This window comes from Bombus huntii, chromosome 13 (genome assembly GCF_024542735.1).
Source record: "Bombus huntii isolate Logan2020A chromosome 13, iyBomHunt1.1, whole genome shotgun sequence".
In the NCBI taxonomy this organism is placed as follows: Eukaryota; Metazoa; Arthropoda; class Insecta; order Hymenoptera; family Apidae; genus Bombus; species Bombus huntii.
In genome coordinates, this window is record NC_066250.1 from 4,756,432 (window position 1) to 5,321,213 (window position 564,782).

The 564,782-nt window shown below is 38.2% G+C and overlaps 29 protein-coding genes across 62 annotated transcripts; 20 read left to right on the forward strand and 9 right to left on the reverse strand.

Annotated features, from left to right (window-relative positions):
• Positions 1 to 9,032: 9,032 nt before the first annotated feature.
• Positions 9,033 to 14,230, forward strand: LOC126872610 (odorant receptor Or1-like). Its single transcript, XM_050632716.1, has 9 exons — positions 9,033 to 9,244; positions 9,331 to 9,672; positions 10,047 to 10,248; positions 10,330 to 10,485; positions 11,054 to 11,109; positions 12,849 to 13,187; positions 13,344 to 13,545; positions 13,631 to 13,786; positions 14,065 to 14,230. Exons 1-9 carry the CDS (start codon positions 9,033 to 9,035, stop codon positions 14,113 to 14,115), a joined length of 1,716 nt encoding a protein of 571 aa, XP_050488673.1. The 3' UTR covers positions 14,116 to 14,230.
• Positions 14,231 to 17,337: 3,107 nt separating this feature from the next.
• On the forward strand, positions 17,338 to 19,341 carry LOC126872611 (odorant receptor Or1-like). Its single transcript, XM_050632717.1, has 5 exons — positions 17,338 to 17,423; positions 17,503 to 17,844; positions 18,289 to 18,490; positions 18,572 to 18,727; positions 19,282 to 19,341. The coding sequence occupies exons 1-5, from the start codon at positions 17,338 to 17,340 to the stop codon at positions 19,339 to 19,341; spliced, it is 846 nt and encodes a 281-aa protein (XP_050488674.1).
• Positions 19,342 to 21,132: 1,791 nt separating this feature from the next.
• Positions 21,133 to 22,971, forward strand: LOC126872263 (odorant receptor 46a-like). Its single transcript, XM_050631986.1, has 4 exons — positions 21,133 to 21,590; positions 21,670 to 22,011; positions 22,355 to 22,556; positions 22,627 to 22,971. Exons 1-4 carry the CDS (start codon positions 21,229 to 21,231, stop codon positions 22,894 to 22,896), a joined length of 1,176 nt encoding a protein of 391 aa, XP_050487943.1. The 5' UTR covers positions 21,133 to 21,228; the 3' UTR covers positions 22,897 to 22,971.
• Positions 22,972 to 22,982: 11 nt separating this feature from the next.
• On the forward strand, positions 22,983 to 28,822 carry LOC126872282 (odorant receptor 94b-like). The gene is made up of 5 exons (XM_050632010.1): positions 22,983 to 26,205; positions 26,479 to 26,817; positions 26,915 to 27,116; positions 27,540 to 27,695; positions 27,767 to 28,822. The coding sequence occupies exons 1-5, from the start codon at positions 25,844 to 25,846 to the stop codon at positions 27,821 to 27,823; spliced, it is 1,116 nt and encodes a 371-aa protein (XP_050487967.1). The 5' UTR covers positions 22,983 to 25,843; the 3' UTR covers positions 27,824 to 28,822.
• On the forward strand, positions 28,823 to 34,984 carry LOC126872283 (odorant receptor Or1-like). The gene is made up of 4 exons (XM_050632012.1): positions 28,823 to 29,690; positions 29,773 to 29,977; positions 30,475 to 30,630; positions 34,494 to 34,984. The coding sequence occupies exons 1-4, from the start codon at positions 28,849 to 28,851 to the stop codon at positions 34,548 to 34,550; spliced, it is 1,260 nt and encodes a 419-aa protein (XP_050487969.1). The 5' UTR covers positions 28,823 to 28,848; the 3' UTR covers positions 34,551 to 34,984.
• Positions 34,985 to 44,959: 9,975 nt separating this feature from the next.
• LOC126872267 (tropomyosin-1) lies at positions 44,960 to 51,880 on the forward strand. 2 transcript variants are annotated; one of them, XR_007691929.1, is made up of 8 exons: positions 44,960 to 45,112; positions 48,162 to 48,452; positions 48,735 to 48,868; positions 48,947 to 49,135; positions 49,378 to 49,453; positions 49,528 to 49,660; positions 50,186 to 50,863; positions 51,504 to 51,608. XR_007691929.1 is itself a non-coding variant. In XM_050631992.1 (7 exons), the coding sequence occupies exons 2-7, from the start codon at positions 48,213 to 48,215 to the stop codon at positions 51,584 to 51,586; spliced, it is 855 nt and encodes a 284-aa protein (XP_050487949.1). In that variant the 5' UTR covers positions 44,960 to 45,112; positions 48,162 to 48,212; the 3' UTR covers positions 51,587 to 51,880. The 2 variants fall into 2 exon arrangements, 1 of the variants encoding a protein (XP_050487949.1); XM_050631992.1 differs by lacking the exon at positions 50,186 to 50,863 and having other exon boundaries at positions 51,504 to 51,880.
• Positions 51,881 to 54,740: 2,860 nt separating this feature from the next.
• Positions 54,741 to 58,040, reverse strand: LOC126872251 (protein AF-9). The gene is made up of 4 exons (XM_050631961.1): positions 57,892 to 58,040; positions 57,484 to 57,649; positions 57,141 to 57,409; positions 54,741 to 57,038 (listed from the first exon to the last, which is right to left on the reverse strand). Exons 1-4 carry the CDS (start codon positions 57,922 to 57,924, stop codon positions 55,233 to 55,235), a joined length of 2,274 nt encoding a protein of 757 aa, XP_050487918.1. The 5' UTR covers positions 57,925 to 58,040; the 3' UTR covers positions 54,741 to 55,232.
• A 17-nt stretch (positions 58,041 to 58,057) lies between these two features.
• LOC126872279 (biogenesis of lysosome-related organelles complex 1 subunit 1) lies at positions 58,058 to 59,349 on the forward strand. 2 transcript variants are annotated; one of them, XM_050632008.1, is made up of 5 exons: positions 58,058 to 58,145; positions 58,498 to 58,634; positions 58,715 to 58,787; positions 58,862 to 59,079; positions 59,184 to 59,349. In XM_050632008.1, the coding sequence occupies exons 2-5, from the start codon at positions 58,574 to 58,576 to the stop codon at positions 59,216 to 59,218; spliced, it is 387 nt and encodes a 128-aa protein (XP_050487965.1). In that variant the 5' UTR covers positions 58,058 to 58,145; positions 58,498 to 58,573; the 3' UTR covers positions 59,219 to 59,349. The 2 variants fall into 2 exon arrangements, with proteins under 2 accessions (XP_050487965.1, XP_050487964.1); XM_050632007.1 differs by lacking the exon at positions 58,058 to 58,145 and adding an exon at positions 58,172 to 58,428.
• Positions 59,350 to 59,396: 47 nt separating this feature from the next.
• On the forward strand, positions 59,397 to 61,277 carry LOC126872260 (splicing factor 3B subunit 4). The gene is made up of 4 exons (XM_050631975.1): positions 59,397 to 59,545; positions 59,778 to 59,861; positions 59,937 to 60,211; positions 60,286 to 61,277. The coding sequence occupies exons 1-4, from the start codon at positions 59,512 to 59,514 to the stop codon at positions 61,132 to 61,134; spliced, it is 1,242 nt and encodes a 413-aa protein (XP_050487932.1). The 5' UTR covers positions 59,397 to 59,511; the 3' UTR covers positions 61,135 to 61,277.
• Positions 61,278 to 61,424: 147 nt separating this feature from the next.
• On the forward strand, positions 61,425 to 66,246 carry LOC126872277 (uncharacterized). Its single transcript, XM_050632005.1, has 4 exons — positions 61,425 to 61,625; positions 61,713 to 62,088; positions 62,343 to 62,553; positions 62,951 to 66,246. Exons 2-4 carry the CDS (start codon positions 61,867 to 61,869, stop codon positions 62,965 to 62,967), a joined length of 450 nt encoding a protein of 149 aa, XP_050487962.1. The 5' UTR covers positions 61,425 to 61,625; positions 61,713 to 61,866; the 3' UTR covers positions 62,968 to 66,246.
• Positions 66,247 to 66,708: 462 nt separating this feature from the next.
• Positions 66,709 to 73,617, forward strand: LOC126872272 (uncharacterized). Of its 2 annotated transcripts, none has more exons than XM_050632000.1 (6): positions 66,709 to 67,738; positions 68,011 to 68,152; positions 68,985 to 69,208; positions 69,789 to 69,981; positions 72,378 to 72,926; positions 73,035 to 73,617. In XM_050632000.1, the coding sequence occupies exons 1-5, from the start codon at positions 67,642 to 67,644 to the stop codon at positions 72,418 to 72,420; spliced, it is 699 nt and encodes a 232-aa protein (XP_050487957.1). In that variant the 5' UTR covers positions 66,709 to 67,641; the 3' UTR covers positions 72,421 to 72,926; positions 73,035 to 73,617. The 2 variants fall into 2 exon arrangements, with proteins under 2 accessions (XP_050487957.1, XP_050487956.1); XM_050631999.1 differs by having other exon boundaries at positions 66,711 to 67,738; positions 72,378 to 72,503.
• Positions 73,618 to 76,899: 3,282 nt separating this feature from the next.
• Positions 76,900 to 103,670, forward strand: LOC126872275 (BMP and activin membrane-bound inhibitor homolog). The gene is made up of 3 exons (XM_050632003.1): positions 76,900 to 77,434; positions 101,875 to 102,126; positions 102,598 to 103,670. Exons 1-3 carry the CDS (start codon positions 77,302 to 77,304, stop codon positions 102,849 to 102,851), a joined length of 639 nt encoding a protein of 212 aa, XP_050487960.1. The 5' UTR covers positions 76,900 to 77,301; the 3' UTR covers positions 102,852 to 103,670.
• On the reverse strand, positions 103,657 to 106,422 carry LOC126872258 (mRNA-decapping enzyme 1A). Its single transcript, XM_050631972.1, has 4 exons — positions 106,027 to 106,422; positions 105,094 to 105,547; positions 104,532 to 105,014; positions 103,657 to 104,445 (listed from the first exon to the last, which is right to left on the reverse strand). Exons 1-4 carry the CDS (start codon positions 106,233 to 106,235, stop codon positions 104,209 to 104,211), a joined length of 1,383 nt encoding a protein of 460 aa, XP_050487929.1. The 5' UTR covers positions 106,236 to 106,422; the 3' UTR covers positions 103,657 to 104,208.
• Positions 106,423 to 106,567: 145 nt separating this feature from the next.
• LOC126872269 (CTD nuclear envelope phosphatase 1 homolog) lies at positions 106,568 to 112,419 on the forward strand. Of its 4 annotated transcripts, XR_007691930.1 has the most exons (7): positions 106,568 to 106,707; positions 107,423 to 107,941; positions 108,638 to 108,704; positions 108,783 to 108,984; positions 109,158 to 109,375; positions 110,351 to 110,525; positions 110,795 to 110,940. XR_007691930.1 is itself a non-coding variant. In XM_050631994.1 (6 exons), exons 2-6 carry the CDS (start codon positions 107,843 to 107,845, stop codon positions 110,938 to 110,940), a joined length of 732 nt encoding a protein of 243 aa, XP_050487951.1. In that variant the 5' UTR covers positions 106,568 to 106,707; positions 107,423 to 107,842; the 3' UTR covers positions 110,941 to 112,419. The 4 variants fall into 4 exon arrangements, 3 of the variants coding, with proteins under 3 accessions (XP_050487951.1, XP_050487953.1, XP_050487952.1); XM_050631994.1 differs by lacking the exon at positions 110,351 to 110,525 and having other exon boundaries at positions 110,795 to 112,419; XM_050631996.1 differs by lacking the exon at positions 110,351 to 110,525 and having other exon boundaries at positions 107,423 to 107,932; positions 110,795 to 112,419.
• Positions 112,420 to 112,720: 301 nt separating this feature from the next.
• Positions 112,721 to 114,859, reverse strand: LOC126872268 (peroxisomal membrane protein PEX14). The gene is made up of 4 exons (XM_050631993.1): positions 114,575 to 114,859; positions 114,017 to 114,340; positions 113,705 to 113,940; positions 112,721 to 113,206 (listed from the first exon to the last, which is right to left on the reverse strand). Exons 1-4 carry the CDS (start codon positions 114,629 to 114,631, stop codon positions 113,023 to 113,025), a joined length of 801 nt encoding a protein of 266 aa, XP_050487950.1. The 5' UTR covers positions 114,632 to 114,859; the 3' UTR covers positions 112,721 to 113,022.
• A 422-nt stretch (positions 114,860 to 115,281) lies between these two features.
• Positions 115,282 to 118,282, forward strand: LOC126872259 (AP-2 complex subunit mu). 2 transcript variants are annotated; one of them, XM_050631973.1, is made up of 5 exons: positions 115,282 to 115,430; positions 116,011 to 116,391; positions 116,477 to 116,727; positions 116,806 to 117,062; positions 117,139 to 118,282. In XM_050631973.1, the coding sequence occupies exons 2-5, from the start codon at positions 116,052 to 116,054 to the stop codon at positions 117,617 to 117,619; spliced, it is 1,329 nt and encodes a 442-aa protein (XP_050487930.1). In that variant the 5' UTR covers positions 115,282 to 115,430; positions 116,011 to 116,051; the 3' UTR covers positions 117,620 to 118,282. The 2 variants fall into 2 exon arrangements, with proteins under 2 accessions (XP_050487930.1, XP_050487931.1); XM_050631974.1 differs by lacking the exon at positions 115,282 to 115,430 and adding an exon at positions 115,452 to 115,623.
• Positions 118,283 to 119,472: 1,190 nt separating this feature from the next.
• On the forward strand, positions 119,473 to 160,007 carry LOC126872246 (calmodulin-binding transcription activator 2-like). 7 transcript variants are annotated; one of them, XM_050631951.1, is made up of 16 exons: positions 119,473 to 119,748; positions 119,998 to 120,125; positions 129,169 to 129,593; positions 129,882 to 130,164; positions 140,593 to 140,684; positions 148,132 to 148,320; positions 148,409 to 148,807; positions 149,104 to 149,862; positions 150,132 to 150,467; positions 150,537 to 150,784; positions 150,886 to 151,085; positions 151,297 to 151,404; positions 152,410 to 152,567; positions 152,726 to 153,216; positions 153,825 to 153,980; positions 154,824 to 160,007. In XM_050631951.1, the coding sequence occupies exons 3-16, from the start codon at positions 129,360 to 129,362 to the stop codon at positions 154,960 to 154,962; spliced, it is 3,792 nt and encodes a 1,263-aa protein (XP_050487908.1). In that variant the 5' UTR covers positions 119,473 to 119,748; positions 119,998 to 120,125; positions 129,169 to 129,359; the 3' UTR covers positions 154,963 to 160,007. The 7 variants fall into 7 exon arrangements, with proteins under 7 accessions (XP_050487908.1, XP_050487907.1, XP_050487909.1 ...); XM_050631953.1 differs by lacking the exon at positions 119,998 to 120,125 and adding an exon at positions 154,136 to 154,160 and having other exon boundaries at positions 119,474 to 119,748; XM_050631950.1 differs by lacking the exon at positions 119,998 to 120,125.
• On the reverse strand, positions 156,137 to 217,755 carry LOC126872244 (RING finger protein nhl-1). Of its 8 annotated transcripts, none has more exons than XM_050631946.1 (16): positions 216,668 to 217,022; positions 213,352 to 213,459; positions 188,949 to 189,130; positions 187,828 to 188,061; positions 183,582 to 183,931; positions 180,138 to 180,413; positions 176,442 to 176,763; positions 174,836 to 175,053; positions 173,550 to 173,821; positions 172,466 to 172,781; positions 171,280 to 171,390; positions 164,146 to 164,664; positions 163,403 to 163,564; positions 162,707 to 162,887; positions 162,192 to 162,473; positions 156,137 to 161,428 (listed from the first exon to the last, which is right to left on the reverse strand). In XM_050631946.1, exons 3-16 carry the CDS (start codon positions 189,126 to 189,128, stop codon positions 160,997 to 160,999), a joined length of 3,855 nt encoding a protein of 1,284 aa, XP_050487903.1. In that variant the 5' UTR covers positions 189,129 to 189,130; positions 213,352 to 213,459; positions 216,668 to 217,022; the 3' UTR covers positions 156,137 to 160,996. The 8 variants fall into 8 exon arrangements, with proteins under 8 accessions (XP_050487903.1, XP_050487904.1, XP_050487905.1 ...); XM_050631947.1 differs by having other exon boundaries at positions 162,707 to 162,863; positions 216,668 to 217,015; XM_050631948.1 differs by lacking the exon at positions 171,280 to 171,390 and having other exon boundaries at positions 216,668 to 217,024.
• LOC126872253 (cilia- and flagella-associated protein 251-like) lies at positions 160,052 to 248,886 on the forward strand. 2 transcript variants are annotated; one of them, XM_050631963.1, is made up of 10 exons: positions 160,052 to 160,144; positions 185,621 to 186,109; positions 186,621 to 186,834; positions 225,681 to 225,748; positions 228,162 to 228,351; positions 231,888 to 231,978; positions 233,053 to 233,312; positions 233,526 to 233,639; positions 233,925 to 234,338; positions 236,178 to 248,886. In XM_050631963.1, the coding sequence occupies exons 2-10, from the start codon at positions 185,940 to 185,942 to the stop codon at positions 236,481 to 236,483; spliced, it is 1,827 nt and encodes a 608-aa protein (XP_050487920.1). In that variant the 5' UTR covers positions 160,052 to 160,144; positions 185,621 to 185,939; the 3' UTR covers positions 236,484 to 248,886. The 2 variants fall into 2 exon arrangements, with proteins under 2 accessions (XP_050487920.1, XP_050487921.1); XM_050631964.1 differs by lacking the exons at positions 160,052 to 160,144; positions 185,621 to 186,109; positions 186,621 to 186,834 and adding an exon at positions 205,779 to 207,079.
• A 6,325-nt stretch (positions 248,887 to 255,211) lies between these two features.
• Positions 255,212 to 413,562, forward strand: LOC126872262 (5-hydroxytryptamine receptor-like). 9 transcript variants are annotated; one of them, XM_050631976.1, is made up of 8 exons: positions 255,212 to 255,433; positions 261,972 to 263,394; positions 367,484 to 367,919; positions 380,335 to 380,468; positions 406,671 to 406,814; positions 407,948 to 408,103; positions 408,910 to 409,070; positions 410,167 to 413,562. In XM_050631976.1, exons 3-8 carry the CDS (start codon positions 367,802 to 367,804, stop codon positions 410,651 to 410,653), a joined length of 1,200 nt encoding a protein of 399 aa, XP_050487933.1. In that variant the 5' UTR covers positions 255,212 to 255,433; positions 261,972 to 263,394; positions 367,484 to 367,801; the 3' UTR covers positions 410,654 to 413,562. The 9 variants fall into 9 exon arrangements, with proteins under 9 accessions (XP_050487933.1, XP_050487934.1, XP_050487938.1 ...); XM_050631977.1 differs by having other exon boundaries at positions 261,983 to 263,394; XM_050631981.1 differs by having other exon boundaries at positions 263,011 to 263,394.
• Positions 413,563 to 413,709: 147 nt separating this feature from the next.
• Positions 413,710 to 419,889, forward strand: LOC126872256 (neprilysin-1-like). Its single transcript, XM_050631968.1, has 13 exons — positions 413,710 to 416,046; positions 416,121 to 416,213; positions 416,276 to 416,417; positions 416,493 to 416,604; positions 417,476 to 417,569; positions 417,684 to 417,860; positions 417,929 to 418,029; positions 418,135 to 418,193; positions 418,280 to 418,331; positions 418,404 to 418,471; positions 418,543 to 418,682; positions 418,784 to 418,951; positions 419,042 to 419,889. Exons 1-13 carry the CDS (start codon positions 415,840 to 415,842, stop codon positions 419,222 to 419,224), a joined length of 1,596 nt encoding a protein of 531 aa, XP_050487925.1. The 5' UTR covers positions 413,710 to 415,839; the 3' UTR covers positions 419,225 to 419,889.
• An 8,601-nt stretch (positions 419,890 to 428,490) lies between these two features.
• LOC126872516 (neuropeptide CCHamide-1 receptor-like) lies at positions 428,491 to 460,009 on the reverse strand. 2 transcript variants are annotated; one of them, XM_050632583.1, is made up of 7 exons: positions 459,864 to 460,009; positions 434,221 to 434,698; positions 433,041 to 433,233; positions 432,223 to 432,350; positions 431,824 to 431,997; positions 430,629 to 430,879; positions 428,491 to 429,504 (listed from the first exon to the last, which is right to left on the reverse strand). In XM_050632583.1, exons 2-7 carry the CDS (start codon positions 434,542 to 434,544, stop codon positions 429,189 to 429,191), a joined length of 1,386 nt encoding a protein of 461 aa, XP_050488540.1. In that variant the 5' UTR covers positions 434,545 to 434,698; positions 459,864 to 460,009; the 3' UTR covers positions 428,491 to 429,188. The 2 variants fall into 2 exon arrangements, with proteins under 2 accessions (XP_050488540.1, XP_050488539.1); XM_050632582.1 differs by having other exon boundaries at positions 432,223 to 432,356.
• A 9,666-nt stretch (positions 460,010 to 469,675) lies between these two features.
• On the forward strand, positions 469,676 to 501,997 carry LOC126872517 (neuropeptide CCHamide-2 receptor-like). Its single transcript, XM_050632584.1, has 8 exons — positions 469,676 to 469,957; positions 470,055 to 470,288; positions 494,702 to 494,923; positions 497,008 to 497,156; positions 497,971 to 498,170; positions 498,378 to 498,559; positions 500,764 to 500,978; positions 501,477 to 501,997. The coding sequence occupies exons 3-8, from the start codon at positions 494,702 to 494,704 to the stop codon at positions 501,715 to 501,717; spliced, it is 1,209 nt and encodes a 402-aa protein (XP_050488541.1). The 5' UTR covers positions 469,676 to 469,957; positions 470,055 to 470,288; the 3' UTR covers positions 501,718 to 501,997.
• A 297-nt stretch (positions 501,998 to 502,294) lies between these two features.
• On the forward strand, positions 502,295 to 508,423 carry LOC126872519 (uncharacterized). Of its 2 annotated transcripts, XM_050632587.1 has the most exons (5): positions 502,295 to 504,182; positions 504,573 to 505,282; positions 505,355 to 505,408; positions 505,524 to 505,629; positions 506,302 to 508,423. In XM_050632587.1, the coding sequence occupies exons 2-5, from the start codon at positions 505,265 to 505,267 to the stop codon at positions 506,751 to 506,753; spliced, it is 630 nt and encodes a 209-aa protein (XP_050488544.1). In that variant the 5' UTR covers positions 502,295 to 504,182; positions 504,573 to 505,264; the 3' UTR covers positions 506,754 to 508,423. The 2 variants fall into 2 exon arrangements, with proteins under 2 accessions (XP_050488544.1, XP_050488543.1); XM_050632586.1 differs by having other exon boundaries at positions 502,295 to 505,282.
• On the reverse strand, positions 507,354 to 520,805 carry LOC126872515 (6-phosphofructo-2-kinase/fructose-2,6-bisphosphatase-like). Of its 2 annotated transcripts, none has more exons than XM_050632580.1 (6): positions 519,607 to 520,805; positions 514,529 to 514,690; positions 513,275 to 513,444; positions 511,326 to 511,709; positions 510,573 to 510,842; positions 507,354 to 509,414 (listed from the first exon to the last, which is right to left on the reverse strand). In XM_050632580.1, exons 1-6 carry the CDS (start codon positions 519,824 to 519,826, stop codon positions 508,986 to 508,988), a joined length of 1,635 nt encoding a protein of 544 aa, XP_050488537.1. In that variant the 5' UTR covers positions 519,827 to 520,805; the 3' UTR covers positions 507,354 to 508,985. The 2 variants fall into 2 exon arrangements, with proteins under 2 accessions (XP_050488537.1, XP_050488538.1); XM_050632581.1 differs by lacking the exon at positions 519,607 to 520,805 and adding an exon at positions 515,358 to 515,521.
• A 185-nt stretch (positions 520,806 to 520,990) lies between these two features.
• Positions 520,991 to 523,927, forward strand: LOC126872522 (immediate early response 3-interacting protein 1). The gene is made up of 4 exons (XM_050632589.1): positions 520,991 to 521,169; positions 523,135 to 523,370; positions 523,572 to 523,673; positions 523,748 to 523,927. The coding sequence occupies exons 2-4, from the start codon at positions 523,280 to 523,282 to the stop codon at positions 523,801 to 523,803; spliced, it is 249 nt and encodes an 82-aa protein (XP_050488546.1). The 5' UTR covers positions 520,991 to 521,169; positions 523,135 to 523,279; the 3' UTR covers positions 523,804 to 523,927.
• A 2,400-nt stretch (positions 523,928 to 526,327) lies between these two features.
• Positions 526,328 to 535,520, reverse strand: LOC126872518 (pro-resilin-like). Its single transcript, XM_050632585.1, has 2 exons — positions 531,779 to 535,520; positions 526,328 to 531,200 (listed from the first exon to the last, which is right to left on the reverse strand). The coding sequence occupies exons 1-2, from the start codon at positions 532,055 to 532,057 to the stop codon at positions 530,706 to 530,708; spliced, it is 774 nt and encodes a 257-aa protein (XP_050488542.1). The 5' UTR covers positions 532,058 to 535,520; the 3' UTR covers positions 526,328 to 530,705.
• Positions 535,521 to 547,272: 11,752 nt separating this feature from the next.
• Positions 547,273 to 552,445, reverse strand: LOC126872521 (lysozyme-like). The gene is made up of 2 exons (XM_050632588.1): positions 548,479 to 552,445; positions 547,273 to 548,322 (listed from the first exon to the last, which is right to left on the reverse strand). Exon 1 carries the CDS (start codon positions 551,530 to 551,532, stop codon positions 551,065 to 551,067), a length of 468 nt encoding a protein of 155 aa, XP_050488545.1. The 5' UTR covers positions 551,533 to 552,445; the 3' UTR covers positions 547,273 to 548,322; positions 548,479 to 551,064.
• A 149-nt stretch (positions 552,446 to 552,594) lies between these two features.
• On the reverse strand, positions 552,595 to 563,591 carry LOC126872513 (chondroitin sulfate synthase 1). 2 transcript variants are annotated; one of them, XM_050632578.1, is made up of 7 exons: positions 563,247 to 563,591; positions 559,986 to 560,080; positions 558,583 to 559,573; positions 556,320 to 556,460; positions 556,064 to 556,244; positions 554,664 to 555,020; positions 552,595 to 554,547 (listed from the first exon to the last, which is right to left on the reverse strand). In XM_050632578.1, exons 3-7 carry the CDS (start codon positions 559,399 to 559,401, stop codon positions 553,586 to 553,588), a joined length of 2,460 nt encoding a protein of 819 aa, XP_050488535.1. In that variant the 5' UTR covers positions 559,402 to 559,573; positions 559,986 to 560,080; positions 563,247 to 563,591; the 3' UTR covers positions 552,595 to 553,585. The 2 variants fall into 2 exon arrangements, with proteins under 2 accessions (XP_050488535.1, XP_050488536.1); XM_050632579.1 differs by lacking the exon at positions 563,247 to 563,591 and adding an exon at positions 562,656 to 562,964.
• Between the last annotated feature and the right edge of the window lie 1,191 nt (positions 563,592 to 564,782).

Sequence of the window (564,782 nt, forward strand, 5' to 3'; positions counted from 1 at the left end):
TTGAAAACTAACTGAACGCGCATAAGCTCGCGATAAAAAGTACGCAGGCGGGCAGTAATATAAATGCACGTTAGAAACAGTGAAAACGTCGTCATTAAAAATGTAATTACATAAGAATATACCTACACTACTCGGGACGATGCCAAGTTCAAGGTAATCAATCAAATAGAATGTAACTCGTCGGTTAAATAACACACACTATGACGTTTAGTGCCACCACAGCATGTATATTTCAATACAATAAAATAAACGGAAGCTAGAAATGCAGAATAGAAAGAAACACATGGTCACTCTATAATAGTGATTATTAAAAATGTAACTTCTTACGTCGTCGCAGTGCGGTAACGTCGATAATGACGATAATTACATGGGGGTGAATTCCAAGAGGGAACTATCCCATTTAAGGCAGCGTAAACATTTCGTTTACCTACGGTTCTTAGTAGCATCTAATGCTTCGAACGATACACTTACTTCAAAGATAATATTTATTTTCATATTCTCATGTTCGATACTACATTTGATTTGAAATAACTTCTTCTTTTGATGAATTGAAATATACCGTAAAAAAATTCTGCTGGTCATATTGCGAAGACTGATAGTATAAGACCTAACTGTTCGAAGGCACTTGATCGTTCGATCTTTCCTAACACGAAGTGTAAGTAAGACGAATTACACAGCAAATATTGAAAATGCACGTACTACGATGGACATTGAAGCTTTTCATCGCCAGCGGATATTTTTTACCGCCCACGTTGAAGTCTCCGACAAAACGCTTTCTGTATAATTTATATACGGTCTTCGTGACGTTGTACTTGTGGAGCTACTGCCTCACACTAATCCTGGACATTTGCTTCAACACGAGAACGCGGGACGACCTGCGTGACAATTTTAACATATCTGTCGCGATATTTATCACGAGTTACAAATATGTCAGCTTAGTCTTAGGGCGAAAAGCTATCATAAATATGTTGGATCTACTCAAGAAGAAGCCCTTTGTGCCAGAGAACAATGGGGAAGGAGAAATTCACGCGAGATACGACAATCTAATCGAGTAAGTTCTTTCTGTTCGTTGTAATATATATAACTGTAAGGAAATTATTATAATGTTATTTTTTTCCTTTTTTTTTTTCAGAAAAGTCGCGGTGGGTTATACGATCCAAGTCACATTTTGTGTGCTTTCTTTATTAGGAATGACATTGATGTGTGACTTTAAATTGAAAAAATTAATGTTCCGCGCTTGGTTTCCTTTCGACATCACCTCCTCGTGGCTTGCGTTTTCTATGACGTTTCTCTATCAGTTCGTGGGTTTAGTGATCATATCCAATGGTGTCTGTATTTTCGACACGTTATTCGTCGGCCTATTGCTTCATATATGTTGTCAACTTGAGATGCTGGTTTATCGCTTGCACAATATCGAAGGACATGAAATTCAATCGTTAAAACACTGCGTTTGGCACCATAATAAAATATTCAGGTTCGTTTCCTGTATGCTTCTATTTAAACAAATTAACGATCTGACGAAGCCAATTGAAGATTACGGGAGAAACCGAAATAAGTTTTATATTTACTGACTTTCCATTTTACGACTAAAAAGCTAAGGATATTAACACTATTTTGATATTCTAATAAGTATATCTTAGAAATGAAGAAGGATGTTGAAAAATATACATATGTCGTGTCTCAAAAACCAATAAAAAGAAATTTTGATACCGCGGGATTAATCTACAACACTGGATTTTAACACGACTTAGCTATTACAAAGTGGCGAACGCGATTTGTTACTTTCCTTGCCAAAAACCTTCAGTTAAAGAAAACAATGAAGTAATACTTATCTCAATTATTTCAGGTTCGCCGATATGGTAAACAATTTTTTTAACAAATTAATGTTCGTGCAATTTGTGGAAAGCACAGTCTCGATGTGCTTTACTCTTTACGTACTAACAGACATAGAAGGCACTGCGCAATTAATAGGATGGTCTACGTACATGTTTGCCGGGATATTTCAAACATTTTACTTTTGTTGGTTCGGAAATGCAGCGAAAGTAAAGGTAGATAGATACGCACGCAGATATAATACGAGCTGTCGTTTCTTTGCAAATCAATAATTTGTGGACTTTTTATCTCTGCAGAGCCTGGATATTTCTAATATGGTATATAATAGCGATTGGCCAAATTTGAGCAACGACGCCAGGAAGATGCTTGTGGTAATCATGGCACGTTCATTGACGCCTGTTGAGATTACAAGCGCCTATATTTTACCCATGAATTTGGAATCTTTCAAAGGTGTCAGTATCTATATAGAAATACATTATTTGCACAAACGTAAATTAAAAACAATACTCGGTACGCTGAGTAATTCGCCATCGATTTGGGAAAAGTCAGTTCCCCCAATTTTGTATAATTTTTGTACAATTGACTCAAATATGACTGTCAATCTTCCAAACTATTCTATCCTTTGTAATAGGTGGTCATTGTTTGAAAATTTGCAACTAACAATGAAAATTCAGTCCACATATTGAATTTTGAACTTCAAATAATGAGAAACGATACCAATTCGAAAAATATTACAAAAGACTCTGGTACGCGTAGATTAATATAGCTTATTGGAATAAGACAATAGTGTAAAGCCCTCGATTAGAATTCTTCCAATTTTTGTCCTCAAAATAATAGATACACAGAATAATACTGTAAATATTCTACAAAATAATTTTACGTTTATTGCCGAATGCGAGATAACATACATTGATGTTAACGACAAATGTTACATTCTTTTTCCAAACACATACTTATTTCGCGGCTTACGAAAGTTTTGTTTTATAAAGTTTTCCGTTTGTCGTAGTTGATGAAAGTTACTTACTCGGCGTACAACATGCTGCTACACAGTAAGTCATCGGAGTAGAACACACGCGAAGAATAAGTTGTATTTGTTCCTTCGTCACACAATGAAAGAATAAGGATAGGGACAATAGAAAACGAATTATTGAAACAGCTCAGTAAATTATGTACCATGCAAACACAATAAATTTCAAACACTCCTGTGAGATCCAGATAGTGCTTCCAACGGAAGGACAATGATTATGCAAGGTTTTCTTTGATATAATACTTCTTCCTGGACTATATTTTCACGGCACACGATTATTTTCACCATGAGTTGCTACTTACCAGTTTGTTACAGAAACCTGGAAATCTACTGCGAAATACTGAACGAATCGGCAGCGTTTTTGTGATCGTAGGACTTTATAATAATCTGATAACTATGAAGGAGTTGCCAGTGTTCGACTGGATACCACACGATTTATTCTCCCACAATATCCACACGATTCTCTGCTGTATCAAACAGTCGGTATGTTGATATGTTCAAACAAATGATTAGGAAATGATTTTATTGTATTTTGCGATTCTTGCCGATCTATCGAATAATATTTGAAATGGATGGTCATTTTTAGATCTTAAAAGGAAATAGAAAATGCTACTACTGAAAAAATATAATAAAATGAATTGCACTGTATTTTACGTACCTGAGCGCCATTCTATTTCCATTATAAAGAAATATTTTCATAGAAATAGTTTCGCAATTACCGTTCTAATCATCTCTCTATCGAATATTCTGCTTCTTCGGTTGCTAAATACTTTCTGTTCTGCATTTGATTTGCTTTGACAAAGCAAAAACATGTTTTACTTTTACGACACGGACATCAATACTTCAATACATCAATAAATCATTTCTCGTTCTTCTATCTTTCCTGATCGCCATAAAAACGGGCAATTAACTCTTTCGTATAACTGAATGTTGACATTAGTTCTACAACCTTCTTACATCTTAATCTTTTTAATGAGCAAAAGTGTTACATATGTATATAACACTTTACACGTATTTCACTACTTATCAAACATGTAATAATGAGTTAAATTTTTAATTATCACTCGCTCAAAAATTATTCATAACCAAATTGCAAGCTAAATTGGACAACATAAAGCAAATAACCCTACCTCAGTCTACTCTCCCTTTCGTGCACTGAAACTCCCGGTTTCCTATCCTGTAAGCACCCATGATTAAAAGTCGTCTTCCTTGTTCGACTCCTGAAACGTATAAGTTCGCGATAAAAAGTACGCTGGCGGGCAGTAATATAATTGCACGTTGGAAACAGTGGAAACGTCGTCATTAAAGATGTAATCACCTAAGGATGTACCTACACTACTCGGGCAGATGCCGAGCTTAAGGTAATCAATCAGTTAGAATGTAACTCGTCGGTAAAATGACACACGCTATGACGTTTAGTGCCACCACAGCATGTATATTTCAATCCAATAAAATAAACGGAAGCTAGAAATGCAGAATAGAAAGAAACAAACGGTTACTCTACAATAGTGATTATTAAATATGTAACTTCTTGCATCGTCGCAGCGCGGAAACGTCGATAATGACGATAATTACGTGGGGGTGAATTCCAAGAGGGAACTATCCCATTTAAGGCAGCGTAAACATTTCGTTTACCTACGGCTCTTAGTAGCATCTAATGCTTCGAACGATACACTTACTTCAAAGATAATATTTATTTTCATATTCTCATGTTCGATACTACATTTGATTTGAAATAACTTCTTCTTTTGATGAATTGAAATATACCGTAAAAAAATTCTGCTGGTCATATTGCGAAGACTGATAGTATAAGACCTAACTGTTCGAAGGCACTTGATCGTTCGATCTTTCCTAACACGAAGTGTAAGTAAGACGAATTACACAGCAAATATTGAAAATGCACGTACTACGATGGACATTCAAACTTTTCATCGCCAGCGGATATTTTTTACCGCCTACGTTGAAGTCTCCGAGGAAACGCTTTCTCTATAATTTATATACGGTCTTCGTGACGTTGTACTTGTGGAGCTACTGCCTCATGCTAATCCTGGACATTTGCTTGAACGTGGAAACGCAGGACGACTTGCGTGACAATTTTAACATATCTGTCGCGATATTTATCACGAATTGCAAATTCGTCAGCTTAGTCTTAGGGCGAAAAACTATCGTAAATATGTTGGATCTACTCAAGAAGAAGCCCTTTGTACCAGAGAACAATGGGGAAGGAGAAATTCACGCGAGATACGACAATCTAATCGAGTAAGTTCTTTCTGTTCGTTGTAATATACATAATTGTAAGGAAATTATTTAAAATACCTTTTTTCCTTCTTTTTTCTTTTAGAAAAGTCGCGGTGGGTTATACGATCCAAGTCACATTTTGTGTGCTTTCTTTATTAGGAATGGCATTGATATGTGATTTTAAATTAAAAAAATTAATGTTCCCCGGTTGGTTTCCGTTCGACATCACCTCCTCGTGGATTGTGTTTTCTATGACGTTTCTCTATCAGTTCCTGGGTTTAGTGATCATATGTATCGGTGTCTGTATTTTCGATACGTTATTCGTCGGCCTATTGCTTCACATATGTTGTCAACTTGAGATGCTGGTTTATCGCTTGCACAATATCGAAGGACATGAAATTCAATCGTTAAAACACTGCGTTTGGCACCATAATAAAATATTCAGGTTCGATTCCTGTGTGCTTCTATTTATACAAATTAACGATCTGACGAAGCTAACTGAAGGTTACGGGAGAAATCGAAATAAGCTGTATTTTTATTGATTTCTTATTTTACGACTAAAAAGCTAAGGGTATTAATACTATTTTGATATTCTAACAAGCATATCTTAGAAATGAAGAAGGGGGTTGAACAATATACATATGTCGTGTCTCAAAAACCAATAAAAAGAAATTTTGATAACGCGGGATTAATCAACAACACTGGATTTTAACACTGCTCGGCTGTTACAAAGTGGCGAACGCGATTTGTTACTTTCCTTGCCAAAAACCTTCAGTTAAAAAAAACAGTGAAGTAATGCCTATCTCAATTATTTCAGGTTCGCCGATATGGTAAACAATTTTTTTAACAAAATGATGTTCGTGCAATTTATGGCATGCGCAGTCGCGGTATGCTTTACTCTTTACCTACTAACAGACGTACAGGACACTGCGCAATTAATAGGATGGTCTATGTACATGTTTGCCGGGATATGTCAAACATTTTTCTTTTGTTGGTTCGGAAATGCAGCGAAAGTAAAGGTAGATAGATACGCACGTAGATATAATACGAGCTGTCGTTTCTTTGCAAACCAATAATTTGTGGACTTTTTATCTCTGCAGAGCCTCGATGTTTCTAATATGGTATATAATAGCGATTGGCCAAATTTGAGCAAAGACGCTAGGAAGATGCTTGTGGTGATCATGGCACGTTCATTGACGCCTGTTGAGATTACAAGCGCCTATATTATACCCATGAACTTGGAATCTTTCAAAGGTGTCAGTATCTATATAGAAATACATTATTTGCACAAACGTAAATTAAAAACAATACTCGGTAAACTGAGTAATTCGCCATCGATTTGGGAAAAGTCAGTTCCTCCAATTTTGTATAATTTTTGTACAATTGACTCAAATATGACTGTCAATCTTCCAAACTATTCTATCCTTTGTAATAGGTGGTCATTGCTTGAAAATTAGCAATTAACAATGAAAATTCAGTCCACGTATTGAATTTCGACTTCAAATAATGAGAGACGATACCAATTCGAAAAATATTACAAAAGACTCTGGTACGCGTAGATTAATATAGCTTATTGAAATAAGACAATAGTGTAAAGCCCGCGATTAGACATCTTCCAATTTTTGTCCTCAAAATAATAGATACACGGAATAATACTGTAAATATTCTAAAAAATAATCTTACGTGGATTGCCGAATGCGAGATAACATACATTGATGTTAACGACAAATGTTACATTCTTTTTCCAAACACATACTTATTTCGCGGCTTACGAAAGTTTTGTTTTATAAAGTATCCCGTTTGTCGTAGTTGATGAAAGTTACTTACTCGGCGTACAACATGCTGCTACAGAGTAAGTCATCGGAGTAGAACACATGCGGAGAATAAGTTGTATTAGTTCCTTCGTCACACAATGAAAGAATTAGGATAGAGACAATAGAAAACGAGTTATTGAAACAGCGCAGTAAATTATGTACCATGCAAACACAATAAATTTCAAACACTCCTGTGAGATCCAGATAGTGCTTCCAACGGAAGGACAATGATTATGCAAGGTTTTCTTTGATATAATATTTCTTCCTGGACTATATTTTCACGACTCACGATTATTTTCACCATGAGTTGCTACTTATTAGTTTGTTACAGAAACCTGGCAATCTACTGCGAAATACTGAACGAACCGGCAGCGTTTATGCGATCGTAGGACTTTATAATAATCTGATAACTATGAAGGAGTTGCCAGTGTTCGACTGGATACCACACGATTTATTCTCCCACAATCTCCACACGATTCTCTGGTGTATCAAACAGTCGGTATGTTATGTTCAAACAAATGATTAGGAAATGATTTTATTGTATTTTGCGATTCTTGTAACACTATTCAATAATATTTGAAATGGGTGGTTATTTTTAGATCTTAAAAGGAAATAGAAAATGATACTACTGAAAAAATATAATAAAATGAAATGCACTATATTTGACGTTCCTGAATATCTATTAGAATATATTTTCAGAAGGTAAATGCGATTCTATTTCCATTCAAAAGAAATATTTTCATAGAAATAGTTTCGCAATTACCGTTTTAATCATCTCTCTATCGAATATTCTGCTTCTTCGGTTGCTAAACACTTCCTGTTCTGCATTTGATTGGCTTCAACAAAGAAATCAAAGAACTATCTTTCTCTAAACTCACATGAAATTTGTTAAACATGATTTACTTTTACGACACACACATCAATACTTCAATACATCAATAAATCATTTCTCGTTCTTCTATTTTTTCTTATCGCCATAAAAATGGGCAATTCACTCTTTCTTATAACTGAATGTTGACATTAGTTCTACAACCTTCTTACATCTTAATCTTTTTAATGAGCAAAGGTGTTACATATGTATATAACACTTTACACGTATTTCACTACTTATCAAACATGTAATAATGAGTTAAATTTTTAATTATCATTCGCTCAAAAATTGTTCATAACCAAATTGCAAGGTAAATTGGACAGCTTAAAACAGATAACCCTACCTCAGTCTATTCCCCCTTCCGTGCACTGAAACTACCCGGATTCCTATCCTGTAAGCACCCATTATTAAAAGTTGTCTTCCGTGCTCGACTCCTGAAACGTATAAGTTCGCGATAAAAAGTACGCTGGCGGGCAGTAATATAATTGCACGTTAGAAACTGTGGAAACGTCGTCATTAAAGATGTAATCGCCTAAGGATGCACCTACACTACTCGGGACGATGCCGAGTTCAAGGTAATCAATCAATTAGAATGTAACTTGTCGGTTAAATGACACACGCTATGACGTTTAGTGCCACCACAGCATGTATATTTCAATCCAATGAAATAAGCGGAAGCTGGAAATGGAAAATAGAGAGAAACGACCACTCTATAATAATGGTTTTTAAAAATGTAATTTCTTGCATCGTCGCAGCACGGTAACATCGATAATGACGATAATTACACGGGGGTAAATTCCGAGAAGGAGCTATTCCATTTAAGGCAGCATAAGCATTTCGTTTCCTTAGGGTTGTTAGTAGCATCTGATGCTTCGAACGATACACTTACTTCAAAGATCATCTTTATTTTCATATTCTCATCTTCGATGTTACATTTGATTGGAAATACCTTTTTATTTTGATCAATTAAAATATACCGTAATAAAATTCTGCTAGTGAAGACTGATAGTATAAGACCTAATTGTTCGAAGGCACTTGATCGTTCGATCTTTCCTAACGCGAAGTTTAAGTAAGACAAATCATACCGTAAATATCGAAAATGCACGTACTACGATGGACATTCAAACTTTTCATCGCCAGCGGATATTTTCTACCGCCCACGTTGAAGTCTCCGACGAAACGCTTTCTCTATAATTTATATACAGTCTTCGTGACGTTGTACATGTGGAGCTACTCCCTCACGCTAATCATGGAGATTTGCTACAACGTGGAAACGCAGGACGATTTGAGTGAGAATTTTGGCATAACTGTCACGGCACTTATCACCAGTTGCAAACTTATGAGCTTAGTCGTAGGGCGAAAAACTATCATAAATATGTTGGATCTACTCAAGAAGAAGCCCTTTGTACCAGAGAACAATGGGGAAGTACAAATTCACGCGAAATACGACAATCTAATCGAGTAAGTTCTTTATGTTCGCTGTGGTATGTATAGTTGTAAGAAAATTATTTAAAATATTATTTCTTTCCTTCTTTCTTTTTTTCTAGAAAAGTCGCGATGTTCTATACAATCCAAGTCACATTTTGTGTGCTTGCTTTAGTAGGAACGACATTGGTCAGTAACTTCAAATTGAAAAAATTAATGTTTCGCGCTTGGTTTCCTTTCGACTTCACCTCCTCGTGGCTTGCGTTTTCTATGACGTTCATCTATCAATTCGTGGGTTTAATGATCATAGCCACTGGCGTCAGTATGTTCGACACGTTTTTCGCTGGCCTGTTGCTTCACATCTGTTGTCAATTCGAGATGTTGATAGATCGCCTGCACAATATCGGAGGAAATGAAATTCAATCGTTAAAAGACTGCGTTCGGCACCATAATATGATATTCAGGTTTGTTACCTGTGTGCTTTTATTTAATGAAAGTTTAACGAACTAACGAAGCTAACTGAAGGTTACGGGAAAAATCGAAATAAGTTGTATTTTTATTGATTTCTTATTTTACGACTAAAAAGCTTAGGGTATTAATACTATTTTGATATTCTAACAAGCATATCTTAGAAATGAAGAAGGGGGTTGAAAAATATACATATGTCGTGTCTCAAAAACCAATAAAAAGAAATTTTGATAACGCGGGATTAATCGACAACACTGGATTTTAACACTGCTCGGCTGTCACAAAGTGGGGAACGTGATTTGTTACTTTTCTTACCTGAAATCTTCAATTAAAGAAAACAGTGAAATAACACTTATCTCAATTATTTCAGATTCGCCGAAATAGTAAACAATTTTTTTAACAAAATCATGTTCGTGCAATTTATGGTAAGCACAGTCGCGATATGCTTTACTCTTTATCAACTAACAGAAACAAACGACAGTTTGCAAATAATTGGATGGACATCGTTCATGTTTTCCGCTTTAATTCAAACTTTCTACTTTTGTTGGTTCGGAGATGCAGCGAAAGTAAAGGTAGATACATACACACATAGATATAAAACGAGCTACCGTTTCTTCTTAAATCAATAATTTGTGGATTTTTTATCTCTGTAGAGCCTCGATATTTCTAATATGTTATATCATAGCGATTGGCCAAATTTGAGCAACGACGCTAGGAAGATGCTTCTGATAATCATGGCACGTTCATTGACACCCGTGGAGATTACAAGCGCCTATATTCTACCCATGAACTTGGAATCTTTCAAGAGAGTCAGTATCTATAAAGAAATACATTATTTGTACAAACGTAAACTAAAAACAATACTTGGTAAACTGAGTAATTCGCCAATCGATTTGGGAAAAGATAGTTCCCCCAATTTTGTATAATTTTTGTATAATTGACTCAAATATGACTGTCAATCTTCCAAACTATTCTATCCTTTGTAATAGATGGTCATTGTTTGAAAATTATCAATTAACAATGAAAATTCAGTCCACGTATTGAATTTCGACTTCAAATAATGAGAAACGATACTAATTCGAAAAATATTACAAAAGACTCTGGTACACTTGGTTAATATAGCTTATTGGAATAAGTCAATAGTGTAAAGTCGCGCGATTAAACTTCTTCCAATTTTTGTTCTCAAAATAATAGATACACGGAATAATACTGTAAATATTCTACAAAATAATATTACGTTGATTGCCGAATGTGAGATAACATTCATTAATGTTAACGACAAGTGTTACATTTTTTTTCCAAAAAATATACTTATTTCGCGGTTTACTAAAATTGCTTACTAAAATTGTGTTTTGTAAAGTGTCCCGTTTGTCGTAGTTGATGAAAACCACTTACTCGGCGTATAACATGCTGGTACAGAATAAGTCGTCGCGGTAGACCGTATGGAGTGGATTCAGCATATCCTTTCGTTCCTTCGTCACACAATGGAAAAATTATGATAGAGGAAACAAAAAACGGTTTATTGAAACAGCGCAGTAAATTATGTACCATGCAAGCACAATAAATCTCAAATACTCAAGTGAGGTCCAGGTTATAACAGCGAGATTTTCGCGAATAATTTTCCGCATTATTTTACTAAGAATTTTCAATAATTTCAGAGCAAATCCGATTCAATGACTACTAATTGAAAAGACCAAAGACTTTATACCTGAATTTTTCTATCGAGTTACGATCAGATGGCGAAGGACTTTCCATTTGTTGTGTAATTTGTTTCAACAAAACAATACAGGACAATAAGAAGCATCTTCTAAACAGAGAGTAATACATAACGTGAAACACTAGCACACGATCTAGTTTAAACGCGTTCTTATATTATACACGTCAATAAAGCTTAGAAACAGTAGTGCAGAATTAATAGAAATACGTCGTTGCTGAAGCTATCTGCATTTCTTTCCCCGTTCATTTTTTTCTTCTCGAAATAAAAATAACCCTTCTTGGAACGACTGACTCTGCACGACGCAACGGTCTGTAAAATGACGATTTCAAGGTAGTTAAACCTAATTTTAATAAGAAATGTGAAACGCGGAAATAGGGGACGAAGCTACTTCAACGTTTTCAGAGGTATTATACTGTATGTCGTATCGTTGCATCATTAACAAACATAATGATATAGAACGTTTTACAATGGGGTAAGTGTTCCGCAAGAATATGAGTTCTATTAATACGATATATGAACTCGTCGATATTCGGAGATAGCCAGTGATATCGAAGACGTTTAGAATTATATTCCACACGACACTCCTTTCATTCGTATTCATGCAATTTGTGTTTCACCATATCATCGAGAAGTCATTTATTTTACTTTAATAAAATAAATGATTTATTTTTCTATTGTGACGAAATAATTGGTGTGAACGATCACTACGTTTTATCTAAATTTTTTTTTCAATAAACAAATTAGAAACGATGTAAAATCCAAGTGGACACGCAAAGAAGAATTTTACGTCAGCTTTAGCCGATGAATTCCAATAAAAATGACTGTGCGCACGCTACAATTTTCACGTGTTCTACTTTCGATCGCCGGTTGTTTGCCACCAAGTTCGTGGACATCACCGTTCACAAAATCTTTGTACAAATTTTACACGTTGTTCGTGTGGCTTCTAATATTGTCTCTCGTGTCCGCTCAGATTTTAGATATAATAATAAATGTGGAAAATCAGGACCAATTCAGTGACAACTTTTACATCACTCTCGTGGTATTCGTCAGCGGCTGCAAATTGAGTATCATCTTAAAGCATCGTGAAAGTATCTTATCTTTGATCGAGAGCCTCGAACGCGAACCTTTCTCGCCGATGAACGACGAAGAAGAGAAAATTCAAATGAAATTTAACAAAACAAACGAGTAAGTACCTATACGTACTACTTTTCAGAATGGGTCAGGAACAATGAACATTTTTCAAATTTTCGCGGGCAAGGACAAAATTAATTTTTGAATGCATGAAAAGCAGAGATTTAAAAAAAAAACATTTGTTTAATTTCTTTCTGTCGCTGCTTGTTGTCAGACAAGAGAAATGCTGTTGAAAAATGTGGTAATTTTGGTTAAGAAAAAATTAACATAGACAGGAAGGGTTTGATGTGAAAGAAACAGTACGCCAGTGAAACATTTTTACAGACGAATTGCGATTTGTTACACAATTCTGGTGGAGGTGGCTGCGATATGGATATTCGTAAGAGCGTTCCTCACGGACTTCAAGAAGAGAAAACTAGTCTTTCGAGCTTGGCTACCGTACGATTATTCGGAGCTGTTGCCATACACGTTCAGTTACGCTTACGAAGTTGCCACTTCGTTGCTGTGCTCTTGTCAAAACGTTGCTAGTGACACGCTATTCGCTGGCTTGCTGATTCAAATTAACGGCCAGTTCGAAATACTCGAGGAACGTCTGAGAAACATCGAGGAGGACTCGAATTATTCGGCGAAGCAGTGCGTCAAACATTATCAACAAATTTACAAGTTCGTGTCGAATTTATCATCTATTATGTTGTGCAATAAGTTCGTTTGCCTTTACGTGCGAATTTATTACACATCGAACATTTTACCAGCTTAAAAGGACAGCAAACAGGTTTAATTAACAAACTTATTAACAAAGCATATGCTGAATTGCTACAGATTCTCTAAAACGGTGAACGAGAAATTCAAAATAATACTTTTCTTGCAATTTTGTACGATCGCATTTACGCTATGCTTTAATCTCTACCGAATGACCAACATAACGATGCTTTCTAAATTTCTGGAGGCGTCGCTTTTCCTAGTTCGCATTATAGCGCAGATACTGTATTATTGTTGGTTCAGTAACGAAGTGAAATTGAAGGTTCGTTATCGAAGTAGAAGAACAAGACAGACATAAATATACCAATTTTTGGTTAAATGTTTCGCGCAATATCTTTTCACTGCAGAGCCTTCAGGTGCCTGCCATGATATTTAAGAGCAATTGGGCATCGTGGGATACGAAAACAAAGAAGATTCTCTTAGTGATCATGACACGAGCGACACATCCTATAGAATTTACGAGTGGCTACCTGGTAACATTGAACATCGATTCTTTCGTAGCGGTTAGTATTTAAATGTATATTACGAAATATTCCATTTTCATCAGGGTGCATAATTATCTGTCGAATTATTTCTCTTAAAAGAGCACGTTTCAAACTGAACTTTCTTCTTTGTATATTTTTCGCTACACGTTTCCTTCGAATAACGCATAGCTCGAGAGGGAAGTAATCAAAGTGGGCAAATTGAAATGATACACCGTGATAAAAGCCTATGTATTACGTCTAACTTTATAATGCGACATTCTAAAATCAATGCAAAAATCGTTGCTTCTTTATTACAGCTGATGAAAACCTCATACTCAGTTTTTAACTTGTTGCAACAAACTAAATGACGATACGAAGTGAAAGAGCAGCGGATCTTGACATTATATCTTTGGATTTTTCTGGATGAGTACGTTCTGCAAGTGTACCGAGGCATGTAGAGTACATAGCAATAAACTTTATATCGTGAAATGCTAATCCATAAATACTTGCCTGATCATAGAGGAAAATACGTTAGACGTTGGTCCTTTCTCACCTATTGGAAAAGCATACGCGTACGATGCTCCACTTTTCAGTAAAAATTCTCTCAACCAGTTTATGGAAACTATCTCCCGGTCGTTCCGTTTTATGAAACACTATCGGAGGTAAATATTTGCATCGCGTCAGCTCGCAACAGAGGATAATTTGAAGGGACGCGGACGATCCATTATTATTTCAACAGTAATTATACATACGATGACACCGTGTAACACGGTACTTTTACAATAACAATACGTATCAGCAAAGGGTAAGTTGCAGTAGAAAATAAGTCTATCGAAGGAAGTAAGAGGGAATTGATACTTTACAATCGTCAGTCACGTTTCAAACTTCGAACAGAAGCTGCACAAAAGTGGTGTATAGGCCTGTTCTTTCTACATTTTCGATCATTTCTTTATACAATTACTATACCTATTAGTATAATAAAGTAAGAGTCAATTAAATAAAAAAGTACGTGATAATAAAAAATTGTCACTTCAACGATACATATAATGCGGTGAACATTTTTGCTGCTCTCATTATGTGGCTGCTTTCCACCCCCTTCGTGAAAAATACCCCTCAAAAAATTTTTGTACAACATTTATACAGTATTGCCATTCCTGTTCCTGAATAGTTTAGTTGCTGTTGAATAATTTATTCAAATATTAGATCTAATATACAATGTAGAAAAACATGGAAGATTTCAGCGATAATATTCCCGTGACGGTGATACTGTGTCTCCACAACCCCCAAAGTTTTCATTTTCATTTTACTGATATATCGTGAGAACTTCCTATTTTTTTTTAATAAACCTGAACGAATCGGCGGCGTTTTTGCGATCGTGAGTCTATATAACGATATGTTAACTATGAAGGAAATACCGGCGTTCAACTAGATGATGTGCGATTTATTCTCACACAATCCCTACACGATATTCCTGGTATATGTTGATATGTTCCAGCAAATGATTAGGAAATGATTTTATTATATTTCGCGATTCTTGCGACACTATCCAATAATATTTGAAATGGATGGTTATTTTTAGAACTTAAATAAATAGAAAATGATACTACGGAGAAGACATAATAAAAAAAAATGCACTATATTTGAGTACTATATTTGACGTACCTGAACATCTCTTGGAGTATATTTTCAGAAGGCAAACACAATTTTATTTCCATTAAATAGAAATATTTTCATAGAAATAGTTTCGCAATTACTATTGTAATCATCTCTCTATCGAATGTTCTGTATGTTCGGTTGCTAAAGCTTTCCTGTTCTGCGTATGATTTCCTTCAACACAGCACATCAAAGGACCATCTTTCTCTAAACTCACATGAAATTTAGTAAGCATGTTCTATTTTTACGACATACACATCAATACATCAATACATCAATAAATCATTTCTAATTTTTCTATCTTTTCTGATCGCCATCTTTTTCATAAAACTGAATGTTAACATTAGTTCAACAACCTTCTTATTTTTTAATCTTCTTAATGAGCAAAAGTGTTACATATGTATACAGGATGGTTGGTAACTGGTGGTACAAGCGGAAAGGGGGTGATTCTACGCGAAAAAAGAAGTCGAAAATATACAATAAAAATTTTTCGTTTGAGACTTTTTTTCGAGAAAATCGACTTTGAATTTTCGCTTGGTACGCGTGCACTTTATCACGACCCGTTATAACGGATCTCACTGTAGATCGTTGTCTCGATGGAAAAATTTAAAAAACAAAGAAGATTTAAAAAAAAATTTTATTGTATATTTTCGACCTCTTTTTTCGCGTAGGATCACCCCCTTTCCGCTTGTACCAACAATTATCAACCACCCTGTATAATACAATACGCGTATACACAATACACGTATTTAACTTATGAAGCATGTAACAATGAGTTAAATTTTCGATTATCAATCGTTCAAAAATTGTTCATAACCAAATTGCAAGCTAAATTGGATAGCTTAAAGCAAATAACCTACCTCAGTCTATTCTCCCTCTCCTGCACTGAAACTCGCGGTTTCCTATCCTGTAAGCACCCACGATTAAAAGTTGTCATCTCTGTTCAGCTCTTGAAACGTAACTAAACGCGTATAAGCTCGCCATAAGAAGTACACAAGCGGGCAGTAATATAATTGCACGTTAGAAACAGTGGAAACGTCTTCATTAAAGATGTAATCACCCAAGGATGTACCTACACTACTCGGGACGATGCCGAGTTCAAGGTAATCAATCAATTAGAATGTAACTCGTCGGTTAAATGACACACGTTATGTCGTTTAGTGCCACCACAGCATCTATATTTCAATCAAATGAAATAAACAGAAGCCAGAAATACAATAGAAAGAAACAAACGGCCACTCTATAATAGTGATTATTAAAAATGTAACTTCTTGCATCGTCGCAGCGCGGTAACATCGATAATGACGATAATTACATGAGGGTGAATTCCAAGAGGGAACTATCCCATTTAAGGCAGCGTAAACATTTCGTTTACCTACGGCTATTAGTCGCATCTAATGCTTCGAACGATACACTTACTTCAAAGATAATCTTTATTTTCATATTCTCATGTTCAATGTTACATTTGATTGGAAATAATTCTTAGTAGAATAGAAGAATAATTCTTCTTCTGAACAATTAAAATATACCGTAAAAAAATCCTGCTAGTGATTATTGCGAAAAGTGATACTATAGAACCTAACCGTGCGAAAGGTACTTGATCGTTCGATCTTTCCTAACACGAAGTGTAAGTAAGACAAATTACACAGCAAATATTGAAAATGCACGTACTACGATGGACATTGAAGCTTTTCATCGCCAGCGGATATTTTTTACCGCCCACGTTGAAGTCTCCGACAAAACGCTTTCTCTATAATTTATATACGGTCTTCGTGACGTTGTACTTGTGGAGCTACTGCCTCACGCTAATCCTGGACATTTGCTTCAACGCGAGAACGCGGGACGACTTGCGTGACAATTTTAGCATATCTGTCACGATACTTATCACGGGTTGCAAATTTGTCAGCTTAGTCTTAGGGCGAAAAACTATCATAAATATGTTGGATCTTCTCAAGAACAAGCCGTTTGTGCCAGAGAACAATGGGGAAGGAGAAATTCACGCGAGATACGACAATCTAATAGAGTAAGTTCTTTCTGTTCGTTGTAATATATATAATTGTAAGGAAATTATTATAATATTATTTTTTTCCTTTTTTTTTTAGAAAAGTCGCGGTGGGTTATACGATCCAAGTCACATTTTGTGTGTTTTCTTTATTAGGAACGACGTTGATGGGTGATTTTCAGTCGAAAAAATTAATGTTCCGCGCCTGGTTTCCTTTCGACATCACCTCCTCGTGGTTTGCGTTTTCTATGACGTTCCTCTATCAGTTCGTGGGTTTAGTGATCATATCCAATGGTGTCTGTATTTTCGACACGTTATTCGCCGGCCTATTGCTTCACATATGTTGTCAACTGGAGATGCTGGTTTATCGTTTGCACAATATCGAAGGAAATGAAATTCAATCGATAAAACACTGTGTTTGGCATCATAATAAAATATTCAGGTTTGTTTCCTGTGGGCTTCTATTTAAACAAATTAACGATGTGACGAATGTAGTTAAAGATTACGGGAGAAACCGAATTAAGTTGTATCTTTATTGATTTTCTATTTTACGACTAAAAAGAAATATTTTAACTTAGAATAGTTAAGCAGAAGAGCTGTTAGGTGCAAGGACGTAATTGGTTATGTTCCGAGAAAACCAATGGTATCAACCATATTTTGATACTATAACAAAATTGTAGAAATGAAGGAGGGGGTTGAAAAATATATATATATCGTGTCTCAAAAACGAATAAAAAGAAATTTTGATACCGCGGGATTAATCGACAATACTGGATTTTAACACGGCTTAGCTGTCACAAAGTGGGGAACGTGATTTGCTACTTTTCTTGCCTAAAATCTTCAGTTAAAGAAAACTGTGAAATAACACTTATCTCAATTATTTCAGGTTCGCCGATATAGTAAACCAATTTTTTAACAAATTAATGTTCGTGCAATTTGTGGAAAGCGCAATCTCGATATGCTTTACCCTTTACCTACTAACAGACATAGAAGACACTGCGCAATTAATAGGATGGTCTTCGTTCATGTTTGCCGCCATATTTCAAACCTTTTACTTTTGTTGGTTCGGAGATGTAGCGAAAGTAAAGGTAGATAAATACACACGCAGATATAATACGAGCTGTCGTTTCTTTGCAAATCAATGATTTGTGGACTTTTTATCTCTGCAGAGCCTGGATATTTCTAATATGGTATATAACAGCGATTGGCCAAATTTGAGCAACGACGCCAGGAAGATGCTTGTGGTAATCATGGCACGTTCATTGACGCCTGTTGAGATTACAAGCGCCTATATTTTACCCATGAACTTGGAATCTTTCAAAGGTGTCAGTATCTATATAGAAATACATTATTTGCACAAACGTAAATTAAAAACAATACTCGGTACACTGAGTAATTCGCCATCGATTTGGGAAAAGTCAGTTCCCCCAATTTTGTATAATTTTTGTACAATTGACTCAAATATGACTGTCAATCTTCCAAACTATTCTATCCTTTGTAATAGGTGGTCATTGTTTGAAAATTTGCAATTAACAATGAAAATTCAGTCCACATATTGAATTTTGAACTTCAAATAATGAGAAACGATACCAATTCGAAAAATATTACAAAAGACTCTGGTACGCGTAGATTAATATAGCTTATTGGAATAAGACAATAGTGTAAAGCCCGCGATTAGAATTCTTCCAATTTTTGTCCTCAAAATAATAGATACACAGAATAATACTGTAAATATTCTACAAAATAATTTTACGTTAATTGCCGAATGCGAGATAACATACATTGATGTTAACGACAAATGTTACATTCTTTTTCCAAACACATACTTATTTTGCGGCTTACGAAAGTTTTGTTTTATAAAGTTTTCCGTTTGTCGTAGTTGATGAAAGTTGCTTACTCGGCGTACAACATGTTGCTGCAGAGTCAGTCATCAGAGTAGAACACATGCGGAGAATAAGTTGTATTAGTTCCTTCGTCACACAATGGAAGAATTAGGATAGAGACAATAGAAAACGAGTTATTGAAACAGCGCAGTAAATTATGTACCATGCAAACACAATAAATTTCAAACATTCCAGTGAGATCCAGATAGCGCTTCCAACGGAAGGACAATGATTATGCAAGGTTTTCTTTGATATAATATTTCTTCCTGGACTATATTTTCACGACACACGATTATTTTCACCATGAGTTGCTACTTATTAGTTTGTTACAGAAACCTGGCAATCTACTGCGAAATACTGAACGAACCGGCAGCGTTTATGCGATCGTAGGACTTTATAATAATCTGATAACTATGAAGGAGTTGCCAGTGTTCGACTGGATACCACACGATTTATTCTCCCATAATATCCACACGATTTTCTGCTGTATCAAACAGTCGGTATGTTATGTTCAAACAAATGATGAGGAAATGATTTTATTGTATTTTGCGATTCTTGTAACACTATTCAATAATATTTGAAATAGGTGGTTATTTTTAGATCTTATAAAGAAATAGAAAATGCTACTACTGAAAAAATATAATAAAATGAACTGCACTGTATTTGACGTACCTGATCGCGATTCTATTTCCATTAAAAAGAAATATTTTCATAGAAATAGTTTCGCAATTACCGTTGTAATCATCTCTCTATCGAATATTCTGCTTCTTCGGTTGCTAAACACTTCCTGTTCTGCATTTGATTGGCTTCAACAAAGCAAATCAAAGAACCATCTTTCTCCAAACTCACATGAAACATGTTTTACTTTTACGATACACACATCAATACTTCAATACATCAATAAATCATTTCTCGTTCTTCTATCTTTTCTAATCGCCATAAAAATGGGCAATTGACTCTTTCATATAACTGAATGTTGACATTAGTTCTACAACCTTCTTACATCTTAATCTTTTTAATGAGTAAAAGTGTTACATATGTATATAACACTTTACACGTATTTCACTACTTATTAAACATGTAATAATGAGTTAAATTTTTCATTATCAATCGCTCAAAAATTATTCATATCCAAATTGCAAGGTAAATTGGACAGCTTAAAACAAATAACCCTACCTCAGTCTATTCTCCCTTTCGTGCACTGAAACTCCCGGTTCCCTATCCTATAAGCAACTATAATTAAAAGTTGTCTTCCTTGTTCGATTCTTGAAAACTAACTAAACGCGTATAAGCTCGCTATAAAAAGTACGCTGACGGGCAGTAATATAATGGCACGTTAGAAACAGTGGAAACGTCTTCATTAAAGATGTAATCACCTAAGGATGTACCTACACTACTCGGGACGATGCCGAGTTTAAGGTAATGAATCAATTAGAATGTAACTTGTCGGTTAAATGACACACGCTATGACGTTGAGTGCCACCACAGCATGTATATTTCAATCCAATGAAGTAAACGGAAGCTGAAAATGAAAAATAGGGGGAAACGACTACTCTATAATGATGGTTTTTAAAAATGTAATTTCCTGCATCGTCGCAGCGCGGTAACATCGATAATGACGATAATTACATGGGGGTGAATTCCAAGAGGGAACTATCCCATTTAAGGCAGCGTAAACATTTCGTTTACCTACGGTTCTTAGTAGCATCTAATGCTTCGAACGATACACTTACTTCAAAGATCATCTTTATTTTCATATTCTCATCTTCGATGATACATTTGATTGGAAATACCTTTTTATTTTGATCAATTAAAATATACTGTAAAAAAATTCTGCTAGTGAAGACTGATAGTATAAGACCTAATTGTTCGAAGGCACTTGATCGTTCGATCTTTCCTAACGCGGAGTTTAAGTAAGACAAATCATACCGCAAATATTGAAAATGCACGTACTACGATGGACATTCAAACTTTTCATCGCCAGCGGATATTTTCTACCGCCCACGTTGAAGTCTCCGACGAAACGCTTTCTGTATAATTTATATACGGTTTTCATGACGATGTACTTGTGGAGCTACTCCCTCACGCTAATCATGGACATTTTCTACAACGTGGAAACGCAGGACGATTTGAGTGAGAATTTTAGCGTGACTGTCACGGTACTTATCACGAGTTGCAAATTTGTCAGCTTAGTCTTAGGGCGAAAAACTATCATAAATATATTGGGTCTACTGAAGAAGAAGCCCTTTGTGCCGGAGAACAATGAGGAAGTAGAAATTTACGCGAAATACGACAATCTAATTGAGTAAGTTCTTTCTGTTCGCTATAATATGTATAGTTGTAAGGAAATTATTTAAAATATTATTTTTTCCTCTTTTTTTTAGGAAAATCGCAATGTTTTATACTATTCAAAACGCATTCTGCGTGCTTTCTTTAATAGTAGCGACATTGATGACTGATTTCAAATTAAAAAAATTAGCGTTTCGCGCCTGGTTACCTTTCGATTTCACTTCCTCGTGGTTTACTTTTTCTATGACATTCATTTACCAGTTCGTCGGTTCAATGGTCATCTCCGCCGGTATCAGTATTTTCGACACGTTGTTCGCCGGCCTGTTGCTTCAAATCTGTTGTCAATTCGAGATACTGGTGAATCGCCTGCACAATATCGGAGGAGATGAAATTCTATCGTTAAAACACTGCGTTCGGCACCATAATGCAATATACAGGTTTGTTTCCTTCGTGCTTTTATTTAAACAAAGTAACGAACTAGCGATGATAATCGAAGATCACAGGAAAACGAAAATAAATTGTATTTTTATTAGTTTCTTATTTTACGACAAAAATTTTTATGCTAAAACGGGCAATATTTTCGAAATTACGAAGAGAATTGAAAAATTTCTAGCAAATAGCATCAAAACCTCATAAAACGATACTTTTGCTAATGCAGGATTATTTGAATGTTGACAGTGCTCTTCTGTCAAGAAACGGAGAATATGATTTCTCACTTTCTTTCTCTGTGATCTCCGATTAAAGAAAATAATTAAATAATATTTGTTTCAATAATTGCAGATTCGCCGAAATGGTAAATAATTTGTTTAGCAAAATGATGTGCGTGCAATTTATGGTAAGCGCAGCCGCCATATGCTTCAACGTTTATCGAGTAACAGAATCAAACGCTGGTTCGCAATTAATAGGCTCGGTACTGTTTATTTTTTCCGCCTTACTTCAAACGTTTTACTTTTGTTGGTTCGGAGATGTAGCGAAATTAAAGGTAGGTACATATGTGGCTGTAATATGAGTTTCTCGTAAACCAAAAACCTGTCGACTTTTTATTTCTGCAGAGCCTCGATATTCCTAATATGATATATCATAGCGATTGGACAAATTTGAGCAACGACGCCAAGAAAATGCTTGTGGTAATCATGGCACGTTCATTGACGCCTGTTGAGATTACAAGCGCCTATATTTTACCAATGAACTTGGAATCTTTCAAGGGTGTCAGTATCTATGTAAAAATACATTATAGCAGTGAGTGGAAAATTAGATTAATGCGAATACTCAATAAACTGAGTAATTCGCAGTGTGAAACAGATATGAGCCTAAAATACTAGGCGTAGCTATTGTATTATATTTATTTATATCATTTTCGTTGAATCCGAAAGATCCTACCTTTTGAAATAGATGGCCATTGCTTGGAAATTTGTTAACAGCAATACAAATTTTATCCACGTGTTGAATTTATACCTGAAATAAATGGAAAATGATACAAGCTTGAAAAATATTACAAAGAATTCTGACGTGTTTAGATTAATATGGCTCGTTGGAATAAATTAATCATATAAACTGACGTTCTTAAAAAAATATAGTTCAGAAAATTGTCGCTTTCCATGTTTCGTATTTTCCAATTTTTATTCTTTGAAATAGTAGATACGTAGGGAGAAGTACTGCAACGATTCGTGACAGTAATCTTAAGTTAAACGCCGAATGCAAGATAATACAAACTGCAAGCGTTTTCGAATGAATGTGACGTACTTTTTTTCAAAAACAAACTTATCTCGACACTTATTAAAATTATGTTTTATCAAATGCTCCGTTTGTCGCAGTTGATAAAAACCACTTACTCGACGTATAACATGCTGCTACAGAGTAAGTCATCGCAGTAGAACACATGCGGAGAATAAGTTGTCTTAGTTCCTTCGCCACGTAATGGAAGAATTACAATAGAGGAAAATGAAAACGAATCATTGAAACAACGATATAAATTACATAGTATGCAAGAATAATACATTTCTAACACTTAAGTAAGAACCAGGTTTCGACAGTGAATCTTCGCGAACTTCCGCACTATTTTACTAAGAATTTTCAACGATTTCGAAGTAGATTCGATTCGACGAACAACAACTGGAAATATTACAGACTCTGTATTTGAATTTCTCAATCGAGTTATTCCGCTGGGCGTATGATTTGAGTCAACAAAGCAATACAGAAAAATAAGAATCATGTTCGTCTAAACCGAGAATAATACGAAATGTCGAACACTCGCATGCGATCTATTACAAATGCTTTCTTTTATCACACACATTAATAAAGCTTATTGTTAGATGGAAATAACTGAATTATGGCGTTATTAAAACTACATGCATTTTTTTCCTTGCCCTCCTGTTCGTAATAAAAATAAAAATGAAGCTACGCTTGGAACGACTGACCACCGTCCACGGTATGAAGAAAACTAGTAAATTTATAAATCGGAAAAAGAGAACGAAATCACTGCGACGTTTTCAGAGGTACTGTAGCATATTTTTCATCGTTGTGTTATTAACAAATCTGATGATATATAACACATTATTCTCCCGAAACCACAGGATATATTTACAATCAACGATAACAGGTTCTATCAACGGGATACAGGAGCTTGTCAATATTCTGGGATAGTCAATGATATTGGAAACGCTTAGAATTTTACCGTATAGACCGTTCCTTCGTTATTTATAAAATTTGAGTTTTCACATATTAACAAGAACTATTTTATTTTAATTTAATAATCTAAATAGCTTATTTTTTCTTTTCTAACGAAATAATTGGTATGTACGATCTCTACGTTTCATCCAAATTCTCGTTTAAAATAAATAAATTCGAGATGATGTAAAATCAAACTGGACACGCAACAAATTTTACGTCACTTTTAGCCGATAAATTCCCATGAAAATAATTGTGCGCGTGCTATAATGGTCACGTATTCTTCTTTCAATCGCCGGTTGCTTACCATCGAAATCGTGAACATCAACGATCACAAAATCTTTGTACAACTTACACGCGTTGTTCGTGTGGCTTTTAATATTGGTATTTTAATATTAATATAAAATATTGTTTCTCGTGTGTACTCAGATTGTAGATATAATTATAAACGTGGAAAATCAGGACCAACTCAATGACGAAGTTAAATTTGGAGTTTCATTAACGAAATAAAACGAGACTCAGATAAGTATAGAAATTTTTGATAAAACGTTTCGTGTAATATCTTTTCATTGCAGAGCCTTGACATACCTGCCATGATATTTGATAATTGGACGAAAAACAAGAAGATTCTCTTAGTGATCATGACACGTACAACGCATTCCATCGAATCTACCAGTGGCTACCTGGTAACATTGAATCTCGGCTTTTCCGTGACGGTTGATATTAGATTTATAAAACAAGGAACATAGCAAATAATACGTAAGGTAATTGCATATGCAAATTAAAATAATATAGTTTGTAAATTCTACAGAAGACATCCAACTTTACGGTAAAATATTCTAAAATAAATGTAAAAGTGCATGCTTTCTTATTACAGCTAACGAAAACTTCGTACTCATTGTTTAATATGTTGCAAGGAACTGAATGATGACACGAAGTGGAATAACTGTGGATCTTGATGTTATTTCTTTCGATTCTTCGAAAGGACTAAGTTCTACAAATGTACCGATACAAGTGGACTATATAGCAATAAACATTACACACTGCTAAAGATACCCAGAAATACTTGCCTGATCGTAGAGGTAAATATGTTAGATGTTTTTCCTTTCTCATCTGTTGAAAAAGCACACGTGTACGATACCCCACTTTTCACTAAAAATGCTTTTAATTTATGGATAATATTCTCTGTTCCTTCCGTATTAAAAAACTCTATCGATGATGAATATTTGCATTATACCAGCTTCTAACGGAAGACAATATGAAGGGGTGCATAAAAAAGTACGTACGGATATGAAGGGTTGATTCATTATTCTTTTAACGATCAAACATATTATTACAATAATGATACGCATGAGCGAAGGGTAAGTTATAGAATAACAGTTAGAAAATAAGTCATACCGAGAAAGTAAGAGGGATATTGATATTTTACTACCGTCAGTGACTCTCGAACTTCGAACGAAAGTTGCTCGAGGGTGTTGTACAAGTGTTTCTCTTTCTACATTTTCGATAATTATTTCATGCTCGCCATTGGCGTCACTCTGGTAAAGTAAGAATCAATTAAATAGAAAAAGTGCCTGATAATAGAAAATTTTCAATTGGAAGATGCATATACTACGATGGACATTTTTGTTGTTCACATTGTGCGGCTGTTACCCGCCTCTTTCGTGGAAGACACCTCTGCAAAAATTTCTGTATGAAATTTATACAGTATTCTCATTCCTGGTTCTCAATAGTTTCTTGCTTTTTCAAATATTAGATATGATATGCAACGTAGAAAACACAGATGATTTCAGCGATAATTTCTCCGTGACAGTGGTGGTGTTTGTCACGTGCATCAAGCTTTTCACTATACTGGTATATCGAGCAAATTTCCTACGTTTGTGCAATACGCTTCAAAGGGAGCCATTTTTACCAATGAACGAAGAAGAGTTCGAAATTCTGTTGAAATTCGAGAAAATTACCGAGTAAGTAATTTGCTGTTTCATTTCTATAATATATGTCTACATACATGTATATACGATAAATAAATTTTTCGTATTGACGGTAAATTGTTTTAGTAATATAATAATTATATATTTAACTACAAACATGGAACGTACATTTTACGATGACATATAATAAAGTAATAGAAGAGAAGTAAAATATAAAGTGCCAACGTTAAGCAAGATCGTAGTCTAAATTAATTGACAAGTTCTCATCGACGAAAAGTATTATTCTCATTTATATTTCTCTTCCAGTTGGAACACACTTGGTTACATGACCCTGCTCGTGATTTCTGATTTCTTTATACTCGTAGTGTCGCTTCTAGCAAATTTCAAGAACCGAAAACTAGCGTTTCGAACATGGATACCATACGAATACTCGTCGTTATCTACATATCTGCTTACTTTCCTTTATCAGTCGTTATTCACGACGATATGCACCTTTGGATGCGTCGCTAGCGACTCTCTGTACAGTGGCCTGTTGATACATATTAACTGCCAATTCGAAATACTAGAGCATCGTCTGAAGAACATCGAATCGAACCAGAATTATTCAGTGAAGCTGTGTGTTCATCATCACGATCATATCTACAAGTCAGTTTGCCGATTTATTTCTCTTTTGATAGCTTCACAGAGGAATTAATATATATAACTTCTTCACTGTAACATTTTCTTATTTATGAGCTTACAGATTTGGCGAAATGGTGAACGAGGAATTTAAAATGATCATGCTTTTTCAATTCTGTACAAGCCTGTCTACGATCTGTTTCAATTTCTATCGAATAACACAAATCGAAATGGATTCGAGATTCGTAGGAACGCTTCTCTACATGGCCTGCTCGTTGATGCAGATATTTTACTACTGTTGGTTCAGCAATGAAGTCAAACTCAAGGTTCGCTATTACCACGAAAAATAGAATAAAACCTTAAGGTCGGGTTTCCTGTATGCATTAGACGTAAACGTTTGGATATGACTTTCTTTTAAGTGAATAGCGTTCACATAGAGACTTCGCATTTCCTGTCAGTCAAAAATGCTCGTATTATAATTAGACTACGGATATTTATGCAATTATGGGAAATTTAAAGGTCCATCAATGCATAGAAAGCGCTTAACGTGGAAAGAAATAGGCAAATATATAAAAATATTGTAATATTACAATTTTTCGTAGGTGAAACAACTGCGTTGAAGCTCTACTTCTCCAATTGTATGCACAAGAATATGAATTTACATAAATATCCGCAGTCCATTGACAGGAAATCCCACCTTCTGGAAATTTTACAACTAATTGAGTAAAATGATATAATTTTCCGTGCAGAGTTTGGAACTTTCTGATATGATATTCAGAACTGACTGGACATCGTTAAATAACAACGTTAAGAAAGCTTTTTTGATGTTAATGAAGCGTGCTATGAGGCCGATCGAATTTACCAGCATTTACGTCATCTCCGTCAATCTTGAGTCCTTCATGACAGTCAGTATCGTCTAAACCTTTCTTCTTTTACATTTTTCGATAGAAAATTGCTAGAAACATTTATGTTGTAGCTTCTGAAGACTTCTTACTCAGCGTTCAATGTTTTCCAACAGAGCCGGGAATCATGAAAATGCGGGAATTCTCTTAATTTAGAACCGTCTGCCTTCGATACTTCCGAATAGAATAATAATTGTCCACTTAGAAAAAGGAAGAGAAAAAAGCAAATCGAACACAACACGCGAAACGTGCAACAGAGTATCTAGAGTGCATTCCAATAAATTATTTGAAACATGAATACCATGCGTTTGATTAACGTGCCTGTATCACTTTCTCTTTTGACTCTCATTTTTCGTCAATGAAACTATTCACAATGAGTAAACCGCAACCTTCTGTTCCTTGCGACCGATGAAAGCAGACTGATGGTGCTTCGTGTTCTAAAGTTTATTTTTTATTAATTTTCGTTGAGGGGAGACAGATAATAGCCGATGAATCATTATCTATTTCCAGGACAATTTCGACCCTTTCTTCGTTTCTCGACTCCGTACTTTGCCCTCGATCGACTAGTTGGAACATTGTGCCTTCCCGGAAACGACAGGAGATGCCTATAATAAATAAATACTTTTTAGCCAATTATATAGACTGTCATCAGTTATAGAACTATAGAGAAACTTTACTCTTAATCGCGATTCTATCTAAGTGAAAGCCCCAACTGGGAAATATCTCATTGATTTTTCTGTAATCGCATAACCATAGGGGATGTATGTAATGTAATAATAATAAAGATGTCTTGGTCGACAAAAAAAGATCGGTGGAAAAGAAGACAGGTAATAGAGTCGCGCATTTGATGGAAGCTCTTTCATTCTGTAACAGTCAAGCAGCTTTGATAAAAATTTGTAACTGACATAATCAAGCTTGTTAAGTATAATTAAAAGTAGGATATTCGCACAATTAGATTTTTGTACGCTTCGATCAAATTCTTCCAGGCAAAAATATAGGAAAATAAAATCATAACGATATTCTTTTCCTTTTTTGACGAAATATTCATCTTTTAAAAAGAAATTTTTAAACAAGATTTTTTGTATATATCATCGACTAGTTTTTAGTCGATGATTTTCTAAGAAAATATAGGCAGAGGTAACTAAGAAACAAAACGATGCACAGACTTCCTCTGTCGTTTGCTTTGCTCACTTACTGCGGTTACTGGAGACCAGCTAAATGGCCACACACTTCGCTCAAGTATCGTCTGTACAACGTTTACTCGGTGTTCATGATTTTGCTACTATACTTCTTCACGTTCTGCTCTTGCGTGGATTCGTTTACTAGCAAAAACCTGGAGGCTATGACCGACAAATTTTCTCTCTGCGTCTCTGTGGTAGGAGTCTGCCTTAAAGTAGCCAATCTCTTTGTCCGGCGAGGAAAAATTATAAATGTGATGAATATGTTGTTGAACGAGAATTGTATTGCGAGAGACGATCAGGAAGAACGCATCCAACGAAAGAACGATGATTATGCCAGGTTTTCTTTTTTACAATATTCCTTCGTGGACTACACTTACGCGGCTCACGATCATCTTGCCATGAATTACTGCTTACAAGTTTGTTACAGAAAACTGGCGATATACTGCGAGATCCTGAACGAATCGGCAGTGTTCTTTGCGACCGTGGGACAATACAAAAAACTCATAAGTATGAGAGAGTTACCAGTGTCCGACTGGATGCCGTACGATTTATCCTCGCAAAAAGTGTACACGATATCCCTAGTGTATCAAACAGTTGGTTTGTTGATCTGTGCAAATACCAGCGTGGCCAACGAAACACTGATCGCAGGATTGATGATACAAGTCGGCACGCAATTTGAGATATTTTGTCATCGAGCTAGAAATCTATCATTCTCATTGACGTCAGCGAGAAGGAACACTATGTCTAACGAAGAATTCAAGATAAGATGCAATAAGATTATTGGGAACTTAATTAGACATCACTACGAAATTTACGAGTACAAATAGATGTGCATTTTTCGTGATCATAGATTTTGAAATTCTTAGTACCGAATTTTCTAATTTTTTATTTGATTACAGATTTGCTAAAACAGTAAACAGTGTGTTTCAGTACATGATTTTCTTACAATTTTGCATAAGTTCGATAGTACTATGTCTGAGTGTTTATCAGTTTTCCAAGGTAGATCCGTTCAGTATGAACTTCTTATGGAGCGGCTTCTATTTGTGCTGTATGCTTATGCAGGTGTATTTATACTGTTGGTTTGGGAACGAGGTGACGTTGAAGGTTGGCACTGCTTTTCGTTTCTATTTGATCGCTACATGTATCTTCGAGTGCAATAGCACGGAGTAGCAGAAACGACGATTTTATTTGAGATTTTTACTCTGTGCCTAATGATAATATTATGGTACGGTGATTAATTAATGTCGCGAGAAGGACAAGAACAGAGTGATTTTTTCTCATTTTTTGCGCTCTCGTGTAGAATGAATTTAATATTACAAATAAAATTTTTGATCTTACAAGTTATCGGTATTATAATAAAAAACTAAGCACGATTCGTAGTAAAACAAATAACGTTGTATATGTAAATTTTACGAATTAAAAGTCAACTGATTATTCCATGTGGTATACAATTGTAAAATTGTAAAAAAGTATTTTGTGATCTGTAACTTGTAACTTACTAACTTATTAGTACTAGTAGCTAATATATCATTATTCAAAATGGATTTGATCTCAAATTATGATACATGTTTTCATTTACGTACGATCGACGTAATTTTTAGAGCAACAAAGTTCGCGATGCTATTTATGATATGGATTGGACCATGCTACCTACTGACGTAATGAAAAGTTTATTACTGATCCTGATTAGAACTGATAGACCTGTTAAAATGACAAGCGGTCACGTTGTTGTTTTATCTTCGCAATCTTTCGTGTCAGTTAGTACAATTTCAATGCTTTTAACCAGTAAATTATAAATCATTATTGCGATTCTAACAACTTTGTACTTTATTATAGATCATGAAGATGACTTACTCTTCGTACAATCTTCTGTCAAACTCTACGAGTAAATAAGAATTTTCGTTGTTACTGTGATTCAATTTTTACTGACTGTTTAATTATTGTAAATTGTCTACAATTATTGTAAAAGTGTGTGTCCTTTTTACCGTGTGTGCACGGTCATACAACACTCTCACTAATGTACTCATGACGATCATGGCTGAGAAATAAAAATGCAGAATTTAATCAACAAATTAACGTACCTCTTATATCGCGAATTGTGGAATATACAAATAAAATGTTTGAAATTTTATCTTCAAGCTTTGTAAACTACACAATTTAAAAACGCATCTGTACACCTGACGGTCCTACTGCAACTTTTTGAAAGCTTTCTGCTACTCTAGTGATGCTTGGTTCCCTTATTCGAGGTAGACGTTATAAATACCGAATTCACGTTGCAACGAACTAAATGGTGGCATGAAATAGAAGTGCAGTGGATTTTGAGACTATTTGTATCGATGCTTCCGGTGGACAACGTTCTGCAAATGTACCGATGCATGTAGAGAACGTAACAATAAACTTTGCACCATGAAATGCCAACTCATAAATACTTGCCTGATCGTAGAAGAAAATATGTTGCACGTTTATCCCTTGTGATATGTTGAAGAAGCAGACGTGGACGATATTTCATTTTCAACTAAAAATTCTTCCGTCCAATTTGTGGATAATATTCTTCGCTCGTTCTATTTTACGAAACATTATCGAAGGTGAATATTTACGCTATATTAGCTCGCAACAAAGGATAATATGAAGAGGGATATGAAAAAAATATGTAAGAGTACGAAGGGTTGATTCATTATTCTTTAAACGGTAGATACGCATCCAATGGCATCGTGTCACACACTACTATTATAGTAATGATACGTACAGCGAAGGGTAATTGCAGTAGAAAATAAGTCTGTTGAAAGAAGTAAGAGGGAATTGATTTTACAGTCGTCAGTTACATTTCTAACTTCGAACAAGAGTCGAAGTAACTGCTCGAGAGTGGCGTATAACTCACTTCTTTCTACATTTTCGATAATTTCTCTGCATACTTACTTTCACTGTTACTATAACAAAATAAGGATCGGTTAAACAAAGGAAGTGCGTGGTAATAAAAAGTTTGGACATCAAGCATGCATATACTACGATGGACATTCTTATTGTTCACATTGTGCGGCTGTTTACCACCGCCTTCGTGGAAAACACCCCGCAAAAAATTTTTGTACAAGATTTATACGGTATTCTCGCTCCTGGTCTTGAATACTTTCTTTCTTTGTTTAATAATGGATATGATATACAATGTAGAAAACATAGACGACTTCAGTGATAATTTTCACGTGACGATGGGATCGTTCCTCACAACCATCAAGGTCTCCGTTATGTTGATGTATCGCGAAAGCTTCGTACGTTTGCGCGACACTCTACAGAAAGAGCCACTTTTGCCAATGAACCAACAAGAATTCGAAATTTTGTTGAGATTCGACAAAGTTACCGAGTAAGTTTGTTGAAATGAAAACTTCCTATCATGTATATAGATATGATTAGATGACCTTGTAGCAACACATGAGCTAGAAGACAATTCCAATCATGTTGTTGTTTTGTCTCGGAGTATCAATATCGATTGGATACACACAATATAATAATAAATAAACTCCGGGCAAAACAATGTCGCCGCTACGTGCAACCATTGAACAAAAACGATATTGAATTTTCCGACTCTCTCCCGACCAGTATAAATAAACAGACGCGATTGTAAGAATTGCAGGATTTGCGAGTATCTACGAGTATCTATCGAGTATCTATCAGCGATCTAATCAGCGAGTATTTTAGCGATTATACACTGTCTTAGCGAATTTGTTAGTACGAGCGTCTTAACGAAATTATCTGTATTTATTTATTTATTTATTATTTTAAATACACTTGACGATTTCAACAACGAGTTACTTCGTTATTCCAACAACCATTATTTACAATCCTCTACAACCTAAACGAATACACAAATGCATCTGCAATAAGTCGTCTAATAATATTGCCTAATACAACAAATAATTTTCGATGTTAAGGTTAAATTGTGTTAGTAGTATGATAACTATATATTTACCTACAAAAATATAGATTGTTGCATTAAATATGAACTTACTTTCAATTGATCGACAATGCTTCTTCGACTGAAAGCATTTTTCTATTTTCTTTTTTCTTCTAGCTGGAACACACTTGGTTATATGACGATACTCATGACTAGTAATTTTTATCTATTTATGGAATCGCTTCTGACGTATAAGAAAAGACAACTAACGTATCGAACATGGGTACCATACGACTATTCGTCTGCATCTGCATTTCTGCTTACTTTGCTTTATCAGTCGTTATTCACGACGATATGCTCCTTTGGATGCATCGCTACTGATTCTCTGTACAGTGGCCTACTAATTCATATTACCTGCCAATTCGAAATACTAGAGCATCGTCTAAAGAACATCGAATCGAACCAGAATTACTCAGTGAAGCTGTGTGTTCGTCATCACAATCAGATATACAAGTCAGTTTGCCGATTTATTTCTCTTTTGATAACTTCGCAGAGAAATAAAATATACAGGTTGGTAACTGGTGGTACAAGCGGAAAGGGGGTGATTCTACGCGAAAAAAGAAGTCGAAAATATAGAATAAAAAAATTTTTTTTTTATTTTTCCATCGAGACAACGATCTACAGTGAGATCCGTTATAACGAGACGTGATAAAGTGCACGCGTACCGAGCGAAAATTCAAAGTCGATTTTCTCGAAAACATAGCCTCAAACGAAAAATTTTTATTCTATATTTTCGACTTCTTTTTTCGCGTAGAATCGCCCCCTTTCCGCTTGTACCACCAGTTACCAACTACCCTGTATAACTTCTTCACTGTAACATTTTCTTATTTACGAGCTTACAGATTTAGCGAAATGGTGAACGAGGAATTTAGAACAATCATGTTTTTCCAATTCTATACAAGTCTGTGTATGATCTGTTTCAACCTTTATCAAATAACACAAATGGAAATGGATTCGAACATCATAGGAAGGATCCTCTTTATGAACTTCTCGTTGATGCAGATATTTTACTACTGTTGGTTCGGGAATGAAGTCAAGCTTAAGGTTCAACATTACGACGAAGAATGTAATAAAACCTTAAGGTTGGATTTCCTGTACGCATCACACGTATACGTTTGTATACGTATACGTATAGAGACTTCACATTTCCTGCCAGTCTAAAATGCTCGTATCATAATTAGACTAAGGATATTTATGCAATTATGAGAAATTTAAAGGTCCATCAATGCATAGAAAGCGCTTAACGTGGAAAGAAATAGGCAAATATATAAAAATATTGTAATATTACAATTTTTCGTAGGTGAAACAACTGTGCTGAAGCTCTACTTCTCCAATTGTATGCACAAGAATATGAATTTACATAAATATCCGCAGTCCATTGACAGGAAATCCCACCTTCTGGAAATTTTACAACTAATTGAGTAAAATGATATAATTTTCCGTGCAGAGTTTGGAACTTTCTGATGTGATATTCAGAAGCGACTGGACATCGTTAAATAACAACGTTAAGAGAGCTTTTTTGATGTTAATGAGGCGCGCTATGAGACCGATCGAATTTACCAGTATTTACGTTATCTCCGTCAACCTTGAGTCCTTCATGACAGTCAGTATCGCCTAAACCTTTTTTCCTTTATATTTGTAGGTAAAAAATTATGGGAAACATTTATGTTGTAGCTACTGAAGACTTCTTACTCCGTGTTTAGTGTGTTCCAACAGAGCCAGGAATCGTGAAAACAAAGGATAATTTCTTAACATAGAACCGTCTTTCTTCGATTCTTCCGAATAGGGTAATAACTGTTCACTTAGAGAAAGGAAAAGAAAAAAACAAATCTTTCAAAACACTGGAAACTTGCACTAGAGTATCCGAAGTGCATTCCAATAAATTATATGAAACTTGAATAACACATATGTACATGCTTAAATCACTTGCCCTTAGCGACACATTTCACTTGTGTTCCTCTTCTTCCGTCAATGAAACTATTCAAAACAAAGTATATCGGTAAACCGCGACCTTCTTTCTCTTGCGACCGACGAAAGCAGACTGATGGTGCTGCGTGTTCTACAGTTTACTTCTTATTAATTTTCCCCTCGTGGAGGGGAGACAGATAATAGCCGATGAATCATTATCCATTTCCACGGCAAATTCGACCATTTCTTCGTTTATCGACGCCGTATTTTACCCTCAATCGATTAAATGGAACTCTGTGACTTTGGGGAAGTGAAAAAAGATACCAATAGTTTTTTTTAGCCTATTTTTTGGCCAATCATATCGTCTGCGATCAGCTATGAAACTTTAGAGAAATTTTGCTCTTGAAAGCTTCTACTGGGAAATAGTTATGTTTTTCATATTCGAACAACTAAAGGGGATGTGTGAAATGTAATAATAATAGGAATGTATCGAAAGGCAGAAAAAGATCGATGAGGAGAAAAACTAATTAGATGTTTTACGTTTCGTATATTACAATCTTCAAAGCAAAAAGATAGGAAAATGGAATCATGACTGGATATCGTACGACTTATCCTCCCAAAAACTGTACACCATATCCCTAGCATATCAAACAACTCGTTTATTCATTCACTGACCTCAAGATTGATGATACGAGTTGGCGTGCAATTTGAGATACTTTGTCATCGAACTAAAAATCTATAATTCTCATTGACGGCAGTGAAAAGGAACACCATGTCTAACTAAGAATTCAAGATAAGATGCAATAAAATTATTGAGAATATAATTGGACATCACCACGAAATTTACGAGTACAAATAAATGTGAATTTTTCGTGGTCAAAAATTTTGAAATTCTTAGTATCGAATTTTCTAATTTATTATTTGATTGGAGATTTGCCGAAACAGTGAACCGACTGTTCCATTACATGATTTTCTTATAATTCTGTATAAGTTCGATAATACTATGTTTGAGTATCTACAAGCTTTCTACGATAGATCCATTCTCTATGAACTCCGTCTGGAAAAGCTTCTATTTGTGCTGTATGCTTATGCAGGTGTATTTATACTGTTGGTTTGGGAAAGAGATGACGTTAAAAGTTGCCACTGCTTTTCGTTTCGTGCAATAGCACGGAATAGTAGAAACGACGATTTTATTTGAGATTTTTACTCTGTGTCTAATGATAATATTATGGTACGGTGATTAATTAATGTCGCGAGAAGGACAAGAACAGAGTGATTTTTTCTTATTTTTTGCGCTCTCGTGTAGAATGAATTTAATGTTACAAATAAAATTTTTGATCTTACAAGTTATCGGTATTATAATAAAAAACTAAGCACGATTCGTAGTAAAACAAATAACGTTGTATATGTAAATTTTACTAATTAAAAGACAACTGATTATTCCATGTGGTATAAAATTGTAGAATTATAAAAAAGTACTTTGTGACCTGTGACTTGTAACTTACTAACTTATTAATATTAGTAGCTAATATATCATTATGCAAGATGAATTTGATCTCAAATTGTGATACATGTTTTCATTTGCTCACAATTGCAAAAGTAATTTTTAGAGCAACAAAGTTCGCGATGCTATTTATGATATGGATTGGGCCATACCACCTGCTGACATAATGAAGAATTTATTTTTATAGTAATAACTGACAGATCTGTTAAAATAACAAGTGATCACGTTGTAATTTCATCTTTGTAGTATCGTGGAAAAGCTCTTGGAGAAATTCCAATGATCTACAGATGGAAAACAATAAAAGTGCTGACGGGCCAAGAAGTGGGAAATTTCAATGGACAATATGCATGTGGCTTTTTAGGACATTCTATAATTAAAAAAGGTTTACGTGACCATCTTGGGTCAACAGCTGTAAAACACGTGTCTGTTATAGCAACACTGAAAACTCTGGTATAAGGACAACTTGATGGAGATAGTTATGAGTGAACAACAAGTAAATATTCGGCGGGCTTATAGCTACGCTCGAAAGGGCATTAGTTGGTAGTAATGTGTTCGCGAGTTCGAAACCATCCTGGGCACATTTGTGCAGAGGTGGAAACCCAAGTCCTTCTTAGAATTTAATGTATAACGGGCAAGAGGGCGGGAGAATTCTCTCCCTTGCCTACCATGTTGTAGTTACTTTCTATGAGTGCTTGGGAGAAAGTACCCCCAGGTTGCGTCACTCGCGTTCCTAGGCCCGCCCGTGGGTTTTTAGCCGGTAAAAATCCGGCACCCTGGTCCCGCCTCGCGCGATGAGATAAGGTGTCTATGAAGATTTTCCCACGCTAAAAAAAAAAAAAAAATTTTTTTTTCCTCTCCCCGGAGAACGCGGATGCCTATGAAAGTTCCCTCCACGTAAAAAAAAATTTTTTTTTTATATCGAACTGTAGTTTTTTTATTTATTTATTTAAATTTTACAATTTGTCCAGTAGGACATTTGGTAAAATATTATAGCTTAGTGGTATAATAATATAACATGTGGGTGGCTATCCCCAGCGGAGTACCATCTTCGTGTTTCTTAGGTTATATCCTTTGTGATAAAAAAAAAAGTAGTCTATAATTTTGCAGTTGGAGTTTGCAGTGAATTGCGACTAGTTGCAGTTGCGACTAGTTGCGGGTTAAATCGTTACTCATAAGTTGTTGTAAATTGTTAGTTGTAGGTTGTAAGTTGAGTAGTTAAATTTTGTTGTCTTTAGTTGTATCACATTACTGCATTACATTCAGATTAAATAGTTATAATTTTTTGCTTCAATCACAATAAATAAATCTATATAATAAATAAAAATCACTATAATTCTGATCTCTATATCTTTATAATTTTTTACGTCACATAGTAAAACTTCAATACTTTCGACTATTAAATTATAAAATATTATTGCAGATTCTAACAATTTTGTATTGTATTATAGACCATAAAAATGACATTTATTATGAAACATTTATTTAGATCAATCAGAACGTTAAACGAGCCTGTACACTTGACAATCCTGTTGCAAACTTTTGAAAGCTTTTTGATTCTGTGCCGGAATAGAGGTAGATATTTTAAGCACCGAATTCATAGCGACATTTTTAACAAAGCAGAACGATGTTACAAAATTTTATTTATTGTTCGTATGGAAACAAAGTGAAGGTAAAAGATCGTTCTTCGAACTTGGGAGAACGATTTAATATATTATTGATCTACATATATAGCAGACGTGATCTTTCATGTCGACTAGACAAGGTTGCATAAGTGCAACCGAAAAATATTTTTAATCGTAATGAATGTGGCTCTATGGTCCATACATTTAGAGGACACAAACACTATCACGATGAATATCTACGATTAGTAATCTTACGCATATTTACGCCTTTTTTCAAGGCTTGTTACTCGAGCTACCAAGCTAGAAGTTTATTATTTCTGACCGTCTGATTGTAGCTAGTTAAAAGCTCCTATTCGGTGTATAAAGTATAACACGCTGCAAAACACTCGAAAATAGTAACGAACAACGAAACAGGCCATGGTCGTGTCACGACCGGCATACTTCAAATCCGACGGACTGACGATAGAGATAAAGATGTGGCGGCACTCGGCGACAATGTATATCGCTGAAGTGCCTAATGAACCATCAACATCCCAACGGTCCTTCCACCGAAGGTTCTAGAAGAAAGAGCACGTGGCAACGATCGCGGACGCCTAGCAAATGCATGGACGGTGGGGATGTTGAGGGATGACAAAAGAAAGTAATCGGATCCGATCGAAAGTAAAATCATAAGAGTCAGTCTTAGAAAGTCACGCCTAGAGTTCGGAAGTAAATTGTAAAGTGTATTGATGTTAGAAAAAAAATAAAGTTTTCTTTTTTTATTTTTTACCTCAAATTCCTTTTTTTATTTTGTTATTTTACGTGACATTTTGGCGATCCTGCCAGGATAGTGAAAAGTGTTTGTTCGGAAACCAAAAGACATTCATCATCTACGGAAGATCGAATTATTTGGGACTACGGTCATCCGCAACAACAAAGTAACTATCACGAACCAAGTGAAGTAACAATAAAAGGTAAACTGAATTCCTGTGTACGTTACCGTGAAAGAAAATTTAGCTTCAGTAGCCAAGACTCGTCTTCGTCTGAAAATTATAAATCAGCGCAATAATGTCTAAGGCAAACGAATCTCAAACTTCAACCTCAACTGACCCAATGTTGCGAGCAATATGGGACAGTATTCAAAAACAGAACGAGAACATTGCCCTTTTACGAGAGGAAATGTTACATTTGTCTATGCAAAATGACGAAGAGAACAGACACAGGGCAGCAGAAATCGAGAATCTCGGGAAAACCGTCGCAGCGCTACGGACTGGGTTCGGATCCCCTGCGACCGATGAATTTGCTTCCATTATCACCGAAGACAATGAAAGTGCGTCGACAGCAATCAATCGTACTGTGAATATGGCAAAAGCACGCAAACTGTCAGGGTTAGCAGCTTCAGACACCCCACCTGTCCACCTCGACAGCGAACAACCCGAAGTGGAAGAAAGAGGCTATTTTTCGCCCGCTCCTCCCACTCTACGAGCTAAGGATGCAATACGCTACATCCCAACGCTCAACGGAGATGATGATGTAGGAGTTGAAGACTTCATCAAAGAAGTGAGAAGTATGAAGGATCGCTGTATGGAGCAAGATCTATTGCTAAAAGCAATAAAAGTGGAAAAAATCGTGGGGAAAGCAGCCCAAAGTATTCGCAACATTCCTATTGAGTGTTACAGTGATCTGTACGACGCACTGAGAAATAACTTAGCAGCACAAGTGACTTCGGATGAGTACCAAGAACAATTACGAGAGTTGAGACAGGGACGCGAGGAATCAGTGCAAAGTTTTAATATTCGGTTTAGAAGAATACTCAACCGTTTGCTGTACGCAGTAACCAATGAGTACCCACAACCACTAACACGTAAAATTATGACTGAAGAAATCACGAAGAAGACTGTTCGTGTGTACCTAAAGGGACTCAGACGCGACATAGGGCGAATACTATTAAGCAGTGAACCCTTGAATCTTCCGGAAGCTGAAAAAAAGGCAGCCGATGTAGAACGCTACTTGCGAGAAGAACGACAACCTAATTGGTCATGTAATCGCTTACCTTCGGTTAGTAATCGCCCCGACAACCAGCATATGCAGGTAAGACGATCTAATGTACCATCAAGATCGCCTAACACGCCAGTAGCTCAGAAACCTGCTACATTTAACCAAGTAGAAAATAGATCACCTGCTGAACGCGCACAGATGAAGTGCTTCAAGTGCGGAAAGCTGGGACACATTGCCAACAAGTGTCAAAATTTTCTACCACCGAGCCAGCGCGATCGACCACCCGCAAGAATTCAGGCAGTCCAGGAATGGGACGAAATACAAGAAACAACATCGAACCAGGAGATGGACGAACCGTACGAGACATACGAGTCAACATCGCCACGGGAAGATTACTCGCAATACCTTTGTCAACCCGAACCGAAGAGCGAGTATTTCTGGTCGACACAGGAGCAGGGATAAACCTGGTGAAACGTAACAAAACTGTCAACGCGATACAAATAGGGCCTAAACAAAAATTTTCTATGGGACGAGACAAATACGAAACTAACGAATACGTAACGAAACGAATTTTTGGACAAAATCACATTTTTCACATAGTACCGAACAATTTCCCTATTATCGAAGACGGAATCATTGGGCTACCATGTTTAGAGAAGTATAACTATTCAATATCCAATGACAAAATCCGATTAAACGACAAAACCATTTTATTTCAGAAACCAATACATTTGACTCCTGGAGAAAACAGAGTTCAAACAATCTATTTGGAAGGCAAACCAACTAAAGTATGTTTTATCAACACTGGTGAGCAAAACGTTGAAATTTCTAGCAATATTCAAAATTCTCATGACTTTTCCAACGTATCAAAACTAAAAAGTCTAGTGAGAACAGATCACATTGAAAAACCAATCCGTGAAACCATCGAAAAGATTATCCTTCATTATATTGACATCTTTAATTTAGAAACCGATCTTTTACCCTGTACTAATTTAACTCAGCACACAATTTCGTTAACCAAAGACAAAATTATTAACACACGATCGTATAGACCACCGGAATGTCACCGTGACGAGATTTCGCGACAAATAGGAGACATGTTGAAGAAAAATATTATAGAAGAATCCGAATCCCCTTATAACTCTCCGGTATGGGTAGTTCCGAAAAAATTAGACGCCTCAGGAAAACAGAAATGGAGGATAGTTATCGATTTCAGGAAACTAAATGAACTCACAGAACAAGACGCTTACCCTTTACCTGATATAGACGACATTTTAACACAACTAGGAAACGCAAAATTCTTTTCGGCGCTTGATTTATCCTCAGGATTCCATCAAATTCCAATGAACGAGAAATCTAAAAAATATACCGCTTTTTCGACACCGCAAGGGCATTTTCATTTCAATCGAATGCCATTCGGACTTAAAAACGCACCCGCTACCTTTCAAAGATTAATGGACAGAGCCTTAGCTGGACTTGTAGGAAAATACTGCTTTGTTTATTTGGATGACATAGTGATATTCGGAAAAACGATTCAAGAACATAACGAAAACCTCGCGATAGTATTTCAGAGACTCAGAGAATTAGGACTTAAATTGCAACCGGACAAATGTGAATTCGTAAAACCGGAATTAGAATACTTAGGCCATGTAGTTTCATCCGAAGGAGTCAAACCAAACCCCAAGAAATTAGACGCTGTAAAAAACTTTCGATTACCCCGCAATGCCACGGACGTGAAATCATTCTTAGGTTTAGCAGGTTATTATCGCAAATTTATTCGAAACTTTTCCAAAATCGCGAAAAGCCTTACAGACTTAACAAAAAAGGACACACCATTCCATTGGACTGACAAACACCAGATTAGCTTTGATACTTTAAAAGACAAACTCTGTAATTTCCCAATATTAGCTTATCCAGACTTTAACAAAACCTTTACCTTAACTACCGACGCAAGTAACGAAGGACTAGGAGCAATACTGTCGCAAGACGGTCATCCTTGTTGTTACATTTCAAGAACACTGAATCCACCCGAACGAAACTATACCACGACAGAAAAGGAACTCTTAGCCATCGTATGGGCCGTGAAAAGATTAAGACAATATTTGTTAGGACGACGCTTCATTATTCGAACCGACCACCAAGCTCTTAAGTGGCTACACAATTGCAAAGACCCTTCTAGCAGACTGATTCGTTGGAGACTTAGACTCGAAGAATATGACTATGAAATCGAATATACAAAGGGTAAAGATAACACAGCTGCAGACGCTTTATCTAGAGTTCACGCAGTAACTCGCGACGAAGTAGTTAACCTCGACCTAGTAATTGATCACACTAATTCATTCAACGCATGGAAAGACAACAACGAGAATCCGAAACTCTTAGAAATTAAACCAAATGACCAAACATTTTACCAATTAACTCGAAACGACTTAGGAGAATACGACGAGACACTTTGGATCAGAAGACTTTACAAAATTCTTAAAGATACAACAAAAATCGGCATAGGAAATAACGACTTCACTGAATTAGAGAAAACACAGATTAAACTCATGCTAATATATTTTAACGACACGTACAAGAAAATTACTTATGCACCTAATCCCATCTTAAAACTAGACGAAAACGAAATAATACAAGCAATAAAGGAAAACCATAACGACACCGTAGGACATTTAGGGATACAGAAAACGTATCAACGGATCAAGGATAAATTCAAAATTTCCGGACTTTTAGAAAGAGTAGAAAACTTTGTGAAAACATGCGACACATGTCAAAAGGAGAAACTAACACGTATCAGACCCAAAGAATCCCCACAAATCTCAGACACGCCACTTAACCCTAACGACAAAATCGCTATGGACATCATAGGACCGATGACGAAAACCAAACGCGGAAACCAATACATACTTTCAATACACGATGAACTTACGAAATATCTGATACTAGTTCCCCTTAAAACGCAACGAACTGAATCCATAATTAACGCGCTTATTGAACACTATATTTACATATTTTCGGCACCAAAAACGATCCTAACAGATCAGGGACAAAATTTTGTTAGTGATTTAATGACGAAATTTGAAGAAGCTTTTAAAATCAAACACATCAAAACAACTTCATTTCACCCACAAAGTAACGGATCCCTCGAAAGAACGCATGCCTCAGTTAAAGATTTAATTCGTACTGCATTACACGACAATGACAAAGAATGGGATGAAGTACTTAATTTCATTTGTTTAGGGTACAACACCGCGAAACATGAAGGAACAGGATTCTCTCCCTTTGAATTGACCTTTGGGCGAAAAGCTAACTTACCTTCCGCAATATCCAAATTTCCCACACTTACCTATGATGATATGTACTCACTTTGGCAAAAACAGTTGAATAAATATTGGGAAACAGCTCACAAAACACTTATTCAGAATAAGCAACGATACAAGCGAGACCAAGAAAGAAAGATTGTTAAAACTCAGACTGTGTTTAGGAAAGGAGACTTTGTTTTAATTCACAACGACCATAAAAGAGATAAGTTGGACATTGAATGGTTAGGACCCTACAGAATTAACGATGTGAAAACTCCTTATTACATTATTTCTATCGACAATGCTAAGAAAAAGATACATGGTAACCGATTGAAAGCGTACTTTTTTCAGGATAATGCTGACCCTAGCACTAGTAACAATACCCTTAATTAGTTGCCTTAAATTCACGGGATAGGAATTACGCTTTGTAAACAAACCCAACCAATTCACGATCGAAAACTACAACATGATTACGCCTCTGAAATTATTAGCTTCTCGAACACTAACAAATATTGTAAAATTGCTATATTTAAGATTAACGAAATAACTTTTGTACCATAACATGCAGAAAATCAATTCATAGCGATTCCTGAAAAAAAGCATAAACATATCCTTTGATCTACATTTAAATAATTCCATTCTACTACGATCTTAGAGGACCAAGATCAATCTAACCAGGGGGGTATGTCACGACCGGCATACTTCAAATCCGACGGACTGACGATAGAGATAAAGATGTGGCGGCACTCGGCGACAATGTATATCGCTGAAGTGCCTAATGAACCATCAACATCCCAACGGTCCTTCCACCGAAGGTTCTAGAAGAAAGAGCACGTGGCAACGATCGCGGACGCCTAGCAAATGCATGGACGGTGGGGATGTTGAGGGATGACAAAAGAAAGTAATCGGATCCGATCGAAAGTAAAATCATAAGAGTCAGTCTTAGAAAGTCACGCCTAGAGTTCGGAAGTAAATTGTAAAGTGTATTGATGTTAGAAAAAAAATAAAGTTTTCTTTTTTTATTTTTTACCTCAAATTCCTTTTTTTATTTTGTTATTTTACGTGACAGTCGAATCGTTAAAATCGTTATCGTGTTCTTTTGTTTCGATTCTCTAATGTTCTGACCTATAACATTGTATAATAAAAATACTACTAATATCATAATACTAATACCACTAATATAATCAATGATTTCATATATTAGATGTCGAATTAATGATGTGCTCTATTTAGACAAATTTATCGATTTTGTTTTGCAGTCAGTTCGATTGAAAATGAATCGCCTTTTAGTTTCATTTTTCAATTGAAAATTAATTGCCTCTCGAGATCATCTTATACATCTATGCCATATTTTAAAAATGTCAAGATTAATACTTGATAGCTTTAAAATATACAGTGAAACAATATCTTTATTAGAAATGCACGAAATTGATTTCTACACCTAATAACAGAATCGTTAAAACGTACCTTCAACATTGTTAAGATCATTAAACTAGTCTCCTTGGAAAATTTCGTTTCGCAATTCGAAATCCATCTATAAATATATATATATACTAGTACGATGTACGCCATAAATGTATATCTATAAATCGATTCAACGTAGAGGGAGCAAATTAATTGTCTTTACATCTACTAACAGATAAATAACAATATCGACTGATAAAATCTATCTTGAACATCGATAAGATAAATTGAACGGTTTATCATAAACATATTTCGTAATTCGAAATCGATCTGTAAATTGGAAAATCACTGAATCCAGCCAGTGTCTTCCGATTGGAAGGTGAGAGAAATTTTCGAGGAGGCGCGAGCAGAAAATAAACGCGGAGGACCCCACCCCCGTAGAATTTTCTGTGGCGGTCCATTTTTGGGCTCCCCACCTTCGGCTTCGCCTCGATTACAAGCGTCCTCGTCGAGCAAGAAGCTTTACGAAGCACCCTCGGAACACTCGACTCGCGCCACTCTACTCGCTCGGGTTAGGTAAGTGAATTATCACGAAATTCTTCCCCGACCGATCGCTTCTCTTTTTTTATTCTCTGGCTGTTTCTACATTCTCGTTCTCTCGATGCTCGGCTATCTTTTGTTCCATGGATCGGTGATCGTGACGCGAGTGTGAAAGAAAGAAAGGGAGGAAGGATGTGAATGGACGTGTGCGTGAGAACTGGTGCAAAATTCACCAGTGCGAGAAACTTGAAGATGTCGAAGATTTTCATCTTCGACGATGGAACCGTTCGGTGAAAGAAGACTGTATAGTTGGATTAATCGTTGAATTTTTGTTACCACGAAGATTTATTACGCTACTAATGGAGCTGCTTCTTCGACTAACAAGCTTCAAGTTGAAAAACGCACGTAGAAAATACTTGATTTGCAACGAAACAGTGCCAGCCACGGAGAAGGCTGTGGAAGCGAATTAATCCGCTTTGGCTTCGAGGTGCATCCGTCTCGAAGGTTTTTCACAAAAAAAACTGCTTTGGCGATGCTTGTAAGTAGCGTTAATCCTAACATAACACTGCTTACCATTAACAAATGTACGTCATGTTAGTACCTCGTTTTACGATACAATTTTTCGTTGTCTATAATCAACGTTAAAATTTCAGATAACGAAAATGTTATAGATGTTAATGAGAAATCCCGAAAAGATGAAATATTGTGGTCCACTTTGTGGCAAAAATAAACCGGTTGCCATCATCGAATCGTTTCGTTTACGTGTGCTATTTTCAACCGCTAACGTTTGCCTAGTGAATTCGACGAATACTACGTATTTTGAAAAGCCCAACTCGATATTAACTATAATCAATCGTTACGATCCAATCATTCATCCTATCTGCATCGATACACCAAATTGTCTACGCGATTAAAGTATATTAGTGGTTTAAATGCTTGCAGGAAGACCGACGGTGTAAGGAACCGGGGCGCTTTTGCAACATATTAACCGCTGCCAATTAACAACAGCTCTGCTAACGCTTCGGGAATTTACTTTTGGATCTAACAAAACGCAATGTCGTAAGTAGCATTCGCATAACGATCTTTCTACACCATTAATCTCCGTAGTCTCGCTTAAACCTTAAAGGCAACCAAAATTCATCCGCTAAACATCTAACAACGCCTGTTTGCTATTAAATAACCCGACCAATTCGCTGTTGTTATCGACCACCGAGAATGATGGTCAGTGATGTCATTTTGGCACCCATGGGTAACCAAATGCCAAAACTTTCCAGGTGCTATTAATATCCGGAAATAGGGTCGAAATAGTGGTCATTCAGCTATCGAATAATCGATTTAATGAATTCAAATATTCCCATCCCTTCTGCGATCTTATACCTTGTTTACATTCCAACGACTACGAAATATATCCATCGTGTAACTTACATGTCCCCGGAATTAATCCAGGCTTCGTCGATCGAAGATTGATCGATCGGTTGATCGATATATTCGTCATAGGTTAACAACAATATCACAGATATTGTTGCGATAAGTACACTGCTGACCGTTATGCAAATTCGTATGCTCGTGAACGTAGCTAAAGAAACGGGGCCGAAATGGAGATCAGATTCAGCGTGTTCGGTTTAACACCACCGCGAGTATTTCTACTTTACTTTGTATATTTTATATATCTGTTCATACGAGGTGCATTGTATAAATTCTTTACTCTATTCACAAGTAAAAGGCTAATCGGGTCTTGCTCTCTGTACTTCCAATTGGAGAAATTGGGCATAACGAGTGAAATAAAAAAAAAGAAACATTTCCTATAGCTTGACAAATCCCAAGAACCGAATATGCAGGATCGAACCGCGAGATCGCGAGGTGGCGACGATGATTTCGTAAATGCTATTAATACGCGGCAGTTAGATCGAATGTCGGTCGTCGGTGGCGGCCAAGTAAAGCTCGTTCTTCTGGGTTACGCTCGTGCTTTTTGGACTCCTCGCCTTGCGGCCTCACTAACGTCGGCCGCCGTCCTCTCCTCGTCGTTCCGCGCATATTTATAGAGCCTGCCTATGGATGCTATTTCCGTAGACGCACCGATGTGCCCCGTTCCTCGTCATCGCGAAGCCGGACGGTATCATCTGCCGGATTATGACTCGCAGAACTCCCTACGATCGTGAAAATATGCAAGCCCATCGCCTACTTTATTCGCGGACCCATCCGTTTATTTTCAGGGTTAAAACGATGACGAGTCACAGCCGTGAAACATATGTATACGGTGGATCATCAAAGTATTCGAATTCATGTAGAGACCATGTATGAATATGAAGATCACAGGAGGTAGCGTCGCATTCTTCTTGGTCTTTTGATTTCGATAGCGTCTTACGTCTGGAAAGAGTATTTTCACACAAAATACGCAATTAAAAGAGCAGAGAATTTGCTAAGTTCAAAGATATATAGCGGAGAAAATGTGATTTATAATTCCTCTTATCCTGTTGTCTTCGTATATTGCATATATGTGTCATGCAAAACCTTTCGAAATTTTATTAACGCTGTAACGAGACGCAATTGCCATGATTACGTTGATGTAGCTTGAAACAAAACCGAAAATATATATAGAAATTACAAGATATTTATTTCGAACGTGTATTTCATAGAGTTCGTCGAAATATTTAAACGATCAATTAATTATTATATCGAATGGGCCCATCTTTTGACTCTAATTACGTATTTAAGACTATAAGACGTATATTAATTTTTTATCAAGTGTATGTTCGCAGTGAGTGACTCGTGACTTCTATACAAATCTTCTCCTCGCAAGTGTAAAAGATATATTTCTACGAGACGATTATCGCGTCGTAGAAGAACAAAAGACCCCTTACGACTTATCTGAAATCGATAATCTCGTCTGATTTGTCTGCCAAGACTAAACCGGTTGATATAATTCCACTAACATCGAGAAATCCAAGTTTATGCTGTTTCATCGAACAGACAAACATCGATTGCCACGTTTCAAGTGTTTCGAAATTTTTAACACCTAATCAGAAAGACCACTAGAAACGATGTTCGACCAATCGTTAAGAGAAAGGATCATGGAAAATTTCAGTGAACTCGATAGTTTCTTGAAGGAAGCCGGCAAAAGAAAAAGGCCGCCACCATGGACGCGATCAAGAAGAAGATGCAAGCGATGAAGCTTGAAAAGGATAATGCGATGGATAAAGCCGATGCCTGCGAAGGACAGGCGAAGGAGGCGAATATGCGCGCGGATAAGGTCAACGAGGAAGTCGGTGAATTACAAAAGAAGCTTACCCAGGTTGAAGCCGATCTTCAAGCCAACAAACAAGCCCTGGATCAGGCCAACAAGGATCTCGAAGAAAAAGAGAAAGCTCTGACTAACGTGAGTAACCTAATGTTTCCGTTAGTCTGTTACGATTAAGGATTTCGCCCTAGTTCTGTCATTGCTCCAGTTTACCTTGGACCAGGTCCAAGTCAATTTTTCGCCGAGAAATTTTATTTATATTTATACCGTAGTTTTATACCTTCGTTTTAAGATCGATGACTCAGTGTGACGCAGTTTTACGCTAGCTATGGTGTCTCGTAACACGAGGGATCATCTGTTTCGCCCTGTGCTCCCCCTTTTTTAAAAGGCCAATGAGTCACGAGAGCTTTCTAATTTCAGGCCGAATCCGAGGTCGCCGCTCTGAACCGAAAAGTACAATTGATTGAGGAGGACTTGGAGAGATCCGAGGAACGATTGAACACTGCCACTGCCAAGTTGGCCGAAGCTTCTCAGGCTGCCGACGAATCTAGCCGGTAAATGTTGAGAAATTCGATCGTGAAACTGTTGTACGATAGATAGAAACGGAATTATGTTAATGAACGTAATTGCAGTATGTGCAAAGTATTGGAAAACCGCGCGCAACAGGATGAAGAGAGGATGGATCAGCTGACGAATCAACTGAAAGAGGCTCGTCTGCTTGCCGAAGACGCTGATGGGAAATCGGACGAAGTATCGCGAAAGCTGGCCTTTGTTGAAGACGAGTTGGAAGTCGCTGAGGATCGAGTCAAGTCTGGTGAAGCGTAAGTTGCCCCCGAGGAATGTTATTCGTAAATAGATTGCGACTTTCTATGCGTTTACGTAAAACTTAACGATGCAATAGAATCCTTATAACATAGAAAAGTAGGTAAAGTACCAACGATAGAGTGAGTACTTGTATCATAAATTTTAGAAGGTAAAATGAATCTCCATTTTATATGAAAAATTCACAGTCTACTCGTAAATAATTGTTTCTACTTAAAGCATATTATTTACAACGTTACAGCAAGATCATGGAACTTGAAGAGGAACTTAAAGTGGTCGGTAACAGCTTGAAATCTTTGGAAGTATCCGAAGAGAAGGTGAGTTTGTCGATTTTTCACGGTGTTTGGGAACGCATTTCGGATAAACAATTTGACCGACTGGATTCGATTAGGCTAATCAAAGAGTCGAGGAGTTCAAGCGCCAGCTCAAGACCCTAACAGTGAAACTAAAGGAAGCTGAAGCCCGTGCCGAATTTGCTGAGAAAACTGTTAAGAAACTGCAGAAGGAGGTCGACAGGCTCGAAGGTAAAGTCGAAATGACTTCCTTTCGTTCTAACACCATCTTTACTGGATTAACATCGTTTAAGCAGCGTATTTTCTTAAATAAGCAACGAATTTATTTCTTTACAAATATTTACTACTCCGTTGCTGCAGAGTGATCTCAGAGTACTTTGCACCGAATCTAAACGGGTGTCTGACGTAATTTGGCAAATTGACAGCAACGCTTCCGTTATCCAATTCTACTGGAATGCAATCAAAGACTCGTGGCCAATTTGCCAACCTTGAATAACGTCAAACACACTTTAGTACATGCTGCACACGTCGCAAGTCGATTAATTATTACGAATATTTTCAAGTTACGTTGATAAATTTAGTCGAGCCGCGACTTTCCACTGAATATGACTAAGAGAGTGATTTAAAAAAAAATATTCATTTTTACTCGCATAAATTTCTTTATAGTTACAGAGATTACGAAGGTAGTGTTCGTTAATAGATATCCGCGTTAACAAGCGACACTTCATCGTGCAACGCAACTGATTTTCTTTGCAGACATATTGCACCAGCAGAAGGAGAAACGCAAAACGATTTGCGAAGAATTGGACAAGACATTCTCTGAGCTTTCTGGCTACTAAAAAAAAAAAAAAAAAATATCATCCATAGTCGTTTCAAATTTTCTCGTTTATTCCTGTACACGAAACATATTTAGCTATTTCTGTATCGTTGTCTTCTCTCTTTCAAAGATACTTTTCCGCTTTAGCTGATTTTTTCTTCTTTTCCGCTGCAATAGCTTCCAAATTTGGGCGTAATTTTTACTTTTTTACGACCGAAAAACCAACAAAGGAGATGTTAAAAGTGCATTCTCCGTCTTTTTTTTTTTGCCTTTTTTCTTGCGTTCTCACGGTCATGTAAAACCGACAGTATCATTCTTTTTTATCGATCATCGTTCATGTTTAAAGTTCCGTTGGTTCCATTTTATTCTCTTGTGATTTCCCTTCTTTTTTCTTTCTTTGTTTACTGCCCGATCACTGTTTCAATCGTCCGATTTGGGAGCGCTTTGCTTAGTTTTTTTTTTTTATAAAAACAGATTAATTAGTACTTGTCGTTTACGTTAAGCATTGTCTATTAATATACGCGTACAAGAACACATGAACATACACACACAAGGCACTTAACAGAATAAAATAAAACAAAAAGCTTCGCACGTTTATGTGGGCCGTCGTACGTCAGGTACATTTACCAATCCCTTGTAAAACTGTTTTGTCTTAGACTCCTGCAAAGGTATACTACACCTCACGATACTTACATGCTTCGAGTAAAGTGATAAAGTATTAACCGCTTCGTTTAACATTTCCTATCACACGATGCATTTTGTGTACAATTTCGAATTGTACGAGCACACTGACATACACCACGTTGTACGACATTCCTATATTTTGATCAAGCTATAAGTGTGCTTTTATTCTTTTTCTTTTTTTTTTTTTTCTTTAGAACGAATGTCGTTGCATCATAACATTTCCATCTAATATAACTTCTTTTTGCGTAGGGGTTAACATACTTTCAATAGCGAACAAACTCTGATGATCTCTATGTTCACATTAATTCCAAACTGTGACTTAGGTTCATTAAAATAAGTAGTGTATCGATCCGTGCTTGACCGGTAAACGAAAGCTCGTTGAACCGAGTTACCCGAAACGTTTCCAATTCTGAACGAAGTGCAACTGTTTACCGGGCAAATGCACAAGAATCAAGTAGAAAGTTCGTAGGATCGTTCTTGATTAGATGTAAAACGACTCGTTAGATGTAAAATGTTACTAAAATGAAAGAAGGAAATATATCAGCAATTCGATTATTTTATCAACTTTTCCAGACGAATTGGGCATCAACAAGGATAGATACAAGTCACTCGCCGACGAGATGGACTCCACGTTCGCCGAATTGGCAGGATACTAAGTTATTTCGATCTTTTGTGCTTCCTACTATAATTACAATGTCATGCGTGGGGATGGAACTGCAATGTTACGCATCAAGGACTCCAAAACGCGACCAATCGTTGCACGATCGGCCAAAAAAGCACTGAGGCTGAGAACAGATCGTCGGAAATCGGATATTATTTGTCTAATTGTACGACGTTACCGCGACGAAGATGGTCAATGTATGGAGATCCGTAAGGAATTTTACTCTGTTACACTGTTGTACGAAATATTACACCCAATAAACTGCTGTAATGTGGTATCTCGTTACTAATTGCAAGGACTTTTAGTAGATTTCGAATCGGAAAGCTACTTCTACTTTTAGCAGGATCCGTATCTATCTCTTTCTCTATTTCTCTATCTCGCTCGCTATACGGAAAATTTTATTAAAAGTATCGTCGTCGTCTTGCAACAAGGAGAGGTGAGTATACAAAAATTTAATGATTATCAACTACATGGAAATAAAAAGAGATTTCTCGTTCATGTGTATACGTTGGGAATAGACCTGTCGGATTTCCTTCTTTCTAGTTTGAAAATTATCGTGACATATTTTTATAGAGGCACAGTTATATAAGATGTTTATTAGTCATCAATGTACTTATTAAATGTACAATGAACGCATAAATGTACACCGAATGGCATATCAATTCAGGAGTGCTGTCTTGTACTATATCCTCGAAAGTCATGATTAATCATACACACATTTGCTTATCTACTATTTACATTTGGTAATTATCTAGAAACGTTGCCTCGCGTAGTTGTGCATAATCTTTATTATTATTATATACAACATTAGTCTATTCCAATGGCCCGCGAATACTCGGGATCACTTTATTTTCGCAAATATACACACTAATTAGACATGTATGACACCACCCACGGAAACATAATACTCAGTCAAAATTCAAGCATGCAACGAACAAAAATATACAAACTCATCTGTAAAACATGAATAATTTCTACAAAACAAGAAACACATCTAAAACGCAGGTATTATATAACTGTATATAATGTGTATTAAAAAACTGTAACAATCAAAGACAATGAATATGTTGAGGATACAAAAGTTACGCTAAGATAAACTTTCTGCCACAATTATTCTCGTTGTTGAAACTGCGCATTATTCCGTGATATACTTATCGGCCCAATGATAAAACGATAAAATACAAATGTATCTTGTGACGTTTACTTGATATTAGGACAGTGAAATATTCTTTTTGAAACTTTATTGATACGGGATTGAATAAAACATCTTCTATGGAGAGAAACAACGTTTAAACTCTTAATATTCGGCTAACAAAGGGTAGATTTTATAAAACTTTGTGGTTCGAATGATCAGTTAGAATTATTCAATTAATAACAATGTAAACGATGTACCAATGATCTGAATATAACATCAGAGTATATAGCCATTCTGTTGTTTCTAATAATGCCCCGGTTCTAAAATAATTTCTTTGATTCATAGCATATCATTTGATGAGTATAATTCGAATAAAATAAATAGGACTGTTCAAAAGCATAACATGCAGTTTAAAGTTATAGTGAAAAATACGATGTGAAAAAAGAAAAGATACTGTAATTTCATGAGTGATAAATCAGTTCAATTTGCCTAAAGACCATGTTATTGGTCTTATATATTATATTATGTCTTCAATCTCTTTCATCGCAATCACCTTCCTGTAACATTATTATCAATTAATATCAATTAATGTTACTAAAGTTTTGACAACGCAAATTTGCCCAAATGACTGAGCAAAAACGAACATAGAAAAAAACACTTCGATACGTATGGCGCCAATTAACGTGAATCGAAATAGATTTCCTCGTTTAGTCAACATTCAAGATATTTCTTTCTCTAATACAATAAATAATGCACTACAAAAACTATAAAAACTACCACAGTATTTATCTAATATACAATTTTCGTTACCTAATAATAACATTATCAAAAACATTAGACTATTTGGGCTATCAATTGCACGCAACACCATTCTGTAATGACATGGTAAATACAATGTAATCTATACAGGTGATGCAGAATAACAATATGGTAAAGAAAAGTTTTCCTGATGAATATACAAACATTCACACAGTAGAAATTGGCTATACATATATCGATGTAATTTGCATGATAAAAATCTTAAATAAGATGAAAACACATGACACAGATACGTGCTCCATTCATAAAACAAAGTATCGATTTCCACTCGAATTAAATGCAACTCCAATGGATAATAAAACAAACACAAAGATTGACGCATAATGAGAACAAATTTATAGCGAAGTTTATAGTCTGGGTGCTTCCAGTTTTTCTTCCTAACGTGACGTATCGATATTATTTATACCTAATTCACTTTAATAATACTTACAAAATTCTTTGTAGAAGTGAATACAAAATAAGATATTGTATAGAATGCAATGCGTGCCAAATATTTCTGATTGAGAAGACCATGACGACTTGTTGAAACAAATCTCATCGTTTCTTCAATGTATTTTACATGATAGTAATATTGATGATAATAATAATAATAATAAACTAATAATAATAATAATAATAATAATAATAATGGAATATATAAACGAGCATTAGCATAAAATATAAATTATCAAATGATTCTTCCACACGTTTCTTACTTTAATTACGTCCCATATGAAAATATCAATAAATATAATGGTCACCCTCGGTTCAGATAGATGAACCTACGCTAAATTCTCTGAAAGATATCAAGAATATATCTATGTAGAAGGCAATATGATGCACGAAATCTTTGAACGTTTCCGATTAACATCATTAAAGTCAACATAATCTTTTATATATCTTTACCATACAAGAAATCAAATATATGTTTGTAATGAACATATGTAATATTCATATACATCACATACATTTATATATAATGCATATATTTTATATATATATATATATATATATATAATATATATATATATATATATATATATAATATATATATATATATATATATATATATATATATATATATATATATATATATATATACACACGTGTACGTATTGTATCTACATAAATAAAAATGCATTGCAGATCCTAATGTTCTTGAAAGAAACGATGAATACTCTATATTACACGAAAATACAATATACGATTTTTAATCTATCCTTTCCACAGATTATGTATTATTTATATGTCTATAAAACAATGTAAAAATAACAAGTGCTGGAAATATATAAAAATGTAAGAAAATAAGCTGATCCGGTGAACAATAAAGAAACGAATTATAAGCATATAGCTGCGATTCATAAACAGCATTTTCTTTTCCATAGATCAATTACGCACGTTTTCCGGGTTAATGCAATCGAAAGTACTCAGTTGGCATATTAAGAGGAAAGTATGCAAAATCTGAATCGTATACCCAGGCAGAAGTAGACTCCTCTCTTCTTTATCGAGGACATCGGTATCTACAAAATTTTTCCTGGGGTCTTGTATATTACTTGCTTTTACATATGCATATGTATATATATACATACGTATATATGTATATATATTAGTCTGGAGGAATCTCTTTTATAAGCTCAAATAACTTAATGACTTCATACATAGAATAATAATTTATAATAAAAGGTGTCATGATTTACGCTACAGACGGTCACGATGCAAAAAATTGTTGTAAACGCTGTACCGTTCTACGATCCAGAGCACACAGATCAAAATCGAATGTCTTTTTTGTAATCTCGTATTGACCGGTTTCTGCGATTACCTGAACAACTCTCTGTAACTCTTGATTATCTTGCAAAGTCATTATCTTTTGTTGCAAGTCTTTTAACTGTGACACATAGTCTTCTGAAAACACGGGTGGCTCTCCTATGTCTGAATCAACCAAAGTACTATTCGTTGAATCAGGGGCCACTTGTTCCGCTTCCGCCTCAACACGCTTCTCGGCGACTTGTTCTATGACACCACGATCGTCCCTCGCCTTGATGACAACCGTTTCTTGATCCACCACAACTGGTGATTGACTTGAAGAAACAGGCTCCAAAGGAGGTGATGTCGAATGACCTCTATCCTTTTCTCTTTTAACCACATGGTCGTCATCGCCTTTACTATCACTCCGTCGTTTCCTTCTACGGATTTCTTTTTCCTCCCCTTTACTCCCTTTAGATCTGTCCCTTTTGTTTCTGTCTACCTTATCCTTTTTAATGTCTGCAGAAATTGCAGGTGAAAGTGGTTTCGTCAGTTCCACCGGCGGTGTAGACACCGTTAAATTTTCTACTTCTTTCTTAATCATAGGCACTAATTTTGATTCAGGGAAGGAATCGTCATCTATGGATGGCGCTGAATCGCTACTATCTCTTTCTGGCATTTCCAGTACTGAATGGGGATTGGCTACTGGAACATTAGGCACATTATTTTGTTTCTCTGTTGAGGACTTTATCCTGTCGCGTTTTTCTTTCTTGTCCCTATCTTTGCTACTATCCGGTTTATCCTTTCTGTCCTTTTTTTTATGCTTGTGCTTCTGCCTGTCTTTTTCATTCTTACTGTCTTTCACCTTCTCAGACTTCTCGATCTTTTCAGATCTTTCTGTCTTCGATAATTTCTCATCTTTTGGTTTCTCACTCTCCTTCGGAGGTTTCGGCGACTTTCTCCCCTCTTTGGCCGATTTGTACTCTTGACTCTTCTCTTTCTCGGATTTCTCGGATTTCTCTGATTTATTTTTCTTCTCGGCTACTTTCATAGATTCCTTTGAGGAAGGCCGTTCTCCTTCCTTATACTTATCCTTTCGTTCTTTATCCCGATCTTCTTTATACTTTTTCTTGTCCTTTTTCTTTTCACCCTTAGAAGCATCGACAACATTTTTAGAACTATCTTTTACTTTATCTTTTTCTTTATTCTTATCTTTCTCTTTTTCAAAAGTTACTTTTTTCACTTCCTTTTCCTTTGATTTTGGGGAAATTGACCTCTTTGCAGGAGGCAGAGACGGGCTACAAGCTCTTTTTATTCCAGCTGATGGAGGTGATGGTGGCCTTTTATTAGGAGGACTAGGATGATTCTTATTTCCAGGACTAGCAGACCTTTTTAATTTCTCCTTACTTCGATTTTTATCTTTAGGTTGCTCTTTGATCCTTCTGTCCTTTTTATCCTCCATTTTGTCCTTTTTAGGATCTTTATGTGGACTATCCTTAGACTTTGTTTTGTCTACTTTATCAGACTTCTCTGTGGTAATTAATGATTTAGAAGCCGAGGATTTGTCTTGTGGTGTAGACTTTTTAGTGTCCTGAGATACTTTTGTAGGTTTCAGAGGTGTACCGAATAATTCAGCAAAAGAACTTGAAGTTTTTGACTCTATATTTTTGTGCTTCTTCGACTCACTCCCACTCAACTTTGGTTTACCAACCATAGTTAATGCTTTAGATTCGTTCTTTTCAACTGAATTTTCAGAACTGGACACAAGAACCTAAACATATAATATTTAATTTAATATTATAATTTATATAGAAAGATATAGAATTTATATAGAAAGATAAGAACCTATATAAATAGGATTAGATATACTCACACCACCACCCTTCAATAGTTTCCTCCTAAAGTCATCTGAAGGATTATTAATTATTTCAGTATGTCTTATGACATTTGTAATTGCAGGACCACTAAACTGTAAGTTAAGGTCATATAAAATCTCTATCTTTTTGCTACCTTCATCCTTATTTTTTAAATAAATGTGAATTGGAATCTCAAAACCAGCATATCCAGACTCTTTTAACACAAATGGTGGCTCTTTTAAGATCCTCTTTGGTTTTGAGAATGTTTGATGTAATTGAAAAACCACTGGAATACAAACCAAAATAAGTCGAAAGATTTGTATCTATGGATGCATGGTATTTCCTTAAAAGTATATTTACCTTTCTCAACATAGTGGTGAATGTCAGCATTGTCAATACCCCGTACAAATAATTCCCAATCATGAGTATAGCCCTGAGGGGTGGTACGCATACGTAACATTGATGAGTGTCCACATTCTAGTGTAATGCGAATTGCCATTCTCTCATATGAATTTTTTGATACACGCTTTTTCAAAGAAAAACAGAGAGAGCTAATTATGCGGGTAAACACAGCAATTACGTTACATTTTTATTTATCTCGTTACACGTGAATGAAAACTCTGATGAATTCTTAACTATCTGATCCTTTACAAACTATTTGTGACGTTGAAAATCATTGTCCAACAATTTATGCTAAATGTGAAAACAATGACAACACTTCTTTCCTAACTTTCGTATACTTGAAATACTGATACATCGTTTGCTTACACTTGTTTTGTATGAAAATGTTGAACACCTCATTAGAGCAGAATATTGTGATAAACGAGGAGTTTGATGGAGGCAAATCGCCTCGTTAGTACTACGATAATTCAGAAATTTCCTTTAAGCCAAATCTGATTCGATTATCAACAGGTAAACTCTACACCAACGAGAACTAGTCGCCATACTTGTTACTGCGTACACTAGACTTAAAAATGCACGACTGTACTGCCATCTATAGGAAAACGCTATTGTCTGCCGAGGTATGTTCTAATATCAATCCTTGCTTTTGTACAATTTTGTTCAATCCTTGATTGAACAGATGATACGTTGTTTATTATTAGAATATACTATTCTAACCTAAAAGCATTACTTATTGGTTGATGCAAATTGCTCTTCTGCAATGTAAATTGTTGAGACATTAAGTACTAACCAGCAGTGTAGTATTTTAAGCAGAATTTACAATAACTTTGTTATTTGAATTAATAGATTAAAATGTACCTCTCTAAAAATGAATAAATATGTTAATATAGATAGTCATTAATCGTGAGTAAATTTTCCATAAACAGTAGATATCATATTTGAAAAAAATAAATCGAGTGGTATTACTTATAGGTTTTTAAAAACAAAGGAACCTAGCATTTGCAGTAACCCACTGGAACCTTACTAATACAACTGATTAGTAATAAAGATGTTATCTGCTATTGTAAAAGAGCACCAAAGCAAACAAGCAGCAAGAAAGGAAAGACAAGGTAAAAGTAATAAACATACTTTTGATCTTCTATAAATTGACTATACTTACGAATAACTATATAGAATATTGTTACAACAGAGCAAAAGAGGAAAGAAGCTGTGCAAGCTGCAAGTAACTTGACACAAGCTTTAGTTGACCATTTAAATGTTGGGTAAGTTTTTGATGTCCTTTGACGAGAAACAATTACAATGTAATTGTTTTTTAAAGAAATATTTGATCATGTAGAGTGGCACAAGCATATCTCAATCAGAAGAAACTCGATGCAGAAGCAAAACAATTACAACATAGCGCAACAAATTTTGCAAAACAAACACAGTCATGGTTGAATTTAGTAGAAGCTTTCTCCAGTGCATTAAAAGAAATTGGTGATGCTGAGAATTGGGCACGTAGCATTGAAGGAGATATGAGAACTATAGCAACTGCTTTGGAATATTCTTATAAAGGTAAACAACCAATGCAATCGTTTGTACTAATTACATTTTATGCATATAACATAGAATTAATTATAAAAATATATATATAAATATAATTAATGCATTTATTTCAGCAACCCAAGAAGTACAAGGGACCAGTACTACTTAAAAGCTTAAAAATATATATTATATTATATTAAAAGAACTTAAGAATAAGTGTTATTAAATGTCATTATAGATTTTATCTTGTTTTTTGTTTGTATTACTATGTTTTAAAATAAATCTCATCATTTTTTCTTCTGTTAAGAATTTATTTATTTCGTTGATTTTATCGAAGTTTGTTATTATTAATAACAACATTTTTGTAAACTATCCAGTGATATAGATTAATAACATTTTTGAATATCAATCTTATCATGGTAGCTGAACAAATTCAGACCACTAGTATAATAATTGGCAATCATGGCGGCCGGTCCTATTGCTGAACGTAATCAAGGTACGTGTCTATTTAAAATATTTAGATAAATATATATATTATAATATTTTGATTTTTCTTCTTATTGAAATCCTAATTGCAATTATGGAACGAATCTTGTATAATATATTAAAACTAAAAATATTGTGTTGTGTTAGGTTATGTGTACGTAAACACAATTTGTAGGTTAACAATTCTATATATATATATAGTAATTTTTTATAGTGCAAATAAAATATTTTATATCTTTTAGATGCTACAATATATGTCGGTGGATTGGATGATAAGGTCACAGAATCCCTTATGTGGGAACTGTTCGTCCAATCAGGACCAGTGGGTATGTAACAATATTATTATATCTGCTTTAAAATTTTTTTTTAAAGTAATTGAATTTCCTTGAAAATATTTTCAGTCAACGTGCATATGCCTAAAGATAGAGTAACACAAATGCATCAGGGCTATGGGTTTGTAGAATTTATGGGAGAAGAAGATGCTGACTATGCTATTAAGATAATGAACATGATAAAATTATATGGAAAACCAATAAGAGTAAATAAAGCAAGTGCTCATCAGAAGAACCTAGATGTTGGTGCTAATATCTTTATTGGAAATCTTGATCCAGAAGTAGATGAGAAACTATTATACGACACCTTCAGTGCATTTGGAGTAATTCTTCAGACGCCAAAAGTAATGCATGCTGCTAACAAACAATAATTAATAATAAGTGTTTACAAAATATATAACATGTTTTTATATTTCAGATAATGAGAGATCCTGAAACAGGAAACTCCAAGGGCTTTGCATTCATAAACTTCGCTTCCTTCGATGCCTCCGATGCAAGTATAGAAGCAATGAACGGTCAGTACTTATGCAACAGACCGATTTCCGTATCATATGCTTTCAAACGCGACGCGAAAGGAGAAAGACATGGTAGTGCTGCTGAACGATTGTTAGCTGCCCAAAACCCGTTAAGTCAAGCAGACAGGCCTCATCAATTATTTGCCGACGCTCCTCCTTTGGCACCACCTCCGATTCCAAATTCCAATGCAGCGACTCACCAAGCTACTCATCATCCTCAACATCATGTGATGCATCATGGAATGGTTGTACCACCACCTCCACCTCCGTCAACACCAGGACCTCCAATGGGTCACCCACCACCACCACCTGTTCCACCGCCGCCATCGAGTGGCTTTCCTCCAGCAAGTATTCCTCCGCCTCCTTTACCTCCGATGTCAATGGCCACACATCCTCCTTTACCGCCTGGAATGCCACCTCCATTGCCACCTATGCCCGTTTCAACGTCTCAATCGCAACAGACGACACCTAGAATGATGGCACCACCACCTCCTCATTGGGGAGTGAGTGGGCCACCTCAAGGTCAATTTCCACCTCCTCCGCCTCCCTCATCTACTGGAGCACCTCCACCTCCGCAATTTGGACAGTTTCAACCACCACCACCGCGACCTCCTCCAACATGGAGACATCCACCGCCTCCTCCTGTATCTCAGGGTGGACCACCGCCGCCACCACCTCCACAATTTCGACCACCCTTCCCACCAAGAGGTCCACCTCCACCTCCACCACCTCACGATTCCAGTCAATATTAAATTATCTCTTCATCTTTATGATATCGTCATTATTTAATAACATAATGTAAAAATTTGACTGTATTCAAGACATTCAAATACATTATTGTTGCGCAAATCTGTATTTGATAATATAATGTCTGAATAAATTTCATTAGTTTCAAGCCATGAGATTCTTTCAATTCCTCGTTCTTAAACGGCGAAGGAACCATAGATTGTGAAAATTATGACAAATCGTTCACAGTTTCTTTTTAACGATTACAAACGCGGTCATTTTAATGTATCGATTAGAAGTCGCGTGTGAATAAGGACATGCCAAGTTCGTTCTATCGATTATTGCAAGCCTGTCCAGTCCAGATAGTGATAACACTGAACGGACAAATGAGTGGCAGAGCAGTTGTCTTCGGGTATGTCACCGTGTTGAAAGGATTCGCGTACGAAATCGGACGAAAAATAAAAAAAAAACGAGTGAACGCGAAGGAATCGTAAGCTTGTCGCGTGTCATCAACCGAGTAAGTAAGGGGAACAGGTGTCTGGAGTGGTAAATTAAGCGGCGCCGACGGCGCTATGCATTCTGAAAATAACGCGATTTTTTTTAGATCTCTCGTGACTCGATGTAGTTTCATCGATCCGTACGACGCCTCGCTTGTCCATTACTTTCGAATAAAGTTAAAACGCTCCCAATATATTCTAGATATAGTTTGATATAATTGTTCGACGACCGAAAGGAAGGAATCATGTTCAACTTATGATATGGCTCGCCTCTACTACGAGTGTAACGCGGATCTAAGAAACAATACGGAAGATAGCGAAACGAACAAACCATACGCGTGTACACCGGATAAATATTGCTTGTATTGCTGTTGCAACTCGCAGTGTTGTCTGCTGGTGCAAAGACGGCCACCACGACACTTTTGGGAAGCCTGGTACTTTTGGCTAGGCGTTGCTTTACTCGCTGTTTTTATCATATCTTCGGTAAGTGATCCTCGATGATCTCTGATCTTAGGAACGTTCGCTTTATTGAAATTTCTAGAAATTTATTACGTAAACGAAACGAAACCTAAGAAATTGTATTTTCCATATCTGTGTTTGTCGTTTCATTATCAATCATCGATATCGTGTTCCCTTAGAATCGATGTGGCGCGTTCGTTTAATTTCCTTAACGATCGCCGATTACTCCAAGGAATATTTTGATTCCCCCTTTTTTTTTTTTTTTTTTTTGAAACTAGGTGAGCAGTTACATAGTCAGTAATTGCAGACATAATATTCAAGGTGTACAACTAAGACACAGCACGCACGGCAATCGACGAAACGATCGCGACAATCGTCCGAGTAACAACCAGAATGAGATATCCATAAGCATAATCCCGACGTCGGAATTTTTTCCATCGCACAGGAAGATGTTCGTGATTGCTTCTCAACCGGCCGTGAATCACCTGAGTAAGTAAAAATATTGCTCGTATACCTATAGAACTGCACCGTAAAACTCGGAGCATACTCTTCGTATGTTTAAACTTTCACGTCTGACCAGAACGCAATCACGTACGGACACATCTTTGCACTGCATAATTACGTACGATAAAGTAAAGACGATGTTAGCGTGGACGCGTTGCGTATCGAGCAATTAGGTTACAGAAGAGTGGTTGAAGCGGCTCGAACGGATGTTATAGAAGGACGAGTTCCAATGTAAAAAGTTTCGCAACACCGATGAAAGGGGGACAATCGCTTTAAATCTCTCCGAGATTCGATTAAAAGTTGGGGATGGCGCGGCGATCAGGAATAATTCGTGCAATTTCGAGCAATAATAATCTTGTGCGTGCATTGATTTATATTGCAGCTCCTGTCGTTGCGTGAAGTCGTTTTGTTTTAACGGAGCGATTATGCCAGCGAAAGGAAGCCGACGCGAAGAGTTGGAAGATCATCCCATGGCATTTTACACGGTAATACCTCTTAAAAGACAGCGCGTCGCATCGAGAGCTTTGATCGGCCGGAACATCGCTGCCACGTCATTATGTCGCGAGGAACATTTACGATAAATGCGTCTTTTTACTTAGCCTCGGGAAGTAATAACTGGTAGCGGTTCAAAACACTCTGATCGCAAACGACATTTTGAACAAATGAGAAACGATGTTACCGAAGAATACAGTCTTCTTAATGGCCAATTTGACACTGAAGCTACTTAGGCCGCGATCCGACTCCTCCTTTGGTTCATAATTTGCCACACGCGATGTATCCTATTAAACATGAAAACTTCCGATGTATCGTTTGCGATTAAGCGATTCGTCGTTTTCCAATTTAACGCGGGACGCGATAAAAACAAAGAACAACGTAAAATTATAGGTTTGACGATGCTTTATAACGCGTAGAATCGAAAACAACCGGTGTAGTAGGATTTACTAAAAGATCGGGAAACGATGATTTACGATAATGTGTCTGGAATACAAATCGTAGATCGGCGTTGATTAGGTTCGTTGGATCGTTTTAGCGCTTCTGAACATCGGTCGAGCATTTAGAATTTCTTAGCCGAAGCCTCGCTTCCATTTGGCTGAGCACAGTGCAACCAGCCCGATCGAAACTCGTTCTCGAGGACTCGAATGGGCGTAACTCCCATTAACAATTAAGAAGACACGCTGCAACTTGGTCGACGTACCTGACTGGACGTACCAAGAGATCGGGGGCTAATTAAAAAGGACAATCGGGCGAATGCAACTCAAGGCGACGTGTACTCTCTATCTTTTCGCGCATCTCTCTTAATCTTTCTTGCTCCCTCTTTCCTCTTTTTTCGCATCTTTCTCTTTATCTGTTCAATTCCTCGTCTTCCTTTTCCCTGCGACTCGTTCCTGCCGCTTCTCTGTTTCCAGATCGATCCCGCGATAGCGGTTAATCGCGATAATCTTCGCAGAAGAGAGGAATTACGAAAAACTTTGGCGTTTTATCGAACCCCGACAGCAAACACGCGGCAAACACATGCGCATTTCAGAATGATAAAACCAAGATGTGTACTTTTCATCTATTCGCATTGCGATTTCTAAGGTATTCGAAGGATCGTACACTGGCGTTCGTAAGTCACGGGATACTCGGAAATTTTTGAACACGAATTTTAATAAAATAAATAAAATCTTTAAAATGCACTATAGTAATTACGATATCTGTTTATGTTTATCGCAAGTGTATCAATTGGCTTACGGATGCGAGCGTATAAACCTTCTAAGATCGAGGTGAGATTCGTGCATACTTCGAATTACTTTGAGAAAATGAAAGGATTCGATGCAACTTTTCATTGTCATATTCCATCTGCGTAATGACTGGCTGTGATCATGTCAATTCGAGGCAGCTACGTGGGAGTGAAACGTTTGCTATTCCTTCGTCGGAGCGTTAGTACGTAGAACATGGTTTGTCATGGACGTTTAATACGAAATAATAGCTCGTGTACCGGCGTACACGTATCGATCGCGACGCTTTACACTTCAGCTAAATTAATTAATATGCACCGAAAGAGAAACAGATACACGTTTGACATTTTGCACAAGTGTGATTGTAATTAGCTGCGTAGGATGAGAGTGGAAACTACTGTCTGATATTATCATATAAAAAGTCAATGGCGGTGAAAAATTCTATAAATATACAATTTCGATGTGTTTGCGTTTAAATAATATTCACGACCTTCTTTTCTTTTTTTCATTATTCCACGAATCCCACGCTACAATGCGCTTACTCAAGACATCCATTAATAACGGCGGACCCCAAACATTTACACCTGAGAAACTCCAGTTCTCACGATTGAACCGTTGATTTAATTAAGAGTTAATTAGGCTACCTTCACCGCCAGATCAAAATTTTTTTCCAAACTAAATCCCAGCTCGGAAGACATCCTCTGCCTCGAGTTCAACAAAGTAGAAAGACGATAATTCAACCGTAAGAAGAAGATCCAGTTTCAACGAGACACTGCATGTATAAGAGGAATTTAAATTGCTTACTCCTCACCTCGTTGAAATAGGTCTATTCGAACGATCGTCCGAACAGTTCGCGATACATCTCAATAAATTACCCGAGTGAAAGAAATCCTTGTGCTCTCGGTAAATCTTTTTACAGCGAACACTTGATTCGTTCGCGCAATAAGAAGTAGCAAACGGAGAGCAGACTGCCGGCGACCTCGTTCGACTGTAACGAAGTGTCATTCCGATAACCCAGGCCCAGCTTTTACTGTCACTCGACGGATGACGATAAAGAAATGTGCAAGCAGCGGGGCTCTGCTTAATGTTGCATGGACAGGAAACCAACCGGGGAATTAAACTCTCGTCTGCTCTGCCGTTGGATACCAATGACTACGATTAAGATGTTCGAACGACTCTCGATTACGAATCCTGTACCATCGATTTTTACGCGATTTACCCTTTGACGAGAGGTTAAGATGTTTTAATCGTTGTATTTTACGTTTCGAAGAAATAAAGACGAACGTGTGGAATTAAACGAGGAATTTTATTTCGCTTTCCTGTTTCTCTGTTCGTTAATAGGTTTCGTCTCGCGACGAGTATCGATGGAAGTTTCGAAAATTTGTCATTTCGGGAATTCCGTTGGATTGAAGCAAAAAACAAATTTAGAATATAGACGAGCAAACCTGATATCCGAACGAATGAATTTGATATTCGTTACGAGCGAACAAACAAGCTTCTATAATATTTATTATAAAATACACGCGTTCTCAATGCGTGTAATAAATACACCAGCGTGTACTATCGGTAGTACGATATTATTCCGTCAATGATTCGTTACATCTGGATGGACGGAAATATATCGTAGCTCAACGAGAGATACGAACGTGCATACGATCTAGACGTTATTGTTCCAATAAATCGGCAGAGTTTAGGAGACTTTTCGAGGCAACTCTAAAAAAAAAGTCACTGGAATTCTTTCACAGCGAGAACATCACGAGTTTCGAGTTGTATAAACAGAGTGACAAAAAATTATCCACATATTATATTTAAATTAATTTAAAATATCAATCGATAGTGACCAATACGATTGTTAAGCAAGGATCGTCCTCGGCAAGAATTCCTATTCCCAATTGTACTGCGAGATTGGTTGTATACAAAGAGGAGACACGTTCTTCCATCTGGAAAGCGTTTGCGAAACGCGTCCCGTGGCTGCGTAAAAGTGTACGCGAATTTGCGATGTTGCTCCAATAAATCGGCTTTAAAAGAGACCGGAGCCAGTGAAAAGGCCAAGAAAAAGACTTAGCAAAATCCGGTTTAAGTGTGAATAAATTACGTACGCGAAGGGAGCTGGCGGAAATGGTACCGCCTCGCGGTGAGAAAACGCAAAAAGCCATCAAAGAAGTGGTGGCACGGTGGATGGGAAAGACAAAAGCCATTAATCGTTTCTGTACAGTGGCGCTTGTATTTCGATTTCCCTCTGATTTTCCTCTGCTTCACTGGCGTTCTTATTTCAGCAATGTTATCACCAACACTGCGCGATGTGATCTCTAAAATAACAAAGTGGAAAAGAGCTCGGCTTCTGCATTTTACGAGACCCAATTCTCGTATCGCGAAAGAAAAGAGGCCGAGTCGTACCGAAGAAGAAATTTCCAAGGAACCGATTATATGTCGCCTTGACGACGAAGCTATGCCAGCGAAGTAATGTCACCGATGACGGAATTAAAATAGATATAGAAGTAAATTCGTGAGGTGGTAGAAGAGTGGCGTGAAGGAGGAAGGACAGAAAAAGAGAGAGAGAAAGAGAGAGACAGAGATAGAGAGGTGGAAATCGAGAGTAGCCAACGTGTAAAGCAAGAGAAAGAGAAGGATACGAATCTGTGTTCCAGTGGGAGGTACTAAAATTAGAGGAGCCCACGCGGCTAACAGTTTCGTCTTGAAGCTTCCTTCAGACATTTTCAAATAGTCCTTTACGCCGATAACACAACGTGTTTTCGCGACGTCTCGCTGTCAGTCGCGACTCGGCGCCGTGATTCTGCGTTCGATTCGATTGGCTTACGAGTGACTTCCTCGAGAGACACGGTTGCCTCCTTGGAACCCATTCAACGTCCAAGTGACTCGAGATATTCCAACTGGCAGACGCAGACTTTCAATTAATCGTCTTTCTTTTTGTCAACGATAATTACCGTAATCGATGATCCTCGTCGAACGGCGAAAAATGAAAATCAAGGGCGGCTGATTTCCACGCCGCTGTTTCTACCGATCCGTTCAGTGGCCTCGAATAATCCCGCGTCAATAAGCAGTCAAGTGCAAATCGGGTTTCTTTCGCCGCTAGCCGCGTTGCCTTTATCGAACATCGTCTCTGCATTTAGCGAAGGCTAGCCCTTCAACATGATAATGTATATTCCTGTCTTCTGCATACGTTTCAAGTGGCTCTCGTGCAGATAGCGAACCGTACCTACTTCGCTGTCTCTTCCCTTATCAATGAAATTGTCCCTGAGGCGTACTCGCGTTCGAGTGATCCTCCCCGACGATACTTTTCATTATCGAGACTTTCGTGATTCTCGGAGTGTTAGATTCTGCCGAGGCTTACGGCATGTATTTCAATCGATCGACTATCGAGCCGCCAATCTGCATATATTTCATCCTGCTATTTCTGATTTTTCTGTCGGGCAACGTTCAACAGATCGAAGGTAAGTTGGCCGGTTTGATCCGATGCATCGGCAATGTCGCTATCGATTTTTTATGCGTCGTAATCGTGCTAATGCACGATACGTTTAACATACATGTACTATCGTAGTACTTATCGGCCGCGCATATCTATAATGAGCCCGTAAAAAAAAAAAAAAAAAAAGGAACGATGCGCCGTAAAATACACGAGACGAACAGATTTACGACATGGTACGTGTACGTGTCACGGCAACTCGTTCACGCTAAATGCCAAGAAATTTGTCGATATTCGCAGGTAGAAAATGCGTATGTACGAGCAAGGCCTGTAAAGAAGCCGGTGTCGACACGTGCAAGACCAAGTTTTACTGTTACACAGAGTTGATCTTGACTGGAGACCAAGAATTCGGAGGGAATACTACGACAAGAGGATGCACCGAGTTCGTATGAATTTTATTTTGAGATTATTAACATTGAAAAAGAGAATGACGATGTTGAAAGAAAACGTGATAAACAGAAATCAGTTAGAAGATATGTAAAAATTTCAAAGTCTATTTGTCTTGGTCGAGAAAATAATATCGTACGAAGCAGAAAACGTAGAAATCGCGTTTCAACTATTACGATAGTAGTAACCTCTCGTTTAAAAGCAACACCCCGACCTCTAACCTTTTCCTCTTATTCTACAATAAATTCCAACGGTACAAGTCCGGTTGACTCGAAGACGATTTAATTCGCTGAATCTTACGATTGACGTACCGCTATAAATTCGCCGTGGCTCTATGGCAAACAGCAGGTAACCTTGACGAGATAATCGGTGCGAGAAGTTTTCACGAATTCTTCCTAAAGCCGTGCTAAAATGACGAGAGATGTCGAAATCGTCTCGACTCGGAGCGTTCGAATATCGTTAGCCAGTTTTTATTGCTACCAATTAAATCTTCGAGCCGTTATCGGCAAATGTAGCGTGGCGTTAATTACCAGATAACTAGCAACGGACAAAATAATTAATTTTTATTGAAGATAACGCGATTCGCAAACAACGATCGAAATTGACCTCCTTTTTTCGACCGAATTCCTTCGTGATATTTTCTTCACTGGCCACGAAACGATCGATTGCTCGCCAAGCGTAACAAGCGCGATACACGCGCGGAATATTGAAATCTCGCGGCGTAAATCGTACAAAATGATTATTTAAATTCCGACTATCGCCGGGGTCGGAGAACTTTATCGAGCAGTGGCCATTTTATCGGAACGTTGTACGTTGCCATTGCTCAGGGGTGCCACGCCATTGTTATGCGAGACAAAGTCCTGGGTCACGAGGTCGAAGTCGAACGACAACGTGGACCGATCGTCGGCTGCCTGGATCCGTATGCCCTGGCCCAGATTGAAGTGTTGCGACAGCCACGACTACTGTAACGCCGATCACCGCATAAACGTGTCCACGTGGATCCACGACAAAGAGACGCCCGATGCTGTGGAACCCACTTTAGATTACACCGGTAAAGAGTCCTTTGCTACCTTCGTCTATTTACAATGGCTCGCAGAATTATTTGTACACGTATAGAAACGCATATTTTTACGCATATGCTATCCTAATGCATATAATGCTATCCTAAACAATACCATACTTTGGATATTTAGATATTTTGATTATGTTTGCGTATTGCGCGCATCCTACGTAATCTCGCGTCCTTAAATTTTCCATGCGAAATAAATTTTATGCAAATTTTATGCAAATTTCATGCAAAATAGAGCCGATCAGTATGATTTCAGAGAGGTTCGTACGTCGTTAAAGATATTTAAGCATTCTCCTTATTTCGAAGACACAGAAGTTTCACCCTAAATTCGTACAGGTTGGCGCCACTTCGACAATGTTGAAACTACTTACAGTAACTTTGAGTCTCGCTTTATTTACGATCTTACCCGCTTCATTTACACGCTTCGTAGATATCTGTAACAATTTAACCGAAGAGATATCGCGCTGTATGATTCAATGCCAGAACATTTAAGGCGCCACTGTTCTCGACTAAACAAGCTCGAGGAATGGATTTTCTGATAAGTCTTGTATTATGTACAAAGGTTCCTTTAATGGGATGTCGTCGAGCCGAGACATAATGGGATCGATTCAGCCGGATCCAGGGCCGATTGCCGGAGGTCGAGAATCGCCGGATCAATTCCTTGAGAATCGCGTTAAACCGCTGCACGTTGCTGCGCTGGTCTTGGCGATCGCTGCTCTGATATCGGTCCTAGCAGCCTGCTACGTTATTACAAGGTCTGGAAATTTTTATTATCTCGCCTACCGTAAAGTTTCTCGCTAGAAAATCGCGTGCGCGCCGCGAGAAAGGTGTCGGATCTCACGTAACGAACTTTTATTGACTTCGCTTTTGCCGCGAAGAAAACCCACCGCTGCACTGGCAAGATGCATCTATAAAACTCGTATTTTACGACGCTAAGCACGTTCGAGCAAAGAGGGTGTCGCAAATGAACGTTTGACGTATTGCCAGAAAAATTCTTCGTAATTTTTTATTTCATAAACGCGACCTATTTAAGAATAAGTAGTAATCCTCGATCGTTCGTCCCGCTTGTCTTCTTTTCTTCCTTTTTCTTACTTTTTTCTCATTAATGACGTTCCCTTTCTTTCTTCACCTACGTCTCTCCTTTTCCGTTTCGTATACAATTGAAAAATATTCCTGTATTTTCGCCACATTCCTTGATACTCTGCCAAGAATTTGTTCGCCTCTTTGTTGAGGAAACAACATTCATATGTAAGTTCGTAATCGTAATTACTTGGCATTGGCTGCTGGCATTCTAGTCTGCCAGGCTTTTCCAGCGAATCGATTCGCGGCGACGCGTCGTTTCAAATTTGCGATCAAAGCAAAAGTTTCGATTCGTTTCTATGACAAAACGCAATAGACGTGCCAGAAAAATCTGATCGAAGGAAGGAGCGAGTGCCCGCGAACGCGAGCTACCTTTAGCGCATTTCCCTGGCGCGTCTAAACGCTCTGAAAAACCCTCCTATTGGAAAGCACGGCACGATGAAAAACCTTGTGCTAATATTAACTCGGCGACCCGTTAACAATCACCGTTCACGAGGTTACAAACTGCAACTGCCATCCGATAGTCGCTGACGTTGTAGTCAATTCAGTACTCACACGTCGAAAATCGGCACGCTGCGTCTGTTAACCACGATTATCAGCTTAGTCGGACAGTTCGGACTTGAAATATTACCGATATTAATAACACGTACAAGGAGTCCTCTCATTGCCGATCCGATAAGCTAGCCACGTGCGACGTGTCTCGCCTTGTTGTCGATAGTTCGCGATAGACAATCGATCGGTAAAAATCTGATGGCATAAATGTTCCAGTCCGATTGCATCGAATAATAATCAATTTGTCGTTCCATTTTCCAACAAGTACGATAATATTTTTTATCCTTTAACTTTATTCAACCGAGAAACCGACTTAACTGACTCGTCTCTAATATTCCTAATCTCTTAGAAATAATCGTTTCTTTATCTACAAACCTATTCGTATAATTTTTGTTAACGAATGACTCGGTTAACAAATTAATAAATTTCATAGTATCGTGTCGTAGTATAATTGTACCTACAATTTCCATTCTTTCCACCGAGTCACGTAACACAGCGGCATTTCCTTTCGGATGGCACTTTTTATTATCTGACCATGTTCCCTTCTTCCTTTTCTCAGCCGGTCGATTTCAGGGGTCTGAAGCCTGGCCGGTTTGTCGATCTGACTAAAAGCCGCTCAACTCGCTTCTTATCAACACTCCTTTTTCTTTGGGACCCTGTCGAAACTGATAACGAGTCCCGAGAGGCCCACCGTGGGCTTTACCCTCTAATCTTTTGCCTCCGAACAGTTAAGTGCATTTTCGAGTTTGGGAATGTCCTGGTCTTCGGCTCGCGTCTACCTTCCTCCACGTGTTGCTTCCTTTCTTCCTTCTTTATCGCGCCTTCGAGTATGTCTTTCGAGCGTCACGATTGCCTGTAGAAGGGACCAGCGTCCCTTTCCCGATTTCTTCGTGTTTCACACGGTCCCAACTTTAATGTGGCCACGTTTCTATCTGTTTGTAATGACGTTGCCTTGTCACAAGGATAACGCGCAGCCCAAAGAATCGGTAGGGGCTTCTCTTTATCGCCGCAGGCACGGCGTCTCGAGTGCAGGGAAAATACAGGCGAATTAGGATAACAGACACCGATAAGCGGCAAAGTGTACATTTTGGTGAATGCGCGTTTCTACTTCGTCCGCTGTTTATCACCGGATATTTTTGGAGTACGGTCCACCCGTGCTTCACGGTGTTTTGTGCTCGGCGTCGCACCGATAACTGAAACTTCATAGATTTAGAAACACTAGAAATTTTCGACGTCGACGTTCGCGTTCATTTATTTCTAAGATTTCATTCAGGTTCGTAACGATACTCGAAACTTCGTAGATTCATAAGTCGCCCGATTTCTGATATTCCTGATATTCACATTTGTTCGTTCGTATGTTCCTTTTGGAATCGCGTTCCATGTTATAACGATACTTGAAATTTCCGACATTTGTTTTTGTACTATTTTTAAATTCATGGATGGAGTGTTCGGTTTCGCGTTAACAACCGGCCACAAATCGTCCAGTTTTTCGCTGCTGATGCCGTTTACTCGTTTGCAGATTCTTGAAAACAAATCCATACACCGTTGGCAGCGTGGAATAACGAAGATCCTTACTTGTAATCTTTAAGCCTCGAAACTTTCCAACAATTATCACTATCTCCTTTTATCGAATTAAAGGAATCAGGTAAGAGTCCAATTAATAATTCTTTGTCAGGCAAACGGACGTGTGAAATTTATTAGATTACGTATTACCGGTTTCATTGTACGAAGAGAAACTACGTCGCGTCCGAGCCGGAGTTAAATCGGCTCGAACGTGCGTTCGTACGCACTCACGGACACGGATACTTTCTGCCTTTAATCGTATGCCCCTGATCGACTAACGAACGCAAAATATAAATAGAAGCCGGCTGTGCAAGAGATAACCGCCGCCGACAAGCCAAACGAGTCTGTATCGAACAGATTTTTGTCATGGATAATATCGAACAACTTTCGACTCTCGGTAGCCGGTAGCGCCAGAAGATTATCGACAATAGCAGACGCGAATAATTTCATCGATACTAGACTTGCCCTTTCAAATCCATGCATCTTTAAAAATTGTAATTAAGTCGTACGTAATCTAGTCTCACGTTTGTTACTCTGGTTTATCAATGCTTAATTATTTGTACAACTGTTCTGTTGTATTTGACTCAATCGACTATTCTTCGTGTTTGTTCAGGGCGATGGGACACGGTGGCGTCGAACGGATGCGTGGAAACGTGGGATATCATGCGGTTTGAAGAGTCATCGAAGGAAGGCATGACGAAGCTCGACGAGGGACAGTTTTGGGCAAACAACTCGCTGAAATCTTTTGTTTCCAAGGGTATGACTAACATCGGGCTGCGCCTCTTATTTGAATTCCGTCCTCCCGGTCTCACGGGTCTAAAACCAGGTGCTTCGCTTGTTTCCATGTAATTAGTCATCCTCGGGGCATGCACGTAGTTGAAAGAAAGAAGCACATACTTGTGTAAAGCGTGGAAGAATCGGACATTTTTAGGATGGTGGACGAATTTGGTGACGATCGTACATGGTGAACGTTTGTTATATGTACGACGTTGACTCTATACTAAATATGACGGTAGACAAGAGCCAGTGTTGGAATCAGTGTGCACGTCGAACGATGATACGATAAGTTATTATGCGTACAAGAAACTGCATTCCCGTTCTAATGGATTTACATCTTGTTACGATTGTAAATAATTTGTATAAGAATAGCGTAAGATAGTAAGTATATTGAGGCGTAAAAATAGTAGAATACGTTAGATCCCGATTTGCATATGTTTTACATTCTCTTACATTTTGTATTCGATGTAATAGGCTTTGATCATGTGGCAGGAAATACGGATAATATAAATCTCAAGGAGATTAATCAACATGTACGTAGAGATGGAATGGATAGAATGGAAAAATAACAAGACCTGTTGTTCGCACCGTTAAATTGTTTCTCGATCGACGACGAGTTATCGAAAGCTTTTTTCAGCATCTTCGTTCGTACGATGACTGACAACCTGAGCCGTGTGCCGTCTGGAATCACGACGAACAATAGCGTATTCCATTAAGCCTACCATGAGAATTAACCAGTCAGCCATAACCAGGTGCTCGTTGGATCCAACTTCGGATTCCAACTCGACCGCTTTGACCACCGCATTCGTTGCGCCCGACGAAAATCAATCACTCGGCTAAATATATAGGCTCGATTCGTAGGTAGATACCCGTCCTCCGGGCATCCTCGAATGACCAAATATCTTAGATAAATATCTTCAGCTTGTCTAACTGGTTCATCCACGAGCCACTAACAAGACATTTCTTTTTCTCTTCCTCCTCTCTTTTTCGACAAGGTTCGTTTGTAGCAAGTTCAATCTCCTCCTGTATTCGTGGATCGACTTACGTGTTCGATTTCTCTCGAGCGAATAGTTATTAATAAGCCATCATAGTTCTTTCGATCGTATTTGTACCACAGCTAATGTCAACGAACCGCACGGTACTTCTCGTTCAACACGCCTTTGTCTTCGCCGTTATCTACGCCGCTCAACACTGAAACGCTTTGAATTCACGAACGAACGAAACGTGTTGACGAGCAAGCTAAACTTGTCGCTTCGATTCTCCTTAAGCGAGAACTCGATGGGACGCGCTCGAGAGAGTAATATCGGTAAGACGATACCGTGCCAGAAGCATATTTCATTCTGGATTCGGAAGACAGCACTTAACATCGCTCACCGTCAGCGTGGATTGGATTATTCTCGGTGAACATACCAAAGATTCGGATCGGGGCAACGATGCATTATTCGTGTAAGAAATAAGCAAAAATAGGAGCAGCGCCATGGCGCCAACGAGTTAATAGTTAATTGGCTAATGCCTGGCTAAAAATAAGCTGCGTATCGTCCACTTCGTGGTAGCTATATTCAAAGCACCGGCGGCGCTAGTTCCTGAAAAGGAAATCCTATTGACGATTACAATCACGTATCTCGCGTTCTAGCGAAGGTGTGACAACAAAGCGATCGCAGCTTCGCGACTTTCACAATTCTCAATCGGTGTCCTCTGATCCGGCGAACAAAGTACGACGTTAATGTGTACAAGCGAGCTGACAAAACAGGAAGATTGAAATAAACGGCCAAGGATCACAGATCTAAGTCTACGGAATTAAGACACAAGCTTGCTCGTTTCGAGGAAATCGTGCGGAGAGACGAATTAATCTAGCGAATTTAACACGCGTCTTCTCTACGGTTGCCTTCGTGTGCCAGCGACAGGCCGATTCAGACGACGATCTCTACCTGTCTATGATCGATCGAGCCTGGGTCGAAAGACATCTCACGCAAAGTGAAAAGGTCCATTGACGGGCACGCTTATGCATAATGCACGCTGAAAAGGGAGGCCGATTATCCGGACAAAGGCCGATTTATTTATCTCGTCTATCATCCTACCATTATGCAAAACGATCTTTAGTTAAGCCAGTTAGGTGTCGACGTCTTCGACGTACAAATGCACAGAATATACAGGGTGTTCGCTAGACAAGTATAATTTATCTTCATGAACGATTTCATTTCTGTCGTTGGGGCGTACTTGGGGCGCTTCCTCGTCCGACTAGACTCGCGCAATTTCATTGAAAGATCCGATTCATAGGATCGACGCGTTTAAAAGGCCGCATAAGCGCGGCACTCGCGCACATTTGTCCGTAAGTAGGGAAAAGAAGTTGCCGGAGACGACGTAGCGCACGACAAAAGCTAAAAAGGAGACCGGCGGCTGTCAGGAGGAAGGGCTGACGATCCACAGCAGAAGTAAGCTGCTGCTCTTTTCATCGTCCGTCTTCCTCTTACCAGGACGCACGGACCACGTGCGCGCGCGCGACATACAAAACGACACAGTGTGTGCGAGTAGCGTGGATCGCACAGACACTCACCTACACGAAGCAAATGTGGCGTCTCTGCCTCGGGGCTCAGGCGCCACTGTCTCCCTTCTCTTTGTCCCTCGTTTCCCTCACCAACCGCCCATTTCCCGGCGTCGATCCGCACTACTCAACCTTTTACCAACACACAACTATACCAGCTTGGCCGCATACTACGTTCTGGTACAGTGACTGCCATTAACGTAAGTGGCAGAGGCCATGTGCGCGCTCTTCATTCGCCTAAATCCATCGAGTCGCTTCGATGAGGATCCACGATGATCGATGATGAGTAAACAACGTGTCGGAGTTTTAGAATTATCGTAAATTGGCTAGGAATGATTCTACTTTGGTAGGAATTTATCCCAAAATTCCTTCGTTAAAATATTCTTCGTTAAAAATAACATGGATCGATCGCCGTGAATTCATAAACAAGATATTAGAATTTCAGTATTAAACTGGATAGATGGATGGAATGATCGTATGTACTTTGGGCATTGAATTTACTTTAAGGTAATTCTCCGTCAAGAATAAAAAATTGACCCGATTAAATTCATCTGACTCGTTCGATCGAGATTTACGATCAACGCCGATACTTTAAGATAACTTTACTTCGAAGTAATTCTTCGTTGAATATAAAAATTGATCGGTTTAAATCCACCTAACTGTTTCGACAAGTATCGATATACAACGATGAACGATGAGCGAGCAAACTAAAAATTCTATTTCGACGCGAACTTTACTTCGAAATATGTAACTGCTCGTTGAAAATAAAGATTAATTGATCAAAAATCGGATAAATTTCAAAACGAACCGTTTCTATCGAATCGAATACCAACCCGTAGAAATTCTATAATTAAATTAAAATTACGATAACTTCGCTCCAAGGAAATTCCTCGTCAAAAATAGACAAAATTTGGAGTTTCGTACGTAAACTCGGAAGATTATTTCCAACCGAATATTCTCTCGTGATACGTTTAAATGGATGGCCTACAAATTCGTTAGGATTTGTTATACGTTTTCTAGCGATGGCTCGGGATCGACCGGAGTCAAGGAAGGTAGATCATAGATTAACGACAGCCGTTGAACGTGCGTATTGTACGCGTTCACGGTGCGTGGCTCACCGACAAGGGGCATACTATCGCAGCCGGAGGCGGGACTCGTTTAAAAACTATCTGGCGAGTGTTCTTCGGCGGGTGCCCCTGGTGCGCGCCAGCCGCGGCGGAGTCGTCCGGCTGCACGGCGTTTGCTTTTCGAGACCGAAGTGAGTCAGTCAGTCAAGCGTCGACCATCGTCGGCATCGGACGCTCGTGGAATCTTTCCAAATTTTTCCACCACACGTCTACTCCGTAAACCATTCTTCCGTTCGTTATGAATATTTCGAAGATCGACGAAAAGATCGATCGATCGTGACCACGAGGTATTCTAATCGAAGACGATTCGATGGGGTTTGATCGTGGCTCTCGTTGATTTTGTTTTTCGCGATCGTTACACTAACACTGATCGGCAACGCGGTCCTTAACGATATCCTGACACATCAGAGTGCATGTTATAAATTTAGAATAAAATGTTGACACGGGACTTGTTGACTCTTGCGACGATGGTGTCCAGTCTAACTGTGGTCATTGGTGCTTCCATGGATCTTGATTCGAGGGACTACGAGGTGCTGGCCGATAACGAGGGAAAATCCGATGACAATGGTAAGGTTACATTTTCAGTGCATGATTTCATGGGAAAGTCAGGGTATACGGCCTGTGCCGTGGCTCGAAACGGCCGCGTCAACGGGTACACGTGGGTGGCGCCAGACACGGGGACGAAATCAATGAGAATAGTGGAATTGACGTTCTATTGTCGGGCGAGTCGAATTTTATACGAACGACAGTTACGTAGATCCGGAAGTTGTCCCGTATTCTTTGCTAATGCTAACTGTTGTGCTTCTGCGTGTCGTTTCATTGTCTTACGGTCAAAGTTTATTATTACACGTGGCCTTTGCACCTTGCACGTATTTTTCAATGAAAAACTATCGATCCTCGAATTGCATCGAGTGGATTCCTCGGAGGGCAAACTGTATCTTATCTGCGATCAATTCGAGCGATTTGTATCGATACACCGTACGTAATTAAAGTTGCGGCATGTACTATGCTTCCGGAACGAGATGGATCGATACGAATCATTGGAAATAATTAGGGGAGAAATGTAGCAATATTTTACAAAACATAGAGGAGCAAAGGGTAGCATTCGTGACGAGTCATTTTCCTAAACGAGGCGGCCAGGAAACTTTTCGACCGCTGCCATTCGACTTTGACACCGGAGTAATAAAAGTCGGGAAACGCCGCTCTCTAAATTAAGACCACTGAAGTCGCTGAAGTACATTAATTGGCTCGGCCTTTTCTGCATGTCCCATGACGCTTCGGGTTTGTACAATAACCCACGAAAATTCCCAACGCTTTGTCAAACTGTTTCGAGAACAAAGTTTCGCGGGAGTATCGTTCGAACGCGATACAGATCCGACATTAATAATCTGTGGAACAATGAGAGGCTCGATAGAGCGGGTTTTATCGTTGTCGAATGTAACCAGGGAAATAACAGAGGAGCACAGGATGCATGGTTGGAATCGTTTAAGCAAGTGTCCGGACGATAAAAAAAGAAACGCGAGATAAGAGGGAAACAGATGCAGACGCGGTATGCCAACGTCACACAGCGCAGCTACGGTAATTGCAAAATTGTACGTTCTCCGGAACGAAAGGGAAAAAAGGTTTGCGCTGGCATGTTTTAAACTCGTCTGCCGTTTTTTCGTGCCGCTCGGCGCAATTAAGGACGCGTGCAATTTCAACGTCTTATCGATGCACGTGAGTATTCGACCAAGTAAGAGAGGGAAGAAAGAGGAGCATCCTTTTCTCTGTGACACAGACAGGACGGTCTTGTTTTCTCGAAGGAAAGGTAAAATAAAAGAGCACATGCACCGAAGAGCCAGGTATCGGGAACGATGGAACGAAGGAAGTGGAATAGGAAGAATCGCGAGAGAAATTGAGTTGGATACGACGTCGAAATGGATGAGGAGAGAACAGACGGTAGAGAACGATAAAATCGTAGGAAAAAGGGAAGCACGGTGGTTTACTATCTCGTTGTGGTCCGGCTGGAATGATTCACGATCGATCGATAGATTTACGCGATCGACTGGCGCCTACGATACGATACGGAGTCCTGCGGGATCAGTCGCGACGTACGTGGCCAAGCTACACGAATTCCGGTCAAACTCGAGGCGCTTGCGAAATAATAAATATTTAAATTTTACCGTTCGTACGATACCGAGTTTAGAAAGACGATAAAGTATGTGTCGGGCGCCAGCTAGACGCGCGAATAGCAGAGTATATAATATAATGCCTATGTGCACGATAGCTTTACCTTCCGACACGCTTGTCTGCACGGTCCTCGTTTACGCAAGTATACCAGTATACCAGCGAGTCTCCATCCGTGCATCGTGAATCGCACGCGCATCATGGACAACGTGCCGAGAAACGTGCTTGTTTCTTGCGTATTAACGCTTTAAATGCGGCCACATTTTTACAAATCTCCTCCTTCGAACGCGAAACAGTGGCAAAACTAGGTACAATATCGTTTGTCGATGCGGACAGGCTCGCGAAGGTATAACTACGTTTGCGGAAATTTGTCCCGGACACGATACGTGTGTTATAGAAAATTCTACGACATATGGTACAAGTATGAGTACAAGTATTGGTAAAGTTTGAAAGAAATGTACGTGGATAAAAGTTTCAAGATATTCGTCGCAGAAATGAATTTCCCCTTAACTTGTAATTCCACGATTATCGAGATTTCTGTTTAGAAACGATCGGATTAACAGGTTGTTTCGCGAACAACGAAATAATAAGAATAGCGTCTGTTTCGAATCGGATGCTCATGGATAATCGTTTAACTTTTGTCTAGTCTGGCAGATATAATGAAAGAGAAGAGTCTTCTTATGCAACCAGACGATACAATAAATCACGGCTTATACAGATTTTGTATCTTTACGCGTTACCTAACTTCTTCTTCGTTGATTCTTCGATACTCCTACTCGACAAATCGTTCGAACAGCGTGTTTTTAATCTTCGAGTTTTCTGCTTGCACGCGTAGATCTGTTTATGCGCTCGCGAATCCTACGTACATATACAGAGAAAGAGATGGGATTCGGTTCACGGAACCATTTCGCTGACGTTATAGTTTCTCAGACACGCGGCACATCGCATTCTTCGTCCCGGGAAAAATGCCTTCTCCACTCTCCTCTTTCTCCATCTTTCTCAGTGTCTGTCTGTTCCCTGGACGCTCGACGATCGCGAAGAAGCCGTTAATCTAATGCATCCGACGAATCCGACCGTTTATCTGCAAGCTGTGTCGATCTTCTTCTTCTTCGAGGAATAACGATCATGCAGAATTTTATATTTATAGTGCACATAGATTAGAAAGTTGCACGCAGTTTTCCCAGAATCATTAACGCTGATTAGCTTTCGCGGTGTATCAGGAAACGCTCGAAGCCTCCGATCGATCAAAGAGACAATGCGTGTCGCTTTAACGACTGCACCCGGCGAGTCGTGCGCAGAAAACGTTGTATTTGCAAGGGTTCATTAAAAATTACGTAAATCGACGGGGTTCGAGTCTCTTATCTATGCGATACAAACAAGTTACGGAATTGTGATAATTCCCAGTTCGGTTCGTGCAGCCGGTTGCATATTTATAGACTAGCGAGGTCGATTTTACGATATGACTCATTCGTTTCGAATCCCAGACGTGCAATTGTCAGTTTTATAAATGTTATCGTTTGTGTGTTGGAACGGGAATCGAGCGAGAATCGTTTGAATCGTAAATCAATTGAAATTTCGAATTTACGCAACGATCATCCTTGATTCGAGCATTAGTCCGAATGATAGAAAGAAAAAGACACTTTTGCGCGCATCGTGCATTGAAAAAAATCAAATTATTGGTTTTAAGCGAACTTTTTGTTCATATTCACTGATAGAATGTAATGAACGACTGAATTTGTAATACAAATATATATTGAAATAAATAAAGGTATAAGCATATGCTGATCCAGATTCTCACTCTTACAGCGTTACAATACAATAGAAGAAGCTATGATAGGGAGCACGTTCATATATTTATAGCAAAGGACATTACCAAAAAGTCAACCTTGTAGCTACAAGAAACGCCAATAGAAATCTACTTATATCTCTTTTGTTTCTAGGCTTTGTAATCCAAAACACAATTTATATTCAAGGACACACTAATATGGACCTCTCCTTAGTTTTAATTTTTTGTTTCACTAAATTCTATTCTCTTCGTAACAGCGGTTTCCAGGTCACGAATGTACAAAAGTAAAGATGTAATGTTTTTCTTGAAGTAATTACTTCAACACTTTTGAAGCCAATTAAACTTGAAACTTTTATATTACGAGTTCTGGGTTTTCATGAGATCAAGAAACTGAGAATTTTGTAAAACGTGGAATCGATCGGTTTGACTTCTGACGAACTCGAATAATACTGAAAGTCGGCGACAAATAGAAGCGAGCGTTTCAAGTACGATTCAAAATATCTTGGCTACGGTGTTTACAAAAAATATTGGCGTATCTCCCTATCTTCCAATCGAGAATATTTTTTATCTATTTGTAGATTTCGTTTCTATAGCACCGAATTTTGCTGATCGTATGAGAATATCGCTAAACGATACGATATTTAATATATACTTCGACCTAATTAATCAGTATGTAAAGCTTTGTGTATCCGCTGTACGACGTTCCACGTTGTCTCTGTGAGAAGAAAAAGAGAAACCTGTTTTATCAAGAAACTTTAGACAACTTAAGAATTTTCTCGTAACTCTCTGTTAGTATGCAACTAAGAGCGATGTTTGATACAAACATTTCATTATTCGACAGAAATTCACGAATAGAAACGCTATGGAAGACTCGAGGTGTTAGTTCAATGGTGGAAAGAAGTCCAGGTTGAAGAAAGAAAAGATGCAAAATGTCGGAATGGTCGCGAAGCAACTACAAACTTCTGTCTCGAACGGAGCAACCGCGTCGAAAAATGCGAGCTCATCCGCGCGCCACCGACAAACGTAACGCATGCACGCACACGCGAGTACGGCCGGTGTTTCACGTGTTCACACTCGGCCGAGTTGCAGCTGGTGTTACGTGCGCTCGTCTACACACAGACGTACACAGAACCGGCACGGTGGCGCCTGTCGGCCACACAAATGTGCATGCGTGCGTGACGAGTTTATGCCTCTTTGTCTTCTACACGTCCACGCGTACGTAAATATACGGCGTGCACAGCTTTGTACATACACGTTTACCAATACGCGTGCACGTTGCGCCGCTATGCTCTTTCGAAGTGGTTTCGCGGGTATGGGTTCACCGTTGGTCTCGTTTCGATTCGATAAAGCGCACAAGAACTAACGAAGATATTTTATCCGAAGGATAACGACGAGAAAAATGGATAATCTTTCTGCCTCGATGGAATGTTTAGATATCTCGATGGAACGAGATGCCGAGAGAACTTTGCCATTTTTCGATTTCTACGTAAAAACGTAAAGAAAACATTTTGTCTTGGGAGTAACGATGGAAAAAGCGAATGATCTCGTTGGTAATTCTCGTGGCTCATCTCGATGCAACGAAAGTTTCTAAGAGAACATTCCTAGCCTCGTCTTCCCTTTGAACGGATCGCAGACGCTTGATGGCTATCTTATGTTTCGTATCTAGAAATCTGCGAGTGAACAGAGTACACGGAAGTGACGGTTGTCGCGTACAGCTTGGGATATTATTACGTGCACTGAGTAGAGATACACAGCACACAACTACGGATAAAAGTTAAGACATTTTTCTTGGCGCCCTCGCGCTCCATACGCGCCACCCACGTATCAACTGCTATCTGCTTCCGAATCGGGGACCGGGAGTTATTTACGGCCACTTCGCTATCGCTCGAATCGAATGCTTAAATTAAATTCGATCGGGTTACGCGTTTGGCGAAATGAAGAAAAAGACAAGTCGAGTCGCGTTATCCGGCGACTCGTGAAATCGTCGAAATCGGCAATGAAGAAGAGAAGAAAAAAAAAAAAAGAAAAAAGAACGAAAAGATAGCCAAGTCGATGATCGACAGGCGCGAACAGCGAGTAATTAACATCGATTTACTAAGAAATAACGATCGATTAATTGGAATCGCCGCCCCCGCTGTACCAACTCCATAAATTTAAGAAATGTCAACGGGAAGGAGAAAGTTTATTCGCAAGACGGTAAATTACTGGCGAGCGTGCACGATAATTCATTCACCCGCTCGTTTTTTCTCCGGTTGTTCGACTCTTCCGTTATTAATTAAATGTAGAGGGACATTAATCAAAGTAATCACGTTGGATCAGTTACGCCGCGAGGTAATGGTCGTACTTTCACCGGATGGTTCGCAATCATTGTCCACTGTCTGCCACGCTCGATTCCAAGTGGATACTTTAATGACTTTAATGACTTTCGTTGCGTAGCACACGAGAGGCAACATAGAATTTCCGTTCAAAGTTTCTTGATACCGCGAATATATTCCTATCGAGCTACTTCAATCCGACACACGCGAAGAATACTTCTCTCTTTCTCTCTCTCTCTCTCTCTGTCTCTCTCTCTCTCTCTCTCTCTGGTTATTTTACCTCCTCGAACTTGACCTCGTTAGCCACGAATACATAATATGCAAAAATGGCGCTCGTTACGGAGACGATGTTTGCTGTCTGAGAATTTAGCTCATTCTTCAAGCTGTCGAGACTTGCACGTACGACCACACACGTGGACAAATGTGTTCGAGACGTTGAATGGATAATGGCGCCTTAATTTTTCTTATTAAGTTAAAAAGAGCAATTTGAAATATCGAAAATGAAGATCGCATGAGATACAAGCGTGACAAGATCAATTTTTCTCTATTTTTGTAAACGTTGATAATTTGTCGTTGATACTTTTGAAATGTCTCGCAGAATGGAAGAGATACGATGGAAAAATCAAATAGTTTGTAAAATTTGTTGATTAAAATGTTCATTCATACATACATCATGATCATCTCAAATGTCATCTTCAAGTGTGAAACTGTTTTCTAATTAATTTCGTTTGAGGAAGCCAACGGATATGCGTGGGCATCGGGAAAAAAGTAGCAGCCGAGGGACAGATATAACTCGACTGCTTGAAACGCGTGTCCCGTCCTATCGAACTTGTTGTAATTCAACAATGGTACCAGTGCACCCTTACCATCCGTTGTCCGATGCACATGCGTGCGATAAATATGCGTCAAACGATACGCAGCGTGCATTACTGCGCTCGGAAATTCACACGAAGCTGTGTTATTGCAATAAGCCGGCAGAAGTTTGCAATTGAAATCAATCGTAATTTATGCGTCCGAGGAAGGAAAAGAAGGAAATCAAAAAACAAATATATATAGTCATTGCGAATGATCGCTATCTATAGTATAATATTTTATCGTGAGACGTGCATCAGGCGTGGTTAAACCTCTCGCACGTCACTAGACCTGGATTGGTAATGAATATTTTTCTTCTTTTTCCTATCGGTGGCGCCAAACAGCTATAATTCTCCGTTCTTCTCATCATAAATGCAAGACATATTGCGCCTCGAGTCACTGTCTGTACCACGATTCACGGCACGGTACAGCCAAGCCTCGGGCGATACTTACATTCAATCAAATCTTTCATTTTTCTATCTCTCGTTCGATTTCAAGATACCTGTGTGCAAATATCGATCCGTTCGATGATGTAACACCGATTCGATTATGCTTCGGTACGGACAGTGTGTCCCGGAAGCTTTCAATCTTCTGAAAACACCATCGACCCCATTTGCCCGACACTTTTCCTTTCCCCGTGCATTCCCGATCGGCCAATACCGCTCGATACTTTTGCCATGAACTCGCATTGAAAACGCTTGATATTCCGCGAGAGTATTTCGGAATTTGATTTGTTGACGAGACGCGTCGCGCACAAAAGAATTCCTCGAGTCGGTGGCGCCTAAAGAGCCATATAATCTTCGTATCAAACGATCGAAAATGCAAGACGGCGTTCATCGTCGAATAATATATCGTACGTAGACTACGAACATACGCGATACGCACAGCCGAGTTTATGCGTTTGTCACGCGGCCCGCATATAGCCGCGACCATTTCGTTCCCTATTTACTATCGGCTATCAATCAGAGGTGGGGAACTATGTATATTCGTGGCATTCGAATAGACGGCTGTCGGCCGGACCCGCGCGAGAGTTCGAGGCTGAGTCGCGCGCGTTATGTTAATTCGGTGCTTCGTATGCGCCATGATACCGCGTGCAGGCACGCACGCATGCGGCATGCATGCGTCCACTGCAACCGAAGATGCATCGAATTCAAATGAACGGGCTTAGCCGTTTCTGCGACCAACTGCGTTCGCTGCTTTTTCCTTCGGCTTTCACGTGTCTAATAATCGTGAAACTTTCGGAGGAATGTTTGCTACGCGAATAACGACGGGGCAATTTATCTTTCACCGTTGTCACAGGTTTCAAGTGGGTTATTCTCTGCGATGCAAATGCGATAATACAAGCGTATCGCATAGGAAACAGGAAATCTCAATGCCTGAACGTCCACGTTACACGGAGATCATAAAGGAAAACACGAGAAGTTACATCTTCTACTTTTTACGGCAAAGTTGCTCGATTTAGTACGTTCTCAATCAGTCTCGTATTACTTCACAGCTGAGCAGACGCCTTTTCACCATAAAACTTCGTCGACCTAAGAGCACGTTGCTATTCAGAAGTAGGGCACCTACCGTCGTCGTATAAAATTTTGCAATTGATCTAAATTACCGAGGGAACGGTTAGTCGACCAGAATTTTACGTTTATGTACGATTACGATGCAGAATACGTGGCAAAAATTGACTGAAATTATTTCGCGCTAATATATTAGGTAAATTATAATAATTGTGTCATACATTAAAATTCACCCGTTTAATTAAGAAGCGACGTTGAAATAAATAAATCGACAAAAATATCCTGTTTTTCTTCGTATAAAATGGCACCTTCATGTGGGTAGTATGATGAGCATAGGTTCGTATGACGAAGAACGACTTGAGTGATTACGGTACCCAGCCATCGCTCGAAGGTTAACTAATTACCTAAAACCAGGAGCGTATCCATTAATCGTGCAATCGGTAAATAGCTTGCGTTATCCAGACAGAGTCGATAAAGCGTTTTGTTTCGAGCGGACGGCTGCACGTATCGTTTGTCGAGATAACGCAAATTATTCAAATGACTGAGTCACGGTAAATAACGTAATTACCTATTTTTCGTTTTAATATTAGCAATGAACGTAAGTGTTAACCGCTATGCTATCCTATCGCTGTGTAAATATTTGCGCGATGCATTTGTCACACATACATCTAAGATATCTCTATTTTGCACATTCCATCGGTGGTACCTACACAAAGGGAACGGAATTCAACGAGAGTAACTCGTTCGAGGAACTGGAATTAACATTTACCATAAGCGAACCAGTTATTTCCATCCTTGGATAATGTCACGCGTTGAAGACGGATCGAAATCTCTCACTTTGCCTCGGGTCATTTCAAGCATCAAAATCACGTGTTTCCGACACTCGTACAGATCGCCATTAACGGCACGCTCAGTCTTGATCAATTAGCTTAGTTGCAACCTTCCTCCTTCGGCACAAGACTTCTTGCCGCTTGTCGTCGTTCGTGACCGCGTTCGAAACGAACGCGTGGATCGTCAGTGAATCGACAAACTCTAGAAACACTCAATTTCCGCAAACCTAATTAATCGAAATCGATACCTCCGAGTGTTCTCAAGTTTGAGTAGAAATTCATCGAATAGTAAGATTTCTGGCGACGATTCTTTACCGGTGAGTTTTCACGACATTACGACAAACGTGACGTTATGTTCGTCACCTGTGACCTTTCGAATGCTTATGCGTTCGTGGTAAGCTCGAAAGTAGAAAAATACACAGAATGTGCAGCGTAGAAAATATGTAAAAAAATGTCTAAAACATCGTTAAAATATTTAATAGGTGAAACAAATCTCCGATCGATAGAAATACGAAATTGCATAAACAACCGTCTATTAGTGTATTAGTAACTCACTAAAGTATAATATTCTATAAACGCAATATGGGACGTGAAAAGGTTAATTACAGCAGATGGTTATCTTCTCTTTATCGATCAACCGATATTAAAAGCATAAAGCTGTCGCAATTCCTCTATGAAATATATTAGACGCTAAACACGCGACGCGTAAAAACGTTAAACAAGTCTTGGATGCATTTTTATCGCTGCACACAGAATGTGGTTATGCGGGATATATTTTTTTTTTTTTTTATCTTGCACGCACGATTGCTATTTCCTTTTCTCGAGTTATTTGCTGCCAAATTACGCTCGATGGAGGACACGTCGCTCGTGGCTACAATTCCCTTGCACGTTATACGTACTATACCACTGGTGAACATTCTTTCAATCATGTATGTCGATCACGTTACATCATTAATACGCTCGGCTTGGTTTTATAAAAATTACTTCTCAATGAACTTCGTTCACATAAATGATATAATAATATCCATTCATCAAAGTTTCGATTAAATTTTCATACTTTCGTCCATGCAATTTCATTCAGAAATCATAACTCAGCCTCACAGCCATTTTTCTTTCCGTCTTCTAATTGAAATCTCCGTATGGACGAGCGTATCTCCTTACCTTTCGTACGTAGTCATTGAGTCGTTTAAGTATACGACTAATTTTCTTACTGTATTCTAGACTATCAAAAGATCCGGCCAAATTTTGGGATACTCGTCGAAGCTTCTACCATATGGTATATAATCAATATATTAATTCATTCTAATTTCAATCGATGTGTAATCAATTAATAAGTCGAATAGAAGGTTGTTGAAAGAAAGAAAAAATTAAAATTAACCAGAGAAATTCACGAGCGAAATTTCGCTCAGATAGATGACTCATATCGCCTACAGGGATTACATTTAAATGATATAGTTAGCGTTATAGGAATTTTATTACGCTATCCAATTAAGATATGGTACCTAATATTAATTAACGTATAATTAACGTAGTTATTGTAATTTATTCATAAATCGCTTCGTTTAACGCGCAGCAGGCGAAGCCGCATTATTAATGGGACCTTTATTTCGTCTTAAAAGGTAGCAAAAACCGAAGCAATTATGCCCGTGGTATCGAAAGGGCACCATCTTTGCTACTTAATTAATGCATTTGTTCGGGCGCCGATAATAATAGGAAAAAATGGCAGCCGTTCACTCAAGCGGACATGTAGATACGATCGGAACACGTAGGTTCCGCTTTACCGGATAATTATTCAAATTAAGCAAGCAGCTTGCTTTAGCAATTACAGAAATTACAGAGAATGGCCGGCTTCGCAAAACTTTTGATAGCCTCGTCTCAACAACTTTTCATAATGCATTCGTCGTCGTTTTTCCAACGTATAATTAAGCTATTCCTTTTAAAGCGTAATGGCGTACGAGTTTCGGGCAGAAATAAATTTACCGAATATCATCGATAATAATCGGTGCAATTTCGCACAAAAATGTAAATCGTCGTCGTTTGCATACTCCAGGCAATAATCGGCGTACGATCGGGCAATTATCGCGCTGCTCGACTGTTAAATAACATTAAAGATCGTTTCTACATAGCAGCCAACGAGCGCTCTACGCATTAACTATGCTTAATAGCGTATTCCTACTCCGCTGTAATTACAATGAGCCTCTATATATAGCGGACGCCGTGACAGATTTGCAGAATCAATGTCAACGATTCCAAGGAGACATCTCTATAAATACTTGCCTCCTCGAATCTACCTGTATGCACAGGTGGTAATACAAATCCACTTCCACTCAGTCACCCAATTGTACATCGTGATTTAACGCAGGCACGAATTTATCGATCGTTGCCATTTTCGTGTCAATGGAATGTTAATTCTCAACCTCGTTACCTTCTTGGCGATTACTCCTACATTGAAACTGGCCAATCTCTCTCTCGGTGTCTTATCATTCTTTGAATACAGAAGAAGAAGAAGAAGACATTGCGTGCTACTCGCAAAAATGGACTCGCACGAATGGAGCAAAGGAGAGCGCACGCACGCGCCAGTTGTCACGCGACTTGTTGCAACTGAATTTTTGCACGCTTCTTACGATTACGAATCCAACAGGCGAACGTTTCTGACGCGTAACGGAAGCCGTAAAAGGAAATATACGAAGAAAACTGGTGGAAAGAAAACATGATACTCGTTCTCGCTATGATAATTAAAAGGCGGAATTACATAAGTAAAAATAGTCGTGGATGGGATAAAGAGGAAAGTCTTTTATGCTCGATACATATCTCGATCGTGTTACGTTCATCGGCAACACGTTGTCTAACAACTTCAATGACTGCTCTCCGGCTCTTTATATCGTGCGCTTTCAAACGAGATTTTCCGCCCTCTTCCTCGCGATGTTCAGGATTCCATGCGTTTCATGGAAACACTGCTCGTCGTGTATTCATCAAGACGTGGCGTGTAACAACCGAGACGAAAGATTAAAAAAGGAAAGAAAACCATTGAAAAGTCCCCGTCGACTCTCCCTGAACCGCGTACACGCACGTGAGCACCTAACATACGTGCCATGTGAAACAAATTGCTCGAAGGACGGAAAGCTAGGAAACCGCGCACGAGAACGTAGAGTTATGACGATAGGCGAACCGTCGTCGTTGCTTTCTTTTCTGCTTGCTAACGATTAACGCGGTAGGTAATGTACCTTTGGGTCGCGGTTCCTTATTAGTTCCGACGTTCTTTTTTACTTATACAGAAAAATACTATTTCGATTTCCAAAGCTCATTTTACGTCGCAAGATATCCAAACAAGGCACTGTTGCTCTTCGAAGAGCGATACCTCGAGAAACCTCTTATTACAACTAAATCAACCTTGTGTTGCGGTTTACTTTGTAGATGTATAGGTGATACACACCTTAAACCATGTGTTTACGGGCTACCGATGCAATTAGACGTATGTGCAAATAGCAATTTGCTCGTGTTCTCGCAACGTTTCCCGATTGTTCCGATTGATCGCCACTCGGCCGAGATCTCGCGATACGGTTCTCTGATCATTGGCCGTAATCGTAAGAGGAACGCAACGACGCGTGTTGTTATACTACTATAAACACCGACACGTAAATACCGATGTAAAACCTGGTTATTAGACTTGAATGCAGGTGTAATTAACCGATGGGACAAATAAGGAGATGCGTTCCACGTAATTATTAGTGCGTCCTTAGGGGACGTAAAAACCTGTTAAAAGCTCGGCTACCACATTCCTCGGGATTTTTTATGTGACGTTACCCTAATCGACTTTTTTCACCTGCGGATTATGTTAACGTAATTGTAGACGCTCGCTCACCAGACGAGGTGCGCTTGTTGGAACGTTGAAGGTTTCACTTCCTCCTGGCTTGCGAAGAGGAAGACCTGTTCCGAACGATTGAACTGCACTTCCTTCAGGGTGGCCCATGGACTCTTTGTTCTTCTAGTAAATCATTGGATACTTGAGCGATCAGGATAAAACGTCCGGCTACTTGGGTGATCACAACTACCAACGAAAAACTTTTTTCAACGACCTGGCCTATTCTACTCCTTGAAATTGCATTTTTTTTTTCATTAGAAATGTTTCTGTTTTAAACAATCAATGGCTGTTCTAGTCGTTTAATTGTCTAATAAATTTTATCGAAACGAATAAAAAATAGAAATGTATAAATCGTTTTATAGAAACTTATAAACGAAAAGATTATAACAGCTCGTAAACGAAACTTACAAATCTGGATCAATGAAACAAAATAATCGTTGAAAAAATAAATATATGGAATGGCGCAGAGATTACTTTGTTAAACGTACGATATTTTGACGAATTTACATGCGATTCGAGTTTTAGTGCAGCGTAAAGCGACATTTAATAACGCGATGTGTTCCATGTATACCATGTTTCGAATTCTTTGATAACAGGTGCCTTCGACGTTATTTTGGTGAACTATCGATGTTCAACGAATTTGTGTTTTATATAATATAGCTCGGTGCATAGTTTGATTACGATTAATCAACGACTGCTGTATCGACACGCAAGCCAATTTCTACTAGCGATCCGTGCTATTTACTCAGCCAACGCACTTAAAGAACCATCGTTATATGTAGTCAGCGCTGTTCAATTGCACTTCAGCCGTACGCACGAGCGAACGAACGAACGAACGAACGAACGAGGAAGAAAAACATAAGAGGACATTATTCCAAAGGGGCGTGACAAGCTATCGTGAGAGTGTACTTTTATCCAACACCCAATGGCACGCTATAAAATTTCGATTCGGAGCATCGGTATTCTGCAGCGTCGTAACGCGAAAATGGCACAATTTCCTTTACGGCGCACGAACAAATTTTTAACGAGCAACATTGTAAACGATACTTCTACTCTTTCTGTTCTTCGTTCCACTCCAAGATCTCTCTTCAAAGTGATTCTCTGCATAACTATTCTACTTTTCTCGATTAAAACGATTTAGCCAGCGTTTCTTCATTTTTCGAGATATCGCGCGTTGATTTCCGTATTGGAAGGAGAATATGAAGAATCTCGAGAGCCAAGAGTGAAAAATTAGAAGGGTAACAGCGTTCTTTACGTGAGAACGTTGGGTATGGAAAAAATACTAGAAATCCAAAGGACTCGTTTCGTTTTATCGGATTACGTTTGCGTTATTCGAAAGGGGAGCGCCGGAGCAGCGATAATTAAAGGTGGTTCTTGTACCCGGCGAAACAAAACGAGCAAGTATTATCATAAAAGGTCCGCGATCCACGCATGTAATTTGGAGCAATTTGGCAATTGCATGTAATTGATGAGGATGCCTTTTACTTGACGATGCCCGCACCGCGTCCACGCAGTCGAGTTAAGTAGGGCTAATCACTGGTTTGCCTCTCTCGAAAACATCAAGAACCTGCCTTCTAGCGCCGAAATACCAAGGCTTGCGTAGACCAGCACGCACACGAGCTCATGACAAGACAGTGGGTTATAGTCTAAAATACATATACCTGGCCTCTGGAATGGCAGGACCCAGAGGGACCCTCCTCCTACTTCCCAGAAATAAGGGCCTCCAGGTCCCTATTGTTCTTGCTAATTGCCACCCCGTCCTTTGCTTGGTTCGCTGCGTTGCCTTGCCCTCTTCTTTAATGGCCAGGTACTCCGGGGATGATAGTTACGGGTCCCAACGCAAATACCAGCTTCGTACATACCCTTTGTGAAACGAAAATTAGCCGAAAGCCGGAGATACCCTTGGCCGGGGACAATTTTTTGACCCATGTATCCGTTACAAGAGAACTGCCTGCGGCTGGAAGCTTCGATCAGAGATCTCGGACGGTTTATACCTCTTCTGTATAATTTCAGCATAGAAAGTTCACGGGAATACAGTTTTTATTTGTATCGAGACTTACCGGCCCTTTGTCTTCGCCTCAAACGTTACAAGTCTCTGCGCGAATTTCGTGTCTCGGTTAGTCGATAGTCTGCAGCGAATTCAATTTGACTTTATTACTTCTATTCGATTTACGAATCTTTATTCGGCCCATTAGGCCCCATAAATTTCTTCGTTCGCGTTCGTGATACAATCGGTGAAATTAGTACCGCCGATGGCGAGCCAGCTAACGAAACGACCAAGTAAAGCTTCGTCTTATTTAATTGACTCAAACCGATCTGCACGTACAGAGGGGCACTTCCATGTCCGAAGATCGTATCGTCGATTTACATGGTGATTTAAAGTCTCGCGTCCACGGTAGAGTTACCTTCGTGGTAATTTAATTTTCTTGTACACTTGTCTCCTAATCGACCAACAGATCCACAATGTACACCGAAATGGAACGATTTGTTATGTATATTCGCGATTATATTTACACCTTTAATAAAATGATGATAATTACTTGTACACGATACGCGTGACTGTCAGTTTTACTACGACTACGCCTGTACAGATATCGATCGACGACGATCAATTGCTTATATCGTACATTCCAATCATCCTATACCAAACTTATTGCATACAAAGGTCCTAACAATTTTTCTCGTCTGCCAAAAAATAATCTTCGTAGATTTTTACGAGAGCCAACATCGATCGAGGTTTATGAAAGTTTTAGGAAATCGTCCAAACAGCTTCAAAACAAAGACGTAAACCTCGTGTAACTCGCATTTCCTTTACTATCTTCAAAAATCATCTGGTTATATCGGGATAGCGACTGAGAATTGAAAAAATAACAATTTTATCGTTCCGCTTGTCTCTTAAATTGTTCTGACCTAATACCGGTCTGATCTGGTCGACGAAAGAAAGGCAGGGAAACTTTTCGACTTTCAAAGAGACGTAAAGTTTCGTCGAAGAAGATTACGACACCTGAGAAAGCGGACACTCGTGAAATTGATTTGGCTCGTGTCATCGTCGATAAAGAACTTAAACAGCCCTTTCTTCCATTCGACGCGGAATCCGGTCCCGGCTCGCATCTCCATGGTAGGAAGCGAAGAACTTCTCAACACCACGAAAAGCAAAAGTTTTATTGAGCTCCGGGTTCCTGACCAGTCGTCCGCCTGAGAAAAGAGGAAGGGAGAAGAACCGGCCTATTATGCGGGTGCACTTGTCGTGCATTCGGCGAACCGCTTTGCATCGTTGCCCCTGCCCACAGAAATTGCTTCACCCCGTTACTCCCCATTGTATTATATGGCTGTTTCGCGTAACCTTGTAATACTCTTGTACTCTGTACTCGACGAAATATGTTCTGTACAGCATTGTGGTTTTAATCTGTTTGTGCATCTACGAAAAATATTTCAAGATCATTAACCGAGACAGCGTTCCAATCAGACCCGAGACGCAAAGTTGCTTGGTAAGAAAATTAATTTCATTCTTAATATCGGACATAAAAAACTGCTAAGGATATCTTTGTTCTTTTCTCTCTCTCTCTCTCTCTCACACACACACACACACACACACACAACATGAAATCTCCTCGAGAGGAGAAAAAGTTTAATCGGTACCTTGTTCTTGGCCAGTCATCCTTCTTAAAAAGGAAAAAAGGAGAAGTTCAAACCCATTAAACGGATGCACAGTTGTCTTTTGAGATTATATATAACGCTGCCATGGCATGCGCGTACCTTGATGATCCAGGACCATTCAGCGTGGTCAAAATATCCACGCAGCTGCAATAAAACCTATCGTAGACCTCCTGGAGAGAGACACGGGGCCGTCTTTCGTTGCAAGTCAATGAAGAGTCAACTAAATTTGGTGCGGTACCTGGCCCCGTTTAATGGGTACCATTAGTTACAGCTTTTATCGGTTGTCCACTGTCCTGATCCCGCCAGTATTCTCATAGTTAAAATCTCCGTGAAAGAAACATCCATATACTTTAACTTAACGACCCAATTAGATGCTTTCTACTAATCGCTACTAATCTCAACGATTAGCATATCTGTCGTCTGTATTGAGGCATAGCTTCATGAAAATCTTTCATATTGTTTTATTTCAAATACCAATTCGAAAATTCCTATCAAACATACAGCGACTAACCACAGTATTCGAACACCTATAAAAACCATTTGTGTGTGTTATACGAAACATTTTAAAACTTCACTAAGATACCCAACTTCACTAAGACCCAACCATGGTGATCAATTTATCCTGAACATTAATTTTTTAGCGTTTTATAGTAATAATTTACAGTAAAGGCCTTATAGCTCTTATATCTATATGCAATTTCAGATTGATTTCAAATTTTTCCAAAATAAGCATGACAGTCGTGTCTCGTTAAATGTTTTATATAACGCACGAAAAAAGAATATGTATAATATGTTTTATGTATAATATGTAAAAAGAATATGTTTGATAAATCTTCATTGAACTTAGCCATCGTTATGGTACAACCAAGGTATGGTTTATTAACACGAGTATGGATACTACAGATCTGACAGTCAACCGCGGCGATTAGACACTCGCGACACTAGTGATAATGGTCTTAGGTTCGATAACGAATCCGCGGTCAATGGGATGATAGATGCCCATGCTCACAAAATCTAAGTCGGACTCTATGTTAAAACGTGGAATATCCACCGAGCGTACAGACACTAAGTCACTCGCTAATACGACCTCACGAGAGAATGACACGAGATCATCGGATTCGTCGAGGATAGCCTTCGTTCAGAAATTTGGGACAAAGACTGCTTGTCCGTTTAAAGAAACTTAATTAACAAAATCCTAAGGTTTATAGCGGGTCCTCAGGCTAGCTGAACTTGTGCTGTGTAGGTGCATCGACATCTTGTAATCATTTTGCCCGAAGGAACCGTTGAAATGTTTACTGTCGAGTACCTCTGCGGGTATTTCTTTTAATGAGGGCCATACTACCACTCCACACCTTTGTTTGACGAAGCGCCCGCCCTGTTGGCCGCGGCTACGTTCGGCGATTGATTTTCGCCTTGAGCCCAAGCTTATTGTCACAAATCGCAAATAAGTACAATTGGGTAGAATGACGGCAAATTGTTTAATTACAGCTGTAGACTTTAATTACAATTTTATGGATTTTGCCGAAGTTCCAGAGCGAAGGCCCGGTGTCCTTTCATCTCCGACATATATATATTTTCTATGACAAATGTTCAAATACTCTCGCATGCCGCTATAAATCCCAATAATTGAGAAACCATCGTGGAAGAGTTTCAGCTGTTACTGCAAAGGTATCCACCGATGGGAGATATCGAAGGAAGCCAATAAAAGGTGTACCAAATTTGTTCAGTATCCGATCCCATTCATCGCGGATCGCTTCTTAACCTTCTTCCTGTGGATCGATCCGACGACCTGCGTATTCGAATACCACGAAGACAGCGTGCCAGCTCGACGAAAGTTCTCACGAATCTTTCGGGGAACTCTCCGAGGACCGGTCCCTCTGTTCTCGTCCTCCTTCTTTCCTTTACTTTCTCCATCCTCCTCCTTTCCTTCCTCTTCTTCTTCTCTTCGGTGACCACTCCTTTCGGCGTCGATGAGGAACCTTTCGTTCTCGAGGACCTTTTTGTTTTCGCATAACTCCGTAGGTTCATAGCCCACTCGCGGTCAGGGCACGAACAGGTGTCCCGCGGTGGATCGCAGGACGTGACTCGTTTCACCAACCTTTCTTCTTTCTTTCCTTTTGTTTCTTGTCGTTTTAAAAACCGTTTATAATTCCCACCGCTACCTTAATACTCCCGCCGCTCGTTCCAGCCATTTCTGGCTTGGATCGCGTGTCCTCCAATCTGTCGATCCTTGCAGCGAATTATCGTCGAGACGTGGATGGAAGCGAGTTAGGTAATAACTGTTACACGTGTTACGGCACATAGTAGAAGGGAAAAGAGATTCTTACGCGAGGAAGAAACGCTGATTTTTTATCCTTTCGACCCGACATCGTTTAACCCTTCGATGATGTAACAAAACGACGAAGAATTCAGGATGATTGGACTTAGAAAATCGACGCATTAACGATACTGCAAATTTATGCATAAACGTCTTGAAACTCCAAAGGTGTCTTTCTTTGTTAATTTGGCAGTGAAATTGTGATACAAAAATTCGAGAAACCCAGTATAGTTAAGCATTGTGAACATTTACTATAGAATTTACTTCTGGCTGACTTTTGTGCAACTATTTCGTACTCGAATTTTACTATCGAACATTTGTAGGAATTTTCTATGTCGCTTTGGATAGATTTAAATAGGTTCGGTGACCGCAGAGATCGTTTCGAATTCCGTAGCATCTTGCCATGTTAGCAGTGAAAGATCGTTCGTTCGACAGGCCCGGTAGACCTGCTGCCGATGAGGCACGCACAAAAGACGATGTGTACCATTGCCAAGATTGAGAAACGATGAAACGACCCCTTTTCTCGCGAGCCATTCGTCTTCCATGCACGCGAACCCATACACGGTCACCGGGAGTTGTAATCTTGGCTGTATCGTAATCCCTGATTGTTATCTCGATATGTCTGTTCTTTTTTCTTCCCCGTAGCGACAATGATCCTGTAGCGTAATGATAACTTTCTTCCGCCATGGCAGAAACAACACGAATTCGTAACCATGGGTGTGCTCCTGTGAAATTCAACGCTGCTATGGTGACATTTGGCCACCAACGCGCTTCATGTCCCAGTAGAATACTAATTGCGGCAATTTAGAACGATGGACGTTACTAATTAGAAATTAAGATAACCGAGTCACTCTGTGTTTAACAATTACCTCATAACGCGGTTACCGGAATGAACAATTGAGAACAGCGATAAACTTTCTCTCGTCACGCTTTCGTTAGAGTAACACGCGATCAGGTGAGAAGGAAACAAAAATCGAAATACGAATCTTACCGTGTCCCTCTTGCTAAAAATATCCTATCTAGCATTTTTTAAATTATAATTAAATCGAACGGGAAAAAAGGACAATGATCGCACAAAGAAAACGATAAAACTTCCTCGATAAATCTTGTAGCAGCAGATAGAATATTTTAGCTAAGCAGAATGAGAGAATTTTGTGAAATTAGTCACGCGTGTGTCCTTTCCCTCGTCGACTGAACAGAGATCGCGAATTACCTGTATTCGATAGTATACCACCAACGAAGCAAAATAAATCTCGGCATGATTAAACCGAAACGAATAGAGCTGATAATTAATCGGCGTTACCCGACAACGGCCACTAATTATCATTACATAACAAGTCAACGTTGTTCCTATTAATTAGAAAATCCAATATTCGTAGTCATCGACGATTCGGTTCACCTTGTAATTGGCCAAGTAATGCCATTAGCGCAGCCGCGGCTCGTCTCCTCTTAAACGTCCTCTGCAACAAAATAAAATCTACTAGATTTAAATAAATGTGCGCGCATACGAGGGACGTTGTTACGCAATGTACGTGCATTACGGATACACTTGAAGGAACCGAGAGAAACTCATTAGTTTCATCATTCCCGGCGGTGGTGTACATTCAGCCACGACGCAACCCGTGCATGTATGTACATGGGTCGTCGCTCTTCTAATTGCATATACAACGGGGCTCGTTCAAATCAAGTTTCCGTCGAGCACGGCTTTCTATCCTCGGGCATGTTGCACGAGTCGTTTGGATAAACCCTTCGTAGAGCGCTTTTAGCGACTCGTTATCGACGCGAGTATCGATTATCTTTTTGCTCGTTGAATTCCACGTCGATCGAGCCGGGCTTTGCCCAGCGAGCTTCTTATTGCCGAGTGAAATTCTAACGAAGCCTAATGAGAAAATAGTTTTAAAGAACATTGCGTTTACGTACGTTGAAATTTATGAACATATTTTGTGTATATTATACAAGACGTTTTGAGAATTCATTAGCGTCGCAACGAGACCCGACGATCATACACGAGTTTTGTCCATTACATCGATAAGCCATAATTCACTGCGGACCGTATTTAACGCTTTTCGTACGTTTAAAGTGGCCATTTATGCCGTTAGCCAAATTTTACTCGATACAGATTTACAGTAAAGATCTTATAACTTCTATACGTATAGATTTTCAGATTGGTTTGAAACTCTTGCCGGTATAATCGTAACAGTTCCGTTACGGTGCTAATGAAATTTCAAAATGTTTCATCCAACGCATACAATATGAAATCGGAAATATATATTTCGCGAGTTAATTGGCGAAAAGTATTCGATTAATTAGCTAACTTTTACACGAACGAGCAACAGGGTGAGATGTGATGTAGTTGGAATTCGTCTACATAAATGAATATTTAATCCCAGATAAAGAGCAAATGAAATGAACCCTCGAGCCTGTTGTTGTAGTTTTAACAAATAAACAAGCTTATCTGAGAGTTACAAGTAACCAGCACGTGTATCTCGTTAGATATATCCGATGTCCCGGCCGACTACACATATCTAACGTCAGTATGTTAAAGGTTAAGTATCATCGAAAGCGTACTCCCGTAGTGTGCGTCGCTAGAAGCTTTTATCGAAAGATACGGATACGAAGAATTCGCCAATCATGCCCGAAGAAATCGGACAGTTTTACGAGCGCAAAACACACAGAGGAGAACGTTCGTCAAGCATTTCAGACCTGTCTACCTTTTTGCCCGCGGCATCGCAACGTATATTTTTTCTCCCCTTTCCTCCCGTGATCTTTATTCAATTCGCAACACACACGCGCGCATTTACATAAATTACGGATTATAACGTCATTAAATCGAGGCAATCTGTCGAATGTGGAACGAATTTTGCAATGCTTCGCTTTTGACCACGTGTTTCACATTTTTAATCGTTAGTTCCAACCGATTTGAGAAAATGTTTCGCGCACTTGATAAAATATGCCTGAACACTCGCACTGTGCGTATCGAGAAATTGTTATGAAAATAATGCAGTAAAAGAAATCGAAGGAGAACATCGATTCACGTGCTTCTCGAACCTGTAATCGTTTAGCAACCGAAGAAAAAATGTAAAAAAAAGAAATACGAGCAACATGGGCAGAGAATGAGGGGGACAGGGGGTAGAGCCCGTCGGGAAATAATTAATATGCCATGGACGCATAACGAACGACCCCGCGAAGCAGTCTGTTTGTTTTCGGACGGGTCTTCTTCGGCTCCAGGCATGTCGGCCGTATCTCTCTTTTGCCCGGGCCTTCTCGACCTCCCGCTGCTTCCCTCTTTCCCTTTTTATTTTAAACGCACACGAAGCCCTTCTCCCCAGCTTCTTCTGTCTCTCCTCCCTTCTCCCCTTACTCCACAGAGTAGATACAGTTCTCTCTAGTTTCCTCCTAACCACGTTCCGCGGCTCCGATGAAAAAAGAAAGGCGTGTATACCTTTCTGGAGAAACTTCAAACTACCTCACTGAACCGTAACGTAAGATAAAATATAGACGTCGTATCGGAGGTTACATCATCGGAGGATACTTTTTGAGAAAAAGTACTTACGTTATAATTGACTCACAGAACGGAATCTTCGTAAAAGTTTCGAACGGCCGAGTCGTTCGTATGAAGAACCCTTCGATGTACGAGGACTCTTTGCGTTTGATCGAAACTAGTCGCAACAAGTTTACGTAATCTGGAGAATTACGAAGAGAAGTTTTCCTGAAACCCTCTTACGGCTCTTACGAGTCTCCGGTGGCTTTGTCGCTCTGAAGGCTCGTGAGAGCCGCCGACCAACCGAGCGAGCAGCGGCACAACAACGCAACGGTGCACACAACGAGAGGCCGCATGCCTCTCTCCATATATTCTCTCCACTTTAATCTTTCTTTTGTGACTCGGCTGTTTTAACGTTTTTTATTCGCCGATCAGGCGGGCCTCGTGGACGCGACAGAGATGAAGATGCGCGATGAGAGAGGAGAAAACGAGAAAGACGAGGAACGAAAAAGAAAGACGAACGGAGAGAAAGAGAGACGGCAGACAGAGGCAGGGCATCGTTGCAAGCTTATTAGCAAGAAGTCGGAGAAAGAGGGGAACGTAAGAAGTTTCGTCGAGGGAGAAAGGATCGTTTAACGGGGAATGACGCAGGGAGGATTCGAGGGATAGACGAAGTAATATCGCGAATAAAGATGGTCTCGCATTACCATAATAAACAAGTTTGCTGCGGCTAATCGTTACAAAACCAAAGTTCTTTGTTCCACCGACAAAAGGGTCTGACTGACACGCTTCGTGATATCGAAGTTTCGCATCGATCGATCTGTTGCGTCGCTTTGTTTCTCGATGACAGAAGACAAAAAGAAGGTTGCCGCGATATCGCCTTGAGAGTTTCATGAGAATAGTCGAGAGGCAACGTTCGATCATGCTAATGAATTATTTCGTTAAACCGTAGCTGGTTGCAGTGAAATCCACATGGCAGCTTGTGCAGCAAAATAAATTATTCCGTTGGCCGAAGGAAACGTGAAGGGAGAGGCTGAGAGAAGAGTAAACGGGCGAGAGTAAAGTCACGGATAAAGATGGCTTCGCATTATCATAATAAACAGGCGGTACGATGGTTAGTCACTGCGAACTGCTCCGTGTCTCTTTGTTTATTTCATACGGCCCTCATTAACACACCGCGGAGAGAACTCTACTCTCTCTCGGTGTAATGTATATTTACGCTATGTCAAGCACGGTCCCAGTGTTGTATCGAGCCTGTTTCTCGCCGTGGATTTCTTCCAGACCCCCCGGTTGTAGTCTGTTCGAGCAAAACATCTCAAACATTACTCTCTATCAAAATTTGTTGTCCTTCTACCATTTATTTTAAGAAATTTGTTTGGCAAATACGTTAGCGAGATATACGCTGTACTCGTAGATATACATCTCATGCCGATTCGCATTTTGTCGAATTATGTATGTACTAAGATATTTATACGAGCCTATATAAAATTATAAGTCTCATCGACGAACGAAGGAGGGCTTGGTAGCCGGCAGGTAAACGAAAGTAAGCTCTCTGTATAGCTGTTGCAACGACCAGGGTATAATCTTTTATGACTTTCAGTCGGGTACTCATTAAGGGAGGCCGCCAAGTATATCAACGCAGTTATGCTTAAGATGCTTGAACGTGAAAACGCTTAACGATAGTGGAATTATATCGCTCGAATTGTCTTATCCACTATACTTATAAATAGAGCTTATAAATAAAGATGAAATGTAATCAATTAGTAGAACGTGCAGTATATCGCTTAACTCTTGTTATATCCGAGATGTTGGAGACAAGTACAAGGGAATCTAGCGTATGTAAAGACGAACCGTAATATTGCTTCATTAATCAGAATGAATCATCTATTATCAATCAAGGCTATTATTATCAAAAACAGCATGAAAAACGAAAGACGTCTTGTTCGCTTTATCGCACTTTCGGTATTATTCCAGTTGAGAAGAATGTTCTCTGACCTCAAACTTCTCTCCCTCTGTCCGACAATTTCGAGCGTAGTGCTGGAGATAATTTATATTGCTGATCTCGTAATAGTATTCCTGTTTCATTGCCGTGATTCTCTCAAATTATAAACTTGATGTCCTCGCATGCAATTCTTTTCACCGGTCCTTTTTAATCTTGTTAAATCTTTCGATTTGAATTCCTCTCGTAATAACAAAAATTAATTAATCTCAATATTTTTTCCATTCGCAGACTCGCCATACGTCCGAGAAGTGAGGTGTTATTGCAATCAACCGGAATGTGTGCCTCAAGGATACATGTGCCGTGGCAGGGGCTGCTTTTATCCATCATTATTAAGAGCAGAACATAGCGCCTACAGTGGCTGCCTCGATGAGAGCTTCAAAGAACAGCAATGTCCTACGGGATACCTCTGTTGCGAACAAGATCTCTGTAACCACGTGGATAGCCCAGCCATGAGAAACAGGCTCAACAAGACTCTTCAAGGTTGAATGAATATTCTCATTGCAAGATCATTAAAATTGCGTGGACTTAACTCGACGCGATGCCATCAGAAGTGGCGCTTTCGCATTTCTCTATAATGCTATTTTCGTACGCGTCTCGGCGTTTATTTTGTAACGAATTTTTTTCTAATACAAGTCACGCTCCGTTCGTTTTGTATAGATAGTGCGAGATAACACAATATCATTTCCTTCTAACTCGATTATTCAAATTTATTTCTCATACGTTGAAAAAATTCTTGAGTTCAATGATTTCCACTTGTTCGATAAATATGTGTTAAGATATATATATATATGTAGAAAGAGAGAGAGGAAGAGAATTTTACGAAGCCTCGAACCGGCGATTTAAAACAATGGCGAAAGTCGAAGGTTGTGTGAATTTATGAATAATGAAACGTTTTGCATAATTTATTTCAAACAGCTAGGTATGTAACGAAAGACTTTTTATTGTTAACAGTACTGGTGAGTGACCAACGACCTTTCCTCAGTCCGGTGCAGCCGATCAATCACGGAGGTCAAGCGACAGATGGATGGTTCAAGACTGCCACAATCGCTGTACCGATTTGCGGTCTAATCGCTCTACTGATACTGGCCACTCTTGCCACTAGATTACTTCAGCCTGTGCCGACGCAAAGCAACAAACTCGGATCACATCAAATGCCCGATAATGGACCACCGTTATTAGGATCACCGAAAGTGCCTCTCGTTTAATAATCTCGCAATCCCAAAGACGTTCGATAAAGTGTTCTAGCGGATAGACATTAGTAAGACTAACTAGAAAGCTAGCGGGCTTGTATAGCTCCACTTGGCTGTGAATTTTGTGAAAAAAGCGACTGCTGTAAATTATAACATTGCGTGTTGTGCATCGATAGCTGCAATTCCTTTGAACGACGATCCTGTGAATGATCACAGGAAAGATCGAAGAGTGAGAAAAGGTCAATAAAACAGGGCCTTTGTACATGACGTTAATTAAAAGCAAAAAAAAAAAAGAAAGAAAAAAAATGATACGCATGATAACGCCTTTATTGTAGCATTGTAAATAGATTATGTATTTTGTATCGTATATTAAATGATATTCGCTTATTTAGGCGGCGTACAAATTGTAATTGTAATCGCGTTTTACGATATCGTCGAACTTCAAATGTTAAAGACGGTTTTAGACAGAAGACCATAGTAATGTTACAATATAATCTCAAGGGATACACATATAATCCTGCAATAAGAATCATTTTTTCCATCGAGAAACGATATCGATGAAAAATGAACGAAGAACACTAAAAAGTCTGATACTTGTTTTTTTAATTGTATAAGATATCTTCTTCCGCAAATCAGTTATTCTAGTACATCACGTACTCCTGACATAGTAATCGTATTCCATATAAATATACTATATTGTGATAGTATGACATAACTTGTATGATAATTATATTATTAAATGTACCACGACTTTGTTTTACAACACGTGTTACTCATGAGGGACAAATCGATACGAAAATCGACTTAAAATACATTGAAATAATTTTTCAGTAATCGGTCTCTATTTATTTCCTCCTTTTTTTATAATTACATATACATACCATACCGATACCCGATATATAGGAAGGGTATGTCATTATTCCGTAAAATATGTAATCTATTTGATCAGCTCAGAAAATTTGTCTCGTTTCATTTCGAAATAGTAATCATAAAATGTTAGTATAATATAAATGTTTTGGCATCACAGTTTAAAATCGTACAATTTTCACATTCCTCGTCTCATTTCCTTTTACAATTTCCACAGGTTTTATACCTCGTTACGCATCCATGATCCATTTCACTCTTTTTCATGGGAAAAAGTGTAGTAGCTTATAAAAATACTGTTTAAGGTATGTATCTTTATTTGTATTTATGATTTGATCTTCCCAAAAATTGGGCTACCAGTCAAGTTCAATTGAAATTCGAGCAGGACATTGTGTTCCATCTATGTACATGTAACATAGAAATACTAGGTTTCGCTCGATACTATAATCAGTCGACCGTCACAACCCGCATGACGGGTTCCATTTATACCGGTTAACAAATTATAGTTCTAGGACAATATTTCACCGAACGATTTAACATAAGCTTCGTGAAGTTTGTTGATAAAATCGGGATCACTTCTCAATAAATAGTTAAAGGCTCGAAGAAACTGATTTTTTGTCAATGGTTCTAACGGTCTGGTTAAAGGTTCAGGTGGACTAGGGGCAGCGAACATAACAGGAGGAATTAATGCCGGTGCTGATCCTCTTCCTGATAGAGTGGGAGGCGTAATAATATCTTCCGATGCCTGATAGAATTAAAATAAAAATTTCAAATTTCGCGTACTTATATAAATATACAACCTAACACGAGTCGATATATACATCCACTCACCGTTGTCGCAGATGCATGAGCAAACAAAGATGCGAGTGGATTTGAATTGCTAGGACCAATAATATCTGATGCTTGATGATTCGTTAAAGTAGAAGTTGATGCATTTGTGGGTGACTGTATCCTAAGAAATCCTGTTGTTCCATTTGTATCGGCAGTATTTTGATTCATAGGTGTTAAAATTTCTTGAGTTATAGACGCAGGCGTAGGTATCATTGAATCTTGTTGAGAAGCAGTTCTGTTTCGTTTTTTAGTTCTGTTCGAAGCTGTTGCATTACAAGCACTGTTAGCAGTCAATATAGTAGTTGGAGTAGTCTGTTGTTGAGTAGCTGGTTGAGGGGTTATAGATCTGTGTTGTTTTTCAATATGTTCAACTGTGTGAGCTGCTGGGTGTGACATTAACCGAGCAAGCAAGGGCTTACTTTCGTTTGCAACAGTACCCCCTGGAGTAGGCTGATCTCCAGCCTTAAAGTGACCAGTATTAACCTAGAAAGATTGTAAAATCTAACATATTTCCAACTCCTTACTTTAAAACACTATATACGATTGAACGTGTAATACTAACTTTTGCTTTTGCAAAAAAGTCCATTACACTCTGTGAAGTAACATCTGGTCCTAATGGCGCAGCTAATGGTCCAGATACATCATCAGTTGTAGGAGTACCTAATGGAGATTTAGTACTATGCCTTTCTTTGATACCACCTCCACTACTATTATTATTTCTATTAGTATTAAAGTCTTCTTGAGCTTTACTAAGCATACTAAATATATCAACATTGCTCGCATTAGGGCCGGATTCTTTTTTTACGTTAACAGCAGGTTTATTGAAAGTCTTGCGGTTTTCCTCTGATTCTTTAATAAGTTTGTTCAACATTGCACCAATGCGTACACATTCTTCTTTATCGTAAAACCAAATGCCATAAATATTACATCTGGAATTTCTATAGAGTAAAAAAGGTTCTTGGAGTTGTAAATCTAAACCTTGCGTAACTGGCTCTACTAGGTTATTTGTATTTAATCTGTAAGAATGTTATTAATACATAAAATAATAGGCTTATTTAAGACTCGCACAGATTTTTTTTGATATATAATTATCTTTCGTATAATGTCAAATAATAACCTATAACAAGATTGCTGAACACTATACGGTATATAGTATTATGATACTTCAAATACCTAGCAAACTATATATAATATTGCAATTAAATCATATACATTAATTTGTTTTACTAATGCAAATCTAATAGAAACAATGTTTCTAATACAATACATGAAATAATGAGTTATAGAAAATATTAAAATATTCATTGTGCCTTTAATTATAAAACATGTTTCCTAGAACGTTATTTTCACTGAATGTATTAATGAATAGTATAAATTATACATATGTTAATACTCGCACGCTTAATATTTGTAATATGTTTAAAAAATATAGACAAATACAATACAAAAATGTACATGTATATGTATGTATACATGTATATACATTATACGTTACCTATTCATGATAAGAACACTGTTATAGGGTTCGCCATTTCGCGAATATACGAATAGAGCACCTTCAATATTCGTTTTTTCCCACTCATTATTAACTGCGTTAAAGGTATAAAGTGCTACGTGTGTCGCAGTTTCCAGAATATCTTTTACATAGGGGTCTACCCGTTTCAGAGCGGCCACGTTCATTCGTAACCCTGTTAAATCCGTCATCGTGCTCCTTACAGCTTGATGGTACAGTTTATGAAATACAAGAATAATCGGTATTTTCCTAATTCAATTGAAATTTAGCTTAGTCGTGCAAGCCAATCACTAAGAGCACTGTATTTTGATCTAACGTAAGCAGCTGCCTGTATATTAAACGTCATACTAGATTTTAAGGTTGATACCGTTGCTACATCTGCGAGTTAGTAACATCACAGAAAGCCGACGCTTCCTTTCCGTTTGGTTCAACGTCTGTTTTTGATTGGTGTAAAACCGAGCAATCAGATTTATTGAAATGGACGCTGAATTGTGAGAGGAGGATCAAGCGACAGTTTACCCAATCGAATCGACAGAAATTTTGAAAATCTAAACCAATAATACGAGAATAACATAATTGTAATGCTGGTCATACATATTTGAACGTATATAATTGCAAATTACAAGCCCCAGAGAAAGTTATTTTTAAGTTTTCACTTTTACGGTAAGTTCTATTAATCCAAAAAGAGGTGTCCAGAAATAGTTAGTAATACTTTTTATAAATTCCTACTAAACAATAATTCGTGCTGTTTAATTAATATTATCCCAGATGATAGAATAAATTGGCGATTTCCTAGTGAATTTGAATAATATTAATTTGTTAACTTATTCAGGAAGAATATAGCAATGAAATGATCAAATATTGCGTCATCTTTGTAATCAATAGGGAAAAAAAACAGAATTGACCGCGTGGTATAGTTTTTGATAACAGCAAAAACTGAATGTCATGCTTTAATATCAATTTGATATAGCAGATACTCGTGCTTTCATTCCATAAAAGAAAGTGATAACACTTTGGTGATTCCTTATCTAATTGTTGTTTGCCGACAGAATCGAGTGTGTTGTTTTGTTTGTTGTATTCATTAATACATATGATGTACAGAACACTAAGTATTGGTTTTTTTATAAGATGTGATTTTAATTAATCACATGCAATACAAATCTTTGAAAACTTAAAAGAACAATGTTTTAAATCCGAAATTTGCATTTAAACTTTTGAATAATGAATGAACTTCTTGTTATTATATAATACCATCCTATTAGATATATATATATATGTGTGTGTGTGTATATATATATATATATATATATATGTATATATATGTACAATGATTTATGATTAGTCTGATCATTATATTTCTCAATTTTCTCTTATGCAGTCGGCTCGCGGGAAATGTAAACGGTGTATGGTACACATAAAGTAGAATTTTGAGAATATCATGCGCGCTAGCTAAGCGCATGGAAAAATTGGGTCGATGTGCGAAAGATGGCGGCTACTGCGTGGTGTATGTGAAAAAGATTCGTACATAGATTTTGCCTGTAGTTTTTACCGAAACATGACAAGATATGGAAAAGCGTATTTGTATGTGCACGCCGCCACTATACGCGGAAGGTTCGTAATGTTGATGAATATTCAGATTCCATGTTTCCTATTCGCGTAAAAGACGTTTGTTTACGATAAAGTTTGTATAATACTATAACGTGAAGTGGAGTGTTGCAAGGGAAAAAGAGACCCTAACGTAGGCGAGACTGGAGATCAAGTGTTGCCGGACTTCGGCCCGGTAAGAAGATCAGTAGAGATGCTGAAGCAATTGCAGATGGGGATGAGAGCTTTCCTCTTGATGGCCTCCCGATTGTGGACATGCGTCTTCTTTCTCCTCAAGAAGCAGGTTAGAGCCGTAAGTAGGTGCTTCGCGCCTCTACTAGCATTTTTTTCCTTACAATTTTTATAACATAATATCCTCCTGGTATTGTGTCAATTTCTCCATTAAATACATTAATTCACGTTTCTCCATTTACAACAATCTTCCGTCGGTTCCAGTGAATATTTGTTATGATCATGTTGTCACAATATAGCGTGTTCATAATGCAGCGTTAATTACGTTAAAACATTCCGTGCAATGATTAAAAGCTTTTTTCTTTAACATTGTAATCCCTTTCTTTTGCTTTTGATGTTAAAACATATAGAATAATCATGATTATCATATTTTCTGGAGGGTCATATGAGGTTTGAAGTATCATATGCTTTTGCTATATCATTGTTAATCAGCGTTTTTAATTAGTAAACGATGTATATATTATGTTCTATATATTGTGTTTCTCACATATTAGATATATTTTAACAGCCAGGTAAATAATGACATTTGTTTACCATAAAACAATAAAGTATCTTAATTTGAGGAATCTTTTAATTACTTTCCCTTACCCCCTATTTTTACACATGTCATATTCCATTAATATAAATATGTTTTATGTAAGCACACTGCGTTCAGTCATTATTTCTATTGCTTATTTATGTTGATAATAGAGGCATTATTATGCATATGCTAAATATGAAATAAATAATTCATGTTTTATAATTGATGTATTTTTAGATATCACAAATGCAACCTGTTAAATATGAGATCTTCCCATTATCTCCATTGTCAAGGCACAGACTTAGTAAGTATTACTGATATTCTATGTTAGATGTGTTGCTATAAGCTATTAATGTATATATATAATTAAAATGTATTATAGGTATAGTTAAAAGGAAAGTACTAGTATTGGATTTGGATGAAACATTAATTCACTCCCATCATGATGGAGTAGCAAGGCCAACAGTTAGATTTGGTACACCACCAGATTTTATTCTTAAGGTGAAAATAGATAGACATCCAGTCAGATTTTTTGTCCACAAAAGACCACATGTAGATTTCTTTCTAGATATTGTTAGTCAATGGTAAGTTTCATTATCAGAAAATAACTTTCATTTATATTTCAATTGAGACTTTGTACCTATTATGCCTTTAGATAAGAAATCATATCAATTATGAACTGTTGATATTTTTAATATAACATATGCTATTAAATATATTGAAAAATAAATGTTCTTTCTTTTTCCTCTTTTTAAAGGTACGAACTAGTGGTTTTCACTGCTTCCATGGAAATCTATGGAGCAGCTGTTGCAGAAAAGTTAGATAACAACAGGGGTATTTTAAGAAGAAGATACTATAGACAACATTGTACACCAGAAATGGGTTCCTATACTAAAGATCTATCTGCAATTTGTTCAGATCTAGCGTCAGTCTTTATACTTGATAACAGTCCTGGAGCCTACAGGGCTTATCCTCGTAAGTATTCATAATATTTATTTTTCTTAATGCAATAATATTAATTTTTCATGACTCTTATAATGTAGTTGTCTGATTTAACACGATTTCCTAATTTTTTAATTTTTTTCGTATGTATTAAAAATAATCATGTATTCTAAATCTGTTTAATTTTATGCATGATACAACAATAATTGTGAACAAATTATTACAAATACAAAAACAATTAATAAAAGATGAAATGAATATATACATGAATTTAGTATACATATTTACATATAGGATTGTTTTTATAATTTTAATACTATTGTCGTATCATGTACTATATATCACAACCTGTAGTCAGAACTTGCTTACATGTGCACAACTATGTGTAGTGGAATAATTCTATCTCGATCTACATTAAAAATATTGATTAAATATTTCCTAATCTCATTACTCAACAACTTTTAATCAAATTCATTCAGAAATTGCACTCATAAATAACATTCTACAAATACATTCTGATGTCCATATGCTTTAATGATTAAAGACGTTTTGTGTACCGATTGTAGTTGTTAGGGATACAGATAAATACAGAATTATATATTATTTTATGAGTTTATATTGTCTATGCAGCCATTGATATCAAATTATTCCATCATTGCAATTTTATTTTGTAAACTAAAACATCGAAACTAAGATTTAAAACATTATTTAAGATACGTAGTTTATTTTATGAAACTTTTTCTACTAGAACGAATTTATTAATTTTTTAATTTAAACCAATTTCGGTGTATCTATTACTGTTATTATCGTTGCTATGATCGTTGCTGTAATTATTTTAAATAAACGGTGCTGCGCGCATTAATAACAGAGAAAACATTGACATATTTTATAATTTTTCTTTCATGTCGTTTAGTTCCTACACTTACATTTTATATAGTTTGACTGGGTAAACAAATAATGAAATCGAACACCGAGATAAATTTTATTGAAAAACGTATCTATTTGCAGCTATCAGCGTTGATGTTCTGTAAGCAAGCACTGAATACAGGCCTATGGATAGATGTAAAATATGCTCAATTGCCAATGCTCCTCCACTTGAATAAGCACTGGACACTACGCCGAATTGGCAATGAACTAATTTCGACTGTTTTAATCGTTTTTTTTAATAATTCCTGTGTATCAGGTACTAGATTAAAGATTAGATTTTATTTTTATTCAATGCTTTTTATCTCCAGCATCCAAGAAAATCATAATCCATTCTTTAGAAATTGAGTAGTATATTTTTACATAAAGAAAGTGTTGTATAATCGGATTTTCTTGGATGTTATATTGGACAACTATAATTTTTTAATTGATATTTCGTTTTTAGATATTTTAGACTTAAAAATGTTATTCACGTGTTAAGCATTTTTAGAAAGCATTTGTTTATTCCCTTTTTTCTGTTTATGGCAGATAATGCAATACCAATAAAGTCATGGTTTAGCGACGCGGGAGATACTGCTCTGTTAAGTTTACTTCCAGTTCTGGATGCACTTCGTTTTACACAGGACGTGCGGTCTGTTCTTTCAAGGAATTTACATTTACATCATACTTGGTAGCACAGTTTGGATTAATTAATAAATTAGATTTATTAGAGACCGAACTACAAAACGTTTAGCGTGTTTAATCTAGGATTATTGTTACTGGTACTGTGTTAATAGACATTAGGATGCTGACTAAACGATGCGACAATGATCCCTGACACACACCCTGTCCTCATTTTCTACGCTCGTTAGAAAACAAAACTGTAGCGAGTAAGTCTGAAAGGGAGTGGGACCTTTAACCAAACTATTTACATTAGCACAAAATATCCTGGTATTTTCGTTATGTTCATGTGTGCGCAATACTATATATGTACGTACGCGAATGGTACACACATACGCAAAAACAATTACACATATACACACATGCATACACGACAAACATACAGAGCTTTTTAAGAAAAAAATGTATTTGCCAAAGATCAAGATTTTCAGTTAACATAGATTTATATATTTTACTTGAAATAATTTTGTTCTAAGTGGAGATATGCAAAACATTTTAAGTATTTTGCCACACATGATAAAAAAGTGTTATATTTTTTAAACAAATTATTTCTGTTATATATAATATTATTAAACTTAAAGTGTAGTATTAAAAAAAGGATAATCTACTACTAAGTCACACTTTAAATGGACTTCGCTGTAACTCACTGTATCAGTGAGGCAGCTATCCTGGATATACCTAATAATAAAAAGAAGTATTAAAGAACTATGAGGAAGCGATATTTGATTTCAATAAATTTTAAAAAAAATTAAAATTCTTTAAAACGCAATGTACGATGTTAAAGAGATAAAAAAATAGACGAATAAAGTAACAGTGAACGGATGTAATCGTACATGTAGCTCTACAGTACATTTGTTCGCTTGTTTAAGCATTCAAAGTAATATTGAAGATTACATGGTTTGTACTATGGTGAGGAATGTGTTTGTTGCAGAATGATTGGTTTGAGTGAATGAAAAGTGTAATCAAGCCATTAAACATTTCACATAACATTTATATATATAGATACATAAATATATATATAAATGTTAGTTTCACTTAATCATAAAACATCAATTTAAAAAAATATGCCCATGTGCACAAGATTGAAATAATAATTTGTTCTCAAATAAATTGCATATGATTGAGAACATTTGTTTATTTATTGACGTATATCAAATGAATTGCTCACAAGGATTTATATTATTAATAGTAATTTATTTCCCCAAAGTAATAAGAGTAGCCATGGGTAATAGGTATAAGATAAAGCAGGATTACACCACATTTAATAAAATAATGTCTTTCTGTACATAGTATACCTGTATGTACATGTATGTATGCTCACATACATGCAATTATATCTATATGTCAAGGAAATATTAATTTTTTAATTTCAGATATACACTGCAAAGCAACTTGTATAATATATTCCTTGGCTTAATATGGTTCTATGTATCGCGAATGTCTTTTTAAATTCAAATATGAATTAAAATGTACATATTTAGTTTGTAAAGCTAGTTTGTATTTTTGGTTTTTATACCTTTCCCATTATATCGTTAAATATTTCATATAGATGATTTGTTCTAAGTAATAAACAATGTTAAATAGTAATGTGATTGTGCATTAGGAATATTGTTAAGAAAATGTTTTATTTTTTATTTACTTTTTTATTTCAATATCATAAAATTATTAAACAATATTCGAGGCCTTTAACAACAGGGATGGAAGATTGATGCTAATAATCAAAGCCGAACAAATGTTAGTTCTTTCAGAGATTCCCAAAAAGAAGAAAAATAAATAAAAATTAAGTAACAAGCGTCATTTACAAAAATTTAATATTATTTAAAATATGATGCATTATATATGTCCCTTTGTTTTACAAACAACTTTACATTTTTATAGGAACCAAAACGATTACTATGTGACTTTTGGACACAAAAGTCAACACAGAATTGGTCAAAATAAAAGTTGAATCGGTAATATAATAAGAGTAAAAGTTCGAATCTTAATATATATTACACGTGATTAAAATCATCTATTTCTTTTAATAGACATCACAGAATATTCTGTACATTGAAGACTGTTATGGTGGAAGTGAATGTTTATGAATTATCTTGAATTTACACCTTAGGCGGATCTTCGCGAATCATTTCCAGAGAACTATCTGAATTATTAGCGCTACTTCCACTTCCAGCATCATCTTCTCGTTCAGTTGATTTTTCCTGACTTGTACCTGCAGCATCTAATTGCCATGTTGGTATAGATATAGATGGTACTGATGCTGGCGCACTTGGAAATTGTTTTCTGTTTAAAATTCAAAATTTTAGTAAATACGAATAATTGTAAATTACTTGACTTTCTACGTACAAATTTTATACAATTTTGGTAATACTAATTACAAAATTATGCAAGAATATTAAACGTAGAATCTGTGTTTTTTACATATTTTTTGTAATCAATCACAATTTGATTGATATATTTTATAGTTTTTTTATTAAAAAAAATTTTTACTTTTGTATTTTTAAATGAATGTATTTGAGTGATTGGATCTGAAATATATGCATGTTTGTATGTGTGTGAATCAGCATAAAGAAGGAGAAAAAAAACTTTTGTATAAAAATTATATCTTAAGATTATTGTATAAATTTAAAAATAAAATAGTATATGATGTATAAACAGAATGATTATCTTGTATAGGAATAAATGTTATAAATTCTAATTGTTGATTACGTATTGTGTCGTAATATACTTCAATATGTAATCATGTTACAGCATAATTACATACATAAATGTATATTATACCTTGATAAAAGTAAAGATTTGAGACTAGCTAAATCTTGTTTCAATTCTTGTACCAATTGAGGTACCATTGGGTCCATAGATCGATTCTGTGTCAACTTTTGCACATCTCCCTCAACTTTAGAAATAGATTCTTTTACTTCTTTCATGGAATTTTGAATAGTCTTGTCTAACTCAGTAACTGAATCCTTTACGCTATCCTTCTTTCTCCGGCCAAATAGAAATGGTTCAATAAATTTCTACAATGAAGTACAATACGATTAACTTGTTACATGATTTGAAAGTAAGGCTTGCACTATGTACATACGATAATACCTTGTAAAACCAATAAATGCAATATATAGTAGCTCCAATTAAAGCCGTAGCATTAAAGAATTCTTTAATTCTTTGGAAAAGAGTTATTTGGTATGGGTATGTTTGAAAATATGGATACATTTGTCTTGGTGGAATAGGGACCACTGTATAATCATTTGAATTATGAACAACATTTTGATCAATCGTTATGTCAATAGAAGCTAATTTAAATGCTCTTTTAATTTCTTCCTCTGTTAAACCCTTTTTTTGAAGAAATTCTTCTTTACGTCCAATAGGGCTACTTTGTACTTTAGGATTTTGTAAAAATTCTACTGCTGTTTTTACCTTAAAGAAAAATTTTTATCAACTTTTTATATTAAAATATTTTTAACAAAAAATGTATACTTATTACATCATTTTATCCTTAATACTTATATAATCAATCAATGATTACTTTTACTTCGTATCGTTCTGCTGAAATTCCTTAATATATGATAAAATATTAAGATATTTAAATAAATATACATAAGTAAATATATATATATACATATATATAGCCTAAGAATAATAATAACTTACTAAATTTTCCCTCAAAGCAAGGTTATTATTATTTGCATCTTGGTTAGCCATAGCCATAATTAAAGGTATGATCACTTTAACGAAAGTATCATAACTATGTATTCATATTCAGTTTTTTCTTATGTAAATCATTTTGTAATACTAGGTACACATGTATCCGAAAATATTACAACGCGCAGGCGTTGGTATAAACACTTGATATAGTATCTTTTGGGTATAAGAAGATTTTCAAATATCTACTAAGAAAATTATTGAACTCTGTTTTTTATATTTAATTAAAATATATCGTATGTATAGATATCAAATAACAAAAGAAACATGAATTTGCTACATCATTAAAAACATAGAGTGTAATCTTATACATATATTTTGTTGAATTTTTGTATTACGTGCATAAAGAAATATAATCAGCGCAAACAAAAAATTTTCTGAGCGTGCAAAGGAAGAGTTTAATTAGTAGACTGTAAACTTGTAAATTGTTGATAAATTCAATATCTTTTTAATATTTTTATTATAGTGATTAAACATATAAATGTACAACTACCGGTTTTGAAATCAATACAACAACCCTACTTGCCCCATAAACTTATAATTATGATATTTGCAATCATAATGATGGATAGATAAATCTAAATTTCGATACAACTCATTGCTATATATTATACTAATCTATTGTTATTTTGAACTTAACTTATCGTAATAGTATGTCTTTGAGATACGTAGTATAAAGAAGTGGGTGTTGCTTTCGTCATTTGATAGTTCGCACTTGTATCAGTAGGTTGGTACTGTTACTGTACGTTTCGGAGGCTGATACAAATTAGTCTCTTATTTTTATTAATCGCATTAAGAGTCATGTGTAAGTGATCTTTTACAATTCTGAAACTTATATTTATGGATATTTGCATTTCATAATTTTCGGAGAATTTTCGATAATGATAGTGCTTACGATATAGGCCGTTCATTTCCGATCAATAATACTAACCGTTTACAAGACATATTAGAGAACCTCAAATGTCATTTAAGAAAAGGGGCGTTATCTTTTACTTGATGTAAGAAGTTTACGTTAATTTTTAGATAAATTGCTCCTCTCATTTTCTTCAAAGCTAGTCCTTATAGTATTTGAATTGAATTAATACAGTATTGTCCCAAAAAAATTTTCATATCACTACTTGCATTCATTGATTTTTAATTCTTTTGGACGTCTAACAATGTTTTTTAATACGTGCTATATTTATGTTACAACAGATTTTCATCATTATATATAAATTCCTAAAATTAAACATTTTAAGGTTGTAATTAAAAAACTGTTAAATTTGATAAATATATTATATTAAATATTAGATACATTTTATCTTAGAAAGTATATAAGATTTACAAATATATTTTGATAAATCCAAAATTTTGTATGGTAATAAATAAATATTATGTGTTTATAGATTGATTGTAATTGGAATAATAAAAGGTACCCTCTGTCAAAATGATAGGGGGTTTATTTGTCTACAATCATAAGGGAGAGGTACTTATCTCCAGAGTATATAGAGATGACATTGGACGAAATGCAGTTGATGCATTTCGTGTCAATGTTATCCATGCTAGGCAACAAGTACGCTCCCCTGTTACCAATATTGCCAGAACATCATTCTTTCATATAAAACGTGCTAATATTTGGCTGGCTGCTGTTACTAAACAAAATGTTAATGCTGCAATGGTTTTTGAGTTCTTATTAAAAATTATCGATGTTATGCAATCATATTTTGGTAAGATTTCTGAGGAGAATATCAAGAACAATTTTGTGCTAATCTATGAGCTTTTGGATGGTTAGTACCTTAATATGTCATATAAAGATATTTCCATAAGCAAAAAATATTTTGTTTTTAAAGTATAATTAAATTTATTGTCCAGAAATCTTGGATTTTGGGTATCCACAGAATTGTGATACTGGAGTGTTGAAAACATTCATTACTCAACAAGGAGTAAAATCTGCAACAAAGGAAGAACAGGCTCAAATAACCTCCCAAGTAACTGGTCAGATTGGATGGAGAAGAGAGGGTATCAAGTACAGACGTAATGAATTATTCCTTGATGTTCTTGAATATGTGAATCTCTTAATGAGCCCTCAAGGGCAAGTGCTAAGTGCACATGTTGCTGGGAAGGTTATTATTCAAGGGATAAAATGAGGGAACAGCTGAGGTTTTGGAAAACTTATTAATCTAACATTTCTACCGTAACAGGTTGTGATGAAATCTTATTTGTCTGGAATGCCAGAATGCAAGTTTGGAATCAATGATAAGATTGTTATGGAGGCTAAAGGTATGAAAGGTGGAAGCGGTTTGGGAGGAGGTGGAGATGATCCTACAGGTGCTAGATCTGGGAAACCTGTTGTTGTAATCGATGACTGCCAATTTCATCAGTGTGTCAAGCTTAGTAAATTCGAGACAGAACATGCTATCAGTTTCATACCTCCTGATGGAGAATTTGAGTTGATGAGGTAAAAATCCTTTGGGGAAACGTTATGAATGTAAAACTAATAATCTTAATTAATAATTGTTGGTAATGTCTTGCAGATATCGCACCACCAAAGATATATCATTGCCTTTCCGCGTAATTCCATTAGTGCGTGAAGTGGGACGTACAAAGATGGAAGTGAAAGCAGTACTGAAGTCAAACTTTAAACCATCTTTGTTGGGACAAAAGATCGAAGTTCGAGTACCTACTCCTCTGAATACCGCTGGAGTACAATTGATTTGCTTGAAAGGAAAAGCAAAATATAAAGCATCCGAAAATGCTATCGTATGGAAAATTAAACGTATGGCCGGTATGAAAGAAACTCAGTTATCAGCGGAAATCGATTTGCTTGAAACTGATACAAAAAAGAGGTGGACCCGGCCGCCTATATCGATGAATTTCGAAGTACCATTTGCGCCCTCTGGATTCAAAGTTCGGTACTTGAAAGTATTTGAATCCAAATTGAACTATTCCGATCATGATGTTATAAAATGGGTGAGATACATAGGCCGAAGTGGTCTATACGAGACACGATGTTAATGACGTTTCATCGCATTATTGTAAATGAGTAACCTCAAGGCATAAATACGATTTTCTCAAAATTATCACTTTACGGCGCATATTTAAATAGTTGTTTGAAATACTTAGATTAACTGACGAATGATTAAACGTATAAATGGTTAAACGTATAAATGGATAGATACCAAGAGGGGAAGATCTTTGTGCCAATGTGTTTTATAATCTAATTTCTTTCGCGTGTTATATTTTACTGTAACATGTGAGTTCTTTTTAAGAACCTTTTTCTATAACAATTTTATTCTATCTGAGTTTTAGCGAAATTCCAACTTTTGTGAAAGTTAATATTTATGTAATTTCATGCGTCGGATTAGATTTTAATCTTGAACATACATGTATTATATCATACTTCATTATACGTTACGTTAACGGCATTTTTTATTCTTTTTTATAAAATAAAAATTCATGACCTCTTTGGTATCGTAACAACGAGAAAATTTAAAATAATTGCTAAACACCGTGAATGATATTTAAAATGCGCTCAATAAAGTCTAGATTATTGAACATATTTGTTGTCATTTATGAAAATGAATAGAGAATATCTCGATTCATTGTAAAGGAATAATTTTGTCTCTCTATGTTAAAATTCATATGCATAATAAAGTATGTATGTAATTTAAAATGTTATGTTATGTCGTAATTTTTTAAAATAACGTTAATCGTTAAATGGTAGATTTCTATATTGTTGATTACAAAGTACCTTTCTATATTGTTCATATTTTATATTGTTTATATAATTTTCGAATGTAACGACAGAATGAAAATGCAATATGGCCGCGAAAGGGCAGTTATGATTGCTATTTTTGAATTTGAATCTTCTCTATATCTTTTTTACGGTAGTAATAATCTAAAACGCATATGATTTTTTATTTTTGGATAAAATTCTTATTTTCATCGTGACCGATAAAATGATCATATATTTATTTCAAAATCAGTCACACTTGTAATTGAGTATTGAGCTAAAAATTTCTCCGTTACTTTCTCTTTGATTTACTCTAAGACTTTTGTAATAATTTATAATAATTATATAAACTTACCATTCGTAGTTATTTCTGCAGCAACGAGACCAAGAATTGCGATGTTATCCCAAATTTCGGCTTCTTTTTTCACATGAATTTCACTACCAATCGCACAATAATGTTCGCGGGATTTCACGGCAAAACGAACTAACGTGTATAATTCAAATTACAAATAGAGTCAAATCACGCAAGTGTAGTCATTCAAATTTGAAATCAATCAAATGTATTGTTATTTCATATATATTTTATAATTTAATTAATTAAATTCTTCAATTAAATAAACATTTCTAATACTATTATTTTTGTTAAATAATCGCTTTATTAAATCCAACTTTTGAATAGAAAATTTATAATTACATGAATTTATGTGCACAAATATACCGGAAGTTGAAATTATACAAGTTACTTATTACTTGTGAATAAAAGCTAAAACGTCATCACATTTTTATCTTACGTCTTAACGATAAAACCAGGTACGTAATAATCAACATAGAAAATGAAAGATTTAATAATTCTCGTGAATCGTTTGTTAATCTAAAACTCCATTTTTTTCATAATCGATCGAGTAATTGATTTGACACACAACAAATTGAAAGCTGTCACGAACGCCAACGGAGAAAGGAGAAAGAAGCGAAGGGACGTGTCCTAATTAGTTTTAATCTGTTCGATTAATTAAGGTTTCGAGTGAATACAATTGAATCGGTGTGGCGACTTGGTAGTAGAAATTTAAATTTAAAGCGGAGTTTCTCATCTATATGTTACCCGCTTGCCTTGGTAGTAGAGCGTGATAACTTGTGCTTTGGCGCATGCGGCTCGCAGCCATACCCGTGCTCGTACCTGTCATGGATTCCAAGGATCGACCGCGAGCGCAGGCACGCGTGATCACACGATTTCATGCGTGAAAATCAACGATACATCGAGAGATTCGTGTATAAGAGTAATGCACGATTATGAACCGGTGGTAAAGTGGTGATATCTCATTGCTCTAAGTGTTGGCGCCGCGTAAACAATCGTCTCAAGATGAACCCTCTCAATACGGGTTACGGGCCTTCTGTCACACGGAGCACAGATATTGTAAGTATTTTATACAATGTATCTTTTGCTCGATCAAATAGATATATATTGGCGCTAAGCGACACGATATATATTCCGTGAGCCGATCTACGTTGATTTTGTATGCTGTCCTCGTACCGTAATGTCGAGCCTTAGAAAAGTATTTCCCGAACGTGACTGATAGTTTTTCCACCCGTGATTAGTTTGCACCTCGGTGAATTTCGGTGGAAACAAAATTCTTCGAATCCTGATCAATTTACCAATGTTTAGGTTACACCGTGGTCGTGTATTGTATACGCCACGTCTTCGAGGTCTCGTGGCGATTCTCACCGAGCAGTTTTATGGGTACCGCTATTTTTAGTACATACCGTAAACCTGCAGCTCTGGCATAAACGAAGGTATTGAGAATTTTATAATTTTCGTTAGTATACCGGCACGTGTTGTTTCTCAAATTGTCGGCTCCCGGGTTATTTCAAAAGAATAAATGTGATTGGTGTGTGTATTCATGGCTATACGAAACGTTTTCAAAGTATCGGCTACATTATTCGGTAGTTTGTTTCTGTGATGACAGTTTGATGAAATAAAAAATCAGACGTTATCGAATTATCATTCTTGGCGGGAAATGTAAGGAAGCGTATAATAATCCGTCATATATCGAAATGTTAGCGTACAACGTGGTTTCATTAACCATTGGACCATTGTATCTGGGCGAGCTCATCGTAATCAGCTGTTATCAAGAACGTTGTTATATGTGTTTCCTGCCACTTGTGGTTCTATCAGCTACAATTTTATCGTAACGGATACGAGTCACCTTTACGGCTTTATTCTGCGTCGAATCGTTAATTATTAAACCAACAACGTCTCTTACTACTCTACTGTTTTTTTCGTCATCACCATATCATTCATCTTATCGTGCTACATCGGAAACGATAATCGATATTCGGCCAATGGGACGATTGAAATTTTAAATTTGAGCGGAGGCTATTAAAATACAAAACAGACAATGGTGCCTTAGAGGTGAAAACCTGGTCGATTCAAAGTATACTTAGAAGCCAAGTTGTAATCTTCTGTTTAAGGAAACCTTGTGCTTTATGCACACATCGCGCGATAAAGGAACGACTAAATATTCTAAAGGGGAAGCGAAAACTATCGGTATTCACATTTATCTATCATACCTAACGTCACGATTTCATTACAATTTTCCACGATGAATCGTTCGAGTATTGTTGTTTTCCTTTGTATATATAGCTGGAGAATATATAGTATGTTAGGCGTACACCTGTTTCGTGAGTTATTTGAGTATTTGTATTCGATGTTGAATCAGTCTCTAAATTATTGTAAATAACTAACTGTTTACTTGACTGAGTCATTTATATTTCGGTATTTATATTGCTTAATTATACTATTTATATTCCTTTTTTCCCTACATTTTAGATAACAACAATTGTATATATATATCCACACAATTATATATATATATATATATATATATATATATATATATATATACACATAGGATATATATAGCATATATATAAGATATATATAGGATTCGTTGGCACGGGTAATGCAAGTAAAAGTAGACACAGACTTCTTTGGACTTGTTGAGTCTAACACATAACCGGTATCACGTCGGGCACTGTGTGGGACGCTTAGAAATTGTACACAATACCAAGATTATACAGCGTGACTACATAACACCTGGACGCGTGCTCCTCTCATATAAATTACGACGAGTGTTGGCTACACATGTGTAGCATTAAAAAGTAAATAAATGTGATAGTCCATTATGTATGAAGCGACTATCGAACGTATATAGCGGTTATCTGCCGATAGAGCGGCACGTGCAACGATAATAATAGAACTGTCGGTGCATTCACATACGGGGGATACCTGTTGTGTAGTATGTTAAAGACACAAAGTTTCACGCTCAGGCTCACTTCAATCATCAGCGAGATTAGACCTGATTAAATCGATAAATCCAATCGAGCTATGGCGTGGGAAATACACTTTCGCCTCTGAGTAGTATATTTGAACGATGTACCAATAGATTTCTGTAATCTTCAATGCCATATCCCATTATTTGATGATCGATAATTGGTCGATAGTTGCTATAACGAGCTATCGTAGTTCGCCTTGGTTTTGTGCTCGAGTTTCCTTTCTTTTTTACAGTTCCAGACAAAGCGTATTATATTTTTAGTGTTCTCCCAGGTATCAATATCTTTTGTTTAATGAAATTAGGTCGGCGTAGCGCCTAAAGGAATATCAGATTTGATCGTTCTTAGAGTTAGCGTTTTGCACGTTACGTGGCGTTATTTTCTTAATTTACGAGAGATAAATCGGCTGTGTGACGTCATTTTCTGTTTGTATATCACGAATGTTTGTCAACTGGTTTTATGCCCAAGGTCTTTCATACGGTGATAATGAAATACCATTTTATTTACGTTCTAGTCTAAAAATTCACTATGTGTTCTTTGGCTTTAAGTGTGCTAGTTTAATTGCTTCAGAGATATATCAGGAACAATTGGCTTGATAAGCAAGGTAGCTATGTGATGTGTAAAGAGTACGGAATAGTTCAAAGACCAGTAAAGATTAACATTCCATTTAACCACATGCCGAAACAATTTTATCTTGAATTATCTTTATCTCTTGGCCACCGACATAGTCATTTATATCGGTCAGAGAACGCTAGGTTTTCGATAACATACTTTTTTTTCCATTGTGTACCTCTTTATATCCGGATAGCCAGGTTGTTTGATATTATCGCTAAAATCCACGACTCTACCGTACACGTATGTTGGATCAATGACAAGGATAGATGCGTTGCTAATCACGTGCCGTTGAAGCAGAATAATCAGAGGATGAATTAATGTTGTGTATATTCTAATCGCTATACAGTCATTGCAGAATATAAAAAATAATGATCTCTTCTCTATTTTCTTTTCATTAAGAAACATTAATGCAACTTTTGTATCGCTCGATACGGAAACGCGCATATCCGTTATCATTTCCTACGTCATTGTGCAACATATATGGTATACTGTATCCTGACGCCTTTCGTGGCGAGAAAGACACATTGGAACATTGTGAATGGCGTATATAGAAACGCATCTGCTTCGTCCCATCGAAGTAGATGCCTTTCAGCACGCGCTTTCTGTTTGTTTCGATTCGCAATAACGTTTATTTTATCGAAATGACATGAAAACGTTTGGCATATATCGAATATAAATAGCGTTCGGGCTATTTTCTCGGTGCACGGGGCAATGATTTGCACAAAAAGGTCATCACGAACGATGTAACGTGATTAAATACGTTAATAGTAAATTGTGGGAAATGATGTTGTTGGGAAAGGTCGATCTATTTTTGCGTTGTGTTAAATAGAAACGTGCGAGGTCATTCGCGTTTTCTCGTTCCCCCATAATCGTTGGGTTTCCGCACGATTTTCACTCTTAATACGATCATCGTTAATGTACCATTACAACGTTATGAATGGCCAATTAACGTTACTATCGTTATATGGTTGCACTTGTAAACTCAATTAGCAACGAAGGTGGATGACAATTGACAATTGATCTTGCCGCGACATTTGTTTTAAGAGACACGGAATGTTAGAGCGATTATAACGTGTGTTTGTAGAACGTGTAGATTTTATGAAGTCTTAGCCATTTGTTACGGATAAATATGGAACTTGAATGATACACGCATATTTCCTGTTTCAGTTTCCATTTAACAGAATATTTGATTGCAATTTAGAATTAACAACGGAGAAACCTAGTTTTATTATCGTCTCATAATTTGGAAAATGTACGGAAAATTTCAACCTTTTGACCGAATTGCATCACGTGTCCTAAATACCTGTGGACGATGATATGTACAGGATAGCAATCTCAATCTTTTTGGATAAAAACCACGAAGCATCGAAGAGATTTATTTCTAGGTCATATTCGACGAATCTTTGAAAATTTCTATTTTCGACGCAAACATATTTGTCGTTGCTCGTAATCTTGACATTTTCTTCCCAAAAGTTGCACTCGGAGACTTTCTGCGGATTTTTATTTACTGCCGTTCACAATACACTTGGTACGGGTAATGCCCAACTAACTCGATCAATTTTCCCAACTACCATTTACGTTGTCGGCACGATTTTCAACGTGTGTACTTGTTGACAATCTGTACATGATTCGGTACGACTTCCTTCACTTTCTCAACTGGCTGTCTCGCCGCCTTCCTATCTCTCAGCCAGACGAGGTCGAGCCGGTGAACGATTCACCTTGCTCTTGAAAATATTACTCGCCAAAGTTGTCGTCAACTTTGAAAAAGGGAATTCTGTTTCTACGAATTCTTCTCGAAGGGTACGCGCATATGTCTGTTATCGTACTTTTGGATCTCTTGCCTTCTATTTCCTCTTGTTCTTGTCAAGTTTGAAATCTAAACTGTGATTCGTGTTGGTGCTGCGTGCAGTTTTATACAAGATGTCTTAGCAATCAGCGAGGGATCGATCGTACGTGAAGGAAAAAGTGGAAAATGTACGACGAACTATTTGGCATGACGTTTCGTTTTCGAGAAAATCGAGTTTGAAAATTTGTCAACTATATCGGAACTAGAGCAATTTCGAACTGAACAGAAGTGAGTAATCGGTAGGAAGTTATTCTACTGTGAAAACGAGTTGAAAATGTAGAATGAAATTTGTTCAGAGCGTGTCTTCTGAGAAAATGAAGCTTGGAAATTTCAAGTACACGTGTGCCAGGAAAATTCTTAATTAAAATGTATTTAAACTCTATTTTTTTTTTATTTTTAACCAAATTTTAAACAGAAAAATATTATCTCACATTTTTCTTTATTTTTACACGTAGAATAACCTTCTACTTGTTATTTGCTCGTAGATAGTCGGTAATTAGCTAAATTCCCATATACTACATAAGTTTGCAAATTTAGCTTTATCGGAGAAACAGTGACGTATGAAAGAACTATATTTCGTTCTATATATTTATATTTCGTTCGTATATATTTCGTTCTATATTTTCAATTTATTTTCTGTTCACGTAGAATCACCCGTTTGCCTATCGTATGACGATTATTGAAACGACGTACTGTATAGACGAGATCGAGTGATGCGCGAAAATTTACGACGAGAAAGTAGTTGTTTGGCAAATCAGCCTGTAATTACGGACTAACAAATTTAGGAAGTTGTAGCATTTATCTGGTAATAGTAATAAATCTTTGGACTGAAAATCGTCAGAGATGGTCGCGATGTTGTATGCATTTGTACAGGATATTAATGTTGGACAAACTGAAGTGTGTGGCAGAGCATCATGGCAAACTTGAAGCAAACAAACTTGCACCGACTAAAATGCTTCGCTCTTTTGCATGAACTTTGTCTAGAGATGCTGCTTGTTTAGGAAAACACCGCAAAAACAGCGAGCGTTTTTGCACCACTAACGTTACCTTGCTTGCACGGAACTAATATACGTAAATTGCGTTGCCTTTAACGAGCTGAATCAACGTGTACCCAGAGCACTAATTTAACGATGCATATTTTTAATTGCGTTACGTAGAGAAAATGTCTGATTACCGTGGTAAAGAAAAACCGATTCGCTCGAATATCGTGTACAAAGGAAATTCCGAAGTTCTCGGTTTCTTTTTTTTTTTTTTTTTGAAATATAAATTCAATTTATTTATAGCGATCGTTTCATTGATACAATTTTTGTAATCAGCCTGTAACTTCTTTGTACTTTAGGTAGATTCGTAGAAGAATATATCATATATATTCAAGGCAACCGAGAATAGAATTCTTTGTAGAAACAGATGGGCCACAGAGTCCTTTTCCAAAATTCACTTGCGTTCTGTAGGTTGTGTGTTCGTGTGGATGGAGAACTAGGTCGGTTACTCTCGAAGGTGGTATAAATAAATAACAGAAGGAATATAAAACCGAACGACGCATCCCGAAAGCAAAGAAACGCACTTTGTTGGTAATTTCGCGTACCGCGTGCAAGCTGATTGGTTTTCCACGTAGAAAAATAAGCGTTGCCGATTTCCACGTATGTACGTACGAGATTCCATGAAGCTCTAACTCGATCACGGCTTTTTATACCTTACGATGCCACCTGTGTAACGGCGTCGCGCTCGTAACGCACTCGGCAATTTCACGAAAATTATCCTGTTCAGTTTGTTAGCCGTGCTCTCGATACACAAACTCGTCAGCTGTTATATTAACTGACACGCGACACGTGCAATTGATCGGCATTCCGCGCATACTACAAAAATGTTTCAGGTGTTTGTAACGCCACATTTGCGTGCGAAGATATATCTTGTTTAGCTGGACTCGTAAATAGCGTTGCATAACCTGGCTAATTAAAGCTTTCCGATGACTGCCTCGAAACCATGTCCATTTAAGACACGTACGTCATAAGAAAAAAGAAAAAAAAAAGAGATTCTCACACGAACATTGTTTCATCGATTCAAGGCCTCCGTCGGTTTTCGCACAGTTTCGCGTCCAAGCTTTCAACTTGAAATCGAAGAGTCCTACCATTGTACAACGCAATGTGCAGAATTCTCAATTCGTCGTTGATCAGCTAGGAAACAGGTATCGTTGCCGATTTCATATGTTATTCAAAAGTTGTAGCGATATCCGGAGAAGTGCTCGTAAACCGGTTACAAGGTATCGTAGCCGCCTTTTTTCAAAATTCATGCCTTGAATTTCTCGATTCATGGGGAGAAGGAAACTGGGTCATTGCGTCTCAAAGGAAGGGTGGTTGGCTTCAAGGTGAATCGCAGAGTTAAAGCGAGTGAGTGAGATATTAAGAGGGCAAAGAGGTCTAGAGGAGAGGGGCGTAACAGGCCGGAAGGGCGTGGAGAATGGTTGAACGATCGAGAAGCCATGACGAAATTCCATGTACATTGTATTCCTTTGTGAGCCACGTGCCTGTCCTAGAAGATTGGAACGTCTTTTGTTAGGGGATTATTGGCGCTTGATCAGCCATTAAATTGGTTAATTTGCGATCAAACAAACAGCAGGATAAGCGAGTTCGTGTCGTTACTCTGCTTTCCGTCATAACTTTCCATATTCACTGACAATTTCTTTCATCGTACAAGTTACGAGAGCGATATTTTACTAATATACATCGTGAATAGAAAATCTCGTGCCATCTAATCAAGGGGCAATAACTTGAACGTACGTTATACGTAGTAGTAACGTTCTCCCGTGATATCGTATTTTATGAGGGTTGAAATGCGTTGGAGAATTAGGTCTCTGCTCTCAAAGCGGAAGGCGAGAGGGTAACTGTCTTCAAGGTGAATCCCAAACTCTGAAGTGCAGTAAAGATAGAGAGTGAGCAAGCTTGGAGGGAGGATAAGAGGTCGGAAGGGCGTGGAGAATGATGAAATTCCGAGTAGACAAGTCTCTTCTCTCGAGTACTTAGTCGTTATGGACTTTCGAGTGAGAAGGGAAATTTCGCTGAGAGTACGATCGGATCTCGCATTGTTTCGTACATAGTTTAGCTCGCGAACCGGTGATTACCGTCTATAGTTAATTTTCGTTCGATTCCACCTTAATTCCACGGATCTAAGTAACGTACAAAGTATCGTGGAATTGTAGAAGCGTTTAGCTACGATTCGAACGTGGAAATCGATTTTCGCGAATGTTACTGCAGGCCGGAAATTAAGTTTGTTTTCGTCAAAGGGAGAGTAACTGTCGTCGAGGCGAGTGGCAAAGTCAAAGTGTACCAGGGGATGAGGACGAGCTGAAAGGGCGTGGAGGATGACGAAATTCCGAGTAGATGGGGATCCTTTGTGAATTATCGTCTTTTTCCCTGGATTCTCGTTTAAGGGGACCGATGTTCCATCGACAGGAAGTGCACAGAGATTTCGAAACTTCTTATCGACTATCCCACGACGAAACAATCGGAAGTATGTTCGAGCTAATCGTTGTTATTAGGGGATGTTCGGGTTAGAATACGAAACACACAAAGCTCACTATCGATCGGTGAATCTACAAATGTAGGACACTCGAACATGTTGTCACAGTCGTGCAATGCTAAACAGGCGAAGTCGCGTGCTTTTAATCGTAGGACATTAACATAGCTGTCATTTTTATTTACATGGTTGTATTTGTGATGTTAAAAAAATATACGATCATATAGGAAAATTTGTGAAAAATTCAAAGTTCGATGAGCTCGAGCGACAACCTTTGGACGCTTGTATCCTTGAAAAATTGGAAAAAATTGTCGCAAATTTGAAAATTCGCACGTGAATTGAATATATCAACCGAAAGGACTGTTAAAAATTTAAATTTGAATTTGAGAGGTCTGTTAAAAATTGGAATTCGATATTTAATTCTAGTCAGAATACACGAATAGCTATGGAAGAAAGGCAATCAGTTGGAGGATGTTGTGTTTCGGATTTCATCAAAAAACTGGCAACGTTTCTACCCCTATTCAAATAATTTCAAGTCTCTCATCTCTATGATGGAATTCGTTTTTCGGAAGACTTTGACTCAATTTTACTGGCTAAATCTATGATAATGGCTGCCAAGAATCGTACGTACGATAATGGCTGCCAACTAGAATCAACTTTGCAAAGCCAGCTAGCTATGAAATCGTAAAAAAATAGAATTGTCGGTACTTACACGGATCCGTATAGATCTATACCTGGTCGTATGATTATTCAAGAATGTAGAACGGAATAGCAGTAAATGAATCGGTCACGATCCGATAAACGAAAGAAATGAAATTCTTCGTATAAAGGAAGACGAATTTCGAAAGATATAGTTTCTCCAGACGTGATTTTGGATACACGCAACACCCTCGCGTGCTTCCGATCCAAGAACTTAATATCGCGATGTTATTTGGAACGGTTTCAAATCTTCGAGCTCGTGTATATTCATTTCTTATTTTTGCAAGCAATCTATCACGAGTCCACGAAATCCGCCGTGATAACTGGCCATTAATATATTTCCTACTCTCAGCATTTTTACTATTCTCCGCCGTTGGTACATTTTGATCGATGAAATACAAAATAATCGTCGACGTAAGAGTTTTGACATTAGCATAATCTATTTCCAATACGTAGAAACATTTTGAAATGTTCATCTGAAAAGATGGAGTAGATACGGAAATCCATATGGAAATCTTGGAGTTCGTAACATCGTCTGTTTACAACTCGTCGAAGGCAAGGGATTTAAAATCGAGCGTTGGTACTCGCGTTAAGCGTTACTACTCATACTTTAGTAAAACGGCGCGTGAAAAGCGATCGTCAAAGGTAGATAGAGGCGGCTAGCGAAATAATCTCATCGATTTGCCTTGCGAAAGAAGCCACGGTGGTGCACGCTCGAATGACACGTTCATAAGGGAGTGAGAAGGCCGTGACATGGAATAGGATGGAAGGTAGGATCATCCTTTAAGACGACAGCTTTAATATCGAGTATCTTGGTGTACGTGTGTACAGGAGGAGCAGGTGGTAGCAATCGCGCTGGAGCTTTAAGAACCTAGGGGTGGAGGCTGGAGAACGCATTTCCCGTCGGATACTTGGATCAGCCGAAGAAGGAGGATCGCTTTCGAGGAAGCTTTCGTGCAACCTGTGCACGTTCTCCTTCTTCGTCAGTAACAGCAAGAAAGACTTAAAAGAGGACGGTGAGGATGAGGCAAGTAGTGGTATTGGAGCCGGCTGGCAGTGTTCTGGTGATCAGACAAACTTCCCTCGGTAGTAACGTTGCTACTAGTAACACCAATTCCAATGCTGGATCCAATAACGCTCACGAGACCCATGGGCTCGCCAATCACGCTGCTGTGTCCACGATTGCCTCCAATGATCACAATCAGAATCGTATCGTCGTCGTGCGCTCATCCTCCTCGACCTGCATGACCACCACGGTGAGTCGATTAATTCGTTTTATGGTTGGACCGAGTCAACTTGGATTTTCCTGTCGGGTAATGTTCCTCACCTAGGTATATAGGAACTTGTACCGGAAATCTCGAAGCAACTAAGCCGATCTCTTCTCACGTAGCTGTATTAGAATTAGCTGGATTTTGTTCTTCCTTTCTTTTTTTTTTTTTGCATCGAGTATATGTTGGTTTGTAAATGTTTTATTGTGATGACTAGAAAAGTTCTTGCGATGTAACAACAAGCTTCCACAGAAGACATCGAACATTTTTCACCAGGCTGACAATCATTCATCCGCGAACGGTAACAACATCAACATTAACGGGAACCTGAATGGAAATTCCGGGGCAATCGGTAGCAAAGCATCAACAAAGGTCGTGGTTGGTAGCGGAGGTTCCAAAGCGAACGAGAGAAACGATCATCTTAGGAACGATCACAAGAGCCAAGAAGGGATCGGTACCGGTGAATCGAACTCTGGATGTCGTCCAAGGACGAGCAAGGAAGCCGCTCACGAGAACGTCTCCTTAGACAGGAAACTCGATGGCGCGGATCCCATCTCCGGTAAGTACTTCCGCCATTACTTCCTTTTACCTTTGACAGACCAGCCGATCTTCCCGTGAATTATTTATTCCCCTATCGGCCATACTTCTTAGAAGGTAATAATTTACTTTGCTGTTTATGCACTGAAGGAGGAAACGATTTCATCGCTACTATTCTATGCTGTTACGATCGTCAGTTTCCACTCGATGACAAACGTTTATGAAGTTATGGCTTTATGTTCCTGCTTGCTATTGGAACGGTGCTCGTGCCATCAATCGTTTTATTCGTCGATTGATGGAAAAGGCTACGAGGTAATCGCGATTTTGGTTATAGTCGATCGATGTGCAATAGTCGAGCGAAAGTGCGTTGATTCGAGAGAAAATAGAACGCACAGTGTTTCCATTCAACGAACCGTTTCTTTGTGCGAGAGAACAAGTTCGATAAATGGAGACACGTATTCGCGAAACGATAATTTTTTGTTTTATTATTCTTTGAACGACTGTTCGCGACTCTTTTCCGCTCTCTTTGCCGATATTAGGAAACGCTATGGCCTAAAAGAATGTTACCAGCGTGGCACAGCTTTTTGCAACACGATAAAGCACTCTAATAAAAGTTTTCTAGCAAATTGGAGATCTCGTGACGATGTGCCTCGCTTTATGTATTGGTAGATTAATTAAAGAGATAAAACAAAGCGAAAGTTTGATGCATTTCAGAACACGAAGTACAATGTTAGATGTATTACGTTAACGTTATAAAATAGCATTGTGTACCAAGAATGCGTCGTTTGATGCGTGTGAGCCTCTATTTTTTCCACGAACCGCTTTATTATTTCAGCGTTCCTTTGGTTACTCGTCTCGTTTCAATAAACGAAGAGAACACGTTACGGTGAAAAATATTCTGCATTTTGTGCAGAACACCATCGAGTTTCATAGGACGAGCGCGCTCTTTAATTCTTCCCCTTTAAGACCCGCATTTAAATTTTAAACGAAGCTCATCGATCAAATTTCGCCCGGAATCAAAACTATTTAAGCCCGCATGAATTATACATAGTTTATATTAACTTCTACGACAGAAGAGAAACAATTACTCGAACCTCGTCTTAATGAATTTTTAACATCACAATGGGGGGTGGAGCGTGTTAAGTGTTTGTGTGTCGTTCTCTAACGAATTGTATGCATATATTTAACTACTTGTCAGGTCTGAAAATATCTCGCGCGCTCGCGGAAATAAAACGATATTTAATTACATTGCAAGTTATGTTATTTTTTTTTTTCATTTCACGATTCGGTCGTATTTCAAGCGGAGTTTAGACCAAAGATCTTGCTGTTTTTATTACGCCAAGGTTGAGTTACTCGGAGCAGGAATCTGGTTAAACTTTTGAGAAAAAAAGATCCATTTCCGAGACCTCTTTGAAACTTTTTTTTTTTATCCGACTTACGAGAGCCGCGCTATCACGGTCGTATAATTTTTCTTCTCTCTCCTTCTTCCTCTTCTCTTCTCTTCTCTTTTTTTCATCCTGAACTTCGACGTCACGTGTTCCATTCTTTCGTCGTCAAAAGCTGCCCCTTTTTATCGCTCCCTGAAGTGACTTGCTTGTTCCACGTTTCCAGAATTGAATATATGCACGCGGTATGCATATGCAGTCCCAGTTACACACAGTCGTTGAAATACAGTATGTACACGTAGCGTGACAGAAATATACGTACTCGTGTTCAATTCGTCTCGAAATATTTTCCATGATGCGTATTTGTGCATGAGTCAGCAGGCTGATTAGTAACAGACGATAACTATAAACAGGATATAAATTGTTGGAAAACGCGAGTAACATGCTACGAGCCTGTAAGGGGAAATAATTTAAATATTTCTGGTGCGAAAAATATCAGAGAGGTTTAGATGGCTCGATGAAATATACGAGGAGCTATTTTCATTTTCTAGTTACACGGTGCCGGCGCGGTGGATAGGGTGGTTGAAAAAATGTTTTGCTTCGAATCCACGCATGTATGTAGGTCTGTATAATGCTTTTACTGAAAGTAGGACGACCGTTTCGATCTTGAAACCACCCTCTTCTCGACTCGCTGGAATTTCACGATTCGATGCTTTTTTGAAACGTTTCAACGTCGCGCATATATACCGTTGTCGCGATCTTTTTGTAAAATATCCAATATAAAACAAAGCGTTCTTTCGCCTTCGATGCGAAAAGAGAACCAGATAAATGAGAAATAAATAGAAACAGTTCCATGAAAGTCGATATCGACGCGAGTTTCCATGTAATCGCGGCTTCATTATAGTTTTAGACTCTGGCATAAACTTTCTTCTAAGTGGCTTAGGCGTAAGTTTCCTTGAAAATTTTTATCGAGCGAAAGTGGCTATCGACGAGTTACGTCTGCAAAGTAGATTCAGACTTCCATACGTGTCCACTGTTTGCCTTACGCTAACGTATCGAACACATTCTGTTGTATAATAAGCGGTATATAAGCTTGAATTTTAAATAAGACCTTTAGGCGATCGCATTAAGTCTAATCAGCCAGCTCTATACTATGATTTTAATCGTCTTCCCGAACCAACAACTATATGCAATTTTCTGTTACGAGGAATTCTATCTCCTTCCCGGAAACCATTGCTAAACAGGCTGTCTTCCTTATCGACTGGTGTCACAGTCCAGTGTGAACATTGTAGAACTTGAGTTTGCCACCCTCCATTGAAACAACCCCCCCGAAAGAACTGCACTCTCGCGGGTAAACTCCGCTGGGGATAATTCGTAGTTCCGGTAATATCCGCCAGAGCGGCGATTCTGTCACCTCTCCATACTTTTGCTTCATTTACGTAGGGGTAGGGCGACCTTACGATTTTTGTTCCCTCGAGCAAAAGGTCTTTCCACTATTTCTTCCCCCTTTATCGATTTTCCCCGGGATTTCGTTTCTGTGTTCGAAGGTCGAACTAGCCAGGCAATCGCGAGGATCTCGGATCGTAATTTCTCTGTTGGTAGACGACGTCTGATCGTCGAAATTTAGTGGTTCGTATCTAGAAATTACTATCCTCGTGCAAACGCCGGAATGCATCCCCCGAACGAGGCGTTGCTGGTTGGCTCTCCTGTACACATATATGCCTTATACAACGTCTCTTCTAGCCTATCCCCGACTATCCTGACCTATCCGAATCCTGCTGACTGGAGTAGGTATCGACCCCTCGAGGTGCAGGTACCAATCCTTCTTTTCCATCTGCCTGTCTCTTGTCTATCTTTTCCATTCGTCTTTTCTTCCACGAAATCCCGCTGGTGACCTTTCCAATTCTCTATCCTCTCGGTACCTTTAGTCTTCCTACGTGTTTTCCTTTTTGCCTTGCTGTTTCTCATGCTGTCTGTCTTCGTTCCTCCCTCGTTCATTTTCTCGAGGGGATCCTAATTCGGGACGTTGCGTTTAACGACTATAGGCTACGACTTAGTTGTTAAACGCGAGTCTCGTGGTCCCTGGCAAGAAGTACCGAAGCAACTCGACGAATCCGAGCACGAGCTCCTTCGGACCCGGCGATCTTATTGATTGTCTTAGCTTTCCTGCCGTCACGTTCTCTCTCTCTCTCTCTCTCTTTTTCCCTCTCTCTCTCCCTCTTTCACTTCGCCTGGTCTGCACGGGAATACTTGCACACATAAAGAGACGTTCTCGTTCTATTCTCTGTCCATCTCTGTTTGGCCCGCACTGGAATAGGTACACAGGAATTTTCTTTTTCCCTCTCCTTTCTCCTCTGTCTTTCTCCCTCCCTCCTTTTCTCTCTTCTATCTCACTCCCCCTCCCTCTCTCACTCATTCTCAAAGACTCTCATTCTCCCAATCTTTCTCTCGTTTCTCTTGTTTCCTTCTCTTGGTGGCTCGAAGAGCTATCGTCGTCGCCGACTAACGACCGGCGACTTACGTGTCCGGCTAACTTTGCCTCGTGTTCGACGAAACGGAGAGGCGATCTACGTGATAAAGGAACAAGAGGGATAAAGGCCACGAGGGACGAAGGGGAGCCTGTAAGGCGAAGTGAAAAAGAGAAAGCATGGAATTGAAGGATGACCGAGGGAGAGGAACACAGTCGGTGAAAGAGAGGGGAAAGGGAGAGATAGTTGGACAGGAGCCTCTGCCAACGTTCTATTTAAAGCCGTGGGGGTAGCAGCAGCTAGCTGACTGGTAATTTACGAGCTTATACCAAAAAGTTGGACACCTTGGGGATGGCTCCGCACTTTGACACGTGACCTACTTTTATCGGGTTACGTAATTGATCGTCTCGCGCCTGCCCCGTTTGCGCTTGTGAAATCTACGAGACCGAACCCCCTTTCTCTTTCTTTCCTACCCTCTTTTCTAATTCCTCCCGTTACTATTTTTTTTTTATTTTCCCCCGGCTCTCCTCCCTTTTTCCACGATTGTTACCTTGATCTTTCAACTTATTCCTTCGTTTCCATTTGTATTCTTGGTTGCTTCCTTCCGGGGGATCCAAACTTTTCCTTTTCTACGATCTTCTTCTTTCGTCCTGTTCTTTGATTGCTTTCAGGAACGTTTTTGCCTTCGTGCAACCTGCATCGAGATTTTTGTGGCCGATCGGTTGCATCGATTATGAAATGAAACATGCCTTCGGTCGTATATTTTCTGAAATAGTTTTAATCGAATTTTGGTAATTTAGCGTTGGCGAAATAACTCATAATAGGGGTGCATTATGCTTTTTAATTCAAATTACTTTTTCATTCTTTAAGGTCGTTACACACAGCGACGGGGGGATGAGCGGGCGACAGCTCTATTTATATCGCATTTAACACACGAGGAGACCTTTGGGTTATTAGCCCTTTCAGCTTTGCGTGCTGACCTAAATGACGTGCAATTTAAAATTCGTGCGATATATTGATCCTCGCAATGTTACCTCCATGCCGTGGATTTCTAACAGATTTAATTATTTTTATTTATTTTACTGAAAGCTATTAGGAAACTCGATGATTTATAACCGTTGTCCGTGTGCTCTCTCTCCGTGAAGAGCACCTTCTCTATCGGAATGTGAATGCAATTCTCAAAGCGGCGGTTATTCCACGTTCTTCTATGGCCAAAACGATAAATCTGTCGTAAACGAATACAGTTATATGTAACGTTCCATTTCGATGGCTAGTCAGGAATTATGGATCATACGAGTAAACTCGGCGCGATACCAAAAATTAGTTGGCGGTCCAGCTGTAGGAGACAATAGCGATCATCCCTGGCCATACGTTGGTCGCAAGCTCGGCAATCATGCACCTTATGCGTTCCAGTTTTGGCCCCGTGCTTCTCTAAAAATAAGCCACCGTTTCTATTTCCTTTGATCTCCTGCTTTCCCATTATTCCTCGCTACGTGATACAGACACGTAGACACATAGGTCGAAAGTTCGAGCACGTGCAGATCCACGCCGGGTTGTTTCATCGCGTGACGAAACATTCGATAGTAGGTGGAAAGAAAGAAGAAAGAAGAATGTGACGAAAGGGAGAACATTTTCATCCCATTAACAGAGTGACATCGTTATCGAGGACGAAAAACGTAAGCCCGTGGATTTATCGTAAAATAATAAACACGTCTGTTTATAAGTCGACACCGCGAGCAACGGGGTTGGTCGAGGATGAAGTTGTCCGCAGATATCGCAGGTTTATTTCATTTCGTTATGTCCCTCGTTACGAGATCCGCTCAATTACCAGTTTCTGGATAAATTACGAGCTTATGCGAGAAAATGTACGACTCGAGCGAGTTGCGAGTGCCAGCAATCCGGTGCTCCACTGCACATGCTCCACACGTGTATCTGTGTAAACAGACCATACACGTTTCCAACAGCCTAATTCAGATCTAACGGGTTATAAACGTAAATTCACACGTACACAGTTTTGACGGCAGTTGTGTGCGTGAAAGTGCCGCTTAAATCCATATAAATTCGTGCCCATGAATCCATCCATTAATCAGATTCGCGATAGAGGGACTGGGGCCCGACGCCCGAGTGATTTCAAGCCTTCCCCGTCTCTCGTCTGCTCTCTTTTCGCCCCTTCTTTCTTTTTTTTTTGTCTTTTTTCTCGCCGATATCTATAGGAAGCCCACTTGCGAGGGGTCACTAGGAGATGGCAGCACTTCCATTAAAATTCGACGCGAACTTTCTGCGAGAATCCGATGTATGCTGTGTCATGCCCTGCTTATAGCTCTATATAGCCTAGCTTGCAAGTCTCTGCAAAGGTACGGCTGTCATTGTACGTGTGGAAAATACGTGTGTAGGCGCGAAGGCAGTCGGCTATAACCTACGACGAGTCGTAGGTTGTGAGTGGAATATGGTTTAGGGGGTTGGTAAAGGGGGATGGGGAGAGATTAGGGAGCTGCGTCTGTATGTGCCCAAACGGGCAAATCTGCTCAACATTTTTCTCCTCCCTTCTTTTTTTTCCCTCTCCCGAGGGTTCGTTCTTTTACATTTCTCTTTTTTCATTTTCAACTGTTCTCGATTTGTTAACTGGTAACACGTTCGATTGGGAGTCGTACCTTTTTCTCCCTTTTTGCCTTCGCTTGGAAGTTCCTACGTCGAGCGCAAATATTGATGGCAGCTCGAGGAAACTTCCCCATTGGCAGTGGGTAGAATGTCAGGTGTTCGATAAATGCTGAATCACTGCAATTTTGCATTTTTAAAGTCCTGCCCCTTCTGTCCTAGCCTATTTCTCGCAGACCACGCTGGAAACAGCGTGCACTATCCTCTTTCCTTTTCCTTTCTCTTTTTTTTTTATCCCCCCCTTTCCTTCTTTTCCCTCGCTTCTTGATTTCCACGGCGTAAAGCCGATTTATCGTCGAATTCGGGCGAAGCGTTTCCTCGCTTGTCCCAGTTAAACTGGCTCGGCTAATTAAAAAGAAAAAAGGAAGGAAACGAGAGAAACAAAAAGACACGCAGGAAAATAGGAAAGTTGCTTCTCGCAGCCGCGAGTATCCGTCCATTCTTTTCTTTTTCACCCTATCCCGGGATAGCTTGCACCGCGAGCGGTTCTCGAGCGTTCCCGGGGCAAAAGCCAAAGCCGTGTAAATCCGACGAGGGAAAAAGCTTCCACCTTCTGGAAAAGCACGAACGAAAAGGGAGTCGTTAAACGCTCATATAGGAATTATCCTGCATGGCGTTGTAAATGCCGCAGGAGGTTGGATAACAATCGATTATCATGGCTCGACACGGAGCAACACTCTGTGTTTCCAGCGTGCAGGATGATCCTGCGTCGAGAACAGTAGGAGTAGGTAGAGAAATGTACGCTTAGGCATTAATTTGCATTCTCGGTAATCCTTAATTTACAACTCCGTCGGAGTTTTCCAGAGGGTAGCATCGGCGAGTTCTCCGTGGAATTGGCTCGGTGTGCACCCACACCTTGCCGGCCAGGAACACGTAGAAGAGGGCGGCTGTTCGGCGGTGGGGGTGACATAGTGGGGTGAAGTAAGTGGGGTAGTGGCAATGTGAGTAAAGTGGGGAGGTTGGATATTGAAGGTGCAGCTGAAGAGAGGTGGTTGAAGAGGGGTCGAGGTAGATAGAAGGAAAAGGGATTCGGTGAACAGGGGCTGTGGCTGGGGCTGGATAGTCGGACTGGTCTCGATGGTGGGGAATGAATGCTATGAAATGGCGGAATAGGAAAGGGTAGGGGACAGTCGTGGAAGGACGAGAAGAGGGGCGATGGACGGAGGTCGAGAGTCGCGGGTTGGCTCACTCTGCGGCTCCCGCCGCTCGGGAGCAGACACGCGGGGCCAAAGACTAATTTGAACCTATTTTATTAACAAAACAAAAACATACATATTTGTAAATAACACTAAATAACACGAAATACACACGTCTCCTAAAAGTCTCTTTACCTACTCTAAAAAAGAAATTTCTTAGACCTCTGTAAAAACAAAAGAACAAACAAAGCGAACGCGGAACGCAAGCGACAAAGTAACTATTTCCAGCCCTTAAGCGAATCGTTACGAAGCCTATAACGCAAAAAAAAGAGAGGAAGGATAAAAGGAGAAGAAATAGGAGAGAGGACACGCGAGGATAAGCGAGGGAGTAAAGAAAGGGAGATAGAAGGAAGGCCTATTTTCTGAAGCTCTACCACTGGTGGTATCGGCAGGAGAAAGGCGCGCGTGCGAGAAAGATAGAAAGAGTGATAGAGAGGAAAGAAGGGCGGAAGGAAAGGAAGGAAGGAAGGAAGGAAGGAAGGAAGGAAGGAAGAAAGGGAAGCAAGGAAGAGAAACGACGGAGGAAGCAAAGGATTGAACGCGGTAAAGGCGATCGTAAAACGCGTCAGCTGCGGGCGAATCTCTTTTTAAGTTCTCTCTGTACTGTGTGACCCTTACATTATTTTGTCCCTCCGATAGGGACAGGTTCAGTGTTGTAACTTAGGATATAAGAAGAATAAGAGCTCCTGGAACGCACAACAGAAAAAAGAAAGAGGAAGGAGAGTTGGAGAAAGAACGAGAACGAGACGAGTGTGTGTTTGATTTGAGAGGCGAGGACTCTAGCAGGAAGAAGGAAGCAAGGTCGAAGAGGTACAGAGAACTAACTAACTAGGAGATAGGGTGGACGAAAAAGGAGAGAAAGGAAAGAAGGTTTGTGAAAGAATTGTTCCGGGTTATTCGCGAGTATAGAATACAATGGGGCTCCAGGTTTTTATACTAGTACGAAGAAGCATTTAAAACAAACAGAGAAGGAGAGACAAAATTAAGAGTTATATTAGCAAGGAGAAGAAGGCGAAGATTCAAATCTTTATCGCGGTGTCATTTCCACGCGTTCGCCTCCACGTGTGTCGTCCATCAATCCGAGTACATCGCGTCGAGTAAAGTCAGCGACGTTCGTTGTGAATAATATTGTCTCTCTGTGACTCTTGATTTCTTTTCGATCAGCGGGCTGAAATTAAATTGACTTTCGAACCGAGGATAGGGATTATTTGAAACGGACAACCTGGCTCGCGTACACGATTCTTTGGGGGATATGTCCTGCCGTTCTAAGGGGAATCACCACCCACGTGCACGAGCCTCACGTAGAGGACAACGTCAAGCGAGTCGTGTTTCCATCCTAGAACCCGGCAGCAAGCTCTCCTGACAAAAAGAGTGCCGCCGTAGCTTGTCACGATCTAGAATCGCGAACACCGACCATTGTCGAGTCGCCATATCAGCCGCACACTCGTCCAAATTCACGAGGAGCCTGGGGATGCCTGCAAGAGCACAAAAACGATCGCGCTACGCGTACGTTCAAGGACGATGACGATCGGCCACGATCGGTAAGATCCAAGAAGCGGTCGCTCTGACGAGCGCCACGGAAATGGCGGGCTACAATCATTCGAATCCACAGCGTGTCGTCTATCACGCGACCTACCCGACGCCTCTCGCACCAAGTGAGTCCTTACGTTTCTTTCATACTACCAGGATTAGAAGGATATATTCCGATCGTCGTATATATACGTTACAACTCGACGACGAGGAGCTAAGAGCTTGATGCTGCGATTGCATTTTTATTTTAAATATGTCGTTATCCTCGCGATAATTGAACGATGCAATTCTAGACACTTTTACGGCGATGATTTCATTTTTTCTTCTTCTTCTGGCTTCCGCACTCGCTTTGAAATATTGTTGCTTTTTTCAATTTCCATATCGTTACGCTGGATGTTAGAAAAATGCAATATACGCAGAAGGTATCGGCAATAAATTACCAGATACCCGAGGAACTACAGCTGCACTGCCGGTGGTATCAATAACATCGTAGGCAAACCTGTGGCAGTAGACCGAAATATTTCATCCAACGAACAGCCGTTTCCTTAATGTCTTGGAACGTCAATACGCGTAATTTATTAGAACTACTCGTAACGTCAAGCAGTTTGCGTTTAGCGAGGATACACCGAGTTGTCCGTGAGTTAGAAATTGTTTCGTTCGTTTTCCAGGGACTGTGATGATATCGTTATATTTCACTTGTAATTTTTATCAACATAGTTCTAGATTGATAGCATCTAATGAAAACGTATTGCGTTATTCAGAAAATTAGAAAAGGGGAAAACTCTCCTTGGCACACCGCATTTTGTTTTCTTTTCGAATAAATTATGCGTTTTAAATCCCCGGGGAGGTAATACTATGCACGTGAAAAGTGCATTACTTTTAAAATTATTGTTCTCTTGCTCTCACACACGGGTTAGCTTACGATCGATAACAGCTTCGATCCGTTGCATATAAACATGACTAATAATATGTTATGCAAACGTCTAAGCTTTCGTCGAAATAAATATGCGAGCACGAATTACGATAACTCGCGTGATACCGGGAATAATCAGATTAGTGAACACTCGAATGATAAAATTAATCGAAAACTTACGTACATTATCGAGACCATTAGATTATTGAATCTCTTTGAATTTTCACAACTATTTCCCCCTCACCTAAAAATCTCGAATTATCGAGGACGCTTTTTCATCGTGTTCGTTGTCGTTCTGTTTAGATGGAGATCCGATAAAACTTCCGGAGAATTTGGAGACCTTGCCACGAGCTGAACATTTTCCAACTCAGAGGCACCGATGGAACACCAACGAGGTGAGTTGGTAAACGATTATTTTTAGCTTGAAATTCTATAAAACCACTCGATGCTTGAACTTTTTCGGGCGCCCATTAAGAACAGAGAAAAAGAAAAGACTAAACTATACGGCAAACTATATACTAGCGGAGAAAATGCAACGAGGTACGCGAGCGAAAAAGAGGAGCGGGTTAAAAAAAAGATAATGTCTCGGTCGAATTCTAACAAAAGAGCGTACAGTTTCCTAGCAGCGCCAACTGGATATACATTTACACGGCATTTCAGTAGGCACAACTGGAAAGTAAATAGCGACGTCGCAACGCCGTTGGTGGCTCGTACGTAGCGTCGGTGGTTAGAGAGGATAGATGCTGTCCGTCCGTGTGCAAGCTCACATCAGTGTGCAGGAGTGCACATACCAACACGTGGAGCACCGTGCACTCGTAGGTGTACCGATGTAGTCCACTGCTACTCTGACCCCGGTCGGCCTCCGATCAATAGCTGGAGCCAGCTAGAGAGCTCAGCCGAGCCGAGTTGAGTTTTCAGTTCCGTCGAGTCGAACCGAATTGCGAGCCCGTGTTTGCCCCATTGCTATCCTTCATCGACGATAACTCTCCTTTCATTCGTTCCTCTCTTCGTCTATTTTTCATCCGATCTTTCGTTCTCGGTGTTTCCCCTCTTACTCCTCTTTTCTTTCAAGAATCATCCTCCGAATAGGCAAAATAGCGAACACAAAGGTAGCGACGATTCGATAAACTAACGTCGAATCTTCCGGTCATGTTTGCTTCTTGATATCACGGCTGAGATTCATCTCGTGGCCTAGGATTATGGAAAGTAAAAGTATCGATCACAAAGTTTGATTTGTTCGTCGAGAGGAATTTCGGCTTGTTTTGAAACGATCGAGGGGTCTGGTCGTTGAAGCGTGCAAGTTGCCTCTTCTTTCGCTTATCTATTGCGGTGTAATATGCATCGCTAATGAGGTCAACTCGAGCGCTGCATCATCCTTTTATATTAGCTATCGTTTGAATTTTCACGTTGACGTAACTTTGACGTGAAATTATTAGTATCATAAATATGAACGAGTCGTGGCGTTATAGGGTCTCTTGGAAATTCGAAGCGGGAACAAAGTATCGCTATTAATATTACGTCAATTCATTTCCCTCTCGATCTTTTTTCCGTCTTTCTCTTTTCTTTTTTCACTTACCTCGGGAGAACCGCGGAATGGATGAAAGCCAGGCACATTAGCGATTCATGCTCGCGAAACTATTCATAGGATGAAGTTCTTAGGAAGTTAACGTAGCAACTTTTTGTAACACGAGAAAGTTTATACCATCTTGCATGCAGTCGAAATCCCTTACCGGGCGACACCCGCCGTGATCTTGTTTTCTCGCCTTGCTTCCTCCTCACCCATTTACCCTGGTTCCCGTGTTGCTTTCGTCCCTACTTCAACGCCATTTCTCTCTACTGCTCTGACAGCATACGTGAGTACGTCAGAGTGCTCATCATCATCGGACTTTGCATCCTCTTTCATTTTTCATGGCTGAGCATTGAGAATTTCACGAATAATATATACTGGAACGAGATAAATGGAGCGCGGTAAACTTGCAGTCTACTTTTGATTGCACGGCAACTCCGGGCAAAGATTAACTAACCAACGGGTCAACTAGTTGGAAATGGAAATTCAGTTTATTCGATTGACGTAGCAAAGAGCCCATTGTTCAGACCGTTGCCGGGGTTGAATTTTTATTGACCCGTTGCCAAATTCTAAGTTGTTATTGGAGACAGGTCGCAATCAAGTCTAAATTTCAAACGAGCATAAAAGTCGAGCTCTACGTTCTGTTCTGTACCGAAGCGAATCAATTTCGTTCTCGCTGCTAGAATTCTTCCGGCGAAACTTTCCCTATTAACTTTTTTAATAGCCCCGATTATACAGGACTGGAATTTATTGCCCAGAAAATAGAGAGACGTATGTAGCCTCAGGTTGCTTCATCGATTTTTTCCCTCCCAGCAACGTCGCCAGGCTTTACGTATTCTCGTTTTCCCCTCGCATCCAAATCGATGTCTGATAACTTCCCAAGATTTCTGTCGTGCTCATTCCACTCTTCCTATCGTTGCCTGATGAAATCCCATTTGTAACGGAGCATAGAACGCGGTGAATATATTCCGGCAAGCAGAATTATAGTAATAATTTTTAACACATACCTATATAGCAGAGAAGTAACATCGTTTGTTTTGCACTTCTGCCATCGGTAATGAGATTTAATGACGTTGATTTATTAACTGGTAACCGACCACAAAGAGAAATAAGTATTTGAAATCTGGAACACGAAATAATACGTGGATCTCTTACGTTTATCCGTGAATTAGAACGTCACTGATTGTTCTACTTACGTGATTTATAATATCGTACGTGATATTACTGAGAGTATGATAAAAAATTGACTGCTCTTTCGTTTGTTCGAGATTCGCGTTATCCTATATCTAATGGCTTGCAAAATTATTTGAATGCTTATGGAAATATCTTATACACTAACATTCTGTGGTTTTATTACATTATTTAGATTAGATTACCGTGATGACACACTGTGATTGTCACGATTGAACTGCGAATATTCGTGCATTTATCAGAAGAATAAATAAGCAAAGTATATATACAAAATATCAGAAGTAAATATAGTAGAAGTACATATTATTAAATTTAGGAAATAAAGCGTTTTTTCATTCGAGGCTCGTTTATCTGTCTTATCTGCATTTTTAATAATATGAATTTGCATAAACATCTGCAGTCTAATAACATAGCAAGTGTTATACTTTCACAAAATTGTATATACGATAGAGCTGCGCCTAACTTTTTAACTGTGACTTTTTTCCTTTTCAATGAAATCCGTTTTTGTAACATTCCGGATTACAGTTGGATTTTTCGGTTTACGTTGGTGCCGGTGCCTTCGTTAGTTTTCTGCGATAACATTTCGTTTAATTGATGAGCATACGGAACCGCACGGACTATCTGTAAGCGGAAATCGATCCGAAAACAATGTTTCTGTTTGCTTATTGATTTCCGATTGCAGCAGAGTATAAATGCATTGAATAGCTACAGTTTACCTGGCTACACAATGACAGTCGGCGCAATTAAACGTTAGTTTGCACTGCCAGTAATGCAATTTCCGCTTCGACCGTTTTTCAGTAAATTGTATTTGGACGTAACACCGAAATTGATTTCGGCAAATACGACTATTATTATTGTGAAGTTAATATTTGCTTATTTCCGACTGCGTTCGTTACAAACTTGCTGATTTTCAAGCTTTCACGCGAAATCAAGAAAAATTAGTTACCAGCTTTTGATCATCGTTCGTCTGGTTTCAAGAGAAAATACTCATTGCCTTTTATTTGGAGCGCTACAAAGGATCCAGGAAATTGTCTAATTTTTCGAAGTAATCAGTACGTGTGGGCCTCATCAGTTGTAATTTTTCAGATTACATGGCGGACAAAACAAAGTTTTAAAATCGGTATGCTGTGAATTTTTTTTTTTAAGTAACTATCGCATTAAACATTTTCTATGATACTGATAATAGTCGTCCATTTTGTTATATATGTTATATTTATTCATCGCACTTATCTGACATAAATCAATTTTTTTTTTAAATTCCAATATTTCTCTATCTTTATTTTATAAACTTCTTTAGGTCTGCCACTGTATTTCGGTTTAGACCACCGTGAGAACTGAATTCCGAATCGAACGATGTCGCGGTTTCGAGAGAATGTAATTTCGGAGAATGCAGTATTTACGTTTATTGAAATTGTATGTCCGCTGTGAAGCTTCTAGATTTAGTAATAATAGCATTTTATCATCGTTTTTTCGCACATTTTGCAAAAATTTCACTTACATAATTTGTCAAAGAGGAGATCGAGCACTCAGAGACTCGAGTTGCATGGAAAATAAGCGAGCTTCATTGGGCCGACGTCACCAGTCATTAAAGCGTCTCCACTCTGTTAGCAAACTCTCAAGTATGTTTCGATATTGTTGACGAGAGTTTTCGGCTTGACGTTGACGTTCTTACGTCGCGTGCTCTTGTCGCTTCTTCCCGTCTGCGTCTGAACAAATACCGACTTATACTACTGACAGAGACTTCGAACTTGCAAGCTATTCTCAAGTGACGTTTATTTTATCATAGACTGTCTTGTAAATACAAAATTGTTCTGAAACATTTATATACTCGTGACAAAAATTGTTATCGACGAACAGCGTGAATCTACTGTCTGTCGATAACTGTCACAAGCTACTCGTACGTCACACGGTCTACGAAACACAAACTTTTCGTTCATCTTTAGTCGTTTTCACTGTTTGTCTATTCTCTATCTATTGATTATCAATTACCGACGAAATGTCTCTGGCACGTATTTGTAAGTGGGAAGCATTGGAACGACGTAACACCTTTGTTTAGGGTGTCGGAAGGAGGGTCGATTTATCGGTCCTTTTGCATTCGTAAATCAAGGAGAATACATCCTTTCCGGTAACACGCGGGACAGAAGGCGTCTCGTTTACGTATCCGCTAAACCGAATACAGGAATCTATGAGCTCTTTCATCGTATCTTGAGAGATCTATACGGTCTTTGTTCAAAGAGTACGTATTTCGACCGACCTTCTTGGATTAATTTGTTACTCGGATTCGTTGCGACACAAAGTTAACACGTGTGTGTATGTGACCTACCAGAAGTGTGTCCTTAAAAAAATAAATTAAAAGAATTAAGAACGAAAGAAAAGCTTGATTTACACGAACTTGAATATTAACTACGCAATTAGATGTAGTATCACGGTAAAAATTTTGTGAGTCTGACTGGCGTTGCATGGAAGCCGACCTTGCACGCAACATAACGATATGCACTGTCAGACGCCGTCTTTCAAGTTAAACTATTCTCCACGTTGCCTGACCCATTTCACGTCTGGCACGTTGCAAAATATGGCAACGCATAGAAAATCAATTTACGTAGCTACCTCGCGTGAAGAAGATTTCGTAGCTGATCCCTGACTGATAAAATAAGATACTAGGTAGGTTATTAATATGTAAGAGGAATGTAATAATTCCACTAGTTTCTTACGTAACCGTTATCACAAAATAGAAAGCGATTTCGATTCTATACGAATGAAAAACGAGCATCGATTATACGATTCATCCATCTTGAGTCCCTCTCTTGACCTTTTCTACCATTGATCAGTGGGTTCGTAATTATAGCTAAAGGGATTGGAGAACGTGTTGGCGAAATTCACGACGAAAATCGCCTTTGGAAGTTCTAGTTTCTGTACGGGTGACCGCGCAATGTATCCCCGACAGAATGCAAATGATCAATTAACCAGTTGTAAATCAATGCAACATAGTGGGCAAGCTTTATCTAGCTTCGCTGTCGGCGCTTGGCTGGCCTAATGGTTGGCTGTCGGGTATACGCTGGGCTCTTATTCCGTTTTCCCCTCTCCAGCCACTCCAGTTACCCGTTCCGCTCATTCTCATCCATCCCTCGTTAAGAATATTTATATCCAGGCCACGTTCGCTGGAGAACCTTTGGAAAGTCGAAGGCCCACCCATGGGAACGGTGCAAAGATATTAAGCACTCTGAACCATACTTTGCTCCTCTCTCCTTTTTTCCTCCTTCCTTCCTCTTCTTTTTACTCAGCAATTACCTTTTTCCCAGTGAGACGAATGTTCCTCGGTAATTATTACGTCTACCTTTTTTTTTTCGTATTATGCATTTTCAGGGCGACGGTTCCACGCTAATTTTATTACGTAACTGGACGCAACGTTAACGAGCGGCTCTGTCTCCACGCGTCCAATAGGATCGCGTCCTTCGGATGGAACCGCGCCACAACCGAGTGCAATCTTGACATACCTCATTTGAAATGTACGATTTGTGGTTTGAGCTTGCCAACCGAGCAACCCCAATCAGAAACCATCTATCGGTATAAAGTGTACGCGAAATTCCTCGATCATTGCGGTCGTGTAGCTTCAATTATCCCACGGTATCCGTGCTATTCCGAACGCTATGTCGAAGACATTTGCAGAATCTCACGGAGAGATCCCTCACCCGTTACGAATTATCACGTTGAATTGATCGCGGGCGAAACGCTTTTCGAACGATAATGACACGCGAAGGGCTGGCTGAACTTTATATCAACACCGTGAATTTTATTGCCAGCCACCTTTCTACGGTTTGAGCGAATCAGTTGCAGTTTGGCGTTCGATTTGCATTACGCCACGTGAGATCGCGTGCCGCACACTTTCTGCCCCCTGCTGCTTATTTCACCTACGAGTGTTCAATTTTTTACTCGAAGAGGCTGCCTTCCTCCCACTCTATCCTCAGTCAGTGGATATTTAAAAAAAATTTATAAGACCGAATTCTTTCTAATTCCTTACGTACCCCATTTTTTCTCCCTTGTACACGTCTCGTAACGTTAGTCTTCTACCTTGCATTGCATGTCGACTTGAGGCCACGTACGGCGCGGAAAACGACGTGTCACGATTAACCAGGCAAAATCTGTTCGCCGGTAATTAGATCTTTTTTCTATCGTGCAAGCACTCGAGTTCTTTTTCTCTATTATCATGCGTTCTGTTTCAAAAGTTGTACTAGTACTGGTTCTTTGCGCGGAAAATCAATAAAGAACCGTATAATATCCGAGCTGCTATTATTAGTAGTAGGTAAACATGAAGGAAATAAACACGCGCATTACTTTTCATATCTGTGAATGTAACTAGGCTAGAAAACGCTCTGCACGGAACGTTGAAGAATTTTTTATATTAGCCAGGAAGAGAGATTTATGGGATAAAGAGTTATCTCTAGCTACGATTTCTTATAGTGACATTTGGTATTTAAAGCAGCACCTTGTATACCCTATATCATTCACACTCGATCTGTGTTATATGTAATTATTTTTTATATTTAAAATGAATTTTATTCGTCAAAGAAGGAACATTTGAGATCTTAACAGCTAAATTCCATCGTCAGAATTAACAAGAGCTGGAGGGATTAACCGACGAACTTATCTCTGTTATCTGAGTTGTTTTATTGCTCGACCTGTTCAAATTAATAAGATCCTGTTATTTTTTCTTGTATAATTTTCAAGATCTAGATTTCATTCGAAAGATTTCTACCACCAGTCGCGAAATATCCGTCTCGTTTTGCGACGTTCGTATCTTTACGAAGATGAGAATCGAAGAGAGATCGTAAGATGTATCAGCACGATTTGAAAAGTAAGCGAAAACCTTGGAGGGAGCAGATGTCAGCGAAACTGACTGAGAAGTGTCTATGTGCTCTTTCGAATTCGCATATCCTACTTCAATCGAGATTGTCTTATCCTCGTCATCTGGACGAGTTCGCAGTTGCACTGTCATAACGTGTCGTGCATACAGTACCAGTTTATGACACAAATAAAACGATGTACGAGGACTTGCATAGATTGAAATACTTTGGTTTTGTTATCAGGAAATTGCTGCCATCTTGATCAGTTTCCAAAGACACGCGGAATGGCAAAGTCGGGAGGTAAAGGTACGACCTCGAAGTGGTTCGATGTTACTGTACTCGAGAAAGAAAGTCCGTTACCGGCGGGACGGTTATTGCTGGAAGAAACGGAAAGATGGTAAAACTACACGAGAGGATCACATGAAACTGAAGGTAGTTTTTTTTCGTTTATGGATGAAAATCGACGTGCATCAGAATCGAGTTTGATAAAGTGAGATTTGCTTGTTGGATGAAATCTTAGGTACAGGGAGTCGAGTGCATCTATGGCTGTTATGTGCACTCGGCGATCCTCCCGACGTTTCATCGGCGATGTTATTGGCTACTACAGAATCCAGACGTCGTCCTCGTTCACTACTTAAACGTTCCTTACCCGGACGGTGATGCAAAGCTCGCGGCGCTGCCACCGTGTCTCGCACTGCCGCCAGACAAGAAGGAGTGGACGCGAGACGAGCTGGCTTCCCAGCTTCGACCCATGTTCCTCGGTGGAGATGACGATCCTAATAATCCCCATCTTACACAACACTCGAATCATCCCGTCGACATGATAGTTTCTCAATTATTGGACAGACAGAGAGCATCTTCCACTTCTTCTACCACTAGCACTCAGCTTGCACCTAGGAGACTAACACCGGACAATCAGGTACGTGTTCGGTGGATCTGAATGCTGTGCTGAGATGAGATGGTGATTTTTGAGAGCGACGATAGAAAAATTAGACTCTGGATATTTATGTAAATTCATACGTTATGTGCGTCTTCGTACCTTTAAATGTCTCATAATGGCATAAAAATCCACGGTCTAGCGAACATAATGATAGGTACACGTATATTGATCGACAATATCATATCTACAATTCAGATTTTCATTTTCTACATTCTCGTCTTTGTAATGTTTTTGTTCGATACTTGTTTCTATTTAATATTCGTCGTAATGATCAGGTTTCTTCGACTACCGGAGGTCAGCAATCGTCAACAACAGCCTCACCGGCTCCTCGCGTATACTCAAGACATTCCCACACGGCTCAAAGCCAACAACCGGCTCCTCTAGTTTTAAGTTTGCAACAAATCCAAGGTGGTGGCGGTCTTCTAATTCTCAACAGCCAACCGTATCACCATCAACAACAACAACAACAGCAGCAGCAGCAACAACAACAACAGCAGCAGCAGCAGCAACAACAGCAGCAGCAGCAGCAACAGCAACAACAGCAAAGTCAACAAGTGGAGATGCAACAGGTTACGGAGCAACAAATTGTACAGCAGACGAGCGTGGACAGAGAACAACAGACCCAACAGGAAATAGACGCTCAAGAAAGTATGGATCGTTCTGCGGTACAATCGTTGCCAATCGGTGGCACAGGTCCCGAGGTCACAGACTTCGCCGAGACCTTGGACCTCAGTCAAGAAGATATTCAGCGAACGTTGTCCGCCAACATGGTTCCACCGTCTCCGTCGCCTTCTCCGGCAGACAACAGCATGATCAATCCAATGGATTTCATCGATTCATCGGACGATGTTCTAGTTAACTTAGACGCGTTTGACGTATTCGGTGACCTACCCGAGCTTCACGATTTTGAAGCCGAACAAACTAAGGCTGAAGAAAGAGGCGGATCTGATAATGACGTGGGATGTCATCCTGGAACAACCGTCCATATTGCGGAGTATAGTCCGGAGTGGAGTTACACCGAGGGTGGTGTGAAGGTGAGTTTCATGTATTTGATATTAATTCAACCTTAGTCCGGCGCATACTGGTTCTCTCTTCGAATGCAGTTGTGTATAATTTGATTGAAAGTCACGAATACTCGATTAGAATATGTCTCTTTTCAGTTGAAAGGTAAAATTCCAATGTATGCTGGAAGAATTTTCGAAGGTTAATGCAAATGGAAGATGATGCAATGGATGATAGATGCATTTGCTGAAGCTTAGAAGTTAATCAAGAAAAAGCAGCGAAAATTTACTTACTGTTTTAGGTATTGGTCGCTGGTCCGTGGACTGGTGGGAGTAATTCTCAATCTTATTCGGTGTTGTTCGATGCGGAGCCGGTTGAGGCGTGTTTGGTACAACCAGGAGTGTTGCGGTGTCGTTGCCCAGCCCATGCTCCGGGAATAGCATCTCTTCAAGTGGCGTGTGACGGCTTCGTTGTTTCCGATAGCGTTGCTTTCGAGTATCGTCGGGCACCGACATCCGAGCCTAGTCCGGAACGAGCCCTTCTGGACCGTTTGGCGGATGTGGAGTCCCGTTTGCAAGGACCTGGCCCTCCATCTCCCGCAGCTCATCTAGAAGAGCGGCTAGTGGCATATTGTCAAGTCAGTACTTTGTTTAGCTAGCACCTCCAACACACTTGACCCTTTAAATGGAGATCATCTATGTCTCAGGATGCTGTTGTCCGTCCGTGGCGAGCCGGAGCGGAACCATTACAATCCGGCGGCCCTACTCTCCTACATTTGGCCGCTGGGTTGGGCTACTCCAGGTTAGCCTGCGCCCTCCTTCACTGGAGAGCGGAAAATCCTAGTAGCGTATTAGATGCCGAAGTTGATGCCCTGAGGCAGGATAGCGCCGGTCTCACACCACTTGCTTGGGCTTGTGCAGCGGGGCACGCGGATACAGCCAGGATCCTCTATAGGTACATATATTTTTTTTCTTGAATTCGGCTTTAATATCGAGTGTCACGAAATATTTCATTTCGTTTGAGTTCGTGTTGCGAATATCTGTCTATTTACACAGATGGAACGCAATGGCACTTCGCGTGAGGGATTGTCAGAACAGAACCGCGACCGAGTTAGCGGCGGAGAACGGTCACACGGCGATTGCAGAAGAATTGAATCGACTCGAAGCGAGAAGACAAGACGAGAGGCTTTTCTTGCGACCCGCCAGCCCTAGTCCTAGGAGGCCATCTCAAGACAGCGGTCTCGATCTTGCGTTGTGTTAGTCTCGTTTGCTATTATACTGCCCTCTTCCGTATATACACGCACATACATTCACGTCCAACACGTAAATCACAGTTCCTTTTCCTATAAAGACCCGCGCCATATAAAATATCTCTGCCCCGTAAGATTTAGAGTACAAGGTCGTAATTCATGCGAGCGTAAAATTAATCAGGAAACGTAGCATTAAGGGGTTTATCGAAAAACACAGGTGGCTCGCCGCTGCTGGACAACATGGAATTGTTGCAAGAGGATGACTCGTCATTAGCCCTCAGCGAGCAGGGAATGGAAAGCGCTCCGACCCCTCAGGAGACTGTAGGTCCGTACCTTCCTCGTTTCCCCTTCTATTTGTCTGTCTGTCTGCCTGTCTATCTGTAACTATATATCATACATATATATACATATATATTTGTAACTCTGTCTGTTTCTAATACTACACTTATAGATTCATCGGCCTAGATAAACAAGTACTGCGCGGGCTGTGATCCGTAGTATTCCTAGCTAAAACTGCGTTCCCTTACTCTCTTTCTCTCTCTATCTCTATTTCTCACACATTACATTACACACACGTACACACACAGTGTTCTGTTTTTTTTCTGTCTCTCTGTCTATGCGTACGAGACGACCGGATAATGGTCCAGGCTCGCTGTCCTCTAACTCCTCTGAACTCTTGCAGCTTAAAGCAGTATTGGTGTTGCTTGGCCTTCGTAACTGCTGGTGTTGGATGATTGCTGTGTAACGTCTAAAACTTTCTTAGCCGTCTATTATCGGCTGCCGACCAATTCTCCGAGAGATAGACAGTCCTCGTCTCTGGGCTATGTCGACAAGTTTTAAAACGGATATCCGTGACAAAAATACTAATAATAAAAATAATAATAATCAATCAATAAAACATTGGAACCTACGAGACAATTACACGAGAACACGTGATTTGCACAGCTGAGCTAAATCCGGAAAACACACATTGTCAAAATACCACGGGTTACGTCAGATCACCCGTAGAACGGAACATTCAACAAGCTGAGAAAAACGTCTACGCTCGCCATCTGATTTGCCTGTTTGAAGACGTTCGATTCGTGTCATGTAGAGATCTCCACTGCATATATATATATAAAAAAACGAAATAATCCGCAATATTTGGTGTTACACGTTTAATTAACGTCCGATTTGGTTCATCGTAAAAATACGTTCACGGCTTTAAAATAAAAAAACGAACAGATAAAAAAAAGCGAACAAAAAGTCCTCGATGTTGTGATCAATGTGATTTCGGCGGTCCTGTAATACGTTTTTCGAGTTTGGCTAGGGTGGTGATTCCTTTTTATAGGGGAAGAAGACGCGAGGGTGCTGACATTGGCTGAGCAAATTATAGCTGCGCTACCGGAAAGGATCAAGAGAGCGGAAGGTGATTCTCCGTCTTCTTCCTCACCACCTCCCCCGGCACCGCCCTTGTCATCTCTAGAAGATGCTCTGATGGAGCAAATGGTAAGCATTCTGTATATTTTAGTTCTATACCTATGCAATATTCTTGTCTTTGAAATTATATCAGAAATCCCTTAAACAACACGTTTCCTACCGTACTCTTAAAATAAAATTCTTCGTAGAATGAAATTCATATCGCATGGTGGTGGTAATTCTTATAGCCACTCGATTCTGGAGAATTGTTCGACTCGTATCGTGAGTGCAGTGGAGGAGCGGCATCAGTCTCGGATGCTGACGCAGATGCTAGTCCCTCGAGTCCATCTAGCAGCTGTCTCACACCGGACTCGCCATCTCCACCGCCTACGACGGCCGACTTCTGCGAATTCTTACAGCTGCAATTGCAGCTAGACGGAAGTAACGGTCATAACGGCCAGTACTATTCGACCGGTGGAGATCGGAAGTTCGGTAACGTGATGGGCTCTGGAATTTGCGGAACAGGTGGAAGTAACGGAAACGGTGACGGGAACGAAGCGGATCTGAGCAGACTTACTCTGTCCGATCGAGAACAAAGAGAGCTTTATCACGCCGCTAGAATGATCCAGAAAGCCTACAGAAATTACAAGGGACGTCAAAGGCAGGAAGAAGCGGAGAGGCACGCTGCTGTACTCATCCAACAATATTATCGTCGACATAAACAGTACGCTTATTTTAGGTAATCTGTTTTTAGCTTAACACGTCGCGGCCGTATTATTTACTCTTCGTTTTATCCTCCCGATTTATCCGGACGAAAGGGTTTAACTTCCATCGTTATATAATACGGACACGAAGTTGAAAATAATAACAACGATTAAATGTACGAAATCTTGTCGCTACGAAACTTTTCACCGGCTCGTTCGAATAGTTAAATTCTCGTTGGTATTTCGCCGAGTTGAACGTTAGTTTTAATAAGCTGCAATTAATAAAATGGGAGGACAAGGCGTACCACCGCGGGGCCAATTTAACGATCCAGTTGAATCGGACGGATTTCACCAAAGTTCATTCTATCTACCTCTAAGGGGTGATACGGAGAGGGAGGTGAACTTTTAATTGGCATCGTAAATAATCCGAAAACTTTAGGAAGTTCCTTACCTCCGCTGCGGCGTCCTGAATACAAAATTAACCTGGCATTAAATTAATACGACTTTTGTTTGAGATGAAAGCTTACCTTCCTTGCGCTTCTTCCGCTCTTGTCCATTATGTATATACATACACGACGCATTCTCGAAGCGTGTCACTGCAAGTTCTTATTTCATGGGCGTCTACTTTTCTTCCTATTCGCAGACAAGCTACGAAGGCTGCTCTGGTGATACAAAGCAACTACAGGAATTATCGCTCGCGTCCAGGCTCGGCTAGCTCCAGACAGCAAGCGGTTCATCAGCAGGCCGCTCATCAGGCTGCGAGGAAGATCCAGCAGTTCATGCGGCAATCGAAGATCAAGTTAGTATCCGTCCGGTGCACATAATTGCATTTCTTGTTGCAACGATGTGCACGCATTATTAGTTATGTAGACTTCTTGTTAGCACACGAAAGGCTTATCGTACGAAAGACATCTAAAGTTCTAAAGTCTCCCTCTTCTGTGTGTACTAATGCAGCTTGTCGTGGGACGATTCACGACCGGTAAGTAACGAAAACAAGTAGGGCGATTGTCGCGCGGCAAACACTGCTCGTTTATCGCTCCTGTATCTCTTTAAAGGATACTCGCTCTTTCGCTTTCACCAGGACGATCAGTGCACCCTGTTTCACGACCCTCGAATAACGAACTATTGTTTCCGATACGAATTATCTTGGTTAGCTTCTGTGTTATTATACGGAATGTGACCGGTGCTTTGTGTTTTCTGTTTTATATGTCTTAATCGTGTTCTTAACGAAAGTAACCAGAGTCCATGCAACGGTCATCATAAACGGAGCTTCTCATAGAGACGAGAAGATATTCTCTTCAATTATCACTTTGCTCTCCTGTAGATTAGTTTATACAAAAAAAAAAGAACAAAAGAAGATAGACAAAGAAAAGCAAAAGAGAGGGAATTGGAGTACTTTATTTAGGAAACTGTAACTATATCCTTTATGTCTGAGAAGAATGTTCCTTGAATCGTGATACAAAGTACTTCAATCGTTGTCAGCAAAGTGTTAATTGCGGTTCTACCGAGTTAGATGCGCTCGTTTGTTTCGTAGTTCACGTGTTCCTCAGAGTGCTTGATCATTCAGTGTCATGTATGCACATTCGCAGTAGGTTAGCTCGGTAAATTTGATCTACATGAACGAATGCATTTCTGGAATTAGGCTGCAGAACGCCAGGGCCGCCGCAAACGGGAACGGGAGGCCGCCAGCGGGCATTTTACGGGCGGTTGCTGTCCCCCAAAGCTCGCCCTCATCTAGCCCAGGGGCCAGCCTAGTAGCCGCCAACCAAGAGGTCACTTAATCGACTGTCGATCGAACAGCACACAGAACGGTGATGATACATCGGAAGCAAAGTAATAGAGCCTAGCCACTCAATGATGGTCGTCATGGGGTACGCTACGACCGAATAATCGTCGAGGTTCGCCAAGGTTCCAGGAACAATATAGTCCAAGAAGCCTTTGACGACCGATCACGACACGGACACGCTTTGCTCTCTTCAATAATAACGTACCTGCCTTTTTGATCTAAACATCAATTTCCACCTTTCGCATCTTTGACCCACAGTTCAGCCGAAGGATCGTGACATCATCACCTGAATCCACTTTATTCATTTCTCGCTTCAGTTTATTCAACGCTGCCGTTTATGCCTATTTCCTGCATTTGTTTCTTCGGTCGACGTTGACGATAAGTGGTATCAGAGGTAGGTGGTCTATCATGGTCTCTCTAGCACGCGTACACGAGACGTTGTACACGTGCAAGGCGATTCAAGCATAATAGATAATGCATTAATTTTATTTAAGATCGTATTAAGAATCGCATCGGTCGAAGCATGTTCGTAGAATTGCAATGTTGCCCTCCGCTTGAGGCATCAATTGTATCAAATACCTTTTACGACTGAGAATACGAAAGAGGCTATGTTTTTTGCTGAAACCTTTTTAAGAACGACTATACTTTGCATTGATTTTTGGCACACTGTATAGATAGTTTTCTTCATACCCTTTTTGTTATCCTTGCAAGTCTATGGCACCGTACATTGAACGAGCCGTTCTAGAGGTTCATTATTTTCGCGTTGCGTGTCCGTCGAAGTGTTTCACGCGACAATAGTGTAATAGCTTATATACGTTGTTGTTCGTTTCTTTTTTTTTTCTTCTTTTTTTACTTTACGTATGATTTACGTAAATGGTACAAGACTCGATATAGACAACGACGAGGAGAGAACAGTATTGATAAGAGACTCGTGGACACGTCGTTGAAGAAGAACCTTTTTTCTTCCCTTCTTTTCGTTCTTTTTGTACGATTTACATATTTGTGAAGTTTAATTTATGTTTTTACATATTAATCTCGGAGTGAGAAAGCATATATGTATTAAGTATTTTACGCAGTGCGTTATTTTCAAGTACCGAAGTACGAATGACGTTCGATTTGCTTGTTTTTTTTTCAATATTTAAGTATTTATCGTTGAAAAGAAGGATGAAGAAGGCGATCGAGATCTGACGCGCAAGTTTTTTATTCGTTGCTGTTGTACATCGAACGCTATTTTGTTATTTGTTCCTCGCTATAACACAGCTTTACGCGAAATCGAATTTTTTTTTAATCAAAGTGGCTCGAATCTCGCGACGTTTTTTCGTATTTCCTTTTTCTTTTCTACTTTTTGTTTTTCAATACGATCGAGCATGATGCGAATGTTTCATTGCCGTAATAACACGGTGCAATATCTGTTGTACGTGAACGTTCAGGAGATATTGATACTGCATAATATTTGAATTAGGTGGCAGCAATGATCTCTTCCTTGCACGATACAATTTTTCTTTGTCGCTTTTAAACAAGAAAGGCAATACAATTCAGGTCGATGAACAAGAAGCATCTTATTTTCGGAGAAATCTGGTATATCTGAGACCTAGGAAGAGAGAGAAAGAGAGCATGGACGAGTGAGCGTGTGAACAAAAAAGGCTGCTAGAGAAAATTAAAGATAAGAGAAATAGAGAGAGAGAGAGAGCGCGAGAGAGAGAGAGAGAAAGAGAGAGAGAGAGAGAGTTTAAAGAAACAAGTAAAAAGTAAAAGTAACAAAAAAGAAAAAACATAAAAAAATCAAGAGCCCTTTCTCTATTTAAACGGAGGGCACTTCATCCACGGGCTGTGCTTAAAGTCACAGTATAATCAACTTCGTAGAATTATATTAGGGTAAGATAGTCGATTACATTGTTACAAAACTACCTACCGTTTCTCTCTCCAGTAGGGGATTTTTTTAAAGGTTCTTTAGATAAAGAAAGAATAAAAATTAAAAAATAGAGGTAAATTAAGGCGTAGCGAGGCGGAATATATGCGCACGGGGGCACAGCCGTGGTACCCGCGTTCAAATTGATTTAAGAAGACAAAAATCTATTGTGATAAATTAATGGTGATCCAAGAAAGTATTTCCGCAGAAAATACTAAAGAAAAAAAAGTTACGCAAAAAATCGAACGTCTCAACGTCCATTGGGGACGCGAGTCGCCGAGACGCAAAAAAAAAAAAAAAAAATAGACAGACAGACAGACAAATCCAGTATGGTGGGTCGAGATTACGCCGTCAGATTTGTCGAGAGAATCTGTTGATAGATGGACCGATTGATCCTCGTCTTCGATTTATAAGAATAAAGAAAAAAAAAAAGTAAAGAAATCCTGTGTTGATCCTCCGGTGTTTAAGACAAGCTATGAGGTTTTTGTAGCGAGGTTAAATAATTGTGCGGAGCGCGAATGGAAAAGAGAGAAGAAAAATGAATTATGATAAACTGTACACACGAGTCAATTCCAACGAGCATTTTCATGCCATTAAGCTTAAAGAATTATTAGTTGATAATGAAAACAAAAAAGAAAAAAAAATAATGATGAGAGGGAAGGATGCGAATGGAAGAAGAGAAAGAAAGAGAATAACAAATTCTTACACTCTTTTAATCATTGTTAATTAATTAATTAATTAATTAATCACGATCCTATCGATACTTAAAATGAGACGAGTAAAATAATAATTATTATTATATACACAAAACTATTATTATATTCATATTTTTGCTTATTACATATTTAAGAAACTATTAAACGAGGGCTAGCGAGTATGTAGTACATTACAAGACAAACAAAAAAAAAGTCGATTAAAATGAAAAAAACGGGGGAGCGTGGCCGATGACGAAAGAAAAGGAAATCTCACCTTAGGAATATTTTTAGTCTATCGGGCTTGTACAACTTCGTGCGTGGCAATCAACTTTCGAATTTTACGATAAAAATTTCTGACTTTTTGAGAAAGCGAAAATAAGTAAAAAGAAAAAAAAAGTGAAGAGAGGAATTAGAGCTCCGTGCACACACGCCGAAATAAACGGATTTTTTTCGAGAGTTTCCGAGACGGCGGCCCGATCTTCAAATACGGCGGTTACGCCGCTTTTCCGACATTCGAGAACGAACGAACAAAAAGAAAAAAAAAGACACAAAAAAGATAAAAAGAAATAAAAAAGTATAAAATATTTGCACACAGTATTTTTCAGTCGCGATTAAGAAAAGTTCCCAGATGGAAAAGCCGGCGCCGCGGACGAAATATTTCAGAGTTCCCCATTATTACTCTAGAATCGCGTTAAATTACCACGTACACCAAGATTATATCGAGGTATGGAGAACAGCGAGATTAAAAAGAAAAAAATGAGAAAATGCTAAAAAATAATATTAATTAAAAGACATCGCTAGGGTAGGCGCTTCGAGGATACATAAACTTTAAAAATCACTTAATAAAAATTATTCTCAAAATATAAAAGTTTAATAAGTAAACAAATTTTTAAATCTACGTAAGAAAGCCAAGAGTCAAAGACGACTAGATGATAGGAGCCGCATGGCCTAACTGCTGCCACTTTAATTAATTATATAAATAATTAATTATAACTTTATTACTACTTAATTAAACTCGATACAGATGAGAAAATATGTCATGCCACTTTTCAAACTAAACTTTCTAGATGCAGAGACGAATCAGTAGGTATAGAGGAACTATTAAAACAAAAAAAAAAAACTTCTCCTTTGATTGGGAATGATTGATTCGCGCTATAGATTCGAATATTTCCAATTGTCCAGTCTCCAGAAAATCGCACGAGATATATACGCGTGTAAGATGCCTCGTTATAAACCAGCACGACCGAGAATCATCTATCAATTGGCGTTTCAAATTACACAGGCACGTGATTATCCTCGAAGAGATAAAAAAATTCATTTTCTTAACGAGTAAACAAGTTCTATCGGCGACACGCAACATTCTGAATCTATCAGGAAACAAAGGAATATGCACGTTACGAGTAACATCACGAAGAAAAGATATTGTACAAAAAATGTTTTGCGGAAAGATGTATGTCCACGCGTTTTTTACGAGATGCGACACCTTCGATCTTGACGTCATGTTGGTGTATCACGGGTCATCCTGTAGGACGTTTGTATCACGATGTCGAAAAGGTCGAAACGATCGGATATCGGTGCCTAGCTCATGTTCTACTCACTGTTCCTTGATTAAGACGGTCACTTTGTACCTGCTTGCTGCCTGCCTGGCCCGTGCGTTACATAAACATATTTCTAGTCTTATCGAGGTATCAACCCTCTGTATTTTACTCGATAATAACGTCCAAGCATGTCGCGTACTTTCGTTGTGATAATCCGGCGGCGTGGCGTTGTTTCGACGTTCCGCGCTGTCTATGCGATTTTTCTATACGGATATCGAGGAAGCGTAACGCCGATTAATTAATTTGTTAAATCCCATTCGATTTCGCGAAGAGCGACTATCCCGGAAGGTTGATGGTTTCGACAGCTGTTTCGACATCTACATCCAGCCGACGTTTACTCACGTTCGAAAATTCACGAAAGCTGATTTTCTTGGATACTTATCATTTGCCGTGGAACGATGGCAGTAAAGGTTTCTTGAACGAATATCGATCGTCGACACACGTGGTCAAACACGGTTTCAAGGGGATCTGTCTGATCGCGTGAATTTTGGAACGATGGCTGCAATAATTTAAACAAGTTCGTGCTACTTTTAGTGGAAACGAATAATGGTAAAGGCTCCATCTCTTGTAATATTTTTATTATCGCAAACGTAATATTACATTATTAAATTATATTAAATAAAGGATTACGCCACTGTTTATTATTTATTGACTAACGTTCAACTAATATTGTAAATAATAACGAAAATATTTTATCTATATTTCCGATCCGGGGGTGTTGGGCGGGGCAGCGTATTCCCTCTTGTCCGCCCTTATGGCGATCCTATGATCGCCGTTCGCCCGCCCCCTATTGTTACACCATTTCATCATTGCATTTAATAAATTATATATTTATTGACTCACTTACCTTTTGACTCACCCCCGCTTATTTGTCTATTCTAGCTCTAGGCACTCGTCCAAGACACAAGCTACCGAATCCTCTTAATTTCCACGGTTGGCTTTTTAAGATCGAGATTGCCAATGGATTGACAGAAGGTGAGACAGGTGACTTCTTTCTTTTGCTTTTTTTCTTTTTTTGTTTTTTGATGTTTTTCAAATGGAAGTTTTTCAGCGGACAGAACAAAACAAGACACGTCCTTTTTTCTCGTTTCTCTTTTATTACTTCCGCAACAATTTATTTGAAGCATACAAACGGTACAAACTGTATTGTTGTCACTTTGAGTATAAATTAAATTAAGTTACGCGGATATGATGTGCGTACGAGGAAGATGGTAGAATGAGAGAAAGGGGGTAAGACGAGAGAGAAGAACAGACAAAATGATTTTTTTTTCTCCTTTTCTTTTTTCATTCTTCAAGCTAAACTCCGTAAATTGGCCGACGTCCAAGAGTTTCATTTCGGTTCCATCGTCGATTCGTCTCGGCCACAGACGTATTCGCATCGAAGCCATACATTGAAATGGAATACGAAATTTCCAACCCAATCGTTTCAATATATTATCTCTCGAAAGAAAGATCGAAGCTTCCATGGTCTCTGTGTCAAAGGGCTTCCCCGTAAGATGATTAGCTCAGCACAACACAGCTACATGTTAATTTCTAACGCAAGCAAGCAGTTAACGCGACGTCTCATTCATTCATCGTCGAAGCGCGCTTTTCGTTCTTTCCACGCGATATTCGTCGACCTTTGGAAACCCTTCTGATCAAAAGTATGGACCACAGTGTTGCTCGTCCTAATTATACGACCAAAAATCCAAAGTACCATGAAAAATACCGTGTAGAATACCGAATTTCTTTTCTTAAAATAGCCCTCCTTTGCGATCGTTCGACGTCCTTGGTCGACGAATCACAGAAGAAATAAGAGAGAACACAACGAAACGAAACGAAACGAAATCAGAACACTTGAACGCGGTGATTCTCGCGATCGCATACGACGATGTTACCGGTCGATGTGACAGCAACACCCTCTAGACCCTTGAATTCACCGTCACCGCTGCCCCATCCGCCGAAAGACTTGAGGAACGCCCCCTCTGGGCTGAATATTTGTATCCGGTTGTTACCGGAGTCGGCGACGACGATGTAGCCCTGATCGTCAACAGCGACACCCCTTGGGAACTTGAACTGACCTTCGTCGGAACCTTCGGATCCGAAGGAGGTCAGCACGTGGCCGTTCACATCGAATATCTGGATACGATGATTGTTGCCGTCGCTGACGATCACGCGGTTCGTGTTGCTCACCGCGATATAGTGAGGATGTTCCAATTGGCCACGTCCGCTTCCGCAGGAACCGAATTTGCCCACGAACGTACCGTCTGACTGAAATACCTGCGAAAACATATACTGTTACAGCGATTGTACAAATGATACAATTCAGCATACAGACGCTTTCGTTACACAGAGATTATTTGCTTTATATTAGAAATTTGATTATAGTTTCTGGATTATTTTTTCCTACACGACACGCTACCACAAGATATCTTGCACACACCAATTAGCGGATAATCGACCTTTGTACACAAACCTACGAGGTTGGAAATCGCAAAGGGTATCAGTCGAGGGATTACGTGTTTAGTATTCTCGCTGTAAAATAACTCACGTTTCGTCCATTGTTGAACGCCGTGTGTCTCAAGTAAGCATCATTTTCCCTTCGTACTAATGCTTTTTTTTTTAATTTTTTTTATAGAAGAACTGTGATCGTTCACCCGTAGCTGCTCTCACGTTTCTCATTTCCATGAGTTCGGGGGGTTCAAACAGAGAATTACTCGAAATTAATGTTTTTTTATTTCAGAAAAAATCTTTTTTTTTTGAAGGCTTTTTATTCAGGATTAACTATACAAAGTCTAGGTACACATAGTGAGGGCTTGAAAAGGGTTAATGAACACTGAAACTAACATCATATTTGTATCATTATCGTATGTTCACAATACAATATAGGTAAAGAAGTCTCACATAGTGTGATATCTTTCAGGGTCTCGTGTATGTTGTCGCATTGACGCTGCCGTTTTAGGCCTTGCACTTTTCTCATACGATTCTCCGAACAGTTTATAACAGAAAGAAAAATAAATAACAAAATCGCGAACACACGTACCTGTACGCGATGGTTCTCTTTATCGCACACATAAATAAATCCAAGAACATCCGTGGTGATTCCCCAAGGATAATTAAACCGACCATCGGCGGTCCCTTGGGATCCAAAAGCTCTCAGAAAACGACCGGAAGGATCGAGAACTTGAATTCTGTGGTTGTAACGATCCGCGATGATATATTGTCCGATCCTGTTAACCGCCACCCCGGCGAGGCAATCGAATTCACCCTCGCCACTGCCATATGTTCCGAACTCCTTCATGAAGTTCCCATTACCGTCGAATACCTGTAAATTTCAACGCCATATTTCAATACATCGATCAATCTTCCTTCGTTTTTATATCGTCAGAAAGCTTTCCCTGGCATTGACGATGACGTTGTTTTAAAGAACAGTACGTGTTATTAGATCGCGTAATAAATTTTATTCGCCCTTTGATTTGGTCGTTTTGAAGAACATGTACTTTACGAATTTATCACGGAATATGAGAAATCTCTAAGGTATTTTTGAGGATGAATTACTTGAACACGATGGTTAGAGCTGTCGGCTACGACGATGGAATTGTCAGGGCCAACCGCGAGGCCTCTCGGCCAGGTAAAGCATCCGGCTTCGCTCCCCCGCATCCCGAACTTGAACAGCTGCCGCCGCTTCAGCAAGTAGTGACTCCTCCGGCCATTGCTGTCAAATTCCAACAACCATTTCCTTATATGAAAATTTCATATTGCTTATTCACATCTGTTTAAACAAGCCTGTCACGAACCAAACCGGTCAACTTTGCATTTTGTTGCAATTTTTCAGTTTCGTTACATAAGTACTGCATTAGAATTGAAAAGATAACTAGCGGATTGGCACAGGGGTAAAGAATGTGCTACTCTCTATCGTTCTCCCTTACGCGTTTCTATGTTGTTTTATTTGAATATGTGACACTTTTGGCCAATACGCGTGCTTATTTTCATGATTATGTCGGATCTGTTCGAAATGACTCGATCGAACCCACATTCCTTACGTTGGTCTTCCTCTCAGCTGCAAAGTAAACGCGATTAACGTTCCGTTCTGAAGGAACGATCGATTTAATTTTATTTATTTATTGAAGAAGTAAATTTATTGAAGAAGTAAATTTAAAAATAATATTTGCAACATGATCGCTTGTTTTATCTTTCAATTTACCAAGTTGATCAATGTGGCTTGTGACAGGCTCAAATGATAAATAGACTCACCTAGTGGAGGAACCTGCTGCCGCGGGTATAACGGGAGCTGCTGTAGGGGACGTGGGGGAGCCTGACGGGTTTTTTTGATCGTCGTCAGAAGATTCGAAGGATGTTTGACCACCGTGCCTCAAAGGTAGTCCCAGCGATAATCTCCTCGAGGTAGTACTTCCACTGCAAATAAAATTAAAAGAACAACTCTTTCGTGTCTTGAGAAAGGGAAATTCCTTTATCATTGGTCGAAGCAATTTAATCGTTTCAGCCTCTGTAGGCAATCTGAATCGTTTATGCCGCGAGTATGAAACTTCATTAGCACATTTGTATCTTCACAGAAAAATTTTTCGAACGTTTGATTTAAAAGCTGATGGCATTGAGTTGTTCGGAAAATTCGTAACGAAACTTGAAAGAATCAAAGGTAATTCATTTCCATACAGAATCAATTTCACCGAATAGTACATAACATATTAATTTATCAAATACTTTCACCAATTTCTCTTTGAAAATCTGTTCGTTTTTTTTTTTATCAAAAAAGCTACGAGCTCTTCAATCAACCTAATATAACATAATAATTCATTTTTGCGACACGTTTCAATGTGTTTCAATTCCATATTTCACTATTCCAATACATTTTTACAAAGACCGCAAAAGCTTTGTATGCTTTTTGACAAGCTAGAACAGTAAAAATATTAGATACGAACATAAACAACCCGGTTTGACCACAAAAGCCGTGAAAACACTCAACGTTAATACCGTACCTCGATGATGGAATCGTCGAGGCGGAGGACGAGGGCTCCTTGTCTTTGGTGGTGCGATTCCCGTATTTGTTCTTCAAGTATCGTGCCCACGAACTCAAAGCTGCGCCATCCTTCTCTGTGCCAACCCTATCACGCTCCGGACTCGGTTCTCTCGACTTTAAGGCGTGAGTACTCCGACTTCTGGCCAGTTCAGATCCGGCTCCGTACTTGGCAGCCAAGTAAGCGTTCGGCGACTGGGTCGTCGGAGAGGGTGGCTCTTCGTCGAGGTCGAGGTCATCTCCGCCGAAGTTGTGCGAGCTTCTGGACCGAGCCAGCCGTTGTCTTCTCTCTTTCAACGCGGCGTACCGTGACCTCGTCGACAACGGCGAATCGACCTCCGTGTCCGCGTCTCGTTCGCGTTCTCTCTCCCGTTCTCTTTCCCTTTCGCGTTCTCGTTCGCGTTCTCGTTCTCTTTCGCGCTCCCGTTCTCGTTCCCGGCTCGCCATCATCGCCGCCTGGCTTCTGCTCTTGTTCAGGAACCTGAAACATTGCGGAACGAAGGTTGGCTCGTTCAGATCGAACTTGTTAATCGAGAAGCCTGTTGTTACTCGGTGGATTAAAATGGGACAAAACATCGATTGGCCATCGATAAGTGTCTATGTCAAAGGTTATCGATCCATTGGGAACATATACAGTGGCTCGCGATAGTATTCGAACACCTGCAGAAATCTCTTGTGAATGACAGTGACAGAAGTACTTTCGTACAGTAAGGAACGTTTCCTGTATTGTTAAATATATCCAAGTATGTGTAACTGTACAGTGTGCAGAGACACGTGTAACATGAAATGGACATAAACTACAGGTAGTTAGATTTATCAGTTTAAAGTTTCTCACTGTATACTATTATGTTGTAGAAAACATTTGGAAATTTCAAAGTCGCTTGGTTATGATTATGATTATGAGTATGATCATATTGGTAGGGTTTGAAACTAATCCGAAAATGTACATAGAAGCTGCAACATAGTTGTAATAATGCGAGCATATGCAGGTCCAAAACGCAGAAGTTTCATCATACTCGTCGATGAATGTTATTTGTCGTTTCCCGATATTCTACGTTTTTACTGATTTTTAATTCCTCTGTTAATAATTGTCAAAATTTTGACGTAAAATACTTACGCGACGTAATTACATCCTTCGAGGAAAATGTAAAATACGAAACGACATTATTTACAAAACTCACGAACCTCATAATTTTTTACTGAATCCCTGTATGTTTGTAGCAAATATCTTGCAACTTCTATTTACATTTTTACAATGGTTTCAAATATGACAAATACAATCGTGACACTCGCGTGTCATTGCAGTGGAAGTGAAATTTCAAAATGTTTCATACAACATATAGAGTGTGTACATAAAAGTTTGCTACGCTAAATGTTCAAATACTTTCGTGAGCCACCGTACGAGTTACAAGCGACCGATTCCGTACTTCGTTCAGTTCACGGATATTCGCGCAGACATCAACAGCTTCTTTGGTTATTTGAAGAGCAGAAAACTGAAGCTTGAGTCGTCCAAGTGTTGGAGCTGTTAACTTGCAGTTATAGCTATATATTTAGTAACACGTACGTCAGAATGAAATACGTTTGATGGATGATGCAGTTCGTGACGTGTTTCGTCCCCTGGAACCGAGTGTCGCGATCTCGAAGCGATAGTTTCGCATTCTGCCAGCTTATCTTCTAATCATGCTGGTATTCATTGATAACCATACGTACGTCCTATTCTCGTGATATATCGCGTTACATTTTCTCACTATTATATCAGTCCAAGTGTTAGTTACCATTCTATCGTGGGATCCATGGCAATTAGTCACAACGTGGTATAAATCTGACGTGTAATCAGCCGTGTATCCATGGTGTACAGAGTAGTGAAAACGGATGCATATCTGCTGTGTTATATATCAATCTGTAGCACGCTATTTGATATGTCAGTTCTTTATCATATCCCTCATAAATTGTGTAAAGTGGCGAGTAAACAAGAACCATGTATCGTCGGAAGCAATTTTATTCCGGAGGAAATAGACCTTTTCCTTTCAATTATCGATTTCCTTTTTCTTTTTTTTTTTTTTTTTTGATCATCCGCTAAAATTCGCCGTTACGTTCCAATTCGAGATCAAGCGATTAATTCGCGTGTTTTTAGCAGTAACAGAATGAAAGAGTCGAGCTACGAGTGCCGAATGCGTGCAACAAGGAATTTCTAATTTCCTGTTAATTGGATACTCGTTCGTTGCATCTCCTATTTTAATTTATAGAAGCATTTATTTTCCATTTGAATTATTTTTATCTAACACGCGTTTCTCCGAGACACGTTCTTTTTCGATCAGCTCTTGGCCACGATAAACATTCCTCTTTTGATATATACGTGGTAAATATGTATGACAGAGAAGTTACCGCAAACAGTAATCGTAAAATTTTAAGACCACTTCTAACCTACATTTTTCTGCTTTCCTCGTGCAAACTTTGAACAGCGCCGATGTTTCAGTCGCCATCGAATTTTCGAACGTTCTGGTTCATCGTGTTTTCGGGCCAGAGAAAATGTTTCAACCAGCTCGTAACGTTCAAACACCTTAAACGCTACATCTCGGTGGTTCGGCAGTTTCCACGACGTTTTTTTTTTTGTACCGTTCGCTTTAAAATCTCGAGATGATTCTCGAGCTACCGCGTTTAGTGAACGCCAAACGCTAAAACGTATTGGAATAACATCCGTGTTTCCAGTCAAGTAGACTACAGACCGATATAGATCCACTGACTATCCGAGCTGTAGGATATTTAAAGTAACAAACGGGTTATATTTAAACCCTTTACGGCATACCTCGGCACTTTCCGTATCGTGCATAATGCGGTCACATTAGTTTCTTACGTAATATTTCGCGTGTTCTCGCGTTGACATTCGTGAATTTCGAATTCGATGTTACTTAATGGTCCATAAAGTTCATCGTTATTAGGGAAGCTCGAATGGAAATCACTTAACCGCTTTGTAACCGCGAACGAGATATCGCACGATGAAATATTATTCATGTAGCGTCAAGGATGAAATATCTCACGTGTCTGTTTTTTCAATATTTATAGGTAAAATCAAGTGAGCCTTTTTTTCCTACACGTATAACACGCCCTTCATTCAACGTTGCACATTTATTCATATTTCGTGAACAAATATTTTTATCAAAATATCGAAAATATTTTCCGTGACAGAGAATCAGGTTCATAAAAAAAAAATTCAGAATATCGTTCTCCTACCATAGTGTGATAAATACCATAGTTGTGCAAAGCTGCCACCTATCCGTCCAAGACGTTGATTCATCGATTTCTAATTTACAACTTAATAAAATTTTTAATCATTTTTCATCGTTACACGAACGACGCTATATCGCGAGATATCTGGCGCGTGATTGCAAACAGGTTAATCAGATTCGAAGAAGCGGTATCAGGTCCAAATTGTCGTTGTTAAATTATTAAAACCTCGATTAATCTATCTACGTTGCAAACGATAGCTTCGCTTGTTCGATAATTTGTTTGGAACAAGCCTTGTATCGTTTTTTAAACCATCCAATACTAAGTTTTTCAATGTCGACAACGAACATGTATGATACCTTGATCGTAGCGAGCCTCTTACACGTGGATCGATTTTTACCTTCTCCTCGGAACTACATTTTCGTCGAGTAAGCTGTAAATTCGTGGTATGAGCATGCGTGCATCTTGATGTGGTGCAACAGAGTTCGAGGGAGGTCTTAAATATAAAGGAAAGCTGAGCGCCTTCGTGGAAATTTCTCGCTAGGGGCTGGGGGCGGGGGGTGGTGCGTGTAAACGAGTAACGAGAGGATTTCACATGATTCTGAGACGAGAACGTTCAATCTGTTAGTGCAATAAATAAAGATGCATTTTTCTTCTTCTTTTTTTATTCTCTACGCTTGTTACGTATTTTCTGAAGGAATGACAACAAAGTATACGAATAAGAAGATTCGATAAGAAAGATACTTGGGAAACTGAGGTGACAAGAAACGATAAATACAATTTTAAGAAAAAACAAGCAACAGAGACGCGTGAAAGATACGAGTAATAACAACGAACAGACAGTATAGAGATTTGCAGGCGGGATACGACATTTCTCTGTTTCGTTGTTCTGTTATATGCTTATCTAAACTGAGGACATGTTGACAGGGAAATAAATAATACGAGTTATCACAAAGAAATGCAGTTTATTTACCACACCAACAAACTGACGCAAGTCTATTCACTAGGAAAAAGAGTACAAAAAGTTTCAATGATATGAAAATGATCACGGGTTAACGGGAATGGCTTGTCACGCGTTAGGCTATGGTTACAGTGGATGCGTAGTCGGACGAATTGACGTTCCGACGAATTCGACACGTTAAATATGTATCAAATATATATACACAGATTTTTATGGATATGTGCGTCGCAGTCGTTAGATGTTTCGTTCGTGAGAAAGCCAGTTCGTTGGAATACGTAACCACTGTAATCGTAATAGTCTTACGCGTCACATTTCGTCTCGCGACGTGCCATTAGCGCGGCCGTGTTCTCAATGGGAACGATTTCAAAAGCGTTTATTTCAGCGTGGACTTAAGCTGCACTGTAGGAGGACGGTTTCTTTAACTGCGCTGAACTACGCTTAGTTTTGCCGACTAGAGCGGTGTTTCTTAAATTTTCTTCCGCGTCTACGAAGCTACGTTTATTGAGCAATGCGGGGATTAATAGTCGCGGGTGATCAACGTAGGAACAAAAAGTTACACTTACGATCGTACGTACGATTATCACAATATATAAAATGCAAGTTTTTTTACCATACAATAAATACTCGATTGAGGTCTAATCGGTTATATTATGCATACTCTGTTCGTTCGTTTTTTGTTTCGAATGTCTGTGATCCGACGTGAATGAATGGTCGATGATATCGATTGAAAGACGTTAGAAGACGCCAGATCCCGGGCAGCAGTTTCGCGAAAAGAGGCGACAAATAGCCAGCGCTCGAGTTCAGACGAAACACAGGTAAACGAATGGTTCGCCGAGCAAGAGTCCGAGGAATTCCATTCTTTCTACGTTCGACACCTTCCTTTGCGATCTCTGTTTCTCTTTTACGGTTTAAAACAAACGTTCCACGAGGCCGGCGTTCCTTCCTGCCGCGAAGGAAACACGAAGAACGAGAGGGAATCGAAGCGAACGAACGCAAGGATAAAAATAACGAACGAAGAAACTGCTGCGTCGTATCTTGCAATCGAGACAGTCTCGTCTGTATCCGTGAGAGTAGTCTTTGCAGTCTTTTACTACTAACACCGACGAACAACGACAAAAAGAAGGCGTGAACGTAAATACGGTGAGAAATGGGCAAAGAGGTGTATAGTAGACAGGTTACAGGAACAGATTGATTAGAACGCTGTAACACAGTACGGACACACAGAAAACGGTGGTTACCATTTGCATCGGTATAGTGATATCGACACCAGGCGTGTCCTCGTGCTCGTTGCAAGTCTCGGTCTCTTTGGATTGGGTAGCGTTCGCGACTAATGCACCGTTCTCAATGTTAGATCTCGCTACGAGGTCGGTCGTTTGGGAACGAATCGTGCTCGTCTCGTCCATGCTTCCGCCCTCGATATTTTTCCCCGTAGACGAGTTGTTCACCTTGTTTAGAATCACCCAACCGTTCTCGTCGACGTTGTCGGCCACGATCGAATCTTTGCCACTTTCAGATTTTTTCTCGTTCACCGTGGTCGACGTCGGTGTTGACGCGTCATCGTCATTCATTCTCTCATCCTCGATACTCGCTACATTCTTCGACGCCTCTGTCGTATCGGTCTCAGTTCGGATCGTAGAATTTTCCACGGGTGAAGTGGCTCTGTCAGATTCAGTCTCGGATTCGTCCGACACTAGCCAACCGTTCTTGCCAATGCTACTTTGTCTATACGCTCGACTTCTCGATAAACTTTCAGACGATTCGGATACGTTTAACGCGTTCTCGTTTTCAGTCCTTTCGTTATCCTCCTTGTCGATCGTATCGCTATCCAGAACGTTACTTTTCTCGTCGTTCGAGGATGATTCATTATCGGTGTTTTCGTTGTTTATGCCCGAGTCATTGCGATCGATCGACTTGAAACCTTTCGTGATTCTCCGAGGTTTTTCTGCCTGCAGATCCTGATCAGTAATCACCCATCCGTTGTCGTCGAACAATTCCTCGATACTTTTGTCATCGAGTATCGAGGAGCTTCGCCGCTTCGTGCTTCTATCGTCGTATCGTTCCAGAACGGTGTAACTATTTTCGGAATGAGAGTTGGACGGTACGCTTAATACGGTAGTCTGGTCGTCGGTCTCCGAACTGTTCGATTCATCCTCACTGTTGGTATCGTTCAGGTGTTGGATATCCGAGGCTCGACCTTGCTCCGGGTTTTCAGTCTTTTTATTCATTATGTTACTATTCTCGTCTCTGGATTCTTTGTCTTCTTCCTCGTCTCTTTCAGAGTCGCTGTCAGTGGCGCTCTCGGTGCCGCTCTCGGATTCGCTCTCCGAACTCGATTCCACGTTGTTGGATTTATCGCTCGATCCATTCGCGTATTTCCTTCCGTCACCGTTGATGGCCGTCTCTCGCGAGGTTTCCAGGGATCCATTGGAACTCGCAGTCTTATCTGGCTGGTATCCATTATCTCGAATTGTAGCTGGTTGAGCGAGCGACGCTCGTCGGTCGGTCCAAGCGGATAACGAAGAGTTCACGTCGTTCCCCGAACGACCTTCCATTAACGCGTCTTCGTTGACCTCGCTGCGGTTCTCTACTCGACTATCGTTACCGTTACCTTCGAGACTTTTGAATCTAGTGGCGGAGGAGGAGGAGGATGAGGTGATCGTTTCGTCGGTGTCCGTACTATCGTCCGGTATATAGGTTCGTTTGTTCGACTGCGGTTTAACCATCGATCCGTCTGCACCGACAATATCGTAATCCGCGTTCTTAGCCGCGATTTCGTAATCCTCGACACGATCGGTGTTTGACGGTTCATCGTGTTCGTCACTAAACGTCCTAAAACGATTACGGTCGTGGGGGTTATTGGAATTAGAACTGGCCTGATGATTCTGACCGTGATCTACGTGTGCTACGAACCTGCTGGTGTAGCCGGCCGGCGTTGTCGCGGCGCCGCCCGTCGGCGTCGTGGTCGTCGTAGTTGTCGGGCTCGTCACCGAATGCGCGGGACTTCCTCTCGGCGACGAATACCTGAGACACGAGTTGACATCGCTCGATATTCTAGTTCAATTTTCCTTTAACGCTTGTCACCGCGCGTTTCCCCGAATTATCAGTACGTTTCGTCAATCTGCTTGTACCGATCTCTAACCGACTTTACGATGGTATTCTCTACGTGTACATCATCGTTTAAACATCGCTAGCAATTTCTGACCGATTCTCGAAGCTTTACGGCTCGAGAGTTCGTCGCGGGATATCGTCCGAAAGATTACTGTTAAACAGTTCGAAGTTACGATCGATTCTCCTATCGACGTCGTTTGCTACGATAAAACTTTTGGTACACCGTTCGTCCACGCTATTTATTGATTTTTCACTCTTTCAAATTAAGTCGCATCACCGTCGTTATTTATTAAGATAGAGAAACAAGTCGAAAGATATAAATTGATCCCCGGATACACGCGGTGAACCCCTCGTTTGCATTGCTTTTTGCAAAATTTGATCCCGCGATGGACGCAAAAAATCACCCTGTTAGAGCTTCTCGTTTAATTTACGAGATCGTTTAATTTAAATAGAGATTCGTACTCGTAGATTCGATTAACTATATCATAAACTGTTTCATTATCATTCTTCCTCTATAACGTAGGCGTTGGAAATATATTTTTCGTTCAGTAGAATCTTAATTATCGGAGCATCGACCAACGAAACAACGAACAAATTGGAACGTCTGAGAATGGTCCCTTGAATAACAAAAGCAAACACGAAGTAAATCGCTACATTTTTATTCGAAACTTTCTGCTCTCGTTTGATGTTAACGTTTGTAAAAATAGTTGAAAATAAACGAGTTTCTCCTATACGAAAATAGCGTTATTCGTTTGCTTAAACAACGTGAGATTAGTTTGAATAATCAAGGTTCTACTGCGCCTTCAAACACGATCTTCGAATTTTTAATTCCAAAGAATAATTACAAATTGAATTTATGTCTATCTTTCTCTATTTATATGCTCGCCACGTACGTATACACGTCGATCGATGGATTCTCGCACGATGTTACTTGTTAATAGAAACAAGAAACCCTCGAATTAGAATTTTCGGCAGAAAATATACTTGCCTGGTCGTAGGAGAGTCTTCCTTGCTACCTCGTCTAGCTTCTGCGCTTCGAGCGAGCAGAGGCCCGATATCTGTCCTCGCCATCGCGGATTCGCTTCTCTGACGATCCTGTGCAGTGGTCGAGGGTGTTGTCGAGGTCGTCGTGCCCGACGGATGTGCATCGGTTTCCGATTCCTCCTCGGTCTCGGATTCCGTCTCCTCCGAGGAACTACTAGTTTCCTCGTCGTCCTCCTCCTCTTCCTCCTTCTTCTTTATGGCCGTTTCCTCTCGCGCCGCTGGGGGTGGTTGCGTGGGTGGCGGCGGGGCTGCACGGTTACCTACAGAGATATGTGAAAATCCGGTACACGTTCAAATAAATATCAAACGGTCTTCCGCGTTTCGCTTTCCAGGCGAAATTACGTTTTCGAGAAACGTCGTTTGGATCGGACGTGGATTCGTTAATGGCGCCCGTGGTATAATCATAATGACCTTAAGATTTGGGTCGTTAAACGTTCATCTGTGAAATAACCGGTTCTAGGATATTTCACGGTAATCCTTACGTCGATATCGGAAATTTTCGACGTTGCCCGATGATGATGGCCGTTGATCGACGACGATGAAGTTATCACGATGAATTTCTGATATTATCAAATTTGCGAGTGAGCATTACATTTATAATTAATTAAACCCAAGTATATGAAAGTTCGTATCTCCTAGCAGCGCTTTCATACGAAAATGGAACGCGTAGCACCTGATAAAATCGACGTTTCGTTGAGAGATAAGGATATGCTCAAATACCTTTTGCAAATATCTTTGCATACGCTCAAGAATATAAAATATAATATTGCTCTTCTATCTCTATCGAATTTTAAAATTGTTTCCTCGTAACCAGATTGTCAGTTTAATTTATCTCGCTCGTCCCCTGTAGCGTTCAAATATACACGATCTACTTGAAGTCGGAAATCACTTGCCGGGAAGATAAATAATTTTAAACGAGAACACACAGAAAGGTATTGACATGAGAGTTAGAAGAAGGATCGATGTCCAATTTAGACGCGTTTCGCGTTGATTCGCGTAACGGTATGGCCGTTAAAGTAGAAACTTACCTGCGCCTAAAAAACGGCTCTGAAAGGATCGCGAAGTGGGAGAGGCGTTGGCGGTGTCTTTGGCAGTCGGTGGTGTGCCGCTGTGAGGCGACGAGATCGTAGATGTTGCGTTCGACGTCGGTGCTCTCGACAAGTATTTCTGCTTCATTTCCTCGGCGGTGAATGGTGCACCCGTGCTGCGGATTCCTGATCCTCCTGAGCTCTCGGAGCCCGTGCTCGAGTCTGATGAAGCGCTTCTCGTCGCAGGAGTGTGGGTATCCGTGGAAGTTCTCCTACGAGCAACGATATTTCAATTAACGACTTCCTGTAGTCAGTAAACTCGATAGAGTAGCGAGCATTCGTACGTAATTTGTACCGATGACATTAGTTTACATCGCAGCTCTCTTTGTTCGATCTCGTATAACGCAATCATCCGCCTACGATTCATCCATTCTGTGGTTGCGTGTATTCCAAAATCCTATTCCAGATCACGGTATAAACTGCTGCATAAACGATCAACAGCGGATCATAGGTGCGGAATTGTTCAATTCGGGATTCTATTGACCGACAATGCCGCCATTCATTTTCAATCATTTTCTCATCTCTTCCTACGTTCGTTAATTCAAAATTACTTTCGCTATGTCGATAGGAATCTCTTTTATTTTAGAAGCATTTTCAAGAATATATTACGCTGACCTTTCGTTCGTCAGTTTAAACTGCGAGGCATGCTGGGCAAGCAAAGTATAATTCAAGAGTTAAAAAAGACCAATATTTGAGAAAAAACGAAAATCAAGAAAGGAGACTCTAATTTGCTACTTGAACCTTCAGAAATGAACGCTATCAAATTACGTTCTAAATATCGAAATTATTTATCGTCGTTTTAAATAGTTCTTCAGTTATCACATTTCGTACAAAGTAAAGTGATAAGAAGAATAATGGTTTCCGGAATAAAAGTGTCTCATTAATACTGTCACACACACACACACATAATTCACCAATTACAGGGTAATACTACGTTATGAGATTGAGTAGAAGCCGCCTCTGGAACTTGGAATATTCCATCGAACCGATTGGTTTCTATCGGGTGGGCATAAATCAGCCTGTCCGACTAGATACGCGCCTCTACTACTGGAACGCGCGCAGACCGAGATCCTGGTGACTTAATGTTATGGGCGAATTCGATCGAGTTGTATATTTTACTATCAATCACAGGTATCTGAATTGTCTCAGCGAGCTTATTGTATTAACAAATCGGACAGGTGCAGGGATTACTTTAGCCAAAACGAAGCATAATTTTAAATACGAACCTCGCGGGCATCGGTCTTCGTGCAGGTTCTTCCGGTTCTCGTTCAGACTGTTCCCTTGGAGGTGGATGAACAGGTGTAGGTGTGGATACTGGTTGTCGTTCTTCCAGCGTTTCAGTCGCAGGTGTGGCCGCCGTTTTGTTCTGTTTTTTAATCCTAGAAATCTCGTCATCCTCGCTGGTTTGTCTCGCCATCGCTGTCGGCACTTTTCTGACTTGGACCTACGCGATAAAAAGAATATATTTAACGAGTACATTACGATAACTTGGTGGAAATTTCCTGCTAAATGGCTTAACATCTTTTCTCATATTCCATTGTTTTAACAAATTTTTTAAACATTCCATTATTCCTTTCTCCTGTTTTCCTGTATGAGCCAAGTCTGAGGATAAATTACTCGTTGGTGATTAGGTGCTTACGGACAAGTCGAGATCTTTTCACGTTGACCGTGTGATTCGTCACACGCGTGGACGATGCATTAAAATGCTAACCTTGATTGATGTGTGGTAATGGGACAAAGAGAGAGGATTTGTCGCATAGTGGACACGAGAGAAACAGATTAACCTTTTTTTCTTGATGAGCAAAATATATTCGTGTATTCATATGTTTCATTTGTATTATAATAGAATTTCGTACAAAAATATACAACGGCCAACTACAAACTAAATTTATTCACTCGTGTCTCGTATTATTTACATATTTATGAATCGAGATCAAGTATACATTTCATATTGCGGCACGCTTCTGTTTTCCGGCGTGAAATATTCAATTACTTTAAATTCAAGATTTATACCCTTTTCGTGTCCATAGAGACAGCGATACGTTTTCCTGCGAGTCGTGTGTATCGGCACTATACACATATAGATCGAACGATCAAAAATTTAGTTCCCGTTGAATCGCATCCAAGCGATATAACGCGGGATTTCGAAGCTACTTTCGCCGAGCTTGCCCATCGAACCGTCTCTTACGATCCATTCGCGTATATCGCCTGTCATAATATGGGAATCCGTGTGAAAATTCTCTACTGTGGCGTCACTGTCCAAACTAAATACGATCGTACGAATTGGACGAACTGAGAAATTCAATCGAGTCAACGATTTAATTTAGAAATGGTTTTCACATGTATCGTAACGATAGTTTTCGTTGTTCGAGAAGACGAAGATCTCGACTATTGATCAGGCAGATATATGCTTTACGTTGTCGTGGTCGAATCGAATTGATCGTTCGAAATATACGATCTCAGTGGTATAATTGTAAACACGATAATTTCATTTGGCGCCGGCTGTTGTTTTCTTTAGTCGAGAAAGCTACGGGAACGTTGAGAATATTACGAGAGGTGGGAGTCGACCAGGAAATCGATAACCACCGTTAAAACTGCACAAACTGAACGGCATCGGCTAAACAGAGGTTCGCTTTTTCGAATTAAATTCAACGATTCGCGTGCGATATACTGTAGTTACAAGCTAAATTCCCTGCATAGTTTTTCTTTCTATCGAAAACAAGCGAGACAAAAAAGCTACTGAGTATTTTATTGAAGTAACTCGTGGAAGAGTTTCGTAGCGTTGAAATAACCGTGGTCGGAATTAAAGGGGTGAAATTGCTATTCATTAACCTGAGGTTTTGGTGGTTGAGGTTGTTGAGCAGGATGTGACACCGGTTCCTCCTTCTTTCTTTTTCCGGCTCTCTCGTATTCTTGAAGCTTCTTCATAATACGCGGCGAGTCTGTGAGTCGAAAAATCCCGGAAAGTGGCCCGCGTGCCGCGTCTTCTGTGTCCAGGACACGTTCACGAAGTCCCGAGGGCTCCTGTGGCGTCGACGTAAACCTCACGGTCGACCTCGAGTCGCCATCCGAATCGTCCCCGTCCCGGTGTCGCATAAATCGACTTCTGTATCTCGATTTGTTCCTCGGCACTTCGTATTCTGGTGCATCGTACCTGTCGCAACAATAATTCTATTATTTCCTCGTCGGTGTTTGCGAATATTAGATTTCAAAAATTCTAGGCGAATGATATTACAAATTTCGATTTTCACGTCTTGGATTAATTTTATAAATTAGGGCCAAGAGAATGGAAGATTTTTTCGTTGGTATTTTCGAACGTTTGATCTGGAAGATTCTAGGCGGACGATATTACAAATTTTAATTCGAATTTCTCGAATTAATTCTACAAATTTGGAGCAAGACAGTGGAAGAAAATGCTAGACAGTTAATACTACAAACGTAATACGATATATGGAATTAATTTCGTTAGCTAAACTTCACTGAATTCCTTCGAATATTAAAGTTGAAAGATTCTACATGGACGATATTGAAAATTTGATTTCCAATGTTTGAAATGAATTCCACGAATTAGGGACAAGACGATGGAAGAAGATGGAGATATCCCAATACTATTCGGCCTGTCATGAACAATTCCGCTGGAACGTCCACTCTAATCGAACTAAGATCATCTGACAATAAAGCGTCTCTGCATTGTGATCGGCCATCGTCTGTCCTAGCAATTTCGAGTGACACGTGTCGCAGATACGTCGCACAACTAACGAATAGCAATTTTGTAAGTGCACGCTTTAACGATCCCATCGAAATCGAAGCGGCGAAAAAAAAAAGAAGCACAAGGATGGACGTAAAAACAGGAGGATGAGATTAAAATTTAACGCGACTCTGTTCCTCTTTCCGCTATAATTCATCTTTCGTTTCACTAGTTGCAGGGACAACGATATTCACTTTTAACGATTAATTTCTTCGAATGGAATTCGAGGCACGGATGAAAACGCTACATTTCCTTGCTCGCGATTTTCTGGAACTGGGTTATCTGCTTTTCAAGGCAGTGCACAGTAATAGATTCATCGGGTTTATCCAAGTGTTGCTTAATTATCGCTTCGCAGACACAGGGATGGCTTCGTATAATGAGAGAAGATCAGCAAGGAGAACGATCGTGTACGGTGTTGATAATTGATCTCGTTCAAATGTGCTGCGCCTTGCTCATGTGGCGCAATCTCTTGCACGTTCGAAACGCGAGATATTAATTTCTATTTATGAAGGCTTTTGGACGGGAAATTAAACAATATCGAACTTGAAATTCGACTTTAGCAAATTTTATTCAACGTTTATTTAAATAGATTCGTTCGTTTCGGAGCTCTCTCGCGTAATCGAATTGATGTTATTAATAGAGTTTCACAAGTTACAAATCGCAAGTTATAAATAACGAGCCTGGTGATAAAACAAATGAAGTTATACAGTACACGATGATAAAATTGTTTTTACAATTTCACAAATTACCGTTCGTTATTCTGTTCGATGTAAAATTCTAAAATTAGAAAAGAACAGTTTATGGCCAATAACTCGTAACTTTTGTCGATTCATCGTATCATTAGTTGATAAATTATCGTGTAAGAGGACCCTAATATGAAATATTTCTGTTCCGCGAGCAACTGATATGTCTATTGTCAGTTAGAAACGCGTTTTCTCGAAACGTTTGTACAATTTTGCCTTGATGGGAACGTTGACAACCGATAAAAGTAATTTCCAGTTACTCTCACGCTACTGTGAAATACAACATCGAATATCAAATATTCAACTACTATTATTCAAGTCTCTGTATTGAAATTGCAACTTTAAATCGTCGATGCTTGTAGACTGCGTAAAGTCCCTTCGAGCGCGAGTAAAATTCAGTCGTTCTCCGAGCTAGCTGGTAAAACAAATAAATGCCGACTAGTCGCTGTAATAAATTTCGGTGCACGAACCAGGCTGACGAATTTGCATGCTACAGCTTCATATAACTACCCTCGATTATCAGTCAGAAAACTACCGAATTAGCGACAATAGACATGCAACGAGAACGTCGTTAATTGCAGTTTCTTGCAGCCGTATCGAGGACACGGTACGCTATAGCGTTCGTAGGTTGCACGTTTCCGTTAATTAATTGTTATTTGCACATTTAGCATAGAAAACTTTTACGTACATATACTACATGTTATATAAAACATTTTGATATTTAATTGTCACTGACTGTAGTCAGACACGACTGTCGTGATTATATCGACAAAGTTTGAAACCGACTTGAATACCTGTGAAAGTTACAAGATGTCCACTGCAATTGTATGTTTATTAAAAAAATTAGTCAGAGATGGTCCCGCTAAATATCGAGTCTTATCACTACGGTGGATAACTGGACTGTTAACATATTTTTCTCATGTTGGCGAATTATAGTCTTGCGCTAAATATCTTGTAACTTCTATATACATTTTCAAATTTATTTCCAACTTCACCGATGTGATCCCATCTGTCAGATACCGTCGCGGTGCTAACAAAATTTCAAAATGCTGCGTATAACACAAATAATGTATTCGTAAAAGTCTCCTACTCACCTTCGCGAGTTTCTATATATCAAGAGGACTTTTTATTTACATCTTGACTAGGTGGGTTATTAGACCGGCCGGTGTGCGTATTACACGAAACGACCGGTAATTAAACTCGACCATGCCTATTTCGGCTTCGAGGAAGTTGTTGCCCGGCCCACGCCAGGAAAAAGATACAGCCAGTGGAGCCTCGTGTATTTATAACATTTGCTAGAATAGATATGTGGGACATCCTGAAAAATGTATGCCCACCACGGATGCCGTTTGGCAATACTCCAAAGTAATCTGCGTCCACGGTCAAACACGTTTTTACCGGTCAGCTAGTTACCAACGAAATGTCTCTTTTTCTCTTGCCGTCGTCATTTTCTCGGAGAGATACGTCCTTTCGTCGGACTGGCAGACACAGTTTCTCCATTCAAAGATACTTCTTTGCTGCACAGTGTGCCGCATTGTTCCCTTCGAAACACTCGAGGATCGTTGTAAAATCATTTGCCACGCATTCCCAAGTCAAGTTTCCCCTGTCTTGACGAGATAAACGTTACCACTTCGGTTGCAAAACGTATCGCCAACTACTTTATAAACAGTAGACCCGACTCGTATTCTAACGCGCGAAGCAACCATAACCTGCGCAATACATTTCCCCTTGATCTCTAAGAATATTCGCACAAATTCTATCTATCTCCCTCGGTTTATTTCTTCTGTGTTTTTTTTTCTAGCCCGAGCATCGTGACAGGAAAAAGAAGAATAAGGATAAGAGATACGCCGGCGAAAAAAGCATCACTTTTCTCGCCGGTGTATGGTTCTCTATTTAGAAAAATCGAACGCCATTATGCAAAGAAGGTGAACCGTTTTATGGCCGGCCTATTAGTTAGCAGATAGTCGAATTTTTTGCCACGGAAAGACGAACGAACGATAAATAAACGTTGGAGGAAAAAGTAGAAGGGATAATTACTCGTATTCGGGCACGTATCGATTTCTCGCCAGTCGCTCTTCCTCCTGCTGCCGGTATTGCGAAGCCAGACGATGGTCGCTTTTGCTTCTCATGAGACCCGGTGATCCTCCGGGAGGTGCTAGACTGCTCGAGCTACCCAGCAATCCTCCGCTTCCGGTTTCTGGCTTGATATTCAGTTCGCCGTAACCGGCTACATGGAGGACCAGTTGGTTCGGATCGTGCGCCATTACAAAACGCACTCGCCGACTGTAATCCCCGGCTTCGTACTCGAAGTTCCTGCAACCAGGATCGTAAATTAGTCCGGGCTGTAACGAAATTTTTGCCTTTCTTGCCGAGTTACATTATTACGAGTCAGCTACAGGTTCCCGGGATTTAGTAAAAAGTTTCGTTTAACGAGGGCAACTTTCAGGAATTCTTTTCGACTTGGCGTGAGCACCGATCCGCTGCCAAGCAAATTTTTGTTAGACGGTTAGTTAATTCTCGCGGAAGTTGAATATTTGTTCCTGGGGAAAGACAAATAGGATTTTTATATCTCAGGGACATAGTACGTTTTAGGGAGTGGCTTTTGTATTTTCAAATCTCTTATCCCTTTCGAGGAAGTTGATAATATGGTTAAATTTGGAGAAATGATAAAACATAAATTTAGCTTAACTCCTTTGCGTTTTTGAAATATTTTCTACGTCCCTTGACACGTTTTAATTAAAACGATAAATCTGACTCCTTTCGAAATAGGTTTATCGTAGCGTCGTGGTTAAATTTAGAAAATTAATGAAATACGAATTTAGTTTAATTCTGCTGCGTTTATTCCAAGTATTTTCCATCGCAATCCGTTTTCTGACTTTCCGTTTTCAATAAATTTCCGATATTCCGGGAAAATACGAGAAGACTACCCTCGACGCGCACGATTTCTCCTTTCAATTCTATGCTTCTTCTTTTCTTATATTATTAAAGGCAAGAATAAAATTGGAACAGAGAAATCCGAAGACTATAACACGGTTAAATTAATTATTAAGTTAGAAAGTAATTATTTACGCCATCTTTTCGCTATAAATAAACTTGTTTGTTCAACTATTTCGTTACCTGAGAAGTTAACAGAATTAACGAAAAGTGTTAAAGTTCTGAGAGTGTCTCGAACTTTCCCAGCCTTTGCATTTTATACGAAAAAGCTGATCTCTTGTTTGTGCCCTTGTTCGGCTCATACTTATCACGGTATCAAGGAGAGCTTTTAAATATTTCGCGGAGTTTCTTACGCGCGTCTCTCGTCCCTCCTATTCGGTAATCTTTTCTCCGCGAGAATAATAACCGCAACGGGCGAAAACAGGGAACACTGTTTGAAACTAAAAGGTGGTTAGTATGCTGCCGTGTCGCGTACGAAGTGGAAGGGTAAGCAGAATTTCGACAAGTTCGGAAGATGAAAGGTTCCATTTACATTATGCGCCGCGGAAGATCGAGTGTAAAAGTTATCTGGAGCCGTTGTGCATCTTGTTTCAGGTGCATGTCCATGTTTCGCCGTGGAAAAAGTTTCATGGAATATCGGAGAAGCAATTTGGAGGCGTACAAACGTGCCACGTGCTTTCCATAAAATTACAACGCAACTTTCATTATTTTTCGACCGCGGTGTCTGACTAGTGCAGGAATATTCTCCTTGGAGAATAATACTCTCGAAAGAAACCAGCTGATTAAATTGGATGATTAATTACGTTCTATCGGTGATCCGCGTCGTGATATTTCATTGTTTACAGTAAATTTGTAAATTGTCTTGTAAAAACGAACACGTTAAAAACGCGGATCACGCAAGGAAATATCTGAATCACATTTTTCGTTCTTCGTACGCGAACGCGCTTTTTTACCAAATGTTGTTGTCGAGTTCTCTTGAAATATATTTACGTCGAAAATATCGATTTCATATTTTAGATATTAGGCTCGCCGTTATTTCTTTTTTTCACGAAACTTGACACGTTTGTCATCTACTGCTAGACGACAATACGTTTGAATCGAATGCAAATGGTTCCTCTTTTTGACTACGTCATATTGAAATACGTGTATCCTTTTGCTCGTGATATTTTCATATTTCCCCCTGTAATCTTCAAATGGAACGAATTTTGTTACGCAGTGAAACGTTAAAAGGTTATTTTTAATGTATAGAGTCTTCAAAGAGTTCAGCTACTTTCTACGTTGCATTTCACTTCATATTCTCTACGTTAGCTTCCTCTACTCGCTACATCCACCGGCAAACTAATAAATACTTGGCCATTCACGATCTCGCAGCTGGCGAGTTAAAAAATTGCCGTATATCGCGTGAAAATGTCAAACACGCGCGCTGCAGATTAAACACTGAATGAAGAAAAATTAAGAGGTGGGAACGCAGATAAAAAAAAAAAAAAGAAAAAGAGGATGATTTATCATTTCATTGTCTGAATTATGTTTCACGGACCGCGTATGTAACCATGGGTTTTATTTCGTGAAAATTTATGGCAGAGGAACGCGTGTACGTGGCTGCAGGCATCGTGCGTCAAACGTACCAGTTATCTACAAAACGCACGGCTCGGCGTAAAATTTGTTGCTTCTTAATTGAACGTTGAGCGAAATGATAGAGCGCGAACTTTTCGCGATGGAAGAAAACGAGAAACGTGGTAGTCGTAATTTAAGGGATCGTGGCCTGGTTTGACGATAAACTTGACGCTCGATAAAGCACGAAAAACGAAATACGCGTCTAGCAGATTGCCTTTTCGTGGATCAAATTTAAGGTACTTTATATTTCAAGGGGATCGTTATTCTCCGCAGAGTCCACAATGAATTTTCATGGGATCCAGGTCGTTTCTAGATTCTAACAACGCTTATAAACGATAGGAAACGAATTCCAAAGATCCTGGTCCTGTAAAATCCAAAATACTCCCGTCGTTCGATTCCCTTTAATGTCACTTCCATCGTGTCACTTCTACACCGATGAAATACAATTAAAACGCAACCGTGACGCGATTCGAACTAAATTCGTGTTTCGTTAGTTCTCTGTACTTAATTATATTGCATTCCAGTCCCGTTGGTTGCGAGTACCCTTAAAGGAAACTCCGCTTCTTTGATTCAACGAATTTTAATCTGAATTTCCGTGAGGCGTACTACGTGTTCCATAAATCCGGCGCATGCTTTTACAACTAAACAGACATTGCGAGGAATTTCCTTTTCGTAATACAAGCCATAAGGGCTTCCATCTGGTTCAAGGGTGGCTCGTTAAGGAAATACGAGAGATTAAATATCTTCGGTTTAGGGAGGAGGCCAAAGGAATCGAAATTTCCGCAAGAAAATATGAAGATCGATATTAGCAGGAAGGAAACTAGTGGCTGATTCTACGATATTTTCTAATTGTATGGGTCTCGAGAGAGGTCTGTGGCAAAAGAGAAAGAAAAAGAGAAGAAAGGAAATTAGATTAAAGGCGATGAGACGAACCTGATGAATTCCACCGTACGCAGGAAAAGCTCTTTTGTATCGAGGAGTTCGGAATCGTCCCATGGCACGTTTTCATTGATGTGAGCCTCCGCCAAATCGCAGTTGCTCTGGATATTCGCGATTTCCAATTCCAGATTCTCTTTGAGCTGAATCAAGCCTCTGAGCTCTGTGCCCAGGTATCGATCGACCTCGTTACGCAGATGTTCCGTGCGGTCTTTCAAAGCCTTGCTCAGCCTCCGATAAATCTCGTCCACCTCTTCCGCGACCGAGGCACAGTTTGTTTGTAGTCCCAATGTGTTTTTCTCTACCAAAGCCAGCGCGTCCTGCAACCTGTGCAGCCCCCTGCGTATCTGTAAACAGAATTTTTATCGAATCGATGGAATCGTCGGAAAAAGACAAAATCTTGCGCTCTCAATTTCTAGAAATTATTTCCTTCTCCAGAGATTTTCGGATATTTGAAAAGCCCTGCTTACGATGGAGCTGTGTTTAAAATGCGAGTATTTGTGCTTATATTATTTAGTGGATATTATATTATTTCCAATATTATAGATCCGACTATTTAAGATATTTGGAATACTATATATATTAATTGGAACTTTATATTAGTTGGAATATTATATATTCGACACGCTGTAGATTTGGGTAATTAAAGTGTTTGAAATATTTGGAATGGTAACCTTCTCGATACGAAGTTCAACCGTCGCGTAGCGTATTGACAGCCTCGAGTCACAGCGATTGCGTAGCGTATTGTTGATTTTAGTTATCGCTCGGTCGTGCGGATGCGTGTATCGAGTACGATCGACGCTCGTAACGAACAGGTAAAATATTTCTGCCATTATAGATTTCAATATTTGTGATATTTGCGTTATTAAACGCTGGAGATATTAGACACATACGTTTAGCTTCTTTGAAAAATTATTCCTTTTTGACTCGATTTTGGAATATTTTGAAACTTGCGTCTCTTTATCACGAAATATCGAGATATTCGTATATTTGGAATATTTGAAATATTATATTATGATACATATATATTATATATATGGTGATTTTTGAGAAGCTAACTCTATGGCGAAGATGTCCAATGGAAATCATCTCCATTTCTCACTGTCGTGATTTTCCACTGACCGTCACATGGGGTGCGTTCTGTCTCACGTTCCCCTTAAACGCTGAATTCGCATCACAGAGGAGAGTGCGTTTGTTTTGAATACATTAGGAGCGGGTAAATATACCGGCCGGTTATTTTTGCATTGCACATACATAGCACGTATTTGTACGTACGCGGTTATGTTGACCTGAATTCGCGGTATTCATCCCGATCGAATCTAGTTGCTTGGTACGCAACTCCATTTCAATATTTCCGGGTCTATCTAAAATTTCAAAACCACCTCACTCGACATAATCACGCCGAAACCGCAATTTCACTGGGTTGTTCGAGAAGTCGGGGAGGATTTCGGTGCTCCTCGTCGAAACGACTATTGTTACGCGAACAATGTTTAATGTTTAAATTTATTGTGTCATGAACGCACACTCCGGTTGATAGAATATTTATGGGGAATTAAGTAAACACGAAAGGTTATTGGAACATCAAAAATTATCATCAAAATCTTTAAAAATCGTTATCTGATCCGAGACCTCAAATAACCTCGTAACCGTAATCTTGCAAATAGTGAAATCAGTTTATTCTTGTTTCGAACATTGTTGTTTGTATTTAAAATTCGCCCCGATATTTACGAACGAATATGTACGAGCGCGAGAATTTGCTTCGCGATTGTTCATCCATCATGACTCGTATAACCTAAGTCATCGTCGATTTGAAACATGTAGCCGTGTAATTCTTTCTAAAAATCCTTGAAACCTACAAGATATGCCTTCAAGCACACCTGCCATATTTTCAAATATCCGCTTGCAAACATCAATCAACATGTCTCCGACTATTGAAAGCGTTTAAATTAAAAATGGAGTAAGCAACGGATTGAAACGCTTGTTACGTCGTGTCTCGTGGACAGGGAGTAACCTAGTTTTTTTTTTTCCTGTTTCAGGAATTTCCCGTTGAATTTCGTGGCAGATTTCCTGACGCTGCATAATGAATATCGCGCCAATCACGGTTCCTCTCCATTAGAAATCGATGATAAGGTATACAAGGATCTGCTCTTATTTCATCCGGAAATATTCTTCACGCGGCGCGCTCGTTTACAAGGTTCTATGAAATATTGAACGCGGCCGTTTCTCAAAGAACTGCCGCTGTACATTTTTATTAACGCGATAACATCGCGATCCTTAGTCAATTTCCATGACGTTGAAATTTAAGACGGCAAGAATAGAATTTAAGGCATTGCAGCGAGATTTTACGTTTACGAAATGAAAATGCTTTTCAAGTTGAACGAGCGGGCGCAGGAATGGGCGGACACAATAGCGAAAAAAGACGTTCTCGAGTATAGATCGGATCCTGATTATGGCGAAAACATATACCGAAGTTTCTGGAGGGACTTCCCTTATGAGATTAAACCGAAAGATCCGCTGGAAATGTGGTTGGTATTTTAAAGTTGCTATTTTAACTTATATAATTCAATCAGTTTACGGTGTATCGCGAAGATGTTCGAACATTTCTAGAAACTTTTTGCGGATATTTTACGTGTATTATAGAAAAGTTCTTAAAACGAGGCTCATGATTATATTAGCGAGATTCGAAAACAATCTGAATAAGATATTTAGCAGAAATACATATTTCCCAGAGATCATAAATATGTATAACTTTTAATTCCGTGATTCTAGAGTTTTTTAAGGGACAACCCGGTTAATAGATTAAATTTAAATATAAAATACAACTTGAACTAAAAATTCCATTAAAATTTCGTATCATTTTTCAAAATATAATTTAACGAACGTTTATGCACGTTAAATAGAAATTTTACATTCGAGCCGAAAATTTCGCGAGGTTTAATTTTCTTGAATTTCTATTAACGTACATTCGTTATGGCAATTGAATTCACATTTGAAAGAAATAGCGAGTAATCGAGTGGATTTTTAATTGGTCCTTAGGTACGCAGAGGGTAACTATTTCAAATATGGTGTGTGCGATGTAAAAGATTTGCAATCTGTGCGTCATTTCACTCAACTAATTTGGAAGAATACGGAATCGATAGGTCTCGGATTGGCCAACGATGACAGCGGCAAATTTTACTTCGTTTGCATTTATTATCCCCCGGGCAATGTTGCCGGCGAATTCGTGGAAAACGTGTTACCACCCACTCAGGTACGTTGTTAACGCGTCCATTTCATACGTATAATTATGATGATTTCACTTAGCTGTTGTAACTTACAAATTCCATTCGTTGCCCCTCTCTCTCTCTATTCTTTTTCTAACAATTTATCGTACGGAATTTTGCGAATTCGCTGAGATGGGAGAGGAAACAGATGGAAATGGGAATCGCCGGTGAAATCAGTGCGCGTCGTTAACCGATATAAAAGCGACTGAAAGTCACGCGGTGAAAAACGTATGACTCGGCACGTTTTTCCAACGACTAGGTAAAATCGAGTCGCGTATGCCGAGTGGATGTTTGATCGGCTGGGGTGATCCTGAATTTCCGAATTTCGGCTGTGAATGTGAATAGAATGTGAAAAGAGAGAGAAAAGAAAATAGGGCAGGAAGGGAAGAAACGACAGAAACAGGGGAACGTGGGAAACGCAAGGAAGGACGAGGTGAGTGGGAGAGATAAAATATTAAGAGAAAGGAGGAAGAAGAGAACGAGGGAAAGGATAAAAGGAGGCAAGAATAGATAGAAGGACAAAGATAAGGAAACAATGGCTAAAGGCGAAGGAAAGAGAAGCAGAAATCGATCGCGAATCTACTCTGTACGATCTATTTTGAATCTTCATCAACATCAAACAGATTATTGCATTCCGATCTCCATTGATGTCCGGGAGTTTTTAATCGCCAGGGAAGCGGAATCAGCAAATTAGTAGAAATCGAAGGGCGAAGATAAAGGGATGGATGGTGTCCGAGCGTGAAATCGTTTTTCTCGCCTTAGCGAGTCGATGTTTCTACGACGAGATCTTTTTTTTTTTTTGCACCCAAGTAGAGGCAGTCTGCTCGTCAGTCCTCCGTAAGGTTAATATCTTGGCCAAAAATAGATTTCCACGGAGTAAACAGGCAAGTAACACGATTCTTTTTACGGCGAAAGGTCCGTGGTAGCGCGACGTATTCTTAAAAGAATTTCCACGTGAGCACGTGGCCCTTACGGCTTACCTGGGAATTGATGCGCGTGATTTCACGCCTGAGGATGTCCATGTGAGCGTCCTTGCATTCAGGGCAGCACTTTTTCTCACAGTGGACGCAGAGGGAGCAGTAGCTCTTCTCCGAACAAACGCCGCAACGTTCCATTGTTTGACCGCTGGTCGGGTCTGGTAGCTCCCCAGTGATCTCGATGTGCAATTCCAAGAATCTTTGCAGGGTCACGTTGGTCGGGAAGGCCTGTACACCCTGGCGACAATACGAGACAAGTTAAAACCGCGCTGCGGTCTCCCTTAATGGAATAACCATGATTCTCCTTCGAAATGAAACGAAAGAAATTCCAAACAGAAGGATAACTTTGATCTCGGAGTACGGCTTTTACCTGAAATTGAATTTCATACGAGAACTGTTTCTAGACCGGATTCCTTCGTTCTGCCCTTCTTTTTTTCTCTTCCTTTTTCTCTCCTGTTCCCATTTATTCCCGTTTGTCGTTCGTGTTCGCTCGCATCGTCGCTTTTAATTAAGGACAATTGTGTTACGTTTGACGCCGAACGGTCGGTTACCACCTTTAGGGTGGGAAGAAACTGAGACAAATGGTTGGCGAGACGCGTTAGATGAAACGCGAAACTTTATCCAATTTTGCGAGGGATACGCCGTCGCGGTGGCTTCGTTGAATAAAGATGAGGCCACACATTATACATTGTTAAAGCAAAAACCTCGTACGCTGGTATATTTAATTTTGCGCGTGTACATCTGTGTTTCGCGAAAGTCTTGCTTTGTCCCGACCAGCTTACTTCTGTGTTTCCTTTTTGATTCACTGCTGACGTCAAACCGCCCGTTTCAGAGAACGAAGCAAACGAATCCTAATTCGCGAAATCGATATCCGTTTTTCTCTCGCTTTCTCGAGTTTAGGACGAGCAGGAGACCAAGATGTAACCTCTTATAATTGCTTTTGTTCTCGCGAACTTGCGCTAGAACTATAGAAGCCGCGGTCTGTCGACAACGTCGGTCGCGAAAACGTGGTTAAAGAAGTAATAACTTTTTAAGGAGCAGGAAAGTCTCGAAAGTTAATAGTCTCAACATTGGCGCGTAGTTTTAACTTTGTTTGTTAAATCTTTGGAGAATTGATCGCTCACCTGGTAGGGTATACGATGTTCCGCTCGACATTCTGGACATTTCACTTGTCGACGCACGTAGTCAACGAGGCCATCCATGCACGGTTCCATGCAGAAGCTGTGCTGGCATGGCAAAAGCTTCGGGTTCCTGTACCGGTCCAGACATATCGCGCACGTTAGCAGTTGCTCGAACTGCTCCATGCCTGCGAAATACGAGAAAACACTTGTTATTTCTTCTGCTTTTTATTCAAATCCGTTTGGCTGTCGCAGGGAATTTTATCAAAACGTTTATTGAAGATTATATTTTGTTTCTTTAATTTTGCATTTTAATAATAGATGATTATTTAAACGATTTAACAAGTTATCCGAGAAACGTTGAATTCGTTTCGATGCCAACTTCAATAAAAAGAATTACGTATAATTTAAAGTATCACGGTTACCTTGATCTTTTACCGAATAAAAAGTTTCCTAGATATTTTGCATTTTTGCAATTTATCCCCAGCTACGTGGAGATCGACTTTTGTAGGAAATATTTTTTTGATCAGATTAGTAGAATCAAGTTGAAATTAATCTTAATTTCACTCAATACCACTCCGGTAGCCAATTTGTTAAATATATACAAAAGACGTAGCGTTTGTAACTCGGTGAAACAAGGGAGATCTCGTTATATTAAAAGAAAATGTTTTTAGTCGGGCCGCGTCACAGGTTTAACCAATTTCCGGTAAAACATTCGCAAATCTTACGCCACTCCCTGAAATACAAAGTGATCGTCGTCACAACTAATAAATAGTTCGAACGTGTAATTCGTAGTCTGTTGCAATTCGAGATTTCTATTGTGCCAAGTCGTTATTTATCCTGTCTGTTTGCTAAGAAACGTTATGTTCTCCAAGGAATATTTTCCTTTCGCGATTCAACGAATAGTCGGATTACGAGGAAAATCCTAATTCCCTCTCTCTATCTCTCTTTCCTTAATCCTCTTTCTTTTAATCTCTTTTAACGAACGCGCTTTCCTTAATTCTGCGTGACACACCGACGCACCGGTGGCCAACAAGACAATGTCAAGTTCTTTTCGAGGAGTCATTGCTCTTCTATTTCGAGACCCGGTGTATCATCGACGAGAAGTTGTTGCCCGAGAGATGGGTAAACCGAGAGGGTGTCCCTGTGAACTTCGTGCGCTGCAAATTGGCCTGAACGACGACTCGGTCTTGTAATTAGCCGAGTGGCTTGGCAGCGACCGTTTCGTATTCTCGTTCATCGGTCCGGTTCAAAATTCACCGCTCGATTTATGGCGGTGATCGCGGCACAGTTTCGAAAGTAGCCACCAAATCATCGAAAGTACTCCACTTTGATTGGTACAACGTATGAAACTTTAGATTGCCACCACGTTTTCATTCGCTTTCAACGTTGATCAGATGCAATCGTGTCTCGAGCCAAGTAAAATAACGCCTGGCCTACAGATTTTTCAATATCATCAGCTTATTAATATCCGTCTATTCTCATTCGTGACATTCGTCGCGACGTTCTAATATCGTTCTCCGTTATCCTCGTTTAGAATCACTCAAAGGTCGAGATCAAACAGTTGTCATCTATCTCCGTTTTTCGTATGTGATTTCTTCTATGGTTATCTCCCGATAACCGAGTTTTACAAAATCGAGTTTTAACTAGGAGCGCGTATCCATTTGTAAATATATAAAATAATCTTTATTCGTTTCTAGACTGTGGATTTTCATGCATTTACGTGGTATCGAGATACGAAATATATACAGAATATACGGAATATTAAGAAATGTAAAGAATATTCAAAATGAAGTAGTTTCATTATAATATTTGACAAAATAAACTCTCCTACCTAGGTTCCATGTTTCCATCTGTTCTCATGTAAATATGAATGTACATAAATACCTACGGTCTACTTACCTATGGTTTGTATCTTTTTACTTTTCAAGTAGCCGTAGTTATTGAATCTTGCGACAAAAGTAATCCAAGCTGTATTTTATCGACACTCTCGTCGTAAAAGTGATGAAAAGTAATTAGCGATGATAACGCGAATCGTTATTATATGGAATTTTATTTCGAAGCGATCGTGGCTGTGAAAGCTGGCGATAATTTCCTCGGTAGATTCTGGCTCGTCTTCCAATCGACTCCCGAACGACATCGATGAAACGCGGGTGGGTTAAATTTAAAATCCGGCTACACGCGCGTACAGCCACAGCGAAGTATCAGGGATTATTTCAAAGTAGTTCTCTCAGACACGCACGCAGCCGACGATCGGAGCCAAATTCATTTTGGCTTTCGCAACATTCGGAATACGTAGAGGCGACGTCGAAGGCCGCGCCAACGACCAATCAGCTTCTCGCAGAAGTCACCGCACTGGAAACAAGCGGCCACATTAGAAAGCATTGTTACTCTTAGACGAACCACTTGTTGATCTTAAAGCGAATTCTAGGGTGCAACAGGCGGCTAGATGCTATTGTATTAGCAACTTTCTGGATGGCGGGGGCCAGCGGCAAGCAGAATGTTAATCCTGACACCTAGCCGGAAGCTAGCTGCTGACTTAACCGGCTTCCGTGAATCTGCGTTTATTTTGACACCAGTCTTGTCACGATGTTCGCCTCCTTTGCACGATTATCTTCTTGCGCTCGCCGACACGAATAAGAGATTATTTCAGTAGATCTGTCCTCTGCATAGTCAGACCTGTCGTCCGACCGAGTTCTCTTCGACCGAGTTCCGTTCGACCTCGTTGTTTCCGTAAATTTGTTTCTTCGGTTGCTTGAGATCCAAAGTGTATGGTATTTTTGGCGATCGTGTTTGTTCAGCAGGCAACAAAGCGCAAGGACCGAGCTGCTCTTGCTCACGGGAAAATTCGGTGGAAAATAGAAACGTTCCGAGAACGAGACAAAGAATGAATGGATTTACGTATGCATGTTGGAGGATGAAAAGTTCTCGCCAACAAGGAGAATTGTACGAGGTGTAGCGTATACTCGGAAGGTCAGGAAAATTCTTTTTTAGAATGTAAGAAGCGCAAAGTCCAGCAAGTTCTTTCGATTAATCGTTGATGACGCGTCAAAAGACGCGCACAGATGCACGTGGCGCGTTATTATTATATTTTCGCGCCAAGTGCGGTCGAATCGTGTCGCTGATTCAGCTTTTTCCTTTGTCTGCTTGAAATTTCCACCGAATATTGTGGGCGTATTTTGAACAGCCCACACGATCCAAATTCTCGTTTACTTGATATTTAAATACCTGGTTTGTTTGGCGCGGCGCATGCAGCGCGTGAAACGCGATATTTCTATTCATTTATTTTCACGATTCCTTCAACTCTACTATATATATATATATATATATTTGTCAAGCGAGACTGTACGAGATTCCTTCGAAATTCTAGAGAATATTCGTCGATCGAAGCGAAGGAATGCCTAATTAAATGTAGCAGCGTTGTAAACTATAAATTAGCGAGCAGTGCGACGAAGCGATAACAATGACGATGCGAAACGATTGTAAGGAAGACGTCGAGAGCGCGCTATCCTACGTTAGAAAAGTATTTGCGCTCAGGAACATTGAATTTGCTCTGTCTCGTTAGTCGTCCTGGATTCCGATCTGCATTCAACAAAACCGCGCGTCAAATTTTCTGAAAATTATCGTCGTTCTAGCGGAGCGAGTCGTATCGCATCGGAAGCGTCTCTTTGTAACAAGCAAAGACAGAGAACACCTACCAGCAGGGCAGAGAATTCGGTTTATTTCATATTCGTGGAGTTTGCATACGTACCCAGAGAATTATACGTTCAACTCTCTCCCTCTTTCTACGGAACTTCAAAGCGTCGGCATAAAACAAATCCGAGTCCGTTTCTTTCCTTCGAGCGAAAAACAAGGAGGAAGAAAAAAGCAGGGAAAATAAAGGGATAAGAAAGAGAACGGTGGTAAGAAAGAAGAGGAAGAAAAAAAAAACGGGCAACTGTTATCGACGAAACTTCGTTGCTCGTGGAAGAAACTTTGCCGGAGACTTTTCTCCTTGGAACGAAGGAAGTTTAAAAACGTGCACAAAATGCTGTATTCACACGCGACACACTGCCAATGACGTTCTTATCGATCCATTCATGAACGCTTCCAGTGTTTTCGTTGCTGTGCAGAAGAATCGCGTGATCCTCGAAAAGACGAGAACTTGGTAAAACGAAACTTATATAGTTGCACTGTCGGTTTTCACGAGATACTGAGACACACAGGGATCAGCGCGTTGCTGGAATCGGTTGGTCCAGGGTATACTGACACTTTTCGACGTCAGTGGCCAGACTTACGCTAGCGAAGCGGGTGCTATACTTAGACGGAGACCTTCGATTTCCGGCGGTATGTTTTCGACGAGAGATCCACGCAAGAAACACACCGGGACTTTGAGAATTCACGCACGCGTGCGTGTTTCGTCGATGGACTCGCGCGTGCTACACAAGCTTTTCTCTTCTGAACGAGACTGGCCACTCGAGACAGAGAGAGAGACGAAAATTTGGTTTCGATCGTGAGACAGAGAGTAGAGGGAGAATACTTGGTTGCGTGAACGATCGAGCGAGAAGAGACAAAAGAGACCTTGATGTAAATATAACGTGTCTTTTGGAATCGTTGGTTTAGAAAATATCTGCCTTTTCATCTTTATTCTTAAAAGCTCGGTGTTTCGAGTTAGTGTGGGATCTGAAGAATGTAGTATAGCGTTTCGGCGATATCGTCGCTGTTACATTGTCTTGACGTAAATCTAACGCGTCTTTCGAATCGTCATTTTAGAAGAGATATTTCTTTTCATCTTCGCATCGAACATCTCGATTTGAAATAAAGCGAGGAATCTTAAATATACGTAGCAAAGTTTCGATCGTATCGTACGTGTTAATCCATCGGTGTAAATTTAACGTAAACTCTGAATTCGTAATTTTTCAAAGTATCTATCTTTTTATCCTCGTGTCGGAAACATCAACGTGAAAATTTTAATATTAAACGAAACGTGAAATTTTAACGATCCAGTAAAGTTTCGATGGCAACGGAACGTTTCCTATACGTTGGAAAGGAATGGTTTCACTTTGGTTCATCAGTTGTTATTAAATTGGCCGATAGTAGCCGTTGTCAACGGTAGACCAGAATTCCCTTGTTGAATGTCGTTCACTCTAGATTACCCGCGACAATACCGGATTTGATTTCTAATTTGCAATTGTCCGTTTTGTAGCTGCGGATTGACGAGACGGGCGTAACGAGCGCCATTTAATAAAGCCTTCTGTTTAACGCCAGCATTAATATGCATTTTGTCGTTTCGCTGTAGATCGATGGAAATTCCTATTCAATTTCCCGTCACGACCCGCATCGAAAATCAATAGGCAACGGTGAAAGTGGACCATCAGTCTGGTTATTGTTATTTTTCCGCGTCTTTAATTATATCGTTCCCGATTTAGAAGGAATTCGATATATCTGCGCGCGAGCGTCCGTGTATGTATGTGTGTGGAAACGCATATTCGTCGCCTCGTGATCTATGACTTATTTATTAACGCGTTAACACGATTCGATAAATTTAGATGACGAATTCACATCGAAAATAATTCAATTAATATTTTCTACGTTGTACAATTTTTGGAACATTCTCGCGAAATCTATTTCGTTGAATCGTACTTTCGATATCATCGTGATTGTCAATGACGCCTTTCGTATTTAATGGCTCGTGAAAATATTTGGACGTTTACCATCGAAGAATTGTATAATATGTATATGATGGATATCAGAGTTGCCAGCGGATTTGGAAACAGTCGTATTCGTTTCTAAAGTATAGAAGACGAAGAACGACGAAACTAGTTTAACGCTGATTAGAAATTATAAGTTAACCCGTTCATTGCGATTAAAGTTAAAACGATGCAACGGCATGCACGACGTCAGCCGTGAATCGATATCAATTATATTCAATCTGGCTGCAGGCCAAGCACCGAGGCCAATATTAAAGGCTAATCCAGATGATCGGATACAGTTGCGCCAGGAAAATTTTACTGAATTGCCTTCCTAACGGACTCTCGTTTTCCATCCGTTTGTACGATCAACTGGAAAAACCATTTTAATACCGCTACCCAATTGATTCAAGTAGCAGAACGATATTGCAACGCTGTCATAACTTTCATTTCCTTTTCTTATTATAACTTAACTTTACTGATCCTCTTTCGTTTGTCATCATTAAACCTAATCAGTCTGGCGTAACTAAGGAGAGAATCAAACATTCGTCGAAGACGTTGATAATTCTTTTTCCAAAGCAACAGAGAAAGAGCAACTTTTCCAACTTTGTGCATTTATAACACGAGTTTGCATAAATATCCGACGTCTATTTCGAAAATCTCTTGGCATAGTCTTACAATTTACGTTAAAAAATCTGCACGATTCCATCCTCGTTGAATAACGTTGTTTGTCAGTGGAACGAAATTTACCGTTAGGATAGTTGTTACGAAGTTTTGACTAGAACAGAAAAAGTTGTCGTCCAGAAATAGTGACATTAGCGAGAACGGGTTGCTGATCGCGATTCTATGCTCCTATTAGCGTCTAGCATCGGCACGAAAATCCATGCTAAAGTTAGCCACGTTAGGCACGTTCTCGATTCTCCAGCGCTGCGTATTCTCAGGCAGAGCTCTCAGAATAGCTCCGGCAGTATGCTGCTTTTCTTATCGACCTGTGCTTTTCTCTAGTCGGCAAGACAGCTTTCTACACGGGAATTTACCAGGTGGCTGTTTTAAGTCGGCAAAACTCGGTCGGAGATTGTACGAGGTCGATAACTGGGAATTTTCTTACCTAGTGGTGGCACTCTTGTTACGATGAATGAGATCACGAACGAGAAAAAGGATGCTCCGAGAGTTTGTCTAATTAAATTCATTGTGGTCTCGGCACGCTGTATAAACGCGAACAACCATTATCTTCATAGTAAGAAACGTTTCTTTTCAATTTTATGATTGCTTTTCTATTTTACAATTTCCGTCTTTGAAGAGTTAAAAATACCTTAAATACTCTCATAGATGGAATTCCATCCCATGCAAATCTCCTTTTACTTATCCTATCGCAGATATATACAACGATCGCGAACAATCTTTCTTTCATTCGCTACTCAAGTATAATGGAACGTTCGATTCTACTTGTTTCGCTTCGTGAAACTCTTACTCTAAGAATATATCACGAACTTTTATTCCCGATAGCCTTAGAAATAACGGATAATCGTTACTCGCAAGAAGAATGGAGTACCGAAGGAAAGAAACATAAGTGAGTTTGATCGTTTCGGTGAAACAAATTCGTATCCACGATCACCGTGTTCGCAAATGAACACGATCGTTAAATGAAAATTGCTCATAACGCGGTCGGAATTTCATTTGGTCCAGTGAAAAATTTATGGAACGTCTATGACGGCGTTTATCGCGCGACATTGCAATGATAGATGTATTATCGAGCATAAAAAGGTTATCGCGGTATTAAATTCATTGTATCCTTTTATCGGTGTCACGGTTATATTTAATCGTATCACGATACGTTTACAAATCCGACTGGCGGGTGTTATTCCTGTGTAACGTATTTCCTGTCGTACTAAAAAAAAAAAAAAAAAAAAAAAAAAAAGAGAAAAAAACGTCGATTCGTGTTGCCGGTTGTTTGCTTCAGTTTGTACCAAACATGTTCCCTCAACCGAACTCGTCGATAAATTGCCGTTGATACTGCGTTTCTTTCTCATTATGCGTAGTCGCGTGTTGTTACCATCCTCGTACGATGCCAAGATATAATTATCAGGCAAATTCAGCAAAACGGGGGCGAATCAAATACAGTGAGACAGTGTCCGTTTTCGTCGTCGTGATAACACACATCCATTATCGATTGTTAAATATTCCTCGCAGCGTGCGAAACGCCGGCAGTGGAAAGCCATTGAAACGCCGAGGAATCGAAACAGTGGCCGCGCCACCCACTTCAGCCAGTCTATTTAACGTAACAAAACTATGTCTATTTATCAGTATCGACGAACCATTGTTCGCCCACCGTCTGTTTTAACCAGCTTCTCTCTATCGATTTCCCTTGGCCGAGGAAAAAAAAAATTCTCTGCACGTCTCGTATTTTGTTACCCTTTCTAGCTTTTCTAATTGACAAATGCTCGGCCCCAATGTAGTCCCTAGCCAGGATAAATCTATATGAATTTTTCCACTGTCAGTCGACCGACTGAAAGTACCTTCGCCACTAGCTTTAGCCCTCACTTCTCCTTTTTGTTCATGTTTTCCCCAGTGTATTCTCGCGGCTCTCCTTAGTTTTCCCGCTACTTTTTTCTCCCCTTCCCTTTGTCGTTCCGGTCGCTGTTTCGTAGTCACCCTAAACTTTCCTGATCCCCGTTTTGTCTCTCTTTCTTTCCTACATGATTCTGTCGATAACGCGTTGACACGTGACGAATGGCTTGCTACGCGCGTGACTTTCATCAATTATCGGCTGAATTTGTGAAACACCAAGAAAAAACATTGTTTCCGTTCACGTTATGGGAAAATTTAGTAACGTTAAATATTTCGTTTTTACATACAGTAGATTGTCGAATGTCTGCTTAGTTTACATGATTCAATTTTTTCGTTGTCTAAATCTCAGTGTCGTTACAACAAAGAAAAATGTTTGGGATGATCTCTGTGCATAAAATTGGATCGTGAAAAATCGAAGAGCGCAGCTGATTAATATATTCTAGGTCGATCGATAGTTGATCATAGTACGTAAATTTCTTTAAATTTCATAAAATTTTAGCTTCTCCCCATCTGCTTCTATGTACCAGTTGCGTCAGAATTTTCAATGCTGGACGGTAGGTCGACCGTAACTCGAAGCTTTCGCTCGGAGGATTAGAGTTCTGCCAGCTCACGTTTTATTCCTTTCGAGTAGTCTCTTCTAATTTCATACGTCGTCTTAAACAGTCGTTTCGTGATTTCGTTCTCCTTCACTTTGTTCGCCTAATCTGCCGTTAAAGTTATACCGTTACGAGGGATAACGTGCTAAAAAGTACGGTGCAACTTCTTTTACGGCCACAGAATTAGCGCGGTGAGGCACGTCCCGAGTGTCTAAAATTGCGAACAACCATGCTCGAGGACACGGCAGAGCGATAGTCACGAACTGCGTGTTCATATTCGCATGGCACAGCCGAGCCTCGTAATTGCGTTGTAAAGTTTCGCCCGAGCCATTTCGTTTCCACAATTGCTACCTTTTATGAGATATTTCGTTCAAATAATGACGTTTACCTTTTTCACCCTAAGGGCAAGAGTCTATACACGTATCTCGGAGGCGCGTCTCATAGATTTCCAATTCTCCTCTGGAGAAAATATTTTTTCAGTCAAATTCCACATTGAAATTTTATCGTGACGGTTGATCGATAAAAAAAGCTAGTTTAGAAAACGGATAAATGCGTCGTCTCTTTGCCGAAGCAAGATAAACACCAGTTAGGTAATGTTTGTTTTTCTTTAGTCACGCGAATCCATTCAGCTTTGCGACGAATCAGAAAGCTTTTCCGTGACATTCAAGAGCAGGAAGTCCTTTTACCTTTGGGAAAACTGGACGCTATCCGTCCACGGCGAATTGCCCACGGCGCGCCGCATTATCATTGTGCAACAATCGTACAGAGAAACGTATTATTTGAGAACATCGCGCTGTCCCAATGAGAACACGCTCTTATCGTTCTCATTTCTGCCACTGTTTCATTATAGGAGTCAGCCGATTTGGTGGAAAATTCTGGAAATAGCGAGTCGTAATTTAATCGGTTTACTTCGTAACAATTTTCGAACAATTTCAAATAATTTCCCTTCACGCGAATCCACGAAGAATTCTGGATATGAAGAGTCTAAATTTAGTCGGTTTACTTCACAACTTCACCTCGCAAATTTTCAAACAATTTCAGGTAATTCCTTTTCGCACGAATCGACCAGGAATTCTGGATATGAAACGTAGAGACGCGAACGACTTATTCTCAAATTATTCTCAGATGATTTCCCTTTCTATCGCTTGGTCATTCAATTTGGTGAAAAATTCTGATAATGAAAAATCGAAACGTGGATATCGTATTTTCGAATAATTTTCGTACGATTTCACACGGTCTTCGTACACAAATTTCTCTTCCACTTGATCGGATATTTGTCTAAATATCTACCTTATTAGGATAAGCTCTGTGTTATGCTTTCGTTGTTCTGTTACTATAGTCTAACGACGTTTGTCAAGGGATATGTCGAGTAGTTTATGAAGAAGGATGCTTGTTCCGGATGCTGCTTTTGCTCCCGTTGTCGTCCAGGAAGGTGATTTAGCGGTTGCGACGTGTGCAAGCGCAGCGTGTTTTCTAATGAAATTATTGAGAAAGAACGGAGCGAGAGCGATACCCACGAAGAAAACTGTCGGAGGATCGAGTAACAAGATCAGCGGAGCGTAACTTAATTCTGTGTGTTTACTCGCTATCATGTGAAGACAGTGGATCTAAAAATCTCTGGCTTAATCTCGCGCGGAATATATGACCCTTATAGAATATTTTGCCCTGTCCATTATTTATTATACCAGCCGTCGCCTATAGTATGAATAATTTCGAAATATTTCCAACATTCTCGCGAAGTTATTCGCGCGATAAAAAACTGAAATTTGACAAAAGCGTCCGCGGCGAAACAATGGTCGAAAAGCAGCAGCGGCGTTGATTTACGTGTCGGTCGGGCAATTTTTTCAGCTTCATCCCGTGGCAATGTGTGGCCTCGATGTTGCTACAATAAGAGTCACTAGCTCTCGTTTTTTCCACGTCGTTTCTTTCTCCGTTATATATATATTTTTTCCCTTTTTTTCTTTTTTACGTGACTGGTTGATAACAGAGGTCGAGCAATATTTTAAAGCACGTCATAGCGTTTTGCGCGTCAGCGTGGCAAAAATCACGGCGTTAATATAAAAATTCTAACGCCGTTTCTTTTTGCATCCCTTCGCCTACCCTCTGTCCTCCCTTTCCTCCTTCTCCTACCCATTTTCCTCTATTCTTTGGCGAATCTGCGAAAATCGTGCTTGCACGCGTGTTGCACATCGTCGGCACCGCAACCACGTTCGTGTAAAAAACCACTATCGCGTTTACAACGACGCAGCCGTGTGCACGTGGGTTGTAGATTTGCGAGCACCGCTTCTGACCGCGAAGATCGTGTCGCAATAACAAAACGGAGGAGATTTAAGGCTTCTTTGGCCGCATTGTTTATCGCGTTAGAGCTACGTTCTTCCGTTGGCAACGGTTCAACGATGTTTGTTCGTCTCTTTCTCCAGAGCCAGCAAATAGGAGCAAAAGTCGTACGGTTCTATCGGACGATACAGCTTGTTTGCACTTGGACGAAGATAATTTCACGTCGACCAAGAGAACGGGCCCGACTGTGGGCGGACTTCGTTAGGAGGTAGCTCGTAATTCGAATAATTAGAATTCGCGTCTGGATTTCTGTAATATTTCATCATCGGTGCTTCCGATTCAACCAGTCTGATTTATCTAAGTTTCCCCGGCGAAACGACCTTTAAATCGAACAATTTATGCGTTCCTCGAAGCCGAGAACACTGTATTCTTTGTTCTTATTGTCTGTCTATTTCTTATCGCCGGAGAAAGTATCGATACGATGGAGTAGAACAGGGCACACCTTACGGATATCAATGATTTTGAAATATGGCGGGTTGAAAATCATAGCGTGGCAAGTGAAGTAAATTTAGACGCGTATTTTGCTGTTAAAAAGTAACGTTCATTTAATTTCGTAATTAATCGGCTTTTTACGTTATTCTCTGTCGCGATACGTTTCAACGAATTTGAAAAACCATAACTTCTACCAATATTATTATACGAAAAAATAGCAACGGTGTGACTTTGTTCGCGTGACTCCATATAATAACGAAAAAATTGGATAAATTATCCAGGTAGCTGGACAGTCAGTAAGTTACGATCGACGTTCGAACGAATGTTAAATCGATAGGAGTTCGTTAGGCGATAGAACGGTTCTCTTCCACTTCCTTCTCGTCCCTCCATTTTTCCTGCATATTCGCTGAATAGAATTCGTACCATCGTCCAATGTTTAATTACGAGAAGACGTTCCAATATTGACGTTGTTCGACGCGCCCGATGTCGATGAGTTTCCAACAATGGGATCTTATAACTTCCGCGTATAATTTCCGTGAAAATGATCACGAGTTCGAACTTGAAATCTCAGACAATGGGGGACGAAAGTTGCGGAACGATATTCCGAAGTAATATGCGCTCTGTATAGACCCTCCTGCCAGCTGTATAATCTATAAGCCACCCTTTGTACTTGGCAGCTGCGTAAGACTGGTCCACGAAACAACGTTAAACAGCTTGGTGATAAAACTCCATAAAACTACCCTCTCCTTAAGAATCTATATATCGATCGACGAGTCGATATTCAGAAGGCGAAAGGCTGCCAGGAACGTTGATTTATCGTCGGTTACACGATGTATACGTTAACATCTTGAAGTATTCGGACGTTTGCAAACTATTGCAGATATCTAAACGATATACTTCGAGCGAAACTCTTCGATTTAATTTTGGCACGTGATATTACTTCAGACAATAGCATGAAGATAGTGGATATTAATGAAACAGATAGTTAATATTTGTTGCTTATAAACGAAAGATTAACGATTAAAGTTGGACGAAAGTCGATCTTCTGTAGAGAGATTCGAGTTAAGTGACTTGAAGCGTGTTTATTCGCTTCGGTTTAAATTTGGCAGACCATTTGATCGCAAGTTTGATACCAAGTATCTAAATACTTGTAACTTCTGCAGGAATACCGCGAGCACGAGATTTAATTAACGTCGCCGACTGTCGAGAAGTCGATTAAAAATTTTTTTCAACCTGCAATCCATGTCCTTCTCGCGGAACTTTTAAATGGCTTTTTAATTGAATTATACGACGGATAGTTAATTAATTTCTTAGAAAAAGCCACGACGACCGGGCTCCTGAACGCAGCCGATTAATCGAACCGTTCTTCATCATAATCGGGCGGAAACGCTGTGGCACAGAGACGCTCGAGTTTCTCCAGGCTCTGATCTCCTTCTTTGCAATTCTAATATTTCTCTTCCATCGTTGGTCCCTTAATTACGCGCTTTGTAAATATTTTACCGAGAGGATCGAAAGGAAATCAGAGGTTAAGGATGGATAAAGCTGGAAACATCGATTGTACCGGTTGATCTTAATTTTTTAGTCACCGTCTGTCGAGTTTCGGTGTCCGTTGCAAGTTCCATCGGGCGTGGAACGTTTCCAGCCGAGATACGCGTTGATCGTCGATTTATATTTGACTGGGGCGCACATTACCATGGAGTTTTTCAATTAATTCGATGCCATTATACGGCCGGTCTTTATTCAGAGCCGGGTAGAAGTGGGTCGTAGGTTGGTGGTCGACAATACAGCACTGCCAGAATCAGAACTATGCCGAGTCAACAAAGAGATAATCATCGTGCTTCGCATTGTTAATCTTAATTAACGCGGCGGCGTAGATCAGGAACACAATATCGTAAGAAGTTCCCGCGTTTTATTCCAACGAAATTGCGGGACAGGGTTTGAACTTAATTGGACGGAGCCACCTCATTCGTGAGACCACCTCGAGGCTAGAGGTGATCTCGAATAAAATGAAATTTTTTTCTTTTCTTTACCGTCGACGATGAGAAAAGAACAGAAGGCGGCTGGCAGTGGGGACAATAACCAACGACAAAGACGTTGCTTGCCACCGTTTTCTATGCTACGCCGTTGACCCTTTTGTTTTCATCGATTCGCTTTGCTAGCCCTTTCTTCATCCTCAGATAAATCAACGGTTCTTCAATCTACGATACGACTGAGGATTCGATCGAGGATTCTCGATCGAGACACGATTAAAGAGCGAGCAGCAATTTCTTCAATCATAACGTTCCCGTGTTTCGCCTCTTTGTGCAACCCTTTGATGTTAGTAGCAATACCGGTTGCCAGGTTTGCTACGAACGTTTGTTAGGGCGATATCGAGTGGATACATTCTTCGAGTCCCTTCGCCAATCTATCTCTTTGCTATTCCCCCCGTGAGAAGGTTGCATAGCCGCATGATTTTCGTAATTGCTTATGCAAGAACCACCGTTCAGACTATTCTCGACAGATTTGCATAACGCATAAGCAAGCTACGTAACAGGGTTGTTTGATATTATCGTTTCCATAAGATGATTCAGACGAGCAGCCTGTTTCTCGTTCGCTGCTCGTTGCAACAGACTCCAATTAATCAACCTTCTCTTTTTATCTTTATACCGGACGTCGAATATCATCCGAATGCGTTATGAAGCTATCGTGCAGGATGAATATCTGGTTTTTCCTCGTCGTTATTTTTCACGGAAACGTCGCGTTGAAAAAGTCGTTAGCTCGTGGCGGAATACGGATTGAATAATTTAGCGCGTTTCCTCCGCTAGTTGTTCACGCACTATTTATTTTAATTTATATCTCGCACGTTCTTCGCCGGTTCTTCTATTCAAATGTTGTGCCGGCGCATTAATATACATTTGTAGTCGAGCGATATATTACTGGAGAACGTGCTTCCTTGCCTTCTCTCCGTCGACGCGACGCGACGTGAAGGGATCCACCTAACGCGGGGTAATAATGCGTGCCTCGAAAGCCCGCAGAAATTGCCGATATATACCGCGATCGTGAAACGAGATGCCGTTTGCAGCTCACAGCCGACTGGGTTTCGCAGGATTTTACGATAAGACAGAGCTTTGTCCGCGATTAATTTCACGAAAAGTTTCGACGAGCTGTTGAACACAGGTGGATGAAGAGCAGCGGAATAGAATTTCGTCGGCACGTTAACGGCGAATTTGGCGCCTTTGGCGCACGCCACGTTCAAAGGGTAAATCCGAGGAAAGAGTGGCCCGTAGAAATAATAGCGGGTAGTCGCCGATTCCAGGGAAGAGTGGCGATAAGCGAAGCGTTTGAGTTGGTACGAAACGGCGATCTATTATTCCGGAGCATTTTAATGAAAATTCTCGCAGCGACCGAGGGGATGTGGCACGAGATTCAAAGAATAACTGGCGATGAATAAAACAGTGATGCGTCAGAAATGGGTGAGACCGGATCTTCGTCTGGCGTGAATGGTTTCTTTGCCATTCTCGTGGAAAATAAGAGACGAACGGGGAGGAATAAGCTCTCGTTGCCAGTTCGTGTGAGAATAGATAGAGACGTTGACGGGGGCCGCATCACCTTGACGGGATGATTATACCACATTTTACGTCACGGCTTTGCGCAGCGTGTCACGTTTAATACCGTAATTCCTTCTCTCCTTAACGCAGTGCTGGGATATCGATCTTGCACTCGAAAAGGCAAAGAGAGGGATGCTTCCTCGCGCCAGCTTTCGTATTTCGCTATCGTAAAATTTCGAACATAGTTCCGACAGAGTCTCGATACTCGTCGTCTTCTATGAATAAGTTTCGTTTTAGAAATTGCCTTTACTTAAAGCGCCGGTAGTTTCGCTTAGCTTTTACCAGGAGTCAGAGAGAAAGAACCGGTAACACGGGAGTTACACGGAGAAAATGAACCCACGAGAGAAGAATGGTTCGAATAGAATGGAAAACCGTGTAATTGGTCTCGTTATTCTTCTAGCTAAGTTTCTATGGACATCGCTGTCCCGATTGCTTGCCAGGTTAAAAGATTTAAAACGATTTAAACGATAAAGGCCAGAACATGGCACGTAATTTCGGCGGTGATGTTCCTTCCAAAGTCGTGATTCCACCGACTGTGTCCCCATACGCTTCCCAGTTTCGCGCTACGTGTTTGATCAATTAATCCATTGTCCCAATTGACCAATTAACCCTTACGCTAATTGGCGATTCGCCGTGGTTTTAGGAGAATAATGGAATGAACGATACGCGTCTACAGCGATACGAGACTAGCTCGCTGAATATTCTCTCTATGATTTGTACGAAAAGCAGAACAAAGGAGAGCGAGCTTTCTGAAAGAGAATAGTAAAGAATCGAGCAAGCCATAAATCAAACCAATCTTTATCTCCTTAATTTCTGTTTAATCTTTCCTCATTAATTCGGCATGGAAGTAGCAGGTTGTCGTAGGTAACGTGGTGTCCTTACGTTGAACTTTTAAAACTTTTATCAGATATAGAAGCGATCAATAATAATGAATTCAAGAGGTTCCATTTTTCTCCTCTTTTTTTTTCATTGCCACACTATTTTATAGGAGAGCAATTTGAAAATTCAATATATCGATTAATTCGACAGTAAAATCTATCTTTGACCAATGCCAATGTTTATAAAGTCAAGATGTTAGGATTTGAAGAGATATGTTTAAAAGTTCAAATAATTTCTGGCGTACAAGTTTCTGTTGTTTCAAGTTTCTTTTCTAATACAATAAAGATAGAATTAAAGATTATGCTATATCTGCCTTTTATCCTGTCTTGGATATTTTTTATCAGTTAGACATTCACGAAATATCAGTTAGTATTTTATGAAAAATTTTGACATTGGCATATAGAAATGTTATTATAATCATTTCTAGATACAATTTAAAATTGTTCTTTTTTGATATAGAATATACAATTGTCTAGAAACTGGATGTTACTCGTTTTTGCAAAAATATGAAATTGCCATTTCTCGCATCAAGCCATACAAATAATATTAATACCATCGATCGTATAGGCTGATATCAGTTACTAAGTTAAGAACTATCAGTTAGATGGTAGTTAGTAAGATAAGATATTGGTTAAGTTAAACCAACATAACACTCATTAGCATACTTTCTTTCGTAATCACCAAGTGGTATAAAATTGGGAAAATTAACAAGAATAGACTATCATATTTCTTCCATGTAATTTTCTTATGGAATGACGTAACATTAGATATCGCCAGAAAAAAATGATATCCTCGAATTTTCTTTCACGCCAGTCTGGCTGGCTTTTCGTACGTTTTTATCAGCGATTTACCGTGGCTGTATAAGGAGAACGAAGGAGGGTGAGCCGAGTAACTCAGGCGAAGAAAAAAAGAAAAGAAAGAAAAAATTGCGACTCGATCTATATAAGCGGGTCTCGCTAACGATCGTGACCCTATCATTACTTGTATCGCGTTGTAACGTGAACTTAGCCTCGGGCAGTTCGTTATGGATGCGCCATGTCGCTTGTCCGCCATCGAATCCCTGGAACGGTTGAATTGTAACAGCGGATAATCGTTGAATTTACGAACGCCACGGTCGTTTGCATTCGGCCCTGTCTGCTAATGAAATTTATGGTGGTCGGTTTTGTACAGTTTCGCCGTTGTGATTGGCGCAGACGCGACTTATTCTACGTTCTGTGGACTCTGTACTTCCGATATGCGGGTATTTGCATGCACGAAACTTTCGCAGAGTTTTGAAATGTCCCGTCTTGAATCGCTTCCAAAAGTTTCCGCCCCGCGAGTTTTCAGCAAAACTTCCGACGATTTAGTCTCGAATTTTCAAATCTTCAACGTTTCGATTCAAATTTTCGTGCGGTTAAATTTCAATTTCTGACGGTGTCACGTACAAATTTCCAAATTTAAAGGCGCTTTTCATCGGTGTATATGAAAGTCGGTTGCCGCGTCATATTCTTGACGCTAAATCTAAACGAATCGAATTCCCACTTTAAACTTCAGATCTTCGAATCTCCGACCAACTATAGTTCGATTCTTCCAACGGTGTGACATTCAAATTTTGAAAGAAGTCTAAACGTTCGTTAAACGTTTATTAAGTTTATCCGATTGTGTTTCCATCGGCGTACACAAAGCCAATTGGCGGCAAAATGTTCTTCAGACTAAATCCGTGTCCAACGGTGCACACAGGACTAGCTTAAATCGGCCAGCCCGCCCAAAATTGGATCACTTCACCGACAAGGGTCGAGTGGATAAGCTCTCGCAGTATTCACTCCTTTAGTGCTCTTTTAACGCTTTGCTTCTTGTTCCTTCTTCTCTTCTGTCTTCTTCCATCCCTTTCTTTTTTTCCCGCTCTCCGGCGGCACTGCACGCGTGAGAGCACCGCAAACGGCAGGGGGTTGGGCGACTGTGAAAGGGTGCATCGTGGACTAACGAGGTACAAAGTGCAGCTAGTCACGTAATAAATGTCACAGAAGAAAGAAGAGCAACTTCTCACTCGTGGCTTTGGCGACGTTGCAAAAAATCGAGATAATCACCCGGTATTATTAGAAGTGGATATTTGGCTTCTGTCGTGATTCTGTTTGCGTTCTTTATCTTCTTCTTTCTTCGATGTACCCTCTGCTCTTGTGTACTACGTAGTGTTGTTTTTAGCGCAGTATGCCGCCAATTTATATTTATTCATATTGATCGAAACTTTGCTATATGATCGGTTACGTTTAATTATTCCTTCGATCGAAATAATTCATTTTCATTCCCGTTAGAGAACCAAGTGTGCCGAGTTGATTAAACAATACGAACGACGAATATGAGGTCGATTGATTAAATGTATATATGTATACGTATATATTAAAAAAAAAAAGGACAAAGGAGCGTATCGATGGTGGAAATGAGATGCACGTTAAACGAGCAATTTAAACATGGAAAATTGTGTATGGAAAAAGATACGTTCGCTGTGGGACGACCGGTGATAAAGCTAATTAACCGCGGTTGTAAACAGTTTATGCCAGCCAACTTAGAGATGAAACGGGCCAAACAAGCCGCACAGCCGATGAAATCGATGTGAAGCTACATGATGTCAAATTAAACAGTACGAATGGCTGGTGATGGTTTTAGCTGGTCCGGTCGAGCTGCGTTAAAATCGTATTTAATGACTCGAGCGAAAAGTGAATACCGAACGAACGCGATGTTTTGTTAAACGAATATTAAAAAAGACCATTATTTGCTTGCGATAACGAAAACCGATGATCAACGCGTGGCGTTTTATTAAAATTTTTTAATTCGATCTCCTCTTTCGTATAAACCGCGATTATGACAAAAAATTGTCATTGTGTTCTATTCTGGCGAAGGTGACGCGACTGTTTGATCTTCCTAACGTTAGAATTTTTTTACGTACGAAAGATAATTCATCGTTGAAATCGAAAGACGATGCTTGACAAATTTTCTATCGGGTCGTGTAACAAATTTTCTTGCATTTCTTTGAAAAACCCTCAAACATCGTTACTTCCATTTAAGAGCTATTTAAACAACGACGTGTGCATTCGTTTGTTCCACTATCCCTCGCAAATGGAGAAAAGCTCTTGCTCTTTCATTCCAGGTATCTTCCTTAGTCGTATTAAAATATTTTTATTTTTATTTTGGCCGCATTTGGGAAAAGATTCATTCGATTTCGAATACATCAGGCAACGAAATATTTTGATCGTCGTTCTTGAAATAATTCTTGTACCAGATTACCGCTACAAATTATCATGGGTCAACGATAACCCAAGGTATCATTGGCTTAGCGTTCCATTCTTCGATTTCGATTTCGATGCAACGTATCGCTCCTAAGGGTAGCGCCCTACCTTTGAAAGAAACCACGACGTTTATGGAATTGTAGTAGCGTCGTAAGTACTCAGATTTCCATGACAAAGGGCGGTTATTTCAAGAAACGTAGGAAACGAAGAAATTTGAAAGTCCACTCAGCGTACGTGTCTGATTTTTGTTCGGTACATCTGCGATTTTCCTGTAGATTTATGACGCTGTTAGCTTCCTTCTCTCGATTCTTCCATTCTACTGTCCGCTTGACCGGTCAAAAATAACGTATCTATACAGCCAGTCATAAGTATCTATCCGTTACATTTATTCGATAACAAATTTATCAGCTTCAACAAATTCCATTTTATTTAATATTTTATATCGCAAGGCAGATATGCCGCTGAAACGACAGATTTACAGCGAAATAACAAGAGGATAAAAACCGACTATGTTATTGAGAAACGTAAAATAATTTGCGCGTTGTTTTATCGAGATACGAAACCTGTACAATATGAAATATAAAGCGTTATACAGCTCGGGGATACAAATCAAATTTATATAGTTTTAGAGAAAGCAGTGTCTAAAGCCGAGAATATCGGATAAGATCGATGATAATCGAGCTCGTCTTCGAAAAGAACAGCCGAGACGAGATGCTGGAAGCCGATATGAAACCGGAATAGATTTTGCCAGAAGAGACTATCTATCAAAGATTATCATCGAATTGAACGAGCAAGTACGCGAGAGGGCTTCATTTATCGACGAAGATCTCGTAATTATTAAATTCTTCAGGGGAGATTCTTTAACAATTTAAATGAGACACTGCAACTTCCTCTGGGAAGGTTTAGTTCTTCAAGTGGAGAAGGCTGCTCCGCTCTGCTAATGAAAATCGAAAGGACGCTTGGAATTAAATATTTCTGTCGGCGCTCGTTTCGCTGCTATAAGAGGGTTTACGAAAACACGCCGTTATTTAGGCAAAGCTAATTAAAGTATAATTATCCCAAAGTAATCAGCGAGTATGTTAAAGTAACGATGCTGTTCATGACAGGTAGATTTCCTTGGGGAAGAAGGAAATTGAACGAGAAACGAATTTTTCATGCGGTTTAGGGCCTTCCGAAAATATTACGGTCGTGTTGGGATAGGAAAGCAAGTCGTCGAAGATTCATCGACGGGAAACCGGAGTGTTTTTCCTTGATGAAAAATGGATTTCCATTTGTACGAATACGTCACACATGTCCACCGTAAACGCTGAATACAAGGAATCTATTTTTCTTCTGACAACGACTCCTGCTAGATCGTGTCGTGGATCAATCTAATGTTTCCCTGTTGGATAGAGATTTTTAGGGATCCAGGGGAACGTGATGTATCGTTCGGTGGATATCGTTCGGACGATGAATTTTAACGTAGTACGTTTTATTAACCTTTCGATAACGTAGGAAAATGACGGTGAATTCAGAACGATTTAGCAGATAATTGTTTTCTTCGTCGTTAAAATTTCTTGCATACTTGGTACCAGATATTTCCAATTTTTGTAAGAAATATATGTTAACGATATGACGATGTTTTATGTTCAGTATGAACAGAAATACGGTTTTTCCAAATTATGTTTTTCTCCGAAGAAGTATAAAGGTGAAAGGAATAAATGATTAGAGGAATGTACAAGCAGATAAATGGAGCATGTACGTTGTGTATTAATAGCCAACACTCGGAGCGTAGCGGATCGCGGGTCGCCATAACGTTAATAATAATCGCGTGAGATACGCTGACATTTTAGATGTTATGTTTACAGCAGTGTCCTGGTCTTCTTCGTGCTATATCGTAAAAGAGCTACCATTCCACTTCGAAAATGACTCGGAGGATCGTAACAATTTTCATAAAGAATTTAACAATCGTTATCATTTATAATATAATTGGTAAAATTAATATTACCCAGTTTAAAATTGAACAGTCGTGCGATGCATTAATTCTGAACCGACCAAGTATTACACGAGATATCGTATAACTTGAGGAGATATTAGTTTCAGCAAGGTTAATGCTATAAAAACTTACTGCTCTCCAATGTGCAATTCCTAAATTAGAGTGCCGGCAATAAAAGCTTGGAATTGAATTTCGCAGATAGTAGAGATTCGCGAAACCGTAGAAAATAATTCACGTACGAATGCAATCTTCGATCGGAATGATCAAACGAGAAGGGAAACAAACGGGTAGCATTGTTAACAAAGAGCGGAAGAGCGGAGATTCGAAAGAACCAAGAGAGAATATCGTGGTAGCGCCGTAGAAATCTAATCCGAAAGATAATTCAAAGGCGAATTTATCTCCGCGAATGGAGTGCAACCGATCATACGTGACTTTTGACGTATCGGTCCGGTTATCGGTACGAAATTTATTCTTATCGAAGAACGAATAGCTCTGGTATAAACTAGCCCGGCCAGGTCACTGGTAACGAATGTATGTACACGTGTAACGAATGTTTAAATTCGAATTGTAGATCCCTGTCGGCCGGATGACATTTGCCTTTGAAACACTGTGAATTTATACTCTTTGCCCGTTATCTCGTCCAGTCACAGCAATAGACCCATTAGTTAATTGATATAAAATATTCGTTGGGACAGACGATTTTACATGACAGTTACTTTCTCCGTTCTACGTATTCTTTGTGTTCTCTCGCTGGTCGTGAGGATTTGAATGAGAATGAAAAAGAAAAAAAAAAAAAAAAGGAAAAAGAACTGAAGTGGACGCGTTATCGCAAGTTGAAATTTCCATTCTAGCTAGAATTAGCGGAACGGTCATGGTTCTTGTGAAAAACGAACATTAATTAGTAAAACGAAACGTGGCACATTTAATTGCGCTAATTTGGGTGTAGATAGGTCCGCTCGAGGCGCAACTTCCTGCGTTCACTTTTTGTTAAGCCGTTTCGTTAATGGCGACTTTCAAATTCAAAAGCTTCGTTTTTCCATTTTCCCCTCTTTCGTTTCTCTTTTGACTTCTTTCTCCTTCGTTCGCTCTACGTTCCATGCTGCTTCCTGGGCGACGAACAAAAATTGCCGCGAGACCTCGTCTCATATCACCGAAGTTTTTCCACCGTCGTTCGAAACTGCGGCTCGTTGATTCGCCGAGGACGAGCGCTACTGTAAAATGATTCTCTCGTCTACGTTGGTAAAGTTTTTTTTTACAGGAGAAGGGTCGCCGCCGCCGACGATTCCCTGGAAATTACAGTTTCACGCGACGGCGGGATTTGAACGCGATACCTCGATGAAAAGAAGTAATTAGAGTTATTTCGTTTCTGAGCAGCGGATAAGAAAGGAGGCGCTTAAAACGCGAGGGAAGATTAATTAGCCGCTCATTTCGGATGAATAACTACCGCGGTAAATAGGAAAACAAATGTAGCTCAGCGAATCGAACGTTTCATTTCTCTTCTTCAAACGCGGATTAAAGCGCTCGAGTTTACAAAGTTGCATCTTGAAACGGGTCCAACTGTTACTCTGCTTCAGCTTCGAGCAACACAATAACAGCTTTCGAGTAAAACCAGAGTTTATGAATCATTTCGAAATTAAACATTTCAAACGCTTAAATTCAATCCTTCGATGGTTAAATTTAAATCACTGGATCCGAATGCCCCAATAGTCGAATCCGAACTTTCAATGGTCAAATTGAAACTTCGCAATTCCCGCTTCCAGCTACTAAATTTAAATTTCTAACGATCGCATTGAAATTTTTCAATTCAACTTTTTAATGGCCGACTTTCAAACTTTTGAATTAGCATCTCGAACATGTAGATTCAAATTTTTACATGGTTTCCGGGGATATGGAAATTTTTCAATCCTTAAATTCTACATATTATAATTAAGATAATTCCGACAAGGAAACAAAAAAAGTTGCCTGTCTCATTTCACATGTTCGTGAAGCAGCTTCAGGTAAAGAAACGAACAGCGTTACACGTATCGCGATATCCACGTTCGAAACTTATGGCTGAACCGACGATTTCGTAAAATCTCAAGACCGAGGCTACGACTACGTGTTGATTAATCAAACAGGGCGTGCTTGATCGGAATGTTATTTCATTGGAAATATCAGCGCGTAGGAACGGCGCTTAAACGCGCGGAAAATATTGCCAACATCGGCTTCTAAAGCGATTCATCGTTCAGCCCGTTTGAGAGAAAGCAAATTTCCTGAACACGCGATAATTGAATTCGTTTGGGAAACACCGTTTCTACCAGTCCAATTTTACAGGTTGTAGACGTGTCTGCGGCTATCCGATAATATTTTTTAACCCGACATTCGCCACTTCCAGTCAGCTGGCCAGCTCTGCCCGTGCACATTCATCGTTCCGTATTTATTCGGGCGCAGCTTTTCATTTTCACGCGAAAATTGAATCGTCTAATTGCGTGCATCAACCAGTGAACGATTAACCGTCTGTATCATTTCGTCGTCTGTTTTACTGTTTTTCTTTCTTTTCTTTTCCCTTCGATCGAAACGTTTCAAGCGTAGGCAAGAGAAGAAAAGCGAAAACGGTGGCGAGAATTTAATACTTTAAAGAATCATAAGCCTCTCGGACGAAGATTGATTGGGCCTAGATTCATTTATTCGCCCGCCTCGTCTTAATAACTCGGCGAAAGCAGCTGCTATACCATTATCCTGGCAAACTTTCGGACGTTCCTTTTGCTTTGAGAAACGGCCGTTGATAAGGATCTAACGCGAGATTAGAGTTGTAACGAAGGCTCATCAATAATCTCGGCTGAATTTCCATGGCATCGATCATCGGGACGAAGCGAAATTTTCACGGCAAACAGTATCGCGAATCTGAAATTCACCGTTCCGTTCTAATAAAAATGTCGGTAAAATTCCACTTTAGTTAGGTAAATGTTTTTCTAGCCGTCAATCCCTGTTTTATTGAATTTTTAATTCACAATCATTCGGGCAAACTAGGCTGCAGGGTTATGGATTGCAAAACAAGCATAACGTACATGTAACGTGTGGTTAGCGTTTCGAGAATCGATCGAGAAATAGGAGAAGAGCTTACCTGGTAGACTGTGACCGCCTTATGGCGGCTTCTTCCGGTTGGGGGCCCTCTCTATGGGGGCCCCAAGTGGTCACACCCGTCGTTCACCAATATCCGGCGCTGTGACAGCTAGAAATCAAATCACCACTGTTAAACGAGTCGTCGCGCGAACACGGAACTATGATCACGTAACCACCAATTCGACACGCGATACAATCGGGAAACCGTGGTCATTCTGTTTGTTCTCTCCCCCCTCCTACCCATACTATATGTTGTGTTTTAACCATAAACAAATATTTCGACGATTCGGCGGAAACTAGTGAAACGAGAGGTAAATATAAGTTGAAGCGTTAGGTAGAATGATTCGAGTAAGTGGATCGTATCAGTATGCGGCCAGGCGGGCGAACAGTTTTAAGTAGATGAGACGCATTCCTGGTCAGACGCGATTGAACGTTAATCCATTAAGGACTTGTCAAGTCTCAAAAAAAGTTTCAAAAATTCTTTCAATATTTCTTTCATTATTATCTCTTCTTCCGGATAGAGTTTACAATTTTACGAAGTGTTCTAAGGATTTTATGATTAACTATTTCCCGTTTAATTTATACAATTCCTTTCTGTGTTTCGAATTTGTGCAGCGGAATTTTTCAATGCATCTATTTGTTTCATAGATTTTTCGTATCTTGCCAAAACAGTAATTTACGCTTTCTGCATAAACTTCAGTAACGTTTGTAAAATATACTATTTTGTCCGTTTGATTCTGAATGGGCTGGATCAAAGCCTTTCACAACGATCGTATCCAGCGGATATTTCCGAATACCCGTATGATTCTTGCAACGAAATAAAAGTGCCTTCCACTCGGGAAGTATCTGGCGCAGAAATCATTTTGCCAATGAATTACCGATAATTCAGGAATCAGCAATTTCCTTGGCGAAAGAGCGGGAAGAACAGTCGCCACGTGGGGATGATCTCATCCCCCTTCATGCTCCAACTTTAATCGCGCCTCGCTCTCTTAACCTGGACGATCCTGTTACACCACACTCACCCAACATTCCAACATATATTTTTAATCGTAGTTTCTCTCTTTCTCTCTCCCCCTCCCTCTCGCTCTCTTTCCTAATTATTCGAAGCGCCAACACGAAGAGACACGCGTCGACACGGTTTCCCAATTTAAATCGCACGCCGGATCGATTGCGTCTCGCGAGATCTTCGGCACGGCCGTTCGGAAAAAGACACGGCGAAACGTTGGAACGACGAAGAGGAGCGACGTGGAAGGAGTTTGTGGAGAAATAGAAAAAAGGAAAATGGACGAAGGGAGGTTTAGGGTGGGTGAATGGGCGGCCGCGGCACGGAAGAAAAAGCAGAAAATGAAAGGTCGTGTCGCGACGCTTGATGAGGATCTTTTCCTCGTTGCCACGGCGGTCGTGGAGAGCGTGAAAAAACTGTAGCGAGAACGAAGCGAGTAATTGGACACCGGCCGGCCATATTAGAGCACGGAGAGACAGACGAAGATAGTGGGATCGAAGGACGGGACGTGAGAAACGCGGAGAAGGAATAGAAGCTGCGCGAATGCGGAGCAACGAAGAGAAGGGAAACCGGACGGATAGAGCGAGAGAATGATAGAAGGGAGGGTTAAAAAAGCGGAAAAAAAGAAAGGCGAATCGGATAGAAAAACGACGAAGAGGGAAACGGTTGGTCTAACAGGGGTTGGGCTCGTGGAAAAAAGAAAAGAGAGACGAGACGAGAAAAAAAAAGAAACTGGCGAACGATCGTGGTACGTGAAAAGCGGCTGAGAACGAGGATAAATCGCAATTAAGCGCACATCGGGCCACGGATGAAAACTAAGTCGATCGTGATGTCGTTAAGTTGGTCAGAGAGAAGCGATACAGAAAAAGGGAAGAGTTATCTGCTGCGCTGAGCGGAAAGCTTGCTCGTGGAAACGAGCAGTATGGAGTTTTTTAACGGCGTAGAAAGATGAGAAAACGAAGAGGCAGAGACGTGGACGAGAGATCACGGCGGTGATGGGAAAACCGTTCCAGTGTCTCGAATCCGGTGGTAAAAAGATCGAGAAAACTGAAGTTCTTCTCGCGGTGATGAAAGCCTCGAGTTTTCTCTATCCGAGGATCCATTTCTAAAAGAGTCTATCGAGTGTCTGCCACCAGGGAGAATATACACATAGATGAAAAAGGAAACGTTAATAAGCCGTCTCCAGAGACAACGAGGGAAGGGAAAGATGTTGTAAAATAATAAACAGCCCGGGGCAAGGGACACGCTATGAAACGGTTTAGAGCTTGGAAAGTCGAAACTTGAAATACTACGAAAACCCCTCGGGTACAGAGGAGAAAGTCCCGACTTTCGATACGTTCGAAATCCCCGAGATTTCCCAGGCTTCCCGGTCCCGTGCGTCTCCTGTGGGATTCGTTAAAGGGAGTAGGGTCGCAGCGCGTAAACTCATCACCACCGTGCACCTTTCACCGCTTTCACTCTCTTTCTCTCGCGCTTTCTTCTCCTCGCGTTTGCACGATTCGCGTGGCAAGGCGTGAGGCGCGCGGGCAAGCGTTTCCACGCCAATGGTAGCGCGTGAACGAGCGTGCGCGCTGGGCGAGCGTGTGCATCGCCGGCGCTGTACCGTTTTAGTAACGGAGCGCACCGGTGCGCACCGGTGTGCATTATCTAACACTTAAAATTAGACGGCCGATGGCGACGGCGAAAAGAGATCCTCTCTCGCGTCCGAGCCTCGGGTCCAATCGCGGATTCGTCGGTTTCTCGCGTAAGCACCAGCTGGTGTAGGATATCCTGGCCGGAAGACGGAACTAACGTCGCGATGCACACGAGTACGAGAATCGAATTCTTCACTCTCGGCACTTGATTCGCATTTGATGCAATACGATACGATATCACACGTGATATACTTGACTGAAATTTCTCTTTCTCCAGTCTCTTTCTCTCTTTTCCTTGCTCCACTCTCTTTCTCTCTCTTTTCTTCTCCTTTTTCCAATTTCATTCAAATATTTCTCTTTATTTCTTTTTTTTTTGTTCTACGATCAGTTGGTTGCCCGGTTACGCTTCTTTCGTTTAATCAACAGTGTCTGGAGTAAAGAAGGCTACAACAGTATCAGTAGCAGGCACTTTGCAGAAACTAGGACACTAAGAGATGAGATAATGATACGCGACTAGGTTTCCACGGCACTGTGTGTATACAGACGCGTGTGTCTAGCGATATTCCGTTGCCACGCTTTTCTCGTCACCGTTGTTTCGCGCAGGTACGAACAGTGTGTGGTGTTATCGTATTGATGAGGGGGTGATAAGGTGCCCGATTACGAAGTTATACGAGACGCACCGCGTTCGTCCGGGCCGGTTGGCCGCCCGTCTTAGAGTGAATGTCTTATTAGTTATTTCTGGCTAGCTACTTCGCCGCTCTGTTCCGCCGCCACCTCTTCCTCCCTCTTCGTCGTCTTTTCTTGATCCTCTGCCCGAGCTTTCGCACCCCTCCACCTGCTCCCGTTACTTCGTCCATGCCTCTACGGGCTACGTCGAGTTGAACACCGTCGATCCCCGTGCACGCCAATGGCGAGGTCCTCTTCTCAGTCATCTTTGCCCCCTGTGCTGGTCACTTCGCCGTCGAGGGCACTTTTTTCTCCAACACCGTCCTTGAACTTCGACCACCCACGATTGTTTTCAACCTCACCGTGGCATTTCGAAATTTGCATGCCATCCTCGCGACCATCGTGGATAAAAATGGATCGTTTGGTTGAGACCGAATCGCGTTTCGAAAGTGCGACCAGCGTCTCGTACTTGGCTTCCTCGTGTCGTTCGTTTGACTACGATTTCGCTTTTGTCGATCAATACATTTATTTTTATTTTTTTTTTATTTTTTAGTGACGAATAACGATCGTTCCGTGGAATTGTTCGTAATTAACGGTGATGTCTCTGGACTCGTGGTTGTTGTTCATTTTTGTGGACACGGCGATGTTCGAATACTGGTCTTGGTAATAAGTTCAGGACCAAACGAAGTAGTAGCAACCCACCTGGTGCCAACGTTGCGTTAACGTAACATTTTATTCGCAGCTGTTTTCAATTAATTTAGACCCGTGTACTTGTGCAACGGCAACAAGTTCGGTATTAAGGGAATGAAATTTTACAATTTACTAGTTGACTGATTATCTGATTTAACTTAAAGTTGTAAAATTCTAACTTGTTGGTTTGCCGATAATATCAGTTTGTTGATCGGTAAATAATTGTTAGAAAAAGCCATTTTCCTCTCTGCGATCTTTATAAAACGGTGAACGCGGTCGATTAGCCGGAAATCATCGAGAACCCTTGTTCTTCAACCTCGTCACTCGTGCACCTTCGACTTCATTAAGCTTCGAGCAGTTCCCACGATTTTAAGATCATTTTTTTTTCTCCCTTCTCCGAAGCCAATTCCATTGTCCAACTATTCTTCCTTCGGTGGAAAGAAAATTTGCTGGAAGTAAATCGCGACAAACACAACTGCAACTTTCGCTCGATTAAAGTTCCCAAGATTTATCGCGTCTTTGGAGATAAGCCCGATCTTTTAATATCCTCTGTGTCAGTCGCTGGGCCATTTAGAATGGAGAGAAGTTTTCGTTTCAACCGCGCCTCTTTTTCGTCGTTTTAACCTTCCTTTCTCACTGATATATCCCGTCGTAGCGATGTTTTCTTCCAAATACAGACATTCTATCTCGCGTAGAAGGCCAGTAGCGAGAGGCAAAGAGAGACGACAGAATCGTTAAAGCGACCGTAATCTATTGCCACCAACGAAGAAAGGACTTAAAGATGACAAAGTGGGTACTCGCGACTTATAGGACCTACTAACGATCCTAACATATCCATGATCTTCATCCTTTCAAAACCACGTTGTAATAGATGACGGAATATCACACCGCCTTTCCACGAAACTAGTTTCCCTTACACACACTGCCAAGTGTAACCTACTCGTTACACGTTTAAGCTACACTGATTAACTAAAACTAACGGCTAAATGATTAATCCGAGACGTAATCGCCGTTGACTGTCGATCAATAAACGAATCAAAATTGATTTGATATAGACTTACAAGCTGACAGAAACTATACAGAAACTATACAGAGGCGTAATTCTCGTGCGAGTTTTAGTCGAATCTCGACGAGTGAAACTCGTCCAAATGAACACGTAAACTATCGTCGTATTTGAACATTCGATACGATCCACCTAAAATCAACTGGCGATTCACACTTCGGGAATCTATGCTTCGATTTTCCATCCAACTTTTTCTATCTTGTCTAACCGACAAACGTTATAGCTGTTTATCTTTCAAGGAGAAATACTTGGCGATCTTTTCCTGTTGGTCAGAACGATTGCATAACTTGCGTAATTCATCGAACGGCGACGCAACAGACGCGGCAGGCTCGCGGTTTTGTTTTCAGCGAGCTGGCCACCAGCGATGAAATATCGACGGTCTGCTCTTGACTTTGTTTCGAGGCTGACACGACGATCTATCTTCCGATTCGATACGATACACCGATACCAGCGACGCCCGCAACGTTCCGCGTCGCGTATAGTTTGCGGTCTCTCGCCGAACGCATCGCGTCCTGTTCAAATGACAGAATCGTAATTAAATGTTGAATTATTATCGATTCGACAGCCACGCCATTAGTCCGAATTGTCACGAAATTCCGTGTCGCGTTCGGTTTACTGTCGTCGGTTAAATATCAACGACGAAACAGCCAACTGAAATTTCGTTTCCGTTATGAAAACCTAGAAACGTTTTCGATCGCGAAATTGGCGCTCGATATTTTGGCCTGGCGTTGCTGTGCATCGGACCCCGTTATCCCGCATGTTGAAACGTAATTTTAAAACGTTTATTCCGTTATATACCGCGCCGGATGAGAGATTTCACGGATCGTTTTTTGGAGCTTCTGAGTCACAAATGTACAACCATTCTGTCTAAAAATAAAACTAACCGTTAGATGATCAGCAGAGAGATACAATCTTGGTGTGCCGCTTCTAATTTTAGGGAGAAAACACGCGATAGAGATTAACAAAGTTGATCTAGTCATCTTAAGAAACTTTCAACTGAATAAACATGATGTGTGTTTGCATGTTCTTTGCGTGCTCTTTGCATGTTGATACTGTATTTGAATTCGCTTTCTGGCAGTCGATTGTATAATGACGCAAAGTCGTGTAACATTGATCTTGGCATTTGGGATTGTCTCGGAAATTCGAGTCGTTTAAGGAAAGCAAAATTTCTTCTTTATTATCGCGATAGAAAAATCTACGGGGATATTTGAACATTTCCTATGGGAAACTTTTATGAATACGTTATGTGCGTTATAGGAAACTTTGAAAAAATCCACTAGCACTATAACGAGGACACGGACGTCGTGATTATATTGGTAACATTTAAAGTTAATCTGAAGATATATTATGAAATATCTTTTAAGTTAAGAATTTTCAGACACGAATACCTTAAAGTTTTTATATGAAGAATAAAAAAACGCACTTTTTTTTATAAAAAAATATACAAGATCAATTTATAAGAATACCGATGATTTTGGAATGTTGTAAAAAAAAAATGACCTCGAGAAAAAATTCTTTCCACTATATATCAGAAGATTTTTTCGGAAATTCCACCTTTCATAACGTGAGAATCTAGTGTTTAAATTTCTATCCAATTATTTGCCACGATGCTGATAAATCAATTTTTATTAATCGATATTTCCGCCACTGTTTAATCCATGCCACGATATCGAGGACGAAGCAAAGCAAAAGGAAATTTAGTCGAGACCGAAATAATTTCCTGGCCACTTAACGGGATTACCGTTGCAATTTCAAGATGAAGTCCCGCTTGTGTGGCTCATTAGTTGTCTACTCGTATGCTGCGATAAATAAACGAACTCAACGTGACTCACTAGAGAAATGCTCTGCGGGGAAAATTTTCTAACGTTTCCAGTCATCCTCTCGTCTATCCCAGAAACCAAGTTTCATTAGAGATGTTAATTTCATAAAAAAGTAGAAGATACAAATCTGTAGATTTCTCTTTTCTTTTTGATATTATGACGAATTTTTTAAAGTTATTTTTTCATCGTTTATTCCCACTGAATTTTATTATCGTCCACCTTCGTATATAAATCACGCGAATTTTGCATTAGAAATTCCAGTCGGGAATAATTTATACGTTATATGCAGTAGGGATAAAAATTCCCTGTGGCGTGACATTCAATTTATCATCGACAAGGAAATATTCATTCCGACTCGGAATTTCAGTGTACCGCAATTTCCGCGTGTGATACTTGCGACCGAAAGCAGTCTATTCTGTAAGCTCGTTGGTTAGAGCTTCGCTTTTGTAGTTAACTTTCGGAATATCTGCTTTTACAACGATTCGATATAAAATATTTACAAGGATTAATGGAATATGACGTATGAACGTGACAGGGGAAAAATTTGATTTTTTTCTTTCAATGTTGGTTGTCGAGGAAAAAGGTGAATTTTAATAAAAGGAGGATCAAAATTAATTATGTCAAATTATCGCAATATTTTAAAAATTATGAGCAGGATGGAAAAACATATATATTTGACAGTATAAATTCTGGTAATACGTGATTGATTAACGACGTAGCGAATTGAGATTTACAGGCAAAAAGCTCGTCGAAGCTCGAGAAGCTAACGAGCCTTTTATTATTCTATTAAGAAATTTAATTTTCCCCTCTCTGGTAAAAAAAAAAAAAGAAAAAATACTAAAATGTCAAAATGTGAAATGTCACTGAAGTGCGTAATGACGAAAAACATTTTTCGTTAATATCGTGTGGAACACAATGTGAAAAAGAAACGTAAAGTACAGGGGGGAAAAAGAATGGGATTGATCGTTCGATGGTGGAGCGATTTGTAAAGCGCTGCAGCTAATTTCACGTCATCATTCTGCCACGATATCGATCGATGCCGAATACTGTGCCGATAAATCACCTTTTGCCCCGAGAATTCTCAGTCGTGAGTTTTATCGTCTATTCGTCTGTCGTCGTTGAAACGGCGAAATGAACCCGTGGACCACACGTTCCCTCGTTTTAGCAAATTTACCAAACTGATTTTCTCGCGTTCCGCACGGAAAATTCAGCGGAAAGAGATTCAGGGATTTTTCTCGGAAAAACCCGATCGTCGACCCTTTCACCGTTACTAGAAATGAGAAGCGACAGGAGAGGGAGATCACGCGAAGCTATGAAATTAGACTATCCGAAATAAACTTACGGTCGTCTTACTTCGTGCAGAATAATAATAATAAAATAAAAACAAAAAAAAAAAATACAATTTTCTTAAATCTTTTGAAATGGCAGATAAGATATTCTACTTTCTAAGGAAGGTGAAACATTGATCAAGTTACATGACCTAAACGAAGACTCTTTCGATTCAACGAGCCGCAATTATACCGACGATCTCATCGCGAATCCACCTTACATCGTCCTTGCCATACTCATTTACGATTCCCGATCGATAATCGTTCGTCTGTTTAACCAACAATTCCTGCATTCGCTCACGATGCGCATCGAGGTGTTTTTCATTCTTCGAGGGTGTAGAAGAATGATAGGAAAATACATCCTGGCCGGCATCTTCTCGGAATTCTTTCGAAAATTGCATTTTTTCACGCGAGGAAAAAATTCCCCGGCTCCAGGCCAGCGATAGTTCTACGTGGAATTCCTTGGCTGGAGAAAGGAAAGATAAAAAAAAAGAAGAAAAAATGAGAAAAACGGGGGAAAAATAGAGGGAAAGAGGCGTTGGAATGTTCGATGCTTTTTCTCGCGGTCGAAGGCGCCAGTTGCAGTTTAACATTATCGGGGTTTCAGTCGGTTCCTGTATTTTGGGAATTCTGCAAATTTACGACTGTCGAGAGGAAGCCGGCGGATTAATATCGCCAACTAATTTCACGGGAGTATCGATTGCGCGTGGGTCAAGAGAAGGGAGGCGCGATGGGAAAGTTAATTATTCGTATTTGCGTTGCCGCCGCCGCCGCGTACTATCTTCTTTAGAGAGTTTGTAACTTTTATTAAAAGAATAACAACTTTTAATAATCGTCCGAGGTAAGGACATGATCGAGCGATGCCCGTTCTCTCTGCGCGCAACATTCGTTAGCCAAAGGATAATTAATGAAGCGCCCTCGCCGTTACTTGCCGCTTACGCGTATTAACTGAAAGTTAAACTCTCTCGATTTATTTCAATTGGATGAAGTTGCAGCGCGTTTTGATACACTTGAAGAACTAGCTTTAGATTTCGTGTATCTAGTTTCCTGTTCAACGCCATTAATTATCATGTTTCTTTTTTTTTTCTCATTGAATAATACAGTGGAAAAGAAGTCAAGCACGCTTTTGATTCTCCGAATCTGATATCGCTTCGTGTGATTGTAAACAGGTGAATTTTAATGTATGATATTACATGATAATACGTCGAAGGATTTTTATATTTGCCGCAATATTTGCGCGAGATGGTCGGGAAACATCCCAATTGTCACGGCCCTGGCAGCTATTTTTGCTATCGTCCGCGTGATATTTATAACAACAGACTTATTTCACCGTCGACACGACTCCTATCTGTCGTGGTGCTACGGACCCTTGCGTTCACGTTGAAAACACGCCGCCACCTCGTAATCGCTCCAACCACTTTTTTCCCCCTTTTCTTCCAGGTGAAAAGTTTTCTTGATAACGCAAGCATCTTGAGAATACGATAAATGTTAAAGCGGTTGATTCCATTGAGTATGGAAGTTTATTATCGTAATGTCCGATTGTTTAAACACATTTGCCATCTCCGCGAAATATATTCTCATTTTTATGTGTATCTTCAAATTTGTTTGAAATTTTACCAATATAATTACCATAATGGAGCCTCGTAACGATGCTAATGGTTTAAAATATTTCGCATAATGAACCATTATGAATATACCATATTCATAAAAATGTACAAGCTTTTGAGCCTGTACGTATTGCTGTTATTTTTATAGTTTAAAGCAGAAAAGTAGGGAAAAAGTAGGGGAAAAAATGTCGGTCGCTTTGAACCACGGATGCCTGGTTAATTATTGTAACAGCCTGCTTTCAAAAGCGGCTGATTAATCTTGTCTCGCCGCCGAATCATCGTTATGTCGTGTTGTTAATTACTATCGAGTTACTCATATCTCTGCCATGACAGAGTTATGTAATTAACAGCGAATGACACGCGCTATCCATATTTTTCACTCGCGTCCTACTACATTCTGCATCGTTCTTCCGATTACTACGACTCCATTTTTTAGTTTTAATATCGTTTCCTAAGGTCGTGACGAGATTTATGTATCTATTTTACGATCAGAACAGATTAATATCGTCGAAGAACAGACGCTGGTACGACGATAAATTAACAATCGGGCAGTTTATCGAGCGCGAGTTCGTTTATGGAGAATCGAGAACCATCTTTCATCTTATGTGCACGCGTAAACCAGCAAAATAATGTTTACCGTGATTTTTGCTGACTTTTAGAACGGAGTTCATGATTATTCGGATACTTTGGTTGATGTGTGACGATAGTATGAAAATTTTATCAGGATGCGTAAGTTAGTGGTTAATTCATTACTACTAGAAAAAGCGATACTGAATATTCTAATGAAACGTGTAGACTTAACAAATAAATTTAATTATCTGTGAAAAAAACATGGTCCTAACACGAGGTATTACCGCATATTATCGCATATTAATTTTTAAAAATCTATTTAATTGCATGAGAATATTGCACATTAGAATATTTTACATTATACGTAGCTATGATAACAATAAAGTCCTTGCAGTTTTGTCAATTAACAAAATATTTCCATAAGAATCTTAAACTATTACGTAAGATTAAACGCTTGCAAACGTCGATTTTGTCATTTCATATCGGCTTTTAAAAGTCAATTTCTGTTATGTGATTATTTCTGTCGTGACATTACGATAATTTCAAAGAATAAATCCTTGCAGTTCGATCCATCCAGTTATCCATAATTTTCTATCTGTCAAAATATTGATTGAAAAAATAAATAAATCTGCTGATAATATTAATGTTAATATTAATGTATATTCATCGATTATACGAGCTATTATTTCAGCTAACCGCTTTGCTGCTGTGTTTGACTCACGTATGCATGGAAAGGGTAATGTGCGGTGTCCCATATACGTATCAGACATTACCTCACTATCTCGTCGTTCTCGCTAGCATAATGCCGCAATCATTGTCCGTTCTTTGCCACGAATTCGATGAAAATTCATTAACGTGGATATTTGCGAACAAACGTCCGCGTAATCGAGATGTTCTCCAGCTCGGTTCATTAATTTTATAACGTTGAATAGCCTGGCGACTTAACGACTAACCAGTTTTATGGAACAAGATTATCACGTTGTGCGTCACTAAACTTCTTTCTATCAATTTGTCTTTCTCGTTGGAAAAATAACCGTGTTTACTTTAATTAAAGTGGATAACACTATGTCGTGTTAAATACTTCTGAAGATCCTAATTCAATTTACGAGAATCGAAAACTAAATTAAACCTCGCTTTCTTCTCCTTTTCGACGAGACAGATAAATATTCTAGAGCCTTTCGTTTTTCCCCGACAGACTCTAATTGTATTTAAAGCGAATCATTTCCAAATTAGTTTGATAATTAAATATACGTATCGATATTTTTCTTCGTTACTATTGTTATCAGATTAAATCACGCCGTATATGCGAGATTTTTTCTTTAAGAGAAACGACGATTGTGATGCCGTAAAATAACTAACTCGTTAACAAAAACAAATCTCCTCGGTCTATCGTAGAATGCGTTACTATCTGAAACATCGTCGCACAAATACGACAGAGGATTCGATACAATTTTTTGCATTTTTTCTCCATACACACTGTGTATTTTTATGCGTTACGTATACGCTGTATATTTTTGTAGGTTCGCAAAACATGAAAAAATATATCGAATTTTGTAAATTTTTCCTTACGATATTCAGAGGGTGGAAAGGCTTGACGAGGGTGATATTTGTCACGAACATCAACTGTTTTAGAACGTGGTTACAGGAATCGTTGGTCATTCGTTTGGAAACTTAGTTCCCTAGTTTCTCCTGCGTCTCTCGGTCATTAATAACACACATCACGAATTGGCAGGCCAATGATCATTAATCTAGCGGCAATCCGCGATACCGAATGCAATGCTATACCAGTTACACTGAGACTGGAGTGTCCCATAAACTTGATCGTTCCACCGAAAATCGTTTTGACCAATCGTCCGATTGTCACGGCTATATTTCGTTGCTTTATGGTTAATCAAACCCCCTTGGAACATTCACGGAGCACATGGGAAATGATCGTTCTCGTTTTTCAGAAAGAGGATCAGGATCAGGAATTGCCACCGGACGAGGCGAAGGACATTCGAAAAACCAAGTCGGATCTGTAAGTTTATCATGGAAAATTCTATTTGTTTTTTTTTTCGTAACACCTACGCGAACAAATTTACATTTTTCTTTGTTTAGATTTCTCGTTTATTAGAGAAGGCGCGCGTAAATATAAACAGTCCACGTATAAATCGCGTTTACTTTGGTTTAGTTTCGTCTCGTGTGTTCAGCGACTCACAGAAAGTTGTTATATAAAACGTTTCGAAACTTCAGTGGTGCTATAACGAGACACGACTGCCACCATTATAATGGAAAAATTTGAAAAGAATCCGAGAATGTATATAAAAGTTACAAGATATTTAATGGAAATCCACATATATTTCGCAGAGATTACAAGAGTGTTTAAATAATCTTTAATATTCAATGGAGCCATTTGTAACGCTTGTTCTATGTCTAAAGTGGCTATTTATGTCGTACAATAAATTTTTATTGAACATATGTTTTCAGTGTCTTTTGCAATTTCTATTTCAGATTAAGATTTCAGATCAAATTTCGTCACAAATAAATATAATTACGACAGACGTGTCTCGTTACGGCGTCAGTGAAATTTCAAAGCGTATCGTACAGCACACGCGATATATTCGTAAAAGCGATCGAGCACTTTCGTAAGCTAGCCGACAAATGTGGAAATTGAGGGCCTAGAAAAATACCAGCAAGAGGAAAGTGGCGTTTGTGCGTGCTACTCGTGAATCCGATCTCGAAATAGTTTCATGATCGCTGAACCGTAATTTTAGTCTAAAGTGTAGGTTGTATGACGCAAATCGAAGCTGTTAGGAGAAACAGGAAATCGTCGCGGGCATTTGCCGATTTCACACGGATTCTTTCTAATTACAGAACGTACGAACATCTTTCTACGTTGTTACGCTGAGTAAACTTGTGCAATGTTTTATCTAACCTAATTTGACCAACTTTATCCGCGAACGTTTCATTTATTTAGCTTGAATCAGTGTGACGAACAATCTATTCGATGATAAGATGCGAGTTCGTTCATAACACTTTCCACTTTTTAAGTATTCTGCATTCTTAAGAGCAACGCTATAAATAGGATCGTTTCTATTTTTGAAATGTAGTTATTCTCATCTGTTGACGTCATCGGTGCGTTAATATTCTTACCTGCTCCGTCATTTGACGTTTCATCAAGTCATATTCATCGCTTAATTTTATTCGACCTTGCTAACGAGATTAACGAAAACCTTTTGTGGAAAAGGAAATCTTGCTTCTCTGGATCTTTCCTCTGTTGGTGTTATCTTGCTTCTAGTAGAAATAATTCCTGCAACTGGAAAGTTTTCTTGCCATTAAAAGCGATGGAAATTCATTTGAACGAAGAATTATAAATTCGTGTTTCGGAATTACTCGTTTCACTTTCTAACTATAAAATTAATCCAATTAATTAATAGCTCGCAATAGCGGGCGTGTGTGTGTGACATTATTCTAAAGGTACGTCAAATTAATAATTCCCGATCGATATATTATATAATAGCTTCTTTTAGCAGGGTCCTTTTATTTAATTCTAATGAAACAGATTTTTATGTTCTACGTCGAGAAATTCGTGCATTCCCTTGGAAATTAAAATTCAGCTTTATTCCCGTGCTATTCTTTTGCCTTAATTAATTTTTCTCCCATTTTGTTATACTATTGATTTTATCAATCAATTCTAAAAATTGACCGTATTCAACTGTTTTATTCAGAATATTCCATTCTTCAGTAAAAGCAGTTGATAATATGAAATTTCCTTTTAATCGGCAAATAAACTTATAGCTGGATTTAATATCGGCATTTTTAGCAACAAATATAATACATACATGTGTACAATTTTATATAATTTATCGGCAATGATTTAAGGCTTTGGACATTAAAGATTAAGAACGCGATAAATAATCGTATTGTGGGAGAAGAGCACGATTTGTTCGTTTGACGCAAACTTCGCTATGTTTGAAGCAAACGTCCTGTATACGAACTTTCCACACAGTTCGCACTGGCTTCGCTGTTTGCACAATTCTTTGGACTTGGTCCTCGAACTGCTATTTATTGCCACTGTGTAATCCGGACACCTCAAGCTAAGGGACACTTTTTCCCTCTTAGAACAAATCTAAAAAGTTTCGCAATATCTCGCTAACACAAATTTATTTGTTTGACCCTCGATTTGCGTCATGCCCTTTCCAATTATTTTTCCAATTATTCGATAAATATTATTCAATTGATGGGAAAATAACGTCGATCTCGTGAATATAAGAACGAATCGATTTACCTCAAGTTAGGATTTTTTGAAAATACGAGAAAGCACGGAATTTTTCCTCGGTGACTCTTGCTGCGAGAAATTTTTTCTGAGTTTGCAAAATAGAGACTGGGGCAAAAGATAGACTATTTCGACTATGGAGAAATTGAAATGACATAATGCGTCGAAATGGCAGGGACGTGGTGAGGTCTATGGAGCGGATATACGCCGTACCATCGGAAAAGCTGCGTGTCTGGTCTATTTGGCTCACGAACATCGGGGAAATTGCCGACGAATGGCAGAAGTGGTTACGTGCTCACATCGATTTTGTTATAAGGCTCGCGGAAGAATTGCAGAAGGCCGATGAAGCCTTGAAACAGGAGGAGGTAAGTTTTGTTCCGTGTAACGACCTGTTCCGGGTCAGACCGATCTTAGATATTTATGTCAAAGTGCGATGGGACAGAGGGCGATGAGAAATGGACGCCATTACACGCAATGGGGATTCTATTCCGAAATTCATTCATAGTTACTTACAGTGAAAATATAACCGTTCATGAAAGTATACATTTTATATGCATTATCTTTCTACGTTACTTATTCCTTTTATAAATTGAATTTCACGTATCAAAATCAAGATACAAAAGCCATTATTTCCACTACATTGTTTAACATTATTCAACATTTATTCAACACAAAATTTCGACACTTCGATTTATTAGCAATAGCAATTTAATGTCGTTATCAATATAAGCAGAGTTAGGTTTGCTTACGATTGCAATTACCAATAAGAGAACAATTTTGGAAAAATGTACTAGGTTACTACTCGCATTCGTAGAATCGATCAAGAGCTCGAGTTCGTCTGGATATCGTTCTTCGATAATTTCCAGCTGACAGAAAAAAGATAAGGTTGTTTGGTCGCACGTTCGCCAAACGAATACGACGAATCGGTTATATCTTCGCTGTAGATATGGCAGAAGTATCGTTAACAAAAGCCTAGCTAGCCATTTAAACGAACGATACGCGTTACGAGCCAGCGTAAATACCTTGGAAAGTCGTGAAAGCTCGCCGAATGAAATTCCGACATGGCGAGCGTAGCTCCGGCGACGAATTTCAAATTTCCAACGTAAATTACAAGTTTAGCTATCGTGTTCATATCGAAACGGATGGACGACGATCCCCGGCAGAGATTGCCGATGAAGTACGGGAAACTTTGTATACCTGTCCCGATGAAAATTCATCGACTCGACGCGAACTTGTGTTTTTTTTTTTTTATAACAGGCGATGATGGCGGAGCTGTTGAAAATTTCATCTTCTCCCCAAACAATATCGTCGGTTATCAAATTTTCCGATTCCCTTTATCATGGATAGAAGCCGACTGCGGAGAATCGGCAATTCGCTGGCGCGTCTAAACATCGGAAATTTAATTTCGTCAAAGCTTCCTCGTGTTCCTAGCGAAGTTAAAGCGCACGGAGGAGCGTGATTTACGCGAATCGCATCTAGTCGCTTAACCTTGAGCTTTCGTTATACTGTACGATATGAAGGCAACGTTGTCTCGAAGCTCAGGTGTTTGTGCGCTTTTTCAGTCTGTTTGCCGGAGATTTATACACGACGCTGCATGCTTCAACGGCGAGGGAATGCGTTTAAATCTCTCTCGGCCATCGCACACACACAGCCACACACACACACACACATACACGATTTTCCCGACATGGTTCTTGTGAGTAACTTGGCGAGAGAAAAATGGAGAGACAAAGAGGAGAGATAGAAACTTATCGCCGCATAGCGTTTAAGAACGGTCGCCTGTCTGGCAGAAATGTCATAATTTCCGTCATTTTTTATTACTTAATTCTGTTTCTTTCTTTTCGTGTTCCTACACACGAATATTCGTAGACACCGTTCATGAATATATTACGCGTAGTACGCTACATTTTGAAGTTTCATTGGCGCGGTAACGAAACACGATTGTTATTATTATACTGTTAATACCTGAAACACGAGAATGTACTGTAGAAGCTACGAGATATTTAGTATACTATTTAAACATTCAATTATCCATTATGTTAATAAACATCGATATTCGTTTCGCTAAATGAACGTCCGCAGCAAATGTTTTGTAAACTGTGTATTATATTTCCTGGTCGGTTTCAAATTTGACCAAAGTAATCGTGTTACTCGTGTCTCATTACACTGCTAATGAAGTTTTAATACGTTTTACGTAACGCGCATAATATGGATATATGCATAAATGTCTTCTACAGTACGTACGTATTCGAATACTTATAGAAGTATTGTTTCCTCGTATGAGAAACAAAAAATATAACGTGAAAAATAAATACAATTAGAATAATTAAATAGCAGATGATATTAGTTTCCGCAGTATCCAGTGACTTTTTCGTAGCGAGGTAGTCGTTTTAAAAGTTTGTACGTCACAGATACACACACACACACACACACATGCATACATACATATGTATATGTCGCTGTGTCGTTTCGCAGGGGCGGTCGACCTTGAGGACAACAGTTAGTCGAAACGGTGGACGTTGGACGATGAATCGTAGCTCACTGTAATATATTTAGTCGGGAGTGCAATGGGCTGGCTCGTGTTTTAATAAGAGAAGCCAGGCCGTGGAAAAAGTCAGGGCCACGGTGAACGTATTAAAATTAGGTCGGTACGTCAATGTAAAAGTAATGAATTTTAACATGGAGGATCGCGTGACTGGTTGATTGACGTCGAGATAACCTCGTAAACAGAACATGGATTGATTGTATCGAGCTCTTTGGCTTAAACGCATTAACAGAAACCGCAAACGATTAGCAGTTCCGGCCTAATCGAAAGCGAGTATTTGCAACGTAACTCTAAACTGTCCGCCGATCGATGTATGCAGTTCGAGGCAACCGTTGCCGTCTCACGTTTCCCTCGTCTCTCAGCTGGCAGGAAGATAAGCGAGTTTAATTTTCATTTTAATATGCATTAATCGCGCGACGTTTTGTTTGCACGGGCCAAACTTCCAAGCCATTCGTGTCACGGCGAACGAATCGTTCTTCTTTTTGCGTTCTTCCATCCTGCGACCGGCTATAAATTACATCACTTTCATAGACATAGTCCATAATTCTACCATCTGCGTTTAAAGTTTTGCCGAACTTCAGGATTAGCTGAGGGTAGGTTTTGCTTGAGATTTCGCATAATCTGGGGGAATCATACGCGTCGAAGTCGAGGGTTAAGCGGAATTTTGAAGAAAATGAAAGGGCAAACCGTTCGATATGCAAAACTAGTTCCTCGGTTTTCATTCACCGGTTTTTATCGTGCAAGTAGAAACTTTTCTCTCGCGTCCTACAGATTTATTAACTCGCACTGCTTCAGGCCAGGGCCCAGGGGAAGCAACATCTGTTTGTATACGAATGTATATACGATAGTTTATGATAATACACCATTGTTCGAAAGGATCTGCTTCGCTAACTGTACACTTGCCTTTAACTTTGGCGAGATGTATTTTAATTACAAAATTAGAAATAAATTCGACTGCAATGATTCTATTCTTTGGAATTATCATTGCCACGCATAATGGAACATTACGGTGCGATTAAATTATTCTTTAAAGGAGTATATCACGATGAAGGTATCGCATGCAATTGTCAAACCTGATAGTATCAGATTCTCGTGGAAGTATTTCATTACTTGACAAACTCATTTTTGACGAACGTATTTTAATTAGAAAATTATTCTTACGTATATAAGTACAATTAAAGATAATTCCCAGATTATTTTATTTTATTTTGATAAATCTGCAGACTTACTCAATGTTTCTAAAGCGTCTTAATACCCATAGTCAATAGCATGTGTCAATTATTCGGTCAGTTCGCGTTTACCTTATTAAATTTCCCCAAAAATCTACGATACTTTGTCTCAATTATCTGTTGGTAGGATGGATACCAGCCAAGAATCGAGCCGAGCGAAGTCGCGGCGGATCAGGAAGAAGAAGAAGTTCCTCGTAAAGTCGAGGATTTCGATCAAGGTAGAAGAAGAATAACTTAATCGTAGATGTCTATGAGTTCCGTGTTTCTTTCGTTCGTTTTCATCTCGGGGCAATGCAACGTAAAACTAGTGGGAAAATATGAGCGAGATAGCCGTAATTCCGAAAACGCATACCGTAGTGGTTGGCGTCGCACTTATCACGAAATAAATCTAAAAGTGTGGTCATTGTCCTCGCGTTGGTGTCACGTAGTGCTTTTACGCTGCCCTAAACAGATTTTACGACGTCACGTAGCATACGAAGCTGTTGCCAGACAGCAGGCTTTATCTTAGAATTTTCTGTATTTAATAGGTAATTCTATTAAATGTATACCTGTTATTGCGCACTAAATTTCTCCCAATGGGACGGCGAAAACGCCAGGAATAAACGGTTTCGAAGGGACGAAGGAAGTTTTCTTTGTTCTTCCCGCCCTGTTCGGGCGAAACAAAGCACCGTTGTCGTCCAACTTTTTCACCGCGATAAACAAACCGGAGAAGGGCTGGTCGCGATTTAATTAAGACGAGTACCACCGAGTTCTGCCGCTTATACCGTGTAAAAACCGTAATCTAAGTCCTTCATTTTGGATGATTAACACGCGATATTAACACGCGATATTAACACGCGATTAAACTGTGAGAATTATTTCTTCAAGGAAACGTCTGTGAGTTATAAGATCATTTATACTGTAGCTTATAAATAATTCGACACTTTAGCTATGTTTAGATTTGTATCAACAATGAGTGTATAAATTAACGAGAAATTAATCGTCAAACGCAAAGTGTTTATCAAAAACTAAAATAATTCCAATTATTTGTCTAAAAACTTACAGCGTATTTTGGAGATTATACTCGCAGTCTCGCATAATTCTGATCTGTTTGTCTTTGTTTGGGCTTTTGCCAATGTTTCACTGCACGTATAGATATTATTTCCTTAAGATCAATCTTATCGGGACATTCTCGTAAAACGATAACAAAGAAAATAAAATCAGTACTACATAATTGTTTAATATGATTTTCCAATCAAATTGTATCTTGTCATTTCATCATCCTCCGTTTCACATTCATATCATTGTTACAGGAACCATAGAGGAAACGGGCGAAATTTCCCTGGCTAGAACAGTTACAGATGTGACGTTAACAGCAGAATCGCGAGAGACTATAGAAGCAAAATCGAGAGAAACATTCAAAGAAGAATCGGAAGAAACATCACCAACGAAATCGGGAGAAATGTTAACAGCGAAAAGATCAAACGAAGAAGAATTCGCGAAGATTTGGCCCATAGGCACACCATGGGAGCATTCAGGAATAGAGGAAGAGGATGACAGCGAGCCGTTCGAAGTAAGAGCTTTGCTGGTGTCATTAAAGATAACAGGCGCTTAGCTTTATCACGCCCAGTTCTCGCAATCCCGTAAGAATCAGACCGATCGTTCGAGCAAAAGTCTCTCTAAACTTTCCAATCTTCCTTCCGTGAACAGCGTCGCTCTTCATCCTAACTTCCAAACTTTCGTTTACACCCCGTAAACCGTTATAAAAAAGGGAGTTTCTTTGCAGCGACTGCCCTTACCGAGGACCGAGGAAGAGATGAGAGAATTTCTAAAGAATTTTACGCACGAGGCGACCATCTACCGATCCTATTATAAGCATTGGAAGGACACTGCCGATCTGGTAATAGCCCCATGACACCTTGAACTATTCCTTTTGTCTCTTGCTTGTCGCTAAAATATTAAAAGAATCGGACATTTGATAATTGCGAAGAAAATTGCACAGTTCATATATTGAGTTGGCAACTAAGTGATTGCGGATTTTGTCATTAGATGGTATTGACAAAATTCGCAATCGCTTAGTTGCCAACCCAATAGATTCTGTACATTTTAATATACACGTGCAATCGAAGTTGAGTGAACTATGTAAAAGGCAATGAACAATTTGAAAAGATGTTTTGCGTTATAGGCAATCAAGGAAGTTGGAGGTAGATTGGTGATAACAACGTTCCTGGTGCAAGGCTTGGACAAGTTTGGCAAAGTGAAGGGTCCGCCTCGTCCAAAACTATTAGTGAGCCCGAAATCTGTACGGATTTCACGTAAGGGTAGAAAGCCTAGGAGAAGTGGGAAACGTGGCACGAAATCCAGCGGGATTTCTTTGAATGAAAAGTCCGAGGGTGACCCGATTTATACCGCGCCACATGAATCAGCACCACAAACAGTCACGGTCGACGAGGAACAGGAAGAGCAAGAGAAACAGGAAGAGCAAGAGAAACAGGAAGAGCAAGAGAAACAGGAAGAACGAGAGGAACAGGAGGAGCAGGAAGCTACGTCGACCAGGGAACCATTGAAGGAATCGTCAAAAGTATCAGTGTCTGCAGAAGTACGTTTACTGCCGCTACATTTCTAGATTGTTAAGAGGTGCTAGGAGATTTCTTTTCCACATTGCACTGATTTGGAGGAAAATCTGTCAGGAAATCATTTTTTCACGTTGCACTGATCTTCAGAAAGATCAATTGTTCGTTAAACTTCTCCATTGTGGGTGTTTCTAAGGAGATTTCGTGCTACGTGCATCATACACCTCAAAATTTGTAGTTCAGTTATTATCAGACTACTTAGGTTTGTGCATTTTTGGGAAATTTAAGCGTGCGAACTTCATAGAAATCGTACGATATAGAAAAATATGTAAAGCAGAGTAAAGTACTCGTTAGAATATTTAGTAAGCGAAACACATTTCTATTTGTGTTCCATGCCATTCGTAACTCGATTGTTTACACAGAAAAACATTCGATGTAAAAATTTATAGATCGATCAACAGTTAGTGAACCATTTCTTTTTTTTTGATAGAAAACGAGAACGAACACGGTCAAGCTTTACCGAAAGCATCGAAAGGACTGTTTTGTCTCTGTACGTTGTGTTGTATTTGCTCGATACATCCCTGTGTTCCAGAGGTTCTTGTTGATTCCTCGTTCCATGTTTTCACGCATTCTCCCGTTGTTTCCAATTTGTATCGTTCGTGTCTCGACTCGAAACGTCTGCCTTTTGATTTTTCGTTTCTTGTCGGGTTTTCAAGCTCCATTAGAGTCGACGCGGCGCACAAGGCGGCGAGTTTTTTGCGCGACAAGTAGAAAGAGTTCGCAATAACCGGACACGGAGGTCGTATTCCGTGAATTACAAGGCAACTGACGACACGGTACACTCTCGACTAAGCGAGAAACTCTCGAAACAATTTTTATCTGTCGTTTTATAAGTAGTGCGAGTCGATCTTTTGTTTGACGGCCGAGAGTGGAAGAGGTTCGCGTTTTTCTTATTTACGAGAGATCCACGGTCGGTAGTTTGTTACAGCAAGTAATCCATTTAATCGAGCGATTATGAAGAATCAGCTGTTTAATCAACGTCGAATTAATTCGTCCAGTTAGGTAACTTTATCGTATATCGATAAATTCTTTTTTACCTTCTCTCTCTTCTCTGTCGGGCAAGCTTGATAAATATCGGATTAACGTGCTGTGTCTTCTAAAACTTCTTCCCTTAACCTTGCCGCTATCTTCGAAATTTTATATTTCAATACAAGCAAATTCAATTTTCATTTTTATTTTAGCGAACGAAAGAGATTTTTATAGTTGTAGAAAAACGTTTAACATAGAACGGTTGTGTAATAAATTCATTTTCTTCTTATTTTTACATTTTGAGAAGCATTATAGAGACGTTACTTGTGCTAGCTACAGTGGACAAATATACGACGAATAATTAAGTGACAAAATCAAAAAGTTCTAGTACCACCAAAAGAATAAGAATTCTCATATTTCAATCAAACTCTAATTCTTTGTAAACAAAATTTCTATTTGTAACATGTAATTTTTAAAGAGATATTTAGCACAGAACTGAAACGACGAGGCATGTGTACTAATTACAAATTTCTTTTATTTTGTTCAAACTTGAGACATCTAACGTTAGAAAAATACAATTGCGTTAAAAATGATCGAAAGATCACCAGTTGATTCACCATTATCGAGAGAAAAAGAGCAGTAATAAACGATTCAATAATACTTCTCGTTCAATTGCTACTTGGGACGCGTCTGATTTATCTGCGTCGTTTTCACTGGTAATCGAGCACCGATATAAAATTCAATTGCTGCAGAAGTTAAATATTAAAAAAGCGTATCTATGTCCAAAGACGATATTCGATTTTCATTTTCAATGAACTTCTCGCAAATTTTTATAGACGATGGAGAAAACGGCTTCGAAGACTGGCAGGACTACAGTGAACGAGTCGAAGATTGCTTCTGTAAGGAGCCAATTCGCAATGGTGGAGGCTGACGATTTCGTGAGGGACAATGCACGTTCTTCCGAGCCTGTGCCTTACATCTTTTATTTGACGGCGGAGCCAGATATCGACGTAGCCATAGAACACGATGACGAAAAGGTCATTCCAGCGGATACCGATCGCGAGCACATCGTTGGCGCTTACAAACGCCTTTTCTTCAATCTCACAGACAAACCCTGCAAAGGAGGGAAACCATGGATATAAAAAAATTATAGGAAAATCGATTAAATGTCATAAAATTACAAGCAATAATGAAAGAAATTTTCGCAGCAACGCAGGTGCAGGCATCGTTCGTAGCGCCATTAAATGTAAATCGAATCGAGCGAAATGGTAAGCGAGTGTAATCTAGTGGGTAATTGACAAATATTTTCTATCGGATACAGACAAAATTGTGGGATTGCAGCTATCGAAAAAGTAACGAACCAGTTGCACAATAAAAAATAATGCAGCTGCATGGAGCGTTAGCAAATGTTTGCACAATCTCTCGACAATAATTCATTTCGTTGCTTGCTGCTCGTGATACTGATATTTAATAGTACAAATACCACGAGCGAAAGAAAAATCCCGAACGAGAACAGAAATTCATCTTTGGAATAATTTCGATGAAATCGAACTCGGTTATGAATTTTCAAGTAAGATCATGGAATTAAGGTTTCTTTGGTCGACTTTCTTTCGTAATTGATTTTTCGAGCACACGGAGCCTCGTTGCGACTATCAGATGGTCGGATAACAACTACGCGTCGGAGAAAAATAGCGAAAAATCGAGTCGTCGCTGGCAAGACAGGTAATCTTCGATCGGAATTTTTCGGTTACGAACTCTGCGCGGTGACTGGTAATAAAATTCATCGATCAGTTGGAAACATAAAGTTTGAAACGAGTTTATGCCATTTTTCGCGGCAGCTGCCTCTCCTCGTCCCGACAGATTTCGTCCGCAGGTTGACTGGTGTCTCATGACGAGCAAACTCTACCACGGCTGCATTTAGATTCCGTGTAATATCTGGATTCGACATCAAAGACGATGCTTCCTGTCAGAGTCATCCAACGTAACCGATGTCGGATCCACCAACGGCTTATTATACAACGTCAAAGCTTATGTCCGTGTTTGGCCTGTTCTGGCATAACAGACGTAATTTTAGCCACAGTTTTCCATAGAAATATATCTCCCGTAGAAGGTTCAACTGGAAAATGGAGGAAGAATTTCGTTCGGTGTTTGTCAGCACTTTGTTCGATAATCTCCTTTTCACAAAAAATTCTTTCGTTCGTTCCTAGCCTATACCATAAGATGATTCTTTCGCCGGTTAGCTCAGAGGCAATGTCTCCATAGCGATAAAATCAAGTCGATATATAACACGGAGCAATGTTTGACGTCATCTATCAAGTGGCAAGGTTTTGTTTCTATCAAGAAACACAAATATACTTGATATTATACTGTTGTTACTTTTTAAAAAGTGTTTCATTCAAAAGTTTCCGGTGATCGCTAAAAGAATATCGATCACTTTGAAACAATTAATATTTCGTGAGTTTTCTTACTTTACTACGTCTTCCAGAGATCTTGTCGATTAATTTTTTAATAAGTTCATTTCGCTAAATGTTCTTCGGACAGTTATTCTTGTTTCTCATTCTACATTTCACACGACCTGATACTAACCTTTCATTTTTCAAATTTCGCCCGTCTGCTACGGCTCGAGGTACCTCGAAGATGTTAACTTCGATACGATCGATCTTAAGACCTTGTCATGTCGTAGGATGACGCACAAAGGGAATCCGAATCCTATGGAAAAGTTGAGAAAGTCGAACGAAGATCTGTTCGAGTCGTCTTCTCGAGTTACAGCGCAACACCTGTAACGTATAGTTGGGAATTTCCCAAGCACATAAATCAACAATGCGGCGAAAAGTAACTGGTCTATGGACGAACTGCTAGACCGATGTTTGCCATGGAACTTTCGAAATTCTAGAATGGTTTGTGTCCGAGGCGTCACCTACCGATGTCGTAGCAAGGGTTCTACATCGATCGTTCTTCGCCGCGATGTTATAGTTGTCGTTCACTGCGAGCGTTTCAGAGAGACTAATTAAGAACTACACAGGTGTAATTATCGGGAACACAAGGAAACAGGTAGCGTGTACACTGCGAGGATCGTACGAGGCGCATTATCCAGCGGTGTAATTAATTTTGAACGATACCAAGTTTCAACGTGTCCATGGTTACCATGTTCTTGTGTGAGTTTAGGGTATTTTCTACCATAGGTAGAAGGTACATACCAGTCACGAAGAATGAGAGTAACGCGATACACGAGAGTCGTGTAGAAAAGTTATCGATTTAATATTAAACGAATAATAAAAAAATATCGTGAAAATTACGAGTTAAAGCAGATACAGGAATTAGACAATTTTTTACGATTATTACACAACTTGAATAAAAGTACAATTGATTTAAACTACATAGACGATCGTTAAAACTCGGAGATTTACTTACAACTCTCTCGGATTCCAATCACATCGTATTCTTAAGTAACTCGAACACAATGAGAAGCTCGCCTCGAGGTATACGTCCAGACGAGCTCTTATGTGAGATGAATTTGGTATCATGATACTTACCCACGTTCAACAGCTTTGAGACAGTGAAATATCATTTCGACATCTACGCTATCTGCCATAGATATTAGGACACCTGAGCTCTGTTACACACAATTGAACTAATATTCAGAGGATATTCGATTTCCGTTCAATTTCCAGCTGGAACATTCTGGGCAATCTGCACGAGTTTCCCTCGTACGATGTCCTTTTAAAAATTCCGACGTTCCACAGCTTACTATGCCCAGGGTAGATGTATCTTCATAATGATTTCCTCTTCTCGACTGCTCGAATTAAGTCGCCAGGAAATGGTAAAAAACGATCATCCTCCAACTAAAAAGGTTATTCAAGTTTGAGTTACGAGAAATTTAGAAAAAATTCTCCTTTCTTAAAATCTCCGATATCTTTTCCAAGCGATGTTTCTTCCCCCTGTCCTCTCCTCTCTCCACTAACTTCACTCGTCGTATTTACATCTCATTAATTTTAACGACCACTGACTTTTTCTAGCTATAGCGCGACACGGGTATCTCGATGAGAGGACTGTGTCTCTCGGAAAGCCCGCAGGAAGATTACTTTTCGGCGCATAATTTTCAAAACAAATTTTCTAAGAAGGTAAATGAACGAAGCGAAGAAGGAAGAGCGATCTAAAAAACTGGTCGCAGGGGGGTAGAACGAGCTAATAAAGTTCAAAGGGTCTGTTTACCAGGCCGCGATATTACGAAGTAGGACAGGCCTTGGAGGACTTTCTTGGTTCCTCTCTGTATGACGGTTCTATTTGACGACCCCATTAATTTCATCTGCGTTGAAACGACAGCAACGTCGGCTCACAAAATCCGAAAAAGCGATCTCATTCGCCTCGAAGCGGCAAGATCTTTGTCATTCTATCCTGCCTGCCACTGTACGAGTGATTTATTAGCTGTGAAAGACACGATGCAGATGGCACGTGAAATAATTTTTAATACACGCGTATCGCTCGATCGCGAGTCATCGCGCTGCCTTTTCGTTGACAACAGAAATAGAGTCTACATTCTATATTGACCGTATCAGTATCAGACGTGATTTACAGCTGACGTTATAGCTCACAGCGTTTCACCTAGGGCTATCGGTACTTTCTCAACTCTCTAGTTGAGTGTGATTTATAATAGCTGGATCGAATCGCTGGTCCCAAGAATCGTGTCCATCCACCCTCGATAACCATTGTTTCATCGAGTTACCAGAGAGAAATTAAACGTACAACATTTTGGAAAGTTTCAGCGGAAGATTTAATGGGACGTAAGTTTAATTGAGATCATTGTTTCCGCGAGTCTCAGTGGGGATTTCTTTCCGGTTTCGAACGGTTGCTGGTTTGGTTGGCTTGTTTTGCGAAACACACGCGTATGCGTACCGACGAGAAATGCTCCAGGGTATACACATCTGGGGAAAAGTTGGAGGATGAAAACAAGTTGAGAAAATTGAACTGCCAAACGCGCCCACGAGTATCGTGAAACAAGGGCCTCGAAATGGTATCGTGTAATTCTTTGTCATTTTATCGGTGACTTAATGTTAACTTGTTTTCTTATATTTTCAGAATTTACTAACATTTATTTATTTATTTAATACTTAACAATATGCTATCTTTCTTTCTTTTCTATAGAATATATCTGAATATATCACATCGAAATTAAGAATGCTAACAATAATGCGATTAATCGGAGGTAAATTATTCATTTAAAAATCACACAAAAAAGCAGAACGTTCGTCGAATCTACGAACCAACGAAGAAGATTATTATTTTATTACTCTGTTATTTTTACAAATTCATCGTATCCGAATATGACGGTGGTGGAGAAATGATTTTTCAGCACGGCCGTTTCGTTTCGGCCTAGCCCTATTTTCACGGTCTAAAAAGCGGAGCACTATTAATATGATTCGAATTCTGTCGAGCCCGCGGTGATTTATTGTTCCAATCGCAGCACGAAATACGGGGGAAAAGCAGTTTTGAATCTAGGCTTATCGATCACTGGCCGCGAGCTGTATGGAGCCGGCTCTCGGGAACAGTAGAAACAGACGGCCATATGTTAGCCGCATTAGTACGACGAGTGACTTTCAATCAGCTCGCGCTACCAACCTCTTCACAGAGAACACACTCTAAACGTCAATATTCGAGTTCCTGTTCTTTTCTCTCGCTTTCGATTTGCTTGCTACGATGATCGGTCGAACGGTCTCATAGTGACTTTTTTTTTTCGTACGAAATTCGATTTCTTGTTACATCCAACGAGAGATGAATTTATGAAAGCGCTCGAATATAAGTCAGACGGGACCAGCGAATGTAGAACTCTTTTTTCGTTCAGTTCGAAAGGGAAACATTCTTATAGAAAATTATAATATCACTTAGACGAGTTTTTACACCAAGCTACTAATTAATTTATTGATTAAATTATCGGTGTGCTAGTTCTCTGAACGCTATAGACGCTCCAGGGTCTCTGCGTAGTCCTGAAAGTTTTAAACGGCGAATGTGCAAGTGTAAGTTTGAAAGTTATGTTTCTTAAGGATATGATACGCGTGATAACAAATTTCGATATTTGGTTCGCAAAGATGGAACGTTATTTTTGTGTTCGGTGGTGGATACAATTTTTGCCTACTTAGATTTTTTAATAGATCGCGTATTAAGTAAGGGACATTACCAAATTATTTGATGTAAATTCTGCTCTTCGAAGATTCCAGATATTCGTCTAATTTTCAATCGAAACCTCCAACGTTGTTTTTTTTCTTTTCTGGCAAAAGTCGAATCGTTTTGATCTAATGCAGTGCATGGCAACTGATTGCTGTCTGAAATGAAAATGTTGCTCGCGTATCGCAATGGTGTACCGCATGCTCCAGTTTAATAAGGGTATAACGAACCTCGGAGAATCGATATTGCGATGAGCGTAAACAAGTTGTGGACAGAAATTGGAAAATTCAGAACCGGCAGCGTAATATCTCGAGCGGTTTCGTTTTAGAGAAGGAGTCTCTGTCAGAAGACGAGTGAAATTGAAAATCTTTTCAAACGTTTTTAATCACAGGATTTTATACGTGATAGCGTCGCGTCCAAGAAACGTAGAATTTCTTAAAAATCGATATCGCTGCACCAGATTCTTCGAACGATTGATAAGCAATATCCATAGATAATACAAATTCGTAGATTTCGTTGAAATCTCACCGAATGGTTAAATCTGCGAAACAAACGTTAGAGAGGATTTGATGGTAAAATACGATTAAATATTTCTCTGTCGGCGAAGCTCGAAAAGCTGCGCTTTGAAATTGCCGAGCTCAGCAGCTTGTTAAAAAACGTGAAACCTGCGCGATATCATTGGGCAGAAGATTCACACGCTTAATACGATATGCTCGTTAGTCGATTATCGCGGTTGAAATACGTAAGTGCTATTTATTAACATTTCGTAGCACGTGCTGACTATGTAGATATACGACGATTCCTTTGGCCCCTGCGGGCTTACACACCATGCGGAAAAAAACACGATAATTTCGTTATCTCCAGCAAAACGAGCTGATTGCGATCCCTTTCAAGACGGTGAACTTTATTTATCATCCGTGAGAGCGGTCGGAACACAAGAGGAAACGGAGGGTAAACGCGTACAGGATGCTGTGAGAACTTATCAAACGATTCGTAGTGCTTTTCAATTTTATCGTTCGATCGTTAGCAATGTTCTTTGAGCTAGAAACGTTGCTTACAGAGCAGCTTCCTTTTCAAACATTGTAGCATTATATCTTTATACAGAGGGATCTTTGTTTCCACGATGCTCAATTCCTAAACTATGAGTGAAAGTAAAGAGTATACTGAAACAAATTTCAAAACTGAAATATCTATGAACCGAAGCGAATCCTACCATCTTTTAAGTATTAATACGATCGTGTAATTCATTGTTTTTAATCGACAATTTAAATTTATAGTCTATTAATTCTACTACTACTAGCGCATTATAAATAGTAGTATTAGAGTTTATTATAAGAAGATAGGAAACGCTGTTTCTAGTTCTAATTAGCCAGTAATTTGTATATTTTGACAGAATTCAAATACCCAGTGTTACTATAAGCCGACGAAAATGTTCGAACGTTTATGAACGTTCTCATCTCTACCGTGATATTTTCCTAAGAAAGTTTTCGAGGGTGCTCCGGTTAACTCTGCCAGTTCCGTGGAATATTGCGATTCTAACGATATTTTGCCTCGGTTACTTCGATTCCTCCCTTTATCCGGTATCGTCCGATGATATTAAAAATGTTGCAACCGATCGTTGTTATCGGCGTTTTATTCTGAAAGCAGATTTGCCAAACTGCTCTCGGATGATTCTCGAATTTACACGGATAGATATCAGATTTTCACTCAGGTTTCCTAAGATCCTTCAAAAATCGATGTCTTGTTAGATATTCACCTATACAAAAAAAGGGGAGAAAAAAAAGAAAGGAAGAAGAATGGTTATGAGCGGTTTGTGAGCGACGTGAAAATCCATGGGTCGCGAGAATGTGCACTTTTCGAAAGTAAAAAGTTCTCGTGCGCGACGCGGCCACCCATCGCGTTCATACGACGAAAATGGGAAAAAGTTTCGTTCGGTGAGCAAACGGGAGCGGATATCGACCATTATGCTACTCGAATTGAAATGTGCCTCAACTTCCCGCGCTCACCCGCGCTCTGTACATTGCCCCTTATCTTTTTATTGAAATATTTTATACATTCATATCGGTGGAGAATCGTGTTAATAAAGTAGAACGCTTTGTTAACTCCAAGAAGTTAAGAAAGGGACCAGAGGAAGAAAAGATAGAGGGGAAAACAATGGAAGAGAAGGAGGATATCGGAAAAGGATACGATAAGTCACACTTTCCATTTTTTATAAGAGATCGATCTTAGAAACGCGAGGTTGAAACGTAAATTATAACGTAATAGAGGGTCGAAAGATTTCAAAATAGGCATCATTCGATGTTTAGCGTCGATGATCTGCGCTTTATAACGGGAGCCATTAATAGGAATTGCACGAATTTCTGTGGCTGGCCACATTTAATTTTCTCGATAAAATTGAATGACTTCTGGGAACGGACGTGGAACAAAGTTTAATCAGACTTCCTTTCATAAATTTTAATTCAGTGCCGAAAAATCTAATTTCAGTTATTGTTTGGTCCTGGGTAATCAGGATGGTCACGTTACCTGGATTGTGTATAAGCTGTTTGACAGGATTGACAATTTTCAAATTTGTCCCTTTTGTTTTCCACGCGGAAGCCTGACAATGTACCGGGTTATAGATAGTTATCGTTGGTTTTGCATTGGCGAAGAATCGATTATGGCCACTTTAGTAATCACCGGGATATCGAATTTTTTCTATGGGAACAAGGGAATTTCGTTTAAAAAAAGATTAGCTTTAGTCTCCGCGCGAAAGGCTATCGCTCGACGAATCGGCCATTTGCATCCTCGCCGCTGCGACATCTCCGGAATTTGCATAAATTCTTCCAATTTTTCAATGGCCTTTCCGTGTCGCGCTAAAAAGGAGAAAGGGAAAACTTTGAACGGTTATTCGAGTTAGAAGGATATTTTAAGCCAAGCTAAGTAATTTGTCCTGTGATTCACCGAATTCGGCTACGAACAATTTTTATACGACGTGTATATCTGAAAATAAGCTAACTGATCGCTTATCAGTGATGTAATAAACAGTAAAATATATCGTGTACTGACCTCTTATTGACAGCTCGCATTAATCATAGCTTTTTACGAGGCTATAATTTCTATTCACCAAAAGAAAAGACGTCGAATGTTAATTTTCTCAATAATTGTGACTATCCAGTAGCACGAGTATTGCATATATATTACTTTATTTCTGCGAGTTATTTTCTCGCTCATTTTCTCTGACTCAAGTTATTCTATCATAGAATTATTCGAGTTATTCCCTCATTTTTTATATCTTCTCTTGCTGCATATAAAGTACACGATATTTTCTCATTCTTCCATTATTATATCACAGGCTAATAGTGTCTCAGAATATGCAACAAGTACGGTTATTCTTTGCAAGCGTTGAAGATTGAGTTTTAAGATGCTGAGACTCAAGTGACTCAAACAACCATACCTTATCATAATTCCTTTCTGCGGATCTGCAATTGTACAATTTTCACTCCCATTCTTAAGGCCATTTATTTCTTTCTTCTTTTCTTTTTTATTTATTTTTCCATCTCTTATCCTCATTTTATCGAAATGATTTCGACGAATGTCTCGCGCGCCACGAAGACCGCCCTGGCAAAAATTGAACCGCATCCTTTGGAAATTAATACTGGAATACTTTCCCGAGTGTCTGCCGGGAAATTCCAACGATGGGACGTGATCTCTCCTTGTCCCGTTCCTGCATTCGCGCTGAGTAATCGTTCCGTAATGTCGCGGAGAGAACGATGCTACTTTATCAGCCCTCGCCGCTTGTTAACGCATCCACAGTTTAAGAGAGACAACTGCAAGCACGTCGACAGAGAGGCGTTAACGAACGCGTATAATTCATGGAATAATAACGCTGCAAGGATTAAAGCGAATTACGAAACAGATTTCCCCTCTGTTAACATTTCTTTTCTCTTTGTCCGTGATTTATGACGAATGCTGGCTTCGCCGATGATGTGGATCTTCATAAATACTGATTTAGTAGGTCACCCAGTTTATAAACAGTCACGCGTTTCTTCTTTAATTCCTTGATTTTGTTTCTTAATCTGCGATTTACTTGACTTGAAATGTTCTTTCAAATTTCTACTCTCATCGATCAGGTCACTTGGCTTCCAGTTACTTGGAACACTTCATTAATGCGAACTTGTTACTTTAACTGACTGGAGCTTTCAAGCTCCAAATAAAGTTGAGATGCATTAAACATCTGCTCCTGCCTTAGTTAAAAGTCATGACATTTCTTAGATAATTTCCTAGTTACAATCTTCGCTTCTAACATACCTGTAAAGAATTATGTCGTCAATTATAAACGTTTGGTATTTGCTTTGTACTTTAATACATTACTTTCGTATTTAAGATTTCTCGTACATCGCGCGTGAAATTTTGGAAATCTTTTACGCGGTCACGTTTTGTTACTTAATTTTCTCCAATTCTTTCTTCAGAAACTTATGCTTTTTTTTCGTTCGAACACGTACACGTTACTCGTGATGCAAGCAGAAGCCGAAGTTACGTAATGGAGGGTAGTTTGGACTAAATGTTTTCGTACTACGGTGGACGTTGGTAGTTCCACTCTTCGGCGATGGTCACGTCGCAGCGATTTGTCAGGATAATTAAGCGGCGCTTATTCAACCGGCGAAAGAAACGTCGATTGCGTTCGCTTCCGAGCAATTCGCCAACTCATTACCACAGGCCGCTAAGGCTCCGTGGTAATTGCTCCGAACCATAGTTTTCCTCGCCGAGCTGTGTGCTCGATTTTAACATAGTTTTTGTGGCGGATTTTAAACTTGGCCCCGACCTAATGTAACTCCTATTAATATTCCTCCGTGCATCCCAGCGTTTTTAAATCGTGGCTTGACCCTGCGCTTCACGTTATTCCATTGCTACGACGTTTGTTTTAAAAATCCACCAAACCACGTTCCTCATTGGTATTTAAATATTTTTGTTTTACGTTTATCGAAGTAAAATGGTTAGCAAAAGTATTTGCACATACGATCGTTTCGACGAATTTCTTTTCTCAGGTTTCGTACACGCTTCATTTACATTTTCGTATTTCGATGTCTGTTCTCCTGAAAATAACAAAATACGAAAGTCACGCGATTTTCAGGCAACGATTTAAGGGCTTGGCCATTACAGGGTTAACAATTTTTCATTTTGTCTCTGCGAAAGAAAAATATAAAGTGGCGTGAAAGTAATAGCATCTTAAGTTTCGGCGCTTGGGAAAGTTACTTGGAACTGTGCAAGAATTCCACGGTGGTAACAGTGGCTATATAACTCTATATTTCGCGTTACCTTTGTGTCAACTTGTACAATATTTCGCAATAATACGATACGAAGGAAATATAACAAGAAAGTAAGCATGTATAACATAAGAAGCAAGTATAACCCAGAAAGAATATTTTTATATGACTGTCAATGATTGTGGTTTCGAGGTTTCGAAAATCCAAGCTGGATCTGGTCCAATCGCCTCCCGAATTTCACATATTTTGTCTCAAGAATCGCAATAGTCCGAGATATGTACACTACATCGTAACGTATAATTTTTGTTAAATTCTAAAGTGCACATACGTGCACTTTGACAATATTATCTGAGTTATCGTTGAAACTTTTTCCATCCATACTTATCTTACTTTAATCGGTCTAAAAAATTTAATAAAACCTGGGTCACCATGAATGACCATGACGACGGTCAATGTTTCAATTCGAAATTAATAAAGATTCACCATCTCGTTGAACGTAATATTCCTTTCGATTCTAAATAAATTGAACACTGCTGTACGAAATGTTTTTCAATTTAAGCTTCTATTACCGAACGTCAGAATACGTAGCCGTGCACGCGTAGCATTGCCATTTCCTCTCTCGCCATGGTATTTTGGCCGTATATCGAAGAACGGTTCCGGCAACATACGCAGCGTGCGCGTCGCAACTTAAAAAGCATCAGCAACTTTCGTCGTGGAAGAAACTTGGCCGCCATCGAAGGGATTTTCGCTGCTTGCAGATGCATGATGCTTGGTTGAAAGTTATCCTGCTGCCATGCCATTTTGCCAGCTACCGACTGCAAGTGCGAAATCTTTCGTACATTTATGAAAATCGTTGTGGAATAGAAGACAAATCCGATGGAAGAGAAATCCTGTTTGAAGAGAACGAGATATGAAAACGATACGGTTCGTAACGAAATCACAGGTTGGAAAAATTTCAACAATAAAAAACGGCCGAGATCTTATCGTAGTACTTTACTTTTCAACCTCTGGTTCTTGCACTTTATCGAAACGATTTCCACACACGATAAATGTTCCTTCTGCTCGCTTTAAAAATGAATTACACCCTAAAAGCTTCACGTATGGCAACTTTATTGCGCCTGACATGCGATGTCGCCGTAATTTCTCGCCCAAGACTTACTCTTACCAAAAGGATTATTAAACTTAAACCTTCTTCGGCAAGCATATTTCCACACTTTCCGCCAACAAACTCACTCATTTTTACTACACAGGCCTAACTTTTTCTACTGTTCTAGGCTTTCGAAAAGACTTAAAAAATGTTTCGATACTCGTATCGAATTCCCGTCCCTTTCTAATAATTTTTGCAAGATTTTAAAATATCTGTTATTGAAAAAGGATTTGTAAAAATCTTCTAATTTTGCAAGCGCTACGAATTTTTCCAACAACCCGATATTATCTAATATGTAAGTCTCCGTTTCGTTTCTTTCGTTCCATAGACACGTTGGTTATTCACATAGAACGGTACTTGGAATCAAAGCGGCTAGCGAAAGAATCGCGAATTTGTCAATGGACAATAGAATCCGCGAGTTTCCTTGTTCGCGACATGGAGTTTGGATAAAATAAGAAGAAACGAAAAGGCGATGTCGTGCTATTCCAGACGATGCCATCGATTTATTCCCCGGACAATGAATAAAACGTTGAAACCTCTTGTAGCGGCGGGTTGCACTATTCAGAGAGCGCTATAATCAGAGAGAAAGGGACAGAGATACGAAAGGTTGGATCAGGTGCACCATTCATGTTGCACGCAAATGGACATCCAGTGCTATGATTATTTATATCTGGCGCCGTGTAATTTGTTCACTGAAATTCGATGCTGAACGCTTGCCAAAACATTTTTCCATCCTCTTTTTCTCATTCTTATTTATTTATGTATTTACTTACCGTTTACAATAAAAAAAATCTCAGTAGAATATACAGGGTGAGTCTCCCAACACGACGACCTAAAATAACTCGTAAGTTATTCGTGGTACGAGAAAATGTTTGAAAGAAAAATTGCATGGTATCTAGGAGGACATACAGTGTTCTAATCTAAAAAAATAATAATAATATATATGAAATTAAATAACAACAGATACATTAATAATATGAAAGTCTGAGCTGACGAAAATAGCGATCGAGGCACGTGGCGCGTATTCAACTACGGTAGTATTAATCTTACTATAAAAAATTAATGAGACAGTCTATTACACCATTGAGAATATTTCTTGTACAAATACGACGTCACGAGATATTTTCCCACTCGTGACTGTTTGTTTCCCTCTTGAAACAAAATGGAGTGAAAAAAGCGGGAGAAAATCGCGGAAAAGAGAACAGATCACGGGTGTATTCCATGGACGCGGAAGCACGAGGAACAAAACAAAAAATCACGAGGAGATTACACATTTCGACGGTGCTTCTCTACGAGCGATCTGGAACGGTGTGTAAAATCGAGTCGTTCAAACACACCGGTCGCTCTATTGTCGTCGATCGTTTAGTCCACAGTAAATTTTATTTCCCTCGACACTTCCGCGAGCTGCGTGGTAAAAATCGAGCGACGTACATTCAGCGTACACTGTGCACGATACCAGTTCGATAAAGCGTTAGCGTACACCGTGAAAGGGGAAGAGAATCGCGCGCGAGGTCGCGACCGCGGGAAGGGTCGGAGTTTGTCAGCTGGAAAGCCGATTGTTCGCCTTGTCCCCGATTTTATGATCACGGAAATTACTGGCTGAATCTTCCCCGGATACAGGGACAAACAGGTCGCCTGAAGCCAATGAATATGTATATAATCGAGAAACATGCATCGAGCGTGAATCGAGTCCGTTTATTGGCACGCCAACGTACACTACAATTTCGATGATTAAACCAGCTTTACGGTTCCGTCCTATTTTGTTCATCGTCTTCATTGTTCCATCTTCGAGCTACTCGAGCGTTCCGCGATCGATTTCGTCGCTCGCGGTTCTCCGTAGGACGCCCGTAAACAGCGTAGATCGTTTGCACGATTCGCCATCTACAATTCATAAAAACGATTTCGCGTTAAGCACAGGTTTCCGAGCGTCAGATGTGTTTGCTTTCCATCGCGATCGGTTTCTATGGCGAACGTGAGACAGCTTCGAGGATAAGTCATCAAGTTGGATTATAGAAAGTATTCCATGGTTATACCGATTTTCCATCGAATAATATTTACCTTTCATCGAAGAGTTACAACGTTTATCATCTATCACGTGAGGATGTATTTTCTATTTGCTTCTGCTGAGATGACGATAGCTCGGGATGGATAATTCAAAGGGACGAATGTGTTAGGGAATTTATAACGAGGATTGAAAGCAACGAGTTCATTTGAAGAATTTCCAACGTTTTGCATCTTCCAGCTAAATCCCATCGACGATTCCCTTAACGCCGGAATTTTAATAATAACAACTCTCTGGCGTGGTGTCGACCACAGAATTTACGTGTACCGTACAGTTAAGTGTACACGTACCATTCTGTACATTAAATATAACCCAGCGTCCGCTAGTCGAAGTGGCTCCCTCGACGGTTACGATGCTCTCACGTCGACCAAGGGGATCGTGTGACCAACGCTACGGGCTGTCGATGGAACCGCGATAGGGGAGAACGTCCAAGAGGTGGTAAGAGTCGATGGATTCGTGCCTCTTGCCGTTTACACCCTCTCCGCCCCGCTTCCAGCCCGTTGAACCGACTACCTGTTTCACCCCTCTTTGTCCACGTCCCTCGTAGCTAAGCTTTCACGGGATTAACGAGTGGTCCGAGTAATCTTATTAAATGGTCGCGTTTAGCGTGCTTTAATTGGTACGCCAGCGATTCGCTACGGCTCTTCGGAGTATCGTTAACCTTTTAGATTCGCATCGTGACCGCGCGAATAGAGCTTGCGAAGTTTGGCGTCGAGTGAAACTTATTTTTGAAATTTTGGTAATTACAGAAAAGACGTAAAAGTATTTTTCACGGTCTGCCTTCAGTCTCGATTGCAGTTAGGTAACGAACGAAAGGAACTGAAATAATTTTTGCACAAACAACGTTAGTCAGTTAATGAATTAAAAGATTTATTGAATTTTATAGTACGTTATTCCTAGAGTTAATCCTCCAGATTATCCGCAGATCTTCATATTTTCCTATAAAAATGGCGGACGAAATTTATATGTTGCATCGGTTTAATAGCTCAGTGGAAAAAACACGACGCGTCAATCGCATGGTTCAATTAGCAAGACAAGTATAATTCGCAATTTCGAAATTTTTTTATTCCAAAACAATTGTGTTGACAATTTCCTTTATCACGAATTTTGGTAACTCTTCGGTTCTTCTCAATCGCGATGTGTCCGTAAACCGTCCGTAATTGGTACCATCGTTACTCAAAGATCCTGACAAATATTTGTTTATTTCTTGAGATTGTTCGAAAGGGTAAATGCATCACGTCAGTGGAGCTCGTGTAAATCCTCGACTTACTCCCTTCGAATTCGTTACAACTCCTTCTATCTCATGGATATTTATTGCAATTCTCGCGGATCCGCTTGAAACTTGCAGAAATCTGCCGTTATTTCCAGCGAACTTGATCTAACCTACACCAATCATCTCCGATTCATGGGATACTACTTCAAGTCGCTCGAGATCGCAGCAACCTTCCTCTGCTACTATATCGAGCTTCAAACTCCTCCCCAACACTTTGAATTCATCGATGCCCGCCCTGTTCGGTCACAATCTACTTGAAACAGTTCCGATTGACAACATTTATCGCCCAATTTAGTCGATAACTTGGAAAGGTGATACTCAGACTATCGATTCGTTTCCAGATGTACGTGCCTGTTCCTTTTCTCAGCTTTCGTATTTATAATCAGTCGGTTATTGAACACATATTTAATAGCAAGCCGCCAGTTCCGCCGAATTTCAGTTTGTTGATTTTTTATTATAGCCCATACTCGACTGTTTCTCGGCAACGAGCATTTACGACATCGAAATGTACGGCCATTTGTTATTACTGGAAAATCGAGGGCCGATATTTAGCCGATATTTAGCCAATATTTGTGCAATATTGGCCTCGCTTCTCGTTGATATCGCTTACCCGTCTATTCAACCTGTCGCACAGACAAAAAGAATTCTTCGTCTTGGACTTTAAACGCCAGTTTCCCAACACACACCAAAATGAGTAAGAGAGAGAGAGAGAGAAAGAGATGAACGAAGGATGTAATTCCTCGAAATATAACTTCTTCCAATGAAACACGTTATCTTTAGATCGAGATTGAAATCCAATAGCGTGTCCTTTATTCCACTAGAAGTTATTAAAGCACCTCTGCTATTGATATCATTCAATGAGACGCAATTACAATCGTCGAAATTTCTAGCAGCTGCTCTAAGTTAAACACCATCAAAAATCGAACGATTAAGAACCGTTTTGTTATTCCAACTGCTTCCTAAAATGATTCACCGTGAAGAAACGTTACAATGATTCCACGAATATTGTGTATTCTATTATCGCTTCACCGATGTGAATAATAATAGTCGTGTTTCGTTATAGTATCAATATAATGTCAAAATGTTTTTAGTATAAAACACGTAATATATTCATAAAATATATACGAAAATCTCGAACAAGGATTTATAGTACATTTTGGTCGAAATTGGATCAACTGTAGAGTATGGTTCTACGATCGATCGTTTTGGTACACACAGCTTGCGGATATTTCGTCGGGGCAGATATTTCCTTTCGAAGGCCATCCAATGTTGAATACAAGAAGCACGTTAGGTTTCTGAAACTTCTGGAACAGTGTACCTTACAAACTGCTTTTTCTCGAGATGTGTTCAATATGTTTTGGTCTCATGTGCAAGGTCTCCAGAGAATCGTAGTTTTTCAAGAAATTCCTGAAGCATGGTGTTTTCCTGATCGATTACACGCGTGCATTCTCACACGTTGATCAGGTTCGCTACTTGGTGATTAAAGGGCACCTGAAGCTTCGTCGACCCCGATGTAACAAAGCTCCCTGCTATCGATACATCCAGCAGGGGAGCATTGAAAATAGAATGAGGGTGTCGATGCGCTCGTCAATGAACAATCCAGACGTAATGTACATCTTTTTCTGAGCGAAAAAAAAACAGGATCGTGCGTTGTTTGTTCGTAACGAGGGAGAAAAACAACGCGTCCGTACGGCGAGCCACGATAAACCGCATAACGAATCGACTGTAAAGCGATGGCCTTCCGATCTCTCGCGTTACGCACGCCGCGTTTTATCTCGTTAATACGCAGAAAATTTTACAACGCGTCCGCTTAGCAAAAGCTTCGCTGACGGCCGTGTCATAATCGAGATCCGATAATGGAAAATTTGGATAATCGAATCTCGGTTAACCGAGACGTTATTCTGCCGGGTCTCTCTCCGCTGGAAATCCGGCTGTGCGAGCGTGAACGTTTTAACGTCGTTCGATGCTAATCGGCGAAATTTATTCGCGTCAAAAACTCGAGCAGCCCGCGGAAAGATGGCAGTTATACGTTTTTATCGTTCTTAAGACGTTTGGAATAGTTAGGTTCGACCCTCGCGAGATTAATGGCACAACACGTGCCGAGATAATCTTTAGGACAATCAGTGAATTTCAGATTTCGAACGTTCACGACGATTGAATGATGATATATATTTGTGCAATCGCGTTTTTATTAGTACGTCGTACTGTATTTCTTGTATTTCGTGAACATTCCAGTATGCTTCTTCAGGGAGCACCGAAAGATTTTCCGGCAGAAGATAGTAGTAAAAACACGAACTACAAACGTATCAACGAGTAGATTGTTATAATTTTTCTGCGAGCAAAGATTCCTTCAGCTATACAATCTCGTTATAAATGAAACTCTGTCTGGATTAACTTAGATACTTTAAAACTTGTGCGTATTATATCCTGTACTATTATACAAATAATTTCGTTCGTTGTTAAAAGAAAAATCCATCTCGGAAGGGTTAAGTCTGGTTTACGATGTAAACGTGATTTTGCTGCTATTTTTGTAGTTAGAATTTTTTATACTTATTTTTATCTATTTCTTTCTACTTATTACGAGAACTGTTACAGTTTCGAAATGATAGATAACTCGCTTTAACTGAGAAGAGCAGCGCAGAAAATTATACAGTTCAGTAATAATCATAAATCATAGTACAATCGTTCTAAACGTTCCAATTCCACAAAAATGTCCGCAAGAAAATTCTTCTCTTTCGATGTGTCATAGGTCGAACCACTGCTCGTTAAGGGAGTGGGTCGGGTTAATCGTACTTGGTGAAAAGTCACGTCAACGCTATCGACGACAATTCAGCGTCTCTGACAGGTCGAGTCGATCAAATCTTGGAACGCTTCGGCGAGGAAGATGGAAAAGGTGTGGGAAAGTCAAGAGACCGTACATCCCTCGGAGGACTGGCGGAGTTTCCAAAGAAAACAGTTGCTGGTGACGAAGTTGATTCGATGCTTGTAATTCTTCGAGAATCCAAACTCGAACGTTTTCTTCTTGCTTCTACTTTCCGCCTCTTTCATTCTGATCGTTTCATTGGACAAAGAAGCGCGGTAATTTAGATCGCTCGTGATACCTCGCGATATTTCCTTGTCTTCCTCCTTTTTATTTCATAGTTCCACCCTATAAGAAGTTTAAGATCCTGCAACTTCTTCCGTCTGATATTTGCCGCTGAGAAATTCTCTGTATCATTTACAAGAAACTTTTCAAAATTGTCTGGTCTTACTGAAAATATTTCTTCCTGAAGCAGGATAGAATATTAATCAGTGAAAATCTTTCTAAGGGTCTGTTCGCAAGACAAATTTTTGATCGTGTTTTTTAACGTTTAATGAAGCTTCAATTGATGCCAAGCGTTTGTGTGTAATAGACAGAGAGAGTTTCGTAACGCGAAGCCAAATTACTCGTAAACTGTTCCTACGAGAAAATGTTTCAAATAAAAATTGAATATAAATCATACGCATTTTTACATGTGTATTTTTATGTGTTACATATATTTGAACGTGTCTAATAATACAGAAGACATTATCCTTTTCTATTGTTCCAATTGTACCAACTATATACGAATAGGTCATCTTTTTTTTTCTTCAAAAAGCTCTGCAATTACTCTCACGCACACATTCACGAAATACCTTATCTCCATTCAGAAAACCAGAATACCTAAATAATGAATATTCAGAGTATTTATCTCCGTCATTAATCCCGAATCGCTTGCACGGTGGTTCGCTGGACATCTCGGAGTAGATAAGGCGTTCCAAGGATGGGTGACGGTGTAGGTGGCATCGTTGGCCGTGTAGGGTGGCCGAACACTCGAGTTGTCGGGGGTTGTAGAGGGAGGATGGAAGGTTGCCGCGAGGCGAGCCGAGTTAGCGCCTGCGTAATACCATCTCTGTCTACTTGTCAGCCAAGCAGAGCTGCCACCACCCTGCCCGCTTTTCCTCTCGCCGCTACTCGATAACAAACTCCACAGTACCAGTACTGGCACGGTACTCCGGACCACCGGGTCGCTCGAACATCGCGCCGTTTCCATCGGGAACCGTTTTCACCGGATATCGATATCCGTGTTTACGCGACAGCGCATCGACGGCCGACGTTCGACTCGGGTTTAACCGGATCTGAACACAATTTTCGACCGGGTGCAATACGATCCAGCGCTGGATCTGTGGCAAGTCAACGCATCACGACGGTACATCCTTTCGGTTTTCCTGTGACAAATGTCTCTCCTTTAACATTCCTAATGCACGTTTCTTCATTTATTCCGATTCGTTACAATTCACGTGATTTTCGATCGGACGCGCACGATCCAGCCGTGGATCCGTGGCGAGACAAGGCGCGATGAGCACCCTTTGACTTTTCTTTGAACAATTCTCTCTCTCCCTTAGCATCCTTAACGCATGCTCTTTTTTCTTTTTTAATTTATCGTAATTTGTTAGAATTCATTCGTTTTTCGAAAGGTTGGATCCAACACTAAATCCGTGACTCGTCCGAGTGAACGCGTCACGACGGTACGTCGCTTCGATTTTCCTATGACGAATTTCCCTCCTTTCGCATCCCTGACATAACGATTTAATCTATCTTAATTTGTTTAAATTTATTTGTTATATGACGTGAAAGTTTCCAAAGGATCGAACAGATCTAGCGCATTAGAAGGAGCGTTTTTGTTTTGAAACTTTAAAGTTTCTTTCCAATTCGAATGAATGCCTTAACGATCGACGCGAGGAAACGGCACACCTCTCTGCTGATACGCTTGTTATGGTGTATAACTTGTTGCTCGGTCCTGCACCAGTCGCTTGGATCGCTACTGTGATTTTAAATAAATCGCGAGTCGAGTGTTTGAATATCATGTTACCAGCAGCCTCGTACGATATTCCTGTGATCTATCTATTCTTTCATTTTTGGAGGGCCATTTATGGATTCTCGTTGAGAAGTTCGATAGAAGGTGCGAGGAGAGGAGGATCGACGAGACAACGAGGAAGGGAAGAATCACAGGGAGTTTTCCTCGTGTTAGACGAACCCTCTCGTTATTTGCGGCTTAGGATGACCGATAGCAAACACGTTCGTTCTATCTTCGATATTTGCTCATTGGATTATACGCTTTCCCTTTCCCCCTGCTTCTCCTGAAGGTCCAAGGAAGATCGAGTTTCTGTCGATCGAAGGTTCAGTGACACGCAAACATTCGCACCTTTGTTGGCATTTGGGAACTCGAAACTCCTTTACAGTTTCAACTTCAACAAAGAAAAGAAAGAGAAGGAAAAAAAGGGAAAACGTAGCTGAACGTTTCTCTCGTTCCCCGATTTGCATACTACTCCAAATGGACAAACAACTCGAAAACTTAACTGCACGGAGAAACTCTTGAGTTGTTCCTTGAAAAAAAAGAAAAATAAAAATAAAAGAGAAGACGAGAAATTGGTGTTCATTCAAACATAGCTCGATAATGGAAACAAATTGGCAAGTCTCGGAGACGAGTGTCGTATCTTTACGATTCCGTCGCTCGTTTCCTGTTCTTCATCCTGTGTCTCATCTCAATCGAGAAGTTTAGAGATTCGTGGATCAGAAATACTCCCACGGAAATGAAGTTTCTCTGAGCCCTGGTTCTCGTCATTTCTGCATGCTCCTGTGGAAGAGGTTATTCGCTTTCACCAACGCGTTTCAATGTCCATCTACGTCAAGGGAATAAAAGGTGCACGCGGAGAAAGCGGCAGTGGCTGATCGTCGCTTCGAGGTGAGATCGTCACGGGTTTCAATTTCACGCGTGGAAATATCGTGGGCCGTAACTCGCGCGTTCATTCTTCTATCTCGTTCCTCCTTTCTGGCTTTCCTTCGTCATCCCCCTTTTGTTATTCTCGCACTCCGCGGGGAGAAGTCGATCCCCTCGTGACCGAGCCCGCCGACAGATTGAATCTTTCGTTCGCAGATCTCTCGGTCGTTGGCGAACGCAGCCCGAAAAACGAAGGGATCTACTCGAAAAAAAAGCGGTCCACTTTTCGTTTTAGTGCGAATGCCGCTTTATCGTTGCGTTGTTTCTCCCCCCTTTCATCCCTGTCACTATTTTAAAATGGAAATCCGGAATTTTATCGCTGCTCCTTCCGCTCTAAATTCTGTCTCGTTGCCTTCTCTGCTTTTCCGTGTAAGTTAGTGTCCTTTAAAGAATAAAGGGTGGACGTTCATTTTACACGATCGAAAGTTCCATCCTCCACTCGGCTTTAATCCTCTTTCCTCCTTCCGAAAGATTCGATTTCGAGATTTAGCCGGCCGATAAATTGAATTTGTTCTGAGTTGTCCACCGGAAGGGATGTTACCTCTTCGGTCAGCAGAGGTTTTGCCATCGTTTCATATCGCGTTGGGAACGTTTGATGTCGTAAAGCAGGATGTGCATTATGATCGAATTGGTAGCATGCGACCGTGTGTCCACGGAAATCGCGTTATCATTGAAATTCCGGATCTCCTTGGGCCGGTTGTCACCGTGAATCGCCATCGAAATCGTTTTCCACGTCACGCCTTTGATCGTGAGCTCCACGCTGAAATCTAAATTCTACGAACCACCGAATTTCCAGCTATTTCTCTGATCACACTGATATCAGACCGATTCCTAGATCCAGTCAGCTGACAAATTGAATTTTTCTTGGCTGTCTCTCCGGCTGAAACGGGCGTTTCCCTTTTATTTATTAAAATCCCTAGATCTGACCGAGGATCTCCTTTCGTTTAACCAATGGCAGATAAATCGAATACAGCAAACAGCTGGATCAGGGCTGTACGGTTTCTTGGTTCGCTTCGAATCGTCTGGAATCGCTCCGAGAATTAAGCAATTACGGTTTCTTTCGACCGGCATTAACCTGACCTCGATCAATTCTCGCTCCCTGCAGCTTCTTTTTCTCGTCCATCTGATTCTGAACTATCTCTAAAGCTCTCCCTCTCTTTCGTTCTGGGCCCGACTAACCGCAACAACATTGTCTAGAGTTTTCCCATTAAAGAGACACGTCGCTGCTGTTTGCACGCGATGCACTGCTTCCTCAAATCACCCTGGGCGGACTCTGCTATTCACGCGAACAGACGATGACACGCGTCGTAATTACGGGATGGTATTTACGTTTACTAGTTCAAGTTCCACTGCAACGTTTCGTTTGATGAAACAAACCATTGTTGTTCCCTGTCACCTGAAAGCTTCGGACCTTTGTAACACAAAGTCGACGATTAATCGAAAATTCGCGTATCAGATGGCGAAAATCGATCTTATCAGAATCTTCTTAAGCCATTAAATGGTCCCTTACGAAGTTGAAACAAAGCCAGAGCGAGACACGAAAACTTATTATTATTATTCATTTGTTTCATACGGTGAGCGATAGAAATATGGCTATTCCTATTAAATAAATTCTTGCTAAATTATGTATAATTTACTAGAAATATCTTGTAACTTCTATATTTATTTTCAGATTTATTCAAAACTTTGCCAATATAATCATGATAGTCGAGTGTTGTCACAACGAGACTAATGAAATTGCAGAATGTTTCGCGCAAGACACGCGATACATCGTCGTTGGCTGCCATCTGAAATTTTCGAACCTTTCTGCCACGACTTCGGCGATTAATCGAAAATTCGCGTATCTAGCGGCAGCTCTCGTTCTCATTAAGCTTTCTCGTTTTCTCTGACGTTCCGATTGTTCGATTCTATCTTCGATAGGTTTCGTATCTACCGAAAATTCTATCTGCCAAAGACAGACCACCTGGTCTGCCGCCTTCCTTTCGTTTCGATTCCGTAGAATATTTGATCGCGAAACGAAGGAAATGCATTGACTTCTAACGAGCCTATATTTCCTTAGGCAGTTTCCTTTCCTTCTCCTGCTAAGGTGGCGAGGAAATTTCTCGAGTTGCAGTTTACTGGGTCAATGGTGAGTATTATTCGACCGGTTGGTCATTCTGTGACTTCCCTTCGCTTCTTTTATCGATATAGCTGGGTGGGAATCGATGGACTATGAAGAAATTGAGAAAGTAATTCTATTCTCTACGATATTAAAAGAATGAGATAGTATTCGAACCCTTGCTCACATTCTTTCTCAGATTTATTAACACTATAATGTAACTTCGCTATCATTCTTATATCCGTAACGTTTGAAACAAATCTGAAAAAATATATAGAAGTTACAATATATTTAGTATAAGCGTATATTTCGCAGATATCAAGAAAATAATTAAGCAGTTAATTATTCATTGTAATAGTAATAGGTTTCGATATTCAGTTCACCGAATTTCTTCATTTTATCACTTCCAGTTTTAATGGTTATTCGTACGGTAAATCAATTTTTTATTAAATATTATACGTTTGTAATAAATGTTTTGTAACTTTTATATACATTTTCAGATTGCCACAAAATTTTACTAATATAATTACGAAATTCTTTTCTCGTTAAGGTGGCGATGAAATTTCAAAATATTTTACATAACACGTACGATATGGATATAGGGGTTTTCTATGGTGAATTGTTCAAATACTTTCGCGATGTAAGTTTCGCTTTTTTACTTTCATATAGAGTTCTTCATCGTTGTGGCCAGGCGATGCTGAAATTTCTCTGTTGTAAGTGGAAGAGATTCTTGAGGATGTTCTAGCATCGTATGACTTCGAGATTCCATCGTAGTCCACGAGATTCTTTCGTCACGTTATTCGTCGAAAGAATAAGAGAAATATTCGATCTGCTAGCGATCGTTCGGTCCTTTGTTCGCCTCTCGCTGGCGATTATTAAAATTTATTGGTTTATCGAGCATGATGACCCTCGCTTGGCAGAACGTAAGGTCGAAGGATTAAGAAAGGTCGTTAACAGGGTCACCTTTATCCTCCATTGCGTGCTGGAAATACTTGAATAATTCTACGCAATACGTTACATAAGGTGTCGTAACCCATTTGATGTTTCTGCATGCAGTTTCATCTTCCTTTCCTCTTAGAAAACGATAGAAACAAGGACATTATAAAACAACACTTTGTGGAAGAAAATTTTCTGAGCGATGCTCCTCTGGAATTCTGAAGTCTTCCTGGAATTGCTGAATCATAGCAAATCTTTCGTCTTGAAGTATTCATATTTTATCGAATTTTTAGAAAAAATGTCTCATTTCAAAGTAAATCGTAAACGACAGGAGAGGAACACATTTTTGTTAATTTGTTGATTTTTAATATCCTTATGGTTCGTTTTAATATAAAACAGCTGAAAGTGGAAAGAATCTGTCAGATCCAGCCAAAGGCAAAATCGTTACAACAAACGCTGTTTTAATGTTTATATTTATAAATAATATTTTAATACTCGGATAAACAATATTGTCTAAACTATGAGATGCACGGAAAGCTACATTACGTTCAGCCTGAAAATCAAATAAAAAGAGAATACTCGTAACACAGGTTTTATCGACAACATTATATTCTACTAAATTTTTAAACCGTTGCATTGTAAAAAACGAAAAATGTGATTTATCGTATATTCTTCGTCTACGCACTCCAATTATTTTGTATATTTCTAGAAAGAAATGTTTCTCGTATATACAGGGGATTCCCGGTGGAACGATTCTGTTCTATTTGCTTTTCATTCCGCTTATTAAGCGCGGTCACAAATTTTGCTCTTGATCCTCTTATCGGATCCAATTCGGTCCGGCGTCTTATCGGCCTACAAAAATTCCCGTCGCGGTGCAAGGACTTCGTCCCAAGGAATGATTTCCTTAATCCGCGGCTAGGAAAGAGAAAGAAAAATAGAAGGAAAAGGGAAGAGGTCTCGGTAGTCCATTGTCGTCGGCGATTTTAAATCGTAGCGAGTCAATTAATCCGCGCGGTCCTCCTTCCTGAATGTTGAATAACGGCTGCCGACGTGTATTAATTGGAACTCGATGAGAGGATTAAGGACTAAGTGGCTGGCTGACCTTTTCCTCGAGATGTCTACCTTTTTCACCGTTTCACATTGCTGGGTTCTGCTTTCTCTCTCTCTCTCTCTCTCTCTTTCTCTCTGTATCTTTCGTTTCGACGAACAAGCTATCATTAACTTTTTCTTACCTGGTCGATGAAAATAAGAAGAGAAGAGGAAACGTAAAAATTAATTGCCGATGGAATGTTAGATCGTCGACTGGGACGTTTCGTTATGAACAAAGATGGAGCAGTTTGGCGTGGAAAGTATAAGATTTTGAAATCTGGGACAAAGTACGGCCATTTCTCGAGGAAGATCTCGAGTCAGTAGTAACGAGATACTTCATTCCAGTTCCTATCTACTTTGCTTCTGCGAAAGAATCACGATATTTCTGGATTCAATTGCAGCTTCAATCCGTACAAAAGCCACCCCTATACTTTAACAGATTTCGCTCGAGGATCTCGAACCCCTTTCCAAAGACGCAAACGATTTCGAAGTTTTGCTGGAAAATAATTTGCCAGCTGCTCGCTGAGCAAACATCGACATGCTATCTCAAAGTCGACGAAGATGTCCCAAAACGTTGCCCGGTCGTAAGTTCATAGAGTTGAACTCTTCGTTTCACGATAAACTAGCTGCGGCCGGAAGTTCTGGCTCTGCAGAGAGGAACCTGCCTTCCTGAAAGCGCACGGAATACTGATAGGAGCTCGTGTAAACCTGTAACACTCCCTATCACACCTTCCTCTTTCGTCATTCACCCCAAACACTACGATTATTCTAGAGAACCACTGTTGGCTGTTCGAAACCATCAAAGAAGCAAATTTTTCACAATAATCAAAAATATTCTAATAGAATATTCACAGATTATTTCTAATAAACATCGCGATGGCTCGTTGAATTTTCGGTTGGACGAATAGCAAGAAATTTATGGAGCTACCAAAAAAGAAAAAAAAAATAATAAAATTGTACGAGGAGGATACAGGTACATAAAGAGGAATATTGTCGTAAGTGAAGGAAATAAAAATAGAATATAGAAGGGTCGCGTTATGGTGATAAATACATCGTACTTTGATTCACGGAAATGTCATTCATAAACCTGGTATATCGATTAGACATTCGAGTTAACCCTGCTGTGACATTTGAGTCGTTTTCCATCGGATCGTATTTTTCTACCCTTCGAAAGTTTCTTAAACTTGAGGAAAACACGGGGAAGAATGTATTTATAAAGTTACATTTATAAAGTAACAATCGTGTGCTACAGATTTTATTAAAACATTGAAAGATTTTTCCTCGTTTAAAGTTGAAACTGAAGTAAAGCCGAGGCATAAAATACTATTACGGAAGCCAGAAGCATAATTATTTATGCTATACGCTACATTCTTATTAAATGTACAATAATTTGTAATAAATATCTTGTAATTTCTATAAATACGTATTTTCGGATTTGCCTGAAACTTCTCCAACACAATCATGATAATCAAGTCTCACGATGGTGCTAATGAAATTTCAAGATTTATCGTACACATAATATATTCATAGGAAGTGTCTACAAGTGTTCGAATAATTTCGTGGCCTGTGTAAATCCTTCGAGGACCGTGGCAGGGGTTAAAGAGGGGTTGTAGTTACATAAAGACGACGAAGAAGTATACTTGAGCAACCGAGGTATTTAAGCAGCCAGGGTTAAACAGGGGTCGTAGTTACATAAAAACACACTCAAGTGTACTTGAGAAACCAGGGTATCTAAGCAACTAAGGATTAAACAGGGACTGGTAGTTATATAAAAACACATCGAAGTGTACTTCAACAGCCAAGGTGTTTAGTCTCTAGAATAGTCGATGATGAACCTTTTCCCCGTATTGCGAAACGTCGAACGAAAAACGGGGCCGGCCAGGTGGCTGCTACTTTCAGCTGCTGCTAAAACGTGACCCGACACTAGATTATCGGCCGTCGTGATTGGGTATTCGTTCGAAATAAATGGCCGCTAATGGTATTTCTGGTAGGTGTCTCGGCCGATAATGCGCGTATCCGGTGCAGCTAGCATTAAAGCGACGAAAACAGCGCGTTGCTAGCCACTTCGTTGCCTCTGTCTCGCTAATGATTCAACGTTTTAATCGTTCTCGTCAAACTGTCCACGTCTGCGAGCGGATCATCGCCGTTTGGATCACGTACCACCGGGATAAGGCATTCTAGACGAGCAACGTCGCGCATGCAGACGATGCAACAACGATGGTGTGCGTCGTCGTCCGCTGAGATTGGCCTTGCCTAGAGATTTCAGGTATGAGCCAAATTTTCCTACGAATTCACAGCCTCCAGTGACTTTTGTGCCATGATAAATTACTGATTCATTGTTTACGAAGGATGTGGTAGAGGCGGGTTGGCGCTCGTGCGGATATAATATTCGAGGCTGATATATTCGAGCTTTGTCACGAGAAATACACTGGGAAATTTGTTTTGTTATTTAAGGGAGGAATTATTTTTGCTTGAAAATGATCAAGTTACGTCAAGTATACGTTACTGATAGACGGCAGATGTTTATGCATTTAGAGAAAATCTAAAATTGTGATAAATGTGTATTGTATGAAAATTACGTATTTACTGGATGCAATTAAATTCTTTATCTGGCTTCTATCTGTTTTTAATAAATACATAAAATTATGCATTTGCATAAGCATCCGCAATCTGCTTATTAACGATGAACCAGTATTTCTAGAAGGATTTTCTTCTCTTCGTATCTCTATAGATTCTCATAAAAAGCTGTTACCTAGAGCTAGAGATTTTTAGCATTCTACGTATAATAAATTATTATCTAGAAGATTGGGTATTTTCAAAGAAATCATGCATACAATAAAAATTCTAATATTATTCTGCAATTCGCATCGAATCAAACCGTGACACTTTTGTATTATTCAAGAGCGAGGGGCATTTAATTTTGGCAGAGTATTCCCTTGTATTTTTTAACTACTCTATTTACCATAACTTTCTACCTACAGGAATATTCGCTTGTATTCTTTAACCACTCTATTTACCATAACTTTCTACCTGAAAGATTACGTATTTCAAAAAATCTTGCATCCCCGCTTAATACATATTCTAATATTATTCCGTCATTCATATCGAATCAAACCGTAATACATATTACTTTATTATTCAAAAGCCTGGGGTATCTTTCTAACCAAAATGTTTCGGAATTGATCGTAGAGAAACGAAAACATGCGCATAAATTGTCCATGAAGTGTAAACATCTGTGCTCGCGTTCCTCATTCAGCAAAAAAAGGGACGTGTTCGACGAACTGTGATATCGTATCATTGCTTGTCAAGCGCAGAGGCATTTCTTTTTTCTGAACGTCTTCCATGTTATCGCAGTGTGTTTTGGTTTTCACTCGGCCGAATAAACAATTCGTGAATCGTAGAGTTCGACACAGGTCGGTTTTGAGGTGTGTTTGGGTCGCGTTATTACTCGTCATTGTACGCAGTTTAGTATTCGCTCAGCCTTCGAAGTGCGCGTACGTACCATGGCGTTCTCTAAAATTTCTAGAATATTTATAATTACGTTACTTTTATTAACTGTTGGCGTGCTATGCTCGTTTTACGATCGCGGTTACGTGTTAAACCGATATATTTATTAATTTTAAACACGCGAGTGCTGTAATCACAAGGTTTGGCGTACCCTCCGGCAATATCCCGTAATCTGACAATGAGTGAGTAAGCCCGACAGAAATTTTCCAATATTTAATACCATCGTAAACTTTTTATAGCTGTATAATAGCATACGTTATATAATAGTCAATATATTCATTATCGTTATTAAAATCGTCGAATAAAGGGAGCGATTGATCGAAGTGGTATATGACGAAATTTTAACTTGAGAAAATTGTGAATTTATTAATTAATCTTTAGAGTGGAAACATTTTTACGGTACCCTTAAGCTCAAAACGCGAAACTTTCGTGCTTGATGCGTTTCTCAGTAAGCAATACTCGCACAAAAATTCACTTAACGTCTTCAAACGTTCTAAATTAAGGTTATCATAAAGCTTTTGTGAAATAACATTTTTTGCGAGAAATTCGAGTCTGTCGAGATAGCCCGGGCACGGAATACTCGCTTTTACAGTTTAAGGGTTAAATTTTAACAGAGAAATCTATGGTCTAGTAGAAAGGTCTATTCTAAAGATTGAAACATACCGTTATGTACATGCAATATTATTTATAAAAATTTAGAAGATCGTAGCAAAGCGTGATAGATAAATATCTGTTCAAAAAATGCACCTGTGCTACTATTTTCTCGTCGAAGCATTGATTAATTAAAATATTTTAATATTAAAATATTTTAAAATTAAATATTTTAATATTAATTTGGTACCAAATAATAGCAACTAGGAATAGATAGATAATTAACAATACAAAATTAGGTACATTCATTCTCGTTAGTGCAGGAATTGAATAGAGTCCAATCGGATGAAAAGCGGTAGAAACCATAACTTAAGAAAGTAAACTTTTAATGGAGACATCTGCATGCATTTAAACATTAAAACGCATTGTTACGCTTATTCATAAAGGCCTGAAAATTCCTAAGAAAGCTCCCCATAGTCCAAAACGCTTGCAACACATTTCCATTTCCAACCCATTAATTTAATTATCGCATTTTCATTAAAACAATTGAACATTTCGTTGCTTAACTAAACGACGAAAGCCAGGTATTATTTCCTGTAGAAAAAAAAAAAACAGAAAAGAAAAAAAAGAAAGAATTTGCGCGAACGTTCGTTTGTATCCAGAGAATGCTTTCGAATCGAAAGGAGGCTTTACCCTTGCGTTTTTCGCTCTGCCGATAGTAGCAAAGAAATTTATGCGTTCCCATTCGAGGCTTTTATTCAAGCCGCACCTTCCATTTACCCAGTGTACGGATCGAGAGGCGTCCGGTTAACGATTCTACAGTCAACGAAGCTTCGTTCTTCGCCGAGAACTCGGTTAATTGTGCCGATAGTTTCGTTTCATTAGCGACTAAGCTATCAAATCGTTTTGCCATCGAATACGGGATTTGCTGATCGTGAGTCCACTTGAGCGAAGAATAAACGAACTTGCCGCGAAACACCAATGGTATATGTGCAAATAAGAATAGAAATTTCGCCAGAGCACGCGAATACACGGTTCAACTGCAAAGATAAAGCATCGAGGGGTTTACACCGAACAGGAAACCCCTTTGGCAATCTGAGCTTACCCTCCACGTCGTATTTCCTTCTGTTTCGCATCTTTTTGTCTCGTCGCTGTAATATTTATTCCGTCCTTTATTCTATTTACACGCGAACGTCATCGAAACGATACACCGTCGTCGATTAATATTTCATTCGGCTTCGATCCGATCGGAGGTCGACCTCCGACATTCGTACTTGACACATTACGTAAGAACATAAGAAACGTAATTTCATAATCAACTTGAATCGTGGCTCCTTATCCCTCGAGGACGAAACGTTTTAACTCGTTGACTGCCACGTGAGTTTTATATAGTTTGACGTGGGAGTCGTGAGAGATCGAAACACGCTATATCATGGCATTTAAATTTTGAAAAATATTACACTGTATTTTGTGCAATTTTATCTGACGATGTTATATAAATCGTTTATATTGGTGAGAATTTTTTAGTCCACGAAATTTGTCTTGTTTGAATCATTCTAAAAGATTTAGTGACGTGTTAATTAATCAATCAACTTGTATTAGTTTTCTTTTATATTTCTATTGAAAGTAAATAGTTATAACGATGTGTCTTATTAGACATATCTTAAGCAATGAAACAGTACGTAGGAAATAAACGTGTTCTTTACTTTCAGTGTATGTGATTTCCATCGAAATGTTCTAGTAATAACTTTCCCTGGAATAATTTTGCTATTTTTGCAATCTACGCGTTCAAACGATTCGATTAATGTATGTATAATATGTCGTATTTCACAAAACGTGGCTTTGCTAGAAACATGCATATAAAGCGAAAGACAAAATTAATTAATTACGAAATTATTAGTTACGCGAAAGTTATTAGTTTCGTCGTTTGCGGGATTAAGTTGCGATCGTAAGATAAATATTATGTTCGGCGATGAAAGCATTATCGTAGACGAATTACTCGCTTGATTTTCAGCGAAAGCTATAACGAAAGAAAAATACAAACCTATTTATAAATACGTATTTCGAATTGAAATCTTCTCTTCGTGACGTTTTATTATTATTAAAGATATTAAAATATTGCTTCGTTACAGTTTCTCGTGAAACTTTATCAATCTGTGAACTATTTTTAGAAACCGTCATCATCGATCCTAGCAGTTTAAACTAACTTTTTATTTTCAACTATGTTGTATTAAGATATTACATTTTAGTGACAGAGAGACATCGATACAAGAAAGACAACAAGAATTTTTCAGATTTTACGAAATATCAAAGTTTCATTAAAAATGGAATGTGAAGTTTGCCCTCTGGGAACTTAACTTTTCAGTCAAAACTTATACTCATGAAATACTTATCGAATAAAATTCAACGACACCAATTTTAAGTTTTAGCAATCTTGTCGTTCAAAAGTGACTGTACGAAAAAGGTAACAAAATTTTGTATGGCTTTCTTCCTCATATGCGTGTTAGATAGATCGTTCGTCTTTGTTGCTACTATGAGCGTCACTGGACACTGTCTCGTGGAAATAGAAAAGTACGAGTAATATTCGTATAGCTTAGGCTATACATCTCTGCACTTGTGCAACCTTCGTGATAGATGTTATTTGGCAAATTATAAATTTATACTAAAGCGATATTCCGCTACTCTGAGCACTATACGTGTTTAAATAAATAACACGACTTACCGTCTAAATGATTATCACGTTAAAACAAGTCATGCAGTACGTCAAGAATAAAAATAACTTTTGAACCAATGGATTGCTAAACTCGAAACTGTCATAGTTCGTTTCTATTCATTTGCCATGAGAAAATGCACAGAAAGTTAAAAAGAAAAAAGAAAAAAAGAAAGAAAGAAAATAATCTCTAAGAGGAAAAGTTTGCCCAAAATGGACGTCGAAAAACGTTTTTGAACTTTCGGCTAATGGTTTCGAATCGATCTTGCAAAAAGCTTGTCGTATCATCAACGAACGTGCGCGATATTGAAACTCATTGAAAGTTGCTGATTCTATTCAACTTGCGTACGAATCTATCGAGCAAGTTTTCCATTGAAGGTGTTTGATCGATCAAAGTGTGTCTTATCTCGAAAGTCAAGGGTGAAGAAAGATCAAGGAAATTTTCTTTGAAGAATAGTCACCTAGGAAAGGAAGTCGGCTTGTCCTTACGGCAAACCCCTTGTTCCTTTAATCTAGATTTCTCGTGAATCTCACACGGTGCAGCCTCTTTTAAAGCTCCGTCCTCCCAAAGAAAAACGGCTAACTTGTTGAATTCACGTTGAAGAAGACCAAGCTTTGAACCGGTTTCGGTCTCTTCTTTTTCGCCGTTTCAGAGGCCAGTCAATTAGTCTGTGATATTTAGAAAGCCCCGACTCGTGTCCGTTTTTCTTCCCTTCGTTCCTTTTTGTTGAACAAACTGTCCTGTGTTTGATTTTCGAGTGTACGAGTTCTACGAATACGAGTTTCATCGGCTACGATATTGTATGTTGACAAATGATCTTCTTTGAAGTTTATTTTGACTAATTGTTTAAGACTAAACGAATAAGGTTAATATGATTCTTGATATTTAGTGATGTAAGTATGCTTTATGCCTGACATTCGTTTCTTTTAATTAAGTCCACTTATTTTTCTTCTTTTACCTGTTATTGGATGAGATCTTTTTTATGCAATTTTATATTTTCATGAACATAACTGAAGAAATGGAACATAAATAGATATTTGTTTCAACTAATAAACGTATACTTCACTATTAACAAATATTTCACTTTGAATATTTTATATCGTTTTGTATATTACGAGCATTTTGTGCTCTTCTGCACCTTCGAGTCTCTCGCGAATGCATAAAAATCCATGGTCTGCTTGTAACTAAAAATCATGCGAAAAATCACTTGTCTTAACGCAGTCACGTAGCAAACGTGGACATACGTGATACGATGGAACGTTGAACAGAAGAATAATTGTTAACGCGTTAAAGAGTCGCAATTTTACAGAAATCACAGACAAGTAAGATGACAAATTTCTCCTTTTTTCGGGGTATACCGTATTTCAAAATCTCTATGTGTTTCCTTTCCCGTGTGATTCGAATAATAATTCAACGAGGCCGACAATCGCGCGTTTCCAACGCCATAGAGAAATAATTGTTTGGCCCAATTGAATTTGCATCAGAAGTCCGTTATTACCGTAGGGAAAAAACGACACTCTTTTTATTCATTAAAAGTTCGAAATCCCATTCGCGACGATACAATTTCGAGAATAACGAGACAACGTTTCTCCTCGTTTTGTTGCACTCCGCGTAGCTTTTCTATAATACTTTCGTCTCTATCTTTTTTCTTCTTTTTTTTTTGCGCGCAACCATCGTTCGAACTGCGATTAACAGAGAGACAGTCGATGTTAACGGTATGGTTGGTGGAAACGTAGATACGTTTTTCGAAATCTCCGTTCTATTTCTGCCGATATAGACGATGCTTAACGAAACAAAGGAAACGAGCGACGAGTGACACATTTTAAAGAAAAAGGGAGAGCCGCGCCTGCTCGTCGGTGCTTGAATTCAGTGACTGGTGGTTCTCCCAGGGTGCTCGTCGCTTTTTATGCTTCCCGGTGCACGTTCTTCCGTGATATCGTCAGCGTAAAGACCGGATATAAAGATCCAGGATTGGTGTGGGTCGAAAGAGAAGGAACGAGAGACAAAACGAAGGTTTCTCTCGATTTGAACATCTGGAACGCGATGTCACCGTGTTTTCAGAGCTGCAATAAACATTATACTGTATATATATATATCGTAGTTTTTTTTAAAGAAACGTCCATTATGAAAAATAGGAAATTTCATGAGGTTCGATTGCATCGGGAATTTCTCGGATTAGTTAAGAAATTGTAGAATCTTTTGAGAAGCGTTCTAACACGGTAACGTTGTGTCTTCGGAGTCAGGACAAGCAGCGTTTTCTAGACATCGTAGTTCTTTCTTTTTTTTTAAATGTCATTCAGAAAAGTAAAAAATTCTACGATATTCGTGTACACCAAGAAGATTTGATCAAAGTGAATATTATTAACCAAGAATTTTTAGGAATTGAATTATTTTGAACACGATACGAGACGATATCGTATCTTCGGAATCACGACGTTACGTATGTTAGCCTTTTATAAAATGATCACCGAGCAATTGAAAAATCGTACGTGGTTTAATTTTCATCGAGAACGTTTTAACAGCGTGGAAATAATTAACCGAGAATCGGAGATTTATCGCGTTGAACCGCGTGGAAATATCGATAACGAAATTTGAACTGACTGAAATTTGTCTATTAGGATAAATGTAGCTGTTTATTTAGCTATGTTTCCGTCGATTGCGTACGCTATATCCATGATCAGTTTAGTAACGCGTAGAATATATAATTTAACGGGTGTCGCGTAAATACATTCGGAAATTTATTAATCAAAGTTACGTGGCATTCATTTGTACCTACACGCGTCGTGGCGTATCGATCCCGAGGGACAGCGTTCCTCGAATTTACGAATTATTTCAATGACTTGTTAAAAGTCGAAGTTCATTCAAGAATTACCAGTCGACATCGCTGGTCCATGAAATAAGTTTCGTCCTGGCAGCAAGTCGGTCTGCTTGTAAACGCCTACTACCTTCAAATTCCAGTCTCTTGTTTTCGTTTGTCACAGTCTTTAACGCATTTCTCGTGAAACTTATGAATTCGTGTTACGTGGATTTGATTTTTTTTTTTTTTTTTACGAAAAATCATTCAGTTAATTTTCATGTAGGATTTCCCCGTTTCATTCATAACAATCTTTGACGCCTTATAAATTCGTTTTACGCGGGTCTGATCCTTTTTGTTAGGGAAAATCATTCAATCAACTTTTGTGCAGGATTTCTCCATTTCATAGTTAATAGTCTTTGACGTTTTAGAAATTCGTTCCACGCGGGTCTGATTCTTTTTTTAGGGAAAATCATTCACTTAAATTTTATATGGGATTTCCGCATTTCATTCTTAATAATCTTTGATGTTTTTGGGAAAATATGGCGAAACCATTCTTTGGTCAATTTACGTTTGCAGAATAAAAATTCATAGATGTATCGGAACTTAAAATTTATTTATACGTTTGATACGAATATCCAGTTACACGTGGTTTAAAATATAATATCTGGCGTTTGTTAGAATACCAGTATATTTTCCATTTCTAAACTATATATTCAGAATACTTTTGTGATATGAAATTTTATTTCTTTTTTCACTATTGTTCTAAATGCAATTATATCTGCAAAGTCAACTATTTGCTTTAGTTTTGGAACGGGCATACCGTCGCTACCGACGAAGCTTAAAAGTCAGAATTATACCGGTGTCCAAATATTTCTATGATTTACTGGATCCGATTTATTAAAATAGCATGCATCGCGTGTTAAGTACATACATTTCGATTGCTTAATTATCCGCTAAAATGAAATGTATAGCGTTTAAGAAGAAACGATCGGTTCATCGACGTAATTAAAATGGAAGCGAAGAATTGATTACGAAAGGGGAATGTTCGCATTTTCTACTTCGCTAAAACCGAAATTATCCCAGGGCGTACGTAATTATCGTTGGTGAAAATGTATAAGCAGGCATAAAGTTTTCCATAGTTGCTTTCCACGCAAGCATGGCAGCAACAATGAGATTCTCGTCTCATAAGGGAATTATCGCGATAATAAATAACGTAGATAATGGCGAGAGAATGAGAATACAACGACACGCTTGTACATCGTTTTTACAAAGCGGCGAGAAACTTTACAACTGGGAATTAGAGGCGGTCATCGCCGAAATTTCCACGTGCACGAGCTCGTTGCATAATCGATACAGCTATTCTCTGCCTCTTCGACGATGATATCGTCGCACCGTTACGAAATTTTCTGCGCGTATTACGTAAAAAAACGGTGTAACACGACCTATGAACCCTTTGTGGATCAAATAGATAACTCTATGTGCCATCCTATTTTCTTTTACATCTCCGTTCAATTTACATTAAGGAGAGAGCTTTATTTCTAAAAAGAATCTCCAAATATGAGCACTTTGATCGATTTGTAACAACATCATAAGAATTGTATGAAAATGTACAAATTAATTGCAACGATCTCTCGTATAATTTGAAAAATTAATAAAAATTAATAAATAAAGTCTGTCGTGCGAGTTAAAACATAAAGGACACTTGTCTCAAGTAACAAGGTACGTAAAAAACAATCTTAAAAACAAATAAAATGAAATTCAATTTGGTAAAAAAATAAACAAGCGATACTTTTTAACGTTAACGTTCGCAAATAATAGACTCAGAAATTTAGAATTTTACATCGAAGAAAAAACAACGAGAATTTGAAAGTTGAAAGGCGTGCACGCTTTGTTCCATAGTTTGACAGAATTATTCTACCGTAGCACCATTGATCGATTGTTTTTCATTGTTCTTTTCTCTTTTTTCTTTTTTTTTTTTTAAGTGTTATCTTTAAACGAACTATCATGCATCTAAGCGAATGGCATGTGTCTAAAGCGTATCTTCTGTTCCTCGTTCCTCCGGCTTCTTTTTCCGTTCTGTTTCTGTTTTCCATTACCGCGCGATTCCAGGAAACAGACGGGCCTTTTCGAACTCGTCACAGTAATTATCGATGAATCGATCGTAGGAAGTGCATCGAGCACCAAACAGCCACCGCCAGCCGAATTACAGGAACGTGGTCGAAAGCATTCATCGATCATCACGGTTATGTAGGAGTGTTTTGACGTGGCGTAATTCGTCGGGAATAAATGCGCGATATCGTAAAATAGAGCTCCGCGGATACGATGCCGGCGAAATATTACGGAAGTTTCTTTCACGGAGGATTTTCTGCCAAAAGTAGCTCGATACTCGCTGGTAATCGCAGAGAAGGCGATGCTTTCAATAACGCGCACGTGGAATATTATAATAATTAAAAATATTAAAAAATAAGGAAATTTGAACACAGTTCAAAAGTAGATTAATTCATGCAGAATTTAATAACCAGAGAAGCATTTAAACACAAAGGAAGTACAAAGTAATTTAGACGGAGGAAAGTTAATTAGAATTAAACCAACATTGATTGAAAAGTTATTGTTATGTACAAAATAACGACGTCAAAGCTCGTGCATTATGGTAGAATGAACGAGATCTTCTTTATGATTAGACTGTCTATATTTTGTATTTAAATATGCAAAAGTATACGGAACGGAAAATAAGCGAAAATAGAGAAAATGTCTAACATAAATTCCTCGTTGTAATGTTTATTTGATGAAACAAATTTTTATATACGTAAGCTTACATATGTAGGTTATTTATTCATGTAGATTCTTTTGTTATGTTTAGGTTTGTCGTTTTATCGATCATTATGTTGTTTGTTATTACGTTAATATTATGTTAATATCATGTTGCTTTGAAATGATGTTTGTTCTCGAAAAATATGAATTTGCACAAACATCCGAGATCCACTCATGATGTGGACAGTACGATACATCTTCTTCAACGAAATTTCCGTAATTCGCTAAATTCGATCCTGAAACTTAACAAATATACTCGATCCAACTCCAAGTACAATAATAGTATGTACATACTTGTTTCGAAGCTCATTCACTTTTCTTCTCGTCTCGCCACAAACTCAAACCTTCGTAAACACAAACCTCCAACAAATTCATCATCCGTTGATCGTCAAACGCATCCGGGATCGCGACAAATTTCAAGGCCGTCATTTTCTGCTCGTCTGAACGGAGTCGAGCGTTCATCGATCATTCGGAAGTTAAATGCATCGCTGCGTAAGCTCGGTGCCGTGCAAACTCCATGCAATTTGACATTGCGCCGGGGAATCGATTCCAGGTAACAGGGAGGTCGATGTCGCCTAGTTATACGTTGTTGAAACGACATTTAACCCTCTAGAAATTCAACGTCAATGTCTCGTTTCGTGAACGTCGTCGTCGTCGTCGTGTTTCCTAGACGTCGTCGTCTTGTTTCAAAGACGTCCCTTTCCCTAATCCTATGCTTTCCTCTTGCCTCGCTTTTCGCGACATTGTAAACCGGATGTCGTTGTTCCATTGTCGAAAGTCGGGACACGCTTTTCACGTTCGATTAACCGGGACACGACGACGCTAACCCTCGAATAATGGATGCTTGGAGTTCTGCTTCTTAAAGTGGCTCACTGTGCTTTCGCTGTTAAACCTTCACGGACGTCACCTTCTGGCAATTTCGTGGACGGTTAACAGGCTGCTCGTTGCACACCGTTTAAACTGTCCTTTGATTAGGCGAACGGAGAACCGAACCGGAGCAACGGCAGACAGTTTGTTTCTTCCGGTGGGATCGAGTTTAGTTGGGTAGTTCGTTCTCGTTTTAGAATTACGCTGGTATTATGCGGTTTTTGGCTAGAGCGCGGCATTGGAATTATAAAGTTATAATAGTCGCGCTAATTAGTTAACGAAACGCGTTTAAAGTTAGACTACGGGAGCGGATGGGATGTCAAAACCGCCGAATAACGCATCTGCCCGCGAAAATTGATTAAAAGTACATGGTTGGTCGTGAGTATTAGGACACGTACGGAGCACAAATTACAAACATAATTGAACTAACTAATACGATTTATTTAACTATCGACCAATACTACTTTTATTATTAGAGAAATTTTAGAAGTCGTAGGTCACAAGTTATTAATAGAAGTTTCCTCGTATAACAGTAACGAGTTTGATAATGAAACAGATGATCTAAATTTGAGAAATATTTTTACTTTTAATGCCGCTTTAAAATATTAAATTTGACCGGTACCACTATTATTAGAGAAATTTTAGAACTCGTAAATCACGAGATTTAGTATTACAAGTTTTCTCATATAACGGTAACGAATTTCGTAATAAAATAAATTACGTAAAGACAATTACTATTTTTACGATTACTTTAAAATACTAAATATCGACATTACTTTTATTATTAGAGAAATTTTAGAAGTTTTAAAATAAGTGATATAAACCTGGCAAGCGAAAAGTTACCGTATCATTCTGTTGAACATAAAATTTGAACATCGTAAAAAAGGAATCTGTAACATACAACTTGCATATCGTTAAATAAATCATTATGCAAGAAAATCCAGCTATCATTTCTCGGAATCCCATTCACGTTTATCGGATTTTTCAACCAGTAACGTAACGAACATAGTTATATGTATGTTATACGAGTGTAATTTATGAAACTCGCTTCAAGGTACGTCGCACATTTTTCACATTCGATGCATCGTTGTTACACGTTTGAATACGGTTTCAAGCTAAATAAAATGTATGTTATCCGTGGAATGAGCCATGGAATGACGTGACTTTCGGAAAGACGTTTCTAAATTTGTCATCTTACGGTGGGAGATATGAGCGAGAATGTAGGAAGAAAGAGGAAGTTGAGTATCGAATAGACATTGGATATTATCATAGAAATAGAGTTCTTGACGGTCGAATTTGTCCAAATTTCCAGGTGCATGTAGTATCATGTCGTGCTAATTCGAGTTTTTAAAAATTTTAAAGCATTTTTAAATAGAACATATCTTTCGAATTTTCCGTCGTAAAAATTGTCGTAAAGTGGGCAAAAATTTGTCTAGCTTTATGTAGTACAGAAAGTTTCAGAAATTTTTTATACTGAACATCGCGTTTGAAATATATTCTTTCGTCGCTCAGGCAAATAATTTTTGAAGGCCCTTTCCGATAAAAACTTTTTAAAATAAGTCCACTCTAATTCGTTTCGAATGTACACTATATCGATCGAGTCGAATCGAATTGCCAGGTGAAATAACACTGTTTACTTTAAAAGAATCGAAAACTCGGGCAATGAATATTCTTTTGCGCTTATATCCACGTAGATTGCATATAGAAATGTTTCTAAAAATTATGGATGTGGAATTCTATCTTGCAGGTATCGCTTTTTCCACTCTATTCCCATTCAATTTTCGTTCAATTCCACGTTTTCTTCTTTGACTGCGTATGAGTTGCACCGGATGCCCAAATATTTACGAACGAAAATGTAATTGATCGAGATTGTAGCAGGTGACGTTAATACATTAATTGCACGCGAATTTTATATACTTAACCGTGGAAATGACAATAGATTGGAGTACAATGGAGGACAAAGGGAAGTTTATGAAAAAAGACATCATAATTGTACAAAATGGATTTATATTTAATAAGAGCAACGAATAAATATAATATACACCACAGAACAAATTACCAACATGGTGAACAACTTTTAGTACAAAAGTTACTAAAATTCGTGATGTAGCAATGTTGAACTTTCCTTTATCCACCACTTATGTACCATAATATTTAATTTTTGCCAAGTATTATATTGTATTTGCTCTCTTTCCAACCATCTTTTCTAACTCATATTCACGTTGTTTACAACTTTTTAGCCCATAAAATTTATTTTATTTTAATCATTCTAAAAAATTTAATAATTCGGTTCACCGATGACCAGCGTGGCGGCCAACGTGTAAATGATGATTCCTTCGAGGACGAGGCGTATAATGGAATTTTCCGTATCGAGTGGTAGCAATTTCTCCATTATACGCCAGCGAAAAGTGGTCTCTGGAAAAGTGGATTGGTCGTCGTTTTGGCTGATTTTCCGCCCCAGTTCTGGCCATGCACGCGAATGGGCGCTAGACTATTGCCTCGGATTCCCGACCAATTATTGCGGTCTTCGAGGTAATTCAGAACAGCGAGTATGCTCGCGCGTTACGCATGCTCTTAAATTTATGACGACCCGCAAGGTGCCAGTTGGCTGAGTCAATTTGTCACGAGACACTGGCCGAGCTCCAGCAATCTTTTTACGCGGTTTCTGCATGCGGCGTACTCTGCGAACTTACATTCTCGTGCGGTGCAATCGTTTCGTCGTTTTGTCTTTCCATCGTCCGTGCGCGATATGGCGTTTGAAAATCTTTGATTAAATCAACTTCGCACGGGGACTTGAAATGAAATAGCCGGACAAGACCCGACCTTTGACAACATTTTTACTTCACTGAAGGAAGAAATTAGAAAATACTCGAGAACTTGACAATTTGGAAGTTGAGAAGATCGGATGATTGTATTTGAAATGGTCGATGAGTCTGCCATTAGAATATGTAATTTGGCAAACAATTATCGATAATGCTGTACGTTTTGAGTACTCGCGCAGCTATTTTCAATTAAATTTATCTACATGCTTGAGGTTAAATCATTATTAATTAATATTTGATTAACTGCATCGTCTAAATTAATGAAACCTCGGGATGATCCTGTTTATTTCTAAACGGTTAAACGGACATTTAGTATTAATATTGTGTACAGAAATTCTATAAAGTTTCTCGTTCACAAAATTTCAATATCCACGTTCCGCTAATGTTTCTATCACCTTATCTCCAGAGAAATATCTGCTTTTGTTCCGCGTTCTTCTAGCGTTAATTTATCCTTAATATCGTATACATATGGAAATCATGGCATTTAATTATTTGATTGAAATTCTTTTTTTTCACAATTATCTCACATCTATCTCCGTTACGTCTCTTGTCTCTTGTCTCGCAATTTCTTGTTCCTTCATTGTTACCTTCTAGCGTTATCATGATGGCCGCGATGTATGAAATTATTCAAGAATGGAAAAGCGCGTGTAGCGTTCCGGAAACCGGTTCCACGACGAACTACTAAAGTTCCTTTTCATTAAATTGAATCCCCGATTCCCAGGTTTAATCTCGTTGTTCGTCCCAGCCCGGTGAACGAAACGTCGCGTTCGTGAAATTCTTACACGCATTCTGTACGTGATTACGACTCGTTCAATGCTGTATTCTGACCGTCACGACGATATGTCGTGTTCTCCGCGTTTTGCGACCATCAGATGCAAATTGTTCGCGTTTATTCGTTCTTCGTGGAAGGCGGGCGTTAGTCAACGATATTTCGCGTATCGCAACAGTTACGCTCGTACTTCGTGGAAAATTATTCGTCTCTCGGTGGTGATTCTTAACTCGCTTTCCTATTGTGATAATTAGTTGTACTACGGTTAATTGCAATGTTTATTCATTTATGGAAAGTTTGCAGTTATATGCAAAAATGTACGGAGTGCGCGTAATGTGCAAGACACTATGTGGTAGTTTCGTGGTACAATTAAAGTTAGGGAAATGCTTCAAAATAGGAGAAAAGGCGAAGAACGATAACATTACTTTGGAGAATGCATTTGCTGAAATTTTGTTAAAGTACCGAGGCACTCGAAAGAGCAATTGAATATTTCGATTTGGAAAAATTCGGATATTAATCGCAACAAAGTTATATTAATCGCAAAGCCTGGTAAACAAAACTCTGGTAATATATTTTTGATTAACATGTTGTTACCAACATATTATTTCTTGAACCGCATTCTTTCTTCATCAGAAATTTCTTTATGTTAGTTAATCGTTCTTGTTCAAGAGCAATGTCCACTGTTTTGTTTGCCTTTGTAAATTATTTCATTTAAACGTGTTAGAAGTTATAATACAATTGTGCCAGAAGCACTGATTGAATAATTGAATCGACATAATATATGCATCAGTAGCATCACTTAAATAATTGAATCGGTGCAATATATACAGTTACTCACATTAATATTCAGAGGCCGCACTATCTCTGTATACATACGTTGCTTTGGATACGGCAGACGATTATTTAAATATATAGAACACGTAGAATATTCCACGTAAATGATTCATATTTTTTAAAATAAGCAACATGATATTTAAATTATCCCATCTCATACAAAGCAACGAGAGATAGCGTTATGTCCGGATATTAATATGAGCAACTGTACTATGTACTTTGTATAACAGTGAATTATCAAACACCAACTCACATCGTTCACGTGAATCGTTCAACATTTGTAGAATTATTTCTCGCACCTGGTTTAGGAAATTTTCCAAAATGAATGAAAATTCCGTGAACAGAGAAATCGTATTACTAGCCCAGGAAGACTATCGTTAGCGACGGCAGGTTATCGGTGAAGAACCCTGAAAAGAGAAAGAACGTAAACCAGGAAGCGATCAGGTGCGCGCGAAAGCTTATGGTGTATTTATCGTAGTGTTAAGAAGAACTTTAAACGCCTCTAAAGCTATCGTGCTTTTATAAACACGCGTATCTTCCCATCAGGTGATCGAAACGTACGCCTTTGAACATCGAGTTTAGTATCAACGACTTTCTAATAAAAGCCACGCAAAAAAGATTTAATTTTAACTATAACCTCCATTGCGAGATATCGTTAATAAAGTTATATTATTAATTATATCAGTCATCGAAAAGAGTTTGTATATATTGGTTGTTAATAAGCTTGTTAGGAGGAACTTGATTGGTTCTTAAGTCTTATCAGTCTGATATCTAATTACCATAAGTCCTATTATCTTCTGATTTATGATCTATATGGAACAACTTATATTCTTCTGTATAGATAATATGTCGTTCGTTAATACTTCATCAGAGTCAATGAAAGTTCGTCCGCCCGTATTTCATTAGCGTTCTCCTGCGAAAAGGGAAATAATTAATGATTCCACCGATTGTGTTACAACGTTCCATTGGCGCTGTCATTTAAATTCAAACATTTTATCGTCGTATTTCTCTATTTGTCGCTGATCACAAAGGGAGGTCGCGTAATTTAATAAATACTCGAAGTCAGCTACTTGTACCGGTAATTATCACTGATTAGTACCGTATAGTTCGAATATCTATCTATTTGACGCGTGGTCGCGAATAATAGCCAAGTAATAATGTCATCTATTAATTTCCTTTGAAGGACGCCGCGACAAATTTAACCCTAGCATGGCTGAATTAAATATCGTTCATTTCAAAGTGAACTTGACTATTCTCTAGCAGAAAAGTGTTTAATCTATCGACATCGAATATCTCGGCTCGTTTGAAAGATAAAATTCCAATTTATATCTCTGATTTGGTAAGATTTACGAGTAATCGTTACGAAACTATTGAGGTGGCAACTAAGTGATTGCTGGTTTTGTCATTAGGTGGTATTGACAAAATCCGCGATCACTTAGTTGCCAACTCAATAGTATTAGATAATTTGGTAAGTTCATGGCGTTTTTGAAATTGAAAAATGATCATTTATTATAAAGTTGCGTGAAACGACGAAGTACCGAACTCTGACAGATGCCTCTATTCTGTTTGCAATAATAACACGTAAATGATTAAATAATTGCTATAGCGTGTATCTTTTACTTGGAAAATCACGATTGATCTATATTTTTCGAAACTTGTGCATTATAGTGTCTGTGCTACTATATATAACATCGTATTTCACGTTAAAAGAAAAGTTCATCTGGAAACGGTTGAAAAATCTTCTGGAATCCGGTATTCCTTTCGTATTGAATGAAATCATCCGCCTTTAGAGCCATAATTCATCCAAGAACAGGCGCAGTGATACCACATTGAGCGCGGGATTTGAATTTGAACAAACGGAGAGCGAAACGAAGCTCTCTCGATGAATTATTATTTTCAAGAGACGCGGAATAGTTGAATAATAATCGATTTCGATTATCCTCTTTTTCTCGATTGCCTAGGCTTGGTATAAAATCTGAATTATTGGCCGTATCGATCACGGAAATCGTCGCGCTGCTCGTATAATCCGCTCGCTGCTCAGCGCCCTCGGCTCATTGTTTAATCGAACGATGCGACGAAATTACCAGGCCGGCTGGTTATCATCGTTACGCCGTTGAAAGTCACTCATCGGAATAATTAACGAATAATTACGAGTGGAAAATCGTCGGACGAACAAACGACGTGTCAACGGAGCACGTTCGTTTCTCCTGTACTTGAAACGAATCACGGTTAACGAGGAAAAATAATCGCTTGTCGGTGGTTGGTTTTGTCAGTTTCTTTCGATCAAATTTGTCTAATTGCTATGATTTACGAAATCACACGTAATAGCGGATGATGGAGGCTGTCACAAAGTTATTGCTTTTTTCCTAAAGACACTTCACATCGAGTAAGTGTTATAAGTAGAGGAAGGAAACGAGAGAAATATGTCGTGACGTGGACCTTACTGAAAAATGTTTCAACGAACCTGGTTAAAAGGGTCCGAACGAGTATTAGGTGAGAATAAATGACGGAAATAACGCAACGTTGAAAATAATGTTGAATCTTTCGGCGATGATTGTTTGTCAGAGTAAAAAAGGAAAAGGATTTTCTAAACGACAGCCGACAATCGAGCCTTTGCAACTCAGAATTTTGTAATCGGTATAAATATACGTGTCTATCAATTTGGCTCGTTTACACAATAAGTGGAATTTTACTTGTAAATTTCTTCGAAGCGAAATTTTATTTTTCCTAAGAAACCCTGTAGACGTTTGAATTAAAAGGTAATTGTATAAGGTAACGAACACTTTGACGAGTGTGGTAGAATTTTTCGGACTTGTTGAACGTCTGGAACAGTGAAATAGTTACGGATGAATATAAATGAGTCAGTTTGTTCGCAAAAAGCGTAAAAATATGTTTTACCTGGAAGGGTTAATAAACGTAGCCAGTTTACGAAATTACAAACTACAAACTTTATGTTCGAAAATGTTTCTCTTTTTTTTCAATGATACGAAGCTATAAATTTAATTAACGATTCGATGGAAAAGGATATCAGGGTGCTATCAAGTATTAACGACGTGAAAATTCTTCTCGATCACGTCATAAAGAATATCGTATCTTCGGGACACAATTATTTAAAATTTCATTACAAACGAACGACCTTTACAAGAATGAATCCGTAATTGTTGCGAAACACCGGCAGCGTGTAACGTGAAACGGGCAATTATTTAAAATTGTGTTAACGGGACGAAGCAATTTTTGTAGATTGAATTAAACGCGAGAATGAAACGTTATAATGCGATGTGTGCCAACACCAGGCACCGTTTTTCCATCAATGCAATTTATAACGCAGCACAGTCGTTCATAGTGATACAATACATTTCTTTTCTATTTACACTGATTCGCAAGATACGCGATTGGGAACATATAACTATAATTTTAATTGAATTATATTCACGTAGAGAATCGTATATTTATTTCCATAAAATTGAGGGGCAATTTTTCGTTTTATGGCGAACGAGTTGCCATTCTGACTGTTTACAATGATTACTGTATGAATGAATGATCTGTAATAATATCCGAGATATTCTAGAAAATATGTTTTCAACTCCAATTTTTAAAGGCTGTTTTCACCCTCTCCATACAGAGGATTGCCGATCAAGAAATATGAGTCACGATATTTTTCCAGAATAAAACTCTTTTTTTTTCTACTAAAAGTAACATCTCCAAAAATTACATCAAAATCGGTAATTAAGAGTTGGCGAGTTTTCTTTGTTAGATGATTTTGAAGAAGTTTGTGCTATGAATTTTCATGACAACGATCTATAATTACATATTATAGAGAGATTATAGGAGGGTGAAACTCTTTGCAATTATAAGGGTCGTTGAAACAAAGTTACCCGATTTATTCTCCCTGGATACGAATAATTAGAACAGTTGACCGGTTAATAACAGGTAACAGCTGGTAACAGTATAATCTGGGGATTGCTTACAGATACGTTGCGAAGATAGATGTAATTAATAGGGAGCACGATAAGCACGATAACCCTTTATCTCTCCTTACGACCAGTTAATAGGTTTAATAGTAATAATCGATGATGGTATTGTACAAACCTCGATGCATGTAGCAGGTGTCATGGTGGTTAATCGAACTGTCGTCTGTGTAATATAAAGTTATAAGTATCGATGCTAACCATAAAATGCAGTAAAGATGAAATAAAATTGTTCTATATACATACTGAACGTCATGATTGAGTTAGATTATCAGAGAAACGATTAATTGGCCAGAATTATCTGTTCGTGTAAGATAATGAAAAGAACATTTTTTTTTAGTAGCTTATACAATAATAATGGTAAAAATATGAATCGACGATTATGTATTAACCCATAGAATCTTTCGTGATATAAAGTCTATTCAGAAGATTTTTCACGAATTACTTAGAATATTCTGATGATAATTAAAGAATGGAAGAACAATGGGAAATTTAATAATACGAATATCCAAATTTTTAGACGAGAAAGAGATTTAATTCTGTAATATATGAGATTTTTTTATTAATAAGCTTGGATTATAATATAGCATATACGAATTCTCCACAGTCTATGGTACAACATGTGATAATAGTTAATACTGCAAATGATAATTTTTCCCGTCTACCTCATTGTTTGCAAATGTTCTACTATATATGGACCGATGTGTAGATATCGTACGGAAAGAATTTATTAAAAAATTCCATCGTGTTATCGAAAGTGGTAGGATGTGTCGATGCTATACACATTTCAGTGTTTCTGGAAAATTATTTTCAGAATGAAATTTCTATACTGGCCGTCAATGCGTGGCTTCGAAATTTTATCCACTTTAGCTTCGTGATTCCAACACGTGATACAACTTTACGCGCGTATACTTTTTTTCTTTAAATAAATTAGACTGCAGTATGTAGCGTTGCTTCGTGCGGAACGGAATTCTGAAATTAATTTTGAATGTTTACGCGCCGATCGTTACCAGAATAATTGTGGAAACAGTTTCTGATGTAATAATGAAACAACATTATTCTTAAAAAGGAGATAAATTTTGCTAACCTGCTTATATTAATTCCACGAAAATATAAAACTATTTTCTTGATCGTTGTTTTAGTTGGCTGTCATTTAACTGTCTATTACGCGAAACGGACTGGTCAGGAATAATTTCTACCCTGTGCGATTCGAGGTAGTTTTTCGAGGACAATTATCACGATCATATTAGCTCTATCTCTCTCTTTCTCTCTGTCTAACTGTAGAATATTTATTTCACGTACAAAACGCTGCTGTCCTGCTATAGAATTAATTATGGGAATAATCTCGATACTTGTCGAAGCGTAATTACATATAGAATTCCGCATATTGTTACCGGTACGTATCGAATTTTAATTATCATCGCCAATATTACAACGTTTCAATAACAATATTTTAGTTGCCGATTACAGTCAAGTGTTCACCGCGCATCATTTCGTCATTTCGATGCTATTGACTCGTCCTTACATAGCGTTTTATTTGTTCCTCGATGTTTCGATGTTTATCAAAAGCACTGCTTTTAATTGTTATCAGAAATAATTAAATTCGATGCAATTAAATTTACTTGCAAATAGCTTCGTTAGTATTAGTATAGGTAGCAACTTGTATTCTGGTCTCTTTTCTTTCTTCTTTACTTTTCCACTGTGTAGATACCTGTTTTCAAGTGTATTCAAGAAGACATATAGAAACTTTCCAGTGTAATGCACGATTCGCAGAGACTTCCATCTACCTGTTCTCTCTCACCTCGTGGACGACGAATTTTCTAAAGGTAGAAAACATACTCTGAATATTTTTGCAAAATTTATACCATACTTATATTTATCCTATCAACTAGACGTATTTTGCGTACCATCAAAAATTTTCTAATAACAACGAAAATTTTCGCCAAACCAATCCAATATGTAGAATAATAACAAAGGAATTTCTCTGTTATTAAACGAATCATAATGCAAATGGTTTGAAAAACAAAACGTACACGCATCGAATAAATATGGGAAAGGTTACTCTTAATTATCGGTCATTATCAACATCAAACTACCTCTCTGTCCATCATGATGTCAACGAAATTATCTCCACCCTGCAATTTTTTCTATCTTTTTCCAAAGAGAGAAAAATATTCTACCTCGGTGCTCCATATCGTTTCACCTGCTTTTTTAACAGACGAGCGTAATAAAATCGCATAGAGGAAATCTGCCGCTCTCTTAGTTGCGCCATAAAGTATGGTTTGCATTTTAAACGAAAAATAATGCAAATGAGCCGGCGAGTTTGGACGAGCAGTTGAAGCGCGCGCCGACACAAAATTTCGCCCATGGTTACGAAAGTTTACACGCACGGGAGAAGATTTCGAAATCCTCGTTTTGTCTCGAGACGAGCTTCTGCTTTTACGCATCTTGCCATCGTGCTATTTGCTTCTACGAAGCTTTTACATGTAGCACGATCGAGAAACGATTGGCCACCGCGAAGGAAACATATATCGTGCAATCTGTGCATCAGCATCGAGGTGTGGCTCTCACGTTCGATGAAATGCTGGTTCGTGATCGGTAATACGTTAAAAGCGAACGTTGAATTTGTTATTCATGAGCGGGTCGTGTCGCGCCACCTTTCAGCGTGCGTTCTGGCTTAATTATGTTGGAAAATCGCGATTCTACGCGTTTCAATTTCGTTATTATAGCTTTTCTTTGGACCGGATAGAGATAGGAGGAGAATCGCAAGAAATCGAGCAATTTGATTAATATGTAAATAGAGAGCTGGGAATTATAATAGTATAGCCGTTTTTAAAGCTTTTGAAACAGTTCAGAATTGGAAGAAATTATGTAGGTAATACGATAACATTAAGTTGACGTAAGATATTAGGTTGTCCGAAAAGTTTCTTTCGTTTCGTAAGGTGATAATAGATGAACAATAATTTCTGTTTTATATTATATTATTGAATTAGGTATGATCCATTTCGTTCTATGTCTATTATTATGTTCGCGCATAATTCAATATACTAATATAAAACAAAAAACATTGTGCGTCTATTATTTCCTTATAAAACGAAAGAAACTATTCGGACAACCTAATACTTGAAAAATTGGGAGATTTATATACATAAGGAAATTGTTATTCCTAAGAGATTCGTAAAGGCATTGAAATCCAAATGACGAGTTTGCTTCTTTTTTTCTCCTAACCTGTTAACAGGTTTAAGTTATCTCAAGTTTGCGAGCATTCGTCGCGTTTTTATAACACAATAACAGGTTCTGAGGTTTGAGGAAAGTCTGCCAACTTTTACCCGAACAAGCAAGCAAAAAGCATAGGAAATCAAATGGAAGAGGCAAAGAAATTCTCGAGGGTGTAAATAAAAAAAAATTTCAATGGAACATCATAGAGAAATAGGACGAAAAGCGTTAATAAAAGACCTAAGCAATAGATGAAACGCAGAGTCTCTCGAAGGAGCCTAGAATCAATATCTTCCAATCTGACAAAAGAGCAGTGGCTTCTGTGAGGGGTGTTTAGTTTCCAGAAAGAATCTGATCTTCTCGAATTTCCCATTAACCACGAAGCTGCTGTTTTTTCGCGTCCTGGACACTTCCTACCGTACATCCTCTCACTACTACAGAACGATGAAAATTTTTCACGCAAGCCTTAGAACTAGAATAAGGTACAAGGTGTGAAATGTATGCGACCTGTGGATACAGATACAACAGCTGCGTTCACAGTTTCCCAAGTGTGATTGGGAATCTTTCGATATAAACAATAATTTGTTTGGATTCGCGGTAAAGCAAGAAAATATGGCCAAGTAGATACGGAACGCACGTGATCGAACATGGTGTAAAGCGGCTATACGAGACGCTAGAGCTTCTGTTACGTAATAAATCAGGGTCTACTGTTACTTTTTACATTATAACGTGCGCTTCGAACGAATTCAGAATTTTTACTAAGCTTATCACAAAAAAAAGAGGCAGCTCGTTACAATATTACAGATTTAAACAAAAATTTTAAAAATCAGCCTTCTATAATGGTACGCTCAAGTAAAAAGATTATATCCACGGGTCGAATACTTTTTGGACACAGGGTCGTATTTGGTGGAGAATTCACGATCCACGGGAACCGAGTTACGTTTCAGTTGCGAAGTTGGAGAAACGTGGAGTGACGATTATCGTCTCGAGAGAACAATAACAGAGGTCGACGGAAGTTAATTTCCGAGTAGCCTTGACGATCGCCGAGCTACGCTGATAACCAGTTAAATTAATAATTAACAAGTGCATTCGTTAACGACACGCCTCTGCATGTAATTTATCCGATCGATAGAGTTAATTAATAAAGTATTGGAAAAGTTTGCCACGAGTCCACCGTTCGTCGCCAAGTGTATAGCTGAAAGTTGCCGCTGCACTCGAAACGGAGCGACCTGTTCGAGAAAAAGTTTGCCGAGTTTTGTGTACTGAATCGCCCAATTAGCCGCTCTGAATCGACGAATAAGTCGACGAGTTTATGGAATGGACTTTTGGTCAAGCGCGTTATGTCGACTCGTTAACACATTGGCATAGTATTAGGTTCTACCAAAAGTTTATTTCGTTTTCTAAGTGAAATAATAGATGCACAACATTTTTTATTTTATATTAATTTATGGATTTATGTATGATCCATTTTGTAGTAATAGAATAAAATGGATCACACATAATTCAATAAAATAATATAAAATATAAAATGTTGTGCATCTACTACTTCTTTATAAAATGAAAGGAACTTTTGGGACAACCTAATACATTTTTCTTACCAATTTAGTTCCTGTGTATATATATGTGGGTGGTAGATTTTACTGACATCGTGTTCCAAATATCTATCGTTGTTGATCTTTTTATTTTTACGTTACCTGATGATAGAACAGAAGTGTTTTAAGTAGAAAAATATAAACCTTCTTAAGATAAGTGATAAATCGTCATATTGGATTTTTGGCAGCACACATGTTTGCACTTTGCACTTGCACTTTGCACTTGCACCTTGTGCCAACGTTTCGTAAACATAGCAGGCTACTTCTTCAGGGCAGATCTGAAACTCAACTTACCGACATCACGGCGTCTCACCATGGTGAAAGTTTGAAGTCTGTAAAAGATGATAAGTCCTCGCTATCAAAATGCATCTTGTCAAAAATAAGAATAAATTTTTGAACGACGGCGTACGTCAGAGCAAAACGAAATGTAGAAAAATCCTTTCTGAGTCCGGGTTTCTAGCCACCGATAAAGCGACATTGTAATAAAACTACGACTCGAAACAGAACAGAGTAACCCGTTTCGAAAATATTTCTTCTTAAAGTGGCGGGAAGTGTGGAACTTAAATAGAAAGGGCGATTGATTGCTCAAAAGAATCGAACTCCTTTGATCCTGGTAGAACTTTTACGAATGTTGTATTCGTCACTGGATCGTAAAGAAAAACAGTTTCCTTAACCTGTAGTTTCCCCCATCGACAATTGAACGCGGAGGCGCGACGAGTAAATCCGTACACGGGACTACTTTTCGCTTGAAAAACAAGAAAATACAGGGCTGTCATAAAGCCGGCCTCTCAACCCCCTCCTTAACACCGGGCACGTACAAAGCTTTGTCCGATGGCGCGTAAAGAATGCGATAGATCAGGCCGATCAATCGATCCGGCTGATAAATGCTCGCGAGGAGAACGCTGCTGGCGTAGTTGCACTCCTTTTGCGACTTTACACGCTATGAGATTTATGATAGCACGTCTCGGTGGACATTTTTTTTCCTTCGCGTCGATTCTCCCTTGCTTGTGATCTATATTTACTAATCCCTGACGTGGCTATCGAGCAGAAAACTGCCCGTGCAACTTGCGACTATCTGAATAAATATCTTGCACGCGATAGACACGATACCGATAACAATAGAGTAGCTGTTTTAGTTTTGACGATATTAATTTTAATTTCAAAATTTGATCGCAGATTGCTGGTATAGAAGAGAATATTTCTTGAAAATAACATGTTTGGTAGATATTTTTTCTTCCAGCTGATTCTAACCTGCAATGATAAGATAAGGATAGATTGACAGCTTTAATTTTCACGCTATTAATTTTAATTTTGTCGTCGAACAAAAGCACATCGTACATGTCGAGCAATAACCAAGAAGTAGGTGATCGTTCGAATTTTACATCATTTTTCTTTTCGTATTGAACTTGTACCAGCAACGTGTCTACAAAGTTAAACGAATTAATAGTTGAAGTAACTACCTCAAGAAAAGCTCTACATATTTATTTATGTACATCCGTCACCTGGAGACTGCTATCACGCAGAAATATTCTAAATAAGGAACGGTGCATATTATTGTATCCTTGAGTATACATTATGTTTTGGGTTGCAAGGTCTAGGAACAAAGGAACTAATAAACAGATTTCTATTTATGTTCCCTGTAGCCTCTAGCCAAAGCTATAAGCTTAACTTTTTTTGGTAATGTACTTTTGCTATAAATATATGAACGTGCTCCCTATCATTCCATTGTCTAGTAACACTAAGAGAGTGAGGATCTGAATCAGCATAAACTTATATCTTTAATTATTTCAATATACTTTTCTATTACAAATTCATCCACTCGTTCTTCAATGAGTCAACCTCAACCTCAACATTAATGAACGATTCTTTCGTAGTATCTTTTAAATCTTAGAAATATAAGTAGTATAGTAGTATCTTAGAAATATAAATATTTCTTACGACTTACCGTAAAATTTCAAGCTCTTTCTCCTACTTCAGGAAAATTAAAAAAGGGGAATAAAACGAATAGTCTAAATTTAATTTCACGGTATTTGTTGTTCTGTAGCAAATCAGAGATTCGATTGACTAATTAAGAGACGACGCGGCGGGTAGTTTGTAATTAATGCCTCCTACATCCTAAATTGATGGAGCATTGGCGGTAAATTGTTATGGGTCTTCGTTACGTTGCGTTTACCAGCTTGTGGCCGATATCGAACGCCTCTTACGTGTTGTACCTGATCGTGCTAAACAGCTAACTAACGACGATCGACACTGTAAATACGACGCAGTGTAACTTGCGTGCTGATTGAGCTTCCATGCACATGCATTACTTCAACCTATACAATATACCGTCCTCTGATGAATGGACCTATCCTGCTGTTAATCAAATGGCATCTATTCACTGTTTCTCGACCGAAAATTTCATTGACATGAAAGTAAACGTTGGAATCTCGCCTCGTCGTTAGCTTCGTTTCACGACGACGAAATCTAGAATGACAATGTAACATGCAAGCTGGATGAGCTTTGAATATTCTTCGTTTGAAAGTTTGTCTTGTATTCACGAACGAACGGTAACTAGGGTTCTCTTGCGTGATAATTTGTTAATTAATAATGTTAGTGAATCGACAAGTGACTGGTAGTAGATATACGTTTTACAATTTTACGATCGAAACTTACAATCAAGGAAATTAATATATTCTTTTATGTTTTAAAACAAAAGATGTTAAAATATCGTCTGCCTTTGTAATTCTACTTTTCATCGAACAGGTTTTGTTGATTTTCAACTATTTTATATTAAATTATTCCTTTTTGGTTATGAAGTAACATTACAATTCGAAAATCAACAAAGATTTATTTGTAAAATATTACTGACTCTGTAATCAAATATGATTTATAGCGTATGAAATTTTAACAATGTTAATTCCATCGCGCGAGGGAGACCAAATAGATCATAAAATAAAGTCGTCTGGAATGTATTTGAAGTAGATATTATAAATATTTACTCGACGCTATATTTTAGGAATTTAACACGTGACGAATTATATTTTCCCGGCTTAAGTGATTCCATTGTTGCGTCGACGAATTTGTTTAGTATTTCCTAGTAGTTGATAGAAGCTGGAAACTGAATGAAAATTTGAACAGTATTGGAATTGCCTTGAAATTTTGTTTAAAATATTTGTTTGAACGATTTAATTGCGGTTTAATTACGTGCAAAATGGACGTATATTATACGAAAATGAAACGAAAATAAAACAGGATAGCAATGTTACGATGATAATAATAATATATAAGGCGAGATACGGTCGAATAATATGACCAGAAAATAATCTGTTGAATTTTATTATCCTTATCGAAGAACCGTGATTCGATCCAGCCCCATCTTCTTTCCCGCTATGATCAACGCGAGCAACTATATCGATGGCCGCACTTTAATGACACATAACACGATCGCCGATCGCATTACGGTCGATGTAAAATGTCAAAGACTCGGCCAGTGTCGACCTTAATGTCACGCGATCGGTATAGCTTTCGCGGCAATTATACTTTCAAAATCTATCGGCGACCTAGCCTAGCCAGATACTTGTGGCCTTTCTTTAAAATCTTTGAAAAAGGTCACTCTGTAATTCATAGTTGCTATCAACGATGCACAAATGATACGTAAAATTCGATGTGGAAGAAGGTCACCAGTTTGAAAGTTCAAGTATGAAGATTATATATTAACGTAAAATAAATGGAAGGAGTTTGCTTGTTTCTCAATAGTTGGTAATTATATCGCATTTGCATACAGACCATAATAGTCGAGGCACAAAAGTGTATGGCACTGCTAACGTGTTATTCCACTTGCATTCATTTGAACGTGAGGCATCGTAATGTTCTACAAAGAAATTATTATTTGATACGATGCTCGTTACCGCCTACGTGTAATCGGACAAAGAGCAGAGAGATAATTAACTTGCAGCATAACTGGAACAAAAAACCGTCTCGATACGAGGAATACGTTCGTATTTCATCTCGAAGAGCTTTGTGTCTCGTTTACCTTTCCGCTGTTTTCGAGAACGCGTAATCTTTCGTCGACTATTCAGGGTTAACTTTCTGTGAGCGACCCGGGTTATTTATATTCCAAGTGAAGTTTCGCTGGTAAATTTTTCTTCAAAAATCTTGCAAACGTCTCGCCTACAAATTGATCGTACGACGTAGTAAATATTTCAACGAGCATTCCAATATTTCTTCCGATTTTTCGAAGGCTTAGTACAATAAACAAAAATTAGGCGTAGACACAAACGACTAGATTCAACGAAGTGAAGTTTCGCTCGAAAATTTTTTTATTCTTCTTGCAAAACTTTCAAACATTTAACCGAGAGTTCAATAAGCATACCAGAATTCCGCCGGATTTTCTGAAAGCTTAGGATAATAAAAATATTATGCCTGGACATAAACGACTAGATTCACCTAAGTGACATTTCATCCGTAAATTTCTTCCAAGTGAATTCCTACTGCTCGTGAAAAATGTTGCAAACATTTCACTTACAAACTGACTGTACAACGTAATAAAGACTTCGATAGGCGTTCCATTATTTCTTCATATTTCTTGACAGCTTAGGATAATAAAAAAAATTAGGCGTCGACATAAACGACTCAGCTTTTCCGCAGATAGTGGGAAGATATGTTAGCTAGTGGAGGGTTAACGGGGCTCTTTTCCAACAAGAACTTGTAAATTAAATTGTTGTTTCCTCCATTGAGTGGTGAAACTGGGTCGAGCTAGGGTTCCAGGGTGTGGAGTGGTCGACGCCGGGTGAGGAGAGGGTTCTGATTGGATCCAGGACAGTCGAAAAAGGGTGTCGACCCTTATAGGGTACGTGGCCTACTTGTTCTATTCCCCGTTGCCCATCTGTCCGTTCATTTCCATCGTGTCCTGCGCGTTTATACGATTTCAGAGATAGAATTGTAACCAGGTGGTGCCGTTTCTTCCCTCCTCGAACGTTATCATTCGTCGTTACAACCGCGAGAGAAAGATATCCAGAAGAGAGGAGGAAAGAAAAAAACGTAGCATCTTCGCGTATAGAGAAAAGAACCCTCTCACGGGAAATTGCGATCTCCCCTGACTTTTGTACTCATTTTCTTATCCCCACAGTGTGTAGTAGGCTTCATATCGTGCTGTTGGTCGTCAGCGTGCTTCTATATTATTTCCGTTTCTCTGGAAGAGCGTGTGATTGCCAGGATTTCGCTCGACGGAGATTCCTTTTATTCTCGTCGTTCGTCGTTTCTGATAGCATGTCGATTGTGAACGCTTCGATGTCTAAAGAAGTTTGTTTCAATGAAATCGACGAAGACGAAGGCTTTAAAGTTTATTTAAAAAGCAATCGTTTTATCCGTTTGATTCTTAAAGAATATTGGCACTGTCTTTTAGAAGCCAAAATCATTACACGTTCCAAAGAAAGTAAAAAGTGAAAAACGCGTTCGAATTCCTTCGTCTTAAAATAATTTTCAGATTTAGAGTCTAACGAAATGAAGAAAGTTATTATTATTACACAGAGATTGCTTCAGGCTTATTTCTCTAGTTATAAACAAATTAATTTCACACTTCGATAGACGTACACGCGACAACAAATTTTTCAGTAACAAGAACAATACAATTTAGCTTTTTGCAGGGTATTTTTAATCGAACACTAGCACTCGCTAAATTTCAGGATTTCTTTGAGATAGTATTTCTTGATTTTGCCACGACCAGTCTTGTCGCGACTAAAGAAGGTTAACAGACCTGGTTTGAAGAGTTTCGAACGAGAAAGCTGTTAAGTTTCCAGTAGTCGGTGGAATCAATCTTTTTTTCGGGCACGCGCTTCTACTTAACTTACCTCGTCGACAATGAAGCGTGAAACAGCAAAGCGGTGTACCACGTTGGGGGTAAAAAACACTTCGAAACTTGCCAACTACATTCTATCAAGCTTTACTCTTTCATTCGAGCCACCGGTTTACTTTGGAACACCTTCAAACATAACAAATAAGATTAAATGGACTTCTTAACGCGTAGCTTCTGCGAAATTTAAATCATATCGCGCCTCTCTTAAAACTCGACAAGTTTTATGTCGATTTGAATGGGACTTGAGAACCAAACTTAAGCAAATAAACCATAAACCGAGTCTCTGCTTTTTATCGACACAGTTACGATTCTTTTTTCAAATTCGCGGATAATTCGGCCGATCAATTGAATTAAATGGATTCTTTCGCGCGTAGTTTCCACGAAATTTAAGTCGTATCTCTCCTAAAAGTATCTCTTTTAATTCTGGAGAAGCTTTATACTGGTTCGAGTGAGACTTAGGCGCAAAACTTATGAAAATAATCCGTAAGCCGAGTCTCTTTTTATCGATACAACTTCGATATGTCTTTCCTTTTATTTACACGACGGATAATCCAATTGTATACAGCGTCGGATGCGTGCTCATCGACATGGCCATAAAAAGAGCTATCGAACCGAATACGTTGGAATAATCTGAATACATTCCGTCGACGATCCTCGAAACGCAAAATCCGGCTTGTCAAACTCCTTTTTTTTTTATCGTTTACCTACGATCCGTTTATTTCTCGTTTTATATCACGGCGATTATCGAATGAGGTATGGCTCGCGACTGCCCGTGAAAACATCGACTCGCGATTTATGCGATCTTCGTTTATCGTTGCTCCGTTTTGCTCGATTTCCTCGTACGACGGTTTGCCGCTCGTAAACTCCCTTTTACGTCGATCAACGACACATCGACGATTTATGAATGATTACATAAAAAATTCCAGTCCTTTTTTCGTCGCTTCTCTCCCCTTCGAACGTTTGGATCGTTTAGATCGTTCGCAAGAAATTCGTTCCGTTATAGAGATCGTGATTGATCGTATCAATTTGCGAACATTCTACAGTTTACAATTGGAAACTACAGAACGAAAACATGGTAATTATTAGTGCAAAATACAGACGCGATAATTACTAATAAGTAACAGATATCTATGCAAATTCATATTTTTATGAACATAAGAAAAGAGTAAGGACTAGGCAGGGGCTTATTTCAGTTATCAAATATTATAACAGGAAATATATTTTATATAGTTTTGCATTTTAAATGCTTTTCGTAAGCATTTTTGCGCTCTTATATTTTTCATAAATACATAAAAATTTGCAGTCTGGTTATTAAATATTTAACTGTGTGTCACAACTACTTCTTGAACATATATAATATTAAAATTAAAATTATAAATTAAAATCGTATATTAAATTTTATATAAGCTTTCGTAAGTCAATATTATTTCTTTTATCAAACAACTTTCCGCAACAGATTTCGTTTCAGTCTTGGAACAACTTTCTTCCCAATACTTTTCACTTTGCGCCTTGATTACTACCAACATGTGATTTCGAGAATAACATTTGCGATTGTCTGATTTTTTATTACTTTGTATTTGATGTTTCCCGAATATTGTTTTCGAACACGACGCGTCGTCCAACGCGGACAGAGGAAACAATATGTCACACCTTTCGTTCAAACCAGCGCTTTTCAAACTTTTTCCCTTCGTGATCACATTTTTCCCCGGAAAATTTTACGCGACTCCAATTATATCTATCAACCGGAATAAAATAAATACACACAAAAAAAAGAACAGTGATCGATTTAGAGAAGCTTAGTTTTAAATAATTTTTTGTTGTATTTATGAATTTATTATTTATTACCATTTGTTACTGACAAACTCAAAGCATATTGACGAGACAAATATGCTTGTTTATTTTCGCATAAAGGATTAAAATCTTGTCTAAATGTTTGATAGAACAAAACATCTTCAACGTTTTCCAGAATTAATCGATATTTTGATATTACAATCGTGAACGATGAAGACGTTTGCTAATAGACACGTAGTATGAAATGTTATAAGTGTGTTTAAGGCCGGTTTAGAAATTGCTTGGAATTCTGACTTAATTCCAAGCAAAAATCCATGTCAGCGACTTTTGCTGCTTTTTATGCCTATGACGTTTAATAACTCGGCGAATTCTTCAAGCTCCTTTAACGACAGATGATCGACATTTTTCATTTCACTGCATATGGGGGTTCCAATTCGTACTTTAGAAACCCCTGTTCTGAACAACCATAAAACTTCCAATCATTATTCAGCTCGAAGGCGACGAAAGAAAAAAAGAAAGACACAGAAAGTTCATGTTACATCCGACGAACTTTAACTCGGACTCGGTTTCTTGCGGAAGAAACCGGGCAAGACGAATCGGGAAAACAATTACTGGCCGATAAATTGCTTTCGAACGAGTGGACGGTCGTCGCGGTTAAGTTCCACGAGAGCTGATTTAACGCAAAGAAAAAAGCCGAGCAAAACGATCAATAGAAACCGGTTGAAGTCTTCCAGAAAATGAACTTCGAGATGGAGCATGGAGGACGACGGTTCTCAAAGATTCGCTCTTAATTCCGTGCAAGTTATTCGACTTCTCTGTCCAACGTACAATGGCGCTGGAAAGTATTTGAATACTTTCGGAAACTTTCTATGAATATATTACGTGTGCTACGCGAACAATTTTGAAATTTTATTGGTAATTACTTAAAACATAACAAAAAGTTGAATATATTTTTTGCTTTATTCTATATCACACGTTTCTTTATATAAAATAGATTACAAAAGCGGTTGAACGTTCGTAGAAACATTTTATGAACATATTATGTATCTTCTATAAAACATTTTAAAACTTTACTGACATGTTTCATGCTGTGTACTAATTTCTAATTAATATATATGTCTGCAGCAAATGTTTTCCACCTTCTACGTACATTTCCAGATTCCTTTCATATTTTACCAATATAATTACAATTATGTCTCGTTATAGAAAGGAAATTTCAAAATGTTTTGTACGTAATATATTCATATCAAGTTTCTGTAAGTGTCAAAATACTTTTGTAAAACACTGTACCTGCGAATGAATTCTGTTAGATTTTGTAACTCGACGCGAGACTAAATTCGGTCTCATGAATAAGTTACCTGAATGCGGTTGAACGTCTAGACTCTTTTGTTCGACTTTGACGCGGAAGAATGAAGCGAAACTTCTTCCTCGTCGAAGCAACGGTTAAAAGGTAAGAACACGAACCTTGTGCGGAACTCGGTCAAACTATGCTAATGCTAGTTTTAAATTCATGTTAAATTTGATGACGTCAAATAGGAAATCAAGATACTGTCGGCTTAATCATGTTTTATCAATCTTCTAGACTCGTTCTTTCTCTAAATTTCGATCTCCAGCAACATGTACTATTTCGTATTTCTTTTTCTTGTCTCATGAAGAACGAATTCATCGTTGGTCGTAAAACTTTACATAGGGTTCACTGAACTTTCGTCTTTCGTATTTCTTGGATATTTGGCTTGAAGATCATTCAATTTAGACGTTAAACATTAGTCAGGATATTAAAGCTTCACTCGCGCTAATATCCTTTTTCCATATTCAAAATGTCCTGCTAAAATTTATTACTTTCGTCACTTGGAGTAGCCAAGTTTGCCTGGATTTACGCGAGAATTCAGCGAGTGAGATTTTAATTCTAGAAACGATAATTCTTATAAATATTGGATAATGAAATGAATTATTCCTTGTCGATATGATGTTTTGATGAAACTATCCGAATTTAAAGTTTCGTTTGACAAAGTGACACTCTATATCCATCAATTCGTGCATGTATCTGATATACAAAGAAAATTGCAAAATTGGGGCTGGTAATTACACTTAATGGACAAGATATAGTTATAGTATACATAATAGAAAAAAGATCATTTACTTGCCTGAGAAACAAGATATCAGCTCTAGAAAATAACTTTTAACTTAATAAGAATTCTCTGCGACATATCTCGAAGCTATGTCGTTTATTTTATTGTTTATTCCATTGTTTTCGCCGTTATGGCATGTTAAACGTATACGTTGATACTTCGCACGTTAAATGTTGCAGAGAATTCTTACGTTCATTCGTTTATTCAAATAAGTGCTAATATCTGGTGAAAAACGTCAGAACTATTGGGTTGGCAATTAAGTGATTGCGAATTTTGTCAATACCACCTAATGACAAAATCCGCAATCACTTAGCTGCCACCTAATAAATTTGATCGGCACTCCCTTAGTAATTCTCGTGTATAATCTCATATCTGATAGCAGCACTGCAAGGAACATCATAATATTTAAAAAGTGAACATGTGATGCAAACAATACTTTGTGTTCCTCTATCAAGAAAATTGTTGTTATTTCTGTATTTAGTGGTAGGATCACAATAGTTATTATTTTATTCCTTCGATAAATCTATCACACCGTTCTGAGCCGAAAAACCTTTATTGCACTTTCTTACATGGACTAGGGATAAAAACAAAAGAATATCTTAAATCTAGAACTATCTTCTAGTTGCTATTTATTGTAACTAGCGCATCTGCATATGGATAGCGAGCGCGAACTCACGTTGTCATTTTCAACAAAAATATTTAACGAACTCAAAGATCGTCCCATGAACAATGAACGAATCGCCGAGGAAATTACAGAACGTGTTCGAATTTCGACTCTGCTTGGGATTATATTACTTGTCGCATTATACGCGCCAACGAGTCGGCCCTTGGATGGCGTATTACAACGGTTTAGAGAGCGGATTCGTCGATTAACGAAATTCCGCTCGGTGGCTGGTTTCCACGATGAACCCGTGGAACGTTAGATTTATTATCCCATTGTGAATTCCTTTGTGTCGCAATATAACTTTTCTAATTACTCCGGTCTGAAAGCTCGGCAACGGAACGCAATTATAAGGCGACGTTGCATTGACAGCACGAGCACCGGGCCCTTCCACTCGATCGAGTAACGCTGGTATTTACCGGGCTGACGTGATGCCATTAAGCGCGTCAATCTTTCCCGCAAGCCACAAGGAAAATCGAGCAATCTCCTTGTTTCCTACTTCGCTGCGCGTAATTGTACGTGTCTTCTTCCACGACCACCTCTCGCCGACAAAATGACAATAATTGTCCATGCGTTTGTACCCTCCATCCAGATTTCGTCGATCAGAACAGAATTAAGGGATTAGTCGATCGAATCTTACATCTTGCAAGTTGGTTAATTAGTGGTGATTGATTATATCGGTTGACAAAATTTGACGTATTTCCCTCAGTCGGTAGTTCTTTCTCCTTTTACATTTGCAATAAGACTTTTATGCGATAGCTTTCAAGAACGTTGAAAAGTGCAAGTTGATTTTTACTTGTTAAACGCGAAGATCTTGAAACAGAGTTGCAATAGCTTGTTTGTTCATGCATTAGAAGATTTCTTCTTGATTGCAATAGAAAATATCTTTGATGAAATTTTATATCGTATTACAAAGATTTGATACTATAAAAATATAAAATATAGAATCTTCTAAAAAATTGTTTCGCTGGAAAATAAATGTACGTTCCAATGGTTTCATAGCTAGCGTAACGTATCATAAATCGTTGCAACGCTAAATAGCGGCAGGCTAGCCGTCATCGACAACCCTTAAAACTATGTCACTGCTAATACGATTCGCCTTATTTCGAGTGAATTAAATCGAATGAAAACGACGACCATATGCTCAGCGTCGTAAAGACGGCTTCGTTGAAACACAAAAGGAGCTTCCGGTCTAACGTGAACTTTAGCAACCTGTTTTAAATATTACACGCTCGACTCTCGTGATGAACGGGGAGATTCTGAATCCCTCACGAGGTCAGGCTAGAACAGGGAGGCTAGGCTCGTAGGCAGGGATTGTGTGCTATCTCTTAAGTTTCTTACACTTACTTTGTAATGGATCATTCATGTAATGGAACATTCTTGTAACGTGCGACTGATAAATAATTCGATCGTTTAAATATTAAAGCATATTTCGCGGAGAGAAAGAGCCTGATAAAAAGCAAAGTTTCCCTTTTCCTCTTTGGAGCGAGTTGAAATTTCACAGTAGATGCGTGTAATGGAAGAAAATGGAAATCTGTTGTTTATTCCGTTGGTATTTAGTCGGTTGAACTATTTACGACCGACTATAGTGCGTTTAAAGATATAAAACGTAAAAATGCAGCGAGAATATGAGATTAAACTATTTGTAAAGATTCATTGAGACAGGAGGGTCACGAGGTGAATATAGATTGTTAAAAAGGACTGAAAATATCCGACTGGATTAACCTTCAGTCGTCCTGCGTGCATATTTCATAAGTCAGAAAGAATATATAGGGTGAGAGGGTCGTTTCAGCAGAAAATATTCTTCCACAATTTGAAAGCGTGTCGATTCGAAAACGTTTGCTTGAGCAATTATTGTAAGATAGGTATATCCAATAGCTGTGCAAAAATTATGAAATCCCTTGGGAGTAGCGCGTCGTCTTCATTCTCTGAAAGGAACAATTACGTGGAACCGTATCCATTAAAAAATTACGCTATTGTCTGTTTTATCAGTAGTACCACTGTTTTTTTTTCTTTGCCCAGCTTCTTTATTTTCTTTTCTTTTTTGATCTTCAGTGCTAGTTTCCAACCTATTAACAACCACTTAGATAATTTAGCTCGTATCTGTGTGAAAGGTTCTCTAGACAAAAGAAACGATTATTCCTAATTGTTGTTCTCTATTCCTGGAACGATTATTTTTGCCTCGTGAAAATCAACGTCTCTGTTTTCGAATGACTCGAGATAACGAGTGTATTTCTACATATGCATCTGAAACTTAAACAACCAGAGATTCAACGTGAAACTTTTTACCGATATTCTGGCTATTATTCTTCCTTTGCGAAGATCAACATCGCTACTTTTTAATGATCTGAGTTAATATATATATATTTGAAACTTCAATAATTGGAGATTCTACGTAGAACTTTTTAGCGACATTTTCTACCTGTTTTTCGTTTCTCACAAAGATTGTTATTTCTTTTTTAATGATAATTTGAGATAATATATATAACGACAGTATACTTATATACATGTGGAACTTAAATAATTGTTATATTTATTATTATAAGTAGTTGATATCCTAGCTATCATTCGTCTCTCGCGAAGATCAATGTCATCATTTTCGAATGATTCGAGATAATAAAGCATAAAGAGCGTACATTTCTACATATACATCGGGAACTTAAACGAAGTCGGAGAATCTATCTACGTGAAACTTCTTAGCGACGTTCTACGTAATAGACTTCACCGCTTGGAACTTTGAATTATTATTACTGAACTATAGTCGACACTCTTGACTCGCCTCTTGTATTAACTGGAGGATTTTGGATACTCTAGATGAAACTAGGCTGGGGCACGTGCCAAAATGCCATAATTCAAAGAATACTGCAACTGTTTCGAGCATCCTGCCACTGCACTTGGCCTTGAAGAGGTTGTCAGGATTCGATTGAGGTTACTAAAGACCGAAAGCATGGTCGTGAGTTGGTTAAGCTCGTGCCAAATCAAACATAGCGGTCGCTTCAAAGGTAACGCTTATCGTTTGCCAGCCTCTTTCATGCAGAAAATCAGTTTCAGTGGTCGATTTGTGTTACGACTCGTGATTCATCTTGGCTGATCCTTCGAGCTTGAAGGGATCTCCACCCATGTGGTATTGACATATTAATTTCAGGTGCAATGTTTGGAAAATTGGGTTTATGAATAATCATCGAATGACTTAAAGAAATAAAGTAAAAAAAAAACACGCATTGGAAATTTTCGACGATACAGAGCGGATCTTTTAATTACATTTATCGAACATGAACTGCGTGAATATTTGATTAAACGAAAAATTTCGTACTACCTTCGCTGCTATAATTCGTGTACAAGCGGCACGAGGAAACGTCGGAGAGAAAGGAGTGAATAATTTTTATAAAGAAATGAAATCTCTAGGCGGAACGAGAGAATCTTTTTCCCTCCTTGAATCGTTGAACTTCTGTGTCAAACTTGTACAGCTGGCTGTGTACAACTTTTTGATAGTGTTTCTCATGGAATAACCAGGGAATACTTTTTAACTTGAAATTCGTTCTTTTGAAGTCCATTCGTTTCTTCTCTTAACGAGACTGCAGCTGTATAGCAATCTCATACAGCTTGAAAATTTTTAAGTTAGCTCATTCGTGATCGGTGACCCGGAGTCATACGATTCCTTTCCTAAGTAGTCGAGGTCTGGAAGTTTTGGTCACTTGCAAAGATTTACGTGGCTACGGAATAGAATAAAATATATTATAAAGTTTGATAGAATTTATTTTTCACGCAATATTTTGCACTTTGGTATTGAAATTTATTAAATCTACTTTGTATGATAAATTTCATAGAATTTGTTAATTTTACCTTTTACAATAAAATAAAATTACGTTATGAAGTTTGATAGAATCAATTTTTGGTACAGCAGCATCCTGTATATACGCTGAATTTCATTTCTTCTCTGTGTATAAAATGTTATAGTAAGCTAAAACTCATCGCGATTTTTCGCTCATCAAATTCCCCCGTTTTCGAACTTTCCCCGTGACAAATTAATGGCATGAAAAAATTTTACATAACCGTGGATGATTGATGAATAGCTCGATAGTATATTTCTTCGGTTATTTATATTTTTATATGTATTCTGGTTTGGACACTATGACATATATGAAATATTTATGTGATTGATCCTGTTTCATCGAGCTTTAACTGGAAGAAGGCAAATTTATGTACGTTTTAGTGGGGAAAAAAATAAAAAAATCGAAAATGGTTTAAAAGATTCTGGCTGCTTTATGCCAGTGACTCGTGTTTAGGATTTTCTAGAAGTCTCGTTACCGTACGCACTTTCTGCTTTGCTGCGCGACTGAATGTCTTGCTTCGTGTCTTTTTCTAAATCACAGAATCTCCTCTACTCCAATTATACCACGAATTTCAGGGTCACGTTGTATAAACAATTAAAATCCTATTGAAACTGTTGAACCGTCGACACCTGCTTTATCAAAACATGCTTATCTCGAACGTGTTAGCGTTTTTCGAGTAATCCACAGAAACATGGAGACTAACAGGAAGCGATAAAAAAAGTACACAAAACAAGGCTGTTTTCTTCTTCGACGGACGAGGGTGTCCTGTCTATCCCTGTAATGGCGTTACCTCGATCGGGATCCAAATAGAAACAAGGGACAACGATGTTGCAAAGTGTCATATGTTAGAGTGTGGACGGCAAGCTGAGTACGTGTTACGATCTGGCACGTGAATTCGCATTTACGCTAGTGACATTTATTAAATTGTTGCACGTCATAAATCACCGTCCTTCTACACGCGTCGAATTAACTGCCATTGTGCGATACTCGTATCTCACGACTGCTTTCGTCAATTGTGACGTATATCATTCATTCATATCACGAAACTCATCCAACAAACAATTACATATATTCCAAAGATGGATTTCAATTGAGCGCGTCGAACATTCACGAGTGGTAGGAAACGCGATCAACCGAACAAGAAACTGCAACGCGGCGCGGTTCTCCGACACGCGTGCAAATTTATATAGCCGTGATATGTAATAGCAGCGTTGACATAATCCGTTGATATCGTCTGGCCCCTTGTTACTGGCCCGGATTGCTGGCTGGTGTATTACGCTGCCGAGTGCGGAACATCAGGGGGTGGAAACGCGACATTGATGAGGAGCGATGTTTTGTCGAGAGTTGTGAATTTCGAACTGGGAACTCCGCCACTTTGCAAAGTACAGATTCATTGGATCGAAATTTCAGCTAGTTCTGATAGCATTGCGAGGTTTTCATATATGAGTTACGCGAAAGCCAAATCGATTAACTTCACTCGATACGTTCGGCGAATTATTCGGTTCATGGAGAATTATGAATGGTGGAATTAACAAACGAACGGTTTATGCAAATTTATATTTTAGAAGCAAAATAGAAATTTGTTTGAGCAATGCTTCGCATCGAATATTTCACGTAATTTCTCATATCGTATGCATTTTCTATATTTCTGTGTCTTTAGATTTCCTATAAACGCATAAATCATTAGACCGCGAATATCGTGATATAAAATTAAATTCAAATATTTGCGGACCTGATTGAAAAATTGGAAGTTAAACAGGCCTTGTATTATAGGCTTTAGTATTCTAAAAGTTTCAAGGATTTCGAATAGTACGATACTCCGGTGTGAAAAATAGATAGCACTGAAATATACTATATATAATTATAGTTTCGTTCTACGTTATGTCAGCCAACTTATCTTGCGTTTATAGCCGCATTCAGTACTACCATCTTATGTTCATTGCAGTAATAAGATGAAAGACAAATAATCCACTTGAAACTGTGTTCGTCAGATTGTAAACTTGCTCGACAATATTCCTTAACAGCACGTATACTTACCGCTGTTTAGGTGACCAAACTTAGCTGGCATTATATGCACGTGAGGAATGTCGTCCAGTAATTTAGCAAATAATCTCTTGAGCTGCTTAAGCTGAATTTCGCTGAAGTTAAGCTATTGCTTCGTAAAAAGTATCGGCGAATCGACGTTTGCCTGTAATTACTTTGGAAGGGAATTTATCCCGTACATGTCAAACTGGTTTTATCGTGATTAAAGCGGTGTTTCACGAGCGAAACAACAATCACGTTCGCTCCTCGAAGGAGGTTTGCCTTGATAGGGGTGATTAGCGATTACAATGATGCGATATCAGGGGCTTATCATCCGCGGTGCTTACTATCTGGGCAAGTCGGTAAACGATGATGTAGATACAACGGATTATGGATGTCAATAATTAGAACCGCTGGTGGGAACCTTGCCGTGTGAAACAATTAGCATAGTAGCATAACTCGCTTCTCCTTGTCTTTCATTTCGATTCTCACGCACTCTGACTAATTCTCAAGCAATTACCTCTCTACCGACGTAATTTTCAAATAGATTTTTTAACAAACAGATGAATTTCCTATCGTTGGAACTATAAAATTCCAGATTTTCACAATTACTAAATGTGTACGGGCATCATTGGCAAAATTATAATGTTTATTAAGATGACAATAATTATTTTTATCGAAATGAAAGCTGATAATTGTATATAGCTATTTATTTGCATTATATCGTTTACGTTATATCAGGTTAATTGGAAATCGATGTAGTCGATAGGATAAAAACGACGGAAAATCGAAGTTGGATTTTCGGGGAGAACCGAAAGAAAGTTACGCGATTGAATAAACAGTTTAAGATTAAACTTTATTCAAATTAGAAGCCAAAGTTAGAAGTTTGTCATTTGAATAGATAATCGCAAATTTAATCACGATCGCTCGTTCCATCTTCGTCACGCGATCGCAAGCAATTCGCATGTGGTCAGAAATTTAAACGCTGTCGAGGGAAAACTTTTTCTATGTAGAAATTGTTCGAAATTAAACGGAACACGCTTTCAAAGAACTCGACTTGCTAATATCAGATAGTACGACGGTTGTCTGTTCCGTGAAACTTACTAAAGCTTGGTAATTTCATTTCTTGATAGACGTTAATATTCATCGTCGCTGCAAACGAATTAGACAATCTGAAGGAATACGTTATTGCGCGTCGGATTGCAGTTTCTTAAGAGCACTTTTAGTCGTATATGTGTAATATTTGCATCCATGTTACGTTAAAACTTGCCAAGCATAATTAAATTTCATCAACATAAAGTTCTCTCGCTACATATTTCAACGTTTTCCGTTCCTCGAGTCTTCGTCGCTACCGTTTATCGTTGCTCCGTTATTTTCGCCTTTATTCAGAAGCCATTATTCTTCGTTCAATTTTGGCGCCGGTACTCGCAAGGGAATAAAAGCGATCAGCCTCGATATTCGAATTAAAAGTTTCGGCCGTGACGCAATCGCGCAACATAGATGTTTTATTTGTTCGTTTAAATATCCGACAAACTCGACGAGTGGAACGGATTGACGTATAAAATTTGGGCTAAAATGGTGGAGAATACGCGTGTACACGAGACCCGAAGGGATATTAGTTTATTGGCAGAATCGACGGAATAATCCAGAATTTACGTCGATTCTTTAATACCCGTGCTATGTATGGAAAAGTTGTATAAAACTGAGTATTTCATATCTTTCTCATCTTTATGAAATATATACTGTCGTGTTAATTCAAATAGGTGTATCTGGTCAAAAGGCGTTTTTAAGAAAGATGATTTTTATTATTTAACCAGGCATCGATTTCATATACGTCATTTATTATTGTATTTGCAGTTTCAATGGCGGATAGGAGATTTTTATGTGATAAACGCGTAGATGAATTATTTTTCTACTGCCTGGCAGCAATGCTTCGATTCAAACAAAACCTGCAAATACGATCTTTTGATATAACGCAAATTTTTTCTACAACACGTATAATTTATTTATAAATGATTTCTAGTTACCACAGAAAAGTTTTACGTCCATATTACGCGTGTTAAAATATTGTGAAGTTCTTTTAGCACTCTAATGGGTCTAGATTATTCTAATTAAATTCATCAAATTTGAAATCAATCTGAAAGTATATATACAAGTTATGAGACATTTGCTGCAAAGATATATTTTGTAAAAATTTAATATACAGCACGAAGTTTAGATACTTTTGTAATCTCTCTGCAAAATTTATACTCGCATTAAATATCTTTTAACGTCTACATATATTTTTCAACTATAGAGAAATTTCAAAATGCTTCGTATAGCACCTATAATATATTCATCAAAAGTGGTTTCATGCCGGTATGCAGTTTTCTACGCGTTTCCACCCCGTTGGTAAACCGATATTTAAATATTATCGTTGTTTAAAGCGTGTCTAACGAGTGTACACGAGTTTGTTCATATTTCGGGATGACGCGTCAGCAGCTGGTTAAACTAGGCTTCGCTATCTGCGCGTTTTATTGGCACTCGTCCACTGATAGCGGAAACCTGGTGCGGCAGAACACGGTGCTCGCTATCTCTGTTTCTTCGACGTGACGTGAAACTAGCAATTCCACGGCCCGATTTCGCGTTCTCTTCCCCTCGACGCACTGGAAACTATTATTATTCCAATTTTCCTCGGCAATGCTCGCCGGACTTTAATTAAAAGAATATTCGGGGATGCGGAAGAAGATTGGAATAGATTAAAGCTCGTTTCAATTAGATATGCGTCGCAGTCTAGATGCTGAAGAGAGACTGAAACGGAATTTCAACAATTTCGTAATTGTTATTGGCGATTGTTGCTTTAGAAAACCGGTCATTCTCTCTCTCTCTCTCTCTCTCTCTCTCTCTCTCTCTCTCTCTCCCTCTCACACACACACTCTCTTTCCCTTTCTCGCTTTCTCTCTTTGTAGAGCACGCGGTATTTTCCATTCGAAGATCGATAAATAATGAGGCGAATGAAAGGCGCAGTTGGATTACAAATAGCACGGAGTTCGCTTTGCGTACAGATGGAAAGAGTCGGTTCATTGGCATGCAGAATGAAACAATAGGAGTTTCTGTAACTCGGCTTTGATGTTCGTGCCTTTTGGGATAATCACGTTGTTCCTATTTAAATCGCGATCGTTCCGTTTGTTTATGCCAGGTACGCCAATGTACGTTTAGCTGCATACTCTCGTTTCTATCGGGCGTTTCTACGGTAAAAACCAATGTAATTTAATTAATAATCGATCGAGAATTAACCGCCTCTGGTTATTTCGTTCCTATCGGCGACGTGACTCAGATAGTAACTGGACCATACGCGATTTACCTTTACGTTTCGCACAGATAAAATATAATTTCAGCTCTGTACTGATTATACATAGAAATTTGTCTGAAGCTCGTACCAAATATTATTACGATAGGAAGTAGACGTTATCAGATCCTTTTCGAACAATGGTTTGCTAAAACGTATCGAGATATCGAGTTAGCAATATTAGTTATGATATTAAGCGTATTATTCTCATTTGTTTCGCAAATTTTTTCAAATTTACCTTAGATAGAACGATCGTGTGCGTAATAATTGTAACATTCGCTTGTGCAATTTTATAAACGAACAATGCGAGAATAGAAAGTCGCACGGAAATTGTAGCTGAGAAAGCTCGTGAAGCCCGAAACTGACATTATGCATCATTCTGCCAAATCCCCATCAGGAAACATTTACGTCTTCCGCTTTCGAAATACGTCGCTATCTTTCTTTTTTGTATTTCCTTCCAACCCGTTTTCTCTTCCTCGGATTTTTGCCACTTATCTGGCCCGTATCGGAGTTAAGGTACAGGCCTCTGACGGAGAGCCACGTCGTGAAAGTCAGCGATAAGCAGTGAACGTACTTGCTGGATTACTAGGTTCTGCTTTTCGTTCATACGTCTGAGAATAATGGATACGACACAGTATCCAACACAGACCAGCGGGCACGAATTCTTGTTTTTACTTTGTCTCCTACACTGGACTTTCTCAAAGTCTTAATCCATCTATTTTTCCACTTCTTGTTACGTCCGATTATTATTTTTGAAAAATGTTGCTGTTCAAACGAACGCTTAATCTTTTACCTTAGATGTTAGTAGTCGAGTACTAAAAATTATTTTGTAGCTGTTGAATCATATATTCGCGGGTTTGGTCACCCGGAAAAATAACTAGGCCATCTGCACTCTTAATCAGATTTGCGCATTATTCGATCTATTTAGAACAAATATTTGTCGAAAATATTACTCATCGTTATACATTATTATTCGTTACATATAATCCATTACTATGCGTTTTTATCGTTTATTAAAATTCATTCGAATATCAGTACGAATAATTTTTTATTTCAATTTAATTGTATTACAAAAATCTTCGTACATCTGCATAGTCCATTTTTTCAGCAATTTTTCCACTGCAAATTTCAGCAATGCTAAAAACGCGATATTACAACCACGGCCGTTAACAACGTGCGCTCGTTTCCTCCGTGATAACTGCAAAAAAATATCGTTAGCTTTGCCCTCTTGGGACAACGATTCCACGTACTCGTACAATTTCGAGTTGTCCTTTTCAAATTCCAAAACGACTTCGCTACTCGAATTCAGTTAGGTCCCCAGAGAGTTTCGTAGATTCTTCGATTTCCACGCGAGACTTACATTTCAGAAATCGTGGAAAGACGGGACCTCGTATGTGGATTTTACTTTGCCTCTAAAGCTCACACGTCCGTACCCTTACGGCCCTTGTTCACGCGCGAGCACACTTTTTATTTTCCTTTTACTTCCCTCTCTTCGTGATCTCTTTCTTCTATACGTCCGTTGCCATCCGCAGGGATGAATACGATGGAAAGTCGGAGCCGCTCAAAGGATCCTTTTTGCTGCGAACCTATTCGCGCACAGATACAGGCCATTATCTTGCGCGTCATCGGGCCAACTTACGCGTGGCTCGTCTTTTCTTGTACCTTTGCCTCAATTGTTTCTTTTTTTGCTACGAATTCGTTCAGGTGAATGTCTCCGTTTTTATCCACCGAGAAAGACTTTGGTCGAATTTCCCACCTCCAATTATCTTTGTTTTTGCTTCTCAGATAGGAGGATATTTGCAATGTCATCTTATCTCCCTTCCACTTCTCTGAAAAAACCGTCTAACCAAGCTCGCAATTCATCCAGGGTCGAAGACACGTGTTGCGAATTTTTTTCTTCTACTTTGAAGGACTTAAGGTCGAACCTCCTACTTTGATTTGTTCTATTCTGTTTACTTATATTTCAGTAGTTTTACTAAATAGCATATCAAACTATTCGTGTAGTGTCCTATCTTTTTAAAAGATTCATGAAGTTTGGAATTCCCTACAGCATAATAATAATAATAATAATAATATCTATTTGCAATTTATCTGAAACAAAACCTTCTTTTCGTATACGTGGTTACGTATTACTCTAAAATACTCCAGAGCACTTTGAAAGCACCTCGAAAAAGCGGAGTTTGAATAAAAAAATGACAATACGAGATAACGAGTGGTACAGATAAAAATGGGAAAAAGTGAACAGGAAAATAATAGGATGGAATATACGAATGGCGATTAATGATTACGAATCGCGTTGCAGACTGATAATTTGAACGAACCTAAAGATTTAGAAGTCAATGGAATTACGAAATTGTTTAGCAATTATATATAAGCGCTTAAGATAATTATATTATATAGCTGGTTCAATGGGATTCAGGTTGAAAGAGAGTAGAATTTCTAAGAAGGCGAGTATTATGGAAGACAGTGTAGTATTTTGTTCTTTCAAGGAATTCTAAATTAATAATAAGTTAATAATAAATCGAATCTTCCCCTTTTAATCGGTTCCGCTACTTTGTTGCTTTCTTCCATCTCTCTAATGGTGTTCTGACTTGGAACTCACTTATCGTTCGAGTGAAATGGGTTTAGGACTCGTGTGATTGTTTTAATCCTTTGAAAGTTTCGAAATCGAATTTTTCATTTTTAACTGTTCCCCTTCCCTTCATCTTCTTATCTTGTGTCTATACAGTTGAGTAGGAGAACGTTGGAAAATTCCCAAAACTTTGCGATTTGCGTTCATGCCGAAGTGAGTTCGAATGGAAATACGATTTTCCACGCTTCGAAAACGCCCGAGAATACTTTTTCGGCGACAGATTATCCCCACGGAGTACCAGCCGAAGAATTAATTTTAGATGGGGTGAATAATTTCGCAGCCCCAAGTGGAATCGAACTCTAAGCCAACAGGTTGCTAATCCACTTCTCTGGGCCCTTTGCTCTCTATTTTCGTTGATATTGTCAATAATTTATGAATTTTTAAAAGCAGCATACTCATTTTTGCAAAACTTCGCTCAAGACAAGACGAGTTCACAGAAGAGGTTTACTGTACCTTTGCCGGAGTTGCAATCGGATTATTTTTTATCATGACGTATGAAAAAATTTACTCGTTGCATCTCAAATGCTGCTGCTTTATCAAATTATTAAAATATCTTTTTATATTTTATCCCATCGTGGAACTACATTTATCTGAACGCTATTAAAACGATATTTTATACACAGTTAATACTCGATTAACTGTAATCTTCTCGATTGAATCCATTTATCTGCAAACGAATCCCCTGTTGCGTGAATGAAAAATAATAAGTAGCGAGGAAAATTGATGGGTAGCTATTTCGTAAAGTAAAATAAAAATATAGAACTATTTACAATTTCATGAACAATTCACGATACCAATAGGAACAAACGTTTGTAAAATTTTATCAAACAATTTGTTCTTTCCTTTGCACTTTCTCGTCGCCGAAACGATTTTTAATCAAATCGTAATTTACGCTTTTCCACCGCACTCACGTCGCCCTAATCTGATTCAGACGTTGACGTATGACGAAACGGTCTGCTCCTAAGAAAGTTTCAGCCAATTCAGGGCCGATTCTGTTTTCGGTATTGCGAAGTTTTTGCTGTTATTAGACGAGGATGGAAGTGGAGTTCGGTGCTGATGCTGGATATTGATCTCTCGTTTCGAAGGGAACATTTCAGTGATATCGATAGCCGATGTTTTGCGTCTTTTAGGCGTGGGTCGCGAGGGAATCGTCCATGGAACGAGGAAATTGGACAAACGCAGTCGAACCGAAGGGAAAATCGACAGGTTTATAAAAATATTTCCGTTCTATATGCCAGGAAAATTTTTCAACTTCCCTGTCCGCGATCACTTTATCGTAAACCCGTGCTTTTACGATATCGAAAGGGCGATTTCTAAAGAAAGGGCAAAGTTGAAGCACCGTTAAAGACGAAGATTAAGTCTGAGACTGTTTTCACATTGAATATCACGTCCATTTAATCCTATTGTTCTTCTTATTACTTTTTCACTTTGGATATGTTTGTCAAACAAATTTTATAATTTTCTGCATATATTACGTGTGCTGTACAAAACTTAGAGATAGTAATCTAAACGATTTAACGAAATGATTTTAGTAAATCGTGTGAGTATCTAAAGAGTAATTCACGATTAGAAATAATTCAAATCATAATTGCAACATATGAAACGAATTTTTATTTCGAATAAAAGATAACGTGAAGATTATTTGAAAAAAAATATCTTAATTTAACTTAGGCAAATTGTGGACATTAAACGAAGATTACTTTAATTTCACGCTAGATAATCTGCGTCTGAATTAAATAATGGATTAAGATTGGATTGCGGCAAGGCAAAATGCAGCGTGTCTTAAGAATTGCTTTGGCCGGGAAACAAATGAACCGCAATTAACTTAACGTTTAATTTTGGAGAGAATTCGAGCGGGTAGAGTGGCGAATTCCTTCCTTTTCATCCTTAGGAAATTTTTCATTTCAACGGACGACAAAGGCTGTCTCGAATCACCAGAGACTACGTTGCTGCTCGGTAACGCTATATTAAAATCGTTCGAGGTCCGTGTTTTCGCGTTGCAGTGGCAAAAATTCGCTTAAAACTGTTTATGATTCGCAGGAGAAACGCCCGGAGAAAAATTACGCAATCTCTTTGACCCGCATCTTCGACGGATGTGAAATTTTTCATTTACGTTCCACGATAATCGGACTGACTGTTTGATCGCGATATTGCAACACGTACGCTGCTGTTACTAAAAAGTATGTGGGCGGTTGTTTGTACCTGACAGAATGTAATTTAGTTACGAAATTGTAGATAGACTGAGTTTGACTATATCCGTTATTTTTTCACAAAACATTGTGACAGAATGAAATTTATTTTTAAAAGTTGACACGCAACAAAGCAATCATTTTTTTTCTATTTGAAGCAATGAGATTTTCATACAAAGTAACAGTACATTGTACTTTGATGTCAAATACGTATCTCTAAAATTCAATTGAAAGGAAGAATTTTGACAATACGAGATACAACATATTCAATTTTTCAATTATATTCCTCTGTCCGTTGATTTTACAATGAGATAGTATTTCTTCTAATAATTAATTTCCCATTGATTACTATATCTTGGTACTTGATACTTCGTATTTGATTGCTATCATTTATTTATTATGAATGCAAGTACCGAAGTATCCACATACTTAGAAACTTATGACAGTGTGCATATGTATAACAAGTAGTTTGCGAAGGAAGGAAAAGGGGAAGATAAGCAAAGCTGATTGGCTGTGCCACGTGATCGATATTTCGCGAGACTTGGCGGTCTCTGCTAGACTCAAACTCACGAGGCTCTCTCCTCTCTTACTAGTAAAAGTTGAAATTTACTTGGGAAACTAAAGTCTCGACGCATAAATATCACGGTATCTAATGTTAGATATTCTGGCGCTGGTCTCGTAACTCGTTTTGAAAAATTGCTTTTATATTCCGTGGCGCGAGAAGTCGCGAAAGAAACGGGCACGCCGAGCACGCAACAAGTTGAACTGATTTCAGGAGAGCCATGGCTAACGATGTTATCTATCACGCCACGTAAGTTATTTAAAGCCGCGATTCTCAAAGGTGTTGGAATAATTATGACACAACAGGTGGCGAGTTTCTTTTTACCAACTCGCCAAGTAAAATGTGTCGTGTTGGCTATTGTTTCGACGAATTAACCTTTTCGTGATCTTTTGTAATCCTACGTTGACTATCACTCGTATATATTTCGTATATAATAATATAATATCGTCCCTCTTGTGCCAATATCACGATTACGCGATTCGATAGATTATAAATTATGAATTATAGAAATTTGTAATCGAACGTTAAGTTATTGAATAATCCTGAAGGTAATGGATTAGGTTTAGAATATAATCATTATAGTCTTATACTGTATATGTTATAACGTTCATGTCTTCAATTTATATAGTTCGTTCACGATTTTGGCATAAGAGGGATGATACATATTGTATTAGTTTGCTGTTAAAATATTAAGACAACGCAAAACTGACTTAACGATGGTAAATAACGAAATCGAGGGACCGACTGGAACGAAAATTTTAAAATACCGTAAGTTGCAAGGAATTGTAAAGTGAAACGCGTAAAAGTCGCTTGGCGAAGAAGCCTGTAGATGTTCGATGAGAATTTCAAGATGAGGCAGTCGTAAAAAAAAAATATACGACCGATATTTGACATAAAAAGTAACACGATGTCATAAAGGGACCTCTGTCTGTGTGGATCGTTTTGACGTTCGATATACATAAATGACAACTCTTCCATCCTGTTCACGTCGCTATCGATAAAGATCATAACTTTCTTTTCTGGGTTAATGTAAACTGTCAATCATCGATTCTGTTACTGCCATCAAATTTCATGAAATTGTTTACGTTAACTCATAGAGGAATTAACTTCTCACAATTGTTCCAATCAGAAGTTAAAATTTTGAAAAGATTCGCGACTCGTTTATCAAAATTTCAACGCCCGTAGAATTTGCGTTACTCTCTCTTCCTTTGTTCCAAAAATTGCGCCGTTCAACGCGTTAATTCGTCGAGAACTTCTCGTTACGAGAACCTTTCGCTTCTGTTTGTTCGTTCGTCACGAATTCTCATGAAAAAATGGGAAATCCCCTCGACAAATTTCAACGCAGCGGTTGAATCGTAGCTTTCGAAGGATCTTGCATAAAATTCTCGCGTCCCTCTAGGCACGTCTGGCGGAATGAAACCGCGAAAGCTTCCGGAGGAACCATATTCTTCATGAAAATCACATTCGAGAGACTGAATATTAAGACAATGGATTCAGCTGCGCAGGAATTTTTCCATTTTCCCCGGTTGTATGTTTCATAACATTTGCGATTTCGTTGTCTGTGTTGCTCGCCGTAATACCGATAATATTCTTATGGTTCTCTGTTGTCAGACAACGTTTGCTGAACAAACTTTATCCACGAATTCTTTGCCGCGTGTCTGTTTCCCGTTGTCTCGTTTAAAGACTAGAAAATAGGTTAATTAGGATGGCGAGGCCGCATACCGACATACTTTAGTTGGAAATTTCTCAGAGCAACAGGTAGCCAGCTATGGAATTTCATACGGCTTGTCCGATAGGCTCTATGTTCCGCTATACATGTCTACATTCTATTGAAGTCGAATTATTACGTCTGTTTATCCTGACAGGATATCCAGGATTTCTCACCCTCCGCTTCAGCTTGTTTATATACATAACTAATTTGGATAAACCGATAGCAACATGATAATCCTTTAATGCTGGTAAAACGAACCGCGAAATGGAACAGAATTTTGTAACGATCGTAGACGAGGATATGGAGCAGTGTGTGAAACTACGCTGACTCACGAAAGTATTTCAATATCGATCAGAAATATTGCACGTGTTGTCATGATCGCAAATAAATAATTATAAATTTCTAGATGTATATAGAAACCATAAGGCGTTTCTTGCAAACATATATGTAGCAAGAAATTAGTCTACAGCATAAACAGCCAGCTTATAATAAGCGATAAATAGAAAGATGGATGAAAATAATTTTTTGATGGAAGAGGCTTTCTATCTGGAACCGACAAATCGAACAAATTCTAAAGTGCTTTCGAGGGAACGGTATACATTTTTGAGCGACATTTTCGTGACTGTTGTAGGAATATGGATCTCTTCAGGGAAAAAATCCATTCGAGAGGCAGATGGAGGAAACTGGACGATTGGCGGAGCACCAGTTGAAGCATCCTCTGGCGAAAGTACCTTATCGTTTTGATACGTTCGATTTCTTGGAACTGTTCGACGCGCCAGACGTTTTTGTTATATTGGAAGAAAGTTAAGAATGCGATGGCACTTGGCTGCTACGTATTCTGGAAAATTGATCGACTAGAAACTGGCCAGCGAAGATTTTTTTCCAATTTTCCGTGAATCTTCCTAAGGCTTGAAATTCCAGGATTCACGGGGATTTCGAGGATTACGGCGCTCAAAAAACCGGAATGCTATTTTAATTGTTTAGAAGATACCGAACAAGAGTATTTCAAGAGTCCGATCGTTTGAAGAGAATACATTTGCAGATTGATTGTTGAAAATGTTCAAGAATGCAATGGAAATCTGGGAGAAGCGAAGTGAAATCTACAAGACATCAATCAATCATCGAGTTTGCATAGGGGCGCCATGTTGACTTCGCGAAACCCGCTCAATTATGCAAGCTCGGTTATCGATTTCTTCAAGCGCAACGCCGCGAGTTTCTCCGTGCGCGATATACTCTGCGGTTTACCGCGAGAGAATTTGAAGAAAAATTGAAACCAACTTGCCCTTATCATTAGAATCAAATTCATTTGCAAATCAAAATAAACTAAATTTCATGGTATACATTGGCAGTAGAAACATGTTTCATGATCAGACACTGGAGAACTTCTTACGATTTAAACGCCACGGTTAGAAGCATGAAATATTCGAGACGTTTAGTCTGTTATACACCTGGGCGTTCAGAAAAATGACCAGCTTTTTGCCTGTTAGATCTCGACAAGGCACGAAAGGGTTTTTTTTAACAACGTAACATTATGCACACGCAATGAAGTTTAAGTAGACCTTGCACGAAACAACGCAGAAAGAAAAAAGAACGTGTAAGTGAGAGGCAGGAAACACGGGGAAACGAAAAAGTTACGTGGCGTGACTGTTAAACACGGCTGTTGGATGCATTTTGGGATAGAGGAGCGACATAAATATCGAAGTTATATGGCATAACTCGCACGTACGGGTCTGTATATTAATGAGCGCGTTAGAAAGGCTCGTTCCACTTTGCGGGGTAATTTCGAATTTCCTGAGCTTATTTCACCCGAGAGTATTGTACTACTGGCGAGGCAGTTTGGAAAAATTTAAGTTTGGCCAGTCCTCGGGTTAATTGACCATAATTCTCTGTTCAGTAGACATTAACAACGAGGACAGGATGGAAATAGGACGAAATTGTATTGTCTAGATCAATAAACTCGTCCTTTCAGTCTCGCGTACATCTCCTGTATTATTTATTGTCGCGAGAATTAATTTCATATAGAAATTATGGAAAATTTATAGACAACGCGCGATAATAGTTTGTTATATTCAACGACAAATTATGATAAATGTCGAGCGATTATAGCATTTGAACAAACCAGAAGCCAAACTGGCCAACCATAGCTTTTATTAATGTTTTAATCGAGATACATAAGCATGCGATAAATATTCGATTCTCGAGAAACGAACGACTTATTTCTGTTACGATTAAATCATTAATCTAGTCAAGAATTTATGTATTTGCTACACAACTAATCCATTCGTAATAATAAGTTTCACCGAAGGATTTCCACTTGCGAGTGAATTTCCAGTGGAATTTGGAAAGGCAGTGGATCATCTTGCAGCATCGCGGACGTTTGATTAATCGCAGCCTCATTAAGCAATTTCGAGCACAGAATGTTTGCCAACCGCATAAATTATACGACCGACATACCGGCGAGAGACCATAAATTCCGATTAACCACTTTCTTTAATGAACTCGAAGCGAAACTCAGAAGTTCCTGGTCAATGGATTCGTTCGTTTGATGTATTCCATTCCTTTATTTTATTAAGGCAAATAATAATTATTAGATAATAGTTATTTTCAGTAGTTATTTTTAAATATAATTCTTCAGTATCAACATCATAATTGGTCAACGCTTAACCACTTACCAGGAACTAGATTTTCTCTTTACCTTTGGCGAAAGGAGAACGAGGATGCGGTTTCGAGGCTCTTGGCATTTCGTAGAGTTTATTTTCGTAGAATTTTTCCTATTCGAAATAGTTCAATGTACTTTTGTGTTTCAAAGTTATAGGCACTTTTTGTTTCAATAATTCGCAATAATTCAATATTTCCTTTCAATAATTCCTCAGCTGCATAGAGGGTGTCCGAAATGGTTAGCCTCTGTCTCTGTTATTCGACGTAGATCTGAAAGAATGATCGCGAGCAAGTGGATATTTCGAGCATTTTCCATGAATAATAATTGATTATGACTTGATACGATGAAACAAAGCCAAATGGTACACGCGTTTGTATGAACTTTCTCACTGTCCTTGTATTCCCTGTCCACTCATTAAGTGTCGGGTTAAGTCACATTTTATGAAACTCCCTGTATACCTGAAGAACGATATATCAATATTCTCTTCTTATTTCATAGCACGTGTTTCCTTCTTGAGCAGCCTCTGAAACGTTACTTGCCTGTTTGCTTATTAATTAAATATTTTAAGAAAATTGTGCAAATTCTCGCATTACACATTAATAGAACGAACACCAAGATTGCTTTTCTATTAATATCGCATGGTCTTGCGTTGTACTTATCGAACGTTGTAATCACACGATCTTTAATACATACATTCTTAGCTATACACGCCACTTTACTTCCTGTTTCGCTATTTTAAAACTAGCGAATATCGAGCTACACGCGTGAAAATTCGCGACCCATTCCAAAGAAGAAGAATTCGACGCGGCGACTGCATCTTTTGCCTCGTTTAGTTTTGAGGAAGAGTGGAACAGTAGGTCGTGTCGTCGAAGGGATGACTTTCAAGTAGAAAGTTGGCAAGTCGCGAGTTCGGGCATCTCGAGTTGCCGAGGTGAAGCACGAAGTTGAACACGAGGCTCCGATGAAAGGGTTGGCTAACGTGGCCTGCCAAGTAAGCAGCGTTTTTCATGCTCTTCGGTCGACGCCACGGAACGCGGCGCCTAGTTACCAACGAAATTGATCGGCTATTTCAAGCTGAATCTCTGAAAGGCGCACTTCAGATTTTGTTAGCGAACACTCTTACGTCGTCCGCAAGTATGTCGAAGCGTTTAGCAGCGATCGACCTTTGCAAAAGTAGCTTCATTTATTCCGCGTAGATCACTATATTTTTTTTTTTTTTTGTTTGATCTACTCGAAAAAAGAAAAGAAATCGAAGGTTTCCTCTTATAAGATTAGATTTTAGAAGTAGCTTAATTCATTTGGCGTAAGATGACTCCAGTCTTATTTTATGATATGCAGAGAAGCATTTTAAGGTTCTCGTTATAGATGCATTTTTAGGATTTAAACTTTTGAGCTTGTTAGAGAAGCATCTTATGCCATCTTGAAGCATAATTTAGCAACGAATGAGAGTCGAGAAAAGTGGTACAATTAATTGCCTGTATTTAATCTAATTTGTTTCAACGTTTCTAGTATTCCTGATGGCATGTACAGAAAAGTTTAGAGATTTTCTTTATGAAAGTAAACTTTGAATCTCTTAGTAAATCCTCTTACGTCATGTCAAAGCGTTTAACAGTGATTTGCAAAAGATGGTTCAACTTATTTGCTGTAAGACGTCTCTATTTTTCCGATGATGTATAGACATAATAAGAATTTGGAGAATATTTCCTTCGTGAAAGATTCCGAATAGTATTCGTGTACTTTCTCTCTATTCTTATTACATCATCTTGAATTGAAATTCTTCGAAATACGGAGATGGAGTTGCAGGAAAATATCCTGCCGTGAATAGCAACAAGACTTTTTAGTTTCTTTAATCGATCGCATAAGAACGATGGGTTTGGCTGGCTTGTTGATCGAGTCGTTGATACTACGAAACATTCCAGCGTGATCGAACAGCAACACACAGAATATGCATACGGCAACCACGCAAACATCTTGACTATCTGTTTGCATTCTGATCATATTAGTTTCCTGTTTTCTTGCATATTTGCATAGCCCCAATATCCTCTTGCCGCGTCCTAATATCTATATTGTAGGATAATTTCTCCTGGGAGTATCAACGTTTCGAAACGTGAACGAATAATACGTTTCGACGACTTCCTTCAATAAAATTCATCCCTATAAACTTATTATTACCCATAGAAAATAAATTCTCGGGAAAATTGGAAATGAGCGCCTTTGATTACCATATATCGTGTAAAATATTAGATTTTATATCCACTGGGGGATTTCGATTTGCAACAGTGTCACAATGCAAATCTCTATCCGACAGTTTTTCGTTCGATTAACTTTTAGTCTGTTCGAACCTTCTTGCAGGATTTTATTACCAGAAAGATTTCTCGCGGCAATTTAAACGGCGCACGTATGTTCATGCACCATGCAAATCGTGCGCGGTGGCCTTAAAAACACCACACTGCGCCTTTCGAGCATGCACACTTCATTACTCTATCGATTTGAATCGATGGCTAGCGGCGCGGTACAGTCGGCAACTAGTTATCGGATAAATCGCAGATAAAAGTCTCGTATTCGTCTGTAATAATTCAATTACTCGCTCTACTCGATCGTGTACGAATCCGCGATAACAGTTGGCTCGGTCTTTTTCGGCGTAACTTTTCGGCGTAACCGTAATTTGGTGGCATCAGCTCGAATAGATGAATCGAGAGACCTATTTTGCCACATGTTTGTCGTTACTGTACCGTCGACGGCGTGTAACAAACCGGCGGAGCATCGCAAAAAATATGGATTAAAAAAGCCACAGGCTGTGAAACGCTGGTCCACGAGCGCGTATTTTTGTTCACGCTATTTAGGTCTCGCGGTTCGTGTACCATCGCGAAGAGTTACATCGAATGTAAAATCACTGGCTGAAACACGGACCATCCAGCATGGTTTCGTTGTTTTTCATTTTAAACTTTGTTGACGGTAATTCGATGCCATTTGTTTGGAAGAATTCGTCCACGAATTTGTGAACATTTTAAACGAAATTCTTTGTTCTGTGAAACCTGGAAAAAATAGATTGTGTTTCCCTTGTATTATTTAATCTATTAGTAAGGTGAAGAATATAACAATATCGAATATGGTTATGATAAGTTCTATGTTTTAAATGAATAAATCCTGTCAGTTTATTTGGTTTTTGGACCCGAAATACGTTTTTGTAGATGTCTTAATCGCTTTACAGATGTTGGAACGCTGCGAAGTTAGATCTCTCAGAAAAGTTTGCGGATCTGGATCTGATTATCTCGTATTAAAATAACAGCCACCGAGTAACGCCAAAGACCAGTAAGTTTTCTTTCTTGTGATCATCAACTTTTATCATACTTAATGCAATTGTTAGTATTTTCTGCAAAAGGCTCAAAATAAGGAATTCTTGAACCCAATACCAGAAATATTGAAAATCCTAAAGACGAAGAATTCCAATTGTTAATTCTTGGTAATTTTATTGCGCTGTCGGAGTTTTAAATAAGAAGAACAATTTTCTTCAGTTTCATTGCATCGGTTTCGATTGTACTCCCAATAGAGGAACGAGCAATCTTTGTGTTCTGAAAGCGAACAGAAAACAATATGCGATCTCAGTGATTTAGTCGCAATAACTGAGGAAAAGCACAATGGAATAGCAAACGAGATCCAGCCTTCTCTCTATTCTTTCGTTGTCAGATTTACATCGGCCGTGGTGCAAAAATCGTTTTAGTAACGTGACAAGTGAAACGTAATCAAAAGCAGGAGCAGAGGTACGCGGCCTTTTCATCGCTGTTGCATTTTACAAGAATCCTATAACGTCGTATTCGCGTCAGTTATTCAGGTAGACGCGGCGGAACGCGGAAAATGAGTCGAATGAACGTTCCTCGTTGAATATTTCGACTTGCTGGTAGCCTTATAAACATACTTGTGGTATGAATGTAAACGAAAGAGTGCATTAATTACAAAAACCATCGACAGGGTTTATTTAAAAAAATTAAATTTTAAGGAATAAACGTCGAAGTGGCCCCACTTTCCAGTAATTTAAACGAACCCATAAAATGCAGCTAAAATCTAAGTACCTGCTCGAATTTGCTATTTAAATTCACACAACTAATATTTTTAACAAACTTTTACATTTTCAAATGTGACGTCTGCACTAACCTGTTCTAGTAAATGCAGTGTAAATATTGCTGCAAACTCTTCAATTCTTAAGTTGATACTTTTCTAGAATTTAACTTGACACCCATTAGTCGAAGATTTAACCCATTCACGTGTTCACACCCGTGACATATGAGTTTGCAGGAACATCCAATTTGTGTAAGCCCATGACAATCACGTCAGATAGTTTGTTCAGTTTGACAAAAGAAGACGATACTTTCTCTAAATTGTAAATCAACATCTTTTCTTCAATTTTAATGTGACCAGCATTCATTCATAAGTCGATTCTTTATCGTCTTAGTGTCTTCTTTTAATAGCTTAGAATTTCATTTTATTTTTCGTATTGTATCTTTGTCTCCTTTTGTTATTTTTAGTAAGTCGTCGTTCTTATTAACATATGCCTACTATGTTCCATTCTTTCACTTTCTCTTCTGTATTTCGCTAAATGTACTTCATACGCTACTAAAAAACGAAGAACAGATAGTAAATCTTCGCTGTTAGGAGATTAATATGTCGATAGATTTTGCTGCTATATTTTACTCGAAACCGTCAAGAAGTATCGGTGATCATTGTCCATGCATGACCTGAAAATTGTACGTCCTAGCTGGTTATCTAATCCCAAATCCAGCGGACCAAGTAGTACGAGTCAATAATCCCAGCGACCAGGAATATCGAGCAAGCAGTCACGCGCGCCGTCATCTGCCGTTGAAATTTCGTTTTCCGAAAGCAACCAGCTTAAGCAGCGTTCACATTGAACGATCCAACGACAAAACAGCCTTTTAACGTCGAAAGGAGAGTCGAAGCGAACCTCGGTAAATAAAGGAAGTTCCAGGGCTCTGGTATGTTCCAAGGAAGCTGATTACATAGGATCTAACCGTGAAAGATAATTCCTGAGCGGAGCGAACTCTAATCAAGTTGGGGCGGCTATGAGAGCACGAAGAAGCTAAAGCCAAGGGCCGTGTCTGGTTGCAAAAGCCCGCGGACAAACGCGGCCGAACAATAATCCTTGTCAGCGTGCGGAGACGAAGCTGTGCACACTTAAGTAGCCCATTAAAGGTTAAGTTCTCAACGTGAAACCCGCAAACGTTTATTGTGCACGAAGCCATCCACACTTGCGTCGTCGTCGTCGTCGACGACGACACACGTTAAGTCAATAACAGCTGCCCACTTATCTATTACAGATGTCACAGGCCGACTTTGGACTTCTGGCCCAATTGCACATTTGGGTCAAGTTAATCGGAAGTAGTAGCCCGGAGCGATTCTAAACCGACCAGCGATATTCACCGCGACGATAAATTAATTAAAGCGTACTTTGCACTAATACTGTTTCGACTGCGAACGACCACTGCCGTTAAACGTGATAAGTAGGCTTTATTCTCAGGAAGATTTTACGATGATCGTTGTACGATGGAAGGTGCGCAGGCGAGTAACTTCTTGGTACTGTAGGTGCGAACGATATAGAAAACGGTCGTAAAGTCTGCGAGAAACTAAAATTTACAGCAATGAAACGTGTAATTTAAGATATCTTGCATTTTTGGAGTGATGAAAATCGTAAGGTCCTTTCAGGGTTCAAATTCTCAAGGATGTTGAATCTGCTACATTCTTTCGGACATTTTGGATCCATTCGTTTCTACTACCGTTAAAAAATTCCTTAAACTCGAGTAGAGTACATCAAAGAACTATTACGGTTTAAAATTACACTGAAGCTTTTCTTAAAACGTTAAAAAATCTGTTTCTTTCGTGAACTGTCAAAATATCAGAGAGGATACTGAGATATTTATTGAAGTCTATACTATATCATATTATTCGATATTTCTACGAGTAGAACATATCTGTTTGTCTGGCTGCACTATATCAGGAGCTGTCCGCTTTTGCAATTTTGATTTAAGACTGCACTATATCGTTGCTATACGATTTCGTCGTTATTGACCTTCATTCATATTCATAATTCAATCAAACAATCCAATAGGAAGGGATCTCATTTAGGTATAGCATGAATTTTTCATGAATCGATGCAATTCCAAATTCCATGCGTGTTACGAAATGTTTCCAACGCCTTCGAGCGATTTTATTTCTAAAATAGTTGAATCTCTCTTTCTCTCTGTCTGTCTATTTCAACTATTATGATGATAAGAAATATGGAAAATATATAACACCATGGGGCATAGAAACGAATCAACGATATTAATTCCCTCGCTATTTTAGTCGAATTACTATCGTCCATCGGATTCGGTGGTGTATTCCGTGTAAATCAATCGATCCTCATCACCGATGAGTATATTTTTCGAGGAGATTGCAAATATGAATTTCATCTCGATCGAGTGTTCGTTGATTTTGCACGAGTAGGAACCAAATGAACATTTTCAAAACTAGTTAAAGGATATCTCAATTACTGTAAATGCAGTAGCCCATAAAAATAATCGATCACTCGTAGGAAGTTTTTATGAAACATTTTAAAGTTTCATCAGCACTGTAATCATGGTTGTACTGGTAAAATTTGAAACAAATCTGAAAATGTACATGGAAGCTACAAGATTACAAAAGTATTTAAAGAGTTAATTATTCATTATATTAATGAGACCATTATTCAGTGGAATTATTGTTAATATTTATATGTTTAAAATAATTATCTTATATCATTACAGTCTTTATGAAATTTCGTAACAATCTATTTAACGCATATAATATACAGGGTGTCTCGGTTAAAGAAAGTCACATAAATGTTTTTTCTGGTTTTAATAGCACGAAAGATGTCAAAATTGGCAACATGGAACTACAAACGTCGAAAATGAAAAATGGGACGTAAAAATTTTCTATGGTACAGTGTCCGAATACTTTTGCGAGGCACTGTATGATGAAGGGTCTATAGAATCGCGATCTCTCTGTTTCGAACGGTTTTGCTTCCAAAAATTCCAGTTTGATTAAAAACAATATTTGTAACAGTCAATAAAATTGCCATTACCTCGAACTTCATCATGTAAATTTCGTGTAATTAAACAGTCGCAAGGGCATGAATGCAACTTTGAATGAGCGACGAGCGCCAACTCGTTTCATTTAAAGCGCTGGTCAACCAATTCTACCGCCGGTAATTAAGTTTCTCAATCGATCGTTTTATCTTGTTCCTACCTCGTTTCAAAACGTTAATCTCGCCAAGCGGAAGAACACAAAATGTATACTGTTCGGCAAAGATACTTGACGATTTAGTTTTAATGAATTTTCTCTATGACAAACAAAAGCGACAAGTGAGTGAAGGAGCATGAGAGGAGACAGAAAAGTGGCTCGAAGTTTGAGAATTCGTTTCGAGGAATGTTAGTGTTTCGTGTCTGAATGGGTTCGAGAAACGAAATTTAGAAGCTTGTACGCGGAAAATTCAAGAGCTCAGAGTTTGAGTTTGAAAGCGGGCAAGTACAGTTGGCGAGCGACTCATCCAGTTAGAGCTCTTAATTATTGCCGAGAGCTTTGTTTCGAAATTGTTTCCCGAAGGACAATCTACGCTTAACATACGCCTGTACTTTGAGATTTTCATTGCCAGCATCGAATTTCGATATTTTCCATAACATCACGCGTTAAAGTCTTAATCGCGACGCAGGTTATTTTTTATTTTCAAAACTTTCTTGTCTGTACCATTATCTCCTGTTACGTAATTTAGAATTAGAATTTAATTAGAATAAATACTTTCCTTCAATGTCTCAAGATCGATCGGTTTCCACTTCTCGTTTGCCTTTCGATTCTGCTCCTATGAAAGGCACACTTTCGCCACTACTCTACTCTTTTCTATTTTTCCAAAAGTGTCGTTGAAGCTTGAAGAACTCACACAGAGTTGAGATAAATGGTGCATTTTTGTCCCTTTTAACGGTTGAAGGTTTGGCAAGGCCTTGAGTTTGCTCTTTTCTTACCATCCCTTTAGAAGAGATCTAGGAATTTACCCTATAGCCAAGCAGTGAACTGTTTTATGCTTTTTATGACTCAAGGTCGAACTTTCTACCTCTCTTTTCCCACTTTTTTACCGTTGTAGATGAAGGGTATTTTCCACTTTCACCCTCATTTATTCCGCTATAGTAATGCCCATTATCTGCTTCGTACGTTGCTAAGCAGGAATTATGTGCGTTGCCAAGTAGGCATTTATGTGCGGGGAAGAAGTTACGATCGTATGCTCAGCCACGCGTTTTAATTTATTCAAAGTGCATGATGATCCTTTCGCTTGGAGATTTCGAAGGAGCTTCTAATTGGATATCGTCGCAAGAGTAACATCAGCTACATTGTTTATGTGAAATTCCCTTGAAATCTTTCATATTATCCACGTTCCTACTTTCAATTCTCACATATACATACATGCAGCATATATATATATATATATATATATATATTTTTAAATATTTATAGGAAATTTGAAAGTGAAGAAGAAAAATTGCGCGATATGCACATAATACGAAAAAGTATGCAGAATATCCCAAGTATAGTACTGTTTGTAATATTTGTCATGTAAAACAATTTTTTAACGACGATCTATCTTTCTCATTGTATTCTTAAAAATATGAATTTGCATAAAAATCCGCAGTTTAACGATCACTGTATGCATGCAAATGTGAGAGTTGAAAATAAGAGCAGCTGACAGCCTCTCTCTTGGGACTTTCAGCGACATAATCACTATGTAGAGGTAATACTAGCATACATCGTATTTCACAAAGCTCATGGTACATAGGAAACAACAGTTTTCCTATGGTCAAGTTAGAAAGACGTACAGGATTCGATGCATCACTGTCTGTTTCGAGTGCATTGATTAGATCGTGCTTCGTATTCGAGCGTATTCGTGAACGTATTCACTTTGTATTGCCGTGCGTTTATTCTCTCGATACCGTTTAATTGTCCCATCTGGAGACGAGATGTGTCGTCAGTAAAGTTTTACTCTGATCCCTGTAACGTCTGACGGCTTGACGCCCTTTGTTCTTGATGGCCTTTCAGTGCTAGCGTGCTCTTTGTCCCAGAGTTCTAGAAAGGATTTTCTCTTTCCTAAATTACCTCTTGGAACATTATCGAATCGATTGTAACTCGAACCTGTCGCTTTATTAAACAAAAATAGCAAATTCTTTGTATTTTTAATTTATTACAAACTAGTGACGTGCGTATCGGGTGAAAGGATCTCTGTTGGCAGAATAAGGATGTTTATGGAAATTTATATTCATTTTTTATATACTAATTACTTTTATTTATTATTTTTATTATGAATGCAGCAAAATAAATGGATAAAGAAACGAAACCTAAGCAGAGATCTGTTCCAATATACATATAGATACACATGTTTGTATATTTCAAAGAAATGAGATAGTTGGTAAAAATCATCGAGAGATCAAAAAATAATAGTCAGAAATGAGTTTTGAATGGGTCAAGTAAAAAGTTACACCTCATAACGGACAACATTGTGTGTCTACGTATAAGAGGACTGTCCAACTCAGTTTGCACGAACGTGGATATTAGGAATTCCCGAGTCGTAATAGAACAAGGAAAATCCGACGTCCACCAGCCGCAGTTTATAATGCTGTCGTATTACAACCGATTTCCGATATACCGACACGCTTGGGACTAAAACTTTCCAATGCCGGATTCCGAACACTCTTGGAGCCTTGTTGCTCGAATATCAAGAGCCTTGTTCACGTCTCTCGATGGAATTGAAACTAGATTCGACACACGCTGGGATATGCCAGCTGAGCCGAAACTCGCGTCCGAATTAAACTGCGGAGTTGCTCGCTAGGCAAGTAGAAATTTCCGGTGAAAACTCGTATTTGGAATTTCGACAGAGCTAAAATTCCTATCGGATCATTCCTCTATTATCGTACGTCGTTGTCCTGTTACTTTAACAGCTCTCGAAAACGACGAAACAGGCTGCTTGTTAAACTCGTTGCACGGATAGAGGACAAACGGGAGAGAATTTCACGAGAAGGAGACAGTTCTTCTTGTCCACCTATGATTATCAGCGATCATAGTACGATCGACAGGCCGGAGTTCCATGCGAACAAAACAAGTATGAGAACAGTTTGAGAATGTCGAAGCTTAACGCGAATTATCCAGAATTATAAGTCCAAAGAACATTTTGATACAGAGTAGGAGAAAATCGTTATGATTTATTCAATCGATATTTTGATTTATTCGATTCATGGAAAAAAGCGCCTCGATTTGTTCTGTTGACTCAAAACGATACTCGAGCCATCCCAAATCACCAGAAATAATAGAGATTTTTTCAAAGAACGATATAAAAGTGGCACGAAACGGTGGAGATATTAATCTCATAATTTGCTAGTAACTCGAAAATGTAGAGTAAGATTTTGTTAGACGATGATTCTTTTTCCTTTTTTTTTTCTTCTTTTCATGTAGAATCATTTCCTTGTATATCGGTACCATGATTACTGTGACTCCATATAGTAGTCGTAGTGGAAGGTTAGTAACGCGAATCTTCATTTACCCGACTGAATTGATATTGACAGCGGGTCGATAGCAGAGCAATTTCTTGCGTTGCCAAGAAAACCACGAATAGAACAGAGAGCGGGTGGCAGTCGGTGTTCCGTATCAGATGGAAAACAACGGGGCTCGCACGGTTCTCTGTTGCAGTTGCAGAACGCGGCCGTTCATTGATATTCAACAGCGAATTTACGAGGACGATAAACGTTAGTGGTCCACCCAGACTTCTTCGACCATCGTGTTACCTACGTTGCTGCTATTGTTATCAAACGTTCGCGGCTGTTTAAATAAATATCAAATTAAGCTTTACTGTTGGCCCGACTCGTTACACCGTGTTATCTATCTTTGCCTATCGAAAGCGTAAATCAGTAGTTTTACATTGGGTTTACGCGAGCATTCGTAACCGCTACTTTATACCCCTTCGTTTCGTCCGTTGTTTTTACACCGGAAATTATGCAAACTGTCCGCTTCCTTGACGTATTTTTAAAACTACTAAAACCCGTAGGACGCTCGAATGCGTGTAATTTCTGGTTGTTGAATCGGAAAGCAAATACAGAAATTTTACCCTTTTTGATTTAATTTATTCGATTTTGAGTTAATCAGTGTTAGCGTAGTTATTTAATTTGTTAGTTTTAACTCAGTTGATTTAGTTAGTTCGTTGAAGCTTGTCAAAGCATAATGCTGCGTATAAACGATTGTAATTAAGATTAATAAACTTTGCTATTGAAATTCGATTAGTTATACGGAAAGAATGAGAAAATAATGAGAAAGGAACTTTAAGAAAATTTCTGATAGTATATGGAGTAGATGTTTTAGACCGTCGCGAAATTTATTCGAGGTCGTGCAACACAGTAAAAGTTGCGTCTTCGGAGCGTAAGCTAAGATCGTCGCTTTATTTCTTGGCCGCGTGTCTTTCGTATTAAAATCTAACGCGTGAGTTACGCGGCACAGCGGTACTGGTGTAAAATTCATGCAATACAAGGCGAGGCTTGTATACGATACGCGAAACCATATTTCTTTGCTGCTCTCCTGGTTATTTAGGGATACCGCGTGCAGTGAACATCGCACAGGTGTGCAAGTGGTTATCGACGCCGTGCAACATTTCTTAGGCCAAGAGTTTCGTTCGCGAGCTTGCGATTTTGCGCGAGGTGGTATTTTGCTATAATTTCCGAATCTCTTTGGAGATCGCGGAACGTGAAGTTGGCGAAGAATATAACGTTTTCGGGCGATGTTTCGCTCCTTGAAGAAGCTCTTACGCGCACATAATTTTCAGCGGCCACCGGATCTGTCTGTCCTGAGAGTTTGCAACTGGCTGTAACAGTCAAAACCGAAAAGTTAAACCGTGCGAATCTAATTTAAGTTTCCCGGTGGCTAAGTCGGGAAAATAGATGGCACTTGGCCCGTCGAGCTTTACTAAAGTGTGTCTACCGTGTGTCACGGAACCTAGAGAATGTGAATGTATCTCCAGCTGGAAAATATCCCTGCTGAATGTTAATTAAAAGGAAAGTAACCATAATCCCCTTCCGGTGGTAATGGAAATCCCTTCTCCTTACCACGATTAGGAAAAGTCGCGATTCACGATATACAGTAGCTCGCAAGAGTATCCCAACATTTATGGGAATGCTTTTGTAAATGTATTATTTGTGTTGTACGAAACATTTTCTCGTATAATAAGGCGGTAGTGTTTAATAATATTAATGATAGTGTTTTAATAATATGTGAAACAAATCTGAAAATGTACATACAAAGCACAAAACATATAGTACAAATATATATTTCGCAAAGATCAGACAAATATTCAACAGTTAATTATATTAATAAGTGTCAATATATTTAAAATGGTTGTTTATTTCGTATACTAATTTTTTATTAAATATATCTTTAAAATAAATATCTTGCAACTTTTATATTACGTTATTAGATCAGTTTCAAACTTGACCAATAAAAACATGACAGCTGTGTCTCGTGAAACATGGAAATGTTTAACATAACATATACAACGTATCAAGGAAACTTTTCTATAAACGTCGAAATACATTGATCTGATCAATTCTACATAAACTCATTTTTAAAAAGTCGATTTCTAAAAGAGAAATACGGATACGATGGTCAGACTGAAAATTTCAATAGTGTCCGAATATATTCAGGCTATTTTTGTTATTCCTGATGTATGTGCGTTCGTGTCAATAAATGGGGATACAGCTGCGGCGATGTATCCAATTCGCGGCAAGCGGCGAGTTTTCAATTTGCCGAACAATCTGAAAATTGATTATTCCCCAGGATGCGTTTCTGTTTGTCTTGTTCGCGCGAAATACAGTCACGGGAAGCTACTAGCGAAAGCTAGCGAACTCGTAATACGTGTCACGAGCACGCGATACCGGACCGTTGTATTAAGGAGAATGGCCTTGCAGATGGAGGACGATGTCTGACAAATGCGGGCCTCATACTACTGCCGTGTCGAAGCTTTACCCCCTGTCACGCTAAAAGTGGTATAAATGGAACGTCTGTTTTTCCGCTATTATCCACGAAATATTTCTACGAGATTGCGTAATAATTCATCCGGTATACTTGTCGCGCATGAAACTACCCTTAATTAAGGGGAAAATATATACGTATGTACACAGTGTACACGCGACAAGCTGTAACTGTACGTGTCGTCCAACTTTATCAAGCTTAAAATATTTCTTTGGTTTTTTAGAATCTTCGTAAGAACACTTTTGTCCGAGAACTTCATTATTCTGTGACAGGTTAAAATTTCTAATTTTCAGATTATTTAGAACGAAGGAACTTTCCGGAAGAAAGGAATTCTCCCGCGAAGTACATTGACGAATAATTGAATAGATTGCGTCGGAAGTTCCGGTTCTAATTTTTTAACGTTCGTCGCGGTTGAATTAATAATTGGAAACCACCAGGGAACAGTACGACTGGCCAACTTACGTTCATTTTCTGTACTTTAATTCGTAGATGATTTTCAAGAGTTTCAAATTACTTAATCTTACAATATCTTCCATTTTAATCTGTAGGACGGCTATTTTGATATAATTTGCGGCGCTCTGCAGGTTTCAACAGGATGAAATAGTGTCAACCGACTAAGACGCGTTTCCTTTAGCAAAACTTTGCGAATTCAATGGAGGTGGTTTCAACTTGCGCCTCGCTGAATTCGCTCTTTACAAATCACAGGGCACTGCTATTAACCGGTTAACTGGGGCGTGTTTCCGTGATTCTGCGACTAACGTTTAGCCACAATTAGGCAATTTTTACAACCTATACGGAGAAACTGCAATCTCGCTGGCGAAACCATGTCGCCAGTGCACTTGAATGTTCGCTCGACTACTATTGTTCGGAAGCATAACAACGAATTAGAAAACAAACAACAAAAGAAAGTACTTTGTTTTCTGTGGCGTCGTTGTACTGAAAGAGAATTCTAGCCTCTTAGCTTCTATTTTAAAGAATGAAAGTCGGGACGACCGTGCGAACTCTTGTTGAATTAACGGCGTTCACGAAGTAAAATAACAGTGGCGAACCAGTTTGGAATCGTTTGCGTGGAGATCTATGCAACGCCACGCTTCAACCGCAGGAAATTAATTGATTTGAACGAATATCATGGCGTCGCGGTCGAACTGTCGTTTAATACTGCCTCATTTACGGGTCACTGGTTTCCAGTGAGAAATAACGAGACCGAATCTGACCGGTATGAAAGGCTCGAACCGCGAATAAACAGATGTCATCATTTAGAATCAGAAATTTCAGTTTACCACATTTGATTCAATAAACGATCCTTTCTGTCGTTCTGTACCAGTCATCTCTGATTTTAACTGGAATAAATCATCGATCTTTCCATCAGCAACGTAGTTATCGAATGGTAAAATCATGTGATGGCCTCACAAATCACATACGTTTCTTTTATTTAGATCTTTATCAAACTTTAATACTTATACGACTACTCGTATTATTTTTTCTTTTACGAATTTGATTATATTAAATTTATTTATTTTTGTATTATAATTAACCAATGACATTGTTTTATCTCGCTTCCAAATCTACAACTCTTCTAGTGAGTAACAAAGGGATAATATCGACATGTTTTATATAAATAGAAAAGAAATTAACTGAAGACCATAGGCACATTTTCACATTCTACGGGAAAATACAGCTCCTTTTTTTCTATTTAAACAGTTACCATCAATATCCAAGACATTTAGCCACACGTATTGCTGGTTAGTGATAGATGAAATCGTACAGGTATTTATTGCTTTGAATAAATTTGAGAAGGTTTTTAACATTCTTTTGTATCACGGAAGGATTCCTTCAGTTTGAATTTGGCAAGTCTGATGTGATTTCCTGAGGTTTCAGTTTCTTTACAGACAGTCAATATGTGTCCAAAAGCACGTTGGCATGCGACATCAGCATGTGTCGCAGTGAGTTCGTGGTTTTCTCTTCAGCAGGAATTCGTAAGTAAGTCTCGTGCGTCCAATCTGACTCTTGTTTGAAATGATTTGGTTTCCTCTATGGGAGGATCTTCTCGTCATGGAAGAAGTCGTCCAAACTGTTACTCAGTTTAGTTGGTTCTTCAGAATTTTTCTTATGATTCCGTGATTCCAACATGTTTTAGTATAGTATCGATGTGGTGCTTCAGGATAAAATATTTAACGCGAAACTAATTTCAAAATTCTATTTATCAAATTAATTCCAAGATTGTCTCTTAATTTGTTATTATTTCCAAAGGGAACAAAGAACATCGAGAATTTCTAATAAACGAAATAAAACAAATAATTCCTTTCACGATTAAGTTTGCCCGTCGTTGTTTTACATGTTTGCGAACAATTTACTATCGTTTCGTTAATCAAAACACCTAAAAGAGCGAAGGAGCGAAAACGTTGAAATTAGTCGCGCTAAAGCTCGATTAAAAAGCTCGTAAAAATCTACGTTTCAATTTAACGTCCCCGGTGAGGCAACAAGGATGCTCGGTTAAATCCAATGGGGTATTATTTCGCCAGGAAGAAAGAGCTATAGCTGGCAAGCGTTCCATTCTCAACACGGAATTGAAAGAAGACAGTAGTGGCAAGTTGGACGATTTATTCTCACCTAACCTAAAGCTGGCCACCGTGATTTACCCGTTCGTAGCTTGCACACGGTTGCCCCTGTACGCGAGCGTATAAATATCCGTGTATTTGTGCACGAGCTTGAATTAATCGCGATGACCGAAAATATTTATGAGAGTTGCACTCTCTTTAATGCGGTTCGATTTCGTTGGTCGACCGAGCGCGGGTACTTAAAACTTTAAACGACGCTAACTACGCCCTACTCTCTCGCTCTTTTCTCGTTTGCTCGCCGTTATGGAAAAAACTTTCCTCTCCAACGATTCAGCAAATTTTCCTTTAGCTACTATACCACTTCGTTCGTTCGTTCGTTCGTTCGCCATACGGATAACGCATGACGAATTGAGATATCAGATTCAATTTAGGATTGCGAGATCTTATCGTCGTCTGGCTACTAGATTTCATCCTCATCGGAGGGAGCGGTTCTAACCGTTTCTCGGACCTCGATATCGACACCTTCTTTTTTATTATGGTTGTAGATTCCGTAGAAGGCAGGGATATCTGGAAATGGAGCATTTTTTAGAAATTGAAATTCACAGATGGAACGGTGGAAAATTATTAAGCATGGCGAATAAATGATAGGTTATTAAATCAGATATGCAAGAATTTTCGTCTGATATTTTTCACGATAATTTCATTTCTCTCTTATCTAATATAATCAAATTTCAATCCTTCAACATAATCAATTTTACTATTGCGTTATACGAATCTTTCCACCGAATGCTTGATTTCACGATCATTGAAAATTACGATATTACAGAATTAGGCTATGATTATAGTAGTTGCGCGTTCTATTCAGACGAATGAATCATTCCAAAGATTAAAGTCCATTCACTCATAAGAATCTCTATGCATATCTAACTACTCTGACGTATTTATCAGAAAGTTCATCGGAACACGGATCTACCATAACGTTAGCTTTATTCGCAACATAAAGCTAGATATATTTGTAGAACTGTATATTAAATATATTGAATAGCATACAGAGATGTATCGAATAACAGTATCGAAAATTAACCTTCGTGCAAAAGATTTAGATGGTGTACCGTGATAAACAGTTTCCCTTGGAAAATTATTGGCGGACAGGGATTGATTTATTTTCGCGTTCCTTCAGGTTCGTAGAAGGCAAGTGAAACAGTGAGAGATAAATTCGAGGCGGGAGGAAATTGTAGCAGTCGTGCCGCGGAAAAATTATGTGGCGGTAGTAGCCATAAAGTTTCACGTAAGATTCGACGGAGTCGCGAAAGACGAACGTGTTCAATATCTGGCGTCTGTGTGGTTGTATCGTCTGGTATCGTCGGTAATTCGAAATAAAAATTGTGAATGCATCATACCGTGGCCTTGTAGATCGCATCAGATCGAGAAATACGGACGAAAGCCGATATTTGGTTAGCGAGACGTGTCGCTCGTCGACGTGTGTTGCTCGAGATATTTCCGAGACGCCTCTATCCTCGGGATATTCTTCATTTGAAATTTAAGCGAAATACATCAACTGGATCAACAACGTCGAAGGTGGCTAAACTTAAATTTCAGTGTGTCACGCGGAAGTTCGAAATAAAATCCGCGGCAAATTGGCCGAGCAGTAACGCGAAAAATATCGCGGTGAACTTGCCCGATTTTTCCTGCGATATTTACCAGCGAAATGACGCTAATTTTTCATTAAATTTCCCGGTAGATGTAATTACATTTGCAGCTCCACTTGTGGTAAATACAATTTTAACCGGGGAACTTCGTGATGGAAGAACGTCGTCGTTTAAAAACAACCAGAAGAATTTATTAATCTTTGTGTTAGATAATACCAAAACAGAGAGTTTTACATTTAGGACCTATAGTATTCACTGAGAGAAATGAAACATTTCTAATGAATGTACAGCGGTTCATAAAAATGATCGAACGCTTGTAGATACATTACATTTGCGCATGTATCACAGTGGTTACAAAAAGTTTTGGCACATACTCTTATTTTTGACTTAAACAGTTTTTAATTATGATCTAAATATTTCATTTTTAGTCTTAAAATTTTGTAACGCTACTGAAACATACGAAATTTAATATACTTGGACGTAATTAATTAGCACATGGACGTTATAATAAATACAGTGGAACGCCAATGACTATTGTAGCCACTGCACGTGTATTACACAAAACATTTTGAAATTTCATCGACGATGTAACGAGACGCGACTATCATGATCGCATAGGTAAAGTTTGAAAAAAATTTTTAAATGTATGTATCCAGTACAACTATATCTTGGACTCTTTTCTAGCACTTTGTATAGAACTGTTCTTACGGGAACTTTTAAAAATTCTTGATCGATCAATCTCGCCGAGGATTACAACGTGGAATTTTACGTAGCAAAATATATGGCAGGCGAGCTAGTTGTCTTCAATCATAGTTGCACGGTATCAGTGTTGAACATCAAGATTTTTTGGCATAGAATTTCCAACAGCAACAGGCAAAGACGAACGTAATTTAGGTAGAGCTTCTTCTTGAATTAGATATTCATCCTTTATAACGTTGAATCTGCGAATAATTTTCTAATGGATGAACATGATACTGAAACGTATACTCGCTGTATGTAGATTACATGCGTTGCATAAAGGATCCAATATAAAGATTCTTAGGGTTTCTATGGAACGTAAGTATACCGGTGTATAATACAGAAAATAAAATATCAGACTAACAGATCAACTTTCCGCGGTCTCCTCTTTCAAAACTGGCACGATCTTTCTCGCCTTATACTCGAAAACATCCATTTTCCTATCGCATTAAATAGATTCTGTCATGTAACTCGAGGCTAACCAACGAAGTGTACAAGTACCTGTACATCGAGTAATCGAGCTACAAAACACACTGAGCTCGTTTCTAAAGTACAACATGCATCAGATTTTCTTCCTTGAGCGTAAGGTTGTAACATTAAATGTTTAGTTACGCCTTAGGTAAATTTATAGCTACAGTTCTTTGAAATCGATGTATCTCCTCTGGACGTTGTTAAGTAATTTACCTGAGCCCTCAATTTTCCAAATGTCTATACGATTCTCATCAATTTTGGAGAAAACTAAGAATAGGTCGAACTTACGACTATCGACATCTTTACTTCTTTGACAAAGGTTCGTGACACACGACCTTGTCTTCCCGACACACGGTACTTGAAGAAACCTAATTTGTGGCATCCTCGATTGCATGTCGTCTTATGTTGATAAATTGAAAAATCAAAAAATCATTTTTCTTATATTGTTTGTTTATATTGTTGCCTTATATAATTGCCAGCCCAATATTATCTAAGATTAGATTATAATCTGAAGGTTTCTATTAGAACACAAATCATAAGACAGATAGCGTCTCCAATGGGTAGCGTAATTTTCATTACGACCTCGCACTTGCAGGAATTCCGATATCAACGTTAGCGTTTAATATCACACATCAGCGTTTCGCGCGGAGTTAATGTGTTTATAATGTAGGCGAGGTCGAATGATGGCCACGGTAATGAGCAATAATTAAGAAGAAAAAATTGATTCGAACGGTACTCGCAGGGATATTAATAGTGGACAATCATTGAATCATTAATACGAGTGTCGCGTGGTAGGTGCGCTGGTAATTACGATAAATCTTTTAATTAACGCCGATTATTCTGACGAGCGAAATGACCTGGCATTAAATTAATTCGAGATATCCCGGAGGCATCGGATGGTGTTCATATCGAAAAATTCGAGGCGCCATGTGGTGTCTATGCGACTATACTACGTCCAACATCGTAATTGGATATCGGTCACCCTCCGGCATTGTTTCATCATAAAATTTCAAAGTCTTTCATGATTTTTATCCTCTCGCAATAATAGATACAATACAGAAGCCCGCTGCATAAATGGAAAATACAAAAAGAACTTGAGTTGATAGTTTAAAAAAGATCTCTAAACTTATCATACTAGACGTCGTTTATGGACCACTGGATACGAAACTATAGTTTCTTTAGACTTCATAAATTTGCAGGATCCAGATGAAAGAAATTGTAGAAACGAGAAAGATAGAAAACATATTTTTGAAATTGCCTGTTTTATCAATTTTGCAGTAATGCAAATTGACTAGCAAGAAATTATAAACGACACGTTAACGCAATTTTCCATGTTTCGATTAAACACGATCAAATACGACACGTGCTTTTGCGGACTTTTGTTCCTGCAGAACTGATGTCAATATGTTTTAATAATAACACAATATGTGTATTATTTCAACAAAGCCTGTTTGCTAAGAACAGGATCAGGCGTCGAGTTTAATTTTTATTATCTGCCTGTTGGACGAAATTGCAGTTCGTTTCTTGAACAGAATCACGAACACAGAGTTGAGGACGGAGGATCACTCTCGAAGGAGAAAGACAAATATTTTCGTGGGAAATTATCAGGGATTGAAATGTAGGCCATCTGTCTATGAAAACTGCTTTACTCTCCGTTTCATGGCGCCAAGGATCTATACTTTGAAACTTTGATGTCCAATATTCGTAATAATAAATTCTATGATATCAAAGAAATAATAAATCATCAAAGATAATTAAAAGAGAGGAAAGCCGTGTCTCGTCAGAATGAAAAAGTAATGGTAAACAATACAATGGAAACGTGTTATCGAAGAAGAAGTTTCATGGATTCTGTAGCGGAGGCAACTTTCTATTGTAAGCAACTGTGCTGTAGACTATGAGGCGCCGACGTTTCGGACACATATTTCGTACGTACGGGCAAGCAAGCTTTCTCCAAGTCTATACATAGTACTTTGCAGAATTTCTAAGTTGTATCGCCCCTCGTGAATGGTTTTTGGGTGTGAGAAGTTTCTGCTATAAGATATCACAGTTGCAACCTAAATAACGTCCGCTTAGAAACGATCTCTATTGTTTCATTTCAATTTAGATTTAGTCTATTCTTCTTCTGAATGTTCTTCTACTACGTCTATGTATAGTGGTCCAGGAAAGTATTTGGAAACCTTTTATGAATATATATTATGTGTATTACATAAGATGTTTAAAAGTTTTGTTAGCACTGTAACGAGATCCGATTATCGCGATCTATATTGGTAAAGTTTGAAACAAGTCTGAAAATGTACATAGAACCTGCAAGATATTAAGTGCAGATATATAGTTCACGGAAATGACGAAAGTATTTAAACAATCAGAATTTCGATTTATATAAATAAAATAGGTATCAGTGTTCAAATGGAACTATAACGAAATATGACAAATTTTACCAATATAACGATGACGGTCATGACTCATTATAATTTTAGTGAAATTTGGAAATATTTTATATAGAGCGCTTAATACGTAGACAAATGTTTCCCGCGGTAAATGTTGAGATATTTTCACGAGCCACTTTAATTTTATATTCGCGTGCATAAAAATACCGCACCTAAACTCTACATTATGACTTCTCGAAATTTCAAAGTACACCATTATGCGCTCCACGAAAGCATAAAAAGAGCTTAACGAGAGGGCGCATCCGCGACAGGCCGGAAGAAAGAGACGTCCAAATGTTCCGTGTCTTCGCGACCGATTAAACCTTAAAAGCATGTTCGTGGAGTCGAAAGGTTTTCCCCGGATGTTTGTATCGAACGTGACTGCGAGCCAACCACAGGGGATGTTCATTAAGATCGAAATTTCCGGTTTGTCGGTTTGCTTGGACGATTCACGACTTCAAAGGACGATTTGCAGAAAATCGAAAGGAAAGAAAATAACGATGAAAGGCGATTTACTGTGGGTAGTATTCGAGAATCGTAAATAATAAATTCATGAAAGTCTTTGGTGTAACGGGCTAAAAAAAGCGTGGAAACGGGTTTCGCGGCAAAAGGGAACGAGGAAGAGAAATAAACTCACAAAGGGACCCGTCAACTTTTCCTCCCACTCTGCCTCGTTCAATTTTTCCTTCTCCCTTTATGGTTTTTCCACGGGGACAGCCACGACACTTCAACCCTTTGTAACATTCCGACCCTCTCGTAGGCAGCGGACTGATTTATTTTTATTGCGGCTGTCCGTCAACTATGACTTCCCTTTTCTGCCTGCTCCCGTGCAACGTTTAGGAAGGTAAAAAATTGCTGAACGTCACGACGAACGAGTTGAATGTTTAATAGGTCGTTTTACATCCGCGTAACACGAGCCACCCCTTGATTGGCAACGCCAATGAACGATGCGGCCGTTTTTAAATATCAAACAGAACAACTCGACCAGGTATTTTCACTCACGAACGTCACACGTATCATCGACGGATTTACGAGTTTATACGAACAAGATCCTTCTGTTTACGCTGGCATTTTGTAGCAAATGGATTGTCAGACGCTTCGTGCGGTTATGGGAACGCTAACTCATCGAGTACGACACCAATTTTTTCGGAAATTTTATATTTTTGCAAATTTTCTAAATTTTTCTGTGGATTCGTCTACTTTTTATCGTATTGTATACATTGGCGTAGACGTACTGCTGAATCATTTGAAGTTGGGAGATTTGAGAAACGTTCGAGACAAAAGAAAACAATTGCAGTACTGTGTAACTCTGAATTACATAAATCGAAGGTTTTACACAATTGCGAAGAAATATATGTTCAACTAGATATACTTGGTGATAGACTTCTATCGTTATCGGATTTCTGTTGTACGAGTGTACAAGACAGATCGGTATCGGTATAAAAATAAAAATTCTTATTGTGATATACGTCGATCCATTTTTCGAAACAGACAGCGAAATCAGATCAACTTATATTGTTCTTTTATGAAACATCATGCACTTCTTCAATCCGGGATAATAAAATTAACAATATAAATCTAAAATACATTTTTAGAACTTCTTTAAAATCGGAACTTCATGAATTAATTCGATATTAAAAAATTTGAATAAAAATCTCATAATTTAATATAATTTACAAATAAATATTTTTCGTGTATTTCTTCTTTTTTCGCGAAAGCGCTTCAGAAACTGCAGAGGGAGAGAAAGAATGAGAGACTCGGAGAGGAACTTGGGCAAAAACTGCTTCAGGGAATGTAACTATTGTAAGTTCGAGGTTTTTGCAACGGAGATATTTTTAGTCACTCGGTTGGTCGAATAGAAATTGAGGATGTTGCTGGAGCCAGCTGAAGTTTACTCGCAGAAAAGTTGTCGAGAACGATCGAGATCCCTATGGGTAATACATTTGCGACAGTTAAGTACTTACATATGCTGATTTATTTAAAATGTCGAACGCTTTGCCGCACTTCGTGCAAGTTAACCGATGTAAAATACACAGGAAGTCACGAGTTGTTCCCAAGTTGTTAGTAATCGAAATGTTTCCTCATACAAGAACTTTCTTTCCCTATTACCATTCATATTAACGAGTTGTATGGTAGCATGAATGTAATTTCCATTTTCTTCTCTTGATAAGGGAGAAGAACTTAGCTATTTTATTTCTTTATACATTATCTATTAAAATAGAGAAAAAATCATGTCTCAGATACAGCTACACTGAATATTCTGCCAATTTGACGCTATAAGTACAAACAGTAATTTGCTTTATTTTCATAAAATTTTGACAAAAGAATTTTTCTACGATAAGAAAAGTCTCACGAAACATCTGTTTTAGATTCTTGACTATGGAATATCTCGCGATTTCCTTGTTATGGTCGATAACGAATAAAATTATTATTACAATTATTATTATGAGAATTTGTTAGAAATTATTATTTCTGGTGCAATCTCGAAATTTGTAGAATAGTTTTAATACAACATGAATTCATTTCTCGCCATAAAGGAACGAATATTTGGAAATCAAAGACCGCGAGAGCGTGGTGCGTGAATTTGAAACGAAGCTGGGGGAATGTAAAATTACGTACGTGGTTTACCTTTATCAGGGACAATGGTGGGATGAACGAGCAGACCACCAAAGTAAATTTAACTAGCGAATATCCGAACGGGGTGTGTTCCCTGTATGGCTGATATCTTGCGTGGCACAACGAGTCGATCCCGCGCGAGGAAAATTGTGTTCATTATATCACGAATAGGATTAGCCGCGATAATGAGATTTGGAAATTAACGATTCCTCGCTGGCAAATCGAATTTCTAATTTCCGCCGATCAGAAACTCTTAAATTGCTTCTTCTATCTTCCCGCTTCTTCTCTCTTTAACACGACGACATTATATCTATCTGGGAGTGTTGCCAACAAGTTTTCTCGGTAAGATAGAGTTTTTGCTGCCCTAAATGCGATACAAAACAAATAAAACTATATTTAACAAAATGATAGAAATAAAACGATGAAATTCAAACTTCAATTCTTTTTTAATTCTTTAACGGCTAACTTGAGATTCTCTCGTTTATACTGCACTTCCAACTTTTCTATCAAACGATCAGAATATTCTATAACTTCAAACTTGTGGCAAGAATTTGCTATATCTTTGTAGTCAAAAAGGACACGTGTTCTTTATTCCCTCAAATTAATAATCGTCGGAGATTACAACGAATATAAAACATGCTTTCGCAAACATAATGGCAATTACTCAGTCATTCTCCGAGCTAGCTGAATCCATATAAATCTCAGATTCATATATCGTAATTTCGCGATTTAAGAATGAAGCCCCGCAACTTTTCCATCATATTTTATTCGCCTGGAAGTATTTCTGGTAGCGCAACAGAATATCTGACGCGAGAATCTCGCGCAAATGAAACCACGAGCTAGTCGATGGTAAATTATGTCGGATGTGCAATCGTAGTCAGCGAAACACTCGGAGTTGTTCGGCAATGCGAAGCGATTGACTGGGAATCGAAACTCTTCAATCTTCCCGATGGAACCTTTAATGCGATTTCTAGAACTTGTCAATGTACCGAACGATACGAATAAGCCGCTTTATTTGTACACCAGCCTGGCAAATAGCTCCGGTGATAATTACTCTAACTTCCCTTAATTAAATTCGCTACGTTTCCTACCGCGTGTTTGTCGCACTGTCAACTCTTTTTGCTCGTCTTCTCACTTTTTATCCTTGCGCGTTCGTATTTCTTGGTTAAATTACGTTGTAACTGTAAATTACTCTTCTTCGTTTGTAACTATATCTTTTTATGCCTTTTCGCGTCTTAATTATAGCGCCGTGAGAATGGTTTAGTCAGGTTGGACGCGTAAAGTCTGTTTTACTACTTAAAGAGACGAATAACATGGATTCTGACGCATACAGATTGTCCCGTAACGGTATTTCAAACGTTTAAATAAATTTATGCCTTGTATAAACCAGTCTCGTGTTCTCTCATTTTGTATCTGATTACTTATTCATGGGAAATTTAAACGTGCAAAAATACACTAATTGCACAGAATACGTGGAAATACATAAAATATTTAAGGTAGGCTACTGGTTACGATATTTCCAATTTTAAATCTCAGAGTCATTTGTTCGTAGCTAATTGTAAGACGTCTGATACGACGCGAGTGGACGAAACTTGGAGATTCTAAACGACTAGATCATCTAACGTTTTTCATTCTTTTTAAACGCTGATTCTGTCTTTGAAATATTATTCGCGCATTGACATAGAGGAAATCCCTCTAAAATCAACGTGAGATGAACGATGAATAAGGAAACGATAGTTTAATCGCGTTATTTCCCACCATGGTAGGCTGAATAGATTTCATTAAAGTTACGTTAAGTGAGATTACACGGGCAACAAGAAATGGCTCGTTCACCATGTAACATAGAGTATATACGTGTTGCGTAAGTTGGCTGTTAAGTTATTAGGTGGATTGCTACTATCCAACAAGTGTTTCACATCGACCTGGCCTTAGAAACGGCCCACAGGGAAACAATCTATTGGCCGCGTATACGACCGGAACTATCAGATCGTCTGTGCATGAAATGCAGTAATCGCATTTCGTCGATTACCAGACCAGATCGATGGTAAAACTAACGTCGACCCTTACAACGCTACAATGGCCCTTTGTGTCTGAATCGCGTGGGTCATTGGTCGCAGGGATCGATCTTGTCGATAGTCAGACGATAAATGGGAGATTCACTGACATCTCCGATTCGTTACAAATAACTGTTAGAAGGCGAACAGGAGAAAATCAATTCCTTTCGATTATTCAGAACAAATTGTCATTGGTAGTTAAACATAAGAAGAATACAGAATGTATATACATAGAATGTGGGGAAATGAACGGAGGAACGAGAGCAAGTAGTATGAGTCGTGTATACTCAGCCGTCTGTTAAATACTGGAACACCTTCTGGTTTCGTATCAGATATTATTATAACAATTGATCTAACGTCAAAACCATCAGAGTTCGTAATCTTCTATGGAAGTTTTATAAATTGACGACTGTATATTTTGGGAGATTTAAGTAATATTAATCAGTTCAATGGAATGTAAACGACGCAGGATTCGAAGCAAAATAAGTAGTATATGTCCATATATTCTCTGCCACTCATGAGAAATAGGCCACCTGGTATCATACACGATATAACAATTTATGTAACACTAAAACTACAATAATTCATAACTTTTAGAGAAATATTGTGTGAATTATTTATCTCAAAATTCTGCAATGTTTATGTACTTTTATCTAAAATCCCAAACAAGATAATAATTCTCAAAACTTTTTTAATAATTTTTTAATCATTCGTAAGGTGAACCTCGCTTTCAGTAAATGTTCTGATAGCAACAAAGGAGAGAATATATCGTTTATCGATATCAACAATCTTCCATGCGTTTCTCGTATCACCAATACAATTCCATTCTCTTCTTAAACTCGATACCTTCCATTTGCTACGGTGAACTATTCTCTTTCTCGCGAAGGATCAACGTGTTCCAAAAGCGACCCGTTGATCATTCATCGAACGTGCCCTGCTCATGTTTCATTATCCTAAAAGCAACGCCGCGCATCACCAGGATCCTTGGTCCAAGATGGAAACGATATATCCGTAGTTCTCGAGCAGCATTTTAATCTCGCCTACGTTTTATCAAATCCCATTTTACATCCGCCCCTATCCTCTCTATCTCTTCGACCCACTCAAATTTCTTATCACTGTTATTTGTATTTCTATTTATTTAGTTATCATAAATCATTCGCATACACAAGTTGAAAACGAATTGCTACAATTGAACCACTCTCAGAAGCCAAACTAATCGATAACGTTTTTCACTAATCAGTTCATTTCATCGCGTAAGTACTCGATCAATATTCGATTCTTTAGTTCGCTGCATCGCAAGAAACTGACACGAACAATGCTAAATTCTAAAGTAAATTTAAAAAGCAGTTTTTGTAACATCATCATCTCTCTTTTGTACTTTTCGATTTCAATTTAAATGTCATCTGTGAATCGTTCGATTCTATTCTTCACTGAATTACGTTCGAAAAGAAAAAACCAGTGTGCTTTTTGAAAATTCTTTAGTTCGTGCGAGGTTAAATATTTTCCAGTATTTTAGAGCATTCGTATGTCCCTATATGAGCTTCACAATAGCGTTCGTGAAAAGGGGAACTGATTACCTCGCGGAACAAACGGAATAATTACAGCATGTTGACGTAGACTACCATTTCGCCCCGGCGACGAGAAACGAGAAAAAGAGTAGCGCGCGAGAGGCAAAGAAGCCAACGGAAGCAGAGCTAGACTTTTCCATTTAATTCCATTGCGACGCATTAGAACGCGTGTGACGATGGCACAAAAGCTGCTTGCGAGACCGTGGTGTCCCATTTCTAGCGCGGTCCTCCAGTATAATGCAACGAAACGCCATGCAAATAGCGTTGGGAATTCCGGTGTCGCGTTTTTAACGAACTGTCACCGCTTCATCGAGTAAATAGTAAATACACCTATGAGACAGTCTCGTTTCTTCCAAATAAGACTACATGGTTGCTTTAAAAAATAATAGGACGTTTTAAGGTTGAAGAAAAATTTTAGGGGCATCGTTACGTAACTTACAGTGGCCCAGAAAACTTTTTTCGAAGCCTTCTTATTTTACTTCCTTATTTTATTAATTTTATACTAAAAGATTTTGTACGTTAATTATTATGTGTCTCTTATGAAATATTTTGAAATTTGTATAAAGTAAAATTTGCAAGCAATCTGACGATGTATATACAAGTTACAAAATATTTATTACAAACATATATTTGTAAGTTGCATATATAAACATTTTATGCATAGTTTCGCAATATTCAAAACAATATGAAAACTTGGAATCGTTTGTAGGAGTAATTCCATCTCGGGAAACTTGTTCGCTAGAAGGAAAAATGGTCTCATGATTAATAACATTGTTTGCTCTACGTTTTCAAATTTTTCTAACTTTTCGAGTTACCCAACTTCGCTTGTTAAAATGTAAAGTTGCTCTATAGCGAATAACGACCTATAGAACAGTCATTTGATGTATTTTGAAGGAACGTATCTTAAATAAAATGGAACATCTTCCGCAAAAGTTCACTATGTTTTTTTTTTTTTTTTTTTTAAATTGCTTATTCTTCAGGCAAACGTGTATTTGATTTGGATCTCGTTAATCATTGTAACCCGACGTTGATTTCGTATGGTCTGCAGGAATCCCTTGATGAAGTCAAGATACACACTATCCTATCCGCGTTGAAAGACTTTTGGTCCATTTAGATAAGACTGTTGGAAGGGCAGATTCGATCTGGACAGGGTCGATTAAACCAGAGACCGCTCGAACGAGACATAATTTGGTCGATCACCGAGGCTCCCTTCGTCGTCTCTCGAACGACCGCTTATCGCCGGCCAGAAATGGTGTTCTCGCAGGAAATTATATCGCACGAAACGTTAACCGACCACGCGTTACCGCATTGCAGCGGTAATATGCCCCGGAAGTACCATTTCCTCGAACCTATTGCCTCCAATCTTTTTACTATCGCTTACGACTCGTTTCTATTTTATCTCCGTTTTGATTCCCTCTGTTTCAACTGATCTAGGGTTCTGATTGTTCTTGTCTATGAAAGTTTCAGGAAAAGGGGAAGTTTTTGTTGAGAATTTTGGATCTTAATAGCCGAAATAATGGTATAGGAACACTAAGTTTACACTTAGAGTTTATATTAGAATAGTTATATATTTATTTGATAAACGATTTCAAAGATATTCATATACACACACTAATATTCACATACAAGTATCACTGTTATGCATCTAACCTAGTCTAGCACATAAAATTATACATATCTCAATAGTTCTGTTTCGAATGGTTATTTCATTCATCGAAGTAACAAGAATTTCGAATTAAGATCGCTCGAGACATGCTGCGTTGACAATAGCTTCTTCTTGACGCCACGTTGACAACCATTTCCGACTGCTCATAAACTCGATAAATTATTATAAACTCTGGATGACAAGAAACGGGGAAATGATCACTGACGTTAGACCTCTGTCTCCATAGTCTATGCTAATGATCCTCGAAAAAGGATATAACAAATTCGAATCCATGGGAAGGATCTACATGAACTATAATTATGTATTGGACTGGCAACTAAGTGATTGCGGATTTTGCCAGTAGGTGGTATGGACAAAATCCGCAATCACTTAGTTGCCAGCCCAATATAATTCGCGAGCGATGGATACGTCTGATGTCGATCTCCATCGAACAGGAAAGAACGATTTGATGGAACTAAGAATGACGAGGGGACGTTGGCTGAATTAATTAAATAGCTTTCTGGGCACGACATGAATTTGACAAACCTCTTGACGAGCCGAATAATGGAAAAAGCATACAATGGAAGAGGAAGAATACCGACCACGAGTTTTCTTCCATAAGAAAACCACGAAACGGTTTTTAAAGTCACGATTCCTCCCTTGCTTTTCAATCTTTACCCTCCGTGCCTTTTTATCGTTGCTTTAGTTATCCCTTTATCCATTCTTTGCTTTCTTTCGTGTTTGTAAATACTTTTCCATGATGGTTCTTTTACAACTTTTTAATAGGGTCGCATGCGGAGTCGACATCAGAAATAAAAGGACGTTTCTCAGAGAACGTACCTATCATTTCGCGTGACGATCAACTCGCTGGCAAGTCGCGATCGTTGGCGACAGGTAGTTTCCTGTGACAAGTTATTTCCGCTTTCTTTTTTTTTATCCGTTTCTTTATCACCCAGCGCGCAACATTTTGTCGGATAGATTGTCTCGTCGACAGGTATTTTTTGTCGACAGATCGACCCAGTCGACATGAATTTCACGTAGATCGTTCCGGTAGGATACATCAGTCGATAGATCGTCCTTTTCGACCAAATATTCTCTTTCCAAATGATTGCTATCGAGATACGCTGCGTTCCGTGTACAAAGCGCTACGTAGAAATGTTGCTTTTCTGCCTTTGATGTAAAAACTCGAAGGTTCTCTTGAAAGAAATATCATCGAGGGCCAGAGATTCGACGATTGGAAAACGTAGAAGCGTAGGTAAATCCCTATTGCTATGGAGTAGGGTAGAGTTGTTTCAGAGAAGCCAAGTAATTTGCCTTGTGATACGACAAACTCAGCTATGAACAATTTTAAGCGATCTACATTTGAAACAGGCTATTTGTCTCGCTTTTAACTCGCGTAACTACTACTCATCAAAAGAAAGAAGTACAATGTTGATCTCCTCAGTTGTAATTGTCATAGTTCAGTAATATGTGTATACTTTATTTCTACAAATTATTCAGTCGTTCGTTTTATTCATTCTCACACAAAAACTTCTCACTGATCCAAATAAGATTGTTCAAATCATTTTTTCGTTCTTGATATTTTCTCCTACTGCACGTAGAAAATTTACACGATATTTTCTTCCTCTCCTATTATAATATCAAAGATAATAGCGTCTCATAAGATACAATAAGTTAGATTATCCCGTGCTAGGTTAAAAATCGAATTTTAAGACTTTGAAGCTTAAGCGACGAAGCAAATATTGTAATCCTCATCGATGTAACTAGGCCACAAACAAAACCATCTCTCTTTCTTGGTCAGATTGTTTGCCCTTCTTCAGGGGCAGAAAGAGGATCGTTTAATGCATCGATTTAACAAAAGTCGCGAGGGGGAGGGGAGGATTAATAAACAGAGCGGCTAAACGTAACAATAGGAAGAACAGAAACGTAGTTCCACGGTAAACGCGAACCAGTTCCTTCTATCGGCCGGGAAATTAGCTTATGAAGTGGATTGTTTCAGAGATACGTCAACAGCGGGACAGATGACTTTTTAGTTTTTAATAGTTTGCGAAATTCGTCCTCCTTTGAATTTAATTCCACGGCTTTGCTAAATCGCATGTTTGTCCCTTCGCAGCTCAGATTTTTCTATTCCTCTTGCCCTGTTGCTTCTGTATTTCCTAACGTCCCAGGAAGTTTCCCCCTTGCGGTATTTTTGCCTTGGAAAATACTCGAAACTCGTTTCATTCGATTGAAGAGAGTTCGTGCACCGTCCCAAAATAACATCTTGCTTTCTGGCAAATTCGATGACTTGCCAAATTGTGTTTTAAGTCGAGATTGCGAAGTTGAAACTCGAAGTTGTTGGTTCCCGATGGAAAAAGGAGAGGAAATAGTTAGAATCGTTGTTTGATCGTATGGTTATATGACAAACAGCCTTGTGAAAGTGTAAAACAGCGAGGAACATTATGCAAAGCAGAAATTCTAAACATCTGTCATCGTCGTAAATCAGTGAGAAGCTTTCAGGACATTTTTATCGTCGTCTTTCTCTTTCCTGAATTTTCCCATATTTCTCTACTCTTCCGCATCATTCGTTACTTTCTGTCATCGTGTTTTATTATCGAATAAACACAATTCTTTTAGGATATAATTAAAGACTGTTTCAACAATTACGTAATACGATGAACATTTTATTACAAAAACTTGACTTCTATTGAACAAACAAGCAAATTGAAAAGGTCGGCATGTTCTTCCTTTTTCCTGGAAAAAGCCAGAGGACGAAGGGTTATTTTTGTTACGAGCCCTTTAATCATGGTCGCCCTTTTGACGATAATTACGAGAGTAAATGGATCAAAGGGAACGATCAATCGTACGGCGATTCAATGTTTATCGCAACGAGCAAACTCGATCGTTTTCTGTCCAAAGATGATTACTGCCGATCGATTGCCAATCCTTTTACATCTGCTCGCTTCGTTTTCTTACGGGAAATTCTGTGTATGCTCAGGAGTTCTGACGAGTTAGAAAGAGAAATTTTATCGGAAGGAAATTTAACGTTGAAATTTTTCTTGACTCGGCGTCACTGGCGAAACATTGTCGAACCATGTTGCAATTTGTTACGACTGGTTCCCACGATGAAAAATGTAACAGTTCACCGTGTTCTCTCGCCCATGCGAGGATTTTTCTCACTTCTGAAAGACAAAAGACGCCAAGAAGTCAACCCGGCGAGCATTCCGTATGTAAAGAGTTGTGCTTCTATCGGCACCCATGAATATTTCATCTTTGTTGTGCAACCACGTTCTCGCAGGTAGAGTGACAACTTAATTTCTCTTGTATTCTTGTCGCTGCAATTGTGAGTTTTCTGTTGCTACGGAATGGAACCCATGGGACAGGAACGACGCGATGTGTCTAGTGTTATTGCTACGGTTAAAAATAGAAAACGAAAGGAGCAATAATTTTCAAAACTCGTAACCCATCGTCATCTTCTTTGAAATTTATTTATTTGATGTCGTATTGATTTTATGGTTGTTAACAGGACCGCGTAATATCATAATGTAACTTGACAGATATAGCGATACAACAGTAAGTGTCTTCGATTATAGCGACTTGGGAGTTTGAGCAAACTCGTGATTCGCGTGCCAATGTAATATCTCTGAGAAAACAGAAAGAATTTTTGCATAATTTCCTTCACCGAGGATCAATAGCGTCTCATAATATAAAACAAAGATTATGCTGTGGAAAGTTCAAGGATGAATTTTAAGACGTTAGATCTCTGGTAGCTGAAATAATTCTGCCTCGCTATATACATAATTCTACCTACGTTTTACCTTGTTTAACCAAGTTCTTTTTGATTTGTTTTCGCGCCCGTGAGAAAATTCGTATACACCGTCGCGTTTTCTATTCAAAGCTGGCACCTTTCCAAGAACACATTGTCTTTCGGTCGCGCGACGCGGGAATTTATGAAATTTAATTGCGTTCTTTTGTTCTCCTTTGACGTTGATATTACACTCGGTCTACATTAGTATGAATAGAAGTTTAAAATATGAATATGAATTAGTTTAAAATATGAATAGGTGCATAAAGTATGAATATGAATTGGTTAGAAGTTGAAAGTACAAGCAGGAAGTCATTGTGAGGTGAACCATAAGCTAACATAGTGAAAGATTCTGTCTGGTTAGTGCTTTCCAATATTAACCAGAGGGATAAGTTCGCACGTAACCGCGGTCTACATTTTTCACTAGAGCGTTTCCCAGCATCTGCTTTCGTTCTGTCCGCGTGAAGCACAGTTGGGAAGGAGAGAATGGTACGAGAAAGACCGTGCGCCGTACTCGCTTCACATTTCGATCACGTACGACGCCAGACCTTCGAGTCGAATAATAATTTCCCAAGGTTGATGGACCACTTCGACCAAAGGCAGTCTGCAAAAAACTTTCACGCACAAACTTCTCAACCTTTTTTTCAGTTTTTGAACCCAGTTGAAACGCGGATAACGTTGAGTATGAAAAAACTCATGGAAATACTAGGAAATGACGCAACAATACCGGAATTTTGATCCACCGTAGTCCACAATAGTCCGCGACGAGTAAAATCTACAATAAAACTACGAATAACAGTTTAACAAATTCGCAAGATCGAATGGAACGTATCTATGAAACGTAGATTAAAATAAACATTCACGCACAAACTTTTAAACGTTTCCTCAGTCTTTGAACCCATACGAGGCTAACACCAGATCGTGCGTTAATTTCGCAATTTCCTCGAAAACTCACGGAAATGCTACAAAATGGCGTAACAATGCTGAAAATCCTGATCCGTTTTCAGTTCGAGTCGTAGACAATGGAAAGCTCGGTGAATTAATCCATAACATCGCCTTGTAGTTAGAGTACAATGCGTGAAACCTGTTTCAGCCCCATGTTCCATCCCTTATACCTTCCACCCTAGTACGTCACGCTGTTACTCTCTGGCTGAGTAAATCTGTTTCAATTGTCGACGATCCCCTTTCATTAGCATCGGTAACGAAGTCAACGCTTTTTTTCTGGCCAGGATATTGGCTGGTGTCGACACGGAGTCGCCGATACAGAGTCGCCGATACGGGAAGAAAAGCAACGTCACGCCGAGGCGAAAGTCTGCTATTCAAGCTTTTCCTTCTCTACCGCGGCTTAAACGCTCGTTGTTTGCGGACGGAAGAATCGTTTCGTTCGTGCGTTTCGATTTTACGTGACCGCGCAACGAAGAAGTACGTGTCTGCTTTCCGTGATTTTTCCACGGGAAAAAAGGAGGATTAGAGAAAGAAGATAGGAACAATATAGCTTTAAGAAGAAGTTTCAGTAGATTAATCTGCGACTAATCGAACGTCGCTGGTTTTTATTATAGCTACGATAGGAAACAAAAACACAGAATAAATTAAAAATGTATTTGGAGTGGATTGAGAAAGAACAGTGACGAATATTTCGACTAGAGAAAATGGAATTTATCGTACGGTTGTTTATTAAAAATTCAAAGTTTTAATCTGTTGTTTTGTGACTTTTTTAACGGCTTCTTAATGGTAGAATATTAGGTAAAAAATAGTTTATCAACGTTCCAGCTTTCGATAAAGTTACAGGGATAAATACGCGGGAAATTCACCAGGGAAAAGCCGTTCTCTTAAATTTCCCTCAAAATTCACAATATCTGATTTTCTTGAAATTTTGAAAGAATATCACCTGTAATATATTACACAATATAGCACGGAATTTTTCTAAGGTTTGATAATTCTTAATCTAAAATGTTCGTCTTATAGTTGAAGTTTATATTAAAGTTTCCTACAAATGCGAGCTATTTCCCTCGAATAAAAACTACAGTCTACATACCGTGATATTACAAGGCAAGGGAATAAAGTCGAGCTGTTATTTTTACAATTAGTTTCATCGTATTTACTTTGGAATTTACAACACTGGAATTTCATTAATTTTATTGCCAGATCTAATAAACAAATACCGAAGCTTGTTAGAGCAGGTAATTAAAAAAAATCTCCTAGAGAAAGTAATAAAATTACATTTTAAAGTCTAAAGCTTCGAATGTTCGGAGATTGTATCGCGGAATTTCTAGCTTCTCGAAATTCAAGAGCGCCGAGCGAAAATTGAATTATTATTGCGGCGCCTGTGGACAGCGATAACAACGATGCAACGAGTATCGTTTCGACAGGGGCCAGGGTGTGCTTTCGTGGAACGTGTTAGGTTCGATCGTTCGATGTTTGCCACGATCAAATAGAAAGTCGAGACTCTGGATGATCGGTCGAACGAATTCTCGCGTTTTCCACCAAAATTGTCACGAACGTTGAAGTTTGTGGTTTACGAGCGACGCTCCTTTACAGCTGCGACGATTTTACAATGTCCCATCGCTGAGTTGTTACTTCGACAATTTCTGACAATTTTCCCTGCCGTTCTGCCATCCACGGTTCGCTAATTGACACGCTCTCAGCCACGGATTTATCGTGCGAAAATCTACGACACGAGAAAACGACTGTCTCTTCCTTTCTCCCTTTATTCCTTCGTATTTGAAAAAGAAGTTTTCTACGATGGTGTCGTTTCACCAAGAACATTCTCTCAATCGCTGTTCGCTCTAAAGATACCTCAACGTACGAATTTTATAATTCATTTAATTCTCAACCATTGGTCATTAGATCGTTGACTTTTACTCATTCACATAAAATTTGGAAGATGTAAAAATGCGCAAAATACACGTGGTGAAACATCCAAAGTAGAGAAGAACGCGTTATAATCTCCAACAGGTGAAACAGACTTTCACATTGCCTCTTTCTTACTCGTGTTCATAAAAATATAAAGTTGCATAATAATCCGCATTTCACGCGGTTTCGCACGAATTCTCACGCCTGTACAGATTCCTCTAAGAACAGAGGTATCAAATTTTATCAATAACGTGCATTCAACGAGCGGGAAGAACGAATATCCTATTCCTTTCTAGGACAATTCGAAAGCAACGAAGCATGTCTAACGGATACCAACGGCAGATGAAAGGTGAGCGAATTATTTATGAAACAATTCTCTACCGAAGATACTGGGAACGTCGGCATGCGAATAAAATATTCGCTCGGTTTTTTCCGTTGCTGCTTTCGCAACGCTATGCTTCATAATTCGGTCACGTAGCCTGACAAAAACTGTATAGAAAGTACGTGCCTGCAGTGTCGCAGGATATTCGTACTGAATCACAGAGTTCGTTGCTTTTTGAAGAGACACGATAAAAGACTACAATTCTTTATTATCAATAATATTGATATATTATTGGCTCGTGTATTTCACGTTTGCTACTCTTTCATCGATGGAAGATAGAGTCTTCCTAATCGAATTACCCCGAAAGGAGAAAGGATAACCTTTCATGTACTCGTAGAATCGTCACCGAACGTAACACGATATCGGTACAAATTCTCTCGGTACATCTCCTCCGAGAAACATTTTCTCTATTCGATCGAGTTAACTCTTTCGTCTTTTTTCGTTGCTCCTCGGCGAATAGATAAGGTAAATTCACGGTTGTTTTTCTTTTCTCTTGATCTTGCTTTCTACTCGGTCGAACTTGGTTATCGACGAAAGCTGCCGGATAAAATTTTTTGAGGGAAGAAAATTAATAAACGACCTATAATGCAACTCACAGAGAGTCGAGCGAACGAAGTTTGTTTCGAGCATCGACCGCGTAGCTACTTTTTAATTACATAATGTAACGGTAACAGGCGCCTCTTTACACTCGCGTGTCTGCATGGTTCATCGTGGTCACGGCTAATGCAAAGACGAGCTTTCTTTTTCCTTTTTTTCTTGTCTTTTTTTTTCGTTAAAGCCAGCCACGATGCACGAAGTTGCTACGAAGAGAAGAAGCAAACTTTTTTTTCGCCCGGTTTCATTAAACAGGATCCAGGCCATTTCCTCTGGCCGTAGTCGTTCCAGTGGTCGAGATATAGCCGCTTGCTCTCTTGATTAAGGGGCTGGAACAAGTATTAAAAATTCCACGGTTCAGGGTTACGCGTAGGCCTGAGAAGAGGCGCGAGAACAGCGACGAACGAAACTGCGCGGTGTCATTCGAAAGAGAGAAAACGCTCCGTACCGAGCTGTATTTCACGTAGGAAAATTGCCGGCCAACTGGTCTTCAACCTCAGAAACTTACGAGACTTGCTTGCTGCTTCCTAAAGAAAGTTTCGCGCCGTATATAAATCACGCGCCCTTTTAATTATTACGATGAAAGTTGTTAGATTCATCCGGTGTTCATGCACGTGAAATTAGATCGCTTTTTAAAGTCTCTGGATTTGAGATACGTTATCAGAAAACAGACGTCGGATAAATCACGAGCCATCTCTTCTGGAAGTTTCAGTGGTTTATGTAAAAACCGGCAGAAACTCCGACTAACTTCTGCGAACTGGGTTTGTCTCCTTCGCGAAAGCGGGTGTCACTTGCAAGGGATCAGTTGTTGGAAAAACAGTGTGTATCTGGCAGATAACGTACGCCGTGTCATAGTCTGGGTACTAATTTATTTTATAGTTCAGTTGGTTAATTTTTTACAGATCTCTCGCTGGAAAATTTTTTCGAACCTCTTTCTACAAACTATGCGAAAACAGGGAATGATATTGGGAAAAGGAAAGAACAGAACATCAGAAAGATCAGAACAACAGATCAAGTCAGATCGTCAGATCTACACGTTACGTGTTCGATTTCTTAAAGGGGAAATTTTATAAAATTTATCTCGTGGATCTCTTTCTTGAATCTTCTTATATGAATCGTATTAAAATAGCCTGAAATATAAAAGAATATGGAATTCTTGAATTAAACTTGCGTATCTGGTGTATTCAATTAAAAGATCAGTTGTATAATTCTTCAAGGAAAAACTTTTAGAAATTTTGTCCTGAGCTTCTCTGTATAAAATATGCAAAAATGTGAAATGAGATTGGAAAAATAGAAAATACGTAGAACCCGTGGCTTTCATTTACGTATCGGCGTTTCCAGTTAATGGATCTACCCGAGAGTTTTTTAATTCCGCGAAGAAAAACTTTTCTAGTGAAGTATAGCCAAGTATGCAGAAACGTGAAACGAATTGAAGGTACAAAGGAATATAGAATTCGTGAATAGCACTTATGTATCTGGCGTGTCGAATTAAGGAATAGTTCCCTTTCTATAGCGAGCCATTGAAGAAACTTTGATCATTTAAATGCAGATCGACTTGTGCATCTTTGTTTGTACAGTCACAATTCAAGCGCCGTCGCAGAAAATACGAACATATCCATTTATTCACGCTTACAGCAATACGAACATGCCGGCTTTACGAAGTTAACCCTCGAGAGTAACAGCAAGAAGGGCTAATGTCGTTCGTTTGACAAAGAAGGCGATAGCCGTGTGATCCTCCGTGTAATCCAGCATCATTTCATTATCTGTGATTATTCAGTCTCCCTTTCTTCTCCCTTCAACTCGCTATTCATTCTCTTCCATGGTGAAATTCGAATTGAAAGAGAGAAGTAGTACTTACACCCAGTTACAGATTAGTTTTCATTTATCTCGAATCTTCTGAGTTTACGTAACAATGCCAGGCGAGACTCCGTTACTTTCACTTTGTGCTTTGTGATCTGTCGGATTACAGTTTCGCCTCCATTTCATACCAACTTTTCGCCTATTTTCGCCAGTAGGCTACAGCCGCAAATCTTTCAAACGCTCGATTCATCCACGTATCCATAGTACAGGAAATTCGATCATTTGCTGCAATCACCAAAAATATTCGTTTTCAGAAAATTATTCAAATCAGCATTCGTATATTTATATTTATAATTGCATGGGATTTATAAGAAATAATCAGTTGATTGCTTTGTTCTTTTGCCTAGTTATTTTCTCATTTGCGTAGAATATTCATAACATTGGAAATATTCAATCGCTTGTTCTACATTTCATCAGCAAAAATTCTCATTACCCCAATAGAAAGAAATAACCGATCGATCCTCTTATTATTTTCGCATCTTTCCATCTCTACGCGCTATTTCCAACGCGTAAACCTCAATCATTCGTTCTAAACAATTAAAACATTCCTGTTTTCAATCAATTTGGTGATCCCAAAACCAATAAGAATAACGCGATACAATGGAGTCAAGAATTTCAAATCCATAGTTGTAAAATTGAAGGAAAACTCTGGCTAGGATCATATCGCGATCGAGTCGAAGGTTTGTCTTTCATTTGCAAATTCCACAAGCTCTGTATGCCATATTACTGCGCTGTATAAAGGCAATTTTCGTTGCGCTTGGGAAGCTGCATCCACGGTGTACTTAGGCTGCTCTATTACTGGCGTTAACGCCCTTATTGCATCGACGTGATAGTGGCGGCTAATGGTAGCGTGTGTCGTTTAATTTATGCGCATAATCTTGATGGTTAAGTAAACAGAAACCCCGAGACTTCCGTTCGGTGTTCGTTCTCTTTCCGTACGTCAAGTATCCCGGAGCAAAGGAAGGGAGTGGAAGAGACGTCACTGGCGGTTGAATTTATTGTAGATGTATATCTGACGCGAAGATACACTGCATTAGCGTTAATTAATAATCGATTCGCCAAGAACGGTGCAAACCTTGAACTCATTTAAATTTCACCACCCTCAACTTCGCAAGAAGCGCGCGAATTATCGGGAGTTGGGACACATCTCGATAATTAAACCGGCTAGACTTGGAAGACTTTTAAATTTTACAGGCTATATCGATCAAGCTCGTAACTACTTTAATTCTAAAATGTAATTGCTCGACAAGTAAAAAAAATATTACGAATATCATGTTTTTTTAATTTAGCTTAGAAATTGCAATTTTTCTTAGCATTTCTTCGCGATAAATAAAGTATCGAAGTAAGTAAAATCTACATACTGGTATAGTAAAACAGATGTAAATTACTTTCTTCTCTTCTTCTCTCTATCTTCTTTCACTTGCATCTCCATCAATTTCAATCAGATTTTATAAAATATTTGTTATTATGAATATCGAATATCGTTCGACGTTGCCTCCTGTTATAAACCAAAATACCTCTGCAAAATCTGGAAACGATCGTGACTAAGGACCCATATATAACGTTATATTAACATAATCAAAGAGAGAGGACGTAACGGGGGGTCTCCATAGGCGATAGCCGAACATAGTGAAAAGGAATTTATGGTAAAGATATTCTATCATAATGGTGATGCCTGAGGTGCAATTTCCTCCTGCATATCGGAGACATTACTCGCGGATATAATTTCGCCGGTTTTCCCTTCCCCGGTATCTTCTTTCTTATCTTTACCAAAGTCACTTCCATTCCCCAAAGAAACACCCACTCACCCGCATACATATACATACACCCATAGAGAAACGTGGATTCTACTTTCTGGCCAATATGCAACGTCTGCGATTTACTATTTTGTATACGAATAAATTTCTCAACTCAGTGTGCATTATTATAATCGCATTAATACGATTTTACAGGTCTGTTGGAGGAGTAAATTGAATCGAAGAATAAATTGCGTTCTCATATTGGACGAGGGAAATGCAGAGGTTTCTTGACAATTTGGTGAAATATTCGGTGATAAACATGGAGCGAAATAAGAGTGCAGATACGCTCGTAAAATATTGGACGAAGTATTTAACAGGCAGGCTGGTCAGACTTCATTCTTCCAACACTGATTTATCGAAGTAGTCGAAATGATCGTTTCCAAATTTTTTGCTTTCAAAATTGATGCTGTCGTGTGGAAATTTTTCACAAATTAATGTTGTTTTTTTATTTATTATCTTCTACGCATTGGATTATTCGGAAAATTCATAGCGAGATTTAGAAACAATTTCATTTGTTTTCAGTTTTATTATCGACAATAACATTAAAATATTGATATTATATTTCGACTAATTAAAGCAGCACTAGAATCTCATCGATACCGAAAGCGATGAATCTTCTCCCCTCTCCCTCCCCTCGTTTGGAATTCGTCCAAGTCGGAAAGGATCGCTCAAAATTTGCTCGCATTGTACGTGCCTCGTTTTTACATTCCGCGTACCGTGGATGATTTATCTGCAGGTATGTTGTAGCTACGTTTCCTTAATCGCCATAAAAAAAATTCATGGCAGATAACGAAACAAATCGAGCTGCTGTGATTTATCGTGCCTTAATCCACCGATACCACGATACTCGACGATTTTTTACCAGTTAACCGCGTGATCGATTCTGGAAATTCGCTTCATACCCCGCTTTCCGATTGCGATGCGACTCGTTCAAAATTCGAAACTCTTCGATGGTATAGACACTTTCAAATTATTGTATTGTTAATTGGTCAAACAAATTTTCAGACATAGCTCTATAATTTGATCACGTTATTATAAAATACAAATTAATTCATCGAAAAAGGTTCAGCATAAATGTTCCCGTAGCTGTCAAACAAAATGAGATCCCTGCGGATTATCATAACCGTCTTTATATTTGCTTTTCCAACGAAACATGTGTTTCTTCATACATTCAAAATTTGTTTAAATATCTCTTATTATAATATTACAATACTGAAAATATTAATACATTGTTTATCTTGATAATTCTACCTTTGATTGCCGTAAAATCTCGTCGATTTATCAGCTGTTTGAAAGACTTTCATCTTTCAATCTAAGAAATTGTTTTACTTTTTTAATTACTAAGATTCTCCTGCCTAGTCATAAAGGGATATTAAAATGAGAAGAACAACAAAAGGATACTTATTATATCTTTCCCTGTGATCTTCCGGTATAAGTGGAATAAATAAAATTGGCGAAGAAATAGTGGTTGCTTCTGGAAAACGGTGAAATTTCATGCGATGTCATGACGCGTCCGGGAAATAAAGAAAATGAGAGAACAACATAGGAAATACACACAGCAGGGGGCTGCGAGGCGATAAATCGCCTTTCCCCTTGTACTTCCTTTGCCGAATACGGAAGAAGCTGTGTTCTCGCCACTCAGCGTGGAGGATTACTGAATCTCCAGGTCGATCGATTTTTCTTTTCTCGGGGGTTCAAATCGCCTCGATTCCTCCCCAATCTTCCACCTTGTAGAAGTTGCAAGCCTCTAGATATTAAACCTCGGAACCTCGGTGTACCAGGTTTTCCAATTTTTTGGAAATTCTTGAGTCATCGTAACAATTGTCGCCTACGCTGTTACACACACACATACACACACACACGCACATACTACTTACTACTTCCAACTCAAGAACATTCCAAATTCCTCTCGCGAACTCCTTTCACGAAAATCCATAAAACTCGCCTAAAATGTGAAACTAGAGAGAGAGAGAGAGAGAGGGAGAGAGAAAGACAGAGAGAGAGAGAGAGAAAGACAGAGAGAGAGAGAGAGAGAAAGACAGAGAGAGAGAGAGAGAGAAAGACAGAGAGAGAGAGAGAGAGATTCTCGTCGTTAAGTCACGCTCGATCAACCATGATTTATCGGGAGAAGAAAAGACAGCACGGGGTGTGAAGGATGACGACGGTGTTGTCGTTATTAAATTTTAAGCCGGGACAAGACTCGCGGTCCTTTCAAAGTGAATATTAATGTCTCACCAGGTGGTAAGTCCCTGACGAGATTCTGATAACAGTGATACGAGGAATAAGCAAACTATCTCAATATAACAAAATCTCGTTTATCCGCGCCTCGTTTATATGAACAAGTTAATTTCAAGCCTCTATTATGCAAACTACGATCGAATGGAATTTCGCAATACAAACGGTGTATTTTTATAACGAGGATATTAATACACCAAATCATCTGTTGTTATCCAAAATAAATTCTATATGCTAAAGAAGGAACAAATTGATAAACCGTACGAGTCTTTTTTTAATACTGGAATATTTTAATGAAATACCTTTTTGGTACCTGTTTGAGGATAAGTTAATAACAATTCTGAATTCGTTTGATGTACACGCTATAGTGTTGTAGAAGGTAATAATAGACAACAATTTATGCGCATAACAAAAGCTTGTGTTTCATATAACCACTTTACTCCATGTCTGATCACATACGTTCCGTATCTACTTACCCGTATTCTACTGTTCTCTTGTTTCACCGCAAATCTAAGAAAATTATCGTTTATATAGAGACATTACCATCTGCGTGTTCTGACTGTGAAAGCAACTTTGACACCTGGAGAATGAAATTCACACTTCGCAGTACGATTGAGATGTACAATCTTCCGACTTAATGCAAGCGTTATTCTGGTGAAAAGCGATGCGTTTATAGGACACCTTTACGAGCGCCGTTATCAAACTTCGTGAGACTAAAACTCCAGATGTTTAATCGACAGCGGTACAGTAAAACTCCATTTGTTGGGTCGAAATTTTAGTTGATATTTGACTGACTGAACTTTCGCCGAGCGAATCCACTTGTCAAGTTGTCAGCTCTAATCACGTGGACGAAAAATATTAAGTAGCGGAGAAAATGGGTGAATTACAATTGTATAAATTGTTTGTCTTCCAACAAGTTGCAACAAATTTCTAGGCAAGTTCTACTGTGTCCTAATCTAAATATCCAAGAGAGCTAAGATGAGAGTTGGTCGCGAGTATTGGCTGATCTTCGTGTTCCCTATTCTCTCTATCGCGGTTCCTATACGTATATGTTGTATGTGTATCTCTCGTTCTCCTGATACCGAACTTCCTTGCTTAACTAAGTTCTTGGTGAATGCGCTTAACAACCACGAGCCTTGTCCTGCTACTGGCTAGCGCCATACCGACCGTCTGCCGTATGATTTAACGACAAACTTTGAGGTCTTACTTGTAAACGCGGTCAAATTAGCTGGGTACGTATTGCAGCCGGTTATTTAGACTTACGCCGACAGTTTTAAAGTTTCCATGGTGTTACAGCAGGACAACATAAGGGTTGGCAAGGTGACTTTACTTAAGGAACTATTTTATGGAAGGCAAGGAAGGGATTCACGAGTGTTCGTTCTGTTTGTTCGCGAGATTATACTCGCTAATGGTCCTTGGTATTCGTTATACGAGACGTTTTAAGAATCCGGATGATCAAGAGATATAACCGGTACAAATATCAGGATTATTTCTGTTGTAAAGTTCCACTGCAAAGGCGAGCGAATCTTATCGTACGAAAAGCACACAAAAAAACGCCTGGGAAAATCCATTTCTATGATGACGCAGTATCTTTTCATTTCAAGAAAGCTTGCGTCCGTTCGCAATAATAGGGTTTGAGAGTGTTGCCTGGTAGATTCTTGCGTATCCTCAACGTAGGAGGAACGATTCTCTTCTCCTTTTAATTACCTTCTTGCGCAATTTCATTAGGAACATTCAGATATATACCGGACCACGACAGTGTTTGAATACTTACCATAGATAATTTTTATGTATACAGTATGTATAATGGAATTTCATTTGCGAGTAATGAGACACAATTATGAGACAGAAACTAATGAGATACACTAATGAGACGCAATTTAATTAACGTATACAGAAATTACGAGACATTTATTGCAAACATATATTCAACAAAACTTACGTGCACACAATTATGAATTGTATTAAATAATATTACAGCATTGCATAACATAAATAGGTATCTTAAACCCATTAGAAATATTAAATACGAATATTAAAGTTTATCAATATAATTGATAATTAACTGTTTAAACACTTTCGTGATTTCTATGAAATGTACACTTGTATCAAATATTTTGTAGCTTCTGTATGTATTTTTAAATTCGTTTCCACCTGTACTAATATGCTCATGACAGTCGAATCTCATAACAATGCTAATGAAATTTCAAAACGTTTCGTATAACACGCGTATGATATATTCATAAAAGATGTATACAAACGAGCCTGTGTAGTCGTCGAATGACACAGTGAAACTTGGGAATGGAATCGCGATTCGTCTCTTCTTCGTTTAATTTCACATCTCGTGAGAATTATTACACGATTTAAGGATCCAACGGGTGCGTACACCTTTATTGCGTTCGTACGGGAATGAAAAATTACGCGTTTCCTGCTACACGAAATGAAAACCCGCCCCCAATACGAGTGCCGCGTTTCATTCGCTAAAAACACAGCGGCAACTGGCTGATTCATATTTTATTCATGGGACGCGCAACCGGTACAGTTCCCTTCCGATTTCTCGCGAGCCGCTCTCTTGTTTCGTTCCCGGGGGTCTTTCCCGTGGAAAGGGATGGCAATATTGCGGCCAGTTGTAATGTTTCGCGACAATGACGTTACCCTAGTGCTGCACCGGTGTTTTAGAGGGCCGGATTTTCCACTATTTCATAAGTCAAATCGAATGGCGCCCGGTGAAAATTGGGAAAATGGGTTCGATGGTTTTAATGGCTTCAATGGATTTGGAAAAAAACATTTCCTGTGTTACATATGGAGAAAGGCTCTGACCATTAAAAAATGTATTAACTTTTCAAATGAGTATATATCGTAAAAGTAAAGAATCGTTTCTAGTGTCATTTTCGTTTTTTATACGAAGTTATTGTGCCTACGTTTTCTTTTTTTAAATTATTATCTTAAATGCGTAAGTTTTAAAATATATAGAAATTAACAAGCGAATTAGTCATTTGAAACAGCAGTCGCTATTTTTTTTTTTTTTCGTGGAATCTATAAATATAAATCGAAAAATATAAATTCCGTTTATAGATATGAAATGTAATAATCATTGTACCACAATTTCGGATACACGTTGCAGTATTTCGTTATGATGATTATGAGAAACAAAATTATTACGATTTGATGTGCCCGCAGTTTTGTAATTAAAGTACATCCTATGGAAAGTGGGATAGCTTCTGGTACACCTGGTCCATAGATTCGATCAGAAAATTAATTTTCTAATATATAGTAGAATTGTATTATACACGAGGAATTTTAATGTGAAATAATATTCTGTGAACAGGATTCAACCTGTCAAATACTCTTATTTGACGTGTTGTGTCAAAGCGGCCAGTTACTAGAGTTACTCGAGATTATCGCGGACTCACGCGCTGGAATTAAACCGGGAAAATTTCGCAAAATCCAGATTAAGGCGTTACGTGGGACCGCGATTTTCTAGTTTCTCATTTAATTAAAACTTGCGCCTCGGCGGTGAGGATGCAGCGGGGTGGAGAATTTGTTATTCCGGCTGTTCAAGAGAGTGGAAAATAAAGTTTCATCGTTTATGACCGGTTCCTTCGGATAACGAACATACCCAAGCTCGCGGCTATTAACGCGATTACTTTCACTGACCCGATACATTGACCAAGAGTTCTTACATTAATCTGTATTAGCCTACAACCGTGCATCCGACGTTTTGCTTAATTAGAAGCAGTTTGGACGAAGAAGAAGAAGAACGTTTAGCGTGATATACTGACTGAAGTTTCGCCATGCTGCTCGCAGAACAATTAAAGGATCATTTTCTCTATCATTTTGTGTTTTTATTTCCATTACTAATATCTCTATATTTCTTTTTAATATTGGGTTAATGCACATGAAGTTTCTTTTATTGAAATAAAAATGTAGCCGCATGTAGTTTCTTTAACAGTTCTATCCTATTTAATGAAAATAATTTTTATGGTACATGACCAGACTGTTAGTATCTGTACAAATACATTTTCCTTTAAATATTTTTCTATATTTTTTATGAACATACGAGGTTTCGTTTCTTCAAATAAATATTTAACCACATACGTATAGTCTCTCTAGTTGAACTTCGAACAAAATAATTTTTATGATTAGACTGTTGATAATCGTGCAAATTCATATTGTGAGGGACATAATTAACAAGATAAGACTCGAGAAGATATCTAGTATATATTATTACGAGCACTACATTTTAGAACGTTTTATATAATTTTTGTCTTCATCCCCATTAACGTGTAACAAATTCATGCTTCAAGACCGATGGTTTAACTCGAACCATTTCTTTAGAAAGTGACATTTTAATGTATAGAAACCACTATCCGGTTACGTGTACGTTTCTATCACACCCTGAACACTTGGGTGGCGTCTAGACAGGCACACCATGACATGGAATTGATTTACAGACAAGCCCGTTAGTTTGAACCGTAGCGTTCTCCGGTCGAGCCCGACGGCTCGGTTAACTCGGTATTTCCAAATTAACTTAACTTCTGCAGCCTTAATTACGTTTCTTGGCCTGGCCAACTTTGTTAGCGTGTCGCTGCCCATATTGTTTAGCTGTGCCGCCGCTGGCTTCCATTAGCCTCATGTAACTAACTTCCCTCCTCTTCTGAGGACTTTCCGCTTACAGAAGCTTACGAGATCCGCGGATTACTGGCTCAGCTCTTAGCCGGCTTTCGAAGGCCACTCGAAGCCGCTTAGAAACATCCTCATCCTCCCCTAAATCCTGAACGATTTCTAATTCGACCGAACTTCCCTCAATAGAGTGGACAATTTAAAGATTGCCACAGCTAAACGGAGAGAAAGAAGAAAGAAAGAACGTTGAAAAATGCATAGAATGCGCGTAACATGCAAATTTATACGATATATCGAAAATACATAGTACTCGTTGTAATATTTAAAGCGAGGGAACGAATCTCCATTTAGATTACATTTCTCTAGTTTGTAGAAGTATGAATTTCCAACGGATCCGCTGTCTAGTAACGATCTTTTGATTGTAATTGTCGGAATCATACACAATTCTCGGCTACGTTTATGTAGCAATAAAATGAATTTTATCGTGAACATTGATGAAAGTTTACAACTTTGAGATAACAGTTGGAAAGTAAAGTGATCGAAGTTCGGGATAAGGTTAATTTTATTTGTGAAATTTCGTACTCTTATAAATCCTCGAAATAATTTCTATCATTTAAATGAAATTTGTTGTTGCAAAATCGCCGCAGATTATATAGTACATGTTTTTCATTTTAATTCTTCTCCAAAGATTAATCGTTCAATCATCGATCCTTGTCAGGAAGTAATTCATCTTCGTTTCAAGATTCTCCGACGTTTTAATCATGAAACATAACACGTCTGTTATAATTTGAACTTTGACGAAATTGGTAGAAGTGTAGTTCGGAGTAATATGGTTACAATATCGATTAATCGACGTTTCAATGGTAATTCCACGCGAGCAGTTGATTAATCCCCCATCTGACAATTTTACGATCATTACGCGATTCAATAACGAAAAAAATGATCGTTCACGCGACGACGACGTTCATTTCCGTTAGTGGATTCGGCTCGTTACAGACAGAGGCAGCTCTCAAGCCGATAGCTCGCGGGATAAACTAATTAATACTTGGCTCCTAGAGTTGAGCTGCTACTTTATTCGATTAACGACATTGTCGAAACAATGGTGCAATTAATGCTCCGCCCGATGGAACAACGGCACGTTATACGACGTTCGATTCGTCGAGGAAACAAGGGGAACCTTTGTTTCATCACGTACCACGGAAACTTCACTCTATACACGTGAGACACGTAGAAACGAAAAACATATTGAGCAAGATGCGTTTCCGCGGAAATATAATTTGTTGAGGGGATACTGAACGCGTTATGGAACGATATATAGAGAAGGAGAGATCTTTACTTTGAAAAAACTGGTACAAATGATCCCTGCCAGGTTTGTTGAAACGCTGCTGGTCGTTAAAGGGGAGCCGTGGTCATTAATGGCGCAGGACGAAGTCAGGAAAGTTAGAGGAAACTTCTCGACGCTGTTCCCCGTAAAATTGATGCGGGGAAATGGACGCCAACCATTTGATGAATTTCTTCGGAACGAATTTTAATTGAAATTACTTTTTCGCAGCGTTCATTACGCGCTGCGGATCGCGATAGTATTAGTTACGAATAGCGCGCGCGCGTTAAAAAATTATTTCTCCAGCAGAATTTCGACATCGCTTGCACAATTTATGGTATATGGCTGTTTCGTTGCGTTATTTTAATCGGAACGTCACTGATTATTACGGGCGCTGGCGTGGTGGTTAATTCGCCGCTTTGGTACGGATGAAAATGAGAGAAAAGGAAAAAGTGGAAGGAAGGATGAACAAAGGCGAAGAAAGGCAAAATAAGGGAGGAGCAAGGGTAGAGAAGGAAGAATGGGAGGCATGATGAAGAAAAAGGAGGAGAGAACAAAGAAAGGAGGGAAGAGGATTGCAGATTTTTTGGGAATCGTAGTACGCAGGCGAGTTAATAACGGAAGAAGGAAAGAAAGGGAGGAAAAGAAAGGGAATCTGTAAAGAAAGAAAGGAAAATTGTGAGGAGAATGGGAAGAAAAGGAAGGTAAAAATGTAAAAAGGATAGAGAATGTAAGAAAGGAAAACCGGATAGAGAAATATCAATAATCGAGACATACCAGCGAGAAAAATGAAGGAAATAAAAAAGAGAAAATCGGGAGAATTGAGACCGGTGAGAAAGAAGGAAAAGTGTAAGAAAGAGGGAAAATAGATGAATTTGCATCGGTAAAAAAACGAACAGCAAAACGTGTCAACGCGTATTAAAGTAAAATGGAAATAACGAAGGGAAATAGCGAAGCGACGTTTCTCGCGCGGCGAATCGCCATAAAATTTATTTAATAACCCGCGAAAGTGGCTGTTTTATCTGGCGCATCTTTACGAGTACTTCTCTTCGTTCTCCTTCACCTTTTCTTACACCCCTTTTTAACTTTTTAATGGTCTCGAAGGAGTGGAAATTTCTTGACCTGAAACGATCCTCTTCCTCTCGTTTTGTACTCGCCTGGTGTCTCTCCAGTATCATCGATGTCACTTTGACCGGCGGTTAATTCGCAACGAAACTCGCGATGGAATTTTTCTGCGTGCAGTCCGACTACCAAATGGACGATGGATATCTGATGAAGTATTTAAAAGTGTCATCGCGCGGACACGGATCTATGAAACGGTAATTCACGGACCTGTCAATTTGATTCCGCGCAACAATTGAATCTAGACAGCGAGCCAGAATCGTTTCACTAGCTCCAGAGTTAATGAAACGTGTCTATCGAAAAATTAAATATAGCGCACGTGACCTCGGCAAGCAATTTTATGATGCTCGTTCATCGTGGACACACACCTCTTTGCCTCTCGTTCTTTTTTCTCTTTTTTTATTTTTCACTCCTCTATACTCTCTCCCTTTACCTCGTTTCTCTTTTGCCCATATTTATAACCGAACACGGTCTGCACCGGCAGTCAGCGTTTCAATTCCAATAATTGTCGATCGATTACTCCAATTTCGTTACTTCTGCGTACCACCGTGAAGGTGATACTACTCGTTCATTTCTTTCGATCGTTTTTCCCAAAGAGACTTCGTCTGAATAACGTGACTAATTCGATAAAAAAATAGATCCGCGTATGTATATTCAGTGAGCGGAAAGAAATTTGTAGTAGCGTAATTCTGAGCGATTGTGAAAGATTCGTGTGAAGCGACAGCGAACCGAGTGAATTTAGAATAACGTGCAGCTTAATACACGAGAAATTATAGGGCTTATGAGAAAGAAGTACGAGACTTTTCTAGAATATTCTGCTTTTTTATTACAAATGCCAACGCTTATGTAAAAAATTCACTGACATGAAATTCTCTGCATTTCCAATATTTAAATTGTATTAGTTAGAAGCGAAAGAAAGGTACAGCTTCCATATTCATAGGTGTAAAATTTTATTACTGCAGATACTAATTGATGGTTTTGTAGCACGTTTGAAAAAGCGATTTGATTTTGATCGATTCTCAGCTGGCTTACACAATTTATTCCAGTAAACCATAGTAAAACCTCTTCAATCTTCTTCCATCTGTTTTTCAAATTGATACACCAATTCTACCAATTAAAATTCATTTCTTTCTCTGTTGCAGAGCTCACCTCCGACTCGAAGGAAAAGACTTTAAGTCGTTGGGCAAGATTGTGACCGTTGTCCGCGAAAAATGGATAACGGTGAAAATTCTGCGCGACGAATGAGGATATTAGCCGACGACATTCGTATTACAATTTCAACAAACAGACACTAACTTGGCGAACTCGAAGAAGTCGACTAGCCAAGATCGCCTTGAATAGAAGATTCATATCTCGCGGATCTCCTCGTACCGGTGGACCATGGTACGCTATTTAAGGAGATGATAGCCGACATACATTGAAGAGCCTGCTGGAACTGAGAGGATTATATCTCGTACGTCATGGAGGAACACGTAAACCAGACTGCGAACTCGTCCACCGACGGGTTGGCGTTCACCGATGCCTCGATCATCCTCACGACTATGGTCCTTGGTCTCCTGATATCCGTCACCATTATTGGTAAGTTCTGCTTCTACTCTTGGATTCGACGCTTCGACCAAGAAATTTGATAAGTTGTTAAAAATGATCGGGGAAAGTTTTATTTGTTTCGTGGCCTCATTTATTGGCGAACTTCCAACTGGAAAAGTAAAAGCTGTTGAACGCAGGACGAGTCTCGAAGTAGGTGTGTACGTGTGTGTGTGTGTGTGTGTGTGTGTGCAGGGTGACACATTAAAAAGTATCGAGCATAGACGGGGCAACTTATTGACGATCTGATGGTCCAGTTCGCTCGGGTGTTCGATATTAATCTATCGCTGCGAATATTTTGGAAAGTACGTTCGGTAGAAGGAAATGGTTTTTGGAGTTGCTGGAGATTGAGAGAAACTTCGTAAGTGTTATATATAGAAACGAGTATACGTGTAAATAGGGAAAGTTTTTATACCGAATTCAATTCAATTTACGCTGCTCACCAAAAACGTAGCAACATTTTATATACGAAATCGCATCAAGGTGTTGCAATTTTTTTGTCGAACAGTGTATTAGTGGTATTATTACTCCACTTATTTTGTTTAGTTTGTAATTATTACCAGAAGATTGGAAACTATTGTATATTTATAGTATTTCAAAGTAGGTACAACGACTACAAAATTATACCGATTATTGACTCACCCTATATTTACGGCATTTACGTGTTAATTGGGTCTAAGCGTAGTAAATCTGATATCATTTGGTAGTACCTTTGTAGTATCTCAATTGATACTATGGAAATGTCAAATGCATTAACTCCATTGACTGCCACGTGAATTTTATATATTTCTGGCATCCGCAACAGATTTAAACGTACTATATCACACAGTTGAAATTTTGCAGGATATATTGTATTTTGCGTAATTCTGTCTGACAATGCTATCCAAGTCACTCATACTGTTAAACCTCTTTCAATCCATGAAATTTATCGTATTTTAATCATTCTAAAAAAAATGTATTATCGTTGGTTATGTTGACAGTCAGCGTGTTAATTGTTTTTGAATTCCCTTTCACCAGACAGAGAACTGGCAAAATTAACCTTTCGATTAATTTAAATTGCCAAAGCAGGGGCGTTCGAGTGCGTTTGATTATCGGATGCAAATCGACGAAATGGGACATCAATTTTACAAAAACGGCTCAACATATACACGAGTGAGTGGAAACTTCGAATCTGGTTGTCGGTGTCTAATCAATTAATCGTTCTCCTTCCGCTTACTGTACAAGCAGCCTGCACGTGCAAGCTCTGTCTCTCTGTTGGTCGATGTAATGGTGTCTGTTGTTAACGTGTAGTTTCGCGGACGGCGTGAACGGTGCACCACACAAGTACAATGGGAGATTAATCTAAAGCTGACACGTTTCCGCGCCGCGTAATGTATTATCGGGAATGACGAGGGTAACCGTGTGACGCATCCACGCACGCATCTACGCGGATAGAATCGGTCGAAAGACTTGGAAAGTAGCGCACGGAGAGGAAATATCCGTTTCGACGGCGACGAAATGAGCTAGGAGAGCTATCAGGCGCCTCAGAGTTAATGGTTCGATTAGAATTTCATGAGACCTTCGTTCGGCATAGCGAACGCGTGTTTAATGTCTCTGAAAAAAGTGCCAATAAGAATCTATTATTCCTCTCCATAGACCTGTGCATACGATGGTCTCTAACATATTTGCAGAAACATTAATTCCATTTTTAAATGGATACTTGAGTTCTATGTACAGTATGTACAAGCTTACGAAAGTATTCGAACACTCGTAGATATATTTTACGAATGTATTGTACGTGTTAAAGAGATGTTGGAGTTTCATTAGCTGCTGTGGAATTAGACTGGTTAAGCGGTTATATTGGAAAAGTTAGAAACGTGCCTGAAAATGTACGACATGGAAGTTAGGAAATATTTAGTGGAAGAATATATTAAAAATATTTAATATTAATCAATATATTCAGTGGGATCATATTTAATAATTATTATGTATTAAATTATTATATATTAAAGTACCTTAAAACAAACCTTTAAAAAAGGGCAATAAATATCTTGTCATTTCTTCACCGTGGTACTAAAATCATGGCACAAGTAAGGTCAGGGATATTCTATGTGTCAAGATGAAACAACAATCGAGAATAGCAAAATCGCCCCGGGGGCATCAATTTCCAGTTCCTCAAGATCATCTTATGATAAAATTTTAGCGTCCAATGGATTAATCAATATCGAGTCAACGATTGCCATTAAGAGAGATAACCTTTATCCCATCCGCCGTTATAAATTCAAGATGATCGTCCTTCTAGAAAAATAAACGATATGATCTTAAATAATTTAGAGAGTCGAAGAAACTAAGTTATAACGATTATATAGGGAGATAACGATTATATAGGGATTTAGATATCAGACCCTTCTTTTGCGACACAGGAACAGTTCGCTTCATAAACTGGAGATGCGATGCAGATTACTTAATTTCTGGCTGCTTCGAAGACGAATAGAATTTGCAAAATTTAAGACAGCCTCTCCTTGGGATGTGCCATTTCTGAGAATGGCTAACGGGATTCGGGCCATCTTGGAAGGATTGTTAATTACGTTTTTTGCTGACATCGGTAATTTTCTGATAGCATTTCTGCTCTTGATCGAGAAAAGAAGAAAATAGAACGAGGTGTCGAAGGGAATAAGAATTAAAAGGGAATTGTATTGCGCCGAAATGGCATTATCAAAATTGGCCAAATATTGAGAAAAACTGAACCACTGGGCAATTCAGTGGTCAAATTGATCGAGTTGTTTTAAAATTCGCTTTCATTCTGTCTCTCTGCTTCGCCCATCTTTAATGCGATTCGAAACAACCTTTTTCCAATCTGTGAGTCAGTCTTGCACCTTCGAATTCGAACGTCGGGGTCAATACTATGGAAATTTAATTATTGGCTGGACATTGCGAACACTTACGGATTTACGCAGTTTCCAGTTCATCGTGTAAATCGAGCAGCTGTGTGAAAAAAACTCTTTACGAACGTATTACGAATATTGTACAAAGCGTTTTAAATTTTCATTAATTTTAATTAGTTAATTTTCATAAGTGAGATACTACTGCTGAATTGCAAATAAGGAACGTCCGCTTTTGGCGTAGACTTTTTTACATAAAAGCTACAGGATATCTAGTTCGTTGGATAATTGCCAATTTCGTACAGTAACGATCGCGGGGGCATCGGCAATGATGATTGCTTCACCTAAATCTAAAGCGAGCATCGGCGTTACTAACGTGCACGAAGTTATCTACTAGTTCCGATTAATTAATTTCGTTAGCGAATTCCCCTCGCCATTAGTAGATTGTCATTAATCAAATGTTGAACGTAGGGCACGTAATTGAAACACGAGCCGACGATCGATGAATCGCCCAATTTTTGTCCTCATTACCGTGGAAACACCAGAGGAACCTAAAAATTTCATCGCCGGGCTTTGTCTGCCACAAAGTAGAATTTTTCTACTTTCAATCGGCGAATTCAATTGGAGCACGGCTCGCTGGTTTCCTCTAATTCGTGGAGTCGTTTCAAAGGGCGAAATGTTCTTTCGGCCATAATAGCAAAGAAATGACATTAACGTTTTAGTTGGGCGGATCGCAACGTAGCTTATCGTACGTGTCAATAAAAGCTCGTCCTGCTTCTTTAATCCTCCCGCAAATCGTAGAATTTTTGCTGCTTTCAAACGGCAGATTCGATTTCGCCGAGTCAGACACCGATATAGGCAAAATCACGATTTTTCTTTAATACGTATATATATATATATATATATATATATATAGAGAGAGAGAGAGAGAGAGAGAGAGGATGTTCTTTGGAAAGGTAGGATGTCTTTTTCACGTCAAGGATAGCGAGAAGAGACGCTGTCTATATCGACCGCGTCTCCTTTATACGTCTACGATGACCAAATAGAAAGAAGGTAGTTTACTCGTCCAGGATGGTGAATGGCCTATTTAAGCTGTATAGAAAAGGTTCGTAAACCTTTATGCCTCCTCTGTACTACTTTGCCATCCCTTCGCGTAATATTATTCTATACTGAAGGATTCGAGCCTGTATCCGGTATCTTGATGATTCACGAATGTTACTGGTAGTTTCGTTTCGTTTGATGATGATTCGATGAACCATCTGCGTAACTCTTACTCGAGTCGTGGAAGTTGACAGGATTGTTTTACTATCGTCTCCTTCATTTTAGTGTCGAGCCTCCTTTGGATTTGAAGCTTTCGTATTTTATTACATTTTTCTTCTCCTTTATCTACTTCTTCTATAATTACTTTCGTTATCCATTTGTTAGTTTTGGCGATATTCTTTAGGATAGTAATCTTTATATTTTTGGGACTATGGCTACCAATTGTAAGTAGAATATTTTATTTTGTTAATCTTCAATAATACTGGCTGGAACTTTCAGGGATTATTTTATCTCTTTTAACCACTGCAGGCTATTACTTGGAATTGTACTTATTGTTCCTTCTTAATCCTTCCGTTTTCCTGCAGCGTCTTTTTGTGCAGCTTTTTGGAATAGTGGATTAAATTAGAATATTTAGATTTTTCATTTAAAATTCAGAATATTTGGATAAAATTATTAAATAAAATACTTTCATTTAATATAGTACTTTAAATAAGAATTTAATCTACTCAAGCATAAAATATTCTTCACGTATTATCAGGATTCTTAATTCGATAGATATCGTTTCAAAATGATAAATTTTTATTTAATCATACAAACGCCTATATCTCATCGCAAAATTCAAAATGTTTTTTAATATTATGGATATACTTAAAATACCAATTAAATCTGATTATAATTTTTTTCTATTGTCTCCAATAGTTCTTGTATAAAACTTTTTTCTTACCATACCGTATTGTCCATTAATTCAAAACGCGTTCCATTATTCATTACTCTACCCCTAATACTAAATGCTTCCATTCTCATCGAAACAGATCTACCTTTCTCATCAATTTCCACGAGCAAGAAGAAGTTCTTGACCAACATCGTATTCTATATATTTTAACATAATTTAACTCGGTCCGAAGGATAACAGTAGCGAAGAAGGAGAGGGACAGTGGACGAAACGAAAGAGGATCGTGTAGGATATGGCGAAAACCCGGGGGAAACTAACGGGGGAAGAATAAGAAAAGTTTCTTTGGAAATATGAGTTGTGGCTAGTTGAATGCAACCACGAAGTAGTTTAATTAGAAGGAACAACGTGTTGGACGTTCGTCGGTCGACCGCAACTTCTTTAGAACTAAAGAAAAAGTTACATGAAATCAATGAGTTGTCTCAGAAAGAATTCGACATTCTCGAGCAGGAAGCATTTGCCGAGAAGTGGAAGATCTTTTTCTGGAACGTTTATTCAAACCGGAGGGGAGAGGGATTGTTCGAGAACCGTCGGCAAGAACAGCGAGAATTCAGCTACTTCAATCTGACTAGCGTGTTCGGGGTTGGAAAGTTGGAACGCGCCAGTGAACGTTCCACGGAGCCGGAAATAAATATGACAGTAAGTTTCCGGCTCGTAGTGCCGGCTAACGCTCGAACGCACATCGCGCACGCCGTTACTCTGCGTCCTGGATATTCACTTTAGCAAAATGTATCGCTGATTCGTGACGAAAATGCTCGTTGATTCTTGTATGAAAAATCTTCACTCAGGTGTTAATACCGTTAATCAGGCAAACCTCGTTTAAAGAATTATTCGTTGATCTTGTTCCGCGAAAATTAACGATTCAACGAAAAGAATATTTATTCTTCCATGTAGATTTTTCTCTTTATATAAGTACGTACACGCTTGTTGTATTTGTAGAAATATTGAACAAATTTAACGAGCAACAGTATCATAATTGGAGACGGTTCCAATTCAAGATTAATTCGTGCATTAATACTTTTAATCAGACAAGCTACGTTTAAAGAAATATTTGTTAATTTTGCTCGCTGAAATATTTCGTTCGAGCTAAAATCGACGATTATTCAACGAAAACGTATTTATGCTTCCGTATTGATTTTATATTTTTTGTTTTAGATGAATGGACAGTTTATTAAAGAGCAGACAGAATGGTATCACGTTTGAAAACCACCTTATTCAAGATTAATTCATACGTTAATACCTTTAACGAAATAAGCTGCGTGTAAAGAAGTATTTGTTGATTTATTCGGTGGAAATTTTCTTTGATATTAAAATCGACAATGACTAAACGAAAACATATTTACATTTCAGTGTCGATATTATATTTGCCTTTTATGAAAGCGGAAAATTTGAATGGCGAACAAAACGGTATCACGGTTGAAAACTACCGTATTCAAGATTAATTCATATATTAATACTCTTAACGAAACAAGCGGTGCATAAAGAAACATTTGTTGATTTATTCGCTGAAAAATGTCATTGAAATTAATTTCGACAATGATTAAACAAAAGAGTATTTACATCTCAGTGTTGCTATTCTATTCTTCCTTTTTAAAAGCGAAAAATTTGACGGACAAACAAAATATACTATCACAGTTTGCAAACTATCTCGTTCAAGGTTGGCAGTGATTTATTCGAATTTCATCAGGCTCATCAAATTATCAAAACCAACTTACAGTTCGTTTATGTTCGAAAACTTGGTTGGTGAAGTTCCGTTATTTACAACCGGTGACGGTAATGCTTGCATTGCTAATGATCGCGTACCAATTGAATCGAATAGCAAAGACGAAGTTTGAGGACGAAGTTCCTATCTGAGCTAATTCGGAGAGCTCGTGCAGTGTGTCAGAAACATCAAATGCGATTAAGCTTGGGTAGAAAAGTACTTCGATTAGCAATGACCAGCGCCTGAGGGGGACGATGTCAGTGTTTGACCGGCATACATATTCATACGTAGACCGAGGCTTCTCCTCCTTTCTCGGAGTTGTCTGACTGTAAATTCTGTTATTAGTACAGTTCGCTGCCTAACTAACGGCCCGTTGAACATTGCCCAGGTATCCATATCTGTGTCGAAATTAGAGTAATTTTACGGACGCTTGGCAACGACCAAAACGCTCCGCGTAATTATGTCACAATTTTCACATGTTGTCACATGACGTGTGATTATTGGCTTTCAAATAACACTTATCAAACCATAATATTAGTCATTGTGCATCGTGATTAAATGTCGCACAATGGAAAATGTCTAAATTGCTCTTATTATTTTGGGAGACCATTTAAGACAGAGGCGGTTGAGACTGTGAAAAAATGACGATTGTTTTTAATTGATAAACGATTATTTCAGACAGCCATTATTGTTTTGTAAAAATTCTTAGACGCTAAAGGCTGTACCAGAACCTATTGCTGAATAATATCAATCGTTTCTGAGCGTATCGCGAGTCCAACGAAACTCTAACGCACCGAGATGTTTATCGTTGATGCGCGGCTCGTTTCGACCATTTACGATGATTACGAGAATAAAAATTAATCGTCGACTAATCAGTCGAATATCAGCTGGATCGCGTAATAACGGAAAATCGTGTCAGTTTTTATTTCAGCCCGACTATTACGTCAATCTTTACACGTGAGTAATCGTCTATCAAAGTGCTTAAATCGTTGATCTAGAGCTATACTGGTTACTCGATGTCCATAAGCTCCGCGTTATTGCCCAATAAATATTGAGTTGGCTACTCAATACTTCATCGTATTGCTAGCGAATAACTACGCCTATGGTAATTGACAGCTATTTTCATTTCGCTCTCCGGGTCCATTAAAATATACTTACTGCTCTTCGTCTAAATTTAAATGACTTTCAACTCCATCCATTCAAAAGCAGAGAATAAAAGTCAAATTTTTCTCAACCCATCAACATTTACCATTCTTTTGGGACAAGTTCGACTTTCATCTTCTTTATTACATGATCATTTCAATTGCACGATTCGCTTGTTGCTCTGCTGTTCTAAGGAATATTCCCTCGGAACAATTACCAGAATGATTACTCAAAAAATAATGATTATAATCGATAAGTTGTTCTCTAGAATGAAATGTTCTTTGAACAGCTCGTTGACAAAATCAAGAGAGCCATGGATTGAATCGCCTTTCTTGTATATAACGTTAGACATGCCGCTCTTATTCCACCTGAATTTGAATGACTTTTGACTCGTGCATCGAACAGGAGAAGATAAAACTCGAATTTCCTCCAGACAATCACCATTTGCCATTCCTTTAGTCAGCTTTCATCCCAGTTTCATCCCCTACCATCACTTCGACTGCGCGATTTCTCGAACGTTCTTTCCACTGTTTTACGATTACCATCTGGAACGTTGAGGTTTTCTCTTCGCTGATCCTGGCGCAATTTTATTTCGTGCCTCATAGTAATAGAATGATGGAGGAGGAGGGGAGGGGAGAAACAGCACGTACTGTAAGAGGTTGGTGAAAGTAGCCGTAAAGTGCAACAGCGGCGTATCGTGAAGAGAAAAGAATTATTTCGCAATAGCAACCGCGTGGATCGAAAACGTTGATGCGTGCAGCCGCGTATCCCGTGGGAGAGAAATTGAATAATTTAAGAAGAATGGCTCTCGACCACAGGTGGTACCGGCTTACGTATTCCACCTGCGTTCGTACAGTTCGCCTTGAAAGCAGAAACACGAACATCCCGCTTAAGCCTGTGTGCATGTTGAGCTTTCGCGTCACGCATCTTGTATTCTCGAGTGAAAGCGGTGTGTCGTCTATTCATTTATAATAAAACGTTGTACTGCGATTAACGACCACGGTTCAATGCTTCTAACGAACGTTGGATACCGTCACGAATTCCTTGTTACAGAAAAGAGCTGTACGAAGCGAAGAGAAGCGTCGTTACGAATGAATGAATGCGGGATAAAAGATGGAAAGTGTATTTCCCTGGTTTATTTAGTAAGACGTAGAGGTTGGAGAGCAATGAGATCAAGAATGAATTCGTGATTGCGAAGAGACCTCTTTCAAACGACTAGTTTTAAGAATGAAACGGTGAAAGCGTGAAATTCTATTGAGCGGAGGTGATTTTTTTGCTCGCAAACGTGAATTAATATTTGAAAATCACTTTAACACTAGAATTATCTGTTCTTCTTTCATTTGGAATTACGCAACGAATTGGTACATGCTATTGATAGAGTTTTGAATCGAAATATGATTATGTGAGTTTTCTAGAAACGAAATTGATCAACTGCAATTATTCAGAGGGCTGTTCATAATTATTTCGCTTTATTTATACATTTCCATGACCGATAACGTGTCTATATAGATCGGGGTTAGGTAGAAACACTTTATTTCATATTCTAAAGGCAAAATGAATGATCGATATCGAGTTCAGCTCGACGTAGAACTACAAACGAGAATAAAGTAAACTATAAACATATAAATGTTTCTTAACAGATGATGTAAATGAATACTTTTATTCCTTAATATACGATAAAAATTAATGTTTTTTAATGTTAAACAAAAAAGTATTATGTGCCCAAGATTTCTCAAGCACGAAAGCTAATATTCCAGAAATTGTAATATTCATTGGATGATCTTCGATGGATTCTGAAAGGAGTTCGCGTTTACTAACTACGCCAAGCTCTCAACCTATTCTTTTTTTATTTTTACTTTTTTTCTATCGAATTCGTAACCTTAAAGAAGAATAAAGTACCGACTTAAAATCTCCAAGAGACTTTGACTTTGATCGTACGATCTTCCAACGATCTCTAGCTTGAGCCCTTAAACGAATTTCTCGTCGATGCTGCAATCCTCGCACGATCTTTCCCCGAAGCTTGCGACCTTTTACCGACTTTACTACCGAGCTTACGATCGCGCTACGGTTTAAAATAAGAAAGAAAATAGTCTCTCATCAGTCGAATTCGACTAAAATTCTGACGCGCACTGTACTATATCCACGAAACGAAGGATAAGTTTAACACCATCTTCAGGGCAAACGACCGGAACGCGACCGCTAATTTGAAAATGCTCCTCGCCAAGCACCGTTCATTTATTCGTATTAAACGCTTTACGCGGAGTCTGGAGTTTACGGTGCAGTAAAGTGCTTGTGACGGCTTCGAGGCTCGATTTTCTGTCGCTCGAACAATTTAGTTCGCGAAATCGGCGAGAGAAAAATGTGGGAGGGCGAAAAAAAGAAAAAGACAGCGTGTGCAGTGAAACTACGTTCCCTCTGATCCGCGGATTCAACGCGACTTTTCCGGTGTACACGTGTTACAAATCGACGATTCTCGTGATATAAACGTCGGTTTACTTTATACCCGCCCACCAACGTGGAAAAAGATCGGCCATCGTAAAAAGGATTCAAACGTGCAAATTACCGTGGAAAATTATTGCGTTAGGACGTGAAAACTACTCGCGCCGTTATTAACAAGCACGAGTGGTGTCGAAATGGAGTGAAAACCGTGTAACGCAAACCATGATGCCTATAACACGGGAAACTGTTAATTTCAACATTGATTCAAACTCCGTGGAAAGCGTAGAAACCAATCTACTCTGCAGCGATAATTGAGTCGAACTTCGATGAATTATAAAGAGTCTTCTGGATTTTTTGCAAATTCATATGTTCGAAAACATGATCGAAAAAGTAGAACGTTGGTAAAAAATTGTGTTATGTACCAATTGTATTATGAAAAATACTAGATACTGTTGATATTTTCTATATTTTTTCACGTTACGCGCGTTCTCTGCAATGTTGCGTTTCCAAATTTCCTAGAAATGCATAGATATATCCGCGATGTAATTATAAATACGGAACAAATATCTAACCATATTCGCGCGCGCGCGAATATCCTCGTGGCACGTGATTCGAGAGAAGAATGGAAGATCGATGAGGCGTGAAGTTTGGAAGAACGTGCCGTTTCAAATTCATCGTTTTATGGGACAATGTCCGATCTCTCGATTCTTCTCGGTTTGGCAAACGATAGATAAATTTACGAATTTTCCTGCAAAATATTCCAGACGTGTGCGTTTTGTATCGAATAAACGTTTCGCAGAGAGCGCGTGTTATTTATTCCGCTGCGAGTTTACGTCAATTGCTCGTTGTACGTTCGCTCTGACAGAGATCGACACGCGTCGTCCAACGTTGTAAATTAATTTTTCAAAAACCGTCACGTTAATAGGAAGACAGGCCGAAACTGAACGCGTTTGGCAAATCGTTTTCGCAAAACGATGGTGCTGGCGTGTCTGTTTCGTTTAAAGGCTCGCTACCTGGCCAACGAATAAACTGATTATGCGATTGTCAAAACGTTTGCTAAGCCTTCAAAGCGACGACAGCGTCGAAAGACTAATTACAGAATGTAACAAGCTAGTTGCCTCTGCTTCAACGTCCACCGTTTGCTGACAAATGGATGCTACCTGCAATACCTTCGCCACTGACTGCGGATAATTAGCACGAGTGTAACCACTACTCGCTAGTGGAAGTGAAATTCAAAGGATAACGAAGATTGATGACGTTGACTAGGAATTTAGCTTGAAAATTGTCAAATTTTAGGTACTTTGTCTGTAGGGCGAGCAAGATGCCATATCATTATCCATGGAAAATGTTGGAGAGTTCCGTTAGGCCAGATTTATGATACGGTAAAATACAATTGTTATTTTATAAATAACTTTAATAGTTCGTTTCATGATACGTAAGTAGAAGTTTAGATTTGCCACTCAATAATAATTTAATTGACTTGTAATATTATTTGGATATATTTTTAGTTCATTCACATCACTAATTTCACACGACATAGTTAGGCTATAAATTTCAAAATTGAATTATAAAGAAAATTGAAAAATGTTGCGCCCAATTTTTATTCAAACCAGAGAATCGAATTTCAACTACAAGGTAGTACAACACACCAAGTTGATCAATTTTTATTGCACCTACTTGGAACTGTAATCGTTCTTTTAACGCTTAAACAAATCAAAGTTAAACTATGCATAATTACCATATCTATCGGTGTATCTATTTATCAAAAATTTCCCCCACCCCCACTACTTTCGACATTAATCTACTCGAAGAGTTTACGCATCCGGAAAATCTGCTACCAGCGACCATCTTTTATCCGGAATTATTAACCGAAGAAAGTAATATGTGGAATTTTCATCGAAAATGAAACGAGAATCGTTCAGCTTCGTGCTTTTCGGGGTTCCTTGGTAATCAGCTTATGAATTATTTACGCGAGTTCCGAGGACCGTGCGCAACTAACCGGATGTATGATTAAAACGGTGACTCCCGGTGAACCTAAAAGTTGCAGCGAACCACCTCAAAGCACGCGCTAAAATCGTGTAGGTAGGGGATCTTGATAACGTCACCTATTTCAATGCTGATGAAACAGACTGTGAAATGTTTTGAAAGCATACGATTTAGAGTTTCCTACGAGTAATTATGCGGAAAGCTTAAGTCGCTGTTTTAGGGAATGTTTGCTCGATCTTCACGCGATGGAGTACTTGGGGGATTTTCTAAAACAAATTTTTGTTCCAGGGAACCTGTTCGTGATAGCAGCGATCCTGCTCGAGCGAAATCTACAGTCAGTGGCGAATTATTTGATCGTCAGTTTGGCTGTCGCTGATCTTATGGTCGCTTGCCTGGTCATGCCCCTTGGAGCAGTTTACGAGGTATCGAATTGTTGAATTTTTACCTGTTCATAAGTAAACCGCGGATGTGTAAACTCATATTTTCGTAAATACGAGTGAAGAAATAAAACCCGAACAGTAATATACATCATTCGTTAAATATTGCAAAGGATGTTATATTTTTATTATATGTATTTTTGCAGCACGAAATTTCCCAAAAATACATAAAATACATCCGCAGTCTATTTATAATTTATAACTGTAATATTTATAATAGAAAACAATTCCATCGCGAAAAAAAACTCGCGTGGTAACGATTTATGAACGATGCTTAATGTTTTATTTGTTGTATTATTAACTAACAAAGTTATTATGAAAGAAGAAAATTTTAATCGACCGATCTTTAAATTCCATGGTAATTTAGCGTATTGCAAGACAAACTGAATGAGTCCAAAAATCCCAAATTTCTCGTATTATACCGTTCGTGTGGTGAGTAGAATTTAATTTTAATTTCAACGTTGATGAACGCTTTTCGCCGAAAAGGGAGAAGGACGAGGCAACTCGGCTCGTTAATTTCTTCTCTGGTGGCTAAAATTTTTCAGAAATTCATTCGAAAATTCGGTTACCGCGTATCTTGTCAAGCTACGGGTAATTTAACGCATTCATTTTACAAATACGTACAGTGGCTCGGAAAAATATTTGAACTCTTAACATATGTATTATACGAGTATAAAACATTATGAAATTTTATTATCACCGTAATAAGACAAGACTGTCCGCATTATAAACTCTAACTCAATTTCTAACCCCTATATACATTTTCAAATTGGCTCCTTTGACCAATATGATCATGATAATCGTGTTTCATTATAGCGCTAATAGAATTTCAAATTGTTTCGTATAAGACACATAATATATATTCATAAGAGGTTTCTTCAAGTATTCGCATACTTTCCTAGGCAATTTCGTAGCAAATGTAGATCGATCATAAGGTTTCTTGCCTCTAAGTTTTACGACGGAACGGTATTCGTTCAAAGCCAGCTATCGAAGATCGTTTGCAGTTAGTGGCTTTAGCCGTTCGATACAATTTGCGCCGGATTAAATTCCATGATTTAACAGAGAATTAACCAAGTAGTTGGCCGAACTCTCGTCATCTCGAAGAAGTACTCATCTTGTGCACTGGTAATAAACCAGTTTAACTTTAATCGAGAAATTGAAAAAAGGATAAGAAAATAAATGGAAGAATGGACCAAGTTAATAGGAAGTTTTGGGAAAATTCGTCATTCTAAGAAAATAATCGCGGAACTCACTAGCACTGTTTTCAACAGTGAACGAGATTCAATTTCAATTTCATTCGTTTCCTCTTCCAGAGGAGCAGCAGGATTGTTTCGGTTTAATGTATTCCAATGGATTTACGAAATCTTAGAAGACTCGAGAGCTCCTGCAACTTGCAGACGATGATGTATAATTAAAACGGACTCCCCATTATGTAAGAAACTCGTTACGCCCGTCGTTCTATGAAAATTAATTACCGTTTTGAAGTTGTTAAGACGATTACCAGGCAACTTACACAATCGTTTACACCGGTCTCGAATAGTTGCCTCGTCGTTTCTATTGTCCCGAATTTCGCGTGATATGATTGAAGTTGCTTCGAAATCCTTGCATCGTGCAACTTGTTGTTCCGAAACCTATGAATCCAGAAAATAGGGAAATCGATTTTTTCGGTCGATGTTGCTGGAATTTAAGAATCTAAGAAATGAAAAAATTAATTATTCTTTCTGTCAACACGGTACTGTATTTAAATAACTTTTATGGGAAAATAACATTCCGTAGCTAGTTATTCCCTGGAAAGGATTTACGTGGGTCGTCGTTAAAGCTTTACTTTGACTTCTCGGATTTGTGACACAATATCTGAAACTTATGAATGTCCCAATCATTTATTTACCTCCACTCTGACCCGGCTCGTTGAACAGAGTACAGTTAAAGATTCTTAAGAATATAGAGAGAACCAAGAATTGAATAATAAAAAGTGGGGAATAATGGGATCTAGAAATGCAAAAATGTAGGGAAGTTAATAGCAAGGGAACGAACATTTCAGGGATTTGGAACTTGGGAAAGTAGAATAATTGGTTCTTTCTATCGGTATTACTTGATAATGAATATTTCAGGGATTCAGAAGCCAAATTGAAAATCTCATCTCATCATACTATAGGAGCTCACTACAGAACATTTAATCTAAATTAAACTGCAGCACTGAAGCAATTTAAGGAATTCGATCATCCAATTAATTATAAAGCCGCGAGATTAGTCGCTTCTGGAATAAAGTTTCGAAAATATCAATAGAATTATTGTATTAACAAAGTCAAGATTAGAATAGATTAGAATAAGAGGAAAAAATCAGTGAACGAAGATTATATTCTTGTAGCTCTGCTGTTGTCGACATATTTCCACGAGAACAGAATAATACTGCGCTCCGATTTCAATGAATTCACACCACATAGGAGCTCCGGAGTCTTCGTTTTATGTTCTTTTCGGAACTTCATCGTACCCGAGGGTCTCCCAATTCGAGCGTTCTGCGAGCAGAGTATCCAAGCGCACGTCTCTGCAAAGAGTTGCGAATGTATCTGCAACGTCTGCGTAACGCGTTCTGCATGTTACCAGAACACCGCTGGAGTTGGAGATCTTTACATTGTGTTCTCAATGCGTTTACTAAAAATGGGCGATTTTTAACCGACAAATAGTAAGAAATGCAGAAGCTGTGCGTATGTATAGAAATTCGATAAGAATTCACGATTTATTACGAATTTATTACTACTAAATATAGAAATTAACTTGGTGCTGCTTTCAGATGAATTTACCATTTATTTATCAGCTTTTAGATTAATGCCTAATTCGTTGACACCAGTTTGTTTTTTTTCTATTATTGAAATCTTAAGAAATTGTTACTTGTTTCTTAATTCACTGGAATCATAGGAGGATACATGAGAGAAGTTTCTTCATCTAATAGCTATTAATTACACAGACTAATTAATTCGTCAAACTGACAAACTAGTATTTAATATTTAAACACCGATTACCATTTTATTCCTTTCCCTTTAAGCAGATGTTTCATAAAACTTTTTTCGTATGTAAATTCTACGAAATCCATCTAAGTGTAGAACACAATCTAGCTAAAGTAGGCGTCTACGTTTATCCATCAAAGGGGAGATATATCAGAGGAATTCCAGGGCCTGTAATCCTCCGAAGTGAAGGTGCTCGATCTCAATCTTCGAGCAATTCCTCATTCCGTAATGCACGTGACGGATATACAGCTTCCTAGCTAGACGTCGCAATGAGCAGCTTCTTATTAGCCAAAGAAACTTCTCTACGTTATATTGTCTTAGAAATTATAGACCGCGTTCAACGCTTTCAAGATGATTTACATACGGCTTCTTGACTGTTACTGCCATTCCAATGTTAAGTTAGGTTCCCGCTTAGTTAGACGGTTACTGAAATTCACGTTCTTCTTACCGGCAAACAGCGCCTTTAATGTGTTTCACCATTCTGACGTGTAGTCTTGCCTCTACTCTAAGCTTACGTGCACGCAGGCAAACCGTGATAGCGATTCTTCGCTTTAAACTCGTTTAAAACTGTGCAGCTGCTCAAACAAAAAACGTGCGCTGCTGGCCGAAAGCATCTGAACACTTGGCTATTCCTGGCAGGGTGTAATTTAATTACAGAATCGCAAGTAAAAATTATACGTTGACCAATGAATCACACAGAAACTGACCAATTCATCGATCAAACATGATGAAATCGTAAATGGAAACGCAGAGGAAAGTGAAAATTACAAATATTATTTTGAAAAGTTCATCTTAAAATTCGCGATCGTTTATACTATCTCCGTAACGAATAAACTCATGAAAATAAACCCTACATCTGTTGAGATGTTGAATGCTAATTGCGTTCTTGACTAATAAAATTAGGAGAAATTAGTATGTAAAATGATGTTGATCATGGAGTTTCGCTTCTGAGAGGCTCAAATAATAACTACGTTCTGCATTTGTTATTTTATATTTTCTAGCTGTTAGTTGCTTATTAATTCATATATTTCACGTTCATGCATTGTTGCTATAAAATATATGTAAAATGTCCAGATACTTACAAACGGCAATGTAGCCGAATGTGAAAAGCAATTCTAGAAAAAATTCAGTCCAATTCCTGACATTGAATCTTTCGAGCTTTACGATAAATAAAAATCTCCGTTCTATTCATACGTTTAAATTTTTAAGTTTGAATTTGCACAAAGCACCCAACGCGCAACACAGAACCACTGTCACGTCCTTCTCGCAAACACATCGCAGCCCAGTCGGAACTAAAGCAAAGGCCCGCCGGTCACAGACTACACGCCGAGGATTGAATATTTTTGGGAAGCTTTGACAATGTCAGTCGACTCAGTACAAACAAGGCAAGTTGGTCAAAGGTTGAGCGAGCAAGTATTTGTATCTGTTTCTCGGAAGGTGGGAAAGCTGTCTGAACAATTTCCTGTTTCTGCACTTACCAACCGGATTCTGCAAGCTCCTAATTAGAACAAACTATCTTGCCGAACCCGCGCCTTCCTTCCGTCTTTAAATGTTCTCCATTCGATCTTTATTCGCCGCCTTTCCTCTAATCGTTCCCTCGTATATTTGCCTTTCGCCTAATCGTATTACTTCAACTGTACGCCACTCTTGATATCATTCGCCGTCTATATACGTTCACCTTGGTACGTAGCAACAATCCATTCTCTGCTTTTCGCCAATTTATCTCAACTGCCTCGTTGCGACGAGGGCAAGAGAATCGCACCGACACATAGACTCGTTCAATTTTCTATTTCTTACTCGCGAGGATACGGCCGCGTTTAAAGCACATGGCGTGGAAACGCAGTCGCCTTTCTTGCTTCCGCCACTTTTCCCCTCTTCTCCTACTTTCTATCCGACGGTTCTCCGTCGTCTTTCCGCTTGATGGCCGCTCTGCCCTGTGTGGTAATGTAATTGGAAAGCTTGGCCAGTCAAGCCCGGGTGTCGAGCACGCAGCGGTTTCCCGTTCTGTTTTTCCCTGTAGCAGCGTGAGCCGCGTTTGGTTACACGGCGAATTCCTGATGTCCGCGAATTCCTGATGCGCGTTCCACTGCATACCTCGAAACGCTAGCTGTTACTCTACTTATCTAGCTCGTTTCGTTTCAATTTTATTAAGGATGCCGGCAGAATGTTCTTTGAGGATGTAGTCAAATCGTATTAAATGAATGAAATTGTTGGATTTATTTAAGAAGTGTGGTGAACGCCGCAACATGTCGCAACATATATGCGGTTATACTACTAGTTTACACACTTTTGCTTCTACACGTGGTCATTATAATTTAGGCTATAATTTTGTAACTTTTCAAGTGGATATTACGGTAATATACATCACATACGGTGTTGTATTAAGATATTCGTTCGTATGGTGCTTTCATTTTACGTTTATATCACTAGCGTCTGTATTTTCACTCGTGCAGATCCCCACGGCGATTTTCTCCTGCGCTCTTACTTTTTTCAATAAATATCAAGGCAGTATGTAGTGCTCAGGATATAACACAGTACTATGAAGGTTCTAAACGTGTTAGAGAAGTCTGTACGCTCCATAATGTGTCGATAAAATGTTTTCTAGTTTGCCACTTTAATTTTATACTACTGGTTTCTACAGTTTCATTCGCGTGTGTTCTCGGCATGGTTTTAGCTCCAACTTTTTAATTTTTTTAAAGAAGTGTCTCGGTAATATTTAATATTTTATATAGTATATATATGTAGCGAAAAAGATTCTAACACTGTGCTGTAAAAGTAGTTAGCTATTTTTAATCATCGTTCGTTTTCCAAGAATAACAAAATTTTCCGCCGGAAAGTTTTGTCGTGTATTTAAATTGCAAGACGAAGGCTGCTCGTCGTGGCAATAAAAGCTAAGTTAAAAATCGCTACGCTGAAGGAATATTCGTAGTATAAGAATGCTACGAATTTTCTGTTCGACTTCAGGCAGTTCCATAAATGAACGTGTATCCATAACATTCCGTTCGTTCTGAAATTTAATTTCATAGTTCCAGAACTTATATTGTTTGTGCTCTCGTATCGAATAACTAGTTTGCTGGCCGAGTTTTCGCGACTCAAAAGTTTCATTTTTATCACCCTGTGCTCGGCCTATCTTCTCAAATTCTTTTCTCTTTTCTCCCGTTGTTAGCCAAATTTACGTTGCCTCCTTCCAATTTCCTTCAATTTCCTTTTACCTCCGTTTCTTTGTCCTTCAGCTCATGTCCCTTTTATGCTCTCTTTCTCTTTCATTTCACAGACCAAGAAAATTTTACCTTCTGCATACAGTATATTTTTTTCATGCTTCCTGATGCCACTTTCCCTCGTTCCGAAATTCTTTTCATAATCTTATTTATCTCTTCTTCCATCACCGAATCGTTTATCTCCTGTATCTTCCATAATTCTCTTTAATCGATACTATTATCCGTTAGAATTTAAAACGTTATATTTATCCTTTATTTTATTTCGGATCGTATACGTAGGATTTATCAGATTTTCGTCCTCCTTCAATAAACGTTTGATGAAAGGTATCGATAAAGTAAGAATGGAACGAAATTATGGGAGACAAAGCGCGGGTTAATCGCGCATCTCATCGGATAGTCGATAGAAAATTTCGCAGAATTAATCGGGAATGCGTTCGATTTGGACGGACGATCTAAATTGCCATGTTATTGTAATAACGTTACAAATCGTTGGAATCGCGTTCGCATGACAAAGATTAATTTTATCCTCAGAGATATGAAATAGCAGAGATTTACAAGGGGATTCACACTATGGCGAAATTTATCGGTTCGGCAGACTGCGAATCTATTTAATTTAGTCATCTGTAACTTTACATTGAAGTATGTATTCCCTTTCGTTTTGTGCAGCTTTACATTATTTTAAAATACATACGTCGAATATTCGCACGATGACATTTTCAACGAAGAACGATGGACGAATCAAAGGTAATCAATGGACGAGGCAAAGAATGTCACTCGTCAAACATATGATATTTCATCGACGAGGCGACATGGAGAAGTCTGGCTGGCACAAATTTAATGGAATATTGAGAATAAATCGGCGCTCGCGTAACTTATTGCTCGCCACGACGAATGTATCATTACGGACAGATATATCATACATGCAGAGAACCGAAATTTGCAACACTTTCTGTCCATTTCCACTAATTCTCGATTGAAAACCATCAAAATGCATTGTGAAGGCAACGTTCCATTTAGGAAATTCTATCTCACAAAAAGGAAAATACTCGTACACTTGTCGTAGAAAACTTTTATATATTGCGTGTCTGACACATTTTCAAATTTCCTTAGCATTGTATTAAAAAATTAGTATATATTAGGTTGTCCGGAAATTATCTTTCTTTCGCAAACGTGTTTTTTATAACAGTGCACCTTCGTACAAACGTGAAGCCAAATCTGTGAAATGTCACGGTGTTTATGTCAACAGAACAAAATGGATCGTACGTAATTCCACAAAATGATATAAAACGGAAAACGTTGTGCGTCTATTATTTCCTCATAAAACAAAAGATACTTTTCGGACAACCTAATAACACGAATAATATTCTTAAACGTATAATTGGTGTTAAAGATGGACTGAATAAATATCGTGATTTATACTATAATTTATAATTGACTTGTTAAATGCTTTGATGATTGTTGTAAAATGTACATTTGTGATAAATATCTTCTAACTTCTATATACATTTTCTGATTCGTTTCAACTCTCACCAATATCATCGTGATATTGGTTTCTCGTTGCGATTCTAAAGAAATTTCAAAACATTTTCTACAAGACGCATAATACATTCGTAACATATTCCTGTAAGTGCCTGGATATCTTTATCTTAATTTACGTAAAAATCCAAGACGTTAATTTGTCTGCAGACATAAGCTATCCATTGAAAAAATTGAAGCGAAACGAGCGCGCAGAATTAGACGAAGTAAGAAGGGTCGAAAGAAAACGAGAAACTGCTGAGAAACATTGCTATGCTTCTCAAGGTAAATGCACTTATTTGAAAGCTCGTGATATTGCGAGCTGCTCTTAGTGTGTTCCAAGGATGCGATGTTCATGCTGAGGAGCAAGCTTAACCCCATGTAAAGAATCTGTGTCTGTGTCTTGAGAACGTGGCAAGCTTATTTGTCGCGACTCGTCTCGTCTACAATTTTCCTTCGCTATTTCCTTTCCCATTTCGCGTCGACTCCGTGTATCGGATGATCCAACGAAGCTTGACTGTATCCTTCGCCGCGGCTCCCTCCATTTCGAACGGTATTAATACACTGATTGGAATTGCTGGTCTTTCCATCCGCGAAGATGGGAGCTTGGATTAACCTTATCTTCTTCCATTTCAAGAACTGTGAATTATATTGTGAATCAGTGCACTGGTAGTTTTTATAAAATAGTTATGATATACTGTCTTTATAATTACAGCGTATTTAATTCTAGCATTTACGTACTAATTAATTAGGTCCAATATATATTCGTGTGATATGATGGAACTTGCGTACAAAATTGCCTAGAAAAATTTGATAATGCGAAATGGAGACGTATGAAGTGTAAGAATAAAACGCTTCGTTGCGAAATAAGGGTACGTGTCAGTTCAAAAATTAGTTACGTTTTTCCAACTTGTAAGAGCATTTCGTTGCAGAGAATGGAGTTGTTAATTAATCATGAAACTAAAAAGATGATACGTTTCAAGGTTAACACACAATTCTCAAAATCTCGACCCACATCGCTATGATCTTCAATTCACCATTTAGTCTTCTTACATGAAAAGTAAGAAAGATTCTAAGTGGAGGCGTCTGTATATTTGATCGTCTTAACATATTCTTCGAACGACAATTCATCACGACACGCATCTGGTGTAGCCATAATCTAACATTCTCATTTTAAATATGGAGTTCTGTGACTACAAAGTCTACTGCAAATTAAATGGTTCTTGTGTTGTAAATGTGTATAGGTTTCCACGCTTTGTCGGCTAGAGCAGATATTAAATTCGATGCAAAGTCAAAAAGCATTCCCCGCGATACTACAGGAACGTTTACTTCCAGCATCTTCACCTTTCTGCACGAAGCTGTTCCATTTGTTTGTCGAAGAGTTTAGCTCCCTTTGGTGGGCGTGCCAGTGCACACATTGTGCCAGCATTTCCACTGAAGTATGCTTCTGCGCATAAAAGTAGCTGGAATGACTGCTTTTCTTTCCCCTCTTTCTTTTCTCTTTACCTTCCTTCTTTTTATAATCCTTTTTATTTTACGTTCTCCTTCTTATGATTATTTCGGAGCGTGGTGCTTGTGAAATTTAAAGGTGCATTCGTGGCCTCGTTGTCTCGTTTTTCCACGCCTCGATCAGAACTGTCGAGAAATCTACTCCGAGACTCGAGATAGTTGTCTTTAAATTGCAACACGGGGATCGACCCGTTCCTCGATAATGATCCCGTTGTGGCGTCATTATCCGGAGAAACGAGTTTCGCGTGTTATTCGCGAATTATCGATACGTGACTGTCATCGCTGACTGTGTTTTAACCGTTGAGAATTCGCGGCCAGCACGGTTCATCGATGAAAGGTCGCGACAGATGTACGATAATAAAATACAAATTCTATCGAAATTTCTAGATGATTTAATACTGTGAATTCTATTATTTTCGATCAGATACCTGACATCTATATAATTTTCACTTAAAATTTCCAAATTTCCGGATTGTCTGAAATTATGATAAATTATGGCCCTGTGTTATCAAAAAGATGCTTGGGAATGCTACAATTTCACTGTTTTATGAAACTCATATCTGCTTTTGTTCGGCGCGAAATTAAATTCTTCATAACTTGAGAAATGAGACTTAGACAATATTTTTGTGCATGAAATTTCTTCATTATCTTGATGTGTAAAATCATATAAAAATGTCACTCGTTTTTCTTAACATATTGTATGGTTTCTTACGACTACAATAAAAAAAAAAATGATTCCGAACCTTTACGTAATAACGTACATCACTTAACGTCATTTTCTGCATTTACTATTTGAAATCTTTGAACGGAAGAAGCTCAGTCTCTTTCAGAATATTTCTCCCTTTCACAGATATTTTTCAATTTTGTCGCTAATTACTCGCCTCCTGTTTAATGAATTTTTAATTTAGCTGAAATTCCTATCAAAGGAGAGTCACAGATAAAGCCGTGCTTCGACCAATGATTCATGAGTCTTTCAAATATTAAATTCAGCCAATCGAGTGAATCGGTTTAACGAACGATACCGAACTGTACATAACGTGGCACGTTGCTATTTGACGTTAACAAACAAATACGCAAACGGCAGCGAAATGATAAATTCAAAATCAAACAGAACGAAATACACCGTGTATTCGACCTGTCGACTTACATTTCGTCTTCAGAATATAGAGACGATGATTTTTTCCTACTTGCAAGATTTTCAAACGAGTTATTCGCACTGTCTCGTTACGTATGAATTGCGTTTGATAGAGTTTGATTCGATGATGGAAGTTCGAAAAACGATAGACACGTACAGCGTCTGGAAAAATTCATTCCATCAGGATTCGCGATGGTGATGCCCCTTGAGAGTTAATAAACGCTCGTGCGAGAAGTTACCATTGAAATATTTACGAGGCAACCATATTTTCGCGGTGAAACATGATTCGTTGGATTCTACTTTACTCGAACGATCTGTAGGAAAGTTGTTTTTTCCTAATACGATATTTAAAAATATTGGTAAGAATTATTCTTTAAAATTTTAGAATTACTCCTCCTTGGTTTATAATTGCGTGCAAAGTTATAAAAAATTGTAAAAAAATTAAGTAGATGACCTACAAAAATAATAGAAGAATAATACTTACCTTTGAGACAAGGAAGAAGGCGCGCCCGTGAAGTCGGCAACAAAATCAAGACGGACACGTTTTGGATTATCGTCGTGTTTACGAGGATTTTAAAACGAGGCTGCCTAATAGGTTTACCCTGACGAGGTCGCCGTAAAGCTTCGTAAAACACGGTTAAACCCGCGGGATCCTTTCAACGCGAAATCGTCATAAGGACTCTTTACGTTAGCCATCACGAGAAAGCTCCGGCTAGTACGAAAATATTATCCAGCCTTCTTGTCACATAAACGACCGAGACATAATCTCAAAGAAGAGAAGCATATCGATCCAACAGTGCATCTGCTTCATAGAATTTTCAAACTCTTTGCCGTAATTGAAGTATTAAAATCCAACGGGACGTTCGACGCTTGGAATCGAATTCCAAATTTTCCGTGAATTTGAAAAGTTTGCTACGAAGATCTTGCAATAAAAAGCAGAGAAGTTTCCGAGTAAAACAGTGTACACACGTTGAAGTAGAATATCAAAGAAGCGGTTTAACGGACGTTGTCAGAGGAGCTAGAATTTATCTAAACGATGATAAAACGTGGAAGCTGACTGTTAGCGCTGTGAAAGGAACAGAACTTGCAATCGTTAGAATCTTCTGTATCGTAAAAATCCAACGAAGATATCGTCAACTGTAAATGCTCTTGGATCCTCTTGAATGTGGACACGTCGAACTACGGAGTATTTGTCGAGAGCTCCCAAAGAATGAGAAACTTATCCTAAGGGAACGACGCGACAGGTCGCGTTCGAAATTCACGGCTGAAGTTGAAAGTTCGAAGTCTCGAGGTGGTGAAAATTTCGCCAACGTGTTACTCGAATACGCTATGAGAGCTCTCTATCAGTGATAGCAACATCTTTGTCGTGTTAGAGCACATGTAGATGATGTAGGTGAATTTGCAGGTTGTGGAGATTACGACTACTCGTTGATCGTGGGTTTACGAGTCATTCGTTTGTAAGTTTTATTCTCTATGGGACGATACAGAACGTGTGCAAGTGATCTATCGATTTTCATAGCGAGGAATATTAGCGTTTAATTCGGATAAAAGTAGTATTTTCTTGGAATATTCTTCTTACAATTTTTAGTATTCATCTTCTCATCTAACTTCAATCTGAAATTTTGGATAAAAGAAGATTCGCTTTATCATTTGTATAATCGTAAGTATCGTTCGTTGATGAATTTCATTCCTTGTACAATAAAATTGTACGAAACGACATGCATGGAAATGATCTTGATTCTAATGCATTGATTTTAATAATAAGGATAATTTTAATAATATGATTATAATATTTATATTATTTATATTTATATTTGATTTAATAATATGAATTATATGATTTTAATAATAAAATTCGCGCTTCAAATACTGAAGGTGCCATTTTCTTCAAGTGTGTTCTTCTTTTAAAAGCCGTTTTTCTTTACAAGCTACGCATTCCTCTCAACTTGTAGCATTTATCACCGTCACCGAGATTTTTAGATATTAAAGTGAAAGAGCATTTTTTGTCATTCGTAAACGTGCGAACGAGGATGCAATATCGTCGACTTTTTCTGGTCGGATAGCAACGCGATCAATGAGAAATCACGCGCGCAGCGTCAAGGGAAACCGTAACGAATTGAGAGAAAATAAAATCGGGACAACTGGTTCGACGGGAGAAAGGTTTATGTACACATGGAAAGAGAATGGCCGACTTGGAGCAAGAAAAGCAAGCGAACGTTCCACGTGTGCGAAAAGCTTTCAAAGGATCCGACGCTTATCCGTGAATCCAGCTGGAAGCCATAGAAGGATGCAATTGAAATTGAAGGTCCTATGCAGTCTTCGAAGGTTTCGATACAGACGCACGTAAAACTTTTACATTCGAATCAAGGACGCTCTGACTAAGGGAATGCGGATCATATGGGCTGGCAGCTAAGGAAATGCGGATTTTGTCGATACCGACTAATCCGCATTCCTTAGTTGCGAAACCATTCAAATGTACATAAAATACATAAAGACGTACGAAGATACATAAAGATTCGTAATACTCGTTGAGCATTTGCTAGCATTTCATCCCCCGCATTCTACCCGAAATTTCTTCTTTTGTCTTGTGTCACATATTACTCTCGATATAATCGGCTGACGAATTCTTCGAAGAAAAGATCGCAAACGATCCGACTCTGAGTTGAATGAAACACTGTAGCTTAAAGAATAGCGAAAAATAGTAGATTGTAGATAATATTTAATATAAATGTCATGAAAGCTGTCTTGAACAAATAATAACAAGTGTTAAAAATGATAGATAATAATAGATCATAATGGGATATAATGAATAAATGGCTGCTGGAATATCTTTTTCATCAAGTGTTTTGCAGTTTCAATGTACATCTTCGTTTCGTATTTTATAATTATATTCATGACAGTCGTGTCTCATTATAACGCTAATAAAATTTCAGTACATTTCTCATAACTAAATGGCAAACTTTTATGGGAAATTCAAAGCTAGAAAAATGCACAGAATGCAAATAATATGGAAAAATCTATAAAATATGGAAAACGTAGCTGCCGTTCATAATATTTCACTGATAAGTAAAAATTTTGTATCTCGGTTCCACATTTTTGATTCTTTCATGAAATTTTGCATAAATATCTGTCTACTTATAACGCATGATATATTGACAACAGATTTTTATAAATAGCCAAATATTGCCAAGCATCGTACTTTCGAACTATTACCACGCTATCGTTTTATTATTAATGCTGACGCATATTTTCGAAAATCGAACGATGCCAGTAAAAAAGTAGACACGCGTGACTTATCGTTCCTCCTTTTCGTTCTGCCCGATTTCCTTTTTACGCGGAGTAAGCAAGCGAGAGGTGAATGCGCGAATTCTTATAAATAGTCGTGGAAACCCGATTTATTTTTCTCCTCCGAACACGACAAAGCACCGTGGCCTCTCCTTACTTATTTTTCAACCAAGCCACCCTTTATCTACCCGTCTTGACGTTTCTATTCTCGATGCATCCTTCGTCCCATCCCGGAACGTCTGCTTATTGAAAGGTTCTCGTACCGATTGCATGACATCCTTCCGCTTCGTCGCGTGTCATATTTCTTTTCTGCATGCAACTGGAAGACACGCTTGACCGTTCGCCGCTTCTCCTGGAAAATTGCTCGTTTCTATAAAATCGTTTGTCTGGATGCAACGAACCGAGCTTCGATAGGCGGGCCATGGCTGGAACGTGACTGAAATTTTTGTAAAAGTTTCTTCGAGAAGATTGACCTCTTTTTCTGCCCTGAAATTGATCTTCAAATTGAATGGAAGATGAAACTGAGGTGGTGTCTGCATCAAAATTGACATCGAGAAAGATCTGCCAGAATTTCAAAAAGTTATTTCATTAATTTGGAAACCTGCAATCGACATTTCAATCTTTTTCATTACGTTTTCTTGGAATTATGGGAATTTCAAGATACCGGTCGGTGTATACGTATGTCGAAGTTGTACGTGAAACGTTAAATGCATTTTCGTCGGTACCATATTCTACGGATTGATTGCTGATTTCCTAACAATTGCAACAATGAAACACGAAACGTTTTAAATATTATCTCGAGTAAAGATTACATTGTGTTTTCCTGATATATAACTAAACACACGTGGCAAGTTTTCAGCCCCCTACGCTATAATAATCCAATAATTTTTCCTCCTAAGGACGACACCTGTAAATAGAACTACCCTTGAAAGAATTTCAAGAAGGTTTCGAAAATCCAAGATCGTCTTTCACCCAATTTAATATCGCTCAGAATCGTGTCAGTTGTTACGTGCGTTTAAAGAACTTCTTCGTCGGAAAAATTCGATTCGAACGTTTCTCGAATTTCGCGAAGCGTAGTTGATACCCGTGTCCTCTTGGTAAAATTGTTAGGAAAGCTTAATCGTCGAATTGAATCGTTCTTCGGAACTTTATTTCGACCAAAAACTGACTTTCTGAGCCGTCGATTCCATCCGGATGGATTGATCCAATTTTTAAGTTATCTCGCGATTGCGTGCGATAGACGAGGAACTTTCATTGGCAGTCAGCCTCGGGGCGGAAGTAGAAGATTATTGATCGAAGTTGAACGAAGAAATGTGCTCCAGAGGGGCTGGTTCATCGGCTGATTGCACGCATGTACAAAGTATTGCGGGGAGGAAAGGGGCAAAAGGGCGAAAGAAGCTCGCGATAAAATAAAGCTTAAGTAGTATTTAGCGCGACATCCTGCGTTTATTCAATAACTGCCGGTCTCTTGATACTTAGCACTTAAAACAATTACGGGAGGAGCGACACCCTAAAGCTTTACTGAGTCTGAGAAAATTATTTACTCGTTGATAATTTAATCGTATTCTAAATTGAGCGCATTGTAAACAAGCTGTAAGAGCGATAAAGGGGTGCGAAAGGGCAAGTCAGGGGTTGAATCAGACGCTTTAATCTCTCTTGCATGTCATTTTGACGAACGATAAAAAAAGCACTACGTGTATATTTGAAATTATTATTTTATCGTCCTTTGCTTCGCTCGAAAGTGAGGAAAATTAAGAACTTGGACTTCCACGATAGAATTATCAGCGGAGTCTATGGATGTTGGATTTTTCAGGAGAAGAAAAATAATCATTTTATTTATCTCTGTGGGGCGTGAAAGAATTTCGCCGTTTCAAAGGTTGCGTTCAACGGTTTTGTTAAACGTGTCCTAAATGCGACTGCATTCTGCTACTTCCGGTTTTCTTCACTCGAAAGAATCGCCCGATGCGCATGGTAAAAAGGACGCAGTTTCTTTCTATAGCGTCCTCCGTATCTCGGGATGCCTGTGTACCGTTCGTTATTGTTCAGCCGTTCCATTTCTGCTGATCTCGGCCCCGAATATATATGTATACACACCCCTATTCCGTCTCTCTCCACTGCATCGCATTTTTCTCAATTATTTTCTTCTCGTTTTCAAAACGTTTTGCGACCGTTTGAGAACGTATTGTAAAACAAACGTCGTTGAATTTTTTCGCCCAGGAATTAACATTTTTATTTGATAAAAATAAAATGATCAATTACTCTTTTTTTCTGGGACTGATATAGCGATTTACAAAGATATTTCGACAGTTATTATAGAAAACTTTTATCAATATATTGTACATGTTGTATAAAGAATTTTGAAATTTTATCAGCACCGCATCGAAACACGGCCGTTCCAACTACTAGGTTGTCCGAAAAGTTTCTTTCGTTCTATGAGGAAATAATAGACGCACAACGTTTTTTATTTTATATTATTTTGTGACATTTCACAGACTTGGTTTCACGTTTGTATGAAAGTGCACTGTTGTAAAAAACACAAATTTGAAAGTAATCTGATTATGCGTACAGAAGTTACGAAATTTTTACTGTAATCCTGTATTTGAAAAAAGATTGATATACGCCACGAATAGTTCAATTAAATAAATAGAAAGTCGCACTAATTATTTCGGTTCGTTAACCTAATGGATAATTGATTGTTTAAATATTTTTGTGATCTCTGGAAAATGTATGTTTGCACTAAATATCTCGTGGTTTCGAAATTTTTAAATTATTCTATGACACGCATAACAATATATATCTATAATAGGTTTCTACAAATGTTCGAGTATATTCGTGAGCATTTGTAGATTCTCCAGAAGCGTCGATAGATTTTCTAGAACAAATTGTTCAGCAGAAGAGGAAGAGAAAAATGTGGAAAGGCGAAGCGCGATAGGAGTCACTGGCAAAGACAAAAGTCGATTGGCTTTCGGAGCTAGATTCCAATACCATGAATGGACTTTTAAGCAGGCGTGCGTCACTCTTTCCTATATATCTTCTCCTCTCTTATCAGTCGAGCTCTTCCTTCCTTCCAATCTTTTGCCCCTTGTCTTGGGGATTCTTTGAACCGACCTCGCTCTGATTTCACGCGAAATTCGCCAGAATAACAGAAAAAACGCTAATTACTGCAAGGAAGCCTTTCGTTCGAAGTTTGATTGTTAAGGCTTCCTGAAAATTTGTAGTGCGGGGTATTTTAGCAATAAGCAAAACTTATTTGTTAACGTCAAATGTGTTTTTTCAAACGTTCATAAAAATTCTTAAAACTTCATCAATTCATTAACTTTCTAAAAGATTTGTATCCTCGCGTCTAATAAATTATCTTTATTCTCAATTATGTCGTATTAAAGTTCTTCCATTTAATCATGAACTGACACAAAAGTCAGGAAATCGAAAAAAATATATTATCAAGTTTCTCTCCCGATCTTCATATTAAAAATCCAACAATTGAAAGTACAAAGTTTAAGAGTTGCTCAAAGTAGAAAAATCCAGGAAGTCTAAATAGTTGAAAATGCCCGCGTAATTGTCAACATCAGCTAAATATTCGGCAGTTTCCTTGACTATGAAATGCATGCGTCCAAACCAAATAAATATTCAACTCTTAAAACCAGTTCAGAAGACTAAAATATTCTCGTGCGTATCATAAACTTTAAAATGTTTTATTCCAAAGATTCCACCTTTCAAAACAATTTTCTAAATAATACTCGTATTTTTTGGAAATTTAATGACTCTCTGTCAGACAGTCTGTAACAACGTCTTTACGGCCGACAGCTAGGGAAAGGGGATGCTGGTTAGTAAAAATAGAAAGTGAAGACTCTCGACAAAGGATGGAGATTTTTTGCAAGGTGTGTAGCTGAATTTTTCAAGGAGCGAAGCAAAGGACGATATTCCGTCGAGTGGTTCTTCAGGGACGTGGAAAAATGTTCTCACATGAATTGTATCCTTTGTGAAGTGTCATTAATTTCCCACCCTGGTCATCTCCCTTGGTAACTTTCAGTTCTATACCCTGCCTCATTTAACCGGCAGTTCTCGATTCAACGAGCCTGGCCTGATTTCGTTTATCCGAGATAACCGAGGTCCCCGAATGTAAGTGGAAATTGAGTTCGCCTGAGTCATTTCACGTAATACTTAAGGCCTTATTTCGATGTCGTTTTCCTCGTCTACATTTAGGTTCCGTCCCTTCAGGGTTCCATATTAATTATTCGGCTGAGCTTGTTTAGGGGCCGTACAAAGGGCCGTAGAGACGAATTTAATACAGGTTTTGTGATTTATTGTTCTCGTAATTGATTAGGGTTCAGGATATACGGTTTCCTTTACAACATACTCTTGGGTTTCATGGACAGTGATGAACATTACAAAGGAGTTGAAAGTCTTTAGCTTGTTAATCGAGGATGAGAAGTTGCCAATCTCCTGGATCTAATAGTTCCTTTATTGAGAAACATTACAAGCGAACTGGAAGTCTTTAACTTGTTAATTGAGAAAGAGAAATTGACAGTCTCTTGGGCGTAATAATTTCTTTAATTGAGAATTATCTATAGTTTTTATCCTTATTAAAAGTAGATTAAACCAACTACAAATGTATTTCGCAAGAACTAAAATCGACATAAATAAAACTCGTTGCTCTCTGTTAAATTTCAATTTCGTGATCGTAGAAACCTAAGTTATAACTCGATTGTCAGGTGCAATATATTTAGGAATAGTAATCGATTTAATACATTGAAACATAGATTTAAAAAATGACGACTACGAACGTGACTTTTTAAAATTTATCTGAAGGATTATGCGTGAAAATATGTGAGTCATCTATTCTTTGAAATATTCAATAGGTACATATACTATGCAAATATCTGTATAATGAAGTTGAAAAATTTATAAACAAGCGACGTCGATGAATACTGAATCGCACTCGTTCGACTCCGTTTATCTATTAACGATAAGCATTCGACTGACAATCGTTTCACTGTAAGACAATATTCCTCGAATTGGTTCGACTAACAATAGGAAGTTTTCCAAGTGATATATACTAGTGAGTTTACCAGGTGATATATAATATAAGGATTGACGTCAAGGAAGTTTGACACTTCGCTCATTAAATGTTCCATCTGCAACTCGTATTTTGAGCACTGCATTTCGAACCAGGCGTTATGACAGTTTTGGCACTTGTTGCTCGGAATTGGGGGCATTAATTTCGCTGGATCTCGATTGGAATCGATTTGTCTTCGAGTTACTGCGGCGTCGACCGATTTAGAAAGATCGAACAAATACCTGCCAACGCTGCTTTCAATCAAATTCGGTCTGATCTCGTGTAATTTATTGAGAATTCAGTTACATCTTGCGCAAATTTAATAATCAAAATATTTCATTCACAAACTACTAAGCCGATTATTTCCAACTTTTTTATTTCATTATGTATTTTGTTGTTATATTTTCTCAGACTATTTGCTTTCTACAAATTTGTGCGCCTCTAAGCTTCACGTAGACGCATAAATAAGACATACAGAATACATAATGTAAAGATACATAGAACATACAGGAAAATATGTATAAATATATATAGAATATAAATGTGTAAGTAGAGAGAAATGCCTACAGAGCACAGTACTATTTTATTGTAACTTATACATTAATAAAATTCTTCCAGCCAAAATATTCTCAAAATTCCTAAAAGTAATAGTTGCGCCACAGATGTTTACCTTCAAAAATTTTTTATCTCAACGACGTAATAAAATTCCACTTTCAGCAAAAAGTTTCTAACCGCCACTGCACTTAGTTAACCCTTTAACAGTACAATAATATATCAAGAAATTCAGAATGAACAATTTAAAAAATAATTATATACAAAGCTTCTTATCCTCAAAATTCCTTGTATTTCAGTATCGAACATAAGAAATAAATCCCTTCAACTTTTTATAGTAAAAAATTATCAATAATTATCTTACATATAATAACATTTAAGATATCAAATTTATAATACTCTATTTGACGATTTGCGCGAGTCTCTTTCGTGCCACACACTCAGAGAGTCAAAGTACTCCATATTTAATACGATTATAATATATAAACGATCACTTCTCGCAATATAATTTGTAATCGTTATAATTATCCACAAAGGTAAAAATTTATTACGGTGAATTATTAATACTACCAGAAATTTAATCACACGACGCATTAATCTTCATTTGGAATGTCTGAAAAGTTGCACCAAAACTGGTTAATTATTAAAAAGCAATCAGAGTAGGCCAAAAATCAATATCGTATTCATACCCACTGACCAAACCGTTTCTGCTTTAGAATTTACAGCATCATACAGTATATCGTGTAACACATTCAGGCATCGACCTATGGCAAATATCGAGAGACCCCGAAATCCACGTGACAGTTGATAATTAGAGAAACGTACATAGTCGCGATCTCTCGAAGCAGAAAAAATTTCGAAAATATCAGAGGCATGGGCGGTCTGCTGGAATACTGATACCGATGTATCGATCCTAATCTCCTTACGAATATGTTGCGCACTGACACGAGCAGATGATTTACGAGACCGGTGCGTTGTGGCAGCCGAGCCAGAGTTTCTATTGTATGCGAACAAACGCTTTCCAACCCATCTACCGATGCCCAGTCTCGTGATATTCAGATAGTTGTTGTTCAACACATCGGCGAACAACGTTGCGATTACGTTCACGGGTGTGCCGATCGTCTTGCTTCTCCGTGTAATGGATCACGGACGAGAAGAAAAAAAAAAAAGAAGAAAGAAAGAAAACATGCACATCCTGAAAATTAAATTCTGTTTCCAGAGAAAATATCTTCCATCGATGCGGTACGATACGACTCCTCCAGACTTTTACCTTTCCACATACTTGACAAATTTTACTTGTCGACGATTGAATTCGTCGCCTTTCTGCGTTCTTTTTTAACGTGTACATATACGGTAAGGCAAGGTTGTTTCAACTATCTAAACTTTGATGTGTCAAAACCACAAAAACAACTTCGTGTAGATTAACTTCGTGTTGTTGTGTATTATAAGACGCTGTTAGTTTTTAATACACTAACGAAAGAGTAAGAAAACATCGTGTACTTTAGATATAGCAAGAGAAAATATCGGAAACGAGGAAATGATTTGAATATCGCAGAGAACAACGATCGTCGATGATTGTCGATATAAGTAGATGATATATTTCACTCTATGTATCGCGTTATCGATATCGAGTTTAAACATAGATCGCATGAAAATTGTTGGTAACCAAATTTGACAGATAACAAAGCACATTACTTATCTGGCCTCGAGTATCCTTCTCGATAAAACAGCCATGTCTCACTGCAATTTATTTTTAAGTTCATTCGGTTAATCACACAAGACCAAATAGTTAAGAGGCTTTTATCGATCGATAAGCAGGTTGCGTAATCGAACAACAATTGTAAACATGTTCCGCGGCGGTTTAAGGCGGAAACAAATTGAATGGAAATTAGAGAGCGGTGGCCTCGTTTCGTTACGTAAATACTCGAATAGAGGAACAAAGGAGGATGAAAAAAATGTCGACTTTATCAAACCAAGGAAGCTGTCTTCTGCAACTTTGACAGAAGCGGAAGAAGCTTTATTTAGAAACACGCTCGGTAAGCGACACCGAACGCTCTTCAGGGATTCGAAAAATGGGACAACGTATTAAATCAATCGTCGCTCCTATTTTACCACTCGCATCAGCTTTGTTTTTCTTTCCACCTTCTCGTGATTTAGGATTTCTGTGCACGAACGCCTTTGAATAGAAGACTCGCACTCCGGTTTGCTTTCATATCGGACACAATCGCCATTTTTATTACTTTAGAAAATTATTAATAAATAGTGATAAATTATTAATAGTTTATTAAACATCATGATAATGAACGACGCTGAATATAAAGACCATGGACGAGGGTCATCCGATATTTGTAATTAACGAGCCACGCATATTTATCGAATCAATTTTCGATACATTCGCGCTCGAAGAACAACAAAACTGCATCGATACGAGAGAATTTTGATCGACATGGAGTACGATAGTTTCGTTCAATTAACTTTCTACACGTAGGTTTTGATATGTACATTTCCTGCTAGGAGAAGATTAGAAAAATTGTTTCAAAAATATAGCACGAAAAAATGTACTCCTTTCTTCTTCCTATTAAGATAAGCTTCCTCCTACGTACGAGTTAACGCGCGTACTTTCATTAACATTTAATTAACTGCGTGATTCTTTTAATATGGAAAGTTTCACGAGGGGAAAAAGCTAGAATGGAGGAAGGTTGAGACGACAAATTTTTATTCGTTCTCGTTTATGCGAGGTATAAGAGAGATACACAAGGGAAGGCAAAGAAAGGATCCTCGCTCTTTTCTAACGCAAAGGGTCCTTCATAAAGTACGCTGCTTTTCCTTTTATTTACCTCCTATTCTTTGTTCTCTGCGTCGGCAAAACTCATAACTTCGAGAACTATACATTCAAGCATACGTGTCTTCTAGTAGGAAGAAGCAATTCTCCGAGCACATGTTACGAGCTTACACGAAACATCAGAGAAATGAGCGATCGCTACTAACAACAGCAACATTATGAGTAAATTTTTGCAACTCGCCAGACTTTCAGTACACGTACAGAGTTACTGTCGTCTCATTCCTGAATCAACAAGTAAATATAACTCATAAAACTGCTACATCAATCAACGTGAATAAACAATAAACAAAATTAATCAACTCACTTTATGCAGAGTACATGTAGTAAATTCCAAACCAATTTAGAATCTTCGTTCCACTGCTAACAAACTTGTCGTAAGCAAACTTTCCACAGAAATTAACATATTTATCATAAAATTCATGCAGAAAGTCGATTGAGCCGAATTGAAATTAGCAAAACTTTGAACCGCTGTAACTTTGAAGATAGTAACTTCTGATCAATGAGTGAACGATTAACAGAAGCGTGGAAGCTTCACCTTTAAAATCCTTTCTCATTTATCACGATACAACTTCCGGTTCCGGAGATATCACCGTGTAAAGACGATGGTAATTTTCAGCCGTTTATTGTCTCTGTCCTTGTCGCCTGCTCGCGCTTTTCTCTCGCGACTCGTCACTGTCTTATCATAAGCTCGCGTCAGACGGGCTGGTCAGCGATAGACGCTAACTGGACGGTTTCTTCTACTGTTCCTGGGAACAATATAGGGCGATAGCAAGGTCGTCCGACGTCCTTGCATTATCTTAAGGGACATAAGGACACTATGAACGCTTATATCTCGAAAACCGTTTGAGATATCGGGATGAAACAAAAACGGGATTAAAAGGCATGCGTTTCTCCATCTACTGAGTAGATTTTAGTAACAAAATGTTGACTTTCTGTGGACAATTTTTATAGTCAAAGTTGGTCTTTCCGTGACTATGAGGATTTGTATCAATTTACTGTGATCATTTGACCTGTGCGTGGATAATAAAAATGGTTCTAGTTGTTCGGCAAGCGTATAAATGAGTTAGAGTACTAATATTTAGAAGTTTTGCATGAATTTGGAGTATCAGTAAAAATATCCGAAGAATGGGGATCAGGAAAGGTATAGTAAGTAAACAAATTTTTGAATAGAAATGTAGGAATAGGAAATATGAAATAGGATAGAAATGTGGAAGTGTAGAAATATACAGGGTGGTTGGTAACTGGTGGTACAAGCGGAAAGGGCGTGATTGTACGTGAAAAAAGAAGTCGAAAATATAGAATAAAAAAATTTTTTTTTAAATTCTTTTTTTAATTTTTTTTTTTAATTTTTCCATCGAGACAACGATCTACAGAGAGATCTGTTATAACGTACCGCACGCGTACCGAGCGAAAATTCAAAGTCGATTTTCTCAAAAACAAAGCCTCGAACGAAAAATTTTTATTCCATATTTTCGACTTCTTTTTTCGCGTGGAATCACCCCCTTTCCGCTTGTACCGTCAGTTACCGACCACCCTCTAGAACTAATGTAAAGAATCTGAAGAATGTAAATCGTTTCCGGTTACCAGGTTGCTCGCACTAGATTTATCAAACCGCACGATAACTGAAATGCATTTAATCTCATTGTTTCACATTTACGGTATCAGCAACAATAAACGCATGAATCGCGTGGGCCGTTTTTATCGAAAGCGCCGTGACTACACCACTGTAGGTCGTATTTTATGTCGGCCTCTCTGTTGGTTATGTGTTAATGATTGCTTTTAAACATTCAAGATAAACACGTTGCGCCAATCTCGCGAATATACACATATAACTGTCTGAATGTTTTATTTAGCGTATTGGGTTAGAAACCACGTTCATGGAACGTACATGTACCATTAAAGCTGGTATTTTTGCAATGGTGCTCTTCCCCGTATTTTTTCCCCCCGCTGTTCTTTATTTTCTTTTTCTCGCCGAATGGGATACGAAGAAAAACGGACACGCGTGCAATTTTTTGCACTTTTATACAACGCGGAAGGCGAATAGCGGGTATAACGAAATTGAGGGAAAGTTTTCAAGTTTGTAACGAGACGCGTGTTATTTAGTATCGACAGTTTCAGTGTTTGCGCGTGTGGCAAATTGGAAATGAGCGTTCAACGTAGTTCGCGCTTGTCACCGATAAAAGCGGCAGAATTTTCATGTCCATGAAGTACCATTGAAGACTACGATAGCTGCTTCTACGCGGAGTTTTCCCGGTAGTTGCTGAGAATTTCTGCAGCCGAGGGTCCACCACTGCAGTAATTTTCATTATGTCGCCTGTTATTACTGTAGTTTCGCGTCGCAGCAAACTGATATTACAATTTCAAGCCGTCGAGATCCTTCTCTGTTTTTGTTAGACATATTTTCTCCTATAAGAGACGTTGTAATTAGACTCCTCCGTCAAATGCAACGAAATGATGCTCCGGCAAAACTGGAATGACATTCCGTTAATGACTTTACGTTCGTTTTGAATATTATTCGAGAAACAGGCTAATGCACACGGAGGCAGCTAGCAGATGATTAGCTAGGTGGGACGTAGCGAAAGAGAAGAGATTCCGTCTCGGTAATAAAAGCGAAAAATCAATTCCTCGCGCATCTACCTAGGAAACAAATAGAAATTTTATCTACGGTCGCAGACTTTGAACAACCACATGGAAAATGGTAAAGAATCTACGTTTTAATAATCCTGAAGTGAAGAAGATATACTTGTTAGCATATCCTTTAACTTCCATGTACATTTTTATCGTTTGCCGAATATTAATATTAGAAAATATTTTATGACTGGGACGAGAACGTTACATATCGTTATTGTGCGAGTAATTGAATAAATTGTTTGAAAATTTTCTTCCTTCTGTCATTAAAAAAATAACACTTTAATATAACAGATTTTCATTTCAGTTCCATTTCTTCAGTCGCTCTGATAAATGTACCTATGAATTTGCAATACGCTAACTGTTCTCAGTCTTCCTAACAATTAATTAAAGAACAAAGTGAGTATTTCATGTCGCTAGCACCTTCTCCATTCATAACTTCTACAGCTGCGCTTCTTGAAACTTTTCCATTCGTGACCCCTGTTTCGGCCCTGAAAATTTTACGCAACTCTAATTTATCGGTTATGTACATAAAACCGTACATAAAATAAATACAAATAAAACATTAATGGATAATAAGCGATAGAAGTTGGATTTTAAATAATTCATTGTTACATTTATAATTCGATCACTTATTGCTGCTGATTAGGATAAAATTAAATTTTTATATATTAATATTTAATATTTATTTTTATTTATTTATATTGACGAGACAAATGTGCTTGTTTATTCTTGTATAAAGAATTAAATCCAAACTAAATATTTCACATGTCACAGCATCTACGATATTTTTCATAGTTAATCGATATTTCGAGTTTACTGTACGTATTTATACGTACATTTCATTAATTTTTGCCTGTTTGTTTCGAAATAAGATTAATTTATACAAATTTCTCGTTCACACTAATTCAATCTCGATGTGTATAGGCAATAGATGTCTATAAAAAGTTAGAAGCGTGTTTAAGACCATTTTAAAAACTGCTGGGAATTCTGTGCTACTTCTGAATTAAAATCCATATAAACGATTTCTTCAAAAGCTGGTGTTTTATACTTGTCGCTGGTGTCGATTAATAACTCGATAAATTTTCCTGAATCCTTTAACGGTAGATAGTTGACATTTTGCATAGCGATTGTAAAAAATTTAAGAAACTCTAATCTAGAGGGTGAGACAAATTGTTATCCATTCGTTTCCTATTATGTATATCGTAAGAACACGAATCTCCATAAACGCGTACAGTCTACATATGATAATGAATCTACTTATCCTTCAAACAACACAGCTTGAATAAGACATAATACGTATGGTACGATATCGATGACACGTGACAATGAACTTGTTCAGGCCAACCCTTAAGATTCTCATTCACGTGGTGATCGATCGAACGACATCACGACGACACATCGACGTATACCCCTTTAACAGATAATTCTGTTTATTGCAGATAAACGCGGGATGGTCGTTGGGACCTGGGCTTTGCGACATGTGGACCAGCAGCGACGTCCTCTGCTGCACTGCCTCGATATTGCATCTGGTGGCTATCGCGGTCGACAGATATTGGGCAGTCACCGATCTCAATTATATACAGGTTAATTAACACTGTCGCGGTCTGCAGGTAGTTCGTGAGACTAGAACGGTAACGAATGACGAACTTACGTCACGATCGCGTGGACCCCGGAGGGATGACAGTATCGAGAAGGAGATTAGGATATGCTGGGACGTGGAAACGCTCGTGTATATTGATCGTAGAATGCGACTCGATAATCGAGCTCGGTGTCCTGCTTCCCTTTGTACGACCAGAGATCATTAAAACGGAGGATGTAATTAGTAGGATTATTGCATGTACGCTCATAGAATGTTCAGTCTGTTTTTACACGAAAACATTGCATTGTTTCATGCGCCGTATCGTGAAATAACTCGTGATTTCTTTTATAGTAAAATTTCCGGAGAAATTGGAAATTTGAGTCGTTATACCCGACTAACGTCCAGTTAGATGTGGAACCGCAATTTTCAAACAATTAAGAATTTTTTATATTTAATCAAAACCAACCAACGAATTTTTCCTTACATTGTCTATTAGATTGAATATATTTTTTGCATTTTTTAACGTGCCGCAGAATCTTTTTTAATTAATCTGTGTATAATTTATCTTAATTTCAATCGTTTTGGTAACGTACAGTTTGAATTTTAATTAGTTTATCCGTGCCATAAGATGATAATCGTCGGTATAGCGCGCGATAAAACAACCTTACGTAGGTTATCCACGCGTTATTATCCGAGGGTTAAATTTCTACATGGAAATTCTGTTTGAGAATCGACAAGTATATCGAAATTTCCTACTCGTATCTAGTAATCAATCCACCGTCCTATCCCTAACAGTCAATAGCTAATCGAATCTGAATCCCACGATATCCCATCGCATGTTGGAGATAGTTGCTGCTATGGAATCCGAGATTTATGATCGCGTGATACTGTTGCAATCGACTAAGCTGATTATCTCGAACCAATGAGGTGAAAACGTTTCAGGCCACTTTGAAAACGGTTTTACTATTTTAATCCTGCAAATATCATCGATATGCAGCCTTCTTTGGCCTCGATCTGAATATTAATTTCGAACGGGTCATTATAAAAATATTTTGAAGAGAAAAGGGAATCCTCGAGTTACGAGGACTCGTCAATTCTCGAGTGTGATAGCCGGTGAAAGAATTTCTTTACTTTCAGGCAAGGAATCCACGACGGATCGGTATGTTGATCGTCGCCGTCTGGTTGGTGTCCTTAGGAATCTCGTTGGCGCCTCAACTTGGCTGGAAGGATCCTGATTATTTGGACCGTATAGCGGATGGGACGTGTCTCGTGTCGCAGGACCCTGCATACCAGGTACCTGCCCCTTGATAAATCAGAATCTTCCTCGAGTTATTTCGAAATTACATCTCTACACCTTTATTAATCCGTTATAAATCGAATCTGGTGACAGCGGTCTACAAATTAATTTTTTTTCGTCGCGTATAAGGTTCAATTGTCTTTGTGCTGAATACAGAAATAAAAATCACACACGAAACATACGACAAGTGTATCTTTGTTGATTTTCTGACGTTTATATCATTTGCTAGGTAAACAGGAGTATAATATGAAATGCTGGAAGAAGGACTATTTGCCAGATAGTCGAAGAATATGATAGATACGATGTTTATTTAGAAAACAAATGAAAAGTTTATTTTGTAGGGAGCGAAATATTTTTGAAAATATGTTGGAAATATCGAGGAAATATCGAGCAAGGCGACAGAAACACATATTATATACAAGGATCAAATGAAAAGAAAGTTTCGATATAGAATTGGTTGGCAACATATTGAATTCTAAAATTACTCTTCCATAAATAATAAAAACTCTGCGTGATTGAAAAAAATCTGATCACAGATTGGAATTCAGCGAAAAAAAAATACACGAAGACCAATGCAAATATTCACTGTGACAAACACCAGTGTTTGTTAACCGGAGTAATCTTCCTGTGAAATTGAAATTCATTCAATTGAAACTCGTTACGTAACGATATTACTCGCCCGTTATTGCATAACGATATCATTTCTTCTTTTTTTTTTTTTTTAGGAACGTATGACTTTTCCTATATATATAAGAAATACTTACTATTCGATTGTGTGAAATTTTCTTAAATATATTTGCAGATTTTTGCCACGTGCACCACTTTCTACCTGCCGCTGCTCGTTATTCTATTCCTGTACTGGAGGATATTTCAGGCGGCACGAAAGCGAATCAGAAAGAGACCAGGAACTATCGTGCAACCACCTCGTGAAAGAAGAGGCATCCTTAGACTCGTCACAAGAAGGTTCCGCTTCTCCCCCACGAATCTGAATAGATACACGGTTGCGAGGCTCGTTAGCGGCGTGCCTTAACTATCCTTCCCCATTCGTGATTTTCACGAGGCCGGTTTCTTGCGCGCCACAGACTAATTACGTTGCTGAATCGCTGAGAATACTTATACGTAACAGCTTGTTAACGTTACGTTGCATTACGTGGCATTTCTAGCAGAAATCTTGTTAAACGTACGCTGTTGCTCATAAATGTGTGGACGCTTTGGTCTATTTGCATAAAAAATACTTGAACGTGATAGCAAAACGTACGAATTAATGGAAAACTTAGGATTCCAGGGAAACATTTACTATCTTCTTGGAGAATCGATAAATTCATTGAACTACTAAGATATCAAACTGATAAATTCCATTTTCTGGATATTGTCTAATTTTAGTAATGGAACAAAGTGAATGGGGTGGGATTTTTCAGAAACCAAACGACTAATCTCGAAATGTGTCCATACATCGCACGAAATACAAATTCATTGAAAGACTTATCGATATTTCTATTAAAATTAAATATATAATTTATCGAAGCATCATTGGTTTTTTAAATATTACTGCCAGGATTATAGTCTATCAATTTGAACGAATCTTATGCATTTTATGTAAGTATAGTTTGACAACCAAATGAATCGACAACTCTTTAAAAACAACAAAATTGCTCCATAACGTTTGACACTTGCAAATACCAATCCTTTTATTGCGCGTTAATATTTAGCATCATTATTTAACTATATTTTATACTTTGCGACAGCTCCAATAGAGGATGAAATCCTACCAAATTCAAATAATCCACATGATTTACAAATGTCTATCGCAAATAACCAAATGTCCACATACTTTTAGGCAAACATAGAATATTTCTGTCGAGCCAATACTGCAGAATCGATATTAATTCTCATTCGATTAACACAGGCGTATTGCTAATTTTCTAATGAAATTTACGTTCTATGAAACACAACGAAACATCCCTGTACTTTTGTATGACAGTATAAAATATCTCTATCCACCTAAGGAAATCAAAAATAATTTTAATCGCAGCTTGATTAAAACTGACGTACATTTCAGACCGAGGGAGGAGTCAACAGCGTTCACCATAACAAGATCCACGCCGGACCATTCGTCGATCTCGCCGGAGAAGTCGTCGTCGTACAACGGCGCGAACGCGACGCAGTCGACCACCGTCACACCGTCAACAGTGTCAACGACAACGACTACCACGACGACTACCGTCACGAATCCTTCTAGCAGCCATTCGACCTCCTCGAGCAAGAAAACACGCGAGACGATCGAGTCGAAACGCGAGAGGAAAGCTGCGAAAACGCTTGCGATAATCACCGGGGCGTTCGTCGCGTGTTGGTTGCCTTTCTTCTTGGTCGCGTTGCTTCGTGCCACGTGCGAGGCCTGCGAGCCACCGGAGCTAATAGCGAGCGTCTTCCTGTGGCTGGGCTACTTCAACAGCACCCTGAACCCTGTGATATACACGGTATTTTCACCAGAGTTCAGGCAAGCCTTCAAGAGGATACTTTGCGGTGGTTCCAGGATAATTCGCTGACAGTGGATTTAAATTCGATGAAAAATGGAACGCGACAAGAGAATGAGCAGTGAGTGAAATTGAACAGATGCATGGATGAATGACGAACGATCATCTTGTACATAAAACAGTTATTATTAATTCCTTCCTCTCCTTTGGAATAGTTCAAATGCTACGTTCAAATGCCGTATCGTACTTAGGCAAACCTTAGAGATACCGTAGAAATTTGTCCCCTGAAAGATTTCGTTCGAACGACGAGTTTATCGGCCATTTGGATGCTGATCGAGGCTAACACTTTCGCTGCTATTGACGTATATTGTGTGCCGATTTAATTATCTAAGGATTAGCGATCTCGTCGACGCACACGGTACGTTGCTCTGATTATTTCACAGTAGGAGGCTCTACTGGCGCAATTGTTGAGCTTTCGCGTGTTATAGAATGACCTAAAAAGACTAGAAGAAAGCGTGGAATAAAGAAATAATTGTTACTCAAGATAAAGACGCTTTCGATGAAGAAAAATTTGCAAATCCAGAAATGGACAAGTAATATTTAAATACATAGCAGCGAATGTGTTCAAAATTTACACGTAGTCGACGTTGCCCGGAAGAGTTTCCCGTGCAACGACGCGATTTTTAGAAATTAAAAGACATTTTGCGTGGCCGATTCGACGGCTGTTTCCATCGAAACGACTGTTTCTAATATAACGCTGCATCTTACGCGAAGAATCCCGTCTTTGAAATAGCTCTGTATTCCTCGGATATATCTAACAATAAAATAAAGATACTTTATCTACTAACATTTAATTAACGACTGGAAGGACCGCCAAAATACTTTCGAACAGAATGGGGCGGATCAAAAGCGGAGATACGAGAGAGCGATTGAAATCTCGGATTGGTGGATTACCAGTGACCCAGTTGACGCCTTTACGATAGTTCCGGTCGATTATTTCAAGATTTCAATGAAGGGAACGTCGTTTGAATAGAATTGTCTAGTAACTTATGCTTTACGATTAACGTACGATGAAACAGGAAAATTTCATTCGATTTACTGTAATTCCTAGATCCACAGAAATTGCTGGTGATTTAATTAGACGATACGTCAACGATCTATTATGTGATCGATATATTATGTAAATTAGAACTATCGTATATTTACCGAGGCACGTCGAGAGGAAAGGTAATTAAAATCGATTAATTTCTCCTGATTGCTCGAATCGTTCGAAATATTGGCGTCACGAATAACGTATACGCAACAACTATCGCGTACATATGTATAAACGTTCATTTTTTTCGTTGCTGCTCACAAAATCGTTCTGAGATCGTCTTAAAAAAAAACAAAAAAAAAAATAATATCGATTAAAGATAACATAGAGTTAGGCCATCGACGATGAAAATAGATCGTCGATTTCTCTTCATCAAAAAAGAAAAAAGAAGTAAAAAAAAAAATGGTATCGTAGTTTCCACTGATGTTCCATTGAATTCGTGAATCGGAACGACGCGTTAACGTCGTCCTGTTGTAAATACTATGGCGTTTCTATAGCAAATAATCTTCCTTCCCTAAGGTATTTAAATGAATCGGTGATAAAGAAAAAGGCGGCCAGGTCGATCAGCTTGCGCCAGCTAGTTCGCATCGTTGTTCTCGAATAGCAGGTGATCGAAATTTTGCGCTTCCGTGTCGCGTTCGATTGCTCACGATTTCGATTTGGCGCGGGACACGTCGGAAGAGACCGCCTTCCACGCTCTGTTAATGTTCCACGATCGTGCATACACATCTGAATCGTGTTTTCTTCGAAGAAGGGAACACTTTTTATAAGCTGGTTGATTTAAAAAAAATGTTTTATCGAATAATTGGTTCCTTCCTTTTTTCCAATTTCTTTGATATCTCAGTCGTGATTTTTAATAATTCACTGCAGCTTTAGCTTTAATCAAATCTTTTATTAAATGCCTCTTCCTTTCCTTCTGGATATTTTCATTAATATTTCGATCGATCGCGCTCTTTGTGTAATTCTTTGCACCTTTAATTCTATCCTTAATATGTTTAAACGTTTATATGATTTTCCAATGAATAAGTTTCTTTCTGAATATTTGCGTTAATATTAAATTATAACATATATTCGTCTCGTTTCCTCCATATGGTGATATAATAAAAACTAGACGAATCAATGTTTCATTTGATTTTACATTTTTTTTTTTTTTTTTTTTTGTAATTCCCTGTCCTTTCAGTCTTTTATCGTAATTTTATAGCACAACTATTTACCGAACACTTTTTCCTTTTCCTCTGAATATTAATTATATTTCAATCGACTCTGCATCTGTTTATTTTAATTCCATGCACTCTTTGCTTTTCCCTCCCATTTCAACGACGTAATTATTCTACTTATTTTTACATCATTTTTCTTTTATCAAGTTTCCAAAATCTTATATCCAGACACGTAAAGCGACAAGCTACGTGCTCGTAAATCGTCAGAAGATTGTATCAACGATCGTCCAATAACGCCTTACTATGTACGAATGCATACTCTATCTACTAGCGAGTTATCGTCGTTATATCAGCGTTCGGAGGTAGACCCTTCGAACTCTGTAGAGCAATGCGAAGATCGAAATAAAATAAGAAACAGCGAGATGAACGAAGAAAACGTATACTAAGCGACTGTAGTACAGAAATGTGTACTATTTGTCCAGCGATTTAATTAGCTTAAGATTGCGCCCTTTTTCGATGATGCAATATTAAAATAAACGAGGTCGAGGAGAAGTCCCATGGTGTTCGAATGTGGCGTAAAAACGTAGGAAACATAAATACGTTTTAAAAAAGAGAGGCGAGGAAACACGAGACGAGAAACGAAAAAAATACCAGAACGTTTACAACGATGCTTCGTATGTATATTATTTCTTTGCAATCACTGATGTAAATAAATGCAACAGTTTGAAAAACCGTTGGCTAAATCGTTCGGCTGACGTCAACTTGATATTCCGTTCTTTGCTTCCTATCAGCTTGTCCGCTTTCTCTCTCTCTCTCTCTCTCTCTCTCTCTCCCTCCCTCTCTCTCTCCCTCTCCCTCTCCCTCTCTCTTTTTTCGTTATTTTCTCAAAAAAGAAAGCTGTTTATCAACCGCGTTGTTGCATCGTGAGAAAACGAGAGAAAATTTCCACTCGAGCTTTATCAGAGGTTCTTGCTCGTCGACGTGAGAATTTTTGTTGATTTAACGAATGAATTGTTCGACGGTTACCATGCCATATTTCACCGTCGAACATACTGATGAGCGATAATTATTAGCGGCGACACATCGATCGAATAATATAACGAATGTTCCCTCTCGTAATTGGACAATATGTCTTTATTATTTTCGACGACAGTGGAACATTACTAAAGCAAACAGAGTCTAATGAAACATTACAGTCGCGATATATGCAGAAATGTTCGAGTCACTGGCCAGGAAATACTGATACTATTACTCCTAATCAGCAATTCGCGATATTAACAATCGATGTTTCGTTTAAAAGCTGACAGAGGCGCTAAACCTTTCTGAAATATCTTTTTAGAGGCAACCGATAGATAGAAATGAAATACGTTGTATGATTTGATTTTCTGATAATACAATGAGAAGAAATTATTTTCGAAATTCTGTCTGGCGAGTGTGCAACGAATTGCACGGCGACAAATGTACGGGGAAATGTCGATGCAAAAATCATTCGAGTGACCAATTAATAGAGATATCGTATAACGCCTCCGTGATATAAAATTATTATCGGCTATTTGGCTCTGTAATAAACGCTGGAAATTCAGATTCGATAATTAGTATTGTCGTGAACATTAACGGTATTATTTCGCAGACGATGTTGCTTGAAATTTGCCTGTACGTGACAATTCAATTTATTTTCCTTTTTATTCAAATTATTTCATTTCAATTACACTATTACGACAATTATGTAGAATCAGACAAAATCATTCTCAGTTGTTATACAGATCCTCTTTGATAATTTTCATCGATGCAAGAGCGACCGATGTAACAAACGATGGGCGTTCCGTGTGTTTAACTGAGGAGTGTAAAAGATTCGGTAAAGTTTTATTCAAAATGGAAAACAGCTGGGAGAAAATAATAAGGGAACGTTTTCTTTGACGATCGTATAAAACAGCTACGAGGATACTAACGAACATGAACGCATCCGCGGATCCCTGCGTGGACTTCTATGAATATGCATGCGGCAACTGGCCAACGATACATTCGCTTCCACTTGGAGAGAATTCCTGGCAATTGCGAGCCATTTCTGACAACGAGAACAAAAGAAGAATCGAGGGTAAGTTTCACCCGTTTCGTAAATTCCCTTTGGGGATGACGAACAGAATTTTGCAGAAATGATGAAGATGAAGCTGCGAGGCGACGAAACCTCACCGGTAAAGGTTGCGAAACAATGGTACAAAACTTGTATGAACACAGGTAGTGATCTAATTAAATTACTAATTTATAAACGATTGGCCACTACACGATAGACAATAATTAATTCGAAATTAATACTGGTGACTTAAATATAAAATACCAGAGAAATTGAAATGAAAGCTAATTGAAGAAACGCATAAAAAATACAAAATACATAAATGTTAACGTTTTGTAAATTTATGAAATTTCTATGGAAAAAATGGGAAATCATAAGACTTGTACGCTATAAAATTTCTATCCAAAGTAGAAATTGTTGTAAATTTTGTAAAGTTATAAAACATCTAGAAAAAGTTAAGATTTCATGAAAGTTATAATAATTATCCATAAAAGTTCTATAAAAAAGTAGACATCGCTAATTTTGACCGTTCTGGTACTTTGCCCTGGTTTTGTAGGATATTATACTTTAACGATTGGAAATGTTGTTAAATTTCATTATAAAGAGATTATCCATGAAAATTGTATCGGTTCGATAATTTTCCATTGCTCGTAGAGGATATGAATAAGCGAGGTATGGAACCGATACTCTTCATATTGAATGAAATCGGTGGATGGCCGATAATAATAGGAAAAAACAAGTGGAACGACAGTGAACAGAAATGGCAGAATATCGACGATTATTATGCTCATTTAAGAGGATCTAATTTGTTGCATGATGTCCGAGTCACGGCGTATGGTGATACCAAAGAGGAGACTGTGGTTGTGAGTAATCGATTCTGTTCGTACGTAACAATTTTGCAAATTCCTTCAAACATTTCTAGTTAGACGTTCCTGACATGCCAGCGTATTCGTGGATGCTCGAAGAATTTTTCGAAGCTGACAACGTGACACTTACAATCACTGATAAAAGAGATTTTAGTTATTGGAAGTACATTGTGAAGATAATTTCGAAAACAGCTGAGGCTGGAGGATTTAATACAACAAGCAGCCAGTTAGAAGAGGAAATTGAAGATATATTTAATTTTGAATGGAAATTGTTGAAGGTTTCATTATTTTAAAAAACAGTTGCTTTACTATGGACTCTGTCACCGACTAAAATTATAACAATAATTTACAGATAAGTAGTATGGTAAATGATTATGTAAATATGACTGTGGCAGGCTTCCAAAAATGGTACGATAATTTAAAGCCACGTACACAGAAATCCATGGTAAATATTTTATTTTTAATGGTTTTCAGTGAATCGTTAATTGACAAAAGTATTTCTTACAGGTAAATTGGATAGATAAGATAATGAGGATTTTTAATGAATCGGGTATCGATATCTCTGAAGACACGATGTTAAAAGTAACCTCACCTGATTACTACGAGAAATTAATCCCCTTACTCGATGAAACTCCAAGCAGAACCATAGGTAAAATCATAATGATTTAAGACGAATATAATTGTGCACAATACTTGTTCCATGCACTTATTATTTGTCAAACAGTGAATTACCTTCATTGGAGCTTCGTTTCATCGATGATCACAGAGACTACCGACGAAATGAGGGAATTGGATGAGAAAATGACTGGAAATGATTCAAACGTGCAAGAAAACAGGTTCGTATAACAGATTATAGAACTTTTATAAAATAGAATCAACATAGAAGTTAATGTAGAGTTTGAGTATTGATCGAAATGAATTACAATTGACTTATGCTGAATAGACTGCGAATGTTTATGAATTTGTGTGAAATTTAATGCTTTCAAAAGCAAATCTTTTTTAGCTTATAGGAGAAACTAATTTTTGTTAATTATTGATAATAGATATACATCTACTCGGATGATTTTGTTTTATAGAGAAGAAGAAATTTTAATGCACGTAATACACTAAAATTTGAGAGTAGTTTCATTCGAAATTTATTTATCGTATTAAATTTATTAATTAACAATTTACTAAAGTATACGTAGCGTAGAAAGATTAAAAGTGCAAGAATGCGCAGAACGTACATAATGTACGCTGATGTATAAAATAAACACGGTGCAGTGCTCTTTATAATATTCAGCGAGTGAAGCAAACTTCTTTCTACGTTCTTTAATTATAATTTTTCTATGTTTTTTATAGGAATTTCATAACTGAAAAACTTCTAAATTTGGAATTTTTCATAGAAATTTTGTAATTTACAAATTTACAAATACCCGATTTCTTGTATGAATTTTAAAAACTTGTTTCTTCGATTGTACGAAGTTGCATAAGCGTTCGTAGTCCAATGACATAGAATCTAGAAAGCACTAAGTAATCAGAAAATATCTCACGTTAAATTTGAAGCATCTGTGGAAAGTAGAACAGCGACTCGAGTAAAATACGAATATGGCGCAATTAAGATTATGACGTGCACGTATGTAGCTGCACGTGGCGGTGATTTAATTTAAATTAGCCGTTCGAATTACCTGGTTGCTGGTGGCGCGATTATTTTCGAATTATTCGTAGGTCGGACTGGTGCATCAAGAAGATGGAATTAACGAAAGTCGTAGCGCACGTGGAATACGTAAGAAGATATTTCTCCGACGACATGATAGAAACGGTAAAATTCTCGTACCATTTACATGGATAGAATAAGGGCGCAAATTAAGAATTATATAAGTTAGATCGACAGATTAAATTATACAGATAAGACTTTTGTTTTCTGATAAATCAGGCATTGAATGCGTTGGATGACATAGAAGAGGAAATGAAGATACAAATTAAAGAATCGAATTGGGCGAACAAGAAGATAAAAGATTTGGCTTTAAGAAGAATTAAGTTTATAAAAAAAAATATTGGTTACCCGGATTGGTATAATAACGCGACTATCATGGAAAATTATTCTGCAAATGTTTGTCGATCTTTTATTTATAATAATCTTGAGAATAGAAAGTTTCATGGTTTAACTTTAATTTACAGCTTACAATGGGACCGAAGTATTTTGAAAATGCATTGGAGGTTCAGAGATATTATAAATTCAAGGAATTGCGTCTTTTGAAGTATAAAGATGTAGCGGAACCGTAAATATTCGTATTTAAAATTAATTTAATCTGAACTTATAATTTGCATTAATTATGTATTGTTATAATTTAATGCTTAGCATTTATTTGTCTTTTTATGTATAGATGGATTATCGATCCTTTGACTCTCAATGCAATTTATTTGAGCCAATCAAATTCAATTAGTAAGTGCCATTTATTTTGCTATATGTATATATTAAACACTCGTAATGTATCAAGCCACTAAGGTTTGATTTTTCTAATTGTACAGCTGTACCCTTGGCGAATTTACAGGAACCATTTTTCAGCAGAAATCAACCAAAGTACGTAAAAAAATTTCCCTTTAAATTCTCATTCGGTCACTGAATCTTTAATTACGATATCTTTTCCTTCAGTACGATTAATTACGCGTTGACTGGGTTTTTATTAGCACACGAATTGCATCATCCATTTGACGAGCTAAGTAAGTAGCTCTATTTCATCAAAATTTATATCATTTTTATGACTGTTTTATTGACTTACAGATATTTTCAGGGCGTCTTTTCAATGAACGTGGCGAGGAAATAAACTGGCCAGATGAAATGACGAAGCAATACTATAAAAGTGCTCAGTGTTTCGTTGATCAGTACGACAACTATACTTTAGATGGGACATCTTCTGGTCCAAAAATCAAGGTAATGATTTATCTCATTCACGACGGTATCATTGCGATAAGTATTTATCAAGAATTTTATAATCAAACATAAGTATTACTGATATGTCAATTATCGAACAGAATTATGGCAATCAGACTTTCGACGAAAATATGCCAGATACCATGGGATTAAAAACTGCGTTTAAAGCGTACAAACGAAGAGAAATAATAAACGGCAAACCAGAATCAACACTGCCTGGCTTGGAAATGTTCAACAATGATCAAATTTTCTTCCTATCGTCTGCTAATGTACGCATTTTAATAAAAAATAAAACATTTCTTCGATGTATTTTATGTTTTAGTTTGTTTTTCATTTGATTTTTCTTCTTTTTCTTTAAGTTATGGTGTGAAACCAGAGATTCCCAAACGTTAGTCACAGATGCCAAATTAGACATACATAGTATTGGACGATTAAGATCCATAGGGGCTCTTTCGAACAACGAGGATTTCGCAGCTACATTTTCCTGTCCTCTGGGCAGCCCTATGAGTCCTAAGAAGAAATGCAACATATGGAAGATATAGCAGGTACATTTCAATTAAATGTTCGATCATTCGATTCAATTTAACATACCATTGCAGCAATAAAATAGAAAAATGAAACGAAGTTAAAAGTGTGCGTCTATTTTCATCTTTGTGCTCTCAAATCGGTTATTAATTATATGTTATCGGACGTAGATAGTGCGATAGATACAACTATTACAAATCTTATATAATCTTTTACTAATACAATACGATGGTAACGCTAAAAATTGATAATGCAGTGGAGATAGTAACGCATAAGTTGAAGGGAGTTTGGCGTACGCGGAAGTGCAACTTTCCCTTTGATGGCTGTTGGTATCAAAAGTGAGAACAAGGCGCGCACTCGCGTACCTTGGGTTTCGAATATGGAGCAGCGATAGATACAAAAATTCTCAGTAATTGTATCGGTAAAACAGCAAAACATCAGTAGTCGGCCATCACAAATGTCACGCTTATTCTGTATCTCGTCGGTAAGACTATCAGTGATAACTGTGATAATTCCTATATTCACAGAGAGCGCAAGAAACACTGATTTTTTGACAGGTCGGTATTTCGCAATCTAAAACGCGAAGTTCCATTTAATGTCACGTCTATCGTGTCCTTAATAAATTTTCTTAGTCAATGGTATATACCATCTGTGTTGTCGATATAGAAATTTCCTTTTTACCATCGGCCAGTACGACGCTTTCTCGAAAAATGTTTGAAAGCGAATTTCTCAGGAACCGGTGGAGATTTTTGGATAAAATGTGATGATTTGTTTCGGGAGAATATCTATGCGTGGTATTTTTACCACGAATAAGATTTTGTGATTCTATTAAGAAAATAAATCGTGAATGGTTCGGACTTTTATTAAAAGTTTTTAACTAAAACGAGAGCGTATTTCAATAACAAATTAAGGGAAGAGAATAGAGTTGGTAGGTTTGGCTTGCAAGTCAGTGTCCGACAGAACCGGAATGATATCTAGGTTTTCGCTTTCATCGACGCTCGGTTTCCTGAAGAATAGCTCTCTCAATAACGTTCCCTCTGTGGTAGGTTCGTCCAGGTCGTTTTTACCCTTGATACGTATATTTTGCGGAGGACACGAGATGATCTCCTTATCCGATTCCTTCTGGATGCCGCTGTCGAAATAATATTGCGGTAAAATTCGAAACTACAGCTAATCCTTTTAAATGAAATAAAAGTGAACGTGTGAAACTCGTCTGAACTGGTGTGATGCGAGTTAAATCATTGACAAATCAGTAGATATTTAAGCATTTAACAGCGATCGAAGTATATAGAATACACATAATATTCGAAAATATAGAAAATATTCAAAATAGAGTGCTAATTATAACATTTGAAAGGTAGAATAATTCTCTTTATAGGTTGCAATCTTTTACTTAATAAATAAAACATTATATTGTAAAAAAAGTTTGACTGATAAATCAGTCCTACTGCGGCTAGCGAGAAGTGCAAGACTCTGGTGAAAAAAATGAAAATCTCGTTGAAGAAAATATACGAGTATTATGTCTGTGATTTATCTTTCACCACACTACTTGAGAGTAAAGTTCATTTTCTTCCTACAATCTCCTACATAAACATACTTTATAGAAACCAGTATTTTTCTTCGCCGAGAGGAAAAAATGAAACTTTACTGGAATTTTCTTATTTATGCCGTAAAATAAAATCCATCCTACAGTTTTCGACCCGTTTATAGTGTTTCCTTACGAAGTGATCTCAATGTCCACGGTTTGACAAGCCTGATGAACCTTTCTCGCGTCATCTTTGCACCGTTCCAATCTCTTCGCCTCGAGTAGTTCCCTTGTTCTTTGAGATTCGCTCTTCAGAGCATCGGTTTCTCCCTGTTGCTCGGCCAGGGCATTCTGCAATTGCGATTTCTCCCTCACCAGATCCTTGACAGTCTGCGTGAGCTCCAGGAATTGTTTTTCTTGGGTGGCGATCTGTAGCGTCAACAGCTCCAAGATATGTGAAATTCGAGTCTTCAATTCCTTCGCCTCGCCTCGCGCTTCGTTCAACTAATAAAAGACCATGAAACGCGATATCAGATTGAACTCTTCTTAATCTCTCGGTTTTAACCGTTAAGTTGTTGCAGCTAAGACACGGGATATTGTTATTTTGAGAAGTTTCAGAAACTTTACGACTTGATCTTTATGCTCGTAGAAAATAGAAGTTCTTCTCTACGTTATATTTTTCTCGCGTTACTTTGCAAACTGTGTAACATTTCTTGTCAATAAAATGAGAAAAATGTATTCCTAGACTTTGTGATACGTCTTGCTAACGAAAAAATGAGCCAGCGAATAAAAACGCTAGTTGATGTAATTTTCCATCGATCGGTCAACGACGCATTCCAGTTTTCTTTTCCTTCCAATTACTAAGATCACGTAAATGCTACTGGCACAATTGATGTTTGATTGAAAATTGAGGCCAAAGTACGATTTCTTGTTATCTACTTTATTTCCATAAAACGTAAACTTAATCCAAGTTATCTATGTACACTATGCTTAGATGCAGATTAGAGAGATAGATCGTTCTGGTTAAACAACCTGTCACAAGCACGCAACTCAGTGTCTCGATACATTGGCAATCTGTAAACGCGTATAGTTGCCTCTTGCACTCCCAACTTGCTGACTTTCGTGGCATCTCCATGAGCGTGTTGCTTATTGAACTATCAGAGACAGGCTGGGTTAAATTGCTCAAAGAGGTAAGACTGTCACCGATCCGCCAATTGAGCCAACACCGACGTTTGCCTTCTAAATATTTACATTTTTAGAATGCTAAAAGAGTGTTCGACATGTGAGAATGTAAATCGATTGAAAATTATTGCAAGTGGAATGTTAACGGTACCTTAAGATAGCAAACGTGAAAATTTCGCTACCAAAACCAAACGATCATCGTATCAACCTCTGCTACTAAGCTTCTACTTTCCATTCATTTTTGTCTCTTTTCATTTCAATCAACGAACGACCAACGCAGATTACGTCACGCGGAATATATCGATCCTCGCTGGATCGTGGAAGTTAAACTGCATCGAGCACGAATCCGAAACAATTTCAGTTGGATAAAGCGAAATCAATCTAGGGACTCCCGTGTACTGTTGGCCTGATGGCTCAAAGTTCAGTTGAAACTATGGCCCACGGTTAATGAAGAAAGTGAATCGATGCTTCGATATCTTAGCTGGCGGAGCATGATCCTTTTGCACAAGTTTTCCCAATCCATTACATTATACCGCGTAGATACACTGTAGGTAGACTCATAAAGCTATATGTATAGCAAACGAAGAAGAACTTTGATTTAAAGTTACTTGACCAACTGCAAATCAAGATCGGAACTCTAATCCATAGTTAAACCCTATTTTCACGGGCCAACCATATATCTCAGTTCTTATCAGACACATATTACCGACATGGGTAAAACTTACACACTACATTCCTGTTTATCACAATCGACTTTTTTTCTTGTTCTTCCCCTTGGTCTATTTTTAGCCTTTCTTTATTTTTTAGCCATGGATTTTCTCTCATTAGAGAGCAAAATATTTCATAGTGTGATACAGGAGTGACTTGGGTAGATTATAGAAATCATAGTGGTGTAAATGAGTTGGTATCTTTCATAGAACAATGTTCGCGATTATTAATATAAGAAGTTCATTATACCTTTTAACGTATCACGGCAGAGTGTAAAATTATATCTTAATTAAGTATGAAACTAAAGAAATACTTGTAAGAAATGAAATAAGTGATTAAATTCATATTCTCAGTATCTTCGCTTCTTAATTAAGTATAAAACTGAAGGAATACTTGTAAGAAATGAAATAAGTGATTAAATTCATATTCTCAGTATCTTCGCTTCTTAATTAAGTATAAAACTGAAGGAATATTTCTAAGAAATGAAATAAGTGATTAAATTCATATTCTCAGTATCCTCACTTATATCATTGTGGTTTTCAATTCACCATATTGTATTAGAAATTTCATATCCTAAAACATTCACTATAATTAAGATATAACTATCTACTCGTTGAGTTTCACTACTTTTTTTCGTTACAAATGTCTTCAGTTTACTCGATGATTTTTGTTCCAATAAACCGGCCACTACTTTATTTGTCTCCCTAATCGTAAGATATTTGTTCGCAGCGTACGAAGACTATAGGGCAAGGGTCCCTACGAATATATCTACCATAAATTCATAGGTGACTTTTTCATAAAGTTTCCCAATTGTCTTCTGAGTCGTTCATTCTGAATTTTTCATCACTCGAGTACATTATGAAGGGATATGAAGGGTCCTTTATCATTAAACGTCATTATAAATTTGTAATATCAAAATAAGTAAAAAATAAACGACGAAAATGAGAAAAAGAGAAAAAAGAAAAGGGAGAGGAAAACAGAAATTCAAGAATAATTGGCGTTACTTGGAATTCTAATTGCTCCTTCTCGGTTTCGCGGCGGTCAAGGGATTTCTTGTACTGCAGCCTCATTGCTTCCTTCTCGGATTCGCTCACTGTCAGCTCGGACTTGGCATCGCGCATTTCTTTGGTGCATCTGCATAAAAACTCACCTATCTTTTCGCGGAATATTGAAACACCGCAGGGAATTGCGAAAATTTACACGCGTAACTTGAGCGTGAAATGCGTCTCAACTCCGATCGATTTACTTTACCGCGGCAAACGAGAGAAAACTTGGTCTTTTCCCATTTTGTACGTGTGAAGTTAAGAGATCGCGTGTTAAATTCTCGTAAAATTCTCTCTCTTTAATTTGCCCCGTGTTAATTACGTAATTCTCAATTGCTAACTTTTATTTTCACGCACAGCGGAATTTCCACGATGTAGTCGCTATAATTGCTATTTGGCAAATAAGGTAGGGCTATCCGAGTCCACTTAAATAAATAGTTTGCCTTGTAATTCGCCAAATCTGATTACGAACAATTTTTAAACGATCCACATTTGGAACCAGACTATTAAACTCGTAAGAAAACAGTGAAATGTAATACATTTTTCGAAATGAAAAAAGTTTTTACAACTATACTTATCACTTTTCATATATATATATGTATTTTCTTTTTTTGATATTTTTTCTTGTTAGACCTAAGCGTACACGATATTTTCTCATTTCTTCGTTACTGCAAACGCTATTTATAAGGACTAATAGTGATTCATAGCGAACAATAAGCTTGATTATTCTGTGTAAAGTTCGAGATTAAATTATAAAAGATCGAAGCTTAGGTGACTCAGATAACTCCACCTTCCCAGTTTTTGTTTTCACAAGCAAAAAGCAACGGAGCCACTATAATCGTCATTATCTTAATTAAGATCTCAGTGTCCAACTCGTAGTACGCAGATTGTCACAGAAAAATCTCGACTAATCACTGATGCAGGTCTGGCGTGCGCGATCGTTCCCAAGGGTTATCTTCGAACGCCCAACACGAATTACACGGTCAAACTTTTAATAGCCATCGCTGACTCTCTAATCAGTTCTTGTGATAAATCTCTCCGTTACTGTCCAACTGGTATTACCAACTGCAGGAAGTAATCGCGCACGCTGTAATTTATTCGCACTGTATATCTTGAGGATCGATGAAAGAGCGAAATGAACGCGATAGAAACGAAGAAATGAAAATGGGGCGACAAAGTGTTTGAATGATCCTACGATAAAGATTTATTCGTCGCGGCAATCGATGTTTATTTAAGGTCCGAGTTAACTAATATCGGTCGAAGAAGAATTGAAGCAGAAATAAATTTCGTGGCTTAAGATATAAAGGACAAAATAAATGGTAACATGTCGGTTTCCTTACTGATGGCGGATGCGTGGCGATATAAAGTGGCTGAGAAGGGAATTGAGATTAATTCTACAGTTTCTGTAGATACCCACAGGTATCATCTTTTATCTATTCTGTGAGATTAATAAATTGGTAGTTGACAGATTCTAATGGATTTTAGTTTTACGTTGGATACTGAGCCAATAATAAAATAAATACCAATTTATTTCAATGTGTTAGTTCATAATATCAACGACAGGGTATTTTGGATCTACTATTTACAATAAATTAGATTTTTAAGGTGAAATATTTTCTATACTATTAATTATATGGGAAAATGTTTTAGATTAAAATTGAATGGCTTCAAGGGGATGTTATTAGCTTCTTTGTAGGTGGGTGCATAAAAGTCATGTGGAGATCAACTTTGTTTTTTTTTAATCGAATTATATATCTTTTAATACGTTAATCGATGCAGCTGGAGATTTTCTATGAAAACTTATAAACCTACTTATGTCGAGAAACTGTTCTTTTACTAGATACTTTAATTTTTAATTCGTAAAACTTACAGTATGAAAGGCAAGAAAACCAAATACGGTAGCAGTTCCTCGCGTCTTTCCTTGTTTATCATACGATAAGTTTTACGAACTAAAAATTAAAATGTCCACTAAACTAATAATTTGTTGACATAAGTAAATTAATAATTTTCTCTTGAGAATCTACAACTGCATCGATTAAGATACTAAGAAACCATTCGACTTCTATCTGAAACATTTTCCGAGATAATTAACAGTATCGAGAATATCTCAGTTTAAACTCCTAGGCGACTCATCCTGTATATATACTTTATATCTCATTACAAAATTTTCTACGCAAAATCAGTTCCTTAATTCCTCTTACTGAGGTTGGTTTACTTTGTTGGTTTTTTTATTTTATTCTTCTTACTTGTCTTAATGCTTATAAACGAGGGTGTAATCCAAAATAAATTTTCGAAGCTTCTTATTTCGTACCGATTAAAGATTAAAATTACTAAAATTCCCTGGACTGTACCATAACGTGTTCTATGAAAAATTGAGGAATAAAGTATTTGGAGAAATTGAAGGGTAAAGCTTGAACAAAAATTGGGAAAGAAGTAAATGTCGTTGCTGGGATATAAGAGGATGATAATGAAAATGAATGGAAACACTTCTTCTTGTATTAATTACGGATGTATGGTGACACAAAGTGGCCGAAGAGGAAATTTACTTAATTAACTGCTTAACCAGCAAAGCTATCCTTCTCCTGTCAGCGGGACAGAGATCTTGAATGTGAGGGAACGAGGCCGCGTCGCCGTCCGCGTCTGCGGTCTCACCTCTGCATTTCCAGCAGAATTCCTCGTCAGCTTTCACCTCCTCGCTCTCTGTCGAGATCGTTTGTCTGCTCGAAGATTAAACAGTCACAACGGTTCCCTTTATTAACGGTAGAAATGGACGCCACGTTGCTAGGGCTCGGTGCAAGGAACATCTCTGATACACGAATTTCCCTCGGTTTTAACACCGAACGAATGCAAATATTCCACACGGATGCGAAATCTAAACTACGTGCGCGACATAGAATTTAATTTTCATCGACAATTTCGAGCATGTCTCAAGAGGTAACTAATGTCGTTTATAACTTTGTCACGTTAAAGACGTACAAATCTACTACGTAGAGACGCAAGAGACAAAGAATTTTGGAACAGTATAGAATATTTCGACAATTCAATTAACATTAGGTTTGCGAAGCGAATTTTTCACGAAGCAAAAGTACTTTTATCGATTCTAAGATCGACAGCGGAAACAAAATTAATTTACGACGCAATCAATAGATCAGATATATCATATTTATAATAAAGACATTAGTTAACGAAGCTTTCGTCGCTAATAATATTTGTACTGATCCGTATGCTAAATTCCAATTTACATAATCCGAGATTTTTCCGTAGCGCAGCATTTCTGGGATTACGCGTTTTATTACTTAATTTGATAAATTTATAGCTATTTTGTCGATAACAGTATACAATACATAAAGGGATTTTAAGGTGTAATAAAAATTTAGAATGCAATATATCTTTGAAATCTGTCTTAAATTTTTCCTCGAAAATCTTTTAATTTTTATACAAAAAGAAATTAACGCTTCTGGGTATTCGACGAAGAGAAATCACGTTTATCCTTTGTAACTATACTTCGGGAATTTTCGATGAATGCAAAGTTCGTTCATTCATTGTGTTGCCGCTTCCAACTTCTTCACGAGGACAGATTTCATTCATCCCGCTTTCGCTACTAAACTTTTCCCGAGGAAACAATTCATTTATCGTAGTTCCTCTAGCAGATTCTATATTGCTCAAAAATTTAGAACTAGAACTGCCACGAATAAAGGACATGAGGTGTAATTTACCGTCGTATCGTGCAAACAATGGCCTGATTACGCTAATGTAATGAGTACGGTTGGATCGGTCTTTAACCTAGTTACGTATTAACGGAAGATTGAAATTAGCTCGATTCGGTTACGGACCTTTGTCGTCGCGATGCATATACTCGTTCTCCTGATACATGCGTAGAGTACGTTGATGGAGTCTGGCCAGTCTGCACAGAGGAATTCGTAAAATCGATCCGTTAAATTAGCCTGTCGTTCTTCAAATACGGCGAAGCATCGGGAACATGCAACGAAAAATACGAAAGAAACAAAGAAACGAGAGGGAAAGTGAAATGGGCGTGTTGTACCTCTTGCTCCATCTAATATAAGAATTCATAAGTGTGCCATCGTCGTAGTCGTTTGAATACATCACTGTCGGGCATTTCTCTCAGCTTGCAAGACGATCGTGCAATGGGAAAGTGATTACGACACAGAATGTCAGAAGACTCTACGACTTTCGAAGTCGATTCTTGTGCCGAGCGTGCAGCGACGACAAATCCTGCGAGAAAACGATTCGTTTCTGTCCAGAGAGCAATCGATACCCGTTGCTGCCCCCAATGCCCTGAAGTTAGATTTATATTGAGTTTTAAACGACACTTTGTGCAGGACGACAGTAACGCGCGAGTATTTCCTCGATCGTTCTGTACTGTCCGCGATCAAATATCAAATTGTCGATGAAACGAGATGAAAGCACGAGATATCGGATGAAGCTGGATACGTGGGTCTTCAAATCAAATTAATGGGTCGATCACTTTTTATTTCGTTTTCATTTCGTTCCATTTTACCTCGCTTTGTAAACGTTGGGAAGGAAAATAGAAAAACGACGGAGGTTAGGTAATAACGTCGACGATTACTTGTCAGAATTTTATTCATAAAATCGGTGCTCTCTAAACGTACAACTGTCGCAGTCTTTGTACCTGCAAATCATACTTTCACACGAGTTCACAGAATAATTGTCTAGCGCTATAGTTTTGACGATATCGGTGCATTCGAGGGACAAGATATTCGACGAAGATTTACAGGAAATGACAGATGTCTTAGATATGGACGATCGCTACTTCTCTCTCTCTCTCTCTCTCTCTCTCTCGCTGTCTCTCTGTCTCTGTCTCTGTCTCTCTCTCTCTCTCTCTCTCAGAAATTGGAGCTAAAGCTTAAGGCTTTAAGAATGTGGGAGAAAAATATGATAAGTCCATTTTTTGATGTTTTCATGCCGCTTCTAGATAGTGGCTAAAAGGATCTCTTAAATATGAAATCTTAATATGAAATCTTCAAAGGAAGGGAATAATTTGATAGATTCAAAGATTTTTAGCCTTTGGAGAACTTAGGATGTCGAGCCGTTTGGTCGATTTAATCCATTAAGATCCAACGTTGAATTCTATAAAATTCATTTTGTGATCGCAAAAAGGAACTGCAAGCATTTGTTTCATATTTCTGGATGCAATAAATAACGACGAAAAAGGTATCAAGGAAATTCTTAGAGTTCCCTTTCACAGCCATAATATTAAAGAAGGAAATTCAATAAATAAATTGATCGACAGCGATAGCAAATATTGCTTCTTAATGGATTAATCCCAGAGCTAAATGAAGAGCTAGTCTCGACATCGAATTTCTAACAATGTACAGAATTTCAAAATTATTCTCCCGAGTAATGTGAGAAATGCGACTTAATGTATCTTTCGCCTGTGATCTTCGCTTAAGAGTTATTGGACCATCGACACGAATAGTGTTTTCCAAATGAAAAGAATACACACAGGCGTGATCATTGGTTGCTGAAAAATCGCTGAATTATTCAGTCCTTGGAGTTTAACGAACATTCGCGAATGTTCGACTGCTCCGTCGTGGAATTTTGCTGGCTTTTCAGTCCATCCTCGATACCGTTAGGACACGCGGTCAGACTAATGGTCGTCTCCTGTTCCTTGATCGGGCCACTGGTCCTGGTGTCGTTTCCAAAGATGGACATGTGCATGGTGTTTCGTTGACCGCGTCGAGAATCGTACCTTTTGGAGCTTATCAACGAGAAACTTTGACCTCGTCCCCGGGAGCTCAAGTCCGACGAACAACGACGCCGTCTGCGGATCCTTCTCGGCACGCAACAAAGCAGATACCTGCAACGAAGTTTGTTACACTTTAACGACTTTAGTCTGTTAGTTGGCTGCAATAATGTTAGCTCTTTAAAGTTAACAAGAAAAAGACGAAATACTCGTCTACTTTTGCTTGCTCGTTAAATCGTATTAATTCGTTCATGAGGGATTTTACGAGTGATAAATTTTGGAATGTATTTAGAGATGAAAGTATGCAAATTATTGTTAAAAACTAAACCTCTATCTCTATCTTCTTTTCCCTTTATTTTTTAATTCTGAATATCTATTTAAAAAATAATATAAATAATAAAATATATCATTATTATTATGTCTTTTAATAAATGATTTAAATTGATACTGCGAAAATTTCATAAAATATCAATTTCATATAATTCCATACAAATTCCTAATAAAGGAATATCATATAATTTCATAAAAATTCATGAAAACAAAATTTCATGTAATTTCGTGAGAAATTTCCATCTCCTATAATTTCAGATAAAATCCAATTTTCTATAATTTCATAAAAAGTTAGTAAGTGCTGCTTCTTATTTATTAACGTATCTTTAACTTTCGATCAAATTATTGACACGTCGAATTGGGAAGAATAAGTTTGAGAAATATATATGATTGAGCGTTCAATCGTAAATTGGATAGGTTCGGAGTATCGCTATAAACGAGATAGTCCGATAGTATATCCGAAACCATATCTCAATCCGGCAATCAATATTCATGACAACGAGCGATTCGTTTTATAATTTTTCACGAGTTGAGCCAGGATTGATTTTCAAAGAGGAGCATAAAATACGTAACGAATTAATTGTGGTTGCATATAGTGATTAACTGATGCGAAACGTCATTGATTATCCCGTTAATCGACCAATTTTTATCGGATTCTTGAAAATTTATGGAAATAGGTCGGATCGGTTCGTAGTCATGCGCCAGGTGTCAAATATTTTTCCTAGTTTCTTTTCCAATATTTTATACCGAAAGAACGATAATTCCTTGCGAAACGAGGATAATATTACTCGAAATAATGGGAACTGATTTTTTGTATATTTTGATAAAGCAACGTTATGAAACTAAAAATTGATCGATCGTATATTTCTTAAATTGTAGAATAATATTTTTGCCAATGCAGAAAATACCTGTCGAAATATTTTCTAAACGTGCTGCTCACGCAGTACAACGCGATGGGATTAATGCAGCTATTGGTAAATGCCAGGCAGAAGCTAAGAATCCGGAAATAATGCCAAAATGTGTTGTAATCCTGTTGGGCGGTTGGGTGGATGTAAAACCATAGCATAAACACGTGTTGCGGGAAGAAGCATACTGCGAAAACGATCACGAACGCCATCACCATCTTCGCCACTTTTTTACGAGCTTTCACCTGCTTTAGCTGTAACCAAACGAGTTTCAAAGTGATACAAAATATATTGCGCGTGTATTTCAAAAGTGACGGAACTCAAAAAAGCTTCACAGAAAGCACGAGAAATTATTTTGAAATTTACGAGACATTGTTTATTAGACAAATAATTTTAGCATGTAGAATAAACTCTACGAAAGAAATTTATTTCATCAAAATTATCGTATTAATATTATTCGATGGAATGTTTTTTTTTGTAATTTCTCGTAACGTTCTTCCAATATGGAAATTAATTGTTTCGAATTGTGACACTTCTGAAATTCGTGTACGATATTATTAAAGAATATGACCCCTTCTTTTATATTCTTTCTCGTTGAATAAATTTTTTTCATAACCGAAAACTTTGCGTCTTGACTTTGCTAGAACTTTACTGAAAAGAGTAAATATTTCTTGGCAACTTTAAACGAGTCCCCTGGTTGTGTATTAAGTTCCAAGTTCGTAAAACGCGAAAATTGTCGAGAGGAATCAATGAAGTTCGGCCTGTGTTCACAACCGAGTTGATATTTATCGAGTTTAATAGGACTTCTAGCTGTTGTACTGAATAGCGTACGTAAATTAAAGCGATCGCTTATCTCTGAAACAATTCGAGAGTTTGAATATTTTTGTCCTCAGTTGAACATGAAAAATTTGAAAGAAGATAACTTCGATCACTATCACATTCTCGTGTTTGCTGGCAATTTGTCTTTTTTTTTTTTTTTTAGCTTTCCTATTACATTTTGGTTAAACGATTATAGCAATTTTTGTTCATTAAGTGGTACATTTTAACGTTTTGCGTAAATCGAGCAGTTCATCTCGAAAACTACCATTGCAAATTTTTGTCTCTTTGCAGTTTAATTATGAGCTCTTCGACTTTTCATTTGCAAAAATAAAACATGGTCATTTTTATCGCCCATCTTTAAAACTTTTTTTCCACTCACCTGACACTGCATTTCGCCAGGAATATTCCTAGTACTGTGAATCAGATGTCTGGCCATAAGAATGTAGAAGAAAGCAATAATACTAAGCGGCACAGCGTAGTATATGAAGAACCGACAGACCAAAATCGTCTTCGGATAATTCGGTCCAAACTCCGCAGGATACGGGTAGCAGGCCTTTAAATTGAACACCATATAACAAATGTAAAAACCTTCCCTCGAATCGATCAGATGAGTGCAAATTATTTGGACAATACAGTGGAACAGCAGTTGTCTGATGATGCCGAGCAAAGGAAATTGGAAAGGAATAAATGGAGAAAAATCGTGTTAGACGTTTCGTCGATCGATCGTTGAAGCACGAACGATAAAATTAATTATCTTATGGATGCTAGTCGAACTCACTTGAAAGGTCACGTTGGTGTTCACTTTGAAAACCCTGATGTAGGAGAAGGAACTCGGGATGGCGCACATAATGGCTAATACCCAAATCAAGGAAGCGACGATCACCGTGAAACGCGTTGCTCGCCTTCCTGTACCTTGAACAGTAAAAGTCGGAAACGATTGATTTCATCGATCACATCTGTATTCATATTCGCTCAAGTATTTCTTTTCATGGCGCACTGCGGATACCATAGAATATCTTTCTATCCAAGAGCAAACGAAATTCGCGTATTTCACTTTATATAAATTCCTTTGGTATCCGTGGTGCGCACATAGTTCCACCCACGGAATATTAAATTGCGGCGTAAAATGCGGAAAACGTTCTCAATACGAGACGAGGATCTTGTAAAAGAATATATGTGTTATCAAAATCGAGTATGAAACTTTGTTTAACTTCGATTATCCTTATTTCCGTATTCCATTATTTTTATACATTTACACATTTATTATTTGAATTGAATTAAACGAAGGAGATGGCGAAAAATTGTTATTCCTACTTGAAGTATTTTTAATCTTGACGTATTTTCATATTTTTTAGCTGTTCTTTCGTGCTTTCGTACAGAGAAATTGTACAATATTTTCCTTGGATATTTTGTACATGTATTTGTTCGTGTTTCGGTGACATTTACAAATGTCTTCTGATGAATATTATTATAATATATCATATTAGAATAGGTAGAATAGCCGCTTAAGCTTTCGAACGTTTTCCGTGCTCTTGCTTTTCATCGCGAAGATCTCTATTTCAGAATGATGGGAAAATGGGAAATCGAAGCTCGTACCCGAGGCGTGGAGCTTTCTCATCGGATCGACGATAGCGAAGAATCTGTCCGCGGATAGTGCCGTTAGAGTGAAGACAGAGACTCCGATGGAGATATCCTTGGCGCACTCGGAAACCTTGCAGAGCACGAGTCCAAAAGGCCAAGAATCCACAATATATACGGTGAAAGTGAATGGTACGCACGTAAGAATCACCTGCAGCGCAATATCGAATCATTGTCTCAGAAAAGAATCGTCAATAACGTTTTTATTCGAACAATAGCCTCCAAGCTAAATAAAATTTCGACTGACTAAGGAAAGAATTCATCGAGACTCTTCATTGTGCACCGATAAGTCTCTCTTTCTTTGAAATGAAAACAGAAAACTGTTGAAGAAGAAAAGGAATCTCAGCTTAACGAGAACTGTCTGTAATAGCAAGGGTTAGTTGAATCAACCAAACATCCTAAAATTGAATGTTGAATTTTTCATAGAATAATAGAGTAGACTCGTTGTCTATTATGACGTACTATTAATCTTTGATATGTTAATGAAAGAATGAGAAAATATCATACGCTTTAGACCGAGTAAAAAAAAGACATCAGAAACGAGAAAATAATTCGAATAACCCTATGGTAGAGTTATCTAAGTCAACGAGGAGATATTTATTACATGAGAATTGATCGAATGAGCGATAAAACATTGTGATAATTGCAAATAAGAATATTAACATCGACCATTTTCCTTTTGATCTTTTGATGGCTGAAAGCTATATGCTCGTAGAGAACTATGGTCGTCGATCTGCCAATATACACGATATTTGTCACAAAGGAAGGTTTGAATAGTTTGTTTTCAAGCGTACATCGCTTAAACATTGTCTGTAACTAAATTTGCGAATTGCGCAAGTCAGTAAGAAAAATTGAACAAGTTTTACTCGTCATGGTATTCGAACATTTTTCTGACTCGAACATGACAAACATTTTCTTACTCTGAACGCACATATAGTTTGACAAGCAACGATCGCGCGAAGACAGTTTAAGAGATGAACCTTCTATGAAACTATGTCGCAGGGAAGGGAAATATCTGAGTGCACATCGAAGGGAGGAATTTCATGGTAAAGAAAAGGGACTGATCGTTTTCACGAGCAGAGAATTTTAGGGATGATAAAACATCGATAATAAATCTAGAATAAGAATAAACACGTGCCAAGAGATCTCCGAGCGCCAACGAAAAGACATAAATATTGGGAACGTTCCTCATGTTACTGTGGCGCAGTATGGTGAGCGCGAGCACGCCATTTCCTGTAAGCCCGATCACAAGAATCAGCAGGAACACGATTGGCACGAAGTATGTTTCCGGTCGATCTTCATACGGCGTGTACTTTTCTTCCGCGTTTGTTTGCTTTTCGATGCTCGTGTAATGTGTGGTCGAAACGATGCCGAAAGTGTCCTTGAGGACGTTCGAGACGGACGGCGTGGTCCATGAGGTCGAAAATAAGAACGAAGACGGGGAAACCGTAGTCCGAGCCATGAACACGTTCGATTTCGTTCTTCCTTATGACAAAGACAATGTGGTCCCGTATGTTGCGGAAACGAACCGTCGTGGTTCACATCTTAATCGTGGTCTTCAGTGGCCAACAGCCGCAAACGCTTCAGCTCAGCTTCCTTTCTCAAATCTTTGTGCCCTGGAAATTGTAAAAGAAATTCGCGTTAGTGAAAGTTTCTCTGCAAATAGAGCGGAACACGGAGGTAAATGGGGAAATGATCCCCGTGGGCATGGAAACGTCTGGTTTCAAGGAAATTGCACGCTGGAAATACGTGTTTTTCGGAATGGCTGAGAGCTAAAGTGTCTCTTCTAGGGAAATGCTATGGGAACAGGATAAGGAAGATGAATTTTACGTATATGTTAAGGAAATGTCATCTACATTTATTTGTATTGCATTCGACATTCCATTGATACGAGAGAATGATGCTGCCTTTCACAATAGTTTATTGATTTATTCTATTTGTTAACGGGGATGAACTCAATGATATTCAAATACGTGGTAGTAAAGTAGCCGTTGTAATATTTGCAACGGGAAACAAATCTCAATTTAGATTACGTATTCGTTGATTCTGTCCATCACAACATGAATTTGCATAAAGATCCGCGGTCTAAGGCAATTTGAAGATCGCTCGCCGTTTATGTGGAGATAATGCCTCATCCGAAAGTGCGCGAATCTCTCGGATAGTCATGAATGGAGAATTTTGAAAGAGATGCATCTCTGCGAATCAGTTACGGTAGAATACCGTTCAGTTCAATAAAATTCAATCAGAATAGCTCGGAACCAAGCCGTATTAGAATATTTGTATATTTCAGAACATGGAACATGTGGAAAGTCGAGTAATCGAGAATAGGCAAAATTTAGTTGGAATTATCAGAACATTAATTATTGCACTTACAGAGTTTTATAACAGTTATGGATTTTTATCTATTTGCAAGCTGAGCTAACAGTATATGTATAAGAGGATGACAAGGAGATGACGACATTCTTGCGGCACTTTAACAAGCAACTCGAAACGACTTGGATACCATGGGCCAAGAGCGGTCTAATGAGATTTCCGCTGCTTATACCTTCACGTACACTATATAAAACTGCCATCAATAAAAATTCACGATTCACGGAAAGAAAGAGAATATAAAAGAGTGCATTTCTGTCGCGTGAAAAACATTAACGGCGGTGTTGGGTGACCTCGTTAACCGAACTCGTGGATTTTCGTGGTAATACTTTTTTCTATCGTGCCAGCATGATTCCACCGTAACGAGTTGCTTAGATGCTTATAACTCCATCCGCTATCCGATATCGCTTCCGATAGCAGATTTTCCAGCTAACGATACTTCTCTTCGCTTTGATCAAATGTTTCAGTCCACCTTAATCCTTAACAAAGTCGATGTGGAGATTCCATCAGAGAAGAGAACCTGGAAATTTCTTAATTCCGTGGAAAGCAATATCAATTATGCGTTACTAAATTCCTACGCGAGTAGGTACAGTATCGTAGAAAATATGAGTAGGAGGAGCTTGAGTGAAACTTTGGTTGTTAATAGCAACGATAGTAGATGTGTCGCAATGTTTCCTCTGCGTTTAGTGTTGCAAAAGCGCCAAGATTACAGGAATTTAGAGGAGATTATCCGGACAAAGACGACTATATAGAGACATCCTCAACGTAGAGGAAGGAAATAATAATGACCCGAAAAATAATTATCATTAAGTTAAAAATAAAGTAAACAAATTATATCTGTACTTCAAAACTATCTATTTACATCTTAAAAAGTTCTACTATTTACCATGTAACCGATAATTAGATTAAAAAAAAAAATTCATAATAATCACTACTCTTGTTGTTGTTACACGATAGAATCTCACCTTAAGATATTTAACTAATTTCCTAGCAATAAAAATAATGGTTGGAACGAAAACGTCCTAAAGGATGTAACACAACTGAAGGATATTCAAAGGAATTGTGCGAGCATTTTATACGGTTAATTTAATCAAGTAGGCGCCGACATAAATCCAGGCGAGCGCATTCTCGCGAATGTCGTGGAAAAAGGATACACTCGAGTATTTCTGGCACTTTGCTATAGGCAAGGGTCTTTTGTAAGCTGCATAATAGTAAAAGCATACTTGATTATTGGCGTCCCTCGATCCACGAAAGACAATGCAAGCTCGTGTTTACACACGAACATGTATACAATCCTCTGGCAAAGGAATTTAAGCAAATTTATGCTTGCAAAGGATAGTTCGCGTGAATTTACGATTCATCGCCTCTCGAGTGCAATTGATATAGTTTCAAGGTGGCCATTGTTCACTCATTACATTCTCGAAATTTCTCTCCCGATTTTATCGCCTTAGCAATGTGTACGTAGGCAATAATGCACATTTTTCTTAAAAAAAGAGTCGTCGGGACCAATTGATCTGACGTCATTCAGCTTTGAGACAGTTTACGATAGGTGTAGTAGGCGAAATACAATTCAGTAGGGTCGTAAAGCGTTAAGTAAGGTCACTAAATGATCTAACTACAATTAAAGCCGTACGTAAGAACCTGCTCTAGATTTTAAAAATTTATATCATCGTCAGTGGTTCAACGACGTGTCATAAAATCGGAGTTTTAAGCGTAGAAATTATTCGAAAATATTATTCTGTTTTTAAATAAATAGATTGTTTGGCAGTAGAATTCTGGGAATAGAAGTAGAACTGCAGAAGTAGAAGCAGGATTTCACTCACTTGGATTCTATTTGTTGGAAGGAAGTTTTATTTAATATCCGACTAACTGAACTTTTGTCAATTGAATTCACTTATCTACTATTTTACCCACTCGAGATATTCAGAGCGGATGAACACAAGGTGTAATGAAACTGTTGAAACTTTGAATCATCCCTTAAACTCGAAGTGTCTCGTTTAATTCGACGGAGAGCCGGTAAACCGATCTCCGGCCACTTTAATCATCCAACAATTTCACGCTGGGATTCGCTCGAACGCCGCTATCTTTCCCGGTTGACGCGAAATCTCATTCGAAGATGGAAGAACCTTCAACCATGTGAAACAGCAGTCAAACAGTGTATCAACAAAATGATAAATCAAAGCTTTCGAAACTGAATCTTATCGATATAGTCATTATTTACGATAATGTGTTGCGCACAGACAATATAAACATTTGTCTCGAATGGAATTTCGTTCTTCATTAGAACAAATTTAATAGATAGAGACACGAAAATTCCCACCTGGAGCTCGTTAACTGTTTTTCAAAATAGACCTAACCTTCTTGTATGTTTCTAGTATTTTTCCAATTCATAGAAAAGATCCATGCGATTGCATCGTTATTGTGATATCGTTCCTCGTTAATTGATATCGCTCGCATTCTAAAAAAAAAACACTTACCAAAATCCTTACCTCTGCAAAGAAACGTACAATCGAAACGTGTATATTTCAGCTCTCATTCATTTTATCATCGCTCTATATTTTCATTCGTGGTGTACGTATACGCGTGAACCTTGAAGCGAGATACAGTTTGGCCAAACGAATTTGACGAGACGTGTCTGGAAAAGGAGAAATAATTTAATAAAAGCCGGTTGACTATAAACCCTTTTATAACACGGTTTCAATCACAAGCTGGCCAGATTGGATACCACGTTACAATGGTATTTATTCCCGATGATGAGCCGTTACCACGACCGGACCCATACGCGGGAAGACAGAGCTAGCACCTCGTAAATCGAAGCCCAAGACATTTAGGATCATTAAATGAGGCTAAGTGCGATAGCGGCCGTGATAGGATTAAACAGGATATATACAGTGGCCTGGCTATCGAAAGGTTGTGTATAACGCGTGTTCACGTTTTTCATGAATTAATATCTAATGAAGCGGAGAGATCACTCAGTGTCCCGTAATTTTGGCAAAAGTACATTATACACACTGACGAAATATGATTGCATACAGAACAGAATCTGCTAATTTCGAAAAAGGTTTCGTGTACGTTTTGAGTGAAATTTCAAAACTTTAAGAACGTAATATAATAGAAAACGGGGACAAAGAATATTTTTTCCAAGCTACTTTTACGTGGAAAAATAAATTACGATCGTTATTCGATGGTTAAGTACTCAACAATCTGGCGAGCTGTAAGTAAGCTGAAACTCCAGGAATATGAAGGTACGGGAATGCGTGAAGAAAACGTTCGTTTAATCAATTTACTAGCGTCCATGGCAGCTGTTACTAAAAGCCTGTTGTTCAATCTAGCAGCGTGAATGGAAATTACAATCTAAAATACTTCTGGACAATCTGCCTATCTCTTCCTTTTTATTTCTTTCTCTTTCTCTCTATCTCTCTATCTTTCAACTCACGGCTGCAGTTAATAAAATTCTGCATAGATACAGTTTCTCTGGTTGATGTGATTCACGCTTGGAAATATCGATTTCGTTCGTTCGAGAATGTAGCGGTCTTTTTCGTGCATAAATTGAACTAGGAAGCTTTGTGGAACGTGCTACGTACGTTGGTGGAATATCATTAGCGTCATTAAGCTTCGACTATCGATTTTCAAGTTGGTTGGCGTCGCGGCGTCATTCCCCAGGGCATAAAAATTTCGCTTAATCGATACAATCGCGCCTATTTGTTTTAAAAGAGCAACTAATAGAGAATTTTTATTTTTCGAGCTTTTTCTACGTTGCAATTTAACTTTGTTGCGGTTTAAATTTTGGATAATTGAATTTTAACTTCAACCAAAAAAAAAAAAGAACTTTCAATTATTTGGAAAAATTATTAAAGTATATTGAAACGGGGACGCGCTTATTGGTAATAATTCCTCTCTCACTTTCGATCAATTTTCTAATAATAGAGAAATATAGTTTGGGCGAAGAGCGCTCAAAATAACAGAGCAGAATTCATTTTCGTCGAATGATCGAATATTCGAATCCTTACACAGAGAACAACGCAAAAGTTGTGGATTTAGAATTATCACGATCGTCATGAAGCACGCGAGTTAATTTTCAATTGAATAATTTTGCAGAGCAAAGATAGAACTCGATTGGGAAAATAATTTACATCGTTGATATTGATTCGTCGAATTGATATTTTCAATTTTCCCCGTATCACCTGAACACAAGTTAATTGCCATGGAAATCTTCACAGCGCCACATTTTCTGGATATTTTGATAATTAATTGCTCGTGTATCATTTAAAACGGCACGTGTAGAATGCGTTGCACGATACCACGCGTGTTACCTAACAGGTTTTGATAAAACCCGGTGAAAATCGATTAATTACTGCGGCGGAAAATTCTGAAAACGTTGCATTGCACCGCTCCACTTCGTTTCATGGTTCTCCATACAGGCACAAATGAAATGATCAAACTACGATTCTTTCCAATACCAGCGAAACGATGCACGTACGTCCCGCTGATGTAACAATACGTTGTTATTTCGCAGAGGTTTTGTTATTACGTGGTTCTTTTTACGTGGTTCTTCTACCAGATACAATACCCGGCAGTTGTAAAATCATTTCAAAGGCGCGAGTTACGAAAATTGAATTGGATTACACGTGGTTGGTATGGATGAGAGCAGATTGCGAGAAAAAATTCGGATTTCGTATCAAGAGCAGCACAAGATTAGGAACGTTTTAACGACTTTCGATGATCGTTTTCCTTCGTAAAAGAAGAATCGTGAAATCGCATGGGGACTACTAATTGGGGCGTTGGCAAAATAATCATGCATCGGACACATGGTCGAATCGATGCAACGTTACTCGTTTCATTTGCACTTGCTAAATTTGTAAATAATTGCTAGTTGCAGACAACCGGCCAAATCGATTGGTAAAATCCTTGATTCCTTTCTTGCTGTTAAAATAGTTAAACATACTACTGTTTTAAATCTTATATTAAGTATAAACGCACGAAGTAAACGATCAGTAACCATGGAGATTGGAAACATGAATAGAGATGAAACAGAAAGGAAATAGTCTTATTTTTCCAGCGAGTGTATAATTGCAAATCATCAGAGAACATTACACTTCTCAATCAATATTCGATTAAAGGAGACTTCATTTTGAAGACTTATTCACAGTCGAGTTTATTGCTCGCCGCATTATTGTTCTTGTCGAGTACAATAAAAGTAAATAAGGTGCAGAAAATAAGGTACAGAATAATTTAGCAACCTAGTGCTATTAGCCAATTGACAAGTTGCAAATTGTAGGTGTATTTTTTTACAATTTCACAGTTTTACGTGATATAAGATAATTGCATAACGTGCAATTTCTAAAATTTACATTTAAAATTATAATTTATTATTATCGACCACTTGTAAAGTATCATTAGTTCAATTGTGCAAGGTGGACAGTTCCTATTAACCAAACTAATAAAAAGAAATAGAGAGGATTAGCTGGTGAACCTTTTTCATTGGAACTGCTTGATTATCCGAAATCCCATGGTCCCTGCTCGGACAAATGAGATTCCACTGTATTACCTACCTTTATAGTCGGACGATATACGTATGCAACAAAATTTCCTATCTGTGGTCGCCAGAATATATGAAGATAAGAGCAGCATGAGAGAACCGAGATTATTTTACAGACTCGGTTTCTATGAAATTGCAGTATAAGAAAGAAAAGGAGAAGGTAATCCAGTCTTCGAGTATTTACGGTCTTCGAGTGTCCATTCTCCCTTGGGTACAAAGAATCGCCTGTTTCATTGCTAAACGGCACTGTCAGCGCTTTTGTCTTCCGTCTGACTAATATCGGTTTCTACTACTAATCTCGCCCAACTTCACTGATATCCATTGTACTGGAACCTATCCTTTGAACTAGTTCCCGGAATTCTGATCTCTAATTATTCATCGTATTAGGATAATTGTAATAAATGGATAAAATGATTACAGTGTGTATAAAATTTAACAAATTGAATACTTCCATCATTGTCTGAGAGAACTGCAATTGCCATATCACTTGGAACGTTTTAAAACTCTGAACTCGTGCAAGTTTTTCTAGAGCTTAATAATTCTGTTGAATGAATGGTACTTCTTTGACCGGACTGATTATAATTACCGTGGCACAGCTGGTTTTAATCTTCTATATTTTAATTCTCTTATTTGGAGCTTGATTGAAGAAAAAATCCAGAAATTCTGGGATTTCGAATACAATTGTTTCAATTTGTCATCAGGTAACGTATTTATATCTCTCGGGTACGTAATTCAAAATTGCGATATAAAATAAATTTTATTCAAACGACTGTAGCTTCTTTCTTTAATCGCGAGTACAAAAAAAAAAAAACGGGACAGGCCTGTAAAATTATTTCTCCATGATTTTATGACACATAAATTATTAATTTCTAGACGTTTTATATGTTAAAACAAAATATGTTAAGATAAAAATTATCTTAAAAGATCATATATTTAAGGATAAAAATGTTGAGTAATTCGTGACAACACAACGTCCGAATATTTTGAATATTATATCGAAAAAAGAGTGGTTTACAGGAAATTGAGAAAGATGTTGGTCCTTTTAAACTGAAAAATGTCACGATATTTGGTCGTCAAGCGTCAACGCCATTCATCGCACGCAAGTGCAATTTTTTCAATCCATCAATCCTTTTTCGATTGACGCGTTCACTGTAAAGGTAGATGATAAAATGGAGTTCCGAGGACGTTAAACAAATTTAATCCTAGTAAGACGATGATGTCTTTTCGAAAGAATCACAAAATACACGGAGTTACCACACCGTTAAAAAAAACAATTTGATTTGAGTAACTATATCGATAGGCTTAAAGTCGAAGTAACCTAAGCCTCTTAACCCCTCTTACGAGCTTGGCTATGCTACACCATAACGAGGAGAAGGATTAGTTAGATTCGCTCGAGTTTTCCTTTGTATTCGTCGGACAATGAACTAATATGTAATATGTAATATATATAGAAACATCTTGGCAGTATGTTTTTCGAGAAATCGAATAAGCCGCTCCAATAATTCTATCTGGTTATCCCTCAGCAAATATCATTTCTGTCGTTGATAAATTGATTTTAAACGTCTCATTTTCTCAACCAGTTTATCAAAATTGACATCGTTGACATTGTAGAATCTTTAAGCGAAAATGGAAAGCTCGAAACGTAATGAAACGTGTAGAGGAATGGCATATCGAATTAAATTTCTTATTGCAGTGGTATTTACGTACCTTTAACAATGGGCGAAGGAAACGCGAGCGAAATGAGTTTACGGTTTAGCATCGTGACGGGGGTAAATTAAAAACGCCATCTCTACATCCGTGGAAGTTACGTTACAACAAAAGTTACAAGCAAATTCCACGCTTTCTGGCTTAATTAATACATTCTAGATTGTACAAAGAGCTAACTAGAAAGTCACGTGATTACGGAACACTGGTTTTTCGTTTAATTAAAGCGTCTCGAAAGGCTCGTTCGAAGAATCGAGTTAAGTGTTAAGAACTCCGATTAAATGGTTAATGACACAGTTTAATCAATTGTTATTTACTTTGTGAATACGAACGTTCAGATAACAGGCGACTTGTTGTTAGTTGATATTTAACGAATCTAGAAATGCATTTTAATTTGTAGTACATCTGTCACATCCTAGCAGTGTCTTCAACCTTCTCTCTAAACGAGATTTCTTTGAATCCGAAAAATCGTTACTTTCACTAAAATTCTACTGTTATATTAAAGAGTTTCCTTTTGATCATCAAGTAGCGTAAAAATGAGAAAATCACCAAAAAAGCATTTATCATATTTTTCCTATGTAACCTTTAACAAACTTCGTTCGAAATATATATGTATCGTTATATAGTCCACAACTGTTGTTTACTAAATTACGAGCCGTAAAAATAAATTTCTCGCTATTATTGAAAGAACAGTTTTAGATACGAAACTGAACCATCAGCGATGTTTGCGTAATTAGCGTGACGGTGAGGTTGACTTTCGTCTTTCTTGAGGGTGGTCCCCATAAAAATATCGCACTGAAGCCTCCGGTAGTCTTAAAGCTATTTTCACCAGGGTATGGGTAAACGTGGAGTAGGAGGATCGTAAAGTTGAGAAAGTGGCTGCTCTTGACCGTCGACGGCGTTGATCCACCCTCTATAACTGCCAATAGAGGGTTGCGCATTGCCACCAGTGTACGTTCTGTTGTTTAGAGTGCGGTATTATTCCAGAGAACATTTATGTGGTTAGTACGCCACAAAATTTAGATATTCGGCGCAGTACCGAGATTGCATGTCAATATGACGTTTCAATATCTCCATTAAGTAATTAAACGAAGCCTGCCGGCGAAATATAAATTAGCATCTTTAATAGGCAATATACGCTATTGTACGGAACCATTTGAACTGCCTTATGCACTTGCGGTAATAGTATACCAATTTTTGCAAAATGTATAAATTAATGGCAAATCAATGACTAGAGACGGTGATTAGTATGTTCTCGTGAAATTGGAAGATTATAAACGCAAATAATCTGTTAACGAGGATCGATGAAACTCGTATTAAAGGAACCAGGATGAAAAAGTATATAATACAAGGAAAAGAACCAAGTTGGAATTGATCAATATTCTTTAAAATGGATCGTTGTAAATTTACGAAATTTGTCTACGAAGAATTATGAATTGATCACTTGGCTCCTCTGATAGTTCTAACGTTATAGAAATAAAGAATAATCTTCTCTTCAGATAAAGTACACTATCACGTTGACGTACTTCCGGATTTTGGATAATTCTGCTGGCAACAGCGTTAATAATCTTCGCGTGAGTTTAGAAGAACCTCCTTTATCTGACTCGTAGTTTACGAGCGGTCTGAAGATAAAGAACTTTTTAAAGTATGTTTCATTACATTAACCGCTTGAAAAACATGCTGATGAACTCCGTAAATTGAAGAGCAGAGAAAAATAACGATATTACGTACATTTTTTAAACTTGAACTATGTAATTGTCTATACCAGCAGCTTTGATAAATAAACTTAAGGATATCAGTCAGTTGTCTAATTGTAAAATTGTAAATTATTGTGCGAGAAAGCTGAGATAATAAGATTTAAAAGCTTTACTTTACTAAAATCGTAGCAAATCTTTTGATCGTAATTTTTATGGTCGAATTGCATCCTAATTGTCTGAATGTCTGAAAATTTCTAAGCTTTTATTATTTTAGGGTACATTAAAATACATTAGATGGAGATGATCGGACAAAAGATATTTTGCATGATTCGACCAAATAGTTGCATTGGTATTCATCTTCAATATCCGCCAGTAAAAGCGACACGAAATCATAGTGAATCCTTTAGTGAGACGTGTCCCAAGATCCGTCGCGTTCCTTTGTTCTTTCAAAGTTTATTTCCTGGTGGATCTTCGTCGTGTTCGTTTGAGAAACGTGCCTCAGCTTTCGATAAAATAAAGGCGGGGAACCGTGCGGATAGTTCCTTAGGAAACTGAAGAGAGTACCGACTGTTCCTGGCAATTTCTAAACATTCCCTTGACTACTCCTAATCCGTATCCTACTTCCAAAGAAGAATAAAAACTTCGAACAGAACGAACTGTTGTTTGAGAAAGAAGGGGTATAATACTCCAATTACCCACCTATAAAACCCTACTTTGGGCTACTGAAACAAAGAGGATGAATAAAAGGAACAAAAGAGCGCAAAGAAAACAAAGCACGTATTGTTTCGAGCTGACAAATAAAATCCAACGCTGCACGGCGGTGTGATGAATTGATGCTCTTGAAGCTTAAATACCGAACAGCTTGGAATTTATTTGATAGGTACATTCATGTCATTTGCCAACGTATCTACATTTCACCTATTGTAGAGGATACCAAACTTCGAGCGTCCAATATTTGTTCCCACTGCTGAACACCGTATTCTGCATATTTCAATCGTGTTACGGTAGCGAGTTAGAGAGAACCAGAGAACTCCTGGCCTCTTCGAGATGTTCGATACACCGATACACCGGAACGAGATATTCAATTATAGGAAGAACACTTGGTGCACGGTTGTAAAACAAGATTGAAGCGTGGTGGTCGATTATTTTCGTGAAAACAACCTACCGTTTGTTCCAAGTGTTCGTTCCAAATATTCGTTCCAACTGTTCCTTTTGGATGTTCCTCCCTCTCATTCGTGCGAAACGTTTGTCCCAAAGTGTTCGTTCGAAAGGTTCGTTCTACACCCAACCGATCTATTTTTCGTCGTTGATATCTTACCGTCTCGTCGTTCTAGACGACGGGGAGAGAGAGAGAGAGAGAGGGAGAGAGAAAAGGCAACGGGATAAAATAACGTTCCCAAAGGATGGAAACATGGGATAACCAAGCCTCGCCTGGAATCGTAGCTTTCATTCGAATGGCAACCTTTCTGGACGTTTTTTACACTCGCCCGGTCGTTTTGATTGCGTATTCTTCGTCAGTCGGTTGGTATTTGCTATTCGACGAAGAGGAGGGAAATAGTCGAGTGGTGAACCAAGGAATTTTAATATCACGTTCAACGCTCGGATTTCCGACGTTTTCGTATTAAAACGACCGGAACAGATTGCAATCACGCCAACGGCTACTCGGCAATTAGAGAGAAAACAGGCCAGAGACGACTGTTTAAAGTCGGATAATCGAGAAACGAAATATATGGGAAGAAAGTTGGTTATTCGGCCAAAGAAAAATTATTGTACAATGGATGGAAGGAAAAGGAAGAACGTAACGATCTATTCCTGAAAAGGTTGACGATAGCATGTGTTATGGCGGAGCTTCGTGGAACAACGTTCATGTCTCAGAAGTGGAATGATAAACGCGATTTCTTCAACGGGATTCTTCCATATTTTGGACGCTTTATGGATTTTCGATGAATAATTCGTTGACGAGGCGAGGTAAGTTTATAAATCATTTTTGGAAATTCGTGACGATGACACGGGCCAACAAGAAGGGGAAAAAATGTATCTGGTTGTGAAAGATCGCCTCGTTGACCCGTTGTCGAACGCGTGAAACCCTGCGAGCCGACGATGAATTACTACGAAGTGTTTTGCAGTGTGTAGTTTCTGTTCGTTAAACTGTTCGATCATGCGGAAGTATCTATCGGCTTCGAATTCGATGCAAATTTAATCGTTGAAATATTTTCTATAGGATACAAAGGTGATTTGACGTTTTATCGAAAATCGAAGAGGCTGCAACGAATATTGCCCGTACCTTTCTTCTCTCAAGAAAACAATGGATTATTCGAGCGTTTCTAATTTCTCTTCGATACATTCCAATTTTTCTAAACAGAGTATCCATTATAATACGTAATTCTTATAAATATGTTTGGAATTGAATCGTAGAAAAATGATGTTTAATCAAATGATGAAGTTATAGGTCTCATTACAAATGACTTTGTAACATTAGTAACAGTTGTTTTACGATAAGCCAAGATATAGATCATTTTTTATAATCTCAACTGCACTATATTGTGGGTTCAGCTTTTAACTCATAAAATACATTATAATCTAAAAAATGAAACGATAGAGTTTCTAAAAATGAAAAATTTTCTTCAAAAGCACGATTCTTCCTTGTGTCGATTAATAATAGAATTTAAAAAAAAATTGACAAGCATTTTGTTTGCCATGAACCTCGCAATTCCAACGAATATGATAAAAATAATGTTTTTAATCTTTTTGGACGTCTCGTCTTGCCAAATTTTGTATCATAAGGTTTGTATCACTTCAAACCAGTCAGTGATTATGTTAGTTGATAAATCTTTTCCGCTGCCATTTGCTGGGAACGTTACGCAACACAAAGACGTGAATGCAATCATGAAACGTCAAAGCCAAACAAACGGGTCGCGCCTTGCAGAAGTTTCGTGTCTGAACAAACATGACAATCTCCTGCGGGAATGTGCACGTTCGCGAAATACGTCTATTAATCGTTCAGTTAAGTCATCTTCATTCATTCGTTAGAAACAACTGTCGCAATTTGGAAACATAGGACTCGAAATGTTTCCTCTTAAAAGTACAACAAACGATGAAACAATCTTATTATAACTTGTATATGAAATTTTCTTTGCATTCGACTACGGTGGAATTTAAAAAAATTAAAGCAAACCGTAATAGCAAGAGGCTGACTTCAAAAGAGAAAGTTTGACGTTAGTATGATACACCAAGCTTATTACACCTGTACGGTTCTTTTTCAAATGCGATAACGATGAAACTTCGTAAACTTTGTAATGACATTCGATGCACGATAGTAATAAAATTAGTTTCATAGGAGAAAAGTTTAATGTTACAGTTGTGCATCAACCTTATTGCGCCATATACGATCCCTTTTTGGAATCCAATAAAATTTTCCAAAAATTTGATACAAATCGTAGTAGCAATAAAATTAGCTTAAAAATGGGTGCCATAATAAAATTCACTTGAAAAATTCAGTATGACAAAAATGACTAAATTACAGGTTCCAGATTTTTTAGTTTTATAATTACTAAAATTGCATATCTCTCAGTGATAGAAAGATAATTAACCGCTTTGTAATGCTTCCGAAATTCTAATCGCTTCGGCAAACTTATTCGAACTTCCATCAGATCGGCGCTCGAACTATTCGACATCATAAATTCAGCCTTCGTCTGCAGCTATCGTCGATAGCTGCATACCTGTAATCCTGTTATCGAACTTCTCATCAAAAAATCATTAGTATCGCTTATCCAACGAACCAACGATTGGAAACAAACTGGTCGAAAGATCAAAGTCGTGGGAGAAGCAACTTAATTCGAAGTTGACAGTCGTAATAGCTAGTTATCGAATCTGAGAGTTCAAATAGGCTATAATCGAACGATTTCCTCCCACGTATCGAGCTGATGATCCGGAAGAACATAAAGCCAACTATTGGATACCAGTTTCCACCAAAATCAATTCTGTCGAAGCATCTGGATAGCTGTAACCAATGAGCTTCGCCTTTCATATTGTTCCACTATTAATACCAATCGAGAGTCTCATATTGCTATTGATTTGATGAACCGTGTAACCATGTCTGATGACGTACAAAGATTTTGATTCAGACAAAGGTTTGGAACTGCTAGATTTAATTAAGAAACAAATCATTTGAAAAGTAATCAGCATACAATTCTATTATATCAGAAAATCTTGTGATGAAAGTTTTGTCGAAGCGAAGAATATTGTTAGTGACCTAAATTAGTAACTTTGCAGCACTTTGAATAACTAAAATAATCGGGAGTTTCGTAGTAATGAATTAGTATGTCAAAAATAAACCATAGAATAGAGGATTAATTGTTTTAGTAATGAGTTCTAATAATGAACAAACAACAGTTGAGAATATTTAATCTGCAAAACAGTGCCAAAGTAGTCGAAGTTCGAAACTTCCAACTTTAAAGTTGTATCGTTACTTTATATCGTCATTTATATCGTTGAAATTTCTAGAAAAATAACAGCGGCGAATTTACAAAACGATGAGCAATTAACTTTTCAAATTGTGAATTTTCTTTCAACCATTCAATTACTGGATTTCTAATGTTATAATCTTCAATTAGAATGTTGCATCCAAATTCTTCACGATAAAACAACCTAGTAATTCTTTTAATTCTTGTACGCAATACAATGTAATTAGATGAAACTTACACCCGTAGTCTATGTGAATGGACCGTTAATTGGTATCGTCCTTTGAAGATACGATCGTCGTCGTTCCTGACATCGTTAATCTCATTCGACAGCGTCCCTTTAACATTTCTCGGGAACAACCAAGAGACACGAATGATTACATCACCGATCAGACATGAAATGAAAAATATGCTTCTAATTAACGTTGTTCATAACAAATAATATTTTTTCTCCTCGTATTTTTAATCGTCGTACGAATCGCGACAGTCGATGAAACTCAATTTCTCCTCGCTGCTCGATGATTTTTATCGCTGCTCAGGATGAAAAATCTATGTAATAAGAATCGAACAGTCCGCACTATAATTTGTTCTACGATATAATTTATCCTGCGATTTACCATTCTGCTCTAGAAAGATTCATCGATGAAGTTTAATAAATCTTATTTTAAAGGAGAGAAGCAACTGTAAATCAGAAGAGGACGATGGAATGGTTTTCCACGTCTCGTCATTTCGTTCTAGAAAGATTCGTGGATAAAAAGAAATTAATAAATCCCATTCTAAAAAGGGGACGAAGGCATAAATCGAAGGAGAACGGTGAAGTGCTTTTTTTTATCGTGTATCCTGAACTTTATTCGAGTTTCAAATTCATACTATAGCGAAGTTCGCTCGGTAGGATTACAATGGATCATATAAGCTTCGAAAAAGACGACGAAGTTGACGTTTCCTGATTGATAAATCAGCTCTTTTTTTCCTTCCCGCGACGAAAACGCTTCGACGGAGAATTATGGTGATCCAAGATACGCTTTGTTGTGAAAATCTTTAGATCTCGCCTACTCTCCGTGAAAATCTCTTTTAAATATAAATGAGACTCAGCTTTCTTCCAACAGGGTTCCTTCGAAAATTGAAAGAAGATTGATCAAAAGCCATATTTCCACAAAAGTTTTTCGGCTCTGATGAAACTACAATATCATTCGTGTAACATTAATCTATCAAATTCAGGTTGATTACTGAACCGAGCTTTATGTTCATATAGCAAAAAACATAATACACTTTGCATCAGGAAAACGCGACATTCAATGAACACGTACAATGTTTAAAGAGGAAGAAAGAAATCTACGCTTAAATTAGTTGGTAGACTGTCGATCGATTTGCATTTCCATCGTAATTCGAAGTACATCGCGGCAACTTCATTGAAGAAACGTTTCAACATTTTCATGAAACCCGGCAGGAAGCGGCGGAGCTTAAGCTGATGCGAAATATTTATAACTTTTCGATCACCTACGAAAAACTACTCGACTATATTTCTATTTTATCCAAGGAATTCCCTTTGTTCGGATCGGATTACGTATATTTACGCATCTTTCCTACGCTGTCACTTCCATGACAATGTTTATTAACCTCGACCCACAGAATTATTTTCCCGCCACGGTTGTGTTACCGTATCCCATGTCCCGTAATTCGAATTTCAGAAAAAACACGTCCATTTCTTTCTATAAAAGCAATCTTTCCAACAGCGTCAGTTTGCATTGTTAAATACAAATATTTCCATATATGTACAATCGCATGGCGAAATTTGATTTACGAAATTAATATCGGAATAAATTGATATCGAAATAATTTTAGCGACGAGCGTGTTAATTGTTTATGTAGAGGGTGTCCTAAAGTTCAATAACCAAACGTTTCTAGCGCATTATGTTGTAACGCGATATGTTTACAATCAAGCAAAAAATATTTATTTGACTGAAAAGTTGTATTAAAAGTTACGGAATGGACTTGCGGTTACTATGCTATAAAATGAAAATAGATTTATAATCATTAGTCAGACTACTTGATGGTGTTGATACTACTTTTAAAAATGTTCACCGTTTGATACCAACCCATTAACGATAAAAGATTAAATTTATTTCCTCGTGAAACTCATTTTAAACGTGCTTCATTTCAATGTATCAATCAACTCTTTGAATTAATTCAAAACATGTGTGTCAATATTTGTTCGATATACCTTTCTTTTTCATATAAAAGTGCACGTTAAAAGTCGAAGTATTTCTCGTGTTTCGTATTTTTATTATACCTTTCTAATAAAGCTTCCCACAACTTGGATTTATATCGTACCACATTTTTTGCTTAATAACCACAGAATTAATTTACGAAAGTACTGAAAAAAGTGTCTGTTACATCCTAAGACGAATCTCCCTTTTTTCTATAAAAAAAAAAAAATAAAATTGACGGAGTTCCAAACGATCCATAACTGATGAGGAATTAACTTATCGAGTACTGCGTGGAAAACGATCAACAAACGAACTTTCTGATAAATCATCAACATCCCGCACAATTCCATTTCGCAACTTTGTGTGTTCTAGTTATCAGATCAACATCACAGCAAACGAAAGTACATTGTTTAAGTGCGAACGAAAAAAGTTTCTCCTCTTCGTGGTCATTAATCATTTTGCAGACAGAGAGTGGATTAATCATCGACGGTAAATTAAACAAGATACACTTTTCCTATCCAGCAACGTTCATCTCGCGATCTAACGTCGGTATCCTCGGACTTGCTCAAAAATCGAGACGGCAGACGTCATGGAGAGACGAAATAAAACGAAAGAAGAACGCGCTGAATTAGACAAAGAGGAGTAACACGTAGGGAAAATCGGACTGTATTGTAGCGATGCTTCCTCATAGACGTCATGTACCGGTGAACTACACGTCCAGGAACATGAAATACGTGGACACAGATACGTAGTTACCTCCGCGAGCGAAATTTTTATCAGTAGAAACTTTTTACCAACAGTTTCCCTTACCTGTGAATAATACAATTTACGACTTTTGGACTATGACCACATACAGTAATTTGGCTTTTATAATTACTATATATTATACATATATACACATTTCGCGTGTATAAGATAAATTTTGTTGGTCGTGTAAATTATCACTGGATACTAAGTACTCGTAAAATTTTATTCGCTTTATTATCAAACTTTTCATTGTTATACGAGAGTATTTATCTATACTGGTACTTTGTAAGTTGTAAAATTTCCCTCGTAATATTAATAATAGCTAGAGGACCTTGTAACATCTAGTGGAATAACAAAACAAGATAAGTCGTTGAAAAAGTATATTGTCCTAAATCGTGTCCAACTAGATCTTCGTTTGAATATATAATGTTTCGTATGCTTTAAACTAGTAGAAAAAAAAGCAACAAAATTTCGAAAGTTTTAAATAATCCTAGTTCGATAACCAAACGCTGTCTGGATGAAAATGATAGATATTCGCTCGCGTCAAAAATTCAATAAATTACCATCCGGAATTCGGCTGCTTGTGCCAAGTGAAATTTTCAACGACCTGAAAGTCAGCACGTTCCACAGCGAGAAAAATCCTAGAGGCGTCGAATCATGAGAACGTTGATTCTCTTTGGACGAAGGAAATTCCGAACCGCCATAAATCCTCAGAATCTTCTCTCGTGAATTTTCGCTGGAACTCAGTCAGCCGTTTTAATCACTCAACCGCAATTGTCGTGGCGAGAATGATGACTCCTGCGGTCACTTATGAATCATTCATGTTCCTCCTAAAAAAATCTTATCGAAGCTTCGGACGTCACGCGACAACCGTGACAAGCCGTAATATTTCTAAACTGGACCAGCTTGAACGACAAGGTAACGCTGGAATAAATTAAATCGCGATAATTAAGGCGCGACGTTAAAACAAAAATCGGAATGTAAAAGGACGGTTGGTTGGAAATGACGTTTCTTCGCGGAGTGGCTTTCGCTTTTATTGCTCGAATCGTCGGATTCGCGTAGATTCTTAACCTCTGACGAACGTTTCGCTAGCAAGAGGGTCGCTCGAAGGGGATGAAAAGGGTCAAGAAGATGTCGACATTAAAATTCACGCTCCCTGAGAATTAAACGCGAAAACCATCTATAAAAAAAAGGGTTGAAAAAGTATTGCTTCTACGAATCGTTCTGCAGAAAAAGGCACGGTTGCTGGAGAAGTGTTGTTTTACAACCGGTGGCGTAATTCGAGGGTTGCCTTGAAGGCAAGATCTTGGCCGAAGCTCGTAAAAGGTGGATTTTGCGCGTGCAAATGGCACTAGAATCAAACAGGATCGAACCTGATCCCGTTCGATTCGAAAGAAAATAATAAAAATTGTTTGCAATAGTTTCTATTTTTTTCGAGAACGATACGAATTTTCGCAAAATTGAGCTAGGGAAAAGAAAAATTGAACTGAAAAAAGTTTCGCTTTTTTATTCTCGTAGCTTCTGTTGACATTGGAAATTAGGTCGAAAATAAACCAGCTGTAACGGCTAGCGAAATTGAAGTTGTACAAATCGCCGACTCAATTAGAGGAAATTAAAGCTGAACGTAAGTTCCGGGCCTGGTATATTTATCTTCAAATGTTTTTTGTACTCTTTCGTTTTTTCCTACGCTGTTTTGTTGCTGTTCTACATTTCGGCGCACGTTAATTCTCATTTCGCAGAATAATCTATGAAATTCTCACGCGGAACGTATACAAAGGGGATTTTTGCCGACATTACCAGTTTATCTCAAGATTTAGGGTTGCTATCCTTTTGCTCTTTCCTTTTACCACCCGTACGAAACTTATTAAATCCATTCAGGATCGTAGATCGTTCAGTTTCCCCTTGTTGAAACTTTGCTTTTTATAGAAAACTTCTTTTCTCCTAGAATATATACTTGAACAAAGTTGTTTCATCCGCGGCAAATTAAGTCGCTAAACAGTAAAGAAACCATAACTCGTTTTTATTTCTCACTTAACGTTAATGCTTCTGATAACGCGTTTCGCGCTCTGTTACAGCGAAATTTCCGGACGAATAAGCTACATAGAACGTGGCAACGACTAATAAATGCGATACTTCTGAACGAGATTAAAAATAAGAAAAAAGAAATCCAAGGCTTTGATACGGTTTATTTCTTCTGAAACCAGGTAGTTCCTGCCCTTTTATTGCCAGTACAAACGAACACGCGACTCATATTCCGATATTATCTTCGATACGGTTGCTGTCGTGATAGGCTAAGGGAATGCGAGACTGTTAGATGCGTCAAATAAGGTAGGAAAGGTACACTTTGAAACTGGTAAATGATGAATATCACTATAACTTATTGTCGTCTTGTGAACTCAACGTACGACCTCGTTCATAAATATTATCAACGTGTACAAATTTCCTAGTAATTTAAATCAGTAACCGGAGTTTCAAATTCGTAAACTTTACGCAAAGGATCGATTTGCTCGTAATACCAACGTGGTGTCACCGGACACTAACATTTGGCCTGCATTTGACAACACGTTGGTGCTGCAGGATGCGAAAGTGTTAAAATAAAGTTTCTGAGGCTTACTTAACTGTCTGTACGTGTCCTAGTACTCATGCACACGGTTGTGTATCTTTTTTATATGTATATTATATGAAATTGAAATTGTTTATGTAAAATGTGTATCACAATGTTTCACACTTACAGAAACCATCTCTTTTACTACATATTAATTATTGAAAAAAATGTATCGCGATATTAGCTTTAACGTAGAATAAAATTGGCCTGGTTTCCATTTCTAATTTCCCAGCTAAATTATGTTCTATCCAAAACAAGCTCATGTGCTTTTGAACTTTGATGTATTGATCAACAACGACAAACAATATTAAATTATCATTTAAATCTGCCAAAAGAGAAGAATCCAAAATATGATGCGAAAGGATTTTATTACAACGTTTCTTCCATCTCTGACAAAGGGAATGAGAATTATTAAAAGGTTTGTCATCCAACAAACTCTACGAGAAAGAAATCGAACAAACTCGTCGTTTGCACGCTGATCGTAACATTATCGTTCACCATATTATCGATGTCGATTAATTTAGCTCAAAATTATCGTCCAACATTTGTGAAGTTTATCGATCACAATGTAGAAAATCAAACAGCTCGATTGTATTATTCATTCTCGAGGACAAAATTATCGTGTTCTTAAACAGTCACGATATTACGAAGGTTCGTGCCGCCTCGTTCAAGGATTAGACTTAGGGAAAACGATTTTCTGCATGTTATGTGGAAATAACCGCAATTTAAAGTCTCTTTGCTCCAAAACGACGTTCAGCTAATCTCGTTTGGTTTACACGGCGCCCATTTGATTTAATGGAAGTATACCTCACGTAGGTACCCATAAAGGAGTAATCAAAATTCCATAAATATGAAACACGCGTTGTTATCCGAAAAAGCCGAATAAAATTCAATGCATGCATCGTCGTAATTTCTAACGCAGAACATCGAACGACGAAAGACGTTGCACCTATTTATAATTAAGTTCAACGTACGTTTAACTGGCCGATTCACCAGATTCGCGTTTGATTTGGATCGCGCGCAAAGTAATTTTCCGCTTCCGATCTCGAATAGAACGTGCACTAACATGTCGGACATGTATACAAATTGAGATAACAGAAACATGATAACTTGAGTAAAATTGAAGAATCACTAAGAAATTATCAAAATGTTTAAGAATTGTTATCTCATTTAAAACGTCAGACGATGAAGTCTCTGGTCCATGTGATGCAACAAAATTAATATTCTTTTTATCTTACGTATAATATACTTCTATTTCTTGATCTCCATTTTCATCAATTCTGATATTTATATTATTGTTGTATCTCTTGTTATTCGATTCCATGTACATTGCAAATAATTCTATGATACAGACTGAGATTTTGAGTGGAGTTCTTAGCGTACATCATCTATTAATTCACTTTCAATCCTTTCAACAAAGTTTAGATCAGAAAACAGTCAAAGAGAGATTAAAAGAAAATCGGAGATATAAAATGAAAATATAGAAATAGTACTTTGTCTTAATAATTATATTTACACTTAATCTTCCAAATTGCGAAGCAGCTACGAGAATATCGCCATTATCGCTAGACTGTCTGCAAATTTTTAGAATCTTCTAACTTTCAGAGAACTTTATACCGTTCTGTTCGTCCCGCATCTCGAACATTGTTCTCTCAACATAGAATTCTTGTTTTTGTTGCTTCTAAAATTGGCGACCCCGTTGCAGCAATTTTTTACAACTACGATCTGCTTTTAACATCTCTCGGGTTGTTTACGTTAGAACCGCATAGATTCATTGCCAATGCTACTACATTTGTCTTCAAAATTGCAAACGACTATATTATAAATTGCTCGGAAATTCTCCAGCTATCGGAGCTCGATGTTTCTCCGGGGACATTCAGAAAATTTCCCTTATTCTATACATTCGATATTTAGTTGTGTTAAGCGTATACGTGATCACGCCAACTCGCTCACGCGCCGGCTACGCTTTTTCTGTAAATTGTTGCCCACGTTTATAAGAACATATTTAAAACGCTTGACATTCGTCTTCGTCTTCGTATGATCAACGTCATATTCAAATTATACAGTGTGTCAGTTTTATGTGGAAATACGTAAATATTTCGAGAACTATGGATGAGACAAGAAAATTGATTTTCAAGCAAATGTTATACAATTTCGAAGGGGACATATTATACCGATATTTATTTTATGTTGGAATAACTTTGAAAAACCCTGTGAAAGTAACGCTTGTGTTTTTTAAATGGGAACTATATTCTTTTTTATTCCATATTTTTATAACTGACGTCGAAGAGCTTCTTATATTTTATGCATAAATCCATATCCAGATATTAATTCTTGAGAAGGATGCGAAGTTGTATTAAACATGTAGAAGGACCAACGACTAGTCGTTTCAGGAATAGTATTTCGGTGCATGTACATGTACTCGCACAAACAGCTCTTTTTAGAACCATCAATGATGTATAAAGTCTACCGGAGCAATGTATAACGCCGATGATGTCGATATATCAAGTTTGAGATTTAATATTTCAATAATATTTTATGCGAAAAGTACGTAGTGGTAGAAGCAGGTAATGTTCTGAAAATGTTTTGATGTTACATGATGGTTACAGGAACGTGGAATAAAAAAATATAGGGCTTTTCAAGGATTTTTCGGGGTGAAATAAATATCGCCATGATAAACCCCTCGAAATCGTGTAATATCTGTTTTATTGTTCTCGAGATACTCACGTGTTTCCGGATAAAGTGGATAAAACCGTAAAACGTTGATAAATGTGCGTTCGTGTTGATTATGCTTAAACCAAAGAGTGTTGCCCGTATGAATAAAAGAATGAAACAAAATAAATTTCGAAAATTTGCGAAGAGGATGGGAAAACATATGTTTACTTCCAGAGGCAAAAAACAATTTTGGTAATAGGCTGATCGACGGCGTACTGAATTATAAAGCTATTTTTTAGCAAAATAAAATAAGAAACTTATCGTGTTCTTTCCTCATAGTTTTCAGTTGTGACACTTTTAGAGTATACGTGCGACACTACTAACGCATGGATGTAGCAATAAAGGCAGTTCGCGATCGTATTTTTCTGAAATGAAATTAGAAGATTCGAGAAAATTCCTTTGATCTCGTTCGAATCGCGAATGCATCTCACCACCGGTTTCCTAAATAATGTAATTTCTGAAAGCCTTTCATAGTCCAGTTCGATGTTAAATTAATCGAAAGTGCTTCTGAGAGAGAACGAGTCGGTTTCTTACGCGTTGTCTGAATGCATCACGGAATTCTTCGTCGGTGCTGGCAACCTTTGTGTTACGTAATTCGTCGTCCGTCTTTGCAACCTTTGTGTTACATTTTCATCGATTCAACGCCGTAAATGTGGCGATCGGGCGCAGAATGCCGGAAAGAAACGGGAAATTGGTCGTAAAAGGTGCGCGATCCGATAACGCGAGCTGGGGACGCATAAAAACACGAGTTAATCTAACCTTAAGCATCGCGACGATCCAAATATTGATCGTCACGGAAGCAAGGAGGCCAAACACGATAATAAGTCATGGAGAATCATTCCCCCGTGGAACGTTCAATTATGAAAATAACGGGGATGTTAAAATATCGTTCGAGGCGTTTTATCGATCGAGGTTCAACGATCAAGACGATAGGAAAATGCCATGGACGAAACCTCTACGTAGGAATTTTCTATTCAACATAAAACAGATCTCTATCAAGAGAACAAATCTGTGTTTGCTTCTCTGCACAAAATTAGCGTAGTAATTCACATTGAAAATCGATCAAAGTTCAACGAAAAGTATAAGTTCTAAAGGAAAGACAAGTTCCCTTTGAATAAAATTTTCACATTAAAAAGCATATCAATTTTTCACCACAGGGATGCAAGTTAAAAAATTTCCTATTCGACGTGTCACAATTCTATTTCGGAAGAACAATTTTGATTTGTTATTGAATCTCGCATATAAATATTCTAATGAAAATTGATCGAAACAAGATTAAGATAAATATAATGAACAAAATTTAAAAACATGAATGAAAATATAAATTTCCATGTATTAAGTTATACCGAATAAATGCAAATTACAAAATACCCCTACGTACTCTAACACGTAACAGTCCTCGACAAAATAATTCTGATTTGTTTCTCTCTAGGAAATTGCCACTTGTAATATTAATTAATCAGAATTTCTCGACTAATAGCTTCGGTAGAAATCTCTACCTACGCTCTGCTATCCCCGACGCGGTGTTCTTTGAATTTATTAATTGTAGCGTTAATGTATGAGTTAGGATAAGTGTTATATTGTAAATAGTTTAAATAGCTGTCGATGATAAAAACCAACCGCCTATAGTCTTCTGTTTAGTTTTAAAATCAGCAGACAACGACGAGATGGTACAGTTCTTACGAGACACGTAGGCTTAGGTCAAAAAATATGTGCATGTGTGTGCCTGCGTGAAGATAAGGGAGTGTTTCTTTTTATCTAGCGATAAAATAATAATTCAATTTCCCGTAATAGCCATCCGCTCTATCATCCCTAAATAGTTCAGCTTCTGTCCAGTTAGTCTAGTTAAAAAATGCAAAGCAAGCTGCAAATTTCTACCCTCTTGTGTCCGATTCAAAGTTCGTGTCGTTGAATTTTCACGTCGATATCGAACATAGACGTCGTGGTCCGCGCGGTAACTTCATCGGAGCGACAACTATCCAACGCGTATTTGCATACGATTTGAATAAAACGAAGGAGACATCATTGAGTGTCGAACAAGAAGATTAGTGGCGAGATCTGGCAATGACAGTTACTCGTTAAATTAGCGACACAATTTCGTGCGCGTAATTAAAATTGATCGTTTAACCGACGAGGGGCGCGTGTAATGCAATGACGCGACTATAGACATCGCATTGTTAGATGCTGCGGTCTGGACTCACGCGACGAAAAACGGTGGTTCAAAGACGACATTGACGAGAGCCGGCACGTCTATCAATCTCGTGGGCGGGAAATGTTATTCATCGAAATCTAAATAGACTCTATGGAACAGATTGCCCGTAGCTAATAAAATCGATGAAAAGCACGCACTGTTTTTACAAAAACATCATTTACGCGGTATATGCAAGTTCGTCGATTAAAACGTACACTTTGTGCAACGTAACTGCGTCGGAACGTCAGGAGTTGATCGACCGTTTCACCGATCGAACATGCAGCTTTTATTCTTGAATTGAGCGCCAGAAATTCCACACATACCTAGAAATATCAATAGAGCAGAGTACCGTTACACAAACTTTTCCTCACTTTTACTTTGATCTACGCTTGATTTCCAATCCAATTTCCACGTCCCGTCACTGATCACACGAGACGCGCGAAAGGACGAAAGGAGGCAAAGTGACAAACGGAGCGAAAATCCGGGAGGGAAGATTCAAATGTTTCGAGGAATTTACGTGTCGTGGAATAGCGACAATTTACTCACGATTGATGAACGTCGTTTCGAAGGTGGCCGTAGCGGATACTGAACGAAAACCGAGGAAAGATCGGCGAGAAAGGTAGAAGACAACCGCGTCTGCTCGTCACCGCGATACTACTGGCGGTGGTTGCTCTACCCACGCCAGAAAGTGCGACCCACGAAGCAACCCCCACCGGCCGTCGATCCGGTCGGGATATAGCAAGCTACCCCCGTGAATCGGTGATCCTTCGATTTCGATCAACCTGATCGAGTTTCACCATTGACGTCGTTTACCACGTTGATATCGAGGTGGCCGTCACGCGGTAACCAAGCATAATTGATTCCATCGATCAAATCACGATGGAAATTAATATATTCTGCCGATAAGGAATCGCTGAATATAAGTTCACATAGAAATGTTACAGCTACGCTGCATTAAATAGATTCTTGATTTATTACGATGATATTCGTTGAAAGTTAATATAATTGTAATGGCAGAATGTGATGGGTGGATGCAAACGACATTCAGTTACACGCATAACACGATATCGATGTGTAGCATGTATATGTAGATGGTACCATCGTACTTTCGCATTGAAAACTTTATAGTTCAATTTCATTGCACCTTAAGTCGTCCTTGGATTTCTAGCATACACCCCTATGAACCCTAGAATATCTTAGGAATTTGCAGGTCGTTTCCGAGTCAAGACATCGTACAATTCACCCGTCTCCTTTTCACGTTCTTTCTTTCTCTCTATCTCTTTCGTCGATAGAATTTTCTTCTCCAATACCTTCATTTATCGTTGCAATCTCTTTTAGCAATCTCTGCGCTTCTTGATCGATGAAATCCGTTTGATTTTGTATCTTACGTTGGTTTTTCTACTATTTCCTGGTATTGTTGTAATTTCTTTTATTAAATCGTCAGTGTTTCTCTCATTTCTAAAATCCTCTTGATATTATTACGCCCACTTAAACATTTATTTGTATTGCTAGATCGTCCTTTTTGTTACGCGTGTGCTGTATTCTTTTTACTGTTAGAATTTTACTTTTTAAGATCGATGCTGTTTTTCATTGATGGAATTCTTTTTCTGGTCCAAATTGATATCTTCCGTGGGTGTTTAGATCCTCGGAACAATTATTATAGATATTTATTAATCCATGTGCACGTAAATCGGGAAAGAGTATGAGAAATATTCATAACATCTATTGTTTTTACGGCAGAATTCACAATAAAGGAATGCATGCCATTATGGTTCATTAGATTGCTTGAACAGGATTAAAAGCTTTATGATTCTGTTTCATACAGATTGTATACAAACGGACTAAAACGAATCACGGTACGGTTAAATATCGAAACAACTGCAGATTGTAGCGAATTAAAAAGTTCCTCGTCGATTTTTCAAGCGAAAAGATCTCCTATTGACTCTATTGCTGTACGATCGTCGATATTTTTCCAAATTAATGCGTGAGAAATGTTAGTCGAGTTATAATTCGCTTACGTGATATATATATATATATCGCACATAGGGTGTTTTCCATTTTTTTAGTCAAACTATGAGAGCTTAAGCTACAAGTGAAAAGAAGAAAGGGATATTATATAAAATTTAGCAGTAAACTATTTATGCAAATACATATTTTTTATGGATATAAAATTGATTTAAAAAATGCGCCCGAGGTAGAGGATTATTTTATTTATTACATATAACAAATAACAACATTTCGTTAGTGAGACCTGACATAAACTTGTAAATAAAATACTCAAATACATTTTTGATGTTTTATATTCTGTGTATTTTTGCAGCTTGAAAATTCCGATAAATGTGTAAAAATAGTCGACCAACTCGTCTTAAATCGCAATAATGATACGTCAATATTTTATTATATTCGAAATTTATTACGTTGAAAATATCGCGAGAATATTATTAAATATGAACAACTAACTTATTAATTAGTTGTATTAATTCTTCCCGCGTAGTTACTTTTATATATTCTGCAGTAACAAATTTGTCCCCATGCGCATATTTTATATTTCAAACTGTGTCCAATATTGGCTGATAACTTTGTAATAAAGCGTTTACAGTGAATTTCGCTACAACATATTTGTCTTATTTTCACTTGCAAATTCCCTTACCTTTTTGACGACAAAATAGAAAATACCTTGTATAAGAATTATTGAAGCTAAAAAGCTACGTAATAGCTGGTAATAGCCACGTTTCGTTGAATTATGATTTCTATGAGAATACTCAAAACGCAAGGACTCTCGCGGTAGAATAAGGAGCCACGAACAGACTTACTTCATTCGCGTGATCGTAGTTGTATTGGGGTGCACGTCAATGCCATCTGCACATATCGACTTAGCGGATTCCACTCCGTGTCCCATCGTAATTAAAACGGTTTAAGATAAAGAGTTGACATGCTTGAACGAGTCCTCGTCGCCGGGAATTTATCCACCGTGCGAATATTCAGACGTCCATCCGTACCATCGTAGTTGGCCTTAATTAAAATTTCTTAATCGCCTTCAACAGTGGTAAATGGAACTCATTTTGCGGTTACTTGAACCGCTATTTCAACCACATAATACGCAAATACGATTTACAAATTGTTAAATACGGATGACACAATGAAGGATTAAGCAATAAAGAGGATGGAAACAGAATAAGGAAGTCGTGAATAACTGAATAAATGATTTAAATTCTGTTCTACATTGTAGAGTGCATTGTGTGAAATATATTCCTTCTAGAATAAATTCATCAATAGTTGCGTAGATGTTATAACGACCGGATAAAGAACCATAGTTTCGAAAATATCTAAGAAAAATGTTAGAATAAAAATTAAGAATTTTCCGCGTATTTATTTCCGTAATTTTGCCACAAATTTGAACTTTCGATATACCGCTTTTGCGCATTATTCTATATATCAATAATTTCACAAAAATTACAAAAAACAAATTCACTGTTTCAAACTTTAAAGTTACCGTGTTCCCTTGAACGACGTCGAATACAATTTTCGTATCTGAGAAAGCCACTCGACTCGAATTACAGAACATGCTATTACATAGCATCAGGAGGCAAATAAAAATGCAATATTCGAAAAGACTTGTTGATGGAATATGAAATATCGTCCCTGTGGTTCGATATTGGAGTTTCAACGATGGTAATATCATGGATTACATAATAGCACCGCTTTTGCGAAATCGCGACTCGATTCGAACATGTGTTTGAATTTTGAATACACGAAAGTTGGCCGTCTTCTGAAATATGGATCAGTGAAGTGTACACCGTGTGGCCTCGAATGGAGGCGTTTTCTCGCCCCTCTCCCCACCCCTCTCTCTTTTTCTCTCTTCCTCTCTCTCTCTCTCTCTCTCTCTCTCTCTCTCTCTCTCTCCTCCCTGCCATTTCGTTCTCCGACCAAATATTTGGTGCAAACACTCGACTCTGATTTTATAATTCCGGTCGAGTGGGGCATAGCTCTTTCAAAGAAACTGCCTACCATTTCAAACTAGTTTCGTGCTTTTCCCACCTGGCCATATATGCATAGCTACACAGTGATCCGTGAAACGAATGAATTTACTGCGACGGAAAAAGCAACTGTTTGTTTCTCTTGCGGCACTAAACGAATCCACAGCGAAACAGGCGCCGCGAGGACCTTACGCCCTCGTTCGTTTGGCTAACCGATTATACGAGCAAACTTTTTTATCACGGTACAAACATAAGCCGATTATAGATCTGTCGGTTTAATCTGTTGTATGGCGAGATAGCAATTTTGTAAGTAAACTTAGCGAGGTGCAATTTTGAGGTATTATCGCTGTACGAATGAGTAACTTTAAAACTAGCACACAAATCGCGTTGAGTGAAAAATTTACATGGTTAATTCGAAAGTTATTCGACAAATTACGGACAGCCAACAAATGCTAAAGTGTGTCGTTTCGTAGATGTCAGTAACAAAAAGTTGGCAAAAATTTCGCTTGTTTTTCCTGGATCAAGCGTGTATCAGATGGCGTTTAAAGCTTGCTTTCCATGAAAGATATGTGGGATATTCAGATTCGTGTTTTATCGTTGGTATTTTACTCTTGCGGTAGAAAAAGGTGCGACTGTTCTTATCCAGGAGAGATAATGGAGCACGCTGATTCTGGCTTTCATCGATCAGAATCTCCCGCGTTGGGAATAATACATCTAACGACCACCAGATGGAGGTAGTGTTAGCTAATGGAAGCTATCTTCAACTTTCTCGTCGAATACTCAACTGAAAAGTTTGGCTTGTTTTTACGATGAAATTGCAGCATGGATAGCACTTATTTACGTGATATAACCAAAGGAAAAGTGAACGAAGAAAATTGCTATGGATATTAAAAGAACGTCTACGTTTTCATGGTTCCAAAAGGAAATTTTTATTAAGCCGTCGTAAGATATCATTTCTATGCATGTAAAGTATCACTTAATTAAATTCGAAAAAATATGTGGGATAAAATCACTTTGGAATATATCACGGTCTCTCGGTATTCCTGAAGACACACAAATTGAGAAAAAATTGCAAACGTTATATCTATTGGAATACTATAAAAAGACATAACACGTATTGTCAATATTTCTCGGAGTTATACCAGGGGATCCAATATCCGTACCGTGAACCACACTAAAGGTCTTATTTATGAGTTTAATACCTACCGATAATCCAGCCTAGCAATTGCTGCTAAATTAGAAAAAAGATATTAGACTTCTGAAAGAATGCCCGTGGAAGCGCCATGCAAAGAAATTTGACATTTTCAGTTGGAATTCGATGAGAGGAAAATGTTACCTTAATAACCTGTTCTTTCGTGAGATTTATTGTTTCGAAATGCATACTTTCGTCGAATTACGACTAGAACGGCACAGACACAGAATTTCTGTTAAAATACCATTCTCGATTCTCTGAGAGGACATCAGTTACCGTATATCAGGAATAACGGTGATTGCGCGCAAAGTGCGATAATGTTGTGATATCGTAATTCCTGGTCAGTGGAACTATCTATTACGAATTAACCAACGGCAATAAAAGAAACAAAATATCAAGAATTTCTCTAAAAAATTGGAAACTACATGAAGATTGCTAAAAACCAAATACCTCGAAAAATTCTGTGAGTGAATTGCATAATGTCTGTCCCATTTCGACTAGAATACTACGAATCGACGTTTGCAATTTAACGGATAGTGGTTGGCATAAGGTAACGGAATCGTTTGGTATTCCAACGACGCTCTGGTCAACTTAAATGCTCTTGATTGCATCGATTGTAGCGTGAAAATGGCATCATCACACCCGATAGGTCGTATCGTGTACATACCATGTCACTTTGATTCCGAAATTCCACGTGGAGCGCTTCAAATTTCGTTAAATACCACTTTTTGCCCCCACTGGGATTCTCTCCATCGCTGTTCTGTTTGACCGCGGAATTGTTTCCTTCGTAACTATGCGTAACTCTTAACGCGCGGAGCAAATAGTATCATTTTAATTTTTGTAGAGACATTATAATGCAGTTACAAAGTCTCCTTGTATGATTAAACTTACTAGTAACATTATAAGTTATTATTATTATAAATTCTTAGTATGTAAAAATTAGTATGTAAAGAAAACACAACAGACAATAGTATAATATAAAATATTCAAAATATAGTACTCATTATAATGTTCAATGAGCGAAATCTTTAATTAAACTGTAATTAAGCTTGCTGTCTTTAATTATATCGAAAATATGAATGTACATAAACATTCGGAGCTCATAATAGAATTAAGGAGCTTCAATTAACATAATTAAAAATACACCGAGATTTTGGTTTCTTTGATACGCTTGCCAGCTTCACTTGGTTTCAATTAACTCCTATGTTTCTGGTTTCTCTTTCGTACACGCAACCTCTATGAAACACAACAAGACGTCTCCTCAGAATGTTAGAGAAAAATAGCATAATACTATTATCAAGACATTTTAATTTCAATAACAAAATAGGTTTCAATTATTGCACGCATCGGGATTGCTTTAATTCCTCTTCAATAATTTCCAACAGATAGGCTACGTACAAACTACTGCCGCGTCGAGTGCGATAAAACCACTGCCGTCATACCGAAAGTTATGGATTTGAACCAGCGGCGAAGTTCTGCTAACTCGACGTCGTGTAAATTAATCGCGGCAAACTTCGAGCGGCTGCACTGAAAAGTTACCATACAGAATTTAAAATAAATGTTGATTCATTTTTCCCTCGTTCCTTGTTAGCTTCCTTTATTCTTTTTTTTTCGTTACTAGAGTACATATACTACCTTACACAAGTATCTGGACGCTTTTGGTCAACTAGAATTAAGAATACGTGAATTTTATAGAAATGTGCGCAATAATAAATTAAAAATTGGAGGCGGCACTAACTATGTTTCTTGTAGAATTAACAAATACTTATACATTTAAATGGTCTCTTTAGATCCTCGATCCTTAACGTTCCATGCAATTGTACTTCCTCAAACATTTATTTCTATTGAGAAAACTTCAAACGTTTCGTTTCATGAGCGTATAGTATAATGAATTGTATAGTGTAAACGAAAGACATCGATAATTAGAATTTTTTCAAATATTTAAAAAATTTAAACAGAAGGGAAAATTAAGCTTGGACATACATAACCCAGTTTGCTCTTGAATCTAATTTATATCGCAAATTGGAAAATCTAAAGATACGCAATTACAAAATAGTAACAGATATACAATTAATTATTCCATCAATCATTAATTATTAATAATTTATATTAATTATTCCATATTGATTTCTAAATGTCAATGTAATTGTATCGTAATATTCTATTATACGCAGTTATGGCAATTATAAAGAATAAAATGCTCGCAGGTTCATTTAAGTAATTCTTTGATTAAAATACATTTTGTTAGAAATAACCAAGTGTCTATATACTTTTGAACTGCTGAGTCCATAAAATAACGTATCAAATGTTTTCTTTTTTTATAAGCGCTAAAACACGTTCAGATATCTCCTAATGTTAGTGGTATATAGTATATTCGATTATCAGAAGCTTTCTTTGAGATAGACACGAAATCCATTAAGATTTTGCGTCGACGGGTCTTATTCTTCTTCCCTCGGGACATTCATCGACCATTGTATTTTCCTTTCATGCTGTATTTTCCTTCTGCGTTTCTGTTGGCACGGGGACCAGACTGTACCATGTATACCTTTATAACAATTTCAACGAAACGCCTAACCGGCTTAGGGTATCCCTGTTTGCTTCCTACTTAACCAAACCAGACAGAATGGTATAACGATTGGTAAATAAACGGCGAATCTGGACAACCCACTATCGTTCTGTAGTTGAAGCATGTGGGTTATGAAGATGACAGTGATTGCGGGACGCTCGTTTTATTCGTTCGGATGGAACAGGGTCGATCATAACTTGATGACAGAAGGAAGGGTGGTAAAATTTCGGATGACCTGAAGAAGATGGTATTCCAAAAATACCACAAAATCATCTTTCTCTCTCTCTCTCTCTCTCTTTCTGTTTGCTTGTTTAGTAGAGACGATGTAATTGGAAAGAAAAATAAATGAAACGCAAAAAGGGAAAAATAGATAGCGAACAGGAAATGACGAAACACGAATCCGTGAACATGCGTATCACTGTCAATTGATCTAGTTAATCCGACGACGAAAATATCAACGTTTTAAACAGAGACAAAAAGGATAAAATAAATATCTAGCAAACGAATTGAATATATAAAAACGACGAAATTTCTATTTATATTTCGTTTAGAATTGAACGGTTGAAAGTTGAATTTAAATACACTGAAATTCATCAGGACTCTAATGAAACGATTGTAAACGCCATACAAAGGACAAATCAGTGAGGAAAAGGGACCATCGAGCAAATCGAGAATTAATAGGATTAATTGTTACAACGGCGAGTCAATATCTCTGCTTACCTCGAAGCTTGTTGAACGAAGATCTCCTTTCAATGGACCTTGTTCCTGGCTCTATAATTTTATTAAAAATCCGTCTTTTTATCGTAATCGATCAAACGGACCGCCAGTAGCAGCTGTATACCGACAGGATCCATTTCTGCGCGGTAGATGATTCGACACTTGCAGAATTATATTCACGCTGGAAAATTGATCGACACTCCCGATAGACCGAAATTACATTGGTATATGCGGCGAAATTTTTACAGCAATTTAGAAGCGAAGCATATTAGAGTAATTCGTCGATTAATCACGAGCAAAGGGTACGAAATATCCAACGAGAGCATAAATTAACTAAATGTATAAACTAACGCAATTTCCTATCCCACAATAATACGAATCGTGTACGAACGATCGCAACTAACGAAACTCGAAAATTAAGAAATTAGCGGAATTTTATTTTTTCGTGGAGCACAGTTGTTACTCATTTCGACGTGGCAAACTTAAAATCCTCGTTACATATTAACGAAGCGTTCACGAACGTCCCAAGATCGCAACTAACGAAATTCGAAGACTAAAAAATTAGCGAAGCTTTATGTTTTTGGCACATTTGCCAATTATTTCTACGCGAGAAACTGAAAACCTTCGTCACGTATTAACGAATCTACGAACGTTTCGCGACTAACGAAACTCAGAGCCGAAATTTTGTTTCCTTCCTTTTGCGTGAAACACAGTCGTCAATCGTTTTGACAGGAGAAACTTGAAATCCTTGCCACGTGTTATCGAATCTACAAACGTTTCGCCATCCACAACTATCGAAACTCAAATATTTTAAAATTTGCGTATTTCTTTTTTTTTCGTGCAGTACGATTAGCAATTATTTCAGCACAAAATACTTGAAATCTTCGTCACGTGTTCGTACATAATTCACAGTATAACAGTATATAGTTGGCGATCGTAACTATCGAATCTTGTAGACTGAAAAATTAGCGTGCTTTTCTTTCTTCTGAACACGGTTACCAATCGTTTCGACGCGAGGAACTTGAAATTCTACAACTGTATGCGTCACGGTTCGATGTGTATCTGTTGGTTGTTGTCACTTACCATAGGAATTCTAATTGAATTCCAAGTGGATTCGCAAACGCAACAAGGAACGCGGCGCTGCGTAGTCGTAATCTGGTCGATTCTAGAAATTCCTGGCGTGGTTAATCCGCCAGAGCGACCATCGGTGACGATGTTGAAAGAAAAACATAGTGCACAGTGAAGAATGCAAAATAAATAACGCCCCTGTTTGGCTACTGTTGCGTCGTATTGATTTAATCCGGATCGACCAAGTGCAACAGATGCATTCCTACGGGAAATCTTTGCCACTTATGAACGCGAGCTCTCTTCGGCGATTCCAAGTTGGCGCGGAATATTTATCCTCGCGCGATTTATGTGTACTCTTAATTCATTATATCATTTACACGAATGTTGCATCCATGATAATGTAATTAAACCGACTGTATAATTAGAAATTTCAGTTATAATTTATCCACAATCCAACGTGATTATCTATCATGAATTTCTAATTAACTCCGATTAAATTGCATCGTTCAATATACAGGCAGATTCATCTGCTTATCGAATTTGTTGATTTGACAAAAATAGAATTGGAATATTGGGTGGTTGGTTTTAGTATATGGTAGAAAAAGGTTGAAGAGAGAAATAGGTTAACATGAACATTCTTCCTAGATCGAATAGGTGTGTTTTCGATTACGATTTGAAAAAAAAACGGGTGGTTCGAGGAGGCGCACCCTTCAGCCAGAGTGTCAGGCGTCGAAAGAGGAGAAAGAGTAGACAAAACGATGCATCGTGTTTTGCGACTGCGTCGAGAGAGCGTGGATCCTCAGCGAATCCAAGTTTCGCTTCAGTTTACGGCGCGCTGTCGATTTCGCCGAATTGATATCTCGTAGTGAACATATCCATCGGTGGATTTTCTCCTTGCAATAATAAATGTTTACGACCTACTCTAAACACCCTATTTGAAAAAGTTACCAGTAGTAATAATAATAGCAATAATAAAAAATATTAAACGTACGAAAGCAATCACGATAATAGATAGAAACGTTACAAAAATAATACGTAGATTAACAAGCTTTGACATTTCATATTTTATAATGTTTCCGCCAAGTGATTTCCTTCTAATCTCCACCATTTTATCACAGTGGTAAATGAAGAAACGAATTCGAACTTCTTCGTGGAAATCTGAATTTCTTTACGGCCGGCTAATTTTCGTTATAATTTCTTACATCCTGGTTCCGTAGATTCTTGTTTGAATGTCAAAGAAGAGTATCTCGTCGGCTTGAAGGTCGAAGGAACGTGAAACGACGAAGCACCGAGTTGCGATAACGTCACGAGTGAATGGCGCATAAGTGTGCATTGTATGATTGCCAGACAGTCGCAAAACTAAACGCGTGTGAAACGCGGCGAATTTAAGCGGAGCGGATTTAAGAAGGCCAAAGTTCTACAGTGGTGGAAAGGGGAAGGCAACGTGAAAGGTAAATCATTTACGAAGTCTCTGGCGAATCGAGTTACCGATAAACAGGACACATCGAGTTAAGTCTGTTCGACTTTACTTTACAAGATAACCAAACACGAAAGTGTTCGTAAAATTCTAATATCATTAGAAATAATTGCAGGCACATTTGCAGCTTACAGAGGAGTTACTTTAATAATTTTTAACGGAAAATCGGTCCGAAATAAAAACTGCGAAATAATTCTCGACAATAGCTTTTAGATTTGACGATAATTAATATATAAAATAAAAAGTAGTGCGAAATTTTGAAAATAATTTGATAATCGAAGGATACAAAAGGATTTGACAATTAAATATTTCGTTTATGACGAATTATCAAACTTGTGAAAAATTTGGAGATACAAAAATGCAGACAATATTGAAAAATATGTGAAACAACCAAAGTAGAGTATTCTTTCCAATATTTATGATAATTTTCAGATTAAGGTGATTTATAGTGTTCAAAAGATGAAACAAATCTCTGTTTATATTTAATCGTTGTATCCGTATTTTTAAGAAATATGTGTTTGTGGGTCAACTTGATCGAGAAATCTGCCAATTGCGAGTTCACAAGAAGTGTGAATTTTCATGAGCCATACGAAAAAGATTTTGCGGTGCGGAGTAAAAGATAGAGTGCAACATATATGTACGTAAATACGTGCAGCAGAAGAAGTGGCGAATAATTGATAGGCAAACATTTCTTGCTCGGCCAGAGTGTTCTAACACGCGGATATATAGCCAGACTTACAAGTGGTTTTCTAATTTTAAACATTAATGCCTTGGGTCCGACAACGTGTGATCACGATGCTGTTAACGTCGCCTTAAATTGACAACGTGGTCATTTGCAACGTGCATCCATTTTCACGAGTAATTCCTATTGAATTATCATCGAACCACTGTCTTTTCTTTGCGTCGCGCTTTCGAGGCAATATTCTTGTGTAAATTATCCACTAACGAGTTTTCTGAATATGGTATGAGTGTTGTACGAAACATATTAAAACTTGATTAACCCTGTACCAAGAGAAAGATTATGGCGATTATATTGGGAAAATTTGACAGAAATCTGAAAATGTGTATAGGAGTTGCAAGAGATTACGAGCTTCATAAAAGGCAGCGAGGTATTTGAACAGTCGTTTGCTCGTTATATTAGAAACCATCCTTTGTTTCTTCAAACAGAAAATTCATATGCACGAAACTACCCCTCAAAACGATTGTGAGTAGGTTTGATATTCATTTAAAATTTTGCCAATATTACAGTCTCATTACAATGCTAATAAAGTTTCGAAATGTTTTATACGACACACGTACAAGCGGTTTGATAATTGTTCAAACACTTTCATGAACCACCGTATTTTACCCGACACTACGTATAGTTTGCATAGAAATATAACGAATAATTTATGGAGTAATATTGCAATGTACGCGAATAATTTGATAGAAATTATATTCTGACTAGGTCCGATATTTCATTGCATTTAAAATACGGTCGAAAAATTCGTGTAAATGCGAACCGACGAGTTGGTGGTCATATAAATTGTATTTCACGAATTGTAGTTCGTGCATGAAGGGCGAAATTAAACGCAGCTGCTTACGCGTGACAAAATTAATACGGGTGGAAGGGAAGGGAATTTTGGTTAAAACTAGGGAAAAAATTCGACTAGAATAAGCTCGAATAAAGGCTTTGATTTATCAACCGATGATCATCGAAGCGAAGAAGCGTTTGCAGCAAAAATGGAAAAACGAATATGTATAGAGAAACTAGCGCATGTACGGAAAGTAGAGCGAGGGAAGAAGTTTCTAGTTATCTTGTTCGATAAGAGCTTCGTGGAGAATCGGCGTGGCTTGCCGTAAGGAATTTACAATTTATTAGATGAACATGCAGAAATCTGTATGATAAGAAAACTCTGCTAATTTTAATTCGCCTGGCGTAAGAAAACTACGGGAATAAAAAAACATTTTCTACTTCTTCGCAACTAATTTTTCAATTTATCTGAGTCGGTAGCCACTCTCTTATTCATGAAAGGAATTTCATAGCGCGAATTTTATTCACTTTGAATGGAGATTGACAAACATTCCACTAATTGTTCTAAAATTAAATTCGTGACAAAGTTCTCTATTTATATTTAAGTTTATCGAGAGAGCTAGTTGTTCCATCTAAAGAACTGTGTTAATATTAAATACCAGAGTGGTTTCCAGAGGTAGGAGAAAATCAAAGGTAAAGGGAAATCAAGCAGGGAGATTGTATCAAGAAGTAATGTATTCCGTGACCGTCAGTTGGGCGTACAGTGGTTGCTTCTCGTGTCAACTAAGTTTGACATAGTACCTCAAGTTTCTTGGAAATGGTGTTGCTAACACTTATCGTTTCTCATTTGCATCAAACTAGGTAAAGGTGGGTCTTGGTAAACGTATTGACAAATTTGCTTAATAAATTTATTTTAGATTAGCGAAATAAAAAGTGATGAATTTATTACTGTCTCTCTCTCTCTCTTTCTCTCTTTGATTTTGAATTCAGAAATGTTTAATAAATACCTACAGTCGATGGATTTGTTTGCTTTGAATCTCTTACGGAGATTGCCAAAAGAAGAGCTAAATTTAATGGGAAACTGATAATGCCACATCAAACACGACTATTTATTCATATAGCCCACGTCATACTAATTATTCGAGAAATTCTATTGTAATAATTGTCTCCTCTAAATTGTTTTTCATAATGTTACTTCAGCAACGTGCGCATGTTACTTCGACAATCTGGACTTTTACGACATTTCCAAATTTTTCTATCAACGATAGCAGCTGTGGTTAACAGCTGGACGTTTTATTGCAAAGATTTCCCGCTGAGATTGCGTCGTGCAAGGTCCTTTAATACGCACAAGAAATACGAAAAGCGGCAGTAAATCGAGAATCACGGGAATCCATAAAAAAGATTTGCAGAAACCTTACGATACCCTTGACGTTTCCAAATTTCCTAAGTTTACCGCTATCTTCACGATTAAAGAACGTATGTAGCTCCTTCTATTTATTGTACGAAGGGTAAACTTGCTTCTCCCTTCTGTGTAGAAGAAACTCGAAAAAAAGAGAGTACCAGTCCCTCTTTGGACTTTGTCCTTTTAAATAAGATGCAAATAAACCCGAAATAAATTATTCCAGAGCTCTCTTAGACAATTGGACTAATCTTATTACTAAAATTTTGTAAGTCACGCGAGACACAAATTGTTGATATTAAATTCTCATGACGAATAGTAAGGAACTTGTTAAAAAAAAAGGGGGGGGAGTCTCTTGTAGCTCTGGAATATTTAATTCTGTTCTTTTGTTTATCTTTAACAAATGTACGTGATTTATTCAGGATTTTAAAATGATTGGTAAATACTTTCTTACTATTCCTGGTATTCGGTTTCGAGCTGTTCGTTGGACGTTGAACGAAATCACTCGAAGTCACGAAAGTCACTCGATTATCGAGTATCCTCGGCATCTAGCGAAAAAAGTAGAACACTGAATACGCCATAGACCTTGCCAAATAAACAGGGGCTTACGAAAGTATTATATCTGAATACGTCTCATAGAAAAAATTTTATAAACATGTTACGTGTATTATAAAATTTCTGGTACGTGACTAATTTTAAAAAACATTTTCAAGATAATGAAATTAATTATGATTCGGTTAAGGATTTAGGTCTCGCAAATTATTTTATCTGTTAAATTGCACATCTTATTTAGCAGATTTAATTTTGCAAAGTTACATTCCTCTTGTGCCTTTTCTTATCGTTATATCCACGTTCCAATTGATTATTCAATGCGGAGATAAGCCTAGTGTCATGATTAATTAAAAGAATCATATTAAATCCATTCAGACATTGTATCATGTCCATGTTATCATAATCATCGTATCCTACTATATTTCTGCGATATCAGTCGAAATATTATCTTCCACTTTATCCTATATATTATCTTCATTTAACGTCTGCCCAAGTATAAATATACGATGATTCATGAATATTATAGCGAAGCACGGCTTCCCTGATGACGATAATCAATAAATATCAGCACACGTTCTTTGAAACAGAATAACTTTATTAAAATTCAGCCATGCGATTTGACCTTTTTTGAAAAGTTAGAAAGATTAGATTACTGGATGACGTGTAAAGATAATTTGAAGAAATAGCAATATGATTGGAATTGTGAAATAGGAAGTAAAGGTCACTTTCCACATCTTTTTTATCTGGGCTTGTAATAAAATTTAAACAACACATTATGTCAGTTAGATTAGACTACGGATTTTTATGTAAATTCATATTTTTAAGAATGCAATTAAGAGAGAAGAACCTCGGTAGAAAATTGTTTGACCTAACAAGTATTAAAGAAATCATAGTACTTTGAATATTTTAAGTATTTTTGATATTACTATATATGTGTATATATTTTGTGCAATTTTGCACTTTTAAATTTCCTCTAAATGCGTGAAAAGCCGTAGTCCAGTTACAGATATGCTGAACATTTTATCGAAATCTGTTGATCAATGGAATCAAGTAACAGACATCGAAAGATATGAGTCTGTAGATTTTAGGCCGAAATTCGCGAAAACTGTGATTTTCACCATTTTTAACCGTTTGTAGCTCATACTAACGTCAGCCGGTTCCGATGAAATTCACAGCATGTATGTAACTGACATAAATCTTCAAAATGTATTCTTGAAATTTTCATACCAGGTACCAATAAAAAAATTGTAAAAGGCGATCTTTGCTATTTTCTTCGCGATTCCGACCAATTACAATTTCTTCGAAATCTTTTTACGCTTGATCAATAAATTTAATCCTTTCAGCTTGTCAAAAAAGAACAAAACTAATCAGCCACGTCACGTTGCAGTGCTAATGAAATGAAATTTCGAAATGTTTCATGTAGCACGTACAATATGGACATACAAGTTTCCTATTGAAAATGTCAAAATACTATCGCGAGCCATTCTATGAAAACTTTATATCACGTACGCTGTACCGATTATCGTGGTCAATTTAATTAATACGAAGCAAAGGATCGTGAGATCATCTTGAATCAAAAGCCACACGGAAATTGGCAAGCGTAGACGGAAATTCGGAATGATAAATCGAGACGAGAGTAAGGAAATTGAAGTAGAGCTGAAGCAAATACTAGTTGTGTGGAATAGAAAGGATTCCAAAATGGTAGATAATGATACGAGGAAAGTCGAGTTACTCAATTATCCCGATTAGTCGACTGTAATGTCTTCGAGGATGTCGCTAGTTAATTATCGAAGTCCACGAAAGCTAACTCGACAAGGATAAACAAATGTTTCATATGGTCGACTGGAGATAATTAATTCTCCTTAATCATGTTCGTCGAACCAGCAGAAACTGGTGGGTTGTGTCTAGCGGAAGGCAACTTGGATCTCTTCGTCGCGCCGCAGGAAAATCTGTGATCTTCTCTCCGCGTTTTTCTTTTTGTCCCTTTTACGTTCGATGGCGGATCAGTATTTCCCAAGTGGCGGATTACAGGCCAGGCGCAGCAGGAACTGCTAGACGAAGGTACGAGCTGCTTGGAAGCTGCATTAGCTTGGTAGCTTGTGGAATAATCCGCTTGAAAAGGACCTATTCCGCGTGGAAGCTCCGGACGCACAAAACGCCGAGGAAACGACAACCCCCTTATGAATTATTCCATCCCTTTTCTTGTATTTGAGAATTAAAGCACCAGTCTGTAGCCTGGTAGCTCTTGACCATAATGTCGAGTTCTATCAAATGTTCCATATTCTTCGACCGACTACAATTTCGGACAGAAATAAATGAACAGATGGTGGAAATAGGTATCGCTGAAACATCGTTAAATTAGGCCGCAATGGTTAGCAGGAGTTTTTGAAATTGTTGAGATTCTAGTGCCGAAGCACTTTTCGATTGACGCTTATTTTACATAATTTCATCAATTTTGTCTACTTTTTGTTTTGTGGGATTAATCGATTTAATAAATAAGCGACTAGAAAACGCGGCTTGTTTACACAAAACTGTAAACGTGTAATTATAATAATCAGGTAAATAATTTGTTGTACTGCAAGGATATATAATAAATAAAACTTAACACATTGTTGACCGGCAATTTTACTGAGAATTTATCTCATGTCACCGACTATTATTTCATAATTGGATGTGAAAGTAAAACGATATAAATAAACTTTAATAAATTTTATATATTTTTATTTTTATTTCAACTTTTAATATTTCTTTTTCGTATGATAAACAGCGTAACGATCACCTACGTGTAATGGTGCACAACAACTTTTGCGGTCGGCAACGTTTGGCCATGAAAACACGAGTTAACTCGTGACCGGTCAAAGATGCGTTAAGTATGTAACAATAACTGTAATTCAATTAAACTTCATTAATATTTACTTTTATTTGTTCGCTCGTCTCCGCCACCGAGTGTACGTGTCTGACTTGAACGTATCCCATCCACTTCTGTTTCGACGAAAGCAGAGCTTCATATCGCAACAAACTGTTATATGAAACGAATTGAAAGTCTGATTTCGTTTGAAGGCAAAGGAACATTCTATCTGCTTCGTATGTATCGAGTTAACTTTAATGATCTAAAGCCAGAGTTTCCAGGAGGAATCTCGTATCGTATGCAAATGTGACCACAGTTGTTACAAACGTGAACTAACAAGCGCGTTGTAACGTTAAACTGATTGCATAATGCAGGCGGCTGATATCCGATGTGAACATTAAGCAATAGTCGGTGGTATAATTTTCGAATGAACAATGTGAAAAATTTAGACAAATTGGTTTTATGCTTCTGGCCAATGAAATTGCTCTGGCTGACTGAAATTTCGCGTCGAAATTGCCGCATGGAAATGTTCATGTCTCTTCGAATGGTGGTCAGGTGTCTGATATTTAGAGAGGTATACGGAAGGAAAATAGCGTGAGATCTCGAGTATCGATCGAACGTGGAATTCATGACGACGACGTGGAAAGTCTTTGGAGAAGAATAAGAAACACATTGGCCATGATGGTACCAGAAAGATGGAAGTAGAAGTCTCGTGAAGAATCGGTCACGTCTAGAAGAAGTGGCGCACGTGAATTGACCACGCAAAGTGACCGTTAAAGGTGAGAAACTGTGTCCCGATCCTCGAAACGAGCAACCAGACGCGAAGGCTAATTACCGTGGCACGAAGCGAATGAGATTAATATTGGGTCAGCACTGAGGATAACTATGAAGTTTCAAAGAAAGCAATTTCGCGAATTTATCTCGGCGAAAACAACTTGTCGCGAATCTAGATTAAAATTACAATTACAAGAGGGCGAGAAAGACGGACGTTTAATCGAATTTAAATAGCGTAAGAAAATTAGACAAGTTAAGAAATTAATAATATGCCCTGAAACACCCGTAAAATCTAAATTGAATATTGAAATTAAATAAGAACAAATTTAATAGTAAAATTAATAAGATTTTTATCATAACATTTTATCTCTACATATTTTTACATACGTTTCAAAGGAAATAATAATTCTTACGAATCCGATTATCTTAAGCGATTTGCATTTAATCAAAAACTAATATCCCATAACAATAGCTATTGTCTCTTTATAGAATTAACAAATAATATATTTTAGTTATTCGTTTGAAAGTTGACATTATATTAAAATTTAAAATGCGATTCATCGATATATCTACTGGTTGAATTAACCACGATACAAAAGAACCTTTCTTATCTGATCCGTATTTCAGAGACCACGTAGATTGTAGATAGTCCGGGAATGAATAACTTTTCCAGACAGTTTCGTTATAGATTTTATTGAAAAATTGTACCGTAACTTGTTTCATTCTTGCAAACGCCAATATATATGGTTGCATATCGATTAATTATTTAAGACGAATTTTATCACGTCGAAATAACAATTTTTACTTGTAATAAACGAACACAATTTCTCTCTACAATACTGTAACAATATTATATCAGGAATAAGCATGCATTAGGTCGTCCGAAAAGTTTCTTTCGTTTTAGAAGGAAATAATGGATGCACAACATTTTCTGTTTTATATTATTTTATCGAATTACGTGTGATCCATTTTGTTCTATCAAAATAAAGATCTCAACGTTCGACAGATTAGGTTTCATGTTTGTATAAAGATGCATCGTTGTAAAAGACGTGTCTATAAAAGAAAGACACTTTTCAGACAATCTAATATTACGATACTTTTGAGCATGTACGAGATTACTTCCATAAAAAGGCACCGATTCTTCGATCTAACGCTATTCCATTAAAACCGCGCGCTTCTTCTCGAGAAGCACACACTTGTGGAGATGAAATTTCGAACGAAATTTATTTCAGTGACCTAGCAAAGAATGCAAGTTCATTTCCTAACACAAAATGTTCCGCGATAAACCTCCAATCGCTATCTCTTCGTTCACGAAACTTCCGAAATTTCCATTTCACATGACGAACATCATCCCCGGGGAATATCGACGATAGAACCATCGATACGAGCAGATTTACACCGTAGAAAATACCGTGATAAACACTAGGAGCTGGGAAAAGTATTTTTTCATTGTTATTTTGACGGTTTTAGCTACAGTTTGCTATTTATCGGCTTTCAATTCCGGGGAGGGGGGAGAGGTCTGTTCACGAGGGTGGAATGGCACAGCTTCCGGCGAAACGAAATAAGGAAACTGGGTAAATCGAGTTCCTTAGAGGATTCCCACAGACTCACGCGTATCTGCATCAAATTACTTTAATCGACAGGCTTTGCGGTTGAATGAAAGGGGATAAGTTCTTTCGAACTTTACAAGCAAGCAACGGTATCTGTGTAATTTTGAAACGAAGAAAAAGGATACGGAAGAAGCTTTACACTGGAGCAAACTCGTCACTGGGCTTCTTTAATTAGTTAATACCACGAGGACGTTTTCGAGATGAAACGGAATATTAGCATATCTTGCGAAGGCGGAAAAAAATTCATTAAAAGTTACGTACTTTAACCTGTTAATTATCCTCTAAGATGATGCATCATTTTATGGCGTCTGAAAAGATCGGTAGAATTTTATAATATTTTTTTCACGCAGGTAATTACAAAACGAAAAGTTCAGGTCTTTTTCGAGAACATTAAGTAGCTTCGCGATGTTCAAGAACAAATAAAGTTTACGACTATTTTTTTTTTAAATAACAAATGCTTTTTTAATAATTGCAAAATGTAATGTCTAAATTCAAACTACATCGAGGCGTCTACTTTCTGAGGAATTTTATAGAGGAAGCAATCATAGGACGTCTGTTTGTTTTACACAATTGAAAACGAAATGAATTGTAATGGAACAACCGATAATTAGAGAAAAGAAACGGGCGATTTTCAGTTTACAAAGAGGTTCAAAGCATTTAATTCGATCCGGTATTAAAGGCTGCGAAATCGTCGATAGAAGGTAACTCGCTTGGATTAAATGCAACGTTTACTGTACAGTACCTTCGCAAATGAAAACGATCAGTTTTAATTAAATACGATTCATTACGATCGGAATGCCAGAAAGGAAGGAATCAGAGTCATTTCATAATTGTGTGCCGGGTAGCGAATAAAGATTTTCTAGTTTACCTTTGTCCTCCTTGTCGGAAAAATGCTCCCGAGTATCGACGAAGAAATGTATTTAATGGAAATATTAAACATTATTAAATCTGAAGGAAAGATTCAAAAGAAATATGCGATTAATTTAACGTCGATTAGATTCCTTCCTCGCTCACTTACTCTTTCTCTCTCTCCCTCTCTTTCTCTCTCTTCTTTTCTCTACCAGACTGTTATTTTTCCTCCAAGTGCAATGTTTTCTTTCTCTACGGTGCGTCAAGCTACAATTATAGCGAATGATATGCCCGAGCATATGAGTTCTTTCTCTGATAGTGTACACATCCTCCACCTTTCTACATCGAGTAAATAAAACTGGAGTTCAACACACGAGTTCAATAAACTTGAAAGATAGCGGATTTTATTGCAACGTTTGATAGGAATCTGAAATATCTGACCGCGTTTGTACACACGCGGCATACTGATTAATGATGATAATTCGAACTAATCAACATATTCCCTCGTCGCGGAAAACAATTAGCGCAAACATACGTGCAATATTAAAATTTATTATTGTATGCAACTCTAATGAGCAAATCAATACTTTTTATTGATTGCCCTGACTTTTGACCAACTTCTAAAGACCCGCCTTTCCTTTTGACATATTTTCGTGGAGTAATTAATCGTGAGACGAAGACCTCTGATCCTGCTCTCGATCGATAACCTTCCCACTAAGCAGAAGAATCAAGGTTCTTCTCCGTGATATTTCATTCCCTCTGCTCTCTCCCTCGCGCGTCAGCTGCTTTCGTCGGTTTCTACCGGAACCGTATAATTTTTCTGTGGACCAGTCGCGCCATCCAAAAGAACGAGCATCACGTAGCAGAGGCTCATCGAGAAATTCTCTTCGTAGATAGGGGAGAAGATCTTTCATCGTTTGTGTGATGAACGATCCACAGTCTATATCCACTAATATCAAAATCATGGCGTGTAGCTAGTGGATAAAGATTATACGGATAAAGATTGTGAAGAAACGGCTAAGATTTTAATTTCTTCGTGATACGTGTCTCGCATCAAACGTATACTGGCTCACGAAAGTATTAATCGAACATTCGTGGAGAGTTATTTCGAATATACTACAGTGGCTCGTAGAATATACTTTGATAAATATATTACGCGTGTTATACGAAACTTGTTGAAATGCAATGAGATGTAATGAAACACTATTATCATGATTCGATAACTAATCGCATACTTCGAGCATGGTTATGAAGCGTATGCTTGCAATAAATATTTTCCAACTTCTACGTACATTTACAAATTCTTTTAAGACTTCATCGATACGATCGCTGTAAATGTGTTTCATTGTGATTTCAACGAAATTTCAAAATGTGTAGATTGTTTCCTCTTGTTGATAAAGATAATGAAAAACAATTGTTCGTACGAAACATGCGTTTCTGGTGGTATCGCGCGTGTGAAATGCAAATCGATTCTATGTAGAGACATATAAAGCACTATGCTAATTACGCTAAATCCTACACACGGTGCATAGGATAGATCAGCAGCTGTGTCAAAGCGATATTGCTAAGAGATATTTGTTATATGATCGATAATTAGCTCGTTAATGAGAAAATCGAATACGGCGGTTAACTGGTAGCTTTTCGTATCAATAATTGCTTTTTCCAGAAGATTTAATTAGTAACATAGAATAATACGACGAAAGCACTAAAACGGCGCTAAATGGGCGAAAAGTCAACTCTAGTAACAAGAACGTGACAGGAAAATTCAATGACCGGTCGATCAAAATCGAGTTTGTCGTCTGAAACGTGTTCCCTTTTTGATATTTACCTTTATCCTTATCGGCGAGGATAAATGAAATTTCTTTTTTATCGCATCTTAAATACATTAGCGATGCATTCTTTTTAATTACCACGAGCTTGTTTCCGAATTCAGTTACTCGAATGACAATCAATAGATTAAAGCTCTTTGCCGGTCGCCGACAACATTATAACGCAATTCCCTCGATAAAGTAGCTGTCATTCAGCCGCTTGTACCTTGTAGACGATGAATCGACAGAATTTAACGCCTTTGCCGAGACAGTAATGTAATTCGTTAGTTTAGTAACTCTATTCTTTCGCGGACGTGAAATTATTTACCTAAAATATGAAATTGCTAATTGGGAAAAAGATAGATGTAGAAGGAAGGTTCTGTATTTACAAATTAAAGGACCCCTAAGATAAACACAAGAAAAAGAGAGAGACGGACGGACACACAGAGAGATAAGTAAGAGAAATCTAACCCAAACCTAACTCTTATAAATGTTTCTTATCCAGCCATATTTAATTATTGTTTGAAACACTCCAATTTTGTAAAATGAAATACTCGTTGTAATAAATAATTCTTATCCCGTGGCATCTTTAATTTCTGTTTGATACATTTGAACGTACTTAAACAAAATATTCATTACGGTACATGACTCTTATATCTTATCTTCAATTTGTGTTCGATACATTTCAATTTTCTTATTTACACAATATTCATTATAATACATAATCCCGATAAGTGTCTCTGCGATTATATTGCAGAAAAAGTATATTTAATAAGATCGTGAAGTTGTAGATCTTATGATAACCGTGTTTACAGCACCGTTAATTTCTATTCAACAACAAATGAAGATATAGGTCGTTCATGATATCATGTTCGTAAAATTTTGCATAGATATTCATAGTTCGTTATTAAAACAGATTCCTTCTTTTCGTCTACATATTTTTCCCTCGTTTTCCTGCTTCCATCGGTAAACAGACGAATGTTCAACGATGTTATGAAGAAGTATGAGATACTCAGGGAAACACGAAATATAAAACACACGTGCGTTATTTTGAAATGAATATCACGAACGTGTTAGTGCGCGTAGGTGCTTCCGGTAGTTGATATCAGCTGGATTTATTACCAGAAAATGACGTTGGAAATCTCAGCGTTCCAGTGATTAGAAAGAATAGTCTCAACGAGACTTTTTCTGTCGAAGAATAAACCTCTGCCAATGGTTAGTTTTTCCCCCTCCTTTAACTATATACAGCCATCAACGAGAGAATCTCGGAGTAATTCGAGTTAAGGGATGAACTGAAATTAAAAGTTTTCAGTGGGATTGCAAATTTTATTAAATCGAAAGCAAGGTTAAAAGTTTCCAATATATCAGGGCTATCATACCGCGAATGGTAGTATAATGATTGTATACCTTTTTTTATTGCTGATTTTTAGCATCGTCAGGCTATTTTTTATTCATTGAACTACTCTCTTTGGTGTTCCTGTTTCTTTATCAGTAAAACTACAGTTTAGTCTTCTCGTCCAGTCTTTTCTTCTACCTTTTTTTTTGTATTTTTTTCGGTGATATTCTTGATCTGTACTTATTCTTCGAACTTCGTGTCAGTTTTGTTTTTTATTACTGGAATTTCTCTTAATGTCCTTAACATTTTTTTTTTAGTCCTAGCATATTCCTTTTTCGACATTCTTCGTTTAGATTGTGTAACTATGTTTTAGCGTCAATTTCCTTTCTCCGAAGTTTCTCCCCTTTGCTTGATAGGATCTGCATCTCTGATAGCGAAAATCGTTCTACGTTCCAAATAAGGTCCCGATAGCCTGTTTATTTTACTAACCTGGGATAGACACTGTCTGTGAAAGTAGGTGAAACTACTAAGAATCCCCCGGAAAGTTTCACAGTGATCAAGTGGTCGACAATTTTGGTGAAAGTAACCACTAAATAACCACGAAATGGACATCGTCCACAGAAGATGATTTGTCAAGGAAATAGTTGCAAGTTTACACGGCAGCGTCTGCAGAGAGATTGCTCGCGAGACGACAGATTATTCTCCGCCATCGATGTAGGTAGAGGACACTGTCCAAGAAAACAGTTGGAGCTGGAAGTGCACCCTCGAGGCATTGAGCCATGGAACGATTTTAGTGAAGGTGACCGGTAACTGAAGTTGCTGATCAATGGAGTGAACATTGCCCAGGGCAGAGATTCGAGTAAGGGTTAGTTATTACAAGTTACTTGAGAGAATAGCTTCGGACATTTTAGCTGATTTACAGAGAAAAATCTGACAGACTCGAAATTTGCATTTGATCCCAATAACAAAACTTGGATGAAACTTGAAGAACAGTCACATTTATAATTGCACATCTTTTTTAGTCGCGATAACTCGAGTTCAAGGGATGAAACCACCCTCCAGAATACGACACGAGAGGAGAACATTTCATTAACAAAACTTGAATGCTATTTAACATGTTGGAAGTCAACATATAATTTTCCAAAGTGTACAAACAATCACGATCACAAATTTTATTCAGAAATGGATTCGATGGTCCATTCCAAAAGTAAAATAATAATTTTTTATTAGAAAGAATAATGGAACAGTCCGTCCATCGTTCGACCCGCTTGTGTACATTTAATAAGCAGAGTTTTCCATAAAAATGTGGCAATCGAGGGATGCGCGATCATAGCCAAATAGATTTGAAATTGATATGGAAACGGAAGGTTTCCCTTGCAAATCATGTTAGCTCAATACGTTTATCAGCTGACTGACAAATTCTGTGATCACTATCCGTAGAAATTTTCGCTCGTTCCAATAATCGTCGAAGATATAATTCTAGTTTGATTCCAATCTCGCGAATATTGCAATTTGGGAAGCTAATGAAAGTGGAAAGCCTATAAAACCGTGTCGCGATATCGACGCGACAGGTGCTTGCCAATTTTAATGGTGTATTTGCTCGGTTTGGTTCTATATGTTCTCTAAATTTCGCTATGACATCGTGCAGAAATCAATTCCTAACGATCACCCTTTATATTCACGCGGAAATTTTAATCGTATCCAAATGTTTCTTGCACTTTGGAACTAAATTAAAATTACCCACGAACCTTTAAGAACTTTTTCGACTTCTTCGGCAGTTCGCAACTTTCACGAATTACTTTCGTAGGACGCTGAACTTCAACATCAGCACGGTACTTGTTCCTTCCCGTTCGGTTCATTTGCACACGAACTAATGAACGGAGATTTCGATTTGAAAGTTCAAATTCTGTACCTAATTGAAAAAGTTACATTCTGGAGATTGTCACAAAGTGGATAAAGTTTCTCGTTAACTTCGTACCTCAAGATATCCGTCGTGATGAGTTTTCGCGTTGCCAGAAGGAAGAATGCGAAGTGAAACACTTCTGTAGCTAAAGAGTTACAGAAATGGTTGCAATATATTTGTCAAACCCTGATTCTTCTCCCTAGATATAATCAAACCACAAAATCATAGAAAAATTATTGAATTCACGCCATTTATTTTTTTTAATTTTTTACTGGGGAAAATACTTTGCTATCAAAGATGGCTATAACGTGTCTGAAAGATATAAGGAAATTGCAGGTCGATTATCGCGAAGATGTAATCAGCTATTTATCTCGTTGATTGCATAACACAATTCTTAAAACATTTTACTGTAACAAGAGACGGAGACAATAGGATAATCAAACGTACAAATGAAATAAACTAATTTGATAGTATTTTTATGTTACTTGTATCGAACTATGTGTAATATAATAATTTTATTCATAAACTCACATTTAGAAGAAATATGTTTTAGTCTAACTCTGCTGACAATGCCTCGCATATATTTGCTATGTTAAGAAAAAAGTTATATTATCAAGTGACGACACCACTATGCATTTAAGGATTAATAATTTATACCCAAAAGATTACCTCGTGTACTAAGTGGTTTCGCATGTTCTTCTACTTCCAGGAAGCGGTATTTACATCTTGAAAAACCCTTTAGCCACGCGAACTCTGCCTTAGAGTCCCGCTTTGTGAAGCGTCGCGCGAACATTCCATAAATTACACACCAAAGAAAACAGCCTGCCTTAAAAAATTACGAAACCAGTGCCATTACGTTTCTATAGTGTATCGTGCATTTCCTCGCCTCAAATAGCTTGAACGCATCGTAGTATTTTATCTACGAGCGTATTACGAACGTATTACGAACGTGTATTGAGAATATCTCTTTCATATCAGAAAATTTTCAGCTTTTACACACTAAGGAAACGATCCACCGATGCAATTTCTGTGACACAGAGACGATCGTTAGGGAGAAGTTAAACCCATCCCATAGCTCGTAAAAGAATATAACAGAGAATATGGTCGATAAATATAGGTAAATTGAATTTCGGGTCGGATCTTCTCTGTAATGGTTAACTCTTAACAGTCGTCCATTTTCTTCGACGAGGCGATGTATCGTTCATCATCTTCTTCGTTAGGACGACGTCTCGCGACACTATGCATGGTTCTACAAATCATTATAATTCGACACAACATTTGCGAACTCGCATGAATATTCCATTCAAAACGGTTTAAAGTTTAAGGGAAGCTGAGACATTGATTAAAGTTACACAAGCTGTGGAATATCACCGCATCGCAAACGTGGAAATAGTATGTTCATCTATCGATACTTAATGCTAGTTCATCCGTAAACACGACATCGACAATACATCAGGAACTTTCTTCTAAAAGGGCACGCTTCAAACTCAAGTTCCGACTAGTAAATAATTAATGGAACCTAAACCATAGCTTGTACTCTCCGAATACCAATTTCTGGTTATCCCGAAATTAATGAGCCACCATTCGGTTTCCATTGCAATATCATTTGCAGTACAGAACGCTATGAATGTCTTGGAGCTTCTATGCAGGTATTGGTTTCTACATACATGTCGGGTTCACATTATGATTAGGGTTAGGGGCGCGAAACGAATCCTCATTTGGACTACACATTGTTGCTATGCAATGGAGAAGACATTGACTAGTGGAAATACGACTATTACAGAATTTGACAAGTAACCGCGGTAATCAGACACTCGAGAAGCTAATGACAATGATCCTGGGTCCAACAACGAATCCGCGATCAACGGGGTAACAGAATGCGCTTTCTTCCAAAGCCCAAGTCGTAATCGACTTGCTTGGCTACGGTGCAAGTATTACTAAACTAACTCTTTGTTAAAACGTGGAATATCCATCGAGCGTAAAGACGATAAGTCACTCTCTAATGAGACCGAGGATGCTATGATAGGGTGTGTCTAAGGACACGAGATCATCGGACTCGTCGAGAGATGTCTTCGTTCGGAAAGTGAGGGAAATTGATGTTGCTGTTAATTGGTCAATTTCCATGTTGGTGGTTAGAGAGGGATGCTAGCCGTCCTTGAGGGAAAGTTTCTAGCGGGAAGCGTAGTTCGTGAGAAAAATAGATTTCCCATACGCTGGTGCGTAAAAACAATCTTGAAGATATTTCATTTGTGATTTCTCTTAATATAGTTATTGCCATTACACGTACACGTTGCGTCGATACGATTATCTTATATGGAATTGTACATATTTTTTCGTTAGAAATTTTTTCCCTTCGTATTAAATATAAAAATATTTATTCCAACGCATTATCCATTGTCTCGTTAAAATGAATAAAAACAGGAACGTAACAATTGTACCAGCAGGAATCGACGTCATTATTTAACTCATAGAATATACTTGATATTAATCGATATGTTTTAATACCGTTGTTATCTCTCGGATTTAACTCGTTCTAAGAAATAACATCAGGTTTTTGTCCATTAGTTTCTATAAGGTTTTCATCTGGAAAATGTTCTAATGTTTGTACACAGAGAATCTCTAAAATAAGCACATCTCTCATATTCGAACTAATTTTGTACTATTCTAAAACAGAATTACAGTGGAGTATGTTAGTACGAATATAATTGGTTTTAGAACCTGATTCAGGTATTCGTTCCAGATCGGCTAGAAAACAAATTCACCATTCAATACACATAAGACTGAAATACTATCGAGTTAGTTTATTAATTTTTCTGTATCGTATATCCGTGTATAATAACAGGTACAGAGAATCCAACACTCGTGAAAACGATAAATCAATATCGTAATATCAGCTGCTTTTATTGTATACTGATTCTATACATCAAACCAGATTATCGCGTTTAAGAATAAAAGAATAAAATCGCGTTTTTCACACGACTGGTCGAATTTGAACGAGAATGAATATGCGTGGCCCATTAGAATGGATCGTTGAAACGTCGTTACACATACATCGTCCATTTTTCGGCCACACTTCGTCGGCAATCGGTTTCAGTCCGTTGATCGTGGCACACCATAGGATATGTATATGACAGACGTATTTTTACAACGTTAAATCTGTGCACCGCAATCGCCATTTCCCTCGTTGCGAATACAACCAGGATTATCGTTATTAAAAAATTACATTTAGTCGCGTCCCGCTGCGTTATATTTACAACATGACACCTGTTACCCTCTGTCGCAACGAATTCACGGCATTTCAGTCCGAAGCAATTTCGAATAATCACTTTCAGCAACAGGGCGAATAATATTTGCATAACGTCATTAATATCAATTATTACAAATACTACTGCAACTATGAATGCAATGACAATCCTTTTAATTCCATGTGTGAGCTATGATAGTAGGGCGATTTTTAAATGCGTGTCGATATTCCAGTGAAAGAATCTTTGCCAAATTTTGTGTATTTTTCTTATGGAAAGAATAGTATAGTATAATAATAATAGTATAGTCCATAGAATTGTGTATCACTTTCATACCGGAACAAGATGATTTTACTAGTGCATTATCGGAGGGAGTTACATTTTTAATAATTATAATATTTCAATTTCTATGACTTCTGTAATTGGATTATGTCAAGCTTGACACATTTCCGTGGCATTCTGTTTTCCGTGAATTTACTTCAACTGATAGTCTGATACAAGGAGAAATTCCAAAACCGCAATTCAATTTCACCCTACCATAAGAAGAGTGAAAATAGATAGCTTGGGTGTCTACGATGTTGAGAACAGATACATCTTATTCCGAACGTCGAAGGCATGGTACTGGTGCCATTAACGAATCTGAAACTAGCAGATTGAATGTTTCGATCGCAAGTACGAGAGTTATTTTTCAATTGCTCTAAGAGAACGTAATACGATAGTTCCCCTTTCATCTGGGATCGTAGACGATTACAAAAACACTTTGAGGACTACACCTTTAACACGATACTTGTAACAGGATGATGAGAAGACGTGGGCGACATTTACAGTGTATCATTCAACAGGTCAAAATATTCATACACAAGAAGATTTAAAGCTTATTTTTCAATTCATAGACAATTTAATTTTGCGGTAAAAATTTATGAATTACGGATTTTTCTCTTTATTTTACTCGAACTTTGCGTTCTTCGTTCCTAAGAAAACAAACGACAATAGAATTTCCATTGTTATATGTTTCATTTCTATTTGACTTAAAATGAGAAACGCGAGATGTGAATAGAATGAAGAGAAAGTTTCATCAGCTGATTCATCGATCTATGCAGCTATCGGTGAATTTAAAATGATTTTCGAATGACTACCTTGGATAAATATTTATTTCGAAAATAATTCGTGTAACCAACTGTATTTTCGACCAATCGCGAGGAAACACGTCAAAGGGAGTCGTAAATTCCCGTTACGATTATAATAATCGACGCCGCGAAAGATCGATCCCCTGATTTCCGGTGAGATAATAGGGGTGCTTGAGTTGGTATAACGCTGCGATTAACAGGGTTATAAAATTTATATTTCCAACACTTAAGAGTTACACTAAGGCGTATGTATAAGTTAAGTAAATGATTGATTTAAGGATAGTAACTCGGTAATCACATGTTGACTATTCTAACGATGAAGAATAAGTGAAGCTTTGAACTAAGGACGTGGATTCGTTGTTCACACTTTTCGTTAGAACAGTGAGGGCAACGATCCGCGATGCCCATTGGTTATAGCCAATATTAATAAGTGAAGATTGGAGGAGGAAGCCTCCTACCGACGTGGCTTGGGGGTGACCTTGTGCATGGGAAAAACCGGCTTTTCCGTTAGACACCCATCTGTTTTTTCCGTAATTTGTAAGGACGTGCAACAAACCGAAGGACTGTTTTAAATACCAGTTATAAACCGAAAATACTTGCAGGATTAAAAATTAATCTGACATGTAATATATAAAATCCTATAAATATCGTCCACAGCTTTAACACCTTGTATATCATTTTATACCATGGCCACGGTTGCTTTACGTTTCACTGACTGTTTGAAAACTAAGTTGGACTCTTTTAACGCGTGGCACGAAACTCGTCACACGTTGTGTTCGCTTCAAACTCGTTCACGAAGTTCAGGCGTAAATCTAGTCTGATTCATGGGACATGGAACATCGCGCTGAAGCTGCAGAGGTCTTCGTAAAATTCTACAAACAGGGAATCGAAAGGAATATATTACCAGTCATGAAATCACGAAAGTGTGACGAAATCGTTGGAAATGTTTGTGAAATAACGAAGTTTCAGCGATTCTGCGACGTGGATAAATTAAACTCAGATGGTGCAATTTCTTTCAAACGCGGTCGATTTCGTTCCATTTCTCTTATTTATCAACTCCGTGAAATATCACTTCGGGAGACACCACGTTTAACTTCGCCGGTAACGAAGCGAGACAATACGTAGTTTCACAGACGGGAGAATCGTTATGGGAAGCCATAAAGTTTCGAAGAATACGATCGTGCAAGATACGCGACTCAGCTCGTGAAATTTACACATACGTTCATCGATGGTATCGTTACTACGTATAAAACACTGTTTTCTAAGAAGATAAGAAATTCCTTTTGAAATCAAACGATGTAGAACGAGATTTCATTAATTCATGTGTATCTGCGTTTTACTTCATTAGAAGAGCTAGAACTCCTTTTCAAGTATCGTTAAAGCGATATCGTTAGTATTCGATTAATATGAGGACATCTATTACACATTTGAATCACATGGAAATTAAACTGACCAACTCTATCAACTTTTATTGTTTGACTTCTGAAAAATTTTTCGATAACGATCGTCTATATTGGTACGAAACTGAAGGAACTTTTAGAAATTGGAATTACGTATTCAGTTTGCCTTCAGAATTATTTGGTCTTTTGAATGCTGCTACTTTACATTATAAACCCGTACGTTACGATAGTCAATTTGGAATTATCTTTCTAACTGTAAATTTTTATATTGAAACATTCGTTCATTTTACCATTAGGTAGTTGGAGACTGATGCTATAAATATCAACAATAGTAACTTTTTTCCATGGAAAATTGACTTTCTAAAAAATTTGTAGGTTCTACGGTTAGTTACTTTTGTATTGATTTCTCGTCAGAATATGAAGTTTCGAAATAGCATCGACGAGCATTTTCGAGTCGAACAGTTCTCAACAGCGCCACGCAGGTTGATTTTTTACCACACTTGTCTGAAAAAATTTTTTACATGAAAACTCTGTTCTTTACTAGGTGTCTATAACATCTGACAAAAAATCTTATTTTTCTTTAATTTACAAAAAGGAGCTATTTAAACTGAGCCAGGAAGTAGGGAAAATACTAAGGGAGATTTGGTAAACAACATGTTATTGACATCGAATTCCCTGATATCAAGTTTCTGGAAAACTGCATATTATATGTCTTTTTAAAATTTTTGTCCCGAATCCTCATTCAAACGCCGCACTGTAGAACCTGAGAATGTGGCCTGCAAACGTGCAAACGTGGCCCGCAAACGTGCGAACGCGGCCAGCAAATTCTGATTTTTGTCCTAAATCCCCATCCAAATGCCGTACCGTGAAGCATTCGACGCTGTCGCTGTCGTTGAGTTTATATCAATTTAAAATGGTAGAAAGGTCATATAGCAACGTGATCGATCTGATTAGTTTTTATTGTGCCGCGATTCGTTATCGAGCATCCAGATATGGACGCGTGGGTTTTGCATGGGACAAAAGGAACGGCGTATCGGAAAATGAAAAATGACACTATAGCGCAAGGTTTATTCCTTTCCATTTCCAACTAAAATATTTTCAATGATAAATATAGAAGAGACTTATTTAAAGACTTGGGAAGATCAAAAGGAATAAAAAAACAGGATGAAAAGCGGAGTTAAAAGACAATTACACGAATATCATTCCATTATATTGCATTCTTGAATCGTTTCACCAGCACAAATGTTCTCTTCTCTTTTAAAGGGTTTTCTAGGATGTTGGCGTTTTCAGATCAGTAAGAAACAACGTCGCAATTTGCAATTCTAACGTGCAATCTTCAACGTATATTATACTTCGTTAGTAAGCATTTTCGCTTACGTTCGTGTCTTATCTTTACAATCGCGTACAACGTTTACCGCTAACTATAGTTTCCCCTAATCTTCATGCTTGATCCCCAAGAACTCTTGTACCTCGTGTATACTCTGAGAGAAAATTTCATAGTTACGTTCCCTTTGTGCCTATCCAACTTTCAGCTGATTGCAAAAGAGCTTGAAATTGAAAACGTCTGAAAATTGTGAGCAATTAACAAATTTTAATGAAACACGCCGCGTGGTAAGCCACGAAAAAACTACGTTCAAAATGTCTTCATGCTAATTTATCGTTGAGTATTATACCCTTTGAAACATTTGGAAATTTCGCTTTGAGTAATGAGACTCGATTATCGTGATCAGATTGGTAAAACTTAGAACAGGTTAGAAGCTATCTATTGCAATTAACAGTTACCTTAAACAGGTATTAATATTCAATAGCTAAAATTATTCATTGTAATATAGTATTTACAGTTGCAATTATTCATTATATTAATGAACTACAATATTGTTAGTATTGTAGAAACCTGTTTACCATTAATTATATATTTAAGATATACTTGTTTCAACATACAGCGCTATTACTACTGTAGATTAACTATTCACCGAGCGAGGAAATAACTCGAAAGTTCAAACAAATTTGTGCTTTACAAAAGCATATATGTGATCGAAATTTAAAAAGCGGACGTTGGAAAAATATTTTAGAAAAGAAGGTACACGGATATATATCCATCTGACGCGGGTGGCTCAACTACATTAATTCGAAAACAGGATGCTGAAGCGATGGAACCGTGATATTGCAACTTCGTCTGTACAACTTGCTGGAAATAACAAACAGACGATGCAAAAGTGAATACACAAGATGTTCGCTCGCTTGAAAAAAGTATCGTGGAAAATATGCAGACGCCAAAGTATTTGAACGTTCCGTCAGATTCGCTTACATGATGTTATTTTCGTTTTCATTACTCTCTTGTCGTGTTTAAATAAAGAAAACACGGACCACGAACAAACAAGCGATATATTTTAAATACTAATGGAATTTATAGGGATGCATAAATGTTATTTATAGAAACATTTTTCACGAAAAATAAAAAACTTATATTTCAATGAAATATCGCTTGTTGGGCGTGCGAGCTTCGTTTTCCTCGTCCCTTTACCTGTTTTTCTATTTTAAAGAATACACATTGGATTTTTGCGCCATTGTTGGGGAATGATATTAAAACGTCGAGACAAAATTTAGTCAATAACTGAAGGAAATCGCACTCGACTGGTAAAAGGGGCCTTTTTTCTCTCGCGTGAAAAGAAATCCATCTGGTGTCGAATGATACATCTTTTCTCTTTGCTTCTTTTACCTACAGTGGTTCGCTACGCTGCATATATTTGAATATTTATCGTAGAAAACTTTTACGCATATATTGTCTGTGTTATATAAAACAGTTTGGAATTTAATTAGAACTATTAATGGGATACTATTATGTATACATAATATAAAAATTACTTAATAATAAAAGATTGCTTGAAAAATACTAAAACACTTAATACAAAAATTAGTATATAGTATAAGCAATTATTCTAAACATATAATAAATATTAAAAATAGTCTGACTGAATATCTAGGCTTAACAGCATGATGAGCTATTTAAATCAATATTACGATCTCTATGAAATATTAGTGGCACGTGACGATATAAGTGTATATCTTGTAGTTTCTATATACGTTTACAGATTTCTTACAAACTCTACCGATGTAACTATAATAATTTCATATAAAACACAATATATTTATAAAAGTTTTCTATAAATATTCCAATTTTTCCAATAACTACATAGCCGAAATACAATTTAAATATTCGTACAGTCTCCTTATAGCTGAAAACTACAAAGCTTCCGATTATAGGCTATTACCATGTGCCATTGGGCAAATAATTTGTTTAAAACGCGCACACAGGTGCCGAGGTAGTTTTCTTGAAATATCAAAAGAAATGGACAATTTCTTTGCCTACCTACCATCGACAGGAACGTTTCTCGTTTTATTTTTAGTGAATAAACACACACGGAAATTCACATTCGCCCACATACCAATTTAGCTAACCTCCATGGAAATACACGGAAAGTAGAACGTTTACAATACATTCAAATGACTGTATAGTTGAGTGACTAGTTTTGCGAGGGAGAAAGGCACGTTTATTGGTATCGTTTCAATTTTTGAACTAGTAGTTGATCGTCGAAATCTAACCGATTTTCCGGTTCGATGAGAAATTGTTATCCAATCATTCGATAGTTAAACGTAGAAGCAGCGTGAGGAAATAACGATCGACAACCGGCGCAATTTGTCGAAGGGCAATCGATCGAATTAAAATAAATAGAAATATCTGATTGATGAAATTCATGTTTAATTTGATTGACAAATAAAATCTTGCCTCTCTATAAAAATGTATACGTGTAACGAATAGAGTTAGTACGCGCGTTCGACGTTTGAAAATGGAAATAAAATACATAACGCATAGTTTGCTTTGTTATTCCGCGGAAAAATAAATAAATTTGCTGGAAAAATGTTGAAGAATTTCAAGTTGTCCTTAACGTGGTAAAAGGGAGTAAATTGCAGTGACTGAGGTTGAATATTCAAGAATGGAAAAGACGTGGATTTATTCTTTTACAGATGGCTGTGAATCTGAATGCAACGATCCCCAACAAGGAGGACAATAATTACGTTCCATACGATCAGCGCCCGGAAACGTACATAGTACCTGTGATATTCTTATTAATCTTGGTGGTGGGTGTAATTGGAAACGGAATCATGGTGTTTACTTTGTTGAGCGACGCCAGCATGAGAAATGTGCCCAACATTTACGTGCTTTCGTTGGCTTTGGGCGATCTTTTGGTAAGGAAGGACAGGATGTGTATATATTATCTCTAATGTATCATTCAAGACCGACGTTAAAAAAAGGTATCTCTGACGTCGAATAAAATGGAGAAAGATTTCATGCACGTTTGAGAAACATTCAGATGGACAAAACATGTCGAGAGTTTCCTCCCATAAAATATAAAATGTGTTGAAAAATTCATAGCATAAATTTTGTAAAAACATATTTCTATATGAATAATTAACTGGGTAGAATTAAACTAATCTATTATTATTCTTGCAAACCACAATCAAAAGATTCATCAGCTTACTAACACGGAAGGGATAAATATTTAATTGTACTTCTTGTGGTTATGATTCATATATCTTGAAAAAGCCCTCTGCTACCCATTGTATTCCGCGTATAAATATATATAATAAATCAAAATGAATGTCCAATAAGTTGGAAATAAATTGCGACAAAGCTGAAATGGTGGAAACTAACAATCCATGAATATTCCGAATATAGATGAGAAAAATCTTTCCTTCCTTCGTCGGGATCCTCTTTACATTTCGATTTCCCGTCAATCGGAAAATGTTGCTAGGACCCCATGTCATTTGTATCCTGGCGATATATCGAATTTATTCAGACTGTCGGATCGCGCGTATAAATCTGTCGCGAGCGAGTTCAGAACATCCGGTACTTTCTCCGTCATCGATTTCGCGTAGAATGTAAGTAGGTACGATAACGCACGAAAGCATCTGAAGACCCATCACAGAAAATTTTTCTGAATATATATTATGACAGTTTTATTGTCATTGTCGATTGTCGTGGTTATATTGATAAAATTGATTATATCGTACAAATACATGGGAAACGCAGACATTACTCTTTATTATCACATATAATATAGAAGAATTTAAGTCTCTTAGAAATTCATAATTATTCTTGTATAATACAATATATTTTTATATGATATAGCGATTTCTGCGAATTGTATGCTTGAAATAAATATCTTGTAACTTCTATACGTGTTCTTTAGTTTGTTACATATATTACCAATATAATCATGATAGTCTAGTAACGAAATTTCCAAATTTTTAAAAATATTCAAATATTTTCATAAATCACCGTATTATTTACTAAATAATACGCGTCTAAAAGAAGCACATGTTATATGACACCTTCAATCAGCCGTTAAAATTCCGTCGTTCTGGACACGTAATCGTGGACCAATAGCGAGTTCGATTATAAACGCGCTTATTTTCGTGGATATCGAGCTTACTTTATGATATATGTAGCTATACATCCTGATCCATGGACAATTTATAGCCGGATGGAGAATAATCAAAGATTAATGCGGTCCATACGATATCATGTGTGAAAATCATAAATAAAAATTTTCTCGATTATAGTGTTCGAACGATCATACTCAAACACAAAGAAAATGTGTATTTCACGATTACCACTGAGAAAAGAGAGCAACAGCATAATTGAGTGTTCGATCATACGACGAAATTTGTACATCCCGCATAAAAGTGCAGAAAATTCGCTTAATCTACATTTTTTATTATAATATTCAATACAAAACGTTCCTGTTAATATTCCCCTTTTATCTCGAAATTCACCAGAGATGTCCGTATTTCAGGTGAAATTTAGCGAGTTAATGAAGGAATCTTTTTTTCGCAAATTGAGTGAACGTTACACGGTATGTTAAAAGGACGTGGAACGTGAATTCATCACGAATATTTTTAATAGACTTTCCTGTATCATTATCGCGGATTCCTTTTTATTTTAATTTTCTCGATAACAATGAATCCTGATAAATGTTTCTCTAATAATTTTACTATATGCCCGATGCCGTACAAATATAATATTGAGTATTGTTTATTTTATTGCTCTCACCTATCGAAATTTCAAAGGCATCGTTTTCAACGAAACAGATTTTCAAACGTTTCCCACATATTCGTAGTATTCAATCAAATTTCGCAAAAGTACAGAAAAATACTCGAATAAAATTTCGATAAAGGGTAGATTGAATAACACGAGTACAATTGACCGTGGAAATACAATACAATACAATACACGTGTACCTTCTCTTTTTAACTTTCGTGTATTTCAGGTGATCATAACGAGTGTACCGTTCACGTCTCTTCTATACACAATCGAGTCATGGCCGTGGGGCCTGGCAGTTTGCAAATTATCGGAGTGCGCCAAGGATATTTCGATCGGTGTCTCAGTTTTCACTCTGACCGCGTTATCAGCCGAGAGGTAAGTTGTCAAACCCAGTTACGGTTGAGGAAATTGTTGTCTCAGGGATAGGCTGGCCGTCCTAACTTTAGTGAAGTTCCGCCCCATTAATGGACCAATCGACCGACTGGTTGTTCGTGCGTTTAATCAGTAATCGAAACGAAATCTTAAACGTCCAATTTCCTTTGCGCTGTTAAGAAAATCAATTAATTTACATTAATAAGAAAATTCAACGTTAAAATAAAGTATAACTGAAGAATTCATTTGATCAGACAAGATGATCTTAACCCTGCAATACTACATTTATACACAATCCAATTTAACGCTATATTGAAAATTACATATCATTTTATTAACACAACGCTCATTTCGAACAAACGATACGTTGCTAAATAATTTTGATTTCTTCCATGTGAAATAATTATCAGGATCTATTTGCACATTTGAATTAGTATCGTTAGTGAAGTTTAATAAAACAGAAGACGTTAAACATCCTTGCCAAATAGTGATAAATTTAGTAATAAAGCAAATAAAATAATATAATAAATAGTAAAATAATAAATAAATTGTAAAACAGAAATCTATATATAATCTAAGATTTCTATCTTACCAACATATTAATATTACAGTTGGTATATTTGTTGCATGGGACAGCTCGGAACGTATAAATAGCAACCATTTCTTAACAGTAATAAAAATACACGCACGACAGACATCTCTAAAAGAAACATATAAGTGGAGTATAAATTACTCCGTTCTGTAGTATTTCAGGGTTAAAGTTCCAATAAAAATTGATTTACAAATAAAAGAAAGATATGCTCGTGTTGCATCGTAGGTACTGTGCGATCGTAAATCCCATTCGTCGCCATGTAGCCGGATTGAGTGCAAAACCATTAACGATACTAATAGCCTGCCTTATTTGGGTGCTGGCGATTGTTCTGGCGATGCCAGGTGCTGTTTTCTCTCATGTGCTGATCGTAGATATAAAGACTAACTACAGCATCCAGATCTGTAGCCCTTTCCCCGTGGAATTCGGTGAGTATCTCACACGCTGAAATATTTCTATCCGTATTAAAAAACTATTCTACTCAATCCGGGAACGAATTATAAGAGCAAGTATTCTTCGCCTAAACTGAACACACAGAAAGCGAAATAGCTGCTCGTTTACGATCTCCGCTTGAACATTTCTCCGTGTGTCACACCCACGAAGTCGCATAATTTATTTCTCGTTCTGAAACGCAGGGAAGAACTATAAGAAAGGGATGGTGTTATTCAAGTTCCTGGCCTACTACGCGATACCGTTTCTCGTTATAACAGGATTCTATCTGGGAATGGCACGACACCTCGAACTATCCACCAGGAACATGCCCGGCGAATTATCCACCGGATGTCATCGGCTGGAGCAAATTCGAGCACGCAAAAAGGTAGAGTAAATCGATATTATTATGAAATTATATAATTTTCAAGTAAAATCTAATTTTGACACAAAAGGTATACAGGTATACCAGTATAGAAAAGAGTAATTGAAATTGCTACCTGCATGATATTTTTATGAAATTACACTGCTTATATATGCAGTCAACTTGTAAATAAATTTAAATTGTAATAAATTGTTACTTAAACTGTGATGTAAATCGAGTTATAGACGTGAATTATTTATTTTGAAAAAATGTCACGCTCATCATGTACCCGAGTAACAAGGTGCAAGAAGAAGCGGAATTAATTTAGCGCAAATCTCGAGTCGATGGTGCAATTGTTATAAACTATACTTTACTTACGCAATCTTCGATACGATCAATAATAAGATTGTGTAATACAACCTTAAGCCAATATACAGTTAAGCATCGATGAAACAAGTCTAGTCCAACAACTCGAAGAAGGCGTTCCATAACTTCCGGGATAGAACGCTAATTATAAATCTATAAACTAATTATAACGCTAATTATAAAACTATAAATCGGGATATTCTCTGGCAATATCTTTAACATGTAATCCAATTTCACTTTTCGTATTGTGTTTGAATGAAAAGTGACGGCCGATCATCTTAAAGTATATCGACGTATCGACCAATGAAGTTTCTTCAACGAGCCAACTCTTCGTCTTCCTCGTTTCTGTTGCATATAAAATAATAATTTATTTGAAAACTTCGTACACAATTTAAGATGACTATCGTTCGCATATTTGATCTACACTTTCGACCAATTGTTATTTCAATAGAAATTTATTTCTTTTTATGCAACTTGGGTGCAATGGCTTGATCGAATACACCAAGTCAGTGTATTAAAATACTCGATAACAGAAAGTCATTGTTGTCTGATTTAAAAATCACTTCACAGGCGGCTCGATATTCTGATTCACTTCCACTGATTCGATAGAAGGTGGCATCGAAGCGTGTCTAGCGAAGATACGACGCAACCTTCAATAACCACGGTTCTTACTTCTACTTTTCCAATGTTCTCGTCTGTCAAATGCATTCAACCATTCTCTAATCCATTTTGATAACAAAAAGCCATTTCGTAGTAGTAATAACGGTAGCTATGTTTCGTGAAAATAGAGTTTCGAGATTAATACAATTTCATGGAACAATTCGGACAAATAATGTAATCGATTGGCCTATAAATACAGTGATGACAAATCACCTCTAGATAACGGCTGAGAATTACGCCTGGACGAGAGATTCGATTTAACTGCTATCCGCTGGCGATCCATACCAAGACACGCTGCATGCGAATCAAAATGATCCATTCGCTCGAACGACTACGAGTTATCGCCTCTTTATTTTTCGTAGATGCTAGAACGCCTGCACTCTTCCCAGATTTGTTCCTCGGCTGTGAAAAGACTATTTCTCTTGGCGACGTTTTCTTCCAGCTAATCTCTATTTATCTTTCAGATAAAAAAGGCTTCTGTGAAAGAAGTTAAATATCGAACTTGAGAATTTATTTGACGTAATATTTCAAAAGTTGAGGCAAAGGCGTATTATCTAACGACATCGGTGTTGAGACGTTGAAAGCATATTTACAGGATCGATTGAACGATGACTAAACCTGCTAAGGTCGCGATCGATCTGAGGCAGATACCTGCGAAATCTTATTATAGATATTTTTAAACGGACATATCGTAAAACTTGCTGACAAGCGCTAGTTGTCATGTCAAATCTTTATCTGTTCATCGCGTAAGATGATAGAAAAGAGGGAGGAAGAAAAGAAAATAGAAAGAAAATGGAAGAAAAGGGGGTGAAGCGAAGGCAACGACAGGAAAAGAAGGCAACTAAGGGAAAAAAGAAAAGCGAAGCTAAAAGTAGAGAAGGAAAGGAAGAAAAACAAAAGACGAAAATGGAGAGAAGCAAGGAAGGAAACGAAGCGAGAGAGTAGGAAATGAATCATAGAGGAGAAAATGACGGAAGAGAAAAATAAGAACGCGATAGAGAAAATCTTCTGCTTATTTCAGAATTTAAGAAGTAATATTGTAATGCGTAATCCACATTTAACTATTTATCTCAGATTTTTTACTATCTTACTAAAAAATATTCTAATCTAGGTTTCTAATAATTAAATTTTAACTAATTAGGCCAAATATCAGGTTAGTTGTCCCAGTTTAATACGTATCTTTCGTTCGCTGTGATCAACAGGTTGGAAAGATGGTGATCGCCTTTGTAGTTATCTTCTTCATCTGTTTCCTACCGTACCACACGTTTATGATGTGGTTCCACTTTTGTCCATCATCCGAGCAAGACTACGATGACTATTGGCATGCCTTCAGGATCGTTGGTTTCTGTCTGAGCTTCATCAACAGCTGTGTCAATCCCATCGCTCTATATTTTGTCAGCGGAACATTTCGCAAGAGGCGAGTATGACAAGATAAGCATCCTATCAAATGTCAGTCATTAAACCTAAAACATTGTAAATAGAAATAACAAGTCGAGGCACACATTCTCCTTAAAATATTATATATAAACTGGAGATGTTTATGCAAATTTATGTTCTTACGAACACGATTAGAAAAATGGAACCTAAACAGAATTTTGTTCCACTCCCCTTCTACCTTTTTCCATGTTGTTTAAATATTTTGAAATGCATAAATATCAGCATTCTAATTATTATATTACATTCTATACTACATGTTGCATGAGATGATAACATATCCATACTCATTTCACTATCTCTACATCATAACTGACTAAACAAACAACCAAGCAGTATAAACGAGTACACACCTGTAAACAAACACGTTTGTAAACCGAAAACCCAAAAAAGGAAACAAACAATTCAAAAACAAACAGAAAGCTTTTCATATCTGAATATAAAGTTTCGTACTGACCGATGAACAAGGTTTTGCTTATAGATTCAACAGATATCTTTGTTGTTGCCTGAGGAGAAGGAGGTTAAGCGTCTGTCGAACAGAAACGAACAGTTCAGACAGGAATGGCAATCGAAGAGCGAAATTTTCACAAAGGAAACGAATGGTTGGACGAGACAACTTCAACGAAACCAGCTTCGGCTCGATATTCCGTAGAAACACTCAGGAACTGAACTCGACCGCTCTTTACGAGTTAACAAGTGACGGAACCACGAGACCGACTTGAAACTCTAGATCGTAATGCATTTTTCAAAACGATCTCGAGATGTCAGCACGATGAAGACTAACGTTAAACGTTGTTAAAAATAGAGGACCATTCGCAAGTAAGGTAGATCTACGTTGAATGTTTCAATTATGATTAATGATCGATTATGATTGAATTACGAGAGACAATGAGTACATGAGTCGAATTCTTCGTTGTAATTATAAATATACGTAAATCTGCACGTGCAATCGCGATAATTTTTTATTTGATCGACGAAGTGCAGCTTCAGCTTTTAGCTTAAGGATTTTCAACGTCATTAATTGACTTCGACGTAAAATAATAGTGTAATATAATTGATTACCGCATTTCGGTATCAGGAGGGACCGGCTCTCGAAACAAAGCCATTGATACAAAGAACACTTTCGACCAATTGCCTCGTTCATGCCTCTGTACATCGGTATAGGTACGCGAGCACATAACATGAATAATAGGACATTCTCGAGACAAGCGGTAACTAATATTCCAATCGCTTTGAACAATTATCTTTCGATCGTTTGACTAATTGTCGATAACAAACCTGAACTATTTTTGAGCTTACCTTTGGCAATATCGATTGATCGCTAAGTCAATTTCCAGATTAAAAAAATAGTCCTCCTTTATCGAATCTCAATTATCCCTTTCTCGAGCCGATGGAAACGAATTAATTCATTGCGGCCTGTCGATAGCCTTAGCCAGTTGCAACTCTTCCCTCTTCCCAGCCTCTCCCCATCCTTTCCAAATTCTGGTTCCCGCCATTTCTCCGATCCTTTCCTTATTACGATACTTACCGCGTTGCATCGCGTCGATCCTTGAATGAAACCATTCGACGGATTGTATCGCGGCAAACTGAACAACGCACGTAAGAGAAGAGAGGATCCCGACGTTATTGAATCGCGTGGTGAAATTTAATTAGAGAGGGCGTTAGAAGGGACTGTGTGCATTAATTGTGTTCTGTCTGACGACCTTGCCCCCTTCGCTTGTTAATCGAGAATTCCTGTTTGACGTGCACCCCTGTTAACAGGATTTAGCATCGCACGTCTATTGGCCGTCGCGTTTCCGTACGTTATAGACGTTCTCGTCGTTCAGATAACGTCTGGACGTCTTCTCGATACCCCTATTATAACTGTAATTAGGCCACGCAACGACGGAAGCGTTTCCAAGTGAATCGATACAAGGTTGGAATATGTAAATACCTGGACATAACCAACTGACTTGTACCATACGACCCTAATCTTTCTGTGTGGCGAGAATAAAAATTCATATCTACGGACAGGACTCGGGTTTGTTATTCCCACTAGACGTAGCGTGCTGTGTGTTAAGTTGGCTTTCTGGATCGTTCGAAAAAGTGACCGGACACTGCGCGGACTGTGCCAAATATCGCCTAATGCTTAGCTATTCGAGTTACTATATTTATTTTTTTAAGTAGATTTAGTTTATTACGGAACACGGTCCGTAAATAGTTTGCAGATACGATACTTATATTAGGTTGTTCTGAAAATTCATAACGAAGGTTAGGAAAGATTTAAAAGGAATGTATTCTCGTAAAATTAGCATTTTTTAATAATATATGCACCGTCTCTTTCCATGACTTTTTGTCCTCTGTAACTTCATGAATATTGTCCTCAAAAACTATTCGTCTTTTTTGGTAAGGTCAGCGTAAATAGTTCTTACAAGATTCTTGGGTATTTAATTTTTTGTGTGTCTCTTTCTTATAGGTTTCGTAAAGATCACAATGAATAAATGACCAGACTATTGTATATACTATATCCAGTAAGTGAAAGATATAGAGCTCGTCTCGCTGGGAAAAGGAAATTGTTTTATTAACGAGTTTTCTATGTTTCTCTTCGATTCTCTTTAGTAGCCAACTTGGAACAGTATTTGTTCATTATTCGATAGAAGTTCATAATAACAGAACTACAAAACTTTCTGAACAACCTACTAGTAACTGGGTATAATTAAATCATGTTAACATGTAGAGTGTTGACAGTGTCCGTGAATTTGAAAAATTTATTACAGGCAAAAAGTAGCGTCTGACTTGTATTGTTAAAGTTATGATTTTTCCCGGTCAGAGACAGCCACTTTAACAGACTGTGCGGTGTACTGTTCTCCACTACGACGTCGTTTCGGGCCGGGATCACACTAACGTTGCAACGACGTCCGTTGTAGAAGTACATTGTTGTATGTTGGAGCGACTCACATTCTCAGCCTGTACGCTTCAATATACGACAATATATTTCTGCAACGGACGTCGTTGCAACGCTCGTGTAGCCCTGACCTTACGAAGAAAATGAACGTGCCAGTCGTTTCGAGAGCTCGTGTTTTGAACAGGCGAAGGCTGGTTAAAGGCAAACATGAGAAGAACTCGAGAAAAATTTCTGTGCAACGTGCAAAATGGAAATGAAACGATGCTGTGATCGATAATGATGCGTAATCCTGAAAAAAGCACGGTAAGCCACGTGTTGGAACTTTACGTAAAAAATTATCGAGAAAGGTATTTTTCTAAGAAATTTCAAATATCTCCTTTCCGCGTTGGCTGCAAGTAGGATACGAATACCAGGCATGCACTAGTAGCAAAAAGTGTGCAATAAATATGTGTTTCATAAAACTGAAGAATTTTCTAAATAACTCAGCTTAGAATTGAGGTTAGGTTATATCAAGTATCCTAATACTTATGAACAGATGTATACGTAATACGAAAAACTTAAAAATCTGGTGCAGATGCCAACGACCAATTACCATGACATTAACAAACCAAAACCCTGCCCAGTTAACACAGTATTTCCACGTCTTTTCAACCTTACTTCCACGAATAAACCATTCTTTATTCCATTGTACAGTTTTGTTTCCATTTTGCGTAAGAATCGATAGTAACCAGTGGGGCAAGATTTATCAGAGTCTTATCCCCGCAATCTTCGGTGAAACGGGTAACAAACACCAATTCTATGGCCACTGTTCCGGGATGTCTGTAACGTATTCGCTGTGAGTTTCGAGTAAGGGGCGCGTGCCAACCGTTTTTATCGGGCACAGGGCACGCGTCGAACAAACAGGGGTTCCCGATACAATGGTTCGCATCTGCAGGGGTGGCCCAGTGCAAGGGGCACGTTTCTAGGGGTTTTGAAAGGGGAGCGGAGAGAGGGTGAAGCCATGGCAAACCGTCACCCTCGCAGCAGTCTCTACTGCAACAAGGGACTGCTACGATTTGGACGTGGTTAGTCGATACCCATCGACGCCAGTCAACGGTCTTCCTACATTTCTAACTACCGTACTCTGAAACGAGGAAAGAATCGTCTTTTGGGGGAAGGAGAAGAATCTGGATGGACAAAAGGACCATTAGCTCGAAGGGGAAACATCTCTGATCTAGGGAGGAAGAGAAAAGCAGCAGAAGCTTAAGACCGAGAGCAGGAATTTATTTTTGACTACCGTTAATTCTGTGCCACAAAGAAAGTGTTATCGCGTGAAGTCGTTCGTGAAAGGTCGTTAGTGGATCGATGGTGAAGTTGTTTCGTGGTTTCGTTGTGTCTCAGTAAGAATGAAAAGATATTCGTCGGTAAGTGGTTGGAGAAAAAGGCTTTTTGTTTACACGTTCAGTTTTTAATTGTGTTCTATTGGTACGATACAGGCTCCGTGTTTGGCAGATAGAAACAACGATAGCAAGAAGGCCAAACCGATGAAGGTAAATTCCATGAGTGCAGCGTGAATGTCGATTATGAGTGAATTATCGATTCTGGAAATTGTAAGATATAAACTAAGTATTTAAGAGCGTGTATACTCATGTGGTGTTTATACAGGAGCCGAATGCCAAAGAGTATCTGCAGTTGGCGCTGGCCAGAATCTTGGAACTGCAACGAGAGATCAAAGATGGAACGTATACAACGGACTATACCAGCGATCTCGGTAACATTAATTTATAAATTTATTATTCGACTTTTCCAGCATCTTCTCTGGTCTCTTTATGAGGCCTCTTTGCCATGATCATTAATTTCCTATGCTCCTCAGAAATTTGAAACCTCTCCGGAACCCAAGTATCTCGTATCTGTTCTTTGAAAACTGTCTTGATATTCTATTTAGTTTCCCTGCAAGCTAATTTATAACGTAAAGCATTGAATTTATAATGATTCAATCCATTTTTCTCTCGTGTTTTGAAAAACATCATAAAAAAATTTTATTCTTAGGAAAAGTTTCCGATCAGATACATTTTTCGCTCCATGTTATAAAAGTGATATCCAGAAGAATTTTAATATTAAGTACAAGTAAAAGAAAATAATACAACAAACAAATATCTTGTGATGTAGTTATGATATTAGCAAACAATTTTTTAAATATTATTTTTGGAATGTAAAGAAGGCAGAATCATACAAGGTATAGAATCAAAATATAATGGACATAGAAATCGATATATTTACTGATTTTGATTTTTCGTTACTATCATGGAAAATAATATTTCTTTAAGATTGGTTTACAAACCGGAATCGATATGTAACAGTTTTCGTGCCTCGTTCTGCCTTCTTACGTTTCTACAGTTAATTGAACCAGACACAAAGTTAACACCTGGAATTTTTTCGCCAGGTGTGTCCAGCAGCGAGGAAGACCTGACAAATGAAGTTCTTCGCAAAGTGTTCGAGAATCTTCCCGGGACACCCGACTCTGTTGAAACAATCATGAACAGAGTGACTAACAGCAAATTAAATAAGCCTCAATTAGACGCGATTCACGGTAAAAGGATTCAACTGTTGGGTTATGACACCTGTCGTAGAGCTACAGTGGGGTTCATGAAGAATGTTCTTCGCGAGACAAAATGGGATGTAAACTCGAAGTCGTCTCAATCGAATTACTCTGGCTTTCGATTGGGGATTTATTCGAGAAACGAGCCGAGAGTGGCGCATTGTAGAACTGGTTTATGGAAAAGTACGTCGTCTCACGACCAGGAGATTCAAGACAGAATGCTGAGAAGCTTGGACCTGCATTTAGCGAGTAAACAAAGAGATTATACTGTCAAATTGATGAGGTCGGGCGTTTAAAATGGATACTGACGGGATTTTATTGATTCTCGTCGTTTCTCATTGAAACGATGGTGAAACTTTTTGGAATATTTGTATTTTTGCTGATGTTTTAAGATCTATGGTTAAGACTTTGTCTAAGCTTCCATCAGGGTCTTGAATAGTAAACTGCGAATATTTATACAAATTCATATTTTTATGGATGCCGGTAAAGAAATGCAACCTAAGCAGAAACTTGCTTTACTAAATATTCTAACGACTACTCTATTTTACATACTTTATATATTTCTGCATATTACGTACGTTCATAAGTTTCTCATAAATGCATGTTCGCAGTTTACTTCATAACCACTTTTTATCTAGTCAAACTTATTCAAAGCTGTACCTGTTTCTATTGAATCATTCTAGTCATACACACGAGTCATCGAATGTTAATTGCGGAAGTTATGTTAGGGAAATCACGATGTGAATTATTTTCATATATTAACTATATGTACCCGTAAATGTATTTGCATTATAAATTAACTGGTATTTAATTATGCTAAAATTGATTATCGCATAGATGATAATTTACGATGAGTCATACGAAGATTGATCGAGGAATGTAGAGGTACCACGATATTTTGTAAAAAACGTTTATTCGTAATATACAATTAAAAAACAAACAAACAAAGGAGTTTAAAAGGTATTAATACGACTTAACATTTAGAACGCTCTATAATTTTTTATTTCGACGCCCGCATAGCAAAAGAGAAAAGAAAGAACGCCAGAATGTTCAGCAATGAATGGACTAGATAACTTGTGCCATTTGTTACGCGCGAATCAAAGACAAATAATCGCTTGCTTGACTTGTATAAAAAATTAATTTGCTCTCTGTCGTACTTAATTCATCTCAGAATAAATTAATTTCGTAAGGCTTATTTATTTTTTATTCTATTCACATTTTGCGAATCCTCGAACTTGTCTTGGATAAATAGATTGCTCGAAGATTTCCACGTGATGCCTAATAAAATATTATGCACATTTATGCGGTCTACGAGATAGAATCTAACCCTAAGTGAAACGTAACAGTGTATCGACGGAAGAAGGCGCCATTCGATATCGATTCTTTTCTTTCTTAATCTCTGTTGATCTGAACCTCTGTTGATTATTTCTCGCGCTTTCCTTCGTAGAGAAAAATACTTTGCTCGAATGCTACTTTGACATTTCTTAAACGAGAGCGTAGCACAGTATATCGCTGATTCTGTGCGTAAAAATATACATTTATCGTTCGAACACTCATACACACTCGAAAAATACAATATTCGTTATTTCCTTGTTAACAATGATATCAGGTCCGTTTTATAGTCAAACTTTATATAACGCTACGGTACAGTATCCTTCAATTGTACTTTACAGTAATAAAAATCCTAATATCGTCCAAATCTCAAGGCTTACGATCGTTGTGCTAGGAACTAAGCAAACGAAAATACATAAATCTAAAATTCTATCACCTATAAATAGTACAATACTAAAAAGGCTGTCTTTCGTATGTTCGTTGTATATATTATGTCAATATTTTGAAATAGAATTTAATACGAGAGACATGTTTCGCAAGATTGCCTGTCTTTCTGCGTTTCACAATGTACAATTAAGATATTTGTTGCGATAGTCGTCTGTGACATATTACACAGCTAATATAACATTTGACTTGTATGTGATTATTAAAATTAAACTGCTTAAACATAACGTATAGAGGGCTCCAGCAGCAGGATACTAAATTATTGCCAATGGGAACAGAATCAACGAGGAAAAACGCGACAATCGGAGTACATCCCGCGAAGGTAACGGAACTCGACGATAAACAAGTCAATGTTGAAACGACCAAAGTTTCTCAGGGTTTATGAGAAAACGAAAATTTCAGAAATAAATTTCTAGCCTCGATAACAATTATTCGATCCTACATGTTGTTTCTTTCACGCGATCTATCCAATCTATTTATCGAAAAATATATTCTGAATTGACTCCAATATCATCATCTTCCGTCTCATCGAATCTGTAATTCTTAAAGATATCTTAAAGCGATCTACTTATACTTATATACATACTAAAAATATATTCAATCCATCACTTGCATGATATTTCAAATCTTCATCCCCTGCCTGAATTCAAAAGCAAAAATATTCCAAGAAGACATCACTGCTGAAAGCTCCAGGGGTTACAAACAAACAGACATCGAATTTTCGACATGATCGTGGATCCCCGAGCGGTTTCTCAGTGTTGTTGCACGAGAGTGGGTCCGCTGCCAAGATTTCGCCAAGGATCTGGTATGTCGAAATGTGCTGGGACTGTGAGCAGAGCATCGTCCGCGGTTCTGTCCGCGCTGCAATTATTCGGCTTCACGCGAGTCGTGTTCACGCACTCGATGGGTAGCTTGAAGAAGTCCACCTTGTAATTGTAACCCTGGCTGCTGACTCGGATGATGGTATGCAGTGGCACCTCAGCGTAAGGCACCTCTTCCGGTTTTTTATCTGTGAAGAAGCCGATGATGCAGCGCAGAATAGCTTGATGAGACACGACCAGGATGTTGTTGGATCTCTGTAATTCAGCAATAACCGGTTCTACGCGGTGCATGGCGTCGATGTAGCTTTCTCCCCATGGATAACGATAGCGCAGCTTATCTTGATCGCGCCATGCAAATTCCTACGCAGAAGCATTGGTTTAGAGATACAGAAGGTATATACGCTATCTATGTGCTATATACTAAAGTATATAGTTTTGCTTGTAAGTCATGGAATAGTTCGTACATCGAGGTCCCTAAAGCATTAAAACCTAGCTTATGCAAAGTCAGGGACAATGGCTAGTTTTAAACATAAACTTTAATAAAGTAGACCTGCGATATAATATTCAAATCATGGTATGATTTAAGTTTCGTTATAATACACGGTTAATAAGTACACGTCAACTTTGTATTGTAATTATAATATTCATTTATGCGTATTCTAAAACTTCGTCCAGATTAATCAGACTGATTGAATTCGATCTGGCAACGTGAAACATTTTGATCATCGTGAATGTGCTATTTACTTGACTGGGATATTTCTTTAAACTCCAAAGTCAACACTCATTAGTCAAGCAAATATTTCGTGAACGTAAGTGGATAAATTTGCATACAACTGAGTTTTAATCAGTTACAGACTGTTAACGCAGACGTTAAGTCACTCGATACTTTTCCCCAGTGGCCAAGTATTCAATGCCTGGGTCATCCGCAAAGTTTATATTATTATTCACTTTCCAAGTTACGATTGAAAGTTGTTCACTTAGAGCAGTAAATTGACAAACCTAATAGATAATAAATATTTCATATCTAGGATCACAAACTTATCGAAATACAAATTATAACTGCAATAACTAATCGACCACTGGGGAAATTTTTATCAAATATCAATCTTAATGTGTCAATTATAGTACAATGTTTCTAACATAATACTGATATGATTAGATTAGTTCAAAAAGCTTATATTTTATATCCTAAAACTTACAATGATAACTGTTACAGCTATCTATCATTTACTACACAAATAAATTAAAGCTCTTAGAGCTAGGGACTGATAAATCCAACCGAGTGAAGGCTCGTTTAAATACGGCCAGAAGTTTAGGCAAGTAGCGAGTGAGGCCGAATTTACACGTTTTTCGATTAATCATCCGTAGTAATTCTTCAAAGTATAAATTATCTTCACTCGCTATTTCGCTAATCTACTGGCCGTGTCTGAGTAATCCTTTGGTCAACAACACTTGAAACGGAATTCAATGCAAGCAGTGACGAAATTTCAAGGAGGAAAGCATTTGATTTGAAATTACCTGCGGATAATGTTCCTGCATCTCTTCATAAGACAGACCCTCACAGATACCGGCGTGGAGTTCGTTGAGTGCTGCCACGTGTTCTTGGGGCGCTTCCACGCCACGAGCAGTCGCGATAGTCCTTCGAAGGCGACTAGTTAGCACGCGCAGGTCGGGAATACGCATAGCGTTGAACTTGGTGGCCAACGCTTGTGCATATCTCTCGCCACGTGCGCTTAAAACTGCGTCACCACCAACCTTACCCAATACGTTGTACTCGCTTTCGCCGTGCTGTAATCAAGAGAGAGAGAAAGCTTTAGTTCTACCAAATCGTAGAATATTCTGGTTACGTTCAAGAAGAGAGGCGTAGTAATGATAAGATTACAATCAGATGAAAAGAAATTACTTTTGGAACCAAGCCCTGATAAGATAACAAGATTTTAAAAATACAATATGTATGTTTTTACGTATACATATACGTATGTTTTTAAAACACGTTGTATGTAAACAATTGAGGGCTCGTCATGCTAAATGACGTGCTCAGTTATGTACGTTAATCTTTTCAATAATTGCAAGCGCCACGACCTGGCTCAATTGTCCTTGGCTCAGCTCGTAATCTAAGAACAAACACGTTTCTTCATTATCGTTATCATTATCACTTGTCGAAAAATTCTTTTAATTAAGACTAAAGACGCTAAGACCGGGCTTCTAGGATTAGAACATCTGAGATGAGGATTAAACGATGACAAATGTGAAATTTGATGGATTACCAACCCGAGAGAAATAAAGAGTATGCGGCTCAACAGTGACGCTTCCAAGATATCCAAGGACATTTGTCTCCACGTGGCCTGACACATTGCAGGACTCGATGTCCATGCTGCCGGTGTTGATACGGATTCGTGGATACGTCTTCTCATCCATTGGCTCGTAAGATCGAATGTAATGAGCTATCTTCAATCGTAGATCTTCTTCGGCTGTTATTGAATCCATGCCAACATAGTCAGCGCTGTACCGCAATATCTCCTTGTAATTTCGCTCCAGTACAATCGGATCGTCGCAAACGCACTCGATGAAGAGGACGCGATAACCGAGCTGCCCGGAGAAATAGTCAAAGACCTCGGCGCGCTGCGCTCGCATCACCAGCGTGGCGTCCAGAATCTTCAAACAGGAAAACTCTTTGCAACTAACTGTAACGACTCGCAAACTCAAATTTCAGTATATTTCTTCCTACGCGTTTTATTTAAATAGACATTAGACTATATCGATTTTCAGTTATCTTTCTTTGTATTGTATATTTGGAGAGATTGCTGCAACAAGGAGGTAGCTTTCCAATAATTTGTGTAAACCAGCAGAATGCAAGTTAAAATTAACCAAAACTATATCATATTTTGACACGCGCTATAAATTCATGATCTAAACTAATATTTGTATTATTTAAACACATTTGAATATAAAACCTATACCTATGTTTTTCTCTTCCAATAAATGCAACTTAAATACTGAAAGCGTCTTCATGCTGCTGCAAGTCCTTCGTCAAAATTAATTATCGCTTTATTCAATTAAGAACACCGGCCATAAATATTAGGGCACATATTGATATTTAATATGAATGGAGTGCTTTTCGTTTCTAGTTATTTCGTTATAAATCTGTTATTTCATTCGCGTCATATGTACCTTATAATGTAAGATATAGCAGATAAAGAAAAGTGTCAAAGTGTTCCAATCGATGCTTATAACGTGTAGATGTCCTAATAATTATGGCGAGTAACCTATATATGAATTTACATGTTCGTTTCTCTTATTGTTAACTTATATATCAAGACCACACAGGAAGAATACGATAAATTAGAATAAATAGGAATATTTCAATATGTTATAATTTGGAAAGAAAGATGCACCGTTAATTCCAGAATTAAATAATTAGTTTCCTATAATATCTGAGATGCGTTTCCACGTAGTTTCCACGAACACGTTTTACCGTTGTAGTCTTCATATAGAAAGCGTGTCATATTTGTTCAATTCTCGACTATTTCTAAAGCGTATAATATCGAGAAAATAACGAGCCGATCTTAAGCTACTTTCAACACCATGAACTATCGCGGTTTCTATCATGAAACGTTGGTACATGTTGTTAAAAATATTAAGCCAGGTAAAACTCGTACGACGAGATTCGGTTCGGTCGGAGAAAGGTAGACCGGCTTGACTAGCCTCGGGTTAATCGCGTCGTCCACCGTTAGCGCGATCTATGTATAAATACGACCCTTGACCGGTCTAATATTCTAATCTATTCTTGCAGCCTCGGTTATATAATAATAAAAAAAACACGTGTTTCTTCTTCGGATTCTTTAAATGCGCAACGATTAAAATTCTTTCTTAATTCTGTTCTATTATTTTCGATCAAATGCAATCCCACGTGCTTCCATTCGTTTCGACATTGAATCTTTCTCAACTTTTCTCGATTATTTTCAATCAAGTATAACCGAGCGTATTCTCGTTCTCGTGTTGATACCGGATCTTTCTCAACTATTTTCAATTATTTTCAATCAAATACAATCGCGTGTGTTGTTGTTCTCGATTCGATACTGAAATCTCTTGAACTTTCGCGATTATTTTCGATCGAATGCAACGGCACGCGTTCTCGTTTCGATATTGAATTTATCTCCAGATTCTATTCAATTTCACATCTTTACTAAACGTTTGTCATGCGTCTAATTGATGCTTACAGCTACGGAATTCCCGCCTGCGAGCCACGTAGCGCACTCGTGCATCGCGTCTCGTTGGGCCAGAGCTCTCAACGCTGCGTTCGTCGTATGATCTGGAAGAAACAGCTCGTGCGATACGGCCTCTCCATATGGTTCCAGTCTTTTCCTGCGGTAGTCGCTAACCCTCATCACTAAAGTAATAATTAAATGTAATTCATTAGTTGTTGGAAGGATCTAAGAGAGGTTAAATAATTGGATATTTTTTGATTTAGGTTCGTATCGTCAAATGGAAACAATATAATAGTACGGCGTAAAATGTAGTGAGCTAAACTACCCTTCTTTGTCAATGTCTCATTTGTCATTTTGAAGCATTCGAGAAAATTGAAATTACATTACTTTTCCTGTGATTCTCGTTTTTCATCGATTCAATTCGCGAAACATTCAGTCATTATTTAACGCGTTAAATGCCATGGGGGTCACCGGTGACCGGCACTCAACTTGGACGTGGCGTCGTCGAGGTCACCGGTGACCGGCACTCAACTTGGACGTGGCGTCGTCGAGGTCACCGGTGACCGGCGTCCCAAGATTAGCAGCAATACATAATTTGAATAATTACTTTTAATTAACAATTAATTATAACTATTTATCAATAGTTATAAATGTTTTATTATTACCATCGTTACTACGATGGTGTGACGAAATTAATGTAGTATAAAACATATAGTTTTATTTATACATGAAATATAGGTAGGTTCCGGGACGTAATAACATAGAACAATTATTTAGCATTTCACAAAGAAACAATATGAGATGATGTTTTTTTCGACCATGTTATATAGTCTCCATCTTGTATATGTATATGCGTATGTAGAGAATATATCTATCTCTAGTATTTTATAGACTACTTTTAAACTAGAAAGTGCACAATACATTACAAAATAGAAATTAAAATTTGTTTGAAGCGCCGTAAATGTTGATTTACGTAACAAGTCTGTTGAGCGTATATAATAAATCCTCTTAATGACCGTGTTAAAAACAAAAATGGGAAAAATGAAAAACTAACGAATTAATGATCAGACACGTAACTTGTACACATAATATAACCGCGAAATAGGAAGTTAAAAATGAAAAAAAAAAGAAAAGGAACACAGATAATTGATGGTCGAGTGGAAATAATATTACGAAACCGCTTATTTAAGATGACTAATATGATTTAATGAACAGGTTTCGTCTTCAAGCGTAGCAATCGGCAGTAAACAAAGCAGAATTCCCAACCTTTAGTGGATTCACCGTTCCAGTTGAGTCTGCGCGAAAGGCATTGTGCCACTTGGCTTTTTCCACGACCTGGTAAACCGCACATCGCGATTACAACCCCTGAAAATTTTCGGGGAGACTTCATTATCCCCGACGTCCTTACTGTGATTTTATCCTTGGGTTCTGAAAGCAAGAGAATATACTCGTGTAATTAATTGCATTTTCATTTGCCTGATGTGTAGACGCATGGCCATTGATAAACCTCAAGGAGACAAAGGATTGTGCAACAAAGACGCAAGTATAAATGTACAGATGATGAACAAATTTAACAAAGCCAATACGCGATTACAATAGAAGTTAGATATTTTCTAAGGCATTTCATTGTAGCATCCGGTTATTTTTATCTGTATAATAATATAATAATAACGATCAATTTTAAAAGATGCACCCAAACGACTATGATAGATTTGACTCGGTGCCAAGCTAGTTTTTTAAGCCAGCCAACAGTCGAATGATCGTTAACAATGTGAACGTATGTGACGTAATTCGATAGAAAATCGAACAATGTGATTGTATAGTAGTAAGAATGAAATTAGTGAGAAAATTATCGTTTCCCTCCGACGCATCTTCGATTCACAAAAGAACTCTTCCTCGCGCGCTATAAACAAGATGTTTTAAATTTTTGTTTTGTTTTCGTCGAACGAAATATTTAGATTTCTACGAAACAATGAACGTAAAAGTGAAAATAAAAGATTCGATAAACGCGAGCATTATATTGCGTTCTGGTTTTTACCCGTACATTTAGATTAAAATCTTTTTCACTATTGATCGATGGAAGAATAATCCTTACCGATCACACACATGTTCTTTACAATGTACCGTTAACAACACTGTTCGACCATCAACTAATGACGAATCAATAATAACGAATGCGTTTCAATGGCACAACCGGCTAGACAAACTCGCGAGCTTCAGAGTGCGAATTTCAACTGAGTACTGATGCCTTCCTATTGGGTTCCACGTTAAAAACCGAGCGTTGGTGAACTTTATATTTAGAATTCTCTCCTCATGCACGAGAGCTTTTGGCTGCACTTTTGCGACTGTCGTTTCTTTCGCGGTATTAATCTCAACAACAAACTTCGTTTTTTGTTTGGTCGATATTCTGACTCATTCTATTCTCATTTTTGGAATACGGACATTCATGCGAAATATTTGTTTCACTCACTGAATATAGCAATTTTATAATTCATATATTTATCTATATTTATATTAGTTGAAAAGTTCGTAGTGAAGCTCAAAGAAAATGCATTTTCATCGAATTGACATTCTATCGAATGTAAAATACAATATTGTTTCATATAAATTAAATTTATGAAACCCCTATAAAAATATAAATTAACCCCTTCCAATTTTATCGCAGTCGATTACAGAGCATATCAATTCTCAGAAATGTTGCAAACTTTTCAAACAGCTTAATATTTTTATGTATATTTTATATAATTGTGTAATTATTTGGATTTTTCTATATTTCTCAGAATCGTATAAATAACCGCGATCTACGTATTTGATTGCTATATTTTCCAAAACTCTATATGTCATGTGATAATTTATATAATATATCGTGTAATCGTTCGTAATCAATATGTAATCGTACGCAAGATATTGCGGTGTATAGAATGAAAGTTCAAAGCAGGATTAAAGTTCAAGTACGAAAATACGTACGACGACCTGTCTGTAACGTTATAATTAACTCGTTGTTTACAATATAAAAAATTCAAATGGAGTAAGAATTATCGAATTATCTGGGTTCACGAAATTCGCCATGGCGATAGAAATATGCGTTATCGCGTGTTGTTTCAAATCGACATGTTCTCGTACGTAATAATCGAAGTTCGAAAAGCGATAAAGGTCATTACATTTGGACTAATTTAACGAATCTCCAAGTGGATTTTTTACCATAAGCAGAAGCACGTACGCCACGAAACGATTTCGTAAGTCGCGATATCTGTCTTCATTTTTATTTGCGTGTCTGTTTTTCTCGACTTAACGCGTGTCAACAAAATAATTACGAATTAGGCCCCTTGATCCGTGGATAAAAGAACTTCGATGCACGTTTATAGATTATACAAGTGATTCACACGTTTCGCTTTGAAAAATAAAACGTATTGAAAACGGAAGTTTTTCAACTCAAACAATCGGATGATATACCGATGTATGTATATTGTTTTATAATTCGAAGTGTAGCTTCGAGTGTCGTCTTTACCAAGCTGTTACACGCGATACACGGATCAATACCGATCATTCGCGTATAGCGAACGATGTACTATCACCTATCGAGAATCCCCATGAAACCAGCTTTAACAGTTGGTACGTTGACCTGAAACGTGTCGTCATTCGATTCATTATTCAAGCGTTGGATTGTAACAACGCACGTGCTCTCGCCACGCTACGGCTACCAAGGTATGCGTGAATACTAAATTATTCCATGGAATATCGTGTCGATAATATTTATTTATCTACGAACAAATGGCAATGAAATTTGTGTCGACGGAATACAGTAATTAATTATGAAATTAAGTTTCTCGTCTCGTCGTTACGTCTTCGCGAAGATGGATCACGGCCATTTCCATACGCTTTCATGCGCAGGATAAGAACAAGGTCAGTGGCAGAAAATCGATAATCGGTCTTGTGGAGAAAACCACTTTCGTTGCATTGGAACAGCGTTGCAACGTCGGCTACCACTACATCGCATTTCACCAAATTTCCCTCCAGTATTTCGGTAAAAGGAAAAAGAAAAATTGAATTGACAGCTACTTGAACTAGATAAAACAAGGTAATTTCTGGAACTCATCGTACTCGAAAACTCTTGTCAGAATTATACGATAGAGAGGAGCTTAAATTATTGAAGCTTTATAAAATTCGAAAGCACTTGAGTTTGATAAGATGAGATACTCGTGGGACCTGGTACGATCGTTTAGTTACTGAGATATAGAAAAAAGAAACGAAACTTTTGATAAGAAACCACCGTGCTCTGAGATAAGGAGCATTTGCGTCAACTGAGTGTAGAACGTATTACGATATAAGATACAACTCTCTCACAGCTGACAACAGCTACTATTTTGTCACTCTATATTTATAAGCTGTGCGTATCTACAAGGACAATACAAATAATTGGTGTGTGTTGATGGTAATGCACGTGTAACGACTACATGCACGGCTGATCACGAAAGTAGCAGTTGAAAGAAACACAAGAGACACACCCTCCATCGTGGAGTTTTCTGTCTTATTGGCGTACGTAACTTGTACGGTGTGCAATGTGCACATTGCCGTTTCACGAGCTAAGATAATATCCCTCATGGGATATCCTTGAAGAAATTTTACCTTTCGCTTCTCTCGTTTTTTCCTCTCCCTCTTCCTCTGTCTCATTAAATTCTTTCACGGTTTATCGCGAGGTAAACATTGGAACGGGTGACGAATTCTTACCAGCAATATCCACGTTGTCAAAAAAACATCGTTGTCTCAAATGATTCTATGTTTAAGTTCAATTAAATAACGATATTAATAGTTCGTTTTAGAATATATCAGTGAAGTTTCTATGTGGTACGATGCCGATTGCCGATTTAAAAATATCAGACACGTGTCAATATTCAAAGATCGAGGATACCTGGAAGGTTTAATTTATCTCATCGAGAATTTTGTTGTGCTTAATTTATGTTACCACAAATAGCAATAAGATGAATTTGTCATACGATATTTCGACGTCCTTCGGTGACTGGTACTGAATAATCTCCATTCATTCGCGAATAACAGCTTTTGTGTTCGAGGCCACGTTTAGAAGAAACGTGGACCACGCAATTCCTTCTCCAGTGTTGATTAACCCCTTATCTTCTAATATTCAGACACACTTGTGAATACAGAGACTTTAATTGTAAATGAAAGGAATACAAAAAGAACCCAATGCGAAGTTCCCATAATTGAATCTTTTAATCGCGGGTAGCTAATTATGTATAGTTATAAAAAAAAGTAGCAACGCAGGAGGTTGAGAAACGATTTTCCCCTGCGACGAGATTACGATAATCGCAGAGATCATGATAATCCATGTCATTACCATAATTTTCTCGTTTACATCTCTGACTCCTGCTGACCTTCGTGATCTTTTCTGCTTTTGCGAACTATGTGACTGTACCCGTCGCGTTTTTCATTGACACGCAATTTATCGTCGTTAAAAGAAAACCGGGGACAACCTTAGGCGACAGAAACGCCTCTTTGAAAGGCGCACGTTAATTGGTCCGACTGGACTGATGATAAATGGAAAAGGACAAAATATTTTTTATCAATGCATACTAACTTTTTAGACGACAGACCTCCGTTATTAGAAGCCGTAAACTTACCTCTCGCGATAAATTTATCTCTCAGATAGTGTGACAAGTGCAAATCTATGTACAGATTCTCAGTTTTTATGCTGTGAATCTTTCTTTGTTTATTGTTTTCATTTTCCATGCGAGTTCAATGAAAACAACAAGTTTATCAATTTTAAGTTATTTGTTACGCGTTGAATTTTCGTTCGTCGCACGCGTTTCGAACACACGACACGGATATCTATTTAAATCGCGTTTTATTTATAGTCACCACTCCGATTACGAGTGGCGATCACAGATTCGTGAAACCGTGGCCTGGTTTCGTGGGAATTTCGGTGCAATAGCTAAAGATCTGTCTGACACGAATCGAGAAATTCAAAGAGAACGAGCGAAAAAGCGTAATACGTTTGAATGAGAAAAACAAACGATGAAAAAAGCCATTATTTCATCCGGTATTCCCGCAGGTGGTATTTTTTAATTTCGTTTGCATATTGCATTTCCGTGCAACTTTTTACGATGACTGTTGCATTGCATAACGCACAGTAATCCGATGCTTTCGTTTTCGATAGATAAGAAATAAATAACGTTCCCCATCGAATGTTTCGCAACCTGATTACCGATTGAATTGTTATTCAATAACATCGTTACCTATCGAATATATCGAACATGGTGTGATTGTACGAGTAAATAATATCAATTAGATGAAACTCATATTACTAGTGTTCCATTTAATCGTTTTACCTTGGCGCTGTTCCTCGACGCTTGGTGCCATCGTATCAGCGCACGATGAAGTCTCCTTTTGTATAGTCGACGTATTGGTTGCGTTCACCGTTTGTGTTATGATCGGTTTGTTGGTTTCTTCTTGGAAAAAGCCGGCTTGCAGTGCAAGTTTCCTCACGGCCAGACAGTAACCCAGAATCGGTGCCGCCAACAGGTCGAGACAGGCGGCAACCCAGGGCATAACCCGACGATAAACTATTTAAATTGGGGTCTTTGATTTCCCTTCAGGTAGACCAGTTGAGAAATCGATAATTACAGGAAGAGAATGAAAGCGATCCTGGTAACGCTTTTGCTTGAAATATCCAGCAAACAAGAGCCCTCTATTCGTATAAAATACTCGGAAACAGTGGTCTATTGCTAGTCTCCTTTTTACCCGTTTTGTTGGCCAATCTTCGGCTAGAGTTCTTCCGAAAAATGATCGCTGCTTGTGTGCCGTATTATGGACAACAAGTCCTCCCTCATTCCAATTTGCTTGATCCTCACCTCTGGAGCCAGTTTGCGTGCTTCTTTGCCTATGCTCGAAGAAAAGCCCAGTTCTCCGATTTTGTCCTCTTCTTTGGTTAAATCTTCTTTTACCCTCGATTTACTTGATTGTTTGATCGTCGACGATCTATCTATCACGTTACGATGTACCTTTATAAATATTGTCGGTACAAACGTTGTCCGACTCTGCGCACGCGCTGCCACAAGTATATGCTAGTAGTTTACATAGTCACGGTGCTGCCTCACCGTTTTCCAGCACACCGGTGTTCCCTTCTCGCCGCCACTTCAACTCTGCTTTAGTTATGTATATTTATATGTAAGGTATTCCTTACCCTTTTTGGCTCCTTTTCTCTCCCTTTACCGCCCACGACAACGTGGTTTCACTCGGACAATCTGTAGAGTCGCCTCTGCAGAATCAGTTCTCGTACAACCGGTTTGCCAGATTAATTTTATCCACCAAAGACCTTCGAATATAACTGTCGACTCTCTATTGTCTGTTTCTAATCTCTGCGTTTGTTGATGTTTTGTTCACTGTATGTTGCGTGCAAATCCGCCTAACGTTCTGTAACTGTGGATGCACGAAAGTGTTTAAAAGTCAAAGTGAAAACGAAGTAGAAATGTGTTGTTGTGAAGTGAAAACAGCTGCCTGTAGTCAGATCGAGGAGGTACTAGCGACTGATGTTCCTTCATTTGCTGCAGCTTTTAGCAACATCGACCCGGACCTGGTAGGCGCCCTCTGTTGAAACTGGCCAATCAACGATACGCTCACCCCACTACTAGTATACAGCAATTGTGTTGGGAACACGTCGAATGTATTTACGTTTGAGAACAAAACGTTGATATTTACTGGGCCACTGCAACCTTAGACAATGCGACTTTTTACATAATAATTTACAAATCTGCGTGAAAATATCAACAGCGGGCATGGAGGAATTTGGTAGAATTTTTATTATATAACGATTGTACAATGTCTCAACTATAATTTCGACAGACGCGAGCTACGTTCCTCCAAATTTGAATCGCCGTTATAGTGCTTTTTAGGTAGGTTTATTTTGGTCGATTAACTATAATCGCTTTACTTAGACATTATTATAGACGTTACTTAGACATTATTATAGACGTTACTTAGACATTGCATTATAGAAACGAGTCTAATTTGGACCATTAACGTATTAATTCTTGAAACGATGACAACATAGAATTTCGTTCTTAAGAGTTCAATTGTACGCGCCTTCAGTTCACACGAACTGATACCAGAATCATTCTTTCGTCTCGTTCCATCATTGGACCTCATGCCTCATAAATTGTTACCGTAACGTGTCACGTAATTCCTAATTGCATGGCTTAAGCATTTTACTCTTGCTTCCTGGGTAACAGTTTCGACGTCACCCAAGTATTATTTATTGTAGGCAATAGATTAGATAATACGCGATTCGGACTGAAAACAAGATTGCAATAACAAATGATAATTATTTAAAATCTACTTGGATGAAAAGTTGCAAGCTTTGAATATCATTTCTTTTGCAATTATGCGACGATTAAAATAATATTTGCTTTGATTGGTATCTAACGTTCACGAATCGACCTTCCTATTTTTCTTCATCTGTTAACCGACCAAAGTCCACGTTTGTTTCTTCTATTTCTCCGATGATATTTAGCGAACACGAGCGGTCAGACTCGTGTACTTCACATTCAGCGTCATTAAATTCAGTCGGTGAATGGTAACGCGTTATTACCCTGTGAAATTGCAGTAGGTACAATCTAATACGGCATAAATTATGGAAATAGTTCGCACACTGATGTGGATTTGAATCATAAGATTTCTTGGAATTGATTCTATAAGTTTGATTATAATGTAGTTTATTGCTGCGTCTAGTTTTTTGAAAAATATACATTTTTATGTGACAGAAGATCTGTAATCATACGATTTGCGTAATTACTGGGAAAATGAATCAGAGTACCTTGTGATTTATATAGAAAGCTAAAATTAAGGCAATCGTTATCGTTGTATATGAAAAATATTATTATCTGTTAGGGGATGATGAATGACTTGAACGAATTCGTGGAAGATCTAAATTAGTCGAGGAAACATTGGCTTTGGAACAATTTTTCTATATTGTCCTGTTGCCAAATAAGACGTACATTGTATACGTTGGAAACTTTTCCTGAAATTAATGATAGTTTTGTCTGAAACTTTTTTTAATCCTAGCATAATGCAATATTTTCTACAGTTGCATAAATGTGACATTTGGAACACGTGATTCACGCGTACTTTCCGCCGACGCGAGTTTAGTCTGTGTTGCAATTTTTTGCAGTAATACAACACTTGTTCGAGGCTGCGAGTTAGCATAGCTTTTGCTGAATACTTATCGTCTACAAACAAGAAAAATTTTTGCACACGTCAAATACGTTCGTGACTTTCATCACGATATGAAAGATTCCGACTTTTCTTTGCATACGCAAAACGATATCAGAATATTAAAATCCACGAATTTCCTTACACGTGATAAACGTGTGCCTCGAACGCCGCATGATAAAATGATGATAGAGGTCATGAACGATCGAGGGTAGCATGAAATGAACTCTAAGTTCTATAACTAAATCGGCACACATGAATTGTTAACGTAACTCAATTGAGAAGAGAGCGTCGAATCGTCTAGAAACACTCGTACTCCTGTTCCAAAAGCGTTAGTGCCAAGAAGGTGCGCTTTGTCGTTCAATTATTATAAATAGAATAATGCTCCTAACCATCCGTTGTATTATCGCGTTGTTAAGTTACTTGTAAAGTCTACCGATTCTTTCGAGTATCGTTTTAAGGCTCTTAGTTTACATATCGTACTATTTCTGCAAGCATTTGTAAAACGTTATCGATGAAATCCAAGATTATCTTATTTTTGGAATCTTGAGCGATGTTTAAATCTCGAGATTACTCTAAATGTATTTTGACATAGTAGAAATAAATTTTAATTCAAATTTCCCGCATAACGCCATCGTTTTAATTGCTAGTTTCCAGCGGAACATAGAAGATGGCAGGACGGTTCCTAATCGATACAAATTGATTGGTTGATGCGTATGAAGCTGTTTTACCTTTCCCTACACTCGTGGCGCTGCGTGATATTCTCAATGTTATCATTCATCATATCGATATAATATGGCGTTTACACTTTGGACACTTTTTGAAGCGACTATGTTGTGTTTGAATGCGATCTGCGTTTTGAACGAAGAAAGATTTCTTGCAAAAGGTACACAATATCGTCATATTTTTGTTTGTATTATTCTTTTATACTGAACTTTTTCCCTGCATAGAAATGAAGAATTTGTAGGTTATGTTATCTATTGTATTTACATATATCGTATGTATGATAAATATATAAATCATATGTATATGTTTTTACTTGTATATTGGAATATATTACTTAGTTTTTGTTTAAACATTGTTACAGTTGGTTGGGCGTCGTGGCAAAATGTTCAAGGCTTCGGAGAACCTCCTACAGCAAAGTCACAAATTTTAAACCTTATTAGGTCCATACGAACGGTGGCACGAAGTAATTACACACAAAATATTTTAATTCGTTTGATAATTAATTTAAATTTAACACAAATATGTTGTTTGTTGCAGTTCCATTGATATTCCTAAATATCGTAACAATAATTGTGAAACTGGTGCTTGGGTGAAAGAAACGATTGATGGTGTAAATAAAAGGACAATGAGCTGTGAAAAGTGATGTACATAAACGCAAAATTACATTCTTTTATTTTTACCTTTGTATCGAAGAGTAAAGTATTTTTTATTATATCATGTTTCGGCGTATTTTTGTACTGCAAGTATTTTAAAAGATAGCAGTATTTATACATGTTGTTTCTATCTACATCACTTCTTATTTATTTTTATATTATTTTGTAAACTTCAATTGTTTAGTTATGTTGGATATATTTTACATATTTTCCAATCACCGTAGTGAAGACAAAAAAATTCCTTATACAATAATGCGGTAATTCACAACAAACCTTTTATCATATCAAAATACATATATTTCCATATATACTTAAATATTTATCTAAAATATCATTCAATTTTTCGAACTTTTTAGAATATTTCTTTCCACGTTACCCAGCAGTTCCTGTTCCATCTGCATTAAACATCTGCTTTTTCCTACACTAAACAGCATCTACTTACTTCATTTTGCCAATGGCTACAAATAAACTTGAAACAACCGTCGAATTTCATATTACATCAACTCTATAAAAGGAAGTTTGTCATGCGCCTTCAACATGTAACTGTAAGTTGCAATTTAGTTCCATTTCTTTTTATCGACGCCAACAATTGAAAATCTCATACTTCGTTAGGAGAATCGTCAAAGAATTGAATATTTTTTTACTTTTATTTTATTTCGAAATTCTATTTACTCAAGACATGTGTTTGGAACTTGTTTCATTTTCTTAATTAGTCATTTACATTTTATTTCTGAAAGTACGGGGAAATTTCATGGTGAAGAGATGCAACTATGGCGAACTTCCGCTACAGGACATCTCTTTCCGTTAAGTGTCTTCGAATGTACTCTCTCATGGGTAATTTAAATCATAAATCAACAGACGAACGTACTGTAAATTATGTTCGACTTGGTGTGAGATGTAAGTAGTAGGACAGGATGCTTATGCCTGTTTGTCTTCGTATTTTCATAGACGACGTGATGACGCACGCGGGAAGCCAATGATTTTCTCGTAACTTTCTCCCCTTCTTCGTTTTCTCGGGCTGGAAGTAACATATATACATACGCATCTCCGTGCAGTCAATAAACAAGTGTCATGTCGACTTTGCATTCTGTCATTAGCTATCAATAACTCAATTTTTGTCACATTTCAGCAACGTTCAACAAATTTCCTAATTTCTTAACATCTTATTGCCAACTTTAAAATCTTTCGTTTCTTATTTCTATCTTTAAAGGATCAATTTATTTTCCTCGAGTTATACCTTGAAATATAGATACATATCTTACGTCTAAAATAGACTCACTAAACACGGAAAATCGCCACTGAAACGCACATTTGTTTACGTCCGCTTAATCATATATTCAAAACGATAAATAGAATGATTTAACTATTTCAATTTCCTCCGTTAGATTTAATTTATAGTGTCCATTAATCTTGGACGCCTTCGTGGTCGATTCGAACGGAAATCGTGAGGCAATATAACGACTGGATCACTTCTGGCTGATCTCCTTCACCGTAATAGTCATAGAAGTGATAAACACGTTTGTGCAATCGAATCCCTGCGATTTACACAATTTCTGAGCACGTATGGGTCCATCAAAATTGCACCGCTTTTTTCTCTCGTGCAAGTTCCACAGTTGCAAGTGCAACCTGCATTCCCTGGACTCTTTCGTGTAATGCTTGTTCAAGTTACATAACCGACCCTCATCAGAGAATCTCTCTTTCCTTCTTTTTTAATTTTTTCTTGCGAATGGCTGAAGCTGCTCGATTAGCTGCGCCGATCCACGGCAGTGCCTATTCCATTTTTCGCGGAATACAAACCTGTTGCGTAACCTTTCCGACTTTGTACGCGCACGTGCATGCTGAACAACGCGGAATGTATATGTGTGTTCACAAGATACCAGAAATCATTAGAACCGCTAAAGATATAATTTGAAGAAAAGAGGAAGAGGAAAGAGATATTCGTGGAACTTTCTTGACATTCTGGCGAATGAATTCCTCCGTTCTTCTTTGTTTTTCTTTTCAAAATCTGTGAGAGAATGTTGTGCAAGTTTGTTATCTATCGACCACGGTTGTTTATGCAAACTCATCCACATGTTTATCAACGCAATTCAATAAATAGACTTGAATAAAAAAGTAGAGATTTGCTTCGCTTATCAAATACTATATTATGATTACTGTATTTTAGATATTTTCTATATTTATCTATTGTTACGTCCGATGACCCAGAATCCATCCCTCGACCAATTTGCTATGCAAATATAATTAACTGGATCGCAATAATCCTAAGGAATTGTTATAAAACTAAACATTTATATTTTACCGTTAGGGCCCTTAATTGTTATAAAATATATACAAGTCGATACATTCCTTATGCTAATTGCTCCATTAGGTAAAAATGGGAAGGTCTCACTCAGAAGGGCAGGAAACACTCAGCAATAGTTTTCCTCTGCGACAGTGTCTACACAAACACAACTATTGTCTTTATTTTACAGCATAGGTTTACACAGATCGGAGAGATGTTCACTGTTCAATGGTTTTGTCTATTTTTCCTCAGGTGTTCTCGTCTCATTACGGAGGAAAGCTCGGTGTGGGTGCGCCCTTTTTAATTAACAACGCGGATTCGCTGTTCGCACCTTCCATTAGGAAAAGTGAGGATAACGATCCACGATGCCAATTGGTTATGGTCATTCTTTCAAAAGGATGATTGGAAAGTAATTCTGTTATATTTTATGATTTTTATCGTTTGTAATACACGGTTATTTTTTCAGTTTTTTCATCAGTGTAAAAATTTAATTAACGCATTAAAATTAATTAACGTCTCTGTCTAAGAAAAATGGCAGTATTTTAAAAAATATCACAAGAAAAATCGAGTTACATGCAACGGATGAAAGCAACGGAAAGTGTCGATACAATTGTCGGTAGTAGTATTGTTACCAGGTCCCATAATTATAGAAGGCGACGTATCTTGCTTTAAGAAGCTCGTTAAAAAACGCATCCGTTGTCGCGTTAATGAAGACATCAGCCATATGTTGGGCAATCGGCATTAGGCTCAAAAGCTTGTGGCGCAGAAACAGGATTAGCGAAAGTAAAGCAGACAGGGCCATTGTAAACGCGCACATTTTACGAGCCGGCTGCTCGACAAATCTTCTTCCCATAATTGGCCGAGCAGATCGCATTGTGCGTCATCGTGCCCGCGTTTTTCTCTCCTTTCACACGCTGCGACTTCTCCGGATCTGATAGATCGTCCGATTACGTGTTTCTCGTGGAAAAAAGTTCGTTATGAGCTTCGAGACTGAAAAAGTTGAAAAAGGAATTCGAATTCTACGTTGTTTAAAATTGTTGTATTAAAATTATCGAGAATTATTATCGTATTAAATCCTAATCTTACATTATTTAGAATTGACATATACATTTTCAATATTAAATTACTTGGAATATTTTTATCATTTCAATGCGAAGACAAAGAGCTTTTTATGTTCGCGTTAAAGTATTCATTTCTTTTAGAAAAGTACATGTAAAGGAGTTTAGATATTGGTTTATTGGATGAAAATCTCCGTGCGATTGGCTTTTTAAAAGAATCCTTTTTGGGACATGGAATTCCACTTTGCAATTTCATCCAGAACTGGAGCACGGATGGACCTCATTGCGTGAGCGTTTTTCCTCCTTTCGCACGGCTTCTGCCTGGCAGGCACGTTTATGGATTATGTACGGCTCTTACAAAATTCCACAGAGAGTCTCACAGTTCCTCTTCTCTCCTTTCCCCTTTCTCGACCTCGCCATCCCTGGCGAAGAGTCGCGGCACTTTCCCTGCTGGACGTCGTACATACGTAAGTCCTTTTAAAATGGCCGAATCAGAATTGACATTCCGATTTTCTCGTTGTTCATAGAAATAACACTTTCTCAATCGCTACTATTCCTTTGTTAATTCCAAAGACTAGAACGATATTTGTATATACATGAAAAATAGTACTCGATAAATTTCGTCATTTGTTTAGCTATTTCATATTTTTCCTTTGAACAATCAGATGAATATAGAAGATGATAGTTTCACAGTGTATAAAGAAGTTGTTTGGTAGTGTTTGAGCAACGAAGAACATCCTATGAAAGGCTCCAAGCCTTTTCACGCAATATCTCCTCCACGTTTTTACTATTAACGCCTTCCGCTCTCTCGATAGTATTTTTTTTTTTATTGTCCACGATATCTCGCCGACATCAAATATTTATTTTTCTTCTGTAATGTGTTACACGCTCTCTTGCGCAAAATCAGCCCGATAAAACACAACGACGTTACCAGGAATACGGAGAAATATCCAGCTTGATGATTTAATTTAGCTGTAGTATAGCGTTCGCGACTTATTCTTCATCACGGCGTGTTTAATTGCACCAGGCTCGCATTGTGTCCGAGACGCTGGCTGATTACTTAATTCTAGCGCACGTTACACAATTTCTAATTACCCGAGCCGCGGAACTCCTGGTGATCCTAAATCGAAATTGTTTCGAAAGCCACAAGAATTTCCTATTTCGTGAGAATTTCTATATTATCGATTTAATCACATCGCTTTCAAACAGTGCAATAAGATCATCATAAAAGACAGACATTCCCATTGAACATTATGGATTTCATAAGGCAGGCACATCAGCTCTTCTAATGGAGGAAATTCTAGCGCTTGACTTCAATAAATCTGTTACGTGTACCGATTGCACAAACAACGAAATCTAAACACGCGTAAGCGATTTCACGAGGCGTATCGCGGCGTATTGCTTAGCGTCTAAACGTTTCCATTGGTTACGGACTTACGTACGTCGAATCACAGTTGAAAAATTTCCTGTAAATTTCTGATAACACGGAATACTATCTCGTCGAATTGATTTATAAAATTCAAATGACGTTAATAGTAGAAATCTTCTGATCGGTTATTATTTGCTTCTCAAAAATACATTATCCGAGATAAAATTGAAACCTCGAGACAAAATTTCTGTCAACACAAGATACTATTTCGTCGAATCGTCTGTAAAATTCTAATGACGTTCGTTAGAAATCTTCTGATCGATTATTATTTGCTTCTCGAAAGTACGACATTATTCGGTAATAATTCAAAATCAAGAGTACACAACATGCGCACGTAGTAGAGTCTCGCTCACGTTGAAGCGAGTAGAATAGCGAAGTGAAGCTACTTTCGAATCCCTGACCGGTGTCCAGGCTTCTTCGATCCGCTTTACGAGCATCTGTTAAACGCAGCTCGTGAGAATTTACGTCATGTCCAAGCTGGAGAAGCCCGTGAGCCCAGAGGCGGTCTGCGAACGAACCATCGCAGTCGGTTCTGATCGGTACAGTGAAAGGAGAAAGGCGTCTGTTGAACGAGAAGAAAAAAAATTGGTCGTCTTTAAAGGAGGAGGAATATTCACGTAGCTGCGAGCGAACGCCCAGAGGTCACGAATGGCATGGGACCTAGAGTAAGAACTTGGTGGTTGTAATTGAGGAAGAGACCAAATCGATAAGGAAAAGAGAAATTAAGGACAAGGAAGAGGAACAGCAAAGGATGGAAAAGCGACCAAAGAGTCGTCGTTGGTGAAAAGACACGTCGAAATAGAACACAGGCGGTTGTTTCAACGGTGGCGACGTTTTTTTTTATTTTTTTCTACAAAAAAGCCTTTATACAAGTATAAAAAAAGATGCGTAGTTAAGGAATAGCGTTTAAGACATATAAAAAATATAATGTATTTGTGTTGTGTTTCTTGTATGTACGTATGTATTTCGTGTCAGCGTTCGCTCCGTTCCTCGAACTCATTTTTATCTTTTATTCCTCGTTTTTCATTACTTTTTTCTTTTTTCTTTTTAGATAAGTTGTTCGATCTTCCTTGAAGTAACTGTTAGACCAGGTTCGATGATGTACGCGTTCAGTTCCTCCTCGTACTGTCGGATGACGCAGCGAACGCTGTGGAAAGCGTGTGTAAATTGTATTTACAAGGCGCGTTCTCGCGCCGATCACGGCTTCGACTTCGGCTCCGGCTCCACGGCTATGCCATCTCGAAGTCATAACGAATGTAACTTACGTTGAATCTCCTATGAGATCGTTCTCGATAACGATTTGTTTCTTTTCGTGTTTTCGACTCGTATGTTTCTATCACTGGTTACGATTTTGGATCCCTCGTGGATCCGACCGCGACGACGACGATTTTGGTACGATAAGAAGATTGACACCTCGTCGACGCTCAGATCGTTAGATCTATGTGGCCGGTTCGTTCGAACGTTCAAGTTCACTCCTCGAACCCTGACCCGTTGAAGCGACGACCTTTTATTCTCCAACGAGCCAGTAGCCAGGAGTTTCTGTTATCTTTTAGTACGTACGCCCGCGATTCCTCGGAGGATCGTGGCCCGTTGAAACGACGACGATTTGATTTCAACGAAACAGGAGCCTCTGGAATCCCTGCTCGATGTTAGCTTATACGTACACCTTTGATTTCATCCTCGTCCTTTACCCCTGAGAATCCTGATTCGTCGAACGACGACGACCCTTTGAAAATAGCACCATCTTTCTATTTTCTATTATAGTATTCTTTTCAACGATCCGTCAATTTTACGACGACCTTCCGAGCGGACTTTAGAAGAGGATAGGTTTCGCTTGAAAGAAATTCCTCTGTCCGGTTATAGAAACCTGGATTGTCCTGTGTTTTACTATCGATTAATCTATTTTTGGTTTTTCTCGATTCAACCTTAACCTTCGTTTCTCTCGTTCGTTAGGAGTTTCAGCTCGGAAGATAGTCGCGGTGGTCGACTGGTGTCTTCACTCGCTCTCACTCTTTCTCTCCCTCTCTTGCTCTCCCATCATCCAATCTGTAGTTTAATCTGATGTATGACCGTTTTAGTACGGTGCACCGTAGCTACCGCTTGGCCTGCTTGGTACTCCGTAGCTTCCGCTTGGTCCGCTTGGATAGCCACCAGACCCATGGGTCACTTGGTTGAACTGTGCCACTTGGATGGCCTGCCTGATTCCTTCGAGATCGATGCCTACAACGCGTGTCTGGTAACTTGGTACACCGTAGGACGAGCTTGGTACACCGTATTGACTGGATGGAGCGCCATAGCTCGAGCTAGGGGCGTAACCACCACCACCACCTATGAATCCACTGCTCTGTTCTTCCCTCAGCAAAATCTGACGGATTTGTTCGAGCAACGCGCCATCGACGGATGCTCCCTCGCTGGTTTGGTAGCCGGTTGATACAGCGGTGTATCCACCACCACCACCACCGCCACCACCTATGGAGTAACCACCCCCTCCGGATGGCCTGCTGTAGCTGTAGCCGGACGAGATCGGTGGTTCAGCCAGGGCGAACCCTGCTAGACCGACTATCATACACTGGAAAAACGAAAGACATCAACCACGTTAGTGTCTGTTGTATTCAAGATTATCATTCTGAAATTATTATCATTATAAGATATAGAAAGCAGTTAGAAGCGCGATACCTTCGAGAAAGTGCTGTTTGAAAGAGGAGATTCGGATGTACAAAGTTCAATCAACCATAGGGAAAAAGAAGACGCGAAATCGCCACGATCGTTGAAGCGTAGTTGAAGTTAAATAGAAATCACACGACCGAGAGGGAAAGCGGGAGTGCAAGATATCGTTAACAGGGAAACTCGATAGATACATGCATCGAAGTAACCGAATAGATAGAAGGTAATCCCAGCGGAACATAACGGAGTTTCCGGTTCTAAAATCGATACAGGGACACAAAGTTTTAACAAGAATCGGGGACACGAATCACTTTTCAAATATCCCGTGGATCTCACTTTTTTAAAAAGATGTCTACACTTTGTCCATGCACACTCGCATTCGCTCTCTCTCTCTCTCTCTCTCTCTCTCTCTCTCTTTCCTTCTTTCTCTCTTTCGTTTGATTCAATTTAAGAATAATGCTTAAAAGATTTCAGCGTGCTTACCGCGATCAGAGGATTCATGTCGGCTTCTGCGATGCCGCTCTGTTCTGTGACTCTGAGCAAGGTAGACCAGGGTCCTTTATACCCCACGAGAAGCAGGGGGATACTTGAAGCCCCCACAAAGAAGAAGAGACGGGGGCCTCTCAAGTGAGAGTAATTCAGCTGTGAGACGATTCTCTCCTCCCCTCTCCCTCCATGCCTCTCCTCTGTCCTTTCGATTGTGTTTGTTTCTCTCTTTCTCCGGTGGACGTTACACCTACCACGTCCTCGTTGCCCGTCCATCCACAATCCCTCGACCCTCTGCCCTCAGAAATAACCGATTTTGGACGATCCTCGTGTTGCAAAATGTCTCTCTCTCTCTCACTCTGTCTTTCTTTCTCTCTTTTTCTCTCTCTGGCATCCACACGGCCAACGGGCCTCAAGTTGCGTCCTAGACCTAGACTCTTGGTACACACTTGAGACATCGAGCCTTTGGATGATTTCACAAATGTAGGTTTCGAGCCGATCGTATGGCGATGCTCGATCTTGGTCCGGGTTTCTTTTACAATTACATGGCGCAATAACGCTTCGAAGAAATTTAACGAACAGGTGTTCGATAATTTTACGCTCCACTTCGCCATTTTTTGGTTTTTCTTCTGTAAGAGATCTAAAAGACTGCAATGTATTTTTTAAATTGGAATAAGAATATCTTTTCGAATGGATGTAATATCTGAAAATTACAGATTACTTGAATATTTATCAAGATACGAACATAGATATAGGATATTTATTTATTTATATTGGAATCAGAATATTTCTCAAATAGGTGAAGTGTAAATTCTATATGATTGGAATAATTGTTTAAATATAAGCGCAGATATGGAATATCGATTTATTCAGACCAGAATTGGAATATTTTTTAAATGTATAAAGCGTCTACAAATTCATTGCGAAAAGATTGCAAAGAAGTGCGATGTCGCCAACGTTCTGGCGTAATCGTTCAAGTTCTAACTCGATATCGATTGATTCGTACGTTGGTTAATAAATGCGCTTCCAAATCTTGCTAAAATTCCCGTCATTTATATTCCACCTGCGTGTTTGCAGGAGGCACGTAGACCCATCTATCTAAGTAACATCGCAAGTAAACCAACGGATTCTTCGTTTCTTTTTTTTTTTTCATGATACTTTAATATATTTATTCTAGTACCTTACAACGTCTCTATTCTTCACCTTACTGAGAAATCCGTTTTTACCCAAGGAAATTTCACTCTAATATCGAATGCAATAATACGACCAAGCGATTTATGCCGCGAACGGAAATCTCATAACCGATTTCCGTGTTCTCGTCGAACCCGTTTTGTTTTTAGATCGCAGGAAGCGAGACGATATTTTATTTTCATATTTAATCCGTTAAATACATCCATCTTTCTACTTTTCAACCTGACAATTCTCTGAAAGCGATATTCTTCAAATAATCCAATTACCATTAACAATTTCTAGATGTTTTTCACATCTTGCTAATGACTAATCTCATCATGTGACAAGCTTATGGAACATCGTTCACTAACGAGAAGATTCGATCCAGAAGTTTGCACAGTTCTTTGTGTTGATTTTATGTAACCTGGTTACGTAGTCTTAGCCTGAGCGAAACATGTCGTACGAACATGTCGTACGAATATGTCGCAGTCATCGAGCGTATCCTACAGCCACCCGTTAGATCGTTGATCCCTGATCTCCAGAGGGAGAGTATCAGGAAGAAAAGTGCGCGATCAACTGTCGTATCATCCTTGTAGAATTTCCTTGCGTCTCGAGCAATCATCGTCGGCTCTCCTAACAGCGTGTTCATCTTAAGGTGCATCCTTACCGGTATTCATCAAGATCTCGTGATCAGCTCACCGCCTGTTACTATACTATAGCAAGTAATCAAAGTATCTTATACATTTTATATTTCTGGCACGTTATACGTAATTTTACATCTCTAAGTTTCCTGCGAATGCGTACAAATCCGCAGTCAAACAGTAAGAGAATTTGTGCAATCGTCTTGCGACTACTATTTGCTAATATCGTTCGCGGTGAGTACGCGCCTTTATTCGTCTTCGACTAATACGTTTGTATACATTTACGTCCATCTATTTGCAAACACAGACGCATACGTTCACGGAGAAATATTAGACGATATCGAACGGTTGTTCAGCTGGTTGGTCAGCACGTTGGCGATGGTACCACGAAATGAGAGGGAAAACGCTTTCTTCGTTGAGGAATTTAATTATCCGGCTCGTGAACTCTTGACCCACTTTTCGACACGATTCCGATCCAATGTTTCTGTCATCCTTCGCCTCTTTCTTTGCCTCTGTTCACCGGGTTCGCCTTATTTCCGGCCAGATTTGCGCGTCCCACGAGCGCGTGTGCGCGGTCAGTCGTTGCTGCGAAGCTTTTTCTCGCTGATCGTCGAGGCGAGTTCGTGTCGCTCGTTGGAAAAGCGGGAAGTAAGATGGATTTCGATGCTCGCTTCGGAAACCGTTCGTTGGTTATCGATGAAGGAAACAGGAAATTAGACGTTTAGTGCACCGGCAGATATATCGTTTCTGTTGATTTTTGCTCGATAACAGGGGGAGAGTCGTGGTAAAGTTGCAGTGTTACGAAATATCTACGTACACTGATGCCGAGAAGTCTTAGGATAGTTATTACATCCGTGTCTGAAAGCTGAAAAAGCTAAGTAGTCGGGAAAGAATGTCGTTTAATATAAAATGTATTTTGTACGATGATAAAAGTAGCTAAATCTACTAGGCGCTGATGTATTAATAACATTATTGAGAAACGTATGGAATTGTAAATTTGTAATTTACATGGAATATTGAAATTATACCGAAAACAAGAGGTCTTAAGACTTCTGAGTGGAAGTGTACGTGCTCAAGACTCGTTGCAATGCTGTTTCTTTGGAAAAAAAGTCACATTCTAAACGCATAAGTAATTTTATGCTGGGATTCATCCTTATGGTAATTCGCCTCGAGTGAAAGTGATTTTTATTCGAATCGCATTTGACCTGAAATTTTTTTCTAATCATTCTAGAATGTACCGGGGATATATTCTCGTAATTCCACTTTTGTTAAACGCGCCGATGTACGTTGAGAAGAACGGAAGCTTCGATGAACATTAAATCTTTGGAATCATTAACGACAACGACTGGTATAATGTATGGTCCACGATAATACCGTGCATCGCGGGGTAATTTATCCCGGTGCATTTAAACGAATCGAGCAAGAGAAAGCCAAAGCTGCGGAGGTGGAGCGCGCGAATCCTGCTTTTCATTATAAAATTAAATGGATCGTACGGTACATACGCGGTATTCTTTCGACAACTTGCAAGATTCTTTAAATTATATTCAACTTCTCGTAATTATACGTTTTGTATGAATCATCAATGCCGATATCGAAGAGTGAAATTGTTAAAATATTTTTCAAAAAGGGGACACGTTCTCTTTTACGACGACCAAAAACCAGAAGAAAGAGAAAAAAGTAAAAAGACGTTGACCTACTCTGCGGATTAAGTGGTGAAATATCGAAGGCAGTGTCGCAGTATTAGTTCGTCCAATAAATTCCTGCTGCGATTCGATCCTACACCTTTCCTAACATGTTGAACGACACGCTACTAGCATGAGCTTACAAGATCAAGTTCAATTTAGAGAAGACACTTGAAATGAAGAATCAGTGAATAACAAGTAACGCAGATTATTTAGGAGGAATAAATATGATAGGTAGAGGGCGGATTTTTATGTATTTATAGGAATTTTCAAAGTACAAAATTACATGGAATATAGGTTCGAGGTTCTTTTTAATTATATGCTCAAAAATATGAACTTGCATAGAAATTCGCAGGCTAATAATAACTAGGATGTCGTTGGTTTTGTAACTCTGATGTTACTTAATGGCTAAAAAACTGTATTCTAATATAAACTACTTAGAAAGAGGAAGAAATCTTCTTCTTCTCTATAATTTCACGACTCTACGTTGAGCAGAATAACGAGATGACTTGCAATTTGTAAACTCTGATTGTAAGATTTTATTTGATTTATATTTGATATACCTTGATTTATTATCTAACTTATTCCTATTATACAAGACAATTTATTAGTACCAGTAATTTATGGCTGGCTACTTTTACGTGTTACTGTACGTGTATCAGTGCAAGAGGATCCTAGTATCTGAAATCTTGAATATTCCAAAATAAACTATCTGTTGATGTATACAAAAATTTAGGAATGGATCGGAAGTTGAACACGCCTAAACAAGAGGAAAATGAATAACAAATAAATCAAGTTTGTTGTGCGTAAAAATACCACGTATCCCTTGAAGCAATTCAAATACATGTGCGTAAAATAAATGGAGAATTAACTGCAGATTAGTTGAAGAGGCGCTTGTGAAAAATTTCGATTTCCTTGATGCCTGCCGCGATTCATCTCGACTCGTCGATCCCGATGACTCGTGATATTCTTGAGCCCTCGAGTCACGTCTCGTCGTGTACTGCATCCGAGTTTCTCGGATATTAATGTTGCAGGGTCGCGGGAAAGAAGGGGAATCCGTAAGCCTGGGGCTTGACTTTCGCTTGTCCGTTACAGCTTCTCCCAAGATTGGTCCTCTCCCTTTTCGATGCTGTTTAGTCCGTCTCGTTCTTCTTCTATCTCCAATGGATCACTTTGATCATGATCGTCCAAATCAATCGCCACTGATCTTCAACGCGTCGGCTGCTACATGAATTTTGACACTTAATTTTCGTAAAAAATATTACATTGCGTTTGCGCATTTTTCCGACAATGTTATCTAGATCATCCACACTTTGTTGAAAATTTGTTAATCCATGAAATTTATCTTAAATTCTAATCAATCTATTGAGCAATGTGGGTAGTAGATGACCAGTAGGTGGTAACAAGCTAGGAACGAGAGAAGAACGTCGGCGACGTTTGTCATCCGCGTATTATATGCTCTTTGTAACATTGTATCCATGGTTTCGCTGTTTGGCTTTCAAGTTTTGTAGTGCATCGCTCGCACAAACTTTCTTCCCACATACAAGATGTAAGCGCCGCCGGTGTAATTAAGAATTTTAACCGGTGACTTGATTAGTCGTTTATTTAGACAATTAGCAAGTATCCGTGGCGTAAGAATCACATTGTAAACTTTCACGGTCCTTTTTTCCTTTTCCAAGTGAAATTCACAGTAAAAATTGTCGAATTGCTTGAGCAACGAAGAAAGGAAAGCTTTCGTCTAGCCTTCGATCTCGTCTTAACCTTAAAGAAATTCATGAATTTTGTAACTTATATAACCGGGTCTTTTTTAATGCCCACATAGTTGAAGAATTTCGTTCGCATACATTTTTCATGAGGCTGACCCTTATTTTCTATATAAAGAATGGAACGCGGTTTCGCGTCCGTACCCGATACTTCCTCGATGCTGTATCTTTGAGAAATATCGTATGATCGAGGATGTGATGGGAATCCTGCGAAAAAAAAGTCTAACATCGCAACAGAATCGTGTGTAATCCCCGTGAGGTGAAAGGCTGAATTCAAAGTGAAAGGTGAAGGGAAAATATTTTTGTGTGGCACTCGAGAAAATTCGGTACTTGTTAAGAACACGACGTCGCTGAGATTCGTCTTTAATCCGATTCGGTAGCGGTCAGCATGACATCCATTTGCTGTGGAATCATTAGCATCACGTTTGCATAGTAAGAGGCTATAAACTAAGTAAACAATAAAGCGGACGTCAGTGGGTCACTTGGCACATTAGCATACTAATAAGAATATTTGAGTCACTTAAATATTTGCTCGTATGTGTGTTATTGGTCGATAATATTCTACTTTACGAGTGGAAGCTGCAATAAACAGCCGCAAGGACGCTCCGAGAGTATATCTAATGATCTATGAAATTCATAAATACGTCTCATTAGACTTCTTGTACTATTTACATGATAAATCAGATATAGTTTTTACGATAATCTGGATTAGAGAATGAGGGGAAATTTTTAGTGAGTCGGACGATTATCAACGTCGCAGGGAGCGGCTGTGAAGGAAAGATCTGTGGCAACTGGAGTACTCGTTAACGATGTGCATGTAACTGAAACAGGTAGTACGATTACGCAAAATTGCTTACGGGAAACGGAGCAAGCCTGCGTTTAGCTATTGCACAAGAGAGGACGCTTCCCTACACATCAACATCTAAACAACAGATTATTTATAAAACATGAATTACCTCGAATCATATTTACAATAATATACGTACGAACGTTAACGTATAAATGAAAAGTTCAAAATTATGCTTTGATCCTTCGTCGAAACTCGTTTAAAATATTCATATGACGTATACAAATATGTTTGAAAGTTTGAAGACTGTTAGATTATTTTGCCTGCGGCGATTAAGGAAATTTGTGATGAAAGTGGTGGATAGTGGACGAATTTGATTCGTTCTAGGCTGATCAGGTATGGTGAAACGTGGCAAGGATATAAAATGACCTCATCGCTGAGAAATTGGTACAGGCAGGTAGTATCATTGTGAGAGCAGGGAGCCCTGTTGAACCGGCAACAGCGTTAATGAGAAATCTTCCTGGCGTATCTTGGCTATTACATCGTGCGATGTTTATCAAAATAAGAACGAAACGTTCCTTGTCCCTGTTGCAGGAGCCAACCACGGAAGGCCAACGTACGACGTATACATATTTCAACAATAAGCCATATTTTACCGAATAATACAGCTTTTGCCTTGGTGAAAAATGAACACCGATGAGGCTACCTTCTAACGCAACGAAGGAACTAATTCCTCACGGTTATTAGCATGTGAATGTCATTAGGATTTACATGCAGTCAGCTGACTGGTAATTAATGAGTTCCTGAACGACTTTTGTTCATAAGTTAGAAAAATGTTTTTCTATACGTATTTATCTATGTCGTGTCAAAATTACGAATGATTTATACCGAATCTATACAATGGTGATTGTATTCGTATAGAAAACATACCAGTGCTACGTCATATGCGTGTATTCCACGGCAAAGACCGGTAATGCCTACGACCAGACGTCCTAGAAAAGCGTCATGAACATCTTCCCATGTACGTAATTATCACTGTGGTATGTGAAAACTGGAGAAACGCTTCCGGTTGGCTTATACCGGACGAAACGGGTCGCAATAAAAACCGAGCTCATCCATTTTTTTCTTCTTTTTGAGCACCCATCTCATTGCCTTTTAATAACATCCGCGCAATCTTTCCAGAAGTTCGCCTTCTTTCTCCCCTTTTTAATCGCTTGATTAGTAACCGGGAGAATGGCGGCAATTACCGGAGTTAGGTATAACTCACTTTCTTCGAGCCGAAGTTTCCTCAATTTTATTACTAAACAGTTACTTAAAAAGTTATTCGGTTACGAAACGTTTAATTGGCAATTTTTTCTAGCAATTAAGCATCGAAGTCGAAAGAGGAGAAAGAAATCCAGCCAATTCTTGTACAGACACGAATGCTTCGTTAGAAACGTTTAGAGACAAGCCGCTAATTATTTGGATTGTTTTTACGCTTAGTAATTACACGGCAACGTAAGATGGATCGAATCTGATCTCGAAGAAGTTCTATTCTTTTCACGAAACGATCACGTTTCGTCATATTTTAGATCTCGTCACGGTCCTGTCAAACGTTAAATAAAAAGTGTAAGTTTTGCCTTTCGAGGCGGCACTAATTTATTCAAGAATTTCATTCTTCATCGCGAGAATCTTAATATTTAACGCGTGAATCGTACGGTATCGCTAATTTCATGATGTTTCTGACACTGTTTTGCGAATTTAAATAATCCATTATTGCAGTCGTAACATGATTGTAAAGTGTTAAATACGTATGGAGTTGTTTCGTTCCTTTCGCTTCTTTCTAATCAGCTTGGCACCGTTTTAATCTCGCCGCTTTCCTTTCCGGCTCAAAATACTTATTTGGCACGGCGCGTAACGTCCATTAAAATGCTTCCTCTGCCATCTTCTTCTCTCTCTCTCTCCACCCGCTATGCTTTTACCACCTTTGTGTCACGTAATTTGCAGTCACCTTAATTATTCATTTTCCTACCTTTTATGTAACCATTCTCATTACCAAACTACCCGATGAACAGTTGAAGAGCTTTGTGAACAGAGGATCTATAGGTATACCAGGACATGTAATTGTTACATTTAGCGGAAGCAAGTAATAAATGTTTAGTTACGGAGTATATATGGTGCGAATAAAATAACAATGAAATAGCTAGAAAATAGAAACAATGAAAAGTATCATCGAGTTTTCAATCAAATACTCGAATTAATTGGTAACTGAACAGTTCGACAGCGACGGTAAATGATGGGAATTTTATTGATTTTTTACATAAAGACACAATAATAAAACTATTTATTTCATAAGCATAAAAAGAATCAAATCTTTTAAGTGCCATCATCAATTCAAATGTCAAAACTAATATTAAGGAGGTAGAACGCAATGTATACAAATCACCATTTTGTCTTATGTCCAAAACATAAAACACGAAAACTTCTCAGTTATTAATTAGCGTACTAAAGCGAACATGGGGAAGAAACAGCTTGAAGTGTTGAATAATAATCAATCAAAACGAAACGATTGCGCCAAGTATTCTACTACGAACAAGGAAATGATCATAAGGAAAATATATAATAATAATCACCAAAAAAAAAAAAAATAAAAATAAAAAAATGATGGCAGAGATCTAACGCGACTACCAGGCCGCTCCTGCTCGCTCTTCGTCGGATCACTTTCTTCGGAGAATCATTAGAGCAGCGACCTTTACAGAGGTCGCTTAAACAACGCTTGAGTTTCACCAGCACGCTCATCTTGTGCTTTGGTTCACCGTTATTCGGGCTCGTTTACTTTGCGATCGATTCGCGCACTTCCTTCTTCCTGTGACTAAGACGTAGCAGATCACGAAGCACCCTGAGAACACACGCTCGACTTCGTGATCCGCGCGAAACATCGAAAATTGTTGGCTTGGCGGAAATACGAGACCCATACCTGTTAATCAATTGGGAATCAATTGACATGGCAATTGGAACGCCTTTGAGAGAGAAAGGCGCATTTTTGTAATTGGCAGTGTTTCGAACACGGCTATTAGGTAGATTGTCTCAATAGCTTTTATGGTTATTCACAATGCCTCTATTTACTAATCGAATAGTAGATCGTTTTAAGAAGACTACGGCTGATTGTCTCTTTAATGTACAATGATTCGTATCAACATCAGAATATTTTCTGAAATTATTTAGAAAATTGATTTAGAAAGTATGTATATGCGTTAAATAAGTAAAATATGGATACGTTTGTACCAAATATTTTCAATTTCTTTTTTTTCTTTTAATTATATCGAAAGTAGTCATATGATTAACTATGATAAAAAAAATGTATGCGACAATAATGTTCCTCGCACTATGGTTTCTTGAATATTAATGCGAGTCCACAATGTCTCTTTACTAGTCGAATGATAGATCGCTTTCAAAGGAAACAATGTTGGATCCTCTCATTAATATACTATATGTAGCTTTTACGATTATTGACTGTACTTCTACCTACTAGTGGGCGGAATGGTAGATTGTTTCGGGAAATGGCTTACAGCCCCGCGTAAATTATGTAGAAAGTCGTGATAAGAGAAGAAGCATTGAAGTGGCAAAAAGTATCGTTGCAGAATTTTTCGCGAAGCTTCCATTTCACCATGCTATTAAACCGAAGATCAGCTGTTTACCTGCGACTTCGATTCTCCTCGTCTAGTTTATAAACGAGTACGTCTCATTGAAGAATACTGTGCATTAAATTTCCAACAAAAAGCTTGTTAATATTTGTTAGACATGTACCGTTATTCAACAGTGATTCTACGAGAAATGCGACATGTGCAAGAGGCTTATTGCGCGTGTGACGTCTCTCGTACAAATGCGTTACATGATTTACCGCTTCGCGATTATGCTTGCTACTTCTCACGGTTACACTCTCGTAGATGTCAGATTCTAGTTTTTCTTAATAGCGTATCAATAAGCGTAATTGTCAGCTATTATTATCAACGTCTCGACTCGTATTTATTGATAAAGCAGAGACGCCAGTATCGATGAATTATATAACACCACGAGATTCCAGCATGCTTCTAACTAATAATTACGTATCGAACTATGCATCGAAATTATGCTGCTTTCTTCGTCTGGTTCCCAGAGAACATTCATCAAACTCTTGTGAATGCAAGTTCTATAAAAATTCGAACGAAGGCAAGACAAGCTTCTCTCGATTTCATCAAAGAGTCGATAATTATTCGCGATTATATGGATAAATTGCTCGTGATTGATCAGCGTGTACCGCGAACCAACATAGATCGACCTCCGATAACAGGCTGCCGGCGGTAAAAAAGTAACGATGACCCGGGTCGCTCTCACGCGTTTGTCTCAGTTGTTCACTTCCGCTAGTGAAAGGTGCATGCACACTCACCTCGGTGTATACGGTAAAATGCGCTTACGTACACCTACGTGCATTCTCGTGTGCGCATCAAACTATCCAAGTACACTTCGTCTATCAGTAACCGGCGATGTTTGCCTGGAAAGGCAGCCTTAGATCGTAGCATCATTCTGATTGAAATTCTAACGGGCGTCCCGCGACGAACCAGCAGATTTCTCTAAGCGCGCTCGTCCTGTCGTTTAACCCCTACAAGCGAAATCAATTTCGTTGGACATGTTGCATTAGAACGTTAGACGTCCAGAGGTATGAAGACATTTCGTTGCGATTCGCGTGTTGAGGATTTTTGCGATCGAAATCGAAATTTTCTCTTTTGGCACGACATGTAATTTTAATGCTAACGAGAAGGAGATATATACATGTTTGGTTGTGATTCGCGTTGAAGATTCTTCGAATCGAAATCATATTTATCTTTCTTCGATGATGGCAGATAAGGAGATTCGAATGACGATGTAAAGTTATTTGGCGGCAATTTCAAACTGAAGACTTCTGTACATTGAAAAGAGAATTTTCTTATTTCCATAAGAAGAGAATTTTAATCACGGCACCATCGGATTATGTTTTAACGTCGCTGCTCCATTATAATTTTCTAGCATCGAACAATATATCAACTATCTTCGATCGAAATATGAACAAATTCTTATTAATATTTCATTCTCGTTTCAATTTCAAATATTTCCTTAAATCTGGTTTGTTAAAATTAGATACAAAGTTAAGATTACGATTAAATTCACACTTTCTTTTCCTCTTTGCTGGTAACATTCAATCTGCTGGAAGAATGAAATAGAAGGAGTTCAGAGATGGAAGTTGTTAACTACTTCATATGTCTAACCGGCAATGATTTTTTAGTCACAAGGAGTCTGGGAATTTGTTGCATAATCATTTACACGGTTGGCTATCTTTTTTCTTAGGCGTATCGTATAAACACTCGAACAGGAGGCAACGATCGATTTAAAGGAGAAAAAGAGAAACGCGGAAAGACGAACGAGATCCTCCAAGAGAGCGTTCCTTCTCGGTACTTTTTATCGTATGAAAATGCGTTTCCTCGAGTATCGCAACCAACGTGTACTTAACATTTTGAAAAAATGTCGAATCGTTAATCAGGTAATCTTGCGATTTTAACGAGTAACCTCGGTGATTGCAACTTTATTGATATTGTATCCGAAACTCGATCGTTCTGAACAATCATCATTTACTTGCATTAGCTTTTAGACAAAATATCTCCGATTCTACGAAGTCTATAATTATATTTTATACTTTGACTTGTGTCTACGTGACTTATCTGCATCACTATTACTGTTCACTATTAGATCGTTGCATATTAAATGTCAAATATCGCCGTAACAATTTTCTAAACCATTTTTGCTTCAATCAATATTTTTATATTCATATGGATCATTTTATGTATATAGGTTTAAAATGACCAAGAATTTCCTCTTTTATATTTCCTCTTGTATATCCTCCAGCGTGAAGATATGTTAGGTCAGTTACCAAATGGAAATGTTTCGCTCCTACAATCGGGTTAGAATGAAAATCATTTTTGAAAGAGGGAATATCGTGATACTTTTTCCTGAACAGAAAATGAAATCGAGGAAGAACTTTGTACAGTCGCGTCACGATGCGCTTTGTAATTCTAATAGTCAGAATTTCTAAACCATTTTATTTTGTCTGATTCGGCCTGCCAAGTGGAGCGGCGCGTTTAATCGATTTCTTGCATCATTATTGGCCTAATTCCATTTGAATTTGTATTCATATTTGGGAAACATCCTTTCGTAGATTGTGCAACTTTTTCACTATCGCCGGATGAATACCAAAAGTATAGTCCTCAAGTTGTATTCAATTAAACTGTGCTTGTCTGTATCTACTTAATACAGTGTTCGCTAACTTGTGTTTAATATTGTAGTTTCTTACATAATTACGCTTGATAAATCCTCCAACAAGTTCCTGGAAACTTCCATTGCATTATCTGATTATATTGCGTTCCAAGAAATCACTGATAAAAATATTCCAGCCAAAAATTATTATTTTCCCCCTTGAGGAGATAAAACGCGTCATAACATTTGCAGATTTAAAGCATCGTTTTTATCTAATTAATAGGAAATTATCGAAATAATTAAGAAATAATAAATGCTCAATCTACTTCATAATAAAGGCGTACAAAATAAACTTCATTTACTATATTTCATCCATCATAAATTCACAGATACACATATCAAAGCAGATACACGGATGTATAATTTCTTCACTCTTATCAATAAAATGTTCATTAGACTATATTGATAATCGCTTAGAAGTATCCAGACGTTTGATTTGATTGAAAAATCACGAACAAATCGAACATAAACGATTCTGATATTTATAACCATCATATCTCTCTTTAATCGATTAAATTGATTTTCGAAAGATAGCGTAACAACAATAAAATTTACATTGTAATTGTCAGACCTTGTAGAATTATTTTATTGTTTGACAAACTCTTTATCTTCGGATGATGATCTTTATTTCCTTCCTTAATCTTGAAGTTATAAAACAGATTACGAACCATTACACAATTAAACTATTATTAATTTTACAAATCACAAGTGACAAGCTACTGATATCACTAAATATCCACTTCTGATAGCGACAAGTTAGATTACAGATTATCCGATTTTCTTTTTCATGAAAACTTACAAAATCCTTAAGAAAACTCTACGGAATACAACTTGTGACTTGTTAATTTATTAATAGAATTAGTTGGTTAATTAGTTAGTAAATTATGGTGCAAGAGGACTCTGATGTTAATACACCCACCGGTGTTTCAAAATGTATGTAGTAGTACATATACCTACAATAAGTAGCAAAATGTACTATTGTTGTTCCTCAATAAGCGATTTAAATTTATAGCTTGACGATAAAAAAGTAGCGAGCAATGTTCCTAACTTCCAATTCATCGATAATTTATACATTTTATTAAAAACCTAGAATAGCATACTGTTACTCTAAATCACTCAAACTGTCCAGATATATGTCAGCAGTAATATACGTCACACTAGTCTGACCTATGATCCCATTCGCAAACATCGAGACAGTCAACATGCAGTCATTACGGAACTTCATTGTTCTATCTACGCAATCATTCGCGATTAATGGTGGTGTCAGTAAAAATAACAATCTCACATCGTACAGACTATACATGATATATATTTATAACAACCAACACCGAATAGTTGAATAATCTCAGTGACCCGATGTTATGACAGTCATTTTATCATAATACATAATGACTCAAGCAAAGAAATCCAATCGTACTCTCATTTATCGTCGTCTTTGACGTGGTTTTCAATATTAGGCAAGGAGCTCCTTGCATTTCTTCATCCAACCATTCCACACCTTGGATCCTTCTACACTTTGGATCTGTTTCACGCACTCGATATCTTCTTCGATGTCATCGTTCGCGAAATCCTTCAAATACTTCCAATGTCTTCTGGAGCACCATTTGGCGCTGTTTATCTGAAAGACTCCATAAGTGTACCAGTCTTCGGACTAGTGACCAACTGTGTGTTCGATCCACTCTCGCTCTTCATAAAGCGAGCTCAGTTGCTGATCCACCTGACTCTCCATCCGAACAGCCAGATGAGACAGGATCAAGCGGAGTTTCGTCTCTCGGTTTATTTGTCCTGCCGTTATAATTTTGTTATTGACGAAATTGGACGAAGAAAGTGAATCAGTAATCATCAAAATGTTGGATGCAACTATACTATCCCGTGGAGGATGTAGCGGCACATGACTTACAGGACGATTCCAATCGAGGATGACTCATGTTATTGTTTTGCCTCGGAGTATTTACATCGTTATGATACACGAAATGTAATAATAAACAAACTCCGGACAAAACAATATACAACCGAAGTCGAATTTTAACTTTGCGGTACTCCCCCGACCAGTATAAATAAACAAACACGATCCTTGAGGACAATCAGTATCGAGCATTCTTATAGCGATTAGTATTGAGCAAACGTAAGCATTACCTTGTATGCGCATATCGAGCAACACTGAGCGAACGACGACTAAATAATTTTAAATACATTTGGCTACACTAAGTATCAACTCGTCTAGTCATTAATCTACAACACGTTTAATCGTCCTCCACAAGGATTCAAATATCACGCGACTTGCTTCACCGTATGTGTTGCGCAGTGACGAGCGATATGCGATGCCCCAAGCTTGAACGATAAATTGTGATTTCTTAATGCACGTGTGCCAAGAATGTCCGACGATAGGTGTTTTTGCATTTCGTTTTCGCATTTCGTTTTCGCCTACTTTGCTGCCACGCGTCGTGGACAGGTTGCTTCGATGATCTTACGATTGGTCCAAAATTTTCCTTCATACATGTTCGTTTTATTTTCTTTTATCTCTTAACGACAATTGTATCTTCCGTTTTTATCGAATTGTGCCGTAAGAAATTCCTAATTGATATTACGGAGAATTGATAAGAATATATACATGCTTCGCTAATAAATAAACAACTTCAAGATCGGAATATTTTGTATAGGTTTTTTATATTCTTCATTATTTGTAAATGTTTGCACCGAAATGTTTATGAACACATTAAATAAATGGATTCTTCGTACATATAGAATTTTATTTTATGTTATAAATATTATAGTGAATTCCTTTCTTTTTTTTTTTTTTTTTTTGGTGCTATTGACGAAGAGCTGTCTAGCATGGGCGTTTAGCTAGAATAGTCAGAAACGAGAGAGTTGAGGAAAGATTCACAGGATATCGCTTAATTGCGGCCGTCGACTAATTGGAAGGTTTCGTCACGCTCTTTAAATGGACCTTGAGTGGAATCTTTAAAGCTAAAGACACGTTCTAATGGTGGAAAATATGGACGATGTCGGAAACAATTCCCTCGATATATGGAAATATATATAGAGTCGAACTGATAGGAGAGAAAGGATTTGTTATCTTCAAGACGTAATTCAAATGTGATAGGAAATTTCTTATCAAGGTACATTTGGCACTGACGCAACGCGATTATTTAATAAAGAAATTTTATTTAAAGCTTAATGAAACAATTCCAGCGTCTTAACCAATTGCATAATCGATTATGCAAGTTGGAAAATTTGCATTGTTAGATATCTTTTATAGTACATCGTTATTTAAGTACAAGTAATGTCTAATAGACAGTATGTAAAGTGTTCGCAAATAAAAGTCTATACGCAAAACGGAATAATGTCACATATAGTTACAAACTTTGTTCAAGAGTAACGTTACGCTCCGTACTTGGTGAGCATTGGTACTTGAGTCGTCTTAAGATGCTTATTTATAAAAATATTGCTTTTTGTACTAAACTAGCAACGATTTTCATATAGATTCTTCGTCTTTCTCATATTATAATATTTGTTATAGTAATATTTGTTATAGTTATGTGGCAAAAGTACCAGTTTACTCTTCTGGTGAAATGAAATTCATTCCACACGTGTTACACGCTAATAGCAGCCAAGAGAGACGCATCATATTCATAACGTAAATAATAACAAAATTTCAATTAATTAATAATTAATATATATGATATGCATCAATATCGATTATCGCAAAGTCTTGTTCTTCGATATTTCTCAATACTCTGCGTATCGATGGAGTAATTTCTATACATAATATACAGGGTGGTTGGCAACTGGTGGTACAAGCGGAAAGGGGGTGATTCTACGCGAAAAAGGAAGTCGAAAATATAGAATAAAAATTTTTCGTTTGAGGCTTTGTTTTCGAGAAAATCGACTTTGAATTTTCGCTCGGTACGCGTGCACTTTATCACGTCTCGTTATCACTGCAGATCGTTGTCTCGATTGACGTTATGTTGATAAACACTTCCAATGTGACCGAAGTGTTTTCCTACCTATTAACTTACTATCCGACTTTTGCCGCTATCCACTATCAGTATCTATTAGTCTACCATCATGTCTACATACAGCATCAGCCGCAGCTGATCATTACAGACACCGGTATCCCAATCGTCGACATCCTGACAGACGTGTTATTCAAAGAGCAGAACGAACCCTCGGCGAATATGGTTCTTTTGAAAAACTTAGACGACATGGTGGTCGTCGACGACGCGTTAGTGTAAATGTTGAAGAGCAAATACTAAAGGACGTTTTGGAACATCCTGACATAAGTGCAAGAAACCTTTCCTTGCGGTATAATCTTAATTGCTTCACGATTCTTCGAATTCTACACGAAAACAACTTACATGCTTATCATATCACCAGAGTACAAGGACTCATGCCTCATAATAAGATTTCGCGAAAGGCATTTTGTCATTGGTTGCTTCAACAGCATGCCAACGATGCAGAATTGCTGTTAAAAATTTTATGAACCGATGAAGCGAAATTTACAAGGGACGGCATGTTCAATGTCCATAACATGCATAATTGGCAAAATGAGAATCCTCACTCTATTCTTGAAACACATTTTCAAGTAAGATGGAACGTAAACGTCTGGGCTGGCATAATCGGACATCTAATTATTGGGCCATATTTTTTCGAAGGAAATGTAACGTCAGCAGCATATTTCGATTTCTTACAAAACAAACTACCGGAATTATTAGAAGATGTACCGCTGAGAACTAGAGGAAGTTTAATTTTTCAACAAGACGATGCACCGCCACATTTTAGTCGTCATGTGAGAGATTTTTTAAACCAACATTACCAAGGCTGGATTGGTCGTGCTGGAACAGTAGCTTGGCCACCACGCTCTCCTGACTTAACGCCGCTTGACTTTTATTTATGGAGCCATATTAAATCAATTGTCTATTCTGAAAAAATCGCAAATTGAGAGCAATTGAAAGAAAAGATTATTGTAACCTTTCATACCTTAAAACAATCAAATATGTTAGAAAGTGTTCATAGAAATTTAATTAGAAGAGCAGAAGTATGTGTTCGGCAGAATGGGTAACATTTTCAGCAATTTTTGTAATAATAAACTTTATGATTACTTCATATTATTTCATTATGTATTCCTAATTTTCCGTTTCTGTTACGAGACAACGATCTACAGTGAGATCCGTTATAACGAGACGCGATAAAGTGCACGCGTACCGAGCGAAAATTCAAAGTCGATTTTCTCGAAAACAAAGCCTCAAACGAAAAATTTTTATTCTATATTTTCGACTTCTCTTTTCGCGTAGAATCAGCCTCTTTCCGCTTGTACCACCCTGTATACATACGAAAATAACGTAATTAATTTATACGTACGAATCGAACGTTTAATATCCTTTTCGTTAAATAAATTAACCTTCTGCATGTCTCTATTTCATTAAATTAAATCTGAAGTTTGGTGAGCATTGTCTGTCTGTTTTGTGATCACCACGATAATTCTATTAGAACAGAACAGCGACTCTTAAGTTGTATTCACTTAGCAGTACTTGCTCGAATCCACTTAATACAATGTTTACTAAATGTTTGATAAATTCCAAGCAACAATAATTATTCTTCCTCCTGAGGCGACTAAACGCATCACAACATTCGCAGAATTAACGAATCGTTTTCCTGTAATTAGAAAATTATCCAAACAATTAAGCATTGATAGATGCTTAATCTACTCCATAACAGAGACGCACAAAACAAATTTAATTTACGATTATAGACACGTATATTTCTTCATCCACCATAAATTCACAGATACACATATCAAAGCAGATACATAGATGTATAATTTCTTCGCTGTTATCAGTGAAATGTGCAGTAGACTATATTGATAACCGCTTAGAAGTATCCAGGCATTTGATTTGATTGAAAAATCTCGAACAAATCGAACTTAAACGATTCTAATATTTATAACCACCATATCTATCTTGAACCGATTAGATTGATTTTCGAAAGATAGTATAATAAAATTTACATCGTGGTTGTCAAACCTTATAGAATTATTTTATTGTTTCTTAAACTCATCTTCGGATGATAATCTCCACTTGCTTCCTTAATCTTGAAATTATAAAACAGATTAAGAGGAGTGTTCTAAATCGATAGATAAAGTCCTTGCCCCTCCTGCATAATCGAACTATTATATTAACTTTACAAGTCACAAGTGACAATACAATATTACCAAACATCCGCTTTTGATAACAACGAGTTTAATGATAAGCTGAATGATATCTTGCCCGACAGTTTTATAGATTATAGGTCGTTCGATTCTTCTTTCTGATGAAAAATTAGAAAATCCTTAAGAAAAGTCTACGGCATACAACTTGTGATTTGTCAATTTGAAAAATGCTATTCGTTGATAAATTATTGTGCAGGAGAGCCCTGAAGTTAACATACCTACCGTTACTTAAAAGGCAAATTTATGTAGCAGTATATATTCCAACAATAAGTAGTAAAATATATTATTGTTGTTTCTCAATAGGCAATTCAAATTTATAGTTTGGCGATGCCATAAAAATGTAGCGAGCAATGTTCCTAAATTCCAGTTCATCGTTAATTTATGCATTTTGCTAAAAATCTAGAGTAACATATCGTTATTCTAAATCAATCAAACTGTCCACATACTTATAAGCACCAATATACGTCGCACTAGAGTGACCTGTGATCCCATTCACAAATCACGACTTGCAGTTATTATAAAACTTCATCGTTCTATATGGTATACACAATCGGTCGCGATGAATGGTGGTGCTGATAGTAACAACAGCCTTACGTCAGACAGACTATACATGATATATGTTTATAGCAACCAACACCTAATAGTTCATGAACCCCAGTGACGCGATACTATGACAATCGTTTTATCACAGTACATACTGATTCAAAAAAAAAAAAAAAAAATATTCAATCATACTGTCACGCGTCGTCGTCGTCGACGTCGTTTGCAGTTCCCAATATTAGGCAGAGGTTTGTTCTTGCATTTCTTCATCCAGCCATCCCACGCCTTGAATCCTTCCATACTTTGAATCTTTTTGGCGCACTCGATGTCATCTGTGATATCGTCATTGGCGAAATCCTCGCAACGTTTGTTACAAATGCCTCCGCTGTGTCCTCTGGAACACCATTTGGCGCTATTTATCTGAAAGATTCCATAACTGTAGCTGGAGGCAGTCTTCGGACCAGTGATCAATTGTGTGTTCAATCCACTTTCGCTCTCCATCAAGCAGACCCAATTGCTGATTAAGCTTCTTTGGACTTTAGCTCGTTGAAGCTCCTGCACGGCTTCACACTGCGTCAAAATCCTTCCTTCCACCTGGCTGTCTATCAGAACAGCCAGAAGGGACAGGATCAAGCAGAGCTTCGTCTTTCGCTTCATTTGTCTGACGATTGTTATCGATCAGATCGAAGGGTGAACCGATAGCCAGTAGACTGTTCGATGTAACACTACTTCGACGAGAATTCACGCTTAAATATCAGACCACTTGTTTCACCGCTTGTGCCGCGCTGCGACGAATGATATGAGACGACCCTGAGCTTGAGCGATAAATTGTAATTTCCTAAGCCCCGCGCGGCCGGAAAGAATGTCTGGCGACCGGTGTCTTTGTTCTTCTTTCTACGATTCTACTTTGGCGTCACTCGTCGTAGACAGGTTGTTTCGTTAATCTTACGATTGATTCGATGTTCTTTTCCGTACACGTTTCTTTCATTTTATTTTATTTCTTAATGATAATCGTATCTCCCTTTTTAATTGATTTATATCGTACGAAGTTCTTAATTGATATTACGCAGAATTGATAAGAATATGTACACGCTTTGCCAACAAATAAACAACTTTAAGATCGCAATGTTGTGTGTGGTATTCTTTAAATACTTTATTACTTGCAGCTGTTTATGTGGGTGTTCATGCAAATATGTGTTTCTACGAACGCGATTAAATAGATGGATTCTTCACACATATATAATTTTATTTGATATTAGAAATATTATGAATTATTAATATAATGAACTCCTCTCATTAAATATCCTCTATTTTGATATTTCGCATACTGCTTAAATATTTGTAGAATTCAACTGCATATAACGTACGTACATCGTATATCTTTTAGGGATTTGAAGTGAATCTATTGGAAGGATTGCTGAGGAACTACCTAAAATGGGTGTATAGTTAGAATGATCAGAAACGGGAGATGTTGAGGAAAGATTCACGGGATATCGGTTAATTGGAAGGTTTCGTTCTTTAAAGGGACCTTGAGTGAAGCCTTATAAGCTGTAGACACTTTCTAATGGAGAAAAATATAGATAATATCGGAAACGATTGCCTCGATGGATATAAATATAAAATCGAATTGACAGGAGAAAAAAAATCTAGTACCTTCAAGATGTAATTGAAGAGCGATAGGAAATTTTTTTATCGAGGTACAACGATTAACGCAACACGATTATTTAATAGATAAATTTTATTTGCAATCCGATGAAGCAAGTCCAGTATCTTAACCACTTGCATAAATGATTATGCAAGTTGCAAAACTTGTATTGCTAGACATTCTTTTATAGCCGATCGTGATTAAGGTAAAAATAAAATAAAATAGGCAGTATTTAAATTGTTCACGAATAAAAATCTATACAGAAGGCACAATAATATCACATGTACTTACAACATTCGTTCAAGGGTAATGTTACACTGTATTCTTAAAGAGTATTGGCATCTTAAATCGTCTTAAGTTACTTATTCACAAAATTATTTCTGTTTATACGAAACTAGCGGAGATTTCTATAATAGATTCTTCATCCTTTTTATATCATAAAAGAAACAAATTTGTTATAATACGATGTGGTATTAATTTACTCTTATGGTCGAAATGAATAGTATTCGGTACGCGTTACACACTAATAGCAACCGAAAGCGATATATCACGTTCGTAACGCAAACAACATGGAAATTTGTATTAATTAATAGCTAATATGCAAAATATGTATTAATATCGATTATCGTAAAGTTTTGCTCTTTGATATTTCTTAATACTCTGCATATCAATGGCGATTTCTATATGTAACGTATACGAAAATATGATAATCAACCTACACATACGAATAGAACATTTAATACCTTTTCATTACATAAATATTTTCATTAAATTATTTTCATTAAATTAAATTTGAAGTTTAGAATCTGTTTTATCGATGCAGCGAGCAAGTCACAGTTGCAAACGTGACCATTATGGTAGTCCAATTAGGACAAAGACTTTGGTGAATTCGCGAACAATTATTAATTATCATTCGGTGCGAACTTCGATGTAAGATTCGTTGTCACACCCCGTATTTACAAAATGTCCTATCTACGAAACATTCTGGCACCATCATGGTTGCAAACATAATTTCTACCTTAACAACCGAGATACAGTAGATATCTTCAGCCTTTAGAAAGTCGTTCAACCCGCTGCACGCGTCAAGTTCTCTCTTCTGGCTTTGGCAAATTGCAGTATCTCCGGATTTTCGTAGATCATTTTAGCCAGAGTCTCTATCCCAGCGATTGTGTCAGTCTTGGTTCCCATGCACATGGACCACTGTGTCTCTGAAAGATCCTTGCTGCACTCAACGTCATGATAAATGTGAATCAAATCCTTGTCAGCCGCCCTAAATATCTTAATATTGGATTTCACCACTTTCTCATAGAAATCCACGTCCTCTTTGCCCCATCCTTGGATAGACAAATTGAAACCACCCACGCTTTTGTAATCCTGTTTGTACAAGGAGACGATACCGAATCCAAACTGCCTCCAATATCCCGATATTTCGTTTATGGCGAACGTATCTTGTTTTCTGTTACCTTTGTAAACGACCTTTGGATCATACTGACTGAACACCACCGGGAAATACATTTGTCTACCTAGAAGGCTGTTTGCGCGAATTCTGTAGAGAGCCGACTCGGTAAATACGATATCGACGTCAACGAAGAACATCAAATCGTCGTCCTTCAATCTTGACACACCGAAATTCAGAGCTTTGGCTCGAGAAAATGTACCAGAGACAGGAATTATATCGATGCTGACGCTACGATACTTGTATTTTAATTGTTCTATCAAGTCTATCGTTCGATTGAACGAATCTTCTGTTTCGCGACGATACAGAATAACTAAAAGTGCCGTTTTTTCTCCGCTCGTCAAACAGACCTCTTCGTAGTTTTGTAGGAACCTTCGGAAAACCTCGTACCTTCCGGATAAAGGTAGGATGAAGTGAATAATCTTGCTCTTGACTGGATCCTCTTCCTCGAAGTTGAAATTCAGGTTTAGAAATCCACCGCGGAATATGTTTTGCAGAGATTTGTCGTTTTGCTGACTTCTTCGCGTCTCGTCGACTTCCTCACCGTTCACGGTCTCTCGTATTTCTAGGCCTGTGAGCAAAAAACCAACGCATCTTTCGAATCGCCGTTTCCTATTCGTCTCGCATTTTACTACGTCGCTTTTTACGAAACGGTGGAAAATCTGTCAGATGAGATATGAAGGATACCTGTGAAGTGTTGGTGAAGGTACACGTGCCTCCTAACGGGCAACGTAACCTTTCTGCCTCTGTACTTTCGGTACACCAAAAGAAGATCCAATATAGTGTCAGCGCCGTAAGAATCCACTCGCCTGTATCCGTATAGAGTTGACCTTTCCTCGACGACTCGGCCACGCTGCCGTGAACAGGCATTTATAGAGGCCATTACTTCCCTCGTGATGTCCTCCAGACCTTCCTTTATGTCACTGTGAATTCTTCTCCTGGGATTAGAATCGCCTAAACTGTACTCGGATCTTGACAAAAAATCCCAAGGAATTACTTCGTCGCTACTTGTCGGTTTAAACGAACGAAGTCCTGCTGGAACACCTGGTTAAAACAGAAAAAAGAGGATTTTTATTAACACATTCTTATCTTGTGAGAAATTTACACCTCCGCTTGAAAATTCGAGTACATTATATTTCCTTGAAAACTAGGAAATGTTACGTATTTATTAAGAGATTACTTAGCTTGATATTTTATATAACAACGAAAGTACGAAGTATTAACATATTTTTAATTTTATCATAAAATTGATGCGACTTAAGGTCTGTAATTTACATTAAATACTTAAATTTTATTAATGACAAAAGATATCCATGGACTTTATATGAACAGATACAGCATGTTACTACTATCCCTCTCGTTTGAACAACACTGTATTATAAAATTTTGTTAATCAATTAAACGATAAATGTATTTGTTTTCAGTGAAACTGCTCCCAATTTTAATGCATTAAGTTTTCCTTACAAGAAGATCGAAAGAAATGTATTTTATTTTTATTATCAACATCGTCGATAGCTGACAGGAAATTATTTTTTCACACAGCCCGAAGAATATTTGGTCATGAAAGACTTACATAGATGCATAGAACTGATTCGTACAAGATACGATAATTATGTATACGATGGAAAAGTATGACTCTCTGGTTCCATTAGCGTATTGAAAATTTTATTAGCATGATACGAACGCGGATGTAAAGCAGGAGCAGTTGGTGAGTGCTTGCTCGCGTATTAGACGTGAATACGTCTGTAAGTGCAGAAAATGGAAATGAATAGAATCATTGAAAATGATCGAAGTGCTGATCGTTTCGTCTGATGGGCTCAAACGAATCGTGTCGTAGCTCGTTTCTGCAACGCCACGTCTGTCCGACGATCAATTCGCACGGGCTAATCGGCCTAAATGGTTCTATTAATAACGCACATCCAGGGAAACGCGATTGTTCTTCAAATGAACGATTCGAAACCCGTAAAATATTTCCGAGCACGGAAACCTTCTTGCGACATCGAATTTATCTTAACGACGTCGCTTAACCGCCCACGTTCCTCGTGGAAATTTTACGACCTCGGAATTCCTGGGAAATATTCATTTACCTAATATTTCTGTGTCATCGGGATATTCTTTCGAGTAGCGATTAACTGGAAATAGTGGAACACCATCGGCTATTTCGAAATTCTTGAGATTTTCCACGCTAATTCCTAACTGTTTCGCCATCGTGTAAATATCCCTGTGAAGATTGAGTCTCTCCTGTTGCAAATCTTGAATCTGTAGCCCCTAAAACGGAAATAGAAAAGGTTTTGCAACTTGCAGAGGAAACTAGCAAGTAATATTACGCCAGTCGATACCAACCCTCATGTAATTGTGCAACCTGTACATGTGAGGTGGACTTTTTACAGGATGCAAAGTAATAGCACGGTGAACTTCTTTTTTCTTCAAGTTTCCGGTGAACGCCTGTGCTCCACTACTGTTGTGATATAGAATGGACTGCATCTGTAACAACGAAAGCATCGAGTATCGTTAGCTGCAATTGCCATTAAAGCGACAGAAATAAATGACAACCGTCGTCGTTTATTTTGTTACATAGTCTATAATTTAGTATCGCGATAATTATTTTTATATTGCAAACGATATTTCAAAATTGAAATTACTATCTATTTGATCATTTTTCTGTCGATGAAATTTATTGATTTTTAGACAATAAAGATTTGGAGATTCCTTGGTAAATATTATTGAGACGAATTTTTATAATTCGAAGTAAAAGCAGCCTTGACGTATACAATTTTTACTGATTTAATGTCTGATGATAAATATTATCAGCAACATGAAACTGCATCTTACCGAGACTGCAGAACAAGTGTTAATCAAGCTGCGAGACTGGGTGTGGTGGTGTCTTATTACAGGGTATTATTCTAGTATTACATCGCTCAAGTTAACTCGTCCATGTTCTAGTATTGTCTGTTTTCAGTGTTCCTTTGAGTAATTTACAAATTATGTTATTGAAAATATGAATTTGCTAATCATTTTAGGATGTTTCGAAGAAGAAATGAAATTTGAGCTTCATCTGCAAATACATTTCATATGGACCAATCTGGTGATTGAAATGTCGAACAAGATGTCATTTGTTATCTTATTACTTGATATTTAAATCGTAGTGCTGTTATTGCAAGCTTAATACGTGGAGCAATCAATCGATTGACAGGGGAAACGCGTGAAAACGTTAAAACAAACACTTCGTACTTATTGCATGTAGTATGAATAGCTATTAAGTGTTTCGACCTTACGACGAACGTCAAGACGGGAACATACAGTAGGTTAGCAGGCTACGATTTGTTCGAATCTAACGACTAACATCCTCATCTCTGTATTTTGCGTCCCGAATGAGTTATTCCATTATTTCAATCCACGTCTCCCCATAAGTCAATATTTCCAGGCATTTACATTTTCCAAGAAGAGAATGTTGGATTTAGGAGTTAAATGTGTTCCCCGATAAAAATGTCTAATATGTATATTTCTTTTTCTTTTCTTTTTTTACCTATTCAAATTTTGTATTTAAACAAGAAGAGACAAAGAAGGGAAATTAAAGAAGGATCTATCTTTTCTCTTCTTTTTTTCATATTGGAAGTTCCTCGATCTAGCGTGACCGCTTTTCCTAACATGATATAAAACGGTAGAAAAAGAATTATTTTATCGAACCATGATTCTGTCGATGTGGTCGTCAGCAGATGCAGCGTGACATAATAATTCGCATTGCAACATCGTGCAACCATGAACGTAACCGTGCAGTTCGATTAAATTATTGCAAGGAGTGCGATAAGAGATTCAAGCGCTGAGTGCTGCAAATTGTTACTTAAGCACCTCGACCTAATGTTGAGTGTCAAGATGGAGGAGAATGACTCGATCTGGCCACTGGGTTACCAGGGTACTATTCGCTTGTACTTAACGACTAACATCCTCATCTGTACATTGTACCTTCCGAGTTAACTCAATGATAGCGTACCCTGTATATGATGCAGATGCGTAGCTTATGTATTTAAACCGATAATACGTATCGTGTGGGCCCTGTTTAGACCGTGCGAAAATTCTATTACATCCTACTAAACAACAGTTATTAAACTGCTTCTAGAAATAATCAATTATCAACGACACAGGACATGAATTTTTTCAAGGGTTTCAAAGAAATTGCGAATTCTTGGGGAAATGACCGTTACCTCAAGCAAGATTCCATTAACGTCCAGCCTATTATCAAGGTATATCTAAGTACGTATTACGTTCTGTGGGATAGCACGTTGTTTTAATGAACCGTGAGCCTGTGTCGATCAACAAATTACACGTGATACGTACGTCCCCAGTAACTATGTTGTATCAGGAGAGAGTAGTAAACTGAACGACCGAAAATAGATTTAATAGTTATATGACCGACGATGAGATTCATAAAGTGGTCGAACGAAGCGGAGGAACATTGCATAGAAGGAGTGAACTACGAAAATAAACTTTACGACAATCATTTTGCGCGGAACTTACGCGACAATTAAGCGATAGAAGGAAAAAGAAAAAGAAAGAACGCCAACAACTTGTCGCGAGCGAGCAAAAGTTTGGAAAGAAAGAAAATTACCTCGTAACTCCAGGTACAAGGTATACCGGCGTACTTCTGCACGCACCTTCCCAATTCGACGTCTTCATGCGTAGTGTACAAATGTCTCAGACAATACTTGATGTGCGGCACGATCCTCCTTAAGGTCTCCCTGGACAGAATAACACCTGGCCCACCCATACAAAAGTTCTCGTCGTACTCCAACGATAGCAGACCGAATTCCTCGGAGTTGCCTCTGCCTGCTTGGCCAATGTACATGGCCCTCTTGGAGTTGACGGATCGTAGCAATTTCTCCAGACGATCCGTTCTCACGTAGACGTCGTCGTCAGCTCTGAGGAACCACTCGAAACGATCCCCATAATTGTTCCACATGTATTGTAGCATCATAAATGACTTCTTCTGCGGTGGATAAGTGTCGTCGACCCGTGGCAAAGGTACCAAAGGTAGGTCTGGACAATTACCTGGGACGACGGAGTTTTCGGACGAAAAGAAGGCAATTTTGCCTGGAAGCTCTTTACCCCAAGTCTCGTAAACCGCTTTAGCTCTCGAGTCTAGATATTTGCCAGCAGTCATTACGCCCACGAAGACCAAGCTGGTCGACGAACTGTTTATCTGTTCATCGTCGTCCAATTTGGGAACGTTTCGTGCCGACGATCTGATCAACATTCGTGGTCCAGGCATCGAAGACGAGTAAACATTTAATCGCTGGTGATGGCTCGACGAGAGTATCTTGTAGCTTTGAATGAGAAAACCTAGGACAAGGCCCAGTATCAGGCCTAGAATGGCACTGGCCAATCCACGCCGTTTACGCATCACTGGGTGAAACGTCACCTCTTCCATTGATACTCTTCCGGGGTGCCTGGACCTCCGGCTAGGTTCATCGTCATCTTTCTAACCGTCGCGATCCTCTTCTTTAATGATTTCAATGTGCTAATTAGCGTAATTGCTGGGAATTCCTCGTACGATCCCATTGCTCCTCTTTCTCGACACTGAGCGCGAGTTCTGCTCAGACCTGTTGAACAACCGTTCATAATTCTTCTTTAGAATCTGATCCACGACGGTTTGGCATTTAAAATCCAGTGAACAAATATCGCTTTGTAATCGTCAGAAAAAACAGAAGTCGAAAGAGAAACGAAGACACCCCTCTGAATTGGCAATTCGGTTCGTTAAAAGGCATTCACTGGACTTTGGCTCACGTTTGTTTGCCATTTAAAGAACAAACTTTGCCTGTGTATTTTTCACCGCACCCGGCGAGACTACAAAAGCGTTCGTTGTTTAACTAGCCATTTATTTTTACGTTAACCTCGCGGCTGATGAGTCCACCGAAATCTATAATCTTTGTCAACGATATGGTATCTTTAAATATGACGTAATCAACTGGTCTCTCCGTTCACAGTTACCACAAGTAAACCACGACTACTTACGTTCAACATGTTCTACCACCTCGATTCCTTCCACTGCATTTCTCCGAATTCCATGGTGCAGCAGTTTTCAACGCGAATCGGTCGTTCATGTTAGTCTGAAAGATACGCAAAACACTGTTGCTAGATACAGAGCAAACAATACACGGATAAAATAAAGATTACTACGGTCAATATATTAATACGGCCAATCGAGGTCGCACACGTGCTAAATAATACTTGGACTGGAACCTTCGAGTCGGCAATTAATGACTGATCTTCTTCCATCGCGGTTACTCTTTGACACATTAAATATTTCGTAATTGTCCGGTCGTAAATTCCGATAGATTGATACGATAATTCGTATTCATTCGTCGTTCGAACGCCTATGGTCTGAGACAATTTATAGTCGACGACGGCCGATCAAGATGTCCCTTGATAATATTCATTGTAATAAACTCGATCGTAACCTTTCGATAAAGATGATCAGACATCTGTTGTACTTGAAGATTATTTCTCGAATAGGGGTCAGGAGTTTAACGATTCCGTTTTCGTACAATTTCCTGCAACGTCGTAAGAACGGTGATAAGAAAATGAACAGACCTGGCACTGTGTGAGTCCGAACAGCCGCAGGATACAGAATATAATAGCGTCTAGAAATGAGAACCTGGCGCCGTTAGAAGAAATCGTCGATCAATTAACCCGCTAGTTCAGTCACTGTTTTAGCAAATATGGAAGAATTTCCTACATCGTCAAGTTAGTCTGTGACTCGAATTCTTCGCATATATTTTTTAATTTCTTTAGAAGTACCGTTAAATATTTTTTCCGCGTGTTTCAAATTACATACGTGGAGATCGTAAGCATCCTACTTAAGCGTGTCGCGATGTTCATCTCAGTAATGGATAATGCGAGAAACGACCACGTTTGTTGAGTCGTCTCCTAAATGGTTAGTGGAGATTTATTCCCTAAATCGGCGTAGACAAAGAATCGTCCCTTGAGGAAACCGGTTCCAGGCACGATCCTGCATATCTGAATGCGGGCAGTCATTGAATTTCGATGCATGACGTCCTTTTGTTCGCGCGGAGCTAACGAGACAAAACGTATGTAGTACATTGCCGATTCGAAACTTGGTTATTTGGGTCAAGATATATTTTAATTATACATTTGCGAATAAATTAATGTGCGATTATTTCGTTCTTCATAATCGTAAATAATATATTACCACCAATGATTGAATCGCCTTTCCAAAGTCCGTACGCGATAATAAAACAAAATTTTGATTCCGAATCTTTCGATCACGCTGATCAACTCCACAGATTGAAATAGAGAGAGAAAGAGAGAGAGAGGTAAGAACCAGAGATACTATTTCCTAAAAATCATCTTGAAATTTCTGATTATTTATGTCATCTCCTTGTAATAAGTAGATTCATTTAAAAAAGTCCCCCGTTTTTTAAGGCATTGAATATTAGTTCTGCACCTGGTTCATAAATTGAAAACTACACGAACAGTGGAATTAATTAGTTTGTCTTTCGACAGACTAATTCGATTGTAAGAGACGAATCTAAATGTTCACGAGATACTCATAGGATAGTGGGATTTAATCAAGAAGAAAGTACTTTCGCGTTAACTGTAAATTAATTATTCGTTAAATGAAAGGTCGCTGATGGTCATCGTCGATTGTTCCCAATGGTTATTCGCACACCCGTGTTTCCGTTCTCACAATCTTCTCGCGTTTATTCTCACCAGGAACTAAGAAGAAACAAATTCCCGTTAAAATCCATGATTAATGTAAATTGTCTCGATTTGTACAAAAATATCCGATAGCAAGTGACACATAAATTCAATATCCGTTCGTGATATTTTAATCTTATCGCTTTCAAGGAAAGATTGTTCGGAATAATAACAGTTTGAAGATAATTTTGAAGTGTCGGTGCGAAAAAATCGTTGCGATTACATTTGTTACATTTTTTTTCTACGAATCTATAATTTCACGGAGAAACGGGGAAACGAAAATTTTTAGAAAAATTCAGCTTGATACCGTTAGAAGTTTCCGAGAAACGATACGCGAGGGTCGTGAAAGGTGTTGACAATCGTGATTACACGGTCGAATCGGTGAATCCACGAAATCCCGGTGTTCATCCCGTTAAAGGATGCGATCCGAAGTGACGTGCACGAACGAGGACGAACGAAAGGCGGGAGAACCGGTTTAAGCCGAAAGTCAGCTCCAGATCTCCTCTAGTTCCTACGGTAGAATACGACTTCTAGTTCTATATAGGGGAGATAAGGATGAACTAGCGCGGATGAGTCGCTTGGAACAAGAATCTCCACAGTCATCAATACCATAAAAGAAAATGTCAATGCACTTTCATCTCCTTTATCTTTGACGCGAAGAAAATCTAATTTGAAGTTGATGCAGCAGAATACGATTATTTTTATTAGACGATGCAGGATGAACAATTCAAAGATTACCGAATGAAAAATTGTCATGAAATTCTATTCCGTTTAACGAACGTTCGTTAAAGAACGAGGAAATCCCCATGTTAATTTTAATTGCCTCTGCATGATAGATTTGCATACATTTCTTAGTGAGTCAGAACAAAGTGGTCGGCTGAGTAAAAACACGTTGCGATCAAAGATTCTCGTGACCGCCGACGTTCATGAACTTCGGGACGATGGTATTTTCGAAAGACTGACCTGACCCATCCATTAAAAGCTGTTACTGGAACGAGGCCTCCGCTAATTGTTCCCACAGACATCGAGCCGCGTTCAAGACACAGAATCACCGAAGCAACAAAGACACGTTAGACGACTAGGTTCAACGTGATCGTGACTCGAATCGAAGACAATCTGAGCCTGTCCGATCAACCGGTGGAAGTCTCCAAGAGTCATCGACTTTTCGAGTCCGAGAGCACGATAATAACGAAAGGAACGATTCTAGTTCACGGCTGAACAATCTCGTTAAACGACAACTCGATCTTCTAAACAAATATCCTTTGTCCTCCTGTCCTCCACTTACGTAAGTCAGCCGGCAAATGAAATTTCAAATTTCATCCGGGAATTAAAATTTCACCTTCGGTTAAATATTTCTTTTCGTCCGCCGACGAGACTTTCTCACGATCACTATTTCACCGAAAAAACTTGGATTGTTCTACACTATATCTTCTTCGACATTTCACCATTCAATTTACCAATGGTGTTCGTACGTATTGCTATTAAGAGAAGTAACAAGCAAATCACTGATCATCGCTCGCGGATACATGTATCTTGTCTCCCGAGGCAACTTACTCTTCTTCGTGCTGGTCGTCTACCCGGCTGATGGGATTCACGTTGAGCGTGTACACGTGGGTCTATCTGACGCCGAAAAAAGCCATGTTACGGCCTCGCAGCATCCGCCACGGCATGACAGAAACCGTAACCCGTAAGATGACGACAGAAACGTGGAAAGGCCCACGGAATACACCGCACTGGCACCGACCGCGGTCGTGTTGCGAGCAGGATGTCGGAACAGCGACTGAACGAGACGAGCTGGCTAGTAGCAGTCAGACAGTCGGGCAAGCAGTTGTCGGGCAACAAGCAGTCAAGCTAGAACCAGCCTGATCGGCTTGCCGGGGTATACTAAAGCTTTTCAAGCGACGAGGCAGAAACTTTTCGTTCAGATACGATGGAAATGAGTCGATACGCAGGCTTCACTCTCTGCTCCTGACCTCGGCTACTTTCGACAGCTTCCGATTCGGAGGATTCTTTTGCTTCTCCTTTTCTGACTATGACGCGTATGATCATCGATGCTAGTTGAATTCTTTAACATTTTTAGAGGCATGTGCGCGACTCTTAAAGTGGGGATGTGAAAAATTATGTAAGAACCTGTGGTAGGCATTGCTTAAACGAGTTTCCTGCTAAACATTTTTTAATACGACCAGAAACTTGCGAGATATTATGTTGCCAAAGTATTCGTGGCGAGGTTCGTGCGCGGGTTCCGTGACAAGAAGTGAACTGTAAAATTGTTTTATTTCTATATAGAACAGACATTGAATTGTTTAATCTCGTCGAGGTAGCTTCTATTTTTAATGGATGGTCGGTTGTCGATATAGACGTGATTAATTAAATTTTGGAGCAAACGGTACGGTCGAACACATACAGGGTCTAAATTTAGAACTCGTGACCCTCTAAAAGTACTCTTATCTGTAGCACGTTATACACCTTGAGACGGTGACATCTTTAGAAGAAAAATGAACAAAATTTTTCACAGGAATCGTGACAGCTAAGAGATACACTGTCAACTTGCATCTTTTTTCATATAGAGCGTACTGTCTATATCGCTGTCTATAGCGTACACTATAGCAAACATATAGGAATAACTTTATCAAAGATAAAGTAGTCTTATCGTTCTTGGTATCGTCAGAGTGATTCTAAATACGAAATTAAAACCGATTGCTCGTGTATCTATTGCCATGTAAATACGATAGATTCTGTACCACGCGCCTTCGATTGTCGGCAAACGGGACGTTTGTTTACTCTCGATGAGCGCCAAGAGAGGACATGTGTATATGAGTATATCTGGTTAACGTATTGTGTAACTAGATGCGTAAAATAAATTATGTATGTAGCCAACGCCTACGCGGTCGTCGCGTGCTAGAAAGTAGCACACAACGAACAGTACTAAGCGCCGACTAGTAAGAACAGTCGAAGCTGACACACTATAGCGTCGTGTCCGTAAAGCAGGAACTTCCGTCGAAATAGAAGCGAATTGAACTACCTTTACGCTTCGTGAATTTTATATTATCTTCCATTCGCCATGCTCGAGCTTTGCTCGAGCGGAACGAT

Coding starts and splice junctions, on each gene's coding strand:
- LOC126872521 (XM_050632588.1), bottom strand. CDS start 551,532: ATGAAGCGAAAGACGAAGCTCTGCTTGATCCTGTCCCTTCTGGCTGTT.
- LOC126872258 (XM_050631972.1), bottom strand. CDS start 106,235: ATGACGGATTTAACAGGGTTACGAATGAACGTGGCCGCTCTGAAACGG. Junction 105,548..106,026: donor AGTGTTCTTATCATGAATAG/GTAACGTATAAT, acceptor ACATTCTTACAG/ATTAAATACAAATAACCTAG. Junction 105,015..105,093: donor ACTTTTTTGCAAAAGCAAAA/GTTAGTATTACA, acceptor CAATCTTTCTAG/GTTAATACTGGTCACTTTAA.
- LOC126872263 (XM_050631986.1), top strand. CDS start 21,229: ATGCACGTACTACGATGGACATTCAAACTTTTCATCGCCAGCGGATAT. Junction 22,012..22,354: donor CACCATAATGCAATATACAG/GTTTGTTTCCTT, acceptor CAATAATTGCAG/ATTCGCCGAAATGGTAAATA. Junction 22,557..22,626: donor GAGATGTAGCGAAATTAAAG/GTAGGTACATAT, acceptor TTATTTCTGCAG/AGCCTCGATATTCCTAATAT.
- LOC126872244 (XM_050631940.1), bottom strand. CDS start 189,128: ATGGAGCAGTTCGAGCAACTGCTAACGTGCGCGATATGTCTGGACCGG. Junction 172,782..173,549: donor GAGCCGTTTTTTAGGCGCAG/GTAAGTTTCTAC, acceptor ATATCTCTGTAG/GTAACCGTGCAGCCCCGCCG. Junction 171,391..172,465: donor GAAGACTCTCCTACGACCAG/GCAAGTATATTT, acceptor CTCGTGTCTCAG/GTATTCGTCGCCGAGAGGAA.
- LOC126872246 (XM_050631951.1), top strand. CDS start 129,360: ATGAGGCAAGTAGTGGTATTGGAGCCGGCTGGCAGTGTTCTGGTGATC. Junction 140,685..148,131: donor ACCGATGGAACACCAACGAG/GTGAGTTGGTAA, acceptor TTTTGTTATCAG/GAAATTGCTGCCATCTTGAT. Junction 152,568..152,725: donor ATGCTCTGATGGAGCAAATG/GTAAGCATTCTG, acceptor TAATTCTTATAG/CCACTCGATTCTGGAGAATT.
- LOC126872518 (XM_050632585.1), bottom strand. CDS start 532,057: ATGGACGGGCAACGAGGACGTGGTAGGTGTAACGTCCACCGGAGAAAG. Junction 531,201..531,778: donor ACATGAATCCTCTGATCGCG/GTAAGCACGCTG, acceptor TCGTTTTTCCAG/TGTATGATAGTCGGTCTAGC.
- LOC126872251 (XM_050631961.1), bottom strand. CDS start 57,924: ATGAGGTGTTCAACATTTTCATACAAAACAAGT. Junction 57,410..57,483: donor TCACCACTATGTTGAGAAAG/GTAAATATACTT, acceptor TTTGTATTCCAG/TGGTTTTTCAATTACATCAA. Junction 57,039..57,140: donor AACTATTGAAGGGTGGTGGT/GTGAGTATATCT, acceptor TTATATGTTTAG/GTTCTTGTGTCCAGTTCTGA.
- LOC126872517 (XM_050632584.1), top strand. CDS start 494,702: ATGGCTGTGAATCTGAATGCAACGATCCCCAACAAGGAGGACAATAAT. Junction 497,157..497,970: donor ACCGCGTTATCAGCCGAGAG/GTAAGTTGTCAA, acceptor GTTGCATCGTAG/GTACTGTGCGATCGTAAATC. Junction 500,979..501,476: donor AGCGGAACATTTCGCAAGAG/GCGAGTATGACA, acceptor TTTTGCTTATAG/ATTCAACAGATATCTTTGTT.
- LOC126872516 (XM_050632582.1), bottom strand. CDS start 434,544: ATGGCTCGGACTACGGTTTCCCCGTCTTCGTTCTTATTTTCGACCTCA. Junction 433,234..434,220: donor TGGCGCTCGGAGATCTCTTG/GCACGTGTTTAT, acceptor ATTGCGCTGCAG/GTGATTCTTACGTGCGTACC. Junction 429,505..430,628: donor TTTAGAAAATATTTCGACAG/GTATTTTCTGCA, acceptor ACTTCGTTGCAG/GTATCTGCTTTGTTGCGTGC.
- LOC126872262 (XM_050631976.1), top strand. CDS start 367,802: ATGGAGGAACACGTAAACCAGACTGCGAACTCGTCCACCGACGGGTTG. Junction 367,920..380,334: donor GATATCCGTCACCATTATTG/GTAAGTTCTGCT, acceptor TTTTTGTTCCAG/GGAACCTGTTCGTGATAGCA. Junction 409,071..410,166: donor CTTAGACTCGTCACAAGAAG/GTTCCGCTTCTC, acceptor CGTACATTTCAG/ACCGAGGGAGGAGTCAACAG.
- LOC126872519 (XM_050632586.1), top strand. Junction 505,409..505,523: donor AGAAGGCCAAACCGATGAAG/GTAAATTCCATG, acceptor GTGTTTATACAG/GAGCCGAATGCCAAAGAGTA. Junction 505,630..506,301: donor GGACTATACCAGCGATCTCG/GTAACATTAATT, acceptor TTTTTTCGCCAG/GTGTGTCCAGCAGCGAGGAA.
- LOC126872611 (XM_050632717.1), top strand. CDS start 17,338: ATGTTGGATCTTCTCAAGAACAAGCCGTTTGTGCCAGAGAACAATGGG. Junction 18,491..18,571: donor GAGATGTAGCGAAAGTAAAG/GTAGATAAATAC, acceptor TTATCTCTGCAG/AGCCTGGATATTTCTAATAT. Junction 18,728..19,281: donor ACTTGGAATCTTTCAAAGGT/GTCAGTATCTAT, acceptor CGTTTGTCGTAG/TTGATGAAAGTTGCTTACTC.
- LOC126872522 (XM_050632589.1), top strand. CDS start 523,280: ATGGCGTTTACACTTTGGACACTTTTTGAAGCGACTATGTTGTGTTTG. Junction 523,371..523,571: donor AGAAAGATTTCTTGCAAAAG/GTACACAATATC, acceptor ACATTGTTACAG/TTGGTTGGGCGTCGTGGCAA. Junction 523,674..523,747: donor CATACGAACGGTGGCACGAA/GTAATTACACAC, acceptor TGTTTGTTGCAG/TTCCATTGATATTCCTAAAT.
- LOC126872515 (XM_050632580.1), bottom strand. CDS start 519,826: ATGCCCTGGGTTGCCGCCTGTCTCGACCTGTTGGCGGCACCGATTCTG. Junction 514,691..519,606: donor CGTCGAGGAACAGCGCCAAG/GTAAAACGATTA, acceptor TCTTGCTTTCAG/AACCCAAGGATAAAATCACA. Junction 511,710..513,274: donor CAGGCGGGAATTCCGTAGCT/GTAAGCATCAAT, acceptor TCCTGTTTGAAG/ATTCTGGACGCCACGCTGGT.
- LOC126872283 (XM_050632012.1), top strand. CDS start 28,849: ATGCACAGACTTCCTCTGTCGTTTGCTTTGCTCACTTACTGCGGTTAC. Junction 29,691..29,772: donor CATCACTACGAAATTTACGA/GTACAAATAGAT, acceptor ATTTGATTACAG/ATTTGCTAAAACAGTAAACA. Junction 30,631..34,493: donor CTTCGCAATCTTTCGTGTCA/GTTAGTACAATT, acceptor TTTATGTTGTAG/CTACTGAAGACTTCTTACTC.
- LOC126872513 (XM_050632578.1), bottom strand. CDS start 559,401: ATGGAAGAGGTGACGTTTCACCCAGTGATGCGTAAACGGCGTGGATTG. Junction 556,461..558,582: donor CTTGTACCTGGAGTTACGAG/GTAATTTTCTTT, acceptor TCGTTGTTACAG/ATGCAGTCCATTCTATATCA. Junction 556,245..556,319: donor GGTTGCACAATTACATGAGG/GTTGGTATCGAC, acceptor TTTCCGTTTTAG/GGGCTACAGATTCAAGATTT.
- LOC126872272 (XM_050632000.1), top strand. CDS start 67,642: ATGTATTTCAATCGATCGACTATCGAGCCGCCAATCTGCATATATTTC. Junction 67,739..68,010: donor CAACGTTCAACAGATCGAAG/GTAAGTTGGCCG, acceptor CGATATTCGCAG/GTAGAAAATGCGTATGTACG. Junction 69,982..72,377: donor GCCTGCTACGTTATTACAAG/GTCTGGAAATTT, acceptor ACTCGTTTGCAG/ATTCTTGAAAACAAATCCAT.
- LOC126872269 (XM_050631994.1), top strand. CDS start 107,843: ATGCTGAAGCAATTGCAGATGGGGATGAGAGCTTTCCTCTTGATGGCC. Junction 107,942..108,637: donor TCAAGAAGCAGGTTAGAGCC/GTAAGTAGGTGC, acceptor ATGTATTTTTAG/ATATCACAAATGCAACCTGT. Junction 109,376..110,794: donor AGCCTACAGGGCTTATCCTC/GTAAGTATTCAT, acceptor TGTTTATGGCAG/ATAATGCAATACCAATAAAG.
- LOC126872267 (XM_050631992.1), top strand. CDS start 48,213: ATGGACGCGATCAAGAAGAAGATGCAAGCGATGAAGCTTGAAAAGGAT. Junction 49,136..49,377: donor CGAGTCAAGTCTGGTGAAGC/GTAAGTTGCCCC, acceptor ACAACGTTACAG/CAAGATCATGGAACTTGAAG. Junction 49,454..49,527: donor TGGAAGTATCCGAAGAGAAG/GTGAGTTTGTCG, acceptor GGATTCGATTAG/GCTAATCAAAGAGTCGAGGA.
- LOC126872256 (XM_050631968.1), top strand. CDS start 415,840: ATGCCAGCGTATTCGTGGATGCTCGAAGAATTTTTCGAAGCTGACAAC. Junction 418,194..418,279: donor GAGCCAATCAAATTCAATTA/GTAAGTGCCATT, acceptor CTAATTGTACAG/CTGTACCCTTGGCGAATTTA. Junction 418,332..418,403: donor TTCAGCAGAAATCAACCAAA/GTACGTAAAAAA, acceptor CTTTTCCTTCAG/TACGATTAATTACGCGTTGA.
- LOC126872282 (XM_050632010.1), top strand. CDS start 25,844: ATGCATATACTACGATGGACATTTTTGTTGTTCACATTGTGCGGCTGT. Junction 27,117..27,539: donor GCAATGAAGTCAAACTCAAG/GTTCGCTATTAC, acceptor TTTTCCGTGCAG/AGTTTGGAACTTTCTGATAT. Junction 27,696..27,766: donor ATCTTGAGTCCTTCATGACA/GTCAGTATCGTC, acceptor TTTATGTTGTAG/CTTCTGAAGACTTCTTACTC.
- LOC126872277 (XM_050632005.1), top strand. CDS start 61,867: ATGGCTCGCCTCTACTACGAGTGTAACGCGGATCTAAGAAACAATACG. Junction 62,089..62,342: donor CTGTTTTTATCATATCTTCG/GTAAGTGATCCT, acceptor TTTTGAAACTAG/GTGAGCAGTTACATAGTCAG.
- LOC126872279 (XM_050632008.1), top strand. CDS start 58,574: ATGTTATCTGCTATTGTAAAAGAGCACCAAAGCAAACAAGCAGCAAGA. Junction 58,788..58,861: donor GTTGACCATTTAAATGTTGG/GTAAGTTTTTGA, acceptor TTGATCATGTAG/AGTGGCACAAGCATATCTCA. Junction 59,080..59,183: donor TTTGGAATATTCTTATAAAG/GTAAACAACCAA, acceptor CATTTATTTCAG/CAACCCAAGAAGTACAAGGG.
- LOC126872610 (XM_050632716.1), top strand. CDS start 9,033: ATGGAGATTTGCTACAACGTGGAAACGCAGGACGATTTGAGTGAGAAT. Junction 9,673..10,046: donor CACCATAATATGATATTCAG/GTTTGTTACCTG, acceptor CAATTATTTCAG/ATTCGCCGAAATAGTAAACA. Junction 13,546..13,630: donor GTAACGAAGTGAAATTGAAG/GTTCGTTATCGA, acceptor TTTTCACTGCAG/AGCCTTCAGGTGCCTGCCAT.
- LOC126872275 (XM_050632003.1), top strand. CDS start 77,302: ATGTTGACACGGGACTTGTTGACTCTTGCGACGATGGTGTCCAGTCTA. Junction 77,435..101,874: donor GGGAAAATCCGATGACAATG/GTAAGGTTACAT, acceptor TTCCATTCGCAG/ACTCGCCATACGTCCGAGAA. Junction 102,127..102,597: donor GCTCAACAAGACTCTTCAAG/GTTGAATGAATA, acceptor TATTGTTAACAG/TACTGGTGAGTGACCAACGA.
- LOC126872260 (XM_050631975.1), top strand. CDS start 59,512: ATGGCGGCCGGTCCTATTGCTGAACGTAATCAAG. Junction 59,546..59,777: donor TATTGCTGAACGTAATCAAG/GTACGTGTCTAT, acceptor TATATCTTTTAG/ATGCTACAATATATGTCGGT. Junction 59,862..59,936: donor CGTCCAATCAGGACCAGTGG/GTATGTAACAAT, acceptor AAATATTTTCAG/TCAACGTGCATATGCCTAAA.
- LOC126872268 (XM_050631993.1), bottom strand. CDS start 114,631: ATGGCTATGGCTAACCAAGATGCAAATAATAATAACCTTGCTTTGAGG. Junction 114,341..114,574: donor TTGCTTTGAGGGAAAATTTA/GTAAGTTATTAT, acceptor TTTTTCTTTAAG/GTAAAAACAGCAGTAGAATT. Junction 113,941..114,016: donor GCATTTATTGGTTTTACAAG/GTATTATCGTAT, acceptor ACTTCATTGTAG/AAATTTATTGAACCATTTCT.
- LOC126872259 (XM_050631973.1), top strand. CDS start 116,052: ATGATAGGGGGTTTATTTGTCTACAATCATAAGGGAGAGGTACTTATC. Junction 116,392..116,476: donor AATCTATGAGCTTTTGGATG/GTTAGTACCTTA, acceptor TTTATTGTCCAG/AAATCTTGGATTTTGGGTAT. Junction 116,728..116,805: donor GTGCACATGTTGCTGGGAAG/GTTATTATTCAA, acceptor CTACCGTAACAG/GTTGTGATGAAATCTTATTT.
- LOC126872253 (XM_050631963.1), top strand. CDS start 185,940: ATGAAAATGCTTTTCAAGTTGAACGAGCGGGCGCAGGAATGGGCGGAC. Junction 228,352..231,887: donor AAGCCTTGAAACAGGAGGAG/GTAAGTTTTGTT, acceptor ATCTGTTGGTAG/GATGGATACCAGCCAAGAAT. Junction 233,640..233,924: donor GGAAGGACACTGCCGATCTG/GTAATAGCCCCA, acceptor TTTGCGTTATAG/GCAATCAAGGAAGTTGGAGG.